The sequence below is a fragment of the Somniosus microcephalus genome, chromosome 2 (genome assembly GCF_052327205.1).
Source record: "Somniosus microcephalus isolate GS21.2 chromosome 2, FLI_Smic_1.0, whole genome shotgun sequence".
In the NCBI taxonomy this organism is placed as follows: Eukaryota; Metazoa; Chordata; class Chondrichthyes; order Squaliformes; family Somniosidae; genus Somniosus; species Somniosus microcephalus.
Window position 1 is genome coordinate 76,961,090 of NC_140988.1, and position 576,716 is coordinate 77,537,805.

Consider the following 576,716-nt stretch of genomic DNA (forward strand, 5'->3'; position numbering starts at 1 on the left):
GTGTTAGAGCGAGTAGAAGTTCCTAACAGGCTTCAGGCAGAAAGCAAGCTCGGAAGGCATAAAAGAAATCAAGCCTCAAGGTGATGAAGGCACGACGGAAGCTTCCAATAGCAGAATGGTAGAAATGGGACAGAGGCAGGCAATGTTGCAGAAGTGGAAGGAAGTGATTTCACTAATGACTCAGGTAGAATCATAGAATCATAGAAACTTACAGCATAGAAAGAGACCATTTGGCCCATCGTGCCTGTGCTGGCTCTTTGAAAGAGCTATCCAATTAGTCCCACTTCCCTGCTCTTTCCCCATAGTCCTGCAAATTTTTCCCCTTCAAGTGTTTATCCAATTGCCTTTTGAAAGTTACTATTGAATCTGCTTTCACCACCCTTTCAGGCAGTGCATTCCAGATCATAACAATTTGCTGCGTAAAACAAATTCTCTGCACCTCGCCTCTGGTTCTTTTACCAATAAATTTAAATCTGTGTCCTCTAGTTACAACAACAACAACTTATATTTATATAGCACCTTTAACATAGTAAAACGTCCCATGGCACTTCACAGGAGCTTTATCAGACAAAAAATTTGCAGTTACTGTTCCTTCTGCCACTGGAAAATGTTTCTCCTTATTTACTCTGTCAAAACCCATCATGATTTTGAACACCATTATTAAATCTTCCCTTAATCTTCTCTGCTGCAAGGAGAACAACCTCAGCTTTTCTAGTCTCTCAACGTAACGGACGGCCTGCATCTCTGGTGCCATTCTAGTAAATCTCTGCACCCGTTCTAAGGCCATAACATTCTTTCTAAAGTATGGTGCCTAGAAGTGGACACAATACTCCAGCTGTGGCCTAACCAGCGATTTATAAAGGTTTAGCATAACTTCCTTGCCTTTGTATGCTATGCCTCTCTTTATAAAGCCAAGGGTTCATTATGCTTTTTTAACAGTCTTCTCAACTTGTCCTGCTACCGTCAAAGATTTGTGTACATACACCCCAAGGTTCTCTGTTCCTGCACCCTTTTTAAAAATTGTACCATTTAGTTTACATTGCTTCTCCTCATTCTTCCTACAAAAATGCATCACTTCACAGTTCTCGGTATTAAATTTAATTTGCCATATGTCTGCCCATGTTACCAGTCTGTCCATGTCCTCCTGAAGTCCATCACTATTCTCCTCACTGTTTACTACATTTCTGAGTTTCGTGTCATCTGCAAACTTTGAAATTATGCCCTGTATACCCAAGTCCAGGTCATTAATATGATGTGAGGGAAAATTCTCCGCTTGGCGTCGAACTGCATGGCAAGGTTTCACACCTCTTGATTCAGCTTGTGATAGAAGCTGGCAGGTTGATGTAATTGAGGTCAGAGGCACAGAAGTGTTGACAGGGGCCAAAGAGGATGGCCTCAGTTTTACTAGAGTAAGCTTTGGCTTGCCTTGATATTAGACAATCAATTGGAGAGCATTGCAACAAGCTTCAGGCCAATGGAGAAGGCATGGGGGTAAATTTGGGTGTTATCAGGATTCATGTGGAATTTAACCTCATACATCTGAATAATGTTGAGGAAGAAATGTGATAACAGCAGTTTTGAAGGGTACAGGGGGGGATGACAGAGAAATTGATGTTGGTAAGCACGGGTGTAAATAAGTGAAGTTGCAAGGTCAGGCGCTGGACAGGAAGCGATCAAGCAGATGATGGGCATCATGGATGAGATGAATGAGCTGATGGCAAAGGGGAGATGGAGAAAAACTGCAGAGAATGGCAAGGATGAGGAAATGGTTCGATGGATCAGCTGGCAGTTTTGGGGATGGGGCAGGCAGAGGAGACAGCAGCTGGTAATGAATGGCCTTGTATTGAGGCACAAAAATGTCCATGATTTCCTTGTACTTTGAATTCAAGGTGAGGATGGGGAAAGTGCTGTGGGGTGGGGCAAGTCTAAGAAGCAAATAAGACAAATTCTGAGATCCCGCACTCCCAGTAGTAAGTCACAGTTACTGGGAATGTGGGTTGGAGAGATGGTTGCCATGCTGTAGCCCTCTCTCTGATCTATACTTCCTTCGATCACAGTAGAAGTGATCCAAGAGAGCCTTGCAATGATGGAGACCATGGGGTTTTCGATACCACATGTGGCGACAAGATCAACAGAGTAGCCATCTGTGTGGGTGGGTGGGGAAGTTAATGTAGAGGGTCAGTTTGAGAGAGGGGGCATGTGTCAGTGGATGCAAATTACCAATGATGAGGAATTGCTGAAAGCAATGACAGAGGTTGACAAGAGGAGGAAATATTGGTGAAAAGGGTGACTGGAGACTCAAGTAGTGGTAAAAAGGATCTTAAAAGAGATGGGAAGATTGGTACAGTGTGAGATGATTGAACTTGGTGAAAATGTTAGAAGGATAGAGGAACAATTGAGATTGGATCTCAACATATTCCACCTGAATGATAAGGTTTCTTTACAGGGTGAAGTTATACAATAGACAACAATAATTCTTGAGAAAAAGTAAAATACTGTGAATGCTGGAAACCTGATCACCAGTTGATACATTTTGGAAACACTGATCACATAACCATTGGATTTAGAGTAGTTATGAAAAGGGACAAGGAACAATCTAACCTGGAAGAGGAATAATTTCAGTGAGTTGACAAGGGATCTGTCCCAGGTGGATTACAAACAAAAATTGGCAAGAAAAATAGTAAATGAGCAATGGGCAGCCTTCAAGAAGGAGATAGTTTGGGTACAGACGAAACACATTCCTTGGAGGGGAAAAGGTAGGGCATCCAAAAGCTAGAGTTCCCTGGATGACTAAAGATATTGGCTGGAATTTTAATCTGGAGGCGGGTAGGCAGCAGGGGGTCTAGAAAGTGGTCAGAAAACCCAGGAGAACAGGTTTCCAGCAGGCCCAGCCAAATTTAACGGCATGGTCTGATTAGCATTTCAAAGCTCTGTTTCCCACCCATAGCCAGCTAGATGGAGAGGCTGACTGGCTGTTGGGCGGGTAGGCCTGCGGCACTAGGCCGCAGAGAGGAGGGGGGGAGTGATTGGAGGGGGGTGAATTGGGGCCGGAGGAGGATCGTGGGGTGGGGGTGGTTGAGGGGCAGAGAAGGGTTGGGGCCGGAGGGGGGAGGCCGGGAAGGCAATTGGGGGTTGGAGAGGGGATTGAAGGCCTTGTTGGGGGGGAATCGGAGGCCTCGTGGGGTGGAGATCGGAGCCTCATGGAGGGAGGTTGGGGTGGGCTAAGAGGCCTTGTTGCGGGGGGGGGTTGGAGGTCGGTGAGATTGGAGGCCTCGTGGAGGGAGCTTGGAGGACTCATGGGGGGAGGTCCGGGGCAGATCGCAGGTCTCGAGGAAGTATCCGATCATGGGGGGGGTGGGTGGGTGAGGCAGGGACACTGGATCCAGCAGTCCTCGCCTCGCTTTAGCTGGCGGGTTCCCTGAGGCCTGGGAAACCCGACCAGCCAGAGTTAACTTTGAAATGGTGGGTCCCCTTTATAATTATATATATAATACAGCCTCATTATAATATTTTAATGGGCGACCCGCCTTCTGGGAGCGGGTTGGCTCCCCTCCCCCCGTCCTGCCTCTGTTACAACCAGAAGTGGGTGGGTTGGTACCAGGTTGGGTCGGGATTCAATTTTTTAACTCTTTAACCTCCCAGTCGACCCCAACCCACCCGTTTTTTTGTGGTTAAAACTCCCCCCATTGAGATTAAAATGAAACAGAAAAGGAGGCTTATGATAAATGTCAGAGTTATAATAAAGTAGAGAATCAAGCAGAATACAGAGAATGCAGATGAGAACTGAAAAAGGAAACAAGAGGGGCATTGAGAGTGTATGAGAATAGATTAGCGGGTAACATAAAAGGAAACCAAAAAGTCTTTTATAAACATATAAATAATAAAAGGGTAGTCAAAGGAAGGGTGGGGCCAATTAGGGATCAAAAAAGAAATCTTCTTGTGGAGACAGGGGGCATGGCTGAGGCATTAACTGAGTACTTTGCTCCTATCTTCACAAACGAGAATGCTGCCAATGTCACAGTAAAGGAGGAGTGGGTAGAGAAATTGGATAGGATAAAAATAAAGAGGAGATACTTAAAAGGTTGACAGTGCTCAAAGTAGAAAAGTCACTCAGTCTAATTGGGATGCACCGTATGTTGCTGTGGGAAGTGAGGGTTAAAATAGCAGAGGCTCTGGCCACAACCTTTCAATCCTCCTTGTATATGGGAGCAGTGCCAGAGGACTGGAAGATTGCAAATGTTACATCCATGTTCAAAAAAGGCGAGAGGGATAAACCCGGTTACTACCGGCTAGTCTAGAGACCATAATCCAGGATAAAATTAATTATCATTTGGAAAAGCATGGGTTAATAAATGACAGCCAGGGCAGATTTGTTAACGGCAAATCATGTCTGACAAACTTGATTCAGTTCTTTGATGATGAGGGTAGTGTGGTTGATGTTGTATATATGGACTTTCAAAATGACGGGTTGGCGCGTGCGCCCAGTCAGTTCTGCCCCTGACTGTTTGTGAGCGGTTCGAATCGCTCCCACGCCCCTGGGATCTAGACACCGGACTTAGGTACAGGCAGCGATACAGAAAACTCGAGTAGACAGGTGGTTTGGTGTAAGAAAACCAAGATTTTATTAAAACAGAAAATAAAACAGTCTTATGAGAAGTCACTAGTATAAAATACAGGCAAATACAAAATAACTATACTTATACAGGGAATGGGGAACACACGGCACATCGATGGAAAAACAACTGCATTAACAATCCCCTTGTCCTTATCTCACCCCTATACCTAACTAGATTAAGCTATGAGGGGCCAGAATTCATGCTCACCAATCCAAAGCAAAGCCAGCTGTTTTAACGGATGTGGGTTTTGAGGTTTGGTCTTCTGTCCTTTTAGGTACCCTGTCACCACATGGTCTCAGGGCGCGGTGCTGGAGCTGCTGCTGCGACACACCTTTCTTCTCCTCAGCTACTGTCATCGCCCCGTTGCGATGGGTTCTCCTCTTCTTCTCCCTCAGGCGGTCGTCGGCGGAAACGTTGTGCCTATAGGGCAGTTGGCAGTCTTAACTGCTTAGATTTTCCTACCCAAGCGTCAAAACGCCAGTATATTCATTGTGGCATGGACACCTGCGTTTTTGCAGTGCTCAACAAGATGTTCGCCTCCCTAAGCGCCAGCTTATACCTAGATGCCTGGTCTTATCAATACGTTTCTCGCTGCCCTGCTCTGCTCTTATCGAGTTGTTACCTTCTTCTTCGTCTCTTTTCATCTCATCTCGTTCAGCTACTATACAAGTCCTGGGCTGCCTGCTCAGTTTCGTCTCGTCCCCTTTTTGCAGCCTGGGTGTCCTGGGTGATTATGGACTCGGGTCTCGTTCCCCTCCCCTGCAGTTGGTATGGATGTCCTTGACTGCGGAAAATTTACTGCGGGGAGCGAGGAGGGAACCCATCACGAGGCCAGGGCATGAGTATGGGCGGCGGCAGCCCAAGGCAGAGCAAGAATCAAGAGCCAGGAGCAAGGGCAAGAGCAAGAGAGAGATTGCTACCCGGGGCCTGCAGATATACTCCTCACGAAAACCCTTATCTGCATGCCAAATCAGGTTAGTTCATTGTTCCAATCTTGGTGGGCTAGTTTAAATAATTGTAGCAATCTAAACTAACTTTTTAGATGGCCGTTGATCGCACCTAATGGCCTGATGTCTGAGCTGTATTGTTATTAATGCATTTTAATTGGCCTGTCCAGCCTCGATGGCTTCCTTAAGCTGTTTCCGATTATTTATGCAAACAACTTGCTGGCCTCAAGTATAGGCCTAACTGGTTTTGGTATGTCTACGAATTGGCTTAATGCATATTCAATGTTCTGTCTGCTTTCCAAAATACAAAAGTCCTTCTTCACAAAAACTGCATTTTAGGTTTTGATTTCCCGAAAAGCTGCTTGTGCCACAGAGTCCAAGCTTTTAAAATCTTACAGGCTTTTGGTCACGAGGTGCGGATGCCACCTTTGGGTACCCTTTTTATTAAAATGTCCATGCAGGGTCACTTTTATTAATAATAACCTTTGGGGAAATGTGGAAATTTTGCGAATCTTACACTCCCCCCTGTGATACTAAAACTTGCTTGAAGCATCATTCTTACAAGGTGAGCAAAATTTTTCTGACCCTCCATAGTCAACCTTTCCCTGTAATTACCCATCTAAAATACTCACGACACATGCACTTCCCATTCAGCGAAAATGTAGTGTACATCAGCATACATGGGATAAATTACAGACTTTTACACACATCCAAGCATGGAGGGTCCAACACCCCTGCACCACTTGGTACACATATAACTTTATTAAACGCGTTGTAAAAAAACCCAGAAAAACCTTTATTAAAAACAACAAACACAAAAAACAACAATCTTTAATAAGAATACAAGGAAAAAGACTTAAACGGGCGTATCTCCCTCCACCTTCGCATAATGTTCCTTCTAGGTCTTCTGGTTTCGGAATTCTAATAACTGACCTTTTCCCTTACATTGAATACAAACTAGATACAACACTATCCCTAACTGGCAAACCACGAGAATGTGGGCAGCCAATCTGATACATGTTATTGAAAATGTCCCACCAGAGTGGAATCACAATATCCAATATCTTAGCCCCTATCTCTATTGTTTCCTGCTCTAGAGTGTAAAAATGTTTCTGCAAAGCTATAACGGCCTTGAGTATTTTGGTAAGGTGTTCAGGGAGAGGGGGAATTTCATAGCCGAAATGTGCTACGTACTTCTGCAAATTCGTAAAATTCTCTTTTACAGTGAGGTGAACAGTGGAGAGTTCAGGAATGGGGACAATTCGCTCCTGGGCCACATGAACTTCTGCCTTGGGTTTAAAACAGAAACTGCTGTCACCAACCAGACACCAGCTATGCTGCCCATGCTGGTAGTGGGACGCGCCGGTGGTGACACAATATGTCCCACATCCTATATATGCTACCTGCGGGGAAACATGGCCTTGTGCCATTGCGTAACCCACTGCGGTTTTGAATAGGCATTCAATTGCTGGGGACACAGGATTATGTGTGCTCCCCGGCTCCGGCACCCTGAGAGGTCAGTACCTGTCATAGCGTGCTCCCACTTTATGACGTAAGGCGGGACCGCTGTGAAACGAATGTGTGCACCCCTTGAATGACTCCAATGTTCTCCACCCTGTATACCGGCGCGGGCCGAGCTGTCCTACCCATGACCAGCATCCTAACTACTACTCCCATGATTGTGTGGTTGGACCACCTACAATCGACGGGGACTGGGTAGGCCTCGGAAGCTAGCCGGAGTTGGCACGAGCTCAATGCATTCTCAAACGGGTGGAGGACTGCGAGGTGCTTGTTGCTAATCCAGGAGGGGACTAAACCCTGTTTTAAATCCTCCATATTGCTGCGGCCTTCGCCCAGCAACCACGCCCCGCATACCTTGTTCTGCGCAGCTTGGTCAGAAGCATTTCTGTCCTCCCTTATGAGAGCATTTACCGTCTTTGCGTGCTTTTCCAACTCCGCTATGATTTCTTTTAAATGGACCGTCATGGCCTGGTCCTCATGCAACTCCGAGCCCACTACCTTGTTCTCATCCAGTAATATATTCTTTAGCTGTGTTTTTAAACCGTTTATCTGGGTCTGCAGCTCTATGTCACCTAAACAGTTGATGACAGAGGACCCAGTATTAAACGCAGTACAAACATCATTCCATACGCTCCTTCTTTGCCTCCCTGCATTACCCTTTAATAGGGCCTGGTATATCTGCTCTGTTTCTTTGGGACACCACTCCGGTAAATGTACCTCGGTGAGTTTTAAAATCACGGAGGCTAGCGCATAGTGTACCCCCTGGTACAGTACCTGATCAGTAGGTACCAATACCAGCCCATTCACTGGTCCCTTGTGTAGTGTGTGTACCTTTAAGAGAGAACTACTTTTACAGCTCCTGTATACTGTAGTACCGGCTGTGACCACACCTGTATATAAGCCTTGAGCATGCCTCTGTACCCCCAGTCTTGAGACGACCCTACTCCAGTAAACACCTGTTGATTGTTAAGTTACAGCATCCGTGTAGTTATTTGAAAACATCATACTCCCAGATTCACGGATCTAACAGTGGCGACGAGTGTCGATTCGAATCTACCTGCAACTCTACATTTCCCTTCAAGGATTCGCTCCGGGAGGGCGGTGGAAGAAAGTCGAGGCCAGAAGCACGGGCGTCGACCACGAGCAACCGCCCAGTCGTCCGGCAGAGAGTGAACATCGCAGGGGAGGCAGTTGAGAGCTGGGTTTGGTCCCCCAGCCACGACGATCCAGCAACAGACTGACAACAGGTACAGCGCAGACCCTTCCCGGACAGTGGCGGCGGGAGCCGACCGACGGCAGAGAAAAAGCCGAGCAGCATCGACGGGGTAAGAGAGAGGGTGAAGTGCACAGGGCGCAGCCAGGGTTTGAAAACCGAGTGGCGTCGAGGAAAAACAAAACAGAGAGAGAGAGGGTAAAGCAGCAGCCGGGTTCAGGACCGAGCGGCGGAAACAGGAAAGGCGCTCAAAAACAAAAAAAAAACAAAAAAAAAATGCGCAGAGCACAGCGAGGGCTCAAGGGCTGACCAGTGTCCGCGGGGAGAAGAAGGGAGAGCGCGGCAGATGACATTGAGCCACGGAGAAGAAGGAAGAGTGCGGGAGACGCCATTTTGTGCCAGCGGAGAAGAAGTGAGAGCGCGGGAGACGCCATTTTTGACAGTTAAATCACACCCAGGGATGCCAAAGAGTGGCAGTATCTCTACGTTCGACAATGAAGTCGAAGATTGGGCAACATATGTGGAACGTACTGAGGTGCACTGCAGGGCGAATGAAGTGCCAGATGCTAGGAAAGCATGGTTTTGTTAAATTCCATGGGTGCAAAAACTTATGGCTTACTGCGAAATCTAATAACCCCAGAGAAGCCTGTGGATAAGAATTTCGAAAGCATAGTAAAAATCCTACAGGACCACTTAAACCCCACACCGCTGCTGATAGCAGAAAGATTTAAGTTCCACAAAAGGAACCAGCATAAAGACGAAAGTAATGCTGAGTACTTAACGGAACTGCGCAAGCTATCGAAACACTGCCAGTTTGGCGTGGGACTAGCAGATACGTTAAGGGACAAGTTTTTGTGTGGGCTTCAAAGTGAAGGAACCCAGAAATGGCTTCTATCAGAAAAGGATCTTACGCTGGGCAAGGATTTCAGCATGGCAGTATCACACGAAGCAGCCGCAAGGGGCGCTGCAGAGATACAACGGAGACTACAAGAATATGGCACCAATGAAATGTCCTATGGAACAGGGAAGTGTTATCGCTGCGGCAGAACAACACACGACCAGAAGGATTGTTGGTTCAAGGACCAAGTGTGCAGACAGTGTGGAAAAGCAGGACACATAGCAAGAGTCTGCAGGTCAGGGAAGAAAACCAACAGCAAGAAATCTCCACAGGAGAAGTACAAAAAGGTACATAAGGTGATGGACAGTAGTTCAGACGAACAGAAAAGTGATACAGACTCCGGAAGCAAGGAGCTGGGTTGTCTGAAACTACATAAGGTAACCAAAATGGAGGATCACCAGACTATCTGGGTCACGCTCAAGATAGACGGAGTCCAAGTGAAAATGGAATTGGACACAGGATCAGCCCTAACAGTCATAAACCAAAGGGACTACAAGTGGCTATTTTCACACATACCCTTGAAAGCTACAGAGATTGTCTTGAAGACGTACATGGGGCAAAAAGTCTACCCCAAAGGAAAAATAAGGGTGAAAGTGATATACAAAGGCCAGAAATACCTAAAATGGACCTATATGTATTGCCAGATGGAGGACCACCACTACTGGGATGTGAATGGATCCGGAAGATACAATTAGATTGGCATTCCATACAGGCACTGAAGGTTGAGGCCAAAAAGGATGACGACGTCACACCTGGACGACTGTCAAAAATGCTAACTGACGCAAAAGAAGTGTTCCAGGAGGGACTCGGAACACTAAAAGTCATAACAGCAACGATTAAAATAGAGGAAAATGCAAGCCCAAAGTTTCTTAAGGCCAGACCAGTGCCTTATGCGATCAGACCAGCCAGCGAAGCAGAGCTGGAAGGGTTGGAACGTTCAGGAGTACTGTCCAAAGTAAACTGGAGCGAGTGGGCTACACCCACCGTTCCTGTAATGAAGAGGCCGTTGAGCAATACGCCTGGGGAACCAAAGAAGGTCCGCATCTGTGGGGATTTTAAGGTGACAGTGAACCCAGTCCTTCACACGGTACAATATCCGCTTCCACGAATTGAGGATATTTTCGCCTCGCTATCTGGAGGTAAACGCTTCACCAAAATTGATCTAGCCCAGGCGTACTTGCAAATGGAGGTAGAAGAAGCCTCGAAACAATACCTCACGATCAACACTCATAAAGGTCTCTACCAATACAACCGGCTGGTGTTCGGGGTAGCATCGGCTCCAGCTATTTGGCAAAGGGCGATGGATCAAGTCCTGCAAGGGATTCCAGGGACCCAGTGTTATTTGGACGACATCCTGGTCACGGGCGAAAATGACAGTGATCACCTCGCCAACCTGGAGAAGGAGCTCACTAGATTAAAGGAATATGGGCCATGAGCTAATCGCCACAAGTGCGAGTTTTTCCAGAAGCAGATCTCGTATTTGTTGTATCCGTGTGTTAATGGAGACATGGAATGCAGGAGTTGGTTTAACAGGTGTTTACTGAACAAAGTCTGGAGGTGAATTAAAAGATACAAGACGCTATACAGGCTTTTATACCCGAGTGGTCACTACCGGTATTACAGTACACAGGGGCTCTTAAAGGTACATACACTACAATTCCTCCCCTTTTAGATAATTAGTACATAACATTTTAAGTAATCATTAATTAACATGTTTACAAGAACAATAATCTACACATTTGCTGCAGTTAATCAATTATAAGTCAGTCTCTCTGGAGGCTTCCTGACTCGTTCCAGATAACGCCTCGGTGGTGTAGTAGTTTTCGGTGGTGTAGTAGGTTCTTTTGGCAAGGTCGATTTGGCTTGAATGCCAGTGTCGGGTTCATCTGGTTCCAGTATCACCGGATCGGAGGTAGATACTATGGGTATCTCTGCTTCATCATTAGGCGTATAGAGTTGTGGTGTAGGTTGTCCCTTTTCGGATGACTCTATGATCTGGTCAGCATGGCGCCTTATTATGCTTTCACCAATGTCCACGGTATACATCAGCGGTCCTAGTCGTGTGCAAATAGTTCCAGGCTGCCATTTCTCGGTACGGTAGTCCCGGGCCAAAACTTGTTGACCTATCTGGAAGGTTCTAGTTGGCCTTTCATTCATGCCTTGAAATTGTCGGTTCCCTACGTCCCTTCTGATGTTTGGCTTCATCAAATCCAGCCGGCATCTTAGTCTTCTATTGAAAAACATCATGGCGGGAGTTTGGTTTGTAACCACATGTGTTGCATTCCTGTACGCAAACAAGAAGTTATCTACCTTATGTTGTAGATTTATGTCTTCATTACCCATGGCCTTTATGACCTTCTTGAGGATCTGGACAAACCTTTCAGCTAATCCATTGGTGGCAGGATGGTATGGGGCGGACGTGTAGTGCTTAACCCCATTGTTTTTTAAGAACTTCCTGAATTCTTCGGACACAAATTGCGGTCCATTATCAGAACAGATCTGTTCAGGCAGCCCATTCCTGGCAAATATGGTCCTTAATACTGTGATGGTTTTTTCCTTGGTGGTGGAGGACATCTTTATTACCTCCGGCAACTTGGAGTGTGCATCAACCGCGATTAAGAAGATTGAGTCCATAAATGGACAAGCAAAGTCGATATGTACCCTTTGCCATGGAGATGAGGGCCACTCCCATGGATGTAAAGGGGCTTGTGGCAGGGCGTTTGGGACCTTCTGGCATCCTAGACAGCTCTTGGTCATTTCTTCGATGTCTCCATCGATACCTGGCCACCACACAAACGCTCTGGCTAGGTTCTTCATTTTCACTCCACCCAGATGCCACTCGTGAAGCTCCTTTAGCACTTTATCCTGGAGTTTGGGTAGAATCACCACTCTGGATCCACACATCAAGGTTCCTCGGCACACTGACAGCTGTTCTCTTCTTTGCGAGAATGCTGGCAACAGTGGTTCGCCATGTGCTGGCCATCCTACCACCGTTAAATCGTAGACTCGTGAGAGAGTCGGGTGATTTCTCGTTTCCTTTTCAATGGTAGAATTTGTTACTGGTAGACATTCCACTATGGTTGAGCGGAACATCTCCACTGGGTCCACTGTAGGTGCCTCTTCTACCGTTGGCAACGGTAGGTGCGATAAACCGTCAGCATTCCCATGCTGTTTTGATCCTTTGTATTCTATGTCATATTGGTGTGCCCCTAGGAAAAGGGACCACCTCTGTAGCCTTTGCACTGTCATAATGGGAACGCCCTTTTTAGGGTTGAATATGGAGACGAGGGGTTGATGGTCAGTCAACAAGGTAAATTTTTGTCCGTGTAGGTAATGGTTGAATTTCGTCACTCCCCACACCAGGCTGAGTGCTTCACTGTCGATCTGGGCATAGTTACGCTCAGCTGAGTTCAATGAGCGTGACGCAAAAGCTATCGGCCGCTCTGAGCCATCAGGGAATCTATGCGATAATACCGCTCCTACGCCGTAAGGGGATGCATCGCACGCCAGTCTGATTGGCAGTGATGGGTTGTAATGAGCAAACACTTCCTTGGACGTGATCAAGCCTTTGCATTTATGGAAGGCACGTTTACAGTCTTCGCTCCATTTCCAAATTGCTCCCGTTTGTAGCAGTGCGTTAAGAGGGTGCAGAACAGTTGACAAGTTCAGTAAAAATTAATGATAGTAATTTATCAATCCCAGGAACGACCTTAATTGTGAGACATTTTCAGGTGCTGGGGCTTTTATGACCTCTTCAATTTTTTCAGGTGACTTATGCAACCCTTCTTCATTAATTATATGGCCACAATATGATATTTGTTTCTGGAAAAATTCGCACTTGGGGCGATTTGCTCGTAGACCCCGTTCTCTCAGCCTAGTGAGCACCTGCTCCAAATTGGCAAGGTGCTCGTTGTCATTTTCTCCTGTTACAAGGATGTCGTCTAGGTAGCATTGAGTTCCCGGAATCCCTTGCAGGACTTGCTCCATAGCTCTTTGCCAGATAGCTGGAGCTGATGCTACTCTGAAAACCAATCAATTGTACTGGTACAGGCCTTTGTGTGTGTTTATCGTGAGATACTTTTTAGAGGCCTCCTCAACCTCCATCTGTAGATATGCCTGTACCAAGTCAATTTTGGTGAAACGTTTCCCTCCGGATAGTGAGGCGAAAATATCTTCTATCCTCGGAAGAGGATACTGTACCGTGTGAAGGACCGGGTTTACAGTCACCTTGAAGTCCCCACAGATGCAAATTTTTCTCTGTTCTTCAGATTTATCATTATTCAACGTTTTCTTCATGACCGGGACAATGGGTGTTGTCCACTCACTCCAATCTACCTTGGATAACACGCCTGCCTTTTCCAAATTCTCCAGCTCTGCCTCGACCGCTGGACAAATTGCGTATGGCACCGGCCTTGCCTTAAAAAACTTGGGACTTGCCGCATCTTCCACTTTTATTGAGGCGGTGACGTCTTTCAAGATTCCTAGTTCCTGTTGAAACACATCTTTGGCGTTGGCCAAGATGTCTTTTAATCGTTCAGGTATGACGTCATCATCATTTTTTTTCTTACTGGTCACCGTCAGTGCCTGAATGGAGTGCCAGTCTAAACGTATCTTCCTGATCCATTCACGTCCCAACAGCGGTTGTCCACCATCTTGCAAAACGTATAAATACAACTTCTGTATTTCCTTGACGTTGTATACAACAGGCACCCTTATTTTCCCTCTGGGCTATACTTTCTGCCCCGTATATGTCTTCAAGATAATGGATGTGTCTTTCAAAGGTATATGCGGAAATAGCCGCTCGTAATCCCGTCGACTTATGACGGTCAGAGCTGATCCTGTATCTAGCTCCATTTTAACTGGGGACCCCGCTATGGTGAGGGTAACCCAAATGGTGTGGTAATCTTTGGCAATTACATTATGTAATTTGAGACAGCTTAGTCTCTTGTTTCCGGAGTCGCTATCGCTCTTCTGGTCTTTGGAGCCACTGTCCGTCATCATTTGTACCTTTCTGTAATTTTCCTTATTGATTTTTTTTCTGTCAGTGGATTTTTTGTTTCCAGATCGGCATACACGTGCAATGTGTCCCATCTTTCCGCATTGCCTGCATGCTTTGTCCTTGAACCAGCAGTCCCTCTGGTCATGGGTGGATCTGCCGCAGCGATAACATCTCTCAAAACCCTGTGTCATTTCACGGGTGCCGAAGTCCTGTGGCTTTTGCTGTATCTCTGCAGCTCCTCTTGCTGCTGCTTCGTATGATACAGCCACACTGAAAGCCTTGTCCAGTGTCAAATCTTTCTCAGAAAGTAGCCTTTTCTGTGTTCCTTCACTTAGGAGACCGCAGATGAATTTGTCTCGTGGAGAATCTGCCAGTCCTGCCCCGAATTGGCAATGCTTTGACAGCTTTCTTAATTCGGTGAGGTAATCAGCGTTACTTTCGTTCTTGTGCTGATTCCTCCTGAAGAATTTGAATCGTTCCGCTATCAGCAGCGGTGTTGGGTTTAAGTGATCCTGTAGGGTATCAACAATCTCCTTAAAATTCTTGTCCATCGGTTTGGCTGGAGTGATTAAGTTTCGTAACAGCCTGTATGTCCTTGCGCTCATCAGATTTAGAAGTACCGATGCCTTTTTATCATCCTCTACTTCATTCGCTGTGCAATATACCTCCATTTTTTCCACATATGTGGTCCAATCCTCTATATTACTGTCGAAAGCAGTAATATTGCCAGTCTTAGGCATCCTGAAAATCAAAAATGGCGCCTCCCGCGCTTTCCTTTCTTCCCTGCCGAGAAAAAATGGTGCCTCCCGTGCTTTCCCGCCGCTGCCGCTGCTGACAACGCTGTTCTCCGCGGTTTTTATTTACACAGATATTTTTAATAGTTGGAGACTCATTCCCGCCGGACTCTCTGGGACTTTTCCCTCCCTCTGCTTGGTCCGAACGCCGACCTGCTTTGCAGCGCCGACGTCTGCCGAGTGCTCCACCCTCCGTCTCTGTTTGCCTCCGCCTTCCGAATCGCTGCTCAGCCCCGCTGCAGAGCCACCCGATCGAGCCCCAGCCCGCCGCCCAGGAAGGATTAGTGTAGTACCTGTCACCAGCCCGGCTAGCTGGTGAAACCACAGTTTTTTTCTTTTTTTTTTTCTTCGACATTCGTCTGAGGAATCGATCTCCTTGAGGTGCTGCCAAATTGCAGGTAAGTCCGTTTCCAATTTGTCGCCACTGTTGTATCCATGTGTTAATGGAGACATGGAATGCAGGAGTTGGTTTAACAGGTGTTTACTGAACAAAGTCTGGAGGTGAACTAAAAGATACAAGACGCTATACAGGCTTATATACCCGAGTGGTCACTACCGGTATTACAGTACACAGGGGCTCATAAAGGTACATACAGTACAGTATTGTGGCCACGTTATTGATGAAGAGGGGTTACATAAGTCCCCTGAAAAGATTGAGGCAGTAGTCAAGGCTCCAGCACCGGAAAATGTGTCACAACTGAGGTCATTCCTCGGGCTGGTAAACTACTACCATAAGTTCTTACCAAATTTGTCTATGGTGTTACACCCACTGAACACCCTACTGCAAACAGGGGTACCATGGAAGTGGAATGACGAACATAAACGAGCTTTCCAGAAGTGCAAAGAATTGATCACATCAAAAGAGGTGTTGGCCCATTTCAACCCAGCACTACCAATTTGTTTGGCATGTGATGCATCACCCTATGGTATTGGAGTGGTGCTGTCGCACAAATTCCCAGACGGGTTGGAGAGGCCAGTAGCCTTTGCGTCTCGGTCACTAACCTCAGCCGAGCGCAACTACGCCCAGATTGACAGGGAGGCCCTCAGCCTAGTATGGGGAGTAAAAAAATTCAACCACTATCTGCATGGGCAGAAGTTCACATTGCTGACTGACCACCAACCACTTGTCTCCATCTTTAATCCAAAGAAGGGTGTTCCGGTGATGACTGCACAACGGTTACAAAGATGGTCCCTTTTTCTAGGGGCGAACCAATATGAAATAGAATATAAAGGCACGAAACAGCATGGAAACGCTGATGGGCTATCACGCCTGCCACTGCCTACTGTGGAGGAAGCACCAGCAGTGGACCCTATCGAGATATTTTATTCGTCAATAATTGAACGATTGCCAGTAACTAACACGGATATAGAGAAGGAGACCCGCAATGATCCGACGCTGTCTCGGGTATATGATTTGACAGTGAGGGGATGGCCAACACATGGTGACTCACTGTTGCCAGCATTCTCATCCAGAAGAGAACAGCTGTCAGTATGCCAGGGGACAGTGATGTGCGCATCCCGAGTGGTGATTCCACCTAAGTTAAGGGAGAGAGTGCTAAATGAGCTTCATGAAGGTCATCTGGGAGGGGTGAAAATGAAAAGCCTTGCTAGGGCTTATGTGTGATGGCTGGGGATCGATCAACAAATCGAGGACCTAACCAAGAGCTGCACAGGATGCCAGAAGGTCCAAAATGCACCACCACATGCCCCTCTACACCCATGGGAGTGGCCCTCCTCTCCATGGCAACGGGTGCATATTGATTTTGCTGGTCCATTCATGGACTCAATGTTCTTAATAGCAGTGGATGCTCACTCGAAATGGCCTGAGGTGATAAAAATGTCCTCAACCACTACAGAGAAAACGATTGCAGTCCTACGGACCATATTTGCCAGGAACGGCTTGCCAGAGCAGATTTGCTCTGATAATGGACCACAGTTTGTGTCCGAAGAGTTTCGGAAATTTATGAGAAGGAATGGGGTAAGGCATTACACATCCACCCCGTATCATCCAACCACAAATGGATTGGCTGAGAGGTTCGTACAAACCTTTAAAAAGGCGATAAAGGCCATGTGCGACGATAAAATTCCACTACAGCATAAGGTGGACAATTTCCTATTAGCCTACAGAAATGCGACACACGCAGTTACCAACCAGACCCCAGCCATGATGTTCTTTAACCGAAGGTTGAGATCTCGTCTGGATTTGCTCAGACCCAATGTGCGAAGAAATGTTGAGGATAAACAATTCCAGCACCTCAATGAGAAGCTGACAAGGAGCTTCAATGTAGGACAACCAGTCTTGGCCCGTGACTACCGAACAGGGAAATGGCAACCCGGAACGATATGCACAAGGCAGGGGCCATTAATGTACACAGTGGATGTCGGGGAGAACATTGTGAGACGTCACGTCGATCAGATCTTAGCATCACAGGAACGAGTCAACCCCATGTCTCGAGTACCTGGGGATGAACCCGACATACCGATTGCATCTACCTCAGAACCAGTAGCAGTGGAAACTGATGAACTAACCGACGAAAAGGGGCCAGAATCGCCTCCGCACCAAAAACAAGAACCTCAGGAACGGCGCTATCCCGAATGGATCAGGAAGCCGCCCCAAAGACTGAATCTATAAATGGACTATTTTTGTTTAATGTGCATGTTAAAGTGTTAATTGTTATTTGATTATGGGTACTGCTAATCTACAAGGGGCGGAATTGTAGTGTATGTACCTTTAAGAGAGAACTACTTTTACTGCTCCTGTATACTGTAGTACCGGCTGTGACCACACCTGTATATAAGCCTTGCGCATGCCTCTGTACCCCCAGTCTTGAGACTACCCTACTCCAGTAAACACCTGTTGATTGTTAAGTTACAGCATCCGTGTAGTTATTTGAAAACATCATACACCCAGAATCACGGATCTAACACCTTGGTCGTGGTGGGGCACCCCTCCTGGCGTGTCCTTGCTGCCTGTGTCATGGGCAGGGGCTTTCGGGCACGCGCTACTAGCTCAGTGGCTTTAACTGGGGTTGGGTACCGCGGGACTATGCATGTGTGTAGGTGGGAATCCCACTCTACCCCCTTCCCCTTATCCTGCCAGGCTGCAGAGAAGAAGATAGATACGCCCGTAGGGCAGGCCCTTTTCGACCCCCACATACAGACATAGATCCCCTGTTCCGATTCCCACCACTTGTCCCAAAATACACTAGTCCCTTCTTGGGTCCCAGCGACCGTTCGGTGGGTGTCGTTTCCCATCCGTTCCCAGTCGGCGGTACGATCTCCCATGTCCGTGCTCAGCTTCCTGAGCCACCACCATCTTCCCAGGAGAATCTGTCCTGTGCAAGTCAGGCACACGCATTTCCCTTCAGTGACCCCGATCCGTGAGGCCACAACCTGTAAGCTGGGGCAGGGGAGGGAGGCCTCCCCGTAGGTGAATCCGGTTTGGCTGGAGTACCGGGTGGAGTTGGATCCCAACCACCCGGGCCATCTTCCCTCGTGGGCGTAGACGGCAGGTCCCTCCGTGCCTTGTTCGCTGCTCCCGGCAGTCACCACTGGAGCCTTTTCTCCCGAGCACCCGTAGATGTGGGAGTCCTCCACATTGCCTCGCCTTCCGACGCTCATCCCTATCAGGGCGAATAGGATTCCGCTCCCCTTCATCCTGAAATCTTCTCTGCAAAGAGATACTAAAACATGCAGCCAGGTCCCCAAGAGATTCTCTGGCTTGGTGAAGCATAGTCGGGTCCCGCGACCTCGACTCAAATAAATACACTCTTAGCAGATTACTACTTAATTAAAACTACCCATCACCTTACTTAACTTAAGCTAAAACACCCAAACTTAAGCTAAATACTTAAACTTAACAATAACCAAAACTTAAATTACCTAAACTATGTACATCCGCCGCCCGTCTCCGGGCGGCCAGGCTAATTCCTGGTTGAACTGCAGCACACCGCTACCTCCGGCGTGGCCGCACCGTCCTGCACTGTTGGTCCCTCGCAGCCCATGGCTGCTGGCTGAGGACCTCTGTCCTTGGACCTCCCCCTGACTTGAGGGGCGGCCCTTGGTAACTGGAGAGCTGGTGACCATGACTTTCTCGGCTGGGGCATCCGTGGGGACCTTCTAGGGGACTTGGCGGGTGGGGCTTTCTTGGCCGAGGGGCCTTTACCCGAACCGCTGCTCCCTCAGGCTTGACCTCTCCCGAACCTGGGCTAGGGGCAGGTAACTCTTCGCAGCCTGCTGCTGCGAGCTGAGATTCTCCGCCCCCAGGTCCCATGGCTGGGCCCGGAGCGGGGTTTTCGACCTCAGGTCCCTCCCCCTCTACACCTGGGTTAGGGGCGGGGGTTTCGCCCTCAGAACCCTCCCCCTCATCTGGATCCCAGAAGAGCGGGGGAGTGTCCCAATCGATGGGCGGGATGGCCCCTCCCTTTAAGCAAGCCACAGCGCCTGCCTGTGCAGTCTGTGAACTCACTCCTGCTGCAGGCTGAGGATCTCTATCCTCAGACTTGACCCCAACTGGCTGTTTTCTCCTTTCAGGTTTAAACAGTTTACAATGATTAATATAACCAGCAGCCTGTTTTAAAACCTCGTCCGCTGCCCCGAACGGGCCTTCTAGGGACTCCCCATTCTCTTCCCTTACCGGGATGGCCTTACAGACGGGGTCTTGGGCTTGGACCTGCTTTAGGTCCGGGGCCAAAGCTACCCCCTGTGTGCCTCCCTTGTCCCGGACTGCGGCTACCAGGCCTGCTCTACAGGGATCCCAGAACTCTCCTTCCCTGGCCCCCTGCTCGGCTACCTCATTGGTCCTTTGGTTACTCTCTCACGTGGTAGGGAGGGATCCCAAATCTATGGCCAAAGGTTTGGCCATTTCGCAGCCTGCTCATTCCCTGTAGATCCCATTAAGCTAAATGGGACCTTGTTAGACCTGGGTGGATTGGCCGGGTCTTCCGAATGGACCACCATGCTGGAAGCTCCAGTGTCCACCGAATGTCTCCCCTGCACCGTCTCCACCCGCATCTTAACACAGGGCCTGCTCCCCTCATCGTTTTCAAGGGGACATAGGTCGACAGGCTGCGCTGGTTCTAGTCATGGCTGTGGGTTGGATGGGGCGGATGGGGTCAGCGTACCTGTAGTGACTGCTACCCTCCCTTGGCCAGTCAATATGGATCTCATGGCGTCCAAAAATGACTCAACCGCGGCAGGAGGGATTCCTACCTCCGCCTTTTGGGCTGGGGCTGTGGAATTCTTTCCCTTGTTATCTTTCCAAGGGTTCTTGCACTCCTTCTGCCAGTGACCACCCTTCCCACATCCGTAACAAATCACCTTTGTGTTGGGGGGGTTATTCCCTTCCTGGTGCCACTCTTTCCTACCCAGTCCGGGTTTTACTTCATGCACCTTCCCCTTGGGTGGGTGTGCATCGGTTCCCCTACCGTTTTTATAGGCTAGAGTTAGCTGCCTAATCACCGTAAGTTCGGTGGTCTGGGGGTTTTTGGGGTCGAACCAGACATCTGCCTTGGCCCGGACCTGTGGCAAGCTGTTCGCCACCAGGCAATGGAGCCAATGGGCCAGGAGATCCCCGTTCAGGAACCCCCAGTTCAGCGTCCCCGGAAAGGCCCTCCGGTATACCGGCCACAACCGGTCCGCGAAAGCCTGCAGGGATTCCCCTGGGAGCTGGGCCGTCTTCTCCACACGGGAGAAAGGACTTCCCTCATTCATCCCCATGGCCTCCAGAACTGCATCCCTGAGCTCTTCGTACCCGCTCTGCCCCCTTTTACACTCGTCAGAGAGGGATTGGAGGAGACTACTCTCCAGGGAGAATAGCAGCATCTTGGCCTGCTCTGCGCCATCGCAGTCGTTGACACTGGCTGCCTGCTCTATGTCCCTGTAGTGGATTGAGGGTTCTCCCTTTTCGGAGAGCTTCGGGATATGGTTGACCATAGCCCTAAGCTGTTGGGTGTTAAAGGGTAATACAAACTGGTTTTGGAGGGGTCCCTCATTGTCGCCATTGACGGGTGGGCTGAACCTCCGATGCCGTGCTGGGCACATCGGTCCTGGCTCCGACCTCTCTGGCGGGGGTTGCTCCACCTCCGCCTCCACCTCTGGCTCTACCCCCCCTTGCTGCCAAACCTCGCTGAAACTTGGCGCTACGGGTGGTGGTCATGAGATCTCCTCTCTCAACCGGGTTGTCCCTGGGCACTACCGGTGACGTTGGAACTGTCCTCCCCTCGTTCCCCATAACATCCGCCTGACCTGCCTTTGGGCTTATGAGGCATACCATGCCTTTTGCCTTCCGGAGGGCCCGGCTCAGATTTTCTATCCGCGCTTTACAGCAGCCGTGGTCTGCCTCCTCAAACCCCTGTTCGCTCGCTAGCTTGTAAGCTGCTTTTACCTCCTGTACTTTCTCTTCCTGTTCCCTAATCTGCCTTGCCAAGCAGGCGTTCTTCTCCCCAACCTTAACTCATTTCCCTTGGCCTCGGTGACTTGGCACCGTAGGTATTCCAACTGGGCCTTGTGTTCTCCCATTAAATGCACTCTATCCTGATTCAGGGCCTGCAAAGCTACCAACAACTTCTCCCCTGCTAGAGCCTTATCCTGGATCTCCAGGGCTGACTCCCTCAGCTCGAATGCCTGTGCTGCAACAAGCCTCTCCAAAAGCTGGACCTGCTTTTTGAAACACATCAGCCAGACTGCCTTCTCTAAGGGCTTCTTGTGTTCCTTTCCCTCTGTCCACTTAGCTGCTGCATCTACCGGACGCCCAGCCATTAGCAGAGTGGTGATCCACTTCTTTGTGATATTCACCTTGCTAAACACATAATCAGAAATCCTTTCCTCCATCATCGTTTGCTCATCCGAACCATTGTCTACTGTATCGCAACCCTGCTGTCGATGTCCTGCCGCGGTCCCCATTTTCTGTAGGGGGTGGTGGGTTGGCGCGTGCACCCAGTCAGTTCTGCCCCTGACTGTTTGTGAGCGGTTCGAATCGCTCCCACGCCCCTGGGTTCGAGACACCGGACTTAGGTACAGGCGGCGATACAGGAAACTCGAGTAGACAGGTGGTTTGGTGTAAGAAAACCAAGATTTTATTAAAACAGAAAATAAAACAGTCTTATGAGAAGTCACTAGTATAAAATGCAGGCAAATACAAAATAACTATACTTATACAGGGAATGGGGAACACATGGCACATCGATGGAAAAACAATTACATTGACAATCCCCTTATCCTTATCCCACCCCTATACTTAACTAGATTAAGCTATGATGTTCGCCTCCACAAGCGCCAGCTTATAACTAGGCGTTTGGCCTTATCAATACGTTTTTCGCTGCCCTGCTCTGCTCTTATCGAGTTGTTACTTTCTTTTCATCTGATCTCGTTCGGCTACTATACCAGTCTTGGGCTGCCTGCTCAGTTTCGTCTCGCCCCCTTTTTGCGGCCTGGGTGTCCTGGGTGATTATGGACTCGGGTCTCGTTCCCCTCCCCTGCAGTTGGTATGGATGTCCTTGACTGTGGAAAATTTACTGTGGGGAGCGAGGAGGGGACCCGCCATGAGGCCAGGGCATGAGTACGGGTGGCGGCAGCCCAAGGCAGAGCAAGAGCCAAGAGCCAGGAGCAAGGGCAAGAGCAAGAGAGAGATTGCTACCTGGGGCCTGCAGTTATACTCCTCACGAAACCCTTATCTGCGCACCAAATCAGGTTAGTTCATTGTTCCAATCTTGGCGGGCTAGTTTAAATAATTGTAGCAATCTAAACTAACTGTTTTTAGATGGCCGCTGATCGCACCTAATGGCCTGATGTCTGAGCTGTATTGTTATTAATGCATTTTAATCGGCCTGTCCAGCCTCGATGGCTTCCTTAAGCTGTTTCTGATTATTTATGCAAACAACTTGATGGCCTCAAGTATAGGCCTAACTGGTTTTGGTCTGTCTATGATTTGGCTTAATGCATATTCAATGTTCTGTCTGCTTTCCAAAATACAAAAGTCCTTCTTCACAAAAACTGCATTTTAGGTTTCTATTTCCCCAAAAGCTTCTTGTGCTACAGAGTCCAAGCTTTTAAAATCTTGCAGGCTTTTGGTCATGAGGTGTGGACGCCATCTTTGGGTACCCTTTTTATTAAAATGTCCATGCAGGGTCCCTTTTATTAATAATAACTTTTGGCGAAATGTGGAAATTTTGCAAATCTTACAATTCCCCAAGCAGAGGAAGTTGTCTTTCCTCATTCACCTTATCAAAACCCTTCATTATTTAAAAAAATAATGAGACAGAATAAATAAATGGTCTCATAGTAAAGGATCCTCTAGGAAAGAGTGATCATAAGATGGTTGAATTTCAAATTCAGTTGGAGGGTGAGAAAGTTGCATCTCAAACCAGTGTCCTGATCTTAAACAAAGGCAATTACAATGGCATGAGGGCAGAACTGGCTAAAGTGAGCTGGAAAAATAAATTAAATGGTAAGACAGTTGAAATACAGTGGCAGACATTTAAGGAGATATTTCATAACTCTCAACAAAACTATATTTCAGTGAGAAAGAAAGATTTTAAGAGAAGGGAGCACCATCCGTGGCTAACTAAGGAAGTAAAGGATGGTATTAAATTGAAAATGAAGGCATACAATGTTGCCAAGATTGGTGGGAGGCCAGAGGACTGGGAAATTTTTTAAACCAGCAAAGGATGACTAAGTAAATAATAAAGAGAGAGAAGATGAATTATGAGAGGAAACTGGCAAGAAATATTAAAACAGAAAGTAAGAGCTTAGACAGCTATATGAAATGGAAGGGAGTAGCTAAAGTAATTGTTGGTCCCTTAGAGGATGAGAATGGGGAATTAATAGTGGGGAACGGGGAAATGGCAGAGACTCTGAACAAATATTTTGTATCTGCCTTCACGGTAGAAGACACTAACAATATCCCACCAATGGATAATCAAGGGGCCACAGGGAAGGAGGGAACTAAAGACAATCACTAAGGAAAAAGTACTTGGTAAAATAATGGGACTAAAAGATGACCAGTCCCCTGGACCAGATGGCCTGCATCCCAGGGTCTTAAAAGAAGTGCCTGCAGAGATACTGGATACATTGGTTGCAATATACCAAAATTCCCTGGACTCTGGAGATGTCTCAGCAGATTGGAAAACCGCAAATGTAACACCCCTATTTAAGAAAGGAGGGAAACAGAAAGCAGGAAACTGTAGACTAAAATACTTTAAAGAAAGGTAAGTTTAATTTTAGCCTAATATCTATCGTTGGGAAAATGCTGGAGTCCTTCATTAAGGAAGCAATAGCAAGGCATTTGGAAAATCATAATGCAGTCAAGCAAAGTCAGCATGGTTTTATGAAAGGGAAATCATATTTAACAAATTTGCTGGAGTTCTTTGAGGATGCAACATGTAGGGTGGACAAGGGTGAGCCAGTGGAGGTGGTGTATTTGGATTTCCAGAAGGCATTCGATAAGGTGCCATATAAAAGGTTATTGCATAAGATAAGCCTTGGCCCAGAAATTCGGGTCTCCACGGGTGAGTACGCGCTGGTTACTCACCCGTAGGCCCAACGAAAGGGCTTGTTTCGTGCATGCACTGCGCATGTGCAGGAAATCAGAACTTCCATTCCCTTAAAGGAAGGGGTTCAGAGGTCGAACGCGTACACCGGAGAGGCAGCGCGTGCATCAGGAACTTACGTTTTCTTTCCAGGTTTCTCCGGGATGGTAAGTCTCCAGCAGTTACACTTTTAAAAAGCAGGCACAAGGCCTGCTTTTGATAAGGTAAGTGGTGAATTAATTAAAATTAAAACATTTTTTCCACAGGTTTATTATTTTAAAATACTTTAAAGAAAGGTAAGTTTATTTTTAGACCCGTTAGAAAATGTAATTAATTTTTTCAAAAATTTAACTTATTGTTTAAAATAGTTATTGTATGTAATTTATAGTTACTGTATTTTAAAAATGTTATGTTTTTAAAAAAATTTATTTGAAGTTTTAGTTATGTTTTGGGGTTTATAATATTTATAGTTTTGACAGCTCTTTCTGTCAATTTTATGGATGGGCATTTCCCTGCTACCATTGGCTCTCCAAGGTTCACGTGATCCCAGGGGATGCTTCGAACTAACTGCACCCCTGGGATACGCAAGCCCTGCACGCCGGTAGTTGGAGGAGGCCCAGGATCTGAATCCCAAGCGGGCCCACAGCACAACGGCTGGCGCGCTAGGTAAGTGCAGGTCGGAGGCTTGCACCCGCGGGAAGCCTCCGACCCGAATTTCTGGGCCATTAGCTCATGGAGTTGGAGGTAGTATATTCGTATGGATAGAGGATTGGCTAACTACCAGAAAGCAGAGAGTCGGGATAAATGGGTCATTTTCCAGTTGGCAAACGGTAACTTGTGGGGTGCCACTGGGATCGGTGCTAGGGCCTCAACTATTTACAATCTACAATAATAACTTGGATGAAGGGACCGAGTGTAATGTAACCAAGTTTGCGGATAATACAAAGGTGGGTGGGAAAGCAAGCTGTGCAGAGGACTCAAAGAATCTGCAAAGGGATATAGACAGGCTGAGTGAGAGGGCAAACATTTGGCAGATGGAGTAAAATGTGGGAAAGTGCAAGGTTATCCACTTTGGCAGGAAAAATAAAAAAGCAAATTATTATTTAAATGGAGAGAGATTACAAAATGCTACAGTTCAGAGGGACCTGGGGGTCCTTGTGCATGAAACACAGAAAGTTAGCATGCAAGTACAGCAAGCAATCAAAAAGGTAAAAGGAATGTTGGCCTTTATTGCAAGGGGGTTGGAATATAAAAGCAGGGAAGTCCTGCTACAACTGTACAGAGTATTGGTGAGACCACACCTTGAGTACTGCATACAGTTTTGGTCTCCTTATTTAAGGAAGAATATACTTGCATTGGAGGCAATTCAGATACGATTCACTTGGTTGATTCCTGAGATGAGGGGGTTGACTTATGAAGAAAGGTTGAGCAGGTTGGGCCTATATGCACTGGAATTTAGAAGAATGACAGGTGATTTTGTTGAAACATATAAGGTACTGAGGGGGCTCGACAAGGTAGATGCAGGGAGGATATTTCCCCTTGTGGAGAAATCTAAAACATGGGGGCATAGTTTCAGAATAAAGGGTCGCCCTTTTAGAACTGAGATGAGGAGGAATTTCTTCTCAGAGGGCCATAAATCTGTGGAATTCTCTGCCTCAGAGAGCCGTGGAGGCTGGGTTATTAAATACATTTACGGTGGAGATAGACAGATTTTTGCAAGATAAGGGAGTGAAGGGTTATGGGGAGCAGGCAGGGAAGTGGATTTGAGCCAAGATCAGCCATGATCTTATTGAATGGCGGAGTAGGCTCGAGGGGCCAAGTGACCTATTCTTGCTCCTATTTTTTATGTTCTTATGTTCTCTCGATGGCTTTAATGTCCTTTCTATAATGGGGTGCCCAAAACTTCGCTCAGTTTTCAAACTGTAGCCTAACCACTGCCTTGTACAAATTTATCATTACATCTTTGCTCTTGTACTTTATCCCTATATTCACAAAACCCAAAATGCCATTGGTCTTTTTACCCAAATCCCTAGGACATTGTTCATCCACATCATTCAGCATCTTTCCATTGAGTTTATACTCCCATTCCTCGTTTTCCTCCCAAAATATATTATCTTAACTTTCTCCACATTAAACTGCATCTTCCACCTATCTGACAATTGTGTTGCCCCATGTCGTCCCAAAGTCTGCTTGCAGTCTTGCATTATCAAAAACTCAGGTTAAAAAAAAATCAAATAAGAACCTAGTGATGTGGACAGCACAGTTCAGTGGCAATTAGATCTCCAGTGCATTGTACTGTGAAGACTCCAAGGTCCTATCTCCATTTCTACAGGATGTTACACTGCATGTGGGATCACTTCAGCCACAGAAGTATTGAATGCTAACCTCAGACCCCATCTTCAGAGGCCTGCAGACATCTCAAGCAAACTCTGAAGAGCAGCATTCTGAGTAACATGGGAGGGAACTGTTGACTTTGCACTAGCATGGTAATCAGAAAGACTAGAGAGCTATTCTGTGCCACAGTAATCTAAGATTTCATACTGACATCATGGAGATTGCTAATGAACTAATGAAGCATGCAGACGCCCAACTCTGACAGATTCTGGGATAATGATGAGCTGTCGAAGGCCCAGCATTTGTCTCTTGTAGCTGATACGTACCCTAATCCCCATGTCCTGTGTGGTATACCCCACTTGTGATCTAGCAACAAAGGAAGAATGGTGAAGATACAGGGAATGAGTAAACAGGAGTTTCTTTATGTGAATTAATAACTTTATCCATTGTTATTTGTAAGGTGATTAAGAAAAATGCTATGAACAGTATATTCAAAATATGTCTAATGTATTTCCATGAGAAGACTGCCGAGCATCTGGGCTTGTATATTCTTCCTGATGGAATATATGGGACTGTTTTGTGATTGTGCATTGAATCCCTGTGAGTGAGTTTTTCAGTTTCTCAAGGCTTCTGCGACAAGTTTTGGACCTCATTTGGCTCATGCTACATGTTCGAAGTTGTTAGTTTTATGGCATCTTAGAAACTTTATTCAATTTCTTCCAATGCAGAATCCTTGCGAGAATTCATCAGCTGGGATTAAATGCGTCAATTTTCTGTCAAAAAAGAACTTTGACTTTCAGAAATTGTTTCATTAAATTAACAGTTCTTCAGTAAAAGTTGAGTTGAGTTTTGGTGTAATTTGCCATCAGCAGGGTATCATCTCACATTCATTAGCATTCATTAGAATAATTAGCAAATGTAAAGTGTTTCATTCTCGCTCATTGAAGTGGTAGGTTTGAATAATTCTAGTTCATTTCTGATTGAGTATTTTAACATATCGCTAATGATAAGCTAAAATAATATATATCAAAGTTTACAGCAACCCTGTCTGGGCTGTAAGTGAATGCACCTACCACCTCATAACTAAAGTGCCTTTATGCCCTCAAGTCAGGATATTATCCTTTTAATTCCCTGGGTTTCTTCATAACAAATTTTATTAAGATGCTACGGCCTAGAAATTCAGTTGCGTTTGCGCCCAATTAGGGGCGAAAGAGTGGGTTGCGCCGGAAGTTGCGTCGCGCCCGAAATTAGGTGGGCCCTAACATCGGCGTTAGCCGGTAGCGCTGCGCCGGCACCGATGACGTCATCGGTGTGCGCAGTGCCCCGGTACCGCCCGAAACCACGCCGATCCCCATCTTCAGTAGCGGCCGCCTCTTCCGTGGCGGGCGCTAACAACATCGGGAGGCCGGGTCCTTACTGCAGCCTTAGCGGCGCAAGTTAAGGTGGAGGTGCGGGGCGGCCGCTTTTTCGGCGGCCGCCTGCCCGCACCTCCTTCCCCGGCCTCCTCCACCACCCCCCCCGCGGCATTGCCGGCTGGTTTCCGTGGAGCCCGGCACTTCTCCGTTGTGCCGGGCTCTTTTGCCGGCACTTGCAATCGGGGCTCCGGCCGTTGCAGGCACCTCCCCCTTAAGAGAAGGGGGAGGCCTGCAGTACAGCAGCCTGCCGCACCGCATCGGGTGGCGCAGCGGGACCGGGAGCGCTGAAATTCACTTTCAGCGCCCCAAGCGGGGCGGACACACCCTGTACCAGCGCCCGGTTCCGCTTTGGGGCGCTGAAAGTGAATATGGGGCGGGCACAACTGGCTCCGCGGCGGGCGCAAAATTTTCGGCGCAAACGTGCTGGCGGGGCTATACCCAATTTCTAGGCCTACAGATTTTCAAGACAATTTGATTAGATGTGGAATCTGATTTTATACTTCACTTGTGAAAACTACTGAGAAGAATGTTGATAACAAATATGCCATTTCATGATTTCTCCATAATATTTTTACCCATTTTATCTTCAAAATGTCTTACCTGATCCTTCATACTCCCTCTGTTACTGATGTTGGTAAAAAATATAATTGTATCCATTTTTTACAATTCACAATCTAACCTTTTTATGGTCCATTTACCCTGTTAGTAATAATTTTACTTATCCTTAACTAACTTCAGATTTGTTTCCAAGCATTTATTTTAAATAATCATGCTTCACCTTTGGGTTATTTTTGACCTTATTTTCTTGGCATTTGCTGTGCTTTTTCTCACAGGGATGGGTTTCCTTTCCACATTGTCAGAAAGAAATATTTTAAGAAAACAAAGTAAATCAAAAGCAGATGCCCTTATTACAGTTATATCCATTGCTCATGATTAAAGGATTGCCAACCTAGTGGAAATCTTCACAGTTGTGGAATGTTAAATGGAACCCTGCTTAGACATTATCATAGGCTCATGTTTCCATTCATTATCAATAAAAACAGCAGCGTATTGTCTTAGTAGCAAGCTTAAAGGACCAAACTTTACAAAAGCTCCAAAGGTTTATTTGCTGTAACAAATAAATGATATTACTGGACAATCAAATATAACATTATGTGAACAATTCATCATTCCTGTATTTAGGACAGTCATTTGTGTGCATACTAAATGATTTGGAAGCATTGTCTTCATCTCTGAAGGAAAGAAATTGCCTGTTTACAGATTTCTTTTTCTTTCTCATTTCAATATAGGGGTCTTTTATCAGATCATTTTAATATTGCGCTAAATTGGATTGACTTTGTGTAGGAGGACTGGAGAAAGGTTAAACAGCCGCCTCATACTAGAGGGACATCTAATGCATGCAATGCAATGCAGCAAACAGAGAACTGTGATTTTAAAATTGGAAGGTTTTAATGCATTTAAAAATATATTTTGGCATTTTATCTTAAGCTTTGTCATAATAGTCTTTTGGTCTGAATTGGATTTTATTTATAGAGATTGTTTAAATGGGTTTTTGTTTAAAGGAATAATTTTAATGAGCAGGCATAACAAGTACCTAGATTTATAACTATCAGTTTGGTATAGCACAAAATGTTTTGGAAATTCAGGAGCTGAAGTCTCAGAAATTTCTGTTATCATCTTTTCCATTGTTAGTTCTCCATGACCTTTGATTGTGACCTTATTCGGAAAACCGCTTTTTGAGAAGGTTCACATCAAAATTAAATTTGGGATTTTTTTTTAAAACTTGGCATGGTTACTATAAATAATTGGCATAGTTATAGGAAGTTATAAGTTTTTCAAAACAGTGGAGTAAATTTTCATCTTCACCACATGCATCGTCTACTCGTTATAGAGTCTGCCCGATTTTCATTGCCATATGTAAAGTGGTGCTTTATTTTGGTGGTGTCTTTATTGATACTGGCCTCAAAGCCTCCTTGAAAAAGTGTAACATCCCCACCGACACCTGGGAATCCCTGGCCCAAGACCGCACAAAGTGGAGGAGAAGCATCCGGGAAGGCATCGAACACCTCGAGACTCTTCGCCAGGAGCAAGCGGAAGCCAAGCGCAGGCAGTGCAAGGAGCGCACGTCAACCCAAGCAACCCACCCACCCACCCCTTCAACCACCGTCTGCCCCACCTGTGACAGAGACTGTAGGTCCCGCATTGGACTCATCAGTCACCTGAGAACTCATTTTTAATGTGGAAGCAAGTCATCCTCGGTTCCGAGGGACTGCCTAAGAAGGCCTAAGATTGGCCCAGATATTCGGGTCGGGGGCTTCCCGTGGGTTTAAGCCCCCGACCTGCACTTACCTTACGCCGCCGGCTGTTGTGCTGTGGGCCCCCGTGGAATTCTGATCCTGGGCCTACTCCAACTGCCGGCACGCAGTGCTTGCGTATCCCAGGGGCGCAGTTAGTTTGATGCGTCCCCTGGGATCACGTGGGCCATGGAGAGCCAATTGGAGCAGGGAATGCTTCATTCATAAGTTTGACAGGAAGGGCTGTCAAAACTTATAAATACTACAGCCCCAAAACATCACTAAATCTTCAAATTAATTTTTAAAAAACATCACATTTTTAAATAAACTATAATTTACATGAAATAACTATTTTAAACAATAATTTAAATTTTGAAAAAAATAATTTTATTTTCTAATGGGGCTAAAAATAAACTTACCTTGCTTTAAAGTATTTAAAAATAATAAACCTGTGGAAAAAATGTTTTAATTTTAATTAATTCACCACTTACCTTGTAAAAAGCAGGCCTTGCGCCTGCTTTTTATATGTCTAACTTCTGGAGACTTACCCTCCCGGGAAAACCTGCAAAAAAAACGTAAGTTCGATGTAAGTAAGATCTGTCCACGGATGTTGCCTGACCTGCTGAGTTTTTCCAGCATTTTCTGTTGTTATTTCGGATTTCCAACATCCGCAGTATTTTGCTATCGTAAGTTCGATGCACACGCGCAGCATCTCCTGCGCACGCATTCAAACTCTGAGCCCCTTCTTTCAGGTGAATGGAATTGCAGTTTTCCCGCGCATGCGCAGTGCATGCAGGAAACCGGCACTTCCATTGGGCCTATGGGTGAGTACCCTATGCGTACTTACCTGTGGAGACCCGAAGTTCTGGGCCATTTATAATGACTTGGACAATCCTTTCAGTTAATGCAGGGTGGCATCATTAATGAAAGATTTGTGACCTAATTACTGTAAAATGATCAGGATTTAAGTTGTCTGGATTACTGAGAAATAGGAACATAGAAAGAGGAGGAGGCCATCAGCCACTCGAGCCTGTTCCGCCATTCAATTAGATAATGGTTGATCTTTATCTTAACTCCATCTATCCACCTTGGTTCCGTAACCCTTAATACCCTTGCCTAACAAAACCATCAATCCATCTGCACCCCCCACCTATCCCCCCCAACCACAGCATCTGCTCCCATTCCCCCAAACAGGCCTTACCTACCTGATGGCTGCATGCTGCAGCTGGCCGATTTTCCGCTACAGAAAACTGACGTGCTGCAGCGGAGTGCCCGTTAAGTGTTCACAGCTCGCCGGAAAAATAGTAATAAGGGCTGAACCTGAACATGGTTTGAGCCTCCCAACTGTGGCATTGGGCATGCCACTGATACGCGCTTGTTCGGCGTCCAAGTAGAAAATTTCTCCCCTCCATGTGTTTGTAAAGCGACCTCGGCATTCTGCTAAAGGTCCAGCCTCATGATACGGGCTGTCAGGCAAAAGTGAGGCCACTCAATAAATAAACTGAATTCTGACTCATTCAGCATCTATCCACACTACAAGGAAGATCCCCAAGACATACTCCATTTTCTTATTTGAGTGCTATGTTGTAAAATGAGATGATGAGTTGCCCTCTTATATGTGAAAAGCTAATTCCAACAAAGCATAGGATGAAGCTCACAGCAAAGTTAAAAGTGTACAGGGCTTTTTTCATTGCCACCCATCTGTACAGATTCACATTCAGAAACTTGACAAGTTCTACCTCCAGCACTTTAGGTCCATCATGCACATGAAGTGGCTGATAAAAGGAATGCTCCATTGGTCAGGACATGTCATCAGTGCAGAACATGCCAACATGTTAAAAAGGATCCTATACGGTGAGCTGGAGTCTAGCAAGGGGAAGCACGGTGGCCAGCAGAAGAGATAGAAGAGCATGTTTAAGCTTAAACTTAAACTATGTAATACCAATCTCAATAGCTGGGAAAATCTCATGGCTGATTGCACTAGTTGGCAAACAGTGATATATAGCTGTGTCAGCTGATATAAGCACACTGCACAGGTCTCCTGATAGAGAAAACAGCAAAAATATGAATGGCAGCAGCCTACTGACCCTAGCTGGACTGTTTGGTTTTGTGAAACGTGCATGAGAGTTTTCCAGTTCTTGTATTGACCAGAATAATCATCAACATTCTGATCAAGACTGATTCTTTTTCCAACAAGGGCTATCATCTTTGAGAATGAACAATTACCACCATCTCTGTTTTGTTTGCAATGCAAATATTGCCCTTGGAAAAAGAGCCTTATTAATAAAAATGGGCAATCAGTATTCTGGTTCCTGTCCACTGCACCAGAGGGTTTTGACTCGCTGAAATTCTAATATCAGAGATCTTATTCTTTTGAGAAGTGCATGTGTAATATCACATGCTGCCTTTTAATTCTTGTGTAATTTGTAAAACACCACTGTGACAAAAATGCACTTTTTAATCTCTATTCAACTTCTAATAGGGATTCTTTATGGCTTGAATCAGCAGGTAAGGGATTAAAATCCCATTGGCCCACAGACTGCTCGACAGCCAGGATATCCATTCAGGGTCCAGCAGGAAGGCTGCAGAGGCTCCACAAGGTGCATGCTTCTAAGGACGTACAATGGGTTGTCCAAGATGTTAATTGTTCAGTTGGCCAAAATTGGCAGACACCCTTGGCATTGTCGAAGTTTTGCTACCCATTAAATGTTGTTCTATATATGGTGGTCGATCTAATGCAATTATGAGAGATGCAGTTGTTTATAACTTTTGTTTCAGTATAACCTACAAGGTGGAAGGATCATATTTTTGTTGGAAAGCAGAGTAAGGGTTACAATCTTTGGGTCTGAGTATTGTTTACCTAGATATTAGACAAAAAAGCTACTCTCTGGATTGTGGGGAGTGGTTGGTAACAGTGAATCCAAGAAAATATTAGTATTAAAACCCCAAAATGTGACAGCCACAAAGAGGAACATTATTCAATATTTGCATACTAACCTCTCCATGGGTAACCCGAGCATGAATGTGTGTAACAATTCCAGGGCAATCTTCTTGGCAATGACCAGGAAACTAGCCAAAGGGTAAACTAAAGGCTGTTGAATACTCAGGTCTTCCTTGGGGTAGAACTGGATTCCTTGGCACAGTCATCCTACCTGGACATAACAAGATGCTAAGTGAACAGGGCAGCAAATGAAAAGCTGCTAAAGGAACTACAAAGCAGCAACAAAAGGGGACAAAAAGGGAACAAAATGTATACAGATATATTGGGGGTGATTTTGCCAATGGGGCCGTGTTGGAGGTGGGACTGCTGCTTGGTGGGTCGATGTCCCGCCTCCATCGATTTGTGGCCAACCCACGCTATTTTTCCTTGATTGACTTTGTTAAGCCAGCTCAGTTGGCTTAGCAGGCCAATTAAGGGAAAGCCGGTTGCAGAGAACGTCAACGTATGACATTTCATCTGTCAAAATTTTTGACAGATGAATTATTATCGTTTGACAGCACTGTGAAGTTGGCAAACAGTGAGATCCTCTGTAGTTTGATGAGGTCTTGAATTCAAGACCTCATCAAACCTCTTTCTTTTACAGAAATGAGATGGTTGTTGCATCTGAGAATGCAACGGCCATCTGTCATCAGCAACACGGAGGTCCGAGACTCTCCGCATACAGACCGACTGAAGCCTGCAGGAAGAAACAAAGGTAAATACACTTTTACTGACACTTTGCACTTACCTCAGATACTCACCTCTCCACCCTTGCACCCATCACTAACCTTCACAGCACACTTTTGCACCCCCCAACCCCCGCAGACCCAGTTCTTGCCTCGCCTCGCTGGCGGGTTTTGGAGCCTTCGGGAAGCCCCCATTTGTGAGGGCAAAAAGGGGATAATCCTATTTTCTGCCTGTTAACTACCTGTTAATAGGCTTTAATCCCTTCCCGCCTCCAAGGAGACGGGACCCGGCGCGGGACGGCTACCCACCTCCTAGGAAGATGGCATGGAGGTGGGTTGGGGGCGGGTTGGGCACCCGCCTCCAAATTCTGCCATTTTCCCGGCAGTCCTGCCTCCATACCCGCTTCCCCAGGACTGGCAAAATCGCCCCCATTGTGTTATAACACCAATGATTATGCAACCCTTCAATAGAAAAAAAAGACTTGCATTTATATAGCTCCTTTCATTACCTCAGTGTGTCCCACAGCACTTTACAGCCGATTAAGTACTTTTGAAGTGTTATCACTGTTGTAATGTAGGAAACGCACAGCCAATTTGCGCTCAGCAAGCTCTCATGAACAGCAATGTGACAATTACCAGATAATCTGTTTTTGTGATGTTGAAATGAGGGATAAATATTGGCCAGGACACCGGGGATAACTCCCTTGTTCTTTTCAATAGTGCTGTGGGATCTTTTACGTCCACCTGAGAGAGCAGGCAGGGCCTTTGTTTAATGTCGCATCCGAAAGACGGCACCTCCAACAGTGCAGCACTCCCTCAGTTATCAAGACACGTACCTATATGGAGCTGAATATGCTTAAGTTATCTCTCTCTATTAATATTTTTCATCAGGTGCTCAATAAATAATCTTTGGAAGCAGTTTGAAAAATGATGAAAAATCAGTGTGCAAAAAATTCATTTAATGTCACAGAAAACGTTCAGTATACCCATGTAAAAGAGGTATCTATGATGACCAATTTATTCTGTTCAGAGCTGATAACCTATTTCATCAGTCATTGCTGCTGACCTCTGAATGGCCAAACAACACAGCATTAAGAATTAATTTTCACATCAAATACTTCATCACCCATCCTCTTGGGTGTTTTTTTTGACTGAATCTAACAACTTTTTTGACACTTACCAGCAGTTTTATTGAAAAGTAGGATTATATTTTGACTTTATTAAACAACGCAGAAAATTCCTGTGACCTATCATATTGCTGAATATAGAGAAGACATTCTATTCATCTGGGTGTAGAATATTGCATTTGGATGACAAATAAGGGAGATTTCTAACTCATTATGCACAGAATAAATAATAATTAATATACTGTCTACACCAAAAAGGGACCAAAAAGAAGATCTTCTTGTGGAGGCAGAAGGCAGGGCTGAGGTACTAAATGAGGACTTTGCAGCTGTCTTCACTAGAGAAGAGGATGGTGCCAAAGTAGCAGTAAAAGAGGACGCAGTAGCGATATTCAATAGGATAAAAATAAAGAGGATTGGCATTCCTCAAAGTAGAGCAGTCACCCAGTCTGGATGGGATGCACCCAACCTTCCCGCTAAGCTACGTGGATGCACAGCTGTCTGAAAGTCCCTCGCAGGTTGCTTAACGGCTTTTGAACGGGAGATTTAAAAATTAAGGGGAACATTGGGTGCATTCTAGGTTACTGAGGGAAGTAAGCGTGGAAACTACAGAGGCTCTGGCCTTCAGTTACATTGAGGGACTAGAGAAGCTGAGGCTTTTCTCCTTAGAGCAGGGAAGATTAAGGGGAGATTTAATAATGGTGTTCAAAATCATTAATGTTTTGATAGAGTAAATAAGGAGAAACTGTTTCCATTAGCAGAAGAGTCACTAACCAGAGGACACAGATTTAAGGTGATAGCCAAAAGAACCAGAGGGCAACATGAAGTAACATTATTTTTCACAGTGAGTTGTTGTCATCTGGAATGCACTGCCTGAAAGGGTGGTGGAAGCAGATTCAATAGTAACATTCAAAAGGGAATTGGATAAATACTTGAATGGAATGCATTTACAGGGCTATGGGGAAAGAGCAGCAGATTAGGGATTAATTAGATAACTACCACAGACCTGGCACAGGCTGAATGGCCACCTTCTGTGCTGTAACATTTTATGATTCTACACCACAAGTATAGTTTCAAATAATTTTACAACATACATGATGTAGTAATAATTTATTAAATTAAAATTCTTGCATTTTACATGAGTACATGCTATCCAGATGCCACACTTTAAAGCAGTGATTTTCCCATTTTTTGCTGCTAGTGGGGACTGTTATGATGCGTGTTGAGCATGATTTTCTGACCTTATAAATCAACGGTTGAAAAATCAAAAGCAGCCTTTGTCTGAATTTCCAACATGCATTTCCTGTGAGTGAGGCTCCCTCCAGCAGCGCACAGTTGGAAAATTACCCCTTAAATGGACATTTAATGCTGTTCCGATTAGCTTGAGTAACTTTTATCTGTTAACCATGCAGATATCTGTCAAATATCTGTCACAAGAGAGGTAAAAAGAGCTATTACTAAAAATCAGTAACCAGCAAACCATGTTAAAAATAACCAACCAATCTGCTCTTTGTTTTCAAAGCTGTAAATTTGAAACCAATAATTAATACAAAATGAACCAATTAAATGGCTCACTTTTTTTTCTGACTGCTTTGAGTGGCCATGTTGCATCCTTAAACAGATAACACTATGGGGTCAATTTTCTGGCCGCCGTTGGGCGGCTTCTCATGCGGCCGGGGGCCGAAAATCGGCGAAAAAGCGGGTCGGGACCCACCCTGCCTGATTCCCCGCCCCGTCCGACTTTTGGACCACCGTTTCCCCGTGACCCGCTTCAGTCCCGGCTGCCGCTGGCGGGACTGGTCGTCAGCACACTAATTACCAATTATCAGCTTGTTGAGGTAGTTATTCTGGGGTCGTTGCAACTTTGGGGCTTTCCCCACATCAAACCCACCTGCGGGGAACCCCGCTGCTGAGACCTGGCGTGAAGCTTGCCGGCTTGCTTGCTGTCAGCTGCAGGTCATTCAGAGAAGCTGCGATTTAAAGGGACAGCACTTGTATGTTGAAGGACCTTGTTGTTGCAGGTTTGGGGCTACTTCTTCAAGGCTTAGGCACAGCTGTGGAAGGTTGGAGCCTCACACACTTCTCCAATGTGATCTCCTGGGAAGCCCCTCTCGCCACCCTCACTCAGCGCTTTCTCAGCGGAGGCATCTACGAGAAGCATGGGATGCCTTTTTTTCCTTCCCTTCTTGCCATTAGAGGATCTCCAGCAGCAGAGGTGGCAGCCGCAGAACCAGGAAGCAGGATGAGCACCAGGAGCACCAGGCTGCTGCTCACGCACCTGAAGCTGCACAGGCCAGAAGGGGCCAGCGCTTGGAAGTGGCTTGAGAGCACCTTGCTGCGCTTTAGGGGGCCATGGGGACCCGTTTCTGCACTGGCAGTCCTACTCAGAAGGACTTCCATGAAGATCTGGTTTCTCTGTTCAAAAGATGGCCAGCGCTCCTCAAGAGATGTCATTCTCTTATGAGCACTCACCATGTTTTCCGTACCCTGGTGAGTTATCTCCTCCATGGAGGTTGCCAACCTTTCCATGGTGATGCGTTCATGTGCCAATGAGTCCACAAAGGCTCTGCTCATGGTCGCTATGGACTCCTCCATTCGCTTCACACTCGCAGCGACCCTGGAGACAAAACCTGCAGAGACTCCTGCATCTGTGCATGGAGATCCATCACCTCTTCTCTTGCGGATGGACCCAGAGGCAGAGGATCGACATGCAGCGCAGCTGAGCTGAGCTGGCAGAGTCCTGCGCCCTCCAATGAGGACTCTCCACTGCTGTCCCTGTCTCCAGAATCTGCTGAGGCTCACTTGTGAGCTGTGAAACACCAGGTGACAACACTACTCTATGTCCCGAAGGTCCCCCCGAGGTGTGAGTGTCTGCGCTGGTGCTGGGTGCGCTTACTTCTGCTGACGCTGCGCCCTCAGAGGTTGGAGCTTCCTCTGAGGAGTCTGGCTGCACAGCCTCTTCCTTCTCCACAGTGAGGACGGGGGCTCTGGATGGTACTGTGGGGGAGTAAAGGAAGGAGTTAGAGATGTAATGCCAAGGTTCTTCTGGTGACTCACAGCGAGTTGGCATCTGCTGACACCTGCATCCACGCAGCATTGGTCTCAGTGGGAGGCCTCTTCCTCCCTGACCTAGGGAAGAGGACCTCCCTGTGGGCCCTAACCCCATTCAATAATGCCTGCAGTGAAGCCTCGTCGAATTTGGAGGCAGCTCAGGGTCTGGCACTGGCCACAGCTGCTGCAGGCTCCTCTGCCATCCTGTATGGTTCGTTTGGAAGCCTTCAGAGGATGTAGTGCTTGCTATGGACCTTGAAAGCACCACGAATGATGACATCATACTGTGGGGATTTCTGACTCGAATTGGACAATTAGCAAGGCTTCCCACATGCTGGAAATTAATTGGCCACTTGAGGGAAAATTGCGTGGAGCTGGCTGACACTTTTTTATGTGTGTCAGAAACCCCACATTCGGGGAAACCCGACCATTTCCCACACAAGCCGAAAATCGGGGCCTATGGGTGCAAATTGGTTATGGCCTTGTTGTCTGCACGTGCCCAAACCGCAAGGCTTGAGGCCATCCCAATTTGGGCCTGGGATCTCATTAACATAATTTGGGTGAACTGTCAGTTTAATGGTCCACCACCATTCATGACTGGATGTGGCAGGACTGCAGAGCTTTGATCTGATCCGTTGATTGTGGGATTGCTTAGCTCTGTCTATAGCATGCTGCCATTGCTGTTTAGCATGCATGTAGTCCTGTGTTGCAACTTCCCCAGGTTGGCACCAAATTTTTAGATATGCCTGGTGCTGCTCCAGGCATGCTCCTCTACACTCCTCATTGAACCAGGGTTGGTTGACTGGCTTGATGGTAATGGTAGTGTGAGGGACATACTGGGCCATGAGGTTACAGGTTGTGGTGGAATACATTTCTGCTGCTGTTGATGGCCCTGCTAGATCTGTTCTGAATCTATCCCATTTAGCGCGGTGGTAGTGCCACACAGTATGATGGAGGGTGTCCTCAGTGTGAAGACGGGACCTTATTTCCACAAGGACTGCACAGTGGTCACTGCTACCAATGCTGTCATGGGCAGGTAGATTGGTGAGGACGAGGTCAAGTAGGTTTTTCCCTCACCACCTGTTGCAGGCCCAGACTTGCAGCTATGTCCTTCAGGACTCAGCTGTGGACATTTAAGTCCCCCACCCAGAGTACATACTGTCAGTGCTTCTTCCAAGTGGTGTCCAACATGGAGGAGAACTGATTCATCAGCAGGAAGTTTCCTTGTCCATGCTTGACCTGAAACTTCATGGGGTCCAGAATCAATGTTGAGGACTCCCAGGGCCACTCCTTCCACCACTGTGCCACCACCCCTGGGGGTCTTTCCTACTGGTGGGACAGGACATTCCCAGGGATGGTGTTGGAGGAGTCTGGGACGTTGGCTTAAATGCATGATTCTGTCAGGCTGTAGCTTGTGGAACAGCTATCCCAATTTTGGCACAAGTCCCCAGATGCTGGTAAGGAGGACTTTGCAAGGTAGCCAGTGCCGAGGTTGATGCCAGTTTTATTCTTATTATTGTTTCAGTTTGGTACAACTGAGTGGCTTGCTAGGCCATTCCAGAGGGCAGTTAAGAGTCAACCACCTTGCTGTGGGTCTGGGGTCACATATAGGCCAGGTAATAACGGCAGATTTCTTTTTCTAAATGACATCCGTGAACCAAATGGGTTTTAATGACAATCCGATAGTTTCATGGTCACCATAACTGATATGAGCTTTTTATCCCAGATTTATTCCATTTAACATCACCAGCTGCCGTGGTGGGATTTGAACTCACATCTCACGGATCATTAATCCAGGCCTCTGGATTGCTAGTTGAGTGACATTACTACTATGCTACTGTTCTCTGTTGCATGTACAACTCATTTAGAGAATGCCACATTGATGTGACATTGAAAGAAGGTAACAATGCAAACTTACATTCTGGGTCATGTTGTTCTCAAGACATTTTCTCCAAATGTGTACATCTATGATCGCAGAGGGGTCAAATGCTAACTGGGTTAATGAAAGTTTCTTAGCATTAACAGTTTCAACAGGTTTTGTCCAAATAATGAAACACAAATGAATTATTTCAACTATGAGCTTACTAGACAGTATCAACATTAATGAATACAGATTCAAAGAATGATGTAATTTAAAAATGTCAAACTTCTGCATGACTTTTTGTTTAAAAAAGGAAGATAAAAATAGTCTTTTTCTTCGATCACCACAGATTAGTCCTGATTTTGTGAACCCAGCTGAATTGGAACTGTTCATGTCCATGATGAAAGCACACCTGCACCAGTAGTGCAGGGGAGGGAGGACTCACATTATTGTAGCTTAAGGCCCACTCCCCTATTTTGAATAGGCTACAGGCAAAGGAAATGTTTGACTATATATACTGGCCTTTATCAGACTTGGCTGGAGAGTGCAAAATCCAGTAGAGACATGTGGACAGCACCTTTGATGCTCAAGAGTTGAGGTTCCTGGTGTAGGAGGTGGTCTTATTTGGAGCTGAAGGCTGTAATGATATCAGCAAATAGTGATGGTATTTGCCTGTTTGATTATGATGCCTTACCAGCATATTTGCCTGATTGATTATTTATGCCTGACCAGCAGAGGGCATGTGAGAGACAAGCAGTTTAGTTTTAGTTTCGTTTTAGATGCATCTCTAAGATGGTGTCTCCTGTAAATGCCGTTAACTGAGTTGAACATACTTTAGATAAAAAGTCATTCTCTTTCATAAATGTCTCGTCATTGAACCGACATACAAATCAATACATGGTGTCAGAAGTGATTGAAAGAGATGAAGAGGAAAAATCTGAAGTTAAATCAGCTCTCCACATATTAGCAAGCCAAAAGAGAACATCGTTACTTACCATTGGAGAATAGCTAACGAAGTGAAAAAATGGTAGGGTTACACCCACCGGTGAAGCTTCAGTTGACAGGTAATGTGGCTGAAAATTGGAGGAGTTTCAAACAACGTTTGGAGTTGTATTTAGCGGCAATCGGAGCTGACGAGAAAAGTGATAAAATGAAAGCGCCAGTGTTCTTACATGTCGTGGGTGATGAAGCACTGGAGGTGTATAATAACTTCACATTCACTGCTGATGGAGACAAAATGAAGTTGGATAAAATAATGGAACAGTTTGAGGCCTACTGCATACCTAAACATAACGTGATGTTTGAGAGGCACAGATTTTTCACATGTGTACAGAAAACGGGAGAGACTATTGATCAGTATGTGACTGAACTGAGAAACTGAAGCAAAACGTGTGAATTTGGGGGACTGACAGACTCGCTGATAAAAGACAGACTGGTGTGTGGTATTCCAGATAATGGTCTAAGGGAAAGACTGCTAAGAGAGCAAAATCTAGACCTGGGAAAAGCCATAGCATTGTGTAGGGCTACAGAGACTGTGAAGTCGCAGGCAAAGGAGCTGTTCAGTGACAGTAGCTGCAACGTGGATGCAGTGAGAAAGAACGGACACAAACCGTTTAACAAAAAGAGCGCCAATGTGAAAAAAGAGGCGTGGCCAGCGAACAAAAATGAAAGGGGCAATCGAAAGTCATGTAGTCGATGCGGTACACAGCATACACCAAAAAAGTGTCCAGCATATGGTAAAACATGCAATAGTTGCAACAAAAACAACCATTATGCCCATTGCTGTAAGAACCAAGCGCAACAAAGCAAGGTCCATACAGTGGATGAAAGCGAGATAGAGGCGTTCTATGTAGATGTTGTGTCTGAAAACAAAAAAGAAAAAAGAGACTGGATGTTGACACTAAAAGTGAATGACATACACATTCCATTTAAATTGGATACTGGAGCACAAGTTAATGTGATATCAGAGACTGATTTTAAGAAAATTAGACCCAGACCAAAGATACATGGAATCAAAGTGAAAGTGACAGGATACTCAGGTACTGATATACCAGTGAAAGGAAGTTGCATTGTCAAAGTGACACACAAGGACAGAGAGCACACGCTAGCATTAATCGTGGTGCCAAAGGATATGCAAGCCATACTAGGTTTAAAAGCCTGTGAGAGACTGAACCTGGTAAAGAGAGCCCTTATTGTGGAAAGCGAAGGAGAGGCAGTCTATGATGAACTCATGAAAGAGTACAACGACCTATTTAAGGGTCTAGGCTGCCTTCCAGGAGAACACACGATCAGAGTAGATAAAATTATGACACCGGTCATGCATCCATGCAGAAAAGTTCCGTTTGCTCTTCAAAAGCAACTGAAGGCAGAGTTGGACAGGATGGAAAGCCTGAACATGATTCAGAAGATAGATGAGCCAACTGAGTGGGTGAGTTCCCTCGTCGTTGTGGACAAAAAGAATGGAAAGCTCAGAATTTGCCGGGATCCAAGAGATCTAAACAGAGCAATAAAGAGAGAGCACTTCAAGCTTCCTACACGTGAGGAAATCATGTCACACTTTGCAAATGCAAAGCATTTCAGCAAGTTAGATGCATCATCAGGATTTTGGCAGATGAAACTGGACGAGGCAAGTTCAAGGCTGTGCACGTTCAACAGTCCATTTGGCAGATACAGATTCCTAAGGTTACCATTTGGCATTGCCTCAGCTCCTGAATTGTATCACAAAACTATCCATATGATCTATGAGCACCTGGAGGGAGTTGATACATCAATGGATGACATCATAGTATGGGGAACCACGAGAACTGAGCTTGATGAGAGACTGAAAAAAGTGCTGGAAGCAACAAGGAAAACAAACCTGAAGCTGAATAGAGAGAAATGGCAGCTCGGGGTGACAGAACTGACATTTGTGGGAGATATCCTTAGCAGTGTGGGCATCAGACCAGATCCCAGAAAGGTGTCCGCCATTGAGAATATGCCAAAGCCACAATGCAAAAAGGACGTGCAGAGGTTTAATGGAATGATCAACTATATGGGTAAATTCATATCCAACCTCTCAGAAAAGATGGCGCCACTGATAAGACTAACTGAAAAGAACATAGAATGGGAATGGAATCATGAGCATGAGAAGTCATGGAGCGATCTAAAGAAACTGCTCACAGAGGAACCAGTTCTGAGGTTTTATGACCCAGCGAGACCCATCAAGATATCATCAGATGCATCACAGAGTGGGCTCGGTGCCGTTCTTCTGCAAAAATATGACTACTGGCAACCTATTGCATATGCATCGCACTCAATGACAGACGCGGAGACGCGATAGGCTCAAATAGAAAAGGAGCTGCTCAGCATCACATACGCCTGTGAAAGATTTCACCAGTTTGTGTCAGGACAAGCAATCAGTGTAGAGACTGACCATAAGCCCTTGATTGGATTGTTCCAAAAGCCGCTTAGAATACAAAGAATGATGATCAGGCTGCAATGCTATACACTGAATGTTGCGTACACACCGGGTAAGCTGATGTATACAGCAGACACGTTGTCCAGAGCTGTAGACCCAAGTGAGCCCGCAAACACCAAAATGGATGAAAAAGTGAACGCCTACGTGGACATGATCATAAGTGCACTACCCATAGCAGATGCAAAAATGGAGCTCATAAAGACTGAGACAAACAAAGATGAAACAATGAGACGACTGAGGAAAAGCATCTTGGATGGATGGCCCAATATGAAGCAAGACTGCTCACCTGACATGGCAGAGTACTGGAACTGCAGGGTGGAACTATCAGTGGTCGAAGACATCATCTACAAAGGAAGTAAAATAGTTATCCCAAAGAGTCTGAGAAAAGAGATGCTAAAAAGGATCCATGGAGGACATCTGGGAATCGAAAAGTGTAAGAAAAGAGCACGAGAGGTGATGTACTGGCCACGAATCAACCAAGATGTGACAAATGAGGTGTCAAACTGCACAATATGCCTGAAATATCGAGCAAGCAATCCGGTAGAACCACTAAAGCCACACCCAGCGCCAGACAGACCTTACCAGAAGGTAGGCGCTGACCTATTCGTATGTCAAGGGAAGGACTATCTTGTAGTCACAGACTATTACTCTCTGTATCCAGAGGTTTGTAGACTGTACACCACCACTGCAGATGCTGTGATAACATGTATGAAAGCCATATTCTCCAGACATGGCGTGGCAAGCGAGGTCTTCACAGACAACGGACCCCAGTTTTACAATGCAAGTTTCCGACACTTTGCCAAAGAGTGGGACTTTGTCCACACAACGTCAAGTCCTCACTTTCCACAATCCAATGGTCTAGTGGAAAAATCGGTCCAGACAGTGAAAAGACTGATGTACAAGGCAAAAGACAGTGGAACTGACTTCTACCAGAGCATGCTTGTATACCGCACAATGCCGCTCGAGTGTGGTATGTCACCAGCCCAACTCCTTATGGGACATCTGCTAAGGTCAAACCTACCCATCCCGGAGAACCTCCTGAAAACAAAAGAGGGGGAGAAAGTGAGGAAGTTCAAAGAACAACAGAAAGAAAAGCAAAAGTACTACTATGACAGAGGAACACAAAACCTACCTGAACTCCACAGTGGTGACCAAGTAAGGTTCAAAGAGAAAACAAACATATGGACTCAGAAGGGAACTGTCCTGAGTGAAGTTCAACCAAGATCATACACCATTCAAACAGATGAGGGTGCTGTTCTGCGAAGAAATCGTCGAGATCTTCTCATGGGACCAACCACAGCAAGTCAAAAGACTGATACTGTTGAACAACCTGATCACACAGCTGAGAAACCATCATCTGAGGCAACAACTCAGATTCAAGGACAATCAATCAGAAAATCCTCAAGACGCGTGAAGCCTCCTGAGAGACTCATTGAGCAAATTTAAGGACTATTGTTATAGAAGGAAGTAATGTTATCTTATTCTCTCTTCAAGTTCTAGTGTATTTACATATTTCATGTGAACACACAAAACAAGGTTAACAAACCTTGATAATGATAATGATAATGTAAGTTCATTAAGTGTTACAGTTAAAATGCAGAGTAATGCAAAGAAAACATGTTGTTAGATAAAAGTAAAATACTTTTCTTTTAAGAAATGTAGATGTAATGATATCAGCAAATAGTGATGGTATTTGCCTGTTTGATTATGATGCCTTACCAGCATATTTGCCTGATTGATTATTTATGCCTGACCAGCAGAGGGCATGTGAGAGACAAGCAGTTTAGTTTTAGTTTCGTTTTAGATGGATCTCTAAGATGGTGTCTCCTGTAAATGCTATTAACTGAGTTGAACATACTTTAGATAAAAAGTCATTCTCTTTCATAAATGTCTCGTCATTGAACCCACATACAAATCAATACAAAGGCCACTGTCCAGTTAAAGCACATGTGCCAGTACATGGAAGATGGTTGCAAATTGAGTCAATGCAATCACCTTGTGTGCTTCATAACTGGCTGAAAAATAGGAAGAAATGTGCTGGTATTAGGAGCAAGGCTGTTTGCTTTGCCATGTTCCCACCCGGGAGTTAAAAATTGAGCCATTGTTTCTTTCCTTCAATATGAGTGAATGAACGTTGACACTAAAAATTCACGCTATCTTTGGTAAGGTGGGATGGTAATGCAGGACCCTCTATATTTTCAGGGGTGGGTTATGGCATCGGACCTGTTTCTGTCGGGTTTCTAACTTGTTTTGCATGCACCTGAATTTCCAGGCTGGGGAGGGCGTGTTTTCCCTGCCATCCCTCTGCAGTGCTCAAATGCAAATGAGGTGATAATGACAGGATGTCATTAACCAATGTCCCAGACTCCACCATCACCATCCCTGGGTATGTCCTGTCCCATCAACAGGACAGACCCACGACAGGTGGTGGCACAGTGGTATACGGTTGGGAGGGAGTGGTCCTGAGTGTCCTCAACATTGACTCTGGACCCCATGAAGCCTCAAAGCTTCAGGTCAAGCAATGAAACATCCTGCTGATTACCACCTACCGCTCTCCTTCAGCTGATAAATCAGTACTCCTCCATGTTGAACACCACCAGGAAGCACTGAGGGTAGCAAAGGCACAAAATATACTCTGAGTGGGGGACTTCAATGTCCATCACCAAGAGTGGCTCGGTAGCACCACTACTGACCGAGCTGGCCGAGTCCTGAAGGACATAGCTGCCAGACTGGGCCTGCGGTATGTGGTGACAAAAGCAGCACGAGGAAAAAACCTACTTGCCCTCGCCCTCACCAATCTACCTGTCGCAGATGCATCTGTCCATGACAGTATGAGTAGCAGTGACCACCACACAGTCCTTGTGGAGATAAAGTCCCGTCTTCACACTGAGGACACCCTCCATTGCGTCGTATGGAACTACCACCGTGCTAAATGGGATAGATTCAGAACAGATCTAGCAGCTCAAAACTGGGCATCCATGAGGTGCTGTTGGCCATCAGCAGCAGCATAATTGTATTCCACCACAATCTGTAACCTCATGGCCTGGCATATGTCTCACTCTACCATTACCATCAAGCCAGGGGACCAACCCTGATTCATGAGAAGTGTAGAAGATCATGCCAGGAGCAGCACCAGACAAACTGAAAAATGAGCTGCCAAGCTGGGGAAGCTGAAATATATGCATGCTAAACGGTGGGAGCAGCATGCTATAGACAGAGCTAAGCAATCCCACAATCAACAGATCAGATCAAAGCTCTGCAGTCCTGCCACATCCAGTCGTGAATGGTGGTGGACCATTAAACAACTAATGGGAGGAGGAGGCTCCATGAATATTCCCATCCTCAATGATGGCGGAGCCCAGCACGCGAGTGCAAAAGTCAAGACTGAAGCGTTTGCAACCATCTTCAGCCAGAAGTGCCGAGTGGATGATCCATCTTGGCCTCCTCCTGAGGTCCCCACCATCATAGAAGCCAGTCTTCAGCCAATTCGATTCACTCCACATGAAACCAAGAAACGGCTCAGCGCACTGGATACAGCAAAGGCTATGCGCCCCAACAACATCCCGGCTGTCGTGCTGAAGACTTGTGCTTCAGAACAAGCCACGCCTCTAGCCAAGTTGTTCCAGTACAGCTGCAACACTGGCATCTACCCGACAATGTGGAAAACAGCCCAGGTATGTCCTGTCCATAAAAAGCAGGACAAATCTAATTCGGCCAATTACTGCCCTATCAGTCTACTCTCAATCATTAGCAAAGTGATGGAAGGTGTCGTTGATAGTGCTATCAAGCAACACTTACTCACCAATAACCTGGTCACCGATGCTCAGTTTGGGTTCCGCCAGGACCACTCAGCTCCCGACCTCATTACAGCCTTGGTCCAAATATGGACAAAAGAGCTGAATTCTAGAGGTGAGGTGAAAGTGACTACCCTTGACATCAAGGCAGCATTTGACCGAGTGTGGCATCAAGGAGCCCTAGTAAAATTGAAGTCAATGGGAAACAGGGGGAAAACTCTCCACTGGCTGGAGTCATGCCTAGCACAAAGGAAGATGGTTGTGGTGGTTGGAGGCCAATCATCTCAGCCCCAGGACATCACTGCAAGAGTTCCCCAGGCCAGTGTCCTAGGCCCAACCATCTTCAGCAGCTTCATCAATGACCTGCCACCTATAAGGTCAGAAGTAGGGATGTTCACTAATGATTGCATATTGTTCAGTTTCATTTGCAGCTCCTCAGATAATGAAGCAGTCCATGCCTGCATGCAGCAAGATCTGGATGACGTTCAGGCTTGGGCTGATCTGTGGCAGGTAACATTCGCGCCACACAAGTGTCAGGCAATGACTATCTCCAACAAGCGAGAGTCTAACCATCCGCCCCTTGACATTCAATGGCATTACCATCACCAAATCCCCCACGATCAACATCCTGGGGTCACCATTGACCAGAAACTTAACTGGACCAGCCACATAAACACTGTGGCTACAAGAGCAGGTCAGAGGCTAGGTATTCTGTGATGAGTGTCTCACCTCCTGACTCCCCAAAGCCTCTCCACCATGTACAAGGCACAAGTAAGGAGTGTGATGGAATACTCTCCACTTACCTGGATGAGTGCAGCTCCAATAACACTCAAGAAGCTCGACACCATCCAGGACAAAGCAGCCCACCTTAAACATTCACTCCCTCCACCACCGGCACACTGTGGCTGCAGTGTGTACCATCTACAAGATGCAGTGCAGCAACTCGCCAAGACTTCTTCAACAGCACCTCCAAAACCCGCGACCTCTACCACCTAGAAGGACAAGGGCAGCAGACACATGGGGACACCACCACCTCCAAGTTCCCCTTCAAGTCGCACACCATCCTGACTTGGAAATGTATTGCCGTTCCTTCATCATCACTGGGTCAAAATCCTGGAACTCCCACCCTAACAGCACTGTGGGAGTACCTTTACCACACAGAGTGCAGTGATTCAAGAAGGCGGCTCACCACTACCTTCTCAAGGGCAATTAGGGATGGACAATAAATGCTGGCCTTGCCAGCGACACCCACATCCTAGGAACGAATAAAAAAAAACCATAGCAGAAGTTATTGGAATACCCATCAGTTCCACCTCCATTCAACTTGGGGTAACTTACGACCAAATAATTGAGGCATAGTGGCCTGCTAGTTCAGCTGAACCTCGCGAACGTGCTCCATTTAAAGTTGCCTGCAGCTTGGACAACCAATCTGCTGTCCCTCCATAAAGTTGCTGCCACTTTAAGTTACTGTGGGCTTTCAGCCATGGCTCAATGGGTAGCACTCTTGCCTCTGTCAAAAGGTTATGAGTTCCAGTCCCACTCCAGAGATTTGAGCACAAAATCTAAGCTGATACTCTAGTGCAGTGCTGCACTGTTGGAGGTACTGTCTTTTGGATGCAATGTTAAACCAAAGCCCTCTCAGGTGGATGTAAATAATCCCACGGCACTATTTTGAACAGCAGAGGAGTTCTCCCTGATATCCGGGCCAATATTTATCTCTCAACCAACCTCACTAGAACAGATGGTCTGATCATTATCACGTTACTGTTTGTGGGACCTTGCTGTGCGCAAAATTGGCCGCCGCATTTGCAACATTACAATAGTGACTACATTTCAAAAAGTACTTCATTGGCTCGGAAGTGCTTTGGGACATCCTGAGGTCGTGAAAGGCGCTATATAAATGCAAGTCTTTCTTCTTTGTAGGCTTTTATATCTTGCAGCAACAGGTTTCCTGCCACACCCCTGGCTCCGAGCTGTACTCCAGTATTACACGGGAATTGTGCTCCTGGCCGACTATTCAATATGTAAATGATATCCTGCAAATTCCGCTGGTGGAGTCAGCAGTGCACATCACTGGCTGCTCAAGTTCCTACACCCCCAGCACAATTGCTGTGTAATTAGCCCTGTGGATTTCTGGGGCCCTCGGACATAACTACAATTTAAGTTGCAATCTCGTGTAACTATTTGTTTTTAGGTTATGAGCTTATAATCAAGGCCGTTGTTGAGTTGTCAGCATTTTTGGGGCTGTTTCAGCTTGTTTGAAAGTGCTGGTCAGCTCTTGCTAGTTTTCTAGATTGTTATATATTATATATATAAAAAAATAGATCTCTTGAAGTGATTTCAAGACAACTGTAATCTCAGCTCAGGAATTAGATGATGGTTACAAATCACTTGAACTTTGGTTTTACGATGTCATCTAAATCCCTAGAGATTACTACCTTGTAAATCACTCACTCATATTTATTATTCCCTATTTTCTAAATGAAAAAGTAACCTATTTACTATTTATTTTCTGCATTGATTTCCTTCAAGGGCAGAGCCTATGATGAGGAAAGTAGGGCAGCTCTCACTTGTACTGACTTGAAATGAGCCCTGATATCTAAAGAGATATAACTCTTGGGACTTTCCAGATTTTTAGCTACTGAGAAAGTTTTATTGTAATTTGCTTCCTGGTGAATGAAAGAAAGAGACAAGGGAAACATTCTGTTCGGTAACTCTTGCTACAAGCAATGTGAATTTGTTAAAGCCCAGTAATCTGTAGCCAGAAGAAGCACAAAAACATAAAAACAAACCTTTGGCTTGTGTCAGACTATCACCCAGAGGGGAGCAGTTGTTGAAATACTTGCTTGTGCTATAAAAATGATGGTCGATTCATTAGCAAGCATGGCCCTTGTAGTGTCTCCAGACATACTGCTAATCTTAAACAATAGCTCAAATATCAAAGAATTATAACAAGACCAAACACTAATCTTATCTATTGAAGGCCATTTGATTTCACTGACTTCTCCTTTCCTTGAGCTTTGGAGTGCAGTTCCCACTGAGGGTAAGCCCTCTGGAGTTAACTCTGCAGCCATGAGCACAGTTTATGATTGATTGTGGCAGCAGCTTTCAAACAGTTAGGAGGAAGAAAATATATGTGAGCTCCAGATCAAGTTACGACAAAAGGCCAAAGGTGCAAACATAAGGGGAAAAATTGGGTGGCGCCTCTTTTGGGGCACTAACGTCGCTGGGGCGCTAATTTTAGCATCCCAAAAAAGTTAGCGCCCCTCCGCCGGAGATTCAGTAATAGTACCCCAAGCAAGAGGTAGGGCGCTACTGGAAGTGCTCCACCTCCTCCTTGGGGTGCTACTACTGAGGTTCGCAGTGCTACATGCAACAGCGCCACGCACGCTGGCACGTAGCACCACGTCATTGCAGGCCTCCTCCCCTGATTAAAGGGGAGGGGGGAGGGGCCTAGCGCTGTGTGCACCGGGGCTCTACTGGACCAGCAAGTTGCGGAGTGCCGTGAAAATAGCCTGACACTCAAGCGGAGTGATGGGCTGAGCGATTACAGCTGGCACGCTGCTTAAAAAAGGGAAAGAGAGCAGGTGCTGGCAGTCAACCAAAATAAAAATGGCCACCCAAAACGTGCTCTTTAAGTAGCAGCGCCGCCGCTGCAAAAATGCCCCCTGATCCTGTTGGGCATATCATCCAGTGATAGGTCAGGGGGTGCAAGGGAACTTTACTGCCAAGGCGCAAGCAGGGTGCTAACCGCCCACTGAATTTCGCTGAAAAGAGGATTTGCGCCTCATTAACACCCCCAGGGGCTGCTAACGAGAGACGCAAATCAACCCAATTTTTCCCCCTTTGGGTCTATATTGTTCTATTTTAGAGTTCTGATGTTTTATTACTGATGTGGCAATGTTCTAAAATTTTGTGGACTGGTTGTCTTGATAAATTCAAATCCCTTGAGAGCCATACAAATGTTAAATAATTGTAATGTTAGTCATTGGGACCAGTGATATATTTTACAATATAGCCTACACAAGGTCAGAAGTAGTCTGATAACTTATTAGAAAATAAATAACCTTACTTTTGCTTTGTAGCATACAATGCAACTTCCTACATTAGTATTCTGGCTCCATGCACTTCATCTTGCCATTCCTATTCCAGTGACACATCAGGGGTGAAACTGATCTTTGGCGGTAGCACAGAAGGGTGATAATGGATCGACAGCTCGTTTTACATCCCGCCTTGTAGGGGGTGGCGTGTGGCACGTGCGCCCAGTCAGCTTCGCCTCTGACTGTCCCTTGAGCGGTTCAAATCGCTCCCACACCCCTGGGTTCTAGACACCGGACTTAGGTACAGGCGGCGATGCAGAAAATCGAGTAGACAAGTGGTTTGGTATAAGAAAACCAAGATTTTATTAAAACAGAATAAAACACAGTCTTATGAGAAGCTACTGGTAGAAAATACAGGCATACACAATAATTATACTTATATGGGAATGGGGAACACACAGCACATCGAGGGAAAAACAACTACATTAACAATCCCCTTATCCTTATCCCACCCCTATACCTAACTAGATTAAGCTATGTGGGGCCAGGAATTCATGCTCACCAATCCAAAACCTGTTGCTTTAACGTTGTGAGTTTTGAGGTTTGGTCTTCTGTCATTTGGGGTTCTCCGTCGCCACGTGGTCTCAGGGCGCGGTGCTGGAATTGTTGCTGTGACACACCTTCCCTCTCCTCAGCTACCGTTGTCGTCTCAGCACGATGGGTTCTCTTCTTCTTCTCCCTCGGGCGGTCGTCAGCGATGACGGGGTGGTTGGCGGTCTTCACTGCTTATTCGGTTTTACTACCCATTCATTGAACGCCGGTATATTCGTCGTGGGCGTGGACATTCGCGTTTAATGCCAGCTTATTGGCAGTGTCAAATGCCAACTCATTCTCACTGTCCATACATATACTTTCTTCCCCAAGCGCCTGCTTATAGCTAGGCGCTCGGTCTTTACCAATGCGTCTTCTGCTGCCCTTCTCTGCTCTTGTCGGGTCTTTACCTTCCTCTCCCTCTCGTCTCGTTTCGTCTGCCCTTTCCGTGGCCCGTGTGTCCTGTATGACTTTGAACTCGGGTCTCGTTCTCCTCCCGCAGTTGATATGGATGTCCTTGGTTGTTAAACAATGCGGGGAGCGAGAAGAGAACCCGCCACGAGGCCAGGGCACGAGTACGAGCGGCAGCAGCCCAAGACCAAACAAGAGGTCAGAGTCAAGAGAGCGATTGCTACTGGTGGGCCTCCAATTATACCCGTTTCTTCCACTCCTTATCTGCACGCCAAATCAGGTCAGTCCATTGTTTCACTTTTGGCGGGCTGTTTTAAATGATTACAACCATTTACTTCAACTACGTTAGGAGTGGGTATCTCCGGGTCTAATGGCCCCGATGTCCTGGTTGCTTTGTCATGGATTAGACTTCATTGTCCTCATCCTACCTTGATGGCTACTGTGAGCTGTTATCAACTAAACATGCATGAAGCTAATGGCCACCATTATAGGCCCATCTAGCTTGATTCAATTCAATTCAAATAAATGCATATTCTGTGTTTACTTTGTATGGCTGGGCTCCGAAGAGTCTCTGTTCACACAGATTCCTGCATTTTAATGTTTCGTCTGCAGGCCTGCTTGCTGGCAGAGCCTTGCTTTTAAAAAACCTTGTAAATGTTGGTCATGAGGTTTGCAGAAGCCATTTTGGGTGCCCTGATTTTAAATAACCTGTCCAAAACAGGGTCCCTTGATCCATTACTTGGGGAGTGCGGGAATTTTGAGAATCCTGCACTTACACTCCCCCCTGTTGATACTAAACTTGCTTTAAGTATCATCCTGATGAGGTGAGCAAAATTTCCGACCCTCCATAGTCAACCTTCCCCTGCAATTACCTATCAAACATACCTGTAATGTATGTACCTTTAAGGGGGAGAACTACTTTTTACAGCTCCTGTATCCTGCAGTACCGGCAGTGACCACACCTGTATATAAACCCTGAGTAGTGATCTGTACAGTTAGTTGCAGTTTGAACCCTCATTCAGTAAACACCTGTTGACCGTTCTCTGCAGTCCTTTTCTTATTATTACACGGACGTAACAGTGGCGATGAGCAGATTCGAACCTACCTGCAATTCTGCATCACCTCCCAGGGATTCGCTCCTGGAGAACAGTGGAAGGAGGTCGAGTCCAGAAGCACGGGCGTCGACCACGGGCAACTGCCCAGACATCCAGCGGAGAATTGAGCATCGCAGGGGAGGCTGTCGAGAGCCAGGCTTGGCTTTCCAGTCACGGTGGTCCAGCGAAACGGGCTGGCAACAGGTAATGCGCAGACCCTTCCCGGACAGCGGCGGCTAGAGATGGCCGAGCGGCACAGAAAAAGGCCGAGCAGCGTCAATGGGGGAGAGAGAGAGGGCAGAGCACACAGGGCGCAGCCGGTGTTCAGGACCGAGCGGCGTCAACGGGGGGAGGCGTTGGCAGCAGCGCGGGAGAATCCATTTTAAGCCATAGCGGGGAAGAATGGAAAGCGCAGGAGACGCCATTTTAAGCCACTCTAACCACACCCAAAAATGCCAAAGAGTGGCAGTATCACAGCGTTCGACAACGAAGTCGAAGATTGGATGACATATGCCAAACGCATAGAAGTATACTGCAAGGCGAATGAAGTGCCAGATGACAAGAAAGCGCTGGTATTGTTGAATTCAATGGGTGCAAAAACGTATGGCTTACTACGAAACCTAGTAACCCCAGAGAAGCCAGTAGAAAAGGGTTTTGAAAACATAGTGTCAATCCTACAGGACCACTTAAACCCCACACCGCTGCTGATAGCAGAAAGATTTAAGTTTCACAAAAGGAACCAGCATAAAGATGAAAGTAATGCTGAGTATTTAACGGAACTGCGCAAGCTATCGAAACACTGCCAGTTTGGAACGGGACTAGCAGATACTTTAAGGGACAAGTTTGTGTGTGGGCTTCAAAGTGAAGGAACCCAGAAACGGTTTCTATCAGAAAAGGATCTTACGCTGGACAAGGCTTTCAGCATTGCAGTATCACACGAAGCAGCAGCACGGGGCGCTGCAGAGATACAATGGAGACCGCAAGAATATGGCACAAATGAAATGTCATACGGAACAGTGAAGTGCTATCGCTGCAGCAGAACAACACACGACCATAATGATTGCTGGTTCAAGGACAAAGTGTGCAGACAGTGTGGAAAAGTAGGACACATAGCAAGAGTCTGCAGGTCGAGGAAGCAAACCAGCAGCAAGAAATCTCCACAGGAGAAGTACAAGAAGGTACATAAGATGATGGAGAGTAGTTCAGATGAACAGAAGAATGATACAGACTCTGGAAGCAAGGAGCTGGGTTGTCTGAAACTACATAATGTGATCAAAACGGAGGATCATCAAACTATCGGGGTCACGCTCAAGATAGCAGGAGTCCAAGTGAAAATGGAATTGGACACAGGATCAGCCCTAACAGTCATAAACCGAAGGGACTACAAGCGGCTATTCTCACATATACCCTTGAGAGATACAAAGATTGTCTTGAAGACGTACACGGGGCAAAAAGTCTACCCCAAAGGAAAAATAAGGGTGAACGTTATATATAACGGCAAGGAAACACCAAAAATGGACCTATATGTATTGCCAGATGGATGACCACCACTACTAGGACGTGAATGGATCCGGAAGATACAGCTAGATTGGCATTCTATATAAGCACCTACTGTAGATGCCAAAAAGAATGACGATGTCACACCTGGACGACTGTACAGTTAGTTGCAGTTTGAACCCTCATTCAGTAAACACCTGTTGACCGTTCTCTGCAGTCCTTTTCTTATTATTACACAGACGTGACAATACCCACGACACATGCACTTCCCATTCCACCAAAATGTGGTGTACATAAGTATACATAGAATAATTACAGTCGTTTACACACATCCAAGCATGGAGGGGGTCCAACACCCCTGCACCACTTGGTACACATACATCTTTATTAACAACGCGTCGCAAAATCTTTATTCAAAACAACAAGCACAAAAAAAAATCCTTAATCAGAAATACAAAAAAACTCAAACAGGCATATCTCCCTCCACCTTCACATAATGTTCCTTCCAGATCCTCTGGTTTTGGAATTCTAGTATCTGGCCCTTTCCCTTGCACTGAGTGCAGACTAGGTACAATACTATCCCCAGCTGGCAAACCACGAGAATGTGGGAAGCCAGCCTAATCTACAAAGGGACCTCTATATTATTGAAAATGTCCCACCAGGGTGGAATCACAATGTCCAATATCTTAGCCCCTATCTCTAATGTTTTCTGCTCCAGAGCGTAAAAATGTTTCTGTGAAACTATAACGGCTTTGAGTATCTTGGTAAGGTGTTCAGGGAGAGGGGAAATTTCGTAGTCGGAATGCGCTACGTACTTCTGGAAATTGGTAAAATTCTCCTTTACAGTGAGGTGAACAGTAGAGGGTTCAGGAATGGGGACAATTCGTTCCTGGGCCGCTTGAACTTCTGCCTCGGGTTTAAAACAGAACCTGCTGTCACTTACTGGACACCAGCTGTGCTGTCCATGCTGGTAGTGGGGCGCACCTGTGGTGACACAATATGTCCCACCTCCTATATATCCTACCTGTGGGGGAACATGGCCTTGAAATATTGCCTCCATAGTACAATTTATAGGTTTTGCGCCGACAGCTTTAAACCCGCACTGTGGTTTTGAATAGGCATTCAAGTGCTGGGGACACAGGATTATGTGTGCTCCCCGCCTCTGGCACCCCAAGAGGTCAGTACCTGTCATAGCGTCCTCCCACTTTATGACGTACGGTGGGACCGCTGTGAAACAAATGTTTGCACCCCCTTGAATGACTCCAATGATCTCAACCCTGTATACCGGTGCGGGTCGGGCTGCCCTACCCATGACCGGCATCCTAACTATTATTCCCATGATGGTGTGGTTGGACCGCCCACATTCCACTGGGACTGGGTAGGCCTCAGAAGCTAGCCGGTGTTGGCACGGGCTTAATGCATTCTCAAATGGGTGGAGGGCTGCGAGGTGTTTGTTGCTGATCTAGGAGGGGACTAAACCCTGTTTTAAATCCTCCAGATTACTGCGGCCTTCGCCCAGCAACCATGCCCCATACAGCACGCACACCTCGTTCTGCGCAGCCTGGTCAGAAGCATTTCTGTCCTCCCTTATGAGGGCATGTATCGTCTTTGTGTGCTTCTCCAACTCCGCTATAATCTCCATAAAATGGACCACCATGGCCTGGTCCTCGAGTAACTCCGAGCCCACTACCTTGTTCTCATCCATTAATATCTTCCTTAACTGTGTTTTAAACCATTTATCTGGGTCTGCAGCCCTATGTCATCTAAACTGTTGATGACAGAGGTCCCAGTGTTAAACGCAGTAAAAACATCATTCCATACTCCCCTTCTTTGTCTCCCTGCATTACCCAAAAACTCGTGGTGTGTGGTGTACAGTTCGGTTTTGTCGACATTGGCGAAATCGAACTCATAAAACTTCTTGAACATGTCCTTTAATAGGGCCTGGTATAGCTGCTCTGTTTCTTTGGGAACCACTCTGGTAAGTGTACCTCGGTGAGGTTTAAGATCAGGGAGGCTACCGCGTAGTGTAACCCCGGTACAGTACCTGATCCGTAGGCACTAGTACCAGCCCATTCCCTGGTCACTTGGTGGTGGTGGGGCACCCCTCCCTGGGTAACCTCGCCGCCTGCGTCGTGGGTGGGGCACAAGCTCAGTGGCATTGACTGGGATCAGGGAGTATGGGACCGCACACACCTTCAGGCTGGTATCCCACTTCATCCCCTCCCCGGTGTCTTGCCACTGTTGGTGGAAAATAATGGATATGCCTGAGGGGCAGACCCTCTCTGATCCCCACATACAGATGTAAATCCCTTGATCCGGCTCCCACCACTTCTCCTAACACACACTTAATCCCCCGTGGGTCCCTGTAATCGTCCAGTGGGTATTGTTCCCCAACCGTTCCCACTCGACTGTGGGGTTTCTCATATCTTTGCTCAGCTTTCTGAACCACCACTGTTGTGTCCGTGTGTTAATAGAGACACTGAAGGCAGGAATTGGTTTCACAGGTGTTTGCTGAACAAAGAGTGGAGGTGAACTAACTGATACAACACAATATACAGGCTTATATAGCCCGAGTGGCCATTACCGGCATTATAGTACACAGGGGGCTCTTAAAGGCACATACACTACAATTCCTCCCCTTTTAGCCAACCAGTACATAATATTTTAAGTAATCATTAATTACATGTTACAAGAACAATAATCTACACATTGCTGCAGTTAATCAATTATAAGTCAGTCTCTCTGGAGGCTTCCTGACTCGGTCCGGATAACGCCTCGGTGGTGTAGTAGTTTCTGGTGGTGTAGTAGGTTCTTTTGGCAAGGCTGATTCGGCTTGAATGCCAGTGTCGGGTTCATCTGGTTCCAGTATCACCGGATCGGAGGTAGATATTATGGGTATCTCTACTTCATCATTAGGCGTATAGAGTTGTGGTGTAGGTTGTCCCTTTTCGGATGACTCTATGATTTGGTCAGCATGGTGCCTTATTATGCATTCTCCAATGTCCACGGTATACATCAGCAGTCCTAGTCGTGTGCAAATAGTTCCAGGCTGCCATTTCTCGGTACGGTAGTCCCGGGCCAAAACTTGTTGACCTATCTGGAAGGTTCTAGTTGGCCTTTCATTCATGCCTTGAAATTGCCGGTTCTCCACGTCCCTTCTGATGTTTGGCTTGATCAAATCCAGCCGGCATCTTAGGCTTCTATTGAAGAACATCATGGCGGGAGTTTGGTTTGTAACCATATGTGTTGCATTCCTGTATGCAAACAAGAAGTTATCCACCTTATGCTGAAGTTTTATGTCTTCATTACCCATGGCCTTTATGGCCTTCTTGAAGGTCTGGACAAACCTTTCAGCCAATCCATTGGTGGCGGGATGGTATGGGGCGGACGTGTAGTGCTTAACCCCATTGTTTTTTAAGAACTTCCTGAATTCTTCGGACACAAATTGCGGTCCATTATCAGAACAGATCTGTTCAGGCAGCCCATTCCTGGCAAATATGGTCCTTAATACTGTGATGGTTTTTTCCGTGGTGGTGGAGGACATCTTTATTACCTCCAGCCACTTGGAGTGTGCATCAACCGCGATTAAGAACATTGAGTCCATAAATGGACCAGCAAAGTCGATGTGTACCCTTTGCCATGGAGATGAGGGCCACTCCCATGGATGTAGAGGGGCTTGTGGTGGAGCGTTTTGGACCTTCTGGCATCCTAGGCAGCTCTTGGTCATTTCTTCAATGTCTCCATCGATACCTGGCCACCATACAAACGCCCTGGCTAGGTTCTTCATTTTCACTCCACCCAGATGCCCCTCGTGAAGCTCCTTTAGAACTTTATCCTGGAGTTTGGGTGGAATCACCACTCTGGATCCACACATCAACGTTCCTCGGCACACTGACAGCTGTTCTCTTCTTTGTGAGAATGCTGGCAACAGTGGTTCGCCATGTGCTGGCCATTCCTTCACTGTTAAATCATAGACTCGTGAGAGAGTCGGGTCATTTCTCGTTTCCCTTTCAATGGCAGAATTTGTTACTGGTAGACATTCGACTATGGTAGAGTGGAACATCTCCACTGGGTCTACTGTAGGTGCCTCTTCTACCGTTGGCAACGGTAGGTGCGATAAACAGTCAGCATTCCCATGCTGTTTTGATTCTTTGTATTCTATGTTATATTGGTGTGCCCCTAGAAAAAGGGACCACCTCTGTAGCCTTTGCGCTGTCATAATGGGAACACCCTTTTTAGGGTTGAATATGGAGATGAGGGGTTGATGGTCAATCAACAAGGTAAATTTTTGTCCGTGTAGGTAATGGTTGAATTTCTTCACTCCCCATACCAGGCTGAGTGCTTCCCTGTCGATTTGGGCATATTTACGCTCAGCTGAGTTCAATGAGCGTGACGCAAAAGCTATCGGCCGTTCCGAGCCATCAGGGAATCTATGCGATAATACCGCTCCTACGCCGTAAGGGGATGAATCGCATGCCAGTCTGATTGGCAGTGATGGGTTGTAATGAGCCAAAACTTCCTTGGACGTGATTAAGTCTTTGCATTTATGGAAGGCATGTTTACAGTCTTTGCTCCATTTCCAAATTACTCCTGTTTGTAGCAGTTCATTAAGAGGGTGCAGAAGAGTTGATAAGTTCAGTAAAAATTTATGATAGTAATTTATTAATCCCAGGAACGACCTTAATTGTGAAACATTTTCAGGTGCTGGGGCTTTTATGATCACTTCAATTTTTTCAGGTGACTTATGCAACCCTTCCTTATTAATTATGTGGCCACAATATGATATTTGATTCTGGAAAAATTCACACTTGGGGTGATTTGCTCGTAGGCCCCGTTCTCTCAGCCTAGTGAGCACCTGCTCCAAATTGGCAAGGTGCTCATTGTCGTTTTCTCCTGTTACAAGGATGTCGTCTAGGTAGCATTGAGTCCCCGGAATCCCTTGCAGGACTTGCTCCATAGCTCTTTGCCAGATAGCTGGAGCTGATGCTACTCCGAAAACCAGTCGATTGTACTGGTACAGGCCTTTGTGTGTATTTATCGTCAGATACTTTTTAGAGGCCTCTTCAACCTCCATCTGTAGATATGCCTGTGCCAAGTCAATTTTGGTGAAACGTTTCCCTCCGGATAGTGAGGCGAAAATATCTTCTATCCTCGGAAGAGGATACTGTACCGTGTGAAGGACCGGGTTTACAGTCACCTTGAAGTCTCCACAGATGCGAATTTTTCTCTGTTCTTCAGATTTATCATAATTCAACGTTTTCTTCATGACCGGGATGATGGGTGTTGCCCACTCGCTCCAATCTATCTTGGATAATAAGCCTGCCTTTTCCAAATTCTCCAGCTCTGCCTCGACTGCTGGACGATTTGCGTATGGCACTGGCCTTGCCTTAAAAAACTTGGGAATTGCCGCATCTTCCACTTTTATTGAGGCGGTGATGCCTTTCAAGGTTCCTAGTTTCTCTTGAAACACTTCCTTGGCTTTGGCCAAGATGTCTTTTAATCGTTCAGGTATGACGTCATCATCATTTTTTTCCTTACTGGTCACCGTCAGTGCCTGAATGGAGTGCCAGTCTAAACGTATCTTCCTGATCCATTCACATCCCAACAGCGGTGGACCACCATCTTGTAGAACGTATAAATACAACTTCTGTATTTCCTTGCCGTTGTATACAACAGGCACCCTTATTGTTCCTTTGGGGTATACTTTCTGCCCCGTATATGTTTTCAAGTTAATGGATGTGTCTTTTAAAGGTATATGCGGAAATAGCCGCTCATAATCCCGTCGATTTATGACGGACAGAGCTGATCTTGTATCTAGCTCCATTTTAACTGGGGACCCTGCTATCGTGAGGGTAACCCAAATGGTCTGGTAATCTTCTTTGGCAATTACATTATGTAATTTGAGACAGCTTAGTCTCTTGTTTCCGGAGTCGCTATCGCTCTTCTGGTCTTCGGAGCTACTGTCCATCATCATTTGTACCTTTCTGTACTTTTCTTTATTGATTTTTATTTTCCTGTCCGTTGATTTTTTTTGTCCAGATCAGCATACCCGTGCAATGTGTCCAATCTTTCCGCATTGCCTGCATGCTTTGTCCTTGAACCAGCAGTCCCTCTGGTCATGGGTGGATCTGCCACAGCGATAACATCTCTTGAAACCCTGTGTCATTTCATGGGTGCCGAAGTCATGTGTCTTTTGCTGTATCTCTGCAGCTCCTCTTGCGGCTGCTTCGTATGATACAGCCATACTGAAAGCCTTGTCCAGTGTCAAATCTTTCTCAGAAAGTAGCCTTTTCTGTGTTCCTTCACTTAGGAGACCGCAGACGAATTTGTCTCGAAGATAATCTGCCAGTCCTGCCCCGAATTGGCAGTGCTTTGATAGCTTTCTTAATTCGGTGAGGTAATCAGCGTTACTTTCATTCTTGTGTTGATTCCTCTTGAAGAATTTGAATTGTTCTGCTATCAGCAGCGGTGTTGGGTTTAAGTGCTCCTGTAGGGTATCAACAATTTCCTTAAAATTCTTGTCCTTTGGTTTGGCTGGAGTGATTAAGTTTCGTAACAGCCCGTATGTCTTTGCGCCCATTAGATTTAGAAGTACTGGCACCTTTTTATCATTTTCTATTCCATTTGCGGTGCAATATACCTCCACTCTTTCCACATATGTGGTCCAATCCTCTATATCGTTGTCAAAAGCATCAATATTGCCAGCCTTAGGCATCCTGGAAAAAAAATGGCGCTTCTTTTCTTTCTTTCCTACAGAAAAGATATGGCGCTTCCCGCTCTTTCCCGCCGCTGCTTTTGCTGACAACGCTGTTTTCCGCGGTTTTTAAAAAAAAATTATTTACAGGTGGAGACTCATTCCCGCCGGACTCTCTCTGCTAGGTCCGAACGCCGACCTGCTTTGCAGCGCCGGCTGTCTCCCAAGTGCTCCCCCCCCGTCTGTTTCTGCTTGCCTCCGCCTTTGCTGCTTGGCCTCGCTGCAGAGCCAGCCGATGGAGCCCCAGCCCGCCGCCCAGGAAGGATTATTGCAGTATCTGCCACCAGCTCGGCTAGCTGGTGAAACCACAGCTTTTTTTTTTCTTGCTTTTCTCCGACTTTGGACGTCTGAGGAATCGATGTCCTTGAGTTGCTGCCAAATTGCAGGTAAGTCCGTTTCCAATTCGTCGCCACTGTTGTGTCCGTGTGTTAATAGAGACACTGAAGGCAGGAGTTGGTTTCACAGGTGTTTGCTGAACAAAGTCTGGAGGTGAACTAACTGATACAACACAATATACAGGCTTATATAGCCCGAGTGGCCATTACCAGCATTACAGTACACAGGGGGCTCTTAAAGGCACATACACTAGAATTACCACCTATTCATAGGAATGTGTCCCTTGCACATTAAACATACACACTTCCCTATGGTGACGCTAACCCTTGTGGTAACGACCTGTACCCTGGGGCACAGGAGGGAGGCCTCCCTGTACGCGAACCCGGTCTGGCTGGAGTACTGAGACGAATTGAACCCCAGCCACCCTGGCCACCTTCCCTCGTGGACGTAGACGGCGGTCTCCTCCACATCCCGTTCGCCGCTTCCATCGGCTGCTATCAGCGCTCTATCTCCGGAGCACCCATAGATGTGAGAGTCCTCCACGCCGCCTTTCTTTCCAAGGCTCAGTCCCATCAGGGCGAGTAGAATTACGCTCCCCTTCATCCTGAAAGTCTTTCTGCAACAGATACAAAAACATGCAGCCAGGTCCCCAAGAGATTCTCTGGCTTGGGTGAAGCATAGTCGGGTCCCGCGACCTCGACTCAAATTCACACACTCTTAGCAGATTACTACTTAATTAAAACTACCCAACACCTTACTTAACTTAAGCTAAATGCCTAAACTTAAAATTATAAACGTACATTACCTAAACTATATACATCTGCCGCCCGTCTCCGTGCGGCCAGGCTAATTCCTGGTTGGACTGCGGCACACTGCTCCCTCCGGCGTGGCCGCACTGTCCTGCACTGTTGGTCCCTCGCCACCCGTGGCTGCTGGCTGGGGACCTCTGTCCTTGGACTTTCCCCTGACTTGGGAGGCTGTCCCTTTAAACTGGGGAGCTGGTGACCATGGCTTCCTTGGCTGAGGCGTCGATGGAGACCTTCTAGGGGCTTTGGCGGGTGGGGTTTTCTTGGCTGGTGGGCCTTTAACCCAAACCGCTGCTCCCTCAGGCTTGACCTCTCCCGAACCTGGGCTAGGGGCAGGTAACTCCTCGCAGCCTGTTGCTGCAGGCTGAGAGTCTCCGCCCCCAGGTCCCAAACCTGGGTTAGGGGTGGGGTTTTCGACCTCAGGTCCCTCCTCCTCTACACCTGGGTTAGGGGCGGGGTTTTTGCCTTCGGGTCCCTCCTCATCTGGAGCCCAGAAGAGTGGGGGAGTGTCCCAATCGGTGGGCGGGATGGCCCCACCCCTTAAACAAGCCACAGCGCCTGCCTGTGCAGTCTGTGAACTCGCTCCTGCTGCAGGCTGAGGATTTCTATCCTCAGACCCTACCCCAACTGGCTGTTTTCTCCTTTCAGGTTTAAACAGTTTGCACTGGTTAATGTGAAACCATTTTGTGCGCCGGGGCATCTTAACGGCGTATACCATGTGGCTGGCTTTGTCTACAATGCTGTAGGGCCCCATGTATAATGGTTCCAAACTCCCTACTCGGGCATAGTTCCTCACCATGACCTGATCTCCTACCTCCCACTCGTGGTGTTTTTGGGGTTTGAGTAGCAATCGGTTACTCCGATGCTGCTTTCCCATGTTCACAGCCGTCTGCTCGTGGACCTGTTTAAGGTGCTCAAGGAGGTTTTGGGCGAACCTGTCCCGGTTTACTTCTCTGAGCTGACCTTCCATGAGCACCGGGGCTAGTACATGGGTGGGGGCCCGCATAACCCTGCCAGTCATCAGCTCGTACGGGGTGTACCCCGTGCTTTTAGACTGGCTGGCCCGGATCCCCATCAGAACCAACAGTAGGACCTCGGCCCATTTACGGGGCGAGTCCACCGTCTCCTTCCTCAACTTTTCTTTTAAGGTCCTATTCATTCTCTCCACAATCCCTGATGACTGGGGGTTGTGGGCCACGTGCCATTCCCCCTCGATGCCTAGCAGCATAAGGGTGTTCTGCATCAACTGTCTGGTAAAATGACTCCCTTGGTCGGACTCCACATACTGTGATAGTCCCCACCGCGAGAACACTTCCCGGACCAGGATCCTGGCAGTGCCCAGAGCTGTGGCTGTTCTACAGGGGAAGGCCTCTACCCATTTGGTGAACACATCCACCAGGGTTAGGCAGTACTTAAAGATTCCCTGGGCGGTGGGCAGGGGCCCGATGTAGTCGACCTGTATGAACTGCCATGGTCCCTCTACCCTCCTGATGTGTCCCATAGGTACCTTCCTTTTATGGGGGTCAGGGTTATTAGCAGCGCACACAAGACAGCCTGCACAGAACTCGCGGATATCTTCCCTGAGTCCCGGCCACCATCCCGCCTGTTCCACCCGCTGCCAGGTGTTCTCAGGCCCGGTGTGTCCCGCTCCTGGATCCTCATGGGCCAGTTGAAGGAATTCCCTCCAGTGTTGCTGTGGCACAACCCAACTTTCCCCCTGAAACAGCATGCCATCTTTCACGGACAGGGTTGCTGTGCCGTACGGACACCCTACCCTTTTTCCCTCAGTTACTGCACTGAGCACTGCTTTGAGGACGGGGTCTTGGGCTTGGACCGTCTTAAGGTCCGGGGCTAAAGCTACCCCTGCACTCCCTTGTGTCCCGTCCCTACCTCTGACTGCTGCCATGGGTCTGGACCCATACGGGTCCAAGAAAGTGCCTGTGCGGGCACCCTCCTTGGCGAGCATGTCAGCCTGCTGGTGGCCTTGGCCGCAAGGTTCTGTGGAGGAATGGGCCTTCAGCTTGTGGATGAAAACCTCCCCTTCCTCCTCCACTGCGGCTTGGATATTTTCCAGCAGGGGTTTTAATGTGAGGGGTCTCCCATCAGCGGAGGTGTATCCGCGGCGGGACCAAATGGCCAGGTACTCTGTACACGAATTGCATGTGAACATGCTGTCCGAGCAAATCGTGTATGGGGTGGGGAAGATTTTGGGGTGTGTAACGACATACACTACCGCAGACAGTTCAGCCTGCTGGGCGCTCATGGTGCTGGGGAGCTTAATCGCCAGGGCAATGTTTGCCGCTGGGTCATAAACTCCACACCCCGTGAGATGCTCGCCAGCAGATACCGTGCTGGAACCGTCTAAATAGACCTCGCGGCCTGTAGTATGTATCGCGGCCTGTAAACCTATGTTCACTTCCCAAACTCCTTCTATGGAAAACTGGTGGGCTGTTCCAGGATATACCAGGTTGGCTGCGAGCTTTGGCTCACAGAGACCCTTCACCTTAAGATCCATCTGTGAGAGGAGCAAGGTCCAGCGGGCAATGCGGGCACTGCTCACTGTTCCACCCTTGATCCTCCCATCCAGACGCATCTGGGTGGGTGTGTGATGGGTGAGGAGGGTGATGGGAGAGGAGCCTCTGAAGATCAGTGATATTTTCACAGCCCAATGTGTGGCCAAGAGGTGCCACTCACAATTGGAGTAGCTCCTTTCCATATCCGTGAGTATCCTGGAGGAGTAGACCACCGGCCTCAGACGGCCGTGCCACTCTTGGAGCAGCACAGCACTCAGGCTGTCCCCGCTGGCTGCTACCTCCAGGAAAAATGCTTTCTCCCCATTTATGGCCCCTAGAGCTGGTGCTGTCTGCAAGTCCCTTTTGAGCCTGACAAATGCTGCCTGGCAACCCTCATCCCAAAGCCACTCCACCCCCTTGTGTAGGAGTCAGAGCAGAGGGGCCGCTGTGGCTGCATAGTCCTCAATAAAGCCTCTACAGTACCCGGTGAGCCCTAGAAATGACCTCACACCCGTCACTGTGTTGGGGACCGGTAACTCTTGTACCGCCTCCCGCCTAGCCTTATCTATGGCCCTTTCTCCAGCGGGTACGCTCAGGCCTAGGAATTTCACCTCCTGCTGGCCGATCTGCGCTTTCTTGGGGTAACTCGAGGGATTGATTTAATTTAAATCCAATTAATTAAAGGGGATACTAGCATCTAAAATCGGGCAGAGGGTGTCCATAACTAACAATAAAAAATTTAATTAATTACATAGAATGGAGCAGGTGATGTGTTACTGTTGCGAGATGTGGGAGCCGGTGAACCCCATTGAGGCTCACAGTGATTATGTCTGTGACAAGTGCCTGCTGCTACAGGAACTCCAGCTCCGTGTTGATGAGCTGGAGTCTGAGCTTCAGACACTGCGACACGTCAGGGAGGGGGAGAAGTACCTGGACTCTATGTATCAGGAGGTGGTCACACCTATGAAGTTAATTAATTTGGATGTAGCCCATGGACAGGGACAGGACGGTGTGACTACGAGTGAGGCAGGTACGGGGATCCAGGAGGTAGAGCTGGAGGAGCCGCAGCCCTTGCTCTTGTCCAACAGATTTGAGGTTCTTACTCCCTGTGGGGACAGGAGCAGGGACTGCAGGGAGGATGAGCAACCTGGCCACAGCACCGTGGAATGGGGGGCCATTCAAGAGGGGGGAGTAAATAGAAATGTTGTAGTGGTAGGGGATTGTATTATTAGGGGGATAGATAGAGTTCTCTGCAGCCGAGAGCGAGAGTCCCGAAGGCTGTGTTGCCTACCCGGTGCCAGGGTTAAGGACATCTCCTCTGGGCTGGAAAGAAACTTGCAGTGGGAGGGGGTGGATCCAGTTGTCATGGTCCATGTTGGTACAAATGATGTAGATAGGACTAGGAAGCCGGTTCTGCTGAGGGAGTTTGAGCAGCTAGGGGCCAAATTAAAAAGCAGAACCTCAAGGGTAATAATCTTTGGATTATTACCTGAGCCACGAGCGAATTTGGCTAGGACAAATAAAATTAGAGAGTTAAATGCGTGGCTCAAAGACTGGTGTGGGAGAAATGGGTTTTGCTTCCTGGGACACTGGCGCCAGTACTGGGGCATGAGGGAGCTGTTCCTTTGGGATGGGCTTCACTTGGCCAGTGCTGGGACTAGAGTCCTGGCGGATCATATAACTAGGGCTGTAGAGAGGGCTTTAAACTAACTAGTGGGGGGGAGGTTCCGAGAGAGCAAATAATAAAAATTACAACAGAGAAGGTCATAGGCTTAGGTAGCAGTGGGGAAATTAAAAACCAGAGCGTGTCAGGAAGGGGCAGAAGGTATGGAGTAAAAGGTAAAGTAATAAAAAGGGCAAAAGCAGGAACTAAGTGTCACAAAACATATTTGAAAGCTCTCTATCTGAATACACATAGCATTCGTAACAATATAGATGAGTTAATGGCACAAATAACGACATATGGGTATGATCTTGTGGCCATTACAGAAACATGGCTGCAGGGTGACAATGCCTGGGAATTAAACATACCAGGTTATTTAACGATCAGGAAGGACAGGCAGGAAGGAAGGGGAGGTGGGGTGGCTATGTTAATAAAGGAAGGAATCACTGTAATACAGAGAAATGATATTGGGTCAAAAGATCAGGATAAGGAAACAGTTTGGGTGGAGGTAAGGAATAATAAGGGGAAAAAAAAAAGTAGTGGGCGTAGTCTATAGGCCTTCGAACAGTGGCAACTCTGTTGGACGGAGTATCAATCAGGAAATAGTTGAGGCTTGTAATAAGGGAACATCTATAATTAAGGGGGATTTTAACTATCATATTAATTGGACAAATCAAATTGGGCAGGGCTGCCTTGAGGATGAGTTCATTGAGTGTATTAGGGATGGGTTTCTTGAGCAGTATGTAACTGAACCGACCACGGGGCAAGCAACCTTAGATTTGGTCCTGTGTAACGAGACAGGATTAATTAAAAATGTCCTAGTAAAGGATCCCCTTGGAATGAGTGACCATAACATGGTTGAATTCCATATTCAATTAGAGGGTGAGAAGGTTGGATCTCAAACAAGCATGCTAAGCTTGAATAAAGGAGACTATGAAGGTATGAGAGCGGAATTGAGTAGAGTGGATTGGGAAAATAGATTAAAGGGTAAGACGATACATGATCAGTGGTGTACATTTAAGGAGTTATTTTACAACTTCCAAAAAATATATATTCCACTGAGAAGAAAAGGGTGTAAAAGGAAAGACAGCCATCCGTTGCTAAGTAAAGAAATTAAGGATAGTATTCGACTAAAAACAAGGGCATATAAGGTAGCCAAATCTAGTGGGAGGATAGAGGACTGGGAAAACTTTAAAAGACAGCAAAAAATAACAAAAAGATTGATTAAGAAAGGGAAGATAGATTATGAAAGTAAATTAGCAAAAAATATAAAAACAGATAGTAAGACTTTTTATAGTTATATAAAAAGAATAAGGGTGGCTAAAGTAAATGTTGGTCCCTTAGAGGATGAGACCGGGAAATTAATGGTGGGAAATATGGAGATGGCAAAAACACTGAATGAATATTTTGTATCAGTCTTTACAGTAGAGGACACTAAGAATATCCCACCACTGGACAAACAGGGGGCTATAGGGGGGGAGGAGCTAAACATGATCAACATCACTAAGGCAGTGGTACTCGGTAAAATAATGGGACTCAAGGCGGATAAATCACCTGGACCTGATAGCTTACATCCTAGGGTCTTGAGTGACGTGGCAGTAGGGATTGTGGATGCATTGGTAATAATTTTCCAAAACTCCCTGGATTCAGCAAAGGTCCCGGCAGACTGGAAAACTGCTAATGTAACACCCTTATTTAAAAAGGGCAGCAGACAGAAGGCTGGAAACTATAGACCGGTTAGCCTAACATCTGTGGTAGGTAAAATTTTGGAGTCCATTATTAAGGAGACAGTAACAGGACATTTGGATAATCATAATTTAATAGGACAAAGTCAGCATGGTTTTATGAAGGGGAAGTCATGTTTGACAAATTTGCTGGAGTTCTTTGAGGGAGTAACATATAGGGTGGATAAAGGGGAACCAGTGAACGTAGTGTATTTAGACTTCCAAAAGGCATTTGACAAGGTGCCACACAAAAGATTATTGCTTAAGATAAAAAATCATGGGATTGGGGGTAATATTCTGGCATGGATAGAGGATTGGCTATCTAACAGAAGGCAGAGAGTTGGGATAAATGGTTCATTCTCAGACTGGCAATCAGTAACTAGTGGTGTTCCGCAGGGGTCAGTGTTGGGTCCCCTTACTCTTTACAATCTATATTAACGATTTGGAGGTGGGGACCGAGTGTAACATATCAAAGTTTGCAGATGATACTAAGATGGGAGGGAAAGTAGTGAGTGAGGAGGACATAAAAAACCTGCAAGGGGACATAGACAGGCTAAGCAAGTGGGCAGAGATTTGGCAGATGGAATACAATACTGGAAAGTGTGAGGTTATGCACTTTGGCAGGAAAAATCGTAGAGCAAGTTATTATCTTAATTGCAAGAAACTGGAAAGTACTGAAGTACAAAGGGATCTGGGGGTCCTGGTGCACGAAACTCAAAAGGTTAATATGCAGGTGCAGCAAGTGATTAAGAAGGCCAATGGAATGTTGACTTTCATTGCTAGGGGGATAGAATATAAAAATAGGGAGGTATTGCTTCAGTTGTACAAGGTATTGGTGAGACCGCACCTGGAATATTGTATACAGTTTTGGTGTCCATACTTAAGAAAAGACATACTTGCTCTCGAGTCAGTACAAAGAAGGTTCACTCGGTTAATCCTGGGGATGAGGGGATGGACATATGAGGAGAGGTTGAGTAGATTGGGACTCTACTCATTGGAGTTCAGAAGAATGAGAGGCGATCTTATTGAAACATATAAGATTGTGAAGGGGTTGGATCGGGTGGATGCGGGGAGGATGTTCCCGATGATGGGTGAAACTAGAACTAGGGGGCATAGTCTTAGAATAAGGGGCTGCTCTTTCAAAACTGAGATGAGGAGGTATTACTTCACTCAGAGGGTGGTAGGTCCATGGAATATGCTGCCCCAAAAAGCTGTAGAAGCTACATCATTACATAAATTTAAAACAGAAATAGACAGTTTCCTAGAAGTAAAGGGAATTAAGGGTTACGGGGAGCGGGCAGGAATTTGGACATGAGTCTAGGTTCGGATCGGTCATGGCCCTGTGGGTAGCGGAGCGGGCCCAGGGGCCGTGTAGCCTGATCCTGCTCCTATTTCGTGTGTCTAATTCTGTTAGATTCAGGAGATGGTTCTGTGATAGTAGATTGGCGGTTAGGATCAGATCAGCCATGATCTTATTGAATGGCGGAGCAGGTGGGCCTGCACAAATGCCTGGAACTCCTGTGGGGTGTTACTGACCATATGCTCGAGGTTATAACCCTCTTTGGGCTTCATGGTGCATAGGGTCCCCTTCCCTTCCTTTCCTGGAATTACTACTACCTCGCCGTCCTCTCCTTTACCTGCCCCCCATAGGGAATGTTTTCTCAAATCCACTAGGATCCCGTGGCCCACAATAAAGTCAGCTCCCAGGACACCTCTTCCACCCTCCACTTCCCATTTCATCAGGACACAGGTCCACTTGGAGCGGAGTGGTACTAAACGAATGCCGAGCGGGATTGAAAACGAGCCGGCCTGTTATTTGTCTGTGAACCCCGACAGACTGTATGGGACCCCGTTAGACAGAGGCGAGGTGGTGGGTTTAGCTGAGTGGACCACGGTGCATGATGCCCCCGTGTCCAACAGATAGGTCCCCGTCACCTTTTCCACTTCCATCTCCAAGACGGGTCTTTTCCATTCATCATACCAGAGAGAACACAGGTAAACAGGCTGCGCTAGCTCTAGTCAGGGCTGCGGGTTGGACGGGGCTGATGGGGTCAGGACTCCGGTAGCGGCTGCTACTCTCCCCTGGCCAGCCAATAAGGACCTCATGGTGTCCAAAAATGACTCGACCGCTGCGGGAGGGATTCCTGCCTCCGCCTTTTGGGCTGGGGCTGCGGAATTCTTTCCCTTGTTATCTTTCCAAGGGTTTTTGCACTCCTTCCGCCAGTGACCGTCCTTCCCACACCCGTAACAATTCGTCTTAGTGTTGGGGGGCTTATTCCCTTCCTGATGCCACTCTTTCCTACCCGGTCTGGATTTTACCTCATGCACCTTCCCCTTGGGTGGGTGTGCATCGGTTTCCCTACCGTTCTTATAGACTAGGGCCAACTATCTGATCACCATGAGCTCGGTGGCCTGGGGATTCTTGGGGTCGAACCAGACCTCCGCCTTGGCCGGGACCTGTGGCAAGCTGCTGGCCACCAGGCAACGGAGCCAATGGGCCAGGGGATCCCCGCTCAGGAACGCCTGGTTAGGTGTCCCCGGACAGGCACTCCGGTACACCGGCCATAACTGGTCCGCGAAAGCCTGCGGGGTTTCCCCTGTGAGCTGGACCGCCTTCTCCACAGGGGAGAAAGGACTTCCATCATTCATCCCCATGGCCTCCAGAACTTCATCCCTGAGCTCCTCATACCCGCTCTGCCCCTTCTTACACTTGTCAGAGAGGGATTGGTGGAACCTACTCTTCAGGGAGAATAGCAGCATTTTGGCCTGCTCAGCGCCATCGCAGTCGTTGACGCTGGCTGCCTGCTCTACTTCCCTGAAGTGGATCGAGGGGTCTCCCTTTTCAGAGAGCTTTGGGATATGGTTCACCATAACCCTAAGCTGTTGGGTGCTATAGGTTAATATGAACTGGTTTTGGAGGGGTCCCTCATCGTCGCCATTGATGGGTGGGCCGAACCTCCGATGCCGTGCTGAGCACATCGGTCCCGGCTCCGACCTCTCTGGCGGGGGCTGCTCCACCTCCGCTCCCACCTCTGGCTCCACCCCCACTTGCTGCCAGAGCTGGCTGAAACCTGGTGCTACGGGTGGTGGTCATGAGAACTCCTGTCCATCAACTGGGTCGTCCCTGGGCACTACCGGTGATGTTTGAACTGTCCTCCCCTCATTTCCCATAAAATCCGCCTGACCTGCCTTCGGGCTTATAAGGCACACCATGCCTTTTGCCTTTCTGAGGGCCAGGCTCATGTTTTCTATCCGTACTTTGCAGGGGCCATGGTCTGCCTCTTCAAACCCCTGTTCGCTTGCCAGCTTATAAGCTGCCTTTACCTCCTGTACTTTCTCTTTCTGTTCCCTAACTTGCCTTGCCAAGCGGGCGTTCTTTACCCGCAACCTCAACTCATTACCCTTGGCTTCGGTGACTTGGTACTGTACGTATTCCAACTGGGCCTTGTGTTCTCCCATTAAATACAACCTCTCCTGATTCAGGGCCTGCAATGTTACCATTAACTTTTCCCCTGCTAGAGCCTTATCCTGGATCTCCAGGGCTGACTCCTTTAACTCGGCTGCCTGTGCTGCAACGAGCCTGTCCAAAAGCTGGACCGGCTTTTAGAAACACATCAGCCAGACTGCATTCTCCATGGACTTCTTGTGTTCCTTTCGCTCTGTCCACTTAGCTGCTGCATCGACCGGACATCCAGCACTTAACAGAGTGGTGATCCACTTCTTTGTGATATTCACCTTGCCAAACACATAATCAGAAATGCTTTCCTCCATGATGGTTTGCTGATCCGAACCATTGTCTACTGCATCGCACCCCTGTTGCCGGAGTCCTGCCGCGGTTGCCATTTTCTGTAAGGGGAGACGTGTGGCGTGTGCGCCCAGTCAGCTTCGCCTCTGACTGTCCCTTGAGCGGTTCGAATCACTCCCACACCCCTGGGTTCTAGATACCGGACTTAGGTACAGGCGGCAATGCAGAATATCGAGTAGACAAGTGGTTTGGTATAAGAAAATCAAGATTTTATTAAAACAGAATAAAACACAGTCTTATGAGAAACTACTGGTAGAAAATACAGGCACACACAATAATTATACTTATATGGGAATGGGGAAGACATGGCACATCGAGGGAAAAACAACTACATTAACAATCCCCTTATCCTTAACCCACCCCTATACCTAACTAGATTAAGCTATGAAGGGCCAGGAATTCATGCTCTCCAATCCAAAACCTGTTGCTTTAACGTTGTGAGTTTTGAGGTTTGGTCTTCTGTCCTTTGGGGTAATCCATCGCCACATGGTCTCAGAGCACGGTGCTGGAGTTGTTGACTTGGATATGAATGTAAAAGGTATGATCAGTAAGTTCGCGGATGATACAAAAATTGGTAGGGTGGTAAATAGCGAGGAGGGTAGTCTCAGTCTGCAGGACGATATAGATGGGTTGGTCAGATGGGCGGAACAGTGGCAAATGGAATTTAACCCGGAAAAGTGCGAGGTGATGCACTTTGGGGGGACTAACAAGGCAAGGGAATACACAATGAATGGAAAGACCCTAGGCAAGACGGAGGGTCAGAGGGATCTGGGTGTGCAAGTACACAGATCCCTGAAGGCGGTGGAACAGGTGGATAAGGTGATAAAAAAGGCATATGGGATACTTGCCTTCATTAGCCGAGGCATAGAATATAAGAGCAAGGAGGTTATGATGGAGCTGTATAAAACACTGGTTAGGCCACAGCTGGAATACTGTGTGCAGTTCTGGTCGCCACACTACAGGAAGGATGTGATCGCTTTGGAGAGGGTGCAGAGGAGATTCACCAGGATATTACCAGGGCTGGAGCGCTTCAGCTATGAAGAGAGACTGGGCAGATTGGGTTTGTTTTCCTTGGAGCAGAGGAGGCTGAGGGGGGACATGATTGAGGTGTACAAAATTATGAGGGGCATAGATAGGATGGATACTAAGGAGCTTTTTCCCTTAGTAGAAGGGTCAATAACAAGGGGGCATAGATTCAAGGTAAAGGGCGGGAGGTTTAGAGGGGATTTGAGAAAGAACTTTTTCACCCAGAGGGTGGTTGGAGTCTGGAACTCACTGCCTGAAAGGGTTGTGGAGGCAGGAACCCTCACAACATTTAAGAAGCATTTGGATGAGCACTTGAAATGCCATAGCATACAAGGCTACGGACTAAATGCTGGAATATGGGATTAGATTAGACAGGGCTTGATGGCCGGCGCGGACACGATGGGCCGAAGGGCCTCTATCCGTGCTGTATAACTCTATGACTCTATGGCCTAGAAATTCATTAAGGCGCTGCCAGCTTTGCGGCCAGTTACCGCCTAAAGAGGGCTTCTGCGCCAAAAATGATTTTGCGCTGATATTCAGCGCAGCGGTATTGGCGGCGGTAGCCGTTAGCGCTGCGCCGGCACCGATGACGTCATCGGCGTGCGCAGTGCCCCGGTTCTGCCCCGAAACCGGCCCAATCCCCATATTTAGTTGCGGCCGCCTCTTCCGCAGCGGCCGCAAACAGCGACCAGAAAACGGGGCCGTACACTAGCCTTAGTGGGGCGCTTTAAGGTGGAGGTGCGGCCGGCTGCTTTTTCGGTGGCCGCCTGCCCGCACCTCCTTCCCCGGCCTCCTCCACCCCCCCCCGCGGCATTGCCGGCTGCTTTCCGCGAACCCGGCACTTCTCCGAGGTGCCGGGCTCAGTTGCCGGCACTCTCCAGCGGCGATCTCCCCGTTGCAGGCAGTTCCCCCTTAAGAGAAGGAGGAGGCCTGCAGTACCGCAGCCAGCCGCTCCGCAGCGGCTGGCGCAGCGGCGCCAAGAGCGCTGAAATTCAGTTTCAGCGCCCCAAGCTGAGGCGGGCACACCCTGGAATAGCGCCCGGTTCCGGATTGGGGCGCAGAAGCCGAATATCTGATGGTCGCAAATGGCTCCGCGCCCAGCGCTAACTTTTGGGCGCTAGCCAGCTGGGCGCCCCTAACTGAATTTCTAGGCCTATGACTCTATGACACACCTTCCCTCTCCTCAGCTACCGTCGTCGTCTCGTCGCGATGTGTTCTCTTTTTCTTCTCCCTCAGGTGGTCATCGACGGTGACGGGGCGGTTGGCGGTCTTCACTGCTTATTCAATTTTACTACCCATTCTTTGAACGTCGGTATATTCATCGTGGGCGTGGACACTGTCATTTAATGCCAGCTTATTCGCAGTGTTCAAATGCCAGCTAATTCTCACTGTCCATACATATACTTTCTTCCCCAAGTGCCAGCTTATAACTAGGCACCAGTCTTTACCAATGCGTCTTCTGCTGCCCTTCTCTGCTCTTGTCGGGTCTTTACCTTCCTCTTCCTCTCGTCTCGTTTCGTCTGCCCTTTTCGTGGCCCGTGTGTCCTGTATGACTTTGAACTCGGGTCTCGTTCTGCACCTGCGGTTGGTATGGATGTCCTTGGTTGTTACACAATGCGGGGAGCGAGAAGAGAACCCACCATGAGGTCAGGGCACGAGTACGAGTGGCAGCAGCCCAAGACCAAACAAGAGGTCAGAGTCAAGAGAGCAATTGCTACTGGTGGGCCTCCAATTATACCCGTTTCTTCCGCTGCTTATCTGTGCACCAAATCAGGTCAGTCCATTGTTTCACTTTTGGCGGGCTGTTTTAAATGATTACAACCATTTACTTTAACTACTTTAGGAGTGGGTATCTCTGGGTCTAATGGCCCTGATGTCCTGGTTGCTTTGTCATGGATGAGACTTCATTGTCCTCATCCTACCTTGATGGCTACTGTGAGCTGTTTCGATTAAACATGCAGGAAGCTAATGGCCACCATTACAGGCACATCTAGCTTGATTCGATTCGATTCAAATAGATGCGTATTCTGTGTTTACTTTGTCTGGCTGGGCTCCGAAGAGTCTCTGTTTACACAGATTCCTGCATTTTAATGTTTCGTCTGCAGGCCTGCTTGCTGGCAGAGCCTTGCTTTTAATAAATCTTGTAAATGTTGGTCACGTGGTTTGCAGGAGCCATTTTGTGTGCCCTGATTTTAAATAACTTGTCCAAAACAGGGTCCCTTGATCCATAACTTGGGGAGTGCGGGAATTTTGAGAACCCTGCACTTACAGCCTGATTTTCTTGGGGGATTTAAAACAGGCTGCCGATTCGCTATCGCCCATTTTGCACAACTGCCGATGACCAATTTCACGCTGATTAAGTCCCATACCACCTGATAACAGATTTTAACAGGGGCATTTTTGCAACTTATAGAACAATCTGTGGGTTCACATAAACTCCCTGAGGATGAAATTCCTCTGTGCACTATTTGTAATAAATTGATTAACATGTTTGGGTAAAATTACTCTGATTTGATATTTTGACAAAGTTATTGATTCATTGAAAATATATAAGCTAATGATTTTGCTAACGTCACACACAGAGGCATATAATTTCCCGTTTACCATCACTTAGAGATGAAAACAGACCTGGATCAAACCTGGGGAGTTCCTGTTCTGCTGAGTATGATTGAAGTCAGTAGGCGTTCAACAAGATGTCTCTCAAGAGGCCTATTAGAAAATGTCAGGTGTACTCTTTTGGTATAGACCATAAACAAATAAACTGTAACTTAACAGAAAACACATTAAATGAAACTTAACAACTTAAATTAAAATTTGGTTTCTGGGGGTGATGATGCACTCTAGTCTCTGTGGCGCCCACCAGTCACGGAAGGCTCGAGTGTGCCGGCGAACACTGCATGCTCCATCTCTAGGTCCACCCGGGCACGAACATGACCGTGGAAGAGAGGCAGGCAGTCGAGCTGAACAACCCCCTCGACCGCCCGCTGCCTAGACCTGTTGATGGCCTTTGGACATTTGGACAGGCGCAGGAGCAGCCCTACGAGGAGGTACCCCGACCTGCCCGCTTCCCCCCAGCACCGGGTGACCAAAGATCAGGAGCGTGGGACTGAAGTGCAGCCAAAAATCGAGGAGCAGCCCCTTTAAATAATGGAAGAGGGGCTGCAACCTCTCACACTCGATATATCCATGGAACACGGACTCCTCCAGGCCGCAGAAAATGCAGGCGGCCTGGGAGTGGGTGAACCAACTTAAAACCTTATTGCACGGGACTGCCCCATGCAACACCCTCCAGGCCAAGACCCCAGTAGATAAGGGGAGGACTCCCGCATAGATAGCCCTCCATTGGGGACCCCCGCCTCCTCTGGACAGCAAGTTTGTGAAATTTGAGGTGAAACGCAATATGGATAGATAATTGATTGATCAACGAGGGTACATGTGTGTTGCCTGGACTGGAGTAGGGGTCAGAGCTGGGTAAACGTTTGTTCTTGGTACAGTCACCAGTTACATCATCTCCGCTTATCCCAGCCAGCCGCCTAGAGGGGAAAATGGTGCTAACCATTTGCCATTGACGTTAATTATAAAGGCGGTGGTTAAACCATATTAAGTGCGCCAACTGGTTAGGGCATTCAAGCAACTGTTCGCATAATCTCTTTCTTTACAAACCCGGTTATTCTCTATTTCTGTCACAAATTCCAGGCCCTGTTTTACAATCAGGTTTAACTCACCTGAATTTAATTGGAACAGCTTGTATTCATGTAGTAGCAGCCCCGATACCTCCAGTCCCCTCCAGGACCTCTAGAACTCCTGCCAGCCCTTCTTGCCAGCTTGCTGAGCTCCTAGTTGTTGCAGGGAATGATGCATAACTTCTTCTTGTCCCACACCATGTTGCCTGCTCGCTCCAGGATCTCAGCTGCCAGGGACAATACCTATAATGTTGGCTTTACAATGGTTGCAGTCACATTGTAGCTGGGGCAAAAGTGATGTGATTTGAGACTCTCTCCTGCTGGAGTTGGGTCCCACACCGCTTGCCTTGATGCTTTCGCATGGGTGAGAACTCTTTTAAAATTGTTTGTTTACAGTGTCTACTGCGTATCGCAGGCAAATCGCATTGACACCAAATATATAACTGGTGTTTATATATGTAAATGATTTAGACTTGGTTATAGGGAACACAATCTTGAAATTTGCTGACAACACAAAAGTAAGAGATCTGGCAAACTGTAAGGAAGACTGTAAAATACAATTAGGTTAGTGGAATGGGCAGACAGATAGCAAATGCAATTTAATGTGAACAAGTGTGAGGTAATATATTTTGTGAGAAAAACATGGAATGGGAATATACACTCAATAGAAAGATACTGAAGGGTGGATTGACAGAGATCTGGGGGTTTAAATACCTGCAAGTGCGATAGCAGGTATATAAAACCATGCAAAATGCCAATAGAATTTTGCGTTTTAATAAATAGGGGCATAGAGTACAAGAGTAAAGAGGAAATGAAGAATTTGCACAAAATATTAGTTTAGCTACAATGATCGTATTTTATTAATTTGGACACACCATTACAGAAAAGAGAGAGCATTCAGTGTAGATTCACCATGATGATACCTGAATGGGAAACTATTGTGATGAGGAGCAAATTGAGATGTTGGGATGATTTTCACCGCAGCAGAAAGGTTAACAGGAGATTTAATTGTGGTGGTTTTTAAAAGTATGAACAGTTTTCATAAAATGACTAGGGAAAGAATATTTCCTCTCGTTGGGAGTCAGTGATGAGGGTTCATAAACTTAAAATAATGACTAAAAGAGTGAGGAAAGTGGTTAAGATGAATATTTTGCACAGAGAGTTGTAGGATGGAACATTTGCCACAGTAAATTGTTAAGCCAACAAAAACATGCATTTATATAGCACCAAGTCCCAGGGCATTTCACAGGAGGGTAATCAGACAAAAAATGACACTGAGCCAAAGAATGAGACATTAGGACAGGTGACCAAATGCTTGATCAAAGAGGTAGGTTTTATGCAACATCTTAAAGGAGGAAAGAGAGGTGGAGAGGCAAAAAGGTTTGAGGACAGAATTCCAGAGCTTAAGGCCTAGTTGGCTGAAGGCATGACCACCAAAGGTGGGGTGAAGAAAATATGGGATGCACAAAAGGCCAGAGTTGGAGGAATGCAGCATTCTTAACAACATAAGAATTCGGAGCAGGAATAGACCATACGGCCCCTCGAGCCTGCTCTACCTTTCAATTGATCATGGCTGATCTTCGACCTCAACTCTACTTTCCCACCCAATTTCCATGTACCTTGAAGGACTGTAGGGCTGGAGGAGGTTACAAAGATAGGGAGGGGTGAGGCAATGAAGGGATTTGAACATGAGGATCAGAACTTTAAAAAACAAGGGGCTTGATTTTACCAACCTCGGTGGGTCACGGCCTCGCTGTCGGCTCCAGCCCGCATCCAAAATGATTTTCCCTGATTGGGCTTGTTAAGCCCGCCCAGTGAGTTTGTTGGCAATTGAAGGAAGCGGGTCTGATGACGTCATTTGATGACACATCATCAGCCAGTTTCCTTAAACGGACCATGCGCAAATTGATTTTGATAGTTGTGCTGTCAGTGTTCCACAGCATTGAGGTGCTGCAAACACTGACAAGCACAGCACAAAGGTGCATGGCTGCACCCAGGCTTTCCCATGACTCACAGCACACAGGGAGGTTGTCCTCCTTTCCAATGGGCGGAAGAGACCTCACCAGGAGACCAATGCAGCCTAGTTGCACACTGCACAGGAGGACACAAGCAGGGATGCCATCAGGAGGACCAGGCTGCAGTGGCACAAACCTTTCAATGATCTCAGTAGATCATGAAATGTTACTGCAAAGCCACACTCAACCTCATTCTGCTGTGCCACCCATCACATCCCCATCACTCTGCCTTCCCTACCCTACTCCTGCACATCCTTACTCACACCAACTTACCTTGCACCTCCACCCATCCCTCTATATCTACATTATCACATCCCCATCTCACGAGCCACCCCTGACACTCACCCTCATTCTAGTCCAATCATTCAAACTAACAACACACAAGGGTAGGCACTTGGGTGTTTTAGCCAATGTTCATGTGAAGTTTCTGTTAATGTGCTGTCAAAACATTGAAACTTTTATTTTGAACACTTTGTGTTCTTGGACAGATTTGTGTGTACCTTTGGAAGTGGCTTACTGAGTTGCAGTGAATGGTGAGACATAACGGTATCTCCCCGCAATGGTGATGTGTGTGAAAGGAATGGCTTGGACATTGTAGGGATGCTTTATGGTGTTGGTGTGATGCCAACCTGGCACATCATGTGACAGCCAGGGTGTACAGCATCAAGTGAAGAGGCCTGGCAGCAGTGTGCACGGGTGCTGATGCCCTGTGTCCTGTGCAGCATCAGTTGATTGCGGAGAAGGTTGGTGTTGTTGTTGGTGATGCTGGTGTGCCTGGTGATGCTGGTGTTGGGGCTGATCGTAGTGGGATTCTGAGGACCAAGTTGAGAGAGTTTAAAGGGCATCGATGTTGCTGGAATAGATGGCAGGTGAAGTTGAGATGACAGAAGCAATCTGTCATTGGTGAGAGAGGTTGTTCCAATGAGGTAACACTGGATAGAGAGGTCGCTCCAAACACTTGGGGGGAAAAATTGAGTCACGCCCCCTTTGGGGCGCTAACCTCGCTACTTTTAGCGCCCCGAACAAATTAGCGCCCCCGTGGCTGAAATTCATCAGCAGCACCCCAAGAGGGATGCGGGGCGCTACTGAAAGCGCCCCGCCTCCCTCTTGGGGCTCTGCGAGGGAATATCGCGGCACTCTATGGCGCTGTGGCAAGTCGTGCCATGGTACTGCAGGCCTTCCTCCCCTTCTTAAAGGGGAGGGGCCTTATGCTGCATGACCCGAGGCCCAGCTGAGCCATTGGGATCAGAGTGCCGGCAAAAGAGCCCGGCACTCAAGAGAAGTGCCGAGCTCATGGAGCGCAGCTGGCACTCTGCAGGGGGGTGGTCCTCGGGATGCCAGGGACGGCAACGGAGGCAGGTGCTGGCAGGTGGCCAGCAACAAAAAGGGCTGCCCGGCACCTCGCCTTTAATTAGTGCTGCCCCGGCTGCAGGTAGGCCCCTCTGGCCCCATCGGACATAGCGTCCGGTGATAAGTGAGGGAGCGCTACCGAAGATCATGGCTGGGGCGCGAGTTGAGCACTGTGCACAATGATGACATCTTTGCCAGTGGCGCAGTGCTGCGGGGCACTAACGGTTACTGCCGCTGCTAACCTCCCGCTGAATTTCATGGGAGGCGTTGGTGGCGCCACGCCTGGGCACTAGTAGCTTTGCGTCCCATTAGCGCCCTCTTAGTTTGCTAATGGGAGGCGAAAAGCAACCGAATTTCTCCCATTTGCAACCTACATAAAGCTCAGTCTGTCTTCCAAATGCTGTAAGCAACAGCTTCTGAGCTTGGAAAGTGAACAGCTGTGAGATGGGAGCTTTTGTAGCACACTTGTAGCTGTCATGTAATGAGCTGAGTTCATGGCCATTCAACTCCCGATCTGCTTACCTGACGTGATCCCTGAGCATTGTAGACCTCGTGGGCGACCTGGTAAACTATGAAGATGAGCTCAAAGTACTTCTTAATAGTCTGTTAATAAGGCCATAATGACCTGAATTGCCTCCCCCACCCGACCCGCCACCGATGGCGCCTGCTGACCCCCCAAAACATTCCCCCCAAGGTGCTGGTGGACCAGGAGTAAGAGGGGTGGGGGGATCTTTATCCTTCGAGCCTGCAACAACAATAAAATAAAGTGAATTCAACAGCACCAAAAGCCTCCAAATTAAATACTACCACATAATTACAAGTGAAGCTGTAAACCAAACAGATGAAAAATGTTGTTGTGCGAGGCCCCTTGGGGAGGAGCGATCATAATATGATAGAATTCTTCATTAAGATGGAGAGTGAAGTAGTTGACTAAGAGACTAGGATCCTGAATTTAAATAAAGGAAACTACGATGGTATGAGGCGCGAGTTGGGTAGGATGAATTGGGGAATGATAGTTAAAGGGTTGACGGTGGATAGGCAAAGGCAAACATTTAAAGATCGCATGGATGAACGACAGAATTTGTTCATCCCTATTTGGCATAAAAATAAAACAAAAAAGGTGACTCAACCGTGGCTAACAAGGGAAATTAAGGATAGCATAAGATCCAAGGAAAGGACAAAAAATTGGCCAGAAAAGCTGCAAAACTGAGGATTGGGAGCAATTTAGGCTTCAGCAAAGGAGGACAATGGGATTAATAAAGAGGGGGAAAATAGAATATGAGAGTAAACTTGCAGGGAACATAAAAACTGACTGTAAAAGCTTCTATAGATATGTGAAGAGAAAAAGATTGGTGAAGTCAAGCATAGGTCCCTTGCAGTCAGGATCAGGGGAATTTATAATGGGGAACAAAGAAATGCCTGACCAATTAAATACATACTTTGGTTCTGTCTTCACAAAGGAGGGCACAAATAACCTTCCAGAGATTTTGGGGAACATAGGGTCTAATGGGAGGGATAAATTGAATGAAATCAGTATTTGTAAGGAAATGGTGTTAGGGAAATTGATGGGATTGAAGGCCGATAAATCCCCAGGGCCTGATAATCTACATCCTAGGGTATTAAGGAAGTGGCCCTAGAAATAGTAGATGCATTGCTGGTCATCTTCCAAAATTCTATAGACTCTGGAATAGTTCCCATATATTGGAGGGTAGCTAATGTAACCCCACTATTTAAAAAAGGTGGTAGAGTGAAAATGGGGAATTATAAACCGGTAAGCCTGACACCGGTAGTGGGGAAAATGCTGGAGTCCATTATAGAAGATGTAATAGCAGAGCACTTGGAAAACAGTTACAGGATTGGGCAAAGTCAACATGGATTTACAAAAGGTAAATCATGCTTGGCTAATCTACTGGAATTTTTTGAGGATGTAACTGATAGAATAGATAAGGGAGAACCAGTGGATGTGGTGTATTTGGACTTTCAGAAGGCTTTCGATAAGGTGCCGCCTAAGAGATTGGCGTGCAAAGTTAAAGCACATGGGATTGGGGGTAAGGTACTGACTTGGATAGAGAACTGGTTGGCAGACAAGAAGCAAAGAGTTGGAATAAACGGGTCTTTTTCCGAATAGCAGGCAGTGACTCATGGGATACTGCAGGGATCGGTGCTAGGACCCCAACTATTCACAATATATATTAATGATCTAAACGAGGGAACTAGATTTAATAGTCTCCAAGTTTGCAGGCGAAACAAAGCTGGGTGGGCGTGTGTGCTGTGAGGAGGATGCAGAGAAACTCCAGTATGATTTGGACAGGTTGGGTGATTGGGCAGATGCAGTATAATGTGGATAAATGTGAGGTTATCCACTTTGGTGGCAAAAACAGGAAGACAGATTATTAACTGAATGGCAATAGATTGGGAAAAGTGGAAGTGCAACAAGGCGGTTGGTCTTCATAGCGAGAGGATTCGAGTACAGGAGCAAGGATGTCTTGCTGCAGTTGTACAGGGCCTTGGTGAGACCACGTCTTGAGTATTGTGTGTAGTTTTGGTCGCCTTATCTGAGGATGGATGTTCTTGCCATGGAGGGAGTGCAGCGAAGATTCATCAGACTGATACCTGGGATGGCAGGAATGACGTATGAAGAGAGATTGAGTCAATTAGGCTTATATTCGTTAGAGTTTAGAAAAATGAGAGGGGGATCTCATTGAAACTTATAAAATTCTAACAGGATAAGACAGACTAGATGCAGGAAGGATGTCCCCGATGGCGGGGGAGTCCAGAACCAGGGGTCACAGTCTAGGGATAAGCGGTAAATCATTTAGGACTGAGATAAGGAGGAATTTCTTCACCCAGAGAGTGGTGAACCTGTGGAATTAGATATATTTCTTAAGGCTAAAGGGATCAAAGGATATGGGGAGAAAGCAGGGACAGGGTGCGGAATTTGGATGATCAGGCATGATCTCATTAAATGGCGGAACAGGCTCGAGGGGCCGAATGGCCTACTCCTGCTCCTATCTTCTATGTTTCTATGTTTCTAAGAATAAGCAATCAGTAGGCCATTAATCTGAGTTGGATTTAAACCTAGAAGTTAAAATGTAATGTCCTATGCCACCCAGTACCCAAGGACCTTCTAAGTTTGTTATTTTTCTGTAAGTAGAAATCCAATGTATTCCACTGGCACATCCACTCTGAGCACAGGGGTGATGGATGAACAGGCTGGTCTGAGTTAAGATACAGGCAGCAGAGTTTTCAATGAGCATAAGTTTATGGGGGATGAAAGATGGGAGATTGGCCAGGAAAGCAGTAGAATAATTGAGTCTGAAGGTAATAAAAGCATGGATGAGGTTTTCAGCAGCAGTTGAGCTGAGACAGCTGCGGAGATGGGTGATATTACAGAGGTGGAAGTAGGCGGTCTTTGTGATGGGGAGGTTACGGGGTCAAAAGCTCAGTTCAGGGTCAAATAGTAGCCGGTGGTTGCAAACAGTCTGGTTCAGCTTGAAACAGTCACCAGAGAAGGTATGGAATTGGTGAATAGGGAATGGAGTTATGGTGGGACTGACGACAATTGCTTTGGTTTTCCCAATGTTTAATTGGAGGAAATTCGGCTTATCTAGGACTGGATGTCGGACAAGCAGCCTGACAACACAAAGGCTTGGGGGGGTTAAGAGAGGTGATGGTAAGATAGAGCTGGGTGTCGTCAGCGAACATGTGGAACCTGACATTGTGTCTTTGGATGATGTCGCTGAGGGCCAGCATGTAGATATGAAATAAGAGGGGGCAAGGTGCGGGGGCGGGAAAAGAAGGCATTGCAGGAGATTCTCTGACTATGACTGGATAGGTAAGAGTGAAAAAAAATGAGGGCAGTCTCACCCAGCTGGACAATAGAGGAGAGGCATTAGTAGAGTATGGTGTGGTGAACCATGTCAAAAGCTGCAGACAGGTCAAGAAGGAAGAAGAGGAATAGTGCACCATGGTCAAAGTCACAGAGGATGTCACATGTGACTTTCACAAATGCCATTTCAGAGCTGTGGCAGGGGATGAAACCAAATTGAAAAGGTTCAAACATGGAGTTGCTGGAAAGATGGGCAAGGATTTGGGAGGTAACAACACATTCAAGGACTTTGAAAGGAAAGGGAGCGTGGAAATTGGTTGCAAAAACAGAGTGGTCAAGGGTGGTGTATTTGAGGAGGCAGAGACCATTGCTTCTTTTAAGAGAAAAGTGGTTAAATATTTGAAGCAGAGAGAGATACAAGGCTATAGGGAGAGAGAGGGCATTGAGATTTGTTTTGAATTTCTCTAGCAAAGAGCCGGCACAGGTATGGTGGGCCAAAGTACTTTCTTCTGTGCTGTTAGCTTCTATGATTCTATGGTTCCTCCAATGCTAGGCTTCTTTGTTTTATTACAACAATGTTGCCTTTTCCTTTTTTGTATTCAGGTCATGGAGTTAAAAATTCCTTTGGCCATAATGTGTAGCAACTAGAGGAATTCTTAATGCACATTTGTCATCATGCCTGAGGTTCTCCATAATAATAACTCCACTGCCAGTAGAAAATATCTCCCAACTTTATCAAATCCTTGCATTACAGTAATTACTGACTATGGTGTGTTATTAATAGTTCTAAAGAAAGCAACACTTCTGCAATAATTCAGCACTGGTGTTAATTAATGCATATTTCAACTGTTCTTAAAAGATCAGAGTCATGAAAGAGCACAAGTTCCTTCCAGCAAACAAGCACATTCTGCTTCACGTGGCTGCTGATACTGGAATAGAAAATGAATGAGGAGGCAAAGGGGATAATTTTGACTTTGGGTGATAGTTTAAAATGGGTGTTATCTATTCAGCCATCGTTACACATCTCTCCCAAAATGAAAATCGGGAGAGATGTATAATGGGCAGCTGAATTGATATTGCTCGTTTTACACTATCACCAAAATTCTAAATTATCCCCAATGTTTTTGCAGTACATAAGGGTTAGCATGGATGATTTAGCTTCTTGTTCTGGTTTCTGTTTGAGGGCTGACTTCAGGGGCAGTTGGTCTGAGGAATCCAAAAGCTAAACTTTGAGATTTCTCAGTTGGCTCATCTTTCTAAAGCTAAAGTGCAGGCCGTCATTCAACCATAGCACCAGATCTGTGCTGCTGGAGTTTTCTAGCCTGATGAAAGTTAAGAGAGATGTGGATTTAAATTAACTAAACAGATATTAGTATTGACTTTCCGGAGAAGTTATAATCGTCGTCTGTAGTTCTACCCTTGCACGTAGCGATATCATTAACTATTTTATGCCTCTAAGTAGAAAGGTTCCTAGTATCAGTTAACTTTCTGTATTTGGAACGACCTGTACCCAGCTCAGGTGGGCTGTTTACTATTTTATCTGCCTGGTAACCTTGGAGCACAAGAGTAAATCTATCTGGACATTGATGCAATTGTTGGTTTCTTCAGTATTATGGGACCATTGATTATATAGTGAAACTATGTTAACACTCTACAGGATGAGGTAACTTTATCTGATTAAAAAAAACAGAATTCTATGAGCTGATACATTGTATGAGACATCAAATATATCCTTGCCCATATCTTGCCTGACTATCCAGGATCCAGTACTGATCCCATCTTTTGACCCAATACTCAGTGTATTAGAGGTTTTGGGATGTTTTACTATGTAAACAGTGCTATATAAATGCAAGTTGTTGTTCTTTTGGGCAGATCTGAGTGTAGAGGACTTTGGAGCTACCCAATCGATGTTGCAGGTACAACAGTTAAAGTGCAATGAAATAGCAACAGATTTTGGAAAGAGGAAAAATTCTCAATGCTATCCTCAAACCGCATCCTGATTCCTTGCCCAGTTTGAGAAGAAGGGAAAGCCAGATCTTCCCAACAGATACTAAAATCCATATTCCCCCACAATGCATTTAAGGCTGTCATTCTGCAGCTGTGTTGGACTGTACTCATTTGCATCTTGCTTGTCTGTGGGATTGCAAATTGAGTCGTGGCAAAAAACAGTGCATCATTCAAATGAAAATGTTTATGGTTTGTGGTAAGAGCAAGATTTGCAGGGCTGTTGTATGGCTGCCATTTTACCTTCACACTACCATTGGAGCAACTTTAAGCTTCAGCATGAGAAAAGATGTATCAACATCATACTGGAGCTATTTAATATATATGAAACAACAGCTGAGGCATAGCGCTCAATTTTGCCAGGCCCGAGGAGGCGCAATTGGAGACATGTGATGTGGTAAAATCAAAAAAATGGCTTGCGGGTCCGATCCCGCCTCCATCCCGCCTTCAAGCAATTTTCCCACAAGCGAGTTTTCTGACCCCGTTTCCATCCCGCCTCTGCCTCCAAGAGGCGGGATAGGCCCTTAAGGCCCTTAACAACCACTTAATTGCCTCTATAATCCCATTTTGAGAGGCCTTTCTGATTTTAACACTTTTCCCACGTGCTGCACGTCTCCTCTGGAACACGCCAGTGAATCCTGGCAGCATCACAAGTGGACTGCTTACTAACAGCTGCAGCTCCACCATTAAAAAGGAGTTTTCACCAATCATCATTTGCAGGTGGCAGAACTTTGTTGTCTCAGGCCTGGGGAACGTTTAACAGGCATACTCATTGTTGTGGAAGTTTGGAGCCTGACAACCATCTCCAGTGTGACTTCCAGGGAAACCCCGCTCCCCATCTTGAATGAGCGCTTCCTTAACTGAGGTACATACCAGAAGAATGGGAACTATTTATTTCCTTTCCTCCTGGACATCAGATTCAGATGAAGACCAGCCGCGGCAGCGGCAGAACCCGGACCAACAGCAGCACCAACTGCAGGAGCAACAGCAGGAGCTCCAAGCTGCTGCTCACCCACCTGAAGCTGCACAGGCCAGAAGGCGCCAGCGCATGGAAGCACGTCGGTGCAGGAGATACCCCCAAAACAGGGTCTACAGACAGAGGATCAGCTACATCAACATGACTGAGCAGCAGTGCCAAAGGAGGCTCCGACTTTTGCGACAGGTAGTGGGTGACATCTGCGCAATGCTGCAGCAAGACATGGAGCCCAGAGGAGCAGGTGGACACCCCTTACCAGTGGCCGTCAAAGTCACCACTGCACTTGGCTGGTTTAAAAGACATGTTCAGGCTTGCAAAAGGCTGGGACAAAGGGGAGGAGAGTAGCCCCCCGAGTTTGAATATTGGACTGTCTAAGGAATGTCCAGGGCCACCCCAGTTTTACATAAGGACAATGAAGCCTGTTTTCCCGCCGAGAAGTCGCAGAGCCAGGTATCGAATAAACAGGACATGTCCCCAGCAATACAAAGGAAGGAACATTAGCCCTACAGGTTACCACAAACAAACCATGGTCCAAAACCAATTAAAGAGATTGACAAACGTTTTGCATTTTTAAACTGGTTTCAAGGCAATCCCAAAACCAGTTAAAGGCCGATTAAGTTTAGATGAGCCATCCCCTAAACTCGTTAAGTTTGGATGGGCCATCCCCGAAGCTCATTAAAGTTTTAAAACACATTAAAAATAACGAGCCCGCCAAATTTAACGAAGAAACCCGAGATTTGGTGGTCAGGTAAGCCAGGCCCCAAATTAGTATAATTGAGGCCTGCCTTTTCAGTTCAAACAGTACAGACGAGTTCCGTCAGCGAAGTTTGACACCGGTTCGAGTCAGCTCAGAAGACAGAAATTCAAGTTCAGCTAACCAGCTCAGAGAGAGATTATCATCGGAGACTTGAAGGAAGAAAGAAGAAACAGAGATCGCGGCAACCAAAGGCCTACAGAAACCAACAACCACCATATTCACAGAATCACAGAAACCCCACAGTGCAGATAGAGGCCATTTCGGCCCATCGAGCCTGCACCGACACATATCCCACCCGATCCCTGTAACCCCTACACCAACACATATCCCACCCTATCCCCACATATTTAATCCCCCTAACACTAAGGGTCAATTTATCATAGCCAATCAACCTAACCTGCACATCTTTGGACTGTGGGAGGAAACGAGAGCACCCGGAGGAAACCCACGCAAACACGGGGAGAATGTGCAAACTCCACACAGACAGTCGCCCATGGCCGGATTCGAACCCGGGTCCCTGGCGCTGTGAGGCAACAGTGCTAACCACTATTACCACCAACCAGGTAATATTGGGCCACCGCGACCAACAAGAAACCAACCACTGAAAAACTCATGAACCAAAGACTTGTTTCCACTCTACAGGCTAGTCTGACTTACCCCGGGTAAGATTTGGACACAAAAGACCCTAAAACTAGCCCTAGCCAAAGGAAATTGTGTACTTACCCGATAGATCCTTCAGTGCGACTAACTGCATCTGCGGACAAACACAAACTGAAGACCCAACGCAGGTGCAGTCTTCTACCACATCCGAAGTACGGCAGGTCCCAACTGCCACAACTAAAGAGAACCCCGAAATCACGAACCTCTACAACTGTCAAGAAAGTCATTTTGGTGAGCATTTCCTGGTCCTCTGGATTCCAGCCTAGCTAGTGTAGTGGGGTTGGGAGGGTAAGGGATTTTGTGTATTGTAGTTCTCCCTTGCTTATTCCATGTGTTCCCCACCCTTTTAAAGTATAAGTTTTCTTTAATTGTATATTTTCCTGTCTCAAAATAAAGACCTGAATTCTTTGACTAACCCAGGTGTCTGTTGCAAGTTTATTGCAACCCGCAAATAAGTCCAAAGTCTACAACAAAAGGGAATGGGAGCGATTCAAACTGCTCAAAGGAGTTAGAGGTGAAGCTGACAAACAACCCACACCACACCCCTTACAGCATGGTGACCGTAGCAGGACTTTGGCAAAAGGGAAGTAATGCAGTAGACCCTGTGTTTGATGAAAGGACAGAGATGGAAGAGAGGATTTCCTCTTACGTTTTTGAGAAGGTGAATATCACCAAGAAGTTGGTAGCCAGTCTGTTACGTGCTGGGCATCCCATTGACGCTGCAGCCAAATGGACTGAGAGCAAGGATCATAAGAAGTCGGTAGAGAAGGCCATCTGGTTGGTCTGTGCCGTACGACAGATCCAGCTTTTAGACCAGCAGGTAACAGCTTTGACAGCAGAGCTGCAGGAGGCAGCCAAACTATCTCAGGCAAGAGCTTTAGCAGGGGAGGAACTATTGCAGGAATTACAAGCACAGAATCAAGAGAAATTGCAGCTAGTAGGGAAACACAGAAACAGGCATGAGTATTTTCGGTGTCAAGTCACTGAAGCAAAGGGAAATGAGCTGGTACTGAAAGAAGAGAACACTCGCCTAACCAGACAGTTAAGGGAACAGGAGGAGCAGTATAGGAATATAAAGGCAGCTTATCAAGTAGCATGCAGTAGGGAGTTTGAAGCGGGAGATCACGGCCCCTGTCAAAAACAGATAGATAGTTTAAAACTTGCTCTGTCCAGGGCAAAAGGCATGGTATGCCTAGTAAGCCCGGGTGCAGCCCAGGTAGACCTGGAAGTAGAAGTTGAAACTGTGCAGACGTCACCTGTGGCACTGGGGAAAAGCTCGGTTGGGCAGCAGGAGGGACAAGCAATCTGTAGAGAAGACAGGGAGGAGTGCACACCACCACCACCTGTGGCGCCGGGTTTTGACTCAGTTTGGCAGCAGGGTGAAGTGGGCAAACAAATGTAGGAAAGGTCGACACCGGGGCCGATGTGCCCGACTCGACAGCAAAGGTTTGGCCCACCCTGGGGTGGTGAGGGCCTGTGGCCCCTTGAAAGCCAGTTTGTCATTCCCCATGAGACCCAACAGCTTAGGGCTATGGTAAGCCACTTGAGTAAGCTCACCCACAAGGGAGATCCCTCAGTCCACTTTTTGGAAGTGGAACAAGCAGCAGGCATTAATGAGTGCAACAACTCAGAAATGGCCAAGATGCTCCTGGTCACCTTGGATGGCAAGTTGTACCAGTCCCTCTCTGCTGAGTGCAAGAAGGGACAGGGAGGGTACGCTGCCCTCCGTGATCAAGTTCTGGAGGCGATGGGGCTGAATGATGGTAATCCATTCTCCCAGGTGGAGAAGACTACCCAGTTAGCAGGGGAGACCCCACAAGCTTTCAGACAGGCTGTGGCCTATGTACAGGAGTGCCTGTAATGGGAATCTCGACTGGGCTAACTTGAACCAGGATGAGCTGGCTCACTGGCTCCGAAGTCTGGTAGCAAACAGTTTGCCACGGATCAGAGCCAAGGCCGAGCTGTGCTTCGACCCAAAGGGCCCTCAGGTCACTGAGGAGACCGTGGTCAGACAACTGACCCTGGCTTACCATAACGGTAGAGGGGTGGAATAACCACAGACAAAAGGGAAAGTGCATGAGTTTCAACCCAGCCAGGGTAAGAAGGAATGGCACCAGGAAGGGGGTAACCCTTCCGATGTGAGGCGTAACTGCTTCGGGTGCGGGAAGAGTGGACATTGGAGAAGGGACTGTAAAAATCCTTGGAAGGATATTGCAGGAAAGGGTGCCCCAGCTCCCGTCCGAAAGGCAGAAACACAGACCTCTTCCCCCACAGTAGATTCGATAGTAGCTGCACTTAGAGTTTTGTTGGCTGGTCCAGAGCAGGTAGCCACAGCCACGGGTGCTTTAACTCCATCTGCCCCCCCAGTTAACACAGACTTATGACTAAAGCCAGCGCAGCCTGTCTATCTGTGTCCCCTTGAGTATGGTGTATGGAAAAGACCGCTTGTTAGGATGGAGGTAGAAAAGGTAAAAGGGACCTATCTGTTGGACACGGGAGCTTCAAGCACCATAGTCTACTCAGGTAACCCCGCTGCCTCACCTCTGCCTAACGGGGTCCCATACTGTAGGGAGGCATCCTTTACCTGGTTTACAGTAATTTACCCGGTCAGGCAGCCTTGCCACTGCACTGTGTCCAATTCCAATCATTGCTTTCAAATCGCTAAACCCTCCTTCCAGTTTTGACTGGAGTAACTTATAATTAATGCGATATTAAAAACGGACAAATGGTCTGGATACAAGAAAGTCAAATTTTATTAAAACTAAAGAAACTACACCACATGATCAAAGTAATCACGGTAAAATTGCTTAACAGGGGAAGGCAGATGGCAAAACGAGGGATAAATGGCTACAATGTTAATTTTACAATCTTAGCAACAGTTCTTGTAAATTACCACCCCTTTACTTCTCACTAGATTGTCTTGCTAGTGGGTCAGAAGCCTTGCTCACCTGCAGTCCAAAGAGTAAAAGAGAAGAGAGAGAGAGGACTTCCTGGGCTTAATCTTTATACCCTGGGAGTCCCTGCTGTTTTTGCGCCAAAAAGGTCAGTGCGCAATTTCGCGCCGAAAATTCCGAATACACAAGAGAAGGGCTTTTAACTTCCTCCATTCATACATGGAGACATCACGTAGTAGAGTCAATTTCAGTGAATGGATGTGTGTAAACAACCCATTGTGCTTGCTGTCCGATGATTGGCTGATTCAAACAGGCTACTCCCCAGTGTAAACAAACAGCTTGTAGGTTACCAGACCCGCCCAGTACCACAGGGTGACTGACAGCTCGGGCTCCATTCAAACCCACTACAGGGCAGCGCTGAGCTTTTTCATATGCTAACAGCCTGTCTGTCCTGTTCTGCTGCCTTTTTAAAATTCTGTTTCCATGAGGTCTGTTCAGCCATTTTTATGCCCTGGGCAATTTAAACAGTCCAAAACTCAAGAGTACATCTTTTAATAAAATGTACAATCTTAAAGTGTGCAACTTTCACAAGTTCTTTGATTCCAGTGTCCAAGTGCTGCCCAGCTTACGAGCTTTTTAACACAGCCTTTTGCGGTTCTGGGTATGTTTTAAAACATTGTCCAACCCAGAGACAATTTAAATCACACAGGTCTTCATCCACGATGTGGATTAATATTTCCCGATCTTCGGGGGCTGAGGGGATTTTGTGACCCCTACATACAGCTTAGTGGGGTTCACAGGTAATGAGCAGGTTGACTCGCTTTCTGTCCCACTGTCTATTCATTTAGGAGCACTCCACACCAAGTGGACTTGTGTTCTAATGAAGTGGGAACAGGAAGGGAAGGGGATCCTGGGGGCTGATTTTATCATAGGCCACCAGATCCTTGTGGATCTTAGGAACCACTGTCTGTGGGGAGCATGCACCGGCAAAGAGAGTGAAGTGGCAGTTATCCCAGGGAAACAGGGAAAGGGGACCCTGTGTACCCTAAAACCCAAGGTGGGTTACAACCTCGAGCAAATGGTCAGTGACACTCCAGTGGAGTACCAAGCATTTGTGCGAGCTCACCTCGGCGCATTCGCCACCCACAAGCATGATTGTGGAAGGGTGAACGGGGTAGAAGTGAGTGTAGATGGGGACCCCATGACCCAACCACAAGAGCAATATAATTTCCCAAAAGAGGCAGAGAAGGACATGGAAATGGCCATGACCTCGCTGGTCAAACAGGGGGTATTGAGACCAATAGCCACCCATGAAAACTCTCCGTTGTGGCCAATTAGGAAACTGGACAACTCCTGGAGAGCCATGGTGGACTATCGGGTGCTCAATAGGAACATCCCCGCCAGTACATCCACGGTTGCAGCCGTTGCCGACCTCATAGGAAGTATTCCAGCCTCCGCGACCACCTTCACGGTGCTGGACATTTCCAACGGGTTTTGGTCCATCCCTCTGCGGAGAGAGGACCAGTACAAGTTTGCCTTTACGTTCAAGGACCAACAGTACACCTGGAACTACCTACCACAGGGGTTCCACAACAGCCCCAGCATCTTCCACCAGTTTATGGCAGATTGCTTCAAAGGCTTCAGCTGACCCCGACAGTTAGTCCAGTATGTGGATGACCTGCTCCTATTCATTGATGAAGGAGAGGAACAAGGTCCACTGCTGGCTGAACTGCTGGAGTTGCTGAAGCAGGAAGGGTTTAAGGTAAACCCCAAGAAGGTACAGATCGGCCAAAAGGAAGTCAAGTTCCTAGGACTGGCTGTACGAGCAGTGGAAAGGGCCATAGATAAAGCCAGAAGGGAAGCAGTACAGGAGTTACCAGCCCCCAGTACAGTGACAGGAGTGAGATCCTTTCTAGGGCTAACAGGGTACTGCAGGGATTTTATTGAAGATTACGCCGCCACAGCAGCCCCTCTGCTCCGACTCCTACACAAGGGAGTGGAGTGGGTTTGGGATGAGGGTTGCGAGGCAGCATTTGTAAGTCTCAAGAAAAATCTGCAGACCGCACCAGCTCTAGGGGCGATAGATGGGGAGGAGTTTTTCTTGGAGGTAACAGCCAGCGGGGACAGTCTGAGTGCAGTGCTGCTCCAGGAGCGGCACAGTCAGCTCAGACCAGTGGTTTACTCCTCCAGGATACTCACAGAGGTAGAAAAGGGCTATTCCAACTGTGAGAGGCACCTCCTTGCCACTCACAGGGCTGTGAAAAGATCATAGATTTTCACAGGCACCTCGCCCATCACCCTCATCACCCATCACATGCCCACCCAGATGCTCCTAGATGGGAGAATTAAGGATGGGACAGTGAGCAGTGCCCGCATTGCTTGCTGGACCCTGCTTCTCTCCCAGATGGATCTAAGGGTGAAAGGTTTCCGCGAGCCCAAGCTCGCAGCCAACATGATCTATCCAGGGATGGCCCACAGGTGTTCTATTGAAGGGGTATGGGAAGTCGACATAGGTTTTCGGGCCGGGATACACCCCACAGGCCGCGAAGTCTTTGTGGATGGTTCCAGCACGGTATCTGCTGGGAAGCGACTCACAGGGTGTGGAGTTTATGACCCAGGGGCAGACATTGCCCTGGCAATTAAACTCCCCAGCACCATGAGCGCCCAGCAGGCTGAACTGTCCGCGGTAGTATACATGTTTACACACCCAGAGAAATTCCCTACCCCATACACGATTTGCTCGGACAGCATGTTTACGTACAATTCGTGTACGGAGTACCTGGCCATCTGGTCCAGTCGGGAATACACCTCTGCCGACGGGAGACCTCTGGCCATTAAGCTCTCTGCTGGAGAAAATCATGACAGCAGTAGGGAAAGAAGGGAAGGTCTTTATCCACAAGGTTAAGGCCCATTCGAAAACAGAGCCCTTGAGAGTGGGGAATCAAAGGGCAGTTGAACTAGCCAAGCAGGGAGCTAGGGAAGGAGAGTTTTGGGACCCCTATGAGACAGGGTCGGTAGCCACAATTCAGGACAAGGGAGGCACACAAGGGGTAGCCTTGGTCCCAGACCTAAAGCAGGCCCAGGTAAGGGATCCCATCCTCAGAGCCGTCCTGGACGCGCTCACAAAAGGGGAAAAAGTAGAGGGCCCGTAGAGTACAGCAGCCATCACCGTCAAGGAAGGCATGCTGTTCAGCGGGGAGCAATGGGTAGTGCTGCAGCAGCACAGAAGGGAATTCTTCCAACTGGCCCATGAGGGTCCAGGAGCGGGGCATCCCGGGTCTGAGGCCACCTGGCAGAGGGTGGAACAGGCAGGATGGTGGCCAGGACTGAGGGAACAGGTCCGCGAGTTCTGTGCCGACTGTCTGGTGTGTGCTGCCAATAACCCTGACGCCCAGAAAAGGAAGGTATCTTTGGGACACACCAGGAGGGTAGAGGGACCATGGCAGTCGATCCAGACCGATTACATCGGGCCCCTACCCACCGCGCAGGGAGGCTACAAGTATTGCCTAGTCCTGGTGGATGTGTTCTCAAAGTGGGTAGAAGCTTTTCCCTGCCGTACAGCTACCGCTTTGGGTACAGCTAAGATCCTGGTCAGGGAAGTGTTCTCACGATGGGGACTCCCACAGTATGTGGAGTCCGACCAAGGGAGTCACTTCACCGGACAGGTCATGCAGGAGACCCTCATGGTACTCGGCATTAAAGGGAAATGGCACGTCATCTACAACCCACAGTCATCAGGTCCTGTAGAGCGTTTAAACCGTACCATAAAGGAAAAGCTGAGAAAGGAAACGGGAGACTCACCCAAGAAGTGGCTGGAGGTCTTACCATTAGTCATGATGGGGATCCGAGCCAGCCAGTGAAAGAGCACGGGTTATTCCCCACATGAGCTGATGACTGGCAGGGTTATGCGGACCCCCACCCATGTGCTAGCACCGGTGCTGACAGACGGTCAGCTCAGAGAGGTGAACCGGGACAGTTTTGTCAGGAATCTGTTTGAACACCTCAAACAGATTCACTGGCAGGCTGCTAGTAACATGGGAAAGCAGCATCGGAGTAACCGATTGCTGCTAGAACCCAACAGGCACCACGAGTGGGAGATAGGGGATCAGGTCATGGTGAGAAACTTTGCCCGGTTGGGAAGTTTTGAACCATTATAATGTGATGAAATATTTCCATTCATCACTGCCTGTGACTGAGATCGGTTTCAGTGTCATTTCCCTTCCCCCAGACCTCATTGTATTGTGTACTGGAATGTGCTGTATTGTATACTGGAATGTGCTGGAATGTGCTGTGTGTAGGGCTCCGCCCATACCTGGCCCCATTTGTAAGCTAGCTTCAGTCTAGCCCCAATCTCCAGAAGTACGACATCTCTCTCGCTTACGTGTTTCGTTCTAAGTTAATAAAAGCCTTGTTTTGTTCTGCTACCTTCGAGTCTCGGAATTATTGAGGCACATCAATTTTATTAACTTATTTTTTCAACACTATGGATCAACTCCTGAAACCCGAACGTTTGGATTTGGATCAACATGCTCCGGACGCATCAGCACGCTTCGGACACTGGTTTGAGTGTATGGAATTCTTCCTGGACAATTCCGCAGCCGTCAAAGACGCTACGGACGCTGCAAGGATGAGACTCGGAATTCTGCGGAATTGGATAAGCCACCGGGTTTACCCCCTCATCCAAGACGCCGAGACGTACCTGGCCGCCTGCGACATCTTAAAGGCGCATTACCAGCAGCCTACGAATGAGGTGTATGATAGGCACCTGCTCGCCACCCGCGCACAGCGACCTGGGGAATCGGTGGAGGAGTTCCTAAGCACCCTGAAAATGCTTGGCAAAGACTGCAAGTGCCGAGATGTAAAAGCCGCGGTGTACACTGACGAGCTTGTTCGCGATGCCTTCATCACAGGCCTCAGCTCCACTTACATCCGGCAAAGACTGCTGGAAAAAACGGGGTTGGACCTGAAACAGGCTGCGGACACCGCGCGATCCCTGGATGTGGCCCAGAGAAACTCGGACGCCTACTCTTCAGCCTGCGCCGTCCACGCCGCCACGTGTGCACCGAGGGCGCCGCCATCTTGGAAGGCATCTTCCCCGCCCGACAGCCCGACACCGGCTGGGCCCCGCTCTCCCCCCAGAAGCCCTACGACAGCCGCGACGCGTCAGGGACCCAACTGCTACTTCTGCGGGCAGCCAAAGCACACCAGAAACCTGTGCCCGGCGAAAGGCACCACCTGCTTTAAGTGCGGTAAGAAGGGGCACTTCGGGAAGGTGTGCAGAGGGAACCCCGCCGGAAAACCCGCCACCGCCGCGTGTGCGCCGTGGGAGCGGCCATCTTGGACGCCATCTTGCCCGACCTCGTGGGGTCCGCCATCTTGTGAGCAGACAGCATGGACGCCATCTTGTATCGATCAGGGCCCTACAGTGGCATCGGTCACAGTGGACCAGACCAGGCCGCACCCGCTATCCAGATCAATGGTGGACATCGAGGTAAACGGGTGCCGGGTTAAATGCTTAATTGACAGTGGAAACACGGAGAGCTTTATCCACCCAGAACTGGCACAATAACTCTCCCTAAAGGTGGTCCCTACTCAGGGTACCATCTCTATGGCTGACAAAACCCAGACATCGACCATTCTGGGTTACTGCACGGTACAATTGTGCGTTAACGGAACTGTATATGATAATTTTAAAGTATTAATCAGGAAGAACCTATGTGCGAGCGTGATCTTGGGCCTGGATTTCCAGTGCAACCACCAAAGCATCACGCTCAAGTACGGTGGGTCCCAGCCGCCCCTCACAGTGTGCGGTCTGGCTACCCTGAAGGTAAAGCCGCCTTCGCTATTCGCGAACCTTACCCCTAACTGCCGGCCAATAGCGACCAAAAGCAGGAGGTACAGCTGGGAGAACAGGCGGTTTATCGCGATCGAGGTAGACAGGCTCCTGAAAGAGCGCATTATTGAACGCAGCAACAGCCCGTGGCGCGCCCAAGTGGTAGTGGTAAGGGGTAGCGAGAAGAAACGGATGGTGATCGACTATAGTCAAACGATCAACAGGTACACCCTACTAGACGCCTACCCGCTACCCCACATATCAGAAATGGTGAACCAAATCGCCCAATACCGGGTGTTCTCCACCATCGACCTCAAGTCAGCGTACCACCAGCTCCCTATCAGACCAGAGGACCGCCCGTACACCGCCTTTGAGGTGAACGGACGCCTCTACCAATTCCTCAGAGTCCCCTTTGGGGTGACGAATTGGGTCTCGGTCTTCCAGAGGGAGATGGACCGCATGGTCGATGACCACCACTTGCAGGCAACCTTCCCCTACCTCAACAACGTCACCATCTGCGGTCACAACCAGCAGGATCACGACTCGAACCTCGAGAGGTTCCTGAAAACCGCACAAAAACTCAACCTCACCGACAACGAGGACAAGTGCGTTTACAACACCACGCGCCTCTGCATACTAGGCAGCGTGGTGGAGAATGGGGAAATCGGACCAGACCCCGACCGATTGCGCCCCTTACAGGAGCTGCCCCTGCCCAACACTCCCAAAGCCCTGAAAAGATGCCTGGGGTTATTTTCTTATTATTCCCAATGGGTCCCCAACTACTCCGAAAAATTGATTGAATTTTTTGAGGGGGTGACTAGGTGTGTGGATGAGGGTAACGCAGTGGATGTGGTATACATGGATTTCAGTAAGGCCTTCGATAAAGTCCCGCACAGGAGACTGGTCAAGAAGGTAAGAGCCCATGGAATCCAGGGTGCCTTGGCACATTGGATACAAAACTGGCTTAGTGGCAGAAGGCAGAGGGTGATGGTCGAAGGTTGTTTTTGTGACTGGAAGCCTGTGGCCAGTGGGGTACCACAGGGATCGGTGCTGGGTCCCTTGCTGTTTGTGGTCTACATTAATGACTTGGATATGAATGTAAAGGGTATGATCAGTAAGTTCGCGGATGATACAAAAATTGGTAGGGTGGTAAATAGCGAGGAGGGTAGCCTCAGTCTGCAGGACGATATAGATGGGTTGGTCAGATGGGCGGAACAGTGGCAAATGGAATTTAACCCGGAAAAGTGCGAGGTGATGCACTTTGGGGGGACTAACAAGGCAAAGGAATACACAATGAATGGAAAGACCCTAGGCAAGACGGAGGGTCAGAGGGATCTGGGTGTGCAAGTACACAGATCCCTGAAGGCGGCGGAACAGGTGGATAAGGTGGTAAAAAAGGCATATGGGATACTTGCCTTCATTAGCCGAGGCATTGAATATAAGAGCAAGGAGGTTATGATGGAGCTGTATAAAACACTGGTTAGGCCACAGCTGGAATATTGTGTGCAGTTCTGGTCGCCACACTACAGGAAGGATGTGATCGCGTTAGAGAGGGTGCAGAGGAGGTTCACCAGGATGTTACCAGGGCTGGAGCGCTTCAGCTATGAAGAGAGACTGGGCAGGTTGGGTTTGTTTTCCTTGGAGCTGAGGAGGCTGAGGGGGGACATGATTGAGGTGTACAAAATTATGAGGGGCATAGATAGGATGGATGCTGAGGAGCTTTTTCCCTTAGTAGAGGGGTCGATAACTAGGGGGCATAGATTCAAGGTAAAGGGCGGGAGGTTTAGAGGGGATTTGAGAAAGAACTTTTTCACCCAGAGGGTGGTTGGAGTCTGGAACTCACTGCCTGAAAGGGTTGTGGAGGCAGAAACCCTCACAACATTTAAGAAGCATTTGGATGTGCACTTGAAATGCCATAGCATACAAGGCTACGGGCCAAATGCTGGAATATGGGATTAGATTAGACAGGGCTTGATGGCCGGCGCGGACACGATGGGCCGAAGGGCCTCTATCCGTGCTGTATTACTCTATGACTCTATGACTCTATGACTCTAAAGCCCGCCCCCTCTTGAAAGCATCCTCTTTCCCGCTCTCTGCTGAGGCCCACGCCGCCTTCAAAAGCATTAAGCAGGATATTGAGCGGGCCACGCTACGGGCAGTGGACGAGAACACTCCATTTCAAGTGGAAAGTGATGCGTCTGACTTCGCCTTGGCGGCCACCCTCAACCAGGCGGGGCGGCCCGTAGCTTTCTTCTCGAGGACCCTCCAAGGGCCCGAGATCAGACACTCCTCCGTGGAAAAGGAGGCCCAAGCCATCGTGGAGGCAGTGCGCCACTGGCGCCACTACCTAGCCGGCAAACGCTTCACCCTACTTACCGACCAGCGGTCGGTAGCGTTTATGTTCAATAATAAACAGAGGGGGAAGATTAAAAATGATAAGATTCTTAGGTGGCGGATCGAGCTCTCCACCTTCGAGTATGACATCATTTACCAGCCAGGGGCCCTTAACGAATCCCCTGATGCCCTCTCATGAGGGATGTGTGCCAGCGCCACCGGGGATCGGCTACAGACCCTCCACAACGACCTCTGCCACCCAGGGGTCACGCGGCTGTTCCACTTCATAAAGTCCCGTAACTTACCCTACTCGATTGAGGAAGTTCGGTCCCTGACCAGGAACTGCCGCACTTGCGCCGAGTGCAAGCCTCGGTTCTACCGCCCAGATAGAGCCCACTTAATCAAAGCTACACGGCCCTTTGAGCGGCTCAGCTTAGATTTCAAGGGCCCCCTCCCATCCGTCGACCGCAATGTTTACTTCCTGAACATTGTGGACGAATACTCCCGGTTCCCATTCGCCTTCCCCTGCCCAGACATGGCCAGCGCCACGGTCATTAAATGCCTCAACAGCCTGTTCTGCCTGTTCGGTATGCCGAGCTACATCCATACGGATAGGGGGGCGTCCTTCATGAGTGAAGAGCTACGCCAGTACATGCTGTCCAGGGGGATCGCCACGAGCCGTACCACCAGCTACAACCCCCGGGGTAACGGCCAAGTGGAGCGAGAGAACGGGACAGTATGGAAAGCAGTCACTCTAGCTCTAAGGACCAAGGGCCTCCCTATCTCCCGCTGGCAGGAAGTCCTCTCGGATGTGCTCCATTCGATACGGTCGCTATTGTGTACGGCCACTAATACCACGCCTCATGAACGAATGTTTGTCTTTCCCCGGAAATCCACCTCAGGCGTATCCATGCCGTCATGGCTCTCCACCCCAGGTCCGGTACTCGTGCGAAGGCATGTGAGGGGCCACAAGACGGTCCCTCTCGTGGAGCCAGTACACCTACTCCATGCCAACCCCCAATACGCATATGTCCGGCACGCCGACGGAAGGGAGGACACCGTGTCCATAAAAGACGTCGCCCCAGCCGGCATCGACAGCAACCACGGCAATAGCGGCAACGACGATCACAGCAACTCTTACCCACCCACTACTCTTTCATCACCCCCGGAAGAACACCGACCAACGGCACCCCCACCAACTACCCCTTCAACAACCCTGGCGGCACCCCCGGCAGAGACCCAGGAGGCTACCGGGGACACCCAGCCAACACCCGTGGCACCGCAACAGCCACGTCGGTCGCAGAGGACTATCAAACCCCTGAACAGACTAAATCTATAGAAGGGGTGAATGTGATGAAATATTTCCATTCATCACTGCCTGTGACTGAGATCGGTTTCAGTGTCATTTCCCTTCCCCCAGACCTCATTGTATTGTGTACTGGAATGTGCTGTATTGTATACTGGAATGTGCTGGAATGTGCTGTGTGTAGGGCTCCGCCCATATCTGGCCCCGTTTGTAAGCTAGCTTCAGTCTAGCCCCAATCTCCAGAAGGACGACATCTCTCTCGCTTACGTGTTTCGTTCTAAGTTAATAAAAGCCTTGTTTTGTTCTGCTACCTTCGAGTCTCGGAATTATTGAGGCACATCATATATATGGGACCACACAGCATTGTGGACAAGGCAAGCCCCATGGTGTATGCAATCAAGATGCCCCACCGCACAAAGTGGTTCCACATTAATCAGTGGAAGCTGTTTAAGGCGGAGAGTGGAGAACGGTCAGCAAGGGTTAACCGCACTAAGGCTAGAGAGCAGCCGCCTGCAGCTGTGGCAGACTCACAGACCGCAAAGGTGGGGGCAGTGAATTGTGTGACTGGAGAGGCCCTCCCACCAATTAAGTGGGACTCAGGTACACTCCCAGTATCTGGAGCCTAAAGGAGGTCTCCTCGCACACCACAGCCCAGAGTACCTTGGTCACCTGAGTGTCATTTTAGAGACCGGTCCAGCCCCAGGAGATCCCTTAGCAGGAAGGGAAAACCAAAGGTCAGGGACAAGTCTAGGGATACGGATCCCCAGCCTACAGCCTCCAAAGATGAGGGACTCACAGGAGAGGTAGTGTTGGGCAAAGAGAGAGAGAAGGGTCCCCAGCCTGCGGCATCAGGCTGCGGGGAACCCACAGGACAGGATAGGGACTCGGCAGCCACAAGAAAGGGGGTAGTGTGTTGCAGCTCAGGAAGGCACACTCCCCTGGTTAACTGGGAGTCAGGAAAACTCCAAGTTGTTTTAAGAAGGACTCTTCGGGTCCGGTAGCACAGGGCACCTTACGCCCAGGCGTACAAGCTGCCCAGATTCCATAAAAGGTACAGACCAATCAGGAATTAGCCTGGCCGTCCGGAGATGGGTGGCAGATGTATATAGCTTTCTGAAGTATTTTAAGTGTTTTTACAGTTTGGAAGTTTTGGGATTTTAGTGGTTTAATTTTTCATTTTAGTATAAGTTTAAGTTTTGAATTTTGATAACTGTGTCAGGCCAGAGAACCTTCGGGACATGGCTATTTTGTTTGTGTGTCCCTACAGAGAGGAAGTCGGGATGAGGAAGGTTCTGCTCCTGCTTGCCATGGTAGGGGTGAGCATTAGTGATCGAGGAGACGTGGAGAACTCCCATATCGATGGGTGTTCAGGAGAGAGAGCATCGATCGTTACAGCAGGGGGTGGCGAACGGGGTGTGGAGGAGCTCGCCATCTACTTCCACGAGGGAAGGTGGCCAGGGTGGCTGGGGTCCAATTCGACTCAGTACTCCAGCCAGACCGGGTTCATGTACGGGGAGGCCTCTCTCCCGTGCCCCAGGGTACAGGTCGTTGCTGTTAAGTCTGTGTGTTATAATGAGAATTACTACACAGACCACAAGAGTAACTTTTAACAGGTCTTTACTAGTCGAAGGTCAGGGCGGAACTGCCCAATAAATCATTACACAGCACTTATATACCGGTGTGGTCACCACCGGTATTACAGTATACAGCAGCCAAGATAAAGTAGTGCAACTCTTAAAATAGTTCTCTTAAAGGTGGAACGGTTCTCTTAAAGGTGGAACGGTTACATACACTACAATCCTCCCTTTTTAGCTTAACAGTATATATTTCCCATTAAACATAACATCATAACATATATACACAACTTCATGTAAAAACGGTTCACAGATTCAGTCTCTGAGGCGGCGCCTCCTGCGCCTCCTGACTCGGTCTGGATAGCGCCTCGGTGGTGTAGTAGTTTTCGGTGGTGTAGTAGGTTTTCGTTGCTGGGGTGACTTATCTAATAGTCCTTCACTGGACTTAACAGCTTGAATTTTCGTAACTTCAGAACCAGCATTGTTGACTTCTAAAGGCTCGAGTACCTTGGGAAGTTTTTCTGCTTCCAGACTGATTTGGCTCAGTTCGGAGGGACCACGTGCGTGACCTGGTAGGGGTGATAATGGTTCAGATGAGTCATCATCTTCATCATCATGGGACAACTCACATGAATATACTAGATTGCTGTCCTCCTCAGTATCTACGTCCTCCAAATGTTTTATTATTTCTATTTTTGGAGCTTCGACTGTGAGTGTGGCTGTGGTCTGTGCATTACTTGATTTGCAGCTATATTCACCAGCGTCTTTGGGTGTGAGATTTGTAATGGTAAGTTCTACCACATTCTTATTTTGTTTAAATTTGTATCGGTCAGAAGATTCGATTAAGCTCTGGTCTTTGTACCATCTGACCATCTTGGAAGTAGGTGTAAACTCACAGCTCAAAGTAGCAGAATGCTTCTCTTCCACTGTAATGTTCTGTAGTTCTTTGACTACCTTTGACGGAGGCTCTTTAATAGTCAGCCTCGCCTCAGATTTTGATTTCCCTGCGATAAACTGCAGCAAGCCGGTCATCTTACAAGTTGTTTTTTTTCAGAGTGAGACGATGAATAGTGCCACGATGCTCAATGTCCACATCTTCAGAAGCATGAAGAATTTCACCATTTAGTATGGTGGCATAGTGGTTAGCACTGTTGCCTCACAGCTCCAGGGACCCGGGTTCGAATCCGGCCTCGGGTGACTGTCTGTGTGGAGTTTGCACATTCTCCCCGTGTTTGCGTGGGTTTCCTCCGGGTGCTCCGGTATCCTCCCACAGTCCAAAGATGTGCAGGTTAGGTTGATTGGCTATGATAAAATTGACCCTTAGTGTTAGGGGGATTAAATACGTGGGGTTACGGGGATAGGGTGGGATATGTGTTGGTGTAGGGGTTACGGGGATCGGGGGTGGGAAATGTGTCGGTGCAGGCTCGATGGGCCGAAATGGCCTCTATCTGCACTGTGAGGTTTCTGTGATTTCTGAGTATCCATTTTGGAGGCTTCACGTCAGCAACTGAAAGCTCACACTCAAGAATGGCGTCACTTGGCTCTGTCACTTCCACATCACATATGGGTTTAATGATGGCAATTGATTGCTCTTCTACATATAACTTTGCTGTGCTTTGGTCATCTATGGCATCGCACATGTAGTTGCCTTCATCTTCAAAAGCGACATTATTAATAACGAGCTTCCTGTACACATCTTCACTCACAATCTCATATTTATTACTGGGATGAATCTCTTTGTCTTTGTAATACCACTTGACAGCAGCATTTGGCCTGGAAACCTTGCATTCGAAAATGACACGATGTTTCTCTATGCCAATCTTCTCTCTTAAGGGTTTCACAATTTAACTGGCAATTCTTTAATTCGAAGCAAAGCTCTGGAAGTAGCGCTTTCAGCAACAAACTTGATCTCTGCAGCATCTTCAGTTTTTGCCTCTGCCACCAATTCCCTGAGTGGCTTATTACTGCTGACATTGTTCACAAAAGGGTGCTCTTTCTTCTTAGCTTTCAACTGATCGATGAATTTGACATATTCCCTTTCTTGCTCAGCTTTGATTCATTTGGCCTCATCGCGCAGACGGTTTGTGTGTTCCTGTTCCATTTTCTCAATCAGCTGCTTCTGCTGTCTTTCCAGATTCTCCCACTCTGTATCAAAGAACTTTTTCTTTGCATTCATCTCTTGCTCAAAACGGCGAATCATTTGTTCTAATTGCTGTTGTAGTTTGAAATTGAGTTGAGTTCGAGCCCGGTGTTCCTCAGAAATGTGCATGTCTGTAGACTGGACAGACTCAGAATTCTCTGTCAAACTATGTTGTTGTTGTTCAGTGGAATTCTGTTCTGATACTTTGTTCTCTTCTGAAGCATTTATGCACTCCTTCGTTTTTCCATCATTAGTCTGCAAGTCCATTTTAGACTTGTCTTTTGCACATGGGCTGGTCTTACCATCATCAGTTCCAGAGTCTGAGCTGATTATCTTCACCGAGTTCTCACTCTCTGCTTTGTCACTGTCACTGCTGCATATGCCCTCATCCAATATTCTGGACAATCGTGCAGGTTTGACATCTTTGTTTTTTCCGGAAATTACCGTTATTGCTTTTAGGGAGTGCCAGTCCATATTTAATTTCCTGATCCACTCCCGTCCCAGAAGTGGTGGACCTCCCTCAGGTAGTACATATATGTCCATTCCTTGGTGTTCTTTACCCTGGTGTACCACCTTGACTTTTATCTTTCCGATGGGGTATACTCTTTGCCCCGTGTATGTCTGCAATACTATCTTCGTATCCCGTAGGGGAATATGTTTGAATAACCTTTTGTAATCTTGCTTATTCATGACCGTCAACGCTGATCCGGTGTCCAATTCCATCTTCACGTGGACTCCTGCTATCTGCAGTGTGGCCCAGATAGTTTGTCGGTCAGGTTCCTTACTCACATTGTGAATTCTCAGACTACCCAGTTCCTTGCTGTTGGAGTCTGAGTCCGAATTCTGTTCATCCGAACTCTTCTCAGCCACCTTATGTACCTTTCTGCACTTTTCCTGCGGTGACTTTTTGTTGCTGGTCTTCTTTCCTGACTGGCATACTTTAGCTATGTGACCAAGCTTGCCACATTTTCTACATTCCTGGTTTTTAAACCAGCATTGGTTCTGATCGTGTGTTGTCTTTCCACAACGATAACATTTCGTTGTACCCAAAGCCATTTGATCTACGCTGAGTACCGCTGCCTTCAGCTGCATTTCTGCAGTGCCTCTCGCTGCGGCTTCATGCGATGCTGCAATAGTGACAGCCTTATCAAGTGTAAGATCATTCTCTTCAAGCAGCCGCTTTTGTGTTCCTTCTTTCGACAATCCACACACGAATTTGTCTCTCAGTGCCTCTGTCAGGCTTTCCCCAAACTGGCAGTATTTCGCTAGCTTACGCAGTTCAATTAAATACTCCGCGTTGCTTTCCTCTTTCAGTTGCGTTCTCGCATAAAATTTAAATCGTTCCGCTAACATCAGCGGTGCGGGGTTCAAATGATTCTTCAGGACAGCAGCAATATTAGCGAAAGTCTGATCCGCCGGTTTAGCTGGTGATAGAAGATGCTTCAATAGCCCGTATGTCTTCACACCCATTGAGTTTAGTAAGGTTAGTGCTTTATCTTCATTTGATATTTTATTTGCCTTACACTATATCTCTATGCGTTCTACATACGTGGCCCAATCTTCAACATCGGGATCGAAATCATTGATGTTACCACGCTTAGGCATCCTCGCAATCTTCTTGAGAGACAAAAAGAAATTTTTCTTTTATTTTTTTTTCAAAATGGCGGTTTCCCGCGCTCGTCTTCTTCCCCCGCCTATGAAAATGGCGGTTTCCCGCATTTGCCTTTCTCCCCCGCTGGCTGTAATGGCGATTGCCGTACTGCTGCATTTGCCCTCCCCAGCGGTTTTCAAATCATGCCTCCCAGCCCCTCTTGCAGTCCGGTCCTTTCCCCCCCCCGGCTGCGGCTGAGTTCTCCGCGTTTTTTTTAAATTTTCTCCCGCGCCTTACGATCCCGGTCGCTGCGCCTCGCGGCCTCGGTAGTTGCCCGGCCTTTTTCACCGGTCGCGGTCGAGCTCTCTCTCGACGCTGTTGCGCCTCCCAGCCCGCTTGTTGCCTGGTCTCTCACATCGGCTGCGTTTGCATTCACCGCGGCTTCCGTGCCCTACGCTGCCCCAGTCTCAGTGCCTCTGGCCCCGACTTCTGTCCGGCTCTTTTCCCCAGCCGTGGTCGAGTTCTCCGCCCTTATATCCTCCGTTCTTCCCTCCCCTATTTCACAGCCAACGTGGCCGACTTGCTGCTCGTCGCTGATCGGCTTACCCACCACCGTGATAGAAGGGATGATCACTGCCTGTTGCTGATGGAAGGCTTCATGTCAGAATTCTTCCTTTGCTCTGCAGACCCGAGTCTTCTCTCAGCAGAATGATGAGGGCGGATGCCTCTTCTCGACGCCCGTTAAACTGCCTTGGATGTATCTCTGCCGCAGGGTAAGATCGTACTCATCGCCACTGTTAAGTCTGTGTGTTATAATGAGAATTACTACACAGACCACAAGAGTAACTTTTAACAGGTCTTTACTAGTCGAAGGTCAGGGCGGAACTGCCCAATAAATCATTACACAGCACTTATATACCGGTGTGGTCACCACCGGTATTACAGTATACAGCAGCCAAGATAAAGTAGTGCAACTCTTAAAATAGTTCTCTTAAAGGTGGAACAGTTCTCTTAAAGGTGGAACGGTTACATACACTACAGTTGCCACAAGGGTCAGTGTCACCGTGGAAAAACGTGTATGTTTGACATGCAAGGGACAGATTCCTTTGGATAGGTGGTGGTGGCTCAGGAAGCTGAGCAAGGATATAGGAAACCCCGCAGTCAATTGGGAACGATTGGGGAACAATACCCATCGGACGATTACAGGAACCCGAGGGGGACTGAGTGTGTGCTGGGACAAGTGGTGGGAACTGGATCAGGGGATTTATATCTGTATGTGGGGATCAGAGAAGGTCTGCCCCACAGGTGTATCCATCATTTTCCACCAGTAATGGCAAGATGCCGTGGAGGGGGTGGAATGGGATTCCAGCCTGCATGCGTGCACGGTCCCACACTCCCAGATCCCAGTGAATGCCACTGAACTTGTAACCCGCCCCCGAAAGCCCCTGCCCACGACCACAACATCATGGACTATAGTCCAGTGGTGTCCTACCACCACCAAGGGACCAGGGAATGATTTAGTCCTAGTACCAACAGATAAGCTGCTGTACCAGGGGGTACACTATGCAGTGGCCTCAGTGACCCTGAACACGACCGAGGTGCACTTACCTGAGCGGTGCCCTAAAGAGACAGAATGGTTGCACCAAGCCCTGTAGAAGGAAATGTTTAGAAAATTTTATGAGTTCGACTTTGCCAATGTGGACAAAGCGAAGCTGTACAGTTTACATCCTGAAAATAATATGGGCGTGGGGAGACAAAGAAGGGGGACCTGGAATGACATTTTTACAGCTTATAGTACAGGGTCCTCAGTGATAAACAACTTATCACATCACAGATCACAGAAACCCCACAGTGCAGATAGAGGCCATTTCGACCCATCGAGCCTGCACCGACACATATTCCACCCGATCCCCGTAACCCCTACACCAACACATATCCCACCCTATCCTTGTAACCCCACGTGTTTAATCCCCCTAACACTAAGGGTCAATTTATCATAGCCAATCAACCTAACCTGCACATCTTTGGACTGTGGGAGGAAACCGGAGCACCCGGAGGAAACCCACGCAAACACGGGGAGAATGTGCAAACTCCACACAGACAGTCACCCGAGGCCGGATTCGAACCCGGGTCTCTGGCGCTGTGAGGCAACAGTGCTAACCACTATGCCACCGTGCTTAGATGATATAGAGTTACAAACCCAGATAAATGGTTTAAAGACCCAGTTAAGAAAACTCCTAACAGAGGAGAACACAGTGGTGGGCTCAGAGCTGCATGAGGACCAGGCTATGATGGTCCATTTAAAGGAGATAATAGCTGAGCTGGAGAGACACGCCAAAACAGTAAATGCACTTATACGGGAAGACAGGAATACTTCGGATCAAGTTGCACAGAATGAGGTGTGCGTGCTATACGGGGCATGGTTGCTGGGTGAGGGCCGCAGCAACCTGGAGGATTTGAAACAAGGTTTAGTCCCCTCCTGGATTAGCAACAAGCACCTCGCAGCCCTCCACCTGTTTAGTAATTCGCTGAGCCCGTGTCAACTCCGGCTAGCTTCTGAAGCCTACCCTGTCCCAGTGGATTGTGGACGTTCCAATCACACTATCATGGGGATAGTAGTGAGGATGCCGGTCATGGGTGGGACAGCCCGACTCGCACCGGTATACAGGGTGGAGAACATTGGGATCATTCAGGGGGGTGCACACATCCGTTTTACAGAGGTCCCACCTTATGACATGAAGTGGGAGCACGCTATGACAGGTACAGGCCTCTCCGGGTGTCCGAGCCGGGGAGCACACATAATCCTGTGTCCCCAGCACTTGAATGCCTATTCGAGACCACAGTGCGGGTTTAAAGCTGCTGGTGCACGACCTGTGAACTGTACCATGGAGGTAATGGCAAAAGACCATGTTTCCCCTCAGGTAGCATTCATAGCGGGTGGGACATATTGTGTCACCACAAGCGCGGCCCACTACCGGCATGGACAGTACATCTGGTGTCCAGTGAGTGACAGCAGTTTTTCTTTTAAACCCGAGGCAGAAGTTCAAGTGGCCCAGGAACAGATTGTACCCATCCCTGAACCCTCGACTGTTCACCTCACTGTCAGGGAAAATATTACCAACCTGCAAAGTTATGTAACACATTTCGGTTATGAGATTCCCCCTCTACCAGAACATCTTACCGCCCTATTAAAAGCAGTGGTCATCTCACAGAAACATTTCTATACATTAGAGCAGAAGACAGTAGAGATAGGGGCCAAGATATTGGATATTGTGGTTCCACCCTGGTGGGACATTTTTGAAAATATAGAAGTCCCCTCTTGGATTAGGCTGGCTCCGCACATTTTAGTGGTTTGCCAGCTGGGAATAGTTTTCTATCTGTTGTGTGCGAAGTGCAAAGGAAGGGAACAAATGCTCCGCTCTCAGCATGAGGGAGCATGGGACAAAAACAAAAATAAAGGCTATGCCCAGGTATAAAAACAACCGTGAACGTGATTAAAAATGAAGTTGGACGAGTGTGTGTGTCAATTTATTTTTCCTGTGTGTATGATTTCTCCAAGTGGTGCAGGGGTGTTGGACCCCCTCCATGCTTGGATGTGAATGTAATAAAAGTTTTTACTTTGTGTATTTTGATAAACACTGCACCAAAAGGGAATGGGAGAGTATTTTGTTTTGGGTATTAGTTTAGGTAATACAGGGGAAGGTTGGCTCCCGAGGATCAGAATTTTTGCTCACACCTGCATGATACTATAGTGTTATAAAGCATCATGGCGGGGGGGGGTGTAAGGTTTGAAAATTTCTGCACAACCCCAGAACAGAAGGAAAGTCTTTTAAAAAAAAATGATTTTGGAACATTACAGAAGAAATCTGTAAAAAGGATAAAAATGTGGTTGGGTCAAACAGAAGAATTTCAAAGAGTTAAATTAAGGAAGAGATTGTGGACTGTTTTAAGGAGTTATTGGGCCAAAGGGATTTAAAATAAAAATCCCAGGAAGTTTTGGCTGGTTTAAAAACCATGTTCAGGTTTGCAAAAGGCTGGGACAAAGGGGAGGAGAGTGGGCCCCCCGAGTTTGGATATTGGACTGTCTAAGGAATGTCCAGGGCCGCCCCAGTTTTACATAAGGACAATGAAGCCTGTTTTCCCACCGAGAAGTTGCAGAGCCAGGTATCGAATAAACAGGACATGTCCTCAGCAGTACAAAGGAAGGAACATTATAGTTACCACAAACAAACCATAGTCCAAAACCAATTAAAGAGATTGACAAACGTTTTACATTTTTTAACTGGTTTCAAGGCAATCCCGAAACCAGTTAAAGGCCGATTAAGTTTAGATGAGCCATCCCCTAAACTTGTTAAGTTTGGATGGGCCATCCCCGAAGCTCATTAAAGTTTTAAAACACGTTAAAAATAACGAGCCTGCCAAATTTAACAAAGAAACCCGAGATTTGGCAGTCAGATAAGCCAGGCCCCAAATTAGTATAATTGAGGCCTGCATTTTCAGTTCAAACAGTACAGACAAGTTCAGTCAGTGAAATTCGTCACCGGTTCGAGTCAGCTCAGAAGACAAGTTCAAGTTCAGCCAACCAGCTCAAGAGAGAGATCATCATCGGAGACTTGAAGGAAGAAAGAAGAAACAGAGATCGCGGCAACCAAAGGCCTACAGAAACCAACAACCGCCAATATTACCACCAACCAGGTAATATTGGGCCACCGTGACCAACAAGAAACCAACCGCTGAAAAACTCACGATCCCAAGACTTGTTTCCACTCTACAGGCTAGTCTGACTTACCCCTGGGTAACATTTGGACAAACAAGACCATAAAACTAGCCCTAACCAAAGGAAATTTGGAACTTACCCGATAGATCCATCAGTGCGACTAACCGCATTTGCGGACAAACCCAAACTGAAGACCCAACGCAGGTGCAGTCTTCTACCACGTCCGAGGTACGGCGGGCCCCAACCACCACAACTAAAGAGAACCCCGAAATCGCGAACCTCTACAACTGTCAAGAATATCGTTTTGGTGAGCATTTCCTGGTCCTCTGGATTCCAGCCTAGCTGGTGTAGTGGGGTTGGGAGGTTAAGGGGTTTTGTGTATTGTAATTCTCCCTCGCTTATACCGTGTGTTCCCCACCCTTTTAAAGTCTAAGTTTTCTTGTATTGTATATTTTCCTGTCTCAAAATAAAGATCTGAATTCTTTTGACTGACCCAGGTGTCTGTTGCAAGTTTATTACAACCCCCAAATAACTCCAAAGTCTAGAACAAAAGGGAGTGGGAGCGATTCAAACTGCTCAAAGGAGTCAGAGGTGAAGCTGACAAACAACCCACACCACCACCCCTTGCACTTCTTATCAGACCATCGACAATGGCCAAGAACCACTCTGACCACCATATTGACAATTGCAAGTCATCCTAAGCCCTCAATGTGGAAGTCCCATTAGCGAAATGACACACGCCACAACTCCAACAATTTGCCATCAGAATTTTTAATGACAATAACCAACTGATGGCTTTTCGAAATTAAACATAACATTACACCCAAGTAACTACCCTTGTGACTACTTGTGCAGTATCTTCCTCTTACGCGTGCTCCTATGTGGTGCTTCCCCTGTGACTTCAGCAGATGTGGAGGCCCCTTGCTCACTTTCTTGCTGCTCCTGTCTCGACACCTTTGGCGGGCATCCTCTGGGGTTCTGAACCTGTGAGGGCTCGGCAACAGTCTGCTGTTCCTGCGGCTGTGCAGGGGTTGAGACGCCGATCTCAGTTGAGTGGGGACTCAGGTAGGGCTCTGACCGAGGGCTTTGCAGTGGCATGGTCATGTGAGTGCTTGGAGAGGAGCCCCCACTTACTTGTTGTCTGCCACCAACATCCCTCTCATGGGTCAGCCCCACTTCAGAGCTAGCAAGTGGCTTGACAGCACCTTGCTGCACTTCAGGGGGGCCATGAGGACCTGTTTCTCTACTGGAAGCCCTACTCCTGAGGACTTGCATGAAGGTCTGGTTTGTTTGCTCAATAGCTGACCATCGCTCCTCAAGAGATGTCAGTCTATTCTGAACAATTACCATGTTTTCCATACCCTGGCGACTAAGCTCCTCCATGGACGTAGCCATCCTCTTCTCTACTGTAGCCATCCTCTCCTCTATGGTAGGCAGCCTTACCATGGAGGTAGCCATCCTTTCCACGGAAGTTGCCATCCTTTCCGTGGTAATGCGTTCATGCGCCAATGCCTCCACAAAGGCTCTGCTCATGTTAGCGATGACCTCCATTCACTCCACATTCGCAGCGACCCTGGAGACAAAACCTGCCAGAGACTCCAGCACCTGTTCCTGGAGTTCCAGCACCGCTCCCCTTCTGGATGGACCCGGAGGCACAGGGTCAACATGCAGCTGAGCCGAGGTGGCAGAGTCCTGCGCCCACCGACGAGGACTCTCCACTGCTGTCCCTGTCTCCACCATCTGCTGATGCTCACTTGTGATCTGTGATACACCAGGTGACAACACTACTCTATCTCGCGAATGTCCCACCGAGGTGTGACTGTCTGCACTGGTGCTGGGTGCAATGAATGCTGCTGACGCTACACCCTCAGAGGTTGCAGCTTCGCTGAGGAGTCTGGTGGCTCAGGCTCTTCCTCCTGGACAGTGGGGACGGGGGCTGTCGATGGTCCTGTGGGGGAGTAAAGGAAAGAGTTGGAGATGTGAGGTAAAGGTTACATGCACATTGAATATTGCAGATGATCATGAGTCAATCTGTTAGAGCATCAGAATAATTATCAGTGACTCATGCAATTTCAATGAGAGAGATGTCAAACTACTCTGTCACCAGCTTGCTGTGATGCGCCCACTTGGGAATCATCCTCGATCCTGGCGATTTCCAGGTCCGCCTCCTCTGAGGTGGTGAGCTGGGCTACTGAGGGTGGCCCTCCTCCTGTCCTTGCTCTTTCCCTCTTATTGTGGGCTCTCTTTTCCTACAATGAGGGACACAAGTGAAGTTTGAGTGAGAATGAGGGAGCGAGTGTAGAGATTCCATAGCATAGATGCTTAGAATGAGACAAAGGGCCCTCCCTGTGTGTTGTAAGTTGTCATTGCATCACAGTGATAGAGAGTGTGAGGGCTGCATGGTAGAATAGTTAAGTGAATGTGACCATAGAGAGAGAGGGAATGGGTAAGGGTGCAGGGATGTAAGTATCAAGTGGGATGTGGAGGAAAAGGTTGGCAAAGCAGAGTGCTGGTGAGGAGAGGCGATGGGGATCAGATTGAGGGTGATGGGAAAGTCATACTCACTTTTCCTGTGCGCAGAAGGGCATGAAACCTCTTCCTGCACTGCAGCCAGGTTCTGCGGCACATAGACATAGAGTTGACCTCCTGGGCCACTTGCATTCACACAGCTTTAGTCTGCTGGGGAGGCTTCTTCCCCCCTGAGTGTTGTGTTTGTACCGCTATACACAACTACATAAAATAATAAAGTAGCAGAGACTGAGAGTAACTTCAAGTGATCTTTACTGGGTAACTGGAACTTTGGCACTGACTATACAAATCGATACGCGTCTGTTATATACGCTCGCAACTAAGAATGTACATCCGCAAAACAAAGTAGTTCCTTCAATGTTGTACACATTACACTTCCTCCCCCTTTAGTTTAATAGTAAATTAACGCAAAATTTCTATAATTAACATACAGAGCCTGTCTGTACAGTAACAAAATTCAAATTCCAACATAACATTTTATTTTGTCAACAGTCCTTTTAAAAGTCAAGTCTCTGGGTAATGTCTCTCCAGACTCTTTTGCTTTGGGGAATGAGACTGTACAGGTACAGGTGCATCAGGTGAGCTCTTAGCTGTGGATGAGGCTGGTGCTAATGCTGATGAATCAGGAGTGTCTGTTTCCATGTCAGGTGAGTCTGGGCGAGGTATAGGGGTATTTTCCACCTGAACATTCAGAATTTGGTCCACATGACGTCTCAAAACGTTCTCTCCCACATCCACTGTATACATCAGTGGTCCCTCTCTTGTGGATATTGTCCCTGGTTGCCATTTTTCTGTCCGGAAATCACGAGCAAGAACTGACTGTCCCACACTGAAGCTTCTTGTTGGCTTAGCATTCAAATGTTTGAACTGTTTGTTCTCTACATCACGACGTACATTCGATTTAAGAAGGTCCATGCGAGATCTTAGGTTCCTGTTCAGAAACATCATCGCTGGAGTCTGATTAGTGGCTGCATGTACTGCATTCCGATAAGCAAAGAGGAAATTGTCTATCTTGTGTTGCAGTGGTAGATTCTCGCTGTACATTGCTTTGATGGCCTTCTTGAAAGTCTGTACGAATCTTTCTGCCAAGCCATTTGTAGCTGGATGGTACGGGGCAGATGTGTAGTGCTTGATTCCATTTTTCCTCATGAAACCTTGGAACTCGTCAGAGACAAATTGTCGTCCATTGTCTGTGCAGATTTGTTCTGGTAGGCCATTTCTAGCAAACATGGTCCTCAGAACTGAAATGGTCTTTTCAGATGTGGTTAGTTTCATTTTAATGACCTCGGGCCATTTGGAATGTGCATCGACTGCAATCAAGAACATGGAGTCCATGAACGGTCCAGCAAAGTCGATGTGCACACGTTGCCATGGTGATGAGGGCCATTGCCATGGATGGAGAGGGGCTTGTGGTGGTGCGTTCTGGACCTTTTGACATCCTGAGCAGCTCTTTGTCAGGTCCTCGATCTGTTTGTCAATTCCTGGCCACCACACATATCCACGGGCAAGGCTTTTCATCTTTACCGTACCTAAGTGGCCTTCATGCAGTTCATCTAGCACTCGGTTACGAAGCTTGGGAGGAATCACAACTCATGAGCCGCACATCAGTGTTCCCCAACACACTGATAACTGCTCCCTCCTAGCTGAGAATGCTGGAAACAATGAGTCACCATGCGCTGGCCATCCCTTCATAGTGATGTCATAAACTTTTGACAATGTAGGTTCATTGCGTGTTTCTCTTTCAATGAGGGAGTTTGTCACTGGTAGCTGCTCAACTATTGTTGTGTGAAATACCTCTGCTGAGTCAACTGTTGTAGTTCTCTCTGAGGTCGGCAGTGGTAAATGTGACAAACCATCAGCGTTGCCATGTTGCTTGGTCCCCTTGTATTCAATGTCATACAGGTGAGCCCCTAGGAAGAGTGACCATCGCTGTAGCCGTTGTGCCGTCATCACTGGAACGCCCTTCCTTGGGTTGAAGATTGAAACAAAAGGCTGGTGGTCAGTTAACAGTGTAAACTATGACCATACAAGTAGTGGTTAAATTTCTTGACTCCCACACAAGGCTGAGGGCCTATCGGTCAATCTGTGCATAATTGCGTTCAGCTGTAGTCAATGATCTTGAGGCAAATGCTATTGGTCTTTCTGAGCCGTCTGGGAACTTATGTGACAACACGGCACCAATGCCATGGGGTGAAGCATCACATGCCAGTCGAATAGGTAAGGATGGGTCAAAGTGAGCTAGCACCTCTTCTGAAGTAATGAGTCTTTTACTCTCTTGAAAAGCTTGTTCACAGCTGTCACTCCACTTCCATTGTGACCCTGCCTGTAGCAGTGCATTTAGTGGATGTAACACTGTGGATAGGTTGGGCAAGAACTTGTGATAGTAGTTCACCAGTCCAAGATATGATCTCAACTGAGACACATTTTCAGGTGTTGGTGCATTAATCACAGCTTCAATCTTGTTTGGAGACTTGTGTAAACCGTCCTTGTCAATCACATGTCCACAGTATGAGATTTCCTTTTTGAAAAACTCACACTTGTCTCGGTTCGCTCGGAGCCCATACTCCCGTAGCCTGATGAGCACCTGTTCAAGGTTGGAAAGGTGTCGTTGTCATTCTTGCCAGTAATGATGATGTCATCAAGATAACACTGAGTACCTGGGATCCCCTGCAGGAGTTGGTTCATTGCCCTTTGCCAGATTGCAGGAGCTGATGCTATTCCGAATACCAGCCGATTGTACTGGTAAAGGCCTTTGTGCGTATTTATTGTCAGGTACTTCTTTGATGAATCATCAATTTCCATTTGGAGATAGGCCTGAGCCAAGTCAATCTTTGTGAAGCGTTCCCCTCTTGACAGGGAAGCAAAGATGTCCTCAATGCGAGGCAATGGGTACTGTACTGTGTGGAGGACTGGGTTAACAGTCACTTTAAAGTCTCCACAGATGCGCACTTTTCTTGGCTTTCCTGGTTTTGTGCTGGAGGTTTTCTTCATCACTGGAACTATAGGTGATAAGGGAATTAGGGGTTACAGGGAGAGGGCAGGGAAGTGGACGTGAGTCTAGATTCGGATCAGCCATGATCCTATTGAATGGCGGAGCAGGCCCAAGGGGCCGTATGGCCTACTCCTGCTCCTACTTCTTATGTTCTTATGTTGTTATGTGTGGCCCATTCACTCCAATCCACCTTGGACAAGACCCCTAACTGCTCCAAGTTCTCCAGCTCTGCTTCTACTGAAGGGCGAATTGCATAAGGCACTGGTCTGGCCTTGTGGAACTTTGGATTTGCGTTCTCCTCAATCTTAATTTTTGCTTTCATGCCCTTAAATGTTCCTATTCCCTTCTTGAACGCTTCCTGAGAGTCAGAGAGTATTTGTGACAGTCTCACAGGAGTGGCGTTGCTGTCCTCCTTTGCTGACACAAACAGTGCTTGGATGGTGTGGCAATCCAACTGTATTTTCCTGAGCCATTTGCGTCCCAGCAATGGTGGTCCTCCATTTTCCACTACATAGAGGTTCAATTGCGGTATTTTTTTTTCTTTGTATGTCACTGTCACTTTTATTTTACCTTTGGGGCACACTCTTTGTCCTGTGTATGTCTTTAACAGTACTCTAGTTGGCCTTAGCGGTATGTGTGAAAACAGTCGTTTTAGTCATGTACAGAGATCACTGTTAAAGCTGAGCCTGTGTCCAACTCCATTTTCAGCCTAACTCCTGCCACTTCTGGAGTAACCCATATTATTCTGTGATCCCCTGTCTCTTTCACACTGTGTAGTTTTAGACAAGCCAGATCCTCTTCCTCTGAGTCTGTGTCACTTTTTTCTTTATCTGAACTGTCTCCAGTCACGTGGTGTACCTTCTTGTAACTATCTTTGAAAGGTTTCTTGTTTTCAGTCACTTGATGTACCTTTTTGTTACTCTGTATTGTATCAGTTTTCGGCTTCTTATTTGCTTTGCAGACTCTTTCAATGTGCCCTCGTCTGCCACATTGTCTGCAGTCTTTATCTTTAAACCAACAGTCATTGTGGTCATGTGACATTTTGCCACAGCGATAGCACTTCTTTTCTTGTTTCAGTGACATTTTATTCATTGAATATTCCAGGGATTTTTGTTGAATTTCTAAAGCGCCACGTGCTGCTGCTTCCATTGATATTGCAATACTTAGAGCCTTCTCCAATGTGAGGTCTTTTTCAGACAGGAGCTTCTTTTGTGTGCTTTCACTTTGCATGCCACACACAAATCTGTCCCTCAATGCGTCTGATAAGCCCACTCCAAATTGGCAATGTTCTGATAATTTGCGCAACTTTGCCAAATATTCAGAAATGCTTTCATTTTTGCTCTGGTTCCGTTTATGGAATTTAAATCTTTTGGCTATGAGCAGTGGTTTGGGGCTTAAATGGCCTTGGCGCGTGTCCGCTATTTGTTTGAATGTTTTGTTTGCTTGCTTTTCAGGGGTTAATAAACTTCGTAGCAGCCCGTATGTCTTTGCACCCATAACACTCAGCAAAACAGTGGCTTTCTTTTCTACCTCCACTCCGTTAGCCTCACAGTACAACTCCACTCTTTCAATGTAATTTGCCCAGTCTTCAATGCTGCTATCAAATGCTGCAATAGTGCCAATCATTGCCATTTTTTTTCCAAACCCGTTTTTCTGTCTTTACTAGTTAGCTAGCGTCATGCAAGTCCTGTGCACTTTTCACTTGACTTACGTATCCCCTGCCTAGCTTAGCAAGCGTGCTCCGTTTTCTCTACCTTCTCACTCCTTTCTTCCAAATTTTGGTGTCCTCTGGATGCGATGCCAGAATAGGAAGACGTAGGTTCATAATTCTCATCGCCAATTTGTTGTGTTTGTACCGCTATACACAACTGCATAAAATAATAAAGTAGCAGAGACTGAGAGTAACTTCAAGTGATCTTTACTGGGTAACTGGAACTTCGGCACTGACTATACAAATCGATACGTGTCTGTTATATATGCTCGCAACTAAGGATGTACATCCGCAAAACAAAGTAGTTCCTTCAATGTTGTATACATTACACTGAGGAAGGGAAGAGCACCTCCTTATTTGCTCTCCACCAGAGCTTGCAGGGCAGCGCCATCAAACCGTGGAGCACACTTTGTCCTACTGCTGGACATAGTTGCTGAATGAAGTAGTCACAACAATGGGCATAACGTTTAAGGTCTCCAGAAGAAGCAAGGCTGCTTGCAGGCCTTAAATCCAGCAGCTTTGATGACATCATCGGAGACAACTTTCAGAATGGAAAGACTAATTGGGCCAGGAGTTCCCATACGCTGGAAATCAATTGCCCAATTAGGGGAAAATCGCACTTTTTTCCCACATCCCACTGGAGTCGGGTTCAGGACTTGAAAAACACCTGACACACCCCCAGCCCGCCCCAATGGCAAAATCGAGCCAATAGAGGCAGTATACAAGGGGCGTTCTACCTTGTACATAGATTTTTTACTATTTCTCTTGCCACGGATTTCATGCCCTCCCCAGCCACTGTCTCAGGCTAAACCAAACCGTTTGCAACATCGGTATTCTATTTCACCCTGAGTTGAGCTTCGAACCCCATACACTCTCTATCACAAAGATTGTCTACTTTCACCTCTGTAACATCACCTTTCTCTGCATCAACTCAGCCCATCTTCTGCTGAAACTTTTTTCCATGCTTTTGTCACCACCAGACTTGACGATTCCAATGCTCTCCTGGCCAAGCTCGCATCCTCCAAACTCCAAAAACTTCAGCTCATTCAAAAATCTGCTGCCCGTATTCCATCCCGCACCAAGTCCCATTCACCCATCACACATGTGCTCATTAAGCTACATTGGCTCCTAGTACCCAAAAATCTCCAATTTAAAATTCTCATCCTCATGTTTAAATCCCTTAATGGCCTTGCCCTTCCCTATCTCTGGAACTGCCTGTGGCCCTCAACCCCTCCCAAACTCTCCCTTCCTCTGGATCTGGCCTCTTGTGTACCTCCCCTACCTTCCTGGATTTGTAAAGGGTAAGTCATGCTTAATGGACCTAGTTGAATTCTTTGAGGAGCTAACTAACATGGTAGATATGGAGTATCTATTGATGTTATTTATATGGACTTCCAGAAGGCATTCAATAAGGTTCCACATAAAAGACTGTTAACAAAAATGAGAGTGCATAGAATTGGAGGCCACGTATTGACATGGGTAGGGGATTGGTGAGGAGGTAAGAGACAGAGAGCAGGGATAATGGGTATTTTTTTTTATTCGTTCATGGGATGTGGGTGCCATTGGCAAGGCCAGCATTTATTGCCCATTCCTAATTGCCCTTGAGAAGGCGGTGGTGAGCCGTCTTCTTGAACCGATGCAGTCCGTGTGGTGAAGGTACTTCCACAGTGCTGTTAGGGAGGGCGATATACTTCCAAGTCAGGATGGTGTGTGACTTGGAGGGGATCTTGGAGGTGTTGGTGTTCCCTGCTGCCCTTGTCCTTCTAGGTGGAAGAGGTTGCGGGTTTGGGAGATGCTGCGGAAGAAGCCTTGGCGAGTTGCTGCAGTGCATCTTGTAGATGGTACACACTGCAGCCACAGTTCGCCGGTGGAGGGAGTGAATGTTTAAGGTGGTGGATGGGGTGCCAATCAAGTGGGCTGATTTGTCCTGGATGATGTCGAGCTTCTTGATTGTTGTTACATAAGAACATAAGAAGTAGGAGCAGGAGTAGGCTGATCGAAACCTAGATTCACATCCACTTCCCTGCCTGCTCCCCGTAACCCCTAATTCCCTTATCAGCTAGGAAGCTGTCTATCTCCGTTTTAAATTTATTTAATGTCGCAGCTTCCACAGCTCTCTGAGGTAGCAAATTCCATAGGTTTACTACCCTCTGAGTGAAGAAGTTTCTCCTCATCTCAGTTTTGAAAGGGCAGCCCCTTATTCTAAGATTATGCCTCCTAGTTCTAGTCTCACCCATCAGTGGAAACATCCTCCCCGCATCCACTCGATCAAGCCCCCTCACAATCTTATATGTTTCGATAAGATCGCCTCTCATTCTTCTGAATTCCAATGAGTAGAGGCCCAACCTACTCAACCTTTCCTCATAAGTCAACCCCCTCATCTCCGGAATCAACCGAGTGAATCTTCTCTGAACTGCCTCGAGAGCAAGTATATCTTTTCTTAAATATGGAAACCAAAACTGTACGCAGTATTCCAGGTGTGGCCTCACCAGTACCCTGTATAACTGAAGCAAGACTTCCCTGCTTTTATGCTCCATCCCCCTTGCAATAAAAGCCAAGATTCCATTGGCCTTCCTGATCACCTGCTGTATCTGCATACTAACCTTCTGTGTTTCATGCACCAGGACCCCCAGATCCCTTTGTACTGTAGCACTTTGCAGTTTCTCTCCATTTAGATAATAACTTACTCTTTGATTTTTTCGGCCAAAGTGCATAACCTCACACTTTCCAACATTATATTCCATCTGCCAAATTTCTGCCCACTCATTTAGCCTGTCTATGTCCTATTGCAGCTTTTTATGTCCTCCTCACTCACTGCTTTCCCTCCCATCTTTGTATCATCGGCAAATTTGGATATGTTGCACTCGGTCCCCTCCTCCAAATCGTTAATATAGATTGTAAAGAGTTGGGGTCCCAGCACTGACCCCTGCAGAACACCACTAGTTACTGATTGCCAACCCGAGAATGAACCATTTATCCCAACTCTCTGTTTTCTGTTAGATAGCCAATCTTCCACCCATGCCAGTATATTACCCCCAATCCCGTGATTTTTTATCTTGTGCAGTAATCTTTTGTGTGGCACCTTGTCAAATGCTTTTTGGAAGTCCAAATACACCACATCCACTGGTTCCCCTTTATCCACCCTGTTTGTTACGACCTCAAAGAATTCGAGCAAATTTGTCAAACATGACTTCCCCTTCATAAAACCATGCTGACTCTGTCCGACTAAATTATGCTTATCCAAATGTCCTGTCACTGCTTCCTTAATAATGGACTCCAACATTTTACCAACCACAGATGTTAGGCTAACTGGTCTATAGTTCCCAGCCTTTTGTCTACCTCCCTTTTTAAATAAGGGCGTTACATTAGCAGTTTTCCAATCTGCTGGGACCTTTCCTGAATCCAGGGAGCTTTGGAAAGTTACCACCAATGCATCTGCAATCCCTACCGCTACTTCTCTCATGACCCTAGGATGTAAGCCATCAGGCCCACGGGATTTATCTGCCTTAAGTCCCATTATCTTACCGAGTACCATCTCCTTAGTGATTTTAATCGTGTTTAGCTCCTCCCCCCCTATAGCCCCCTGTTTGTCCAGTGTTGGGATATTTTTAGTGTAAAGACTGATACAAAATATTTGTTCAGCGTATTTGCCATCTCCATGTTCCCCACCACTAATTTCCCAGTCTCGTCCTCTAAGGGACCAACATTCACTTTAGCCACCCTTTTTCTTTTTATATAACTGTAGAAACTCTTGCTATCTGTTTTTATATTTTTTGCTAGTTTACTTTCATAATCTATCTTCCCTTTCTTAATTAATCTTTTAGTTATTCTTTGCTGGCTTTTAAATGCTTCCCAACCTTCTATCCTCCCACTAGATTTGGCTACTTTATATGCCCTTGTTTTCAGTCAGATACTATCCTTTATTACTTTACTTAGCCACGGATGGCTGTCTTTTCTTTTACTCCCCTTTTTCCTCAGTGGAATATATTTTTCTTGAAAGATGTGAAATATCTCCTTGAATGTACACCACTGCTCATGTACTGTCTTACACCTTAATCTATTTTCCCAGTCCACTTTAGTCAACTCTGCTCTCATACCTTCATAGTCTCCTTTATTTAAGCTTAGTACGCTTGTTTGAGATCCAACTCTCTCACCCTCCAACTGAATTTGGAATTCAACCATGTTATGATCACTCATTCCAAGGGGATCCTTTACTAGGACATTTTTTATTAATCCTGTCTCATTACACAGGACCAGATCTAAGATTGCCTGCCCCCTGGTTGGTTCAGTAACAGACTGCTCAAGGAACCAGTCCCTAATGCACTCACTGAACTCTTCCTCAAGGCTGCCCTGCCCAATTTGATTTGTCCAGTCAATATGAAAGTTAAAATCTCCCATTATTATAGCTGTTCCCTTATTACAAGCCCCAACTATTTTCTGATTTATACTCCGACCAATAGAGTTGCAACTGTTAGGAGGCCTATAGACTACGCCCACTAGTGACTTTTTCCCCTTATTATTCCTTATCTCCACCCAAACTGTTTCACTATCCTGATCCTTTGACCCAATATCATTTCTCACTATTGCAGTGATTCCGTCCTTTATTAACATAGCCACCCCGCGCGGGCCGCCCACAAGCTGTTGCTGCTGGAAGGAACTGCGTATGCATGTCCACAAAGCAAATTTAAAGGGACCACGCACAAATAAAAATTAGAGGGAACTTTTTCTGGCACGTGTCGGCCCATTTCACCAGTCTGTCTACGTCCTCCTGAAGTCTGTTACTATCCACCTCATTATTTGCTACAATTGTTTGGGGTGGGATTTTGTGTCATTGAGGAGACTGATGCATGCACAAAGGGTAGAAGGGAATGTTTCTGAGGTACTTTGATACTGAGCTTCAACATTGCTATTCCACTCAGTCACCACACCTGACCCATGTTGTTTGACCAACTGCTGAAGGTTCTGGGAACTGGAGGTTTAGTAATAGAAAACATTTCCTTGGTGCAGTGGAGTGGAAAATGGAGTGAAAAATTCTATAGCCAGAAAGGCACTGTCAGACAAAAAGGCAGAAGGCTGTGGCAGGAAATGGGTGGTTGAGGATGAGCCACCCGTTATACACTCCACCTGATTTTACTTTCGATTGAAGTCATGCTGTGGGGATAGAGGTACTGCCACCATCTATATTATCATCCCTTTCCAATTCCAGAGACAGGAAGCCTTTCATCTTTGGGCTATCAGTTGCACCCTTCCTTTTCTGGCCGGCATGGGAACACAAACTCATACATCCAGAGCTTGGGGGCTAACTTAATTGAATTACAAGCAGCTGCTGTCTGAAGTTTCACATCTCCAGCTGGTGGAACACACCTTTCTGTCGGGTAAGACCATGCTGTGGCAATTCAATAAGTCAATCAGGTAGACCTACAGCAAAGAACAAGAACAGCAATGACATGGGAACACCATCACCTCTAAGTTCCCCTCCAAGTCACACACCATCCTGACTTGAACATACCACTGGGTCAATATCCTGGATTTTCCTTACCAAACACATTATAGGAGCACTGTCACCACAAGGACTGCAGCAGTTCAAGGCCCACTACCTCAAGGCACCTAAGGTTGAGAAATAAATGTGGTTTTGCCAGTGTTGCCCACAACCTAAGAACCAATTTTTTAAGAAGTACCCCATGACACACATAGAAACATAGAAACATAGAAGATAGGAGCAGGAGTAGGCCATTCAGCCCCTTGAGCCTGCTCCGCCATTCGATGAGATCATGGCTGATCATCCAAACTCAGTACCCCGTACCTGCCTTCTCGCCATATCCCTTGATACCTTTAGCTCTAAGAAATATTTCTAACTCCTTCTTGAATATAATTAAAGACTTGGCCTCAACCGCCTTCTGTGGTAGAGAATTCCACAGGTTCACCACTCTCTGGGTGAAGAAATTCTTCCTCATCGCTGTCCTAAATGGCTTACCCCTTATCCTTAGACTATGACCCCTGGTTCTGGACTCTCTGATCATCGGGAACATTCTACCTGCATCTAGTTTGTCCAGACCTGTCAGAATTTTATAAGTTTCAATGAGATCCCCTCTCATTCTTCTAAACTCCAGTGAGTATAAGCCCAATCGACCCAATCTCTCCTCATACGTCATTCCTGCCAGCCCAGGTATCAGCCTTGTGAATCTTCGCTGAACTCCTTCCATGGCAAGAACATCCTTCCTCAGATAAGGCGACCAAAACTGCACACAGTACTCAAGGTGTGGTCTCACCAAGGCCCTGTACAACTGCAGCAGGACATCCTTGCTCCTGTACTCAAACCCTTTTGCTATGAAGGCCAACAAACCATTTGCCTTCTTCACCGCCTGCTGCACCTGCATGCTTACCTTCAGCGACTGGTGCACAAGGACACCCAGGTCTTGTTGCACTTCCCCTTCTCCCAATCTATTGCCATTCAGATAATAGCCTGCCTTTCTGTTTTGACACCAAATTGGATAACCTCGCATTTATCCACATTATATTGCATCTGCCACGCTTCTGCCCAATCACCCAACCTGTCCAAATCATCCAGGAGTTTCTCAGTATCCTCCTCGCAGCACACACGCCCACCCAGCTTTGTGTCGTCTGCAAACTTGGAGATATTACATATAGTTCCCTTATCTAGATCATTAATGTATATTGTGAATAGCTGGGGTCCAAGGATCGATCCCTGCGGTACCCCACTAGTCACTGCCTGCCACTCGGAAAAGACCCGTTAATTCCTACTCTCTGCTTTCTGTCCACCAACCAGTTCTCTATCCAAGTCAATACCTTGCCTCCAATCCCATGTGCCTTAACTTTACACGCTAATCTCTTATGCGGGACCTTATCGAAAGCCTTTTGAAAGTCCAAATACACCACATCTACTGGTTCTCCCTTATCTATTTTCCCAGTTACATCCTCAAAAAATTCCAGTAGATTAATCAAGCACGATTTACCTTTTGTAAATCCATGTTGACTTTGTCCGATCCTGCCACTGTTTTCCAAGTGCTCAGCTATTACATCTTTTATAATGGACTCTAGCATTTTCCCCACTACCGATGTCAGGCTTACCAGTCTATAATTCCCCGCTTTCTCTCTACCACCCTTTTTCAATAGTGGGGTAACATTAGCTACCCTCCAATCCATGGGTACAGTTCCAGATTCCAGCGAATTTTGGAACATGATCAGCAATGCATCTACTATTTCTAGGGCCACCTCCTTAAGTACCCTAGGATGTAGATTATCAGGCCCTGGGGATTTATCGGCCTCAATCCCATCAATTTCCCTAACACCATTTCCCTACAAATACTGATTTCTTTCAGTTCCTCCCTCTCATCAGACCCTATATTCTCCAACATCTCTGGGAAGTTATTTGTGTCCTCCTTTGTGCAGACAGAACCAAAATATGCATTTAATTGGTCTGCCATTTCTTGTTCCCCATTATATCTTCCCCTGCTTCTGACTGCAAGGGACCTACACTTGATTTCACTAATCTTTTTCTCTTCACATATCTATAAAAGCTCTTACAGTCAGTTTTTATGTTCCCTGAAAGCTTACTTTCATATTCTATTTTCCACTTCTTAATTAATCCCTTTGTCCTCCTTTGTTGAATTCTAAACTGCTCCCAATCCTCAGGGTTACTGCTTTTTCTGGCCAATTTATATGCCCTCTCCTTGGATCTTATGCTATCCCTAATTTTCCTTGTTAGCCACGGTTGAGTCACCCTTTTTGCTTTATTCTTATGCCAAACTGGGATGAACAAATTCTGTAGTTCATCCATGCGGTCTTTGAATGATTGCCATTGCCTATCCACCATCAACACTTTGAGTGACATTCCCCAATCAATCCTACCCAATTCGCGCCTCATAGTTTCCTTTATTTAAATTCAGGACCCTAGTCTCTGAATCAACTACTTCACTCTCCATCCTAATGAAGAATTCTATCATATTATGATTGCTCTGACCCAAGGGGCCTCGTACAACAAGATTGTTAATTAATCCTTTCTCATTACATAAAACCCAGTCTAAGATGGCCTGATCTCTGGTTGGTTCCTCGACATATTGTTCCAGAAAACCATCCCGTAAACATTCTAGGAATTCCTCCTCCACAGTATTTTTACTAATTTGGTTAGCCCAATCTATATGTAAATTAATGTCACCCATGATGACTGCTGTGCCCTTACTGCATGCTTCTCTAATTTCCCTTTTAATGCCATCCCCAACCTCTGTATTACTGTTTGGAGGTCTATATACCACTCCCACTAACGTTTTCTTCCCCTTGATATTTCTCAGTTCTACCCATACAGATTCCGCATCATCAGAGTTAATATCCTTCCTTTCAATTGTGTTAATCCCCTCTTTAACCAGCAATGCTACCCCACCTCCCTTTCTTTTTTGCCTATCCTTCCTAAGTATTGAATACCCCTGGATGTTGAGTTCCCAGCCTTGGACACCCTGGAGCCATGTTGCTGTAATCCCAATCAAATCATATTCGTTTACCTCTATTTGCGCAGCTAATTCATCCACCTTGTTCTGAATGCTCCTTGCATTATGACACAAAGCTTTCAGGCTTGTTTTTTTAATGCTCTCAGACCTATATGAATTATTATTTATTGTGACCATGTTTGATTTAAACCATTGAGTTCTTTGCCTTCTAATTTTGTTTTTCTCCTTCCTGTCTTTTGCTTTTATCCTTGTTTCCCTTTCCTCTGTCTCCCTGCTCAGGTTCCCAACCCCCTGCCACTTTAGTTTAAACCCTCCCCAACAGCACTAGCAAACACTCCCCCTAGGACATCGGTCCCGGCCCTGCCCAGGTGCAAACCATCCCGTTTGTACTGGTCCCACCTCTCCCAGAACTGGTTCCAATGTCCAAGGAATTTGAATCCCTCCCCCCTGCACCATTCCTCTAGCCACATATTCACTTGAAATATCCTCCTATTTCTAATCTGACGTGGCACTGGTAGCAATCCTGAGATTACTACCTTTGAGGTCCTATTTTTTAATTTACCTCCTAACTCCCTATATTCTGCTTTTAGGACCTCATCCCGTTTTTTACCTATATCGTTGGTGCCTATGTGCACCATGACAACTGGCTGTTCGCCCTCCCCCTCCCCCTCCAAAATGTTCTGCAGCCGCTCCGAGACGTCCTTGCCCCTTGCACCAGGGAGCCAACATACCATCCTGGAGTCTTGTTTGCGGCTGCAAAAACGCCTATCTATTCCCCTTACAATTGAGCCCCCTATCACTATAGTTCTTCCAATCTTTTTCCTCCCAGCCTGTGCAGCAGAGCCATCCATGGTGCCAGGAAGTTGGCTGCTGCTGCCTTCCCCTGATAAGTCATCCCCCCCAACAGTATTCAAAGAGAATCGGTGGGAATCGCAGGCTGAGCGGCTGTATAAAGGCTCCCGAGACCCAGGCAAGGGCTCAGTGCGAGAATCAGCGGGAATCGCAGGCTAAGCAGCTGCATAATGGCTCCCGAGACCCAAGTAAGGCCTCAGTGTGAGAATCGGCGGGAATCGCGGGCTGAGCGGCAGAGCGGGGCTATAAAAGTCCCAGAGACAGGTAAGGCCTCAGTGCGTCGGCGGGTGTTTCAGCGGCAGCAGCGGGGCTATAAAAGTCCCAGAGACCAGGTAAGGCCTCAGTGCGTCGGCGGGAACTCAACGGCAGCAGCGGGGCTATAAAAGTCCCAGAGACCAGGTAAGGCCTCAGTGCGTCGGCGGGAACTCAGCAGCAGCAGCGGGGCTATAAAAGTCCCAGAGACCAGGTAAGGCCTCAGTGCGTCGGCGGGTGTTTCAGCGGCAGCAGCGGGGCTATAAAAGTCCCAGAGACCAGGTAAGGTTTTACCAATCTCCAGTCTGGGAACTCGGAGGGAAGGAGAGAGGTAAAAAGTAATCCAAGTGTGACGTCACCAGAAAGCGGGTAAGTGATTGGTTGGTAAGTATTTCTCCCTTTTTAAGCTTAAATCTCTTTGGTTTATAGTTTCTAAGGTGTGATATTCACCATCTAGAATCGGGGCAGAGGGTATTTAAGAATAATATTAATAAATTTAATTAATTACATAGAATGGGAGATCAGGTGATGTGTTGCTGCTGCAATATGTGGGAGCTGGTGAACACCATTGATGCTCACGGTGATCACATTTGCAGTAAGTGTTGGCTGCTCGAGGAACTCCGGCTCCATGTTGAAGAGCTTGAGTCCGAGCTTCAAACACTGAGACATATCAGGGAGGGGGAGAGTTACCTGGACTCTGTGTATCACGAGGTATTCACACAAATTAGATTAATTAATTCAGACGTAGTCCGTGGCCAGGGTCAGGATGGTGTGACTAGAAGTGAGGCAGGTACGGGGGTCCAGGAGGTAGTGTTGGAGGAGCCGCAGCCCTTGCACTTGTCCACCAGGTTCGAGGCTCTTACTCCCTGTGAGGATGGGAACAGGGACTGCGGGGAGGATGAGCAACCTGACCACAGCACCGTGGAGCAGGGGGCCATTCAATTGGGGGGAGTTAAAAGAAATGTTGTAGTGATAGGGGATAGTATCGTTAGGGGGATAGATAGAGTTCTTTGCAGCCGAGAGCGAGAGTCCCGAAGGCTGTGTTGCCTGCCCGGTGCCAGGGTTAAGGACATCTCCTCTGGACTGGAGAGAAACTTGGAGTGGGAGGGGGAGGATCCAGTTGTCGTGGTCCATGTTGGTACCAACGACATAGATAGCACAAGGAAGGAGGTTCTGCTGAGGGAGTTTGAGCAGCTAGGGGCCAAATTAAAAAGCAGAACCTCAAGGGTAATAATCTCTGGATTATTACCTGAGCCACGAGCGAATTTGGCTAGGACAAATAAAATTAGAGAGTTAAATGTGTGGCTCAAGGACTGGTGTGGGAGAAATGGGTTTTGCTTCCTGGGACACTGGCACCAGTACTGGGGCAGGAGGGAGCTGTTCCGTTGGGACGGGCTTCACTTGGCCAGTGCTGGGACTAGAGTCCTGGCGGATCATATAACTAGGGCTGTAGAGAGGGCTTTAAACTAACTAGTGGGGGGAAGGTTCCCAGAGAGCAAATAATAAAAATGACAACAGAGAAGGTCATAGACTTAGGTAGCAGTGGGGAAATTAAAAACCAGAGCGTGTCAGGAAGGGGCAGAAGGTATGGAGTAAAAGGTAAAGTAATAAAAAGGGCAAAAGCAGGAACTAAGTGTCACAAAACATATTTGAAAGTTCTCTATCTGAATGCACGTAGCATTCGTAACAAAATAGACGAGTTAATGGCACAAATAACTACATATGGGTATGATCTTGTGGCCATTACAGAAACATGGCTGCAGGGTGACAATGCCTGGGAATTAAACATACCAGGTTATTTAACGATCAGGAAGGACAGGCAGGAAGGAAGGGAGGTGGGGTGGCTATGTTAATAAAGGAAGGAATCACTGTAATACAGAGAAATGATATTGGGTCAAAAGATCAGGATAATGAAACAGTTTGGGTGGAGGTAAGGAATAATAAGGGGAAAAAAACACTAGTGGGCGTAGTCTATAGGCCTCCGAACAGTGGCAACTCTGTTGGACGGAGTATCAATCAGGAAATAGTTGAGGCTTGTAATAAGGGAACATCTATAATTATGGGGGATTTTAACTATCATATTAATTGGACAAATCAAATTGGGCAGGGCTGCCTTGAGGATGAGTTCATTGAGTGTATTAGGGATGGGTTTCTTGAGCAGTATGTAACTGAACTGACCAGGGGGCAAGCAACCTTAGATCTGGTCCTGTGTAACGAGACAGGATTAATTAAAAATGTCCTAGTAAAGGATCCCCTTGGAATGAGTGACCATAACATGGTTGAATTCCATATTCAATTAGAGGGTGAGAAGGTTGGATCTCAAACAAGCATGCTAAGCTTGAATAAAGGAGACTATAAAGGTATGAGAGCGGAATTGAGTAGAGTGGATTGGGAAAATAGATTAAAGGGTAAGACGATACATGATCAGTGGTGTACATTTAAGGAGTTATTTTACAACTTCCAAAAAATATATATTCCACTGAGAAGAAAAGACAGCCATCCATGGCTAAGTAAAGAAATTAAGGATAGTATTCGACTAAAAACAAGGGCATATAAGGTAGCCAAATGTAGTGGGAGGATAGAGGATAGGGAAAACTTTAAAAGACAGCAAAAAATAACAAGAAGATTGATTAAGAAAGGGAAGATAGATTATGAAAGTAAATTAGCAAAAAATATAAAAACAGTTAGTAAGAGTTTTTATAGTTATATAAAAAGAAAAAGGGTGGTTAAAGTAAATGTTGGTCCCTTAGAGGATGAGACCGGGAAATTAATGGTGGGAAATATGGAGATGGCAAAAGCACTGAATGAATATTTTACATCAGTCTTTACAGTAGAAGACACTAAGAATATCCCAACACTGGACAAACAGGGGGCTAAAGGGGGGGAGGAGCTAAACACGATCAAAATCACGAAGGAAGTGGTACTCGGTAAATTAATGGGACTCAAGGTGGATAAATCACCTGGACCTGATGGCTTACATCCTAGGGTCTTGAGGGAAGTGGCGGTAGGGATTGTGAATGCATTGGTAATAATTTTCCAAAACTCCCTGGACTCGGCAAAGGTCCCGGCAGACTCGAAAAATGCTAATGTAACACCCTTATTTAAAAAGGGCAGTAGACAGAAGGCTGGAAACTATAGACCGGTTAGCCTAACATCTGTGGTAGGTAACATTTTGGAGTCCATTATTAAGGAGACAGTAACAGGACATTTGGATAATCATAATTTAATAGGACAAAGTCAGCATGGTTTTATGAAGGGGAAGTCATGTTTGACTAATTTGCTGGAGTTCTTTGAGGAAGTAACATATAGGGTGGATAAAGGGGAACCAGTGAACGTAGTGTATTTGGACTTCCAAAAGGCATTTGACAAGGTGCCACACAAAAGATTGTTGCTTAAGATAAAAAATCACGGGATTGGGGGTAATATTCTGGCATGGATAGAGGATTGGCTATCTAACAGAAGGCAGAGAGTTGGGATAAATGGTTCATTCTCAGACTGGCAATCAGTAACTAGTGGTGTTCCGCAGGGGTCAGTGTTGGGTCCCCAACTCCTTACAATCTATATTAACAATTTGGAGGAGGGGACCGAGTGTAACATATCAAAGTTTGCAGATGATACTAAGATGGGAGGGAAAGTAGTGAGTGAGGAGGACATAATAAACCTGCAAGGGGACATCGACAGGCTAAGTAAGTGGGCAGAGATTTGGCAGATGGAATACAATACTGGAAAGTGTGAGGTTATGCACTTTGGCAGGAAAAATCGTAGAGCAAGTTATTATCTTAATGGCAAGAAACTGGAAAGTACTGAAGTACAAAGGGATCTGGGGATCCTGGTGCACGGAACTCAAAAGGTTAGTATGCAGGTGCAGCAAGTGATTAAGAAGGCCAATGGAATGTTGGCTTTCATTGCTAGGGGGATAGAATATAAAAATAGGGAGGTATTGCTTCAGTTGTACAAGGTATTGGTGAGACCGCACCTGGAATACTGCGTACAGTTTTGGTTTCCATACTTAAGAAAGGACATACTTGCTCTCGAGTCAGTACAAAGAAGGTTGACTCGGTTAATCCCGGGGATGAGGGGATGGACATATGAGGAGAGGTTGAGTAGATTGGGACTCTAATTATTGGAGTTCAGAAGAATGAGAGGCGATCTTATTGAAACATATAAGATTGTGAAGGGGTTGTATCGGGTGGATGCGGGGAAGATGTTCCCGATGATGGGTGAAACTAGAACTATGGGGCATAGTCTTAGAATAAGGGGCTGCTCTTTCAAAACTGAGATGAGGAGGAACTACTTCACTCAGAGGGTGGTAGGTCCATGGAATATGCTGCCCCTAAAAGCTGTAGAAGCTACATCATTACATAAATTTAAAACAGAAATAGACAATTTCCTAGAAGTAAAGGGAATTAAAGGTTACGGGGAGTGGGCAGGAATTTGGACATGAGTCTAGGTTCGGAGCGGTCATGGCCCTGTGGGTAGCGGAGCGGGCCCAGGGGCCATGTAGCCTGATCATGCTCCTATTTCGTGTGCCTAATTCTGTTAGATTCAGGAGATGGTTCTGTGATAGTGGATTGGCGGTTAGGATCAGATCAGCCATGATCTTATTGAATGGCGGAGCAGGCTCGAGGGGCCGATTGGCCTACTCCTGCTCCTATTTCTTATGTTCTTATGTTCTTATAAAGGCTCCCGAGACCCAGGTAAGGGCTCAGTGCGAGAATCGACGGGAATCGCGGGCTGAGCGGCTGAATAAAGGCTCCCAGGACCCAGGGAAGGCCTCAGTGCGAGAATCGGTGGGAATCGCGGGCTGAGGCTGTATAAAGGCTCCCGAGACCCAGGTAAAGCCTCAGTGCGAGAATCGGCAGGAATCGCAGGCTGAGCGGCTGTATAAAGGCTCCCGAGACCCAGGTAAGGTTTACCAATCTCCAATCTTGGAACTCAGAGGGAAGGAGAGAGGTAAAAAGTAATTCAAGTGTGATGTCACCAGAAAGCGGGTAAGTGATTGGTTGATGCGTATTTCTCTCTTATTAAGCTTAAACTCTGTGGTTTATAGTTTCTAAGGTGCGATATTCATCATCTATTTAAGGTATTTAAGAATAATATTGATAAATTTAATTAATTACATAGAATGGGAGATCAGGTGATGTGTTGCTGCTGCAATTTGTGGGAGCTGGTGGACACCATTGATGCTCACGGTGATCACATTTGCAGTAAGTGTTGGCTGCTCGAGGAATTCCGGCTCCGTGTTGAAGAGCTGGAGTCCGAGCTTCAAACACTGAGACACATCAGGGAGGGGGCAGTTACCTCGACTCTGGGTATCAGGAGGTAGTCAGACCAATTAGATTAATTAATTCAGATGTAGTCCGTGGCCAGGGTCAGGATGGTGTGACTAGAAGTGAGGCAGGTACGGGGATCCAGGAGGTAGTGTTGGAAGAGCCGTAGCCCTTGCTCTTGTCCAACAGGTTTGAGGCTCTTACTCCCTGTGAGGGTGGGAACAGGGACTGCGGAGAAGATGAGTAACCTGGCCACAGCACCATCAAGTGGGGGGCCATTCAAGTGGGGGGAGATAAAAGAAATGTTGTAGTGGTAGGGGATAGTATCGTTAGGGGGTAGATAGAGTTCTTTGCCGCCGAGAGCGAGAGTCCCGAAGGCTGTGTTGCCTGCCCGGTGCCAGGGCTAAGGACATCTCCTCTGGGCTCGAGAGAAACTTGGAGTGGGAGGGGGAGGATCCAGTTGTCGTGGTCCATGTTGGTACCAATGACATAGATAGGACAAGGAAGGAGGTTCTGCTGAGGGAGTTTGAGCAGCTAGGGGCCATATTAAAAAGCAGAACCACAAGGGTAATAATCTCTGGATTACTACCTGAGCCACGTGCAAATTTGTCTAGGGTAAATAATATTAGAGAGTTAAATGAATGGCTCAAAGACTGGTGTGGGAGAAATGGGTTTTGCTTCCTGGGAAACTGGCATCAGTACTGGGACAGGAGAGAGCTGTTCCATTGGGGCGGACTTCACTTGACCAGTGCTGGGACTAGAGTCCTGGTGAATCGAATAACTAAGGCTGTAGAGAGGGCTTTAAACTAGTTAGTGGGGGGGAGGTTTTAAGAGAGCGAAAAATAAAAATGACAGCGGAGAAGGCAATAGAGCAAGGTAGCAGTGGGGGAATTAAAAACCAGAGCGTGTCAGGAAGGGACAGAATGTATAATGATAAAGGTAAAGTAGTAAAAGTGGTAAAAGCAGGAATAAATTGTCAGAAAACATATTTGAAAGTTCTTTATCTGAATGCACGCAGCATTCGTAACAAAATTGATGAGTTGATGGTAGAAATAACTACACATGGGTATGATCTGGTGGCCATTATGGAAACATGGCTGAAAGATAATCATGACTGGGAACTAAACATACAAGGGTATTTGACAATTAGGAAGGACAGACAGGAAGGAATGGGAGGTGTGGTTGCTATGTTAATCAAGGATGGAATCACTGCAATAGTCAGAAATGATATTGGGTCAAAGGATCAGGATAGTGAAACAGTTTGGGTGGAGATAAGGAATAATAAGGGGAAAAAGTCATTAGTGGGCGTAGTCTATAGGCCTCCTAACAGTTGCAACTCTGTTGTCGGAGTATAAATCAGGAAATAATTGGGGCTTGTAATAAGGGAACAGCTATAATCATGGGGGATTTTAACTTTCATATTGACTGGACTAATCAAATTGGGCATTCTTATGTTCATTAATAACTACACATTCTTATTATGAACCCAGCTAGCTTCTAGCTAGTCATTTATTCAGTACACGTTCTCTAGGTACAGTATCTGTAGAGATGCAGCATGTGTGTTCCTGTGTGCAGGCTGCCATCTTGACTGTTGCCTTGTGGGTAGCCTAGTGCCTCATGGGTAATGTAGCCTTAATATATATAGCTCTACACAGCTCTACGGCTCCACCTAGTGTCCATTATAGAATGACATGTTATTGATCGTTACATCCCCCTTTCTTTGAGGTTTAACAAAATCAATATCAATCAACTTTCAAGAAAACAATAAAGATAATATCAGTAACACTTTTGTTAGTGCTCTATAAACATAAACATTTTCAAAACAGTCAACACATTTTCAAAGCTTTACATTGTACTCAAAGATTAAGTCTATCAGGCTTTTTTACTTCACGTGTGGATCTTCTCAACACGGTTAAGTCTGATGTGTCTTCATGAGATTATTCTGGCGGTGAATGACAAGATGCAGTTGCGGCATTGTCATCAATCTGCTCTTGTATAGATCGAGGTCTCCTTGCGATCTTTGCTTGGAGAGGGTTTCAATGTTTCCTTCACTCTTCATGCCATAACTCTCAATGTAGTCAATGCACTCTCGAAAAACTGCTGGCAGCTGGATCCCATCATACAGCATAGTCCTCTCAGCAGCCTCGGCTAATGGAACACCAAAGATTGGCCTGAGGGAAGAAGGAGTATCCATCGGAACTGCTTCCTGCTCTGGTGCAGGCTTCTTCTTTTTCTTTTTCTCTTTCCACTGCTTAACAACATCTGCTGCGGTTATATCTTTGGACTTTTTCTCCTTGTGTTTTTCCTCTTTGTGCTTTTCTTCCTTTGGCTTCTCTTTGACCTTAAAGTCTTTGGCCTAGAAATTGAGTTTTGGCTTAGCCAGGGCTTTAGCGCCGGAAGTTAGTGCCGGCGCTAAGTCCCCCTGCGCGCGCCAAAAATTCAGCAGGGCCGCGCCCAAACGGCTGCCGGCGCTACTGAAGGGTCTTTGCGGCGGTAAATCGGCGCTAACTGCCGTTTCGCGCCGCAATTCCGGCGCTGCGGCACCCGATGCGGTGCGGCAGGCTCGGGAAGTGCAGGCCTCCTCCTTCCCTTAAGGAGGAGCTGCCTGCACCCGATCGCGGCCCGCGAAAATCTTTGAAAAAATGAGCCCGGCACCTCGGACAAGTGCCGGGCTTGCTTCTGTTCCGGGGGGGGGGGGGGAAAGTCCGGGGAGGGAGCTGCGGCCAGGCGGCCGGCGGGAAAGCGGCCGGCCGCCGCGGGGCCTTTAATGCGCCGGCGCAAAGACTCGTAAGACTCTGTTGCCAGAGTCTTAGTTGCGGCTGTCATGGGCGAGGCGGCCGCAACTGAATTTCGGCGCTGGGGCCCGTCGGCATGGCAACCGGGACGCTGCGCACACCGATGACGTCATCGGTGCCGGCGCAGCGCTACCGGTCTACCGCGGCATAAGGGCCCCAGGCAATTTCGGCGCCGGCGCCAAATGCAGCGCTAGGCCCTCTAGCGCCGCAAAATCGGCGCTAAGGGCACTCAATTTCTAGGCCTTTTTCTTTCTTCTTGGAGAAACTAGGCTTTTTGAAGACATGGATACCCTTTGGCCTTTTCATCCTTGATGGGCTCTCTGCTTCATCACCTGAGTCATCTGGTCTGCTTATGGCACAGTTTATACGGTAGACTCTCTTGACCAGTTCTAAGTCTTCACCAGCTTTGTCACCTAGTATCGAATCAAGTCTTTCAGCCACAACAGAAAACATGAGATGATGCACTTTGTCTTTGACTGTCACTTTAAGTCTGCATACACCTAAGCTATCTATTTTCTGTCCATTATAGCTCTTCAGTAGTACTGACTTTTTCTGTATTTTGGGCTTTTCTTTCATATTTTTTATGTCACTCATACTGATTAAGTTTGCTTTTGCCCCAGTGTCCAGTTTCAATGTAACTAATGCTCCATTTATCTGCAGTGGGATCATCCATTTGTCCACTTTTACTGCATTGACTTTATGTTCAGCATTGTCCATTTCTGAGGGCTGCACATTTTCTGTATCTTTTTTGATATCGTCACATGACACCATTCCTACAAAAAATGTCTCACTTAAATCAGTGTCCTCAATCACATTAACTTGTTGCGCTTTCGTTGTTTTTACTTTTGAAAAGCATTGTTTGGCAAAGTGATTCTTTCCATTACACTTTGTGCACATTTTTCCAAATGCTGGGCATTGTCTTAACTGGTGTTTGTAACCACAGCATTTACAATTAAAAATTTCATCCTCCGATTGCTTTTCATTTCTGTTCTGCCCACGTTTCTTCCCCTTGTAGGACACAGCACCGACAGCAGCATTATCACTCATTACAATCGCATCATTATTGATTTCACTGAAAGTCTTCGCGTGCTTTCGAGCTAGCTCGCTGGCTTGGCATATTTTCACCGCATTTTCCAAATTTAGTTTGGTTTCTCTCAACAGACGTTCCCTGACTTTTTTATCATGAATACCAAACACAATCTGGTCACGAATCATGGATGCTGTGAGCTCAGAGAAATTACATGTCTGTGCTTTCAGTTTCAGATCAGTTATAAAGCTATCATAAGTCTCATTTTGTTGCTGTGTCCGAGAATGGAAGATGTACCTTTCATACGTCTCATTCTTTTTGGGAGAGCAATGTGCATCAAATTTTTTTAGCACATCTTCTAATTTTCCTCTGTTCTCCTCTGGATTAAATACAAATGTATTAAATTCCTCTATTGCCTGTGGGCCTGCAACTGTAAGCAGCAACACTATCTTCCTTGCGTCTGGCTTCGTACCGAATCCGATGGCTGCAATGTAGAGTTCGAATTGTTGTTTAAAAATCCGCCAATTGTAGTCGACATTTCCCTCGAGATTCAAACGCTCTGGTGGCTTCAAATTCTCCATGTCGCTTTTCACAATTTTCAGCAGATCTTCACCACCCTGGTACCATCTTATGTTCATTAATAACTAGACATTCTTATTATGAACACAGCTAGCTTCTAGCTAGTCATTTATTCAGTACACGTTCTCTAGGTACAGTATCTGTAGAGATGCAGCATGTGTGCTCCTGTGTGCAGGCTGCCATCTTGACTGTTGCCTTGTGGGTAGCCTAGTGCCTCATGGGTAATGTAGTCTTAATATACATAGCTCTACACAGCTCTACGGCTCCACCTAGTGTCTACTATAGAATGACATGTTATTGATCGTTACAGGCATGGCAGCCTTGAGGAAGAGTTCATAGAGTGCAACCTCATGGCCCGGCATATCCTTCACTCTACCATTACCATCAAGCCGGGAGATAAACCCTGGTTTAACGAAGAGTGCAGGAGAGCATGCCGGGAACAGCACCAGGCATACCGAAAAATGAGGTGTCAACCTGGTGAGGCTACAACACAGGACTACTTGCATGCCAAACAACTAAAGCAACATGCGATAGACAGAGCTAAGCGATCTCACTACCATTGGATTAAATCAAAGTCCTGCCACATCCAGTCGTGAGTGGTGGTGGACAATCAAACAGTTAGCAGCAGGAGGAGGCTCCAAAAATATCCCCATCCTCAATGATGGTGGAGCCCAGCACGTGAGTGCAAAAGACAAGGCTCAAGCATTTGCAACTATCTTCAGACAGAAGTGCCGAGAGGAGGATCCATCTCGGCCTCCTCCTGAGGTCCCCAGCATCACAGATGCCAGTCTTCAGCCCATTCAATTCACTCCACGTGATGTCAAGAAACGGCTGAAGACACTGGAGACTGCAAAGGCTATGGGCCCTGACAACATTCCGGCAATAGTACTGAAGACTTGTGCTCCAGAACTAGCTGCGCCCCTAGCCAAGTTGTTCCAGTACAGCTACAACACTGGCATCTACCCGGCAATGTGGAAAATTGCCCAAGTATGTCCTGTCTACAAAAAGCAGGACAAATCCGACCCGGCCAATTACCGTCCCATCAGTCTACTCTCAATCATCAGCAAAGTGATGGAAGGTGTCGTCGACAGTGCTATCAAGCGGCACTTACTCAGCAATAACCTGCTAACTGATGCCAAGTTTGGGTTCCGCCAGGGCCACTCAGCTCCTGACCTCATTACAGCCTTGGTCCAAACATGGACAGAAGAGCTGAACTCAAGAGGTGAGGTGAGAGTGACTGCCCTTGACATCAAGGCAGCATTTGATCGAGTGTGGCATCAAGGAGCCCTAGCAAAACTGAAGTCAATGGGAATCAAGGGGAAAGCTCTCCATTGGTTGGAATCATACCTAACACAAAGGAAGTTGGCTGTGGTTGTTGGAGGTCATTCATCTCAATCACATGACATCACTGCAGGAGTTCCTCAGGGCAGTGTCCTAGGCCCAACCATCTTCAGCTGTTTCATCAATGACCTTCCCTCCATCATAAAGTCAGAAGTGGGGATGTTCTCTGATGATTGCACACTGTTCAGCACCATTCGAGACTCGTCAGATACGGACGTAGTCTGTGTCCATATGCAGCAAGAACTGGACAACATTCAGAATTGGGCTGACAAGTGGCAAGTAACATTCGCACCACACAAGTGCCAGGCAATGACCATCTCCAACAAGCGAGACTCTAACCATCTCCCCTTGACATTCAATGGCATTACCATCGCTGAATCCCCTACTATCAACATCCTGGGGGTTACCATTGATCAGAAACTGAACTGGACCAGCCATATAAATACTGTGGCTACAAGAGCAGGCCAGAGGCTGGGAATTCTGCGGCGAGTGTCTCACCTCCTGACTCCCCAAAGCCTTTCCACCATCTACAAGGCACAAGTCAGGAGTGTGATGGAATACTCTCCACTCGCCTGGATGAGTGCAGCTTCAACAACATTCAAGAAGCTCGACACCATTCAGGATAAAGCAGCCCGCTTGATTGGCACTCCATCCACCACCTTCAACATTCACTCCCTCCACCACCGGCGCACTGTGGCTGCAGTGTGTACCATCTACAAGATGCACTGCAGCAACTCGCTAAAGCTCCTTCAACAGCACCTTCCAAACCCGCGACCTCTACCACTTAGAAGGACAAGGTCAGCAGACGCATGGGAAGATCACCACCTACAAGTTCCCCTCCAAGCCACACACCATCCTGACTTGGACCTGTATCGCCGTTCCTTCACTGTCGCTGGGCCAAATTCCTGGAACTCCCTTCCTAACAGCATTGTGGGTGTACCTACACCATATGGACTGCAGCGGTTCAAGAAGGCGGCTCACCACCATCTCCTCAAGCGCAATTAGGGATGGGCACTAAATGCAGGCCTAGCCAGCGACGCCCACATCCCATCAATGAATAAAAAAAAAAAATTAGGGACGGGTTCCTTGAGCAGTATGTAACTGAACCAACCAGGGGGTAGGCAATCTCATATCTGGTCCTGTGTAATGAGACAGGATTAATAAAAAATGTCCTAGTAAAGGATCCCCTTGGAATGAGTGACCATAATATGGTTGAAATCCAAATTCAGTTTGAGGATGAGAGAGTTGGATCTCAAACCAGCGTACTGAGCTTAAATAAAGGAGACTATGAAGGTATGAGAGTAGAATTGACTAAAGTGGACTGGGAAAACAGATTAAAGTGTAAGACGGTACAAGAGCAGTGGTCTACATTCAAGGAGATATTTCACATCTTTCAAGATAAATATATTCCACTGAGGAAAAAGGGGAATAAAAGAAAAGACAGCCATCCGTGGCTTAGTAAAGTAATAAAGGATAGTATCTGACTGAAAACAAGGGCATATAAAGTAGCCAAATCTAGTGGGAGGATAGAAGATTGGGAAGCATTTAAAAGCCAGCAAACAATAACTAAAAGATTAATTAAGAAAGGAAAGATAGATTATGAAAGTAAACTGGCAAAATATATAAAAACAGATAGCAAGAGTTTCGACAGCTATATAAAAAGAAAAAGGGTGGATAAAGTGAACGTTGGTCCCTTAGAGGATGGGACTGGGAAACTAATGGTGAGGAACATGGAGATGGCAAAGATGCTGAACAAATATTTTGTATCAGTCTTTACAGTAGGGGACACTAAATATATCCCAACATTGGACAAACAGGGGGCAATGGGGGGGGGAGGAGCTAAACATGATTAAAATCACTAAGGAGATGTACTCAGTAAAATAATGGGATTTAAGGTGGATAAATCCCCCGGACCTGATGGCCTACATCCTAGTGTCTTGAGAGAAGTGATGGTAGGGATTGTGGATGCATTGGTGATTATTTTCCAGAACTCCCTGGACTCAGGAAAGGTCCCGGCAGATTGGAAAACTGCTAATGTAACACTCTTATTTAAGAAGGGAAGTAGACAAAAAGCTGGAAACTATAGGCCAGTTAGCCTAACATCTGTGGTTAGCAAAATATTGGAGTCCATTATTAAGGAAACAGTAACAGAGCATTTGGATACACATAATTTAATAGGACAGAGTCAGCATGGTTTTATGAAGGGGAAGTCATTTTTGACAAATTTGCTCGAATTCTTTGAGGATGTAACATACAGGGTGGATAAAGGGGAACCAGTGGATGTAGTGTATTTGGACTTCCAAAAGGCATTTGACAAGGTTCCACACAAAAGATTACTGATCAAGATAAAAAATCACGGGATTGGGGGTAATATACTGGCATGGGTGGAAGATTGGCTATCTAACAGAAAACAAAGAGTTGGGATAAATGGTTCATTCTCGGGCTGGCAATCAGTAACTAGTGGTGTTCCGCAGGGGTCAGTGCTGGGACCCCAACTCTTTACAATCTATATTAACGATTTGGAGGAAGGGACCGTGTGCAACATATCTAAGTTTGCCGACGATACAAAGATGGGAGGGAAAGCAGTGAGTGAGGAGGACATAAAAAACCTGCAAAAGGACATAGACAGGCTAAGTGAGTGGGCAGAGATTTGGCAGATGCAATATAATGTTGGAAAGTGTGAGGTTATGCACTTTGGCAGAAAAAATCAAAGAGCAAGTTATTATCTAAATGGAGAGAAACTGCAAAGTACTACAGTACAAAGGGATCTGGGGGTCCTGGTGCATGAAACACAAAAAGTTAGTATGCAGGTGCAGCAGGTGATCAGGAAGGCCAATGGAATCTTGGCTTTTATTGCAAGGGGGATGGAGTATAAAAACAGGGAAGTATTGTTGCAGTTATACAGGGTATTGGTGAGGCCACACCTGGAATACTGCATGCAGTTTTGGTTTCTGTATTTAAGAAAAGATATACTTGCTCTCGAGGCGGTTCAGAGAAGGTTCACTCGGTTGATTCTGGAGATGAGGGGGTTGACGTATGAGGAAAGGTTGAGTAGGTTGGGACTCTACTCATTGGAGTTCAGAAGAATGAGAGGCGATCTTATCGAAACATTTAAGATTGTGAGGGGGCTTGATCGGGTGGATGCGTGGAGGATGTTTCCACTGATGGGTGAGACTAGAACTAGGGGGCATAATCTAAGAATAAGGGGCTGCCCTTTCAAAACTGAGATGAGGAGAAACTTCTTCATTCAAAGGGTAGTAAATCTATGGAATTTGCTGCCCCAGAGAGCTGCGAAAGCTGCAACATTAAGAACATAAGAACATAAGAAATAGGAGCAGGAGTAGGCCATACGGCCCCGCGGGCCTGCTCCGCCATTCAATAGGATCATGGCTGATCTGAATCTAGACTCATGTCCACTTCCCTGCCCTCTCCCCGTAACCCCTAATTCCCTTATCTGCTAGGACAATGTCTATCTCCATTTTAAATTTATTTAATGTTGCAGCTTCCACAGCTCTCTGGGGTAGCAAATTCCATAGATTTACTACCCTCTGAGTGAAGAAGTTTCTCCTCATCTCAGTTTTGAAAGGGCAGCCCCTTATTCTAAGATTATGCCCCCTAGTTCTAATCTCACCCATCAGTGGAAACATCCTCACCGCATCCACCCAATCAAGCCCCCTCACAATCTTATATGTTTCGATAAGATCGCCTCTCATTCTTCTGAACTCCAATGAGTAGAGTCCCAACCTATTCAACCTTTCCTCATACGTCAACCCCCTCATCTCTGGAATCAACCGAGTGAACCTTCTCTGAACCGCCTTGAGAGCAAGTATATCTTTTCTTAAATATGGAAACCAAAACTGCACGCAGTATTCCAGGTGTGGCCTCACCAATACCCTGTATAACTGCAGCAAGACTTCCCTGTTTTTATACTCCATCCCCCTTGCAATAAAAGCCAAGATTCCATTGGCCTTCCTGATCACCTGCTGCACCTGCATACTAACTTTTTGTGTTTCATGTACCAGGACCCCCAGATCCCTTTGAACTGTAGCACTTTGCAGTTTCTCTCCATTTAGATAATAACTTGCTCTTTGATTTTTTCTGCCAAAGTGCATAACCTCACACTTTCCAACATTATATTGCATCTGCCAAATCTCTGCCCACTCAGTTAGCCTGTCTATGTCCTTTTGCAGGTTTTTTATGTCCTCCTCACTCACTGCTTTCCCTCCCATCTTTGTATCATCGGCAAACTTGGATATGTTGCACTCAGTCCCTTCCTCCAAATCGTTAATATAGATTGTAAAGAGTTGGGGTCCCAGCACTGATCCCTGTGGGACACCACTAGTTACTGATTGCCAGCCCGAGAATGAACCATTTATCCCAACTCTTTGTTTTCTGTTAGATAGCCAATCTTCCACCCATGCCAGTATATTACCCCCAATCCCGTGATTTTTTATCTTGATCAGTAATCTTTTGTGTGGAACCTTGTCAAATGCCTTTTGGAAGTCCAAATACACTACATCCACTGGTTCCCCTTTATCCTCAAAGAATTCGAGCAAATTTGTCAAACATGACTTCCCCTTCGTAAAACCATGCTGACTCTGTCCTATTAAATTATGTTTATCCAAATGATCTGATACTGTTTCCATAATAATGGACTCCAACATTTTGCCAACCACAGATGTTAGGCTAACTGGTCTATAGTTTCCAGCTTTTTGTCTACTTCCCTTCTTAAATAAGGGTGTTACATTAGCAGCTTTCCAATCTGCCGGGACCTTTCCTGAGACAAGGGAGTTCTGGAAAATGATCACCAATGCATCCACAATCCCTACCACCACTTCTCTCAAGACCCTAGGATGTAGGCCATCAGGTCCAGGGGATTTATTCGCCTTAAGTCCCATTATTTTACCGATGACCATCTCCTTAGTGATTTTAATCATATTTAGCTCCTCCCGCCCCTATTGCCCCCTGTTTGTCCAGTGTTGGGATATTTTTAGTGTCCTCTACTGTAAAGACTGAAAGAAAATATTTGTTCAGCGTCTTTGCCATCTCCATGTTCCCCACCACTAGTTTCCCAGTCCCATCCTCTAAAGGACCAACGTTCACTTTAGCCACCCTTTTTCTTTTAATATAGCTGTAGAAACTCTTGCTATCTGTTTTTATATTTTTTGCTAGTTTACTTTCATAATCTATCTTCCCTTTCTTAATTAATCTTTTAGTTATTGTTTGCTGGCTTTTAAATGCTTCCCAATCTTCTATCCTCCCACTAGATTTGGCTAATTTATATGTCCTTGTTTTCAGTTGAATACTATCCTTTATTACTTTACTAAGCCACGGATGGCTGTCTTTTCTTTTACTCCCCTTTTTCCTCAGTGGAATATATTTATCTTGAAAGATGTGAAATATCTCCTTGAATGTAGACCACTGCTCTTTTACCGTCTTACACTTTAATCTGTTTTCCCAGTCCACTTTAGTCAATTCTACTCTCATACCTTCATAGTCTCCTTTATTTAAGCTTAGTACGCTGGTTTGAGATCCAACCTTCTCACCCTCAAACTGAATTTGGAATTCAACCATATTATGCTCACTCATTCCAAGGGGATCCTTTACTAGGATATTTATTATTAATCCTGTCTCATTACACAGGACCAGATCTAAGATTGCCTGCCCCCTGGTTGGTTCAGTTACATACTGCTCAAGGAACCCATCCCTAATACACTCTATGAACTCTTCCTCAATGCTGCCATGCCCAATTTGATTAGTCCAGTCAATATGAAAGTTAAAATCCCCCATGATTATAGCTGTTCACTTATTACAAGCCCCAACTATACCCTGATTTATACTCCGACCAACAAAGTTGCAACTGTTAGGAGGCCTATAGACTACGCCCATGAGTGACTTTTTCCCCTTATTATTCCTTATCTCCACCCAAACTGTTTCACTATCCTGATCCTTTGACCCAATATCACTTCTGACTATTGCAGTGATTCCATCCTTGATTAACATAGCAACCCCACCTCTCTTTCCTTCCTGCCTGTCCTTCCTAATTGACAAATACCCTTGTATGTTTAGTTCCTAGTCATGATCATCTTACAGCCATGTTTCCGTAATGGCCACCAGATCAGACCCATGTGTAGTTATTTGCACCGTCAACTCGTCAGTTTTGTTACGAATGCTGCATGCATTCAGATAAAGAACTTTCAAATATGTTTTCTGACAATTTATTCCTGCTTTTACCACTTTTACGACTTTACCTTTATCATTATACATTCTGTCCCTTCCTGACACGCTCTGGTTTTTAATTCCCCCACTGCTACCTTGCTCTATTGCCTTCTCCGCTGTCATTTTTATTTTTCACTCTCTTAAAACCTCCCCCCCACTAATTAGTTTAAAGCCCTCTCTACAGCCTTAGTTATTCGATTCGCCAGAATTCTAGTCCCAGCACTAGCCAAGTGAAGTCTGTCCCAACGGAACAGGTCTCTCCTGTCCCAGTACTGATGCCAGTGTCCCAGGGAGCAAAACCCATTTCTCCCACACCAGTCTTTGAGCCATGCATTTAACTCTCTAATTTTATTTACCCTAGACAAATTTGCACGTGGCTCAGGTAGTAATCCAGAGATTATTACCCTTGCGGTTCTGCTTTTTAATTTGGCCCCTAGCTGCTCAAACTCCCTCAGCAGAACCTCCTTCCTTGTCCTATCTATATCGTTGGTACCAACATGGACCAAGACAACTGGATCCTCCCCCTCCCACTCCAAGTTTCCCTCCAGCCCAGAGGAGACGTCCTTAACCCTGGCACTGGGTAGGCAACACAGCCTTCGGGACTCTCGCTCTCGGCTGCAAAGAAGTCTATCTATCCCCTTAATGATACTATCCCCTACCACTACAACATTTCTTTTAACTCCCCCCACTTGAATGGCCCCCCGCTCCATGGTGCTGTGGCCAGGTTGCTCATCCTCCCCGCAGTCCCTGTTCCCATCCTCACAGGGAGTAAGAGCCTCAAACCTGTTGGACAAGAGCAAGGGCTGCGGCTCCTCCAACACTACCTCCTGGATCCCCGTACCTGCCTCACTTCTAGTCACACCATCCTGACCCTGGCCACGGACTCCATCTGAATTAATTAATCTATAAATAAATTTAAAATGGAGATAGACAGTTTCCTAGCAGATAAGGGAATTAGGGGTTACGGGGAGAGGGCAGGGAAGTGGACGTGAGTCTAGATTCGGATCAACCATGATCCTATTGACTGGCGGTGCAGGCCCGAGGGGCCGTATGGCCTACTCCTGCTCCTACTTCTTATGTTCTTATGGTATATCTGTTTGAGAGGGGGGTGGCCACAGGGGACCCCTGCACTACCTGCCTGCACCTCTTACTCTGCCTGCTGTTCACCCATTCCCTTCCTGCCTGTACACCATTTTCCTGCGGTGTGACCAACTCGCTAAATGTGCTATCCACGACATTCTCAGCATCACGTATGCTCCAAAATGAATCCATCCGCAGCGCCAGTGCCGCAATGTGGTCTGTCAGTAGCTGCAGCTGGATATACTTCCCGCACACATGATTTTCAGCGACACAGGAAGTATCCCTGATTTCCCACATAGAGCAGGTGGAGCATACCACAGGGCTGGGCTGTCCTGCCATGACTTACCCTTTAATTAATTAATTAAAATTAAATGAATCCCACCAATTTCACTTCAATTAAATTATATACTCAAAGGCCCTTGCTTAACAGTAGTGCCTGCTACACAACAGAGACCTTAGGAACCACAACATTTAGGTTTAGAAAAATTTAGAAAGAAAATACTCACCAACCAATCACTTACCTGCTTCTTGGTGACATCACACTTCAATTACTTTTTGCTTCCCTCTCCCGGAACCGGGATTGGTAAGCCGCCTCTGGTGCTCCCTCGCAGGTCCGCCGCCTCTCCGCTCTCTCGGGGCTCTGGGTCATTAAACTTTGGCTCTGTCCACCTGCACCTAAGCGCTCTAGACTTGAGTTAGTGCGTGCATCCAAACAGGGTGAGAGAGAGTGCACTCCATAATGGGCAAATGCTACAGGTAGGTATAGATTAAAGGCACTAGAATTAGAGACTCTTAAACATGGTGATGGGTTTCCACATGTTCAGACACCTGATTGGCCAAAATAAAATCACCTGCTCCTGCTTGAACCTCTGCTCTGACTTCTCCTCTGACGTATTAAAGCTGAAAAGGAACTTCTGGAACCTAAAGCTTCACCCTTATAGGTTGTTAAGCTTAAAAACATTACAACAGGCAATCTAGCCTGTTGAAACTTGACTAAATTTACTATAAATTAGCACTTACGGCTATTGCACCTCCATTTACTAATCTGGTGGATCTTCCAGGGTAAAACAAATTCTAATATTATGGTGTGCTTCAGTACTGCCTGTCCCTATGGGTTGGCCACCAGGGGTGGGGTCTAGAGGGAAATCTCTACAGCTCTCCAATTGATTGCACTTGGCATGGCGGCCCTTTAGTTTTTATATGCCCCTCTGTTTTTATAACAATTTTAGCACCAGGAATGCATTTGCATTCCTGACGTACAATGTTGTGAAGGTGTTAGTGACGGGAGACAAAGTGAATGACCTATTCCCATGTTACATTCAGCATCCACCATCCATTCCTGTGGAAAACCCCAGAAGTGATGGTGGAAACTGAAAGCTGGCAGAACTGCTCACCTCCACATTTCCCACTCTCACCTACTCCAAAAGTGGTGTTAGGACGTTAAAAACTCTGGCCTAGAAATTCAGTTTGGGGCGCCCAGCTGGCTAGCGCCCAAAAGTTAGCGCTGGGCGTGGAGCCATTTGCGACCGTCAGATATTCATCTTCTGCGCCCCAATCCGGAACCGGGCGCTATTCCAGGGTGTGCCCGCCTCCGCTTGGGGCGCTGAAAGTGAATTTCAGCGCTCTTGGTGCCGCTGCGCCAGCCGCTGCGGAGCAGCAGGCTGCGGTACTGCAGGCCTCCTCCTTCTCTTAAGGAGGAGCTGCCTGCAACGGGGAGATCGCCGCTGGAGAGTGCCGGCAAATGAGCCCGGCACCTCGGAGAAGTGCCGGGTTCGCGGAAAGCAGCCGGCAATGCCGCGGGGGGGGAGTGGGGAGGAGGCCGGGGAAGGAGGTGCGGGCAGGCGGCCGGCAAAAAAGCGGCCGGCCGCACCTCCACCTTAAAGCGCCCCACTAAGGCTAGTGTACGGCCCCGATTTCTGGTCGCTGTTTGCGGCCGCTGCGGAAGAGGTGGCCGCAACTAAATATGGGGATCGGGCTGGTTTCGGGGCGGAACCGGGGCACTGCGCACACCGATGACGTCATCGGTGCCGGCGCAGCGCTAACGGCTACCGCTGCCAATACCGCTGCGCTGAATATCAGCGCAAACTCATTTTTGCCGCAGAAGCCCTCTTTAGGCGGTAACTGGCCGCAAAGCTGGCAGCGCCTTAATGAATTTCTAGGCCTCTGAGCCTTATTGTCAAGAACTTGGTTCCAAAACTCACTGGGCTATAAATTGGTAACCTTCCCAAAAACAGTCGCAGGGATCGCGATGTGTGATTAACCCCCGCCCGTTGAGTGCAATGCAGGCAGCACACCAACTTCAAGCTGCCTGCTCATTATAAAGATTGCTGCGGCAGCCAGCGCTACCCGTGCTGTTTATATGCTGCATGCATCAGCAGGCGGTCTGGTATCAGTAGTAACTTGCACTACTTAATGCTAGCCTCTACTACTGAAAGGTACCTGCACCTCTTAAAGGGGAGATGCATTGTGGTTGCAGCAGGTGCTGGGTGTTGTCCTGCAACTGAATCTGACCTGGAAAAGAGAGAATAATGGCTGACCATGGGAGACAGCGGACCCCAGGTTTTCGAATGCTGCACTTGAGGTCGGGGTGGAGGAGGTGGAAAGAAGGAGAAATGGGGGCATGAGGCCCTCCAGACACACAATGAAAAGGCAGTGGGAACAGAGAGCCGTAGAGGTTAATGCCAGGAGTGTAGCCCCAAGGACATGGATGCAGTACCGGAAGATGTTTAATAACCTCACATAGTGGTCAACTTTAATGAATGCATCTTCAAATGCCATATCCTACCAACCGCACCACTAGCCTCAGCCACTGCTCAATGCACCTCACCCCCATTACTCACCTACCAACAATCTCTATCAATCAGGACGCATGCCTACATTATATGTTTCACCTCACCCTCACACATTTAGCCATGTTGCAAGCCACACACCCACATCTCCCAGCTTGCACACACTTCCAGCTATTCAACCATGACAGCCACATCACCCAAACAAATTGCACGACACTTACTGACAAACTTCCCTCTCTTGCAGGACAGGGTGGCACACAACCGGAGGCAGCAGGAACTAACCGGCGGGGAAGAGGCGCATCTGCATGTCCTAAACTCCATGGAGGAGACAGTGCTGGCCATTATGGGAAGGTGCATCGCTGAGGCTGTGGCCACCAGTGGAGCTGGTTCCATTGAAGATGAAGGTATCCTCATACCTAATCCTCCTTCTCGCATCCCACTTCTTCCTCATCCATAACTCTTCTGACTTACAAGCAGCAGATGGTGTAAGCATGCACTTCTTCCTTTCTCCCCTCCCCTTACCACAACTCAACCCTTGTTGCTTTTTCATTTCAAATACCCAGGCAGAGTTGAAAGAGCAGGCAGACAGTGAAGGTGAAGATACACCATCATTCGATTTCAATCACAGCTTAAATACTGAAACTGCACGTAATTTAGAGGCTAGCTTAGAGTCAGGATCTGCAGGTGGTGTGACACTCAGCACACTAGTTATGCTGCAGAGAACCCAGATGAGTAAGCTTGCATGCAATTTCAAGGAGCATGGAGGGATCCGGCACCAACTTGGCACAGGGCTTTACGCAGAGCTTGGAGCCCATTCTTTCCAACATGGAACTGGTGGCCAACTCCAGCAACAAACTTGTGGAACCCACCACGATGCAGTGTCTGATGGCCAATGTCTCAGCTTCCTTTGTAGCACAAGCAATGGTTGAGTGCTGCAGTGGAAGCTCAGGCTGCTGCCATCATGGCTCTGGAAACCAGTTTTCAAAGGGGCCTCCAGGGCATTGTAGCAGTCCAGCAATCTGTCCTCCAAAAGATTACCAGGATGGCTGAGGTGTCGCCCTGGAGCAGTGGCAGTAACTCCATGGAGCACGAGCCTGCTGTCCTCTCTCTGGCTGACAGTATTTGTGCTCCCACCACTGCCACTCCATCAGTGCCCTTGCTGTTGCCTGTCAGCCAGCCAGCCCAGACTGCTGCCGCCTATGCCGACATGGTGCAGTCTGAAGCCGGAACTTTTAGGGCCAGAGCTGCTTGCGTCCTCCTCCAAGGCCATCTGCAGTTTCCTCCACTGAAAGTCAACAGCCTTTGGCTGCAGCCACTGGGGTAGTGCCTCGTAGGAGCACTAGGACTGGCAAAGGCACATAGAAGACAGGCACTAAGGGAATACACAAGGGTGATTAGTTAATTTTTGTATGCAATATAACATGATTTAAATTATAAATTTGGATTGGAATGTGTATTTTGTGGGTTTTTTTTGCTTTGTGGGAAAGGTGGCCAGTGACAGAGGGAAGATAAGGAGTGTGGGACTGTTGGGGAATTGGGAATTTGGGTTGAGGTTACTGGTATCGCTGTTGAATTAATTGTTTACCTAGGGCACGGCCAGAAAGGGGCTGGCTAGGTTGCAGCCTCTCTTCCGCCTCCTCCTCTTTCGACTCATTCTCTTCCTCCGCTGCCTGCTCCTCTGCCTCCATCTCCTTGTGCTCCTGCTCCTCAGCTTCTCATCTGATAGGTGGCTGCAAGGGCGCTTCCCTCATGGTAGGAAGGTTGTGCAGTATGCAGCATACCACGACAATTCTTGAGATCCGCTCAGCCGAGTACCGCAGGGCTCCTACAGAATGTTCCAGCCAGCGGAATCATTGCTTCAGAATGCCTTTGGCCTGCTCTATCAGATTTCTTGTGGCAGCATGGCTCTCGTTGTATGCATGCTGTGCATGTGGGTGTGGGTTGCGAACAGGATTCATGATGCATGTCATCAGTGGATAGCCGTTGTCGCCCATTAGCCACCCTTTGGTTTGCCGTGGTGGTTGAAATACATCAGGCAAAGAGAACTGTTGCAGCATGATTGCATTGTGACTACTGTCAGGATACCGGGTATGAACCTGCTTGATTCTCTTCTTGTGGTCACACACCAGCTGCTCGTTGAGGGAATGGAATCCATTTCGGTTCAGGTACGTGGCAGAGTTGACATGAGGTGCACGCAAAGCAACGCTAACCCTAACCCTAAATGCAGTCAATGGCACCCTGCACCATGGGGAAGCCTGCTATCCTTGCAGATTCTCATGCTCACTCCACGTGCTTCTCTCTGGGAAGAGGGAATGGGTGTACGGGGTGGTGTGTGTGTCAGCTTCACCTCTGACTCCTTTGAGCGGTTCAAATCGCTCCCACTCCCTTGGTTCTAGACCTGGACTTATTTGGGGGTTGTAATGAAATTGCAACAGACAACTGAGCTGGTGAAAAGAACTTGGATTTTATTTGAGACAAGAATATATACACAACACAATAAATCTTATCACTCTAAAAGGGGGAACACTTCAGAATATGCGAGGGAGAATGACAATAGGCAAAAAACACCTTACCCTCCCAATCCCACTATCCTAACTAGGTTGAATTCCAGAGAACCAGGAAATGCTCACCAAATGCAGGAATAGTTTGTAGAGTGGGAAAAACTTGCAGATCTTTGGTTTCTTCCAGGTTGGTTTCTTGTTGGTCGTGGTGGCCCAATATTACCTAGTTGTTGGTAATATTGCTGGCTGTTTGTTTTGTGCGGCCCTTGGAAGCTGTGATTCCTTCCATTCTCCTTCTGTTGTCCCGAGGCTGATGTCTTTCGAATGAGCTGTGCCTTTATCTGTGTCTGTCCGAACTGTACTGATCGAACTGATCAAACCCATCGAATGAACTGCTTTCTTGTGGAGACAGGTCTTTAGTTTATACTAAAAAAAAACTGCTAATCTTGTTAGATTTTTGGCTGGCTCGTTAAGGGCCACTTGATTGGTCCCATTTAGTTAACTGGTTTTGGGATAGCTTCCTGAGTAGTTGAAGAAGGTGTGAAGTGGTTTTGAATGTCTCAAACAGTCTTTTAATCTTAGATTTCCTGTAAGGCCTTCAAATTCTGTGCAGGTTCTTTTATGCATAGGTTTTAATGGGCTTTGGGCTTTAGTTGAGGCTGAGGATTTCATTGATTTATTGATTGAATGCAAATTCCCAGATAGGGGCTGAGTTTCATTTATTGTTCCTCCCAGACAGTCTGGCTACTTTCGAATACACAAACTGTTCCTCTGCAGAGGTCAATCCCACATCCCTGTCACAGCCTTTTCCTACAAGTCTGAACATGTCTTTTTAAACCAGCCAAATCTTCCTGGGATTTTGATTTAAATCCTTTTTGCCCAATAACTCTGAAACCAGTCCAAAAATCTCTTCCTTAAATTAAACTCTTTGAAATCCTTCTGTTTGGCCCAACCACACTGTTGTCCTTTTTACAGATTTCCTCTGTGATGTTCCAAAATCATTTAAAAATAATGCTTTTCTTCTGTTCTGGGGTTGTGCAGAAATTTTTGAACCTTACCCACCCCCCGTGCTACTTTATAACACTATAGTTTCTTGCAGGTCCTCGGGAGCCAGCCTTCCCATGCATTACCTAAACTAATAATACCCAAACAAAACACTCTTCCATTCTTTTAAAATGCTGTGTACATAAGTATACATAGGCAAAAATACAATTATTTACATACATACAAGCATGGAGGGTGTCCAACACCCCTGCACCACTTGGTACTCATACATCTTTATTAAAAATAACAAATCAAAGTCTTTATAAAAAAATAACAAAAACACAAAAAAACAGCAATCTTTATTCAGAAATACAAAATAAAAAGATTCAAACAGGTGTATCTCCCTCCACATTAACATAATGCTCTTTCCAAGTCCTTTGGTTTTGGAATTCTAGTATTTGGCCTTTTCCCTTGCACTGAGTGCACACTAGGTACAATACTATTCCCAGTTGGCAAACCACGAGGATGTGGGAAGCCAGTCTAACCCATGAAGGGACCTCTATATTTTCAAAAATGTCCCACCAGCGTGGAACTACAATGTCCAATATCTTGGCCCTATCTCTACTGTCTTCTGTTCTAACATGCAGAAATGTTTCTTTGAGATGATTACTGCTTTTAGTATCATGGTCAGATGTTCTGGTAGAGGGGGGATTTCATAGCCGAAATGCACCACATATTTTTGCAGGTCGGTGAAATTCTCTTTAACAGTGAGGTGAACAGTGGAGGGTTCAGGAATGGGGACAATTCATTCCTGGGCCACTTCAACTTCTGCCTCGGGTTTAAAGCAGAAGCTGCTGTCACTTACTGGACACCAGCTATGCTGTCCATGCTGGTAGTGGGGCGCACCTGTGGTGACACAATATGTCCCACCTCCTATATATGCTACCTGCGGGGGAACATGGTCTTGTGCCATTACCTCAATGGTACAACTTATAGGTTTTGTGCCAGCAGCTTTAAACCTGCACTGTGGTTTTGAATAGGCGTTCAAGTGCTGGAGACACAGTATTATGTGTGCTCCCCAGCTCCGGCACCCCGAGAGGTCAGTACCTGTCATAGTGTGCTCCCACTTTATGACATAAGGTGGGACCGCTGTGAAACGGATGTGTGCACCCCCTTGAATGACTCCAATGTTCTCTACCCTGTATACCGTCACGGGTCGGGTTGTCCCACCCATGACCGGCATCCTCACTACTATTCCCATGATAGCGTGGTTAGAGCGCCCACAATCTACTGGGACAGGCTAGGCCTCAGAAGCTAGCCGGAGTTGACACGGGCTCAATGCATTCTCAAATGGATGGAGTGCTGCGAGGTGCTTGTTGCTGATCCAGGAGGGGACTAAACCCTGTTTTAAATCCTCCAGGTTACTGCGGCCCTCGCCCAGCAACCATGCCCCATACAGCATGCACACCTCGTTCTGTGCAGCCTGATCAGAAGCATTCCTGTCCTCTGTAAGTCAGGCACACGCGTTTCCCCTCAGTGACCCCAACCCGTGTGGCCACCACCTGTATGCTGGGGCAGGGAAGGGTGGCCTCCCCGTAGGTGAACCCGGTCTGGCTGGAGTACTGGTTGGAGTTAGATCCCAGCCACCCTGGCCATCATCCCTCATGGGAATAGATGGCGAGCTCCTCCACGTCTCGTTCGCCGCCCCCAGCAGTCTTGACCGGTGCTCTCTCTCTTGAGCACCTATAGGTGTGGGAGTCCTCCATGTCACCTCACTTCCCAGTGCTCATTCCTATCAGGGCGAGTAGGAGTATGCCCCCCTTCATCTCAAAATCCCTTCTGTAAAGAGACACAAGAGCATATAGCCAGGTCCCGAGAAGATTCTTTGGCTTGGGTAAAGCATAGTCGAGTCTTGCGACCTCGACTCAATACAAACATTCTTAAACAATAACACTTAAACTACCAATCACCTTGTATAAACTTAAACTAACACCCAAACTTAACAGTAACTAAAAACACACAGAAACTATGTACATCCGCCGCCCATCTCCGGGCAGCCAGCCTAATCCCTGTTCAGGCTGCAGCACACTATTCCCTTCGGTGTGGCTGCTCTGTCCTGTTCCTTTGGTCCCTCGCAGCCCGTGGCTGCTAGCTGGGAACCTCTGTCCTCAGACCGATCCCTGACTTGAGAGGCTGCCCGTTTAAACTGGGGAGCCGGTGACCATCATCATCATCGGCGACCACTCGAATTCGAGTATGGTATGTCCTTCATCAGTCATCTACTTGTGGGTCTTCAGGTGGCTGTGGAGGCCAATCCGAGATCCACAGACTCTACTACAGTGTGAACATGTAAGACTATTGGTAGTGACTGGAGCATGGGTCTTCTTAAGTTGTTGTCTCTCCTTACGGTGCTGGTGTTTATCCTCAGCGGCACGCTGGAGATTCTTTTCATGTAGTGCGGCACCGTTGTGGATGCATTTTCTCCAATTGTCTCTGTCCAGTGCGATTTCCTCCCAGTTATTAATAACGATATGGAACTTTTTAAGGATTACTTTGATGTTATCTTTGTAACGTTTCTTTTGACCACCAGGAGTCCTCTGCCCTTCCTTCAACTGGGAGTACAGAACCTGTTTTAGGAGACGTGAGTCTGACATGCGAATGATATGTCCAATCCATCGGAGTTGATGCTGCATGATGAGTGTAGTGATGCTGTAGATATTGGCCTCTTCAAGTATACTCCAGTTGGTACGCTTGTCCTCCCAGCTGACCCTCAAAATTTTGCGTAGAGAGCGTTGGTGGTATTGCTCTAAGGCTTTGAGATGTCTACTGTACGTAGTCCAGGTTTCAGCTCCATATAAAAGGGTGGAAAGGATGATGGCTTTGTATACAAGAATTTTAGTTTGGACTTGGAGGTCATGATTTACAAAGACTCTCCTCCTCAGTTTAGAAAAGGCTGCACTTGCGCAACTCAGGCGGTGATGGATTTCAGAATTTCTTTGGCCATGGCGTTCGTGGGGACCTTCGAGGGATTTTGGCTGGTGGGGGTTTTCTGGCTGGTGGTTTTTTAACACGAGCCACTGCCCCCTCCTGTGCGGTCTGTGAACTTTCCACTGCCGCTGGCTGGGGATTTTCATCCTCAGGCTTTACCTCTCCTAAACCTGTGTTAGTGGCAGGTAACTCGTCGCAACCTGGTGCTGCAGGCTGAGGGTCTTTGCCCTCACACTTCACCTCATCTAAACCTGGGTCAGGGGCAGGTGGCTCTCCGCAGCCTGGTGCTGCAGGCTGAGGGTCCTCGCCCTCAGGTCCCACCTTGTCTAAACCTGAGTCAGGGGCGGGTGACTCTCCGCAGCCTGGTGGCTGAGGGTCCTCGCCCTCAGGTCCCACCTCGTCTAAGCCTGGGTTAGGGGCAGGGTCTTCACCCTCACATCCCACCTCATCTAAATCTCAGAGGAGTGGGGGAGTGTCCCAAATGGTGGGTAGGATGGCCCCTCCCCTAAAACAAGCCACTGCTCCTGTCTGTGCAGTCTGTGAGTTTCCTCCTGCTGCAGGCTGAGGATTTCTATCCTTAGACCTTGCCCTAACTGGCTGTTCCCTTCTCTTGGGCTTAAACAATTTGCATTGATTAATGCAATTAGCAACCTGCCAGTAACCCTGTTTTAAAGTTTTGCCCGCTGTCCCAACGGGCTTTCTATGGACTCCCCATTCTTTCTCTCTACCGGAGCGGCCTTAAAGACGGGATCTTGGGCTTGGACCTGCCTTAAGTCTGGGGCCAAAGCTACCGCCGTGTGCCTTCCTTGTCCCGGATTGCGGCAACCGAACCTGTCCGATAGGGGTCCCAATACTTTCCTTCCCTAGCCCTCTGTTTGGCCACCTCGTTGGTCCTTTGTTTACCCTCCCACGTGGTAGGGAGGGATCCCAAATCTATGGCCAAAGGTTTGGCCATTTCCCCAGCCTGCTTCTTCCCTGTAAATCCCATTAGGCTAAATGAGACCTTGTTAGAACGGGGTGGATTGGTCGGGTCTTCCGAATGGACCACCGTGCTGGAAGCTCCAGTGTCCACTGAATATCTCCCCTGCACCGTCTCCACCCGCATCTTAACACAGGGCCTGCTCCCCTCATCGTTTTCAAGGGGACACAAGCTGACAGGCTGCGCTGGTTCTAGTCAGGGCCATGGGGCGGATGGGGTCAGAGCACTGGTAGCAGCTGCTACTCTCCCCTGGCCAGTCAATAGGGACCTCATGGTGTCCAAAAATGACTCGACCATGGCAGGAGGGATTCCTGTCTCTGCCTTTTGGACTGGGGCTGTGGAATTATTTCCTTTGTTATCTTTCCAAGGGTTTGTAGGGGGGGTGGTGTGGTTGGCACATGCGCCCAGTCAGTTATGCCCCTGACTGTTTGCGAGCAGTTCGAATCGCTCCCATGCACCTGGGTTCTAGACACCGGACTTAGGTACAGGCGGCGATACAGAAAAGACTCGAGTAGACAGGTGGTCTGGATGTAAGAAAACCAAGATTTTATTAAACAGAAAATAACACAGTCTTACAAGAAGTTACTAGTATAAAATTACAGGCAAATACAAAATAACTATACTTATACAGGGAATGGGGAACACACGGCACATCAAGGGAAAACAAACTATATCAACAATCCCCTTATCCTTATCCCACCCCCTATACCTAACTAGATTAAGCTATGAGGGGACAGAATTCATGCTGACCGAGTCAAATTCTGCTGAGCTCAAGCAACGTTGGGGCTTGGGTTTCGCTCTTTTTGCTCTCTGGAGCCTGCCGTCGTCACGTGGTCTCAGGGTGCTGCAAGGGCGTCATCCAGGCAAAAGTACCCCAAGGTTAAAGTCTTTGCTTGGGTACTTTACCTCGCAGGGATGATGGTTCCTCTTCCTTGGGTGGCAGTTAGAGTTTGCATGAAGATAATCGTAGGTCGGCTGAATTGAAGGCCCGATTATTCGAAGCGTTCTTCAATCTTCTCCCAATTTGTCTCATCTCATCTCATCTCACCTCACCTCGCCTCGTCTCGTCCCGCCTCGCCTAGCCTGGTTTGCCCGTGTTCGCCTGGTGCAATGCTGGGCGTCCCAGATGGGGTGGGGAAAGACACGGGCAGTAGCCAGGCGGCAAGCGCGGGAGGGGAAAAAGAGCAGCAGCCACAAGAGCGAGGAGTAAGAGAGCGTCGTTCGCCGGTGGGCCTACAATTATACTCCTTCAGATGGCCCTTATCTGCGCGCCAAATCAAGTTAGTTCATTGTCCCAATCTTGGCGGGCTAGTTTAAATAATTGTAGCAATCTAAACTAACAGTTTTTAGATGGCCGTTGATCGCACCTAATGGCCTGATGTCTGAGCTGTATTGTTATTAATGCATCTTAATCGGCCTGTCCAGCCTCGATGGCTTCCTTAAGCTGTTTCCGATTATAGATGTAAACAACTTGATGGCCTCAAGTATAGGCCTAACTGGTTTTGGTCTGTCTATGATTTGGTTTAATGCATATTCAAAGTCCTGCTGTCTGCTTTTCAAAATACAAAAGTCCTTCTTCACAGAAACTGCATTTTAGGTTTCGATTTCCCCAAAAGTTGCTTGTGCCACAGAGTCCAAGTTTTTAAAATCTTGCAGGATTTTGGTCACGAGGTGCGGACGCCATTTTTGGGTACCCTTTTTAAAATGTCCACGCAGGGTCACTTTTATTAATAGTAACCTTTGGGGAAATGTGGAAATTTTGTGAATCCTACACTCCCCCCTGTGATACTAAAACTTGCTTGAAGTATCATTCTTACTGTAAGATTCGCAATTTTCAGCAAAAATCACGCAAGAAAAACTGGATAAAATAAGACTGTTTATTGACCAAAGTAAGCTTGCACAGAAAAACCTTTGATAAAAGGGCATACAAAATGGCCGCCAGACCCCGTGATCAGTTTCTGAACCATTTTATTTCTGTTACTACAAGCCAGACAGGCTTGTGGATTGAAGACAGTGAGCCCGCGAAAGCCAGTATCTGGGAACCGAAACTCAGAGGAACAGCATACATACACAATGGATTACAAGTACAGGATGGGGCCCATCAAGATATGGGCGGACAATGCAAAATCACTCATACCCATTTATTGTACAAAGGAAAAACCGTTTAGCAGCCATCAAGGAAAATCTCCGGACCGATCAATATGCGAACCGAGCCGCGGTGACAATGCAAAAGACATTAAAAGACATTATCGGCCAGGAAGGCCAGTTTAAGTCATCACCGGCTCCGTTACAAGACAAAGCGCCCCTGCAGAGATTTCTGCCCGCCAAAAATTAATACAAAGACAGGACTATGATTTGGCGGGAGATAAGACTGTCCCAAAAGAGTATAACTATGGATTGAAAGTCCATCTAAGTTACTTCGGACTTCGGGTTACTTGAACAACTTCACTTGACTGGACGGCGGCTGCTTCTTCTTCTTGGACTTCTTCAATTTCTTCAGACGGGGCCAGGATCGGCGCCCCTTCCACTTCGGCAGATGCAGAATCGATGAAAACGTTTTCGTCTTTTTAAAGACGGACGGTTTCGGTAAAAGGACAACGTGGTCGGTGTTCAGCCAAACAAGGCTCGGCCACGACGAGAAGACGACGAGGGTGGCCCGGGTACTGGGGTCGGGAGATCATCGACGACCCAGGCCGACGGAGAAGAAACCCTCTGGAGGACTGGCGATCTAGGCCACAAGATTCTCCCATGTGCATAGCCTGCATCTGGGTCTGCTCCATGAACCCAAACAGGCTTAGTGGATCTCAACCTTGATGAGCACTCATCGAGGCTGTGTCTACCCCATCGCCTCGAGAGAGAGAGAGAGAGAGAGAGAGAATATCGACTGCGCCAGAAGTTTCCAAATCCACGTGACGACGGAAAGCGGTGCCAAAAAGGCTGCGAACCCCCCTTTCTCGCGATTTCGAGAGTGGTGAGCATGATCCCAGGTTCCCCAGGTCAAAACTTAGTTTAGGTATAGGGGAGGGAGTTAAGGGAAATCGTAATGTGTTTCCCCTTTTACTACGTGCCGTGTGTTCCCCATTTCCATAGAGTCAAGTTCATAAATTTGTGCATGATTGTAGTTGCTTTAATCTGTGCCTATGACATGTATTTTGTAATGCTCCAAACTGTTTAAAAATAAAAGCATCCATTTCGTGCTATTCAGCCTGGTCTATTGAGTCCTTTTCTCTGCACTACTCTTCTCTGCATCTAAGTCCAAGGTCTAGAACCGTAGGGGGAGTGGGTTGAACCACTCAAGGGTAATTCTTGCACGAAGCCTGGCAGGAGGCCAGAACGGGCAAGAGAGCAGGAAAAAAAACCCTACAGAAATGGCAACCGCGGCAGGACCTTGGCAGCAGGAAAGTAGTGTGTTAGATCAAGATCTGAATAAACAAAATGTGATGGATGAAAGAATAGCAGATTATGTTTTCAGAAAAGTCAACCTCACAAAACAATGGATATCTGATCTATTAAGGGATAGGCGCCCGCTAGACGCAGCCATCAGGTGGACAGCGGGTAGAGAGCATAAGAAATCTGTAGAAAAGGTGGTCTGGCTGATGTGCTACAAGAAGCAAGTCCAGCTTTTGGACCAGGTAGTTGCAGCACAGACAGTCCAGATCAACGGCTTGCTTAAAGACGTAGAGGAAAAGGTTGCGGGAGGTCAAAAATTGATTGAATCGCTTGAAGCGCTGAATCAGGAACGCCGCTCCGTAATTCGCTGCCACGAAACCCGGGTAGAATATTTAAAATGTCAGGTCGTTGAGGCCAAGGCCAGTGAAGGTAGAATGAGAGAGAGGTGTTTCCGTCTAGCCAAACAAGTAGATGCCCAAGAGGAAAAGCTCCTGGGAGCCAGGGCAGCATATAAGATGGCCATGGAGGATAGATCTGAGAACACCGACCACAGCGCTTGCCGCCGGGAGCTAGAGGACCTGAGAAAGGCCCTAGCGAAGGCAAACGGGTTGGTGTGTCTCATAAATCCACCAGCAAGTCAGCTGTTGCTAGCCAAGGAATCCAAAAGACCGATTCCACAAGAGGCAGTTGGGGTACCAACCCCCGAACCCTCTGCGCCTCCTGCCTATGAGGAGTCTTGGACTCCGGGACAGGAGACGGAGGCGGTAGAGAAAGAGAGCCCTGAGGTAGAGCAACCCCAGACAGTAGAGTCGGGGCCAGCGCCGTTGTGTCCAACGAGGCACCGGAAGCTCGGTCCAAATGAAGAAAATGGCGATGACGGACCCCTTGAGAGTCAGATCATAATGCCTCATAGCGCACGACAGCTAAGAGAGATGATAAGTCACATCCCAAAACTCTCCGAGTCAGGAGATCCCTCCGTGCATTTCAGGGACGTGGAGCAGACCGCAGCAGTCAATGACTGTGACGGGGTTGAACAGTCTAAAATGCTGCTGTTCTCCCTGGACAGTTCGCTCCTCCAGTGTCTCCCTGACGAGAGCAAGAGAGGGCACAGGGACTATGAGTTGCTACGGGATGAGATTCTGGAGATCATGGGAGAGGGGGACGGAACTCCGTTCCTCCGTTTAGAAAAGACAGTGCAGCTAGAGGGAGAACCCCCACGGGTTTTCGCCGACAGGTTGTGGCCAGTGTATCGGCGCAGCTGCCCGGGCGGGCCGGCCCGGGCCGGGCTGGATGGCGAACAAAGGGCTCACTGGCTTCGGTGCCTGGTAGCAGGTTGCCTGCCAGTAGTGAAGGAACAGGCCAAAGCATGGTTTGAACCCACCAATGCCCGCTCCACGGAGGATCTAGTGCTAGATCAGCTCACGATCAGTTATAGGAATAACAAGGGCAAGAAAACGCCTGTTGTAAAAGGAAAGGTGCATGAGGTGAGGCCCGCAGCCTCTGCTAAAAGGGAATGGTGTCAGGAGGGAAATCGCCCTCCTCAAGCCAATAGCAGTTGTTACGGGTGTGGGAAGGAGGGTCATTGGCGCAAGGACTGTCGGAATCCTTGGAAGGATAAGAGGGAGAGAGCGTTCGCCGCAGCCCAAGATCAAGCCCAAGCCTGAGTCGTCAACGGCCCGAGAGTTTACCCAACACCAGCACAACCACAAGTGCAGGCCGCTGCCCCAACACCAGTCCAGAACCCAACCGTAGCCTCTGCCCCGACTAAAGGGGGTGGTGTGGTTGTGGACCCCGCTGCGATCGAGCCAGTCTTGGAGACTATGCGGTCTCTGATGACCTGGCAGGGGAGGGTAGCGGTTGCTAACAGCCCTATCGCCCCCGAGACCCCAGCCGAAACACCTAAATGACTGACGCCCGCGCAGCCCGTCTACTTGTGTCTGCTCCGCTATGACGCTTGGAGAAGACCTGTGGTGGAGATGGAGGTGGAGAAACAAAGGGGTAGTTACCTGTTGGATACGGGAGCTTCGTGTACCGTGATCCACACGGACAAACCTTTTGCCTCACCTCTGTCCGCCCAGGCTCCATATTTAGTAGCGGGTTTCACAGGTAAAGAACAGGCTGGCGCGTACTCCCTCCCACTCTCCATTCAGTTGGGAGCACTCCACACCACATGGACGTGCATCCTATTGAAGTGGAATGAGGGGGGGGGGGAAAGGCATCCTCGGGGCTGATTTCTTGGTGGAACACGGGATCCTCGTGGACCTGAGAAATCACTGTCTCTGGGGAGCCGAGGGCGGTTTAGGTAAGGTAGTCGTAATCCCGGGGAAGGAAGAAAAGGGGACCCTGTGCACTATGAAGCCGTCAGGAGGTTACGATCTCGAGCTCATGATAACAAACGTCCCAACGGACTTGCAGGCGTGGGTGTCAGAAAATCTGACCGCGTTCGCCACCCACAAGCACGACTGCGGGAGAGTCACTGGGTTCGAAGTCAGCGTAGACGGGGACCCCATGATCCGACCCCAAAAGCAGTATAATTTCCCCAAGGAGGCAGAACCCGACATGGAGACAGCAATATCTTCATTGGTACAGCAGGGCGTGTTGAGGACGATAGCCACCCACGTAAACTCCCCATTATGGCCGGAAAAGAAACTGGACAATTCGTGGAGAGCCACGGTGGACTACAGAGTCCTCAATAGTAATATCCCGGCCTGCGCGCCCACGGTAGCAGCAGTTGCAGACTTAATAGGAAGTATTCCAGCATCGGCAACCACATTCACAGTGCTGGACATCTCAAACGGGTTTTGGTCCATTCCGCTGCGGCGGGAGGACCAGTACAAGTTTGCCTTCACATTCAAAGGGCAACAGTACACTTGGAACTGCTTACCACAGGGTTTTCACAACAGCTCCAGCATTTTCCATCAATGCATGGCGGGGAGTTTGAAAGAGTTCAGCCAGCCCAACCAGATAGTGCAGTATGTGGACGACTTACTCCTGTTCACAGATACAAGGGAGCAGCACGGCCCACTGTTAGCCGAATTGTTGGAACTGTTAGAAAGGAAGGGTTTCAAAGTAAACCCAAAGAAAGCCCAGATCGGCCAGCAGGAAGTCAAATACCTGGGTCTGGCCATCCGCGAGGGAGAAAGAGCCATAGATAAGGCCAGGCGGGAATCTATACAAGATCTGCCGATTCCCAACACAGTAACGGGTGTAAGGTCCTTTTTGGGATTGACCGGGTACTGCAGAGATTTCATCGAGGACTATGCTGCCACAGCGGCCCCGCTACTTCGACTCTTACACAAGGGAGTCGAGTGGTCTTGGGACAAGGGGTGCCAGGCGGCGTTCGAGAAGTTGAAAAGAGATCTGCAGACCGCGCCAGCCCTAGGGGCCATAGATGGGGGAGAGGAGTTCTTTCTGGAGGTAGCCGCTAGTGGGGACAGCCTGAGCGCAGTGCTGCTCCAAGAGCGGCACGGCAAGCTAAGACCAGTAGTTTATTCCTCCAGGGTGCTCACGGATGTGGAGAGGAGTTTCTCCAATTGCGAACGGCATCTCCTGGCCACGCATTGGGCTGTGAACAGATCAGTGATCTTCACAGGGACCTCTCCCATTACGCTCCTCACCCATCACACCCCCACGAAGATGCTTCTGGATGGGAGGATTAAGGATGGGACCGTAAGCAGCGCTCGGATTGCGCGCTGGACCCTCCTCCTTTCCCAGATGGATCTAAAAGTTAAAGGCCTCTGCGCGCCAAGGCTCGCAGCCAATATGGCATATCCCGGGACAGTCCATCAATGTTCCATAGAAGGGGTATGGGAAGTTAACATAGGTTTACGGGCCGGGATACATCCCACAGGCCGCGAGATCTACGTAGACGGTTCTAGCACTGTAGCTGACGGCAAGCGACTCACAGGGTGTGGAGTTTATGACCCTGCGGCAAACATTGCCCTGGCAATTAAGCTCCCCAGCACTATGAGCGCGCAGCAGGCTGAACTGTCCGCAGTGGCGTACGTGGTTACCCACCCCGAGATTTTCCCAACCCCATACATGATTTGCTCAGACAGCATGTTCACGTGCAATTCGTGTACAGAGTACCTCGCCATCTGGTCCCGACGCGGGTACACCTCCGCGGACGGGCGGCCTTTAACAGTTAAGCCCTTGCTGGAGAAGATCCTAGCAGCTGTGGGGGAGAAAGGAGAGGTGTTCATCCATAAGGTGAAGGCTCACTCCACCACAGAACCCCGCAGTCAGGGCAACCAGCAGGCGGATTCGCTAGCCAGGGAGGGTGCCCGCAACGGCATTCTCTGGGACCCATACGAACCCGGACCCGTGGCGGCGATCCAAGGCAGGGAGGGAATTCCCGGGAACACAGGGGTGACACCGCCCCCAGACCTAAAGACCGTCCAAACCCTGGATCCCGCCCTAAAAGCAGTCCTAAAAGCCATCACAGAGGGCAAACAGGAAAAGGTCCGTACAGTACGGCAGCCCTCACAGTCAAAGAAGGTATGCTGTTCCGAGAGGAGCAGTGGGTTGTGCCGCAGCAGCACCGGAGGGAATTCCTGCAATTGGCCCACGAGGGTCCAGGAGCGGGACACCCCGGACCTGAGGTCACCTGGCAACGGGTGGAGCAGGCGGGATGGTGGCCGGGACTTCGGGACGATGTCCGCGAGTTCTGCGCAAGCTGTCTTGTGTGTGCTGCTAACAACCCAGACCCCCACAAAAGGAAGGTGCCCATGGGGCACATCAGGAGGGTAGAGGGACCATGGCAGTCGATTCAGGTCGACTACATAGGGCCCCTGCCAGCCGCCCAGGGAGGCTATAAGTACTGCCTTGTCCTGGTAGACGTGTTCACCAAATGGGTAGAAGCCTTCCCGTGCAGAACAGCTACGGCACTGGGCACTGCTAAGATCTTGATTCGAGAAGTGTTCTCACGGTGGGGACTCCCCTGTTTTGTAGAGTCCGACCAGGGGAGTCAGTTCACCGGTCAAGTAATGCAGAACGCCCTCATGCTCTTGGGCATTGAGGGAAAGTGGCACGTAGCATACAATCCCCAGTCATCCGGGATTGTTGAGCGTATGAATCGGGCCCTCAAGGAAAAGCTGAGGAAAGAGACAATGGGCTCGCCCCAGAAATGGGCGGAGGTCCTACCTTTAGTCCTCATGGGGATCCGAGCCAGCCAGTCCAAAAGCACGGGGTATTCCCCGCACGAGTTAATGACTGGAAGGATCATGCGAACACCCACCCATGTGCTAGCCCCGGTGCTCACTGAGGGCCAGCTCCGAGAGGTGAAACGGGACAAATTCGCCCAAACCCTCTTGGAGCGCCTGAGACAGATTTATGGGCAGGCGGCTGGGAACATGGGAAGACAGCACCAGGGAAATAAACTGTTGTTGGAACCTCGGAAACAACAAGAGTGGGTAGTCGGAGACCAGGTCATGGTCCGAAACTACGCCAGGGTAGGGAGTTTTGAACCACTGTACATGGGGCCCTACAGCATTGTGGACAAGGCCAGCCCCATGGTTTATGCAGTGAAAACGCCCCGACGTACCAAATGGTTTCACATCAACCAGTGTAAACTATTTAAATCGGGTGCACAAGGGCCATCAAAGGGAACCAGGTCGGAGAACAAAGATCCTCAGCCTGTAACAGAGTCACAGACCACACAGGCTGGTACCGTAGCCTGCGTAAAGGGAGAGGCCATCCCATTGGAGTGGGAGGTCTCATCTTTTGAATGGGATTTAGGCAGGAGAGAGCACGAACAGCTCGACCCCGCCTTAGACCCAGTCATGGAGGAGGAAGAGTCAGAGGGCAACGATCCCGCCCTCGACTCAAGCTTGGGGGAGGTAGGGAATGGGGGCGGAGACCCACTACCTGTAGGGACAGGTGAGGTGGAGTCAGAAGCCACAGATCCCGACCCCGGGGGGGTGGAGCCTGAGGAAGGGGAGCTGGAGCCAGCAGCTGTGAAGGAACCACAGGCTGTGACGGTAACAGTCCCAACCCCCGGTCCATCGGCCCCGGGAGCCCGACCCAAAGCAGCCCCTCGTAGGTCGGCTCGAGCGCCACAGCCCAGAAAATTTTGGCCAGATTCTCCCCATCCTTCCCAACCACGGTTTAGAGCAGCCCCAGGAAGGCATGATCCCCGTTCAGCAGCGACAGGCTGCGGGGGATCAAAGCCAAAGATCAATGCAGCCCCACCGCAGGGTGTGGCACACGACAGGCCTCATAGGGATTCGGAAAGCCGCCCCACAGAGGGCGGCGCTGTACATAAGTTAAGTTAGGTAATTATGGTCATAGTTTTAAGGAATGTAAAGTATATGGTGTTAAGAGTACAATTTTGAGGTCTGCCCGGTATGTGTGTTTGTTAGGGAGCGGGGTCCAGGAACCCGCGCGTCCAATTAATTTAGGCCAGCACCTATCGGGAGCTCGGCTACATCATTTTGTTGGTTACAGAAACCTGGGATATGATGGAAAGGATTTTCATCGCGTTCATGGCGATCGGGTGCGGGTGGGCCTACCGAGGCCGCACCAAGGACGTCATCATTTTCGGATGCTCCGGGGACACGGCCCCCATCGCAACGGATGGGACGGGGAAGCGAGAGGTTGAGGAAACCGCCACCTACTTCCACCAAGGGAGATGGCCAGGTTGGTTGGGAACAAATTCCACGGAATATTCCAGCAACTTCGGTTTTGCCTACCAAGAGACTTCGTTAACGTGCCCTCGAGTGAGGATCCTTGCGCCCAGAGTCAGTGTCACCGTGGGAAAGAGGATTTGTCTGGTGTGCAATGGGAACGTACCACTAAGGCGATGGTGGTGGCTACGAAAGCTGGGAAAGGACATGAGAAACTCTACGGTCGAGTGGGAGCGACTGGGTAATAATACCCATCAGACTATTACGGGAACTCACGGACAATTACGTGTGTGTTGGGACAAATGGTGGGAACCAGATGAGGGAATATATGTCTGTATGTGGGGTTCGAGACACGTCTGCCCCAAGGGCGTGTCCATCTTCTTCCAGAGGCAGTGGCAGGATGAAGGGAAGGGGATGAGATGGGATGTCAGCACTTGAGCGTGCGGAGCCCCATACTCCCCTATTCCGGTGAACGCCACTGAACTCATCACCCGCCCACGCAAGCCCCTGCCCACGCTTCCGGTAGCACTAGCCCAGAAAGGAGGGTGCCCAACCACCACCAAGGGACCCGGGAACGGTTTAGTATTGGTACCCACCGGTCAGGTGCTGTACCAAGGGGTACGCTACGCGGTGGCCTCAGTGATTTTAAATCTTACTGAGGTAAGATTGCCGGAGTGGTGTCCCAAAGAAACGGAACAATTATACCAGGTCCTGTTAACCCGTATGTTTAGACAATTTTACGAATTTGACTTTACCGACATCGACAGAGACAAATTATACACCACACCGCCAGAAGTTTTGGATCGAGTCGGGAGGCAAAGAAGGGGTACTGTAAATGACATATTCACTGCTTTTAATACCGGGACATCTGTTGTCAATGCTCTAGATAACGTGGAGCTGCAGACACAGATCAACGGTTTAAAAGCCCAGTTAAGGAACATATTGACAGACGAAAATAAGATAGTGGGTTCCGAGCTACATGAGGACCAGGCCATGACACTACACTTTAAGGACATAATTGCTGAGCTGGAGAAACATGCGAGAACGGTAATTGCACTCATTAAGGAGGATCGGAATGCGTCCGATCAAGCTGCGCAAAACGAGGCCTGTGTGCTGTACGGGGCGTGGTTACTGGGCGAGGGCCGCAGTAATCTTGAGGATTTAAAACAGGGTTTGGTCCCGTCCTGGATCAGCAACAAGCACTTGCAAGCGCTCCACCCTTTTGAGAATGCATTAAGCCCGTGCCAGCTCAGACTAGCCGCAGAAGCATACCCAGTCCCAGTGGACTGCGGACATTCAAATCACACTATTATGGGAATAGTAGTAAGAATGCCGGTGTTGGGTCCCGCAGCAAAGCCCGCCCCGGTGTACAGAGTAGAGAACATTGGAGTCATTCGGGGGGGCGCACACATTCGTTACACAGCGGTCCCGCCTTACGTCATCAGATGGGAGCGTACGATGACAGGCACCGACCTCTCGGGATGTCGGAGCCGGGGAGCACACATCATCCTGTGTCCCCAGCACTTGAACGCCTTTCTGAAACCGCAGTGCGGGTTCAGGACTGCTAGCGCAAAGCCGGTGAATTGCACCATGGAGGCAATGGCAGAGGACCATGTGCCCCCACAGGTAGCATATATCGGGGGTGGGACATACTGCGTCACCACTGCAGCGCCTCAGTACCGATATGGACAACACGAGTGGTGTTCGGTCGGTGATAGCAGTTTCTGTTTCAAACCCAGGGCCGAGGTTCAAGTGGCACAACAACGAATTGTCCCCATTCCTGCGTCCTCCACCGTTCACATCACTATCAAAGAGAATTTCACAGACTTACAACGATTTGTCGCGCATTTTGGTTATGTCATTCCCCCTCTTCCCGAACACCTCACCAAGATTTTAAAAGCCGTTATAATTTCACAGAAACATTTCTACACACTGGAGCAGAAGACTTTAGAGATAGGAAAAGACATATTGGACATAACCATCCCACCATGGTGGGACTTGTTCACCAACATAGAGGTCCCCGCCTGGATTAGAATAGCATCCCATATCCTAGTAGTATGTCAGGTTTTGATTGTGATATTTTTGCTCTTCGTGCATTGCAAAAGAGGCAAACGCCTCCAGAGGCACGAGAACACAGGAGAATGGAGAGAACGCTATGTGCGAATGGGGGAAGCAGATACCCCACTCTAAGCTGCTAGTCTAAGATTAAGCGTCCCTCCATTTTAAATTTTTTTGTGATTGTTTTGGGTTATAAGGAAATAAGTATTGTTATGTTATTAGTCGTTCTTAAGTTTTTTGGATTAATAAAAGATGCATGCAGGTGGTGCCAGGGGGTATCAACCCCCGCACATCTGACAAGTGAATGTGTTATAGTTTAAAATACGCTGTCTATGATTGTCCAAATGTACAAAAGGTAATTTTCATTTTCTGCGGAAATGGGAACTGCATGTGTCGTGAGGGTCATAGATAGCTAAGTGCCAGGAATGTTTGGATGTGGGGAATCAGGGAAAATTTGCTCATCAAGGATTATTGATACTTTAAGCAAGCTATCAGTATCACAGGGGGGCCTGTAAGATTCGCAATTTTCAGCAAAAATCACGCAAGAAAAACTGGATAAAATAAGACTGTTTATTGACCAAAGTAAGCTTGCACAGAAAAACCTTTGATAAAAGGGCATACAAAATGGCCACCAGACCCCGTGATCAGTTTCTGAACCATTTTATTTCTGTTACTGCAAGCCAGACAGGCTTGTGGATTGAAGACAGTGAGCCCGCGAAAGCCAGTATCTGGGAACCGAAACTCAGAGGAACAGCATACATATTCAATGGATTACAAGTACAGGATGGGGCCCATCAAGATATGGGCAGACAATGCAAAATCACTCATACCCATTTATTGTACAAAGGAAAAACCGTTTAGCAGCCATCAAGGAAAATCTCCGGACCGATCAATATGCGAACCGAGCCGCGGTGACAATGCAAAAGACATTAAAAGGCATTATCGGCCAGGGAGGCCAGTTTAAGTCATCACCGGCTCCGTTACAAGACAAAGCGCCCCTGCAGAGATTTCTGCCCGCCAAAAATTAATACAAAGACAGGACTATGATTTGGCGGGAGATAAGACTGTCCCAAAAGCGTATAACTATGGATTGAAAGTCCATCTAAGTTACTTCGGACTTCGGGTTACTTGAACAACTTCACTTGACTGGACGGCGGCTGCTTCTTCTTCTTGGACTTCTTCAATTTCTTCGGACGGGGCCAGGATCGGCGCCCCTTCCACTTCGGCAGATGCAGAATCGATGAAAACGTTTTCGTCTTTTTAAAGACGGACGGTTTCGGTAAAAGGACAACGTGGTCGGTGTTCAGCCAAACAAGGCTCGGCCACGACGAGAAGACGACGAGGGTGGCCCGGGTACTGGGGTCGGGAGATCATCGACGACCCAGGCCGACGGAGAAGAAACCCTCTGGAGGACTGGCGATCTAGGCCACAAGATTCTCCCATGTGCATAGCCTGCATCTGGGTCTGCTCCATGAACCCAAACAGGCTTAGTGGATCTCAACCTTGACGAGCGCTCATCGAGGCTGTGTCTACCCCATCGCCTCGAGAGAGAGAGAGAGAGAGAGAGAGAGAGAGAGAGAGAGAGAGAGAATATCGACTGCGCCAGAAGTTTCCAAATCCACGTGACGACGGAAAGCGGTGCCAAAAAGGCTGCGAACCCCCCTTTCTCGCGATTTCGAGAGTGGTGAGCATGATCCCAGGTTCCCCAGGTCGAAACTTAGTTTAGGTATAGGGGAGGGAGTTAAGGGAAATCATAATGTGTTTCCCCTTTTACGACGTGCCGTGTGTTCCCCATTTCCATAGAGTCAAGTTCATAAATTTGTGCATGATTGTAGTTGCTTTAATCTGTGCCTATGACATGTATTTTGTAATGCTCCAAACTGTTTAAAAATAAAAGCATCCATTTCGTGCTATTCAGCCTGGTCTATTGAGTCCTTTTCTCTGCACTACTGTTCTCTGCATCTAAGTCCAAGGTCTAGAACCGTAGGGGGAGTGGGTCGAACCACTCAAGGGTAATTCTTGCACGAAGCCTGGCAAGAGGCCAGAACGGGCAAGAGAGCAGGAAAAAAAACCCTACACTTACAAGGTGAGCAAAATTTATCTGACCCTCCATAGTCAACCTTCCCCTGTAATTACCTATCTAATACACCCACGACACATGCACTTCCCATTCCATGAAAATGTAGTGTACATAAGCATACAAAGGATAAATTACAGACTTTACACACATCCAAGCACGGAGGGGGTCCAATGCCCCTGCACCACTTGGTACACATACAACTTTATTAAATGCGTCGCAAAAAACAAAAGAAAAACCTTTATTAAAAACAACAAACACAAAAAAATAACAATCTTTAATCAGAATACAAGGAAAAAAGACTTAAACAGGCGTATCTCCCTCCACCTTCACGTAATGTTCCTTCCAGATCCTCTGGTTTCGGAGTTCTAACAACTGACCCTTTCCCTTACACTGAATGTAAACTAGATACAACACTATCCCTAACTGACAAACCACGAGAATGTGGGAAGCCAGTCTGATCCACGAAGGGACCTCTATGTTATTGAAAATGTCCCGACAGCGTGGAATCACAATATCCAATATCTTAGTCCCTATCTCTACAGTTTTCTGCTCCAGAGTGTAAAAATGTTTCTGCGAAACTATAACGGCTTTGAGTATTTTGGTAAGGTGTTCAGGGAGAGGGGAAACTTCGTGTCCAAAGTGCGCTATGCACTTCTGCAAATTCGTAAAATTTTCCTTCACAGTGAGGTGAGCAGTGGAGGGTTCAGGAATGGGGACAATTCGCTCCTGGGCCACTTAAACGTCTGCCTCGGGTTTAAAACAGAAACTGCTGTCACTAACCGGACACCAGCTATGCTGTCCATGCTGGTAGTGGGATGCGCCGGTGGTGACACAATATGTCCCACCTCCTATATATGCTACCTGCGGGGGAACATGGCCTTGTACCATTGCCTCCATGGCGCAATTTATAGGTTTCGCACCAGCAGCTCTTGTTGTATCCATGTGTTAATGGAGACACGGAAGGCAGGAGTTGGTTGCACAGGTGTTTACTGAACAAAGTCTGGAGGTGAACTAACAGATACAAGACACTATACAGGCTTATATAGCCCGAGTGGCCATTACCGGCATTACAGTACACAGGGGCTCTTAAAGGCACATACACCACAATTCCTCCCCTTTTAGACAACCAGTACATAACATTTTAAGTAATCATTAGTTAACGTATTAAAAGAACAATAATCTACACATTTGCTGCAGCTAATCAATTATAAGTCAGTCTCTCTGGAGGCTTCCTGACTCGGTCCGGATAACGCCTCGGTGGTGTAGTAGTTTTTGGTGGTGTAGTAGGTTCTTTTGGCAAGGTCGATTCAGTTTGAATGCCAGTGTCGGGTTCATCTGGTTCCAGTATCACCGGATCGGAGGTAGATACTATGGGTATCTCTGCTTCATCATTAGGCGTATAGAGTTGTTGTGCAGGTTTTCCCTTTTCGGATGACTCTATGATCTGGTCAGCATGGCGCCTTATTATGCTTTCTCCAATGTCCACGGTATACATCAGCGGTCCTAGTCGTGTGCAAATAGTTCCAGGCTGCCATTTCTCGGTACGGTAGTCCCGGGCCAAAACTTGTTGATCTATCTGGAAGGTTCTAGTTGGCCTTTCATTCATGCCTTGAAACTGTCGGTTCTCCACGTCCCTTCTGATGTTTGGCTTGATCAAATCCAGCCGGCATCTTAGGCTTCTATTGAAGAACATCATGGCAGGAGTTTGGTTTGAAACCACATGTGTTGCATTCCTGTATGCAAACAAGAAGTTATCTACCTTATGCTGAAGTTTTATGTCTTCATTACACATGGCCTTTATGGCCTTCTTGAAGGTCTGGACAAACCTTTCAGCCAATCCATTGGTGGCGGGATGGTATAGGGTGGACGTGTAGTGCTTAACCCCATTGTTTTTTAAGAACTTCCTGAATTCTTCGGACACAAATTGCGGTCCATTATCAGAACAGATCTGTTCAGGCAGCCCATTCCTGGCAAATATGGTCCTTAATACTGTGATGGTTTTTTCCGTGGTGGTGGAGGACATCTTTATTACCTCCGGCCACTTGGAGTGTGCATCAACCGCGATTAAGAACATTGAGTCCATAAATGGACCAGCAAAGTCGATGTGAACCCTCTGCCATGGAGATGAGGGCCACTCCCATGGATGTAGAGGGGCTTGTGGTGGGGCGTTTTGGACCTTCTGTCATCCTAGGCAGCTCTTGGTCATTTCTTCGATGTCTCCATCGATACCTGGCCACCACACAAACGCTCTGGCTAGGTTCTTCATTTTCACACCACCCAGATGCCCCTCGTGAAGCTCCTTTAGCACATTATCCTGGAGTTTGGGTGGAATCACCACTCTGGATCCACACATCAAGGTTCCTCGGCACACTGACAGCTGTTCTCTTCTTTGCGAGAATGCTGGCAACAGTGGTTCGCCATGTGCTGGCCATCCCTTCACCGTTAAATCGTAGACTCGTGAGAGAGTCGGGTCATTTCTCGTTTCCCTTTCAATGGCAGAATTTGTTACTGGTAGACATTCCACTATGGTTGAGTGGAACATCTCCACTGGGTCCACTGTAGGTGCCTCTTCTACCGTTAGCAACGGTAGGCGCGATAAACCATCAGCATTCCCATGTTGTTTTGATCCTTTGTATTCTATGTCATATTGGTGTGCCCCTAGGAAAAGGGACCACCTCTGTAGCCTTGCGCTGTCATAATGGGAACACCCTTTCTGGGTTGAATATGGAGACGAGGGGTTGATGGTCAGTCAACAAGGTAAATCTTTGTCCGTGTAGGTAATGGTTGAATTTCTTCACTCCCCATACCAGGCTGAGTGCTTCCCTGTCGATCTGGGCATAGTTACGCTCAGCTGAGTTCAATGAGCGTGACGCAAAAGCTATCGGCCGCTCCGAGCCATCAGGGAATCTATGCGATAATACCGCTCCTCCGCCGTAAGGGGATGCATCGCACGCCAGTCTGATTGGCAGTGATGGGTTGTAATGAGCCAAAACTTCCTTGGATGTGATCAAGCCTTTACATTTATGGAAGGCACGTTTACAGTCTTCGCTCCATTTCCAAATTACTCCCGTTTGTAGCAGTTCATTAAGAGGGTGCAGAAGAGTTGACAAGTTCGGTAAAAATTTATGATAGTAATTTATCAATCCCAGGAACGACCTTAATTGTGAGACATTTTCAGGTGCTGGTGCTTTTATGACAGCTTCAATTTTTTCAGGTGACTTATGCAACCCTTCCTCGTTAATTATGTGGCCACAATATGATATTTGTTTCTGGAAAAATTCGCACTTGGGGCGATTTGCTCTTAGGCCCCGTTCTTTCAGCCTAGTGAGCGCCTGCTACAAATTGGCAAGATGCTCGTTGTCGTTTTCTCCTGTTACAAGGATGTCGTCTAGGTAGCATTGAGTCCCCGGAATCCCTTGGAGGACTTGCTCCATAACTCTTTGCCAGATAGCTGGAGCTGATGCTACTCCGAAAACCAGTCGATTGTACTGGTACAGGCCTTTGTGTGCATTTATCATGAGATACTTTTTAGAGGCCTCTTCAACCTCCATCTGTAGATATGCCTGAGCCAAGTCAATTTTGGTGAAACGTTTTCCTCCGGATAGTGAGGCGAAAATATCTTCTATCCTCGGAAGAGGATACTGTACCGTGTGAAGGATTGGGTTTACAGTCACCTTGAAGTCTCCACAGATGCGAATTTTTCTCTGTTCTTCAGATTTATCATTATTCAATGTCTTCTTCATGGCCGGGATGATGGGTGGTGCCCACTCGTTCCAATCTATCTTGGATAATACGCCTGCCTTTTCCAATTTCTCCAGCTCTGCCTCGACTGCTGGACGAATTGCGTATGGCCTTGCCTTAAAAAACTTGGGAATTGCCGCATCTTCCACTTTTATTGAGGCGGTGTGGTGATTATTCTTTATGTTTAGTAAGAAGTATTGTGATTGGTTGTTTGTTTCCTGCCTTGGGATATATGCTGCAATCTCATTGGTAGTTGATGTCATGTGATTTGTGGTGGCCATCTTAACTTCAGTTCTTTCCAGCCTTTAGTTGGGACTGGGTGTTGAAGATGTGCTACCGGATTTTTAAGTTAATAAAGCCTAGATTAGAAAGGCAAATCTATTCTTTATTTCAATTTATTAACTTTATGTCAGAATGGAGCGATATCTTCAACCAGAACGATTCAATGCTGACCCTAATTCTGCAGGAGTGGATGATAAATGGAAACATTGGTATTGTACATTTAAAAACTTTTTGGGCGTGTTGGATCAAGAGTCTCTAAATAAGCTGAATATGCTGATCAACTACATTGCTCCGGATGTGTATAAGTATATTTTGGACTGTAAAACTTACGAAGTGGCTATTTCTACATTGGAAAAGATTTTTGTTAAACCAAAGAATGAGGTATTTGCACGTCACCTTATATCTGCCCGTAGGCAGCAGGTGGGAGAATCTTTGGATACTTATTTACTAGCACTTCGGTGCCTTAGTGTTAACTGTAATTATAAGGCCGTGACAGCTGAAGAATATAAGGAAGAATCGGTACGGGATGCTTTTATTAATGGATTACTGTCTAGATCAATTCGTCAGCGGTTGTTAGAAAATAAGACTTTGGATCTTAAGAGTGCTTTTGAGCAAGCTTCTACATTGGATGTGGCTCAGAGAAGTTCGGATTCTTATGCTCTTTTTAATCAGCCTGTGACTGTGGTTTCGGCAGTTCCGGATGAAAAGGAATTATGTGGACTTAATAGGAGTGGTTTACTAGATTCTGAAACAGTTTCTACTTCAGCGGTTGTTGCCTCTAGGATTCAGAAGTGTTATTTTTGTGGGAACGTCCGGCGCCCTCGTCTGAAGTGTCCTGCTCGGGAGGCTGTGTGTAGTAAATGCGGCAAGAGAGGTCATTACGCACGTGTGTGTAAATCATCAGGTTCAATTACCTCCTCTGTGACTATTCAGCCTTTAGATAGGGCGTTTATTGCATCAATTTCTGCTGCATTTGCTCATGGCCTAAACAAAGCTATAGTTACGGCCCAAGTTAATGGGCTGGAAGTGAAGGCCCTTATAGATACGGGCAGTACCGAGAGTTTTATAAGTCTTCAGTTTGCAAAGGAGAAGCATTTGAAAATTTCGCCTGTTTCCTATCAGGTGTGTATGGCTCAGACGACTCTCACTTCACAAGTAGCTGGTTGTTGCCTTGTGAAATTGATTCTTCTAGGTAATACGTATACTGATATACGCCTATCTGTTTTGCCTAATCTCTGTGCGGATATTTTGATTGGTCATGATGTGCTTCAGTTACACGAGAGTCTCAGTCTTTCATTTGGAGGGACTAAGCCACCTTTATCTATTTGTGGATTAACCTCTTTATCCATTTCTCCATTATCACTTTTTTCCAATTTGATGCCGGATTGTAAGCCAATTGCCACCAAGTCAAGAAGGTATAGCAGTCAGGATAGAGAATTTATTAATTCTGAAGTTCAACGTCTCTTATTGGAAGGAATCATTGAACCTAGTTGTTCGCCTTGGCGGGCACAGGTAGTTGTCACGACTAACGAGAGACATAAGAAACGAATGGTGATAGACTATTCCCAAACTATTAATAGGTATACTCAATTAGATGCGTATCCTTTGCCTAAGATTGATGAGCTTATCAATAAAGTATCTCAGTATAAGATTTTTAGCACTATTGACCTAAAGAGTGCTTATCATCAGATTCCTATTGTTAAGAAGGATCAACCATATACGGCCTTTGAGGCTGGTGGAAAGCTGTATCAGTTTTGCCGAATACCATTTGGTGTTACTAATGGTGTTGCTTGTTTTCAACGGGCAATGGATGCTTTTATAAGTGATAACTCTCTCTCTGACACCTTTTCATATTTAGATGACATCACGGTGTGTGGCAAATCAAGGGTGGAGCATGATTCTAATTTAGAAAGATTCCTTCAGGCTGCGGAAAAAGTTGGTTTAACTTTCAATAAAGAGAAGTGTACCTTTTCGACCACTGAGGTAAATCTACTGGGGTACATTATCTCGGGAAACAAGATTAAACCAGACCCAGAACGTCTGCGACCATTGATTGATTTACCTTGTCCTACTAATTGTAAGGCTTTGCAACGAGTTGTTGGACTGTTTTCTTACTATTCTAATTGGATTGCAAATTTTTCACAGAAGATCCAGCCTCTTATTCGGGTTACGACATATCCTCTATCATGGGAGGCCAGGACGTGTTTTGATAATTTTAAAAAGGATATCCTTGGAGCAGTTGTGCATTCCATTGATGAGCATGTTCCTTTTGTGATTGAGACGGACGCTTCTGATTTTGCAATTGGTGCTACTCTGAACCAAAATGGAAGACCTGTGGCCTTTTTCTCACGTACCTTGAACAATAGTGAAAAAAGGCATTCTTCAATAGAGAAAGAGGCGTATGCAATAGTAGAAGCACTGCGTAAATGGAGACATTATTTATCGGGGCGACATTTTACGTTGGTAACTGATCAAAAGTCTGTGTCCTTTATGTTTGATGTCAAACATTTTGGAAAGATTAAGAATGATAAAATAATGAGGTGGAGGATTGAGTTGGCATGTTACCATTTTGATATAGTTTATCGTCCGGGGAAGGATAATGTTGCTGCTGATGCGCTGTCGAGGGCTTATTGTTCTGTGATTCACGGAGATACGCTTATTAATCTTCACAATGCCTTATGCCATCCTGGGGTTACGAGGATGATACACTTCGTACGCAGTAAGAATTTGCCCTTTTCAGTTGAAGACGTCAAGCGGATGACTTCATCATGTTCTATCTGTGCTCGGTGTAAACCGAATTTCTTTAAGCCTCAACGAGCTCATCTTATAAAGGCTACTTCTCCTTTTGAACATTTGAGCGTCGATTTCAAGGGGCCTCTTCCTTCAACTACTCAAAACCGATATATATTTACTGTTGTGGATGAGTTTTCAAGGTTCCCTTTTGCTTTTCCTTGCGCAGATGTATCAGCTGCTACAGTTATCAAATGTCTGACTCAACTTTTTGTCATCTTTGGGATGCCTGCGTATATCCATTCAGATCAGGGAAGTTCTTTTATGTCTTCCCAGTTGAAGGAATACCTTCAGAGTCGGGGAATTTCTACTAGCAGAACTACCCCGTATAATCCCCAGGGAAATGACAGTGCGAATGATACAATGGGGTGATCTGGAAGGCAGTTATGTTGGCTTTGACATCCCGGAACCTTAAGAATACACAGTGGGAAATGGTACTGCCTGATGCCCTGCATTCCATTAGATCATTGCTTTCAACGGCTACTAATGTGACCCCCCATGAAAGGCTCTTTAACTATCCGCGGAGATCTACTACAGGATATTCGGTACCTTCATGGCTTACTATGCAGGGACCTGTGCTGCTTCGATGCCATGTTAGATTGTCAAAATATGATCCTTTAGTGGAGGAGGTGGAGCTGTTGGAGGCAAATTCCCAATATGCTCATATTCGATTCCAAGATGGGAAAGAAAGTACCGTTTCAATTAAAGACTTGGCTCCTTGTGGTGGCCAGCCCTCTTCTGAGGATATTAACAATAGTCATGAGTTAGATAATGTGGATGCTGTTACAGATACTACGAATATTTCCAATCCGACTGCAGATAATTATACTTCTATTAGTCAGCCCTCGATGGATGTTCATGACCGTCCCAGTTTACCTCCTGATGGGATTTCTAATCCGGAAACCGTTGAAAATCGGGATATGGATAGCCTTCCTGCAGAAGATACTTCTGTGTCTCCTGGTGTGGGAGGGCAAGGAATTTCACCAAGGTTAAGAAGGTCGACACGAACAAGACATCTGGTCAACTGATTGAAAATGGACTTTTAAATTGATAGTAATGTTTTAAAATTGTTGAAATATTATATTATATTGTTTTAGTTGAGAGATACTTAATACTTATGTGCAATGTTACTATTTGTTGTTGCTCACTTAGTATTGTGTCATGTTGAATAGTTTTATTTTGTCTGTGCATAGTTTTAGTTGTAAATAATTAATTATAAATTGTAAAGGTTATTTAGGTTGGAGTATATTTTAAAAGGAGGGGTGAATGTGATGATTATTCTTTATGTTTAGTAAGAAGTATTGTGATTGGTTGTTTGTTTCCTGCCTTGGGATATATGCTGTAATCTCATTGGTAGTTGATGTCATGTGATTTGTGGTGGCCATCTTAACTTCAGTTCTTTCCAGCCTTTAGTTGGGACTGGGTGTTGAAGATGTGCTACCGGATTTTTAAGTTAATAAAGCCTAGATTAGAAAGGCAAATCTATTCTTTATTTCAGGCGGTGACGCCTTTCAACGTTCCTAGTTCTTGTTGAAACACTTCCTTGGCGTTGGCCAAGATGCCTTTTAATCGTTCAGGTATGACATCATCATCATTTTTTTTCTTACTGGTCACTGTCAGTGCCTGAATGGAGTGCCAGTCTAAACATATCTTCCTGATCCATTCACATCCCAACAGCGGTGGACCACCATCTTGCAGAACGCATAAATACAACTTCTGTATTTCCTTGCCGTTGTATACAACAGGCACCTTTATTTTCCCTTTGGGGTATATTTTCTGCCCCGTATATGTTTTCAAGATAATGGATGTGTCTTTCAAAGGGATATGCGGAAATAGCCGCTCGTAATCCCGTCGACTTATGATGGTCAGAGCTGATCCTGTATCTAGCTCCATTTTAACTGGGGACCCCGCTATTGTGAGGGTAACCCAAATGGTCTGGTAATCTTCTTTGGCAATTACATTATGCAATTTGAGACAGCTTAGTCTCTTGTTTCCGGAGTCGCTATCGCTCTTCTGGCCTTCGGAGCTACTGTCCGTCATCATTTGTACTTTTCTGTACTTTTCCTTATTGATTTTTTTCCTGTCCGTGGATTTTTTGTGTCCAGATCGGCATACACGTGCAATGTGTCCAATCTTTCCGCATTGCCTGCATGCTTTGTCCTTGAACCAGCAGTCCCTCTGATCATGGGTGGATCTGCCGCAGCGATAACATCTCTCGAAACCCTGTGTCATTTCATGGGTGCTGAAGTCCTGTGGCTTTTGCTGTATCTCTGCAGCTCCTTTTGCGGCTGCTTCGTATGATACAGCCACGCTGAAAGCCTTGTCCAGTGTCAAATCTTTCTCAGAAAGTAGCCTTTTCTGTGTTCCTTCACTTAGGAGACTGCAGGCGAATTTGTCTCAAAGAGAATCTGCCAGTCCTGCCCCGAATTGGCAGTGCTTTGACAGCTTCCTTAATTCGGTGAGGTAATCAGCGTTACTTTCATTCTTGTGCTGATTCCTCTTGAAAAATTTGAATCGTTCCGCTATCAGCAGCGGTGTTGGGTTTGAGTGCTCCTGTAGGGTATCAACAATCTCCTTAAAATTCTTGTCCTTTGGTTTGGCTGGAGTGATTAAGTTTCGTAACAGCCCGTATGTCCTTGCGCCCATTAGATTTAGAAGTACTGATGCTTTTTTTCATCTTCTATTTCATTTGCTGTGCAATATACCTCCACTCTTTCCACATATGTGGTCCAATCCTCTATATTGCTATCGAAAGCATTAATATTGCCAGCCTTAGGCATCCTGAAAAAAAATGGCGCCTCCCGCGCTTTCCCGCCGCTGCTGCTGCTGACAACGCTGTTCGCCGTGGTTTTTATTTACATAGGTTTTTTTTTTCAATAGGTGGAGGCTCGTTCCCGCTGGACTCTTTGGGACTTTTCCCTCCCTCTGCTTGGTCCAAACGCCGACCTGCTTTGCAGCGCCGGCCGTCTCCCGAGTGCTCCCCCCCTCTGTCTCTGTTTGCCTCCGCCTTCGCTGCTCGGCCCCGCTGCAGAGCCAGCCGATGGAGCCCCAGCCCACCCAGGAAGGACCACTGCAGTACCTGCCACCAGCTCGGCCAGCCGGTGAAACAACAGTCTTTCCCTTTTCTCTTTTCTTTCTTGTTTTTCTTCGACTTTCATCTGAGGAATCGATCTCCTTGAGGTGCTGTCGAATTGCAGGTAAGCTCGTTTCCAATTCATCGCCACTGTTGTATCCATGCGTTAATGGAGACACGGAAGGCAGGAGTTGGTTTCACAGGTGTTTACTGAACAAAGTCTGGAGGTGAACTAACAGATACAAGACACTATACAGGCTTATATAGGCCGAGTGGCCATTACTGGCATTACAGTACACAGGGGCTCTTAAAGGCACATACACCACAGCTCTGAACACACACTGCGGTTTTGAATAGGCATTCAAGTGCTGGGGACACAGGATTATGTGTGCTCCCCGGCTCCAGCACCCTGAGAGGTCAGTACCTGTCATAGCGTGCTCCCACTTTATGACGTAAGGCGGGACCGCTGTGAAATGAATGTGTGCTCCCCCTTGAATGACTCCAATGTTCTCAACCCTGTATACCGGCGCGGGTCGGGCTGTCCTACCCATGACCGGCATCCTAACTACTACTCCCATGATTGTGTGGTTGGACCGCCCACAATCCACGGGGACTGGGTAGGCTTCGGAAGCTAGCTGGAGTTGGCACGGGTTTAATGCATTCTCAAATGAGTGGAGGGCTGCGGGGTGCTTGTTGCTAATCCAGGAGCGGACTAAACCCTGTTTTAAATCCTCCAGATTACTGCGGCCCTCGCCCAGTAACCATGCCCCGTATAGCATGCACACCTCATTCTGTGCAGCCTGGTCAGAAGGATTTCTGTCCTCCCTTATGAGGGCATTTACCGTCTTTGCATGCTTCTCCAACTCGGCTATGATTTCTTTCAAATGGAACATCATGGCCTGGTCCTCATGCAGCTCCGAGCCCACTACCTTGTTCTCATCCAGTAATATTTTCTTTAACTGTGTTTCTAAGCCGTTTATCTGGGTCTGCAGCTCTATGTCATCCAAACTGTTGATGACAGAGGACCCAGTATTAAACACAGTAAAAACATCATTCCATACTCCCCTTCTTTGTCTCCCTGCATTACCCAAAAACTCTCGGTTTGTGGTGAACAGTTCGGTTTTGTCGACATGGGCGAAATCGAACTCATAAAACTTCTTGAACATGTCCTTTAATAGGGCCTGGTATAGCTGCTCTGTTTCTTTGGGACATCACTCCAGTAAATGTACCTCGGTGAGATTTAAAATCACGGAGGCTACCGCGTAGTGTACCCCCTGGTATAGCATTTGATCGGTAGGGACTAGTACCAACCCATTCCCTGGTCCCTTGGTGGTGGTGGGGCACCCTTCCCTGGGTAACCTTGCTGCCGGCGCCGTGGGTGGGGGCTTATGGGGGTGGTTTGCAAGCTCAGTGGCATTGACTGGGATCGGGGAGAATGGGACTGCGCACACCTTCCGTCTGGCATCCCACCTCATCCCCTTCCCAGTGTCATGCCACTGCCGGTGGAAAACGATGGATATGCCTGCGGGGCATACCTCCTCTGACCCCCATATACAGATATAAATCCCTTGGTCCGGTTCCCACCACTTGTCCCAACACACACTTAATCCTCCATGAGTCCCTGTAATCGTCCGGTGGGTGTTGTTTCCCAACCGTTCCCACTCAACTTCGGGGTTCCTCATATCTTTGCTCAGCTTTTTCAGCCACCACCACCTACCCAGAGGAATGTGTCCTTTACACGTTAAACATATTCGCTTTCCAACGGTGACGCTGACCCTCGTGGTAACAACCCGTACCCTGGGGCACAGGAGGGAGGTCTCCCCATACGTGAATCTGGTTTGGCTGGAGTACTGAGACGAATTGGACCCCAGCCATCCTGGCCACCTTCCCTCGTGGACGTAGACGGCGGTCTCCTCCGCATCCCGTTCACCGCTTCCGTCGGTCGCTATAGGCGCCTTGTCTCCCGAGCACCCGTAGATGTGGGAATCTTGCACGGCGCCTCGCCCTCCGATGCTCATCCCAATCAGGGCGAATAGGATCACGATCCCCTCCATCCTGAAAGTCTTTCTGCAAAAATATACAAAAACATGCAGCCAGGTCCCCAAGAGATTCTCTGGCTTGGTGAAGCATGGTCGGGCCCCGCGAGCTCGACCCAAATATACACACTCTTAGCAGATTACTTATCTAAAACTACCCATCACCTTATTTAACTTAAACTAAAACACCCAAACTTAAGCTAAGTACTTAAACTTCTAAATACCTAACTTAACAATAACCAAAACTTAAACTAAAATTATAGACATCCGCCGCCCGTCTCCGGGCGGCCAGTCTAATTCCTGGTTGGACTGCGGGTCACCACTACCTCCGGCGTGGCCGCACCGTCCTGCACTGTTGGTCCCTCGCAGCCCGTGGCTGCTGGCTGAGGACCTCTGTCCTTGGACCTCTCCCTGACTCAAGGGGCGGCCCTTGGTAACTGGAGGGCTGGTGACCATGGCTTTCTCGGCTGGGGCGTCCGTGGGGATCTTCTGGGGACTTTGGCGGGTGGGGCTTTCTTGGCTGGTGGGCCTTTAACCACTTCTCCCTCAGGCTTGACCTCTCCCGAACCTGGGCTAGGGACAGGTAACTCTTCGCAGCCTGCTGCTGCAAGCTGAGAGTCTCCGCCTCCAGGTCCCATGGCCGGGTCTGGGGCGGGGTCTTCGACCTCAGGTCCCTCCCTCTCTACACCTGGGTTAGGGGCGGGATTTTCGCCCTCAGGTCCCACCCCTCGTCTGGATCCCAGAAGAGTGGGGCAGTGTCCCAATCGATGGGCGGGATGGCCCCTCCCTTCAAGCAAGCTACAGCGCCTGCCTGTGCAGTCTTTGAACTCGCTCCTGCTGCAGGCTGAGGATCTTTATCCTCAGACCTTACCCCAACTGGCTGCTTTCCCCTTTCAGGTGTAAACAGCTTACACTGGTTGATATGGAACCATTTTGTATGCCGGGGCATCTTCATGGCGAATACCATGGGGCTGGCTTTATCTACAATGCTGTAGGGCCCCATGTACAATGGCTCCAAACTTCCGACTCGGGCATAGTTTCTCACCATGACCTGATCTCCTACCTCCCACTCGTGGTGCTTTCTCGGTTCGAGCAGCAATCGGTTACTCCGATGCTGCCTTCCCATGTTCCCAGCCGCCTGCTCGTGGACCTGCTTCAGGTGCTCAAAGAGGTTTCGGGCGAACCTGTCCCGGTTTACCTCCCTGAGCTGACCCTCCGTGAGCACCGGGGCTAGTACATGGGTGGGGGTCCGCATAACCCTGCTGGTCATCAACTCGTACGGGGAGTACCCCATGCTTTTAGACTGGCTGGCCCGGATCCCCATCAAAACCAACGGTTGGACTTCGGCCCATTTACGGGACGAATCTACCGTCTGTTGTGTATGTACCTTTAAGGGAATAACTGGTCTCAGACTGCAGTACCGGCAGTGACCACCCCTGTATAAAAGGCCCTAGCAGGCTTCTGTAGTTTCAGTTTCCAGGTTGTCTCCATTCAGTAAAGACTTGTTATAATCAACTCCTGCAGTCCGTGTCTCAATTATACACGGACATAATACTGGCGACGAGCAGATACGAACTTACCTACAGTCTGCACCACCTCATGGGGATCCATCCCTGAAGCAAAGTTGTCAGAGGTCGAGGCCAGAAGGAAGAAAGAAACAGTAGAAACGGGCATCGACCGTGGGCATCCGCCTCTGAGTCAGCGGAGTTGAAGATTTGCAGGAGAGGCTGTCGAGAGCGGGGCTTGGTTATCCTGTCGATGGTGCTTCAGCTAATCGGGCTGGTGGCAAGTAGTACACTGATCCTTCCTGGGCTGCGATGGTCTAGAGTTCGAGCGGGTGGCTTGCAACGGGGCCGAGCAGCGTTGTCGGGAAGAGGCGAGAGAGAGAGGGTGGAGCACACAGGGTGCGGCCGGTGCTACGAAGCCGGGCAGCGTACAGGCCCGAGAAGAGGGAGGCAAGAGTCCCGCAGGGTTGTTCCGACGACGGGGAAATAAAAAATTTTAAAAAATTAAACGCGCAGAAAGCCGCGAGGAGCTGCAGCTTGCCACGGAAACTGCGGAGAGCAGCGTTAGCAGCAGCGCGGGGGGAAGTGCTCGAAGACCATAGGGCGTCGCCATCAAGGCATAAAACGCCAGCAACAGCGCTAGCAACAGCGGAGAAGACAGAAGCGCGGGAGGCGCCATCTTAATCCAGCGGGGAAGAAGGCAAAGCGCGGGAGGCACCATTTTGTTAAATCGGGGAAGAAGGCAAAGTGCGGGAGGCGCCATCTTAGATTTTAAAGATGCCAAAGATTGGCTATATCACTGCCTTCGATAATGCAATAGAAGACTGGACCACGTATGTGGAAAGAGTCGAGGTATATTGCGAGGCAAACGAAATAGCCGATGAGAAAAAGGCATCGGTATTGCTAAATTTAATGGGCGCAAGAACGTACGGCCTATTTTGGGACCTGATTACTCCAGCCAAACCGAAGGCGAAGAGTTTTAATGAAATTGTTGCTATCCTACAGGAACACCTAAACCCTGCACCGCTGCTGATAGCAGAAAGATTTAAAATCCACAAGAGAAATCAGCATAAAGATGAGAGCAATGCTGATTACCTTACGGAACTACGCAAGCTATCAAAACACTGCCAGTTCGGAGCAGGGCTGGCAGATACCCTACGGGACAAATTTGTTTGTGGACTCCTGAGTGAAGGAACCCAGAAGAGGTTACTCTCAGAGAAAGAGCTGACGCTAGATAAGGCATTCAGCGTGGCAGTATCGTACGAAGCAGCAGCCAGGGGAGCTGCGGAAATACAACAAAAGCCACAGGAATACGGCACCCACGAAATGACACGGGGATTTGCAAAATGTTATCGCTGCGGCAGAACAACCCATGACCAAAAGGACTGCTGGTCGAAGGACAAAATATGCAGGCAATGCGGAAAGATGGGACACATCGCACGAGTTTGCAGGTCTGGGAAGAAGACCAACGACAACAAAAAGGCTACTAAGGAACCATACAGGAAAGTACAAAAGATGACGGACAGTAGTTCCGAAGACCAGATGAGCGATAGTGAATCCGGGAACAAGAGACTAAGCTGTCTCAAACTTCACAACGTAATCGCAAAAGAGGATCACCGAACCATTTGGGTCACCCTCACGATAGCAGGGTCCCAAGTCAAAACGGAATTGGATACAGGATCAGCTCTAACCGTCCTGAATCGACGAGAATACGAGCAGCTATTCTCACACATACACTTGAGAGAGACATCCATTGTCTTGAGGATGTATACGGGGCAAAAAGTATACCCCAGAGGAAAAATAAGGGTGCCTGTCGAATACAACGGCAAGATCATACGGAAATTGTATCTCCACATACTGCAAGATGGTGGACCAGAGTTATTGGGACGTGAATGGATCAGAAACATAAGTTTAGACTGGCACTCCATTCAGGCACTGACGGTGGCTGGTAAAAAGGATGACGACGTCACTCCTGGTCGATTGTCAACAATCTTAGCTGACGCCAAAGAGGTATTTCAACAAGAACTGGGCACTCTTAAAGGCGTAACCGCCTCGATAAAAATAGAGGAGAATGCAATTCCCAAGTTTTTCAAAGCAGGACCGGTACCATATGCAATTTGCCCAGCCGTCGAGGCAGAGCTGGAGAATCTGGAGAATGCAGGCGTGTTATCTAAGGTAGACTGGAGCGAGTGGGCGACACCCATCATTCCTGTCATGAAGAAAATGTTAAACAATAAGTCTGAGGAGCCAAGGAAGGTTCGCATCTGTGGGGACTTCAAGGTGACGGTGAACCCAGTCCTTCACACAGTACAATATCCTCTTCCAAGGATAGAAGATATCTTCGCCTCACTATCTGGAGGGAAGCGTTTTACAAAAATTGACCTAGCACAAGCATATTTGCAGATGGAGGTTGAAGAATCCTCTAGGAAGCATCTCACGATAAACACTCACAAAGGTCTTTACCAGTATAACCGACTGGTATTCGGAGTAGCATCAGCTCCGGCGATATGGCAAAGAGCGATGGAACAAGTCCTGCAAGGGATTCCGGGGACTCAGTGTTACTTGGACGACATCCTAGTGACAGGTGAAGCTGACAGTGAACACCTTGCCAACCTAGAGCAGTTGCTCACTAGACTACGTGAACATGGGCTATGAGCCAATCGCCCCAAGTGCGAGTTTTTTAAGAAACAGATATCGTATTGTGGCCACGTGATTGATGAAGAGGGGTTGCATAAGTCCCCTGACAAAATTGAAGAGGTAGTTAAGGCTCCAGCGCCTGAAAATGTGTCGCAACTGAGGTCATTCCTCGGATTGGTGAATTACTACCATAAGTTTTTACCGAATTTGTCCACGATTCTGCACCCACTGAACGCCTTACTACGAACGGGAGTAGCATGGAAATGGAGCGATGAATGTAAGCGGGCCTTTCAGAAGAGTAAAGACCTAATCACTTCAAGAGAAGTATTGGCTCACTACAACCCATCACTACTGATAAGATTGGCGTGTGATGCGTCTCCCTACGGCATTGGGGCGGTACTGTCACATAAATTCCTTGATGGTTCAGAGAGGCCGATAGCTTTTGCGTCACGCTCGTTAACTTCAGCCGAGCGTAACTATGCCCAGATTGACAGAGAGGCCCTCAGCCTGGTGTGGGGGGTGAAGAAGTTCAATCACTACCTGCACGGTCAGAAATTTACTCTACTAACTGATCATCAACCTCTTGTCTCCATTTTCAACCCTCAGAAGGGCGTACCGATAATGACAGCACAACGGCTACAGAGGTGGTCCCTTTTCCTAGGGGCACACCAATATGACATCGAGTACAAAGGAACTAAACAGCATGGGAATGCTGATGGATTGTCGCGCCTACCGTTGCCGACGGTGGAAGAAGAACTTGCAGTGGATCCAGTGGAGATATTCTACTCGACCACAGTCGAATGTCTCCCTGTGACGAATGCAAACATAGAAAAGGAAACACGAAATGACCCGACACTCTCCTGGGTCTATGATTTAATGGTGAAGGGATGGCCAGCACATGGCGAACCACTGCTGCCAGCATTCTCGCAGAGAAGAGAACAGGTGTCAGTGTGCAGAGGAACCTTGATGTGTGGATCCAGAGTAGTAATTCCACCCAAATTGAAGGATAGAGTGCTCAATGAGCTTCATGAGGGTCATCTGGGAGGGGTAAAAATGAAGAACATAGCCAAAGCGTTTGTGTGGTGGCCGGGAATCGATAGAGAAATCGAAGAGATGACCAAGAGCTGTACAGGATGCAGAAGGTCCAAAACGCCCCACCACAAGCCCCTCTACATCCATGGGAGTGGCCCTCATCTCCATGGCAAAGGGTGCACATTGATTTTGCTGGTCCCTTTATGGACTCGATGTTTTTAATCGCGGTTGATGCACATTCAAAGTGGCCAGAGGTAATAAAAATGTCCTCAACCACCACAGAAAAAACTATCACAGTCTTACGAACCATATTCGCCAGGAATGGGCTGCCTGAACAGATTTGCTCTGACAATGGACCACAGTTTGTGTCTGAAGAGTTCCGGAGGTTCTTAAAGAACAATGGTGTTAAGCATTACACATCCACCCCATATCATCCAGCCACTAATGGATTGGCCGAGAGGTTTGTTCAAACATTCAAGAAGGCTATCAAGGCAATGTGTAATGAAGTTATACCCCTACAACACAAGGTGGATAACTTCTTGTTTGCCTACCGGAATGCGACACATGCGGTTACCAACCAAACTCCAGCCATGATGTTCTTCAATCGAAGACTACGATGCCACTTGGATTTGGTTAAGCCAAACATCAGAAGAGATGTGGAGAACAGGCAGTTTCAGAATATGAATGAAAGGCCGACCAGGAGTTTTAAGATAGGTCAACCAGTTTTGGCCCGGGACTACCGCACAGAGAAATGGCAGCCAGGAACGATCTGTACACGGCAAGGACCTCTAATGTATACCGTGGACGTTGGAGAGAGCATTGTAAGACGCCATGCTGACCAGATTCCAGAGTCACTGGGAAACGTCAACTCCACACCATGATCTGATACACCTGGCGATGAAACCGAAGTACCAATTGCATCTACCGCAGAATCGGTGATATTGGAAGCAGACGAACCAAACAACGACATTGATCCCGACTCAACTTTGCCAGAAGAACCTGATACCCCAAAGAGGAGTTATCCAGACAGAATCAGGAAGCCTCCTCAAAGACTGAACTTATAATTGCTTAACTTCAACCAATGTATCTAGCAACCGTAATTGTAATTGTAATTAGTTATTATTTAGTTGTTAAATGAATGTTATGTACTGTTTATCTAAAAGGGGAGGAATTGTTGTGTATGTACCTTTAAGGGATTAACTGATCTCAGACTTCAGTACTGGCAGTGACCACCCCTGTATAAAAGGCCCTAGCAGGCTTCTGTAGTTTCAGTTTCCAAGTTGTCTCCATTCAGTAAAGACTTGTTATAATCAACTCCTGCAGTCCATGTCTCAATTATACACGGACATAATACCATCTCCTTCCTTAACCTTTCCTTTAGGGTCCGATTCATACGTTCCACAATCCCTGATGACTGCGGGTTGTGGGCCATGTGCCATTTCCCTTCAATGCCTAACAGCATGAGGGTGTTCTGCATCACCTGTCTGGTGAAGTGACTCACTCGGTCGGACTCCACATACTGTGGTAGTCCCCACCTCGAGAACACTTCCCGGACCAGGATCCTGGCAGTACCCAGAGCTGTGGCTGTTCTGCAGGGAAAGCCTTCTAACCATTTGGTAAACACGTCCACCAGGACTAGACAGTAATTATAGCCTCCCTGGGCGGTGGGCAGGGGCCCGATGTAGTCGACTTGTATTGACTGCCATGGTCCTTCTACCCTCCTGACGTGTCCCATAGGTACCTTCCTTTTGTGGGGGTCGGGGTTATTCGCAGCGCACATAAGACAGCCTGCACAGAACTCGCGGACATCGTCCCTCAGTCCTGGCCACCATCCCGCATGTTCCACCCGTTGCCAGGTGGTCTCAGGCCCGGGGTGTCCCGCTCCTGGACCCTCGTGGGCCAGTTGAAGGAATTCCTTCGGGGCTGCTGCGGCACAACCCACTGTTCCCCCCGGAACAGCATACCCTCTTTAACGTAGAGGGTCGCTGTGCCGTATGGATCCTCTACTACCTTTCCCTCAGCTACAGCGCTGAGGACTGCTTTGAGGGCGGGGTCTTGGGCTTGGAACATCTTAAGGCCCGGGGCTAACGCTACCCCTACACTCCCTTGGGTCCCGTCCCTACCTCTGACCGCCGCCATGGGTCTGGACCCAAATGGGTCCCAGAAAGTGCCTGTGCGGACACCCTCCTTGGCGAGCAAGTCAGCCCGCTGGTTGCCTTAGCCACGGGGTTCTGTGGAGGAATGGGCTTTCACCTTGTGAATGAAAACCTCCCCTTCCTCCCCCACTGCTGCCAGGATCTTTTCCAGCAGGGGTTTTACCGTGAGGGGTCTCCCATCAGCGGAGGTGTATCCGCGGCGGGACCAGATGGCCAGGTACTCCGTACACGAATTGCATGTGAACATGCTGTCCGAGCAAATCGTGTAGGGGGTGGGGAAGATTTCGGGGTGTGTAACAACGTACACCACCGCGGACAGTTCAGCCTGCTGGGCGCTCATGGAGCTGGGGAGCTTAATCGCCAGGGCAATGTTTGCCGCTGGGTCGTAAGCTCCACACCCCGTGAGGCGCTCACCAGCAGATACCGTGCTGGAACCGTCTACATAGATTTCGCGGCCTGTGGGATGTATCCCAGCCCATAAACCTATGTTTACTCCCCAAACCCCTTCAATGGAGTGGGCTGTTCCAGGATATACCAGGTTGGCTGCGAGCTTTGGCTCACAGGGACCCTTCTCCTTCAGACCCATCTGTGAGAGGAGCAAAGTCCAACGGGCAATGCGGGCACTGCTCACTGTCCCATCCTTGATCCTCCCATCCAGAAGCATCTGGGTGGGTGTGTGATGGGTGAGGAGGGTGATGGGAGAGGTGCCTGTGAAGATCAGTGATCTTTTCACAGCCCAATGTGTGGCCAAAAGGTGCCACTCACAGTTGGAGTAGCTCCTCTCCACATCCGTGAGTATCCTGGAGGAGTAGACCACCGGCCGCAGCCGGCTGTGCCGCTCTTGGAGCAACACAGCACTCAGGCTGCCCCCGCTGGCTGCTACCTCCAGGAAAAACTCTTTCTCCCCATCTATAGCCCCTAGAGCTAGCGCGGTCTGCAAGTCTTTCTTGAGGCTGACAAATGCTGCCTGGCGACCCTCATCCCAAAGCCACTCCACTCCCTTGTGTAGGAGTCAGAGCAGAGGGGCTGCGGTGGCTGCATAGTCCTCAATAAAGTCACTACAGTACCCAGATAGCACTAGAAACGACCTCACACCTGTTACCGTGTTGGGGACCAATTGTTCTTGTACTGCTTCTCTCCTAGCCTTGTCTATGGCCCTTTCTCCAGCGCGCACGGTCAGGCCGAGGAATTTCACCTCCTGCTGGCCGATCTGCGCTTTCTTGGGGTTCACTTTGAAACCCTTCTGCCCTAGCAGCTCCAGCAGTTCGGCCAATAGTGGGCCGTGCTCCTCTTTCGAATCAGTGAACAGGAGCAGGTCATCCACATATTGGACCAACTGTCTGGGCTGGCTAAAATCCTTCAAACTGTTTGCCATGCACTGATGGAAAATGCTGGGACAGTTGTGGAAGCCCTGCGGCAAGCAGTTCTATGTGTACTGTTGCCCTTTAAACGTAAAGGCAAACTTGTACTGATCCTCCCGCCTTAAAGGGATGGACCAAAACCCATTGGAAATATCCAACACCGTGAAAGTGGTCGCAGATGCTGGAATACTCCCTATGAGGTCGGCAACTGCTGCTACTGTGGGTGCTCAGGCTGGGATGTTAATATTGAGCACCCGATAGTCAACCGTGGCCCTCCAGGAATTGTCCAGCTTTCTGACTGGCCATAATGGAGAATTCACGTGGGTAGCTATCGGTCTCAGTACTCCCTGCTGCACTAACGAGGACATGGCTGCTTCCATGTCTGGTTCTGCTTCCCTGGGGAAGTTATACTGTTTCTGTGGTCGGGCCATTGGGGTCCCCGTCTACGCTGACCTCAAACCCTGTGACCTTCCCGCAGTCGTGTTTGCGAGTGGTAAATGTGGCCAGGTGGGCCTGCACAAATGCCTGGAACTCCTGTGGGGTGTTGCTGACCATAAGCCTGAGGTTATAATCCTCTTTGGGCTTCATGGTGCAGAGGTTCCCCTTCCCTTCCATTCCCGGGATTACTACGATCTCACCATTCTTTACTTTACCTGCCCCACAAAGGCAATGATTCCTCAAATCCACTAGGATCCCATGGCCTACAATAAAGTCAGCCCCCAGGTCCCCTTTTCCACCCTCCATTTCCCATTTCATCAGGACACAGGTCCACCTGGAGCGGAGCGGTCTTAACTGAATGGCGAGTGGGAGGAAAACAAGCCAGCCTGTTCTTTACTCGTGAACTCCGATAGACTGTATGGGACCCCATTAGAGAGAGGCAAGGTGGTGGGGTTAGCTGAGTAGACCACGGTGCATGATGCCCCCGTGTCCAACAGGTCCCCGTCACCTTTTCTACCTCCAACTCCAAGAGGGGTCTTTTCCACTCATCATACCGGAGAGAACACAGGTAAACAGGCTGCGCTGGCTCTAGTCAGGGCTGCGGGTTGGATGGGGCTGTTGGGGTCAGAGCACCGGTGGCGGCTGCTACTCTCCCCTGGCCAGTCAATAAGGACCTCATGGTGTCCAAAAGTGACTCGAACTCTGCGGAAGGGATCCCTGCCCCCGCCTTTTGGGCTGGGGCTGTGGAATGCTTTCCCTTGTTATCTTTCCAAGGGTTTTTGCACTCCTTCCGCCAGTGACCATCCTTCCCACACCCGTAACAATTGGTCTTTGTGTTGGGGGGTTACTCCCTTCCTGGTGCCACTCTTTCCTACCCGGTCCGGGCTTTAACTCATGCACCTTTCCCTTGGGTGGGTGTGCATCGGCTCCCCTACCGTTTTTATAGGCCAGAGTGAGCTGCCTAATCACCATAAGTTCGGTGGTCTGGGGATTTTTGGGGTCAAAACAGGCTTCTGCCTTGGCCCGGACCTGTGGCAAGCTGTTCGCCACCAGGCAACAGAGCCAATGGGCCAGGAGATCCCCGTTCAGGAACACTCAGTCTGGCGTCCCCGGACAGGCCCTCCGGTGCACCGGCCACAGCCGGTCCGTAAAAGCCTGCGGTATTTCCCCTGGGAGCTGGATCGTCTTCTCCACACGGGAGAAAGGACTTCCCTCATTCATCCCCATGGCCTCCAGAACTGCATCTCTAAGCATCTCGTAGCCGCTCTGCCCCCTTTTACACTTGTCAGAGAGGGATTGGAGGAGACTACTCTCCAGGGAGAATAGTAGCATCTTGGCCTTCTCAGCGTCATCGCAGTCGTTGATGCTGGCTGCCTGCTCTAATTCCCTGAAGTGGATCGAGGGGTTTCCCTTTTCGGAGAGCCTCAGGATATGGTTGACCATAGCCCTGAGCTGTTGGGTGTTAAAGGGTAATACGAACTGGTTTTGGAGGGGTCCCTCATTGTCGCCATTGGCGGGTGGCCGAACCTCCGATGCCATGCTGGGCACATCGGTTCCGGTTCCGACCTCTCGGGTGGGGGTTGCTCTACCTCCGCTTCCACCTCTGGCTCCACCCCCCCTTGTTGCCAAACCTCGCTGAAACTTGGTGCTACGGGTGGTGGTCGTGAGATCTCCTCACTCTCAACTGGGTCGTCCCTAGGCACTACCGGTGATGTTGGAACTGTCCTCCTCTCGTTCCCCATAAAATCTGTCTGGCCTGCCTTTTTGGCTTATGAGGCATACCGTGCCTTTTGCCTTCTGGAGGGCCCGGCTCAGATTTTCTATCCTCTCTTTACAGGGGCCGTGGTCTGCCTCCTCAAACCCCTCCTCACTCGCTAGCTTGTAAGCGGCCTTTCCCTCCTGTACTTTCTCTTCCTGTTCCCTAATCTGCCTTGCCAAGCGAGCGTTCTTCCCATAGAGTCATAGAGTCATAGAGTCATAGAGTTATACAGCACTGAAAGAGGTCCTTCGGCCCATCGCCTCTGCGCCGGCCATCAAGCCCTGTCTAATCTAATCCCATTTTCCAGCATTTGGTCCGTAGCCTTGTATGCTATGGCATTTCAAGTGCTCATCCAAATGCTTCTGTTGTGAGGGTTCCTGCCTCTACCACCCTTTCAGGCAGTGAGTTCCAGATTCCAACCACCCTCTGGGTGAAAAAGTTCTTCCTTAAATCCCTCAACCTTAACGCATTCCCCTTGGCCTCGGTGACTTGGCAACCTAAGTATTCCAACTGGGCCTTGTGTTCTCCCATTAAATGCACTCTCTCCTGATTCAAAGCCTGCAAAGCTACTAATAACTTCTCCCCTGCAAGAGCCTTATCCTGGATCTCCAGGGCTGACTCCCTTAACTCGATTGCCTGTGCTGCAATGAGCCTGTCCAAAAGCTGGACCTGCTTTTTAAAACACATCAGCCAAACTGCCTTCTCTAAGGACTTCTTGTGTTCCTTTCCCTCTGTCCACTTAGCTGCTGCATCTACCGGACACCCAGCCTTTAACAGAGTGGTGATCGACTTCTTAGTGATATTCACCTTGCTAAACACATAATCAGAAATCCTTTCCTCCATCATGGTTTGGTCATCCGAACTATTGCCTACTGTATCGCAACCCTGCCGCGGTCGCCATTTCTGTAGGGGGGTGGTGTGGTTGGCATGTGCGCCCAGTCAGTTATGCCCCTGACTGCTTGCGAGTGGTTCAAATCGCTCCCACGCCCCTGGGTTCTAGACACCGGACTTAGGTACAGGCGGCGATACAGAACAGGCTCGAGTAGACAGGTGGTTTGGATGTAAGGAGACCAAGATTTTATTAAACAGAAAATAACACAGTCTTACGAGAAGCTATCAGTATAAAATTACAGGCAAATACAAAATAACTATACTTACACAGGGAATGGGGAACACACGGCACATCGAGGGAAAACAAACTATATTAACAATCCCCTTATCCTTTTCCCACCCCCTATACCTAACTAGATTAAGCTATGAGGGGCCAGAAATCATGCTCACCGAGTCAAAATCTGCTGAGCTCAAACAACGTTGGGGCTTGGGGTTCACTCTTTGTGCTCTCTGGGGCCTGCTGTCATCATGTGGTCTCAGGGAGCTGCAAGGGCATCATCCAGGCAAAAGTACCACAAGGTTAAAGTCTTTGCTTGGGTACTTTACCTCGCAGGGATGATGGTTCCTCTTCCTCAGGTGGCAGTTGGAGTTTGCATGAAGATAATCGTAGGTCGGCTGAATTGAAGCCCAATTATTCGAAGCGTTCTTCAATCTTCTCCCAATTCATCTCGTCTCATCTCATCTCACCTCACCTCGCCTCGTCTCGTCCCACCTCGCCTGGCCTGGTTTGCCCGTGTTCGCCTGGTGCAATGCCGGGCGTCCCTGATGGGGTGGGGAAAGACACGGGCAGTAGCCAGGCGACAAGCGCGGGAGGGGAAAAAGAGCAGCAGCCACAAGGGCGAGGAGCAAGAGAGCGTCGGTCGCCGGTGGGCTGACAATTATACTCCTTCAGATGGCCCTTATCTGCGCACCAAATCAGGTTAGTTCATTGTCCACATCTTGGTGGGCAAGTTTAAATAATTGCAGCAATCTAAACTAACTGTTTTTAGATGGCCGTTGATCGCACCTAATGGCCTGATGTCTGAGCTGTATTGTTATTAATGCATCTTAATCGGCCTGTCCAGCCTCGATAGTTTCCTTAAGCTGTTTCCGATTACAGATGGAAACAACTTGATGGCCTCAAGTATAGGCCTAACTGGTTTTAGTCTGTCTATGATTTGGCTTAATGCATATTCAAAGTCCTGCTGTCTGCTTTTCAAAATACAAAAGTCCTTCTTCACAGAAACTGCATTTTAGGTTTCGATTTCCCCAAAAGCTGCTTGTGTCACAGAGTCCAAGCTTTTAAAATCTGGCAGGCTTTTGGTCATGAGGTGCGAACGCCATCTTTGGGTACCCTTTTTAAAATGTCCACGCAGGGTCCCTTTTATTAATAGTAACCTTTGGGGAAATGTGGAAATTTTGTGAATCCTACAGGTTTTTGCAATCCTTCCTCCAGTGACCATCCTTCCCATACCCGTAACAATTGAGCTTTGTGCTAGAAGGGTTATTCCCTTCCTGATGCCACTCCTTCCTACCCTGTCCGGGTTTTACCTCATGCACCTTCCCCTTAGGTGGGTGTGCATCGTTTCCCCTACCGTTCTTATAGGCTAGGGTCAACTGTCTGATCACCGTAAGTTCGGTGGTATGGGGATTTTTGGGGTCGAACCAGACTTCCGCCTTAGCCCGGACCTGTGGCAAGCTGTTTGCCACCAGGGAACGGAGCCAGTGGGCCAGCTGATCCCGGTTCAGGAATGCCCAGTTAGGTGCCCCAGGACAGGCGCTCCTATATACCGGCCATAACCTGTCCGCGAAAGCCTGCGGGGTTTCCCCTGTGAGCTGCACTGTCTTCTCCACATGGGAGAAAGGACTTCCCTCATTCATCCACATGGCCTCCAGAACGTCATCCCTGAGCTCCTCATACCCGCTCTGCCCCCTCTTATACTCGTCAGAGAGGGACTGGAGGAGCCTACTCTCCAAAGAGAACAGCAGCATTTTGGCCTGCTCAGCATCATCGCATTCATTGACGCTGGCTGCCTGTTCCACTTCCCTGAAGTGGACCGAGGGGTCCCCTTTTTTGGTGAGCTTTGGGGTATGGCTCAGCATAGCCCTAAGCTGTTGGGTGCTATATGGTAATACGAACTGCTTTTGGAGGGGTCCAACGTCCTTGCCATTAACGGGTGTGCTGAACCTCCGATGCCGGGCTGGGCGCATCAGCCCTGGTTCCAGCCTCTCTTGCGGGGGTTATTCCACCTCCGCTTCCACCCCTGACTCCACCCCCCCTTGCCACCAGACCTCGCTAAAACCTGGCGCTATGGGTGGTGGCCGTGGGACCTCATGTTCCTCAACCAGGTCATCCCTTGGCACTACCTGTGGTGTCTGAACCGTTCTCCCCTCGTTCCCTGTAAAATCCGCCTGGCCTGCCTTCGGGCTTATGAGGCACATCATGCCCTTTGCCTTCCTTAGGGCCAGGCTCAGATTCTCTATCTGTTCCTTGCAGGGGCCATGATCTGCGTCTTCAAACCCTTGTTCGCTTGCCAACTTATAGGCTGCCTTTACTTCTTTTACTTTCTCCTCCTGCTCTCTTACTTGTCCCGCTAGGCGGGCGTTCTTTTCCCGCAACCTCAGCTCATTGTTCTTGGTCTCGGTGACTTGACACTGAAAGTATTCCTGTTTGTTCCTATGTTTCTCTACTATCTGTAGTCTTTCCTGATTTTGGGTGTTTAGTTCCTCCAATAATCGTTCCCCTGCTAGAGCCCTTGCTTGAGACAGTTTGGCTGCCTCCTGCAGCTCTTCTGTTAACATTTTAATGTGCTGATCTAAAAGCTGGATCTGTCGTAGGGCGCAGACCAACCAGATGGCCTTCTCCACCGACTTCTTATGATCCTTGCTCTCAGTCCATTTGGCTGCAGCATCCATGGGACGCTCAGCGCGCAACAGACTGGTCACCCATTTCTTGGTGACTTTCACCTTCTCAAAAACGTGAGAGGAAATCCTCTCTTCCATCTTCGTTCTGTCCTCAAAAACAGTGTTTACGGCATTACATCCCTTTTGCCAAGCTCGTGCCACAGTCGCCATTCTGTAGGGTGTGGTGTGTGTGTCAGCTTCACCTCTGACTCCTTTGAGCAGTTCGAATCGCTCCCACTCCCTTGGTTCTAGACCTGGACTTATTTGGGGGTTGTAATGAAATTGCAACAGACAACTGAGTTGATGAAAAGAACTTCGATTTTATTTGAGACAAGAAAATATACACAACACGATAAATCTTATCACTCTAAAAGGGGAACACTTTGGAAATGCGAGGGAGAATGACAATCGGAAAAAAATACCTCACCCACCCAATCCCACTATCCTAACTAGGTTGAATTTCAGAGGACAAGGAAATGCTCACCAAATGCAGGAATAGTTTGTAGAGTGGGAAAAACTTGCAGATCTTCAGTTTCTTCCAGGTTGGTTTCTTGTTGGTCGCGGTGGCCCAATATTACCTAGTTGTTGGTAATATTGTTGGCTGTTTGTTTTGTGGGGCCCTTGGTTGCTGCGAGTCCTTCCGTTCTCCTTCTGTTGCCCCGAGGCTGATGTCTTTTGAATGATCTGTGCATTTTTCTGTGTCTGTCCAAACTGTACTGATCGAACCCATCGAACGAACTGCTTTCTTGTGGAGACAGGCCTTTAGTTTATACTAAAAAAAACCTGCTAATCTTGTTAGATTTTTGGCTGGCTCGTTAAGGGCCACTTGATTGGTCCCATTTAGTTAACTGGTTTCAGGATAGCTTCCTGAGTAGTTGAAGAAGGTATGAAGTGGTTTTGAATGTCTCAAACAGTCTTTTAATCTTAGATTTCCTGTAAGGCCTTCAAATTCTGTGCATGTTCTTTTATGCATGGGTTTTAATGGGCTTTGGGCTTTAGGTGAGGCTGGGGATTTCATTGATTTATTGATTGAATGCAAATTCCCAGATAGGGGCTGAGTTTCATTTATTGTTCCTCCCAGACAGTCTGGCTACATTCGAATACACAAACTGTTCCTCTGCAGTGGTCAATCCCACATTCCTGTCGCAGCCTTTTCCTACAAGTCTGAACATGTCTTTTTAAACCAGCCAAATCTTCCTGGGATTTTGATTTAAATCCTTTTTGCCCAATAACTCTGAAACCAGTCCAAAAATCTCTTCCTTAAATTAAACTCTTTGAAATCCTTCTGTTTGGCCCAACCACACTGTTGTCCTTTTTACAGATTTCTTCTGTGATGTTTCAAAATCATTTAAAAATAATGCTTTTCTTCTATTCTGAGGTTGTGCAGAAATTTTCAAACCTTACATGGGATTAAGTTATCTCTCTTTGCATAGAGACCCTCAATGACCTCCCTTATGCAGCGGTGCACTGCAAATGGTGAGATGTTACTAATATCTCCAGCAGCAGCCTGGAAGGAGCCAGATGCATAAAAGTTCAGAGCCACAGTCACCTTCTCAGCCACTGGCAATGCGGTCCTTGCCCTGCTCTGAGGTTGGAGTTTTGACTGCAGCAGTTGGCAGATTTCAGTCATGACCTCTTAGTGAAGCACAGGCATCTCAAACATTGGTCATTGCAGCAGTTCAGGTAGGAGAATAGCACCCTGGGCAGATATAGTCTCATGCTGAAAGCTCTTCTTCCCCTCCTCCTCCCTCTTCTAGCAGCTTGTCCTGCTCTGCTCATTCTCCCAGTTATTTTCAATTCCAAGAAGAAGTTTCTATTAGGCCACCCATGTCTGGAAGAAACTGGTTTGTGCAGAAGCCTTTACGTTAGAAAAAAAGTACTTCAGCACCAGCCAGACAACTCCCTGTAAACTATTGAAACTTTTAGGAAGTATGGAAAAGCACGTAAAAAACATAGGGCCGGATATTCCGACCCCCACGGGTGTGTATGCGGTGTGTACGCTCCCGTAGCGGCCTCGCAAGTGCCGGTTTCAGGCATGCAAAGTGCATGTGCTAAAACCCGGCACTTGCGATCTGTCAAGAATCCTTTTGACGGATCCTCCGCCTGCCCTGGAGATGGGCCCCTGCTAATAGAGTCATAGAGTCATAGAGTTATACAGCACGGATTGAGGCCCTTCGGCCCATCGTGTCCGCGCTGGCCATCAAGCCCTGTCTAATCTAATCCCATATTCCAGCATTTGGTCCGTAGCCTTGTATGCTATGGCATTTCAAGTGCTCATCCAAATGCTTCTTAAATGTTGTGAGGGTTCCTGCCTCCACAACCCTTTCAGGCAGTGAGTTCCAGACTCCAACCATCCTCTGGGTGAAAAAGTTCTTTCTCAAATCCCCTCTAAACCTTCCGCCCTTTACCTTGAATCTATGCCCCCTAGTTATTGACCCTTCTACTAAGGGAAAAAGCTTCTCAGTATCCATCCTATCTATGCCCCTCATAATTTTGTACACCTCAATCATGTCCCCCCTCAGCCTCCTCTGCTCCAAGGAAAACAAACCCAATCTGCCCAGTCTCTCTTCATAGCTGAAGCGCTCCAGCCCTGGTAACATCCTGGTGAATCTCCTCTGCACCCTCTCCAAAGCGTTCACATCCTTCCTGTAGTGTGGCGACCAGAACTGCACACAGTATTCCAGCTGTGGCCTAACCAGTGTTTTATACAGCTCCATCATAACCTCCTTGCTCTTATATTCTATGCCACGGCTAATGAAGGCAAGTATCCCATATGCCTTTTTTACCACCTTATCCACCTGTTCCGCCGCCTTCAGGGATCTGTGTACTTGCACACCCAGATCCCTCTGACCCTCCGTCTTGCCTAGGGTCTTACCATTCATTGTGTATTCCCTTGCCTTGTTAGTCCCCCCAAAGTGCATCACCTCGCACTTTTCCGGGTTAAATTCCATTTGCCACTGTTTCGCCCATCTGACCAACCCATCTATATCGTCCTGCAGACTGAGGCTACCCTCCTCGCTATTTACCACCCTACCAATTTTTGTATCATCCGCGAACTTACTGATCATACCTTTTACATTCATATCCAAGTCATTACTGTAGACCACAAACAGCAAGGGACCCAGCACCAATCCCTGTGGTACCCCACTGGCCACAGGCTTCCAGTCACAAAAACAACCTTCGACCATCACCCTCTGCCTTCTGCCACTAAGCCAGTTTTGTATCCAATGTGCCAAGGCACCCTGGATTCCATGGGCTCTTACCTTCCTGACCAGTCTCCTGTGCGGGACTTTATCAAAGGCCTTACTGAAATCCATGTATACCACATCCACTGCGTTACCCTCATCCACACACCTAGTCACCCCCTCAAAAAATTCAATCAAATTAGTCAGACATGATCTTCCCTTGACAAAGCCATGTTGACTATCCCTGATTAATCCTTGCCTCTCCAAGTGGAGACTAATTTTGTCCCTCAGAATTTTTTCCAATAATTTTCCTACCACTGATGTTAGGCTCACTGGCCTGTAGTTCCCCGATTTTTCCCTACTTCCCTTCTTGAATAATGGTACTACATTAGCGGTTCTCCAGTCCTCTGGCACATCCCCTGTGGCCAGAGAGGTCCTGGTGGAGAGTTGCACTTTCTGCACAACCTCCGCTGAAAACCTTTAAATATCTTACACCTGGTAAAAGTAGCATAAGGCCTGCTTTTACCAGCATAAGAGTTTTAAAAAATATATAAATTTTTTTCACTCATTTATAATTTTACAGCTTTTAAAAAAGGTAAGTTTATTTTTAGCCCTGTAAAAAAATGCAATTATTTTTTTCAAAAAATTAAATTTTTGTTTAAAATGTTTAATTTAATGTAATTTTAACTAATTTTAAATACGTGATTTTTAAAAAATATATTTACTGTTTAACTGTGTTTTTTAAGTGATCCCCATTCATACTTTTGACAGATCTATGCGTAGAGATCTGTCCAATGTGCGCAGGGGGATTCTCTTCTTTGATTGGTTCCCCATGGCACACTTGATCCCAGGGAGGCTTGTGAATCGCCTGTGCCCCTGGGATACCTGGGCCTCTGTGTGCACAGACCAGGAGAGGCCCAGGATTGGTAGTCTCGGGACCCAAGGAGCCAGCAGGTAAGTGCGTAGAATTTTCCTGATCAGAGGTGTCGTGTCCGCGCCTTAATAATACACGGACTGCAGGAGAACAATAAAACAGGTATTTACTGAACAGAGGGTACTCTTTTATTTGGACCCAAAAAAAAACCAATTCGACTGTAAATAAACAAAAGTTCAACTAAAGCTTAACAAATCAAATTAAAATTTGGTTTTCCGTGTTGATGATGCACTCCAGTCCCCGCGGCGCCCACCGGTCGCGGAAATACTCAAGCGCACCGGCGGACACCACGTGCTCCATCTCCAGGGCCACCCGGGCGCGAACATGGCCGCGGAAGAGATGCAGGCAATCCGGCTGGACGACCCCCTCGACCGCCCGCTGCCTGGACCAATTGATGGCTCTTTTAGCCAGGCCCAGGAGCAGGCCCACAAGGAGGTCCTCCAACCTGTCCGCTCCCCTCCGCACCGGGTGACCGTAGATCAAGAGCGTGGGACTAAAGTGCAACCAAAAATCGAGAAGCAGCCCCTTCAAGTAGTGAAAGAGGGGCTGCAACCTCTCACAATCCATATAAACGTGAAACACGGACTCCTCCAGGCCGCAAAAAATGCAGGCGGCCTGGGAGTCCGTGAACCTACTTAAAACCTTATTGCACGGGACCGCTCCATGCAACACCCTCCAGGCCAAGTCCCCGATGGAACAAGGGAGGACTCCCGCATAGAGAGCCCTCCATTGGGGACCTCCGCTACCGCCGGTCGGCAAAACGCCACGCCAAGGCGTGTCCGGACGGTAGACGAAGATGGCAAAGTGGAGAGTGTGCAGGAGCAGCCCGTACAGGAAACCCCTCCACGCGGAATGAAAAGGCACGGAGGGTATTTCCTCGAGACGGCTCAAGTTGTGAGGCGCCGGTTCCCGAGGGGAGTTTCGGGGCCGGGCGCCGATGAGGAATTCCGTCCGAACGGGGGTAAGCTCGGACGGGATCGCCCCACGTGCTTGAGCCGCCTCGATACACCTAGTGGAGTCGGGGCCCAGTGCCGCTTTTACCGATTCGATGGTTTCGACCGCGAGCTGGACGTTGGCCCAGGACAGGCGCCGCGCCAGCTCCTCCGGCGCCATCCAGCCCGCTCCTCCGCCATCGAGCAGGTCCCCGACTCTGGTCACCTTGCCAGCCACAGCCCTACCCTCCGCCAGCCGCCCGAACCCGTGTTCGTGGAGGTGCGGATTCCTGAGCAGCAGCTCCCGAAGGAGAGCCGCCGCTCCTGACGGGGGAGAGCTCCGCCTGGAAGCGACGTAGTTCCAAACCCATAGTAGTTCCTGGTAGAAGACAGGCAGCTCCCGCAGGCCGGCACGCCTGCTGCCCACTTTCGCAAACAGGAGCTGCGTGTCGTAATTGAGGCCATGCAGCTGGCGGAAGAAAAACGTCGCCAGCGCACACCATCTCGGAGGATTCTCGACGTACAGGTATCTCTGCAGCGTCTGAAGACGGAAAGTCGCAGCCTGGGTGCGAAGGCACACCAGCGCCTGACCGCCCTCCCTAAGCGGGAGACACAGAACCACGGCAGAGACCCAGTGCTTCCTTTTGTCCCAGAAGAAGTCGATGAGCTTCTTCTGAATCTTGGCGACAAACGCAGGGGAAGGGATCAAAGTGACCAACCGGTACCACAACATGGGGGCCACCAGCTGGTTTATGACCAGCGCTCGACCCCTGTAGGACAACACTCGGAGCAGTCCTGTCCAGCGTCCTAGGCGAGCGGTGACTTTGGCCTCCAGCTCTTGCCAGTTCGCCGGCCAAGCGTCCTCGGCAGGGCTAAGGTAGACTCCCAAATAGAGGAGGTGCGTGGTGCTCCAGGCGAAAGGCCTGAACTCCTCCGGCAGGGAGTCCACCCGCCACTGACCCACCAGGAGTCCGGAACATTTCTCCCAGTTGATCTTGGCGGAGGATGCGTCCGAGTAAATCTGCTGGCATTCCCGCATCCTCCGCAAGTCAGCGGGATCCGTGACCGTGAGGAGCACGTCATCGGCGTAAGCCGAGAGGACCACCTCCACGCCCGGCCCTTGCAGAGCCAGTCCCGTCAACCTCTTCCGCAAGAGGCGCAGGAAAGGCTCCACGCAAATGGCATATAACTGACCGGACATGGGGCATCCCTGACGCACCCCCCTCCCGAAGCGAAGGGGCGCCGTCAAGGACCCGTTAACTTTAATCAGACACTCCGCGGCGGCGTACAGAAGTCGGATCCGGGCGACGAAATGCGTCCCGAACCCGAATGCGCGCAGAGTCCCGAAGAGATACTCGTGATCCACCCTGTCGAACGCCTTCTCCTGATCCAGGGAAAGGAAGGCGACCGACAGACCAGCCCTCTGGGAGTGGTGGACCAGGTCCCGGACCAGATGGATGTTATCGTGGATGGTCCGGCCCGGGACCGTGTAGGACTGGTCGGGGTGGATCATGTGGGCCAGCACGGTGCCAAGGCGAGCAGACATGGCCCTGGCAAAGATTTTATAGTCCGTGCTGAGGAGGGAGACCGGGCGCCAGTTCTTAAGGAGGCGGAGATCGCCCTTCTTAGGCAGCAGGACAATGACCGCCCTGCGCCAAGAGAGGGGCATCTCCCCGGTCGCCAAACTTTCCCCCAGGACCCGCGCGTAGTCGCCCCCCAAGACGTCCCAGAACGTCCTGTGGAACTCCACGGTCAGCCCGTCCAGCCCCGGGGACTTTCCCCTAGAGAGCTGGCGGAGGGCGCCGGTCAGCTCCGCCAGGCTTAGCGGAGCGTCCAATTTTTCGGCGCCCTCCGGGCCAACCTTCGTCAGGTCCTCCCACAAAACTCTGCGCGCATCCTCGCTGGACGGATCCGGAGAGAACAGAGCCCCGTAATAGGCGCGGGTCTCCGCGCTGATTCCCTCCGGATCCGAGACCAGAGATCCGTCGTCGGCCAGCAGCCCCAAGAGCTGCTTACAGACCCCCCGTCTTTTTTCCAGCGAGTAGAAGAAGGGGGAGCCGCGGTCCAGGTCCTGCAGGAGCTGGATCCGAGACCTCACGTACGCGCCTCGGGACCCGACGAGCTGCAGGTCCTTCAGCGCGCCCTTCTTCTCTTCGTACACCTTCCGCAGGGCCGGGTCCTCGACGACCTGACCGAGACGGGACTCCAGGTCGAACACCTCCTTCTCCAACCGCCCGACCCGGGCCTCCCGCCTCTTGGTCGACCCCTTCGCGTACTCCTGACAGAAGAGACGGATGTGAGCCTTGCCCACATCCCACCATAGCCTCAAGGAGGGGAAGCCCCCCTGCTTCCTTCTCCAGTCGGCCCAGAATCGACAAAACGAATCCCGGAACCGTGCGTCCTCCAGCAGCAGGTTGTTAAAATGCCAGTACACGGACCCCCCCCACGCGCGCAGCGGAGCGAGCTCTGCCCACACCAGGTGGTGGTCCGTGCATGGCACCGGCCGCATGGAAGCTGCCGGAACGCAGGAGACGAACGCCCGGGAAATGTAGAGGCGGTCGATTCTGGACCTTCCTCCCCCAGACCTCACGCTAGTGAAGGCGCTGGAGTCGGGGTGGAGATTTCGCCAGACGTCCACCAAGTCGAAGGACCCAACCAGGTCCCTCAACTTCTCCATCGCCGCCGGGCTTCGCGGGGGACCCGAACGGTCCCTCGCCTCGAGGGTGCAGTTAAAATCCCCCCCGAGGATGACGCACTCGCCCACATCGATGGAGCCCAAGAGAGCGGACACTTCTTCGAAGAAGCGCACTTGCTGCGCACTGGTCTGAGGGGCGTACACGTTCACTAGATGGAGCGGCACGCCCCCCAGGCGAACAGTGACATGGAGCAAGCGGCCCGGCACGTGCTCCTTGACCCCCAAGATCTCCGGCTGAAAATGCGGGGCCAGCAAGATAGCCACCCCGCTGGAATTGTTGGAGAGGTGACTCATGCTGACCCCTCCTTGCCACTCCAGGAGCCACGTGGCTTCGTCTCCCGGAACGGTGTGGGTTTCTTGCAGGAAGCACACCGCATACTTCCCGTCCCGAAGGACCGAGAAGTTATTGAATCTGCGGCGCGCCTCCCTGCTGCCGTTGATGTTGAGGCTGGCTATGGTTATCTTCATGTCAGAAGCATAGTGCAACCTCTACCTACACCTAACGGGGCGAGGAAGCGCAGCCGCTGGTCCGCCGCCACTTCCTCAGCAGCCCAGTGAGAAACGTTGTGAGCCGACGCAGCTCGAGCGGGTTCACACCCTCGTCCGCGCCCAAGATCTTAACGGCGGCGCGGACGGAATCGATGAGCAGCGCCAGCTCCGACCACCTGTCGAGGGCCAGCCGGACCTTATTGCGCTGACCCAGGCACGTGGCCATAAAATCCCGGAGTTCCCTTACGGAAATGAGGGGAGACTCGGCAAGGGGCACGAGGTCATCCATCGCCACGTCGGCGCTGGAGTCCGAATCGTCCTCCGTGCCCATCACCGAGTCCCCATCCTCCTCCAGGGGGTCGTCACCAGTGGCCGACCCGTCCGCCGCGCAGTGCGAAGCGAACGACTCGGCCGCGCCAGCCAGCCCCGCCTCCGCCCGGATCCCACCCCCAGGATCGGCGGCAGAGGATTTCTCCCTGGGCTCCTCTAGGGGTGCCGGGCCAGAAGACGGCGGCGGTTCAGAGCTCCCCTCCGCCTCAGACGCCGGAACGACTGGAGAAACCGGGGAGAGAACAATTTCTAGCTCCTCCAGTACGTCCGGCACCAGAGACGCAGCCACGGGGCCATCCTCCTCCCCGCCACCAACCTCCGACCCAGCGGACGGGGGGTTTTGAATTAAAAGCTCTACCAGGACGAGCATCCCCTGGGAGACGTCCGGGTCGCATTGGGCGAGCTCATTATCCTCGAGCTCGCCCGACCCAGCCCCCAGGCTGCCCGACCCGGCGAGGGGTAACGACACCGATAAAAGGTCAACTTCAATTACTGCCGCGGGTTGTTCCGCAACCCCCCCCACGGGCAGGGTCTCATCCCCATCCCCGGGAGGCACGTGCTGGACAGACACATCTGCCTCAGCCTCCCGAGGGACAGGCGACCCCTGCCGATCGCTGGTGATGACGGCAGCGCTGGGGGGGCGGGGGGGCGCAGTACCCGCGGCGGGCGACGACTCCCCCTGCTCGGAGGGACCTTCCTCCTCCCGGTCCTCCTCCTCATCCAGGGGGTCGCGCCTTCTTTTTAGCACGGAGGGAGCGAGGGAGACCTCCATGTCTGCAAAGGCCTCCTCCTCGACTCCCTCCGGCGGAGCAGGTTTGTCGGGTTCCTCGGGCCCGAGCCCGGCCACAGGTATTGGCATTACCGCTGCGGCGGTTGCGGCCACAGGCTCGGGGCCCCTCCCGCTCACATCTGCCCTGATCAACTCCGCGAGGAGCGCGGGTGTAAGGGGCTCAAGGGGCAAGGGCTCACCATCCACGGGGGGACCTGCCCTAAGGTGCTTCTTTTTTCCCCGCGCCTTCTTTCCGGCCGGACACGCTCCCTCCCCCCCGCCGGAGGCCTTGGTGGCATCGGCCCCCGACGTCAACCGCGCATCAGACGTACTTGACGCGCGGGCAGATCCGGGGGGAAGGGCGGCGGCGGCGGCGCCAGCCTCGGCCGCACGAGATGATCCGGCGGCCTTGGAGGCAGGGCAGTTCCTCCTGATGTGCCCCACCTCCCTGCAGGCATGGCACCTCACACCGTCCGACGTCCAAAAGGCGCGGTAGGCGGTCCCCTCGTGGAGGATGACGAACGCCCCTTCAGTGTCCTCCTCCCGCGCCAGCTGGATAAACAGCTGGCGCCGGAAGGAGAAGACGTGGCGAAGGCTGGCCTCCCGGAAGCCGAGCGGGATGGGCGTGATCCCCGACCTCACCTCCCCAAGTTGTCGCAAATGGGGAAGGAGGAGCTCACCAGGAACATAGGGCGGGACGTTGGAAATAATGATCCTCTGCGCGGTGGCCTCGAGAGGATCCACCGGCAGGAAGGTCCCGCCCACGGTGAGCCCCTTGGCGACAGCCAGGGACACCGCCCGCTCCGACCCCAGGAAGAACACAGCCTTCCCATACATTTTCGAGGCCGCGACGATGGCTGAGGGGCCGACAACCCCAGCCATGGCCTTGACGCAGGCCTCGATGGTCATAGTGGGGTGAGTGTAGCTCTTCACCCCAAGCTTTTTTGTTATTAATCGAAAAGGTGACGGGGCAGCAGGAACAGCGGGAGCAGCTGTGGCTGTGGCTACCACTCTCGCATAGGTCCCGGCTGGCCCCGCCACCGGCGAAGATGCAGTCGCCATTCTGGGGTGCTTTTTTTAAGGGCTACACTCACCCCAAGTCACAGGCCTGAAGGTGTTAATGGCCTCGGTGTATATATATATATTTTTGTTTTTTTGTCCTCTATTGAGCAGAGGGAGCTGATTAAAATGAGGACACACCTCTCTCCTTATTGATTTAAATTGGGAGAGGAGCCCTCGCCCCTCTGCTCAATTGGCAATTAATAAAATAGATGAAACTAAGGTGCCTTAGAAAGACAGGCAGAGAGAGACAAAGAGAGAGAGAGAGGTGGGGGGGTGGGAAGGAGGGAGGCCGCAAAGGGCAGTGTTGCCACTCAGGATGGTGGGTGGGTGTAGGCAGGGTTGCACTCTCCGATGGAAAAAGTCTTTGGTGATGGTGGTCTTCTGGCAGGGGGAGAAGACGTCTTCACCTGGATAAGCTGGAGAAGCCCAGGCTTAGTCCTGCAACAGGTCTTAACGATGTAATTAAATTAAATTAAGGACTTCACCTTGGGCAGCTCCAAGCTCTCCCAGGGCAGGCAATAGAAGGGATGCTAATTAGTGGTGTGTGTGGCCTAGCTTTTAACAAGAGCACACACACACACTACACCCCTTGATGATCCGGCCTTGCTTCTTCTTTTCTCCCCCCACCTAAAATACAAAGTCTTGGGAGAGTGCCCCAAATAACACCCACCTGTAGATGTTCCGGATGAAGTTTTCTTCCCTCCTTTCAAGCAGTTGGTTTCTCTCCCCTCTCTCCCTCTCCTGAAGTGGAGGCCAAATTGGGGAGGCAGTGATAGAAAGGCCTCTCCCCTGGTTGATGTTGATGTAGGCCTCCTTTCTCCTTCTCCTCCTCTGTCCTCTCTCTCCAGGCACCTCAGTTGATGTAATGATGGTGGAGTTGGTGGTGGTGGTCCAACGTTCTCCTCCTCTTCCTGGTCAGGGGACCACCACTTTAATCCACTCTGCAAGTCTGGCTGCTCCCTCTGCTCGTGCTTGCAGCTGAACAGAGGGTACTCTTTTATTTGGACCCAAAAAAAACCAATTCGACTGTAAATAAACAAAAGTTCAACTAAAGCTTAACAAATCAAATTAAAATTTGGTTTTCCGTGTTGATGATGCACTCCAGTCCCCGCGGCGCCCACCGGTCGTGGAAATACTCAAGCGCACCGGCGGACACCGCGTGCTCCATCTCCAGGGCCACCCGGGCGCGAACATGGCCGCGGAAGAGATGCAGGCAATCCGGCTGGACGACCCCCTCGACCGCCCGCTGCCTGGACCAATTGATGGCTCTTTTAGCCAGGCCCAGGAGCAGGCCCACAAGGAGGTCCTCCAACCTGTCCGCTCCCCTCCGCACCGGGTGACCGTAGATCAAGAGCGTGGGACTGAAGTGCAACCAAAAATCGAGGAGCAGCCCCTTCAAGTAGTGAAAGAGGGGCTGCAACCTCTCACAATCCATATAAACATGAAACACGGACTCCTCCAGGCCGCAAAAAATGCAGGCGGCCTGGGAGTCCGTGAACCTACTTAAAACCTTATTGCACGGGACCGCTCCATGCAACACCCTCCAGGCCAAGTCCCCGATGGAACAAGGGAGGACTCCCGCATAGAGAGCCCTCCATTGGGGACCTCCGCTACCGCCGGTCGGCAAAACGCCACGCCAAGGCGTGTCCGGACGGTAGACGAAGATGGCAAAGTGGAGAGTGTGCAGGAGCAGCCCGTACAGGAAACCCCTCCGCGCGGAATGAAAAGGCACGGAGGGTATTTCCTCGAGACGGCTCAAGTTGTGAGGCGCCGGTTCCCGAGGGGAGTTTCGGGGCCGGGCGCCGATGAGGAATTCCGTCCGAACGGGGGTAAGCTCGGACGGGATCGCCCCACGTGCTTGAGCCGCCTCGATACACCTAGTGGAGTCGGGGCCCAGTGCCGCTTTTACCGATTCGATGGTTTCGACCGCGAGCTGGACGTTGGCCCAGGACAGGCGCCGCGCCAGCTCCTCCGGCGCCATCCAGCCCGCTCCTCCGCCATCGAGCAGGTCCCCGACTCTGGTCACCTTGCCAGCCACAGCCCTACCCTCCGCCAGCCGCCCGAACCCGTGTTCGTGGAGGTGTGGATTCCTGAGCAGCGGCTCCCGAAGGAGAGCCGCCGCTCCTGACGGGGGAGAGCTCCGCCTGGAAGCGACGTAGTTCCAAACCCATAGTAGTTCCTGGTAGAAGACAGGCAGCTCCCGCAGGCCGGCACGCCTGCTGCCCACTTTCGCAAACAGGAGCTGCGTGTCGTAATTGAGGCCATGCAGCTGGCGGAAGAAAAACGTCGCCAGCGCACACCATCTCGGAGGATTCTCGACGTACAGGTATCTCTGCAGCGTCTGAAGACGGAAAGTCGCAGCCTGGGTGCGAAGGCACACCAGCGCCTGACCGCCCTCCCTAAGCGGGAGACACAGAACCGCGGCAGAGACCCAGTGCTTCCTTTTGTCCCAGAAGAAGTCGATGAGCTTCTTCTGAATCTTGGCGACAAACGCAGGGGGAGGGATCAAAGTGACCAACCGGTACCACAACATGGCGGCCACCAGCTGGTTTATGACCAGCGCTCGACCCCTGTAGGACAACACTCGGAGCAGTCCTGTCCAGCGTCCTAGGCGAGCGGTGACTTTGGCCTCCAGCTCTTGCCAGTTCGCCGGCCAAGCATCCTCGGCAGGGCTAAGGTAGACTCCCAAATAGAGGAGGTGCGCGGTGCTCCAGGCGAAAGGCCTGAACTCCTCCGGCAGGGAGTCCACCTGCCACTGACCCACCAGGAGTCCGGAACATTTCTCCCAGTTGATCTTGGCGGAGGATGCGTCCGAGTAAATCTGCTGGCATTCCCGCATCCTCCGCAAGTCAGCGGGATCCGTGACCGTGAGGAGCACGTCATCGGCGTAAGCCGAGAGGACCACCTCCACGCCCGGCCCTTGCAGAGCCAGTCCCGTCAACCTCTTCCGCAAGAGGCGCAGGAAAGGCTCCACGCAAATGGCATATAACAGACCGGACATGGGGCATCCCTGACGCACCCCCCTCCCGAAGCGAAGGGGCGCCGTCAAGGACCCGTTAACTTTAATCAGACACTCCGCGGCGGCGTACAGAAGTCGGATCCGGGCGACGAAATGCGTCCCGAACCCGAATGCGCGCAGAGTCCCGAAGAGATACTCGTGATCCACCCTGTCGAACGCCTTCTCCTGATCCAGGGAAAGGAAGGCGACCGACAGACCAGCCCTCTGGGAGTGGTGGACCAGGTCCCGGACCAGATGGATGTTATCGTGGATGGTCCGGCCCGGGACCGTGTAGGACTGGTCGGGGTGGATCATGTGGGCCAGCACGGTGCCAAGGCGAGCAGACATGGCCCTGGCAAAGATTTTATAGTCCGTGCTGAGGAGGGAGACCGGGCGCCAGTTTTTAAGGAGGCGGAGATCGCCCTTCTTAGGCAGCAGGACAATGACCGCCCTGCGCCAAGAGAGGGGCATCTCCCCGGTCGCCAAACTTTCCCCCAGGACCCGCGCGTAGTCGCCCCCCAAGACGTCCCAGAACGCCCTGTGGAACTCCACGGTCAGCCCGTCCAGCCCCGGGGACTTTCCCCTAGAGAGCTGGCGGAGGGCGCCGGTCAGCTCCGCCAGACTTAGCGGAGCGTCCAATTTTTCGGCGCCCTCCGGGCCAACCTTCGTCAGGTCCTCCCACAAAACTTTGCGCGCATCCTCGCTGGACGGATCCGGAGAGAACAGAGCCCCGTAATAGGCGCGGGTCTCCGCGCTGATTCCCTCCGGATCCGAGACCAGAGATCCGTCGTCGGCCAGCAGCCCCAAGAGCTGCTTACGGACCCCCCGTCTTTTTTCCAGCGAATAGAAGAAGGGGGAGCCACGGTCCAGGTCCCGCAGGAGCTGGATCCGTGACCTCACGTACGCGCCTCGGGACCCGACGAGCTGCAGGTCCTTCAGCGCGCCCTTCTTCTCTTCGTACACCTTCCGCAGGGCCGGGTCCTCGACGACCTGACCGAGACGGGACTCCAGGTCGAGCACCTCCTTCTCCAACCGCCCGACCCGGGCCTCCCGCCTCTTGGTCGACCCCTTCGCGTACTCCTGACAGAAGAGACGGATGTGAGCCTTGCCCACATCCCACCATAGCCTCAAGGAGGGGAAGCCCCCCTGCTTCCTTCTCCAGTCGGCCCAGAATCGACGAAACGAATCCCGGAACCGTGCGTCCTGCAGCAGCAGGTTGTTAAAATGCCAGTACACGGACCCCCCCCGCGCGCGCAGCGGAGCGAGCTCCGCCCACACCAGGTGGTGGTCCGTGCACGGCACCGGCCGCATGGAAGCTGCCGGAACGCAGGAGACGAACGCCCGGGAAATGTAGAGGCGTTCGATTCTGGACCTTCCTCCCCCAGACCTCACGCTAGTGAAGGCGCTGGAGTCGGGGTGGAGATTTCGCCAGACGTCCACCAAGTCGAAGGACCCAACCAGGTCCCTCAACTTCTCCATCGCCGCCGGGCTTCGCGGGGGACCCGAACGGTCCCTCGCCTCGAGGGTGCAGTTAAAATCCCCCCCGAGGATGACGCACTCGCCCACGTCGATGGAGCCCAAGAGAGCGGACACTTCTTCGAAGAAGCGCACTTGCTGCGCACTGGTCTGAGGGGCGTACACGTTCACTAGATGGAGCGGCACGCCCCCCAGGCGAACAGTGACATGGAGCAAGCGGCCCGGCACGTGCTCCTTGACCCCCAAGATCTCCGGCTGAAAATGCGGGGCCAGCAAGATAGCCACCCCGCTGGAATTGTTGGAGAGGTGACTCATGCTGACCCCTCCTTGCCACTCCAGGAGCCACGTGGCTTCGTCTCCCGGAACGGTGTGGGTTTCTTGCAGGAAGCACACCGCATACTTCCCGTCCCGAAGGACCGAGAAGTTATTGAATCTGCGGCGCGCCTCCCTGCTGCCGTTGATGTTGAGGCTGGCTATGGTTATCTTCATGTCAGAAGCATAGTGCAACCTCTACCTACACCTAACGGGGCGAGGAAGCGCAGCCGCTGGTCCGCCGCCACTTCCTCAGCAGCCCAGTGAGAAACGTTGTGAGCCGACGCAGCTCGAGCGGGTTCACACCCTCGTCCGCGCCCAAGATCTTAACGGCGGCGCGGACGGAATCGATGAGCAGCGCCAGCTCCGACCACCTGTCGAGGGCCAGCCGGACCTTATTGCGCTGACCCAGGCACGTGGCCATAAAATCCCGGAGTTCCCTTACGGAAATGAGGGGAGACTCGGCAAGGGGCACGAGGTCATCCATCGCCACGTCGGCGCTGGAGTCCGAATCGTCCTCCGTGCCCATCACCGAGTCCCCATCCTCCTCCAGGGGGTCATCACCAGCGGCCGACCCGTCCGCCGCGCAGTGCGAAGCGAACGACTCGGCCGCGCCAGCCAGCCCCGCCTCCGCCCGGATCCCACCCCCAGGATCGGCGGCAGAGGATTTCTCCCTGGGCTCCTCTAGGGATGCCGGGCCAGAAGACGGCGGCGGTTCAGAGCTCCCCTCCGCCTCAGACGCCGGAACGACCGGAGAAACCGGGGAGAGAACAATTTCCAGCTCCTCCAGTACGTCCGGCACCAGAGACGCAGCCAGGGGGCCATCCTCCTCCCCGCCACCAACCTCCGACCCAGCGGACGGGGGGTTTTGAATTAAAAGCTCTACCAGGACGAGCATCCCCTGGGAGACGTCCGGGTCGCATTGGGCGAGCTCATTATCCTCGAGCTCGCCCGACCCAGCCCCCAGGCTGCCCGACCCGGCGAGGGGTAACGACACCGATAAAAGGTCAACTTCAATTACTGCCGCGGGTTGTTCCGCAACCCCCCCCACGGGCAGGGTCTCATCCCCATCCCCGGGAGGCACGTGCTGGACAGACACATCTGCCTCAGCCTCCCGAGGGACAGGCGACCCCTGCCGATCGCTGGTGATGACGACAGCGCTGGGGGGGCGGGGGGGCGCAGTACCCGCGGCGGGCGATGACTCCCCCTGCTCGGAGGGACCTTCCTCCTCCCGGTCCTCCTCCTCATCCAGGGGGTCGCGCCTTCTTTTTAGCACGGAGGGAGCGAGGGAGACCTCCATGTCTGCAAAGGCCTCCTCCTCGACTCCCTCCGGCGGAGCAGGTTTGTCGGGTTCCTCGGGCCCGAGCCCGGCCGCAGGTATTGGCATTACCGCTGTGGCGGTTGCGGCCACAGGCTCGGGCACGGGGCCCCTCCCGCTCACATCTGCCCTGATCAACTCCGCGAGGAGCGCGGGTGTAAGGGGCTCAAGGGGCAAGGGCTCACCATCCATGGGGGGGCCTGCCCCAAGGTGCTTCTTTTTTCCCCGCGCCTTCTTTCCGGCCGGACATGCTCCCTCCCCCCCGCCGGAGGCCTTGGTGGCATCGGCCCCCGACGTCAACCGCGCATCAGACGTACTTGACGCGCGGGCAGATCCGGGGGGAAGGGCGGCGGCGGCGGCGCCAGCCTCGGCCGCACGAGATGATCCGGCGGCCTTGGAGGCAGGGCAGTTCCTCCTGATGTGCCCCACCTCCCTGCAGGCATGGCACCTCACACCGTCCGACGTCCAAAAGGCGCGGTAGGCGGTCCCCTCGTGGAGGACGACGAACGCCCCTTCAGTGTCCTCCTCCCGCGCCAGCTGGATAAACAGCTGGCGCCGGAAGGAGAAGACGTGGCGAAGGCTGGCCTCCCGGAAGCCGAGCGGGATGGGCGTGATCCCCGACCTCACCTCCCCAAGTTGTCGCAAATGGGGAAGGAGGAGCTCACCAGGAACATAGGGCGGGACGTTGGAAATAATGATCCTCTGCGCGGTGGCCTCGAGAGGATCCACCGGCAGGAAGGTCCCGCCCACGGTGAGCCCCTTGGCGACAGCCAGGGACACGGCCCGCTCCGGCCCCAGGAAGAACACAGCCTTCCCATACATTTTCGAGGCCGCGACGATGGCTGAGGGGCCGACAACCCCAGCCATGGCCTTGACGCAGGCCTCGATGGTCATAGTGGGGTGAGTGTAGCTCTTCACCCCAAGCTTTTTTGTTATTAATCGAAAAGGTGACGGGGCAGCAGGAACAGCGGGAGCAGCTGTGGCTGTGGCTACCACTCTCGCATAGGTCCCGGCTGGCCCCGCCACCGGCGAAGATGCAGTCGCCATTCTGGGGTGCTTTTTTTAAGGGCTACACTCACCCCAAGTCACAGGCCTGAAGGTGTTAATGGCCTCGGTGTATATATATATATTTTTGTTTTTTTGTCCTCTATTGAGCAGAGGGAGCTGATTAAAATGAGGACACACCTCTCTCCTTATTGATTTAAATTGGGAGAGGAGCCCTCGCCCCTCTGCTCAATTGGCAATTAATAAAATAGATGAAACTAAGGTGCCTTAGAAAGACAGGCAGAGAGAGACAAAGAGAGAGAGAGAGGTGGGGGGGTGGGAAGGAGGGAGGCCGCAAAGGGCAGTGTTGCCACTCAGGATGGTGGGTGGGTGTAGGCAGGGTTGCACTCTCCGATGGAAAAAGTCTTTGGTGATGGTGGTCTTCTGGCAGGGGGAGAAGACGTCTTCACCTGGAAAAGCTGGAGAAGCCCAGGCTTAGTCCTTGAACAGGTCTTAACGATGTAATTAAATTAAATTAAGGACTTCACCTTGGGCAGCTCCAAGCTCTCCCAGGGCAGGCAATAGAAGGGATGCTAATTAGTGGTGTGTGTGGCCTAGCTTTTAACAAGAGCACACACACACTACACCCCTTGATGATCCGGCCTTGCTTCTTCTTTTCTCCCCCCACCTAAAATACAAAGTCTTGGGAGAGTGCCCCAAATAACACCCACCTGTAGATGTTCCGGATGAAGTTTTCTTCCCTCCTTTCAAGCAGTTGGTTTCTCTCCCCTCTCTCCCTCTCCTGAAGTGGAGGCCAAATTGGGGAGGCAGTGATAGAAAGGCCTCTCCCCTGGTTGATGTTGATGTAGGCCTCCTTTCTCCTTCTCCTCCTCTGTCCTCTCTCTCCAGGCACCTCAGTTGATGTAATGATGGTGGAGTTGGTGGTGGTGGTCCAACGTTCTCCTCCTCTTCCTGGTCAGGGGACCACCACTTTAATCCACTCTGCAAGTCTGGCTGCTCCCTCTGCTCGTGCTTGCAGCTGAACAGAGGGTACTCTTTTATTTGGACCCAAAAAAACCCAATTCGACTGTAAATAAACAAAAGTTCAACTAAAGCTTAACAAATCAAATTAAAATTTGGTTTTCCGTGTTGATGATGCACTCCAGTCCCCGCGGCGCCCACCGGTCGCGGAAATACTCAAGCGCACCGGCGGACACCGCGTGCTCCATCTCCAGGGCCACCCGGGCGCGAACATGGCCGCGGAAGAGATGCAGGCAATCCGGCTGGACGACCCCCTCGACCGCCCGCTGCCTGGACCAATTGATGGCTCTTTTAGCCAGGCCCAGGAGCAGGCCCACAAGGAGGTCCTCCAACCTGTCCGCTCCCCTCCGCACCGGGTGACCGTAGATCAAGAGCGTGGGACTGAAGTGCAACCAAAAATCGAGGAGCAGCCCCTTCAAGTAGTGAAAGAGGGGCTGCAACCTCTCACAATCCATATAAACATGAAACACGGACTCCTCCAGGCCGCAAAAAATGCAGGCGGCCTGGGAGTCCGTGAACCTACTTAAAACCTTATTGCACGGGACCGCTCCATGCAACACCCTCCAGGCCAAGTCCCCGATGGAACAAGGGAGGACTCCCGCATAGAGAGCCCTCCATTGGGGACCTCCGCTACCGCCGGTCGGCAAAACGCCACGCCAAGGCGTGTCCGGACGGTAGACGAAGATGGCAAAGTGGAGAGTGTGCAGGAGCAGCCCGTACAGGAAACCCCTCCGCGCGGAATGAAAAGGCACGGAGGGTATTTCCTCGAGACGGCTCAAGTTGTGAGGCGCCGGTTCCCGAGGGGAGTTTCGGGGCCGGGCGCCGATGAGGAATTCCGTCCGAACGGGGGTAAGCTCGGACGGGATCGCCCCACGTGCTTGAGCCGCCTCGATACACCTAGTGGAGTCGGGGCCCAGTGCCGCTTTTACCGATTCGATGGTTTCGACCGCGAGCTGGACGTTGGCCCAGGACAGGCGCCGCGCCAGCTCCTCCGGCGCCATCCAGCCCGCTCCTCCGCCATCGAGCAGGTCCCCGACTCTGGTCACCTTGCCAGCCACAGCCCTACCCTCCGCCAGCCGCCCGAACCCGTGTTCGTGGAGGTGTGGATTCCTGAGCAGCGGCTCCCGAAGGAGAGCCGCCGCTCCTGACGGGGGAGAGCTCCGCCTGGAAGCGACGTAGTTCCAAACCCATAGTAGTTCCTGGTAGAAGACAGGCAGCTCCCGCAGGCTGGCACGCCTGCTGCCCACTTTCGCAAACAGGAGCTGCGTGTCGTAATTGAGGCCATGCAGCTGGCGGAAGAAAAACGTCGCCAGCGCACACCATCTCGGAGGATTCTCGACGTACAGGTATCTCTGCAGCGTCTGAAGACGGAAAGTCGCAGCCTGGGTGCGAAGGCACACCAGCGCCTGACCGCCCTCCCTAAGCGGGAGACACAGAACCGCGGCAGAGACCCAGTGCTTCCTTTTGTCCCAGAAGAAGTCGATGAGCTTCTTCTGAATCTTGGCGACAAACGCAGGGGGAGGGATCAAAGTGACCAACCGGTACCACAACATGGCGGCCACCAGCTGGTTTATGACCAGCGCTCGACCCCTGTAGGACAACACTCGGAGCAGTCCTGTCCAGCGTCCTAGGCGAGCGGTGACTTTGGCCTCCAGCTCTTGCCAGTTCGCCGGCCAAGCATCCTCGGCAGGGCTAAGGTAGACTCCCAAATAGAGGAGGTGCGCGGTGCTCCAGGCGAAAGGCCTGAACTCCTCCGGCAGGGAGTCCACCCGCCACTGACCCACCAGGAGTCCGGAACATTTCTCCCAGTTGATCTTGGCGGAGGATGCGTCCGAGTAAATCTGCTGGCATTCCCGCATCCTCCGCAAGTCAGCGGGATCCGTGACCGTGAGGAGCACGTCATCGGCGTAAGCCGAGAGGACCACCTCCACGCCCGGCCCTTGCAGAGCCAGTCCCGTCAACCTCTTCCGCAAGAGGCGCAGGAAAGGCTCCACGCAAATGGCATATAACTGACCGGACATGGGGCATCCCTGACGCACCCCCCTCCCGAAGCGAAGGGGCGCCGTCAAGGACCCGTTAACTTTAATCAGACACTCCGCGGCGGCGTACAGAAGTCGGATCCGGGCGACGAAATGCGTCCCGAACCCGAATGCGCGCAGAGTCCCGAAGAGATACTCGTGATCCACCCTGTCGAACGCCTTCTCCTGATCCAGGGAAAGGAAGGCGACCGACAGACCAGCCCTCTGGGAGTGGTGGACCAGGTCCCGGACCAGATGGATGTTATCGTGGATGGTCCGGCCCGGGACCGTGTAGGACTGGTCGGGGTGGATCATGTGGGCCAGCACGGTGCCAAGGCGAGCAGACATGGCCCTGGCAAAGATTTTATAGTCCGTGCTGAGGAGGGAGACCGGGCGCCAGTTTTTAAGGAGGCGGAGATCGCCCTTCTTAGGCAGCAGGACAATGACCGCCCTGCGCCAAGAGAGGGGCATCTCCCCGGTCGCCAAACTTTCCCCCAGGACCCGCGCGTAGTCGCCCCCCAAGACGTCCCAGAACGCCCTGTGGAACTCCACGGTCAGCCCGTCCAGCCCCGGGGACTTTCCCCTAGAGAGCTGGCGGAGGGCGCCGGTCAGCTCCGCCAGACTTAGCGGAGCGTCCAATTTTTCGGCGCCCTCCGGGCCAACCTTCGTCAGGTCCTCCCACAAAACTTTGCGCGCATCCTCGCTGGACGGATCCGGAGAGAACAGAGCCCCGTAATAGGCGCGGGTCTCCGCGCTGATTCCCTCCGGATCCGAGACCAGAGATCCGTCGTCGGCCAGCAGCCCCAAGAGCTGCTTACGGACCCCCCGTCTTTTTTCCAGCGAATAGAAGAAGGGGGAGCCACGGTCCAGGTCCCGCAGGAGCTGGATCCGTGACCTCACGTACGCGCCTCGGGACCCGACGAGCTGCAGGTCCTTCAGCGCGCCCTTCTTCTCTTCGTACACCTTCCGCAGGGCCGGGTCCTCGACGACCTGACCGAGACGGGACTCCAGGTCGAGCACCTCCTTCTCCAACCGCCCGACCCGGGCCTCCCGCCTCTTGGTCGACCCCTTCGCGTACTCCTGACAGAAGAGACGGATGTGAGCCTTGCCCACATCCCACCATAGCCTCAAGGAGGGGAAGCCCCCCTGCTTCCTTCTCCAGTCGGCCCAGAATCGACGAAACGAATCCCGGAACCGTGCGTCCTGCAGCAGCAGGTTGTTAAAATGCCAGTACACGGACCCCCCCCGCGCGCGCAGCGGAGCGAGCTCCGCCCACACCAGGTGGTGGTCCGTGCACGGCACCGGCCGCATGGAAGCTGCCGGAACGCAGGAGACGAACGCCCGGGAAATGTAGAGGCGTTCGATTCTGGACCTTCCTCCCCCAGACCTCACGCTAGTGAAGGCGCTGGAGTCGGGGTGGAGATTTCGCCAGACGTCCACCAAGTCGAAGGACCCAACCAGGTCCCTCAACTTCTCCATCGCCGCCGGGCTTCGCGGGGGACCCGAACGGTCCCTCGCCTCGAGGGTGCAGTTAAAATCCCCCCCGAGGATGACGCACTCGCCCACGTCGATGGAGCCCAAGAGAGCGGACACTTCTTCGAAGAAGCGCACTTGCTGCGCACTGGTCTGAGGGGCGTACACGTTCACTAGATGGAGCGGCACGCCCCCCAGGCGAACAGTGACATGGAGCAAGCGGCCCGGCACGTGCTCCTTGACCCCCAAGATCTCCGGCTGAAAATGCGGGGCCAGCAAGATAGCCACCCCGCTGGAATTGTTGGAGAGGTGACTCATGCTGACCCCTCCTTGCCACTCCAGGAGCCACGTGGCTTCGTCTCCCGGAACGGTGTGGGTTTCTTGCAGGAAGCACACCGCATACTTCCCGTCCCGAAGGACCGAGAAGTTATTGAATCTGCGGCGCGCCTCCCTGCTGCCGTTGATGTTGAGGCTGGCTATGGTTATCTTCATGTCAGAAGCATAGTGCAACCTCTACCTACACCTAACGGGGCGAGGAAGCGCAGCCGCTGGTCCGCCGCCACTTCCTCAGCAGCCCAGTGAGAAACGTTGTGAGCCGACGCAGCTCGAGCGGGTTCACACCCTCGTCCGCGCCCAAGATCTTAACGGCGGCGCGGACGGAATCGATGAGCAGCGCCAGCTCCGACCACCTGTCGAGGGCCAGCCGGACCTTATTGCGCTGACCCAGGCACGTGGCCATAAAATCCCGGAGTTCCCTTACGGAAATGAGGGGAGACTCGGCAAGGGGCACGAGGTCATCCATCGCCACGTCGGCGCTGGAGTCCGAATCGTCCTCCGTGCCCATCACCGAGTCCCCATCCTCCTCCAGGGGGTCATCACCAGCGGCCGACCCGTCCGCCGCGCAGTGCGAAGCGAACGACTCGGCCCGCCAGCCAGCCCCGCCTCCGCCCGGATCCCACCCCCAGGATCGGCGGCAGAGGATTTCTCCCTGGGCTCCTCTAGGGATGCCGGGCCAGAAGACGGCGGCGGTTCAGAGCTCCCCTCCGCCTCAGACGCCGGAACGACCGGAGAAACCGGGGAGAGAACAATTTCCAGCTCCTCCAGTACGTCCGGCACCAGAGACGCAGCCAGGGGGCCATCCTCCTCCCCGCCACCAACCTCCGACCCAGCGGACGGGGGGTTTTGAATTAAAAGCTCTACCAGGACGAGCATCCCCTGGGAGACGTCCGGGTCGCATTGGGCGAGCTCATTATCCTCGAGCTCGCCCGACCCAGCCCCCAGGCTGCCCGACCCGGCGAGGGGTAACGACACCGATAAAAGGTCAACTTCAATTACTGCCGCGGGTTGTTCCGCAACCCCCCCCACGGGCAGGGTCTCATCCCCATCCCCGGGAGGCACGTGCTGGACAGACACATCTGCCTCAGCCTCCCGAGGGACAGGCGACCCCTGCCGATCGCTGGTGATGACGACAGCGCTGGGGGGGCGGGGGGGCGCAGTACCCGCGGCGGGCGATGACTCCCCCTGCTCGGAGGGACCTTCCTCCTCCCGGTCCTCCTCCTCATCCAGGGGGTCGCGCCTTCTTTTTAGCACGGAGGGAGCGAGGGAGACCTCCATGTCTGCAAAGGCCTCCTCCTCGACTCCCTCCGGCGGAGCAGGTTTGTCGGGTTCCTCGGGCCCGAGCCCGGCCGCAGGTATTGGCATTACCGCTGTGGCGGTTGCGGCCACAGGCTCGGGCACGGGGCCCCTCCCGCTCACATCTGCCCTGATCAACTCCGCGAGGAGCGCGGGTGTAAGGGGCTCAAGGGGCAAGGGCTCACCATCCATGGGGGGGCCTGCCCCAAGGTGCTTCTTTTTTCCCCGCGCCTTCTTTCCGGCCGGACATGCTCCCTCCCCCCCGCCGGAGGCCTTGGTGGCATCGGCCCCCGACGTCAACCGCGCATCAGACGTACTTGACGCGCGGGCAGATCCGGGGGGAAGGGCGGCGGCGGCGGCGCCAGCCTCGGCCGCACGAGATGATCCGGCGGCCTTGGAGGCAGGGCAGTTCCTCCTGATGTGCCCCACCTCCCTGCAGGCATGGCACCTCACACCGTCCGACGTCCAAAAGGCGCGGTAGGCGGTCCCCTCGTGGAGGACGACGAACGCCCCTTCAGTGTCCTCCTCCCGCGCCAGCTGGATAAACAGCTGGCGCCGGAAGGAGAAGACGTGGCGAAGGCTGGCCTCCCGGAAGCCGAGCGGGATGGGCGTGATCCCCGACCTCACCTCCCCAAGTTGTCGCAAATGGGGAAGGAGGAGCTCACCAGGAACATAGGGCGGGACGTTGGAAATAATGATCCTCTGCGCGGTGGCCTCGAGAGGATCCACCGGCAGGAAGGTCCCGCCCACGGTGAGCCCCTTGGCGACAGCCAGGGACACGGCCCGCTCCGGCCCCAGGAAGAACACAGCCTTCCCATACATTTTCGAGGCCGCGACGATGGCTGAGGGGCCGACAACCCCAGCCATGGCCTTGACGCAGGCCTCGATGGTCATAGTGGGGTGAGTGTAGCTCTTCACCCCAAGCTTTTTTGTTATTAATCGAAAAGGTGACGGGGCAGCAGGAACAGCGGGAGCAGCTGTGGCTGTGGCTACCACTCTCGCATAGGTCCCGGCTGGCCCCGCCACCGGCGAAGATGCAGTCGCCATTCTGGGGTGCTTTTTTTAAGGGCTACACTCACCCCAAGTCACAGGCCTGAAGGTGTTAATGGCCTCGGTGTATATATATATATTTTTGTTTTTTTGTCCTCTATTGAGCAGAGGGAGCTGATTAAAATGAGGACACACCTCTCTCCTTATTGATTTAAATTGGGAGAGGAGCCCTCGCCCCTCTGCTCAATTGGCAATTAATAAAATAGATGAAACTAAGGTGCCTTAGAAAGACAGGCAGAGAGAGACAAAGAGAGAGAGAGAGGTGGGGGGGTGGGAAGGAGGGAGGCCGCAAAGGGCAGTGTTGCCACTCAGGATGGTGGGTGGGTGTAGGCAGGGTTGCACTCTCCGATGGAAAAAGTCTTTGGTGATGGTGGTCTTCTGGCAGGGGGAGAAGACGTCTTCACCTGGAAAAGCTGGAGAAGCCCAGGCTTAGTCCTTGAACAGGTCTTAACGATGTAATTAAATTAAATTAAGGACTTCACCTTGGGCAGCTCCAAGCTCTCCCAGGGCAGGCAATAGAAGGGATGCTAATTAGTGGTGTGTGTGGCCTAGCTTTTAACAAGAGCACACACACACTACACCCCTTGATGATCCGGCCTTGCTTCTTCTTTTCTCCCCCCACCTAAAATACAAAGTCTTGGGAGAGTGCCCCAAATAACACCCACCTGTAGATGTTCCGGATGAAGTTTTCTTCCCTCCTTTCAAGCAGTTGGTTTCTCTCCCCTCTCTCCCTCTCCTGAAGTGGAGGCCAAATTGGGGAGGCAGTGATAGAAAGGCCTCTCCCCTGGTTGATGTTGATGTAGGCCTCCTTTCTCCTTCTCCTCCTCTGTCCTCTCTCTCCAGGCACCTCAGTTGATGTAATGATGGTGGAGTTGGTGGTGGTGGTCCAACGTTCTCCTCCTCTTCCTGGTCAGGGGACCACCACTTTAATCCACTCTGCAAGTCTGGCTGCTCCCTCTGCTCGTGCTTGCAGCTGAACAGAGGGTAACTTAAGACTGATGTACAGAAGCCTGCTATGGCTTTATATACAGGGGTGGTTACTGCTGGTACTGCAGTATAGAATCAGTTCTTCTCTTAAAGGTACATACACAACAATTCCTCCCCTTTTAGATAAACAGTGCATAACATTCATTTAACAACTAAATAATAACTAATTACAATTATAATTTTCTCTGTACTATATACATCAACTGAAACAATCATTTATAAGTTCAGTCTTTGAGGAGGCTTCCTGATCCTGACTGGATAGCGCCTTTCTCGAGTATCCTGTTCTTGCGGCGGAGTTGATTCTGGTTCATTGTCATTGGTTGGTTCGTCAGCTTCCAATACCACTGCTTCTGAGGTAGACGCAATCTGTACTTCGGGTTGATTACCAGGTGCACCTGCTCGTGGTATGGGTTTGGGTTGTTCCTGTGACTCTAGAATCTGGTCAGCATGGCGTCTCACGATGCTCTCTCCAACGTCCACTGTGTACATTAGTGGACCCTGCTGTGTGCATATCGTTCCTGGCTGCCATTTTTCTGTTCGGTAGTCGCGGGCCAAGACTGGTTGCCCTATCTTGAAGCTCCTGGTTGGCTTCTCATTTATGTGCTGGAGTTGCTTATCCTCAACATCTCGTCTTATGTTTGGTATGAGCAAATCCAGGCGACATCTTAGCCTTCGGTTGAAGAACATTATGGCTGGAGCTTGGTTGGTGACTGCATGTGTCGCATTCCGGTAAGCAAACAAGAAATTATCCACCTTGTGTTGTAGTGGTATGTCGTCATTATGCATTGCCTTTATTGCCTTTTTAAAGGTCTGAACAAACCTCTCAGCCAATCCATTTGTGGCTGGATGATATGGGGCAGATGTGTAATGCTTCACCCCATTATTCCTCAGAAACCTCCGGAAATCCTCTGACACAAACTGTGGCCCATTGTCGGAGCAAATCTGTTCTGGCAAGCCATTCCTGGCGAAGATGGTCCGTAGGACTGCAATAGTTTTCTCTGTGGTGGTGGAGGACATTTTGATGACCTCTGGCCATTTCGAATGGGCGTCCACGGCAATTAGAAACATTGAGTCCAGAAATGGACCAGCAAAATCAATGTGTACCCATTGCCATGGAGATGAGGGCCACTCCCATGGATGTAACGGGGCCTGTGGTGGAGCGTTTTGGACCTTCTGGCATCCTGTGCATCTCTTGGTCATATCCTTGATTTCTTTATCGATTTCCGGCCACCACACAAACGCCCTGGCTAGGCTCTTCATTTTTACCCCTCCCAGATGACCCTCATGAAGCTCATTGAGCACTCTATCTCTCAACTTGGGTGGAATTACCACTCGAGATCCACACATCAAGGTCCCCCAGCACACTGACAGCTGTTCTCTCCTTGGCGAGAATGCTGGCAACAGTGAGTCGCCATGTGCTGGCCATCCCTTCACCATCAAATCATAGACCCGAGAGAGTGTCGGGTCATTTCGGGTTTCCTTCTCTATACTTGAGTTTGTAACAGGTAGACATTCAACTATGGTCGCATGGAATATCTCAACAGGGTCCACTGCAGGTGCTTCCTCTACCATAGGCAACGGTAGGCGTGACAGCCCATCAGCATTTCCATGCTGTTTCATACCCTTGTACTCTATGTCGTACTGATGTGCCCCTAGAAAAAGTGACCATCTTTGCAGCTGTTGCGCCGTCATCACCGGAACGCCCTTCTTTGGGTTATAAATGGAGACCAGGGGCTGATGATCAGTCAGTAGGGTGAATTTCTGCCCATGCAAATAGTGATTGAACTTCTTCACCCCACACACCAGGCTGAGGGCCTCCCTGTCAATCTGGGCGTACTTACGCTCGGCTGAGGTTAACGAGCGCGACGCAAAGGCTATTGGCCTCTCTGAACCGTCAAGGAATTTGTGTGACAGCACCGCTCCGATGCCATAGGGAGACGCATCACATGCTAACCGAATCAGTAGTGTTGGAGTGTAGTGGGCCAATACATCTTTTGAAGAGATTAGGCATTTACATTTCTGAAAGGCACGCTTACACTCATCACTCCATTTCCATGTTACTCCAGTTTGCAGCAGGGCGTTCAGTGGGTGCAGAATTGTAGATAAATTCGGCAAGAACTTATGGTAGTAGTTCACCAACCCGAGGAACGACATCAGTTGCGACACATTTTCCGGTGCTGGAGCCTTGACTACAGCCTCAATCTTGTCCGGCGACTTATGCAACCCTTCCTCATCAATCATGTGGCCACAATACGAGATTTGTCTCCTGAAGAACTCGCATTTGGGGCGGTTGGCTCATAGCCCATATTCCTGTAATCTCGTAAGCACCTGCTCCAGGTTGGCAAGGTGTTCACTGTCATTTTCGCCTGTAACCAGGATGTCGTCCAAATAACACTGGGTCCCTGGGATCCCTTGCAGGACTTGTTCCATCGCCCTCTGCCAAATAGCCAGGGCTGATGCTACCCCAAATATCAGTCGATTGTACTGGTAAAGGCCTTTGTGAGTGTTTATCATGAGGTATTTCCTAGATGCATCTTCCACCTCCATTTGTAGATACGCTTGGGCCAGATCAATCTTTGTAACGCGTTTCCCTCCAGATAGTGAGGCGAAAATATCTTCTATCCGTGGAAGTGGATATTGTACTGTGTGCAGGACTGGGTTCACAGTTACCTTGAAGTCCCCACAGATGCGAACCTTCTTCGGTTCCCCAGGCGTGCTGCTCAATGATTTCTTCATTACAGGAATGATGGGTGTGGCCCACTCGCTCCAGTCCACCTTGGACAGCACACCCGAACGCTCCAGACTCTCCAGCTCTGCTTCAACGGCTGGGCGGATCGCGTAAGGTACCGGTCTGGCCTTAAAAAATTTTGGGTTTGCGTTATCTTTGATTTTTATCGTTGCCGTTACTCCTTTTAGAGTCCCAAGTCCTTGCTGGAACACCTCTTTCGCGTCAGTTAGAATCTTTGACAGTCATCCAGGTGTGACGTCATCATCCTTTTTATCAGTCACAGTTAGCGCCTGAATGGAATGCCAATCCAATTGTATTTTTTGGATCCATTCACGTCCCAATAATGGTGGTCCTCCATCTGGTAGTATATATAGATACAGTTTCTGTGTTTCCTTGCCGTTGTATTCAACTGGCACCCTTATTTTTCCTCTGGGGTAGACTTTTTGCCCCGTGTATGTCTTCAATACAATGGACGTGTCCTTCAAGGGTATGTGTGGGAATAGCCACTCACAGTCTCGTCGATTCATGACAGTTAGGGCTGATCCTGTGCCCAATTCCATCTTTACTGGCGACCCTGCTATCATGAGGGTGACCCAAATGGTTCGGTGATCCTCCTTTGCGATCACGTTGTGTAACTTTAGACAACTTAGTCTCCTGCTCCCGGGGTCCTTATCACTCTCCTGATCTTCCGAACTACTGTCTGTCAATTTCTTTACGTTCTTGTACTTTTCCTTAGTAGTTCTTGTAGTGTTGGTTTTCTTTCCTGACCTGCAGACTCTTGCTATGTGTCCCATTTTTCCACATTGCCTGCATACTTTGTCCTTAAACCAGCAGTCCTTCTGATCATGGGTTGTTCTGCCGCAGCGATAGCACTTTTCTGCTCCATACGCCATTTCGTTAGCGCTGTATTCTTGTGGTTTCTGTTGTATTTCCGCAGCTCCCCGTGCTGCTGCTTTGTAGGATACTGCCACTCTGAAAGCCTGTTCTAGCATCAGGTCCTTTTCTGAAAGTAGTCGTTTCTGGGTTCCTTCACTTTGGAGCCCGCAGACAAACTTATCCCGTAAGGTGTCTGCCAGTCCTGCTCTGAACTGGCAGTGCTTCGATAACTTGCATAGTTCCGTAAGATAGTCAGCATTGCTCTCATCTTTGTGCTGGTTTCTTTAAAGGAACTTGAATCTTTCTGCTATCAGCAGCGGTGTAGGGTTTAGGTGTTCCTGTAAGGTATTAACAATCTCTTCAAAACTTTTCTCCATTGGTTTAGCTGGGGTAATTAAATTCCACAATAGGCCGTACGTTCTCGCGCCCATCAAATTTAATAATACCGACGCCTTCTTTCCATCGGCCACCTCATTTGCCTTGCAGTACACTTCAATTCTTTCCACATACGTGGTCCAGTCTTCTACCTCGTTGTCGAAAGCAGTGATTCTGCCACTTTTTGGCATCTTGGGTGATTTAAAATGGCGCCTCCCGCGCTTTTCCTTCTTCCCCAATGGAATAAAATGGCGCCTCCCACGCTTTTCCTTCTTCCCCTTGCTGCCACGCTGCTCCTAGCGTTCTGCAGGGTAATGGCGGCGACCCGCGGCTTCGGCGCGTCTCACTTTTCCTTCCCCTTGTTTTATTTTCGCTACGCTGCCCGGTTCTTGAGCACCGACCGCGTCCTGTGCGCTCCACCCTCTCTCTCTCTTTTCCTCCCGACGACACTGCGCGGCCCCTTTGCAGAGCCGCTCGATCGAGCTCGAGCCCGCTGCAGTCCGGAAGGGTCAGCGCACTACCTGCTACCAGCACGATTTGCTGGAACACCTTGACTGGGGAGCCAAGCCCAGCTCTCCACAGCCTCTCCTGCAACTCTCCGAACTCCGATGGATCCTTGGGTGGTTGCCCGCGGTCGACGCCTGTTGTTCTGACTTCGACCTCCAAAAGCTTCTTCTCAGGGAAAGATCCCCGTGAGGTGATGCAGTACTGCAGGTGAGTTCGAACCTGCTCTTCGCCACTGTAGTGTCCGTGCCTTAATAATACACCGACTGCAGGAGAACAATAAAACAGGTATTTACTGAACAGAGGGTACTCTTTTATTTGGACCCAAAAAAAACCAATTCGACTGTAAATAAACAAAAGTTCAACGAAAGCTTAACAAATCAAATTAAAATTTGGTTATCCGTGTTGATGATGCACTCCAGTCCCCGCGGCGCCCACCGGTCGCGGAAATACTCAAGCGCACCGGCGGACACCGCATGCTCCATCTCCAGGGCCACCCGGGCGCGAACATGGCCGCGGAAGAGATGCAGGCAATCCGGCTGGACGACCCCCTCGACCGCCCGCTGCCTGGACCAATTGATGGCTCTTTTAGCCAGGCCCAGGAGCAGGCCCACAAGGAGGTCCTCCAACCTGTCCGCTCCCCTCCGCACCGGGTGACCGTAGATCAAGAGCGTGGGACTGAAGTGCAACCAAAAATCGAGGAGCAGCCCCTTCAAGTAGTGAAAGAGGGGCTGCAACCTCTCACAATCCATATAAACGTGAAACACGGACTCCTCCAGGCCGCAAAAAATGCAGGCGGCCTGGGAGTCCGTGAACCTACTTAAAACCTTATTGCATGGGACCGCTCCGTGCAACACCCTCCAGGCCAAGTCCCCGATGGAACAAGGGAGGACTCCCGCATAGAGAGCCCTCCATTGGGGACCTCCGCTACCGCCGGTCGGCAAAACGCCACGCCAAGGCGTGTCCGGACGGTAGACGAAGATGGCAAAGTGGAGAGTGTGCAGGAGCAGCCCGTACAGGAAACCCCTCCGCGCGGAATGAAAAGGCACGGAGGGTATTTCCTCGAGACGGCTCAAGTTGTGAGGCGCTGGTTCCCGAGGGGAGTTTCGGGGCCGGGCGCCGATGAGGAATTCCGTCCGAACGGGGGTAAGCTCGGACGGGATCGCCCCACGTGCTTGAGCCGCCTCGATACACCTAGTGGAGTCGGGGCCCAGTGCCGCTTTTACCGATTCGATGGTTTCGACCGCGAGCCGGACGTTGGCCCAGGACAGGCGCCGCGCCAGCTCCTCCGGCGCCATCCAGCCCGCTCCTCCGCCATCGAGCAGGTCCCCGACTCTGGTCACCTTGCCAGCCACAGCCCTACCCTCCGCCAGCCGCCCGAACCCGTGTTCGTGGAGGTGCGGATTCCTGAGCAGCGGCTCCCGAAGGAGAGCCGCCGCTCCTGACGGGGGAGAGCTCCGCCTGGAAGCGACGTAGTTCCAAACCCATAGTAGTTCCTGGTAGAAGACAGGCAGCTCCCGCAGGCCGGCACGCCTGCTGCCCACTTTCGCAAACAGGAGCTGCGTGTCGTAATTGAGGCCATGCAGCTGGCGGAAGAAAAACGTCGCCAGCGCACACCATCTCGGAGGATTCTCGACGTACAGGTATCTCTGCAGCGTCTGAAGACGGAAAGTCGCAGCCTGGGTGCGAAGGCACACCAGCGCCTGACCGCCCTCCCTAAGCGGGAGACACAGAACCGCGGCAGAGACCCAGTGCTTCCTTTTGTCCCAGAAGAAGTCGATGAGCTTCTTCTGAATCTTGGCGACAAACGCAGGGGGAGGGATCAAAGTGACCAACCGGTACCACAACATGGCGGCCACCAGCTGGTTTATGACCAGCGCTCGACCCCTGTAGGACAACACTCGGAGCAGTCCTGTCCAGCGTCCTAGGCGAGCGGTGACTTTGGCCTCCAGCTCTTGCCAGTTCGCCGGCCAAGCGTCCTCGGCAGGGCTAAGGTAGACTCCCAAATAGAGGAGGTGCGTGGTGCTCCAGGCGAAAGGCCTGAACTCCTCCGGCAGGGAGTCCACCCGCCACTGACCCACCAGGAGTCCGGAACATTTCTCCCAGTTGATCTTGGCGGAGGATGCGTCCGAGTAAATCTGCTGGCATTCCCGCATCCTCCGCAAGTCAGCGGGATCCGTGACCGTGAGGAGCACGTCATCGGCGTAAGCCGAGAGGACCACCTCCACGCCCGGCCCTTGCAGAGCCAGTCCCGTCAACCTCTTCCGCAAGAGGCGCAGGAAAGGCTCCACGCAAATGGCATATAACTGGCCGGACATGGGGCATCCCTGACGCACCCCCCTCCCGAAGCGAAGGGGCGCCGTCAAGGACCCGTTAACTTTAATCAGACACTCCGCGGCGGCGTACAGAAGTCGGATCCGGGCGACGAAATGCGTCCCGAACCCGAATGCGCGCAGAGTCCCGAAGAGATACTCGTGATCCACCCTGTCGAACGCCTTCTCCTGATCCAGGGAAAGGAAGGCGACTGACAGACCAGCCCTCTGGGAGTGGTGGACCAGGTCCCGGACCAGATGGATGTTATCGTGGATGGTCCGGCCCGGGACCGTGTAGGACTGGTCGGGGTGGATCATGTGGGCCAGCACGGTGCCAAGGCGAGCAGACATGGCCCTGGCAAAGATTTTATAGTCCGTGCTGAGGAGGGAGACCGGGCGCCAGTTCTTAAGGAGGCGGAGATCGCCCTTCTTAGGCAGCAGGACAATGACCGCCCTGCGCCAAGAGAGGGGCATCTCCCCGGTCGCCAAACTTTCCCCCAGGACCCGCGCGTAGTCGCCCCCCAAGACGTCCCAGAACGCCCTGTGGAACTCCACGGTCAGCCCGTCCAGCCCCGGGGACTTTCCCCTAGAGAGCTGGCGGAGGGCGCCGGTCAGCTCCGCCAGACTTAGCGGAGCGTCCAATTTTTCGGCGCCCTCCGGGCCAACCTTCGGCAGGTCCTCCCACAAAACTCTGCGCGCATCCTCGCTGGACGGATCCGGAGAGAACAGAGCCCCGTAATAGGCGCGGGTCTCCGCGCTGATTCCCTCCGGATCCGAGACCAGAGATCCGTCGTCGGCCAGCAGCCCCAAGAGCTGCTTACGGACCCCCCGTCTTTTTTCCAGCGAGTAGAAGAAGGGGGAGCCGCGGTCCAGGTACCGCAGGAGCTGGATCCGCGACCTCACGTACGCGCCTCGGGACCCGACGAGCTGCAGGTCCTTCAGCGCGCCCTTCTTCTCTTCGTACACCTTCCGCAGGGCCGGGTCCTCGACGACCTGACCGAGACGGGACTCCAGGTCGAGCACCTCCTTCTCCAACCGCCCGACCCGGGCCTCCCGCCTCTTGGTCGACCCCTTCGCGTACTCCTGACAGAAGAGACGGATGTGAGCCTTGCCCACATCCCACCATAGCCTCAAGGAGGGGAAGCCCCCCTGCTTCCTTCTCCAGTCGGCCCAGAATCGACGAAACGAATCCCGGAACCGTGCGTCCTCCAGCAGCAGGTTGTTAAAATGCCAGTACACGGACCCCCCCCGCGCGCGCAGCGGAGCGAGCTCCGCCCACACCAGGTGGTGGTCCGTGCATGGCACCGGCCGCATGGAAGCTGCCGGAACGCAGGAGACGAACGCCCGGGAAATGTAGAGGCGGTCGATTCTGGACCTTCCTCCCCCAGACCTCACGCTAGTGAAGGCGCTGGAGTCGGGGTGGAGATTTCGCCAGACGTCCACCAAGTCGAAGGACCCAACCAGGTCCCTCAACTTCTCCATCGCCGCCGGGCTTCGCGGGGGACCCGAACGGTCCCTCGCCTCGAGGGTGCAGTTAAAATCCCCCCCGAGGATGACGCACTCGCCCACGTCGATGGAGCCCAAGAGAGCGGACACTTCTTCGAAGAAGCGCACTTGCTGCGCACTGGTCTGAGGGGCGTACACGTTCACTAGATGGAGCGGCACGCCCCCCAGGCGAACAGTGACATGGAGCAAGCGGCCCGGCACGTGCTCCTTGACCCCCAAGATCTCCGGCTGAAAATGCGGGGCCAGCAAGATAGCCACCCCGCTGGAATTGTTGGAGAGGTGACTCATGCTGACCCCTCCTTGCCACTCCAGGAGCCACGTGGCTTCGTCTCCCGGAACGGTGTGGGTTTCTTGCAGGAAGCACACCGCATACTTCCCGTCCCGAAGGACCGAGAAGTTATTGAATCTGCGGCGCGCCTCCCTGCTGCCGTTGATGTTGAGGCTGGCTATGGTTATCTTCATGTCAGAAGCATAGTGCAACCTCTACCTACACCTAACGGGGCGAGGAAGCGCAGCCGCTGGTCCGCCGCCACTTCCTCAGCAGCCCAGTGAGAAACGTTGTGAGCCGACGCAGCTCGAGCGGGTTCACACCCTCGTCCGCGCCCAAGATCTTAACGGCGGCGCGGACGGAATCGATGAGCAGCGCCAGCTCCGACCACCTGTCGAGGGCCAGCCGGACCTTATTGCGCTGACCCAGGCACGTGGCCATAAAATCCCGGAGTTCCCTTACGGAAATGAGGGGAGACTTGGCAAGGGGCACGAGGTCATCCATCGCCACGTCGGCGCTGGAGTCCGAATCGTCCTCCGTGCCCATCACCGAGTCCCCATCCTCCTCCAGGGGGTCGTCACCAGCGGCCGACCCGTCCGCCGCGCAGTGCGAAGCGAACGACTCGGCCGCGCCAGCCAGCCCCGCCTCCGCCCGGATCCCACCCCCAGGATCGGCGGCAGAGGATTTCTCCCTGGGCTCCTCTAGGGGTGCCGGGCCAGAAGACGGCGGCGGTTCAGAGCTCCCCTCCGCCTCAGACGCCGGAACGACCGGAGAAACCGGGGAGAGAACAATTTCCAGCTCCTCCAGTACGTCCGGCACCAGAGACGCAGCCAGGGGGCCATCCTCCTCCCCGCCACCAACCTCCGACCCAGCGGACGGGGGGTTTTGAATTAAAAGCTCTACCAGGACGAGCATCCCCTGGGAGACGTCCGGGTCGCATTGGGCGAGCTCATTATCCTCGAGCTCGCCCGACCCAACCCCCAGGCTGCCCGACCCGGCGAGGGGTAACGACACCGATAAAAGGTCAACTTCAATTACTGCCGCGGGTTGTTCCGCAACCCCCCCCACGGGCAGGGTCTCATCCCCATCCCCGGGAGGCACGTGCTGGACAGACACATCTGCCTCAGCCTCCCGAGGGACAGGCGACCCCTGCCGATCGCTGGTGATGACGACAGCGCTGGGGGGGCGGGGGGGTGCAGTACCCGCGGCGGGCGACGACTCCCCCTGCTCGGAGGGACCTTCCTCCTCCCGGTCCTCCTCCTCATCCAGGGGGTCGCGCCTTCTTTTTAGCACGGAGGGAGCGAGGGAGACCTCCATGTCTGCAAAGGCCTCCTCCTCGACTCCCTCCGGCGGAGCAGGTTTGTCGGGTTCCTCGGGCCCGAGCCCGGCCGCAGGTATTGGCATTACCGCTGCGGCGGTTGCGGCCACAGGCTCGGGCACGGGGCCCCTCCCGCTCACATCTGCCCTGATCAACTCCGCGAGGAGCGCGGGTGTAAGGGGCTCAAGGGGCAAGGGCTCACCATCCACGGGGGGACCTGCCCTAAGGTGCTTCTTTTTTCCCCGCGCCTTCTTTCCGGCCGGACACGCTCCCTCCCCCCCGCCGGAGGCCTTGGTGGCATCGGCCCCCGACGTCAACCGCGCATCAGACGTACTTGACGCGTGGGCAGATCCGGGGGGAAGGGCGGCGGCGGCGGCGCCAGCCTCGGCCGCACGAGATGATCCGGCGGCCTTGGAGGCAGGGCAGTTCCTCCTGATGTGCCCCACCTCCCTGCAGGCATGGCACCTCACACCGTCCGACGTCCAAAAGGCGCGGTAGGCGGTCCCCTCGTGGAGGACGACGAACGCCCCTTCAGTGTCCTCCTCCCGCGCCAGCTGGATAAACAGCTGGCGCCGGAAGGAGAAGACGTGGCGAAGGCTGGCCTCCCGGAAGCCGAGCGGGATGGGCGTGATCCCCGACCTCACCTCCCCAAGTTGTCGCAAATGGGGAAGGAGGAGCTCACCAGGAACATAGGGCGGGACGTTGGAAATAATGATCCTCTGCGCGGTGGCCTCGAGAGGATCCACCGGCAGGAAGGTCCCGCCCACGGTGAGCCCCTTGGCGACAGCCAGGGACACCGCCCGCTCCGACCCCAGGAAGAACACAGCCTTCCCATACATTTTCGAGGCCGCGACGATGGCTGAGGGGCCGACAACCCCAGCCATGGCCTTGACGCAGGCCTCGATGGTCATAGTGGGGTGAGTGTAGCTCTTCACCCCAAGCTTTTTTGTTATTAATCGAAAAGGTGACGGGGCAGCAGGAACAGCGGGAGCAGCTGTGGCCGTGGCTACCACTCTCGCATAGGTCCCGGCTGGCCCCGCCACCGGCGAAGACGCAGTCGCCATTCTGGGGTGCTTTTTTTAAGGGCTACACTCACCCCAAGTCACAGGCCTGAAGGTGTTAATGGCCTCGGTGTATATATATTTTTTTTGTCCTCTATTGAGCAGAGGGAGCTGATTAAAATGAGGACACACCTCTCTCCTTATTGATTTAAATTGGGAGAGTGGCCTCTCCCCTCTGCTCAATTGGCAATTAATAAAATAGATGAAACTAAGGTGCCTTAGAAAGACAGGCAGAGAGAGACAAAGAGAGAGAGAGAGAGAGAGGTGGGGGGGTGGGAAGGAGGGAGGCCGCAAAGGGCAGTGTTGCCACTCAGGATGGTGGGTGGGTGTTGGCAGGGTTGCACTCTCCGATGGAAAAAGTCTTTGGTGATGGTGGTCTTCTGGCAGGGGGAGAAGACGTCTTCACCTGGAAAAGCTGGAGAAGCCCAGGCTTAGTCCTGCAACAGGTCTTAACGATGTAATTAAATTAAATTAAGGACTTCACCTTGGGCAGCTCCAAGCTCTCCCAGGGCAGGCAATAGAAGGGATGCTAATTAGTGGTGTGTGTGGCCTAGCTTTTAACAAGAGCACACACACACACACTACACCCCTTGATGATCCGGCCTTGCTTCTTCTTTTCTCCCCCCACCTAAAATACAAAGTCTTGGGAGAGTGCCCCAAATAACACCCACCTGTAGATGTTCCGGATGAAGTTTTCTTCCCTCCTTTCAAGCAGTTGGTTTCTCTCCCCTCTCTCCCTCTCCTGAAGTGGAGGCCAATTTGGGGAGGCAGTGATAGAAAGGCCTCTCCCCTGGTTGATGTTGATGTAGGCCTCCTTTCTCCTTCTCCTCCTCTGTCCTCTCTCTCCAGGCACCTCAGTTGATGTAATGATGGTGGAGTTGGTGGTGGTGGTCCAACGTTCTCCTCCTCTTCCTGGTCAGGGGACCACCACTTTAATCCACTCTCCAAAGTCTGGCTGCTCCCTCTGCTCGTGCTTGCAGCTGAACAGAGGGTAACTTAAGACTGACGTACAGAAGCCTGCTATGGCTTTATATACAGGGGTGGTTACTGCCGGTACTGCCGTATAGAATCAGTTCTTCTCTTAAAGGTACATACACAACAAGAGGCCTCCGATCGGAAAATCCGGCCCATAGAATTGCAGCAACAGCCAGAAGAAATAATATTGCAAGTAACCTGTAAGTAGTTGATGATCCCTTTAAATAGCACTGGTGAGGGGTTCGTCATGCTGTTGAACACGTGTTCAACTGTGCAAGGTTAAGGATTAGAGCGTGTAGCTCCAAAATGGCAGCGCTGGCGTTAAATCAGCATTGCACCATGATTGATATCATGATCTGCCTGTTCTGCATACATCCGGCAGATGTTAGGTACACGTCCTAACCAAAGTTCCATCTAAGCTGCGCAGGTGCGCAGCTGCGCAGTAATCTGCAAGGTTCCACGCAGGCCGCTCACAAGCTTTTCCATTTGAAATAACATAGAAATTTAAAGGGACCGTGCATTGAAATAAACAGGCTGTGCACAACAAAAACAATTTAGAGGGAACATTGCCGCTAATCCCTTTACCAATATGGCTTTGCATCTGAAGTGGGCGCGCCTGCCACAGACACCATTTTGGAACCTTACGTGGCCTCGTAGCACCCAAGAAACAGGCGCTATGTAGCCCAATTTCTCCCCCTCTGTTACTTATCTGATTCCCTTTGCTTAACGGTTTCATCAATGCTTAGGCCTCTTTAAACTCTAACAATCAGCAAAATTAAAAAAATATTTTTAGTCTCCTTACCTTTGAACGCTTATGAGCAAAATATATGCAAACAAATGAATTCTATAATCTTGGATTGGCAATAATGGGGGGGGGTAATTTTAACTTTTATTGCCGGGCAAAAAACGGATGTTAGTGAATCGGCAGTCCGTTTTACACCTCCCTCAATTTTCTTTTCCATTGTGGAATAGAAAAAAGGTGAGGTATAAAATGGGCTGCTGATTCAATATCGATCATTTATTGCACTGTAATAAGAGTTAAAATAAACCCACTTGAATTTTCAGGCAACAGGATTGTCAAATATCGTACTATCACACCATTGTTCTAGCATCTCGACGTGTTTGTATATAGTTTGCTTTCAGGAGTCCAAGCTTGTTGATCTACTGCAGAGCGAAGTGAGGAATAGTACAGACCCAACTAAATCAAATCGAGTTCAGCAATTCTCACATTAATGGAGCTTCTATGTGGTCTAGACTGCAAATATGAAAATGTCAATTGTAATATTAACCTAACAAGATCAAATATTTACTTAGAAGGGATCAACATTACAAGTTGAGATAAAGTAAGATTCCTATTTACTTAATAGTAGTATTTGCTTGTAAGATAAAGATATCCCAGCATGATGTGTAACAAGTTTGGATGTAGAACGCAAGAGGAATTTGAATTGTTAGGCGTGTTAACTGTATTTGCATCAGCTGACTAATAATTTACTACCTCATGATGCACTGGCAGTGTATTGTACATGATGTCTATTTTTGACACTATTTGACAAACCATATTGTCCAAAGTATTTCACTAATGAAGTGCCTGTTTAATATTGAATGTTGATGGTTTGTTTCTTCTCCTGAGTATACCGAGAATCTCCAATTAATTGGCTGGATGCTGGGCGAAAGTAACTTTTTGAAGCCTTGCCAAAGCTAGGTAGATGCAGCAGAACTAAATATGTAGTTAGAAAATAACAGATTGGGCTTGAACAAGCAGCAAAATAGACAACAAATCCCAACCGCTTCCTTTTCACCATGGATGTACAATCACTCTACACATCCATCCCCCACCCCCGGATAGCCTGAGGGCGCTCCGCTTCTTCCTTGAACAGAGGCCCGACCAGTCCCCATCCACCACCACCCTCCTCCGCCTGGCTGAACTTGTTCTCACATTGAACAACTTCTCCTTTAACTCCACTCATTTCCTCCAAATCAAAAGTGTTGCCATGGGTACCTGCATGGGTCCTAGCTATGCCTGCCTTTTCGTGGGCTATGTGGAACAATCTTTGTTCCAGTCCTACTCGGGTCCCCTCCCTCACCTCTTTTTCCGATACATTGATGACTGTATCGGTGCCGTTTCCTGCTCTCGCCCCGAACTAGACAATTTCATTCACTTTGCCTCCAATTTCCACCCTTCCCTCACCTTCACATGGTCCATCTCTGACTCTTCCCTTCCCTTCCTCGACTTCTCCGTATCCATCTCTGGTGATAGGTTATCGACCAATATTCACTACAAGCCCACTGACTCCCACAGCTACCTGGACTACACTTCCTCCCACCCCGCTTCCTGTAAGGACTCTATTCCATTCTCCCAGTTTCTCCGTCTCTGCCGTATCTGCTCCGACGATGCCACCTTCCACACCAGTGCTTCAGACATGTCTTCCTTTTTCTGCAACCGAGGATTCCCCTCTACCGTGGTTGACACTGCCCTCGACCGTGTCAGTTCTATCTCCCGCACTTCTGCCCTCACCCCTGCCCCTCCCTCCCGGAACCACGATAGGGTTCCCCTTGTCCTCACCTTTCACCCCACCAGCCTCCACATTCAACGGATCATCCTCCGGCATTTCCGCTACCTCCAAAGTGATCCCACCACCAAACGTATCTTCCCCTCCCCTTTCAGCATTCCGTAGGGACCGCTCCCTCCGAGACACCCTGGTCCACTCCTCTATCACCCCAAACAGCCCTTCCCCTTCGCCTGGCACCTTCCCGGGCAAGCGGAGGAGATGTAACACCTGCCCCTATACCTCCCCCCTTCCCACTGTCCGGGGCCCCAAACACCCCTTCCAGGTGAAACAGCGATTTACTTGTACTTCTCGCAATCTAGTATGCTATATTCGCTGCTCATGATGCGGTCTCCTCTACATTGGGGAGACCAAACGCAGATTGGGTGACCGCTTTGCGGAACACCTCCATTCAGTCCGTAAGGGTGACCCCGAGCTTCCGGTCGCCTGTCATTTTAATTCACCGCTCCATTCCCACTCAGACCTCACCATCCTTGGCCTCTTGTATTGTTCCATGGAAGCTCAATGTAAACTCGAGGAACAGCACCTCATCTTCCGAATAGGCATGATGCAGCCTTCCGGACTCAATATCGAGTTCAACAATTTCAGATCATAACCTCGGCCCCTATTACACATTTTTTCTTGTAATTTTTCCACTCCTTTCCCCCCTCCCTTTCCTTTTGTTTCTCTCTCACACCTGGCAGCTATCTCTTGCCCTGCCAGAACACTTTACAGCTAATCTCAGCCTATTACCATCTCGTCTAGCTCTTTTACTTCTTTTGTTTCTTTCACTTCTTTTGTCCGATCGCAGCCCTGCCTTCGATCTATTTTCTTTTGTTTCCAATTTTTGAAGAAGGGTTCGACGACCCGAAACGTCAACTGAAATTTCTCTCCACGGATGTTGCCTGACTTGCTGAGCTTTTCCAGCATTTTCTGTTGTTATTTCGGATTTCCAACATCTGCAGTATTTTGCTATCTTAACAAATCAATAACCTTGTGGATTCAGGACTGACAATATTCAATGTCTAACAGAGAGGTTACCTTAATTTTAATGTTACTCTAATATATCTTAAACTCTTCTCCCCGTTTCCTTTCTTTGTGCTCCTTTCCATATATTTTTATGTCATCGCTAATGGGTAGAACAAGGTTCTGGTTTCATCGATTCAGTTTGAGGCGGTGTTGTTTACTGCCCTGATGTAGCTGTCTTTCTGTATACAAGGAGTGTACTGGCCTCGCTAGACCTGCTCCTATCTAGTTATCCAGCAAGTTAAACACTTATTCAAAATAATTCCTCATGAAGCCGTTTGCTGTTTGAAGCCTTTACTTGAACAATTTTTGTGAAACTGTAAACAAAGACAAAGTATGTTTTGTACATAAACTGAGTACTATACATTCGATATTACATAAGACATATTACATTACAACAGTAGAATAGATTAATTGTATAACTAACTAACATTTGGACTAACTTCTGTAACTATCAAATATTAACCTTTTATAAACATATTATTGTCAAAATACTACTCTAACAATGTTGCTATTATGCTAACAAACAAAGATACTCACAGATATTGCGCTTGGCCTAACATATGAAATCAGATTACATTGGATTGTGAAACCCTCATGGAATCCTCCATTACTGCCAGGTTCTTCCTGGAATTCTACTTCCTGGGATTCTACGTCCTGGGTTACACAGGAAGAAAGGTACGAAGGCCAAATGACCACTCACAGGAAGAAAGGAACAAAGGTCAAAGACCTCACACAGGAAGAAAGGAACAAAGGTCAAATGACCTCTGCTTCATACAAACACACTGCTAACACATAACCACCACCAGAGGGTGCTATCTGCACATGAAATAGTCCATCAGCCCAGAACATCACTGCTATACAATAGCTACCACCAGAGGGTGCTATCTGCATGTAAAATGTCCAGAACAAAGAGAAATAAATAATCAAAGGAAAGAAGTGGCAATTCACTTTTCATTCACTATCCCTGGTTAGCGTGTCCAATATGTGAGCCAATAGCCACATGTGGCTAATTAGAAATCCAGATGTGGAAAATTGCATTTCTGATTAGTAAAACAAAATGAGTAATAGACATTGGGCATGTGATTTCAATACTCATAATCACATAGCATACACATGTGTACTTTAACCTTTCTTTGCATTTATTGGTAAAATGGTGAGACAAAAAGCAGACTGCAAGTGTTTTTTGACCATTGTGAGTGCTTTACTTCCTTAGTTACTGATTGATGGTAGATGTTTGTTAAGTAAATATACACATGTAATCAGTATTGTATGTAAGGCATTTTCTATTAAAATTAGTGCACATGGCTAAAATGTTTTTGGCGTAGCCACACTGTGGCTAGTCAGCAATTTCTATTGGACAACACTATTTTAATTACAACAGACATGTGGTGTAATGGACATGTGAACTTTAATGACACAAGGATGAGAACATTCCAATCTTCATGAAGTACCATGCCTAAGTCGCTGCTGTCTGGAAGAAACAGCTCCCTACTCTCTGGGTCCTGAGTTACATAAAAACATGCATAACCAAGCTGCATAAACAGCTCACCCTACACTACTGCTACAACTTGCATTTATATAGTGTCTTTAACATTTGTAAAAAATATCACACGATGCTTCACAGAAGCATAACAAAGAAACGGAGACTGAGCCAAAGAAGAAGCAATTAGGCGGGATGAACAAAGGCCTGGTCAAAGAAGTAGGTTTTAAGTAAAGTCTTAAGGCAGGGCAGGGAGGTGGAGAGATGAATTACAGAGTACAGAGCTTAGGATGCTGAGGGCACAGCTTCAAGTTGGGGGTGGAACATAGGAACATAGGAACAGGAGTAGGTCATTGAGACTCTCAAGCCTGTTCCGCCATTCAATGAGATCATGGCTGATCTGCGACCTAACTCCATATACCTGCCTTTGGCCCATATCTCTTAATCCCTTTATTTAACAAAAAGCTATCAATTTCAGATTTAAATTTAACAATTGATCTAGCATCAATTGCCGTTTGTGGAAGAGAGTTCCAAACTTCTACCACCCTTTGTGTGTAGAAGTGTTTCCTAATTTCAGTCCTGAAAGGTCTGGCTCTAACTTTTAGACTATAGACATAGAAGATAGGAGCAGGAGTAGGCCATTCGGCCCTTCGAGCCTGCTCCGCCATTCAACGAGATCATGGCTGATCATCCAAACCCTAGCACCCGGTCCCTACACCGACAACCATCCCACCCAAGCCCTATCCCCGTAACCCCACGTATTTAATCCCCCCTAACACTAAGGGCCAATTTTTATCATGGCCAATCAACCTAACCCGCACATCTTTGGACTGTGGGAGGAAACCGGAGCACCCGGGGCAAACCCACGCAAACACGGGGAGAATGTGCAAACTCCACACAGACAGTCACCCGAGGCCGGATTTGAACCCGGGTCCCTGGCGCTGTGAGGCAACAGTGCTAACCACTATGCCACCGTGCTGCCCACTATGTCCCCTAGTCCTAGAATCCCCAACCAGCAGAAATAGTTTCTCTCTATCTACCCTATCTGTCCCCCTTAATATCTTGAAAACTTTGATCAGGTCACTCCTTAACCTTCTAAATTCCAGGAAATGTAGCCCTAATTTGTGGGGGTGGGGTGACATAGGCATGGGGGTTGCAACAGAGGCTGGAGTCAAAGGAACAGAGAAAGTGGGGGTGCTGGGAGGGGTTGTAGGAGGTTACAGAGATACGAAGGGGTGAACCATATTGGGATTTAAAAACAAGAATGAAGATTTTTAATTTGAGGCACCGGGGAATCAGAATCAATGTAGGTCACCGAGGACAGGGACTTGGTGTGGGATAGAACATGGGCATTAGAGTTTTGGATGAGCAGAAGTTTCTAGCGAGTGGAGGATGAGAGGCTGGCAGTAGAACATTGGAGTAATGGAGTCTGCAGGAAATAAAGGTCTGGATGAGGGTTTCATTAGCAGATGGACTGAGGTTAGGGCAGAGGTAGGCAATGTTAGAGAGTTGGAAGTAGGCAATCTTTGGAATGGAGAGGATATGGGGTCAGAAACTAAGCTTGCGGCCGAATGATCTAGGTTACCCTGAGACAGTGGGCAGGGAAGGGGCTGGATTTGATGGCAAGGGTGCAGCTGGAGGAAATATTTCAAGAGGGGTTCCCAGAGTCTGAGAGATCTTTGAGGGTAGTCTGGGGTTTAGGAGCAATAGAGGAATGTTGGGATCAATGGGGCAGGTCTAAGGATCTGGAGCATTGGAAGAAGGCTCCTGTGCTCTGAGTGTATTAGAAGAGTCCTATTGTCCAGTGGGTTGCAGGATCTGTGAGAATCGGACATAGTCCTAGGTTCTAGGAACAATGCAGGGCAGTTTATTGACACAAGGGGGACCGGGATCAGGGAGTGGGATGGGGGAAGTGAATCCTGCAGGTCCCAGGATCCAGAACTGATAAACATAAATCAATTCTTTGATTTACTTTCTACAATATCAATAAAAGAAACGACAGGTACTTTTAAACATAGGTGTTGTTCAACTGTCTGTTAGGTAAACTTTAAATCATTCATAATAGAAATTGAATATTTGGAGCATTTAAATATGAAACTTGCCTGAAATACAGCTTTGAGTTTTCTAGCTCCAGTTTTGGAGAATTTTGAAAAAGGAAAGAAATGCATAAGTCCTCACAGGATGAGGGTAGAGACCCTTCTACTTGAATTCAGACAAAGAGCATATTGAGAAACTCTGCAAGCTACACATGCTCAGAATCCACAGATTTGGTTGATATCTTCCTTCAACATTTCTGTGAACAATTATCTCATTGAACCATAAGCATTTGAGATAGGTTGAGGCCTTGAAATAAAAAAAACTTCAATGAAGGTTTTAAAAAGATACGAAAGACAATTAAATTTACTATGTTATTGTGCTAAATGTGATAGCCCGCATAAAAGGTCGCAGGGATTGCGAAGCGCAGTTAACCCACACCCATTCAATGTGATGCAGGCAGCATGCCAACTTTGTGCTGTCTGCTTATTTCCATGATTGTAGCATGCAGCCAACGCTAACCATCCTGTTGATTAGTTGCACATATCAGCAGGGGGCCCAAAATCATTAGAGGTTAGCACCACCTAAAGCTAGCCTGCATTACTTAAAGCCAGCTTGCATACATTAAAGGGGAGGTGCATTGTGGCTGCAGAAGGTGGTGGAATTCATTGTACAACAGATTCTGACCAGGGAAACACTCAATAATGGCACAACATGGGAGGGCTTCAAGATTTCCGACACTGCCCTGGAGGCCTTCGTTGAGAGGAGGAGAGATGTGTTGTATGCACAGGGGGCCAGGAGGCCCTCCAGGCAAATGTTCAGAAGAGAGTAGGGGCAGATAGCCATGGTGGTCAATGCCAGGAGTCAAAGCCCGGGGACTCCTCTACCAACAATAAGAATTGATACCTAACATTCATAGCTTCACCTCACCCTCACACACTTATCTCTGCTGCAAGCCTCGCACCCATATCTCAAAGCTTGCACACACTGCCAGCTAATCATCCATGACAGCTACATCACCCAAACTGATTGCACGACACTGTAGGATTTTGCAATAATTTAGACATTTCCTACAGTTCTGAAGATTAATTTTGATTAAAGAATACCTGGGTAATACCTTTAAAAATCCAGGGGGATCAAAATGGCTGTCAGACCGCATGGCAGAAGACAAAGGACTTGAAAGAGCAGCCTGGGTCTGTGGAAAAAGGTTCCAATCTGCCAATCAAAGGGGAGTTCACACCTCCCTGCAGAGACAATCGATGTGTTTACAGAAACTGCTACAGAAAGGAGTAACCACTTGAGACTGCAGTTTCAGTTGACCACAGGACAATGGCTTTGTTTACAGTTCCATTCAAACCCATCATTGATGAATGGAAACACATTCAAAGCCAATCACAGACAATTTGAAGAGATATTTAAACTAAGAAAAGGAACAGTTTCAAATGAATGGGTGATTCATCCAAACCCATTACTGGACAATGGGGCAGTTGGACCCCTTTTGTTTTAGCCCAGAAACATCTGGATCTGGGCGGGCCCCAAATGGGGGTATAAAAGATAGGTTCCTAGAAGCTCTCTCTCTATCTGGCCTCGCCTCCGTGTCCCTCTACAGCGTGGGAGCCTGCCTGAAGAGGTGAAACACCAGCAGTTTACTTTTAAAACACTGGGGTGTTTTTTTACTTCGGGGCAGTGAAGATCTAAGTTCACAGGGCACGGAGCAGGCATTTCCAGTGGTGAGCATATATTTTTCTGGCCTTCCAAAAGGCAACTTAGGATAGGTATAGGGGTGGGAGTAAAGTGGGAATTTTGTTAAGAACTGTGATTTTAGTCGATCTTCCCTCGTTGTGTCTGTTTCTCCTCCCCTATTTAAGTAAGACAGTGTTGCACCTAGCAGAGAAGTGCTATAGTGAACACTGAATTCGGTATTTAAAACTGTATTAAAAAGGAGTAGCTGTTTCAAAGTACTGTATTTAAAACTGTATTAAAAGGAGTGTTTCACCAAGCAAAGAAATGCTGTGGTGAACGCTGTTAGCTGTTTTTTTTAAGTAACTGTATTTAAAGTGCTGTTTTTAAGTAAAAGCCACTAAGCTAAGGTGCTGTAGTGAGCAAAGTGTTTCTATATTAAAAGTGCTGTTAAAAGGAGTGTTGCACTAAGCAGAGAAGTGCTTCAGTGAACACTTTACAGCTGTATTAAAGTGCTGTTTTTAAGTAAAAGCCACTAAGCTAAGGTGCTGCAGTGAGCAAAAGGGTTTTTAAGCAAAAGGTGCTGGATTTAAAATAAAGTCATGTTGCACTGAGCAGAGAGCGCTCTAGTGGACACTGAGGTTATTGTGTTAAGCAAAAGTGTTGTACCAGGCGTAAGAGCGATATCGATTTTTCTAAGTTGTTTCTTTCTTTTGTTTTCAATAAATACTGGTCTGTTTTGCACCCAAACCATGAGTCACGTTGTTTTCTGTCTACATCGCTACCGAATAAGTCCAGCGGTCAGAACTCAGGAATAGGGGAGCGCTTTGAAACCACAAGGGGGTCCCTGGAGCAGCTCAGAGGCTCCTGACTGGCCAGAGACAAATAACCCAACCCCGCTAGCATGTGCTAATTCCTTACAACACTCACTGACACACTTCCCTCTCTATTGCAGGACAAGGTGGCACACAACCAAAGGCAGCAGGAACTAACCAGCAGGAGACAGGTGTGCCTGCATGTTCTTACCCTCATGGAGGAGACGGTGCTCTCCATCTTTGGAACAGCCATTGCTGAGTCTGTGGCCAGTGGCAGGGCTGAAACCATTGAAGATGATGGTATCCTCATACCTAATCCTCCTTCTCACATCCCACTTCCCCCTCATCCCACAATCTCTTCTGATTTACAAGCTGCAGAGGGTGTAAGCATGCACCTCTTAATTTACCCCACTCTCCTCTCACCACAACCTTACCCTTTTGCTTTTCTCCTTTCAGATACCCAAGAACTGCAAGCTGTCCAAGCAGTGTCAAAAAGCAAGAGGTGGAAGAACAAGAAGACAGTGATGATAAAGAAACGTTTTCACTCGATTTCACACTCGCAGCCACCAGCTCAGATACTGGCATTGCGCGTAATTTAGAGGATAGCATAGAGGCAGGATCTATACCTGGTGAGACATCGGCCATGAGTGTCTGCAGCCAGGCAGGGGGCAAGGAAAGTGTAGGAGTCACTTCGCTGGATGGCGATGTCGCACACAACTTCTGCTGCAGAAGACTCGGATGAGGACTTTGATGGAGCAGGATACAAAAGAATGCTGAGAGGTGTGCACAATGAAATGCTTGGTGCATTGTGGAGCTTGCCAAAAATCCTGCGTGCAATGTCAAAGAGCATGCAGAAGACCAGCACCAACTTGGCACAGGGCTTTGTGCAGAGCTTGGAGCCCATCCTTTCCAGAATGGAAGGGGTGGGCAGATCCATTAGCATGCGGACACAACCATGTTGAAGCATCCAATGCCCAATGTCGCAAATTCCATTGCACCACAAGCAGCAGCCACCCAACGTCTGAGTGATGCAGTGGAAGCTCAGACTGCTACCATCATGGTTCTGGGTTCCTGTGTTCAAAGGGGCTTGCAGAGTAGTTCAGCAATCTGTCCTCCCAACAGACTATGAGGATTGCTGAGGCGCCACCCCGGGGGAGTGGCAGTGGCTCCATGGAGCACGAACCTGCTGTCCTCTCTCAGGACGACAGCATTCGTCCTCCCACCCCTGCCACTCCGCCAGTGCCCTTGCTGTTGCCTGTCAGTCAACCAGTTCAGACTGCTGCTGCATATGCAGAGATGGTGTAGTCCTAAGCTGGGCCTTCTAGGCCCAGAGTTGCTCGAGGTCACTCTGCAAGGCCAACTGCAGTCTCCCCCATTGAAAATCAGTAGCCTTACACGAGCCATGCTGCAGCCACTGGGGTAGCACTGCGTAGGGGCACTAGGACAGGCAAAGGCACACTGAAGACAGGCACTAAGGGAATGCACAAGGGTGATTAGTTTATGTTTGTATGCAACATGGTATGATTTTATTTATAAATTTGCTTTGCAATGTATATTTTATGCTGGCTTTTATTTTTGCATTGTGGCCAAACAAACGCTGTGATGGTCAGTGACAGAGGAAAGGGAAGGTGTGGGACAGATGATGAATGGGGAGTTAATAAGAACATAAGAAATAGAAGCAGGAGTAGGCCAATCGGCCCCTCGAGCCTGCTCCGCCATTCAATAAGATCATGGCTGATCTGATCCTAACTGCCAATCCACTATCACAGAAACATCTCCTGCATCTAACAGAATTAGACACACGAAATAGGAGCAGGATCAGGCTACACGGCCCCTGAGCCCGCTCCGCTACCCACAGGGCCATGACCGATCCGAACCTAGACTCATGTCCAAATTCCTGCCCGCTCCCCGTAACCCTTAATTCCCTTTACTTCTAGGAAACTGTCTATTTCTGTTTTAAATTTATGTAATGATGTAGCTTCTACAGTTTTTTGGGGCAGCATATTCCATGGACCTACCACCCTCTGATTGAAGTAGTTCCTCCTCATCTCAGTTTTGAAAGAGCAGCCCCTTATTCTAAGACTATGCCCCCTAGTTCTAGTTTCACCCATCATCGGGAACATCTTCCCTGCATCCACCCGATCCAACCCCTTCACAATCTTATATGTTTTAATAAGCTCGCCTCTCATTCTTCTGAACTCCAATGAGTAGAGTCCCAATCTACTCAACCTCTCCTCATATGTCCATCCCCTCATCCCCGGGATTAACCGAGTGAACCTTCTTTGTACTGACTCGAGAGCAAGTATGTCCTTTCTTAAGTATGGACACCAAAACTGTACACAGTATTCCAGGTGCGGTCTCACCAATACCTTGTACAACTGAAGCAATACCTCCCTATTTTTATATTCTATCCCCCTAGCAATGAAAGCCAACATTCCATTGGCCTTCTTAATCACTTGCTGCACCTGCATACTAACCTTTTGAGTTTCGTGCACCAGGACCCCCAGATCCCTTTGTACTTCAGTACTTTCCAGTTTCTTGCCATTAAGATAATAACTTGCTCTACGATTTTTCCTGCCAAAGTGCATAACCTCACACTTTCCAGTATTGTATTCCATCTGCCAAATCTCTGCCCACTTACTTAGCCTGTCTATGTCCCCTTGAAGGTTTTTTATGTCCTCCTCACTCACTACTTTCCCCCCCATCTTAGTATCATCTGCAAACGTTGATATGTTACACTCGGTCCCCTCCTCCAAATCGTTAATATAGATTGTAAAGAGTTGGGGACTCAGCACTGACCCCTGCGGAACACCACTAGTTACTGATTGCCAGTCTGAGAATGAACCATTTATCCCAACTCTCTGCCTTCTGTTAGATAGCCAATCCTCTATCCATGCCAGAATATTACCCCCAATCCTGTGATTTTTTATCTTAAGCAATAATCTTTTGTGTGGCACCTTGTCAAATGGCTTTTGGAAGTCTAAATACACTACGTCCACTGGTTCCCCTTTATCCACCCTATATGTTACTTCCTCAAAGAACTCCAGCAAATTTGTCAAACATGACTTCCCCTTCATAAAACCATGCTGGCTTTGTCCTATTAAATTATGATTATCCAAATGTCCTGTTACTGCCTCCTTAATAATGGACTCTAAAATTTTACCTACCACAGATGTTAGGCTAACCGGTCTATAGTTTCCAGCCTTCTGTCTACTGCCCTTTTTAAATAAGGGTGTTACATTATTAGTTTTCCAGTCTGCCGGGACCATTGCCGAGTCCAGGGAGTTTTGGAAAATTATTACCAATGCATCCACAATCCCTACCGCCACTTCCCTCAAGACCCTAGGATGTAAGCCATCAGGTCGAGGTGATTTATCCGCCTTGAGTCCCATTATTTTACTGAGTACCACTTCCTTAGTGATTTTGATCGTGTTTAGCTCCTCCCCCCCTTTAGCCCCCTGTTTGTCCAGTGTTGGGATATTCTTAGTGTCTTCCACTGTAAAGACTGATGTAAAATATTCATTCAGTGTTTTTGCCATCTCCATATTTCCCACCATTAATATCCCGGTCTCATCCTCTAAGGGACCAACATTGACTTTAGCCACCCTTTTTCTTTTTATATAACTATAAAAACTCTTACTATCTGTTTTAATATTTTTTGCTAATTTACTTTCATAATCTATCTTCCCTTTCTTAATCAATCTTTTTGTTATTTTTTGCTGTCTTTTAAAGTTTTCCCAATCCTCTATCCTCCCACTAGATTTGGCTACCTTATATGCCCTTGTTTTTAGTCGAATACTATCCTTAATTTCTTTACTTAGCCACGGATGGCTGTCTCTTCTTTTACACCCTTTTCTTCTCAGTGGAATATATATTTTTTGGAAGTTGTAAAATAACTCCTTAAATGTACACCACTGATCATGTATCGTCTTACCCTTTAATCTATTTTCCCAATCCACTCTACTCAATTCCGCTCTCATACCTTCATAGTCTCCTTTATTCAAGCTTAGCATGCTTGTTTGAGATCCAACCTTCTCACCCTCTAATTGAATATGGAATTCAACCATGTTATGGTCACTCATTCCAAGGGGATCCTTTACTAGGACATTTTTAATTAATCCTGTCTCGTTACACAGGACCAGATCTAAGGTTGCCTGCCCCCTGGTCGGTTCAGTTACATACTGCTCAAGAAACCCATCCCTACTACACTCAATGAACTCATCCTCAAGGCAGCCCTGCCCAATTTGATTTGTCCAATTAATATGATAGTTAAAATCCCCCATAATTATAGATGTTCCCTTATTACAAGCCTCAACTATTTCCTGATTGATACTCCGTCCAACAGAGTTGCCACAGGACTACGCCCACTAGTGTTTTTTTCCCCTTATTATTCCTTACCTCCACCCAAACTGTTTCATTGTCCTGATCTTTTGACCCAATATAATTTCTCTGTATTACAGTGATTCCTTCCTTTATTAACATAGCCACCCCACCTCCCCTTCCTTCCTGCCTGTCCTTCCTGATCGTTAAATAACCTGGTATGTTTAATTCCCAGGCATTGTCACCCTGCAGCCATGTTTCTGTAATGGCCACAAGATCATACCCATATGTAGTTATTTGTGCCATTAACTCATCTATTTTGTTACGAATGCTACGTGCATTCAGATAGAGAACTTTCAAAGATGTTTTGTGACACTTAGTTCCTGCTTTTACCCTTTTTATTACATTACCTTTTACTCCATACCTTCTGCCCCTTTCTGACATGCTCTGGTTTTTAATTTCCCCACTGCTACCTAAGTCTATGAACTTCTCTGTTGTCATTTGTATTATTTGCTCTCTAGGAACCTCCCCCCCACTAGTTAGTTTAAAGCCCTCTCTACAGCCCTAGTTATATGATCCGCCAGGACTCTAGTCCCAGCACTGGCCAAGTGAAGCCCGTCCCAACCGAACAGCTCCCTCCTGCCCCAGTACTGGTGCCAGTGTCCCAGGAAGCAAAACCCATTTCTCCCACACCAGTCTTTGAGCCACGCATTTAACTCTCTAATTTAATTTGTCCTAGCCAAATTCACTCGTGGCTCAGGTAATAATCCAGAGATTATTACCCTTGTGGTTCTGCTTTTTAATTTGGCCCCTAGCTGCTCAAACTCCCTCAGCAGAACCTCCTTCCTTGTCCTATCTATGTCATTGGTACCAACATGGACCACGACAACTGGATCCTCCCCCTCCCACTCCAAGTTTCTCTCCAGTCCAGAGGAGATGTCCTTAACCCTGGCACCAGGCAGGCAACACAGCCTTCGGGACTCTCGCTCTCGGCTGCAGAGAACTCTATCTATCCCCCTAACGATACTATCCCCTACCACTACAACATTTCTTTTAACTCCCCCCACTTGAATGGCCCCCCACTCCACGGTGCTGTGGCCAGGTTGCTCATCCTCCCCGCAGTCCCTGTTCCCATCCTCACAGGGGGTAAGAGCCTCGAACCTGTTGGACAAGTGCAAGGGCTGCGGCTCCTCCAACACTACCTCCTGGATCCCCGTACCTGCCTCACTTCTAGCCACACCATCCTGACCCTGGCCATGGACTACATCTGAATTAATTAATCTAATTGGTGTGACTACCTCCTGATACACAGAGTCCAGGTAACTCTCCCCCTCCCTGATGTCTCTCGTCTCTCAGTGTTTGAAGCTCGGACTCCAGCTCTTCAACATGGAGCCGGAATTCCTCGAGCAGCCAACACTTACTGCAAATGTGATCACCGTGAGCATCAATGGTGTCCACCAGCTCCCACATATTGCAGCAGCAACACATCGCCTGATCTCCCATTCTATGTAATTAATTAAATTTATTAATATTATTCTTAAATACCCTCTGCCTCGATTCTAGATGGTGAATATCACACCTTAAAAATGATAAACCAAGGAGATTTAAGCTTAAAAAGGGAGAAATACTTACCAACCAATCACTTACCCGCTTTGTGGTGACGTCACACCTTGAATACTTTTTACCTCTCTCCTTCCCTGAGATTGGAGATTGGTACGCCTACCTGAGCCTCTGGGGCCTCTTGTAGTCGCTCTGCCGCTCAGCTCCGCCTCCACCCGCTGCCGATGCCGCACTGGGGCCTACCTGAGCCTCTGGGGCCTCTTGTAGTCGCTCTGCTGCTCAGCCCCGCCTCCACCCACTGCCGATGCCGCACTGGGGCCTACCTGAGCCTCTGGGGCCTCTTGTAGTCGCTCTGCCGCTCAGCTCCGCCTCCACCCGCTGCCGATGCCACACTGGGGCCTACCTGAGCCTCTGGGGCCTCTTGTAGTCGCTCTGCCGCTCAGCTCCGCCTCCACCCGCTGCTGATGCCGCACTGGGGCCTACCTGAGCCTCTGGGGCCTCTTGTAGTCGCTCTGCCGCTCAGCTCCGCCTCCACCCGCTGCTGATGCCGCACTGGGGCCTACCTGAGCCTCTGGGGCCTCTTGTAGTCGCTCTGCCGCTCAGCTCCGCCTCCACCCGCTGCCGATGCCGCACTGGGGCCTACCTGAGCCTCTGGGGCCTCTTGTAGTCACTCTGCTGCTCAGCTCCACCTCCACCCGCTGCCGATGCAGCACTGGGGCCTACCTGAGCCTCTGGGGCCACTTGTAGTCGCTCTGCCGCTCAGCTCCGCCTCCACCCACTGCCGATGCCGCACTGGGGCCTACCTGAGCCTCTGGGGCCTCTTGTAGTCGCTCTGCCGCTCTGCTCCGCCTGCACCCGCTGCCGATGCCGCACTGAGGCCTACCTGAGCCTCTGGGGTCTCTTGTAGTCGCTCTGCCACTCAGCTCCGCCTCCACCCACTGCCGATGCTGCACTGGGGCCTACCTGAGACTCTGGGGCCTCTTGTAGTCGCTCTGCTGCTCAGCTCCGCCTCCACCCGCTGCCGATGCCGCACTGGGGCCTACCTGAGCCTCTGGGGCCTCTTGTAGTCGCTCTGCCGCTCAGCTCCGCCTCCACCTGCTGCCGATGCTGCACTGGGGCCTACCTGAGCCTCTGGGGCCTCTTGTAGTCACTCTGCCGCTCAGCTCTGCCTCCACCCGCTGCCGATGCACTTAGATGAGTTCTTCACGAACAGTCTCACCAGAAAGTGGCCATCTCGGTTGCCTCCTCCCTTCCTCCTCCTCCTCCTCCTGCTGCTCCTCAGCTTCTCGCCATATAGCTGGTGGCAGGGTCTGTATCCTCATGATTGTGGTGTATGTAACCTGTACCACCTTAAGAGAACTACCTTAAGAAGATGGACTACTTTCTCTTGCTACTGTATATTGTAGTACCGGTGTAGTAATTGGTAAAGCAGTTCAGCCCTGACCTTCAAGTAGTAAAGACCTGTTTAAGTTTTTCCTGTTGTCTGTGTCCAGTTATTTAAAATAAGTATATCTGGAACACACAGACTCAACAATGATAGCGAGATTGTGCAACATGAGAATCTTGACACCCGCTCTGCCGAGTACTGCAGGGCTCCTCCAGAGCGATTCAGGAAGCGGAAGCATTGATTCAGCACACCCATGGTCTGCTCTATCACATTTTGTGTGGCAGCATGGCTCTCATTGTATGCATGCTGCCCACTGCACCGGAGTCATGAGCCATGAGCAAATCGCACAGTTGACTTCCGCAGAATGAAGGCTTCCGGGCATTGACCTGCATGTTTCAATGCTTATGGTCACACACCAGCTGGACGTTGAGGGAGTGGAATCCCTTTCGATTGTGGTACATGTCAGAGTTGACATGCGGTGCCCACAAAATGACATACATGCAGTCAATGGCACCCTGCAGCATGGGGATGCCTGCAATTCTTGCAAGCCCTCATACTCACTTTGCCTGCATCTCTCTGGCAAGAGAAAATGAAATGTCGTCACCTCTCTTGGAATAGAGAGCCTCAGTGACCTCCCTTATGCAACAGTGGACAGCAAACTGTGAGATATTGCAAATATCTCTAGCTCAGCCTGGAAGAAGCCCAATGCATAAAAGTTCATCCCCATGGTCACCTTCAGTGGCAATACGGTCCTTGCCCTGCTCAGCAGTTGCAGTTGTGGCTGCTGCAGGTAGCAAATTTCAGTGAGGACGTCCTTACTGAAATGTAGATGTCTCACACATTGTTCTTCACTGAGTTTCAGGTAGGAGAACTGCTCCCTGAAAATTCTGTGTGGATATGGCCTCCTGTTGAGCGCCCTTCCCCCCATCCTCCTCCTCCCTCTTCCAGCAGCTTGTTCTGCTCTGCGTGCCCTCTGTTCATTATCCAAGATATGCTATATTTCAAGGGGGATTCCTACTAGTGCACCTATGTCTGTCAGCAAGTCGTTTGTGCAGAAACCTTGCAGTCAGGATAAAGTCCTTCAGCACCTACCACACCATTCCCTGTAGACTTTAGCAACTTAAACAATTATAGAAAGCACCAAACACTTTGTAGAATCATAGCAACAACCAGTAGAAATCAACCAGCAACTAACCTGTAAGTAGGTGATGATCCCTTTCAATAATGCTGTTGGGGGGTCCTTTTGCGGCTGTATATGTGTTTAGCTGTGTGAGCTTAAGAGAGGGTTTTAGCTGTAGCTTGAGCTCCAAAATTGCAGTGCTGGCATCAAATCAGCGTTACATGCTGATTGACGTCATGATCTGTCTATTCAGCATGCTTCCGGAGGATGCTCACTGAGTGCGCGCTAACGCCCTCACCAATATAGCATCTGGTACGACTCACACCAAAAGCATGTGTGCACATCGTAGATGCCATTGTTGACCTCTAAGGGTACTCATAGTACCCAAAAAATTGTGATACGGATCTGAATTTTGCACCCATAATGTTTTGATGTTTTTATTTTTGATATTTGAAATTTCAGTTACTGAGAAAATAAATGGGACTGGATTTATTTTTCAAAAAGTCTCTTGAGTGTTTCGATTGCTTCATCTTCTTTTGGATGAGACGTTAAGCTGAGGCCCCTCAGTTGGGCGTAAAAGATCCCATGGCACTATTTTGAAGAAGAGCAGGGGAGTTATCCCTAGAGTCCTGGCCAATATTTATCCCTCATTCAACATCACTAAAAAACAGATTATCTGGTCATTATCACAGTGCTGTTTGTGGGAGCTTGCTGTGTGCAAATTGGCTGTCATGTTTCCTACATTACAACAGTGACTACACTTTTTTTTTAAAGTACTTCATTGGCCATAATGCCCTTTGGGATGTCCAGTGGTCGTGAAAGGCGTTATATAAATGCAAGTCTTTCTTTCTTTAATTGACTGATTATTTGGAGTTGGTTTTTTTCATAAGATCTTAGTTGTTTTTTTATTGGCAGTTGTTTCTAGTTGTGTTCTTCACTTTTCATTCAGTTCTAATTAGATTCTGATTTACATTGAGCCAATGAACAAAGTGTAATGGTGAAAGTGTGATGTCATAAGATGTAAGTGCGACAACAAGAAGTATATGTTAGGTGCAAATCTGTAATGTATTTCCAGTGGATGCTAGATGCGGATTCTAGTACGATTGCATGATGCTGCTTATGGTAATGTGGATGATTCGTTCTTCTTCCCATCCTAACCCTGTTCCCCTGTCTATCACTCTCTATCCCCCATCTGCTACTCTCTCTCCCCTCTCCTGCTGCACCCCCTGCTCTACCCTCTTCATTCACTTACACCACACTTTCCCATTTACTTCCTGTTCCTTCCTGTTGAGTCCATGTCTGCTCATTTGTAGTCTTTTCCTTCACCCATTCCTGTTTTGTTTTTCCTATCCTCTTTTCCTTGCTGTGTTTCTCTGCATCTGTAGAACTCTAAACTTTAAAAACAAAGGCATTGAATTTCCATGGGTGTTCTCCTGATCATGCACCATAACTTTAGTGGAATATCCACGGAAACCCTGGAGAAAGGGTGTAAACTCATGGGTTTCCATGGATTTTGCACTGAAGCTACAGTGGATGATTGGGAGAACTCCCATGGAAATTCAACCTCTGAAAGCCTGTATTCCCAACATTAAGTTGGGAAACAGACTTTTAGGTTTTTTTTGTGTACTTAAAGTTCTTAAACAGTAATGTCAACAGTATAAGCACTTTTGAACACATATGGCTGGCTCCAGTTAGGAAACTGGCAAAAAAGGACTTAGAAGGAGAGGCAATTGCTGACATGATGGCAGCACAAGTGCTTCTTACTTTCCCACTGACGCAAAGATGAGAAGCAGTTGGGGAGGTGGCCTGAGGGGAGAAGCCCAAGGCCTGACATGGGGACAGTGAAGTGCTGGTTATTATTACAACTGGCACAAGAATCAGAAACAGCAAGAGAGGCAATACATGACATCGAACATAGGAACAGGAATAGGCCATTGAGCCCCTTGAGCCTGTTCCGCCATTCAATGGTCTGAGGTCAGAAGCCCAAAGCTCATCATGGCAGTAGCAGACGTACTGACTGTAATACATTAGGGTAGAACAATGAAGGACAGAGACACAATGAGTTGCCAGTCCATGTGCTTGCTTTATTAGGCCAGGGCGAACTGAGCATCTGTAAGGGGTGGTATTTGGGGTCAGCTTTGCCTCTGACTTATGAGCGGTTCGAATCGCTCCCACTCCCTTAGTTCTAGACCTGGGACTTATTTGGGGGTTGTGATGAAAAGTGCAGCAGACAACTGAATTTTGGTGAAAGAAATAAGATCTTTATTTGCGAAAGGAAATACACAGCACAATAACCTTAACACTCTAAATTGGAGGAACACTTCAGAATATATGAGGGAAAATAACAGTAGACAGAATACTTCACCCCTCCCAATCCCACTTCACTGGCTAAGTTGGGCTCCAGAGGACCAGGGATAATGTTCTCCAAAATGACTTATTTTGACAGTTGTAGAGCTTCGCGATTTTGGGGTACTCTAGATGTGGCAGTTGGGGCCTGCCGTACCCCAGACGCAGCAGAGGACTTCACCTGTGTTGCTGGTCAGTCTTCTTGAGTCCGCTGATGCGGTAGGGTGCGTATTGGATCTATCAGGTGAGTACCCAATTTCTTTTGGTTAGAAGTAGGGTTTAGAGTCTCTTCAGTAAAATCTTACCCAGGGGTAAGTCAGGATAGTTTGTAGAGTGGAAAAAACTTGCGGATCTTCGGTTTTCTTCCAAGTTGGGTTTTGTTGGTCGCGGTGGCCCAATATTACCCGGTTGCTGGTAATATTTGGTTGTTTGTTTCATGGGGCCCTGGTCTGCAGTGAGGTCTCCGATGGTGTGTTACTTTTTTGAGAGGGAGAACTGCTTCGAGATGCTTCTTCTTGGACTGAACTTGATGACTTGATTTGAGATGAACGATGAACCAAACTTCCTCCAGCACTGCTTTCTTGAACTCTTTTCTTCAACTCGACTCAAATACTTGAACTGACTACTGTAAAAACAGGCCCTCAATTATACTGTTTGAGGCCTGCTAATCTGTCCACCAAATCAGCTCTGTCTCATTGTTAGTTTTGGCAGGCTTGTTAACATTGATGCGTTAAAATTGTTTAATAGGTTTCGGGATGGTCCCATCGATCTTAATTGGTTTAAGATTGTGTGAACTGGTTTTGGGATGGTCCCATCGATTCTTAAGTGGTTTTAAGCGATTGTTTAACCTCTTGTTTAATTGCAGTAACATTTGTCTTTTCCTGTGGGGGCCAAGGTTCTTTTGTTGGTTGGTGGCATGTTCTGCATTGTGTGCTTGGGATGGTTCCTTAATTGTGGGCGGGAACTGCTCTTCCATAGGCCTATTGTCATTATGTAAAATGACTGAGACAGTCCAGATAGTCCCCAGACAGCTTGGCTAATGCCAATACCCAAAACTGTCCATTTACAGAGGTCAATCCCAATTCCTTTATTGCAGCCCCTTTTTCTTCCACAGGCTCGAACATGTTTTTTTTTAAATAAAAACCAAAATCCTGGGGTCCTTGATTTTTAAATCTCCCTTTGGCCCAATATTCTTCTACCATTCTGACATGGTTTATTAACAGTCCAAAATCCCTTCTTTAGGGTAATCTTCTCGTTTTTGGGGAATCTGCTGAATTTTGTGAATCTTACAGCATGTTCATAACAAACCATGTGACAAATCATGTGATAATACATTATACTGCTTTCCCCCTTTAAAAATAGTATGTATTCCCCTCTAAAATACAATTATTGCAAGGGGGATGGAGTATAAAAGTAGGCAAGCCTTGCGAAAACTGTACAGCGCGCTGGTGAGACCACATCCGGAGAACTGCGTGCAGTTTTGGTCTCCTTATTTAAGGAGGGATATACTTGCATTGGACGCAGTTCAGAGAAGGTTCACTAGGTTGATTCCTGAGATGAAGGGTTGTCTTATGAGGAAAGTTTGAGCAGGTTGAGCCTATACTCATTGGAGTTCAGAAGAATGAGAGGTGATCTTATTGAAACTTACAAGATTCTGAGGGGGCTTGACAGGGTAAATGCTGAGTGGATGTTTCCCCTCATGGGGGAATCTAGAACTAGAGGGCCTAGTTTCAGAATAAGGGATTGCCCATTAAAATGGAGGTGAGGAAGAATTTAATCTCTCAGAGGGTCGTGAATCTTTGGAATTCTCTACCCCAGAAAGTTGTGGAGGCGGAGGCATTGAATATATTCAAGGCGGAGATAGACAGATTTTTGAGCTACAGGAGCGTCAAGGGCTAGGGGAAGCAGGCGGGAAAGTGGAGCTGAGGCCAAGGTCAGACCAGCCATGATCTTATTGAATGGCGGGGCAGGCTCGGGGGCCCGAATGGTCAACTCCTACTGCTATTTCTTATATTCTTATGTTCTTACAGCAAAACTATGGTCCCACCTTTCCGAGCATTACATGTACCACATAACAAAAACTCCTGGCTTTTATTCTTTTAAATGAACTACAAATCCAGTTTAATAACAGGTTTGCAAACCCCAAAAGTCTGGCAGGGTCAGCGGCGGAGGTTCGGTGGATCGCTGACCCGCAGATTTTTGGCCTCAATGTTTTTATAAATAAATAGAGGATTAGCTTCCTATATTACAAAAATAGTGCAGTTTAGTTCTACATACTATCTGCCAATTGAAGAATGAGAGCTCTATGCAATGAGAAAAAAAGAGTTTGGCAACACAAATCACACGTAACTATCTGTATTTATTTCCTACAAGGAATTCTTCTCCAGCACTGACCTTTTTCTCCCTGAGGCATTCCTTCAAAGAGTTTTGTCCATCTAACTCTTCATTTGTTATGCACCACTATTTGGCGCTTAAATACAAACAAGGGAATAATGCCTGAAACACGTCTTCATTAGCTGAAATATCCATTGCAAGCAGCTGGTCAATATTCAATTTATTCTGTTTGGACTTTATCAAACTGAACTATCACAGGGGAAATTCATTTAATGATTTTTATGGTTATAGCAAGCCACGGAAGCCTGCCCAGAAGAATGACAGATACTGTAGCCAGCTGTGTTTTTGTACTGAGGGAAATTATTTTTCCCGAGTAACCTAGTGAATGGTTCCATTGCGCTGTAGTTTTTGCGCTCCCCTTTTGCATGAGAATCCTGTTTCGGGAACCCAGTTCGTCCTGAATGCATTAATGGATAGGAAGAAGAAGGACACTGTGTGCCTGAATTCCCGATATGCACTACCAGTGGATGAAACTCCAGGAGTGTGAATTAAGAAAATTATCCCCTTACAGTGTAGGTGCAGGAACTATGTTTAGTAACTGCTTTATTCTGAAAGACAATTGGTTAACTATACAGAAAGAAAATCCAATATTTAAATCGTATCAACACAATTTGAATGACAAAGAATGGAAGACCATTCTGTCTATATAAAACAGTTACAATTAGGCAAAGTCATTTGTAATTAAATAATGGACTTATTGACAGTTTTTTCTTCTGTATGTTGCTGACTGAAAAATCACTAATTCATATAATCTGGTGTACCGAGGCAAACATCAGCAAATATTATAGTAATGCAGATTGTTTTGTAGGGGGGCATCTTTTAACTGGTTTATGGTCATTTACCTGGCCAGCAGCCTTTGCCTATGCTGTGACCAATTCCAACCTTTTACCTGGTTTACGGTAATTCACCTGGTCAGGCAGCCTTTTGCTGCTACACTGTAAACCAATTTAAACAGTGGTTTTGAATCACTACCCCACCTTCCAGTTCTGACTGAAGGACTTATAATTAATGATATATTAAAACGGACAACTGGTCTGGGTGTGAGAAAGTCAAACTTTATTAAACTAAAGAAACTATAATCAAATTTTAAACTATACCACACGAACACAGTAATTACAGTAAAACTACTTAACAGGGGAAGGCAGACGGTAAAAACGAGGGATAAGTGACTACAATGTTGATTAAACAATCTTAGCAATATCCCCTAAATTACCACCCTCTAACTAGATTGCCTTGCTGAGGAGTCAGAAAACCTGCTCACCTGTGGTCCAGCAAATAAGAGAGAGATAGCTTCTCAGGAGCTATCTTTTATATCTTGCCAACTCCTGTTTGGCGCTGAAAAAGTCTGTGTGCAAAACTCGCGCCCAAAAATTACAATATACAAGAGAAGGACTGTGATTGGCTGATTCAAAGTGGTTGGAGTGGTTTAATGTGTCTGCACTCTGGGGCCAAAGTGTACCCGCCCACATCCAGAGTTCACCTGGGCTAAAACAAAAGGGAATCCAACTGCCCTATTGTTCAGAATTGGGTGATTCAAAACCCAGTCATTCCTAAACTGTTGCATATCAAAAGTCCTTTCCACAGCTTCAATGTGCCTCATTGTGTGTGTAGGGGGTTTGAATGGGTTGAACTACTGTGTAAACAGAAGCCGATTGTTCTGCGGCTTAGTCTCAAGTGGTTGTAATCCCTTATGTCAATAAACAACATCGATTGCTTCTGAGAGGGAAACTCCCTTTGATTGGCAGGTCTTTGACTGCCACTGTATGATCCTCCCACTTACACAGAGATCACGGGCTGCTTATCCAAGCCCTATTGTTCTTGGCCAATGCCTTCTCTGACAGCCATTTTAAAATCGTTGTGATTGACCAAACTGCAGGGAACAATTTTATTAATAAAAAATGTACTGTCATTAAGGTGTGCGAATTTTTCCACAGAGCTCCTCGATTCCGGTGTTGTTCATGTGCTGTCCATCTCAATGCAGCCTTTTGTGGTTCTGAGCATGTTTTAAAACATTGTAGACAATTCACATCACCCAATTCTTCATCCACGATGTGGACCAATATTTCCGATCTTCAGGGAAAATAGGGGAATTTTGTGAACCCCTACAGTTTCCAAAACTCTACATTACCGACTATAATGGGGGAGAAATGTAACTCATGGCTGTCCATTTTGTACCTCAAAAACGAGAGGCCAGGCGTTAAAAGTCAGATGGACGCTTTGATCACCACTTCACCCCCAAGACCCATCTGATGCCATATTCAGGCAGACTATAATTGGGTGAGCAGCACATCCATGTGCTTTTCTATGCAACTTGGGGTTTTACGCCAATTGTAGGACACCAATGGAAAATGCAGGTACAAATGGACAGAGCTTGTGGTGCACAAGTTGTCACATGTCTTGAACAACCTAACCAGCTGTCCTCAAAGGGACTACTGGCAGCCACTCAAAAATGGACACTAAACTTTTTCAAAGTTGTATTTTTCTGGTGCCAAAAGGAACAGGAGTAAAAAATACCACAGAGAGACCAAGTGCTTCTGAGGCATTCAAGATGCAATCAAGTGAGCAGATAATTATAGCTGAGAAAGACCATTCATCCCATCTTAATACATCCATCCAGGGAGACCCTAAAGTTTACCCTATTGTAGCATCCTGCTGTTTCTTAAATGATTCCAGGGTGTTTGCATCTAAAACTCCATTTGGAAGTCCATCTCACACCTTGTTCGCTCTTTGTGTAAAGAAGAATTTCCTAATATCTATCCTAAAATTACCAATTACCAGTTTGAATCCATAACCCTAGCTCTAATCCAGCAGTTTGATTCACATTGCAAATTAAATCTTACTTAGCCTTGGTCCATGTGCAGACGACATAGGAACCGATTAGGCACTTTACAGCCTTCAGGACTCAACATCGAGTTCAACTATTTCAGGCCATAACCTCTGTCCCTATTATTTTTACTTTTTTTTCACATGGCAGCTGTTGATGATTCTGCCATTCCCATTTACACCTCATCTAAACTCATCTTTTGTTTCTTAACTTGTCGCATTACCATCTCCTTTTGCCTTGCACCATCATCCCTTTTGTCTTTTAATCTCTCCTGCCTTCCACCCTAACACAGACCTACGCTTTTGTTCTTTCCTCTCCTTTCACTTTCCCTGCCCATACACTTGCTTAAAAACCTGTTACATCTCTAACTTTTACCAATTGTGACAAAAAGGGTCATCGACCTGAAACAGTAATTCTGTTTCCCTCTTCACAGATGCTGCCTGACCTGCTGAGTATTTCCAGCATTTTCTGTTTTTATTACATAGGAACCATGCTCAGCACAGAACTGAATAGGCCGAATTATATGGTGCCTGAGCAAGTGCACAATCAGTGTGTATAGACATATTTATGTAATGTATCATACAAATCATAGAATATCTGATTAAAATAGTACTTAGCACAATTTCATTGTAGTATTCCAATCTCCACAGACTCAATGGCCTAGAGATTCGATTGCCTAGCGCCTGTTGTTTGGGAGTTAAGGGTACTGTTTTGGATTGAAAATGGCATCCGAGCTGCATGTGCACAATTCTAGTGCGGCCCGCGATGGTGAGGGTGGTAGCGTCGGCGATGGGAGCATGCGCCAGAAGTATGTTGAGTAGGCAGATCGTGATGACAATCAGCGTGCAATGCTGATTTGAAACCATTTTTGTCCTCGACCTGGAAGTAACTCCCGGTGTTAACCTTGCACAGCTGAACATGCATTCAGCAGCAACAAGGACCTCCACGCAATGATATTTAAAGGGATCAACAACCACTCTCAGGTCAGTTGCTGATTAATTTCTACTGGCGTGGTGTAAGTTTGTGGAAGTGTTTGGAGCTTTCTAGAGTTGTTTAAAGTTGGTGAGATGACGGGGAACAGTGCTGCAAGTGGAGAAGGCCTTGGTTCTCACTTCAGGGGTTCTGGTCAGACCACTTGCTCCCAATCATGGGTGCTCTAGTTGTCATCCCCCTTGGCCTAAAGCATGGCAGGGAGATGGAGCAAAGAAGAAGACAACCTCCTCGCAGAGGAAGAAGGAGGTGGGGGGGAAAGGCTCTCAGCAGGAGGCCTTACCCACCTAGGGTCTTCCGAGAGCACTTCTCTTACCTCAGCCTGAGCCAGGAGTTGTGTCTGAGGCATCTGTGCTTTACGAAGGAAGTGCTCACAGAACTCTTCGCTTGCAACCAGATCTGCAGCCTCACACCAGGGCAAGGACAGTGCTGCCAGTGACTGTGAAGGTGACTGTGGCCCCGAATTTCTTCACGTGAGATCCTTTCAGGCTGAACCAGGTGACATCTGTAACATCTCACAGTTCGCCATCAACTGCTGCATAAGAGAGTTGACAGATGCTCTTTCTGCCAGGAGAGGGGACTTCATTGTCTTCTCTCTGACCAGATAGAAGCAGGCAGAGCATGCATGTGGCTTTATCAGGATAGCAGGCTTCCCCATGGTGCAGAGCGCCATCGACTGCATGCTCCAAAACCTTGCCATCATGAGGGCTCAGCCCTTGCTATCAAGCATAAGGCAACCAGCTTAGGAGGAGGAGGAGGAGGAGGAGGAGGAATTGGAAGAGAAGGAGGAGGAAGCAGAAGAGGAGAAAGCAGAAGAGGAGGAAGCAGAAGAGGAGAAAGTGGAATGTAGGAGGCAACCCAGACATCCCCTTTCTGTCCAGGCTGTCCGTGATAGATTCATCCTACTGTGGTACCAGTGAACGCAACTCCAATTACCCAATCAACAACAATCCCAGCCCTTACCTTCCTCTGTTACTGACAATCACAGCGTCCTCTTGGCCACTATGTTGAAATAAAAGCCATCACAAAAGAAACATTCCAATCCAACTTTATCCATCAATCCATCCAGTATAACACAATAAAGTCAACTAATCACCCTCGTGCATTCATTTAGTGCCTGTCTTCAGTGTGCCTTTGCCTGTTTTAGTGCTCCTACACAGTGCTACCCCAGCGGCTGCAGCATAGCCGGTGCAAGGCTGCTGATTTTCAGTTGGGGAGACTGCAGATAGCATTGGAGGACAACCTCAACAAGCTCTGTGCCTAGAAAGCCCAGTTGTGGACTGCACCACCTCAGCATGGGTGGCAACAGTCTGGGCTGGCTGGCTGACAGGCAATAGCAAGGGCACTGGCAGAGCGGCAGTGGTGGGAGGATGAATACTGTCATCCTGAGAGAGGACAGCAGGTTCTTTCTCCATGGAGCCACTGCCACTCACCTGAAGCATCGCCTCAGCATTCCTAGGCATCTGTTGGAGGACAGATTGCTGGCCGGTTGTGACACCCTGCAAGCCCCTTTCCACACTGGTAAACCCAGCCATGATGGCAGCAGTCTGAGCTTGCGTGGCAGCAAGCTGAGCTTGCATGACTTCAGTCTCAGCTGCCACTGCAGCACTCAGACGTAGGGTGGCTTGTGCTGTGTTGCAATGGAAGCTGAGACATCAGCCATCAGACACTGCATAATGGTTGTGTCCACAAGTGCGCTAATGGATCTGCCCAACCCTACTATGCTGGAAAGGATGGGCTCCAAGTTCTGTGCAAAGCCCTGTGCAAGGTTGGTGCCGGACTCCTTGACATTGAACTCAGTCTTTCTGGCAGGCTTGTCAATGCACCAAGCCTTTTGTTATGCAACCCCATCAGTGTTCATCTGTAGGCCGCCCCATCAAAATGCTCATCTGAATACACTGCAGCAGAACTCATGTGTGACCTCACCCTCCGAGGAGGTGGCAACTACGCTACCTTTTCCCCCTGCCCTAGTTGCAGCCCACTCATGCCTGATGACTCATCACATGCAGATCCTGTCTCTAAGCTACTCTCTAAAGTCTGTGCAGTGCCAGTATCTGAGCTGGGGGCTGCGAGTGTCTTCTTCATCACGCTCCTCTCCCTCTTCTTCTGCAACCACTGGCTCGGCAGTTTGGATTTTTTAGGTATCTGAACTGAGAAAGGCACAAGGGTAGGGTTGTGGTGAGGGGAGGGGAGAAAGCAGATTGTAAATCAGAAGAGATTTTGGGATGAGGGGGAAGTGGTATCTGAGAAGGAGGATAAGGTATCAGCATCTTGTACTCTTCCACTCCCGCCGCTGGCCACGGGCTCAGCCATGCCCCTCCCAATAATGGCCAGCACCGACTTTTCCAAGGGGGTGAGGTGATTCAGGCGAGCCTGTCCCCCACCAGATAGGTTTTGCTGATGCCATTTATGTGTCACCTTGTCGAGGGAAGTGTATCAGTGAGTGTGGTGCAATGTGTTTAGGTGATGTGCCTGTCGTGGTTGTATAGTTGGCAGTGTGTGCAAGCTGTGAGATGTAGGTGTGAGGCTTGCAGCAGTGGTAAGTGTGTGAAGATGGGGTGAAGCTATGAAGGTGATGTGTGAGTCATGTTTGGTATAGATTGTTGGTAGGTGAGTGATGGGGGTGTGGTGCAATGAGCAGTGTGTGAGGCTTGTGGTGCAGATGGAGGGATATGGCATTTGAAGATGAATTCACTGACCTTAACCACTCAGGTGAGGTCATTAAACTTCTTCCTGCTCTGCGTCCATGTCCTTGGGGCAAAACTGCTGTCATTCACCACACTGGCTATCTGCTCCCTTTGCACTATTGTCTGTTGCCTGGAGGGCCTCCTGGCCCACTGTGGAAAGAGGACCTCTCTCCTCCTATTGACCTCCTGCACCAAAGCCTCCAGTGCTGTATCGGAGAAGCTTGGTGCATGCTCTCTCCCCTGTTGTGCCATCATGAATTGATTTTTTGCACTGTCTTCCTCAGCCAGTTGAATAATTATCTACAGGCAGAATGTACTTCCCCTTTAAGAGGTGCAGAGTGCCTTTACGTTGTGCAGGTTAGCTTTAATGGGTGCTAGCATCGCACAAACTTGGGCCCCCTGCTGAGCGTTCAGCCACTCAGCAGTGCATTCAGTGCCGGGCTGAATGCCACAATCATGCAAATAAGCAGGCAGCATGAAGTTTGCGTGCTGTCTACATTTCTCCTAATGGGCACAGGTTGCTAACACATCGCAATCACCGTGCCCTTTCTCAGAGGCAAACCAATTTCTAGGCCAGTGCCTTCCAGATTCTGTTTGCCAGACAGATCCACCATTCTTTCTTCATATGGTGTCAGCACATTCAGGCCGGGGGGACCAATTGCATATTGTACTCTTTGGGGGTAACTTTGACTTTGTGCATTAATGAAAAATGAGGCTATTGAATCGACACGTCATTTTATATCTCTCCCAATTTTTATTTTCATTCCCTGCAATGCACCCATTCGCTCTCTGTCTTCATATAATGTGAAAAAGTTGCCCTTTTAAAGTTGATTAATTGTATTTTCAACAGCATACATTCTCATATGTATTTTGTGAAACTATTGCACATTTTGATTACATAGTGCTACTAATGGAAGGAGTACATCACAAAGATAAGTACAGACAAAGAAAGCAGTTCAGCTCATTTAATTTATCCTTCCATAGAAACCGATGGGGGATATTTTTCATTTTTGCCTCCTGGGCGGTAACCTGGTGAAGCAGATCGTTCATCTGTTGTAGAACCCGCTCAACTATGTTCCATTTAAATCAATGGGATTCTTAGGACTTGGATTTATATATTTATTTTTTACTCATTCCAGGGATGTGGGTGTCACTTACAAGGACAGCATTTATTGCCCATCCCGAGTTGCCCTTGAGAAGGTGGTGGTGAGCTGCCTTCTTGAACCTCTGCAATCCGTGTGGTGAAGATACTCCCATAGTGCTGTTAGGGAGGGAGTTGCAGGAATTTGACACAGCGACAATGAAGGAATAGCGATACACTTTCAAGTCAGGATGGTGTGTGACTTGGAGGGGAACTTGGAGGTGATGGTGTTCCCATGTGCCTGCTGCCCTTGTCCTTCTAGGTGGAAGGGGTCGCAGGTTTGGGAGGTGCTTTCAAAGAAGTATGGTGAGAGATTGGGAAATGTTGGTGTTCAGAGGGACCTGGGTATCCTTGTACATGAATCACTGGAAGTTAATGCAGGTACAGCAAGCAATTAGGAAAGCAACTGGTATGTTGGCCTTTATTACAAGCGGATTTAAGGATGAGTAAAGACGTCTTACTGCAATTATATAGGGCCATAGTGAGACCACACCTGGTGTATTGTGTATTGTTTTGGTCTCCTTACCTAAGGAAGGATCTATTGCCATAGAGGAAGTGCAATGAAGATTCACCAGACTGGTTCCTGGGAAGGGGGGATTGTCCTGTGAGGATAGATTGAGTAGACTAGGCCTATATTCTCTAGAGTTTAGAAGAATGAGAGGTGATCTCATTGAAACATACAAAATTCTTACAGGGCTTGACAGGGTCAATGCAGGGAGGATGTTTCCCCTGGCTGGGGAGTCTAGAACCAGGGGTCACAGTCTCAGAATAAGGGGTCGGTCATTTAGGACTGAGATGAGGAGAAATTTCTTCACTCAGAGGGTGGTGAATCTTTGGAATTCTCTACCCCAGAGGGCTGTGTAGGCTCAGTAGTTGTGCATATTCAAGACAGAGATCAATAGATTTTTGAATATTAAGGGAATCAAGGGATATGGGGATATTGCAGGAAAGTGGAGATGAGGCAGAAGATCAGCCATGATCTTTTTGAATGGTGGAGCAGGCTCGAAGGGCCAAATGGCCTACTCCTGCTCCTATTTCTTATGTTCTTATGCTCTAATCCTTGGCAAGTTGCTGCAATGCATCTTGTAGATGGTACACACTGCAGCCACGGTGCGCCGGTGGTGGAGGGAGTGAATGTTTAAGGTGTTGGATGGGGTGCGAAACAAACTGGCTGCTTTATATTGGATGATGTGGAGCTTCTTGAGTGTTGTTGGAGCTGCACTCATTCAGGCAAGTGGAGAGTGTTCCATCACACTCCTGACTTGTGCCTTGTAGATGGTAGAAAGGCTTTGGGGAGTCAGGAGTTGAGTCACTCTCCACAGAATACCCAGCCTCTGACCTGCTCTTGTAGCCACAGTATTTATGTGGCTGGTCCAGTTAAGTTTCTGGTCAATGGTGACTCCCAGGATGTTGATAGTGGGGGAGTCGATGATGGTAATCCCGTTGAATGTCAAGGGACGGTGGTTAGACTAGCTCTTGTTGGAGAAAGTCATTACCTAGCACTTTTGATGGGTGAATGTTACTCACCACTTATTAGCCCAAGCCTGAATGTTGTCCAGGTCTTGCTGCCTGCAGGCATGGACTGCTTCATTATCTGAGGTGTTACGAATGGAACTGAACTGAACTATGCAATCATCAGTGAACGTCCCCACTTCTGACCTTATGTACGAGGAAAGGTCATTGATGAAGCAGCTAATGGTGGTTTGGCCTAGGACACTATCCTGAGGAACAATGTCCTAGGGCTGAGATGATTGGCCGCCAACAAGCACAACCATCTTCCTTCATGCTAGGTATGAATCTAGCCAGTGATGGTGTTATGCTGGGGACCTCAGGAGGAGGCCGAGATGGATCATCCACTCGGCACTTCTGGCTGAAGATGGTTGCAAACATGTCAGCCTTATCTTTTGTACTCAAGTGCTGGGCTCCCCCGCATTGAGGATGGGGATATTCCTGGAGCCTCCTCCTCCCATTAGTTGTTCAATTTTCTGCCACCATTCACGACTAGATGTGGCAGGACTGCAGAGCTTTGATCGGATCCGGTGATTATAGGATCACTTAGCTCTGTCTGTACCAGGCTGCTTCCACTGTTTAGCATGCATGTAGTCCTGTGTTGTAGCTTGACCAGGTGGGAACCTCATTTTTAAGTATGTCTGGTGCCGCCCCTGGCATGCTCTTCTACACTCATTGAACCAGGGTTGGTTGCCTGGCTTGATGTTAATAGTAGAGTGAGGGATATGATGGGCCATGAGGTTACAAATTGTGGCAGAATACAATTCTGCTGCAGCTGAGGGCCCACTGCGCCTCATAAATACCCAGTTTTGAGCTACATTGGTGAGACCTAATGCAGATTGTGTGACCGCTTTGCGGAACACCTCCGTTCAGTCCGTAAGGGTGACCCCCAGCTTTTGGTCGCCTGCCACTTTAATTCTCTGCTCCACTCCCACTCTGACCTCTCCATCTTTGGCCTCTTACACTGTTCCAATGAAGCTGAACGTAAGCTCAAGGAACAGCACCTCATCTTTCGATTAGGCACTTTACAGCCTTCTGGACTCAACATCGAGTTGAACAATTTTAGACCATAACCTCTGCCCCAATCTTTTCTTTCCATTTTTTTCTCTCTCTCACATGGCAGCTGTCGATCATTCTGCCATTGCCATTTACACTTCATCTAGAGTCATATTTTGTTTCTTAACTTGTCCCATTATCATCTCGTTTTGCCTTGTACCATCATCCCTTTTGTCTCTTAATCTCTCCTGCCTTCCATCCTATCACAGACCTTCCCTTTTGTTCTTTCCTCCCCTCCCCTCTCTCCCTGCCCCTACACTTGCTTAAAAACCTGTTCCATCTCCAGCTTTTTCCAGTTCTGACAAAGGGTCATCGACCTGAAACGTTAACTCTGTTTCTCTCTCCACAGATGCTGCCTGACCTGCTGAGTATTTACAGCATTTTCTGTTTTTATTTGAGCTACTAAATCTGTTCTGAATCTATCCCATTTAGCATGGTGGTAGTGCTACACAACACGATGGAGGGTGTCCTCAGTGTGAAGACAGGACTTCGTCTCCACAAGGCCTGTGCGGTGGTCACTGCTACCAATACTGTCATGGACAGATGCATCTGCGACAGGTAGATTTGTGAGGATGTGGGCAAGTAGGTTTTTCCCTTGTGCTGGTTCTCTCATCACCTGCCATAGACCCAGTCTGGCAGTTATATCCTTCAGGACTCGGCCAGCTCAGTCGGTAGTAGTGCTACCGATCCACTCTTGGTGATGGACATTGAAGTCCCCCACCCAGAGTACATTTTGTGTCCTTGCTACCTCAATCCTTCTTCCTAGTGGTGTTCAACATGGAGGAGTGCCGATTCATCAGCTGAGGGAGGGTGGTAGTTGGTAATCAGCAGGAGGATTCCTTGCCCATGTTTGACTTAATGCCATAAGACATCATGGGTTCCAAATTCAATTTTGAGCACTCCCAGGGCCACTCCTTTCTGACTGTATATCACTGTGCTGCCACCCCTGGTGGGTCTGTACTTCCGGTGGGATAGGACATACTCAGGGATGGTGATGGAGGAGTCTGGGATGTTGGCTGAAATATAAGATTCTGTGCGTGTGACTGTCAGGCTATTGCTATATAACACATTACATGACCTCAGGGTGTCCCAAAGCACTTTGCAGCCAATTAAGTACTTTTGAAGTATAGTCACTGTTGAAATGTAGGAAATGTGGTTGCCAATTTACGGTCAGCAAGCACCCATAAACAGCAATGTGAAGATGACCAGATCATCTGTTTGAGGTGTTGATTGAAGGATAAATGCTGGGCCACACCCCTACACTTCTTCGAATAGTACGGAGGAATATTTTAATTCCCCGAGAGGGCAGACTGGACCTTGGTTCCACGTCGCATCGCAAAGACAGCACCTCCGACAATGCAGCACTTTCAGTGGTGTACGTAAGCGCCAGCCTAGATTGTGTTCTCAAGTCTCTGGGGTGAGGCTTGAATTCACAACCTTCTAAATCAAACCCAAAAGTGCTACCCACTGAGCCAAGGCTGATACCTAACAACAGGTGCACAGTCTGCCCAGGTGAAAGTTGAAAATTGTCCCCATGATCACCCCACCACAGCATTTAATTTCTTATTGATTGAGTCAAGAGTTTTTGCCTTCTGTACTATACACAGAAAACCATATAAATTATCCTTTGTGTCAAATGTTTCATATTTTTCCTAAATTTACCTGTACCTATGTCCCATTGTACTGCATTTGAATTAACTTGAAATAGCGCAGAGGTGTACCTTCTGTATGCCACTTATTATCTTATTTGCCTCTATTGAGCCTCCTCTCACATGTCTAATATCAAGGCCGAAGATTCCAACTTTTTCTAACCATAACTCACTCCTCTGATGCAAATGATCATGACCCTTTTCTGCACTGCTTCCAGAGCTTTGATGTTTCTCTTTTGCCTCAGTAACCAGAATTGATTGCAATATTCAAGATATAGTCTGAAATGCAATGCAAATTCAGTATGATAGTCTCAGATTTTAATTTTGGTGACTTGGTGATAATGCTCAGCAATTTGCTTGGTTTGTTAATTGATGTTGTGAAATCACTACTCATGGTTTGGGTTGAGTCTGCTATTGTAATAAAGCCACCTGGTGGACTACTGATGTACATAATAATAAAGCCATGTGAGGTACAGTTCTTACTGGAAGTCATGTTGTGCTGTTGTATATATATGCCGTGTCTCAAGATTTCACAGAATTGGCAATAAGGATGCAATTGTGGATTCCCTAGCTGAAATTTTTGTTGGAGGGTAATCCTGCCAACCGATGGAGGGACTGTTAGAGGTTCTTTGTTTTGCAGAAAAACTTAAAAATCCAAGGTAAATTTCGAGCACGCGTGGCTGAACTGTTGACATTGCCAGAGTCCAGCTGGCCGCCCCTATGGGAATAATAGGGTGCTTGGGTGAGTTCCATCGTGACCGAGAGACATTTGGAGCATATGTGGAGTGGCTATAAATGTTTTTCACTGTGAATAGTATTGTTGAAGTCCCCGATGATGTAAACCGTAACCGAGCGGTTTTAGAAAGCAAACGAGCTATTTTTTTGACTGAAGCAGGCCCTGAGGTGTATGAAACCCTGAAAAATTTGGTTGGTCCCGCCAACCCGAAGGACACGCCACTGAAGGAGATCCTAACCAAGTTAGAACAGCACTACAGTCCTGTGCTCCTGGAAATGGCTGAAAGTTATCATTTTGGAACACGTGATCAATTAAATGATGAGGGTACCAGTGATACATTGGAGCTTTAAAAAAGCTATCCATTCACTGCCATTTCGGAAGCTGTTAGGACCGGGCTTTGCATGACCGCTTTGTTTGTGGGTTGAAAAATGAACATAAATTGTTGACAACCCCTAATTTGATTTTTCACTTAGCTTGTCAGACAGCTATATCGATGGATATGGCCAACCATACTCCCGAGAGTTCCGCACCATTTCCAGTCATCAGACAACCAAGGTAAATCAGCTGCAGGCTAAAAGTAAAAGGCAGTTGGGCCCCAAGGCCTCAGCAACTGGCAAAGTTAACAGTGCATTGAAGTCATGCTATTGGTGCCTGGGACAACACACCGCTCAAAGCTGTCCATATGTGAAGGCAGAGTGTTTCTACTGCAAGAAAACTGGGCATCTTGCGAAGGCGTGCCGACAGAAGAGTAAACCAACTGGCAATACTAGAAGTAGAAATCGCCAGACACTACATACCGTTGAAGAGAAGCAGCTGGACGAGGAGTTTCTGGAGATTCACGTCATCAGAAGCACGAAGGTATCTAACAGCGATTCGCGAGGTATTGACATCCAAGTAGATGTCGCAGGAACCAGGATACCCATGGAAATCAACACTGGTGCATCCATGAGCGTAGTACCAGAATCGCTATATCACGACAAGTTGCGTGATTATCGACTAGAGAAATCGAAGGTAGAGCTGTGAGGCTACTCAGGAGAGCAAATCCCTGTAGTAGGAAGTGTCATCATACCAGTGAAGTACAAGGATCGGTGTCAGAGTTTGCCTCTCATAATAGTGGCAGGAGACAAGCCTGCCTTGATAGGTAGAAATTGGTTGGGATCATTGAAGCTGGATTGGAATGAGATTTTTGATGTGGAAGCGAAATTTGCATCGAAAGATGATGTAATCAAGCAGTATCCGAAGGTGTTCAGCGAAACGAGCAGTCTGATCCAAGACTTCAAGGTGAGTGTCAGAATGCAGAAGGACGCAAGACCAGTATACTGCAAGCCACGTCCCGTACCAGATACACTCAAGGAGAAAGTTGAGCAAGTACTCAAAACACTAGAAACTAAGAACATTGGCCTAGAAATTCCCTTGGGTTTGCGCCCATTTAGGGGCGCAAGAGTGGGTTGCGCCGGAAGTTGCGTCGCCGCTGAAATTAGGTGGGCCTTTAAATCGGCGTAAGCCGGTAGCGCTGCGCCGGCACCGATGATGTCATCGGTGTGCGCAGCGCCCCAGTATCGCCCGAAACCACGCCGATCCCCATCTTCAGTAGCGGCCGCCTCTTCCCTGGCAGCCGCTAACAACGTTTTGAAAACCTGGCCGTGCTGCAGCCTTAGAGGCGCTATTTAAAGCGGAGGTGCGGCCGGCCGCTTTTTCGGCGGCCGCCTGCCCGCACCTCCTTCCCCGGCCTCCTCCACCCCCCCCCGCGGCATTGCCGGCTGGTTTCCGTGGAGCCCGGCACTTCGCCGTTGTGCCGGGCTCTTTTGCCGGCACTTTCAACGGGGCTCCGGCCGTTGCAGGCACCTCCCCCTTAAGAGAAGGGGGAGGTGCCTGCAGTACAGCAGCCTGCCGCTCCGCATCGGGTGGCGCAGCGGGACCGGCAGCGCTGAAATTCACTTTCAGCGCCCCAAGCGGGGCGGGCACACCCTGTACCAGCGCCCGCTTCCGCTTTGGGGCGCTGAAAGTGAATTTGGGGCGGGCACAACTGGCTCGGCGGCGGGCGCTAAATTTCTGGCGCAAACGTGCTGGCGGGGCGTCACCGAATTTATAGGCCATTATCTCTAAGGTAGATCTGAGTAATTGGGCTACACCCATTGTTGTTGTACCTAAGTCAGATGGTAAGGTAAGGTTGTGTGGTGATTATAAGGTAACCGTAAACCAGGTTCTAGAGTGTAATCTATTCAATACATTGCCAAATGTGGAAGATTTGTTCATAATGCTGACAGGTGGCCAGATCTTTTTGAAGTTAGATTTAACAAAACGCCTACCTACAACTTGAGTTAGATGAAGAGTCCAAGTCATGCTTGACTATAAATACTCACCGAGGCCTATATCAGTTCAATAGGTTACCATTTGGAGTGTCTTCCACCCCCAACATATTTCAGGGGGTGATGAGCCAAATTTTGCAAGGGATTGAAGGGATAGTGTGTTATTTGGATGACATACTCATTTCAGCACCAAACAGGCAAATCCATGATGAGGTGTTGAATGAAGTGCTCAAACAGCTAGAGAAGCATGGAGTATGAAAGACAGCTCACAAGTGTGAGTTGTTTCAAAACTCAGTGGAGTACTTAGGGCACAGAGTAGACAAAGATGGTTTACATCCAACCAAGGGAAAGCTGGATGCAATCAGAAATGCAGCCAGTCCCAAGAATGTCTCTGAACTTCGATCATTTTTGGGTCTTTTGAATTATTACGGAAAGTTCCTCGCAAACTTGGCTACATTGTTACGTCCACTGAATAAGCTGTTGAGAAAACATATCCCTTGGAAGTGGTCAAAAGAATGTGACACAGCATTCAAAGAGTGTAAATGCCAGTTAGTAAAGCGTACCATGTTAGTTCACTATGATGTATCTAAGGAGATCAAGCTAGCGTGTGACACCTCTGTGCGGAGTTGGGACAGTGATCTCTCATGTACTAGATAGTGGGGAGGAGAGACCAATTGCTTTGGCTTCACGCACTCTCAGTGCCAGTGAGCAGAATTATGCGCAGATCGAAAGGGAAGCTTTGTCATTGATTTTTGGGGTCAAGAAGTTTCACAAATACTTGTTTGGTCATAAGTTTACCATAATTACTGATTATAAGTCCCTGACAGCAATCCTCCATCCAAAGTCCCCAGTTCCAACCTTAGCTGCAGTCCGAATGCGGAGATGTGCTTTGATTTTCTCAGTGTATACATATGACCTTGAGTACAGATGATCAGCTGATCATAATAATGCTGATGCTATGTCCAGGTTGCCATTCCCATCACAAGTTACACCCAATAAGGAAGAAGTGTTCTATTTCACATACATTGATGAACTGCCAGTCAAAGCTGAAAAGATTGGTAGGGCAACCAAAACATGACCCAATTATGTCAAAGGTGTATGATTACATAGCAAATGCATGGCCAAACCAGGTATCAGAGGAAGATATCCATCCATACTTTGTTAGTAGGAATTAATTGTCAGTGGATAAAGATTGTATCATGTCAGGAGCAAGAGTGGTTATCCCAAATAGGTTCAGGTCTAAATTGTTAGGAGATCTTCATGACCAGAACCTGGGAATGTGCTTGACCAAGAGCTTTGCACGTAGTTACTTATGGTGGCCAGGTTTAGATAAAGAGATAGAGTACATAGTCAGTCAGTGTACAACATGTCAATCGGTGAGTACAAAAACACCATCAGTACCATTACAGCCTTGGAAATGGTCTCCCAGAGTGTGATCAAAGGTTACATGTAGATTTTGCTGAGCTAGAAGGACAGAAATTGTTCATAGTGATAGATAGTCACTCGAAGTGGGTAAAGGTGTTACCGATGTGGATAATAACAACAAGCAAAACAATAGACAATTTGCAAAGATTGCTTTCTTCATAGGACCTCCCAGAAGAAATTGTGTCTAATAATGGGCTGCAATTTTGTTCAGAAGAATTCACACAGTTCATAAGCAGAAATGGTGTGAAACATACCAATGTTCCACTGTACCATCTGGCTTCAAATGGTGCAGCAGATCGCACAGTACAAATTGTCAAATGTGCTCTCATCAAGGAAATGTTGGATCCAAATCCATAGAAATGTTGGTTGTCATTAGACCACAAACTGCCACATTTTCTGATTACCTATTGGAATACTCCTCATACCACTACTGGTAGAAAACCAGCAGAGTTGTTTCTCAAACAACAGCCACGAACCAGGTTCTCGTTGTTAAAGCCAGACTTGGCACAGTCCATAGAAGAGAAACAGTCAAGACAGAAAGAGGATCACGATAAAGGTAAAGTTAGAGAGAGAAGTGTGAAGTTGAACCAGAAGGTTAGAGTGAAGAACCGTCACCATTAATGGGTAAAGTGGTTACTAGGAAGAGTAGTGAAGATCTGTGGCCCTCGCACATATTTGTTCAAGATGTTTGATCATGGAAAGGTTAGGTTTGTTCACATTGATCATATCTTAACTACAGATGTAGAAGGAGTTGAAAACTGGGATGATTCAATTTATTCTGATGCGTCAGATAGTCTTGTTACAACTAGAGTACCAGTAGCAAATCCTACATCAGATGTACCAGAAACAATTCCAAGACAAAGTTAGAATTTAAGTCTGAGCCCAAATCAGGCAGACAAGCAGTCTGAAAGTGTAGAGAGTCCAAATGTAGATCAAGGTCAGCCCTTGGAGAAAAATTCTCCTCAGGCTCAGCCTAAAATGAGTCAAAGTCTTACAACAAGATCTAAAAGTTCTGTTCAAGAAAGAAGGTATCCTCTTTGAAACAGAAAATCAGTGGTTAAGTTTAATCTGTAAATATGGAAAATAAGTTCATATCTTTTGTTTGTGTTACAGAATTCTATAGTAGAATTTGGAAACATAAAATGGGTTCCATTTGAGAAATGTATACCAAGAGTTGTATATACCATACAAGTCATTTACAATGATTACTTGCTATGATTAACTTCTTCAATGTGGAGGGAGTAATAGAGCTACCTGATGGACTACTGATGAATATAATAATAAAGCCATGTGCAGTACAGTTCTTACTGGAAGCCATGTTGTGCTGTTGTATAAATATGCTGTGTCTCAAGATATCACAGCTGTCTTCCTCCAATCTCTTTCAATCTCTGCCCTAGCTAGTTTGGCACTACTCATTAAGTATGTCCTCCATTTTTCTTCGAATGTATAAGAACTTGCACTTATCTGTATTTAATTTCATCTACCATAGTTCTGCCCAGTTGTAAATGTTGCCTAGGTCATTTACTGCTCTATCAGGCTCTAGGTACTGCCCCTACTGTCCCTAGTTTAGTATCAGCTGTGAATTTAATAATTTACTTTGTGTTTATGTATCCAGGTCAGAAACAGTAGGGGTCCCAGTACCGATCCTAAGGGCACACTGCTTGGAACATTTTTCTCATCAGACATCAATCCCCTAAATAGTAGCCAATGTTTCCTCTCTTTTAGCCAGTTTTTTATTAACCACCAATCTTTGCCTAAAATGTCCACTGCCCTAAGCTTATGTAGCAGCCTTTTATGTTGAACTTTTTTTAAAGGCTTTCTGCAAAATCTGTAACGTAAAGATTTCCAATGTCCACTTGGGATGTTGCTTCTTCAAAAAGTTCAAGGAACAAGCAGGATACACCCCTTCCGAAATCATGTTGGCTGATACTTGTTCGGCTAATTTGTTATAGATACATTAATATATTAAAAATTTTGGAGTGGGGGATGCACACGAGGCCAGAGTTGGAGGAACGCTGAGTTCTTAGAGGGTTGTAGGGCTGGAGAAAGCTAAAGAGATTGGGAGGAGGTAGAACAGCCAAGAGAGCATTGTAACAGTTGAGTCTGGAGGTGACAAAGGCATGGGGTAGGGTTTCAGCAGCAGATGGTCTAAATCAGGGATCACAGAAATCACAGAAACCCCACAGTGCAGATAGAGGCCATTTCGGCCCATCGAGCCTGCACCGACACAAATCCCACCCGATCCCCGTAACCCCTACACCAACACATATCCCACCCTAACCCCACGTATTTAATCCCCCTAACACTAAGGGTCAATTTATCGTAGCCAATCATCCTAACCTGCACATCTTTGGACTGTGGGAGGAAACCGGAGCACCCGGAGGAAACCCACGCAAACACGGGGAGAATGTGCAAACTCCACACAGACAGTCACCTGAGGCCGGATTCGAACCCGGGTCCCTGGCGCTGTGAGGCAACAGTGCTAACCACTATGCCACCGTGCTGGAGGCAGAGCAATTGTAAGATTCGCAAAATTGAAAATTGTCCTATAAGGGTCTATTGGCAGAAGAGGCCTTAATTTTAAAGACTGTTTTAAAAGAAGCCCAGAGAAAGAGGCACACAAAATGGCCACCAGACCCCGTGACCAGCTTTTTGGGACACTTTAAAATGGTTCCTGCAGTCCCCAGACAGCCTTTGTGGATTCAGCCCACAGTAAGCTCTGGAAGGCTGTTTCGGAGAAAACGAAACCAGACAGAACCACATACATATGGATTGGATGCAGATCCAGTCAGATCGGCCTATAGATAAAGGCCATCGACATGTTTACCCAGACAAAGGGAAACATTTTTATAATCATAGGGGGAGCATCAAAGACCCATTAAAGACATCAAGAAGGTATTCAAAACAATACAAGGTAATTCCAGACCAGAGATGGCCATCACTGGCCATCCCGAAAGCAGTTTAAATATAACTACCCCGCTGTGCTACAAGCCCGCCAAAAGTTAAACAAAGACTAACCTTGATTTGGCGGGAGATAAAGGCGTCTTTTGAGAAGTATATCTGAGGACCCGGGGTAGCTATTGGGGGAATCATCCTTCGCAGATCGCCAGCTAGGAAGGGCTGGAGAAGGAAGAACATCATCAGCCATCGACAACGCAGCCCTGTTCAGTGCAGAGTTCGGGTGGGGATGACGAGGTTCGAGATGGGAGATCAAGTCAGCATCTAGCCCCGGGGTAACTATCGGGAGATCATCGACCAACCCCGGGACGCTGACGAGACAGGAGGAGACCTATATGAAAATGGTCAAACAGTAGGTCTCTCCCCGCATCGACTTCCAGGCCTGGTGACATCCAGCCTGTCCGTGATCTTCACCTTGAGGGAGGAGAAGGTGTGTCGCAGCCCGCAGCGTTCCGCTGACCACGTGGAGACAGGACGCCTGAAAGGATCAAAACGCAGACCTGTTTCAAAACTCTATACTTTCCTACTGGATTGGTGAGCATGTTTCTGGCCCCTCACAATCTGATCTAGCTAGGCTTAGGAGGTGGGCATTTAAGGGGTAATTTTAACAATGAGTTGTTATCCCTCGATGTTCTGTGTGTTTCCCCATTTTGTGATGACTTTTGTAAAGTATAATATGCCTGTGTATATCTTAGCCAGTACTGTATTATGATTTGTTTTTCCCTCCCATGTACCTTATTGGTTTGCAGTTTGATTTGTTCCTTTATGCAATAAAGTTTCATTTCATTTTTCATTAAACCTGGTCTATAGAGTTTTCTCTACATTGTAGTTCCTGCCTCAAATCCAGTGTCTAGAACTTAAGGGGCGAGTGGGTCGAACCACTCAGGTTTTACTGTGCAAGAGAGAGAGGCCTCTAGAGAGAGAAACCTCTGCGATCTAAAACCCCTTACAGAAAATGGCGACCACGGCAGGACACTGACAGCGGGATTGCAATGTATTAGACCCAGGTTTGAATGGTTGAAATGTTATGGATGAGAGGGTAGCGGATTATGTTTTTGGCAAGGTAAATCTCACTAAGCAGTGGATTTCCGATCTCTTACTGGATGGGCGTCCGGTAGACGCAGCCATCAGGTGGACAGAGAGCAAAGAACATAAAAAGTCAGTGGAAAAGGCAGTGTGGCTGATGTGCTACAAGAAACAAGTCCAGATTTTGGACAGAGTCGGGTACCGACCTCTCGGGGTGCCGGAGCCGGGGAGCACACATCATCCTGTGTCCCCAGCACTTGAATGCCTATTCGAAACCACAGTGTGGGTTCAGAATTGCTGGCGCGAAGCCTATAAATTGCACCATGGAGGCAATGGCACAAGGCCATGTGCCCCCGCAGGTGGCATATATAGGAAGTGGGACATACTGTGTCACCACTGCAGCACCCCACTACCAACATGGACAGCACGGCTGGTGTCCGGTGAATGACAGCAGTTTCTGCTTCAAGCCCAAGGCAGAAGTTCAAGTGGCCCAAGAGCGAATTGTCACCATTCCCACTGTGAAAGAAAATTTCACCGATCTGCAAAGGCCAGTGTCTAGAACCTAAGGGGCGAGTGGGTCGAACTACTCAGGTTTTACTGTGCAAGAGAGAGAGGCCTCTAGAGAGAGAAACCTCTGCGATCTAAAACCCCTTACACAATGTTATGGAGGTGGAAGTAGGCGGTGTTTATGGTAGAGAGGAAATTGAGTCGGAAACTGAGATCAGGTGTGATAGGATGCCAAAGTTGCAAACAGTCTGTTTCAACCTGAGGTAGTGGCTGGGGAGTAGGATAGAATTGCTGGTGGAGTTATGGAGTTTGTGGCAGGGGCTGAAGATGATGACTGGAGGAAATTGTGGTTCATCTAGACCTGGATGTCAGACAAAGTGTCGAGGGAGGTAGTGGAAAGGAAGAGCTGGGTGTTGTCAATGTACATGTGGAAGCTGACCGCTTGTCTTTGGATGATGTCACCAAGAGGAGGCATGCAGATGAGGAAGAGGAGGGGGCCGAGGAGAGATTTTTGGGGGATTCCAAGGGTAACGGTGCGGGGGCAGGAAGAGAAGCCATTGCTGGAGGTGCTCTAACTATAATTCCTTCGGTAAAGTGGAACTAAGCGAGGGCAGTCCCATTTAACTGGACAACAGAAGAGAGGTGTTTGAGGAGAATGGTGTGATTGACCATGTCAAAGACTGTAGAGAGATCAAGATGAACAAGGAGGGATAGTGTACCGTGGTCACAGTCACAGAAATTGTCATTTGTGACTTTGATTCGGTCTGTTTCAGTGCTGCAAAGGGGCAGAAACCTAATTGGAGAAATTCAAACATGGAGTTGTGGCAAACGTGGCTAGGGGAAGTGACAACATATTCAAGGACTTTAAGGAGGAAAGGTAGCTTGGAGGTGGGATGATAGATTGCAAAGAGAGGATTTGAGGAGGTTTGTTTTCTGATTCATCTGTATCATAAGAATCCAGCACTGTATACCTTTCAGACAACTTTAGATCCCATAAATATTGGGCGGGGCGTATAACTGGTGGGAGATGTGATAACGCCCCATTAGTGTCCCCGCCCAAGTTAAATTTCACCCCAAAAATGCTGCTGAGTGTTTTCATCTGCTTAATATCCCATATTCCAGGACAAAACACAGTAGCGGGTGCGATTTTCAGCAGCTCCTTTCAAGTGCTAAAGAACCTCCGAAGTGGCCAAGATGGAACCTTGAGCTGAAACGTCGGTTTAGCCCCTGTTCAGCACAAGACGCCATCTTGGTAAAGGAGTTGAAGCTTGCACTAAGAACAGCCGCCTGGAGGATCATTAAGGGGCTGATTGCCACTTAAATTGCCTGCTAGTGCTCATTAAAGAGATTACATGGCATATTGATGGATAGCGCTTCAATTAACACACTCTCCTAACAACGACCAGATGATTGGATTTTGCTGAGGATTTTGAGTGCTACTAAAGTTCTATTACCTTTTACTGTTCATTTGCTGCTGGAGGTTTCAAGAGGGCTTTTGAAACACATCAAAAGTTTTTCTGTGACACTTTGAGAAGACTTCACCAACACTCTATCAACATTTATTTTGGAAATTCTCTCAGGACTTCACCTAAAGAGAGTGAGTGCTGTGCTACTCTACTTTATTGGACACCTTATAGGGGACACCAGGAGAAAGGGAGTGCTTGGCCATGGGCAGCTTGTTAGGGGTCTCCCTTTGTCTGCAGGAGGGATAGGAGGAGGAGATGAGGCCAGGCAGAGCAGCACCAGCTGCTGCAGGAGAGAGGGACAGGAGAGCAAGGAGGACTCCTTCTCCCCTGCGGATACAGGAAATCCCTCCTCCTCTAGACCTCCTCCATCAGGACCTCCAGTGTCACGTCCTGTTCACCCTCTCCCTCGGTCCCTGAGCCATACCACAACATGTGTCCGCCAGTACACGCCACACCTTCAGTGGAAGTGGGTACGAGGAGCCCACATATACTGCTCCACGAAAATTGTGTCTAATCAGCGCTTGAGTGCTAATCCTGTAGGTGTCTGTTTTAGCACCTCCAGGCAAGTTCAAATTATGATAATCAGCAATTAGGACCAAAATTGCGTGCTAAAACCAGACTTTCAAACAGGTGTACCTTATTAGTACAGCACCCATTTAGAGCCTGTTTTCATCCTTTCCCTAAAATAAACCCCCTAGTATTTCACAGCAAAATTCTTCTGGGTTTGCTGATGAACTTGGTCAGTCATATATAGTACAGGCTTCAGCTAACCTCGGCAGGGTTCTCAGCTGCTTCCCATCATGGAGAAGAACTGCTGATTCTTCTATTCCCACAGAAATTATTTCTGCTGACCTGTGCATTCAACACAACATGTGGTAAAAGTTGTTGACATGCCTGTTTGCCCAACCAGCTGGATGACGTGGAGGTAAATGTCTACAAGATGTGGGTGACTTAAATAAGGGTAGTAGTTGTTTAAGCACTCCCTACTCTCTCCTCATTACAGTAGAATCCTGTAGGCTGCCAATGCAAATCAGCCTGTAGGAGTTGCTGCTGCGGTGTTGCAATGGCACTCTAGAAGCTAATGACAGTATTATAAAACTACTGCTGGTGACTCATATTCAGTAGCTCTCACCATCCACAGAACAAATGTTTTTTTCTTACATAGCAGTATTAATATTTTTAGCATGATTTATTTTCCCAGTCTCGCTATCTTGTCTAAGTAATAATTGCGTCAGTACACAGCAGTTTTGTCATCTTTTGTCTTGTGGATGAGGCACCCCAGAATAAATGTACAATTAAGTCTTAAAAAAGCATAGGGATGCAGTCTGACTTTTCACACAGCCCGGCTATGCAGTGTGTCCAAGTTATATAACTCCAACATGTAATGTTTTTCTTCACTCTATAAATCTCACTTGGGTAATAAACGATACCAAGCTCTGAGCACTGCACATCATATGAGAGTGATTGATTGTACTCAAATGATGAAACAGCATAAGAGCAGCTCTAGTAAAATGCTGGCAAGTATTTGAAAACCTCTGTAAATGCTTTCACGTATTAACCCTTTTTAAGGATTCCACCAGCATTTCTGCAGCAAAAGTAAAATATATCAGCAGTCCAGCTTTCTGATGACAGGATGCTTTACGTTGTTTGTGGGACATCCAGGATGCTCAAGATGAGAATGTCTTTCCCAGAAGCTATGGAGCAATCTGATCATGTTGTTTCCCAGTGTCGTTTTCTATTTCTATCACTCATATGACTGAACATTGAAACTGCGTTATATTTTTGGCTGGGTTTGTTCAGTGTCATGGAATGCACCCATGCCTGCATACGAATTACTTGTTTCCATTCAGTATCTCATTTTCCCCCTTTATAGAAACATAGAAACATAGAAGATAGTAGGCCATTCAGCCCCTTGAGCCTGCTTCACCATTTAATGAGATCATGGCTGCTCATCCAAATTCAGTACCCTGTCCCTGCTTTCTCCCCATATCCCTTGATCCCTTTAGTCTTAAGAATTATATCTAACTCCTTCTTGAATATATTTAATGAATTGGCCTCAACAACCTTTTGTGGTAGAGAATTCCACAGGTTCACCACTCTCTGGGTGAAGAAATTCCTCCTCATCTCAGTCCTAAATGGCTTACCCCTTATCTTTAGACTGTGAACCCTGGTTCTAGACTCCCCCGCCATCGGGAACATCCTTCCTGCATCTAGTCTGTTTAGTCCTGTTAGAATTTTATAAGTTTCAATGAGATCCCCTCTCATTCTTCTAAACTCCAGCAAATATAAGTCCAATCGACCCAATCTCTCCTCATACGTCATTCTTGCCATCCTAGGTATCAGTCTGGTGAATCTTCGTTGCACTCTCTCCATGGTAAGAACATCCTTCCTCAGATAAGGCGACCAAAACTGCACACAATATCCAAGGTGTGGTCTCACTTAGCCTGTCTATATCCCCTTGAAGCCTCCTTGCATCCTCCTCACAACATACATTCCCACCCAGCTTTGTATCATTAGCAAACTTGCATGTATTACATTTGGTCCCCTCATCCAAATCATTGACATAGATTGTGAATAACTGATACTTTCCCAACCTGTCTTCACAGTTCACAATTCACTGTCTCTCCATTTTCAGTGCTGTAGCTACCTCTGTTTTTCAGGAATAAAAACAGAAAATGCTGGAAATACTCAGCAGGTCAGGCAGCATCTGTGAACAGAGAAACAGAGTTAACGTTTCAGGTCGATGACCTTTTGTCAGAACTGGAAAAAAGCAGGAAATGGAACAGATTTTTAACAAGGTAAAAGAGACAAAGAGAAATCCCGTCAAAGAGAAGAGCAGAACGTCTTCAAGTTCGGCATTCCTGGAAGAGAGGTGGCAGTGAATTAAACACGAATACAAAAAGAAAACACTGCAGATGCTGGTAATCTGAAATAAAAACAGAAAATGCTGGAAGTACTCAGCAGGTCAGGCAGCGTCTGTGAAGAGAGAAACAGAGTTAATGTTTTTCAGTGAACCACAAAGAGAGTAGGAATAAACGGGTCATTTTCGGGTTGGCATGCTGTAACTAGTAGGGTACCGCAAGGATCAGCTATTCACAATCTATGTCAATGATTTGGATGAGGGGACCAAATGTAATACATCCAAGTTTGCTAATGATACAAAGCTGGGTGGGAATGTAAGTTGTGAGGAGGATGCAAGGAGGCTTCAAGTGGATATAGGCAGGCTAAGTGAGTGGGCAAGAGCATGGTAAATGGAATATAATGTGGAGAAAGGTGAAGTTATCCACTTTGGTTGGAAAAATAGAAAAGCAGCGTATTTTTTAAACGGTGGGAGATTGGGAAATGTTTGTGTTCAGAGGGACTTGGGTGTCCTTGTACAAGAATCGCTGAAAGTTAGCATGCAGGTACAGCAAGCAATTAGGAAAGCAAATGGTATGTTGGCCTTTATTACAAGAGGATTTGAATATAAGAGTAAAGACATCTTACTGCAAATATATAGGGCCCTGGTGAGACCACACCTCGAGTATTGTGTACAGTTTTGGTCTCCTTACCTAAGGAAGGATATACTTGCCATAGAGGGATTGTAATGAAGGTTCACCAGACTGGTTCCTGGGATGGGGGAATTGTCCTATGAGGAGAGATTGAGTACACTAGGCCTATATTCTCTGGAGTTTAGAAGAATGAGAGGTGACCTCATTGAAACATACAAAATTCTTCCAGGGCTTGACAGGGTAGATGCAGGGAGGATGTTTCCCCTGGCTGAGGAGTCTAGAACCAGGAGTCACAGTCTCAGAATAAGAGGTTGGCCATTTAGAACTGAGATGAGGAGAAATTTCTTCACTCAGAGGGTGGTGAATCTTTGGAATTCTCTACCCAAGAGGGCCGTGGTGGCTCAGTCATTGAGTATATTCAAGGCAGAGATCGGCAGATTTTTGAATATTAAGGGAATCAAAGGATATGGGGATAGTGCAGGAAAGTGGAGATAAGGTAGAAGATCAGCCATGATCTTATTGAATGACGGAGCAGGCTCGAAGGGCCAAATGGCCTACTCCTGCTCCTATTTCTTATGTTCTTATGTTCTAAATCTTAACAATATACAGAATAAATTCTTCTAGGAACATAGGAACAGGAGTAGGCCAATCAGCCTCTAGAGCCTGTTACGCCATTCAATTAGATCACGACTAATCTGTATTTTAACTCCATCTACCCGCCTTGTTTCCACAACACTTAATACCAATTTCTAACAAAAATGTTAATTGACCTAGTTTCAACAGCTTTTTGGGGGAGAGCATTCTAGATTTCCATGATCCGTTATGTGAAGAAGTGTTCTCTGACATCACCCCTGAAAGGCCTAACTCTAATTTTAAGGTTACATCCCTTAATCTGGACTCTCTGGGCTTAATTTTAACTCAGCCATCAGGCGGGCTTTGAGGCGTGTGGGGGGTTAAAATCGCAAAACCTGGGGGTTGGGACCTCCCCCCCCCCGCCCCGGCCTGGTTCCCGACACCTAGCCATTTTAATCCAGGCGTGTCTGATGGTCCCGAATCAGTCCCGTCTGCAACAGGCGGGACTGGTCTTTAGGGCCCTTAAACAGCACTAATTGGCCTTTATAATCCTATTTTAACAGGCCTTTGCCTGGTTAACCCTTTTCCCACGTAAAACACGCCTGGTGGGGATCACGCCTGTGAAACCTGGCGTGAGCACTATTGGCTTGCTGACTATCAGCTGCAGGTCAACCATTAAAGAGGAGATTTGATCAGCCATCATTTGCAGATGGCAGGACTTTGTTGTCTCAGGCCTGGGGCAACTTTTACCAGGCTTAACCACACCTGTGGAATGTTGGAGCCTCACACACTTCTCCAGTGTGACCTCCTGCGAAATCCCTCTCGCTACCCTCACTCAGCGCTTCCTCAACTGAGGCATCTACCAGAAGCATGGGTGGCCTTTTTTTCCTTCCCTTCTTGGCATTAGAGGACCTCCAGCACCAGGCATGGCAGCAGCAGAACCAGGAACAACAGCAACACCAGCAACAGCAGCAGCAGCAGGAGCGACAGGCTGCTGCTCACTCACCTGAGGCAGCACAGGCCAGAAGGGGCCAGCACATGGAAGCCCGTCGGCGCAGGAGATACCCCCCAAACAGGGTCCACAGACACAGGGTCAGCTACCTCAACATGACTGAGCAGCAGTGCCAAAGGCGGCTCCGACTTTTGCGACAGGTAATGACTGACATCTGCGCAACGCTGCAGCAAGACCTGCTGCCCAGAGGACCAGGTGGACACTCCTTACCAGTGGCCATCAAAGTCACCACCGCACTCAACTTTTTGGCCTCAGGCTCATTCCAGGGATCATCAGCAGACATCAGCGACATCTCCCAGTCGGCCGCACACACTTGCATCACGCAGGTAACCGATGCCCTCTTTGCCCTCGCGCACAATCACATCCATTTCACCAGGGATCGTGCAAATGTGGCGGCGCAAGCGGTTGGATTAGCTCATCTGACAGACTTTCCAAGGGTGCAGGGCGTCATTGACTGCACACATGTGGCCCTTAGGGCACCCCCATCGCAATCCAGGTATTTTTGTCAACCGCAAGTGCTTCCACTCCCTTAACATTCAGCTGGTGTGTGACCACAAGAAGGAGATTTTGCATGTTTGTGCCAAATACCCTGGCAGTTGCCATGACTCCTTCATACTGCGCCAGTCTAGTGTGCCTCTGCTATTCAGGCCACCAGACCAACTTCACGGATGGCTACTTGGAGACGAGGGCTATCCCCTGAGGACTTGGCTAATGACGCCGTTGAGGAGGCCAGCCAACGAAGCTGAGGAGCGCTACAACTCCAGCCATATTTCCACCAGATCCATAATCGAGCAAACCATCGGCTTGCTGAAGATGCGCTTCAGATGCCTGGATAGATCAGGTGGAGCCCTACAGTACTCAGCAGCCAGGGTCTCCAGAATCGTCGTGGTTTCCAGTGCACTCCACAACATGGCACAGCGTCGTGGCTAATAGATTCCTGAGGACCAAATGGCTCCTCAAATACCTTCCTCAGATGATGATGATGATGATGATGATGTTGATGATGAGGAGGAGGAGAAGGGCGAAAACGAGCATCCTGCAGAGGCCCATCAACCAGCGACAGCATTACGCGAGAACATTGCTGCCCATGATGCAAGGAACGCACTCATCCTGGCCAGATTTGCTTAGCCTAGTAAATCAAACTCTTTTGCCTCACAGCTTCTTATCTGAGCATCAACAACAGACAAACCCTGCGGATTCCGAGCTATTTGACCAGCATCCTGACAACTGTAAGTAATCCTAAGCCTTCAATGTGAAAGCCCCATTCGTGAAATGACACACGCCACCAACCTCCCTCTCATGGGTCAGGTCCCCCTCAGTGCCTGCAAGTGGCTTGAGAGTACCTTACTGCATATCAGGGGGGCCATGGGGACCCGTATCTGCAATGGCAGTCCTAATCAGAAGGACTTCCATGAAGGTCTGGTTTCTCTGTTCAATAGATGCCCATCGCTCCTCAAGAGATGTCATTCTATTCTGAACACTCACCATGATTTCCATACCCTGGCGACTAACCTTCTCCATGGCCGTAGCCCTCCTCTCCTCTACCATAGCCCTCCTCTCCTCTACCGTAGCCATCCTCTCCTCTACAGTAGCCAACCTTACCACGGAGGCAGCAATCATTTCCACGTAGGTAGCCATCCTTTCCATGTTGATGCGTTCATGCGCCACTGACTCCACAAAGGCTCTGCTCATGTTCGTTATGGACTCGTCCATTCGCTCCACACTCGCAGCGACACTAGAGACAAAACCTGCCAGAGACTCCTCCATCTGTGCATGGAGTTCCATCACCTCTGATCTTACGGATGGATCCAGAGGCAGAGGGTCGACATGCAGCTAAGCCGAGCTGGCAGAGTCCTGCGCCCTCCGACGAGGACTCTCCACTGCTGTCCCTGTCTCCACAATCTGCTGATGCTCACTTGTGAGCTGTGATACACCAGGTCATAACTCTACTCTATGTCCCGAAGGTCCCACTGAGGTGTGAGTGCCTGCGTTGGTGCTGGGTGTGCTTATTTCTGCTGAATCTGTGCCCTCAGAGGTTGCAGATTCCTCTGAGGAGTTTGGCATCTCAGGCTCTTTCTCCTGCACACTGGGGATGGGGGCTCTCGATGGTCCTGTGGGGGAGTCAAGGAAAAAGTTAGAGATGTGATACCAAGGTTACATGCACATTGCATTTTGCAGATGATCATAAGTACATATGATATAGCTTCAGAATCATTATCAGCGACTCATGCAATGCCAATGAGAGAGATGGAAAACTATTCTGTCACCAGCTTGCGGGGATGCACCTGTCTGTCCTTCCCCAACTTTCGCATCTCTGTCAGCCCCGACAACCTCCAGGATGGCTTCCTCCCAGGGGGTGAGCTGGGCTAATGAGGGTGGCCCTCCTTCTGTCCTGGCTCGCTCTCTCCTGTTGTGAGCTCTCTTTTCCTGCAATGAGGGAGACAAGTGGAGGTTGAGTGAGAATGAAGGAGTGAGTGCGGAGAGTGCATAGCATAGATACTTAGAAGGAGACAAAGATGGAGTGAGGTTGCAAGACCAAGGTCCCTCCCTGTGTGTTGTCAGTTGTGTTCAAAGCATCAGAGTCAGAGGGTGTGTGAGGGCTGTATGGTCGAATAGTTAGGTGAATGTGAGCATAGAGAGAGAGGGAATGGCTAAGGGTGCATGGATGTGAGTGTCAAGTGGGATGTGGAGGAAGCGATTGCTAAAGCTGAGTGCTGGTGAGGGAAGGCAATGGGGATCATATTGAGGGTGATGGAAACTTCATACTTACTTTTCCAGTGCGATGAAGGTCATGGAATCTTTTCCTGCACTGCATCCAGGTGTGCTGTGTGAGCCCCAAGGAGTTGACTTCCCCAGCCACCTGTAGCCACACAGCCTTGGTCTGACTGGGAGGCCTCTTCCTCCCTGAAGAAGGGAACAGGACCTCCCTGTGGGCCCTAGCACCATCCAGCAATGCCTGGAGGGAAGCCTCATCAAATTTTGGGGCAGCTCTTGCCCTCCCGCTGGCCATTGCTCCTGCAGGCTCCCATGCCATCTTAATGGTAATGTTTGGAAGCCTGCAGAAGATGCAAGGCTTGCTGTGGAACTTAAAAGCAGCAGCAATGATGATGTCATATTCTGCGACTTTCTGACTGGAAATACTCAATTGCTAAGGGTTCCCACACGTTGGAAATCAATTGGCCAATTGAATTAAAATTGCATCAATCTCACAGACCCATTTAGATTCGTGTGGGAAACACTAAATTCGGGGAACCCGACAATTCCCCGCACCTGAGTTAAAATTGACACCAGATCTCCCCTCTGAACTCCTTTAATCATCTTAAACACCTTAATTAAATAACCCTTTAATCTTCTATACTCAAGGGAATACAAGCCTAGTCTATGCAATCTGCCCTCATAATTTAACCCATTTAGCCCCGGTATTCTGGTGAATCTGCGCTGCACCCACTCCAAGACCAATATGTCCTTCCTGAGGTGTGGTGCCCAGCACTGAATGCTGTACTCTAAATGGGGTCTAACCAGAGCTTTATATAATTGTATCATAACTTCCACCGCTTTATATTCCATCCCCCCTGAGATAAAGGCCAAAATTCCATTAGCCTTTTTAATTATTATTTGTATCTTTTCACTAGCCTTTAGTGATTTCTGTACATGGACCCCTAAATCTCTCTGCTCCTCCAGTTTCCTGCTTCTCACCATTTAGAAAGTTCTCTGATTTCTCTTTCTTGGATCCAAAGTGGATGACCTCACACTTCCCCACATTGAACTCCATCGGCCACAATTTTGCCCACTCAATCAATCAATCTCATAACACTTTTCTTTTCCGAAAATAAGATAGAATTTCTATTGAAGTAAAAATATTTTACCTCAGAAAAAAATGGTATCAGATTTTTTTTTATTATTGTGGTCAGGAGGAGGTAAAGCCAGTGTAAAACATGTGTCCTCCCGAACTGAAAAACACAATTTAGTGTGAATTAATTTTCAGACAGACACTCATCTGATCTCTGCATGTATAAAACATAATTGATGCCTTTTTTGAGGTTTAGCATCTCTTGCTGCAGTCTGTTTCATATGAGAATTGTTAAATCTGACAGTGAAGTCTATAAGGCTCTGTCCACCCTACTTCTTGCTATTTTATTATGAACCTCTGGTTTATATTTCTGAATAAATTTTGATATTTTTATTATGAAGAAAGAACACAAAATGAACAGAGAAACCTCCTTTTCAACTATTCAAATTACTTTGGGAAAAACATGTCTGACTTGTGGAAGGTAGAATTATCACAGAACAGCTGTAAAGAGCAGCATTCTATAGACTTTCATGATCACTGTTCCCTCTAGAGCAAATTCTAGACCCAAGTGTAGGCATTCCAGCAACAGCTTTCTACATAAAAGTCTGAATAATAAGAAATGTACAGCTGAACTGGCATTAGATATTTCAAATGCAGTCATTCTAACCATCATCTAAGCCTCTACAAAGCAAATTGATTCACAAGCACAAAACCTGGAGTCTTTTCAGACTCAAACTGCAATTCTTTGCGGTATGATGCTGCACCAAAGCTTGTTACCATGGCAGCAGTAGGTCTAATCAGTCCCAATCTGAACCATGTGGAATAGGGGAATATCAAACAGAGCTGTGGCATGGAAGGAAAATCAAACAGGGTAGGCCAGCCTGGTCCGTAAATCATGCCACCTAGCAACCATCTAAAGGGGGCATTGGTGCCAAATCTGGGTGCAGATTATCTGCTCACCCTCTCGGCAGCAGAGGCATGAGTCCAGATGGGCTGAAGAACAGGGATAACTTACATTAGTTTGAAAAAATTTCCAATTTAAAAAAAAGCCCTTTCTGATGATCCTCACACAAAGTTGTTGGCATTTCATGCCTCTGAATTAAATTGGAATTGGGCTGAATTTCAATTGCTTTGTGCCCCATGTGCATTTATTTCCAGGGTGAAAGACAGAGAGAAAAGGTGCAGTCACCCATTATGCCACGTCAGCCTCATTTCTGAGGTAATCCCGATTGTGATCAGAGAGCTTCTATCTGAAGCAGGCAGAAGCATTCGTATGCAGTGGAGATGACGTGGGAAAGATACCAAAATGCTTCACAGTTCAATTTCTCAGTTTCTAACTGTCAGAATCCTAAAAACCAGCTTACCCATTGAAAGTGGGTTTTAAAGATTGGAACCAGCCCTTCCAATTGGAGGATCTGAAAAGGAGTTAGCAGCAGTCTCCATCAACATCTGGACGGATATGTTTTATTTTATTCTGGGCTATCAATAAGCAGTATTGTGGCTGGAGGAAATCTGGCTACTAGCCCAGAAGCTGGTGGGCATTAGTGGTGCTACAGGCCTTGAGGGCCTTCAGCAGTGGCCAAATCCCTTCCCTTGATCTGGGACTCCTGCCCATTTGCTGGGCTTTTTCTGTACCCAGTTCAAGTCAAGGGCATGCTAGGTAGCTGTACGCAGAAATTCAGTCTGCTTCAGCTACGCTCCAGTCTGCTGCATTTTGGCAGCACTGTGCCGAAATTGTGCTCGGGCAGAGGGAGCAGAATCAGCTCCACCAACTTTAAAGTAATTGCTTGGCAAACCGTTTTGCAACCACATGACATGAGCATCTGAACTTATCAGTTATCATTGTGTCACTTGTGCATAACATCATTATGACGAAAGGATGTCATGAGGATCTGCAATATGAATGAGAGGCCTGACCGGGGGCCGGGCGGGGCGGCAGTGTGGACTACCCCCTCAGAAAAAACATGCTGTAAGCCAAGTCCTGGGCCAGAAGAGGCCCAGCAAGTAAGTTTAAAATAGATTTTTCAGATTTTCTTGTGGACCAGGAAAGGAGCAGGAGTACTTCTCCAGGCTTCACAAAGAAGCCTTGAGTCTCTCTTGAACTGTGCTACCCTCCCCACCAGTCACAGCAAGACCCCACCACCGGCCCCAATCATGGCAAACGCCCCCAGACCCGGGACCCAGGACCCGATCTTCAGCCTCCTCCCGATCGTGAGCCTTCCTCCCCCTGTCCCCACTGTGAACCTGTAGCTGATGGTCCCTTCTGAGTGCTGGGGACCTTCCCCATGGGTCTCCGGCTGCAGCCTCCTGTCACTAGCTTTCCCTCCACCTCGCCGACCAGGCTGTCCATTTGGCTGGCTGCCAGGTAGAAAGTGGCCCAATAATATTGTAACGAGGCCTTGCTGGATTCTTCGACCAACTATGGCCTCCCCAACACCCTCCTATGCTCCCCGTTAATATCAGGGACTTGTGATTTAATCTGACCCCTGCCACACGCCACCTACCCCCCACTTCATTACGATCTTCGAACTAAACTTTACAGCCAAGTAATTTGTATCACTTATTTTATACTTCCTGCTTGCAAATGAGGAGGTTTCTGTGCCCAAAGTAATTCCAGAAGTCCCAATCAGCATTATTTCCACACTGGAAACCTTGCCTGCTAAAAGTGCAAATCCAGAATTTGGGAATACACACCCCATGATTTTCCATCCAGAAATTCATGGGGAACACGTGCCTGTATTCCCAATATGTGCTCCTGTAGGGGTTTATTGGCGTGTGTGCCCAGTCAGCTCTGCCCCTGACTGTCTCTGAGCAGTTCGAATAGCTCCACACCCCCCTGGGTTCTAGAGACCGGACTTAGGTACAGGCAGCGATACAGAAAATCGAGTAGACAAGTGGTTTGGTGCAAGAAAACCAAATTTTATTAAAAGGCTGAATAAAACACAATACTACTGAGAATTACTGGTATAGTTACAGGCATAAAACAGTTAATACACTTACATGGGAATGGGGAACACATGGCACATTGAGGGAAACAAATACATTAAAAATCCACTTATCCTTATCCCACCCCCTATACCTAACTAGATTAAGCTATGAGGGGCCAGGAATTCATGCTCACCAATTCAAAACCTGTCGCTTTAGATGGTGGGGTTTGAGGTCCGCTCTTCCTGTCCTTTGGGGTATCCCGTCGCCACGTGGTCACAGGGTGTGGCGCTGAAGTTGTTTGTGCAAAGGCACCCTCCCTTTATCTCCGTTAACGTCTTCGTCGAGCACTTCGTCGAAATGGGCCTTCTTCTCCTTCGGGCGGTCGCCGACGGTATTGCTGTGGTCGGGGGTTGGTTGGCGGTCTTTACCGTCTAATGATTTTGCTATCCATGCTTCGAACACCAGCTTATTCTTCAACTGGGCTATTACTGTCCATGTGACAAACGCCAGCTTATAACTAGGCCGTTTGTCTAGATTTTGCTACCCATTCTTCGAACACCAGCATATTCTTAAATTGGGGTTTTACTGTTCATGCATGTAATGCCAACTTATTCACAAAACGCCAGCTTATAACTAGGCATTTGTTCCCCAAAGCGTCTTTCGCTGCCCTTCTCTGGTTTACCATATTCTTCGTCTCGTCTCATCTCGTCTGCCCGTTTGTGGCCTGTGTGCCCTGTGTGGTTTCGAACTCGGGCCTCGTTCTCCTCCCGCGTTGGGCCCTTGGTGTATTAATGAGCATCCTTGGTGTTGAGCAGCGCGGGGAGCGAGAAGAGAGCCCGCCACGAGGCCAGGGCATGAGAACGAGCGGCAGCAGGCCAAAAGCCAAATGATAAGAGGCCAGAGCAAGACAGGGATAAGAGACCGATCACCACTGATGGGCCTACAATTATACCCGATTCTTCATTCCTTAGCTGCACGCCAAATCAGGTCAGTCCTTTGTCTAACTTTTGGCGGGCTTGTTTGAACTAATTACAGCCATTTACTTTAACGATCCCTGGAATGGTTGTCTCTGTGTTTTAATGGTTTCGATGTCCTGGCTGTTGGTTATGTATGAAACTTAATCGGGTTTCCTGACTCGATGGCTTCTGTGAGCTGTTACCGATTAAATATGCAGAAACCTGATGGCCTTGATTGAGGCCCATTCTAACCTGATCTGTTTCAAGGCGAATGGAATGCATATTCTGTGTTTGCTTTAACTGTCTGGCCCCACAGAGTCTATTCACAGGTCTATGCATTTTAAGTTTCATTCCAGGCTTGAAAAAAAGTGCCTGCCTGTTTGCAGAGCCTTGCTTTTAAAATCCTGTACTTTTGGTCATGAGGTTGCAGAAGCCATTTTGGGTAACCTGTCTTTTCATAACTTGTCCATGCAGGGTCCCTTTATCCATAACTTTGGGGAATGTGGGAATTTTGAGAACCCTACACTCCCAGCAGGTGAGGCTGTTTGCCAGCCACGTGATTTCATAAAATCTGCCCTCGACTATCAAAAATAAGCTGCACACAGAAGGCTTTTTTATTCATTTTTTCTTTGTTGAGCTTTGACTATTTTTAATGTATTTTTACTTGTTTTTTGGAAGCATTTTTTTAAGTTTGGTCTTTATTTTGACTTTTTGGACGAGAACATTGAAGCAATGTTGATGTTACTAGATAAACAGCCAAATCATTGTCATAGAGTCATAGAGTTATACAGCACAGAAAGAGGCCCTCGGCCCATCGCGTGCGCGCCGGCCATCAAGCCCTATCTAATCTAATCCCATTTTCCAGCATTTGGTCCGTAGCCTTGTATGCTATGGCATTTCAAGTGCTCATCCAAATGCTTCTTGAATGTTGTGAGGGTTCCTGCCTCTACCATCCTTTCAGGCAGTGAGTTCTAGATTCCAACCACCCTCTGGGTGAAAAAGATTTTCCTCAATCCCCTCTAAACCTCCTGCCCCTTAACTTGAATCTATGCCCCCTTGTTATTGACCCCTCTAATATGGGGAAAAGTTCCTTTCTATCCACCCTATCTATGCCCCTCATAATTTTGTATATATATATATATATACCTCAATCAGGTCCCCCCTCAGCCTTCTCTGCTCCAAGGAAAACAATCCCAGCCTGTCCAGTCTTTCTTCATAGCTGAAGTGCTCCAGCCCAGGTAACATCCTGGTAAATCTCCTCTGCACCCTCTCCAAAGCAATCACATCCTTCCTATAGTGTGGCAACCAGAACTGCAAACAGTACTCCAGCTGTGGCCTTACCAGCGTTTTGTACAGTTCCATCATAACCTCCCTGCTCTTATATTCTATGCCTCGGCTAATAAAGGCAAGTATCCCATATGCCTTTTTAACCACCTTATCCACCTGTTGTGCTGCCTTCAGGGATCTATGTACATGCACACCAAGGTCCCTCTGATCCTCTGTCTTTCCTAGGGTCTTACCATTCATTGGGCTAGATTTTCAGTATAGGCAGTTTTGGGGCGCTAACCTTAGCGCCCGCCCGAAGTTAGCGCCCGCCCCAAAGTAGCGCCCCGTTGCCGGGAATTCAGTGGCTTCGCCCTAAGAGGTTGGTGGAGCGCTAAAAGAGGCGTTCCACTACTCTCTTTAGGCGCTAAGCCGGCGGTCCAGAGGGATAGTGCCCAGGCGGGGCGCAGCACGGGTGCGGTCATTTTTGCACTGACAGCAGACCCCGTGGTGCCGACCAGCTCTTAAAGGGGGAAGGGACGAATTGGTCTGCTGCCACGCCCTGCACACTGCAGCCTTGCAAAGAGGCCTCAACACTACTGCTCAGCCCCAGGGAGTCATGGCAACGCCAGAGAAGGCCCGTCAGCGTGCCCTGCGCTTCTCAGAGGGTGATCTGGACATAATGGTCACAGCTCTGGAGGTGAGGCGCAAGATCTTGTTTCCAGAGAGTGGGAGGAATCCAACCCACCACGACTACACCAAAGCCTGGAAGCAGATCGCCCAGAGGGTGACGTTCACCGGCGAGGCCCCCAGGACCCACACACAATGCCGTAAGAAATACAACGATCTGACCAGGATTGTGAGGGTGAGTAGCCTTTCCAGTCTCCTCCTCATTCTTGCATGTACACCTGACATGATGGGCAAAGGGACCTGAAAGTCCTTTTGGCCAGCCCTCAGCCAGCAGCATTGGGACAGTCATGAGCATCAAATGGCCATTCGGCACTCTACACTTTGGCCCAGCTATTCCACCATGGGAGGCAGTGGACAGTACATCAGGGCTTCACTCTGTCCAAGCTATTCCACCATGGGAGGCAGTGCACACTACATCAGGGCTTCACTGCGCACTTACAGCCCGTCCTTTCTCTTGCAGGCTAAAGTAGCGTTTAATCGCCAGGCCCGTGCCAGGGGTGGCCGCGCCAAGCTGCAGAAGCTCACTCGGCTGGAGGAGCGCGTGTGTGTGCTCATGGGAGCCCGTGTGATTGTCCCCACAGCGTGCGGTGTATCCGACCCTCCACTGCCCGGCAATGGTAAGGACCTCGCCTTTTGGCCCTCTCGCGTCGCACTGGCCCATCCGAGCTACCTCCTTTGCCACTGTCCCACCAATGCGCTGAATCCCACCAGTCCTAACTCCCTCGCTGACGCCGTCTCCTCACTCTGAAGCTACTCTTGTGCATTCCTGCTTTCAGCTGGTGACAACCAGGACCCTGAGGCTGCCAGTGACAGCACCTCCAACCAGGAGGAGGAGGAGGAGCAAGCCGGACCTTCGGGGGAACAGTCACGTCCCGCAGGAGAGGAGGAAATGCTTGACACCTCCTCACTGGACGAGTGCCTGGAGGAACTGTCGCAGGGCAATGCAGCTTCTGGGACCAGTGGCGTCCAGCCACCCAGCAGCCGTGCGCGTGGCCCGCGGCCTTCCCCCCAAAGGGGGGAAGGATCAGAGGGGAGTGCTGCTGCTCGGCACACTCGCCGTCACCAACGCGGCAAGGGTCCCCTAGTTCGGCCCCCTCCTCCCCAGCGGGAGAGTCGCGACTCCAGTCCGGACACCTTCACTTCGGAGGAGGTGCGGAAGCTCGATCAGATGGCCGACGACTCGGACCGGCGCCACACGGAGCTCATGAGCGTGGTGGGGCGCATGCCTGAGGCCATCGAGTCGCTGGCGACCAGTGTGCGCGAGTTCGGGGCAGCAACTGCCGCGACTGGCCGCATGCTAACTGATGCCGTCAAGACCCTGGCGGATGTGATGCGCGCGCACACCAGGACCACAGGGCCACTCACTGCTGCCACACGCGCTGTCTCAGGCAGGCATCGCCAGGGCAGGCGCCGCGCTGGACCATCCCAGCAAGCCGGCCGTCGGCTGATTGCTGCGGATCCTGCAGTGCGGGCCCGGCCGAGTGCCACCGCGCCACAGCACCAGCCAGCGCATCCCAGACGCCAGCTGGCCCACATTGCGCCATCCGTCGCCGCCATTCCCCCTCTGGGGCGTCAAGGGCAAGCGGCTGCAGCTGATGGTGGCCAGGCTCAGGTGCGCCACTCAGGAGACGGCCCCTCGAGGCCCAAACGCCGTGTAGGCCGCCCCCCAGCGGCATCTGGCGGAAGGGCATCTGAGCCTCAGGCGCCTTCCCCCAGCCTCGCAGCAGCCACTGGGCAGAGCTTGCGAAGGAGCAGCAGGCAGGGCAGGGGAGGCAAAATGCTGGCCAAGGTCTCGCCCTCGCGGGCCACTCAGTAGAGGGTGTGGCCAGCTTTCCTTTAATATGGCGGTGGCCATCTTTATTTTGCCCATGGTTGTGCTTTTGGAGGGCTTTTTTTTTGCGTTAGGCCGACGTTGAGGCCCGGTTTCAATAAAGGTGGAGTGGCTCCTCCCAGTTTGTGGGAGTGAGTCGTTTGTTGGGCTTTTTGTGGGGCCCGTTTATTGTTTTTGGGGATTCATGTGGGAAGGGCTTTTCATTTTTGTGTAATAAAAAATTATCTTTATTCATGCAGTCTCCATGGTTGTTCTTCTTAGTGTTTGTTGGCTTCGCCGGCTGAGGGCTTGCAGAGCGGCTGCATTCATCTTCCCTCATGGCCCCTGGCCATTCCCTGACAGGGGGCTTAGAAGTACCGTGTAATAAGGTGGCGTCGTGCGGCCCTTGGCCCTGGTCGCTCCCTCCTGGGAACGTACTCCTGCTCCTCCTCCTCCTCCTCCTCCTCCTCCTCATGCTCCTCCTGCTCCTCCTCCTGAGGTGCTGGTCCAACGTCAGGTGGCAGTGCCTGAGTCCTGCGGATAGCCAGGTTGTGTAGCATGCAGCAAACCACCACAAATTGGGAGACCCGGTCCGGCGAATACTGGAGAGCTCCTCCGGAGCGATCAAGGCAGCGGAACCGCTGCTTGAGGACCCCAATAGTTAGCTCGATGATGTTGCGGGTGGTTTGATGGCTCTCGTTGTAGGCCTCTTCAGCAGCGGTCCTGGGCGCGCGGAGCGGGGTCATGAGCCAGGTGCACAAAGGATAGCCTTTGTCCCCGAGTAGCCATCCTCTTGGGGGAGGCTGTGCCTGGAACATGTCATGCACAGTACTCTGCCGCAGGATAAAGGCATCGTGGCTGCTGCCTGGGAAGCTGGCATTGACTGCCATGATGCGCTGCTTGTGGTCACAGACCAGCTGCACATTCAGAGAATGGTAGCCCTTCCTGTTGCGATACTGCTTGCCATGCTCCAGAGGGGCCCGCAAAGCCACATGCGTACAGTCAATGGCGCCCTGCACCAAGGGGAATTCCCCGAGTCTGGAAAATCCCAATGCGCGCTGATGCTGGCTCTCCAGGGCCATGGGGAAGGAGATGAATTGGCTTCTCCTTCTGAACAGTGCTTCGGTCACCTGGCGGATGCAGCGATGTGCGCCGTACTGGGAGATGTTTGCTATGTCCCCAGCAGCGTATTGGAAGGAGCCGGTGGCATAGAAGTTCAATGCCACCGTCACCTTCACTTCCACCGACAGAGACGTCCTGCACCTGAGCTTTGGCCGCAGATCTCGGCGAAGCAGGTGGCAGATCTCTGCAATCACCCCCTTTCGGAATCGGAGCCTTTTAACACATCGCGCGGCACTCATGTTTAGGTAGGAGCGCTGCTGGCGGTATAGCCTGACTGGGTAAGGCCTACGTGGCCGACGCCTGTAGCCCCCTCTGCCTCTAGCCAGGGCTGCCCCTCTCACAATGCGTCTGCGAGCCCTACGGACATGGAGCTGCAGCTCCGCGTTGGCACCCCATGCAACCCCCATCAAATCCTGGCAAACACTCTAATTTCCAAATGGCCACTTGCAGCGCTGTTGCCTGAGTCCAAAAATACCTGGCTCTTGCTGCTTGAAACCAGTTAGCTATCCTCCTTGTTGTGTCTCCAGAAATGCGTTGCACAAGACTGTTTTCTGAAAAAAGGATGGCCTTTATACTGGAGAGGACGTTCCCTTTAATTAGCGCCCCCCGGGGCCCGCGCTGGTTGTGTTGCGTTCCTTTTTCCAAACGCTCCGGCCGCCCGCCGCACAATGGGGCGGTCCGACTGAAGTTTGCAATCGGGGCGGCCAAAGGGCGTTGCACGAGGATGTGACATCATTTTCTGCGCGCGCATCCGGGCGGGCGCTAAACTTTGCGCCGGCGCTAACGGGCAGCTTAATTTGGGGCGGGGCGCAAACTGCGCTGCGCCCGGGCGCTACACGCATAGCGCCCGGAAATCACTTCTCTTAAGGCGCTAACTGCTGGCGCAAGCAACTGAAAATCTAGCCCATTGTGTATTCCCTTGCCTTGTTAGTCTGTCCAAAATGCATCACCTCACACTTTTCAGGGTTAAATTCCATTTGCCACTGTTCCGCCCACCTGACCAACCCATCTATATCGTCCTGTAGCCTGAGGCTTCCCGCCTCGCTATTTACCACCCCACCAATTTTTGTGTCATCTGCGAACTTACTGATCATACCTTTTACATTCACATCCAAATCATTAATGTAGACCACAAACAGCAAGGGACCCAGCACCAATCCCTGCGGTACCCCACTGGACACAGGCTTCCAGTCACAAAAACAACCTTCCACCATCACCCTTTGCCTTCTGCCACTAAGCCAGTTTAGGATCCAATGTGCCAAGGCATCCTGGATCCCATGGGCTCTTACCTTCCTGACCAGTCTCCTATGTGGGACTTTATCAAAACCCTTACTGAAATCCATGTAAACCACATCCACTGCACTACCCTCATCCACACACCTAGTCACCCCCTCGAAAAATTCAATCAAATTGGTCAGACATGATCTTCCCTTGACAAAGCCATGCTGGCTATCCCTAATTAATCCCTGCCTCTCCAAGTGGAGACCAATTCTGTCCCTCAGAATTTTTTCCAATAATTTCCCTACCACTGGTGTTAGGCTCACTGGCCTGTAATTCCCTGGTTTATCCCTACTAGCCTTCTTGAATAATGGTATTACGTTAGCTGTTCTCCAGTCCTCTGGCACATCCCCTGTGGCCAGAGATGTTCTGAAAATTTGTGTCAGAGCCCCTGCAATCTCCTCCTTTGCCTCACATAGCAGCCTGGGATACATCTCGTCCGGGCCTGGGGATTTATCCACTTTTAAACCTGCTAAAACCGCTAGTACCTCCTCCCTCTCGATGCTAATATGTTCAAGTATATCACAGTCCCCCTGCCCGATTTCTATGTCCACATCGTCCTTCTCCATAGTGAACACAGACGCAAAAAATTCATTTAAAACCCCACCTACATCCTCTGGCTCTACACACAGTTTGCCACTTTGGTCCCTAATGGGCCCTACTCTTTCCCTAGTTATCCTCTTGCCCTTAATATACTTATAAAACATCTTAGGATTTTCCTTTATTTTGCTCGCCAGTGTTATTTCATGGCCCCTCCTCGCTCTCCTAATTTCTTTTTTAAGTAACCCCCTGCACTTTTTATACTCCTCTAGGGCTTCCTCTGTCTTTAGTCCTTTGTATCTGCCAAAAGCCCCCCTTTTTTTCCTAATCCATTCTCGTATATCTCTTGACATCCAAGGTTCGCTGGGCTTGTTGGTCCCACCTTTGACCTTTATGGAAACATGTTGCCATTGTACTCTCTCAATTTCCTTTCTGAAAGACTCCCATTGCTCCGATGTGGATTTTCCTTCAAGTAGCTGATCCCAGTCCACATTGGCCAGATCCTGCCTTATCATATTAAAATCGGCCTTCCCCCAATTTAGAACCTTTATTTTATGAACCTAATATCATGGAGAAGCTGACTATAAAGAAAGTATTTCTGAGAGTTCAGCAGAATGGGAAAAGCATTAAATAAAATGGAATCTATAGAGTCGGAATTTGCGGTGTGTAATAACAGCGAATTGTTAGCGTTCGCCGTCATAACCCCTTTGAAACTGACCACAACTTCAGGATTTAGTGCATCCGCATCTAAACGTGGAAATCCTGAAGTTACGGTCTGTCATTCACTGCTCCGACACTGGCTGCGCTGTGGCCCCTCCCCATAGCTGGCAATCAGTGTAATCAGTGAAATCAGTGAAACTGACAAACCTTGGGCTTTTCCACAGTAATATCACTGGTAAAGACCCCATTAAATGTTAAGCCTTGTTGTAATAGATGTAACTGGGGTTTTAACAGCGTATTGACTGGTAAACAAATGTTTTGGCCATGAAAAACTAAGTTTGTGGGGTGTCAAATGTTTCCATTATGATAAAAATAGTAAGTTTTTAAAAACTTTTAATTTTTTTAAAAGTTTGTTCATGATATTTCATCATCTACCTTATCCCCACGTGAGAGCACAAATCTTTATTTCACTCTCTGTAATGTTTTAAAACAATCCAGATAAAAGCAACTTCTGATTATCTGGTTCCCTGTCTGTGAGAATTCTGACATGTGATTAGCTGCTTAGACAGCTTGTTGACGTCACAGCAGCTCGCACTAGGGATTCTCATTACAGAGCGCTGAAATCAACTGAATGTCGAAAAAAGCAAACTTCTCGCCACAGAGATTGCGCGATCTCTGTGGGCAGCTTTCTTCAGGGCCAGCGACGAGCTCCTTTGCTTCGCTGCTGATCGCAAATTCCGGGCCATAAAGTAGTTCCTTTAATACCAATTTTCACTCCACATCAGGTAGTGCCAAGACATTTAACTGCAAGCTAAAGAGTCCATAAGAACATAAGAAATAGGAGCAGGAGTAGGCCATTTGGCCCTTTGAGCCTGCTCCGCCATTCAACAAGATCATGGCTGATCTTCCACCTCAATGCCACCATCCCGCCCTATTCCCATATCCCTTAATTCCCTTAGTTCTCAAAAATTTATCGACTTCTGTCTTGAATATACTCAACGACTGAGCATCCACAGCTCTCTGGGGTAGAGAATTCCAAAGATTCACAACCTTTTGAGTAAAGAAATTTCTCCTCATCTCAGTCCTAAATGGCCGACCCCTTATTCGGAGACTGTGACCCCATGTTCTAGATTTCCCAGCCAGAGGAAACATTTTCCCTGCATTAACCCTGTCAAGCCCCTTAAAACTGTTATATGTTTCAATTAGATCACTTTTCATTCTTCTAAACCCCCGGGAATATCGGGCTGAAATTGGGTGTCTTTGCGCCTCCCGTACGGGGTGCAAATGGCTTTGCAACCAGGTGTGGTGCTGACATCGACTCCCGCCTTATTCGGCGAGGGTTTTGCGGTGGCGCTATAGTGTTGCATCCTGATCGCCTTCGCCCGGAGATCATGATGTCATCGCCCTGTGCATCACTGTGTGCATCGCCACGGTAGCGCCCCGGACCCAAGTTTGACTTCTGCCTCCTGCAGCAGCGCCGGTGGAAAACACCAACAGCTGCAGGAGGCGTGTATCGGGCGGCCTACTGCTTCAGGGGTGATAATTAAAGGCGAACTGGCCAAGGTAAGTAAAAAAAAACTTACCTTTACTGCTCTAATTTTTTCCGCGATCAATCAGCCCGGCACTCTGCTTGAATGCCGGGCTGATCGCGCAGGATCATGGCTGCCTTGGTGGTCCAGGTTGGTACTTTTTAAATTGCAAAGCCTGCAGCGAAGGCCCTTCCCTTTAAGGGAGGGAAGGAGCCTTTGAATGCGGCAGTGCTGCACGGCCCAGTGTGTAGCGCTGCTGAAGTCTCCACCCCGCTCTCCGACGTTTGCACCCTAAGAAGGAAGTGAAGCACTTGAGATTTAGTGCTCCACTTTCCTCTTGGGACACTGAAACTCAATTTCACGGTTGTCGGTGCTAACTAGCACCGGGCAATGTTAGCACCTCAAAATGGTAGATACCGAATTTTTCCCCTTATAGGCCTAGTCTACTGAATCTCTCCTCATAGTGCAATCCCCTCATCCCAAGAACTAGTCTAGTGAACCTTCGTTGCACTCCCTCTAAGGCAAGTATGTCTTTCCTTCGGTAAGGAGGCCAGAACTGTACACAGATATATATCAATGATTTGGATGAGGGAACCAAATGTAATATTTCCAAGTTTGCTGACGACATGAAACTAGGTGGGATTGTGAGTTGTGAGGAGGATGCAAATAGGCTTCAAGGCGATTTAGACAAGTTGAGTGAGTGGGCAAATACATGACAGATGCAGTATAACCTGGATAAATGTGAAGTTCTCCACTTTGGTAGGAAAAGCAGAAAGGCAGAGTATTATTTAAATGGTGATAGATTGGGAAATGTTGATGTACAAAGGGACCTGGGTGTCCTTGTACACCAGTCACTGAAAGCAAACATGCAGGTGCAGCAAGCAGTTAGGAAGACAAATGGTATGTTGGCTTTCATTGCAAGATGATTTGAGTACAGGAGCAGGGATGTCTTACTACAGTTATATAGGGCCTTGGTGAGACCACACCTGGAGTACTATGGGCAGTTTTGGTCTCCTTACCTAAGAAAGGATATACTTGCCATAGAGGGAGTGAAGCGAAGGTTCACCAGACTGATTCCTGGGATGGCAGGACTGTCGTATGAGGAGAGATTGGGTCAACTAGGCCTGTATTCACTAGAGTTTAGAAGAATGAGAGGGGATCTCATTGAAATGTATAAAATTCTGACAGGGCTAGACAGACTGGATGCAGGAAGGATGTTTCCCCTGGCTGGGGGGTCTAGACCGAGGGGTCACAGTCTCAGGATACGGGGTAGGACATTTAGGACTGAGATGAGGAGAAATTTCTTCACTCAGACGGTGGTGAACCTGTGGAATTCTCTACCACAGAAGGCTGTGGAGGCCAAGTCACTGAATATATTTAAGAAGGAGATTGATAGATTTCTAGATGCAAAAGGGGTTTGGGGAGAGAGCAGGAATATAGTATTGAGATAGAGGATCAGCCATGATCATATTGAATGGCGGAGCAGGCTCGAAGGGCTGAATGGCCTACTCCTGTTCCTATCTGCTATGTTTCCATGTTTCTATGTTTCAGCTCTTTTGTCCATTTTTGGACTAAGGCTGTACTGAGGTCTGGAGCCGAGTGGTCCCGGCGGAACCCAAACTGAGCATCAGTGAGCAGGTTATTGTTGAGTAAGTGTAGGATTCGCGAAATTTTCATTAAATAATCATGTGGGAAATTAGGGTTAATAAAACAGCTTTATTGACCAAAAGAAGCTTTTACAGAGAAACCTTTGATAAAAGGGCACACAAAATGGCCGCCAGACCTCGTGACCAGCTTCTGGGACCATTTGAATTTCTGTTACTGCAAGCCAGACAGGCTTGTGGATTGAGGACATATAAAGCCCGCGGAAACCAGTTTCGGGAAGCCGAAACTCATGGAACTGAGTATACATATTGATTAGATTATAAGTACAGGACAGATTTGGGTGGCAGGATGAGACCCATCAAGAAATAGGCGGACAATTGAACGAACGCTTAAGCCCATTACACTGTACAAAGAGAAGCCATTTAACAGCCATCCAGGGCAATCTCCAGACCAATCAATATACAAACCGAGTTACGGTAACAAAGCAAAGACATTATCGGCCCAGGAAGGCCAGTTCAGCTATCAACGACTCCCGTTATGAAGACAAAACACCCCTGCAGAGAGTTCTGCCCGCCAAAATTATTACAAAGACAGGACTATGATTTGGCGGGAGATAAGAATGTCCCAAAAGGTATAACTGTGGATTAAGTAAAGTCCATCAGTGAGTCCTCCATCGGTACGCTTCGGGACAGACTGCATCGGAACTAAACAACTTCGGTTCGGAACGTGTTCAGTGTTTGGCCAGGCAAGGCCCGGCCACGACGAGAGGACGACGAGAAGAGTTTGGCTTGGAAGCCAGCTCGGCCAGGCAAGGCCCGGCCACGATGGGAAGATGACGAGGGAGGTCCGGGTACTTTTGTCGGGAGATCATCAACAACCCAGGCCGGAGAAGAAGACACTCAGGGCCCGGTACCCCAGTTCTTCAACATCACATCGGCGAGTGCTCATCGCAGGAGAACCAAGAGGAAAACAAGCTGCGCCAGAAGCTTCCAAACCCACGTGACGACGGAAAGCTGTGTCGAAAGGCTGCAAAGCCTTTTTCGCAATTCTTAAAGTAGTGAGCATGATCCCGAGTCCCTCAAATTGAAACTTAATTAGGCATAGGGGAGGGGGTTAAGGGTAATTGTAATGTGTTATCCCTTTTTCGATGTGCCGTGTGTTCCCCATTTCTATAGAGTTAAGTTTATAGATGTGTGCATGCTTGTAGTTGTTTTAATCTGTGCATATGACATGTACTTTATAATGCTGCAAACTGTTCAATAAAGGCATCCATTTCGTGCTATTCGACCTGGTCTATTGAGTTTTTCTGCACTACAGCTCCCTGCACCTAAGTCCAAGGTCTAGAACCATAGGGGCGAGTGGGTCAAACCACTCACAGGTAATTATTGCAAGAAGCCTGGCAGGAGACCAGAGCAAGCAAGAGAAACCCCCTACAGAGATGGCGACCGCGGCAGGACCTTGGCAGCAGGAATGTAGTGTGTTAGATCAAGGTCTGAATAAACGAAATGTGATGGATGAGAGAATAGCGGATTATGTTTTTGGGAAGGTAAACCTTACAAAACAGTGGATATCTGACCATTTAAGAGATAGGTGCCCACTAGACACAGCCATCAAGTGGACAGAAAGCAAAGAGCACAAAAGATCTGTAGAAAAAGCGGTCTGGCTGATGTGCTACAAGAAGCAAGTCCAGCTTTTGGACCAAGTCGTTGTAGCACAGACGGCCCAGATCAAAGGGTTACTAGCAGAAGTAGAGGAAAAGGTTGCGGGAGGAAAGAGACTGATTGCATCGCTCAACGCGCTAAATCAGGAACGCCACTCCGTAACCAATCGCCATGAGACCAAGATAGATTACTTGGAGTGTCAGGTCACTGAGGCCAAGACCAGTGAAGGAAGAATGAGAGACAGGTGTGTCCGCCTAGCTCAGCAGGTAAAGGCACATGAGGAGAGTATTCTGGGAGCTAGAGCAGCGTACAAGATGGCCATCGAGGATAGGTCTGAGAACGCCGACCATAGCGCTTGCCAAAGGGAGCTGGAGGACCTGAGAACAGCCCTAGCGAAGGGAAACGGCTTGGTGTGTCTCATAAACCCACCAGCGAGCCATCTACAGTTAGCCTGGGAATCCAAAAGACCGATTCCACGAGAGGCAGTTAGGGTACCAACCACCGAGCCCTCGGCACCTCCCAGCTATAATGAGTCTTGGGTTGCGGGGGAGGAAACGGTGGAGTTAGTCGAAGAGATTCCTGAGGTAGAGCAACCCCAGGTAGTAGGGTCGAAGCCGGCACCGATGTGTCCCGCTCGACACCGGAGGCTCGGTCCGGACAAAGACAATGGCGATGACGGACCCCTCATGAATCAGATCGTAATGCCCCACAGCGCACAACAGCTAAGGGCAATGATAAGCCACATCCCAAAACTCTCCGAGTCAGGAGATCCCTCCGTCCATTTTAGGGACGTGGAGCAGACCGCAGCAGTTAATGACTGCGACGGGAGAGAGCAGTCCAGAATGCTGCTGTTCTCCCTGGACAGCTCGATCCTCCAGTGTCTCTCTGACGAGAGCAAGAGAGGGCACCGGGAGTATGAGGTTTTACGGGACGAGATCATGGAGGTTATGGGGGAAAATGACGGAAGTCCGTTCCTCCGATTGGATAGGACGGTGCAGCTAGAGGGAGAGCCCCATGGGTTTTCGCCGGAAGGTTGTGGCCAGTGTATCGGCACAGCTGCCCGGGTGGGCCGGCCCGGGACGGGCTGGACGCTGGTCAAAGGGCTCATTGGCTCCGGTGCCTGGTCACCAATTGCTTGCCATAGGTGAGGGAGCAGGCCAAAACATGGTTTGACCCCAATAACCCCCGCACCACGGAGGAGATAGTACTTGATCAGCTCACGATAGGTTACAGGAACAGCAGGAGTAAGGAAGTGCCTCCCCCGAAGGGAAAGGTGCATGAGGTGAGGCCTGCAGCTCCTGTTAAAAAGGAATGGCATCAGGAGGGGAATCGCCCTCCCCAAGCCAAGAATAGTTGTTACGGGTGTGGGAAGGAAGGTCACTGGCGCCGGGACTGTAAAAATCCCTGGAAGGATTTAAAGGGAAAAGCTCCCTCAGCCCCAGCCCAAACGCCCATCCGGGAGAAAGGAGCCGATGTGTCGATCCATCCCGATGCGATCGAGTCAGTTTTAGAGGCAATGCGGTCTCTAATGACCTTGCAGGGGAAGGCGGCAGTCGCCAATGGCCCTATTGTTCCCCCAGCCCCAACCGCAGCGCCCCAATGACTAAAGCCCGCGCAGCCCGTCTACCTGTGTCCGCTCCGTTATGAAGCATGGAGAAGACCCCTTGTGGAGATGGAGGTAGAGAAGGAAAAGGGTAGTTACCTGTTGGATACGGGGGCATCATGTACCATGATCCACACAGCTAAACCTTTTTCCTCACCTCTGTCTACCCAGGCTCCATTCTCATTAACGGGTTTCACAGGCAAAGAACAGGCTGGCGCGTTCTCCATCCCGCTCTCCATTCATTTGGGAGCACTCCACACCACTTGGACGTGTATCCTGATGAAGTGGAACGAGGGGGGTGGTAAAGGTATCCTCGGGTCTGATTTCTTGGTGGAACACGGGATCCTCGTGGACCTTAGAAATCACTGTTTCTGGGGAGCCGAGAATGGGTTAGGCAAGGTAGTCGTGATCCCAGGGAAGGGAGAAAAGGGGGCCCTGTGCACCATGAAGCCGTCAGGAGGTTACGACCTCGAGCTTATGGTCGCGGACGTCCCAACGGACTTGCAAGCATTTGTGCCGGACAATCTGACCGCATTTGCGACCCACAAGCACGACTGTGGGAGTGTCACCGGGTTTGAGGTCAGCGTAGACGGGGACCCCATGGTCCGACCCCAAAAGCAGTATAACTTCCCCAAGGAAGCAGAACCCGACATGGAGACAGCAATATCTTCATTGGTGCAGCAGGGCGTGTTGAGGCCGATAGCCACTCACGTGAACTCCCCATTATGGCCGGTAAGGAAGCCGGACAATTCATGGAGGGCCACGGTGGACTACAGAGTCCTCAATAGTAACATCCCAGCCTGCGCGCCCACGGTAGCAGCAGCTGCCGACCTAATAAGGAGTATTCCAGCATCCGCGACCACGTTCACGGTGCTGGATATCTCGAACGGTTTTTGGTCCATTCCGTTGCGGCGGGAGGATCAGTACAAGTTTGCCTTTACTTTTAAAGGGCAACAGTACACTTGGAACTGCTTGCCACAGGGTTTCCACAACAGCCCCAGCATTTTCCATCAGTGCATGGCAGGAAGTTTAAAGGAATTTAGCCAGCCCAATCAGATAGTGCAGTATGTGGACGACTTGCTCCTGTTCACGGATTCAAGGGAGGAGCACGGCCCACTATTAGCCGAATTATTGGAGCTACTGGAAAGGAAGGGTTTTAAAGTAAACCCAAAGAAAGCACGGATCGGCCAGCAGGAGGTGAAATTCCTGGGTCTGACCATCCGCGCTGGGCAAAGAGCCATAGATAAGGCTAGGCGGGAATCGGTGCAAGATTTGCCGATTCCTAACACAGTAACGGGTGTAAGGTCCTTTTTGGGATTGACCGGGTACTGCAGAGACTTCATCGAGGACTATGCAGCCACAGCAGCCCCGCTACTCTGACTCTTACACAAGGGAGTCGAGTGGTCTTGGGACGAGGGTTGTCAGGCAGCATTCGAGAAGTTGAAAAGGGACCTGCAGACCGCGCCAGCCCTAGGGGCCATAGATGGGGGGGGAGGAGTTTTTCCTGGAAGTAGCCGCCAGTGGAGACAGCCTGAGTGCCGTGCTGCTCCAGGAGCGACACGGCAAGCTGAGGCCGGTGGTCTACTCCTCCAGGGTGCTTACGGATGTGGAGAGGAGTTTTTCCAATTGCGAACGGCATCTCCTGGCCACGCATTGGGCTGTGAACAGATCAGCGATCTTCACAGGAACCTCTCCCATCACTCTCCTCACCCACCACACACCCACAAAGATGCTTCTGGATGGAAGGATTAAGGATGGGACCGTAAGCAGCGCTCGGATTGCGCGCTGGACCCTCCTCCTTTCCCAGATGGATCTCAAGGTTAAAGGTCTTTGCGAGCCGAAGCTCGCGGCCAACATGGTATATCCCGGAACAGCCCATCGGAGTTCCGTCGAAGGGGTATGGGAGGTCAACATAGGTTTACGAGCTGGGATACACCCCACAGGCCGCGAGATCTACGTAGACGGTCCCAGCACGGTATCTGCTGGCGAACGACTCACAGGGTGTGGAGTTTATGACACCGCGGCAAACATTGCCCTGGCGATTAGGCTCCCCAGCACTATGAGCGCACAGCAGGCTGAACTGTCCGCGGTGGCGTACGTGGTTACCCACCCCGAGATCTTCCCAACCCCATACACGATTTGCTTGGACAGCATGTTCACATGCAATTCGTGTATGGAATACCTGGCCATTTGGTCTCGTCGCGGATATACCTCCGCGGACGGACGACCTTTAACAGTCAAGCCCTTGCTGGAAAAGATCCTGGCAGCAGTGGGGGAGGAAGGGGAAGTGTTCATCCACAAGGTGAAGGCTCATTCCACCACAGAACCCCGCAGTCAGGGTAACCAGCAGGCGGATGCGCTAGCCAGGGAGGGTGCCCGCAGCGGCATTTTCTGGGACCCCTATGGACCCGGACCCGTGGCAGCGATCCGAGGCAGGGAGGGGACTCCAGGGAACACAGGGGTGACACCACCCCTAGACCTAAAGACCGTCCAAACCCTGGATCCCGCCCTGAAAACAGTCCTCAATGCTATTGCTGAGGGCAAGCAGGTAGAGGGTCCGTACAGTACGGCAGCCCTCTCCGTCAAGGAAGGCCTGTTGTTCCGGGAGGAACAGTGGGTTGTGCCGCAGCAGCACCGGAGGGAATTCCTTCAACTGGCCCATGAGGGTCCAGGAGCAGGACACCCCGGGCCTGAGGTTACCTGGCAACGAGTAGAGCAGGCGAGATGGTGGCCGGGACTTCGAGACGATGTCCGCGAGTTCTGTGCAAGCTGTCTTGTGTGCACTGCAAACAACCCAGACCCCCAGAAAAGGAAAGTGCCCATGGGGCACATCAGGAGGGTAGATGGACCATGGCAGTCGATACAGGTCGACTACATAGGGCCCCTGCCCACCGCCCAGGGAGGCTATAAGTACTGCCTTGTCCTGGTGGATGTGTTTACCAAGTGGGTAGAAGCCTTCCCGTGTAGAACAGCTACGGCGCTGGTTACTGCCAAGATCTTGGTCCGGGAAGTGTTCTCACGGTGGGGGCTCCCCCGGTTTGTTGAGTCTGACCGAGGGAGTCATTTCACCGGCCAAGTGATGCAGAACACCCTCATGCTCTTGGGCATTGAAGGGAAGTGGCACGTAGCGCACAATCCCCAGTCATCCAGGATTGTTGAACGCATGAACCGGACCCTCAAGGAAAAGCTGAGGAAAGAGGCTATGGGCTCGCCCCAGAAGTGGGCGGAGATCCTGCCTCTAGTCCTCATGGGGATCTGGGCCAGCCAGTCCAAAAGTACGGGGTACTCCCCGCACGAGTTAATGACTGGGAGGATCATGCGAACACCCACCCATGTACTAGCCCCGGTGCTCACTGAGGGCCAGCTCCAAGAGGTGAATCGGGACAAGTTCGTCCAAACCCTTTTGGAGCGCCTGAAACAGGTTTATGAGCAAACGGCTGGGAACATGGGGAGACAGCATCGGGGCAATCGACTGTTGCTGGAACCCCGTAACAAGCAAGAGTGGGAAGTCGGAGACCAGGTCATGGTTAGGAACTATGCCCGAGTAGGGAGTCTAGAACCACTGTACATGGGGCCCTACAGCATTGTAGACAAGGCCAGCCCCATGGTGTACGCAGTGAAGGTGCCCCGACGTACTAAATGGTTTCACATTAACCAGTGTAAACTGTTTAAGCCGGGTGCACAAGGGCCAACAACAGGGGCCAGGTCTGAGGACAGAAATCCTCAGCCTGAGACGGAGTCACAGACCACACAGGCTGGAACTGTAGCCTGCGAGAGGGGAGGAGTAATCCCATTGGAGTGGGAGGTCTCCCCGTTAGTTTGGGATTCGGACGAGGAAGAGCCCGAACAGCTCGACCCCGTCCCTGAACCGATCATGGAGGAGGAGGAGTCGGAGGACGAAGGTCTCGCCCCCGACTCGAGCTTAGGGGAGGTAGGGATTGGGGGCGGAGACTCACCACCTGTGGGGACAGGTGGGGTGGAGTCGGATGCCACGGATCCCAGCCCCAGGGGGGCGGAGCCTGAGGGAAGGGAGCCGGAGCCGGCAGCTGTGGTGGGACCACAGGCTGCGACGGTGAAGGTCCCGATCCCCGGTCCGTTAGCCCTGGGAGCCTCGCCCAAGGCGCCCCCTCGTAGGTCGGCTCGGACGCCTCAGCCCAGAAAGTTTTGGTCAGATTCTCCTTACTTCCCCCAACCTCGATCCAGGGTAGCCCAGGAAAGACACGATTCCCGTTCAGCAGCGACAGGCTGCGGGGGATCAAAGCCGAAGGCCAGTGCAGCCCTGCCACGGGGAGCGGCACGCTGCAGCCCTCACAGGAATTAGGTAGGCCGCCCGAAGGAGGGCGGCACTGTACATAAGTTTAGTTAATGATAAGTTAAGTTAAGTAATTTTAATGTTAGTTTAAGGCATGTGAAGTTTGAGATGATGGGGATGTTTTATAAGGCAGTTTTCGAAGTCTGCCCAGTATGTGTGTTTGTTTGGAAGCGGGGTCAGGGGATCCGAGCATCCGTTTAATTAGGCCAGCACCTATTGGGAGCCTGGCTACATCATCTTATCGGTTACAGAAACCAGGAATACAATGGAGAGGATTCGCGTGGTGCTCGCGGCGATCGGGTGCGGGCTGGCCTATCAAGGCCGCACCAAGGACGTCGTCGTGTTCAGATGCTCCGGGGACACAGCCCCCATCGCGACGGATGGGACGGGGAAGCGAGAGGTTGAGGAAACCGCCACCTGCTTCCACCAAGGGAGATGGCCAGGATGGCTGGGGTCGAATTCTACAGAATACTCCAGCAAATCCGGGTTTGCCTACCAAGAGACTTCGTTACTGTGCCCTCGGGTGAGGATCATTGCACCCAGAGTCAGCGTTACCGTGGGAAAGAGGATCTGTTTGGTGTGTAATGGGAACGCACCGCTAAGTAGATGGTGGTGGCTTCGAAAGCTGGGAAAGAATATGAAGAACTCTACAATCGAGTAACAATACCCATCGGACAATTACGGGAACTCACGGACAATTACGTGTGTGTTGGGACAAGTGGTGGGAACCAGATGAAGGGATATATGTCTGCATGTGGGGTTCGAAGTACGTTTGCCCCAAAGGCATATCCATCTTTTTCCAGAGGCAGTGGCAGGATGAAGGGAAAGGGATGAGGTGAGACGTCAGCACCCGGGCGTGCGGAGTCCCATTCTCCCTGATTCCGGTAAACGCCACTGAACTCATCACCCGCCCACGCAAGCCCCTGCCCACGATTCCGGTAGCACTAGCCCAGAAGGAAGGGTGCCCCACCACCACAAAGGGACCCGGGAACGGTTTAGTATTGGTACCCACCGGTCAGATGCTGTACCAAGGGGTACACTACGCGGTGGCCTCAGTGATTTTAAACCTCACTGAGGTACGATTACCGGAGTGGTGTCCCAAGGAAACGGAACAATTGTGCCAGGTCCTGTTAACCAGGATGTTCAGACAATTTTATGAATTTGACTTTGCCGACATCGACAAAGCCGAATTGTACACCACACCACAGGAAGTTTTGGATCAGGTAGGGAGGCAAAGAAGGGGTACTGTAAATGACATCTTCACTGCTTTTAGTACCGGGACATCTGTTGTCAACGCTCTAGACAACATGGAGCTGCAGACACAGGTTAATGGTCTAAAGGCCCAGTTAAGGAACATACTGACAAACGAAAATAAGGTAGTGGGTTCTGAGCTACATGAGGACCAGGCCATGACACTACACTTAAAAGAAATAATCGCTGAGCTGGAGAAACATGCTAGAACGGTAAATGCACTCATTAGGGAGGATCGGAATGCGTCCGATCAGGCTGCACAGAATGAGACTTGTGTGATATACGGGGCGTGGTTACTGGGCGAGGGCCGCAGTAATCTGGAGGATTTAAAACAAGGTTTGGTCCCGTCCTGGATCAGCAATAAGCACTTGCAAGCGCTCCACTCTTTTGAGAACGCATTAAGTCCATGCCAGCTCAGACTAGCTGCAGAGGCGTACCCAGTCCCAGTGGACTGCGGACGCTCGAATCACACTATCATGGGAATAGTGGTGAGGATGCCGGTGTTGGGTCCCACAGCAAAACCCGCCCCGGTATACAGGGTGGAGAACATTGGAGTCATTCAGGGGGGTGCGCACATTCGTTACGCAGTGGTCCCGCCTTATGTCATCAGATGGGAGCGTACGATGACAGGCACTGACCTCTCGGGGTGTCGAAGCCGGGGAGCACACATCATCCTGTGTCCCCAGCACTTGAATGCCTTTTTAAAACCACAGTGTGTGTTCAGAGCTGCTAGCGCGAAGCCGGTAAATTGCACCATGGAGGCAATGGCAAAAGACCATGTGCCCCCGCAGGTGGCATATATCGGAGGTGGAACATACTGTGTTACCACTGCAGCGCCTCACTACCATCACGGACAGCACGGGTGGTGTCCGGTCAGTGACAGCAGCTTCTGTTTCAAACCCAGGGCTGAAGTTCAAGTGGCACAACAGCGAATTGTCCCCATTCCTGTACCTTCCACTGTTCACCTCACTGTAAAAGAGAATTTCACGGATTTTCAGCGATTCGTTGCGCATTTTGGTTATGTCATTCCCCCTCTCCCTGAACACCTCACCAAGATTTTAAAAGCCGTAATAGTCTCACAGAAGCATTTTTACACACTAGAGCAGAAGACATTGGAGATAGGGAAAGACATATTAGACATAGTCACCCCACCATGGTGGGACCTGTTCACTAATATAGAGATCCCGCCCTGTATTAGAATAGCATCCCACATCCTAGTAGTGTGTCAGGTTTTGATTGTAATATTTTTACTGTTCGTGCATTGCAAGAGAGGCAAACGCCTCCAGAGGCACGAGAACACAGGAGAATGGAGAGAACGCTATGTACGAGTGGGTAAAGAGACCCCCGCTTAGGCTGCTATGTATTAAAGGATAAAGCATCCCTCCACTCTTGGTTTTGGTTACTATATGATTTAAGTGTATGAATACTGTTGTGTTATAACCGTTGATTGGTTTTTCTATTTTTGATTAACAAAATGTGTATGCAGGTGGTGTAAAGGGTATCGGCCCCTTTCACATCTGAAAGATTAATGTGTTATAGTTTGAGGTAATCCTGCCTATGGTTGTCCAACTGTACACAATGTAATTTTTCTGAAATGGGAACTGCATGTGTCGTGAGGGTTATAGGTAGTTAATTACCAGGATGTTTGGATGTGAGGAATCAGGGAAAATTTGCTCACCAAGGGTTATTGATACTTTAAGCAAGCTATCAGTATCACAGGAGGGACTGTAGGATTCGCGAAATTGTCATTAAATAATCACGTAGGAAATTAGGGTTAATAAAACAGCTTTATTGACCAAAAGAAGCTTTTACAGAGAAACCTTTGATAAAAGGGCACACAAAATGGCCGCCAGACCTCATGACCAGCTTCTGGGACCATTTGAATTTCTGTTACTGCAAGCCAGACAGGCTTGTGGATTGAGGACATATAAAGCCCGCGGAAACCAGTTTCGGGAAGCCGAAACTCATGGAACTGAGTATACATATTGATTAGATTATAAGTACAGGACAGATTTGGGTGGCAGGATGAGACCCATCAAGAAATAGGCGGACAATTGAACGAACGCTTAAGCCCATTACACTGTACAAAGAGAAGCCGTTTAACAGCCATCCAGGGCAATCTCCAGACCAATCAATATACAAACCAAGTTACGGTAACAAAGCAAAGACATTATCGGCCCAGGAAGGCCAGTTCAGCTATCACCAACTCCCGTTATGAAGACAAAACACCCCTGCAGAGAGTTCTGCCCGCCAAAATTATTACAAAGACAGGACTATGATTTGGCGGGAGATAAGAATGTCCCAAAAGGTATAAATGTGGATTAAGTAAAGTCCATCAGTGAGTCCTCCATCGGTACGCTTCGGGACAGACTCCATCGGAACTAAACAACTTCGGTTCGGAACGTGTTCAGTGTTCGGCCAGGCAAGGCCCGGCCACGACGAGAGGACGACGAGAAGAGTTTGGCTTGGAAGCCAGCTCGGCCAGGCAAGGCCCGGCCACGATGGGAAGATGACGAGGGAGGCCCGGATACTTTTGTCGGGAGATCATCAACAACCCAGGCCGGAGAAGAAGACACTCAGGGCCCGGTACCCCAGTTCTTCAACATCACATTGGCGAGTGCTCATCGCAGGAGAACCAAGAGGAAAACAAGCTGCGCCAGAAGCTTCCAAACCCACGTGACGACGGAAAGCTGTGTCGAAAGGCTGCAAAGCCTTTTTCGCAATTCTTAAAGTAGTGAGCATGATCCCGAGTCCCTCAAATTGAAACTTAGTTAGGTATAGGGGAGGGGGTTAAGGGTAATTGTAATGTGTTATCCCTTTTTCGATGTGCCGTGTGTTCCCCATTTCTATAGAGTTAAGTTTATAGATGTGTGCATGCTTGTAGTTGTTTTAATCTGTGCATATGACATGTACTTTATAATGCTGCAAACTGTTCAATAAAGGCATCCATTTCGTGCTATTCGACCTGGTCTATTGAGTTTTTCTGCACTACAGCTCCCTGCACCTAAGTCCAAGGTCTAGAACCATAGGGGCGAGTGGGTCGAACCACTCATGGGTAATTATTGCAAGAAGCCTGGCAGGAGACCAGAGCAAGCAAGAGAACGCTTGATAGCATTGTCGACGACATCTTCCATCACTTTGCTGATGATTGAATGTAGAGTGATAGGGCAGTAATTGGCCCAATTGGATTTGTCCTGCTTTTTGTGGACAGGACATACCTAGGCAGTTTTCCACATTGCCGGATAGATGCCAGTATTGCAGCTGTATTGGAACAGCTTGGCTAGAGGTGTGGCATGTTCTGGAGCACAATTCTTCAGCACGGCAGCAGGGATGTTGTCAGGGCCCATTGCCTTTGCTGTATTCAGTGCGCTCAGCCATTTCTTAATATCACGTGGAGTGAATCAAATTGGCTGAAGACTGGCTTCTGTGGTGGTGGGAACCTCAGGATGAAGCCCATATGGATCATCCACTCGGCACTTCTGGCTGAAGATGGTTGCAAACGCTTCAGCCATGTCCTTTGCACTCACGTGCTGGGCTCCACCATCATTGAGGATGGGGATATTCATGAAGCCTCCTCCTCCCGTTAGTTGTTTAATGGTCCACCACCATTCACGACTGGATGTGGCAGGATTGCAGAGTTTTGATCTGATCTGTTGATTGTGGGATCGCTTAGCCCTGTCTATAGCATGCTGCTTCAGCTTTTTAGCATGCATGTAGTCCTGTGTTGCAGCTTCTCCAGGTTGGCACTGCATTTTTAGGTACACCTGGTGCTGCTCCTGGCATGCTCTTCTACACTCCTTATTGAACCAGGGTTGGTCCCCTGGCTTGATGGTAATGCTAGAGTGAGGGATATGCCGAGCCATGAGGTTACAGATTGTGGTGGAATACAATTTGCTGCTGCTGATGGCCCACAGTGCCTCATGGATGCCCTGCTTTGAGCTGCTAGGTATGTTCTGAATCTATCCCATTTAACATGATGGTAGTGCCACACAACACGATGGAGGATGTCCTCAGTGTGAAGATGGGACTTCATCTCCACAATGACTGTGTGGTGCTCACTGCTACCAATATTGTCATGTACAGATGCATCTGCAATGGGTAGACTGGTGAGGATGAGGTCAAGCAGGTTTTTCCCTCGTGTTGGTTCTCTCACCACCTGTCACAGGCCCAGACTGCCAGCTATGTCCTTCAGGACTTGGCCAGGAGTGTTGCTACCAAGCCACTCTTGGTGATGGACACAGAAGTCCCCCTACCCAGAGTACATTCTGTGCCCTTGCTACTCTCAGTGTTTCTTCCAAGTGGTGTTCAACATGGAGGTGTACTGATTCTTCAGCTGAGGGAGGGTGGTAGGTCATAATCAGCAGGAGGGTTCCTTGCCCATGCTTGTCCTGAAGCCATGAGACTTCATGGAGTCCGAAGGCAATGTTGAGGACTCCCAGGGCCACTCCTTCCCGACTGTATCCCACTGTGCCGCCACCCCTGGAATGGTGATAGAGGAGTTTGGACATTGGCTGAAAGGTATGATTCTGTGAGTATAACTATGTCAGGCTGTTGCTTGACTAGTCCGTGGGACAGCTCTCCCAATTTTGGCACATGTCCGCAGATGTTGGTGAGGACTTTTCAGGGTCGACTGGGCTGGGTGTGCTGTTGTTGTGCCTGTTGCCGGTGCCGAGGTTGATGCCAGGTGGTCCGTCCGGTTTTATTCTTATTATTGTTTTTCATAGTGGTTTTTTACAACTGAGTGGCTTGCTAAGCCATTTCAGAGGGCAGTTAGGAGTCAACCACATTATGGGTCTGGAGTCACATATAGGCCAGACCAGGTAAGGACGGCAGATTTCCTTCCCTAAAGGACTTTAGTGAACCAGATGTGTTTTTACGACAATCCGATAATTTCATGGTTACCATTACTGACAGTAGCTTTTTATTCCAGATTTATTTAATTAACTGAATTTAAGTTCCCCAACTGCCGTGGTGGGATTTGAACTCATGTCTCAGGATCATTAGTCCAGGCCTCTGGATTACTCGTCCAGTAACATCACCACTATGTTACCATTCCCGATTAAGTGGATGAAGAGGAGGAGGAGGAGCAGCAGCAGTGGAGGAGGGAGCCACTCAATCCTGCTTCTGCAAGGGCCATTCGTGAGCGCCTCATTAGACACCACTTCCAATAAATGATATATCACATGGCGTTTGCACAGCACAACCACATCATTACATCCAGCTCACAGCCCCTATCACCGGGCAAAGGTCAAATGAGAAACATCACAAAATGTGCAACATCAAATTAACAATTTACTTTCAAACATAACTCTCTCTTATGAAACACAACTATTCATAAAGAAACACAACAATATTTTTACAAACACATCAATTTATTAACACACACTATCCCCATTTGCTAATAAAGTATTCTTTACTCCCCCTTTTTCAATTATTTCCCTCCCCTTTGGAGTTCCCCCGTTCCAACCCTACTGCTCCTCCGTAATGTGGCCCCAGTGGCTGCAGCAAGACTGGTGGAATGCTGCTGAGTCTGGGAGCCAGAGACTGCAGATGGCCTTGCAGGACACCCTTGACCAGCTCTGGGCCTGGAAGGCCTGGCTACAGGCTGCACCACCTCAGCATGGGCGGCTACGACAAGCGCAATGGCGGAGTGGCTGTGGTGGGAGCAGGAATGCTGTCATCCTGAGAGAGATGGAGTGGAGATGCCGGTGTTGGACTGGGGTGGACAAATGTAAGAAGTCACACAACACCAGGTTATAGTCCAACAGTTTTATTTGAAATCACAAGCTTTCGGAGCGCTGCTCCTTCGTCAGGTGAAGTGGAGAGATGCCTATAGACACAGTTAGAAAGATTACCTGTAATCATCTGGCATTATTCTCTGACTATATAATCTGTGTCTATAGGCATCTCTCCACTTCACCTGACGAAGGAGCAGTGCTCCGAAAGCTTGTGATTTCAAATAAAACTGTTGGACTATAACCTGGTGTTGTGTGACTTCTTACATTTATCCTGAAAGAGGACAGCACCTTCCTGCTCGACCAACACACTGCCACTCCCTCAGGGCAGAACCTCAGCATCCGGAACAATCTGCTCGATCACAGATTGCTGGCCTGCTGCGGCACCATGAGATCCCTGGTGGACTGTGGGCAACGTAGCGAAGATGGCAGCAGTCAGAGCTTGCATAGCATCAATCTGAGATTGCATGAGTGTACTCTGAGATTGCATGGCAGCATCCACTCACTCCATTGCAGAACTAAGCCATTGCGTTGCTTCGACCTGTGCTGCAATAACTGCTGCCACACGGCATGAGGTCTGGGTCCCCACAGTCTCTCTGCAAGTCAACAATCTATTGCAAACTGCCAAGGATGGGCTTGATGGTTTGCGCAGAAATGGGTGCAATACTGGAGGTGGACTCCTCCATGCTCGTAGCCAGTGCATCCATGCTCTCGTATACCCTTGCCATTGCACCCATGAGCTCAGTATGCATGCTCATCACCTGTGCGGTCATCACCTCCGCATCGAGGTCCTCATCTGAGTCCTGTGCAGCAGAGCTCGTGCACGAACTCACCCTCCAGGGATATGGCCCCCGAGCTTCCCTTTCCCCTAGACATTACTGCAACCTGCTGGGTCCTGGAACTTCACCCACATCAGACCCATGTACTAGGACCCCTCCAGTGACTGGGTCGCCTCATTATCGGACCTAGCGCCTTCGGGAGACACAAACACTGAGGCTTTGGCTTGTTCTTCTTCCTCCTTTCCCACGTCGCTGCCACAGGGAGGCTGAGGGACAGGCTGGTCATGTGGTGGCTGATTACCTGAAAGCATAAAGGCACAAGAGTGGGGTTATGGTCAGGGGAGGGGGGCAGGAAGGGAGCGAGGAATGGAGACAGTATACTTAGATAGAAAGTGGGAAAGGCTTGTGATGTGAGGGGGAAGTGGTATGAGAGAAGAGGGAGATGTGATGAACATGCATTTGTTGTCCCCAAGGGGGTTGACATCTCCAACGGCCACAGTGCCCACGACTTAGGCAGCAATGATGTGGCCCACTCGTTCCTCCAAGTCTATAAGGGGGTCCAATAGGTGAGCAGCCTAAAGAAGTGCAATTGGTGCTGGAAGATTGCTGATTTATTGTAACAAGGCCCAACCATGAAAATGGATCAGGCTTCCTGCTGATGTTATCATGGGGGGTTGTAGATGCCCCACCCACATCCCACCCAATTTACATGACAGATGAAAATTGACTCCTTGGTTTTCTTTGAATAGTGCCATAGCATTTTTCATGTCTGTCTTAATTATCATAACAGAGCAGATGGGGCCTTGAATTAACATCTTATCTGAAGGATGGCAACTCCAACAATGCAACACCTCCTCGGTACTACTTTGAAGTGTTAGACTAAAGCAAGCTCTCTAATCAAAGAACAAAAGTGAATTTACTTCTTCTCCTATGGCAACTCGCTGCTGTTCATTAATGATTAACAAAATAAATTGAGAAAATGGTTCCAAAATTGGAAGGTTCTGCGACCTTGTGCTAAGTGATACAGTGGGCTGGTAACTAGTTTTTGTGCTAGACACATAACATAAATCTAATTAGATTATTAGCAAGTCTCTTTGAAGAAATGGCTCATTGAGAATATTACTTGGCTCTGCAGATTCTTTTAATTCTACTTTATATTAGTCATTGGTAGAAGTGAGTGGGCACAAATTCAGTTTTGTATTAGAATGTGTGTGTTGTGAAATCCAAGAAGGACTTTCAGTCTGCAAAAGTACCAACCATGAAATTACATATTCAGTACCTTTCAACACCAGACAATTGGACCATCTGGCATACCTTGGCTGATACAGGTACAGGTTGTTTAGACTTTCTTGATCTACTACTACCTGAGAAAGGGTCCTTTTTGGAAACAGGTGGAGAGCAATTGCTGAGGCATGATTTCATTTACATTCATGCAAAACTGTTGGCTGTTAGTAATTAGATTTTTTAAAATAAATATGAGAGCAAATGATAAGGGAGTCCAATTTCCAAAATTGTTCAAAAAATGCATGTTTGTCTATTATGTTCTGCCCTTGGGCAGATCCTAACTCAAGTCTTACTCAAGCCTCAACAGTTACTAGTGAAGTAAACCCCCAAAGTACAGACCAAGTGATATACAAGGTCGACGTCACCGGCTTGTTGTAAGAAAGACAGACCAACTAATTGAAGTCACAACGGTTTATTCAGGCCTGGGGAGAACCTTTCAGATTACTGTCTGACTCCAACTCCACCGATATCCTAGCAACATTCACAATTATACAAAAATCAAACGCCTGTCCTAGGGGCGGGTGCAAAGCTTGTCAGCATATACAGAGTTATAGCTAAATGGAAATTATAAACCATGACATTTAATCCTTCCTGCCGCCTACAAACTCGCAGTTCTGTTATCAGTTGGTCCTGTCACCTTCTGTGACTGGGGCCTCATCTTAATCTACTACTTTACAACCATCCATTTGTCTCTGACCAGGTGGTTTGCTTGTTACATGTTTTCTTTAAGATAACTGTCCTCGTTAAGTCTGCTCAAAGCACAGACTTTTGGCCTTGTTCTCGGGTTACTTCTGCAAAGCAAGCACATTCTCATTAGTCCCACCATACTTTGATTTAATGGAACCCTTTGTGAGTTTACAACAAACGAATTCTTAGGTAACAAATTCTTAGGTATGTTATCTTGTATATGTGTTGCCTAACCTGGCGGAACAGACATCCTCCCCAATCTTCCCACGAGTTGCTCTGCAGTTTAATTTCTCAGCATTTGAAGTTATTTAATCATGTTCTTAAAGCTTAGCTGGGTAAATGCAATATACAGACCTATATATCGTTTAACTCAGGGTATGAATTAACTCATTATCTCCAGCTTGTACATTGGTGCTACATTATACATATCCTAACCTACAAAACTAAAGTATAATAGTCATTTGGTTACTTCACTAGCACAATGGATTTTAACATAGCCATACCTCCAGATATATTTTTTTCTTTCTCTCACTTTCCAGAGTAGAAGAACCATGACAGTGGTACTCACATCTACAGACAGATTGTCCTGTGAAGATAGAAACAGAGAGAAAAAAGATACAATGCAGATAAAAAATAATTTATTTACATAATGTCCTATCACATATCAAGGATGTCACAAGATACTTCACCTCTAATGATATATATTTGAAGTGTAGAATATATTAATGCCATATTTATACTGAACTGCAGCTTGCTGTACTCTAACGATGCAAGTCAGTGCCACATTTCACTGCCTGCATGCACTGTTGAGAAGTTAGGGAACGGACAACTCGGCTTATGATGCTCAAAGTACAAATGAGGAAGGCTATGCAGGCCACCCAGCTCTTCCCCATCACAGCACCTAAGAGCCTTTGGAATGGTTTGAATTCAAAATGTGAATGGTCCCACCAGAATTTGCTTCAGCTTTAAACCAAGGCCCGGTCTGCCCTCTTAGGTGGACATAAAAGATTCCATGGTACTATTCGAAGAAGATCAGGCAAGTCTCTCCGGTGTCCTGGCCAATATTTATCCCTCAACCAGCATCACTAAAAGAGATTATCTGGAAACTATCACATTGCCATTTGTGGTAGCTTGCAGTGCATAAATTGGCTGCCTGTTTCCTACATTACAGCAGTGACAACACTTCAAATGTACTTAATTTAGCCATGAAATGCTTTGGGATGCCCTGAGGTCATGGAAGGTACTATATAAATTTAAATCTTTCATTAAAAGTGTACCTTTTTTAGAGAAGGTACACACTTTCTGTTTTTGAACTAAAGCCAATGTCCCTCATTCCCCAGTGTCAGATGGGGTACGGTAGCATAGTGGATATGTTACTGTACTAGTAATCCTGGACTCAATCATTACATAATGCATACAAAAATAAACCAATCACCCTTGTGCATTCCCTGAGTGCCTGTCTTCCATGTGCCTTTGTCTATCCTTGGGTGGGAAAGCAAGTTGTGCAGAGGACTCAAAGAACCTGCAAAGGGATATAGACAGGCTAAGTGAGTGGGCAAACATTTGGCAGATGGAGTATAATGTGGGAAAGTGCGAGGTTATACACTTTGGCAGGAAAAATAAAAAAGCAAATTATTATTTAAATGGAGATTACAAAATGCTACAGTTCAGAGGGACCTGGGGGTCCTTGTGCATGAAACACAAAAAGTTAGCATGCAGGTACAGCAAGTAATCAAAAAGGCAAATGGAATGTTAGCCTTTATTTCAAAGGGTTTGGAGTATAAAAGCACGGGGGCACAATTTTAGAATAAAGGGTCGCCCTTTTAGAACTGAGATGAGGAGGAATTTCTTCTCTCAGTGGGTCGTAAATCTGTGGAATTCTCTGCCCCAGAGAGCTGTGGAGGCTGGGTCATTAAATACATTTAAGGTGGAGATAGACAGATTTTTGCAAGATAAGGGAGTGAAGGCTTATGGGGAGCGGGTGGGGAAGTGGCTTTGAGCCCAAGATCAGCCATGATCTTATTGAATGGCGGAGCAGGCTCGAGGAGCCAAGTGGCCTATTCCTGCTCCTATTTCTTATGTTCTTATGTGCTCCTACGAGTTGCTGCTCCAGTGGCTGCAGCATGGTGGAAGGTTGATGAACTTTAATTGGGGAGACTGCAAATGGCCTTGGAGGGCGACCTCAAGTAGCTCTGGGCCTAGAAAGCCTGGCTTCAGACTGCACCTTCTTGGGTGCAGCAGTCTGGGCTGGCTGGCTGACAGGCAACAGCAAGGGCACTGGAGAGAGGCAGGGTGGGAGCAGGATTGTTGTCACCCTGAGAGAGGACAGCAGGTTCATGCTCCATGAAGCCACTGCCACTCTCCTGGTGCGGCATCTCAGCAATCCTATTGATCTGTTGGAGCACAGATTGATAAATGCTGTGACACCCTGGAAGCTCCTTTGAACAGTGGTTTCTGGAGCCATGGTGGCAGCAGTCTGAGCTTGCAAACAGCAGTCTGAAACTCCAAAGCAGCGCTCAGAATTTTGATGGAAACTGTTTGTGCTGCAATGGAAGGTGTGACATCGGCCATCAGACGCTGCATCATGGTGGGTTCCACAGCATGTTGGAAAGGATGGGCTCCAATCTCTGCACAAAGCCCTGTGCCAAGATGGTGCTGGACTCTTCCATGCTCCTTGACATTGAGCGTAAGATTTCTGGAAGGCTATCCAATGCACTAAGCATTTGTTATGTACACCCATCAGCCTTCTTATTTTACAAAAGCAAAATACTGCGGATTCTGGAAGTCTTCTTCTTTTGTCTGTCCCATTGAAGTCCTCATCTAAGTCCTGCGAGTTGTGGCTGCGAGTTTAAGATCGAGTGACTGTGTCTCTTCATCTTCACCGTCTTCTTTCTCTTCCCCCGCTGGCTGGGGAGTATTCAGTTCTTGGGTATCTGAAATAAAAAAGGGACAGGGGTTGGGTTGTGATGAGGCGAGAGGAGAAAGTAAGAGGTGCATGCTTACACCATCTGCAGCTTCTCAGTCAGAAGAGATTGTGGGATGAGGGAGAAGTGGGAAGAGAGAAGGAGGATTATGTATGCAGATACCCTCATCATTGATCCTTTCAGCCCTGCCAGTGGCCACAGCCTCAGTCATGCCCCTTCCCATGATGGCCAGCACTGTTTCCTCCATGGGGGTTAAAACATGCAGGTGTACTTAGTCATAAAGTCATAGGGCTAGAAATTGAGTTTGGGGCGGCCAGCTAGCTTGCGCCCAGAAATTACCGCTGCGCGCGGAGCCACTTGCGCCCGCCGGAAATTCACTTTCAGCGCCCCAAGTCGAAGCCGGCCGCAAATCAAGGGTTTCGGCGCCCCCGCTTGGGGCGCTGAAACTGAATATCGGCACGCTAAGTGCCGCAGCGCCACCCGCTGCGGAGCGGCAGGCTGCGGTACTGCAGGCCTTCCTCCCTCTCTTAAGGGGGAGGTGCCTGCAACAGCACGATCGCCGCTCGCTAGTGCCGGCAAATGAGCCCGGCACCACGGAGAAGTGGCGGGCTCCCGGAAAACAGCCGGCAATGCCGCGGGGGGGGGGGTGGAAGAGGCCGGGGAAGGAGGTGCGGGCAGGCGGCCGCCGAAAAAGCGGCCGCCCGCACATCCGCCTTAACTCGCCCCACTACCGCATCAGGTAGGCCCCGTTTTCTGGTCGCTGTTTGCGGCGGCCGTGGAAGAGGCGGCCGCAACTCAATATGGCGGTCGGGCCGGTAGCGGGGCGGTAGCGGGGCACTGCGCACACTGATGACGTCATCGGTGGCGGCGCAGCGCTACTGGCTAATGCCGCCATTACCGCACCGCTGAATATCGGGGAAAGTTTAGCAAGTGGCGCAAAAGCCCTCTTTGGGCGAAAACTGGGCGCAAAGCCAACCGAATTTCTAGGCCATAGAGTCATAACGGCACAGAAGGAGGCCATTCGGCCCATCGAGTCTGTGCCGGCTCTCTGTAGAGCAATCCAGTCAGTCCCATTCCTCCGCTTTACCCCCGTAGCCCTGCAAGTTTATTTCCTTCACGTGCCAATCCAGTCTCCCCTTGAAAACATTGAGTGTCTCCGTTTCCACCACTTCCGTCGGCAGCGAGTTCCAAGTCATCACCACTCGCTGCGTAAAAAAGTTTTTCCTCACATCCCCCCTATATCTCTTGCCCCAAACCTTAAATCAGTGTCCCCTAGTCCTTGTACCATCAACTAGTGGGAACAGCCTTTCCCCGTCTAGCCTATCCAAACCCGTCATAATCTTGTACACCTCGATCAAATCACTCCGCTACCTCCTTTGCTCTAATGAAAACAAATCCAGCTTCTCCAACCTGTCCTTTTAGCTAAGATCCCCCATCCCCGGAACCATTCTGGTAAATCCCCTCTGCACCCTCTCAAGGGCCTTCACTTCCTTTCTAAAGTGTGGTGACCAGAACTGGGTGCAATACTCCAGTTGCGGCCTAACCAGTGCTTTATAAAGATTCAGCATAACTTTTCTACTTTTGTACTCAATACCTCTATTTATGAAGCCCACGATCCCATATGCTTTGCTAACTACTCTCTCAATATGTCCTGCCACTTTCAGGGACCTATGTACATTAACTCCCAGGTCCCTCTGTCCCGGCACACTCTTTAAAACTGTGCCATTAAGTGTATATTGCCTCTCCCTGTTCCTTCTGCCAAAATGCATCATCTCACACTTCTCTGTATTAAATTCCATCTGCCACTTGTCTGCCCATTCTGCTAGCCTTTCTATGTCCTTTTGCATTCGATTGGTATCATACTCACTGTTTGCCATACCCCCAAGTTGGTGTCATCAGCAAATTTAGAAATTCTACTTTGTATTCCATTATCCAGGTCATTTACATATATAAAAAAAAAACAGTGGCCCCAGCACTGACCCTTGGGGAACACCACTGTCTACCATGCTCCAGTCTGAAAAACAGCCATTTACCACAACTCGCTGTTTTCTGTCCTTAAACCAATTCCTTATCCAAGCTGCCACTGACCCACCTATTCCATGAGCCTCAATTTTGTTAACCAGCCTTCTATGTGATACTTTGTCAAACACCTTCCTAAAATCCATGCAGACAACATCCACTGCATTCCCTTCATCAATCCTCCCTGTTACTTCATCAAAAAATTCAATTAGATTAGTCAAACATGATCTGCCTTTTACAAATACTTGTTCTCCTTCAGTTCTTTCCTGCTGTCTCCTGTTACGCACCAACTTCTCTTGCAAGAAAAAGGGAAGTGTGTCAGTGAGTGTCATGCATATTTGGGTGATGTAGCTGTCATGGTTGAATAGCTGCCAGTGTGTGCGAGCTGTGAGTTGTGGGTGTGAGGCTTGCAACAGTGCTAAGTGTGTGAGGGTGAGGTAAAGCATATGAAATGAAGGGTTGAGTCCTGATTAACAAAGATTGTTGGTAGGTGTGTGATGGGGGTGCAGTGAATTGAGCAGTGGATGAGGCTAGTGGTGCAGTGGGTAGGATATGCCATTTGAAGATGAACTCACTGACCTTGACAACTCATGTGAGATTGTTAAACTCCTTCCTGCACTGCACCCATGTTCTTGGAGCAACACTCCTCGCAGTGACCTCCACCGCTACTTGTTCCCACTGCCTCCTGAGCATGTGTCTGGAGGGACCTCCTGCCCCCCTGCAGATACAGGACATCTCTCCTTCTTTCCGTCTCTTCCACCAAGACCTCCAGTGCAGTGTCTGAAAACCTTGGTACTCGCTCTCTCCCATGTTCAGCCATTGCTGAAAACCTTGGTGCTCGTGCTCTCGCATGTTCAGCCATTCCTCAAAGTATCAGAGCACTAGCTTAGTTTTCAAATGACTCGCACCAATTCTTGCAGCCACAATGCACCTCCCCTTTGAGAGGTGCAGTCTGCCTTTAGTGTTAGCTACTCACAATATCAGGCCCCTGCTGATGCGTGCAGCCAATGAGCAGCACAGGTAGCTCTGGCTGCACACAGAAATCATGTAAAGCAGCTGGCAGCATAAATTTTACATGCTCCCTGCAACGCAATGAACTCATGCAGATTAATCACGTACGCGACCCCCACGCCCATTTTTGGGGATTAGCCAATTTCTCCCCCCATTACTTCACAATGCACCAGAGGCCTCAACGTCCTTGTAGTTACTGGTCAGCAGGCTGTTGTAGTTACCACTAATCAATGGAATGTAAATCGAGTAGATTCTATAAAGGTCAAGGAATCCACTCTGCCAGATTAATGCCCAGGCACTGAAGTTGAATATTACAGGTGGGCAGTCTCTGCCACACTTTTTAATCTGATTCCCGTGATAGGTGACAAAATAAAAGGGCCAGAGGAGGAATAAACCATTACCATTCTCAGCAAAGGTCAGTATCAATGACTGAAAATTGGGAGGCAGCCTGAAAATAGGCCCAGTGGAGCCTGAGCAACTGTTCCTTTCAAACTGGCTTTCCATTAACAGCTTATACTGTTTGCAAAAAATCCACTGGAAGCCTCCAAACCATTACGTAAATGTTGTTTAAATGAACATGCCAGATTAGAGCCATTTGCTTTTCCTTAGTTTTATTGACCGTCTGTTAATGCCTCATCCCTCAAAGGTTTTCTGCATTTTACTGATTTCAGAAACAGCCTTTTAATAAAAGAAAAATTGTGAAACTTCAGTCTCACAGCCTCACCTGGTGGTATTTGTTCGAACTGCTAGCCCTCCAACCAGGAGATTTATTAATGGACTTCAAAACTTAGAAATTACTGTCTGACATTTTAAATGGGTTAATTCCTCTACTAAAATAGCAATGAGAGGAATGTCACACAAGCACATTAAATGTCCATCCACTGAGATCATCGACAATAATTTCTAGGCTTATATAACTTGTTGCTTGATTCAGACGTGATTCAAACTTCTAGCTTGCATTTCTTGTAATAAGCACAACAAGAGATGAATCACTGCTGGATCTAATAATGCTAAATGAACCAGAGCAGATGAGAGAAGTAGCACAGGGGAGCATCTAGGCAATAGCAATCATAACATAATAAGGTTTAAAATAATGATTGAGAGACACATAAGTAAGACAAAGGCCAAAGTATTAGATTGGGAAAACTAACTATGAGGGGAAGAGGATAGAACTAGAGAGGGTTAATTGGAAAAAATATTAACAAACAAAGAGATGGAAGTGCAGTGGGAAATATGTAAAAAGGTGATCAGTAGATTTCAGGAGAAATATATTCCACTAAAAAGCAAGAACAAACTAGCCAATAATGTAACACCATGGATGAATAAAGAGATGGGGTTAAATATATAGACAATAAAGGAGAGGATGACAAAAGGAATACAACGAGGTCAGGAATTAAGTCAAAAACAATTAGGAAGATAAAGGGGAACTACAAAATTAAATTATCAAACAATATAAAAGGAAACAGTATTCTACAGGCACATAAATAACCAAAGAAAAATTAAGGTAAGATTAGGGCCACTAAGGGGTGCACAAGATAAACTCAAAGGTAGTGACAGTGAAATGGCAGAAATATTGAATGATCACTTTGCCTCAGCATATATCTGGCAGACGAACAAGGTGGACATGACATCAGAGAAGAGATTCTGTGGTCGGGAAACCCAGCAATGAAAGGGAGACAGGTTCAACAAGATAAATGTCTCTTTTTAGCACTCCTTGTGGGACAGGAGGAGCAGGAGTGTTCCCCCCACACCCTCAGGAACCCTTCAGGCTCCCCCAGCCCCGATCGCCAGTCACCGTGGCCCCCTATCCTTTCCAATTGCCGACATCTGAACCCCTTCCAATCGCAGCCTATCCCTCTCTTCCCGATCGCAGCCTCTCTCATCCTTTTTGATTGCCACGGACTGTCTCCAAGGGTCCTCAGCTGTTGCCTTCTGTCGTTGGTGTTCCCTACCACTGGCTGGGCAGGAAACAGAACTAAATAATTTTAATGAGGCCGTTTTCAGTCCCCACCAGGTCCTCCATGCCTCCCCATAAGTATCGTGGCCAATGTTTCCACTTGTGGGGAGTCCAAAACTAGGGGCTATAAATATAAGATAGTCACTAATATCACCGATCCTTCATCATCGCTGGGTCAAAATCCTGGAACTCCCTTCCTAACAGCACTGTGGGAGTACCTTCACCACACGGACTGCAGCATGTCGAATCTTACAAGCAGTTCAAGAAGGCGGCTCACCACCACCTTCTCAAGGGCAATTAGGGATCGGCAATAAATGCTGGCCTTGCCAGTGATGCCCACATCCCATCAACAAATTAAAAAAAAATTGAAATAAGGAATTCAGGAGAAACTTCTTTATTAGGAGAGTGGTGAGAATGTGGAACTCACTATTACATGGAGTGGTTGAGGTGAATAGCACAGATATATTTAAGGGAAAGCTAGATAAACACATGAGGGAGAACGGATAGAAGGATATGTTGATAGGGTGAGATGAAGTAAAGTAGGAGGAGGCTCGTGTGGAACATAAACACTGGCATCAACCTGTTGGGCTGAATGGCCTATTTCTGTGCTGTAAATTCTATGTAATATGCTAAGCACCAACATCTATAGTCTGTTCCAATATTCTGCTTCCCCCAGTCTTTCTGCTGCTCCACCATAGATCTCAGGTTTGTTGAACCCTATGACATCATTGGCAGAGTGCATAATGGGCATTATTTCCCTTCTTGTTTGAGCTACCTCTCTGTGAGCTGTCCTTTGAGGAGGTCACAGTGCACCCTGTAACTACAGAACTTTGCCTGCACTGCAGCAGTCTGAGCTTTCAAGAGAGAAACTAAGACTGCACCAAGGCCTCAGCTGTGAAGACCTGCATGGCTGTGGAGCTGCTACTTCTCCATAGATGTTTGCATGCTTTCAAAGCTGTCTATCAGCACCTTCCACATGCAGGATATGGCCTCCTCCACATTTCACCATGATGCAAAAGTTGCTGGGCTCATCACCCAATGAGTGCAACAGCATATCATACTCTGGAAACTCATTAACATATTTAAGGGGCCTAACACTTGTTGAAGAACCCCTCTACAATATTTGTTCCCGACACCTGCCTAACTCAGGAATATTCAGTGGTCGCCAACTCCAGGTAAGTTTTTTAAACGCCCGGGCACCTAAAAAATGGTCCACACGCATTTAGCATTGGGACCAACACCTGCATAGCTTGGCTGCAGGCTGTCCCACTGCTGAATTGGTATGATTTGCCTGTTTTATGTCCGAAAAATGGGCGCAATGCATATCAATTTCTATCCCATAATCTATATGTAACTGGTGGCAAATAGGTGTAATGCCACAATATGCTACCTGTAACTAGTAGTAATCCTATAACCTACTGATCTTCACCCTGTAACTACAGCCAGAATCCCCCTGCACAGCACAAGTTATGGTCAGGCTCCCAGTAGATGGCACTATCAACAGGCCCCATCTCTCTCCCTATCTCCTTGTTGGCTATGATAAATTGACCCTTAGTGTTAGGGGGATTAAATACGTGGGGTTACGGGTGTGGTGTATGTAACCGTTCCACCTTTAAGAGAACTATTTTAAGAGATGCACTACTTTATCTTGGCTGCTGTATACTGTAATACCGGTGGTGACCACACCGGTATATAAGTGCTGTGTAATGATTTATTGGGCAGTTCAGCCTGACCTCTGACTAGTAAAGACCTGTTGAATTTACTCTTGTGGTCTGTGTGCAGTGATTCTTATTAACAATAACTAGAACACACAGACTTAACAGTGGCGACGATGACGATCTTACCCTGCGGCAGAGATATATCCAAGGCAGTTTAGCGGGCGTCGAGAAGAGGCATCCGCTCTCATCATCCTGCTGAGAAAAGACTCGGGTCTGAAGAGCAAGGAAGAATCCTGACACGAAGCCTTCCATCAGCGACAGGCAGTGATCATCCCTTCTATCACGGTGGTGGGTAAGCCGATCAGCGACGAGCAGCAAGTCGGCCACGTTGGCTGTGAAGTAGGGGAGGGAAAAACGGAGGAGAAAAGGGCGGAGAACTCGACCATGGCCGGGGAAAAGAGCCGGACAGAAGTCGGGGCCAGAGGCACTGAGACTGGCGCAGCGTAAGGCACGGGAGCCGCGGTGAATGCAAACGCAGCTGGTGTAAAAGACTGGGCTGCAAGCGGGCTGGGAGACGCAACAGCGTCGAGAGAGAGCTCGACCGCGACCAGGGAAAAAGGCCGGGCAGCTACCGAGGCCGCGAGGCGCGGGATAAATTTTTTTTAAAAACCGCGGAGAACTCAGCTGCAGCCGGGGGAAAGGACCGGACTGCAAGAGGGGCTGGGAGGCACGATTTGAGAACCGCTGGGGAGGGCGAACGCAGCAATACAGCAATCGCCATTACAGCCAGCGGGGGAGAAAGGCAAACGCGGGAAGCCGCCATTTTCGTAGGCGGGGGAAGAAGCCATTTTGAAAAAAAAATTAAAGAAAAATTTCTTTTTGTTTCTCAAGAAGATTGCGAGGATGCCTAAGCGTGGTAACATCAACGATTTCGATCCCAATGTTGAAGATTGGGCCACGTATGTAGAACGCATAGAGATTTATTGTAAGGCAAATAAAATATCAGATGAAGATAAAGCATTTGAAGCATTTTCTATCACCAGCTAAACCGGCGGATCAGGCTTTCGCTAATATTGTTGCTGTCCTGAGAAATCATTTGAACTCCACACCGCTGATGTTAGCGGAACGATTTAAATTTTATGCGAGAACACAACTGAAAGAGGAAAGCAACGCGGAGTATTTAATTGAACTGCGTAAGCTAGCGAAATACTGTCAGTTTGGGGAAAGACTGACAGAGGCACTGAGAGACAAATTCGTGTGTGGATTGTCGAAAGAAGGAACACAAAAGTGGCTGCTTGAAGAGAATGATCTTACACTTGATAAGGCTGTCACTATTGCAGCATCGCACGAAGCCGCAGCGAGAGGCACTGCGGAAATGCAGCTGAAGGCAGCGGTACTCAGCGTAGATCAAATGGCTTTGGGTACAGCAAAATGTTATCGTTGTGGAAAGACAACACACGATCAGAACCAATGCTGGTTTAAAAATCAGGAATGTAGAAAATGTGGCAAGCTTGGTCACATAGCTAAAGTATGCCGGTCAGGAAAGAAGACCAGCAACAAAAAGTCACCGCAGGAAAAGTGCAGAAAGGTACATAAGGTGGCTGAGAAGAGTTCGGATGAACAGAATTCGGATTCAGACTCCAACAGCAAGGAACTGGGTAGTCTGAGAATTCACAATGTGAGTAAGGAAGCTGACCTACAAACTATCTGGGTCACACTTCAGATAGCAGGAGTCCAAGTGAAGATGGAATTGGACACCGGATCGGCGTTGACGGTCATGAATAAGCAAGATTACAAAAGGTTATTCACACATATTCCCCTACGGGATACGGAGATAGTATTGCAGACATACACGGGGCAAAGAGTATACCCCATCGGAAAGATAAAAGTCAAGGTGGTACACGAGGGCAAAGAACACCAAGGAATGGACTTATATGTACTACCTGAGGGAGGTCCACCACTTCTGGGACGGGAGTGGATCAGGAAAATAAATATGGACTGGCACTCCCTAAAAGCAATAACGGTAGATTCCGGAAAAAAAGATGTCAAACCTGAACGATTGTCCAGAATATTGGATGAGGCTAAAGAGGCGTTCCAACAGGGACTGGGAACACTGAGAGGAATTACGGCAAAAATCAAGATTGCAGAACATGCAAACTCAAAATTTTTCAAAGCCAGACCGGTACCTTATGCGATACGACCTGCTGTGGAAGCTGAGCTGGAAGGGCTAGAATGTTCAGGAGTACTGTCTAAGGTAGACTGGAGTGAGTGGGCCACGCCCATTGTCCCCGTCATGAAGCGTTCATCGAGCAACAAGCCGGGGGAACCGGGGAAGGTCCGCATCTGTGGAGACTTCAAGATCACGGTTAATCCAGTGCTTCACACGGTGCAATATCCGCTTCCGCGGATTGAGGATATCTTTGCTTCATTGTCTGGCGGGAAACACTTCACCAAGATAGACCTGGCGCAAGTGTACTTACAGATGGAAGTTGAGGAAGAGTCGCGCCAGTATCTCACAATCAACACGCACAGAGGCTTGTATCGATATAATAGACTGGTTTTTGGAGTGGCTTCGGCTCCAGCAATTTGGCAGAGGGCCATGGAGCAGGTATTACAGGGAATTCCAAGCACTCAATGTTACTTGGACGATATCCTGATTACAGGAGATGACGATGAGGAACACCTTGCAAATTTGAAACTGGTGCTCACCAGATTGAAGGAATATGGACTTCGAGTTAATCGCCAGAAATGTGAGTTCTTTCAGAAACGGATCTCATACTGTGGTCATGTCATTGACCAGGAGGGGCTGCACAAGTCACCTGACAAGATCGAAGCTGTTGTGAAGGCTCCCGCTCCGGAAAATGTATCCCAGTTGAGGTCGTTCCTAGGGTTGATTAACTATTACCATAAGTTTCTGCCAAATCTATCCACGGTGCTGCACCCGCTGAACGCTCTTTTGCAGAAAGAAGTACCATGGAAGTGGAGCGAGGACTGTAAGAAGGCCTTTCGCAAAAGCAAGGCATTGATCACCTCAGAGGAAGTGTTGGCTCACTTCAACCCAACGCTACCTATTCGTTTAGCTTGTGATGCTTCTCCTTATGGTATTGGAGCAGTACTCTCACACAAGTTGCCAAATGGCTTGGAAAGGCCAGTCGCATTTGCATCCAGATCATTGACCTCCGCTGAGCGCAACTATGCTCAGATAGATAGGGAGGCTCTCAGCCTTGTGTGGGGAGTAAAGAAGTTTAATCATTACCTGCAGGGCCAGAAGTTTACACTGCTGACAGACCACCAGCCGTTGGTATCCATTTTTAACCCTAAGAAGGGTGTTTCGGTGATGACAGCACAGAGGCTCCAGAGATGGTCCCTTTTCCTAGGGGCACATCAATATCAGATAGAATTCAAAGGTACAAAGCAGCATGGTAATGCTGATGGGCTGTCGCGCCTGCCACTACCTACTGAGAAGGAGGCACCGATGGTTGACCCGGTGGAGTTATTTCACTCGACCATCATCGAATGTTTACCTGTCACCAATGCAAATATTGAAAGGGAGACTAGGAATGACCCGACACTGTCCCGGGTCTACGAATTGACAGTAAAGGGATGGCCAGCCCATGGTGATCCACTGTTACCGGCATTCTCAGCAAGACGAGAACAGCTGTCCATCTGTCAGGGAACATTGATGTATGGAACAAGGGTGATTATCCCTCCTAAGTTAAGAGAGAGAGTTCTAAAAGAACTACATGAAGGCCATCTGGGGGGAGTCAAGATGAAAAGCCTTGCTAGGGCTTATGTGTGGTGGCCGGGTATCGACCAACAGATAGAGGATCTGACGAAAAGCTGCTCAGGGTGCCAAAAAGTCCAAAATGCACCGCTGCATCCATGGGAATGGCCTTCAACCCCATGGCAACGTGTACATATTGACTTTGCTGGTCCATTCATGGATTCCATGTTTTTAATTGCGGTGGACGCACATTCTAAATGGCCAGAAGTGATTAAAATGACTACCACTACCTCGGAGAAGACGATCGCGGTGCTAAGAACGATATTTGCAAGAAATGGATTGCCGGGGCAAATATGTTCAGACAACGGACCACAGTTCGTGTCAGAGGAATTCCAGAAATTCCTGAAAAAGAATGGGGTGAAACATTATACCTCTGCCCCATATCATCCAGCTACGAATGGGCTGGCCGAGAGGTTTGTACAGACGTTCAAAAAGGCAATAAAGGCCATGAGCGAAGATCAGATTCCACTGCAACACAAGGTGGACAATTTCCTACTGGCATATCGAAACGCCACCCATGCAACAACAAACCAAAGTCCTGCCATGATGTTCTATAACAGGAGGTTGCGGTCCAGGTTGGACTTGTTAAAACCAAATGTGCAGAGGGAAGTCGAAAACAAACAGTTCCAGCATATCAATAACAAGCCCACTCGGAGTTTTGAAATAGGACAACCGGTGTTAGCCAGGGACTATAAAAACGAGAAATGGCAATCTGGAACAATTCGGGCCAGACAAGGACCCCTGATGTACATGGTAGATGTTGGTGGAAATGTAATGCGACGTCATGCTGACCAACTGGTGGGATCGAGAACAAGGGTCGAGCCCATGGTTACGACAGAGACAACCGTGGAGGAAGTTAGTGAACCTGAAGCATCTACCTCAGAAGTGAATATACCTGATGACGATGTCCTATCCATAGGGGATCAACTAGATGAGTCACCCCAGCAACGAGAACCAGAGACCCCTGAAAGGCGTTATCCGTCTCGGATCAGGAGGCCTCCTCAGAGACTGAATCTGTGAACTGTTTTTACATGAAGTTGTGTATATATGTTATTATGTTATGTTTAATGGGGAATATATACTGTTAAGCTAAAAAGGGAGGATTGTGGTGTATGTAACCGTTCCACCTTTAAGAGAACTATTTTAAGAGATGCACTACTTTATCTTGGCTGCTGTATACTGTAATACCGGTGGTGACCACACCGGTATATAAGTGCTGTGTAATGATTTATTGGGCAGTTCAGCCTGACCTCCAACTAGTAAAGACCTGTTGAATTTACTCTTGTGGTCTGTGTGCAGTGATTCTTATTAACAATAACTAGAACACACAGACTTAACAACGGGGATAGGGTGGGATATGTGTTGGTGTAGGGGTTACCGGGATCGGGTGGGATATGTGTCGGTGCAGGCTCGATGGGCCGAAATGGCCTCTATCTGCACTGTGGGGTTTCTGTGATTCTGTGACTCTGGTTTGGACTCAGGTTCTGTGTAAATTTGACATCTCTGAATTGGGAGCCTCAGTCTGAGCTGATCTGTACTTGGACTTCACACATCAAAACTGGCCGCCATAGACTGGCCTGAACCAAACCAAACCAAGAGAACACACAAAGACCCAGGTTTCAATCACCCTTTACTGTCTGCTCCTCTCTCGACACCACTCCCACTTACCATGTGGCTGCTGCTGCTGCTTCTGGCCTTGCAGGAAATGCTGGGCCCCACACGTACCCTATACTCTTTCATCCTATCTCTCCCTGAGTCCCCATCTCCTAAACCATGACTCCCGCTGTTACGACCCCTAGCCTGGTTGTCACTCCCCCGCGCCCAATCTCCCAAGCCCCCCAGTCCTCAGTCACCCATTTTTCCCTCCCCGAGCCCCAATTCCATGCTCCCTGCCCCCTGTTCAGCTTTTTCCAACCCAGCCCAGCAGCTCTCCTCATTCCATCTCTTTCTCTCCCCCCTCAAAACTCCCAGCTGTTTCCCCACCAGCCGGTTCAAGTTTCCGGTGGCTCTCTGTGGCTGCGGTGCGGGTGAGGGTAATCTCACCGAGCTGGTGATGTCACTGTAACAGCAGACAGTGACATCGCGGAACGGAGGCGCTGCTGTGGCGAGACATTCAAAGGGCGAAGTTCTCGCAGGCTGCTCGCAGTAGTGCTCCTGGACACTCCAGGAGTGTTGGCAACCCTTTGTAACAGGTCCTCCTCCAGTAGCTGTGGCCTGCCTTGTTAAATCCTGTCTTCTTCAGATTCTGCCCCAATTTAGAAACTCCGCTCTCAGGAGTTACAGCTCAATTGTGCCCCCTGAAAAATGCAATTTCTGGCCTAAAATAACAAGACGCAATTTGTATAAAACGTGCCGAAATTTTACAAGCTGTGTCTAAAAATAAATATTGGCTGACAGGTTCGTATAGTAAACTTAACTAAAATGCTTCATTAAAAAAATGATGTGCATTTTGACTTTCATTCTGTGCACCATTGCCCCTTCTCAGAAATAAAATGTAACTGAACATTGGTGACATAATCACCAAACTAGTATCAGCAATCATCGAACAAATGTAATCAAAGGAGCGTCTAATCTTGAATTCTTCTCTTGTTCCAACTCTGACCCAGCTGTAAATGCATGTTGTACCATGAATCAAGATCGGCAATATAAAATAATTGCAAGGCTCTGTAATAGCCATGAAGGTCACCTGCAAAATGTAAATTTATATGAGTCTGGTGCAAATATATGAGCACCCCATTACCTCCTCTCCCCACATATATTAATTGCAGGGAATATAAAGTGCTTTATTATGCCTTGAGAGGACTACTCAATGTTGTTTTTCATTTTCTGTCTAAAATAGCTCCCAAAGTTCAGGGTTCTTTTGACTTTATTTACCATCCTGTCATTTGGTGGTTTCCCGATGTCTTGGCTTCCAGTTTCTTCCCACAAATAAGTCAACATTAATCTTAGTCAGTTCATGCACCCCTCATATTGACTGAGATGCCTTATGACTAAGGGAGGTTGAGATTAAAAGAGAATAAAACTAGGTGGGGATCTCCCCGCAGGAGGCATCATTTATTAGCAACAATTTCCCTTTGATTAGATTTTGTTTACAGCATTCAGGTGCTATAGCTACCAGGTCTGAACATATTTACCTTGTAGCAGAGGTATAATTCTGTACAGGAGATCACCAGTATCCCATTTGTCCCCATGATAATTGTATTTCAATGACTTAATTGCCTTATATGAGCTGAGTATAGCTCCAAGCACTTATCTGTGACCCGTCATCAGATCATTATGTGACTTCTAATATATCAAAGTTATTTTTTATCACCAACATATTAGCAAATTCTGGAAACACTCAGCAGGCCAGGCAGCATCCATGGAGAGAGAAACAGAGTTAACATTTCAGGTCTGGGACCCTCCGTCAGAACTGATACAAGTTGGAGATGTAACAGGTTTTAAGCAGGTGCAGAGGCAGGGAAAGAGGGGGGGAGGGGAGGAAGGAACTAAAGTCCCTCCCCTCCCCAAGGCACCTTCCCGTGCAAGCACAGGAGATGCAACACCTGTCCTTTCCCTCCTCCCTTCCCACTGCCCAGGGCCCCAAACACCCCTTCCACATGAAACAGCGATTTACTTGTACTTCTTGTAATTTAGTATACTGTATTCGCTGCTCACGATGCGGTCTCCTCTACACTGGTAGCTTTGCGGAACACTTCCATTCAGTCCATAAGGGTAACCCTGAGCTTCCGGTCGCTTGTCATGTTAATGCTCCCCTCCACTCCCACTCTGACCTCTCCGTCCTCGGTCTCTTACACTCTTCCGATGAAGCTCAACGTAAGCTCAAGGAACAGCACCTCATCTTTCGGTTAGGCGCTTTGCAGCCTTCTGGACTCAACATTGAGTGCCACAATTTCAGACTATAACCCCCCCATTTTTTCAGGCGGCACCTGTTGATGATTCTGCCATCCCCATTTGCAACATTTTATCTCTCCTGAGTTCAATCCTAGCACAGACTGTGCCACTTAGTTCCTTCCCCCCCTCCCCTGCTCCCCACGCCCCCCCCCCCCACCCCTTTCCCTGCCTCTGCACCTGCTTAAAACCTGTAACATCTCCAACTTTTACCAGTTCTGACGAAGGGTAACAGACCTGAAACGTTAACTCTGTTTCTCTCTCCACGGATGCTGCCTGGCCTGCTGAGTGTTTCCAGCATTTTCTGTTGTTATTTCAGATTTCCAGCATCCGCAGTATTTTGCTATTGTATTAGCAAAGTCTGTTGAACAAACATTAACATTTTAAAATCCTGATCCAGGATCGAAGACATCAACAAATAGTTCAAAGTCAGGTTCAGTAGTTTGTGGAACAGATTTGCGATTGAGGGATGTTTGCCATTAAGGCCACTAACGTTTGGCTCAGTGATTGGACCTAAAGAAAAGAATATGGTGAGTGTAGGAAAATCATTGCTGATTCGACGTACTCTGTCAATATTTTTATATAACAAACAAAATATTGACAGAGTATGTCTATATGTGTCAACAAAAAGGAAATGACAGTTTAAATGTACATCAGGGGTAATATTTCAAGTTCATCTACTGCCAGAGAGTCTTAGCTGTCAGCTGTGCACATTAAGATATAGTGGGGCACTGCCTATGATTAACTGATTATGCACAGCCGGGGGCAAGGCACAACACCAATAGCACAGACTTGGAAAAACAGCCCTGTTGATGTATGCTGAAGTGTCTTAAAGGAGCCATTAAAAGCTAGGGGCAAGGGTCCAGGCAAATTTGGATTGGGATTGGTTTTGACTTTGGTGGGTTCAAGATGGACTTCAGCTCAATCAAAATGGGAAAGATGGGGAACAAAGAAATGGCAGACCAATTAAATACATACTTTGGTTCTGTCTTCACAAAGGAGGACACAAATAACCTCCCAGAGATGTCGGGGAACATAGGGTCTAATGAGAGGGAGGAACTGAAATAAATCAGTATTTGTAGGGAAATGGTGTTGGGGAAATTGACGGGATTGAAGGCCGATAAATCCCCAGGGCCTGATAATCTACATCCTAGGGTACTCAAGGAAGTGGCCCTAGAAATAGTAGATGCATTGCTGGTCATCTTTCAAAATTCGATAGACTCTGGAACAGTACCCACGGATTGGAGGGTAGCCTGACATCGGTAGTGGGGAAAATGCTAGAGTCCATTATAAAAGATGTAATAGCAGAGCACTTGGAAAACAGTGACAGGATCGGACAAAGTCAACATGGATTTACAAAAGGTAAATCGTGCTTGACTAATCTACTGGAATTTTTTGAAGAGGCAACTGGTAAAATAGATAAGGGAGAACCAGTGGATGTGGTGTATTTGGACTTTCAAAAGGCTTTCGATAAGGTCACGCATAAGAGATTAGCATGTAAAGTTAAGGCACATGGGATTGGGGGTAAGGTATTGACTTGGATACAGAACTGGTTGGCAGACAGAAAGCAAAGAGTTGGAATAAACTGCTCTTTTTCTGAGTGGCAGGCAGTGACTAGTGGGGTACCGCAGGGATCGGTCCTAGGACACCAGCTATTCACAATATATATTAATGATCTAGACGAAGGAACTAGATGTAATATCTCCAAGTTTGCAGGCGACACAAAGCTGGGTGGGCGTGTGTGCTGTGAGGATGATGCTGAGAAACTTCAGTATGATTTGAACAGGTTGGGTGATTGGGCAGAAGCATGGCAGATGCAATATAATGTGGATAAATGTGAGGTTATCCACTTTGGTGTCAAAAACAGGAAGGCAGATTATTATCTGAATGGCAATAGATTGGGAGAAGGGGAAGTGCAACGAGACCTGGGTGTCCTTGTGCACCAGTCGCTGAAGGTAAGCATGCAGGTGCAGCAGACAGTTAATAAGGCAAATGGTATGTTGGCCTTCGTAGCGAGAGGGTTCGAGTACAGGAACAAGGATGTCTTGCATGCAGTTGTACAGGGCCTTGGTGAGACCACATCTTGAGTATTGTGTGCAGTTTTGGTCACCTTATCTGAGGAAGGATGTTCTTGCCATGGAGGGAGTGCAGCGAAGATTCACCAGGCTGATACCTGGGATGGCAGGAATGACATATGAGGAGAGATTGGGTCGATTGGGCTTATACTCGCTGGAGTTTAGAAGAATGAGAGGGGATCTCATTGAAACTTATAAAATTCTAACAGGACTAGGCAGACTAGATGCAGGAAGGATGTTCCCGATGGCCGGGGAGTCCAGAACCAGGGGTCACAGTCTAAGGATAAGGGGTAAGCCATTTAGGACAGAGATGAGGGGGAATTTCTTAACCCAGAGAGTGGTGAACCTGTGGAATTCTCTACCACAGAAGGCAGTAGAGGCCAATTCATTAAATATATTCAAGAAGGAGTTAGATATATTTCTTAAGGCTAAAGGGATCAAGGGATATGGAGAGAAGGCAGGGACAGGGTACTGAATTTGAATGATCAGCCATGATCTCATTGAATGGCGGAGCAGGCTCGAGGGGTCGATTGGCCTACTCCTGCTCCTATCTCTATGTTTCTACGTTTCTATATTATTGTACATGAAAATAATTCTGCTTATGCTAAGGAGCATGCATTAATAAAAATGCTGAGGGATATATCACCAAAAGAATACTTATCCTCTGAACTTGATGTGTTGGGGGATTGGGCTTGTAACTGGCAAATGATGTTTAATTTGGAAAATTGCAGTGTTATGCATGTGCGCAGGGCAAATGCTTAACATACATACACCCTTCAGGGAAAAGCATTAAAGAAGGTGGAGAAAGAAAGAGATTGGGGGCATTCTTGTGCACAGACCTCTAAAGATTCATGAGCAATGTTGTGAAGCGATAGCTAGACCGAATAGGGTGTTGGGGTGCATTGATAGGACAATTGACTATAAGACGAAGCATAATGGCCCAAAAATTGTGGTCGGCGGCGTAGCTACGGAGTACGCTGCCGGCCTCCGAAAAGAATACCAATTTACCTTCTGCGAGGCCCAGAACATAGATTTGCTCATCAGCACTGCCGAGTTGTGTGCAGTGTATTACATCAGGGAGGCCAGCAGCACAGCCCATGCGAAAGGGAAGACACACCCACAAAATCTGTCAAAACTAAGCCACGCCCACAGAAGCTTCTTTCAGTCTCTTCCATTGAAATTATATTTTAAAAACTTTTAAAAACTTCCAAAAACTTTTTTAAACTTTTAACTAAACTGGTACTTGGACTTATTTCATATATCAGCATTTTGTTAAAATTATGTATCAAAATATCAACAATAATTTGGCAATAGCAAAATACTGCGGATGCTGTAAATCTGAAATAACAACAGAAAATGCTGGAAACACTCAGCAGGTCCAGCAGCATCGAGGAGAGAGAAACAGAGTCAACGTTTCGGGTCGAACCCTTCATCAGAATAATTTGGCATCTCTGTTCCACTTGATGGTCAAAAAGATCATTTGAGGTCAATGGAAAGATTCTCGTCCTTTGACCATTTACTAAAGTGAAGTAAATCGTTTAGCTGTTCAATCTTCTATTGAGGTTAAACCAGTTTCGATCACTTGGGAAGTATTTTAAACTTTACTTTATTTATATTTCATACTAAGAAACATGTCCCTGTTCTTATTTGCACTAAGGAGCATTGTAGAGCGCTGTAGAGTGTTTTTGCTAGCCCAAAACATTACCTGTGATGCACTTCAAACATCCCGGCTTTTTAAATTAAGGATGTGTTCGGATTTATTTTATGTAAATCAGTTAAGTTTTTTATTCTTTTAAGGCTAGCATTTAATATCCCGTCAAAGGTCCATTATGACTGATACGCTTATCAATTACTTCATAAAAGGTGATGAGTCGAAGAAGAGATGATGAGTCGAAAGAAGAGATGAATAAGGCTTTTATTAGCTAAGAAGAGACCATGCTTCTTCGTGAGTGACTGAACAAGTCTGAACGAAACCCACACAGTGGTGGGTGGAGTCAGCTGAGGCATGCCTCCATACACAGCGCCACCCAGAGGTGGCAATATACAATACAGTGGTTTACCACATTCACCCCTTGTTTAATGTGAAGTCCGGCGGGGTGAAGGGTACTACAAGTTAAGTCTATCAGGAGGCCTTGTCTGACGTCCTGATCGTCGTGGTGGCGGCGGTGGTGTTGCAGCATCCGACGTCGGGTCTGGTGTCTGGGTGGTTGGCGAAGATTCCTGGGGCTTTGGCATGCCGTCTGCAGGGGTTGGGTTGGGAGGGGTGGTGGGGGATAACAGTGGTAAGGGGGATAACGGTGGTAAGGGGGATAACGGTGGTAATTCAGGGGTACCCGAGGGTGCGAGATCTCGTATGGAGACCGTGTCCTCCCGCCCGTCTGGGTATGTCACCCAGGCATACTGGGGGTTGGCGTGTAGGAGGTGCACCCGCTCGACCAGGGGGTCCGTTTTATGCGTCCTCACGTGCCTCCGCAGTAGGACGGGCCCAGGAGAAGTCAACCATGCCGGTAGCGAGGTTCCCGATGTAGACTTCCGGGGGAAAACGAACATTTTCTCATGAGGGGTCGCATTAGTGGCAGTACAAAGCAGTGACCGAATGGAGTGAAGCGCTGCAGGGAGGACCTCCTGCCAGCGGGAGGTCGGAAGGCCCTTAGATTTTAGTGCTAAGAGGACTGCCTTCCAAACCGTCGCGTTCTCCCTTTCCACCTGGCCGTTCCCCCGGGGGTTGTAACTGGTGGTCCTGCTCGTGGCGATACCTCTTGTTAGCAGGTACTGCCGAAGTTCGTCGCTCATGAACGATGAGCCCCTGTCGCTATGTATATAGCTGGGGAACCCGAACAGAGCGAAGATGTCATTCAGACACTTGATGACCGTGGTACTGGTCATGTCTGGGCAAGGGATGGCAAAGGGGAAACGGGAGTACTCATCAACTATGTTGAGGAAGTACACATTGCGGTCAGCGGAGGGGAGGGGCCCTTTAAAATCGACGCTCAGGCGTTCGAAGGGGCGGGTGGCCTTGATCAGGCTTGCTCTGTCCGGCCTATAGAAGTGCGGTTTGCACTCGGCGCAGATTTGGCAGCTCTTGGTCATGGTCCTGACCTCCTCGATGGAGTAGGGCAGGTTACGGGATTTGATAAAATGGAAAAACCTGGTGACCCCCGGGTGGCAGAGGTCATTGTGGAGGGACTGCAGCCTATCACTCTGCGCGTTGGCGCATGTACCACGTGATAGGGCATCTGGGGGCTCATTGAGTTTCCCTGGCCGATACAAGATATCATAATTGTAGGTGGAGAGTTCGATTCTCCACCTCAAGATCTTGTCGTTCTTGATTTTACCCCTCTGCTTATTATTAAACATAAAAGCTACTGAACGCTGGTCAGTGAGCAGGGTAAATCGTTTCCCGGCCAGGTAATGCCTCCAGTGACGCACCGCTTCTACAATAGCCTGGGCCTCCTTTTCGACGGAGGAGTGTCTCGTCTCGGGGCCCTGGAGGGTCCTTGAGAAAAAGGCCACGGGTCTGCCCACCTGGTTAAGGGTCGCGGCTAGGGCGAAGTCGGAGGCATCGCTCTCCACTTGGAAGGGGATGGACTCATCCACCGCGTGCATTGCGGCCTTCGCGATATCGTTCTTGATAAGAGTGAAGGCTGCACACGCCTCTGGTGTCAGGGGGAAGGAGGTGGCTTTGATGAGGGGCCTGGCTTTGTCTGCATAGAGGGGCACCCACTGGGCGTAGTAGGAGAAAAACCCCAGGCATCTCTTCAGTGCTTTTTGGCAGTGGGGAAGGGGTAGCTCCATTAGGGGGCGCATTCTGTCGGGGTCGGGCCCGATGACTCCGTTCTCCACCACGCAGCCGAGGATGGCCAGGCGCTTGGTGTGAAACATACATTTTTCCTTATTGTACGTTAGGTTCAGCCGTTGGGCCGTACGGAGGAAATTTGCTAGATTAACGTCGTGGTCCTGCTGGTCGTGGCCGCAGATGGTGACGTTATCCAAATAGGGGAAGGTTGCCCGCAGCGCGTTCTGGTCAACCATTCGGTCCATCTCCCTTTGGAAGACCGAAACCCCGTTGGTGACGCCGAAGGGGACCCTAAGGAAGTGGTAGAGGCGGCCGTTTGCCTCGAAGGCAGTATACTGGCGGTCCTCATGGCGGATGGGCAGCTGGTGGTACGCTGACTTAAGGTCGATGGTGGAGAATACTTTGTATTGCGCAATCTGATTGACCATATCAGATATGCGAGGGAGGGGGTACGCGTCCAGCTGGGTGTACCGGTTTATGGTTTGGCTGTAGTCGATTACCATGCGGCGTTTTGCAGTGGTTTTAACGACTACAACCTGGGCTCGCCAGGGGCTAGTGCTACCTTCGATAATGCCCTCCTTCAAGAGCCGCTCCACCTCAGAGCTGATAAAAGCTCTGTCCCCGGCACTGTACCGCCTGCTTTTGGTAGCGATGGGTTTACAGTCGCGGGTGAGGTTAGCGAACAGGGGAGGGGGGGGGACTTTTAATGTGGAAAGGCTGCAGGTGGTTTGCAGCGGGCGATTTAAAAGTTGTTGGTTGCAGACTGTGAGTGGGGGGAGGGGTCCACCGTATGCTAGTGTGACACTCTTAAGGTGGCACTGAAAATCCAACCCTAGCAGGACGGCAGCGCAAAGACGGGGCAGGACTAGCAGTTTAAATTTTTGATATTCAGTGCCCCCTACTGACAGGGTCACCACACAGTAGCCGCTGATGTCCATTGACTGGGACTTGGGCGCCATAGAAATGCGATGGTGCGTTGGCAGAATCGTGAGGGAGTGGCTACGTACCGTGTCGGGGTGGACGAAACTCTCTGTGCTCCCGCTGTCGATCAGGCAACTGGTGGCGCGGCCGTTTACCGCGATATCCATCATGGAGCTGGATAGATGGTGAGGGTGGCCTTGATCCAGCGTCACGGAGGCCAGTATGTGGCTTAGTGAGTCACTATAGTCATCCGCCGAGACGGTGGTCGGTTCCGGTGACGAAATGGCGGTTGAGTGCGTTGGATACGATGGCGGCGGATGCCATGCGGCCGGGGGTACACAAAATGGCGGATAAGATGGCTGCTCCCACGGCCCGCACGCTGCGCTGCTGGCTGGCTTCCCCTTGCAGGCGTTAGCGTAATGGCCTTTCTTCCCGCAGCCCGAGCAGGTAGCTGTCTTAGCTGGGCAGTGCGCTCTGGGATGTTTTAACTGGCCACAGAAATAGCATTTTTGGGCCTGGTTACTGGGCATCGAAGCAGTTCTTACCGGAGGCTGCTGTCTCGGTTGGGTCGCTGCAGCGGTTGGTGCCGGGGGCGGCGGTCCCGTGTCCCACGGTTTCGATTGCCATGTCTCGGCGCCGTTACGGGGGTATGCCTCGAGGTTTCGGTGGGCCTCCTCTAACGAGAGCGCAAGGGCAATGGCCGTCTTCAGGTCGGGTTCCTTGCTTTCTAGCAGTCTCTGCCGGGTGTGGTCTGACTGGAGGCCCCTGACGAAGGCATCACAGGCGAGTCCCTGCGCGTGCTCCACAGCCGTTACCGCTTTACAATCGCAGTCTCTGCAGAGTGCCAGTAGCGCCCGTGCAAATGCCCCTACCGATTCTCCCGGTTGCTGCCTGCGGGATCCCAAGAGGTGTCGGGCGTAAATTGTGTTCACTGGGCGCGTATATTGCCCTTTTAGTAGCTCGAGGGCCGCCACGTACGTATTAGAGTCCCGGATTAGCATATATACTTGATGGCTCACCTGGGCGGTCAAAATTTTCAGTTTGTGATCCTCCTCTGTAACCTGTGAGATTGCGAGGAAGGATTCAAAGCAGCTCAGCCAGTGTTCAAACTTGGCTGATGCACCCACATCTTGAGGGTCGAGGTCCAGGCGTGGTGGTCTGAGGGCTCTCAGCAATGTCTGCTGTATCCGTTGCTGTTGTTGCTCCTCAGGTGTCGCCATTTAACTTTTAGCTAATAAAATTGATACGCTTATCAATTACTTCATAAAAGGTGATGAGTCGAAGAAGAGATGATGAGTCGAAAGAAGAGATGAATAAGGCTTTTATTAGCTAAGAAGAGACCATGCTTCTTCGTGAGTGACTGAACAAGTCTGAACGAAACCCACACAGTGGTGGGTGGAGTCAGCTGAGGCATGCCTCCATACACAGCGCCACCCAGAGGTGGCAATATACAATACAGTGGTTTACCACAATGACGGATTGCGATTCAACAGCACTGAAAGCCGTTGGCAATGATCCTTTTGATTTACTGTACACCAGGAACGTAGCACACCAGCTGCGGGGCAGCTTCAAATGTATTATATAAAATAATTAAATAGCAAAATGGTTTCATTTCATACATTTGGAGGAAGTATAAATGATCTGTGCCGAATGCCCAGTTCTTGATCATACAATTGGAGTGCAGAAAACATTGATAATTTCAAATATTAATTATTATATTTTATATTTTTCATGTTTCTAAATGTTGCCACTAGGCACATGTATTTTATTGTGCCGTGATATCAGAATGGTTAACAATCCTTTCAGTCACACTCAAATGGATTTCTTTCACAGTGAAACAGGCTCCTGCTTTCATGAACCATAACATTTTCATAAGTAATTGCTGGGCAGTTGGTGGGCAATTAGCCCAACTCTGCACCAGCAATGAGTATTTCCCCATCGGTGCAGATCATCTGTCAAGGCATACTTTGACAGATCGCAAGTTCAGGATTTAGCACATGAGCAAGCGTTTGCGGAAATCCTGAACTTGCGGTTAATTTCAGGGCGGTATTGCAAAAGTTGTCCCATTGTTTTGTACTTGTGCTTCAGTTGGTATACTATGTCCAGTTTTGGTCTCCTCGCATCATATACGATATTGAGGCTTTGGAAAGGTTGCAGAGCAGGGTCACAAGATTAATACCCAGTTTAAAGCATGTTAGTTATCAAGATAGGCTAAAAGGGCTGGGACTCTACACTTAAAATAAACATAGACTATGGGATGATCTGATCGATGTTTATAAGGTGATGAAAGGAATAGATTGTGTTCGTGTTGATAGTTTGTTCCAATTAAATAGGTTAGGGAGTACCAGGAGCTCACAATTTTAAGTTGTATCGGGCCAGATCCAGGTTTGATGTCAGGAGGTGATTCTTTTCCCAGAGAATAGTGGACCTCTGGCACAGGCTGCAATCTCGTGCGGTGGATGCCGATTCGCTGAATTCCTCCAACCGAGAACTGGACCTGTTTCTTACCAAAGATAAATGTGAGAAGTCACACAACACCAGGTCATAGTCCAACAGCTTTATTTGAAGTCACAAGCTTTCGGAGCGCTGCTCCTTCATCAGGTGAAGTGGAGAGATGCATAAAGACACAGTTTATATAGTCAGAGATTAATGTCGGATGTTTACAGGTAATCTTTCTAACTGCCATTTATCACACCTCGGCAGAGAGATAATCACAGCAATCAAAGGTGTGAATGGTGTCCAAACAGGTCAGTCAGGAAAACATTACATCAAAGAACAATGAGGTGGGGTCACAAGGGGTCAAATGTTGCAGATGCTGGGGTCTGTGTGAAAAACAAAAAAACAGACAAAAAACATTTTTTTTGCTGGAAATCACAGCAGGTCCGGCCGCAACTGTGTAGAGAGAACAAGCCAACGACGACTCGAGTCTGGATGACCCTACGTCAGGTGGGGTTACATGTAGCGTGACATGAACCCAAGATCCTGGTTCAGGCCGTCCTCATGGGTGCGGAACTTGGCTATCAGTTTCTGCTCGACGATTTTGCGTTGTGTATCTCGAAGGCCGCCTTGGAGAATGCTTACCCGAAGATCGGAGGCTGAATGTCCTTGACTGCTGAAGTGTTCCCCGACTGGAAGGGAACACTCCTGCCTGGTGATTGTTGCGCGGTGTCCGTTCATCCGTTGTCGCAGTGTCTGCATGGTCTCGCCGATGTACCATGCTCCGGGGCATCCTTTCCTGCAACGTATGAGGTAGACAACGTTGGCCGAGTCACATGAGTATGTACCATGTACCTGGTGGGTGGTGTCCTCACGTGTGATGATGGTATCTGTGTTGATGATCTGGCATGTCTTGCAGAGGTTGCTGTGGCAGGGTTGTGTGGTGTCGTGGTCGCTGTTCTCCTGAAAGCTGGGTAATTTGCTGCGCACGATAGTCTGTTTGAGGTTAGGCGGCTGTTTGAAGGTGAGTAGTGGAGGCGTGGGGATGGCCTTAGCGAGGTGTTCGTCGTCAAAGATAGGTGCTGCAGGGAATTCAGGCCCAGTGTGATCTCCTGGGCTAGTTTTGATCGCCTAGCTGGGCCGAAGAGGAATTTCCCAGATTTTTTTCCCCAAATTGGCCTGGGTTTTTACTGTATCTGGTTTTTCACCTCTCCCAGGAGATCCCATGGTATTGGGTGGGGTGGAGAGTGTATATTGTGTGTGAAAGAGTTAAAAGGGCTAAAATAAGGGAATTTAGGAACCGAGCATATATCCAATGTACATGTCCCATAGGGAAGTATGGTGGAATGTGGTCAAATGGTCAAACTGTCAGCTGCTACTTGAATAATGTGCACAAACTATTAGCTACCAATTGAGGAATATGGTAAAGTTAACATATGGGGTCACAGGACTATGTAATGGTCAAAATGTGTACACAGGTCGCAAGAATTTGGACCCAAAATCAACTGTATGATGTAAGCCACGACTTAGAACAAAAAACTGTATATAAGGTAGGGGATCTTAGCGATTGGAGAGCATTCATCCCAGCATGAGTGTCTCCCCTGTTGGCTTGTAAATAAAGTTGTTTTACTGAACGAACCTCCGGACTCCGAGTGATTGATTGGGAATAAGGCGGATGTCGACCCTTTATATCAGAGGGTCCGCCTCGGGGAGAAGAAGCTCTCCCGGTTTATCCTTACAGTGTGGGACAGGCTGGACGGATCAAAGGGCCTTTTCCTGTCTGTCATCGTTCGTATGTTCATAACACAAGGGTCAGATAGGTACATGACCATTATATCACCTCTCCATTAAGAACTATGAAACGGAGATTCCCAGCACCATTAGACAACTAAGAGCTAATTCCCTGATCAGGCACATCCGCTGAGGAACAGGGAGCTTTGGATGGGAAATCGCAGGACAACAGTCTCTGATTTTCAACCTAATAAGCTGGCCTGAGCTTCCTCTTGTGAGTGGTACTCCTTGCCAGCAGTGATTGATCGGGAAATCAACCACAAACTGTTTCATTTTATAATCTTAATTATCATTTACATGCCATGTAGTCAAGAGACTTGCCCACCGCTATTGCAAAAACATGCCTGTGATTTTCCACCATGGACTGACGATGGGTGGGATTCCTGGCTGCTGCTGTGTACTCTAAAAATTATCCTTTATTTGTAGATATTTTTACATTTGGTAGTATAAAAACAGAAATATTTTTCCAGGGCACCCTTGTTCTGTCCATATTGTATTCTCCAGTTAGCAGCAATCCAGTTCAATATATCACTAAATGTTTTGCTCTAGTCAGGGTTACAATAAATATTAACAACAACAACAGCTTACATTTATATAGAACCTTTATCATAATGAAACATCCCAAGGTGCTTCACAGGAGCATTATCAAAAATCTAATAACAATAAGTTGCAATCACTTTTCAATTCAAGCCAGAAATGCAAGCCAAGCTTGCAGGTCAATATTTAAATATCCTCTTGAAACTATAGGCCTTGATTTTAACTGGAGGGCCAGTTTTCGGTGGGTGAGTTTTAAGTTATGCTGCTGCATGAAAGTAGCCTGGGGTATTTTAACTCCCAAGCCTCATTTAAATCCCACCTACCGACTTCACACCCCCCTACCCCCCCACATTCCAGGCAGGAAACGGTAGAAATTTACGTGGGCAGAGGACGCCCGTTGAGACTAGGTCAATGGCGGGTTTGGCTGCCGGGCCGTCTTGTGGGGATCCTCATTAAAAGGGATCGCCCAGGGGAAGCCAAAGCTTTCCTTGTGGGGTCTGGAGGAGCACAAGGAAAGTAACAAAAAATAAATACGTTTTTGGGACTCTTCTGGCCCCAATCCACTTCCTCGCTGGGTTGGCCTGGGTAGAAATTTACCGCTAGGACGGCATAATCGGACATGTGTTAAAAAGCACGGTGTCAGCTTTGGGCAGATGTTATTGTCGCCTGCTCGGGAGAGGAGGTGAAGATAGCAGCAGCTACAAGGCAGGTAAGTGACATCGACGATTTTAACTGCCCATCGGCCCCGTTTCCTCTGGATGCATAGGGTTAAAATCATCTCAATGTTTATGGGAATATTAATGTGAATAATCTTTTCATTACTCCCACAGCCATTAAGCATGTTTTCACTGCCCAGTTAAAATGACCACAGAAATTCAATGTCTGACAGGAGTGAGTGTGCTCAGTTTCCGAGCTGTCATTGGCTTCAAGCAGCACAGTATTCTGAGCAAAACAGCTGCCTTGTCCTTCAAGGGAGCCTTGAAAGCTTGGCTGCAGAAGAAAGGGAACAAATGCAGATGGATCAAAAGTGTTCTGATCTTGTCATAATTGACAGCAAAAAGTGGCTGCAGGAAAAATATGCAGGAATTGAGTTTCCATAGCAGTGAGATGAGTCATAGCTGAGTAAAACAAGGCCTTTGGCTGCGCTCAAGGATACTGGCAGTTCTTCTGGGGAAGAGAGAGATAATGGTTTGAAATCTGGGGTAGGGATTGTGGGAACTGCAGAAAGGGATAAGAAGAGAAAAAAAACTTTTAAAATAGAGCCTTCCCATTAGCATCTGTTCCAAATGGCCGCTGTGTGCCTGGAATGTGGCCAACGCACTCCAGTCACATCATAGAGATGCCTGCTAATTTAAATGAAATGTGGGGCCTTCATGAACCTTTATTGCCACAGAGAGACCAGTGCAGACAGCTGATCGTGGCTGCAGGACTTCATGCAGCATGTCACAAAGGTGCCCTATTTCATGTTTTGGGAAAACACCCTCATCTTACGCAGAGCTCCTCAGGGTGGTCCTGAGGACCACCTGTGCTGCCTGTATATTCTTCGGAGAGAGGGGGGATAATTCCTGGTGGGCTGCATCCTTCTTGAATAGTGCCCTACTCTGCTTAGCTCTATCCTGTGCTGCTTTTCCTCCTCCTCCATGATAATAACATAGTGGTATAAACATATATGGTCCTGAGTTGCCCTGGCGGAGGTTCACCCCGTGAGAGGCTATCAGAATCAAGTAAGGGTCTTTGTAGAAAAAGCATTGTTTTTAAAGAGTTCAAAAAGTGTTTCAAGTGGCAGGAATCACCTGTATAAAGTTTCCAGACTCTTCAAGTTCACAAATTCCTCACTTCTGTCTTGATCAGGTGATCTTGACAGCTGCTGTGCTTCATTTATCTTTGTCAAACTTACCCAGCATGCATTAGCAGTGCAAACCCAGAACAGGCAGAGCTGCCCTGCCATTGGCTCTTGCTCTGACCTATGCAGACAGCCCAGCGACCTTGCTGCCCAATGTTACGATCAAGTTGTAACATTTGAGAACCAAGCTGAATACAGAAAGTACAGGGGGAACTGAAAAAGGAAATAAGAGGAGCAAAAAAAGTAGAATAGATCAGCGAGTAACACAAAAGGGAACCCAAAAATCTTTTATACGCATATAAATAGTAAAAAAGTAGTCAAATAACGGTGAGACTGATTAAGGACCAAAATGGATATTGTCTTGTGGAGGCAGAGTGCGTGGCTCAGGTAACAAATGATTACTTTGCATCTGTCCTCAGTAAAGAAGAGGATGCTGCCATGGTCACAGTAAAGGAGAAGGTAGCAGAAAAATTGGATAGGATGAAAATAGATAGGTATGTAAAAGGTTAGCAGCGCTCAAAGTACAAAAGTCACCTGGTCCAGATGGGATGCATCCTAGGTTACTGAGGGAAGTAAGGATGGAGATAGCCGATGCTCTGGCTACAATCTTCCAATCTTCCATGGATATGGGAGCTGTGCAAAAGGACTGGAGGATTGCAAATGTTACACACTTGTTCAAACAAGGGAGAGGGATAAATCCAGAAACTACAGGCCAGTCAGCCTAACGTCAGTGGTAGAGAAACTGTTTTAGAGACAATAATCCAAGAAAAAATAAAATGTCACTTGAGAAAATATGGGTTAATAAATGGCAGCTAGCAGAGATTTGTTAAAGGCAAATCGTGTTTGATTAACTTATTTGAGTTATTTGATGAAGCAACGGAGAGGATTGATGAAGGTAGTGCGGTTGATGTTGTGTATATGGACTTACAACTCGGAAAGGTAGTAAAGTGGAGGATAGTGACGGACTGGTGAAATGGTCTGAGAAATGGTATTCGCAGTTTGATGCGGAGAAGTGTGAAGTGATGCATTTTGGTTGGAAGAATGAGGAGAAACAATATAAACTATTTCCAGCATTTTCTGTTGCTATTTCAGATTTCAAGCATCCGCAGTATTTTGCTATTGTATAAACTAAATGGTACAATTTACAGGGCATCTAGGAACAGAGAGACCTGGGGGTGTATGTACACAAATCTTTCAAGGTGGCAGGACAAGTTGAGAAGGCTGTTAAAACAGCATATGGAATCCTTGGATTTATAAACAGAGGCACGGGCCACAAAATTCAGCTCCATAGAGTTGTTTGGGTGCTACGGGTGTCAATTTGGGTCTAAAATGGTGTCCGCAGCACGTTTCTGGTGCAGGCCGCACGGATGCCATCTTGGGTAGGACGTTAGCGTGGGTGCAAGGAGCATGCACCGAAAGTATACAGAGTAGGCAGATCGTGACATCAATCATGGTGCAATGCTAATTTGACGCCAGCACTGCCATTTTGGTGCTCAATGCTCCACCATGCTCTTAAGCTCGCAGCACGGTGGCATAGTGGTTAGCACTGTTGCCTCACAGCGCCAGGGACCCGGGTTCAAATCCGGCCTCAGGTGACTGTCTGTGTGGAGTTTGCACATTCTCCCCGTGTTTGCGTGGGTTTCCTCCGGGTGCTCCGGTTTCCTCCCACAGCCCAAAGATGTGTGGGTTAGGTGGATTGGCTATGATAAATTGACCCTTAGTGTTAGGGGGATTAAATACATGGGGTTATGGGGATAGGGTGGGATATGTGTTGGTGTAGGGGTTACGGGGATCGGGTGGGATATGTGTCGGTGCAGGCTTGATGGGTCGAAATGGCCTCTATCTGCACTGTGGGGTTTCTGTGATTCTGTGATTCAGCTGAACACGCATTCAGCAGCAGGAAGGACCCCTATCAGCGCTACTTAAAGGGTTCATCAACTTCTTACAGATTAGTTGCTGATTTAATTCTACTGGCTGTTGCTGAGTTTGTAGAAGTGTTTGCTGGTTTGTACAGTTCTTTAAAGTTGCTATATTCTACAGGGAGTGGTGTGACAGGTGCTGAAGGACTTTGTCCTGACTTCAAGGATCCTGCACAGAATACTTGCTCCCAGACATGGGTGTACTAGTAGGCATTCCACTTGGCCTACAGCATGACTGGGAGAATGAGCAGAGGCTATACAGAGAAGGACAAGCTGCTGGCAGAGGGAGGAGGAGGAGGGGGAGGAGGAGGGGGAGAAGGGCCCTCAGCAGGAGGCCATATGCGCCCAGGGTGTTCAGGGAGCAATACTCCTACCTGAACCTCAGCGAATAACACTATGTCAGGAGTCTTCGCTTCACCAAGGACACCTTCACTGAATTCTGCCACCTGCTGCAGCCCCAACTGCCCCAGAGCAGGGCAAGGACTGCTTTGCCAGTGGCTGTGAAGGTCACAGTGGCCATGAACTTTTATGCGTCAGACTCTTTCCAGGCTGGAGCAGGAGATATCTGCAACATCTCCCAGTTTGCCTAGCACTGTTGCATAAAAGAGGTCACTGAGACTGTATTGCAAGAGAGCTGAATACATTTCCTTCTTCTGGTCAGAGAGCAGCAGGCGGAGCGAGCACGTGGCTTTGCGAGGATTGCAGGCTTCCCCATGGCGCAGGGTGCCATTGAGTGCATGCAAGTTGCTTTGTGGGCACCGCATGTCAACTCTAAGATATACCACAACCGAAAGGGATTCCACTCCCTCAGTATCCAGCTGGTGAGCGACCATACTCAGTGAATCATGCAGGTCACTGCTCGGTATCCTGGCAACAATAATGATGCCTTCATTCTGGAGCAGTCCACTGCCCCATCTGCATTTGAACCATGATGACAAAGCAGAGGGAGGCTATTGGGAGACAAAGGCTATCCATTAACAACATGGCTGATGACTCCGGTATGCAAATCACACACACATGGCCAGCATTCATACAACGAAAGCCATGTTGCCACATGAAACATCATCAAGCAGACATTTGGCATACTGAAGCAATGCTTCTGCTGCCTGGACTGCTCTGGAGGAGCCCTGCAGTACAAAGCAGAGCAGGTTCGAGATTTATGGTGGTCTGCTGCATACTGCACAACCTGGGCATCATGAGGGCACAGCCATTGCCACCGGGCATACGAAAACCAGCTGTGGAGCAGGAGGATGAAGGCCAGGAAGAGGAAGAGGAGGAAGACTAAGGGAGGAGGCAACCCAGACAGCCCCTTTCTGGCTGGGCTTTCTGTGACTGACTCATCCGGCCGAAATACAAGTAAACACAACCAATGGTTCCACACCTTACCTTCACTGACCATCACAGCTGTAAGCATACACAGACCCTTAATTTTAAATTTCGGTATATATTGAAATGCTTTGCCAGGCCAAAAGGTTTTTCAAAGTGAAATAAAGTTGTAACAGACGGTCTTTCACTGATAAGTGGACATGGAATATGCTTTGATGTGCTTTACTAAAAGGCAGCAAACATGGTTGTGACTGCAGGGGGTAGTCATAGACAACAGGGGTAAACAAACCCCCTTAGATTTGCAGACCTCGTGTTTACAACAAATAGGCTACAAGATTGTAGAACAATTTTTTTTGTGGCTAAAGGGGAGGAGTCAAACCTTTGAAGTTTTGAAATGCAGGATACGATGTAACACATGAACTGTAACCAAGTGGTTTTCTGCCACTTTTTAAACGTTATGAGTGAATGAACAATTTTGACTGGAGAGGCTGAGGTTGTTTTCCTTGGAGCAGAGAAAGCTGAGGGGGGACCTGATTGAGGTGTACAAAATTATGAGGGGCATAGATAGGGTAGATAGAAAGGAACTTTTCCCCTTAGTAGAGGGGTCAATAACCAGGGGGCATCGTTTCAAGGTAAGGGGAAGGAGGTTTAGAGGGGATTTGAGGAAAAACTTTTTCACCCAGAGGGTGGTTGGTATCTGAAAGGGTGGTAGAGGCAGGAAGCCTCACAACATTCAAGAAGCATTTAGATGAGCACTTGAAACGTCACAGCATACAAGGCTACGGACCAAGTGCTGGAAAATGGGATTAGAATAGACAGGGCTTGATGGCCGGTGCAGACACGATGGGCCGAAGGGCCTCTTTCTGTGCTGTATAGCTCTATGGGCTGGATTTTGTCAATGGAGACGGGACTGCTGCTTGTCATGTCAATGTCCTGCCTCCATCCTCGCCTGACCATTCAGAGGGATTTTCCCCTGATTGAGCTTGTTAAGCCCACCCGGCAGGCTCAGCAAGCCAATTAGGTAAGAAGTCACTGACAGATCACGTCAACGTTAGATGTGCTATCTGTCAAGACTTCTTGAAAGAAAAAATGACAGCATTTGACAGCTCTGTGAAGCTGTCAAACACTGACATTATCTTTAGTTTGAATAGCTTTTTTGGTGAGGACTGAAAAAAATTGTAAAAAAGTAAATTTCAGATGTCTGATGGAGCGGAGGGTCCATCAGCCATTACCTGAAATTGACAAGGTGGATGTCCGCTCTCCCAATCCAGCAGGGCTAAAGGCTACAGAATTTTAAAAAAGGTAAGTGAACACCTTTTTAAACTTATCACTCACCTTGCATACTTATCACTCCACACTTGCACCCATCACTCACCTCTACACCTTACTTCCAGGTGCCTCCAACCGCCGTAGACCTCCTCCACGTCTCCTCTAACCCAGCGGGGTTCTCCGAGGTCGGGAAGCCTTCACCTCTGAAGGTAAAATGGCACTAATTCCTTTTTAAAAGGATTAAAAGCCTTTCCCGCCTCCAGGAGATGGGACCCGAAGCTGCACATCCTCCCGCCTCCTGGCAAAAGGGCACGGAGGAGGAATGGGGGCGGATTTGCCTCCCGCCCCCAATTTCTCTGATTTTACGTGCTGTCCCACCTCCATGTCCGCCTCCTCGGGGCTTGGGAAAACGAGCCCAAGACTCTATGGGGGAGAAATTCAGTATCGCCCCATTTGGGGCGCAATTATCGGCAGGGTGCAAAGATTAGCGCCTGGTGCTAATTATTGCCTCCAACTGCAAACTTGGCTTTTATCGCCCCTGGAGGTGTTTGGAGCACTAAATCAAGTGCTACACACCTGTCTTAAGGCGCAAAGGCCGAGGAGCGAGCGCTACCTTAGAGCGCTGGCGAAGCTCATGTGATGTCAGTCAGCAATGGAACACAGACACACTGGCGCGGCCAGTTCTTAAAGGTGAGGGTTGATCTTGCTCTCCATCCACATCCTGCTCATTGCAGCCTTGAATCTCGGCCTGGAGAGACCTGTACACCAAATCTGCTGGAAAGAATAATGAAGAGGTCCAAGGAAAGAGCTCAGAGAGCAGCCCTCACAGTCTCTTCTAAATTGATACAAGGAAGGGCAATTAAAATGAACCTGCAAAGTGCTGCTCAGTACCCAAAACTCCTTCACACAGCGTTGAATCTCTCCAGAAGTCTCTCTCTCTCTCAGAATGCGTGGTGCAAAAATGTCAGCAACAAAAAAAGGCAGGAAGCCGTCGCCTTTAAATAGTGCTCCCCCAGTCCCTTCCTGACTGCAAAATGCTCCCCTCAACCTGTCGTTGCTAGCGGCAGGCAGTAAGGCAGGGGGCGCCACTCAATATCCAGTCTGGGGCGCTACCGGGGCATTGCACACTCGACTGACGTCACAATCTGCCGGCGCAGGAGAACGTGGTGTTAGTGTTTAGCACTGCCACAAAATGTCTAGTTAATTTTGTGAGCAGCGCAAACATCGCCGCGCACGGGCGCTAGTTGCGTTGCGCCCCATTAGCGCCCTCTTAAGGCGCTAACGGGAGGCGCAAACCAACTGAATTTTTCCCCCTATGACTCTTATTTTGGGCTTTGATAAAGGCAACTAATGGATAGCGACACAGGATGTGTGCGTGTGAAAGTTTGACAGCTCAAACAACTCAGGTCGAACATTAAAGGAACATTTCACCATTTCTGATTGATTGATTTACTGGAAAAACAAGGAAAACTGTATCAAAACCAGTGGCAAAAAATATTGGCACCGCAGTCAGAAGGAGGGGCCTGGCTGATCGTCTCAACTCGAAGAGCTGCAGTCGGACGGAGAAGAGCTGCAGTCAGAAGGTGAAGAGCTGCAGTCGGAAGGTGAAGAGCTGCAGTCGGAAGGTGAAGAGCTGCAGTCGGAAGGTGAAGTGCTGCAGTCGCAAGGTGAAGTGCTGCAGTCGGAAGGTGAAGAGCTGCAATCGGAAGGTGAAGAGCCGCAGTCGGAAGGTGAAGTGCTGCAGTCGGAAGGTGAAGAGCTGCAGTCGGAAGGTGAAGTGCTGCAGTCGGAAGGTGAAGAGCTGCAGTCAGAAGGCGAAGAGCTGCAGTCGGAAGGTGAAGAGCAGTAGTCGGAAGAATGTGGCATACAATCAACGCTGGATCGATCATCGGCAGGTGGTTGTATGTATGATTTCCTGTAACATTATTGGTAAACAGCTCGAATAGTGGTTGGGGTTTTGAATCTGTCTTAGGAACAATAAAAGGTTAAAGACAGAACCCGTGTGTCTGATGTAATTTCTCATCAGTCTCAAGTCTGCACTCTATAACCTATTGGATGGGGCAAGGGGTAATTCTGCACATCCTTACAGATTTGGCGACCAGAAGGGACAATGAGCGAGAAATTTACAGACCATTAATATGGGTGGAAAAACCGCCAAGACAATGGATGAGTTATTTACAAAGTATGTAGCGGGGAAGTTACCTCTCCAGGAGAGGTGGGTACGGGTCATTGTTGACGGGTCATTATGAGGCCGAACAATGGACACAAGGGTCCACATGTCGGCAACAGATAATGAAAGCCATCTGGTTGGTAGCCTATCAAAGGCAGGTTAAGAACGATGAGTGTGAAAAGATTAAGTAATGAAGGGAAATAGAGGATATGGCAGGAAAAGCCAGTGATAGAGAGGCGGTAGTAAACCAGCTTCTCAAGGAATTAGAGGACGAACGAGAAGGTCGTAAGAAAGATAGAGAGGTGTTTGAGAAGGAGAAAGCAAGATGGTGTAATAAAGAGCAATATTTGGAAAGTCAATGTGTGAATCAATGGAACGAAAGCAAAGCTTGGAATGAGGAAGCTAGTAGCCAACAACAACGGGCAGAGAAGGATAATGAGGATTTGAAAGCTGCCATTAGAGTGGTGCAGAACCAGGTTGTGAAACAAGGTAGGCAGCAGGACCATGTGGAATGCAAAAGGAAGGTTAAAGTGCTAGAAGAAAAACTACGAGTGCAAAGGGTAATGGTGTTGAGGCTGCCGCGGAACACGAATGGAGGCCGAACCGATCTGAGGAACACATGGCTTTTTATTACATTCTCTTGAGAGATGGCTGCCCCAGCTCTTCTCTCTACTAAACCCGAAAACAGAATGAGGGCGACGCCCGCGCGTTTGTGTACACACTGAGGGCGACGCCCACTCCTTTGTCATGCCTTAAAGGCAGCATGCTTCTTAAAGGCAAGGTGCCCGATTTATTGTCCACGGACGGAAAAGTGGATTGCGCCCGTTTAGGTGGCGATCCGCCACAATGGTGTGTATTATAACCCCAGGAGAACAGCCTGTATTTGCGTGGTTATCATCATACAGTGAGTGGGAGGAGGTTGAAGAAGAAGGGGAGTTAGGATCTATACTGGGGGAAAAAATTAAACCACCTCCTACCGTGCCTTCCCCAATGAACCCCATACGTCAACGGAGGTAGCTCGCCCCAGGAGCAGACGCCCGACCGGGAGAGAGGGGTGACTTGGACAGGGAATTCTTTGTTAATTATGATTATAGGAGTTTGAAAGACATGGCGTCTGATATTAAAACGTTAGAAATGGGAGATGAACCCCAAGGACAATTCATTGCAGTTGAACAAAGAGCAGCTGTAAGTGAAATGGACAAGGATGAAAAGAAGAAGTTATTATAATTTGCTCTTTACCCAGAAGTATTTAGCAGCCTCCCACCTGTCACAAAGATTGGTAATGGGACGTATGAGAATTTAAAATTAAGGGTTGCTCAGGTGATGGGGATAGGAACAGGGGATCCCTTCAAGGCTATGGCAAACATAGAACAGGGGCCCAATGAACCACCCACAGCATTTGCCGACAGACTATAGCCCACATATATGGAAGCAACGGGTGGGGGAGTAGGAGTGCGAGCTGACTTACAGGGACAACCCAGAAGTCACTGGCTCCGGGTTGTGATATCTCATGGTCTGCCATATTTACAGTCTGTCATGTCAGACTTTGATCCCACAGACGCAAATAACACTGAGGAAATGGTTTTGAGGAAACTAACTTTGGTGTTTGAAAGAAGACAGCTCGATAAAAGAAACATAGGGACAATTAACAAACCAAAGGGCAAGGTGTGTGAGATGAAGGAAACAACCCCTTGGAAGTGGTAACAAGAAGGAACCCCACCAGAAAAGGGAGGGATCCAAAATAAGTTGTTGAGACAATTTAAAAGAAGGAAATAAAAGGGAATCTTAAAGGGAAACTTAAAGTTTTACCGACATGGAAGCTATCAGTTTCTGTGCCGAAACAAATAAAACAAAGGATTTGTTGAGTGAAAGGAACCTTAAAGAATGCTGGAATCTCAGTTTGTGTGAAAGTGTGTGTTAAAAGTGTGGAAGTTTTCTGTCTTTGAAGTGTCTGTTACGTTTATTTTAGCTCCACCCACTTTTCTGTGCAGAGAGGTAAAAGCCGTTTAACCCTTTGTAGTTTTGTCTTGAATGTTGGGCAAGGTTGTACTGTTTTTAAGTTTGTTAATTGTTTTACAAAAGATAAGCTTCAGCCTTGAAGTTATAGTTACCATGGTGCCTGGAAGAAAATTAATTTGAACATTTACAAAGCATGTGTGAATGTTTCTTTGTTAGTGTGGCTGTGGCTTCTTCCTTTTTCTTTTCACATGATGCTGGTTAGTTTAAGAGATTGATCTGGATTAGATTGGAGTTATTGAGGTTAATTAACCTATTAAAACCAGACTTTTATTACAGCCATGGTGAAATTCTGGTTGGTGTAAATTGTGTGACAGCCTCTAGTTCCGGACATGAGGCGATCACATCAATAATTGATATTTTTAAAATTTCTAACCAATTTCAAGTATGTGTGACCAAGGGGAAAGAAAGGGAATGTTATTGTTGTGTGTGGAATTATTCACAGAATGTTTGTAGTGGTGGGATAATGATGTGTGATGTTTAACCTGCTTTGTGTTTTGTAAAGATACTGGACATTATTAAATTTAAGTTTCTTAATTTTAAGTGAATATTTCCCCACATTGACAGAAGGGAATCCGGAATTGACAAATTAACCCATTGGGTTTTAGGAAAGCCACAATGGATTTTCTGTTTTTTTCTTTTAAGCAGGAAGCCATATGAATGTGGATGGTGGAAAAGTCATGAGGGAATTTCCAGATGCGTAAGTCCAAGTATGATAACCGATAGGTTTGAGTTGAATAACTCGGACAGGTTGTCCGCGGCTCAAGAGATTGAAAGGGATGTGACCAGCTGTATGACAATTACACACAATGGGGCTAGGGAACCCTATCAATGGTATAGCAATGATGACAGTATTACCACCTATCACATAAAGGGATGCGGTGATGGAAATGCAGTCATACGGGCAGTTGAATTAAAGGCCCATCCCAAACACCCCCTTCCTATGAATGTGACTCAGAACCTCCAGGTTGTTTGCCCTAAACACACCCCAGGACCAACAAATGGACTGGTAATAATCCCAAACCGAAAGGTCCTATACCATGATGTCCATTACGAAGTTGTAAGAATTCGCAATAATTTACAGTTCTGAAGATCAATTATTTTTGATTAAAGAATCCCTGGGTGTTGTGCTTTTAAATTTCCAGGGATAAAAAAATGGCTGTCACCACATGGCCGAAGACAAAGGACAATGCTTTGTTTACAAAGCAATTGAATGCTATTAGCATTTGTTTGTATATCGAGTGGATACATCTAAACTGCAGAAGAGACTTTTGTACCTTGAATGGGAAACGTTTAAGAATTGAATGGGTTTTAAATCACCCAGCACTGGACAATAGGGTTGTTGCATTCTTTTGTTTCAGCCCAGGGAGCTCCGGAAGACACATTAACCCAGTCTAACCACTTTGAGTTAGCCAATCACAGCTTTCTCTTGTGTATTGGACCCTTTGGGCAGGGAATTTTGCACACAGCCCTTGCAGGACAGAACAGCAGGGGGGAGGGGGGGCTCACCATATATAAGATAGCTGCTGAGAGGCTATCTCTCTCTTTACTTCCTGGGACCATAGGTGAGTCTCTCTCTCTCTCTCACTCACTTCGCTGGACCACATGTGAGCAGAGTTTCTGACTCCTCAGCAAAGCAACCTAGTTAAGGAGTTTGGGGGATGGTGATTTAAGGGAATTGCTAAGATTGTTTAAGTAACATTGTAGCCATTGTATCCCTCGTTTTCGCCGTCTGCAACCCCCTGTTACATAGTTTTACTGTAATTACTGTGTTCGTGTGGTATAGTTTATTCTTTTGATTGTAATTTATTTCAGGTAATAAAACTTGATTTTTTTCTCTCATCCAAACCACTTGTTCCGTTTTAATATCATTAATTATAAGTTCCTCCACTCAGAACTAAAGGAGGGGTAGCGATTCGGAACCGCTGTTTTAAAATTGGTTTTATTGGAATTGGTTTGAGTGCAGGCAAAGGCTGCAAGACCAGGAAAATTACTTTAAACCAGTTTAAAGAAGCCCCCAACCCTTACAATGGTGAGCCAGGTAGGAATGGAGGCAGTTTTTGATTTAATAAGTGGTCTGGATCTGGAGAAAGCATCAGCTCTTGTTTCTCTCATTGTTTTCAGCATGTGGGTAGCTCTGCGGATGTTAGCAGCAGCGTGTAGGCTGACCTATTGGGGTATAGGTGGCTGGGTTAGGAAGGGTGTGAAGAGAGAGCAGGAGGAAAGGTTTAGGGAAGCAAAGGCAGCTTATAAGCTGGCCTGCGCCCTAAGGTTTGAGGAAGCAGATCATGGCCCCTGTAGGACAGAGATAGAAAGCCTTAACATGGCTTTAAATGCATCAAAGGGGATGATTTGTCTGATTAGCCCGAAGGCAGGTCAGCTGGACTTTACTGGCAGCCCAAGTAGAACCATCCCACAGGCAGCACCCAGAACAGTGCTGGATTGGGAATTAGAAACCCCAAGACCGCAGCCCACAGCTCCGAGTCTTGAGGAGCTCTGGCAGCGAGGAGGGGTGGACAATGGGGTGGTAGAAGAACACCAGCAGGTCCCACTAGGCAGGCGGGGACTAGGACCAGTGTACCCCCTCCAACAATGGAGGTACGGTCCACCCGTGAGGAGTGAGCCTGAGAATAGGAATCCTCAGCCCACAGCAAGTTCGAGTTCACAGGCAAGCACTGTGGCTTGTGTGGGGGGAGGAGCCATTCATGTTCAGAGTAAGCTGTTTAAGCAGGGGAACAGGGAAGGAGAGTTCTGGGACCCCTGTAGAGCAGGTCCAGTAGCAGAAATCCAGGACAAGGGAGGCACACAGGGGATAGTTTTGGCCCCAGAAAAAAGGCAGGTCCAAAATTCCCCAGTTAAAGCCACCTGGGTGAGGGAACTGTCCATGCAAGTTCAAGTTCACCGCCTGTAAAGACAGGCACTGTGGCCTGTTTAAAGGGACCAGCTTCCCAGCCAGCCTCTAGAATGGTTCCCCCCATGATGTGGGGCCCTGGGGGGGGGGGGCAGGGATAGCAATTCCTCTTGCAGGGGAGCTGGTGACAGGTTTTGGACATGTGGGAGAAGGTTCCCAGCCAGCAGCAATCTGCAACAGTGCCAGAGATTAGCCTGGCCATCCGGAGACGGGCAGCATCTGTATTATAGCTATGTGTGTGAATATAGCGTGCTTTTAAGGTGTATTTTAAGTTTGTTGACATAACTAGTCTTAAGTATAAGTTTAAAGAGTTTAAGTTCACATGTGTGCCGAATGTTTGTATTTTGGTCCGAGGTCAAGGGACCCGACCATGTCTCCACCTAAGGCAGCAGGTCAGTGAGACCTGGCTGCATGTCCTTTTAAGTTTTGCAGGAGTTTGGAAAATGAAGCAGCCATGTTCGCCCAGCCCGAGCTGGGCATCGAATGAAGATATGGAGACAGGATGTTGGGGATCACCTCGCCACTGGACGAATCCAGGAGAACCCGCAGCGATCTTCGGGAAAAACCGGACAGTGTCCGGAGGAATTTGCCTACTCCTCCTACGGAGAGGAGATGGCCCCAGCTGGGTGGGGCACGGCCCCCAACCCAGTACTATCCTGACCAAAGTTCACTTGCGGGAGACCTCACTGTTGAGGAGTCATGATGGGGAAGCGCGGGCGCCTTGTCACATAGGGACGCGTTCCCCGGGGGTGGGTGGTGATGGCCCGGGAATGATTGTATAGAGGAGGGGGAGACCCAAGAGTCGCGTGGGTGCGGTCGGGGGAGGGAGGAACTCACCCGGGGGCCCACGGGCAAAGAGGTTAAGTGTGGCTGGGAAGGATGAATGGGTGGCCGGATCAGTGTGGGGGTCAGGGAGAGCCGCCACACAGGCACCCATCATTTTCTGCAGCCAGTCGAGGGAAGACGGGAGGGGGAGGGACTGGGAGTCATGAGATCCCATACTCCCCGGTCTCGGTCTGTGCCAAGGTATAATTTTAAACGTGAGGGGTACCCCGCCTCCACAAAAAGGACAAGGGAACAGCTCGGGGCTGGCGGAGCAGGCTGGTCTGCAAATCCATTCTGCCTGTTTTAAAGTTTAAGATGATCAAAGGGGGGTGGAAGGTACTTTTACTGCCCGAGTGGGAGGAGCAATACCCATTCGAATTTCGCGACCCATCATCGGCACGTGATGATCGGGGTTTATTTAAGCATGTTGTTTCAAATGTTGTTTAATGATTTTTTGTATTTTGTGTTGCAGCCCCAAGTTGAGCAGAGGCGTAGGATCCTCTCCGTGCTTGGGACCAGTTTGTGACAACTCCAAGTTGAGCAGAGGCGTAGGACCCTCTCCGTGCTTGGGATCATTTTGAGTACATTGTGTAACTAAGATTGCAACATTTTGTAATAACTTATGATGTAAAAAAAGTGATTGTAAATTTGGTTTACATTGTATAATTTTACAAGCGTGTAGGGGTATGAGACCCCTTATTGAAAACTGAAGTATCTGTAACATGCCTACCGTACCATGGTTTTTTTTCTTGAATTTAAGAGGAATAGATGGGACGGGGATCAGTGGCAGATAGCTATTAGGTAAATACAGGGGATGGTTGTTTGTGGGGGGTCAGAAATTATTGCTCATTTCTTCAAGAGGATACTACAAGCAAGCTGGAAGTATCCAAGGCTGGACTGTAAGAATTCGCAACAATTTACAGTTCTGAAGATCAATTATTTTTGATTAAAGAATCCATGGGCATTGTGCTTTTAAATTTCCAGGGATAAAAAAAATGGCTGTCACCACATGGCCGAAGACAAAGGACAATGCTTTGTTTACAAAGCAATTGAATGCTATTAGCATTTGTTTGTATATCGAGTGGATACATCTAAACTGCAGAAGAGACTTTTGTACCTTGAATGGGAAACGTTTAAGAATTGAATGGGTTTTAAATCACCCAGCACTGGACAATAGGGCTGTTGCATTCTTTTGTTTCAGCCCAGGGAGCTCCGGAAGACACATTAACCCAGTCTAACCACTTTGAGTTAGCCAATCACAGCTTTCTCTTGTGTATTGGACCCTTTGGGCAGGGAATTTTGCACACAGCCCTTGCAGGACAGAACAGCAGGGGGGAGGGGGGCTCACCATATATAAGATAGCTGCTGAGAGGCTATCTCTCTCTTTACTTCCTGGGACCATAGGTGAGTCTCTCTCTCTCTCTCACTCACTTCGCTGGACCACATGTGAGCAGAGTTTCTGACTCCTCAGCAGAGCAACCTAGTTAAGGAGTTTGGGGGATGGTGATTTAAGGGAATTGCTAAGATTGTTTAAATAACATTGTAGCCATTGTATCCCTCGTTTTCGCCATCTGCAACCCCCTGTTATATAGTTTTACTGTAATTACTGTGTTCGTGTGGTATAGTTTATTCTTTTGATTGTAGTTTATTTTAGGTAATAAAACTTGATTTTTTTCTCTCATCCAAACCACTTGTTCCGTTTTAGTATCATTAATTATAAGTTCCTCCACTCAGAACTAAAGGAGGGGTAGCGATTCGGAACCGCTGTTTTAAAATTGGTTTTATTGGAATTGGTTTGAGTGCAGGCAAAGGCTGCAAGACCAGGAAAATTACTTTAAACCAGTTTAAAGAAGCCCCCAAACCCTTACAAAGTCAAGCCGGTAATATTGAATTTATGGGGTTAGGGATGCCGGGGTGGTGCAAATCTAAAACCTGTAGGGGGTGGCATGTGCCCCGTCAGCTTTGCCCCTGACTGTCTCTGAGCAGTTGGAATCGCTCACACACCCCTGGGTTCTAGACACCGGACTTAGGTACAGACGGCGATACAGAAAATAGAGTAGACAACTGGCTTGGCACAAGAAAACCATAATTTTAATTAAGGCACAATAAAGTCACAACACTGAGAATTACTAGAATAATTACAGGCATATAAAAGTACACTTATATGGGAATGGGAAACACATGGCACATCGACTGAACAAAGAAATTAAAAATCCCCTTATCCTTATCCCACCCTCAATACCTAACTAGATTAAGCTATGAGGGGTGAGGGATTCATGCTCACCAATTCGAAACCTGTCGATTAAACCAGTTGTGGTTTTGGGGTTCGCTCTTGTTGTCTTTTGGGGCCTGCCGTCGTCACATGGTCCCAGGGCATGGCAGTGGAGTCGTCTGTGTAAAGTACCCTCCTTTTTCCTCCGTTAGGGAAATGGTGTAAAGTCTTTGTTGGGTACTTTACTTTGCAGAGATGGTTGTTCTTCTGGTGGTGGTTTCGTCGCCGACAGTTTTGTTGTGGTTGGGGCTCGGTTGGCGGTTTATATTGTTATTTTGATCTTCCTACCCATGCTTCAAATACTTATAACTAGGCCGGGGTGTGTACCTGCTCATCCCCAATGCTTCCTTTTCGCTGCCCTTCTCTGCTTTATCGGTTTTGCCGTTCGTCTCGTCTCGTCTGCCCTTCTCTGCTTTATCGGTTTTGCGTTTGTCTCGTCTCGTCTGCCCGTTTGTGGCCCCATGTGTCCTGTGTGCATTCGAGTCGGGTCCCGTTCTCCTCCCGCGTTTGGCCCCCGGTGTTGTGATGGGCGTCCTCGGTGTCGAACAGTGCGGGGAGGGATAAGAGAGCCCGCGACGAGGCACGAGGCAAGAGCGAGAGAGAGCTTGGCTACCGGTGGGCCTACAATTATACCCGGTTCTTCACCCCTTATCTGCGCGCCAAATCAGGTCAGTTCTTTGTCTAAATTTTGGCGGGCTCGTCTAAAGTGATTACAGCTGTCCACTTTAACGGCTTTTGGGGCGGTTGTCTCCTGGTTTAATGGCTTCAATATCCTGGCTGTTTGTTACTTATCAAATTTTATCGTCTTTTCCTGGCTTGGTAGCTATCTTGAGCTGTTACCGATTATTTATGCAGAAAGTTAATGGCCTCAAGATTAGGTCCATCCTGACTTGATCTGTTCCAAGATGAAGAATGCATATTATATGTTTACCTAGCTGTCTGGCTTTACAAAGTCTTTCACAGATCCATGCATGTTAGGTTTCGTTTCAGGTTTTGAAAAGGCCTGCCTTTTGCAGGGCCTTGCTTTTAAAATCCTGTAGGTTTTGGTCACGAGGTTTCAGAAGCCATTTTGTGTACCCCTTTTAATAACTTGTCCATACAGGGTCCCTTTATCCATAACTTTCGGGGAATGTGGGAATTTTGAGAACCCTACACCCCCCTCTGTTGATACTAAACTCGCTTTAAGTATCATCCTGACAAGGTAAGCAAAATTCCCGACCCTCCATAGTCAATCTTCCCCTGTAATTACCTATCTACGATCCCACGACAGATGCATTTCTCATTCTGTAAAAATGTAGTGTACATAAGCATACATAGACAGAATACAGGCGTTTACACACATGGAGGGGGTCCAACACTCCTGCACTCCTTGGCACACACACATCTTTATTAAAAATAACAAATTGAAAGTCTTTATTCAAAATAACAAAGAACACAAAAAAACAACGATCTTTATTCAGAAACACAAAAAAAATTCAAACAGGTGTATCTCCCTCCACCTTAACATAGTGTTCCTTCCTGGTCCTTTGGTTTCAGATTTCTAGTATCTGACCTTTTCCCTTGCACTGAGTTCACACTAGGTACAATACTATTCCCAGCTGGCAAACCACGAGGATGTGGGAAGCCAGTCTAACCCATGAAGAGACCTCTATATTTTCAAAAATGTCCCACCAGGGTGGAACTACAATGTCCACTATCTTGGCCCCTATCTCTACTGTCTTCTGCTCCAGAGTGTAGAAATGTTTCTGTGAGACTATTGCTGCTTTGAGTATTTTGGTAAGATGTTCTGGTAGAGGGGGGATATCGTAGCCGAAATGCGCTACATACTTTTGCAGGTTGGTGAAATTCTCTTTTACAGTGAGGTGAACAGTGGAGTGTTTAGGAATGGGAACAATTCGTTCCTGGGCCACTTGAACTTCTGCCTCGGGTTTAAAGCAGAAACTGCTGTCACTTACCGGACACCAGCTATGCTGTCCATGCTGGTAGTGGGGCGCACCTGTGGTGACACAATATGTCCCACCTCCTATATATGCTACCTGTGGGGGAACATGGCCTTGTGCCATTACCTCCATGGTACAGTTTATCGGTTTTGCGCCAGCAGCTTTAAACCTGCGCTGTGGTTTTGAATAGGCGTTCAAGTGCTGGGGACACAGTATTATATGTGCTCCCCGGCTCCGGCACCCCGAGAGGTTAGTACCTGTCATAGCATGCTCCCACTTTATGACATTAGGTGGGACCGCTGTAAAACGCCTGTGTGCACCCCCTTGAATGACTCCAATGTTCTCTACCCTGTATACCGGCGTGGGTCAGGCTGTCCCACCCATGACCGGCATCCTTTCTACTATACCCATGATAGTATAGTTTGAACATCCACAATCTACTGGGATTGGCTAGGCCTCAGAAACTAGCCGGAGTTGACACGGGCTTAATGCATTCTCGAACGGATGGAGGGCTGCGAGGTGCTTGTTGCTGATCCAGGAGGGGACTAAACCCTGTTTTAAATCCTCCAGATTACTGCGGCCCTTGCCCAGCAACCATGCCCCGTACAGTATGTACACCTCGTTCTGTGCAGCCTGGTCTGAAGCATTTCTGTCCTCATAAGGGCATTGACAGTCTTGGCGTGTCTCTCCAGCTCAGCTATAATCTCTTTTAAATGGACCATCATGGCCTGGTCCTCATGTAACTCTGAGCCTACTACCTTATTTTCATCCATCAAGATTTTCTTCAATTGTGTTTTTAGACCATTTATCTGTGTCTGCAGTTCTATGTCATCCAAGCTGTTGATGACAGAGGACCCTGTGTTAAACGCAGTAAAAACATCAATCCAGGCTCCCCTTCTTTGTCTCCCCGCATTACCAAAAAACTCATTGTGTGTAGTGTACAGTTCGGTTTTGTCTACATTGGCAAAATTGAACTCGTAGAATTTCCTAATCATCTCTTTTAATAGGGCCTGGCATAGCTGTTCTGTCTCTTTGGGGCACCACTCAGGTAAGTGTACCTTGGTAAGGTTTAGGATCACGGAAGCTATCGCTTAGTGTACCCCTTGGTATAGCATCTGATCCATCGGCACTAGTACCAGCCCATTCCCTGGTCCCTTGGTGGTGGCAGGGCACCCCTCCCTGTGTGTCCTTGCTGCCTGGGTCGTGGGCAGGGGCTTTCGGGGGCGGGACACAGGTTCAGTGGCATTCACTGGGATCGGGGAGTATGGGACCGCGCATACCTTCAGGCTGGAATCCCACTCCACCCCCTCCCCGGCATCTTGCCATTGCCGGTGGAAAATGATAGATATGCCTGTGGGGCAGACCTTCTCTGACCCCCACATACAGACATAAATCCCCTGATCCGGTTCCCACCACTTGCCCCAGCGCACACTCAATCCCCCGTGAGTCCCTGTAATCATCCAATGGGTATTGTTCCCCAATCATTGAGAACCAGTGGATGTGGTGTATTTGGACTTTCAGAAGGCTTTCGATAAGATCCCACATAAGAGATTAGCGTACAAAATTAAGGCACATGGGATTGGGGGCTAGGTATTGACTTGGATAGAGAACTGGTTGGCGGACAGAAAGCAAAGAGTTGGAATAAATGGGTTGTTTTCCGAGTGGCAGGCAGTGACTAGTGGGGTACCGCAAGGATCGGTCCTGGGACCCCAGCTGTTCACAATACAGGTAGACTACCCTTTATCTGGACTTCCGAAAACCGAAACCCTCTTCGGTCAGCGTAAGTCGTGCGCACGACATGACCAGAGTGGCGCACGACTTACAGGCCTAGCCGGATAAGGGATAGTGTAGCATTTTTCCGCACTTCTGAAAACCGAAATCGCTCAGCGTAAGTGTACCAGCCTTTATCCGCACATCCGAAACCAGAAAACCTCTGAAAGCCGAAAGTGGAGCAAAGCATGACTTCTGAAAACCGAAATGCGCACGACCACGACCCCCGCCGACCCCCACCCCCGACCCCCCGGCCGAACCCGACCCCCACCGACCCCCGACCCCCACCGACCCCCGACCCCCAACCCCCCTGCCGTACCCCACCCCCGCCGACCCCCACCCCATTTCGGATAAGAGGTAGTGTACCAGCCTTTATCCGCACATCCGAAACCAGAAAACCTCTGAAAGCCGAAAGTGGCGCAAAGCATGACCCGACGCTGCCGATGCTTGACCCACGCAGGTGTTATGCTGCTCTGTGTGATATTTGCTGCTCTCTTAGATATTTGCTGCTATTTGCTGCTCTCTTAGATATTTGCTGCTCTCTTAGATATTTGCTGCTCTCTTAGATATTTGCAGCTCTCTTAGATATTTGCAGCTCTCTTAGATATTTGCTGCTCTCTTAGATATTTGCTGGCTTTTAACAATTTGTGAAAATGCTAAAAAGAGCTACAGATACCCCAATGGGTAACAGTGAGAAGCAGAGAAGGAAGCATCACTCATTATCGATATCGCAGAAAGTGGAGTTATTGCAGAAGCTTGATCGTGGTGTGTCTGTGCGACATCTTACTGAAGAATATGGCGTGGGAAGTACCACCGTATATGACTTAAAGAAACAGAAAGACAAGTTGCTGAAATTTTACACTGACAGTGATGACCATAAACTAATGAAAATTAGGAAAACATTGCATAGGGCAAAAAATGAAGATCTTGACCGTGTGCTGATTGAGTGGATTCGACAACGCAGAGGTGAACGTGTGCCACTGACTGGTTTGATGGTCATGAAGCAAGCTAGAATATACCATGAAGAACTGAACATTGAAGTTGAGTGTGAATATTCAGAAGGTTGGCTGCATAAATTTAAGAAGCGTCATGGTATAAAATATCTGAAAATCTGTGGTGAAAAAGCTTCTGCTGATCATGAAGCAGCTGAAAATTACATAGATGAGTTTGCAAAAATAATATCGGATGAAAACCTCGGTCCTGAACAAATTTACAATGCTGATGAAACAGCTCTGTTCTGGCGCTACGTTCCTAGAAAAACATTAGCAACGGCTGATGAGAGTGCACCAGCAGGTTTTAAGGATGCTAAGGACAGGTTGACTGTTCTTGGGTGTGCCAATGCTGCAGGCACACACAAGTTAAAGTTGGTAGTGATTGGAAAAAGCCAACATCCGAGATGTTTGAAAGGTGTATGCAATTTACCTGTGCATTATTATGCGAGCAGGAAAGCATGGGTAACCAGAGGAATATTTTCTCACTGGTTCAATAACCACTTCGTACCAGTGACACGAGCTCATTGCAGGCAAGTTGGACTGGAAGAAAACTGCAAAATTTTATTGTTCCTGGACAACTGCTCCGCACATCCCCCTCCTGAACTTCTTGTGAAAAGTTATGTTTTCGGCATTAACTTTCCTCCTAATGTGACATCTTTAATACAGCCTTGTGACCAAGGAATTTTACGCTCCATGAAGAGCAAGTATAAAGACGTTTTTTTGAACTCTATGCTTGATGCAATCAACAGAGGCGAAGGAATCCAAAGCTTCCTGAAAGAATTCAATGTTAAGGATGCCATTTATGCAGTTGCTAATGCTTGGAACGATGTTGACAAACCAACATTAACAAATGCTTGGCACAGACTTTGGCCTTCAACGATGTTTCATGAAGATGGGCCTGCAGATGACGAGTTTGAAGGATTTCCTGTCAGTCAGGAGAAGATGATGATATCAAACCTCCTCACTTACGCCAAAGGTTTATCATCCGAAAGTGTAAATACGTTAGAGGAAGCTGACATCGAAGAAGTGCTGAACATTGACAATGATGCACCTGTTGTGAATTCATTGAGTGATGGGGAAATTGCTGAAATGGTGTTAAATAAAGACAAGCATGAGGACAGTAGTGATGATGATGATGACATTGTGAACGCAGGTGAAAAAATCCCCATAGACGATATGGTGACAATGTGTGATCAGTTAATTGCTGGCCTTGAAAAACGTGCATTTATCAGTGAGCAAGAGATTATGCAAGTTTACTCAATTAAAGAGAGACTGCTTAGACAGAAACCAGTGTTAATGAGACAGATGACACTGGAAGAAGTCTTTAAAAAGGCCGTCTGTCGTAGTCATGCTTCATCACTTGAGAATCCTGTTCCTGGCCCATCTTCAGATGTCCAACTCCAACCTGATGACAATGATGCCAACACTGATGTACCCTCTTCTCCAAGATCCTCAAGCCAGATGTAATGCTGCTTCATCACTTGAGAATCCTGTTCCTGGCCCATCTTCAGATGTCCAACTCCAACCTGATGACAATGATGACAACACTGATGTACCATCTTCTCCAAGATCCTCAAGCCAGATGTAATGTACCTTTATTGCATGTTTATGTACAGGTATTTAGCTTAGTTTGTACCTGTACATGTTTGAAGTTTTACTGAATGTTTTCCTTACAAATAAACTGTACTACAGTATTTATCCCTGTAACTACAGTATTTATAGTCGTTATTTTCGGATAAGGGATAGTGTATCCTTTATCCGCACTCCCGAAAACCGAATTACCTCTGAAAACCGAAGTGTTTTCGCGCACCTTCCGAAATCCGAAATTGTCCTAAAACCGAAACACGGCTGGTCCCGAGGTTTTCGGATAAAGGATAGTCTAGCTGTATATATTAATGATCTGGACGAGGGAATTGGATGTAATATCTCCAAATTTGCAGATGACACAAAGCTGGGTGGGAGGGTAAGCTGCGAGGAGGATGTCGGGAAACTCCAGTACGATTTGGACAGGTTGGGTGATTGGGCAGAAACATGGCAAATGCACTATAATGTGGATAAATGTGAGGTTATCCACTTTGGTGGCAAAAACAGGAAGGCAGATTATTATTTGAATGGCAATAGATTGGGAGAAGGGGAAGTGCAAAGAGACCTGGGTGTCCTTGTGCACCAGTCGCTGAAGGTAAGCATGCAGGTGCAGCAGGCGGTTAAGAAGGCAAATGGTATGTTGGCCTTCGTAGAAAGAGGGTTCGAGTACAGGAAGAAGGATGTCTTGCTACAGTTGTACAGGGCCTTGGTGAGACCGCACCTTGAGTATTGTGTGCAGTTTTGGTCACCTTACCTGAGGAAAGACGTTCTTGCCATGGAGGGAGTGCAGCAAAGATTCACCAGGCTGATACCTGGGGTGGCAGGAATGACGTATGAGGAGAGATTGTGTCGATTGGGCTTATACTCACTGGAGTTTAGAAGATTGAGAGGGGATCTCATCGAAACCTATAAAATTCTGTCAGGTCTGGACAGACTAGATGCAGGAAGGATGCTTCTGATGGCCGGGGAGTCCAGAACCAGGGGTCATAGTCTAAGGATAAGGGGTAAGCCATTTAGGGCTGAAATGAGGAGGAATTTCTTCACCCAGAGAGTGGTGAACCTGTGGAATTCTCTGCCACAGAGGGCGGTGGAGGCCAATTCATTAAATATATTCAAGAAAGAGTTGGATATATTTCTTGAGGCTAAAGGGATCAAGGGATATGGGGAAAAGGCAGGGACAGGGTACTGAATTTGGATGATCAGCCATGATCACGTTGAATGGCGGAGCAGGCTCGAAGGGCCGAATGGCCTACTCCTGCTCCTATCTACTATGTTTCTATGTTTCTAAGTTCCCACTCGACTGCGGGGTTTCCCATATCCGTGCTCAGTTTCCTGAGCCACCACCACCTACCCAAAGGAATCTGTGCCTTGCATGTTAAACATACACGTTTTCCTACGGTGACGCTGACCCTTGTGGTAATGACGTGTACCCTGGGGCACAGGAGGGAGGCCTTCCCATACGTGAACCCGGTCTGGCTGGAGTACTGAGTCAAATTGGACCCCAGCCACCCTGGCCACCTTCCCTCGTGGAAGTAAACGGCGAGCTCCTCCACATCCCTTTCGCCACTTCCATCGGTTACTATAGGTGCTCTCTCTCCTGAGCACCCATAGATGTGGGAGTCCTCCACGTCACCTCATTTTCCAATTCTCATTCCTATCAGGGCGAGTAGGAGTACGCCCCCCTTCATCTTGAAATCCTCTCTGCAAAGAGATACAAGAACATATAGTCATGTCCCGAGGAGATTCTCTGGCCTAGGTGAAGCATAGTCGAGTCTTGCGACCTCGACTCAATATAAACACTTTTACAACAATACTATTACTGTTAAACTACCCATCTACTCGTTTAAACTTAAACTAAACATCCAAACTTAACAATATCAAACTTAAATTACGTAAACTATGTACATCCGCCGCCCGTCTCCGGGCGGCCAGCCTAATTCCTATTCGGGCTGCGGCACACCGCTCCCTTCGGTGTGGCCGCACGGTCCTGTACTTTCGTTCCCTCACAGCCTGTGGCTGCTGGCTGGGGACCTCTGCCCTCAGACCGATCCCTGACTCGAGAGGCTGCCCTTTTTAAATGGGGAGCCGGTGACCACAGTTTCCTTGGCTGGGGCGTCCGTGGGGACCTTCTGGGGACTTTGGCGGGTGGGGTTTTCCTGGCTGGTGGTTCTTTAACCCGAGCCACTGCCCCCTCCGGTGCGGTCTGTGCACTTCCCACTACCGCTGGCTGGGGATCTTCCTCCTCAGGCTTTACCTCTCCTGAACCTGGGCTAGGGGCAGGTAACTCTTCACAGCCTGGTGCTGCAGGCTGAGGGTCCTCGCCCTCAGGTCGCAAATCTGGGTCTGGGGCGGGGTCTTCGCCCTTGGGTCCCTCCTCCTCTAAACCTGGGTCAGGGGCGGGGTCTTCGCCCTCGGGACCCTCCTCATCTGAATCCCAGAAGAGTGGGGGAGTGTCCCAAGCGGTGGGCGGGATGGCCCCTCCCCTTAAACAAGCCACAGCGCCTGCCTGTACAGTCTGTGAACTTGTTCCCGCTGCAGGCTGAGGATTTCTATCCTCAGACCTTGCCCCAACTGGCTGTTCTCTCTTCTCAGGCTTAAACAGTTTACACTGATTAATAAAACTAGCAGCCTGCCTTAAAGTCACGTCCGCTGCCCTGAACGGGCCTTCTATGGACTCCCCATTCTTTCCCCTTACCGGGACGGCCTTAAGGACGGGATCTTAAGGGGCTTGGACCTGCCTTAGGTCCGGGGCCAAAGCTACCCGCTGTGTGCCTCCCTTGTCCCGGATTGCGGTCACCAAACATGCCCGATAGGGGTCCCAAGACTTTCCTTCCCTAGCCCTCTGCTTGATCATCTCGTTGGTCCTTTGGTTACTCTCCCACATGGTAGGGAGGGATCCTAAATCTATGGCCAAAGGTTTGGCCATTTCCCCAGCCTGCTCGTTCCCTGTGACTCCCATTAGGGTAAATGAGACCTTGTTAGACCTGGGTGGATTGGTCGGGTCTTCCGAATGGACCACCGTGCTGGAAGCTCCAGTGTCCACTGAATATCTCCCCTGCACCGTCTCCACCCGCATCTTAACACAGGGCCTGCTCCCCTCATCGTTTTCAAGGGGACATAGGTCGACAGGCTGCGCTGGTTCTAGTCAGGGCCATGGGGCGGATGGGGTCAGAGAACCGGTAGCGGCTGCTACTCTCCCCTGGCCAGTCAATAGGGACATCATGGTGTCCAAAAATGACTCAAACGCGGCTGGAGGGATTCCTGTCTCTGACTTTTGGGCTGGGGCTGTGGAATTCTTTCCCTTGTTATCTTTCCAAGGGTTTTTGCACTCCTTCCTCCAGTGTCCATCCTTCCCACACCCGTAACAATTGAGCTTAGTGCTCGAAGGGTTATTCCCTTCCTGATGCCACTCCTTCTTACCCTGTCCGGGTTTTACCTCATGCACCTTCCCCTTAGGTGGGTGTGCATCGGCTCACCTACCGTTCTTATAGGCTAGGGTCAACTGTCTGATCACCGTAAGTTCGGTGGTCAGGGGATTCCTAGGGTCGAACCAAACTTCTGCCTTGGCCCGGACCTGTGGCAAGCTGTTTGCCACCAGGCAACGGAGCCAGTGGGCCAGCTGATCCCGGTTCAGGAATGCCCGGTTAGGTGCCCCAGGACAGGCGCTCCTATATACTGGCCATAACCTGTCCACGAATGCCTGCGGGGTTTCCCCTGTGAGCTGCACTGTCTTCTCCACACGGGAGAAAGGACTTCCCTCATTCATCCCCATGGCCTCCAGAACTTCATCCCTGAGCTCCTCGTACCCGCTCTGCCCCCTCTTACACTCATCAGAGAGGGACTGGAGGAGCCTACTCTCCAAAGAGAACAGCAGCATTTTGGCCTACTCAGCATCATCGCACTCGTTGACGCTGGCTGCCTGTTCCACTTCCCTGAAGTGGGCCGAGGGGTCCCCTTTTTCAGTGAGCTTTGGGATATGGCTCACCATAGCCCTAAGCTGTTGGGTGCTATAGGGTAATACGCACTGGTTTTGGAGGGGTCCCACGCCCTCGCCATTAACGGGTGGGCTGAACCTCCGATGCCGGGCTGGGCACATAGGTCCTGGTTCTAGCCTCTCTTGCGGGGGTTGTTCCACCTCCGCTTCTACCCCTGACTTCACCCCCCCTTGCTGCCAGACCTCGCTGAAACCTGGCACTACGGGTGGTGGTCATGGGACCTCCTGCTTCTCAACCGGGTCACCACTTGGCACTACCAGTGGTGTCTGAACCGTTCTCCCCTCATTCCCGGTAAAATCCGCCTGGCCTGCCTTTGGGCTTATGAGGCACACCATGCCCTTTGCCTTCCTTAGGGCCAGGCTCAGATTTGCTATCTGTTCCATGCAGGGGCCTTGATCTGCATCTTCCTGTTCGCTCGATAACTTATAAGCTGCCTTTTCTTCTTTCACTTTCTCCTCCTGCTCTCTTACTTGTCTCGTTAGGTGGTAGTTCTTTTCCCGCAACCTCAACTCACTGCTCTTGGCTTCGGTGACCTGGCACTGTAGGTATTCCAACCTGGTCTTATGTTCTCCCATTAATTGTACCCTTTCCTCATTCAGGGCCTGTAATGCTACCAGTAACTTCTCCCCTGCTAGAGCCTTGTCCTGGACCTCCAGGGCTGACTCCCTTATCTTGGCTGCCTGTGCTGGCAACGAGCCTGTCCAAAAGCTGGACCTGCTTCTTGAAGCACATCAGCCAGACTGCCTTCTCTAGGGATTTCTTGTGCTCCTTCCCTTCTGTCCACTTAGCTGCGGCATCTACCGGACGCCCAGCCTGTAACAGATTGGTGATCCACTTCTTCGTGATATTCACCTTGCTGAACACATAATCAGAAATCCTTTCCTCCATCATGGTTTGCTCTTCCAAACCATTGTCTACTGTATCGCACCCCTGTTGCCGGTGTCCTACCGCGGTCGCCATTTCTGTAGGGGGTGGCGTGTGCCCAGTCAGCTCTGCCCCTGACTGTCTCTGAGTGGTTCGAATCGCTCCCACACCCCTGGGTTCTAGACACCGGACTTAGGAACAGGCGGCGATACAGAAAATAGAGTAGACAACTGGCTTGGTACAAGAAAACTGTAATTTTTATTAAAGGCACAATAAAGTCACAACACTGAGAATTACTAGAATAATTACAGGCATATAAAAGTACACTTATATGGGAATGGGGAACACACGGCACATCAAGGGAACAAACACATTAAAAATCCCCTTATCCTTATCCCACCCCCAATACCTAACTAGATTAAGCTATGAGGGCCAGGGATTCATGTTCACCAATTTGAAACCTGTTGATTAAACCGGTTGTAGTTTTGGGGTTCGCTCTTGTCCTTTGGTGCCTGCCGTCGTCACATAGTCCCAGGGCGCGGCAGTGGAGTCGTCTGTGTAAAGTACCCTCCTTTTTCCTCCGTTAGGGAAATGGTATAAAGTCTTTGTTGGGTACTTTACTTTGCAGAGATGGTTGTTCTTCTGGTGGTGGTTTGGTCGCCGACGGTTTTGTTGCAGTTGGGGCTCGGTTGGCGGTTTATATCATTATTTTGATCTTCCTACCCATGCTTCAAAAGCCTGCTTCAAACGCCAGCTTATAACTAGGCAGGGGTATGTACACGCTCATCCCCAACACTTCCTTTTCACTGCCCTTCTCTGCTTTATCGGTTTTGCCATTCGTCTCATCTCGTCTGCCCGTTTGTGGCCCCGTGTGTCCAGTGTGCGTTCGAGTCGGGTCCCGTTCTCCTCCCGCGTTTGGCCCCCGGTGTTGTGATGGGCATCCTTGGTGTCGAGCAGCGCGGGGAGGGAGAAGAGAGCCCGCGATGAGGCACGAGGCAAGAGCGAGAGGCAAGAGAGAAAGCTTGGCTACCGGTGGGCCGACAGTTATACCCGGTTCTTCACCCCTTATCTGCGCGCCAAATCAGGTCAGTTCTTTGTTTAATTTGGCGGGCTCATCTAAAATGATTACAGTCATTCACTTCAATGACTTTTGGGGCGGTTGTCTCCTTGGTTTAATGGCTTTGATATCCTGGCTGTTTGTTATTTATGAAATGTAATCGTCTTTCCTGGCTTGGTAGCTATCTTGAGCTGTTACCGATTATTTATGCAGAAAGTTAATGGCCTCAAGATTAGGTCCATCCTGACTTGATCTGTTCCAAGATGAAGAATGCATATTCTGTGTTTACCTAGCTGTCTGGCTTTACAAAGTCTTTCACAGATCCATGCATGTCAGGTTTCGTTTCAGGTTTTGAAGGGCCTTGCTTTTAAAATCCTGTAGGTATTGGACACAAGGTTTCAGAAGCCATTTTGGGTACCCCTTTTAATAGCTTGTCCATACAGGGTCCTTTTATCCATAACTTCCGGGGAATGTGGGAATTTTGAGAACCCTGCAAACCATACAATTTTATGAACGATTAATGTGTAAATTAATAGAGGAATTTTGGGAAAGGACCAATGACACACTGGCAGAGGAGGATTTGGAGGCTTTGTACAACAGCGAGTTTCCAAATTATTCTGGGTTGAATGTTACCTCAGAAGGGACTAAGACTGAGATTATGAAGGGAACCAGCAAAGGCAATAATGATACATGGCAGCTCAGGAGGCGAGGGAGCTTAAAGAAAGACCTTGCAACCGCCGTTAACACCAGTACCTTCTTTGTCAATACCTTTGATCTAGCCACTGTAGAGGGCTCGGTAAACATGGTTAGAAATCGCTTGAGGAACATTCTGAAGGAAATGAACAGTTTGGAACAGGGAGAATTGAAGGAGGATGGAATCATAACTATACACCTGCAAGATATAGTCAAATATCTTGAGTCCTATGCTAAACCAATTACTAGAAACATAGAAACATAGAAGATAGGAGCAGGAGTAGGCCATTCGGCCCCTCGAGCCTGCTCCGCCATTCAATGCAAGCATGGCTGATCATCCAAATTCAGTACCCTGTCCCTGCTTTCTCCCCATATCCCTTGATCCCTTTAGCCTTAAGGAATATATCTAAATCCTTCTTGAATATATTTAATGAATTGGCCTCTACTGCCTTTTGTGGTAGAGAATTCCACAGGTTCACCACTCTCTGGGTGAAGAACTTCCTCCTCATCTCTGTCCTAAATGGCTTACCCCTTATCCTTCAACTGTGACCCCTGGTTCTGGACTCCCCGACCATCAGGAACATCCTTCCTGCATCTAGTCTGTCTAGTCCTGTTAGAATTCTATAAGTTTCAATGAGATCCCCTCTCATTCTTCTAAACTCCAGCCAGTACAAGCACAATTGACCCAATCTCTCCTCATACGTCATTCCTGCCACCCCAGGTATCAGCCTGGTGAATCTTCGCTGCACTCCTTCCATGGCAAGAACATCCTTCCTCAGTTAAGGCGACCAAAATTGCACACAATACTCAAGATGTGGTCTCACCAAGGCCCTGTATAACTGCAGCAAGACATCCTTGTTCCTGTACTCAAACCCTCTCGCTACGAAGGCCAACAAACCATTTGCCTTCTTGACCGCCTGCTGCACCTGCATGCTTACCTTCAGTGACTGGTGCAGAAGGACGCCCAGGTCTCATTGCACTTCCCCTTCTCCCAATCTATTGCCTTTCAGATAATAATCTGCCTTCTTGTTTTTGACACCAAAGTGGATAACCTCGCATTTATCCACTTTATATTGCATCTGCCAAGCTTCTGCCCAATCACCCAACCTGTCCAAATCATCCTGGAGTTTCTCGGCATCCTCCTTACAGCACACACACCCACCCAGCTTTGTGTCATCTGCAAACTTGGAGATATTACATCTAATTCCCTCGTCCAGATCATTAATATATATTGTGAATAGCTGGGGTCCAAGGACCGATCCTGGCAGTACCCCACTAGTCACTGCCTGCCATTCGGAAAAAGAGCTGTTTATTCCAACTCTTTGCTTTCTGTCTGCCAACCAGTTCTCTATCCAAGTCAATAACTTGCCCCCAATCCCAAGTGCCTTAACTTTACATGCTAATCTCTTCTGCGGGACCTTATCGAAAGCCTTTTGAAAGTCCAAATACACCACATCCACTGGTTCTCCCTTATCTATTTTACCAGTTACATCCTCAAAAAATTCCAGTAGATTAGTCAAGCATGATTTACCTTTTGTAAATCCATGTTGACTTTGTCCGATCCTGTCACTGTTTTCCAAGTGCTCTGCTATTACATCTTTTATGATGGACTCTAGCATTTTCCCCACTACCGATGTCAGGCTTACCGGTCTGTACTTCCCCATTTTCTCTCTACCACCTTTTTTGAACAGTGGGGTAACATTAGCTACCCGCCAATCCATGGGTACTGTTCCAGAGTCTATTGAATTTTGGAAGGTGACCAGCAATGCATCTACTATTTCTAGGGCCACTTCCTTAAGCACCCTAAGATGTAGATTATCAGGCCCTGGGGATTTATCGGCCTTCAATCCCGTCAATTTCTCTAACACCATTTCCCTACAAATATTGATTTCTATCAGTTCCTCCCTTTCATTAGACCCTATGTTCCCCGACATCTCTGATGTAATAAAATTATAATATATGGATCTTGGTTGGTGGAGGAAGTCAGGGAAAACCTACAGTGAATTTCTGAGGGGAAGCTTCCCTCGTGGGTAACTGATCAACATTGAAGGGCTATGTCCACCTTCCAACTGAATTTCACTATGTTTCAGGTCAGAAAATTGGTGCAAGTATACCCGGTGAAACATTACTGCAACTGGCTGAAGCAGAGGGATTTCACTCTGTTGGGTTTGGTGTTGTACTATCCTGTCCTGAAGGGGGGTGTGACTCCAAGTCCTCTGTTTCATATAGAAAATATAGGGGTATGCCAGGGAGATCATGTCATAGAGTTTAGTGAACCCCCAAAGTATGTGGCCCGGGTGGATGGGATCACATGGGTGGTCCCAGACCTTACTGGATGCACCTGAGACCGGGATGCATTCATTTGCCCTTATGACATAGCGGAGCATGGTGCCTCCACTTGTGGGTTTAATTGGGATCACATGGCATGGAATTGCACTATGAAGGTAACTCCGGGAGAGCACTTCCCTGTGAGATAATCATATCAGGAAAGAGGGGAATATTGTGTCACCACCATACACCGGGAATACCAGCACGGTAATCTAATCTGTCCTATTGCGACGGGAACATTTTGTTTTACTCCTGTCCGACCTGTACGGATTGGAGTGCGGGTGTTATTAAATGTATATTCACATGACCAACTAAGAATTAATAGAAAATATGAGTTAAAAGAGCAGTTGCACCATTATGTTGCTAGATTTGGATACAACATACCACCGCTGCCTCAGTACATGATAAGGGTTCATGAAGCGTATTAATCAATCTCAAAAACATTATTACGTTTTGACCCAGAAGAATCATGAGATAAGGACGGAAATACTTTAAGTCGGGGACGATTCGTCCTGGTGGGATATCGGCATGAATATCAAGGTTCATCCTTGGATAGGATTATTTCACACGTTCTGGTCATCATTCAGTTGATCATTGTTGTGATATCCGAGTGGTAAGGTCAGAAACTGAGAGAAGCAAGATATTAGGAACAAAGTGTGGAGGTGTCGGAGTTGGACTGGGGTGGACAAATGTAAGAAGTCACACAACACCAGGTTATAGTCCAACAGCTTTATTTGAAATCACAAGCTTTCGGAGCGCTGCTCCTTCTTCAGATGAAGTGGAGAAATGCATAAAGACACAGCTTATATAGTCAGAGAATCATGTCAGATGTTTACAGGTAACCTTTCCAACTGCCATTTATCACACCTCGGCAGAGAGATAATCACAGCAGTCAAAGGTGTGAATGGTGTCCAAACAGGTCAGTCAGGGAAACATTACATCAAAGAACAATGAGGTGGGGTCACAAGGGGTCAAATATTGCAGATGCTGGAGTCTGAATGAAAAACAAAAAAACAGACAAAAAACATTTATTTTGGCTGGAAATCACAGCAGGTCCGGCCGCATCTGTGTAGAGAGAACAAGCCAATGTCGACTCGAGTCTGGATGACCCTGCATCAGGTGGGGTTACATGTAGCGTGACATGAACCCAAGATCTCGGTTGAGGCCGTCCTCATGGGTGCGGAACTTGGCTATCAGTTTCTGCTCGACGATTTTGCGTTGTCGTGTGTCTCGAAGGCCACCTTGGAGAATGCTTACCCGAAGATCGGAGGCTGAATGTCCTTGACTGCTGAAGTGTTCCCCGACTGGGAGGGAACACTCCTGCCTGGTGATTGTTGCACGGTGTCCGTTCATCCGTTGTCACAGTGTCTGCATGGTCTCGCCGATGTACCATGCTCCGGGGCATCCTTTCCTGCAACGTATGAGGTAGACAACGTTGGCCGAGTCACATGAGTAGGTACCATGTACCTGGTGGGTGGTGTCCTCATGTGTGATGATGGTATCTGTGTTGATGATCTGGCATGTCTTGCAGAGGTTGCTGTGGCAGGGTTGTGTGGTGTCGTGGTCGCTGTTCTCCTGAAAGCTGGGTAATTTGCTGCGAACGATGGTCTGTTTGAAGTTAGGCGGCTGTTTGAAAGCGAGTAGTGGCCACACAGAACAGCCATGGGGACCAAATTCGCACCCCAATACGCAAACATCTTCATGCACAAGTTCGAGCAAGACTTCTTCGCTGCACAGGATCTCCAACCAACGCTATACACCAGATACATCGACGACATTTTCTTCCTATGGACCCACGGCAAAGAATCACTGAAAAGACTACACGATAACATCAACAAGTTCCATCCCACCATCAAACTCACCATGGACTACTCCTTAGAATCAGTCTCATTCCTGGACACACGAATCTCCATCAAAGACGGACACCTCAGCACTTCACTCTACTGCAAGCCCACGGACAACCTCACGATGCTTCACTTCTCCAGCTTCCACCCTAACCACGTTAAAGAAGCCATCCCCTATGGACAAGCCCTGCGAATACACAGGATCTGCTCAGACGAGGAGGAACGCAATGGACACCTACAGACACTGAAAGACGCCCTTGTAAGAACGGGATATGATGCTCGACTCGTCGATCGACAGTTCCGACGGGCCACAGCGAAAAATCGCATAGACCTCCTCAGAAGACAAACACGGGACACAACCAACAGAGTACCCTTCGTCGTCCAGTACTTCCCCGGAGTGGAGAAACTACGCCATGTTCTTCGCAGCCTTCAACATGTCATCGATGACGACGAACACCTCGCTAAGGCCATCCCCACGCCTCCACTACTCGCTTTCAAACAGCCACCTAACCTCAAACAGACCATCGTTCGCAGCAAATTACCCAGCTTCCAGGAGAACAGCGACCACGACACCACACAACCCTGCCACAGCAACCTCTGCAAGACATGCCAGATCATCAACACAGATACCATCATCACACATGAGGACACCACCCACCAGGTACATGGTACATACTCATGTGACTCGGCCAACGTTGTCTACCTCATACGTTGCAGGAAAGGATGCCCCGGAGCATGGTACATCGGCGAGACCATGCAGACACTGCGACAACGGATGAACGGACACCGCACAACAATCACCAGGCAGGAGTGTTCCCTCCCAGTCGGGGAACACTTCAGCAGTCAAGGACATTCAGCCTCCGATCTTCGGGTAAGCATTCTCCAAGGTGGCCTTCGAGACACACGACAACGCAAAATCGTCGAGCAGAAACTGATAGCCAAGTTCCGCACCCATGAGGACGGCCTCAACCGAGATCTTGGGTTCATGTCACGCTACATGTAACCCCACCTGATGCAGGGTCATCCAGACTCGAGTCGACATTGGCTTGTTCTCTCTACACAGATGCGGCCGGACCTGCTGTGATTTCCAGCCAAAATAAATGTTTTTTGTCTGTTTTTTTGTTTTTCATACAGACTCCAGCATCTGCAATATTTGACCCCTTGTGACCCCACCTCATTGTTCTTTGATGTAATGTTTCCCTGACTGACCTGTTTGGACACCATTCACACCTTTGACTGCTGTGATTATCTCTCTGCCGAGGTGTGATAAATGGCAGTTGGAAAGGTTACCTGTAAACATCTGACATGATTCTCTGGCTATATAAGCTGTGTCTTTATGCATTTCTCCACTTCACCTGAAGAAGGAGCAGCGCTCCGAAAGCTTGTGATTTCAAATAAAGCTGTTGGACTATAACCTGGTGTTGTGTGACTTCTTACATTAGGAACAAAACCCAACTGTTTATTTACCCGGTGTAGCAGAGAAACATCTCTTACAGGCTGCAAGCAAAACACACAATTCTAACTGCACGATGGCAAGATGGAGGATTCACCTCTGAGTCATACCCATAATGCAATGCCACATTACCGTATAAACTGGTGTACCAGGACATTGAATACATGACACATTACCTTAAATACCGGTGAATGTGAATCCTTAATATTTGGCTCCATCTGGTGGATAACTTAAACATTACATCCCAGATTATGATATCCCTCCCCTCTTAAGTTGAACATTAATTTCTTAACAACATTCTTAAAAAGTCCCATAAGGAAACTCCTTTAACGATAGTCCATACTGAACAAATCTAGCAGGTCGTTATCAATTTCTCTGGCGGCTTGTGAGACCTTGGCGAACGTCTTACAGTCAAGTCCCTGCTTGGTTGTGGTAGAGCCACCTGCTGCTCCTGAGCAGTACTCAGAGTATCTGACTCTGCTACGATGGTTTCCTCTTGACAAAGGGGTCCAGGTGGAACTGGCTCTGTTCGTGGTGGTGGTACCACCGATGCCTTTGGATAACTGGGGGCCAACTTGTCCTCCGACATCTCCTCTGGAACTTGCAGTTCAAGTTCCCCTTGTCTGGTCAGTATCTGATCTACATGTCTGCGGACTACCTGACCAGTTCCCACCATGACCGTATATGATACTGGACCGGTCATTGAGTCTATGACGCCAGGAATCCATCTTGGATCATAACTGAAATTCCTGGTAAGGACCGCATCTCCTTCTCCAAAACTGTGGCTCTTTGTCCTTCTGTCATGGTTCTCCTTTTGTTTGATTTGTCGGTTTTCCACCTTCCTTTTTAGGTCTGGGTGAACCAGGTCAAGAGTGGAGCATAGTCGACGTCCTAACAACAGCTCAGCAGGAGAGAGTCCAGTGGTAGATTGAGGTGTTATTCTGTAGCTGAACAGAACTCATGACACCTTGGCTGCCAAACTCCCTTCTGCACTTTTTTTCATCATCTCCTTAAATGTTTGTACGGCTCTCTCCGCAAGTCCATTTGAAGACAGATGATATGGAGCTGAGGTCACGTGCACTATGCCATTGTTCCTCATGAACTCTTTTGTTTCTGTACTCACAAAACACGTGGCATTGTCACTTACTGCAATCTCCGGTAGCCCTTGATTACTAAAACTCCTACGCAGGCAGTCTATAGTAACAGTAGATGAAGCAGAATTTACAGGATAAACATCCATCCATTTGGAATTGGCATCAATGATTATAAGGAACATCTTTCCCATGAATGGACCCGCATAATCTACATGTAATCTTCTCCATGGTTTATCCGGCCACTCCCAGGGGTGGAGAGGAGCCGCTGCTGGTGCCTTCCTGTGTACTTGACAAGTGCTGCATGTCTTGACTAGATTTTCTATCTCCTCATCTTGCTTTGGCCACCACAAGTAACTCCTTGCCAAGGCTTTCATATGCGAAACTCCAGAATGACACTGATGTAGTTGCCCTAGGATAGACTGTCATGCTGGCTGTGGAATAAATACTCGTGCTCCCCACAACACGCAACCATCCTGCACACTCAGCTCTGTCTTCCTGACACTGTAAGGTATGAAATCAGTCCCTTCCGGGTGCTGTGGCCAATCCCTCATCACACATTCTCGGACTCTAGACAGTACTGGATCTATACCGGTCCATGTCCTTCCTTGTTCTGCGGTCACAATTGCTGTGTCCTCCAACATGAAAACTCTGTCCTCTGGAGCTGCACGGATAGGTGTACCTGGCAGTGGAAGATGGCTCAAGGCATTTGCGTTCCCATGGTACTTGCCCGCCTTGTAAGCAATGACATACTCATATGCCCTCAACGTCACTGCCCACCTCTGGATCCGGGGTGACACCATCTGTGGTACTGCTTTCATTTCATTAAAAAGAGATAGAAGAGGTTTATGATCGGTGCATATGGTGAATTTCCTGCCATAAATGTACTTGTGAAACCTCTATAACCCAAACATTACTGCTAACCCCTCTTTATCTAACTGGGAATAGTTTTTTCCGCCGGTGTCAGAGTTCGAGACATAAACCCTATTGGTCTTTCTGTTCCATCTTCCAAGCTGTGTGAAAGAACCGCCCCCACCCCGTAAGGTGAAGCATCACAAGAGAGAATGATGTCTTTCTCTGCATTGTAGTGAACCAGCACATCCGAGGACAGCATCAGTTTCTTGGACTGTTCAAATGAAACCCTCTGTTCCTCTCCCCACTGCCACTGTGTCTCCTTGCACAGAAGTTTGTGAAGAGGTGCTAACACTGTTGCCAAGTTTGGTAAATATCTGTTATAATAGTTTAGCAGTCCCAGGTAAGCTTTTAACTCAGTCACATTAGTAGGAGCTGGGGCCTCCTGCAGTGCTTGTACCTTCTCCTTGATTGGATGGAGCCTGGTGGCATCCACATTGTGTCCCAGGAACACGGCCTCATTCCCCAGGAAAGTGCACTTACTCCTCTTGAGCCGTAACCCAGCCTTATCCAATCTTTGTAGTACCTCTCTCAGAGTGCTCAGATGCTCCTGGTCGGTTCTTCCCGTCACCAGAATATCATCCAGATAGATTGAAACATGTGGGATCCCTTGCAGTACACCCTCGATAGCCCTCTGGAAAATAGCTGGACTAGATTAGACACCGAATGGTAAGCGGTTATAGGTAAACAAACCCTTGTGTGCATTTATGGTTACATACTTCTTGGATTCCTCATCTAGTGTAATCTGCAAGTATGCATGACTCATATCCAGCTTTGTGAATTTCTTCCCTCCAGCCACGTTCGCAAAGAGATCCTTTGTTTTGGGAATAGGATACTGTTCTAGTTTAGACACCCTATTTACTGTCAATTTATAATCTCCACAGAGTCTTACCGAATTGTTTAGTTTTAAAACAGGTACAATGGGAGCTGCCCATTCTGAACATTTTACAGGTTCCAGTATGTTCTCTCTCAAAAGACGGTCAAGCTCAGCCTCTACCTTCGGTTTCATGGCATAAGGCACAGTTCATTGTTTAAAAAACCTTGGCAGTGCCTCCTTGTCTATATAAATCTTAACTGGGAGGCCATTAAATGTGCCAAGTTCTTCCTTGAACACGTTCTCATGTCCAACCAACACTTCTTGCAAAGACAACTGTTTGCCTCCCTCTATCTGATTTATTGCTCCCCAATCTAATTTAAATTCTTGTATCCAGCCCCGACCTAACAAGTTTGGTCCAGAACCCGATACTACAACTACAAGTAGCTGTTCCACGGTATCCCTGTGTTGCACAGTTACAGTAGCTGTACCCAATGTCACCACTCGTTCACTGGTATATGTTTTAAGCTGCATAGAGCAAGACTTTAACTCTGGAACTTTTGCACGGTTCCACAATTTTGAGTACTCCTCCCTGTTCATTATGGTCACACCGCATCCTGTATCCACTTCAAAGTTGATCTTAGAGTCATTTACTGTCAGTTGCAAAGTGATAGGATCCACTTCTGGAATGTTCTCTACCATACTATGCATTATGAACATGTCGCCTTCTTTCTCAGCTTCTCTGCTGATGTGATGTGCTCCCTGTTTTTTCACTTCTCTTCCTAGGTTTTGCTTTCCTCCCCCTTTTGGTTTGTATTCCTCCATGGTTGCTTTTGCCCTGCATGCACATTTTATATGTCCTTTTTTCCCACACTTGTGGCACTTTTCCTCTAGAAACCTGCATTCCCTCACCAGGTGATCGCCATTGCATCTATAACATGCCTTTACATGCTCACGTTGTGGTTTCTGATGCATATTTAACGTGTGCACAACAACCTGACCTGCAACTTGTTTTGTAGTAGCCCAGTCGGAACCTTGTATTTCTTTTACATCTCGGTTCGCTGTCTCTATGGCTTGAGCAAGTTCCAACACTTTTTCATACGTAAGCCCAGTCTCGGACTATAATCTCCTCTGCATTCGATCATCCATTATCCCGCAAACGAGCCTATCTCTCAGCATGTCTTTCAGGTTGTTCCCGTAATTGCAATCATGTGCCAATTTTCGCAACACCGCTACATAATCCAATACAGTCTGTGAATTAAATTTGAAACGCTGTACAATCTCACTTGGTCTGGGATTGAAATGGTCCTTCAGCAAGGCCACTAAGTTAGCAAATGATCTGTCTCCCGGCTTTTCAGGACTGCATAAGTTTCTCATTAAACTATATGTCTGACTTCCCACGGAAGTGAGCAAAATAGCTCTCCTTTTTCCGACATCATTTATATTATTTGCTTCAAAGAAGTGCATCAGCAACTCGCAGTACTCATCCCAGGTCTGTGTCTGAACAGTAAAAGCAGAGATCTTTCCTACCGTAGCAGCCATGATCCTCTATTCAGTGTTCCTTTTCTTTTTTTTGTCTTCAAGATGTGATCTGTTTATCCTCATCGCCAATATGTGATATCCGAGTGGTAAGGTCAGAAACTGAGAGAAGCGAGATATTAGGAACAAAACCCAACTGTTTATTTACCCGGTGTAGCAGAGAACATCTCTTACAGGCTGCAAGCAAAACACACAATTCTAACTGCACGATGGCAAGATGGAGGATTCACCCCTGAGTCATACCCATAATGCAATGCCACATTACCGTATAAACTGGTGTACCAGGACATTGAATACATGACCCATTACCTTAAATACTGGTGCATGTGAATCCTTAATATTTGGCTCCATCTGGTGGATAACTTAAACATTACATCCCAGATTACTATAATTGTGTTATACCTGTTAACGCTTACGTGTCATGTCAAAAGGCAGCACAAGCAACAGGTTACTGTAAAAAATGTAGGTGCTTTCGAGTAAGTAACTGTAACCCAAAAAAATTCTGGTGACAGTTACTTGAGGGGGTCTGTTGGCATACACAGACCCTTAATTTTAAATTTTGATCTATATTGAAATACATTGCCAGGCCAAAAGGTTTTTATCAATGTGAAATAAAGTTGTAACAGATGGTCTTTCACTGATAAGTGGGCATGGAATGTGCTTTAATATGCTTTACTAAAAGGCAGCAAACATGGTTGTGACTGCAAGGGGTAGCCATAGACAACAGAGATAAACAAACCCCCTTTGATTTGCAGACATCGTGTTTACAACAAATAGACTACAAGATTGTAGAACGATTTCTTTTGTGGCTAAAGGGGAGGAGCCAAACCTTTGAAGTTTTGAAATGCAGGATACGATGTAACACATGAACTGTAACCAAGTGGTTTTCTGCCACTTTTGTAAACTTTATGAGTGAATGAACAATTTTGGGCTTTGATAAAGGCAACTAATGGATAGCGACACAAGATGTGTGAGTGTGAAAGTTTGACAGCCCAAACAACTCAGGTCGAACATTAAAGGAAAATTTCACCATTTCTGAATGATTGGTTTACTGGAAAAAACAGGAAAACTGTATAGAAACGAGTGATGAAAAATATCGGCACCGTAGTCAGAAGGAGGGGCCTGGCTGATCATCTCAACTCGAAGAGCTGCAGTCGGAAGGTGAAGAGCTGCAGTCGGAAGGTGAAGAGCTGCAGTCGGAAGGTGAAGAGCTGCAGTCGGAAGGTGAAGAGCTGCAGTCGGAAGGTGAAGAGCTGCAGTCGGAAGGTGAAGAGCTGCAGTCGGAAGGTGAAGAGCTGCAACCGGAAGATGAAGAGCTGCAGTCGGCAGGACGTGGCCTACAATCAACGCTGGACTGATCACCTGTGGGTAGTTATATGTATGATTTCCTGTAACATTATTGGTGAACTGCTCGAATAGTGGTTGGGGTTTTGAATCTGTCTTAGGAACAATAAAAGGTTAATGACAGAACCGATGTGTCTGGTGTCATTTCTCATAAGTCTCAAGTGTGAACTCTATACCTTGTTGGACGGGTCAAGGGGTAATTTTGCACATCCTACACAGCATCTGCTTGGCCACAATGCAAAAGTAAAATCCACCACAAAATAAACATTCCAAACCAAATTTATAAATGAAATCATGCCATGTTGCATACAGAAGTTGACCAATCACCTTTGTGCATTCACTTAGTGCCTGTTTTGCGTGTGCCTTTGCCTCTCCTAGTGCTCCTACACAGTGCTACCTCAGTAGCTGCAGCATGGCTGGTGGAAGGCTGCTGACTTTTAGTGGAGGAGACTGCAGATGGCCTTGGAGGATGAGCTCAAGCAGCTGTGTGTGTAGGAGGCCCGGCTTCGGACTGCACTATCTCGACTAGGGTAGCAGTATTTTGGGTTGGCTGGCTGACAGGCTAGAGCATGGGCACTGGTGAAGTGGCAGGGGTGGGAGGACAAATGTTGTCATCCTGAGAGAGAACAGCAGGTTCGTGCTCCATGGAGCCACTGCCATTCCCCCGGGGCTGCGCCTCAGCAATTCTAGCAATCTGTTGGAGGACAGATTGCTGGACTGCTGTAACACCCTGTAAGTACTGGTAAGTGCAGCCATGATGGCAGCAGTCCAGGGTATGGTAGCATAGTGGCTATGTTACTGGACTAGTAATTCAGAGGCCAGGACCAATGATCCAGAGACACAAGTTCAAATCCTACCACGGGAGATGGGGAATTTAGCTGGAATAAAAAGCTAGTATCAGTAATGGTGACCATGAAACTACTGGATTATTGTAAAAACCCATCTGGTTCACTAATGTGGTCCTTTAGGGAAGGAAATCTGCTGTCTTTACCTGGTCTGGCCTATATGTGACTCCAGACCCACAGAAATGTGGTTGACTCTTAACTTCCCTCTGCCACTCAGTTGTATTCAAGAAGGTGGCTCAACACCAACTTCTCAAGGGCAATTAGGGATGGGCAATAAATGCTGGCCCCATGTCCAATGAATGAATAAAAAATGTCTGAGCTTGCGTGGCAACATCCAAACATTGGGTGGCTTCTGCTTGTGCTGCAATGGAAGCTGAGGCATCGGCCATCAGATGCTGCATTAGGGTTGGGTCTGCAGTTGGTCATCATAAGAACATAACAAATAGGAGCAGGAATAGGCCACTTGGCCCCTCGAGCCTGCTCCGCCATTCAATAAGATCATGGCTGATCTTGGGCTCAAAGCCACTTCCCTGCCTGCTCCCCATAACCCTTCACTCCCTTATCTTGCAAAAATCTGTCTATCTCCACCTTAAATGTATTTAATGACCCGGCTCTCTGGGGCAGAGAATCCTACATATTTACAACCCTCTGAGAGAAGAAATTCCTCCTCATCTCAGTTCTAAAAGGGCGACTCTTTATTCTGAAACTATGCCCCCGAGTTCTAGATTTCCCCACGAGGGGAAACATCCTCTCTGCATCTACCCTGTTGAGCCCCCTCAGTATCTTGTATGTTTCAATAAGATCACCTCTCATTCTTCTAAATTCCAATGAGTATAGGCCCAACCTGCTCGACCTTTCTTCATAATTCCAATCTCTGGAATTCTAGTGAACCTTTTCCGAACTGCCTCCAATCACTTCCATGCTGGAAAGGATGGTCTTCAAGCTCTGCACGAAGCCCTGTGCCATGTTGGTGTCGGACTCCTCCATGCTCCTTGACATTGCATGCAGGCTTTCTGGCTGGCCTGCTAATGCATCAGTGTGCATATCCATCAGCCATCTTCTATAGCCTGCTCCTTTGAAGTACTCATCTGAGGAGTACACCATTTGCAGCTTGTAAATCAGAAGAGATTGTGGGATGAGATAGAAGTGGGATGTGCGAAGGAGGATTAGGTATGAGAATACTGTCATTTTTGATTGCCTCAGCCACGACGCTGGCCACAGTCTCAGTGATGGCCGCTCCATGTCTAGCACTATCTCCTCCATGGGGGTTAGGTCATGCAGGTGCACCTCTCCCCCTATGGGTAACCCCTGCTGTGTCTGGTTATGCGTCACCTTGTCCTGTAAGAGAGAGAGAAGTGTGCCAGTGAATGTGGTGCAATGTGTTTGGGTGATGTGCCTGTCATGGTTGAATAGCTGATAGTCTGTGCAAGCTGTGAGATGTGGGTGTGAGGCTTGCAGCAGTGCTGAGTGTGTGAGGGTGAGGTGAAGCTATGAATGTTAGATATGAGTCCTGTTTGATAGAGAATGTTGGTAGCTGAGTGATGAGGGTATGGTGAATTGAGCAGTGTTTGAGGCTAGTGGTGCAGTTGGTGGGATATGGCATTTGAAGATGAATTCACTGACCTTGACCAGTCTTGTGAGATCATTGAACACTTTGCAGCACGGCATCCAGGTCCTCGGGGCTTGACTCCTGGCATTGACCGCCTCGGATATCTGTTTCCCACCACCTTCACAGAGTTGTCTGGAGGGCCTCCTGGCCCTCTGTGGAGAAAGGACCTCTCTCCTCCTCTCCACCTTCTCCACCAAGACCTCCAGTGCAGCATCTGAGAATCTTGAAGCATGCTTTCTCCCCTGTTGCACCATAATTCACTGTTCTTGCATGTCAGACTCTCTTCCCCAGCCACTTCCAGCACCTGCTCCAGCCAGAATGCACCTCCTCTTTAAGATATGCAGGCTGGCTTTAAGTAGTACAGGCTAGCTTTAAGTGGTGCTAGCCTTGCACTAACTTGGGCCTCCTGCTGAGGTGCTCAGCCACTGAACAACACATTTAGTGCTACCGCAATGCTGCAATCATGTAAATTACCAGGCAGCATGAAGTTTGCATGCTGCCTGCATCGGTCTCAACAGGAACGATACCCGTGCCCATTTTCGGGACTATTGAATTTAGCCCCCACAGAGTACAAAAGCAAAGTTGTTATGCTAAACTTTTATGGGCCAGTAATTCCGGTCCCAACGCGTGAGTACGGACGGTGTACTCACGCGTGGGCCCGTTGGAAGTGCCGGATTCCAGCATGCACAGCACATGCGTGGGAAACCGGCATTTCCTCTCCATCGAACTAAGGGGTTAAGAGGTCCAACGCGTGCGCGCAGGACTCTGCGCGCACGCGTTGAACTTCCTTTGTTTAGACAGGTTTGCGCGTGTGCAAGGGCCTGAACTTTTTGGAAATGAAAAAAGGAGGCGTAAGCAGTGGATTCTTGAAGGTAAGTGGTCTATTATTTAAAATTATTACATTTTTTCCCACAGCTTCATTGTTTTTAAGGACTTTACAGTAAGGTAAGTTTATTTTTAGACCCGAATTCGTAAAAAAAAAAATTTTTCAAAAATTTTATTAATTGTTTTAAATAGTTTTTTAAAGTTATTTATAGTTTATTGAATTATTGGGATGTTTTTTTAAATTTTAATTAAAGTTAAACTAGTCTTTTGGGCGCCCGTACTTTTCATGAGTTTGACAGTCTTTACTATCAAACTCATGAATGAGTTTCCCCTCCCCTGATTGGCTGCAGAGTGCTCACCTGATCCCAGCCGGCACATCGCACTAACTACGCCGCTGGATCAGGTAAGGACATCGCGCCGACATCTGAACCGGGCCAGTGACAGGAAATGCAAGCAGGCCCGGGCTTCAGATGTCAGCACGCAGGGTGAGTGCAGATCGGTGGCTTGCACGCGCGGCAAGCACCCGATCCTAATTTCTGGGCCAATAAATCACTGGCTAGGCCCCAGCTGGAGTAATTTGTCCAATTTTGGGAACCACACTTTAGGAAGGATGTCAGGGCCTTTGAGATTAGATTTTCTAGAATGGTACCAGGGACGCGGGACTTCAGTTACGTGGGGAGTCCAGAGAAGCTGGGGTTGTTCTCCTTAGAACAGAGAAAGTTAAGGGAGATTTACTAGACATGTTAAAAATTATGAAGGGCTTTGATGGAGTAAATAAGAAGAAACTGTTTCCAGTGGCAGAATGGTCAGTAACCAAAGGACACAGATTCAAGGTAATTAGCAAAAGAACCAGAGGCAAGATGGAGATAGTTTTAATTTACGCAGCGAGTTGTTATGATCTGGAATGCACTGCCTGAAAGGGTGGTGATTGCAGGTTCAATTATAATTTTCAAAATGGATTGGATAAATACTTGAAGGGGAAAAGTTTGTAGGGATATGGGGAAAGGGCAGGAGAATGTGACTAATTGGATAGCTCTTTCAAAGAGCTGCCACAGGCACACTGGGCTGAATAGCCTCCTTCTGTGCTGTATCATTTTTGATTCTATGACTCTATGATTCTTGCAGCTGATGGCACAGATTACCAACAGACACTGTGCTGATCTAGAGCCTGAAAAGCCAACTCCCCATGGTCATTGCCAGGAAGATGTTCCAGGACCTGCAGATATGATAGGCATAATGGTATGTGCGACCTATGATCGCTGGCATGTCTTCTTCCAGCTTGTACCACTTCACATATGAAATATTTGCCTGGGATTTCCAACAGGTTTTTCTGAACTTTGAATGTAACTTTGGCGGAACATTAACTGAAACCCCAGAGAAACAATAAACAGCAATTTATTCCGTTTCTCCAGGTTTTCCACAGATCTTCCACCATTCCAGCAGGAGATCGGGAATCACCTAATGAAATTCTATACCATAATATTGAGGACACTACAAAAGCAAACTCCATCAGGTCAGAAGGAGGTTGTTGAGGGTTCTTTTGCTGGAGATGACACTTATGAGGAATAGACATTACCAGCCACTTGTCAGCTCAGAGCTGGATAATGGCCCAGAAATTCGGGTCGGGGGCTTCCCGCGGGTGTAAGCCCCCGATCTGCACTTACCTTGCGCACCGGCCGTTGAGCTGTGGGCCCCTGTGGAATTCCAATCCTGGGCCTACTCCAACTGCTGGCGCGCAGTGCTTGCGTATCCCAGGGGCGCAGTTAGTTCAATGCGTCCCCTGGGGTCACGTGGGCCATGGGGAGCCAATCGGAGCAGGGAATGCTTCATTTATAAGTTTGACAGGAAGAGCTGCCAAAACTTAGAAATACTACGGGCCCCAAAACATCACTAAATCTTCAAATAAATTAAAACAAAACATCACATTTTTTAAATGAACTATAAATTACATGAAATAACTATTTTAAACAATAATTTAAATTTTTGGAATAAATAATTTTATTTTCTAACGGGGCTAAAAATAAACTTACCTTTCTTTAAAGTATTTAGAAATAATAAACCTGTGGAAAAAATGTTTTAATTTTAATTAATTCACCACTTACCTTGTAAAAAGCAGGCCTTACGCCTGCTTTTTAAATGTGTAACTTCTGGAGACTTACCCTCCTGGGAAAACCTGTAAAAAAAAACGTAAGTTCGATGCGCACGCGCAGCCTCTCCTGCGCACGCGTTCGACCTCTTAACCCCTGCTTTCAGGGGAACGGAAGTGCCGGTTTCCCGCGCATGCGCAGTGCATGCAGGAAACTGGCACTTCCATTGGACCTACAGGTGAGTACCCCGTGCGTACTCACCCGTGGAGACCCGAAGTTCTGGGCCATTAAAATTTAAATTTTCTAGATCCTGCGGTAGACCAGTATGGGCTGCTTCATTATCAAAGGAATTGTGAATGGAGCTGAACATTGTAGAATCATCACGCCTGGCCTTATGACATAGGGAAACAGATAATTTGGCTGTTTTAAGTTCCATATTAACATAAGGGCCACCAGGAGCATATATCGAGAATTCAGGCATACGCTCTCTATAATTTTCCATCTAATAGAGGTAGGGTTAATTGATTTAGTGAAGCTGTCCCCGTAGTGTACTGTTAGGAGGGAAGATGGGGCTTCGGTTTAGCATCTCATCTGAAAGACATATCTGACAGTGCAACACTCCCTCAGTACTGAAGTGTCAGCCTTGATTATGTGCTGAAGTCCCTGGAGTGGAGCTTGAACCCACAACCTTCTGATTCAGAGGAACACAAGTTAGAAGGTGTGGGTTCAAAATGAAGACGGCAAAGACCTTTTATATGCATTTACTATGTTGGGCAGATAGGAATTCAGTTATTTAGCATTATTTTATGGAATTGCAATATTTCACTTATACCTGTTTAGATTAAAGAGCATTCCAAATCTAGAGATTCTACAGACGGAGGAAGTGAGAGAAAATAGGCACAGCGCTGTGATATTGTGCGTACATGGAAATAAGCTGGACTGGAGGAAGTGAAGTACTTCTGTAAATTCTGTAGGCTATAAAATGCCTCGGCTTCATCTTGTTGGCTGCGAGGTTAGACACCTGAAAAGATGAGCTACTATGAAAACAGATTTCTTATGCTTATTTTGAATAAGCCGATATGGATGATATTGGATTGCCCCAGTGTCACTAACAGAAAAACAGCTCCACAAGTGCCACCTCACCACTAAAATAAAAATGTAAACATAAAGCCCAATTAAACTAATAGGGCTAGAAATTCGTGGCCTGAGCACCACTCTATAGCATCATTAAATGGCGATAAAATGCCGGCTGCCGCTCTTTCACCAGCTTCAGGCAGGTCCCGCGGTGGCCACCATTTTGGTCCTTACCTATGCGCTGCCAGTAACTGGCAGCACCATGCTGGACAAAATAGCAGCGTTGTGACGGCAATCGGTGTGCCTTTGAGAAGACAGAAAATGCTGGAAATACTCAGCAGGCCAGGCATCATCCATGGAGAGAGAAATCGAGTTCACGCCTCAGGTCGAGATGGTGCCTGACAAGCTGAGCATCTCCAGCATTTTATGCTGACATTTCAGATTTTCAGCATCCACTCACAGAGGGAAGAGGAAGATGCAGAAGAGGAGGAAGCAAATAGAAGGATGCATCCCAGACAGCTCCTTTCTGGTTGGGATATCCAGGATGTAATCATCCATCTGCGATCCCAGTGACCATAACCTCAATTTCCCTTTCAACATTTGTCCCACACCTTACCTTCCAATAGTTACTGAACATCACAGCATCCTCTTGGCCACAATGCTGAAATAAAAGCCATCACAAAGCAAAATTTCCAATCCAACAACATACATCTATCCATCCAATGTGACTTCAAGAAATCAACTCATCACCCTTCTTCATTCCCTTAGTGACTGTCTTGTGTGTGCCTTTGCCTATCCTAGTGATGTCACGCTGTGCTATCCCAGTGGCTGCAGCATTGCTGGTGGAAGGCTGCAGACTTTCAGTGGGAACACTGCAAATGTCCCTGCTGGTTGACCTTGAGGAGCTCGTGGCTGGGGGTTTCAAATCAATCATCTTCTTTGTTATAAATCTTGTCATTTATCAAGAAACTACTAATGAAATAACGCTGGACGGCCAGTTGGTGGCGCTGTCCAAGGAGTATAAATACTCGGGCGTGGGCCCAGCTTTCAGGGACATTTTGTAAGACAAGGAACTAGTGAAGTACAACTAGACCTCCATGTTCTGAAACAAGTTGATTAAAGCCTTGCTTTATGCTCAAACCAAGTGCGTAGTGAGTTTTATTACGTTATTTTTCTTGTTCTTCTTCACTCTCCTGTCCCTCTTCTTGGTCATTCACTGGCTGGGCAGGCTGCACTTCTTGGGTGTGTGAAATGAGCAAGGCACAAGGGTGGAGTTGTGGTGATGGGAGGGTGGGAAAGCATGAGGTCCATGCCAGAAGGAGGATAATGTATGAGGATACCAGTATCTTTTATCCTTTCAGCCCCGCCTCTGGCCAAGGGCTCAACCATGCCCCTGCCAAGAATGGCCCGCACCGTCTCCTCCAAGGGGGTGAGGTGAAGCTAGGATGGGAGATGTGCCTTGTCATTGGTACAGATTGTTGGTAGGTGAGTGATTGGGGGGTCATGCATTGAGCAGTGTGTGACGCTAGTGGTGCAGTAGGTGGGAGACGGATTTTGAAAATGTATTCACTGATCTTGACCAGTGGTCTGAGGTCATGAAGCTTCTTTGTCACTAGGCCCTGTGGGTAGAGGACCTGTCTTGCAGTGTTGACCCCCTGCAGAAAGCTGGAGTAATGCGTGCGAGACCCTGGGGGCCCGTTCCTTGGCTTGCTGAGCATTAGTGTTAGTGCTGAAGCACTTTTCCACTTTTTCATGAGGTTAAGAAGGGAATTCAGCTTTAAGAGCTGAATATTCACATTTGGGAATTCTTTTTAATGTTAATTATTTTTTGGAAGGGCAGAAAGGGCTGAAAACTGCATTGTTTCCCTAGATTTTAATTTGTATTGCTTCAGTGTGCGTGGCCCCTATAATTCACAGCCCTCTTCATTGCCCACAATTCCTTGCGAACACCAAAGCCTCACTTCCAGAGGCTGTGCGAAGCTCGAACGCCGCACCTGGACATGAACTTTGGGTCGGATGCCTCCACTAATGCCACCAGGAGGACATTGCATGGAATGTATGCGCTACGCCACCAATCTCCAGCCCCCCAGACGAATTTTGTCCCATTAGCGATGCGGCCATTTTCAGCGGCCATTAACTCCAGTTGCTGGTGACACCGTCAACTTTCCCGGTGAACGACAATTCTCCCCCAAAGAAACTTATAATTCTAAATCATAATATAATTATTTATGTCTAATGGATATTCTATACCCTGCGGTGCCCACCGGTTGCGGAAGGCTCCAGGCGTACCAACGGATAACAACAAGCTGTACTTCATCTTGCATTGTTCTCTTTGTACGTATCTTTCAGTTTTCTTGAATTGTTCTCCTTTCTATCAAATCTTTCTTTTCATTCTTCATCTGTTCTTGGGATTTTGGCTACCCGATCTGAAAACTGCAGGAATAGGTTTAAAATGTGCAGCTTTAATCTAACAGGCATTCATTACTGTCATCTTTCAGTGGCTCTGTAATGATTCCATTTGTATATGACTGCTTTTAAGAATGAGCAAGAGCAAATTAAAGCAACAGAGCATCATCATTATCCATTGACAGTACGTTTAACTAAAATGACAAATGAACAGCTGACCTACTGTAGAGATCATTTATTATTACAGAATAAGGTGGAATGATTTGGACATTTAAAACATTTTTTGGGAAAACAGTTACAATACCAGCAGAAACATTTTGTTAAAATTCTAATGTAACACCTTTAATTGTATGTACTATTGATTTTCATAGTGTTGTTATATTTGTCTGTAGTTTGGATATCTGACAGATTCTTTATTGTACCTTGAACTCCTTCCGATATTCCTTCTTGTATTAACTGCTGTTGCTTTCTGATCTCTCTGTGTGGAAAGATTGCACCTTCAGACTTTCTGTGAAGGCAGTGTGTGATCTGTACAGGGAGGCTACATTCGTTTGATTCTGTAGCACTCTCTCTACTCACAGCTGGTTGACAGGTTGTATCATTAAAAATAACCTACATTGAATATAATGATTTATTGAGCTGCCATCCTTTTTCAAGACCCGTTTGAAGTGCAATGCAGTCGCAAGTCAAATGGATAACAGCCAAAAGAAAAAGTTAATTAATTCAAATGTGTTAGCATAAAATGTGCATTTAAGGTGACATTGATGACAGGGGACAGGATCACATCAATGATTCCTCACATTGTTAGTTCCCTGTCTGTGACCATTGGGCTTGGTGCTGAGTATAGATCGTACACATTCCCACAGTGAAGAAGGAAAAATTGGAGAGTAAGTCATCCCAAGCAGCTACTGTGCACTTCTGCATAGCCAACTCAACAATTACTAGATATCTTGAAGCAAGCCTTCTCCCGGGCCTCAATATCAGTAAGAAAGAAAGACTACAATTTATGTAGCACTTTCTCACATCTTTCAGAACTGTCTCAACAATTTTCACCCAAAAAAAGTTCCAGAAATTCGGGTCTCCGTGGGTGAGTACGCACGGGGTACTCACCCGTAAGCCCAATGGAAGTGCCGCTTTCCTGCATGCACTGCGCATGCGCGGGAAACCGGCACTTCCGTTCCCCTGAAAGAAGGGGTTCAGAGTTCGAACGCGTGCGCAGGAGAGGCTGCGCATGTGCATCGAACTTATGTTTTTTTTACAGGTTTTCCTGGGAGGTTAAGTCTCCAGAAGTTACACACATAAAAAGTAGTCACAAGGCCTGCTTTTTACAAGGTAAGTGGTGAATTAATTAAAATTAAAACATTTTTTCCACAGGCTTATTATTTTTAAATACTTTAAAGAAAGTTAAGCTTATTTTTAGCCCCGTTAGAAAATAAAATTATTTTTTTCAAAAATTTAAATTATTGTTTAAAATAGTTATTTCATGTAATTTATAGTTTATTTAAAAAATGTGATTTAAAAAAATTTTTTATTTGAAGATTTAGTGATGTTTTGGGGCTTGTAGCATTTATAAGTTTGACAGCCCTTCCTGTCAAACTTATGAATGAAGCATTCTCTGCTCCGATTGGCTCCCCATGGCCCACGTGATCCCAGGGGATGCATCGAACTAACTGCAAACCCTGGGATACGCAAGCACTGCGCGCCAGCAGTTGGAGCAGGCCCAGAATCGGAATTCCACGGGGGCCCACAGCTCAACGGCTGGCGCGCAAGGCAAGTGCAGGTCGGGGCTTACACCCGCGGGAAGCCCTCGACCCGAATTTCTGGGCCATTATTTTAAGTTCAGTGTCTGTTGTTACATACTGAAGAGATTTTGTGCATGAGCACAGGCTACGAAAATAAATAAAGTAAAAACAGAAAATGCTGGTAATACTCAACAGGTCAGGCAGCATCTGTGGAGAGAGAAACAGAGTTAACGTTTCAGGTCGATGACCTTTCGTCAGAACTAGAAAAAGTTAAAGATGTAACAGATTTTAAGCAAGTGCAGGGGCAGGGAAAGTGGGAAGGAGAGGAAAGAACAAAAGGAAAGATCTGTGATAGGGTGGAAGGCAGGAAAGATTAAAAGAAAAAAGGTATGATTGCACAAAGCAAAAGGAAATGGTAAAGGGACAAGTAAAGAAATAAAAGATGAGTCTAGAAGAGGTGTAAGTGGGAATGGCAGAATCATCAACAGTTTTTTTTTTAATTCATTGATGGGATGTGGGCGTCGCTGGCTGGACCTGCATTTAGTGCCCATCCCTAATTGCCCTTGAGAAGATGGTGGTGAGCCACCTTCTTGAACCGCTGCAGTCCATATGGTGTAGGTACACCCACAATGCTGTTAGGAAGGGAGTTCCAGGATTTTGGCCCAGTGACAGTGAAGGAACGGCGATACAGGTCCAAGTCAGGATGGTGTGTGGCTTGGAGGGGAACTTGTAGGTGGTGATGTTCCCATGCGTCTGCTGCCCTTGCCCTTCTAAGTGGTAGAGGTCGCGGGTTCGGAAGGTGCTGTTGAAGGAGCTTTGGCAAGTTGCTGCAGTGCATCTTGTAGATGGTACACACTGCAGCCACAGTGCGCCGGTGGTGGAGGGAGTGAATGTTGAAGGTGGTGGATGGAGTGCCAATCAAGCGGGCTGCTTTATCCTGAATGGTGTCGAGCTTCTTGAGTGTTGTTCGAGCTGCACTCATCCAGGCAAGTGGAGAGTATTCCATCACACTCCTGACTTGTGCCTTGTAGATGGTGGAAAGGCTTTGGGGAGTCAGGAGGTGAGACACTCGTCGCAGAATTCCCAGCCTCTGGCGTGCTCTTGTAGCCACAGTATTTATATGGCGGGTCCAGTTCAGTTTCTGATCAATGGTAACCCCCAGGATGTTGATAGTGGGGGATTCAGTGATGGTAATGCCATTGAATGTCAAGGGGAGATGGTTAGAGTCTCGCTTGTTGGAGATGGTCATTGCCTGGCACTTGTGTGGTGCGAATGTTACTTGCCACTTGTCAGCCCAAGTCTCAATGTTGTCCAGGTCTTGCTGCATATGGACACGGACTGCGTCAGTACCTGACGAGTCTCGAATGGTGCTGAACAGTGTGCAATCATCAGCGAACATCCCCACTTCTGACCTTATGATGGAGGGAAGGTCATTGATGAAACAGCTGAAGATGGTTGGGCCTAGGACACTGCCCTGAGGAACTCCTGCAGTGATGTCATGTGATTGAGATGAATGACCTCCAACAACCACAGCCAACTTCCTTTGTGCTAGGTATGATTCCAACCAATGGAGTCCTGCCAAAATAAATTAAAAAAACAGGGTCATAAATATGAGATAGTCACTAATAAATCCAATAAGGAATTCAGGAGAAACTTCTTTACCCAGAGAGTGGTTAGAATGTGGAACTTGCTACCACATGGAGTAGCTGAGGTGAACAGCATATTCAACAGGAAGCTGAATAAATACACGAGGGAGAAACAAATAGAAGGATATGTTGATAGGGTTAAATGAAGTAAGGTGGTAGGAGTCTCGTATGGAGTATAAACACCATTGGGCCGAATGGTCTGTTTCTGTGCTGTAAGTTCAATGTAATGAGGAGTTTCTTTAAATCAACCACCTCAATGATGTAATCTTGAATTGATCATTCAAGATAATATGACCGCATGCACTGTAAAGACTTTACATAAGGGCATAAGAAATGATGAAATGAGAAAAGGACATTCAACCCATCAAGCCCAATGCTTCTGCCTATTCTGTACTCTGTCCAGCCTACTTCACCTGTTATAAAAGGAAAACTGCATAATACATATCCGACCTTATATCCTACATTATCCTTCCTTGACCAGTTGCCTTCCTTGACATTATTGCCAGGGTGTTCTTTCTCTGCACTCACCAGCCTGTGATTTTCTGCTCATTCACTTTAATATGGAGAAACTTCACAGGCTAGAAAGTGTAAAAGTAGCAGCCAACATTTCCAGGAACCATCATGTTCCAAACAGCAATTGATCATCTCCATCTGTACTTACAAGTCTCAATCCTGTTCTGAATCAGATATTCATACCATTCTTTGTTAGCCAGCATAGTATTAATTGCTTTTACTACACATCTCAACGAGACAAAAATGTCCTTCTCATTTTGAGTCTTCCTTCAAGCGACGTTATTTATACTCGTATATATTCCAGTTCACAGTCCAAGTTCAATAAGTTGCTTTCATTTACATTATCCATTCCTCTGGGGTATTGAAGCCTCAACATTTTTTTTTGCATTTTCTTCTCCAATAAAACAAGTTCATACCACTCAGGGGAACGATACCTCCTCTGATTGGGATGACTTTCTCAGGTTTTTCTGTTTATTCTCAGCTGACTTTCACTAACTTTAATGAACTGAGGAAAATATACTCCCGTATTTGGCAGTGGTAAAGAAGCAATCTAAAGGCTACAAGGACATAAATATCACACTGCAAAGGATAGGTAGCCGCAGTTCATCAATTTGTAAATAAATTATTTGTTGCTTCATTACTCATTTCCCTTCAGTCATTTCTAAGGTTGCTAAATAATTAAATAAAAATTGCATAATGTCTACAGACTAATTCTAAAGTTCATATTTATATGATTAAAATATTACATAGCTACGCCGTATAACTCAATAAATACGGTGGGCCTGAAGTTGCACACAGGTTCCTTCAATCTGCTGACATAACTCAGAACCTCCAGGGAAATATTGAAGACCTGGTTACACCAGGTTTCCAACACTTCTGGCTGTCACCTCAGTGCCTTGTAAAGGGTGTATGTAAGGGGTTAAACTTACTAACCTTCCAAGGCAATAGCCAGACTGTTGTGGGGTCAATTGCAGGACATCCTCAGCCGTTAGTTCCTGCTCCTGCTCCCCTGTATGGTCCCCAGTGTTGCAGAGGTACCCGATACACCCAATGAAGTAATGTGTACTGCCCTCTATAAGGGCACATGTGGGTCCCACAAATGGGTTCCAGTCCAAGCAAGCTGCTTGGGACCCTGAAGAATCAAAAAAACTCTCCTTTTAAAATCCAGCCTATTGGCCTCTCCATGCACAGGGCCAATGGAGGATTGACAGGCTTGGAGAGGGGATGCCGGGCAACCTCCCCCCATCCCCCCACCGCAAGGATGGAATAAGGCCGATGTTTCTGCCAAAAGTGGTACTTGTACCTGTCTGTCCCATACAAACTCTGGCGGGGGTCTGTGCTGGAGTGCGCTGCTGGGATCACAACAATTATAAATCACATCTATTAAGCATCATCATGAACAATGGTCAAAAGCTATGATACATAATTTTGGTGAGTGTAATATAATTTGAATCTGCATCTGTGTCAGCTGTGGCTCAATTGCTAGCATCCTCGCCTGAGTCAGAAGGTTGTGGTTTCAAGTCCCACTCCAGAGACTTTAGCACAAAAATCTAGGCTGGCAATCCAGTGCAGTGCTGAGGGAGTGCTGCATTGTCAGAGGTGCCGTCTTTCGGATGATACTTTAAACCGAGGCCTTGTCTGCTCTCTCAGGTGAATGTAAAAGATCCTATGGCACTATTTCAAAGAAGAGTAGGCAAGTTATCCCCGGTGGCCTAGCCAATATTTATCCCTAAAAAAAACAGATTATCTGGTAATTATCACATTGCTGTTTGTGGGAGCTTGCTGTGTGCAGATTGGCTGCTGCCACTTTACTACATTACAACAGTGACTACACTTCAAAAAGTACTTCATTGGCTGTAAATTGCTTTGGGATGTCTAGTGGTCGTGAAAATGCAAGGCTTTCCTTTTTTGCGTCTAATAAGTGGTTAAATTGGTCATTTTTAACATGGTGCATTAAAATGCATTTAAATAAATATAGAGCAAAAATGTCAATTGAAAAGTTGAAAATTCAGTATTGTTAAAATGCTGCTGCTGATTAAAGGAGCACATGGTTTTTTCCAGGTAGAAGCAGAGCAATGCAGCAATGAGTCCGGAAGGAGCAGCGTTGGGAGGGGACGGCAGCAGCAGGAAAGGCTCTCAGATTTACAGATGTTTCCAAAAGGACATCTAGGGAGAGGGCACAAGAGGATGGCCCAGACTTTATGTAAGGAGTAAGTGCAACATGCACCATCCCACGAACTGTCACACAGTGCAGGAAAATGTACAATGACCATACAAGATTCGCCACTATTCCCGAAGCACATCCTGTAGGAAAGACACAGGCATGACTCACCTCCTTATCTCTCGTGGCCTCTCGGTCTTATTACAGGAAAACTAAACTATTCACAGGGCACCTCTGGAAACAATAATGCACCATGTTAACACCAAACCACTGTGAGAACTCACATTGCCCATCACACTGAGTTTTGCTTGTCTTAAAGCAGAGGTATTTAAATGGAGCCTGCACCTGTAAGTCTGATTACAATGGTGCACATGCACACATATGAATGATCGGGAGTATCCTTATCAGTCACATTCCTTCTAACTCTGTATTCTCTTGTTGCAAAGGAAAAGCACATAACTAGCACCAAAGGATTGTAACTGGAAGAGGAAAGGCAAACTTAAACATTTTAAGTCGCCACAAGAAGAAAAATGTGCAGCTTGTGGGAAGACAAACAAGAGAGGCTGTCGGAGATAAGGAAGTAGAGGACAAGGTGCCAGCATCAAATTAGTAATGGTGGGGGAAGAGGGAGTACAGGTAATTGTACAGCTTGATGTAGATGGCCATGAGTTCAGCCATTATTTCTTCAAGGAGTCTTGTACATATTTACACAGCTAAACAAGCTTTTGTGTTTTTGAAATGCATGGGGAGTACTTGGAAGAAGAGGCCAGGTCCTCAGACGAAGAGCTACATCTCCTGCCCATCCTCACCAACTCCTTTATAGAATCTGATGATCTGCTCCAGCAACAGCTCAGGTACACCCACTTGGGGGCAATGTGAGGCAGAAGGGTTTCTACTGGGTGAAGTACTAGTGAGCATCAGGACCTTATGTGGAAGATGGGGAGATTGCTATTGCTTCACAAAGTGTGGGGAAACAATTTCCCTTGGCTGAGGAGCCTAGGGCTCCAGTCTTCAAAAGAAAAATGATTCAGGAGCATAACTCACTTGTGCCGGCATTGAAGGCAGTTACCACACATATGGTTGAGATGAATGAGAAATGGGAGGTATCCATGACATGCAGAATATCCTGGGGAGTGACAGTTCAAGAAATGTCTGTGACAACAAGACACTAGGAAGAAGTTCTAAGTACCTTGGTAGTTCCCAGAGTAGCAGTTACTATTGCTTTAATAGAGGCTTTGAACGTCAACGTGAAAATTACCATTTCATAGGGTTTTCAAGGTTTGATGCATCTATTTAGTCTGTAGTGACACAGACCAGTAGTACCTCTAAGGCTGTGCCCTGCACCAGTGGACTGCAAGGAGGGGTAACATATCCTGATATCTCTCATGGCAGTAAGAATGGGGGTAATTTTCAACTTCACTGCCTGGGTGGTAATCTGGCCCATTATAGAACCCGCCCAATATGAATCCTATTGAAATCTGCCAGATTGCCGCTTAGGTGGTGAAAGTCAAAATTAACCCCAGTGTGCCTATTTCTTTAAAGACCACTCTAATGACAACACCTGGGCCCAGCTGCCCTTGACAGTCCAAAAGAATGGCAATCTCTATTATGCTGATGTTGCTGGGCAGTAGCAAAATCAATGAAGTTCTTGGCCTTGCATCTGTCACATCCATGATACATCTAGGGAAAGCAAACTGGTTGAAACACCATAAATTACCCTTAGTGGCCTGCAAAGAATCCAATACATAAAAATCCCACCTGCCACCCTCACCCTGCCGTGACCCTGACCCATTTTCCTGAGTTGGGTCTCATTGGTTTTGCAGGGCAGGCTTCCAATAAGATTCTTACTACACAGAGGGAGTTTACTATTGGTGCTCAGGAAAATGTGGTGGCAATGCAGCAGGACACCCACTCAGCACCGTGAGGAGGAAGAGGAACAGTCAAAGGGGGCAAAAGTGCCCCAAAGTCTTTGGAATTTTTTTTAATGAAGGCCTCAGACTGAAGCAATTTCTTCAAACAATATGTTTGAGGCCTTTATGGAATAAGACATGGCCACAGCTAGACCCTCAAACTCCAAGCATTGAAATAGTGGGCTTTCCACAGTTATCCCAGGGTCTACCACCACCCTTCTGCTCACAGTCTGCGGTTGGTGCCAGAAGTGGTGGAAGGCAAGGAAATTAGGCAGCTTCCAGGGCCTTATCATTTACATGCTGCAAAGCTGTCAATGGGTAGTCGGCTGCCTTCTCTGCTATAGAGCGGGAAGGAAAGTCTATGACATTGCTGGTATGGCCCAATTTTCCTTGATTTTTATGCCTGGTTTTAGACAGTATAGCAGAAGAAATCCAGCTCATTGGTCAGAATCTTTACATTGAAGAGAGTGCAGGTTCGCGAGCAGTTAAAAGTGCTGAAATTCACAGCACATCGGGAACCCGCCTTCATTCCACCAATTTCTGCCTTTAACTTGGGCGCATTTCCCAGCGTGCCATGGACCCCCTCGGGAGAGGAGGGTGACTTCATTAAAGTATTTAATAGCTTGTTGACAGACCGTTATGAGGCTTTTTAACCTGAGGTTTCAGCTTTTACTGCTTGTGCACAGAATTCATGGAATTCCTGAACATTGTCTGTGAAGGCAAGGTGAGAGCTCAGTGGCCATTGTCCAAGTTCATCAATTGGCAGCTGAAAAAAGCACATATATACTCACACCTTACACCCACCTTCTTGCCTAAGGGAGAGGCTCTTGCTGACACCATTTTGTGCAGAGAATTTGTTTTCAGGAGTTTACAGGTGATTTCTGCAACCTCGGAAGCCACTCTCACTACATTGCAAGTCACTCTCACTACATTGGAGGATTTTGCCTCTGATCTCCATTTTACCTGGCATCTATCAGATTAGCATGGTGCCACTTATGCTGTCTCACCTTGGACCTCAGACTTGGACGAAGATGAGCCCCAACTCCAACAACACCAGCAACCCCAGCAGCAGCAGCAGCCTTCTCCTCACCGACGCTCCACAGGAGAGAGGGGGTCAGCACAGGGATGGAACTTGCCAGAGGCAATACCCCTAACACAGGGTATACAGACAGAGGATGAGCTTCCTGGACATGACTGAACTGCAGTGCTTCAGGAGGCTCAGGCTATCGTGCCAGGTCATGGCAGACATTTGTAGCTTGCTGGAAGAACTGCTGCCAAGTGGACCTGGTGGACACGCCTTACCAGTGGCTGTCAAAGTCACCAGTGCCCTCAAATTCTTCACCTCAGGCTCCTTCCAAGGATCTGCATCAGGCAGGATCTTGCAGTTGGCCACCCACAAATGCATCACCCAGGTAACCAATGCCATGCTTCACAAGTCAGGCACTTATGTACACTTTGCTACTGATGAAGCCAGACAGACTGAGTGGGCACTCGGCTTTGCGGCTCTGGCTGGCTTCCCACAGGTACACGCATCATCGACTACACACATGTGGCCATCAAGGCACCCCAGATCCCCCAGCAGTGTTTGTGAACCCATTGCTTGAGGGTAAGTAATGTCTCACCATTCACTCCAACTGACAAGGTCACTTCCCAGGTAGCAAGCAAAAATGGACAAGACAGGAAAGTGGTGCAAAGAGATAAGTTTATGTGGGTCATAAATAGAACTGAAACTTAACACTAACATTTTGGCAAACGCCCATGTGCATATCCTTGTGCATCTACGATTGTGTCATTTTTCTTGTCTGAGTGCTTCTACGAGTTACACTCCCTGTGGTTTCAGCAGAGATAGAGGCAGACGGCTCACTTCCCTGCTGTGACTGCTTAGACACTTGTGGCAGACGTCCTCTTGGTTTTGGAGCCTGTGAGGGCCCTGCCAAATACTGCGCCTCCTGCAACTGTGCAGGGGCAGACTCGGCCATCGGAATCCGAGGCAGCATGTGGGGCTCTGACTGAGGGGGAGGCAACGGGGGAGAAGTGGGAGTGCTTTGAGCAGAGCCCACACTTCCATATCCTCTCTCACCATCATCCCTCTCATGGGCATGCCTTGCCAGTGGCTACTCAGCACCCCACACCCGAACCCACTCACAGGTAAAAATTCAGCCCATCGTGTTCATTACAGCTCCATCACAGCTTCAATGTTTTTTGTCAGCTTGTCAGAGTACTGCTCTCCGCTCGCTCCCAGGTGGCTTTGCTGAGATAATGGACTCAATACATCAAATGCTGGCAGTACATCACATACACCCTGTATGCCATCACCACTAGCCCTTTATTACACTTGCTCATACTCCTCAGCTGAATGCAGTGCAAGTGGAGCACTGAATCCAGTACCCATTATAATCAAGTACCCTTCGTTGTAACTCCATCCTGTAGCAGATCACCCACTTGCACATTCAGGCAGTCTGCAACCTTTGTTGTAAGACCTGTTTGAAATGCGGTTTAGGGACCTACTCTATATGTGTGAGTGGGAGCCTTGGAAAATGGTTTGGTTCAGATTTAAACATCAATTATGCCAATATTAAACTTAATGAGCCTATTGCTTCTCTTCAGCACTAAAGTATAGCACCAACATTTTCCCTAACAGTAATTTTACAGCATGCGATTATGCAGAATTAAATGTGCCCTGAGCAACACTACAAAATGATTGGTGCCTGGCACATGACTAGTGCAGGTGTTCATTATAACACCAACATTTGTAGGCAGAGTGTGAGTTCATCCAAGTGTTACATTTACTGTAATTTTATTTACTTATTTCTCATTCTACTCAGAATTCGAGCTGCATTCATGGCAATTCCCATTGCTGCTGCTTTAATAATGTGTTTTGCACAATAACTATTTATCAGTATTTAAATGTAATTGTTCTGTTAAAGTTTATTGATAAGACAAATAGTCACTTGATATAAATCATGTCTTAAAAGGTTGACATGGTCCATTGCTGAAAAAGCCTTAGGATAAATAAGCTGAATGAAGCCATGCACAAATGGTGTTCTGATGTCAAAATAAATGGGTTAACACTTCTACTAAAAACATCAGATGAAGGAATTTCAGATGAAAATGTTAAACATTCAATTGCTGTTATCCCACAATATAATTTCAAGCCTTTAGTTACTTTAGGTGGAAAATGACTCGGGATCATTTACTGAATGATTCATCCTCCTTTGTCATCCTCCTTTGTCAAGGACTTGTGATAACCCAGAGAAATTACTGCTGCAAAAATTCTAGGTTCTGATGTTGAAAAGGGTAGTAAATCTCCAATATTATTGATCAATTTGTAGATCTGTCAACGTGCAGTTGCAAATGTTGAATGTTATGGAGGCAATGTCATCCTTTTCGGGGAGTTCTCAAGAAGCTCAGACTCAACTGCTAAAACAGCCAGGGACAGCCTGAAAAGAAAAAGAAAGACGTACATTTATATAGTGACTTTCACAACCTCAGGATGTCCCAAAGCACTTTACAGCCAACGAAGTACTTTGTGAAGTGTAGTCACTGTTGTAGAGTAGGAAACATGACAGACAATTTGTGGACACCAATCTTCCACAAACAGCAATGTAAAATGATTGGATAATCTGTTTTAGTGATGTAGATTGGGGGATAAATATTGTCCAGGACACCAGGGAGAAATCCCCTGCTCTTCTTTGGAATAGTGTCATGGGATTTTTTACATCCACCTGAGAGAGCAGACAGGGCCTCGGTTTAACGTCTCATCCAAAAGACAGCACCTCCGACAGTGCAGCACTGGAATAGCAACCTAGATTTTTGTGCTCAAGTTCTGGAGTCGGATTTGCACCCATAGCCTTCTGACTCAGAGGCAAGTGTGCTGCCAACTGAGCCACAGCTAACATGAGAACAGCATTCACAGCCATCATTTCAGCTGTTAGTAGAGATTGTGCTGCAGCAAATTTCTGCTATTTGTGATGTGTCACTAGCTGCAGTCCAAACTAATGGGTTGAAGTTTACACAATAATAGTTAAAGGCCTTTAAAAAAATGATATTTATATACACAGTCAATGAAACACTGATACATTTATTTGTATTGGTATTTGGGCGTCGCTGGCAAGGCCAACATTTATTGCCCATCTCTAATTGCCCTTGAGAAGGTGGTGGTGAGCTGCCTTCTTGAACCGCTACAGTCCGTGAGGTGAAGATACTCCCACAATGCTGTTAGGGAGCGAGTTCCAGGATTTTGACCCAGTGACGATGAAAGAAGGGTGATATATTTCCAAGTCAGGATGGTGTGTAACTTGGAGGGGAACTTGGAGGTGGTGGTTTCCCTTGCGCCTGCTGCCCTTGTCCTTCTAGATGGTAGAGGTCGCGGGTTTGGGAGGCGCTGTTGAAGAAGCCTTGGCGAGTGCATCTTGTAGATGGTACGCACTCCAGAAATGGTGCTCTGGTGGTGGAGGGTGTGAACGTTTAAGGTGGTGGATGGGGTGCCCATCAAGTGGGCTGCATTGACCTGGATGGTGTTGAGCTTCTTGAGTGTTGTTGGAGCTGCTCTAATCCAGGCAAGTGAAAAGTATTCCATCACTCTCCTAACTTGTGCCTTGTAGGTGGTGGAAAGGCTTTGGGGAGCTAGGAGGTGAGTCACTCACCACAGAATACCCAACATCTGACCTGCTCTTGTTGCTGCAGTATTTATGTGGCTGGTCCAGTTAAGTTTCTGGTCAATGGTGATCCCCAGGATGCTGATGGTGGGGGATTCGGTGATGGTAATCCCATTGAATGTCAAGAGCAGGTGGTTAGACTCACTCTTGTTAGAGATAGTCATTGTGTGACGCGAATGTTACTTGCCACTCATCAGCCCAAGCATGAATGTTCTCCAGATCTTGCTGCTTGTAGGCATGGACTGTTTCATTTTCTGAGGAGTCACGAATGGAATTGAGCACTGTGCAATCAGCAGCGAACATCGCCTCTTCTGACCTTATGATGTGTGGTGTATGTGCCTTTAAGAGCCCCTGTGTACTGTAATGCCGGTAGTGGCCACTCGGGCTATATAAGCCTGTATAGTGTCTTGTATCTTTTAGTTCACCTCCAGACTTTGTTCAGTAAACACCTGTTAAACCAGCTCCTGCATTCCGTGTCTCCATTAACACATGGATACAACAGTGGCGACGAATTGGAAATGGACTTACCTGCAATTCGGCAGCACCTCAAGGAGATCGATTCCTCAGACGAAGGTCGAAGAAAAAAAAAAAGAAAAAACTCTGGTTTCACCAGCTAGCTGGGCTGGTGGCAGGCACTGCAATAATCCTTCCTGGGCGGCGGGCTGGGGCTCGATCGGCTGGCTCTGCAGCGGGGCCGAGCAGTGAAGGCGGAGGCAAACAGAGACGGAGGGTGGAGCACTTGGGAGATGGCCAGCGCTGCAAAGCAGGTCGGCGTTCGGACCAAGCAGAGGGAGGGAAAAGTCCCAGAGAGTCCGGCGGGAACAAGTCTCCAACTATTAAAAATATCTGTATAAATAAAAACCGCGGAGAACAGCGTTGTCAGCAGCAGCAGCGGCGGGAAAGCGCGGGAGGCGCCATTTTTTCTCAGCAGGGAAGAAAGGAAAGCGCGGGGGGCGCCATTTTTTTTTCAGCATGCCTAAGACTGGCAATATTACTGCTTTCGATAGTGATGTAGAGGATTGGACCACATATGTGGAAAGAGTGGAGGTATATTGCACAGCGAATGAAATAGAGGATGATAAAAAGGCATCGGTACTTCTAAATCTAATGGGCGCAAGGACATACGGGCTGTTACGAAACTTAATCACTCCAGCCAAACCGATGGACAAGAATTTTAAAGAGATTGTTGATACCCTACAGGAGCACTTAAACCCAACACCGCAGCTGATAGCGGAACGATTCAAATTCTTCAGGAGGAATCAGCACAAGAATGAAAGTGACGCTGATTACCTCACTGAATTAAGAAAGCTGTCAAAGCACTGCCAATTCGGGGCAGGACTGGCAGATTCTCTTCGAGACAAATTCGTCTGCGGTCTCCTAAGTGAAGGAACACAGAAAAGGCTACTTTCTGAGAAAGATTTAACACGGACAAGGCTTTCAGTGTGGCTGTATCATATGAAGCAGCAGCAAGAGGAGCTGCAGAGATACAGCAAAAGCCACAGGACTTCGGCACCCATGAAATGACACAGGGTTTCGAGAGATGTTATCGCTGCGGCAGATCCACCCATGACCAGAGGGACTGCTGGTTCAAGGACAAAGCATGCAGGCAGTGCGGAAAGATGGGACACATTGCACGTGTATGCCGATCTGGAAACAAAAAATCCACTGACAGAAAAAAATCAATAAGGAAAAGTACAGAAAGGTACAAATGATGATGGACAGTAGCTCCGAAGACCAGAAGAGCGATAGCGACTCTGGAAACAAGAGACTAAGCTGTCTCAAATTACATAATGTAATTGCCAAAGAAGATTACCAGACCATTTGGGTTACCCTCATGATAGCGGGGTCCCCAGTTAAAATGGCGCTAGATACAGGATCAGCTCTGACCGTCATAAGTCGACGGGATTACGAGCGGCTATTTCCGCATATACCTTTGAAAGACACATCCATTATCTTAAAAACATATATGGGGCAGAACGTATACCCCAGAGGGAAAATAAGGGTGCCTGTTGTATACAACGGCAAGGAAATACAGAAGTTATATTTATACGTTCTGCAAGATGGTGGTCCACCGCTGTTGGGACGTGAATGGATCAGGAAGATACGTTTAGACTGGCACTCCATTCAGGCACTGACGGTGACCAGTAAGAAAAAAAATGATGATGACGTCATACCTGAACGATTAAAAGACATCTTGGCCAATGCCAAAGAAGTGTTTCAACAGGAACTAGGAACCTTGAAAGGCGTCACCGCCTCAATAAAAGTGGAAGATGCGGCAATTCCCAAGTTTTTTAAGGCAAGGCCGGTGCCATATGCAATTCGTCCAGCAGTCGAGGCAGAGCTGGAGAATTTGGAAAAGGCACGCGTGTTATCCAAGATAGATTGGAGCGAGTGGGCAACACCCATCGTCCCGGTCATGAAGAAAACGTTGAATAATGATAAAGCTGAAGAACAGAGAAAAATTTGCATCTGCGGGGACTTCAAGGTGACTGTAAACCCGGTCCTTCACACGGTACAGTATCCTCTTCCGAGGATAGAAGATATTTTCGCCTCACTATCCGGAGGGAAACGTTTCACCAAAATTGACTTGGCACAGGCATATCTACAGATGGAGGTTGAGGAGGCCTCTAAAAAGTATCTCACGATAAACACACACAAAGGCCTGTACCAGTACAATCGACTGGTTTTTGGATTAGCATCAGCTCCTGCTATCTGGCAAAGAGCTATGGAGCAAGTCCTGCAAGGGATTCTGGGATTCAATGCTACCTAGACGACATCCTTGTAACAGGAGAAAACGACAACGAGCACCTTGCCAATTTGGAGCAGGTGCTCACTAGGCTGAGAGAATGGGGCCTACGAGCAAATCGCCCCAAGTGCGAATTTTTCCAGAAACCAATATCATATTGTGGCCACATAATTAACGAAGAAGGGTTGCATAAGTCAGCTGAAAAAATTGAAGCGGTCATAAAAGCCCCAGCACCTGAAAATGTCTCACAATTAAGATCGTTCCTGGGATTGATAAATTACTATCATAAATTTTTACCGAACTTGTCAACTGTTCTGCACCATCTTAACGAACTGCTACAAACGGGAGTAAATTGGAAATGGAGCGAAGACTGTAAACGTGCCTTCCATAAATGCAAAGGCTTGATCACGTCCAAGGAAGTTTTGGCTCATTACAACCCATCACTGCCAATCAGACTGGCATGCGATGCATCCCCTTATGGCGTAGGAGCGGTATTATCGCATAGATTCCCTGATGGCTCGGAGCGGCCGATAGCTTTTGCGTCACGCTCATTGCACTCAGCTGAGCATAACTATGCCCAGATCGACAGGGAAGCACTCAGCCTGCTATGGGGAGTGAAGAAATTCAACCATTACCTACACGGACAAAAATTTACCTGGTTGACTGACCATCAACCCCTCGTCTCCATATTCAACCCTAAAAAGGGCGTTCCCATTATGACAGCGCAAAGGCTACAGAGGTGGTCCCTTTTCCTAGGGGCACACCAATATGACATAGAATACAAAGGATCAAAACAGCATGGAAATGCTGACGGTTTATCGCGTCTACCGTTGCCAACAGTAGAAGAAGCACCTACAGTGGACCCAGTGGAGATGTTCCACTCAACCATAGTGGAATGTCTACCAGTAACAAATTCTACCATTGAAAAGGAAACGAGAAATGACCCGACTCTCTCACGAGTCTACGATTTAACGGTGAAGGGCTGGCCAGCACATGGCGAACCACTGTTGCCAGCATTCTCGCAAAGAAGAGAACAGCTGTCAGTGTGCCGAGGAACCTTGATATGTGGATCCAGAGTGGTGATTCCACCCAAACTCCAGGATAAAGTGCTAAAGGAGCTTCACGAGGGGCATCTGGGTGGAGTGAAAATGAAGAACCTAGCCAGAGCGATTGTGTGGTGGCCAGGTATCGATGGAGACATCGAAGAAATGACCAAGGGCTGTCTAGGATGCCAGAAGGTCCAAAACGCCCCACCACAAGCCCCTCTACATCCATGGGAGTGGCCCTCATCTCCATGGCAAAGGGTACACATCGACTTTGCTGGTCCATTTATGGACTCAATGTTCTTAATCGCGGTTGATGCACACTCCAAGTGGCCAGAGGTAATAAAGATGTCCTCCACCACCACAGAAAAAACCATCACAGTATTAAGGACCATATTTGCCAGGAATGGGCTGCCTGAACAGATCTGTTCTGATAATGGACCGCAATTTGTGTCCGAAGAATTCAGGAAGTTCTTAAAAAAACAATGGGGTTCAGCACTACACGTCCGCCCCATACCATCCCGCCACCAATGGATTGGCTGAAAGGTTTGTCCAGACCTTCAAGAAGGCCATAAAGGCCATGGGTAATGAAGACATAAATCTACAGCATAAGGTAGATAACTTCTTGTTTGCATACAGGAATGCAACACATGTGGTTACAAACCAAACTCCCGCCATGATGTTTTTCAATAGAAGACTAAGATGCCGGCTGGATTTGATCAAGCCAAACATCAGAAGGGACGTAGAGAACCGGCAATTTCAAGGCATGAATGAAAGGCCATCTAGATCCTTCCAGATAGGTCAACAAGTTTTGGCCCGGGACTACCGTACCGAGAAATGGCAGCCTGGAAATATTTGCACACGACTAGGACCGCTGATGTATACCGTGGACATTGGAGAAAGCATAATAAGGCGCCATGCTGACCAGATCATAGAGTCATCCGAAAAGGGACAACCTACACCACAACGCTATACGCCTAATGATGAAGCAGAGATACCCATAGTATCTACCTCCGATCCGGTGATACTGGAACCAGATGAACCCGACACTGGCATTCAAGCCGAATCGACCTTGCCAAAAGAACCTACTACACCACCGAAAACTACTACACCACCGAGGCGTTATCCGGACCGAGTCAGGAAGCCTACAGAGAGACTGACTTATAATTGATTAACTGCAGCAAATGTGTAGATTATTGTTCTTGTAAACGTGTTAATTAATGATTACTTAAAATGTTATGTACTGGTTGTCTAAAAGGGGAGGAATTGTGGTGTATGTGCCTTTAAGATCCCCTGTGTACTGTAATGCCGGTAGTGGCCACTCGGGCTATATAAGCCTGTATAGTGTCTTGTATCTTTTAGTTCACCTCCAGACTTTGTTCAGTAAACATCTGTTAAACCAACTCCTGCATTCCGTGTCTCCATTAACACACGGATACAACATGATGGAAGGAAGGTCATTGATGAAGCAGCTGAAGATGGTTCGGCCTAGGAGACTGCCCTGAGGAACTCGTGCAGCGATGCCTTGGGCCTGAGGTGATTGGCCTCCAACAACCACAACCATTTTCCTTTATGCTAGGTATGACTCCAGTCAGTGGAGAGTTTTTTCCCCTGATCCCCAGTGACTTCAGTTTTACTAGGGCTCCTTGATACCACACTTGGTCAAACACTCCCTGATGTCACTCTCACCTCACCTCTGGAATTCAGCTCTTTTGTCCATGTTTGGACCAAGGCTGTAATGAGGTCTGGGGCTGAGTGGTTGTGGGGAACCCAAATTGAGCATTGGTGAGCAGGTTATTGGTAAGTACATCTTTTGGCATTTCATTTTACAAATATTTCCATCATTTTACCAGCATAAGTGAGCCTCCTTAAAGAAGCTGTGGGGTATAATTTTGGTCCAACCAAAGTCTTTTGTTGACCAAAAGAGGTATATTTTAAAGAAGATATTTAAAGGAGGAAAAGGAGGTGGAGATTCAGAAGGGACCTAGGTGGCTGAAGGCACAGCTGCAATAATGAAGCGAAGGGAGGGTGATGCACAAGAAGCAAGAGAAATGGTGACTTCAGAATGAGGGGAGGTGGGGTTACATACGGGGAGAAATTTGTGTGTCTAGCGCTACACGTTAGCGCCACGAGATGGCACTAAAACGCCATTTAGCGCTCTACCGCCAGCTGATGATGCTTCCAGCAGCACACGCCATATCCATCTTGCCGGTAGCGCTGCCGCTAAACTCGATCGCTGGAGACATCGCAATCAATGAGATCATGATGTCAGTGAGTGTGCAACGTTCATTTGACACCCGATCTCCCAACTTCGTTTTGGCCATTGAAATTACCAGTTATAGAAAGCAACGACAGGTTGAGGTGGCGTGCAGCAACAGAAAGCCTGCTCCAGCAAAGCTATTTAAAGGGATGCTCACCAATCTCTCGCACCTGACAGTGTTTTGCAGTTTGAGTGGCTGTGTGCTAATTCCTGCTACTGCAAGAGTTTTCTTTAATCATTTCAAGAATCTTTGGTATCAGAGAGTGTTTTAGCAAGTACAAAACTCCCTCATTATTTTTGAGACGCTTCAAACTACAACACTTGCTAAAAGTCATGGGGGCTGTACTGGCAGTTGACCTTGCCCTCCAGCATCTACAGCAGAGGGAGCGGAGGCAGCGAGAAAGACGGGAACATATACGCAGAGGGAGGAGAAGGGCCATCAGGACTCTCAACAGGAGGACTTACCCTCCTAGGGTCTTCCAACATCACTTCTCCTACCTTCAATTAAGCGAGGATCATTTTATTAGGAGGTTTGGCTTCACCAAGGAAGTGGTCACAGAACTCTGTCACCTCCTGCAACCAGCCCTCCAGCCTCCGACCAGGGCGACCACAGCTCTCCCAGTGGCAGTCAAGGTCACCGTTGCCCTCAATTTCTTCGCCAGCGGATCCTTCCAGTCTGCAGCAGGAGATACAGCTAACATCTCACCGTTCGCCATCCATCGCTGCTTCCAGGAGGTCACTGAGGCGCTCTACATCAGGAGAATGGATTACATTGGCTTCCTGATCACCAGAGAGAAGTAGAACGAATGTGCATGTGGCTTTGCAAGAATAGCGGGCTTCCCCATGGTGCAGGGTACCATCGACTGCACCCACATGGCTTTGCAGGCACCGCATAACAATCCTGAGATCTTCCATAACCGCAAAGGCTACCATTCATTTAATATGCAGCTGGTGTGCGACCACACACAACAAATCCTCAATGTCAATGCCCGCTATCTTGGCAGCAGCCACGATGCCTTCATCCTGCACCAGACAGGTGTGCCAGCCCTCTTGCAGCCACCATGCCAAGCTAGAGGGTAGCTGCTCGGAGACAAGGCCTATCTGCTCTTCACCTGGCTCATAACTCCCCTCGGTATCCCCAACACTCGTGATCAGCACTCATATAATGAGAGCCATGGCGCCACCAGAAACATCATCGAGCAGACCATCGGCCTACTGAAGCAACGATTCTGCTAGCTTCACCATTCGGGAGGAGCCCTCCAGTACTCAGATGAGTGGGTGTCCCATTTTGTGGTGATCTGCTGCATGCTCCACAACTTGGCCATCATGAGGGCCCAGCCCTTGCCACCAGGGATTGTGGGACCACCTCAGGAAGAGGACAAGGGAGAGGAGGATGAGGAGGAGGAGGGAGAGGAGGAAGAGAATGAGGAGGAAGAGGCTGAGGAAGAAGATGCTGAGGAACAAGAGGGAGGGAGGAGGCAACCAGACAATCAGCCTTCCGGAAGGGTTGTCCGTGACCGGCTCATCAGACTCCGATTCGCATGAATGAAACCCAGATCCCCATAGCTCACCACATCCCCATCATACAATCCCTGTCTCATGGCGTATCACAGCGTCCTCCTGGGCATGAAGGTGAAATGAGAGAGACCACAAAAGATTCCAAACAAAATTAATAAATTTATCTATAAACATAGCACATGATGTAAGAAAAAGGAGGCTTACCATCAAGTAACTTTAAAGTAAGCTTTAAGTAACTTATAAACACACTATATACAAGAGAGGTCTTTACCATGCCTCTGGTAGAAGCCTCTTACAATACTGAACAGACCAGTATTTATACCAGTCCAACAGGAAGTGACACATGACAGGAAGTGAGGTATGTACACAGTTCATAGTTCATAGTTCATAGTTCACAGTTCACAGTAAGTGATGACATAACTTCCCGGAAGTTATTATTTTTATCACATTCTTCCCTCCTGCAGGTTTAGGAGGCTGTGGTCTACCTTTTGGTCCGCAGCCGCCGAACAAGGAAGAGTCGCACCCGTTTGGATTCCCGTCGTAGAGGGTCGCTGGTCCGCTTACATGCGGTTGGCCATTGGCCAGAGTCCGTGTGGCCTGGATTGCCCTGTGAAGGGTCGGGGAGATCATGGCTTCGAGTACGAGCCCCAATAGGTTCAAAGTCAGACTGCCTCTGTTCAGAGGGAGGTGCAGAGCTGGTCTGTGGCAGACCAGTACTTTCATGCGTGGTACTGGGAGGGTCGCAACCTTGAGCACGGGGTTCTACCGGCACCAAGCTAGTTGGTGTCCGATCAGGATCCTGGAGAGGGGTACCCGATAGGTCCCAAGAGTTTCCTGGTGAAATGCCATCACCCGATGTCCCACTAGGTCCTGGTGGGCAGGGAGCCAGATCCCGTAATGATACGGTAGATTCTCGGCCGTCGGAATATCGTATGTTTGCATAGGTGGGGTTGGCATCGGTTAGTTCGACCTCGTCTACAAGAGGGTCATTTTTAGACGTCCGAATGTATCTTCGGAGTAATACAGGTCCAGGAGTAGTTAGCCATGATGGGAGTGATGTCCCATGAGATGAGCGACGCTGGAATCCAAAGAACCGCTCATGAGGTGTAGTATTTGTGGCTGTAGAAAGCAGGGACCGTATAGAGTGCAATGCATCCGGAAGCACTGTTTCCCATTGCTGGTCTGGTAGGCCCCGAGATCTTAAAGCGAGACGTACGGAATTCCAGATGATACCGTTATACCTCTCTACCTGCCCATTTCCGATGGGATGGTATGGTGTTGTTTTGCTTGTAGCAATTCCCCGTTCTGAGAGGTAGTCCTTGAGTTCCCTCGACATAAAGGATGGACCCCGATCTGAGTGAATATAAGCCGGCATGCCACAGAGAGAAAATACCTGCTCAAGGCAGCAGATTACTGTGGACGCCAGCATATTGGAGCAGGGGAAGGCAAATGGAAAACGTGAATATTCGTCGATCATGGCGAGCAAATATGTGTTCCGAGTTGAAGAGGGCACTGGGCCCTTAAAATCGATGCTAAGTCGTTGCATCGGTTGGGTTGCATGTATGAGTATACCATCTGAGGGGCGGAAGAACTGAGGTTTTAATTCCGCACAAAGCCGGCATTCTGAGCATATTTTCTTTACATCTCCAGTGGAAAAAGGGAGATTCCGTGATCGTACAAAATGTAGCATGCGCGTAACGCCAGGATGGCACAAACCATTGTGGACATCCATGAGGGTGGAGGATGACATAGTGGAGCAGAATGCCCGTGTGAGGGTGTCCGGGGCCACATTCTCCTTGCCAGGCCGATAGAAAATGGTATAACCAAAAGAGGCCAGTTCCATCCTCCAAAGTTGTATTTTATTATTCTTAATTTTGGTTTGTTTTCGATTATCGAGCATGAAGGCGACTGATCGTTGGTCCGTGATCAATGTAAAGTGCTGGCGAGCTAGAAAATGGTTCCACTTCCGTACTGCCTCTATGATGGCTGTGGCTTCTTTCTCAACCGGAGGATAATGTAGCTCGGCACCTTGTAAGGTCCTGGACATAAATGCTACAGGACGACCTTCCTGATTCAGAGTAGCCGAGATCGCCACCTCCGAGGCATCACATTCAACCACGAAAGGGAGATTCTCATCAATGGAGTGAAGAGCCGCTTTCTCCAACTGTTTTTTGAGAAGGTTAAAGGCTGCAACAGCCGCTGTTCCCAGTGGAAATGATCTAGCATGCAGCAAGGGTTGGATTTTGTCCGAAAAATGAGGAATCCATTTAGCGTAGTATGCAAACAGACCGAGAGCCCGACGTAAAGAAGCCGGATTCTTAGGTGACGGGAGCTCTTGGAGCGGGCGAAGTCTTTCTGGGTCTGGCTTAATGATACCATTGCCTACGCAGTAGCCAAGGATGTTGATGGTCGGTTGCGACTCAACAGATTTGGATTCATTCAGGGTCAAATTACGGCGATGGAGGGCATCCCGAAATTTTTGGAGGTTGGAGTCGTGTTCCTGTTGATCGTGACCTGCAATGGTAATGTTATCAAGATAGGGAAAAGTGTCCCTTAGGTTTTCCTGCTTAACCAGGCCATCCATTGCCCGTTGAAAGACAGCCACTCCATTAGTAACCCCGAATGGGAGGCGACGAAATTGGTACAGCCGTCCATTAGCCTCAAAGGCTGTGTACTGCTTATCTGAGACCTTCAAGGGTAACTGATGATAGGCACTTTTTAAATCGTAAGTTGAGAACACTTTGTATTCGGCCAGTTTATTAACCATATCATCAATGCGTGGCAATGGGTAGGCATCCAAGTCGGTATATTGATTGATGGTTTGCGAATAATCGATGCATAGTCGCTGTTTGTGAGGTTTTAGAGGGTTCTTGACAATGACGACTTGAGCCCGCCAGGGCGACGAACATGGTTCAATGATATCCTCTGCTAGAAGTCGAGAGATTTCAGCCACAATAAAAGATTGGTCTTCCTGATTAAAGCGCCGCGATTTCGTTATTATTGGTTGGCATTGAGGCGGAATACTGGCAAATAATGAGGGTTCATCAAGTGAAGCTGCTGATAATGCACAAAATGGTAATTTAGACGGTATATTAGAAATAGTAAGTCCGGGTTTGGATCCACCAAACTCAATGGTGAGTTTCTTATGCTGTTTTTGGAAGTCCAGTCCTAAGAGGAGATCACTACATAAGTCCTTGAGCACCGAAAGTCGGGTGGAGGGATACATACGACCATGAAGTGTCATATCAACAACACAAAAGCCGGAGATTCTGGTATTAAGTGATGACTGGGCCATCGCAATTGCCTGGTCCGATGGGAAGACATGTAGTTTCAATTTCGCAACAATCTGTTCCTTAATGAAACTATCAGTACTTCCTGAGTCAATTAAGGCATCTAAGGTATGCCCTTTAATTGAAATTTTTGTGGCAGCATGAGACAGGTTCTGTGGGCAAGCAGCTGTAATTGGTGTCGTTGCACAGAGAGTGGCTAAAACTCTTGGTGTGCTTCTTCGGGAGAGAACTCGAGAGGAAGCTTGATAGGTCCTAGCTGGAGCATCTTGATAGGCCCTAATTGGGGCAGTTCAGTAGGCCTTAGCTGGATTGGCCCTCGTAGAGGCCCTTGATAGGCAAACTTTAGCAAAGTGTCCTTTTTTTCCGCAATAACTGCAGATTGCATTGCGAGCAGGGCAGGTTTTCCTAGGGTGAAAAGCATCTCCACAAAAGAAGCATTCCTTCCTAGATTGCCAAGAGGCTGCTAAAGTGGGGTCGTCCTCCTCTTCTTCATCAGAATTATCAGAATTAGATTCCCCCATGATAGGGTTCACCTGAGACCGCTTGAATTGTCTGGTTGCAGCTACAGCAGCAGATCGAGGTCTGGGCAGCTGATAGAGGTCTGCATTTCTCTTTGCCAAATCCAGTGAACAAGCTAGGTCAAAAGCTTTTTGTAGCTCAAGTGTTTTACTTTCTAGTAGACGCTGGCATATAAATGGAGAGGCAATCCCACAGATGAAAGCATCACGAATCATTTCTTGGCGGTACAGCTCAGCTGAGGCTGCCTGAAAGTTACAATCTACGCTGAGCCTGCGAAGTTCTTGCAGGAATTCGTCAATTGATTCCCCTGGCCCTTGTCGGGCTGTGGCCAGTAGATGTCTAGCATAGACCTCATTTGGGGTCTTGGCATACAGTTTCTTAAGTGCCCGAATCACCTCATCGTAATTATCCCATTCATCAACATATTCGAACACTTTTGGGGTCACATAATTGATAAGTATCTTCAATCTAGCAGGAGCATCCGCTTCACATTCATCCAGAAAATTCTCAAAAGTACGGTACCAATGCTTCCATACCCTGCCAGCTGCTGGTGCATTCGGGTCCAAGTCCAGACGAATAGGTCTAAGGATTTTCTCCATGATGGGTGGTTCCCTGGATCCTTAATTCCGAGTTTGTCCGAAGGTCTAGTATTCGTGAGTGTAAAAACTAAGTTACTTAAATTGATGTAAGAAAAAGGAGGCTTACCATCAAGTAACTTTAAAGTAAGCTTTAAGTAACTTATAAACACACTATATACAAGAGAGGTCTTTACCATGCCTCTGGTAGAAGCCTCTTACAATACTGAACAGACCAGTATTTATACCAGTCCAACAGGAAGTGACACATGACAGGAAGTGAGGTATGTACACAGTTCATAGTTCATAGTTCATAGTTCACAGTTCACAGTAAGTGATGACATAACTTCCCGGAAGTTATTATTTTTATCACAGCACACATATTACATGAATATTATTAACTCATCACCCTTGTGCAATCCTTTAGTGCCTGTCATTCATGTCCCTTTTCCTACTCTAGTGCGCCTACGCAGTGTGCCCCCAGTGGCTGCAGCACAGCTGGTGGAAGGCTGTTGAGTTTCCATGGGGGAGACTTCAGATGGCCTTGCAGTATGACCTCGACCAGCTGTGGACCTGAAAGGCCAGACTGTAGACTGCGCCACCTCAGCATGTGTGGCAGCAGTCTGGGCTGGCTGGCTGACAGGCAGCTGCAAGGGCAATGGCGGAGTGGCAGTGGTGGGAGCAGGAATGCTGTCATCCTGAGAGAGGACAGTAGCGACCTGCTCCACTGACCCACTGCCATTCCCCTGGGGCAGCACCTTAGCATCCCTAGCAATCTGTTGGAGCACAGATTGCTAGCCTGCTGTTACACCATGAAAGCCCCGGTCGATGGTGGTATACCCAGCCATGATGGCAGCAGTCAGAGCTTGGGTGGCATTACACTGAGACTGCATGAGAATAGTCAGAGCTTGGATGCCACCAAGCAGAGACTGCACGAGAGCAGTCTGAGCTTCCGCTGCAGCACTAAGATGTTGGGTCACTTCTGCCTGTGCTGCAATGGAAACTGCGACATCGCTCATCATGCATACCATTACATGCATGTGGTGGCCTCCTTATTCCTCCTACCAAAATGCACTGCCTCACACTTATCTATATTGAAATTCATTTGCCATTCCACAAATTTCTTAATGTCGTCTTGTATTTTGGTGCAGTCTTCTTTAGTATTAACTATACCCCCAATTTGGTGGCCTCCGCAAATTTTGATATTGTACTTCCGATTCCCAAGTCCAAATCATTTATGTAAATGTTGAACAACAGTGGTCGCAGCACAGATCCTTGTGTAACACTTCTTTCCACATTTTGCCAGTCTGAGTAAATAGCTTCAATCCATACTCTCTGTTTTCTGTTTTGTCGCCAGCTTGCTATCCATTCTGCTACTTGTCCCCTGATTCCACATGCTCTGACCATAGTCATGAGCCTACTATGTGGTACCTTATTGAAGGCCTTTTTAAAGTCCATACATATCATATCCATTGCATTGCCCTTGGCTGCTCTCTCTGTTACTTCTTCAAAAATTCAATAAGGTTGGTCATGCATTACCTTCCGTTTTGAGATCCGTACTGACTACTCTTTTTTATATTTCTAATTTATAGATGTTTTTCCATTACATCTTTGAGTAAAGATTCCAATATCTTTTCTATGTTAAGCTAACTAGCCTATATTTCCCTGGGTTTGTTCTATCTCCCTTTTTCAATATAGGAATAACATTAGCTGTCTGCCAGTCCTCTGGCACTATTCCCTTTTCTAATAGTTTTTTATATAGATATTTGTGCCTCTGCTATCTCTTCCTTAGCTTCTTTGAGTATGCATGGATGCAATCCATCTGGAGCCGAGGTTTTATTCTTTCTAAGTTTGTCTAGTTTATCAATCAGCTCCTTCCTATCTATCTTAAATGTCTTGATATCCTTTTTGATCTCTTCTTCTAATGTCATATCCACCTTGTTGGTCTCCTTCAATAAAAATGGTTGTATGGGTTGTAGAACAGATGGAAGTTATAGAGATTGGGAGGGGTGATGCCAATATTTGTACCTGCAGTTTGGATTCTTGCCTTTGCGTTTATTACTTTTTGTGTATTATTTGTAATAATTTCTGCTGTTGTTTATGTTTTTGTCTCGGTTTTTACATTTATTTTTAGCCTTGCTGTTTCCATCTGTGGCTTTATAGGAGCTGCATTTTTTGTTGCAGCAGCCAAATTCAGATTAAAATTCCTCTCTCCTTTCTGCTTGTTTTTGAGGAGGAGCCAGAAGCAGACCAATTTAGACGTAAGTCAAATTGCCAGGCATTATCAGTCCCATCATCATCCCTATATAAAACGTTTGTAAAACCACAGATGGAGCACTGTGTGCAATTTTGGTCTCCATACTATAGGAGGGATGTTCAGCCAATAGAGAGGGTGCAGCACAGATTCAATAGGATTTTGCCTGGTATTAGGAAATACATTATGAAGTAAGACTTGAAAAATTGGAACTGTTTTCATTAGCACAAAGGCGATTACTCGTGATTTGATAAAGGTGTTTATAATTATGAAGAGATCGCACAGAGTCGATAAAAACAGACTGTATTCAGTGGTTGAGGGGTCTAGAACTAGGACATAGATATAAGATGAAATCTAAGAGATTTCGGACAGAGGGCAGGAGGAACTTTTCAACAAAGAGGGTTATGAATGCAGTATAACAACAGAAAATGCTGGAAAAACTCAGCAGGTCAGGCAACATCCGTGGAGAGAAATTTGAGCCAGCCTATTACCATCTCGTCTAGCTTCTAATCTCTTTTACTTCTTTTGTTTCTTTTATTCTTTTATTCTTTTATTCTTTTGTCCGATCGCAGCCCTGCCTTCGATCTAGTTTCTTTTCTTTCCAGAAACGTCAACTCAAATTTCTCTCCACGGATGTTGCCTGACCTGCTGAGTTTTTCCAGCATTTTCTGTTGTTATTTCGGATTTCCAACATCTGCAGTATTTTGCTATCGTTATGAATGCAGTACCAGTTAATGATTGAAGCCGAGACCATGGGAGTGATTTTCATGTTTAGCACAGATAGTACGGACAGTGGACTCTGCCCCTCTGGTGACATCAGCACAAGGCCTGATCTTTGTGGTTGGGCCTCATTAGCATTGACTAGACGAGCTGCCAGTGTTAATCATATTGTTTATATGCACCTCAGCGTTTGGAAGGATGAGAAATCTGGTGTGGCATTCTCTGATCATGGGCTTCCGGGATTACCTTAAAGGGAAGGGCTGGAAAGTTCGGGAGGCCAATAGAGCAGCTTATTTCAGCATTGGAGAAATTTAAAGACCACATCCAACAGGAAGGAGTTGAAGTTAAGGAGGCCTTAAGGCTCAAAACTCACAAGGGAATTAAGGAAAAATATGAGTTTCAAAGCTGCTTTCAGCTTTTCAATAACTGTAATGTTGCAAATGGTCACCTCCTGATCTGTACCACCCATGATTTATGGGTGGGTTGAAGAACCAGCGGTCGCAGAGCTGATTAACATGAAAATCACGGGGTCCTAACTGCGTCAGTTGACCCCTATCTACACACGTCCACCCCCACCTATCTCCAACAGGTACCTCTTATACCAAGGCCTGCCCAAAATTTGGAACAGACAGTTCTCCAGCAATTTTTCTTTGCAATTTTCATTCTGTAAACTGGCGGTAGCAGGACAAAAATCGACCCCATGTTTGCATTTAACAATAAGCTAAATAGTTGATTGAAGGAAAGGGAAATAAAGGGATATGGGAAGTGGGTGGGCACATGGGATTTGCACTACTGCTCCCATGGAGGATAAACACCAACATGGACTATTTGGTTTGAACGGCCTGTTCCCACATTGTAATTTCTATACTTTTGTTTGGATCTAAAAGAATAGGTTGTTCCCATAGCCAATGTCGCACAACACCCTACATCACTCACACTACTGTTGGCAAGTGGTAGCACAGCCACCCCACACTCACACACCCCAACCAAAAGATACATAGTGAACTTGAATGGGTTGCATTGATTGTGTCAAAATGCACAGGTGAGGAGGAGTGATGGTGTCAGCTGAAGAGCAGGCATCTATTTCCCTAAGGGCTGCAGTACCTAGGGAATCTTACCTAACAGAGACAATTTATAAAAGGAGATTGCTGCCTGAAGTGAATTGACTACTTGTGTCAGTGCAAAATACACTACAAGGTCTGACATAATAAAGACTCACTACAAACTTGATTGAACATAAAGCAAGGCTTTAATCGACTTGTAACAAAACATGGAGGTCTAGTTAGTAGTCACTAGCTTCCTGTTTCCAGATTGTCTCTGGCCAAGTTGGGCCCACGCCCGAGTATTTATACTCCTCGGATGGCGCCCTCAGCTGGCCATCCAGTAGTACTTCCTGAGTTACTTCTTGTAGAAGTTGCAATTTATGACATTCTTCCTCCCTAAAAGGTTTGGAAGTCCAGTCTTCCTTTAACGGACTAGGCGGACCAAAAATGGCCGCAGTCATTTAGCTTTCTGCTTGTGACCAGTAGGCACGTCTCCCCGGATCGTGTCCTGGTCCCTGGGTCGCTTGGCCCGTACCAGTAAGTCGGTAGAGTCCACGTCGTCTTGATCATCCTGTGGAGGACTGAGAATATCATGACTCCAGGTGCGGGTCCCCACAGGCGTAGAGCTGGCCTCATCCTGGGTCATAGCTGGAGATTGACCGGCATCCTGGTTTCGGGTGGCCAACCTACAGGGAGTGTTCGGCTCCCTAAGTTGATCCGGTAGCACTGCCGGCAGATCCCTTGATGTCCCAGGTAGGGCGTCATCTTCATAGGGGTGCGGAGTGTTGACATCATCATCGTGGGATCCTTCATCATTCAGGCCCGTGTGACCAGTTGGGCAGGGAGCCAGATCTCTGAACGAGACGGTGGACTCCCGGCCATCAGGGTACCGCACATGCGCATACGTGGGGTTTACCTCTGTTAATTCCACCTCGTCAATGAGAGGGTCATTCTTGGCAGACCGGATGAACCCCCGGAGTAGCACAGGGCCTGGAGCCACCAACCATAATGGTAGAGATGTCCCATGTGTAGAGCGATGCCGGAACTTGAACAATCGCTCATAAGGCGTGACATTAGTGGATGTGGAGAGAAAAGACCTGATAGAGTGTAACACGTTGAGGAGCACAGTTTCCCACTGCTGGTCTGGTAGGTTGCATGACCTCAGTGCCAGACGGACAGCGTTCCAGATGATGGCATTGTATCGTTCAACCTGTCCATTGCCGATTGGGTGATATGGTGTTGTCTTACTCGAGGCGATTCCCCGTTGGGAGAGATAACTTTTAAGTTCACTCGACATAAAGGAGGGACCCCGATCCGTGTGGATAAAATTGGCCGTCCCGCAAAGGGAAAAGACCTGATCGAGGCATTTAATTACTGTAGAGGTAAGCATATTAGGACAGGAGAAGGCAAAGGGAAAGCGTGAATACTCGTCTACCATCGTAAGTAGGTAGGTGTTCCGCGTCGACGAAGGCAATGGCCCTTTATGGTCTATGCTGAGCCTCTGCATAGGCTGCATTGCATGTATGAGTAAGCCATCTGATGGGCGGAAGAATTGTGGTTTCAGTTCTGCACAAATCCGACAGGAGGAGCAGGTTTTCTTTACGTCCTCCGTTGAGAATGGTAGATTTTTGGAGCGCACAAAGTGCAACATACGGGTAACGCCAAGATGGCATAAGTCCATATGCAGATCCGCCAGAGGCGGCGTTGACACTGAAGAGCAAAATGCCCGTGTGAAGGTATCTGGGGCCACATTCTGTTTGCCGGGTCGGTAACGGATAGTATATCCAAAGGTGCCCAGCTCCATCCTCCAGAGTTGAATTTTATTATTTTTGACTTTCGTGCACTTCCGGTTATCCAACATGGGGCAGCACGGTGACATAGTGGTTAGCACTGTTGCCTCACAGCGCCAGGGACCCGGGTTCAAATCCGGCCTCGGATGACTGTCTGTGTGGAGTTTGCACATTCTCCCCGTGTTTGCGTGGGTTTCCTCCGGGTGCTCCGGTTTCCTCCCACAGTCCAAAGATGTGCGGGTTAGGTTGATTGGCCATGATAAAAAAATTGGCCCTTAGTGTTGGGGGGGATTAAATACGCGGGGTTACGGGGATAGGGCTTGGGTGGGATGGCTGTCGGTGTAGGGACCGGGTGCTAGGGTTTGGATGATCAGCCATGATCTTGTTGAATGGCGGAGCAGGCTCGAAGGGCCGAATGGCCTACTCCTGCTCCTATCTTCTATGTTTCTATGTTTCTATGAAGGCCGCAGAACGCTGGTCAGTTATGAGCGTGAATGATGGGGGGGGTAATGGAGCTCGCTACCCTGCAAGGTTCTGGATAGGAATGCCACGGGTCGACCACCTTGATTCAAGGTAGCCGAGATCGCCACCTCCGATGCATCGCAATCGACCACAAAAGGAAGGTTTTCGTCAATGGAGCGAAGTGTGGCTTTCTCCAGCTGTTGTTTGAGGAGGTTGAAGGCAGAAATAGCTGTTGCTTCCAATGGAAAAGACTTTGCATGAAGCAGGGGCTGTATTTTATCGGAGAAGTGAGGTATCCACTTTGCGTAATAAGCAAACATGCCAGGTGCCCGACGAAGAGAGACGAGATTTGTAGGGGGAGGGAGCTCCTGAAGTGGACAAAGTCGCTCTGGGTCCGGTTTAATAACACCATTGCCCACCCAGTAGCCAAGAATGTTCACTGATGGCAACGATTTCACCGATTTGGATTCATTTAACGTTAAGTGGCGACGACGGAGAATGTCAAAAAATCTCTGAAGATTGGCGTCATGCTCCTTTTGATCATGGCCAGCAATAGTGATATTGTCTAAATATGGAAAGGTATCTGTCAAGTTCTCTTGCCGGACTAGGCCATCCATTGCCCGTTGGAAGAAAGCCACCCCATTGGTGACCCCAAATGGAAGGCAACGAAACTGATAAAACCGACCATTGGCGTCAAAGGCTGTATACTTTTTGTCAGAGTCTTTCAGTGGTACCTGATGTTACATGCTCTTTAAATCGAAGGTTGAAAATACCTTGTATTTGGTAAGGTTGTTGACCATGTCATCTATGCGTGGTAGTGGGTAGGCATCCAGATCGGTATATTGATTAATAGTCTGCGAATAATCAGTACACAAACGTTTCTTATGTTGTTTTAAAGGATTTTTCACAACAACGACTTGAGCCCACCAGGGAGATGAACACGGCTCGATAATACCGTCAGCTAAAAGGCGAGAGATTTCTGCCTCGATAAATGCTCGGTCGTCTTGGCTAAAGCGCCGCGATTTGCTGGCTATAGGTTTACAGCGGGGGGAGAGATTGGCAAACAGGGAGGGCTCACCGAGTAAGGCCGCCGAGAGCGCACAAAACAGCACCTTAGAAATGGTAAGCTCCGGCTTCGACCCTCCAAACTCAAAAGTGAGTCTTTTGTGCTGCTTCTGGAAGTCCTGTCCCAGAAGCACATCGCTACATAAGTTTTCGAGTACTCCGAGCCAGGTGGAAAGGTACGTGTGGCCATTGAGGATGAGGTTGACAAGACAGAAGCCAGAAGAATTGATGGTCAGAGTCGTCAGAGCCATTGCAATCTCCCTGTCCAAGGGATAAATGCGCAGTTTTAACCTGCTGACAGCCCGCTTACTAATGAAGCTGTCAGAGCTGCAGGAGTCGATTAGCGCGCTTAGAGTGTGCCCATTTACTGAAACCTTCGTGACTGCATGGGACAAACTTTGGGGAAAAACAGCTGTGATGGGAGGAGGGGTAATTTTTCCTTCGGCAGCTGTAGCCTTAGCAGTGGTTCGTGGGGGAGGAGCAGATCCATAGATAGCAGCTGTGAAGCTAACAGGAGCTCTCGACTGGTATACTTTAGAGGAGTGGCCTTTCTTGTTAGCAGAGGCCTGTGACTGTCATACCTTAGAAAAGTGTCCTTGCTGCAATGATTGCAGGTCGCATTACGAGCCAGGCAAAATTTTCTGTAATGGAACGTACCTCCACAAAAGAAACACTTTCTTCCTGATTGCCAGGATGCTGCTAGGGCGGGGTCGTCATCAGCGAAGGCCTTTAGGGTAGGGTCATCGCCCGTTAGAGTAGAGTCATCATAAGCGGGGGCATCCGCCCGAGACCTATCGAAAGACTTATTAAAGGTGATAGCCACCGCACGTGCACGTGGTGGGAGATAAGTGTCTGCATTCTTCTTGGCCAAGTCCAGGGAACACGCCTGGTCATAAGCAGCCCATAAATTGAGGGTTTTATTTTCCAGCAGGCGCTGACATATAAAAGGGGACGCAATCCCATTGATAAAGGAATCGCGGATTAGTTCCTCTTGATACTGTTCAGCTATAACCGCTTTAAGGTTACAAGCTTTGCCGAGCCTGCGAAGTTTCTGGAGGAATTCATTGAGTGATTCCCCAGGCTGCTGCCGAGTTGTGGCCAGTAGGTGTCGAGCAAAGATTTCATTCGGGGACTTGACATATAGCGGCTGTAAAATTTGGATAGCAGCGTCGTAGTCTATACAGTCCTCAATATAATCATACACATGAGGGGATACGTAGTTAATAAGCATTCGTAACTTATTAGGGGCATCCGCCCCACATTCTTCAAGAAAGTTGCTAAAGGTATGAAACCAATGCTTCCATACCTTCGCTGCCGCAGGTACATTCGGGTCCAGGTCAAGACGAGCGGGTCTAAGGAGTTTTTCCATGATGGATCAGTTTCTTGCCCAAGTCCCTTTCTGCGGTTCGATTTGCAGCTGGTTGTTCCAAATCACCCAAGGCATGGAGACGATAACAAATCAATTAAATTGACATAATAAAGACCCACTACGCACTTGGTTCAACATAAAGCAAGGCTTTAATCGACTTGTAACAAAACATGGATGTCTAGTTAGTAGTCACTAGCTTCCTGTTTCCAGATTGTCTCAGTCCAAGTTGGGCCCACGCACGAGTATTTATACTCCTTGGATGGTGCCCTCAGCTGGCCATCCAGTAGTACTTCCTGAGTTACTTCTTGTAGAAGTTGCGATTTATGACAAGGTCTAGTGAAGAATATGAAGAAGTTTACTAGTCAGACTTGGACAGTCATGGGTGAACCATTGTCTGCACTGCAGTCCACCATGGAGCACATGTAACTCCTGTGGCATCTGCAGCAGAGCTCTTAGTGATAAGGCCTTAAGCATAGTGGGAGTATTTCTCATGAATGCTATGTTTGTTGCTATAGAGGTTTTAGGCTCAAACTTAAAAGGGGATCTTATGTCTGGCTTCAAATGCTGCATGGTCAGATCGAAATAACCTGGAGGTAGGGATTTGCAGGGCTACTCTGGCTATGATTCTAGATTGGCCTCTTCCTTTTCCATGGTTTAGTCTCTTTGTGTAATAAAGTAATGGACCATGCAGCAGATGCCCATCATCCTGAAGATCTTGTATGGGGCTGTACTGTAATGTGGCCCCTGATCTGTCCAAACATTCAAGACACCAATGGCTTGCTCAGCAATGATCCAGCTGGTTGCATGGGACCTCATTGTATCAGCACTCAGGCTCTTTCTGAAGCTGCTGCAAGAGTGCAATTAGCCAGGGCTGAAGAGGGTGGCCTTGGTCTTCAAGAGACAACTTTCCTTTTGCCTTCAAATGAGACTGGCACAAAATAAAAGCATTGTGGGTACTTTCTGGACAGCAGGCATTGACCTGCATTATACAGGGATGGTGGTTACAGGCTAGTTGCACATTAATGGAGCAGAACCTCTTTCTGTTGCATTATAGAGTCCCAGATGGTCACATGGGTGCAATCACTCACCTTCTGTACTACAGAAAATCCAGCAGTTCAGTGGAATTGAACAGCCCTGAGATGTTGTTACTGCTGATCAGTGGGGAAGGAAATGAAGGTGTTGGGCCTCCTAATTATAGCATCACTCACTTAGGTGCTTCTGTTACAGTTCAAACTCTCTCCCAAAAATCTTTAGTAGCGCTCATGGCAAAAGGCAGCTTCCATCTACAAACCTGCACATATGATCTAAAACTTAGAACCTTATGCATGGTGTGAATGGGTTAAAGTGCTGAAAATCAGTAATTACTCTTTTCCGAAGTAGCTTTGCACCAGATTTCCATGTGGGTGACCATCACGTGCTCCTTCTGTCCTTGTAAATAGATGACTGTTAAACCATTCAGTTCAGGCATGAGTATTGAAGAAAATAAATTAATAGAAGTGTTAAATTTACACACAATTTATTTCTTGACATGAAAATAAAAATTACTCTCATGTATCCTAGAGTCCCTTTTCATAGGCCTACAAATTGGAATAGGCCGGAAACCTGCTGGTGCCACTGCAGGCCAAAGTTAAAGGTCACCCGCAATAATAGCGAAGGCAATAATGATGCTGCCTGCTGATTAACATTAACACAGCGCAAATCTTGGAGTGCAGCACTCTGTTTCCAGCGGTAGTCTTAACAGGAGGCCCAATGTAGCGTCCCTGGAGCAAGGCAGCGTTCTCTTAAAGCTAGCCTGTCATTTTAGAAAGCAGCGTCGGTCCCTTAAGGGGAATTACCTTCTAAGATGAAAAAAATAAAAATCATTTAAAAATAGGCAGCCTTTAGAGCTCAACTGCCTTCTGAAAGAAGAAGCAAACAGTAAAAATAATTCCTAAATCGCAGTCTTCAGCTCTTAAAGCTGAGCTGCCTTCCACATATTAAAAAATGGTGAAAGTGATTCAGCACTAACACAAATAGCTCAACTATACAGGAAAAGGGCACTTAGGGTCTCGCATGCAGCACTCCAGCTTTGTGCAGTGGGTCAACACTGCAAGACAGGTCCTTTACCCACAGGGGCCAGGAGGCCCTCCAGAAAGAATGATATGGGACCAGATCACTGAGGCCATCACTGCCAGCAGTATCACCCTCATGAACTGGCTCCAGTGCCCAAAGAGGCTCATGACCTCAGACCTGTGGTCAAGGTCAGTGAATGCATCTTCAAAAGCCATCTCCTACCAACTGCACCATTGCACAACTCCCCCATCCCCATCACTCATCTACCAAACATGAGGCACACCTCCCATTCCTAGCTTCATCTCACCCCCTTGGAGGAGATGGTGCTGGCCATTCTTGGCCTGCAGCAGGGCTGAAGGAATACAGATGCTGTTGCCCTCAGACATTATCCTCCTTCTCACATCCCACTTCCCTCTCATCCCACAATATCTTTTGATTTACAAGGTGCACATGGTGTAACCATATATCTCTTGCATTCCCACCCTCCTCTCACCACGACTCTTCTCTTGTGCCTTCCTCATTGAAGAAGAAGAAGAAGAAGAAGAAGAAGAAGAGGAAGAGGAAGAAGAAAAGAAGAAGAAGAAGAAGAAGAAGAAGAAGAAGAAGAAGAAGAAGAAGAAGAAACAACAACATCACTCAATTTCACACGCCCATCCACCAGCTCCTCGAGATCGTCCTGCAAGGCCATCTGCAGTGTCCCCCACTGAAAGTCAGCAGCCTTCCACCAGCCACTGGGGTAGCACTGCATGACATCACTAGGATAGGTAAAGGCACACACAAGACAGCCACTAAGGGAATGCAAAAGGGTGATTAGTTGATTTCTTGATGTCATATTGGATGGACAATGGATAAAGTTGGATTGGAAAGTGCTTTGTGGTGGCTTTTATTTCAGCATTGTGGCCAAGGGGACACTGTAATACTCAGTAACAGAGAGAAGGTAAGGTGTAGGACAAATGTTGAAAGGGTAATTGGGGTTGTGGCCACTGTTACTACAAGCAGATGATTCCATCCCAGATATCCCAGCCAGAAAGGGGCTGTCTGGGTTGCATCCTTCTTTCTGCATCTTCCTCTTCTGTGTCTTCCTCTTCTGCATCTTCCTCTTCCCTCTGCGCACGGATGTGAGAAATCTGAACTAAAAGTAGAAAATACTAGAAATACTCAGCATCTCAACCTGAGACCTTAACTCTGTTTCTCTCTCCACGGATGCTGCCTGACGTGTTGAGTATTTTCAGCATTTTATATCTTCTCAAATGCCTTCCTTTACCTTCCGAAGCCTTGCAAGCATCCAGCAGCATTCCCTGCACTCCCTGCAAACTTTAAAAACTTTAAACATGTGTTGCACAAGACACTACTGTACTTCAATAAAATATTTTTATAAAGTCCAAAAGCTTAAATTAAAACATACTTGAAAAATGTGTGTTTTTTTTAATATTCATTCCTGAGATGTGGGCATCTCTGGCAAGGCCATCATTTATTGCCCATCCCTAATTGCCATTGAGAAGGTGGTGGTGAGCCATATTCTTGAACCGCTGCAGTCCGTGAAGTAAAGAGACTCCCACAATGCTGTTAGGGAGGGAGTTCCAGGATTTTGACCCAGCGACGATGAAGGAACAGCGATATATTTCCAAGTCTGGATGGTGGCTGACTTGGAGGGGAACTTCAAGTGATAGTGTTCCCATTCACCTGCTACCCTTGTCTTTCTAGGTGGTAGAGCTCACGGGTTTGCTGGGTCCCTTTAAGAAGCACTGTCAGCGCCTCTGCTGGGCTGCTTCAAATGCACTTTTCTGACCGTGCTTAGGACCCGGCGTTAAACAGAGCGAGAATGTCCAAGCTTGCAGACGTGGCGTCAAGTCAGGCATTGCATGCCAATTGACGTCACGATCTGCTCATTTACATTTCATGGGCCAGCGTTGTCAATGGCAACGCTATGGCCCTTATCAAAATGGCGGCTGCTGTGTCCCATGCTGAAGGCAGCCAGAAGCGAGGCAGAAAACCATTCTTTTTCAGCAAACCTGCATTAATGGCCGGCACTCAGGTATGGAATTTCTAGGCCATAATACTTTAAACTGAGTTCTTTGAATATATCTTACATGCACCCACAGAGTTCTGGCTCACTGTTGTAATCTGGAAATATGTTTGAGTTTACTGAACTAAATGTCTTGAAGAAACCAATTAATTTGTAGAAGTCTGCAGCTCTTTCTCTAGGCCAATAATTATAACATTAATTATTCCTATCACCCATAGATGGGGATGTGGAAAGCAGCACGATCACTGGTTGAGGAGTCAGCTCACTTCTATTTATGTTATGGCTTATAAACTAAATCTAATCAGGTGAAGGTTGTTTAGCTGCTTTCATAGGTTTGCCATTGTAAGGAGAAATGGAGTTCATTGTCAGGGTATCATAGCAGACAAAAATTCCAAGACTTTCAATCAACCCTGATCTTGGAATTTGTGTCTGCCATGACACCCCATAATATAAATAGAAGTGAGCTGACTCCTCGTGAGTTAGCAACTATTCTCCAGACAGAATTGTCTGTTAAAACTCAACACAAGGCAAAGACAAAAGAAATTCCATTCCATTTAAACTCAGAGTGCAATGGCCAAGCTCCACTTCATGTAAACAAGATATATACAGAAATATCTATGATATAATACAGAATGGGGGCTCATGGCCATCACAACTTCTATGAACAGCAACTTGGCTGATGTCCCTATGCTAGCCTGAAAGATGCTGACGACAAACACACTGAATGCTGTGGTCACATTGACAGCCACTAGCGGTGTTATCCTTAAGTGCAAGGTTGCCTCTGGAAGCTCTTCTGTGCTCCAGGCCACCCTATTTGCACCAGAACATTTCCAAAGGAAATTATTGTATGGCTTGAGGGTCACATGGCTGATTCTCTGATTTATGGCAAGACTCAGACTGAATGCAATTTTTGTCTCACTACCGCCTACATGGGGCAGTAGTGGGACCAAAGTCCCATAAGAAACAGACCAACTGACTTACCACTGGAGGTCCACCCATTCCAATTTTCGGGAGGATTTTGATTTAGGCGGCCAGAACTCCTGCTAGAAACAGGCAGGGGCCTCATGATTATATGCAAATCATTATTATATGCAAATCTCTACCCACGCAGCTACCATCAGTTCCTCAATCTGCACACAAACCATGGGTGGTGCAGGTCAGGAGCAGCCATTTCCAGCGGTATTTAAAGAGAGCCTCGTCTGCTCTCAGCTAAAATGCTGCTTGTAGTAGCAGCTTAGCATCGTATGTACAATGAGTGGAAAAAACAGCAGGTGTGGGGGAACCAAGAGGGGGAGGCAGCTGTGGGCAGTAGCAGGTGTGGGTGAACCAAGAGGGGGAGGTAGCTGTGGGCAGTAGCAGGTGTGGGGGAACCAAGAGGGGGAGGTAGCTGTGGGCAGTAGCAGGTGTGGGGGAACCAAGAGGGGGAGGTAGCTGTGGGCAGTAGCAGGTGTGGGGGAACCAAGAGGGGGCGGTAGCTGTGGGCAGTAGCAGGTGTGGGGGAACCAAGAGGGGGAGGTAGCTGTGGGCAGTAGCAGATGTGGGGGAACCAAGAGGGGGAGGTAGCTGTGGGCAGTAGCAGGTGTGGGGGAACCAAGAGGGGGAGGTAGCTGTGGGCAGTAGCAGGTGTGGGGGAACCAAGAGGGGGAGGTAGCTGTGGGCAGTAGCAGGTGTGGGGGAACCAAGAGGGGGAGGTAGCTGTGGGCAGTAGCAGGTGTGTGTGTGAGTGCAAAGTGAAGGAAGTATTGTGAAGTGTCCCATTGTGATTGGAGGAAGGGCAGAGGAAGTGGGGGGAGGAAGGATTGATATTGCTGGAGCAAAGGTGGACTGGAACGTACAAGGGTGTATCGAAAGTCGAAGAGATTACAATGGGAGACTTATCTTAGCAGGTCATTAAATTCCATCCTGCACTGCAGCCATGTCCTTGGAACAATAATGGCAGCATTGACGTCAGCCATCTGTCTCTGTTGCTTCCGGACAATTTGACAGGACAGCTGTTGCCGATCAAAGAGGAAGAAGACATCCTCCGTATTCTTCATTTGCTCCTCGAGCACCTTCCTGGCTGCATCAGAGAATGTGGAGGCTCGGAATAACATTGTGATGCCTGCAGCTTCAATAACGCACGCTCCACTGACTATCTTTGAAAAAAACACCCCCCTTAAGGGTTGCAGGTTGCCTTTAAATAATAGCTGCCTGCCAGTTTTCACTGTCTTCCAATCAGTGAACACGATTCATCTGTTGCATTCAAATGAGGTCTGACCGTGAAAATTGATTGGGTCTTCCACCCACCTCATTGTGCAGGCAAGTGCAGCATGCTCCACCCACCTTCTGCCATATACACCCTCCACATGAAAATTGGCTCGAGTCATAGAACTGACCACACCAGAGGAAGTCGGGATTAAGTTAAACAACAAATGTGAATTCTCACAAAACAAATTCCTGCAACACAGCATCAATCAGGAGAGTATAGAGATAAACCCAGACTATCAAAGAAATAGATTCAGCTTCAAACATTCATAAAGTTCAATCTTTTCTTGGTATGACTAATGAACTTGGAGAATTCCCTCCAAATCGTACAGTGATGACAAAACACAATCAGAGTTGCTGCCCAAGTACAATGGGTGGACATGGCATCAACCCCACAAGGTGGCACTTAAATACATTGAGACAACTGCAGTTACCTGCTGCTGTTAACATTGCAAACCAAAGCATGATATAATTGTATTGGCAGACAAGCTGTCAAATTGAATGGACTTAATTATTTCCGTAGAAGCAAACTGGTGGACACAGGAATCCACTTAAATATACTTCACATTCATTAGTGAAGACAGATAAGAGCTATACACAAATAGAGAAAGAAGAGGCACAATCTAAAATTAAAATAGAAAATACGAGAAATACACAGCAGATCCAGCAGTATGTGTAAAGAGTAAAGACAGGTTAACAGTTTAGAAAAGGGTTTCAGCTTGAAGTGCTAACCCGACTTTTCTTATTCTCAATGCTGATGAACCTGCTGTTTATTTCCAACATTTTCTGTTTTTATTTTAATAGATAAGGAAGCTTTAGCAATAACTTTGGCATGTGAGTGATACACAATCTATCTCATAGGGAGAGTTTCACACATTGAAACCAACCCCAAACCTTTGACGTTATTGCTCGGTTCAAAGAATTTAGACAAACTGCCATCTGAAATTCATCAATTCCGAGCGAAACTAATGAGAAATAAGTCAAACTTTTCACATGGCAGTGGTATGTGTGAGGCATTATGCACGCACCTTAAGCTTGGAGTGAAATATTATATGTATATAAATCTATGCTACTTCTTTACTTAATAAATAACAGTCAATATCAAATGTGTACCCAGTGTGATTTTGCTCTGTTACGGTTATCTGTAGCTAACACCTCTGTCAAATGATGTAATTATGATCTTGGACTGCTAGGTGGTGCTGTTGGGCTGCATGAGTTACACCCGCAGGATGAGGAAAAAATTGGATTTTCGCTCCTTTTTTTCATGCGTGCCATGGAAGTAAAAAGCTACAGTCACTTGAACATCAGACAGAAAATAGCCAAAAAGATGTACAATATTTCCTATATTGTCCCTTTAAACACTAGTAAACATTATCCTGTCAAGGTTGAGCAACCTCTGGCACTGAAAATCAATGTTCCCTTTAATTATTTTTTGGTAGCTTCATGGCCACCATTACTGATACCAGTTTTTATATTCCAGATTTATTTAATTAACTGAATTTAAGTTCCCCAGCTGCCATGGTGAGATTTGAACTTATTACTCCAGATTATTAGTCCAGGCCTCTGGATTACTAGTCCAGTAACATACCAGTAACATATGCTACCGTTCCCCATTACCCTCCTCTTCCCTTTCTTCCAGAAAACACAAGGACTAAAGAAAGTGAGACTTCAGCAGGACTATCTAAGAATTTACGGAGATTGGTATGCATCCTGTAGATCGTCAGTGCAATACAAATAATTTCATTTCAGCACCTTGGCATTTAAGGAATGCAGATATTTTCTGGCACTGTGTTATAAAGTACTGACGTTTTACTTCCTTTCACATGTCACAGTCTATATCTTACTAACTCATTCCTAACAGCATACTTACACTAATTCGTCACACAATGCTGGAACTTGCATTGAGCAACAGAACAGCAAAATCAGCCAAATTATATCCCTGTGGCAATATCTACACAATTAAAACTCCTAAACCTAAATGGCAGTATAACCAACTAAATCAAAATGTACAACTATGCTATTCATCTTTGAATCCCCACATAAACATAAGGCATGTATTATATATTTTATGAATTTTAACAACCTAATAGGAAGCTGGCTAAGTCATTGTTTATTTAATAAATTTGATTGATATCCTGAACTAGAAACAAGGTCTGATGTGATGCTCAACCATTTTCAAAGATTGAAATGAGATCTAATGAAGGCATAAGATAGTCCAGTATCTAATCGAAATTACCAAACAGAGTTGGCTGTCTGTTTTCACGGAAATGCCTAAAGCTTCCCTGGATTTAATGGATAGGAAAAGGCAAAGGTTTTGGGAGCGGAACTGACCCACCAGTGTGGTGAAAATTATAAGACCTAAAACAATGTAAGCTAAGAAAGTTTAAAAGGACCCAAAATGTAACAGTAATATATTTTCTGATTGACGAAGTTCATGTATGAATCCTTAGCACACTTGTACGACATCCTTCTGTGGATTATCCTTACGCAGGATTTCATCCATTTATTTGAAACAAGTTAGTGCCTGACTAAAGATAACACACAGAGGAATGTAGTGTGAGCATGTTAAATGCTGGAGCCTGAACTTTTGTTGATCACAAAATTTAACTTTACATGCTGCAGAACACAGATTTCAGGCACTCCAAAGCCAACTTTGAATACATACTCTTCGGCCTGAATTTCCTCAGAGTTGCTCCCACTCCAGCGCCATACCTGTACCGGAAGTGCGGCAGAAACTTTTTGGTGAAAACGCAATTTCCAGACTGAGGGGAAGTTTCATAAACAGAAAGGGGAAAAATTGACAGAACTGCTAACGGAGGAGAAACATTAGAACCTTGAAAGTTAGAAGAGCACACAAGAAGGAAGTTTTGTAGCTGGTAGGAAGACAAGCAAGAGAGGTTGTAGGACATGGGGAAGTAGGAGACCAGCTGCCACACTCAGGTTAGTAAAGATCGGGCAAGGGGGCACACATGTCATTTCAGCTATATATGGACTGACAAAGAATAGCAATGGCCATGCTATTTCTTCAAAGTGCCATGTGCATGTTGTAGAAATATGAACTGGTGAATTGTGTAAAATGGTTGCCTTTAGAAAAATGGTTGAGGACTGTGAAAACTGCAGCCACAGTGAGATCTCAAATAAACAAAACCTTGAAGCTGGAGGCCTCGGGCTGCTCAAATAACATAGTTAACAGGCCTGCAAGAGATGACAAGTTTACAGGATGATCGAGTCTACGACAATAATCAACTCAAGATAAGGGTGATAATCTAGTCTAACGGTTGAGCAGTTGCAAATCACATAATAAGGGACCTCTGGAATTCCCTAAACGACCAAGGATACCGATTGGCTAAGGATGGTCACATCGCAGACAAAATGGCCAAATCTGCACACGGCACATAGGTAGTAAAAATATAGATATAAAAGAAGGGAGCCAAGAGCTAGTTTAGCAGCGAGAACCTAGGAATCACACTCGAGAAGGGAGGAGCTACAAGTCCGGGACTTGTTGTAGGACACCAGCGCGAAGGCTGATCAACTTTCAATCAGGTAATATTGTTTTAAGCTAGCACACATGGGAAGTGAGCCCTGTGTCATTTTCCTTGTAAGTTATTCAAACAACTTGTTAACCAATAAAGTACTGAATGTATGCAACTTATTGAGTCCGACCGACATTTGACACTCTGAACTAAGAGCCATAATTGTTGAACTGTTGTTGAGCTGACTACTTAGTACTAGCTCAATAGATACAGTGAATTCAGGACAACAGACTGGCGTAGTCGGCAGGATTTTTGACTTGAGAAGTGGGACTTTTCAAGAAGGACAAATTAAGAGTGTCAAACGGAACGAGTTGGAATCTTAAAAATAAGATGCTACATTACGGCGAGTAATAAAGGGGAGACCTGCCAGAGTTGGGAAGAACAGTATAATAAATTAATGGTAGGAAATTATAAAAACTGGGCACTCACCGCAGCTAGATTATGGCCCACCCAGAATATGGGACAAAGGTTTATGGAAACCTCCGTAACCAGAACAGGAAAGAAAATAAAGAAAAGGGAATATAAATACTTCCTAATGGCGGCCTGTTATCTTGAATTAGTAAACGAACAAAATTTGGCCCAAGAAGCAAAAGATGAGCTGCAAAGGGTAAAAAGCCAGCTGACCGATGATTCTGAAACCTATAGGAAAAATATTGAGGAATTAAAAAGAGAGGTGAGTGAGTTCCGAGATGAGAAGCGATTACATACCCTCCACATGGCTGCCAGCATGACGACTGTAGGTTTGAGCAACTCCTGAGTTCAAAAATATAAAACCCAGGTAGAGCAATTACAGACAGAGCAACATGCCTTAGAAGGTAAATGTCAGGATTTTAAATCAGCCCTTAGGGTAATACAATAGTCCCACCAACAGGAGAAATATGTGCATGCCGAGCATGCCCATTGTAATAAAGACATTGCGGGATTAAAGTCACAGTTGTCCTCACCAAAAGGGGTAATTTGCGCCTTTTCAGATGAAGGGGATGCCGATATAGACTACTCAAGTCTAGCTGAGGCTGCTCACGCATATGATCAACGGGAAAGGGAGGACTGGCCTGAGCCAAAGGAGAAAGGGAGACCACCACCCTATGCCCCCGAACCGCCTGATAAAACTCCAACTCCGGAGCTACCCATGAACCCCATAGTAACAACTTGAACCCCAGGGTGAAATGCCAACGACCCCATCAGCTATTCTACCCCGTTTAGTCTTTCCCAACTAAACAACATTGCTAAGAATGTCCCGAAATACGATGGGAAAACTAGTTTTGAGTTATGGAAAGCCGCTGTCAAGCAAGCCTCTGAAACCCAGGGTTTAGATGATGGGGTTGGGGAAACACTGTGTGTATGTAGATAAACCTGTATAATCCCCTTTTAACTGCTGTATTCCCCTCCCCCCGCAAGGCAGTTGCAAGCTGAGAGGAATAAGGCACGTTCAGACTTGCCTGCTGCTGATAGAAGGAAAACCAATCAGGTTCCAGCAGGTGACCAATCCGTGAGTCATCACAGGTTCGCGGGCTTCACGAATTCAGTACTGTATTGTGAGAGTTGGAGTAAAGACCTATTTCTTGTAGCTCGCTGTGTTGCCTATTTCTTTACGCGGGAGTCCGTAGTCCCCCACATTGGTGACCCCGAATGTCGGCGGCCGAAGCCCCCGACTCACGCAGCCCTACAGAGGCCAGCAACGACCTGATGGCAACCAGCAGCAGCCTGATGTCGGCCGGCGCCGCGTCCTTGAAGCTCCCCACCTTCTGGGAACACCAAGCACCAGTTTGGTTCGCGCACTCGGAGGCCCAATTGACCCTTCGCAGGGTTCAAGACGATGAAGAAAGGTACCTCCACGTAGTCTCAGCACTAGCAAGCTCTCCCGCCGCCGAAGTTCTCGACCTGCTGGGGAACCCACCACAGACCGGCAAGTACTTAACCATTAAGGGCCGCTTGCTGCAGGCTTATGGCCTGTCCAAGGAGGAGAGGGCCCGCAGGCTTCTCTCACTACCAGGCCTCGGCGATTCTACCCCGACCCAGTTGATGAGCCGAATGCTTGCGCTCCTGGGCTCTGAACCGCAGTGCTTTTTGTTTCAGGCCCTTTTCCTCAGCCTGCTTCCTCAGCAGGTACAGACTGCCCTCGCGGGGTCCCCGATCACGGACTGCGTACAACTGGCAGCCGCCGCGGACAAAGTTTTCATCGTCGCCCAACTCGGCTGTGCAGCCGCGAGGCTCCCCGACACCACCAAGCGCGCGCCGCCATGCCAGGCTGCAGAACTATGCTACTACCATGTGCGTTTCGGCCACAAGGCCCAATGCTGCAGAGCACCCTGCTCTTTTGATCAAACCAAGATGGCCGCCCGGCCCAACGCACCAGCCCCGCGCCGCCGCCTAGGCCCGCTCGACCGCACCCCCGCCACCACGATGGCCATCGGCACCACAGGTAAACTGCTGTACATAACCGACTCTCTTTCAGGGCGCAGATTCCTTTGCGACACCGGAGCCCAATGCAGCATAATTCCTGCCTCCCAGCTCGACATCCAGGCAGGCCGCAGCGGCCCACCCCTCGTGGTGGCAAATGGCGCAGCCATCGCTACTTTCGGAAAGCGACGGGCCGAGGTTTGTTTCAACGGCCAGCGATTTACGTGGGATTTCGTGACGGCCTCGGTGGCACATCCTTTGCTGGGCGCCGATTTTCTTTGCGCCCACGGACTCCTGGTCGACGTCCGCGACAGGCGCCTGATCGATGCAGCAACTTTCGCTTCACTGGCCTGCCAGCAGAGCAACAGCCCGGCCCTCGTCGGGTCCTGCTCCACCCCGGCGCATGACGACTACGCCCGCCTACTCGCAGATTTCCCGAGGCTCACACAACCGACCTTCTCAGCCACGGCAGCCAAGCATGGGGTCGAGCACCACATCGCCACTACAGGACCACCAGTGTTCGCTCGAGCCAGACGCCTGGACCCAGCCAAGATGGCGGTGGCCAAGGAAGAATTCGCCACGATGGAAAAACTGGGCATCATCCGCCGCTCGAACAGCCCTTGGTCGTCCCCCCTCCACATTGTGTCCAAGCTGGGCGGTGGCTGGCGCCCCTGCAGCGACTACAGACGGTTCAACGACGCCACCACGCCCGATAGATACCCCATTCCGCACATCCAAGACTTCTCGGCACACCTAGCAGGAAAGTCTGTCTTTTCTAAGGTCGACCTGATTCGCGGCTACCATCAGGTCCCCGTCCACCACGCAGACGTCCAGAAGACGGCGGTCATCACCCCCTTCGGACTGTTCGAGTTCCTGCGCATGCCCTTCGGGCTTAAGAACGCCGCACAGGCCTTCCTACGGCTCATGGACTCCGTCCTATGGGACCTGAGCTTCCTGTTCGTCTATCTGGACGATATCCTCGTGGCCAGTACCAGCAAGGCCGAGCACATCGCGCATTTGCGCTCCCTTTTCCAGCGCCTCAGCCAACACGGGCTAATCGTCAACCCGGACAAATGCCAGTTCAGAGTAGCCCAAAGTGACTTTCTCGGCCACAGAATCTCGCCAAGGGGAGCCATTTCCCTACCTTCCAAGGTGCAGGCGGTGGCGGACTTTCCCCAGCCCACCTCAGTTAAGGCGCTGCAGGAATTTTTGGGGATGGTCAATTTCTATCACCGGTTCGTGCCCAAGGCCGCCGCACTCATGCGCCCCCTCTACGAAGCCACCAGGGGCAAAACGGGCAAAGAGCAACTCACCTTGTCTAGTGAGATGGCGACAGCCTTCCACCAGACCAAAAGCGCCCTGGCCAACGCCACACTACTGGCCCACCCCATCCCGGGCGCCAAGACCGCCTTCACCACGGACGCCTCGAATTACGCCGTCGGCGCCATCCAGCAACAGTGGGTCGGAGGCGCGTGGCAGCCACTGGCATTTTTCAGCCGACAGCTGCGCAAGAACGAGCAGGCTTACAGCACGTTCGACAGAGAGCTCCTGGCCCTGTTCCTGGCAATCCGGCACTTCCGTTTCCTTCTGGAAGGCCGGCCGTTCACCGCATTCGTGGACCACAAGCCGCTCACTTTCGCCATGGCCAAAGTAACCAAACCCTGGTCCGCGTGCCAACAGCGCCAACTCAACTTCATCTCGGAGTTCACCACGGACATCCGCCACGTCGCCGGCAAGGACAATTTGGTGGCCGACTGCCTCTCAAGACCCTCGCTCCACGCAGTGCACCTGGGCGTCGACTACGCCAGCATGGCGAGAGACCAGGCTGCCGACGCGGAGATCCAGGCCCTCAGGACGTCAACTACCAGCCTCACCCTGGCCGACATCCACTTCCACGCAGCCGGCACAACCCTCCTGTGCGACGTCTCAGTCCCCTCGCCTAGGCCGGTCGTTCCACCCGCCTGGCGCAAGCGAGTTTTCGACATCATCCACGGCCTCTCACATCCAGGGATGCGTGCGTCTCAGAAACTTATGTCTGCCAAGTTCGTCTGGCCTGGACTCCACAAGGATGTGAGAGACTGGACCAACACATGCGTGCCGTGTCAGCGCGCTAAGGTCCAGCAGCACACCAAGGCGCCATTGGAGTGTTTCCCGGCACCCGAGAGGCGTTTCGACCATGTCCACATCGATCTGGTAGGCCCCTTGCCGCCGTCGTACGGTTTTACACACCTGCTCACAATCGTCGACCGCACCACCAGATGGCCCGAGGTGGTTCCCCTCGCCTCCACCACCACGACCGACGTCACGCGAGCATTCGTCTCGACATGGGTGGCCCGGTTCGGCGTGCCAACCGACATATTACCTCGGACAGAGGCCCCCAGTTCACCTCCCACTTGTGGAATGCCATCATCGCCGGCCTCAGCACCAAGTTGCACAGGACAACAGCCTACCACCCGCAGGCCAACGGGCTCTGCGAGCGCTTTCATCGTTCTTTGAAAGCCTCCCTTCGCACCAGCCTGGTCGACACCAGCTGGATCGACAAACTACCCTGCGTTCTCCTGGGATTGCGTACCGCGCCCAAAGAGGACCTCCGTGCCTCTGCGGCCGAGATGGTCTGCGGCCAACCGCTCAGAGTACCAGGCGACTTCCTCCCCCTGACAACGGAGCCGTGGTCGGCCGCCAGACAGCTTTCCCTGCACCAGGACGCGGCCCAGCAATTCTGTCCAGTGCCCACTTCGCAACACGGCCCGCAGCCGTTCTACGTGCCTCGAGACTTACGACATGCGGAGTTCGTCTTCGTGCGCCGGGACGCGCACAGAGGCCCGCTGCAGGCACCATACACCGGCCCCTTCCCAGTATTGGAGACAGGGGACAAAGCTTTTCTTATCGATGTCGGCGGGAAGCCGGACCTTATTTCAGTAGACCGCCTCAAACTGGCGCACCTGGACCTCAGCTTCCCGTTTCGGCCGGCTCTTCCCCCACGGCGGGGCAGACCTCCCGCGTTGGCAGCGGCCCCACAAGAGGACCAAGACACGCCAGAACCTTACTTTCCGGCCGCCGCCCCACCTTCGCCGGCAGCCCGTCCAGCCAGCCCACCGGCAGACCAGCCGCCAGACCAGCCGACGAACCAACCGGCCGACCTCCCAGACAGCCCTCCTCACACGCCAGATGGCTACTATAGCCGCTACGGCCGCTTGGTCAAACCTCCGCAGAGACTGACTTTTACAGTTAACGAGGATTCTGGGGGGGCGTATGTGGCGTTGCCACATTGGGGAAACACTGTGTGTATGTAGATAAACCTGTATAATCCCCTTTCAACTGCTGTATTCCCCTCCCCCCGCAAGACAGTTGCAAGCTGAGAGGAATAAGGCACGTTCAGACTTGCCTGCTGCTGATAGAAGGAAAACCAATCAGGTTCCAGCAGGTGACCAATCCGTGAGTCATCACAGGTTCGCGGGCTTCACGAATTCAGTACTGTATTGTGAAAGTTGGAGTAAAGACCTATTTCTTGTAGCTCGCTGTGTTGCCTATTTCTTTACGCGGGAGACCGTAGTCCCCCACAGGGGAACTAAGGAAATTGGTAACCCTGTGTCTAGGACCGATTATTTATGGGGGCTTGACACAAGAACAGAAAAAAGGAGGTACCACAGCAGAACTCTGGGCTGCAGTACGCAAGGTAGCAGGCATAAATAGTAAGGACCCTGTGATGGAATTAGCAAGTTTTAAATAGGCCACTGGGGAACATCCCCATGCCTATGCAGAATGCCTTTGGATAGTTTTCTGCAATGTCTTTGGAACACTGGAGCGTGACGACTTGGATGATACCCAAAAACCATTGTGACTAAAGTCCATCATCTCTCACGCTTCTGACCATGGCCAAGAGGCCTGTAGAATGTTTGACCCTAATGAGGCCACTCACAATGAAGCTTGGGTCTTATGATGAATGATTATGGTCTGGCAAAATGACCAAAATAAACCCCCGTCCCAGCAAAAAGGGAAGGTGCATGCGTTTCAGCAAAATCAAGGGAGGAATGGTCCTCCAACATGGGACTGAGGGACCACCAGGATACACAGGAGGGAACCAAGAGTACAGGGGAATTGGAGTACCGAAGGGAGCGTGCTTTAACTGTGGTCCCGAGAATGTAGAACCCCGAAAAGAGGTACTAGGACAGGAGCGGTAGGAGGCTTAGGACGAATGGCACCCTACCAGGAACAGCCAGGGCCAGAGCAGGGAGACCAATGACTGGGTCCGACCTCGGACACCATATGTGGGATTGGATATGACAAACATGGACGACCTATAGTGTCAGGTACCGTAGGAGGTACGATACCACATATTTTGGGACACAGGTGGATCCAGGATGTGCCTGGGAAACCAGCACCCTCTCTCACATAGCGATTTGACAGACATGACAGTTTTACTAAGTGGTTTTACTGGACACGGGCAAATGGGCACATTTACTAAACCGCTAGACATCCAATTGGGTAATTTAAAATTTAAGCATGCCTGTTTATCAGTACCACAAATGCAGGGAGAAGAAGCTATACTCAGGATAGATTTCATGAGGAAATTTAATCTAGCCTATGATCCCGCAAACAGACGTATTTGGAGATTGCATGAAATATGTAATGATGGTTTGATACCGACCGGTCAATATGATCACAGAATCACAGAAACCCCACAGTGCAGATAGAGGCCATTTCGGCCCATCGAGCCTGCACCGACACATATCCCACCCAATCCCCATAACCCCTACACCAACACATATCCCACCCTATCCCCGTAACCCCACGTATTTAATTCCACTAACACTAAGGGTCAATTTATCATAGCCAATCAACCTAACTTGCACATCTTTGGATGAATGGGTGATTGTATGAAAATTTTTTCCTTTAACCCCATATTAATGACAAGTGAACCAGGGTTGCAGAAGGTGCTAAGTCAGAATTTAAATGCCTTTGCCACTCACAAACATGAGTGCGGTAGGACCACCGGAGAGGTGCTAATTACAGGACCCGGTCCCCCACTCCAGAAACAGTATAAAATCCCAGTAGAAGCTGAAAAGGATGTGGATAACATTATCCATAGCCTCCTGGAACAAGGCATACTTAGACCTATCGCATCTACCAATAACACACCCATTTGGCCAGTCCAAGAGCCTGATAAATCATGGCGCATGACTATAGACTACCGAGTATTAAATAAAGTCACGCGTTCAGCAGTGCCCACGGTCGTCACCGCACCAGAAGCTGCCCTCAATTTTTCCCCAACTGCAAAATTCTTCACAGTATTGGATATTGGTCATGGATTTTGGTCCTTACCGTTGGCAAAGGAATGTCAGTATAAATTTGCATTCACTCATAAAGGACAACAATACACTTGGACTTGTTTGCCCCAAGGTTTCCATAATAGCCCCTCGATATTCTCGAATATGATGGCAAATGGGTTAAAGGGATTTTCTCAACCCTCAGCCCTTGTTCAGTACGTAGATGACATCCTACTCCAAACAGACATCCTTGAGGAACACAAGATCCTGTTACAAGAACTATTAGTAACTCTGTACAGATTAGGGGTTAAAATAGATCCGAAAAAGGCACAGATTGGAAAACCAAAAGTGCAATATTTAGGGATGCAAGTAACCCAGGGGGCAGGGGAGGTGACTGAAGATAGAAAGAAGTCTGCCGCCACCTTACCCACCCCCACAGACGTAAAATCCCTCAGGTCCTTTTTAGGGATTACAGGGTACTGCTGGGGTCACATTGAGGACTACTGTGGTTGCCAAATCCTTGTATAATCTACTAAGAAAGGGGGTGCTATGGGAATGGACCCAAGAACATGCAAACTCATTTGGTAAATTAAAATCAGCATTGATCCAAGCCCCTGCACTACGAAACCCAGACTTGTCTTCGAGCTTTTATCTGGAAACGGCTTCTAGCGAAGATGGTCTGTCAGTGGTATTACTGCAGGAACACTCTGGAAAGCTCCAACCTGTTGGTTACGCGTCCAGAGTTCTGACCCCCGTAGAAACAGTGTTCTTGCCCTGTGAGAAAAACTTACTCAGTGTATTTTGGGCCGTATATAAATTCTCCCCTACAGTCTGTAAGGCTCGCAAAATTATACAAATTCCCCCAGAGTAAGAAAAGATGAGTTATTGGACTGTTTGAAATAATATTGGGCCAAAGGGGCTTAAAATCAAAACCCCAGGAAGATTTGTCTAGTTTAAAAGGCATGTTCAGGCCTGTGGGAAAACTGTGACAAAAGGAGGTGGGATGGGCCCCCAAAACACAGAGGGGGAGAAATTCGGTATCGCCCCATTTGGGGCGCCATTATTGGTGGTGCGCAAAGTTTAGCGCCTGGCGCTAATGATCGCCACCTACTGCGAAATTGGTCTGTTTTGCCCCTGGAGCTGATTGCAGCGCTAAATCAGGCACTGCACGACTCTCTTAAGGCGCTAAGCCGGAGGAGCGAGGCGCTAACTCAGAGGGCGGGCGCAGCGCAGGTGCTGTCAGTTAGCGATTGCACACAGACACGTTGGCGCCGGTCAGCTCTTAAAGGGGAGGGTCGATCTTGATTTGCAGCCACACCCTGCGCATCGGAGCCCTGAATCTCGGCCTGGACAGGCCTGTTGCCAAATCCTGCAGCCAAGAACCATGGAGAGGGCCAGGGAGCAAGCGCAGTGTTTCAGCGAGTGGGCCTTGGAGGCTCTGGTTGGCGCGGTGGAGCACAGGCGATCTCTCCTGTACCCGGAGAGTGGCAGGAGGCCTCTGCCCAGCGAGTACCGAAAAGCTTGGAGGGAGGTGGCTCATAGAGTGACCTCCAGCAGCATGGTGCCTAGGACCCCTGTGCAATGCAGGAAGAAGTTTAATGACCTCACTCGGGTCATCAGGGTGAGTGCCTTTTTCAGAAACCTCTTCATCCCTCCATCTCGACCTCACTTTATGGCCAAAGGGTCTTGAAAGCCCCAATGCCCAGGACTTCTCCAACACCTATGGCCCTTTCAGGAAGCTCACATGCACATTCAGCACTTTGCATACAGTAAGGGCTATTCGACCATGGGAGGTATTTCAGCCAAGATCATGGCTGCACACAGTAAGGGCTATTCGTCCATGGGAGGCATTTCAGCCAAGATCATGGCTGCACACAGTAAGGGCTATTCGACCATGGGAGGCATTTCAGCCAAGATCATGGCTGCACACAGTAAGGGCTATTCGACCATGGCTGCATCTTTACTCAGACCCCGTCCTTTTTCTTGCAGGGCAAGCTGGCGCATAATAGGAGACAGCAGCAACGGACCGGGGGAGGCCGGCCTCACCTTCAAGCCCTGACAGATCTGGAGCAACAAGTCCACCGGATTGTGGCAAGCCGGATGCTTGGCCCCGTCGCCACTGGAGACGCCGACCCCGTTCTGGCCAGCAATGGTAAGGTCATTACCTTTTTGACTTCTCTCCTTCCACTTGTTCCTCACAAAAGCATCCTTTGACACTCTCGATCCCAGTCAGTACATCGCTGCACTCATGCCTCCCTTGCTGCCACCCTGTCCTCACGCTAAAGCCACTCTTGTACCTCCCTGCTTTCAGATGCTGATTCACCAGGTGAGGAGGCGGGCCCTCAAGCTGCCACTGGGAGTGAATCTGAAGGCGAGGAGGAAAAGGAAGCCAGACCATCAGCGCAACCCTCTGCCGAGGCAGCCCATGGCCATACTGGGGACACGCCTTCCCTGGAGGGGAGCGGGGGGGGAATGGTCTGATGAGGGTGAAGCTCCAGGACTCAACGGGCTGCAGCAACGCGAGGGGGATAGGGAAGCTTGGGGGCCTTCTCCCCAGAGGGAGAGTATGGCCTCGAGTCCTGCTACAGTGAGCGCAGAAGAGGTGCGGCTCCTCGCTGAAATGAGCGCCCAGGCGGAGCAAAGGCACACTGAGCTCATGGCTGCAGCGGCAAGGATGCCCGAATCCATTGAGTCACTGGCAAGGAGTGTCCAGGACTTCGGTGCAGCACAGGCGTCTGCCACGCAAATGCTAAGTGCTGCAATGCAGTCAGTGGCTGGTCTCATGCAGACGCTGATTGAGGCCACGCCAGCACTAACTGATGTCACCCTTGCTGGATTGGGCAGGTTTCCCCAGGGCCCTCCCCATGCCACAGCAGGCCAGCAATCTGTGCTCCCACAGATCGCTCCGCAAGCTGAAGTGCTACCCCGTGAGAGTGCCAGTGTGTCGGTTGAGCGGGGAGTTGCTGTCCTCTCTCAGGATGACAGCATTCCTGCTGCCAGCACTGTCACTTCTCCACTGCAGTTGCCACCACCTGTAGGACAGGCTGCTGCCGCCCATGCAGAGTTGGAGCAGTCAGCAGCTGGGCCCTCCAGGCCCAGAGCTGGTCCAGGCCATCCCTCAAGGGCATCTGCAGTCTCAGTTTCTGACACTCAGCAGCCTTCCCCCAGCCTTGCTGCAGCCACTGGGGTCCCAGTGCGGCAGAGCTGCAGGGTGGGAAGGGGGCAATTTTGCAAGAGAAGCAGATCACCCTCGAAGGGCAAAAAGTAGAAGATGTGGCAAAATGTGGTTCATTGTTTTTTTGAAGGCCGAGGATCGTGGTCATATTTTTGTTACTGTTTTGGACATTGTCTTCAGATTGTGAGAGCCAGTTATGTGATTGATTGTTTCTTTGTGTGTTTCTTTCTATTACTTTGTCATGCGGGAAGGATACACAGTTTTGTAAATAAAGAATTGTCTTTATTCAAAATGTGCATGCTTGTTCTTTGCACTCATTGTTGCCTTGACCGGCTTAGGGGTTGCGGCATGGTTCCATTCAGGTTCTTTGAATGGCAGAAGCCATTCCCTCAGAGGGGGCCTAGAAGCGACTTGCTATAAGCCTTTGAGGGACAGCCCTTGCAATTAGTGCCTCCCTCCCGTCTTGGTGCTGCTGCTCCTCCTCCTCCTCCTCCTCCTCCTCTGCTGGTGCTCCAAGGCCCGGTGGCATTGGCTGGGTCCTGAGGATTGCCAGGTTATGCAGCATACAGCACACAACAACAAAGTGGGAGACTCGCTCAGGCGAGTACTGCAGGGCTCCTCCAGAGTGGTCCAGACAGCGGAACCGTTGCTTGAGCACGCCGATTGTGTGCTCAACAATGTTCCTGGTAGCTTGATGGCTCTCGTTGTATTATTCTTCTGCAGGGGTACTGGGCGAACGGAGTGGGGTCATCAGCCAGGTGCACAGAGGATAGCCCTTGTCCCCGAGAAGCCAGCCTCCTGGGTGAAGCGGGGCCTCGAAAAGGTCTGCCACAGAAGTCTGGCACAGGATGAAGGCATCATGGCTGCTGCCTGGAAAGTGGGCATTGACAGCGAGTATCAGCTGTCTGTGGTCACAGACCAACTGGAAGTTCAAGGAATGGAAGCCCTTTCGGTTGCGGAAATCCTCGGCATTCTCTTGCGGCGCCCGCCAAGCCACATGGGTGCAGTCAATGGCGCCCTGCACCATGGGGAAGCCCGCTAATCTTGCAAAGCCCGCTGCTCACTTTTGCTGCTTGTCCGGGGTCATGGGGAAAGAGATGTACTCTTGTCTCCTTTTAAAGAGGGCATTTGTGACTTGACGGATGCAGCAATGCACCGCAAACTGGGAGATATTGGCAATGACCCCAGTAGCAGATTGAAAGGAGCCGGTGGCATAAAAGTTGTGAGCCACTGTTACCTTCAATGCCACCGACAGAGACATCCTGCTCCTCAATTGAGGTTGCAGATCTGGTTGGAGGAGGTGGCAGAGTTCAGTGACCACCTCCTTGCTGAATCACAGCCTTTGCAAACACTGCTCCTCAGACATATTGATGTAGGAGAACTGTTGGCGAAAAACCCTGGGACGGTCAGGTCTCCTCTACTGACGCCTATTGGCCCTCCTCCATCTGGCCATGATTGCCACTCTCTCTCTGCGTCTCTGTGCCCTTTCAATGTGATGGACAAGCACAACGTTCCCATCCATTGCAGCCCCCATAATATGTGGGCAATCAAAGTTATGCCGGTGAAAAAGCAAAGCAACTACAAAGTTATGGGCAGAAGCCAAAATTACCTCAGACAGCGTTGACTCAATGCTGAAGTCTCTCTTTCTCCCTTTGTCGCTCTGCAAATTTCTCTCTCTCTCTCAGAACGAGTGGTCCAAAAATGGCTACCACACAGAAGACAGGAAGAGCCCCCTTTAAATAGCACCCCCCCAGCCCCACAGCGACTGGGAAGCGTTCCAGTCAACCTGTCATTGGTAGCGACAGGCAGAAAGGAGGGGGGCGCCACTGAATTTCCGGTCCGGGGCGCCCCAAGGGTGTTGCACTCTAGAATGACGTCAAAATCTGCATGCGCAGGAGAGCGGGCGGTATGGTTTAGCGCCGCCGCTAAATGGCCGCTCAATTTCGCGAGAGGCGCAGGTCTCGCCGCGCCTGGGCGCTAGTTGGTTTGCGCCCCACTTATCGTCCTCTTAAGGCGCTAAGGGTGGCGCTCACAACTGAATTTCTCCCCCAGACAGTTTGAGTATTGGATCATCTGGGAATGTTCTGGGCCACCCCAACCTTTCTGCATAAAGACAATAAACCCACTGAAAAACTGTTCCCGCCAAAACTCACAGAGCCACCAAGTACATGAATAATACAATATATGCCAACAGTCAACAAAAGAGAACCTGGCCTCAGCAGGAAAAGGACAATCAAATGACAGTTTAAAACCAATCAGAAAGATTTCCAAAACGCTTTACCCATTTTAAACTGATTTCAAGGCAATCCCGAAACCAGTTAAAAGCCAATTAAAAATAGATGGACCATCCCCGAAAACTCGATGAGGATTGAAACATATTAAAAATAACGAGCCCACCGAAATTAACAAAAGAACCAGAGATTTGGCAGTCAGATAAGCCAGGCCTCAAAACAGTATAATTGAGGCCTGCTTGTTCAGTGAAACAGTCAGTTCGTTGCGTTGGAGATCAGGAGAGGAGATCAGATCGGAGAGAAGGTTTAATTTCAGTACAGGAGAGAAAGTACGGTTCAGAAAAAAAGATATCATCATCACCGTACTTAGTCGGAGAATCGGAGACTTGAGGAAAGAAGAACGAAACGGAAGGAAAAGGAAATGGCAGCAACCAAAGGCCTCAAGAAACCAACAACTAACAATATTACCACCAACCAATAATATTGGGCCACCACGACCAGCAAGAAACCAACCACCGGGAAATTGAAAATCACGCACTTGTTTCCACTCTACAGGTTAGTCTGACTTACCCCTGGGTAAGATTTGACACAAAAGACTCTTAAAAACTATACCTAACCAAAGAAAATTGGGTACTTACCCAATAAATCCAACTACACAGCTAACCGCATCAGCGGACAGGCAAAGACTGAAGACCCAACGCAGGTGCAGTCTTCCACCACGTCCGGGGTACGGCAGGCCCCAACCGCCACAACTAAAGAGAACCCCAAAATCGCGAACCTCTACAATCTGTCAAGAAAGTCGTTTGGTGAGCATTTCCTGGTCCTCTGGAATTCAACCTAGTTAGGATAGTGGGGTTGGGAGGGTAAGGTATTTTTGTCTAATGTAATTCTCCCTTGCATATTCCGAAGTGTTCCCCTTTTTGAGTATAAGATTTATTGTATTGTGTATTTTTCCTGTCTCAAAATAAAAATCTCAATTCTTTTGACCAACTCAGGTGCCTGTTGCAATTTCATTACAACCCCCCAAATAAGTCCAAAGTCTAGAACCAAGGGAGTGGGAGTGATTCGAACCGCTCAGGGAGTCAGAGGTAAAGCTGACCACACACACCACCCCTTACAAGTCGGACTTAACCCGTTGATCATTCTCACCCCACATACTCCTATTAAAATGCTCCTGGATGGAAGCTTTAAAGAAGGGGCAGTTACTTCACAACGAATAGCTAGATGGATGCTACTCCTACAAGGAAGGGATATCCATATTTGATATGAGCCAAAGCAAACTAGCCTAGCACAAAACATGTTATGCCCTGGGGACCAACATGAGTGTAAAATTTTGTCATCAAGTGCCCTGACTGGTCCCTTTCAGACAAAATTAAGGGAGGGTGATAATGATATAAGAATTCAAACTCATGTTTACGTAGATGGTTCATCATCAATACGGGAAAGACAACAGTGTATAGGATTCGGAGTGGTAACTATGACCGAGGATGGGAAAAGGGTTCTTGAAGCAACCCCAATTAAACTAGAAGGATCAAAAGGAGCACAAATAGCTGAACTAAGTGCCATAGCATATGTAGTATTGCACCCAGAATCATTTCCCCCACCGGTGGAAATTCATTCAGACAGCAGTTACACCTGCAACAGCCTAACAGACTTTTTACCCATTTGGCAAACGAGAGGTTTTACCTCGGCAGATGGGGAGCCATTAACAACGGGCCCACTTCTTAAAGTTATCTTTGACGTGGCCATGGCCAATCAGGGACAATATATAATGAAAAAGGTTAAAGCCCATGTAAAAACCACACCATTAGGAAATCAATTAGCAGATGAAGCAGCAAAAATAGGAGCCATTGATGGTTACCTATGGCCATCTGCAGGGAAAGGAAGGGACACTAACAGAAACCCTCTCGGCTGTCAAGGTACCCTCCAAGACAGTAATAGATCTAAGGGAGAGCCAAAGCTCTGACCCGGATCTGAACAATATCCAATTAAGAAAGCCTTATCCCGAACCATACAGTCAATATAGAACCGGCTTAACTTTAAATCAAGGAGTGGTGCTAAAGAATGGAAAATATGTCGTACCGGAGGTGGATAGACCCGAAATAATTTACCAGTTCCAAGATGTGGGAGGACACCAGGGGATAGATAGAACTACTGCCAAGATTAGGGGTGTATATTGGTGGCCAGAAATACAATCAGATGTAGAGAAATACGTCAAGAACTGTTTGATTTGTGCTCAAAACAACCCTGGGAAATACAAGAATCAGGCTTTAATGGGACACACTCAACAGGGCAAGGGCCCCTGGGCCCAACTTCAGATAGATTATATGGGCTACTGCCCACCTGACCAGGAGGAAAGAAGTACATATTGGTAATAGTGGATGTATTTTCTAAATGGATTGAGGCCTTCTCAACCAATAACAATTCAGCCGCCACTACCGCCAAAATCCTAATGGAAGAAGTGTTCTCCTGATGGGGATTACCAGAAAGCATCGACTCAGATCAAGGGACCCATTTTACTGGGCAGGTCATGAGATCAGTCATGCAGCTGGCTGGGGTAAAACAGGATTTTCACATTTCATACCATCCAGAGTCCAGTGGGATAGTAGAAAGAATGAACAGAATCCTTAAAGCTATGATAAGGAAATTGGTCCAACAAAATCATACCTCCTGGCATAGGGTGCTCCCTTATGCATTAATGGCCATCCGGAACACGGTGGTGGCATCCACCAGCTACTCACCACATGAGTTAATGACAGGAAGGATTATGAAAGGTTTCGAGGCATTTATGGGTATGGACCTAAGTGAAATCCAGAAGACATCCTTGTCATCTGAAAAATACAATACAGATTTGGTGAAGTATTTGGATGCGGCAAAAATGACCGCAGCTGTAAAAATGGGAAAAAGGCATCAGAAAAGTAAAGCCTATTTTGACGGGAAAACCCACCCATGGGAAGTCAAGATAGTGACCAGGTCATGGTTAAGGTCCAAAGGGAGGGAACATTCCTGAGCCCAAAATATGCAGGACCCTTTAGAGTAATGGAAAAAACTAGTCCATCCGTATATAAGATAATGGACGGACAAGGAAAATACAAATGGCACCACATAAATCAGTTAAAAACTTTCGGGAAAGTGGAGTTTTCACCAGTACCATGTACAACTGGATGCTTTAGATCCCCAGGGATTGGATGAAGGAAATGATGGTTCAGATGACGGTAACCAATCAGATAGGTCCGATCAGGACTCAACAGGTCTGGTGGATGGAGTAGGGAACCTGTTCCTAAATGACAAACGGGACCCAAATGAATCTCCTCCTAACTCACCAATAAGGGAGACAGCGAGTACCGGGTCACCAAATTTCATGGCCGCCACTCACCAACTCCAGGGTTGGGCATGCCTACCTGGAATGGATCGCTCCGCAAAGACCCCTCATTTACAAAGGGTGACTGATATATAAGAAATAATTAATAAACTGTACATAAGAGCAGCTAGTACCTTGATCATGTTTGTATGTGTTTAGAAATGAATGCCGGAAATAATTCCAGTCGAAACCTCAGGCGACTATCACAACCGCTATCAAGAATGGAGTGAGGAGCTGTTCTGGACCCTTTTTCCATCTGGGACTTTTGATGTTCAGAACATTCTTTATCCTATGGATCATCCATCAAATATGAAAGAATGGGGACACCAACAGAACAACGAAAAAGGACAAGAGGAAATAGAGGCGGTTCGACAATATCGTGTTATATAATAATAACTTGTGTACTTATGATTATATGTAGAATTAAACAGGGTACTAGGTGAACAGAAGGTGATTCTCACCTCTGGGGAAAAAGACTATAATAGCGCGAATTGTATCACTGAGTTTAGTCACTGGAAGGCCCCTACCCATGGAAACCATGAATGTAGCTGCAGTGGGATGGCTAGGACATGCCACGAGACTAGCTATGCGGGGAAGCTGACTAGGGTGTGTGTGACTTGCAGCCATACTAACCAAGGTAAACGATATATAGTCTGGCAGGCAAAGGCCGAGAAGGATGGAATATACACAGCATCGTCAGGAGCCAATCCAACCATCGAGGGGAGAAAGGTATGTTGTCAGATGGATCCACAAGACACTTATTCGTGGGATGTAGTAGTAATAGGGCGGTGACTTCTAATGCAAGGGTCTCCCAGAGACCTAATTGCTCCTGCGAAAGTCAAAGGAAGATCATAGTTCATCAGCTCCCTTCCACCCCCACCACAGGACCAACTACCACCCCTATGACCACTTCCCCATTACCACCCAGTCTGGCTCCTCCAAGAGAATGTAAATGTTAGAGCCAAAGGGAGGAGATGTATTCAGGACCACTGGCAAGATTGTGTATGATAATGTACAGTATGCATTGGTACCTGTCGTTTTGAATATTTCAGATATCCAGCTGCCCGCCTGGTGTCCTACTAACCTACAAGAAATTCACCGAGACGTGATTAAGAGGTTGCTCCAATAGGAAATAGGCAATTATACTGGGGAGAACCATACCCAGGAAGGAACAAGTGAGAGCAAGAAGGAATGAAGTTAGCGGAGGTTAAGAATATAGGGATAATACAGGAAGGAATATGGATGAGGTTTGATAATCTGTTACCATATGCTGTTGAACTAGATGGTACCCTAGTCGGTACCACCCTAAATCAATGTCAACAAACTGACCAAATGGTAATATGCCCCATAAGATTTATCCAACTAACGTGGCAAGATGTGGGTTCAATGGGATCAAAACCCTAAATTGTACGCTGGTAGTGGAATCTACCACTGGAAGAATCGTGAGAACCGGATATCAGGGAAATGGAACTTACTGTTTTACCACAACCGAGGTCAGCTATCACTATGGGAACAGGGAATGTCCTATAGAAACCCCGACTCTCTGTCTGCACCTTTTAATACCTATGAGATTGGGTAATGAAGAAATTATCGATATTGAGTGAAGAGAAACTGTTCAGATTAATGTGGCTGACAGCCTGAAAGGAAACTTGGACAATTACTTTGGAAAATATGACATCAGTATCCAATTAGAAAAGGAACATTTGATTAGGATCAAGCATCAGCTTGAACTGGTACATCAGACTTACATACGAGTGGAACAGAACACAAAGGAAATTGACAAGGACATAAAGAGCATCAAGCTAGACACATGGTGGGATGAAATATGGAATTGGGGTACAAATGTCAATATACACCGATGGATTAGAATATTCTCACACATTACAGTTATTCTAATTACTGTAATATTCCTGTGTCTGTGTGTCACCTGGAGAAGTATGATGCGATTGGAAAAAAAGATTGAAGGGGCGACTTGAAAGGATGGAAATGGGGCAACTAATGAAGATGGAAGGCTACTAACTACGAAAGGTGATCAATATAATCTATGATTAAAATGATCAAAGGGAGGAGTGTAGAAATATGAACTGGTGAATTGTGTAAAATGGTTGCCTTTAGAAAAATGGTCGAGGACTGTGAAAACTGCAGCCACAGTGAGATCTCAAATAAACAAAACCTTGAAGCTGGGGGCCTCGTGCTGCTCAAACAACATAGTTAACAGGCCTGCAAGAGATGACAAGTTTACAGGATGATCGAGTCTACGACAATAATTAACTCAAGATAAGGGTGACAATCTAGTCTAATGGTTGCGCCATCGCAAATCACATAATAAGGGACCTCTCGAATGCCCTAAATGACCAAGGATACCGATTGGCTAAGGATGGACACATCTCAGACAAAATGGCCAAATCCGCACACAGCACATAGGTAGTAAAAATATAGATATAAAAGAAGGGAGCCAAGAGCTAGTTTAGCAGCGAGAACCTAGGAATCACACTCAAGAAGGGAGGATCTACAAGTCCGGGACTTGTTGTAGGACACCAGCGCGAAGGCTGATCAACTTTCAAACGGGTAATATTGTTTTAAGCTAGCACACATGGGAAGTGAGCCCTGTGTCATTTTCCTTGTAAGTTATTCAAACAACTTGTTAACCAATAAAGTACTGAAACAATAGCAAAATACTGAATGTATGCAACTTATTGAGTCCGACCGACATTTGACACTCTGAACTAAGAACCATAATTGTTGAACTTTTGTTGCGCTGACTACTTATTACTAGCTCAATAGATACAGTGAATTCTGGACAACAATGTTTATAAAGCTAAACAAGCTTTTGTGTTTTTGGGTGACTTGGAGGAAGAAGCCGGTGGCTCAGATGAACAGCTGGGCTCATCGACATCCACTACTCTTGTTCCACCCTCATCAACTCCATTATGGAGCCTGATCTGCTCCAGCACCAGGCACTCAGGGGAAGTAATTAGCATGGGTTTGGGTGTGGGTGGGGGGGTAAAAACCGGAAAAAATGTGAGAGCGTCAGGAAGCTGGCTCCAACTCGCCGACATGAGTGCATAACTCGGGCGCATTAGACTGGTTGCGCGCAACCCCCTTGGGGAAGCTGGATTGCCTATTAACATATGCTAATCGCTCAATTAGAACGATATTTCAACTGACTTTCAAATTTAACGCCGCATTCACGGGTATCCCGAGCTTCCTGAAACTCGGCAGTGAAAGCAAGGCGAGAACACAGAGGCAATTGAGGGGGCTGATTCAAACTCATGCAAATACTGCAATAAATACTCAGTGCTCACAGCTGCTTTCTTACCTACTAATGGGAAAGTATTTGTTTGCAGTACTTTTGCTGAGAGTTTACTTTCTACACTTTGGAGTTTTTCTGAATCACATCAGGATAGATGGCGCCTTGGTGGCCTCAGATTGGACCGCGGTCAAGGAGCAGTATGAACGGCACCAGCACCAGCAGCAGCACCAGCAGCAACACCAGCAGCAGCCTGCTATTGCTAAACCTGTAGCTGGACATCAGATAGGGGACCAGCAGCAGCAGCAGCCTACTGTTCAGAGACTTGCAGGTGAACAGCAGAGAGGGGAGCAGCAGAGGGGTGCAGCTCACAGGAGGCACTACCCACTACACAGGGTGTACAAGCAAAGGCTGAGTTTCCTTGACATGTCGGAACGGCAGTGCTTCAGGAGGCTCAGGTTGTCATGTCAGGTGGTGGCTGTTAAGTCCGTGAATGATTGAGACACGGACCAGCAGGAGTGAAAACAAACAGACCTGTACTGGTGGAAGTCCATAACGAAACTAAACAACAGAGGCTCTCTAGCGCCTTTTATACAGGGGTGGTCACTGCCGGTACTGCAGTCTGAGACCAGTTATTCTCTTAAAGGTACATACACAACAATTCCTCCCCTTTTAGATAAACAGTACATAACATTCATTTAACAACTAAATGATAACTAATTACAATCACAATTACTGTTGCTAGATACATTGGTTAAGTTTAAGCAATTATAAGTTCAGTCTTTGAGAAGGCTTCCTGATTCTATCTGGATAACGCCTCTTTGGGGTATCAGGTTCTTCTGGCAATGTTGAGTCGGAATCAATGTCGTTGTTTGGTTCATCTGCTTCCAATATTACCGGTTCTGCGGTAGCTGCAATTGGAACGTCGATTTCATTACCAGGTGTATCAGATCGTGGTGTGGAGTTGATGTTTTCCAGTGACTCTAGAATCTTGTCAGCATGGCGTCTTACAATGCTCTCCCCAACATCCACGGTATACATGAGAGGTCCTTGTCGTGTACAAATCGTTCCTGGTTGCCATTTCTCAGTGCGGTAGTCCCGGGCCAAAACTGGTTGACCTATCTTAAAACTCCTGGTCGGCCTTTCATTCATATTCTGAAACTGCCTGTTCTCCACATCTCTTCGGACGTTTGGCTTAACCAAATCCAAGCAGCATCATAGTCTTCGATTGAAGAACATCATGGCTGGAGTTTGGTTGGTAACCGCATGTGTCGCATTCCGGTAGGCAAACAAGAAGTTGTCCACCTTGTGTTGTAGGGGTATATCTTCATTACACATTGTCTTGATAGCCTTCTTGAATGTTTGGACAAACCTCTCGGCCAATCCATTAGTGGCTGGATGATATGGGGCAGATGTGTAATGCTTAACACCATTGTTCTTTAAGAACCTCCGGAACTCTTCAGACACAAACTGTGGTCCATTGTCAGAGCAAATCTGTTCAGGCAGCCCATTCCTGGCGAATATGGTTCGTATAAAACTGTGATAGCTTTTTCTGTGGTGGTTGAGGACATTTTTATTACCTCTGGCCACTTTGAAGGTGCATCCACCACAATTAAAAACATCGAGTCCATGAAGGGACCAGCAAAATCAATGTGGACCCTTTGCCATGGAGATGAGGGCCACTCCCATGGATGCAGAGGAGCTTGTGGTGGGGCGTTTTGGACCTTCTGGCATCCTGCACAGCTCTTGGTCATCTCTTCGATTTCTCTATCGATTCCCGGCCACCACACAAACGCTCTGGCTAAGCTCTTCATTTTTACCCCACCCAGATGACCCTCATGAAGCTCATTGAGCACTCTATCCGTCAACTTAGGTGGAATTACTACTCTGGATCCACACATCAAGGTTCCTCTGCACACTGACAGCTGTTCTCTTCTCGGCGAGAATGCTGGCAGCAGTGGTTCGCCATGTGCTGGCCATCCCTTCACCGTTAAATAATAGACCCGTGATAGTGTCGGGTCATTCCGTGATTCCTTTTCTATGTTTGCATTCATCACAGGGAGACATTCGACTATGGTCGAGTGGAATAACTCCATTGGATCCACTGCAAGGTCTTCTTCTTCCACCGTCGGCAACGGTAGACATGACAATCCATCAGCATTTCCATGCTGTTTAGTTCCTTTGTACTCGATGTCATATTTGTGTGCCCCTAGGAAAAGGGACCATCTCTGCAGCCGTTGTGCTGTCATTATCGGTACGCCCTTCTGAGGGTTGAAAATGGAGACAAGAGGTTGATGATCGGTTAGAAGAGTAAATTTTTGACCGTGCAGATAGTGATTGAACTTCTTCACCCCCCACACTAGGCTGAGGGCCTCTCTGTCAATCTGGGCGTAGTTACGCTCGGCAGAAGTTAACGAGCGTGACGCAAAAGCTATCGGCCTCTCCAAACCATCAAGGAATTTATGTGACAGTACCGCCCCAATGCCGTAGGGAGACGCATCACACGCCAGCCTGATTGGCAGTGCTGGGTTGTAGTGAGCCAATACTTCCTTTGAAGTGATTAAGTCCTTACTCTTCTGAAAAGCACGCTTACAATCATCGCTCCATTTCCATGCTACCCCCGTTCGTAGCAGGGCGTTCAGTGGGTGCAGAATTGTCGACAAATTCGGCAAAAACTTATGATAGTAATTCACCAACCTGAGGAATGACCTCAGTTGCGACACATTTTCAGGCGCTGGGGCCTTAACAACCGCTTCAATTTTGTCAGGGGACTTATGTAACCCCTCTTCATCAATCACGTGGCCACAATACGATATCTGTTTCTTAAAAAATTCGCAATTGGGGCGGTTGGCTCGCAGCCCATGTTCCCGTAGTCTAGTGAGCACCTGTTCTAGGTTGTTAAGGTGTTCACTGTCATCTTCACCTGTTACAAGGATGTCGTCCAAGTAACACTGAGTCCCCGGAATCCCTTGCAGGACTTGTTCCATCGCTCTTTGCCATATCGCCGGAGCCGATGCTACTCCGAATACCAATCAATGATACTGGTAAAGACCTTTGTGAGTGTTTATCGTGAGATACTTCCTAGAGGACTCTTCAACCTCCATCTGCAAATATGCTTGTGCTAGGTCAATTTTTGTAAAACGCTTCCCTCCAGACAGCGAGGCGAAGATGTCTTCTATCCTTGGAAGAGGATATTGTACTGTGCGAAGGACAGGGTTCACCGTCACCTTGAAATCCCCACAGATGCGAATCTTCCTTGGCTCTCCGGACTTATTGCTTAACGTTTTCTTCATGACAGGAACAATGGGTGTCGCCCACTCGCTCCAGTCGACCTTAGACAACACGCCCGCCTTTTCCAGATTCTCCAGCTCTGCCTCGACGGCTGGGCGAATTGCATATGGTACCGGTCTCGCTTTGAAAAACTTGGGAACTGCATTCTCTTCTATTTTTATCGAGGCGGTTATGCCTTTAAGCGTGCCCAGTTCTTGTTGAAATACCTCTTTGGCGTAAGCTAAGATTGTTGACAATCGTCCACGAGTGACGTCTTCATCTTTTTTACCATCCACCATCATTGCATGAATGGAATGCCAATCTAAGTTTATCTTCCTGATCCATTCCCGTCCCAATAACGGTGGTCCACCATTTGGCAGTATGTAGAGATAAAATTTCCGTATTTTCTTGCCATTGTCTTCGACAGGCACCCTTATTTTTCCTCTGGGTTATACATTTTGCCCCGTATACGTTGTCAAGATGATGGATGTCTCTCTCAAGGGTATGTGTGAAAATAGCCGCTCGTAGTCTCGTCGATTCATGACGGTGAGCGCTGATCCTGTATCCAATTCCATTTTAACTTGGGACCCTGCTATTGTGAGAGTGACCCAAATGGTTCGGTGATCCTCTTTTGCGATTACATTGTGAAGTTTGAGACAGCATAGTCTCCTGTTTCCGGATTCACTATCGCTCATCTGGTCTTTGGAACTACTGTCCGTCATCTTTTGTACTTTCTTGTACGGTTTCTTAGTAGCCTTTTTGTTGTCGCTGGTCTTCTTCCCAGACCTACAAACTCGTGCAATGTGTCCAATCTTCCCGCATTGTCTGCATATTTTGTCTTTGGACCAGCAGTCCTTCTGGTCATGGTTAGTTCTGCCACAGCGATAACATTTTGCAAATCCCCGTGTCATTTCGTGGGTGCCGTATTCCTGTGGTTTTTGTTGAATTTCTGCAGCTCCCCTGGCTGCTGCTTCATACGATACTGCCACGCTGAAAGCCTTATCTAGCATCAGCTCTTTTTCTGAGAGTAACTTCTTCTGTGTTCCTTCACTCAGGAGTCCACAGACAAATTTGTCCCGTAGGGTATCTGCCAGTCCTGCTCCGAACTGGCAGTGCTTTGATAGCTTGCGTAGTTCCGTAAGATACTCAGCATTGCTCTCATCTTTGTGCTGAGTTCTCCTGTGGAATTTAAATCTTTCTGCTATCAACAGCGGTGCAGGGTTTAAGTGTTCCTGTAGGACAGCAACAATTTCGTTAAAACTCTTTGCCTTCAGTTTGGCTGGAGTAATCAGATCCCGCAATATGCCGTACATTCTAGCGCCCATTAAGTTTAGCAATATCGATGCCTTTTTCCCCTCCGCTATTTCGTTTGCCTCGAAATATACCTCGACTCTTTCCACATACGTGGTCCAGTCCTCTAATGTATTATCAAAAGCAGTGATACAGCCAGTCTTCGGCATCTTGCAAATCTAAAATGGCGCCTCCCACGCTTTGTCTTCTTCCCCGCTGTTGTTAGCGCTGCTTTCCATGATTTCCTGCGCGTTAAATATTAATTCTTTTTCTTTTATTATCTTCCCGTCGTGGAGCGGACCCTCTGGGACATTTCCTTCCCTCTTCTGAGGTCCGAACGTTGCCCGGCTTCGAAACACCGGCCGCGCCCTGTGTGCTCCACCCTCTCTCTCTCTCTTTGCTTCCCGACTCGCTGCCCGGCCCCGTTGAAAAGCCACCCGATCGAGCTTCAGCCCGCCGCAGCCCAGGAAGGATCAGAGCACTACCTGCCACCAGCCCGATTAGCTGGGAAACCACGGACCGAGGAACCCAGCCTGGCTCTGGACAGTCTCTCCTGCAAGTTTTTAAATCGATGATTGATGGTCGACGCCCATTTCTCGAGTTTCAATGGCCTCTTTTTTTTTCTTTCTTCTGGCTCCGACCTTCAACAACATCGTCGGAGCTGCTGCTGAGTTGCAGGTAAGTTCGTTTCTCACTCGTCACCAGTGTTAAGTCCGTGAATGATTGAGACACGGACCAGCAGGAGTGAAAACAAACAGATCTTTACTGGTGGAAGTCCATAACGAAACTAAACAACAGAGGCTCTCTAGCGTCTTTTATGCAGGGGTGGTCACTGCTGGTACTGCAGTCTGAGACCAGTTATTCTCTTAAAGGTACATACACAACAGTGGCAGGCAGCTGCAGCCTCCTAGAGGATAATGTGCTGCCTACTGGGCCTGGTGGTCACGCATTACCAGTGGCTGTCAAAGTCACCACCGCCCTCAACCATTTAGCCTCTGGATCATTCCAGGGCTCTTCTGGAGACAGATCCAGGATCTCCCAGTTGACAGCCTATAAATGCATAAAATAATGTTACTGGTGGATTGTTTGCAAGGGCCGGCAATTATGTGTATATCGCCTGCCATGATGCCAGTCAGAATGGGCGGACACTTGGGTTTGCATCTCAGGCTGGCTTCCCACAGGTGCAGGGCATCATCGACTTCACACATGTGGCAATCCGGGCAACCCGAGATCACCCAGGAGTATTTGTCAACCACAAGGGCTTCATCAATGTGCACCAGGTGTGCAACCACAAAAAGATATTTCTGCAGGTGTGCACAAGATTCCCAGGGAGCTGTCATGATGCTTTCATCCTGTGGAAGTCTAGGCTCCCTGATGTCTTTGGACCTGCAAGCACACTAAGCACTGATTACTAGTAGACAAGGGATACCCACTTCAAACTTGGCTGATGAAATCCATCAGAAATCCAAACCAATAAAGCTCAACAGTGCTACAATGAATGCCATATGACCGCCAGATATGTGATTGAACAAGCCATCTGCTTGCTGAAGATGCGCTTCAGATGCCTGGACATATCTGTACACACCAGCCGGGGTGTCCAGAATGGTTGTGGTGTGCTGCACTCTGCACAACATTGCACAGCAGCGAGGTTTGGAACTGCAGGCGGAACAAGGCGCAGAGCTCAGATCCTCTTCAGGCGATTCCAAGGAGGAGGAAGGTAATGAGGGCAATGCAGCACCAGTTGCTCACATTGCTGCCCAGGTTGCTAGGGATGCCCTTAATTAATGCAAGATTCACTTAGATTGCACCAGTGGACTGATGTCAGAAACACATGCAACAGCCACTCTTCTTGCCCCCTCCACCCCGAATGCCACTGACACAAAGCAGTCCTGTAAACAACCAACCACCCTTGCACATCCCCCCATTGGTCTCCATCAGTTCATGTCTTCCCATTCATCATCAAACAGGCTAAAAGGCGACTTGCCACCCAGCAACCAAGAATCGGCAAGACGGGAAACTTCACAACACAACATGTTCTCATACATCCATGGGCAAACTCTTGTGCAACTACAAAGCTTTATTCTTCCTTTTCCTACCGCTCCTACGTGGTGCAACCCCTGTAGCTTGAGCAGAGGTAGAGGCAGGCTGCTCAGATCGCTGCTCTGACTGCTGAGATGCTCTTGACCGACGTCCTCTGGGTTTTGTAGCCCATGAGGGCCCCACCAAAGACTGCTCCACCTGCACCTGTGCAGGGGCAGACTCGGCCATCAGGAGAGGAGGCAGCATGTTGGGTAATGACTGAAGGGGTGGCAATGGGTAAGAAGTGGAAATGCTTTGAGTGGAGTTCTGTAAGATTTGCAAAATTTCTGCGTCTCCCCCGAAGGTTATTATTAATAAAGGGGACACTGCATGGAAATTTTTTAATTGAAAAGGGTACCGTGCCTCGTGGCAGAAAGCCTGCGGGATTCCAAAATGGATTCTGCAGCGCAGACAGCTTGGGAGAAATCGAAACTAAGGTTGCAGGTTTTCTGTGAAGAGAAACTTTGTGTTTTGGAACGAGACAGAACTCTGAATTATGCATTAGACTGAATTGGAGACGGATCTAATTGCAGTTTAGGCCTATAGTTAAGGCCATCAAACAGTCTGCATACATTATCGGAAACAGATTAACACAGCCATCGAGGTTGGACAAGCCCATCAAGGAACTTTCAGGACAATACAAGTCAATTATTGGGCCGGTAGATGCGATTACCGGCCATCTAAAACCCGTTAGTATGAATTGCTACCATTATTTTAAACTAGCCCGCCAAGTTTAAGACAAAGAACTAACCTGATTTGGCGCAAAGAAAAGGGTTTTCGACGAAGGTATAATTGAAGGCCCCGGGTAGCATTGAGTGAGGGCAGCTAGTTCGTTCGTTCGTTCGGAGGTCCGTAGAGTTCGTTGGTTGGTGTGCTGGTGCTGCTCCTCGGGCCCCTCGCCATTGTGGCTGCCGCTCTTTCCCCGTCCCGCACTTACCTCCTGGCCTCTGCCCGTGCCCTTTTCCCACTCCATCTGGAACTGCCCCGGCACTGGGTTGGGCAGACAAGGACAGATTCAGGCCAGGCGAGGCGGGGCGCGACGAGGGGAGAAGGGAAAACCACTGAGGGGCAGACCGGCTGGAGAAGACCAAACGAGGGGAGGCTTCGAATCATCGGGCCTTCAGCCTCGGCCGACCTTCGAATATCTGCACACTAACTCAAACTGGCAGCTGTCGACGAAGAATCATCCCTGCAAGGTAAAGTACCCAAACAGAGACTTTGACTTTGGGGTACTCGAACCTGGACAACGCCCTTGCAGCACCCGGAGACCACGTGACGACGGCAGGCTCCAGAGTGCACCAAGAGCGAACCCTGAACCCCACCGCTGTTTTGAATTGAGCAAACCCCGTTTTTGATTGGTGAGTATAGATTCTGACCCCTCATAGCTTAATCTAGTTAGGTATAGGGGGTGGGATAAGGATAAGGGGATTGTTAAGATCGTTGTTTTCCCTCGATGTGCCGTGTGTTCCCCATTCCCTGTATAAGTGCATTTACCTGTCATGTTATAGTGGTAACTTCTTTTAAGACTGTATTAATTTTTCCTGTTCAATAAAATCTTGGTTTTTGCTTGCATCCAAACCACCTGTCTACTCGAGTTTTCTGTATCGCTGTCTAGAACCCAGGGGCGTGGGAGCAATTCAAACCACTCACAAACAGTCAGGGGCATAACTGACTGGGCGCACGTGCCACACCTGCCACCCCCTACAGTTCCCACTTCCATATCCCCTTTCGCCATCATCCTTCTCATGGCCCAGCCACACTTCAATCCTACTACTCTGCTGGAGAATGCTTTGGTGCAGATCAGTGTGGTGTTGTAAGGCCAAGGCTAAGTTATCTGTCATCCTGTTTAAGGCGGCAGACATGTTGACATCCAGAGTGTGCACGGCTGTGGTCAAGGCGGGCGTGGACTCATGTGATTACTATGTTTTATGTTCCACGGAGTTGGCCACTCTATCCATGCAAGAAGACATCATCGCAATGCCCTGCAACATCATCCCACTCATGCTTGAAGCAGACTCCTCATTCTTTCTGCAATCATGGTCAGTGTGCTTGGGAGGCCTGTCAGTGCATTGCACATTATCTGCTGTTGCTCAATGATTTTCCTTTTCATCAACGGCCCCCTGGGTATAGCATCTGTGTCCAGCTGAGCAGAGCTTGGAGAGGGCTGAGACCTCTGACGTGGACTCTCCACTGCCGCCACCATCTGCTCTTGCTCACTTGTGAAGTGTGAGTCACCAGGTGAAACCCTAACTATCTGTCTAACTGGACCCACCGAAGTGCGAGTATCTGACCTGGTACATAGTAAGCATGAGTCCTGTTACAGTGCACCCTCAGAAGGAATCAACTCCTCTGAGGAGTGGTCGTCTGCTATGTCCACCGATTGTCGCTGCTCGTGTAAAGGCCCTGCTGGAGATAAAATACTTGGGGAGAAAAATGTGGTTGCTTTGCGCCTCCCGTTAGTGGGGCGCAAAGCAACTAGCGCCCAGGCGCGTCAATGTTTGCGCCACTCGTGAAATTGACTAGAGTTTTTGCGGCGGCGCAAAAGTTTACCGCCCCGATCTCCTGCATCCGCAGGTCGTGACGTCAGTCGAGCATGCAACACCCTGGTGCCGCCCCGGATCAGATATTGAGTGGTGCCCCCCTCCCTTCCGCCTGTCGCAAGCAACGACAGGGAGACTGGATCATTTCTCAGTTGGTGAGGGGCTGGGGGGGCGCTATTTAAAGGTGCCCTCTTCCTGCCTTTTTCTGTCAGGCAGAGAGAGAGAGATTCTGAGAGAGAGAAAGAAAGACTTCTGCATAGAGTCAACACTGTGTGAAGTGGTTTTGGCTACTGAGCATCACTTTGCAGATACTTTTGGATTTGACCTTCATTACTTCGATTGTCAAGAGACAATGGAGGCTGCACTGATTCGGGGCATCGTCCTCCGCCTGAAGAATCGGAGGCAACAGAGACACAGAGAGAGAATGGCAATCATGGCCAGAGGGAGGAGAGCCAACAGGCCTCTGCACAGGAGACCTTACCCTCCCAGGGTATTCTGGGAGCAATTCTCCTACATTCATTTGTCTGAGGAGCAGTGTTTGCGCAGGCTGTGCTTCAGCAAGGAGGTGGTCACTGAGCTCTGCCATCTGCTGCAGCCAGATCTGCAGCCTCAACTGAGGACCAGGACGTCTCTATCGGTGGCAGTGAAGGTCACAGTGGCTCTGAATTTTTATGCCACCGGCTCCTTTCAAGCAGCTACTGGGGACATCGCCAATATCTTCCAGTTCGCGGTCCATTGCTGTATCCGTCAGGTCACAAATGCCCTCTATAAAAGGAGACGCCAGTACATCTCTTTCCTGATGACCCGGGCCAAACAGCATGAACACGCATTGGGCTTTGTGAGGATAGCGGGCTTCCCCATGGTGCAGGGTGCCATTGACTGCATGCATGTGGCATTGTGGGCACCGCATGAGAATGCAGAGGTTTTCCGAAACTGTAAGGGGTTCCACTCTTTAAGCGTCCAGTTGGTCTGTGACCACAGACAGCTGATACTCGCTGTCAATGCCCGCTATTCTGGCAGCAGCCACGATACTTTCATCCTGCGCCAGACTGGTGTGCCAGAGCTTTTCCAGGCACTGCATCAGCCAAGTGGTTGGCTCCTCGGGGACAAGGGTTATCCACTCTGCACCTGGCTGATGACACCACTCCGTAACCCCAACACCCCTGCTAAGCTGTGGTACAATGAGAGCCATCTCGCCACCAGGAACATCGTTGAGCAAACGATCGGCGTGCTCAAGCAACGGTTCCGCTGTCTGGACCACTCAGGGGGAGGCCTGCAGTACTCGCCTGAGCGAGTCTCCCTCTTCATAGTTGTGTGCTGCATTCTTCATAACCTGGCAATCCTGTGGTTCCAGCCAATGCCACCAGGCCTTGGAGAACCACTGGAGGAGGAGGAGGAGGAGGAAGAGGAGGAGGATGATCAGCAGCAGCACCAAAGCGGGAGGGAGGCCCACAATGTTGAAACTGCAAGGGCCGTACATCAACGACTGATAACAAGCCACTTCTAGGCCCCTACTCAGGAAATGGCTTCTGGCATGGAGAACAACATGATGGAAAGCAACCCGCAACCCCAAAGTCCATTTTGATTACAAACTTTTTCATGACAAACTAATAGAAACAAACACAAAAAATAATTAATTAACTTAACTGGTTCTCACAACATGGAGATAATGGCCAAAACACTAAACAAAAGTTTGAACACGAACCTCGGCCTTCAATAAAAAAATTGCCAACATTTCGTCACACTGCCTACTTTTTGCACTTTGAGGGTGATCTCCTTTCCTTGCGCACTTCCCCCCTTCCCACCCTACTGCTCCTCCGTAATGGGGCCCCAGTGGCTCCAGCAAGGCTGGTGGAAGGCTGCTGATTGTCAGAACCTGAGACTACAGATGCCCTTGAAGGACGGCCTCAACCAGCTCTGGGCCTGGAGGGCCCGGCTGCAGACTGCACCAACTCTGCATGGGCGACAGCAGTCTGGGCTACAGGCAGTGGCAAGTGCAATGGACAAGTGACAGTGGTGGCAGCAAGGAATGCTGTCATCTTGAGAGAGGACAGCACCTCCCTGCTCGACCGACACATTGGCAGTCCCATGGGGCAGCACATCAGCATCCGGAGCAATCTGCTGGGGTACAGATTGCTGGCCTGTTGCGGCGCTGTGAGAGCCCCGGGGCAATGTGTCCGAACCAGCGACAATGGCAGCAGTCAGTACTTGCGTGGCCTCAATCTGAGCCTGCATGAGACCAGTCTGAGATTGGATCACAGCAGCCAGTGACTGAATTGCAGCACTAAGCTTTAGCGTGGCATCCACCTGTGCTACAGCGTCGTGTTCCACACTCCTTGCCAGTGCATCAGTGCTTTTGGGCACCCTTCCCACTGCACCCGCGAGCTGAGTGCGCATGTCCACTGCCTGGGTGTTCATTTCAGTGATGAGCCGCTCCTCCTCTGCGTCCAGTGCAGCAGGACTCGCTGGCCTACTCTCCCTCCGGGGAGAAGGCCCCCGAGCTTCCCTAGCCACATCGCATTACTGCAGCCCGCTGGGTCCTGGAGCTTCACCCTCATTAGACCCTTCACCCCTGCTCCTCTCCAGGGAAGATGTGGTCACAGTGTGGGCATGGGCTTCCTCGGGAGAGGGTGGTGCTGATGCTCTGGCTTCCTCTTCCTCCTTGCCTGTGGTTTCACTCCCACTGGCAGCTTGAGGGCCTGTCTCCTCAGCTGGTGAATCACCATCTGAAAGCAGGGAGGTACAAGAGTGGCTTTAGCGTGAGGACAGGGGGGCAGTGAGGGAGGAAGGAGTGGTGCGATTTAGTAAGTTGGATTGAAAGTGTCAAAAGCTGGTGTTGTGAGGGGCAAGTGGAATGAGAGAGGAGAGAAAACTAATGACCTTACCATTGCTGTCCTGAATGGGGTCGACCTCTCCAGGGGTGATGGGATCTATCAACTGGCTTGCCACAATCCTGTGGACGCACGCCTCAGGATCGCTGAGGGCTTGCTGCTGAGGCCGCCCCCCACCCGTCCGTTGCTGCTGTCTCCTGTTATGAGATAGCATCGCCTGCAAGAAAAAGGATGGCGTCTGAGTAAATATACAGCCATGGTCTTGCTTGATGTGCCTCCCAAATTTGAATAGCCCTTAATGTATGCAAGATGTGGAATGAGCATGTGTGTTTCATGAGAGGGATATAGGTGTTGGATGAGTGTTGGGCATTGGGGTTTTAAGACCCTCTGGCCATAGAATGAGGTTGAAATGGAGGGATGGAGAGGTATTGCAAAAAAGTCACTCACCCTGACGACCTGAGTGAGGTCGTTGAGCTTTTTGCGACATTCAGTATGGGTCCTGGGCACCATGCCCCTGGAGGAGACATGCTGAGCCACCTCCCTCCACACTCTTCTATAGTCACACGGCAATGGCCTCCTGCCACTTTCAGGGTAGAGTATAGATCTTCTGCGCTCCACTGTACCAACAAGAGTCTCCAAGGTCCACTCACTGAAGTGCAGAGCTTGTTCTCTCACCCTCTCCATAGTCCTTGGCTGGAAATTGTAGTCCTAGGTCTCTCCAGGCCGAGATTCAAGGCTCCAATGAGCATGGTGCGGCTGGAGAGCAAGATCGACCCTCCCCTTTAAGAACTGACCAGCGCCAGTGTGTCTGTGTTCCATTGCTAACTGACATCAGCTGCACTGCGCCCGCGCTCTGAGTTGCAACTTAACATTATGAAGATAATCATATTTCACTTGCTGTTGAAATCAAGTCAACATGACTGAGTGTTGTATGACATGTGGCTCACTGTTATTTTATTGTGTCACCAGGCTGCGATGGCCAGAGACGTCGAAACGCCACCTCCTCTGCAGTAGTAAGCTGCGAGATCTGTGGAGATCCACCTCCAGTTCTCTCACTCTCCCTACAACGGGGGAAAGAACAGACCTATGAGTGAGTGTAATGGCATGTGTTCGCCCGATGGATGCAGTGCATTTGGTGAGCGTGACTATCAGGAAGAGGCATGAAATTGCATAAAGATCAAGGTGAGTGGAAGTGGCAGCTGGATAGATGGGGATTTGCAGAACTGCATAGAAAGAAAAGGATGGGTGAACTTGCAAGGCAAGTGGGTGTGAGGTGTGATATGATGGAGTAGGCTTGACATGGCAGAGTGAAGGGGTGGGGTGATGCACACAGCAAAATGTAGGTCCATCTGCAACCTTTCCTAGCCTGGTTAGGTCAGAAAGTGCTTTCTGCACTGATTCCATGGGCATGGCACTATGCTCCTGCTACTTGATATGTATTTTGTGTTCTCCTCCCACCTGTGGTGGTGCTGTCACAGCAGATAAATGGTTGGGTGTTCTCTTGGTTAAGTTTAGCTCTCTTTGTTCAGAACTTGCCAGAACTTCCTGTCCTTCCTGAATAAAGCACTTTATGTTTGAATCTCTGAGTTCTGAGTCCTAAATTGTGTCTAGGTAGAAAGGTACCGACACAACAAGTGGCGACAAGAAATGGATGAATCTGCGCTGTGAGAACTTTCTTGTTTTCGACTACAAAACACTCAGAACAGAGATTGCAGCATCACATTAATGTTACGGCAGTGAGTAAACAGATATTTTCATTTGAAACGTGAGATGGCTACTATATTAGGAAACATCGGTGATTTTAATGAAAATGTGGAGCAATGGAGTGCATATACGGAACGTTTTGACTATTTTGTATTGGCAAATGCGGTGGCAAACGAAAAGGTCGTGCCTACCTTTTTGAGTGTAATGGGACGGAAGACATTCAATTTACTTCGCAGCCTTGTGCAGCCAGATAAGCCAGGAACTAAAACATATAAGCAACTAGTGGAAACTCTTGGAGCACATTTTTCACCAAAACCTTTGGTTATTGCTGAGAGATTTAGATTTCACAAACGGAATCAAGAGGAGGGGGAGTCAGTGACGATGTTTATTGCTGCTTTAAAAAGGTTGTCAGAACACTGCGAGTTCAAGGAGGTGCTGAAGGACACCATTAGAGACAGACTCGTGTGTGGTCTGCAAAATGCAGCCACACAGAAGCACCTTCTTACTGAGGACAACCTTACTCTTGAAAAGGCCATTCAAATTAGTGTCTCCATGGAGATGGCGGAAAAGGAGGCCCACCAGTTGAGTTCAACAGGGAGAGTTCACAAGGTGTCGTCTGAGCCTAAAGGTGCGCGGAACGGCACATGTTACCGTTGTGGGAAAACGGGCCATCACGCTAATGACTGCTGGTGTATGGAGCTGGAATGCCGAAATTGTGGCAAAAAGGGTCACATTGAACGCGCCTGTAGAGGTAAAAAAAGAACAGACAGAGCTGGGAAGCATGAAAGCAAAATGTCTGTATTTGGACAAGAGAGGAAAAGGAGTGTTCATTCAGTGCAGTATGATGGAACAAGCAAAACAGAGGGGAGCGACACCTCTGAGGAGGAAGAGGTGCACATACTGATGGTTGCAGGTGGTTCAAATGGCTACTGGGTATCACCACTGGTGGAGGGACAATCAGTGCGGATGGAGGTGGACACAGGCGCGGCTGTGTCCCTTGTTTCAGACACTGTCTACAACAAAATGCTAAAGCATCTTACCCTTCAGCCAACAAACATTGTGCTAAAGACGTATACCGGCGAACCTGTGGCCATGAGAGGCGCCATTGAGGTGACAGTTAAATTGAACGGACAGACTGCGAAACTGCCACTATATGTGGTAAAGGGAAATTACCCATCTCTACTGGGACGTGCGTGGCTAGAGAAAATCACACTGGACTGGCCTGCAGTCCGCATGATGTCAAAAGGGGAGTCAGGTCTGACTGCAGTGTTAAACAAACATGCAGAACTCTTCAATGGGGAACTTGGGAGCATGAAAAAGATCAGCGTGAGACTGAACATTAAACCTGACAGCAAGCTGAAGTTTCACAAAGCCCGACCTGTATCTATGCAATTAGGCCAATAGTTGAGGCTACCTTGGAGGCCTTAGTCGAGAATGGAGCCCTGGAGCCTGTGAGCGTGAGCAAATGGGCCACACCCATTGTTCCTGTCCTGAAAAAGGATGGATCTGTTCGAATCTGTGGGGAGTTTAAAGTGACTATTAACCCGGTGCTGTCTGCGGAACAGTACCCTCTTCCCCTCATTGATGATCTTTTTACGGGCCTGGCCGGAGGGCAAAAGTTCAGCAAAATAGACTTATGCCAGGCTTATCTACAAATGCATGTCGATGACAAATCAAAGGAGCTGCTGACAATTGTGACACACAAGGGGCTATACAGGTACTGCCGCCTTCCGTTTGGAATTACGTCGGCCCCTGCTCTATTCCAAAGGGCAAGGGATCAGATTTTGAGTGGACTGCCAGGAGTTCAGTGCTACCTGGACGACATCCTTGTCACTGGGACAAATGAGGAGGATCATCTTCTGAACTTGGATGCGAAACTACAACGACTGAAAGGGTACGGACTCAGAGTTCGTAAGGACAAATGTGAATTCTTTCAGTCTTCAGTTGAGTACCTGGGGCATGTGATTGACGCTACTGGCCTACATAAGGCGCCGTCAAAGGTCAAGGCGATCGTGGAGGCCCCAGCACCCCAGAATGTGAGCCAGTTACGTTCATTTCTGGGGCTACTTAACTACTATGGGAAGTTTATTCCAGACTTAGCAACATTGTTGAAGTCGTTACATCAGTTGCTATGTCAAGGCAAAACATGGAAATGGACTGAACTGTGCAACGAAGCTTTCGCCCAAGCAAAGAAAGCATTGCTGAAATCGGAGGTCCTGACACACTTCGACTCAAAGCTACCCGTGCAGCTAGGATGTGATGCGTCACCATATGGTGTGGGAGCAGTCATATCCCACATCATGCCCTTTGGTGAAGAGAAACCTATCGCCTTTGCATCACGCACCTTGAACAAGGCCGAGAGTGACTATGCACAGATTGAGCGCGAGGCCTTGGGAATCGTTTTTGGAATTCGAAAATTTCATCAGTACCTGTTTGGGAGAAGGTTCACACTCCTGACGGACCACCGTCCATTGACTTCAATCTTCGGGTCCCACACCGGAATTCCGTCTCTTGCTGCAAGCAGGATGCAAAGGTGGGCTTTACTGTTGTCAGGACACACATACGACATCAAATATCGCAAATCAGACTTGCACGGCAACGCAGACGGTCTCTCGAGGCTACCCTTGCCTGTTACTCCCCCAGAGCCTCGTCAGATAGACATCTTCTACTTTAGACTAGTGGAGGGAGCACCTGTCACGGCAGTTCAGGTGTGAAGGTACACCCGCAAAGACCCAGTCCTGTCTGAGGTAATGGACATTGTCATTCGAGGGAGAGCTGTAGGAGATTCTCCTAGTTTGAAACCTTACGTTTCAAAAAGAAATGAGCTCTCCGTCCAGGCAGGTTGTCTTCTTTGGGGACGCCGTGTCATCATTCCGCCACCTCTGAGGGAACCTATACTGCAACAACTTCATACAGGCCACAGTGGGATGGTTCGGATGAAGGAAATGGCAAGAAGCTACTTCTGGTGGCCAGGTCTTGATGGAAATATTGAGGAGAAGGCCAAAACATGTTCCCCATGTCAAAGGGTCCGGAATGTTCCACAGCTGGCAACCCTACACCCCTGGGATTGGCCTGCAGAAGTGTGGCAGCGAGTACATGTGGACTTCGCCGGTCCTTTCGAAGAGAAGATGTTTATAGTGGTTGTGGACGCTCGTAGCAAGTGGCTGGAGGTCGCTGTGATGAGGTCTACCACGGCAGAGAAAACAATTGAGAAACTTGGTGAGATGTTCAGCCGTTATGGCTCACCGGAACAACTCGTAAGTGACAACGGTCCACAATTTGTATCACAGGAGTTTGCAACCTTCCTGCATGTGAATGGTGTCCGACACATCAGGTCTGCGCCCTATCATCCCTCTACTAACGGCCTGGCAGAAAGGTTCGTGCAAACTTTGACGCACGCCTTGAAGGCATCGCAAGGTCAGGGCTCAATCCACCAACGTCTGAACAGCTTCCTGTTGTCCTACAGGAACGAGCCGCATGCCACAACAAAAACTTCCCCCGCTTCGCTCATGATGAAGAGGCAGTTGCGGACAAGTTTTGACTTACTCAAACCTCCAAGGGCAGAACAGGTTGTCCATTGTCAACAACAAGCTCAAGTTGAAAAGAGAGAGAAAAGAGCCAAGGAGAGACGGTTTCATCCTGGAGAGCACGTCCTAGCTCAAAACTACAACACTGGACCGAAATGGGTTCCTGCTACGGTGATCGCACAGATGGGCCCGGTGTCTTACATGGTTGAGACTGCTGAGGACGTCGTCTGGAGAAGACACACAGATCAACTGTTGCTAGGAGCTGAGACAGCCACAGAGGCTCCAACGGCTGGTTGGCCTGAACTGTTTCCGGATGATACCGCAAACCAGCACCCTTTGCCACAGTGCTCTTCTCCAACACAGGAAGTCATAGAGACTGTTCCACCTGTGCAAACTCCTAACTTTCGACTGACACAGGCACCTTCTCCATCTAGGCCTGTATCAATGCCTACTGCTGTGCAAGCCAGCGATGACCGCCGGTATCCTGTCAGGGAGCGGCGGCCTCCAAGACGCTTGGATCTGTAGGCTTAGTGACTTACCCACAAGACTGGGGCAGAATAAACCCCAGGGTAAAGTCAAGGTTTGAGGCAGTCTACCTCTACCCTTGGTTAGTGAGTGCATTGAAAGTAACTTACCTGTTGTGCAATAATGTGGACCTTTCATTTAAGAGGGGAGGAATATGTTATGTATTGTGTGTTCTCCTCCCACATGTGGTGGCGCTGTCACAGCAGATAAATGGTTGGGTGTTCTCTTGGTTAAGTTTAGCTCTCTTTGTTCGGAACTTGCCAGAACTTCCTGTCCTTCCTGAATAAAGCACTTTATGTTTGAATCTCTGAGTTCTGAGTCTTAAATTGTGTCTAGGTAGAAAGGTACCGACACAACACTACTGACCTCCTTGGCCACCTCCAGCCTTTATGTCAGCAGCAGGTTTCTTCCTCCCATTGCTCCTCACTACCCCCAGCAGCACATCCAGGGAGGCGTCGTTAAAGCAGGCTGCAGCCTTTGATCATCCTGAATGCATTCTGAGCTTCCTTCTTCTGTTACTTCCAACTCCAAGCTCCTGCAAATCCATCTTTGGATTGGCCCTTTAAATACTGGAGTCATGTGGGTCTTCATCGAGCCCACTGCTACTTAATCGACACCAAGCCCAGAAGTAAAATAATAATGAGTTGGCTGCGTTAAAAAGCCACAGACAGATGCCCTGAACTTACTTCCGGGTTTCCCACATGATATTGGACCCCCCGTTCCCAGCGCATCTCTGAGTAAATATCGGGGACAATGTTTCAGTCGATGACCTTTCATCAGAACTGGAAGATGGTAGAGATTAACAGATTTTAATCAAGTACAGAGTCAGGGAAAAGCGGGGAGGAAAGAACAAACAAGGTCTGTGATAGGGTGAAGTGCAGGAGTGACTAATTTTTTGTTTTTTACTGTCCCATTACCATCCCCTTTTGCCTTGCACCCTCATTCCTTTTGTCATTTAATCTCTCCTGTCCTCCACCCTGTCACAACAGACCTTCCCCTTGTGCCTTGCTCCCTTCCCCCCACCCCCTGAATCCGCCCTTTTCCCTGGCTCTGTACTTGCTTAAAATCTGTTAAGTCTCTAACATCCTCCAGTTCTGATGAAAAGTCATTGACCTGAAACGTTAACTCTGTTTCCCTCCCCACAGATGCTGCCTGACTTGCTGAGTATTTTCGAGAATTTTGTTTTTATTTCAGATTTCCAGCATCTGCAGTATTTTGCTTTTACCATAGAATGAAAGCCTTTCTCTTAATGAAATTGAGAGGATTGCCAAGTGAGTCTTTCAAAGCTGCAGGTGTTCTATCAAAAGCTCCTTGCATTCATGGGAATCCTGCCAATCTATAGAATTATATGCCTTGCTCTCTTTGTTTCACAGATTCCACGGAGAAGATAATAAACCATGAGGTCCACCTGAATAGACCTTCTTTATACAGCGATGAGCTGCTGCTTGACTAATTCGACAAAGGTCACTTGAGGCTGCCTGAAAAGATCCAGTGGCACTAAATTAACACAACCAGTCCATAGCATAGAATTGTTAATCAATCTGCACAACTTAGCTTTCAATTTCCAACCAAGTTCAGAGTGAGCACAAGGGTGACCTATGTGAGAAGTGAAAAATTTACCTGGAGTAACAATAGACAGTGCTCCACTAAGACTGGGGTTATGGTGAGTTGTTTGGGTAAAGAGAGCTTTGCTCTGCAGCTGGCTCTATCATACCAGACTTAGCAGTATTTGGTGCTGATTCTGAGTGATCAATAATGTTTCACTATCCAGTGTAGACATTCTCTCCTTGATGACCACAAAATAAATCATCAAAAATATTTCTTTAAAAGTTGGCCTGGATTTTCCATACAGCTGTAACTCTGGCAGAAGTGCTGTTGGATTTTCCGGGGTTAGCTAAGTTGAGCATTCTTGGGTAGGCTCCACCATGGATTGACCTGTTGCACTGGAACGGGTGGGGAAACACATGCTGCTACAGGAATTCAAGTCTTGCAACAGCTTAAAGGGCCAAGCAGCACAAACAAAGAAGCAGAGAAGGAAAGAAAGGCTTGTAGTTCTATAGCGCCTTTCACGACCTCAGGATGTCCCAAAGCGCTTTACAGCCAATGAAGTATTTTTGAAGAGTAGTCAGTATTGTAATGTAGGAAATGCAGCAAGCAATTTGCGCACAGTAAGCTCCCACAAACAGCAATGTGATAATGACCAGATAATCTGTTTTAGTTGTGTTGATTGAAGGATAAATATTGGCCAAGACATCAGAATAACTCCCCTGTTCTTCTTCGAAATAGTGCCATGGGATATTTTACATCCACCTACGAGAGCAGACAGTGCCTCAGTTTAATGTCTCATCTGAAAGATGGCACCTCCAACAGTGCAGCACTCCCTCAGGACTGCACTGGAGTGTCAGCCTAGATTTTTGTGCTTAGGTCTCCGGAATAGGATTTGAACACACAACCTTCTGACTCAGGCGAGAGTGCTGCCCACTGAGCCGCAACTGACACTAAGAGGGCAGAATAACAGAAAGGACACCTTCAGGATGGTACGCATCTAATTTCCAAGATCAGGAGCTGGAGGTCCTCCTGCTGTAGATGAGATTGGGGGAAGGGAATGGCTGGCTGTAGTAGTGCTGGGCAGGAGGGCAACAGCAGCATTAGCTGGAGCACAGTAAAGAAAAATAATACTGGCAGTAAGTGACACTTCCATGACCCCATGGACATCAGTGTAATGCCAAAAGAAGTTAGATGACCTCATAAGGGCAGACAAGATAAGAGAAGTCAACCATAGTTTATAAAAATGAACTGACTTTGTTTGATTACAGAATTTGTCGTTGCCCTTTCATACTAAAGTGCAAAAGACAAGGCTGAAGCGTTTGCAACCATTTTCAGCCAGAAGTGCCGAGTGGATGATCCATATCGGCCTATTCCTGAGGTCCCCACCATCACAGAAGCCAGTCTTCAGCCAATTCGATTCACTCCACGTGATATCAAGAACTGGCTGAGCGCACTGGATACAGCAAAGGCTATGGGCCCTGACAACATCCCGGCTATTGTGCTGAAGATTAGCTTTCCAGAACTAGCCATGCCTCTAGCCAAGCTGTTCCAGTACAGCTAAAACACTGGCATCTATCCGACAATGTGGAAAACTGCCCAGGTATGTCCTGTCCACAAAAAACAGGACAAATCCAACCCGGCCAATTATCGCCCCATTAGTCTACGCTCAATCATCAGCAAAGTGATGGACGCCGGCGCTATCGAGCAGCACTTACTCACCAATAACTTGCTCACTGATGCCCAGTTTAGGTTCTGCCAAGACCACTCGGCTCCTGACCTCATTACAGCCTTGGTCCAAATATGGACAAATGAACTGAATTCGAGAGGTGAGGTGAGAGTGACTGCCCTTGACATCAAGGCATCATTTGACCAAGTGTGGCATCAAGGAGCCCTAATAAAACTGAAGTCAATGGGAGTCATACCTAGCACAAAGGAAGGTGGTTGTAGGTCAATCATCACAGCCCCAGGACATCGCTGCAGGAGTTCCTCAGGACAGTGTCCTAGGCCCAAGCATCTTCACCTGCTTCATCAATGACCTTCACTCCAACAAAAGGTCAGAAATGGGAATGTTCGCTGATGACTGCACAGTGTTCAGCGCCATTCACAACTCCTCAGATAATGAAGCAGTCCATGCCCGCATGCAACAAGACCTGGACGACGTTCAGGCTTGCACAGAAGTGCCGGCAATGACTATCTCCAACAAGAGAGAGTCTAACCACCTCCCTTTGACATTCAACAACATTACCATCACCGAATCCCTTACCAACAACACCCTGGGGGTCACCATTGACCAGAAACTTAACTGGACCAGTCACATAAATACAGTGACAACAAGAGCAGGTCAGAGGCTAGGTATTCTGCTGTGAGTGTCTCACCTCTTGACTCGCCAAAGCCTTTCCACCATCTGCAAGGCACAAATAAGGAGTGTGATGGAATACTCTCCACTTGCCTGGATGAATGCAGCTCCAACAACACTCAAGAAGCTCGACACCATCCAGGACAAAGCAGCCTATCCACCACATCAAACATTCACTCCCTCCACCACCGGCGTACCGTGGCTGCAGTGTGTACCATCTACAAGATGCACTGCAGCAACTCGCCAAGGCTTCTTCGGCAGCACCTCCCAAACCCGCGACCTCTTCCACCTAGAAGGACAAGGGCAGCAGGCGCATGGGAACACCACCACCTCCAAGTTCCCCTCCAAGTCACACACCATCCTGACTTAGAAGTATATCGCCAGTCCTTCATCGTCGCTGGGTCAAAATCCTGGAACTCTCTACCTAACAGCACTGTGGAGTACCTTCACCACACAGACTGCAGCGGTTCACGAAGGCAGCTCACCACCTCCTTCTCAAGGGCAATTAGGGATGGGCAATAAATGCTGGCCCCCAGTGATGCCCACAACCCATAAATGAATTCAGAAAAGCTGCTCAGCCACCTCACACCTGATTCGCACTGCATATCCTGACAAAGGCTAACCTTTTACACTATCTCAATTCTTCCTACAGAAGAGGCAGCCTATAATAGCAGAGAGAGACTGGCCATGAGGGCAGACATCAAACATCAGGCCTCAGTCTCCCTATGAACAGGTAGCTCTCCTATTGATAGAGAGGTTCACAGATGATCCTGCCATCTCTCAGGATAACAAGTCAAGTGTGACCTCTGGCCAACCCCTACAGATACCTGCACATAGAGCAGTAAGATAGCAGGCCCATAATGTCCAAGTAGCAACACTGGAGTTGCAGCCTGCAGCTGGTCCTTCACAAGATATAGGCACCAGGACATAGCGGCCATTGCTTACACAGACAGCCAGCAGCCAGCCACCTCACATGCTCTAGCATCTCATGTAACTTTTAGAACGAGTACCAGATAGCTAGCTGTGCAAGATCACTGGCATCAAGTTGAGAATATGCCATAAAATTGGTACTACCAGTCAGGGAACAAGTTAATTGTTCAGAAATTGGTACAATTTGTGTTTTAACTTGCAATGCTTTTAGAACAGTTTGCAAGTGCCTGGGTTGATATCTGATGAATGGGAGCAGTGTGGTTTGATAGGAATGCTGCCGATTTATGGAATTCAATCCAGAGAAGTGTGAGGTAATGCATTTGGGGAGGGCTGATAAGGCAAGGGAATGCACAATAAATGGTAGGATACTGAGAAGTGTAGAGGAACAGAGGGACCTTGGAGTGCATGTCCACAGATCCCTGAAGATAGCAGGACAGGTAGATAAGGTGGTTAAGAAGGCATATGGGATACTTTTCTTTATTAGCTGAGGCATAGAATATAAGAGCAGGGGGGTTATGCTTGAACTGTATAAAATACTAGTTAGGCCACAGCTAGAATACTGTTTACAGTTCTGGTCACCAAATTACAAGAAAGATGTGATTGCACTAGAGAGGGTGCAGAGGAGATTTACGAGGATGTTGCCTGGGCTGGGGAATTTTAGCTATGAGGAAAGATTGGATAGGCTGGGGTTGTTTTCTTTGGAACAGAGGAGGTTGAGGGGACACCAAATTGAGGTGTATAAAATTATGAGGGGCCGAGATAGAGGGGATAGGAAGGACCTATTTCCCTTAGCAGAAGGGTCAATAACCAGGGGGCATTGATTTAAAGTAATCGGTAGAAGGATTAGAGGGGAGTTTAGGAGAACTTTTTTCACCCAGAGGGTGGTGGGAGTCTGGAACTCACTGACTGAAAGGGTGGTAGAGGCAGAAACGCTCATCACATTTAAAAAGTACTTGGATATGCGCTTGAAGTGCCGTAACCTGCAAAGCTATGGACCAAGAGCTGGAAAGTGGGATTAGGCTGGATAGCTCTTTTTCGCCCGGCACAGACACGATGGGTTGAATGGCCTCCTTCTGTGCTGTAAATTTCTATGATTCTGTGGCGGAACCACCAGAGGATTACGGGCAATTGTATATAATTCCTTTTACAGCAATGTAGTACAGCTGGGGGCTGCACCTTTAATGTATCTGTTAACTGTACTAGGGCTTCTTTCCTGTACTCCGCGTGATGACGTCATGCCGTCCATCACGTGATCTCTCAACAGCGGGAAGAACATGATGACGTCATGACGTCAGAGCTCGGAACCTTCTAGCAGTAGAGCTCGGAACCTGCTAGCAGTTGAGCTCGGAACCTACTAGCAGTTGAGCACGGAACCTTCTGGCAGTTTCCAGAGGGGCTTTCAAGCAGACCAGACCTATTTGCATTGTATCCTACAGTTTCCTGTACAGCTTCATTTGTTCATTAAATGTTATTGTTTTTGATTTTCTGAGTCAATCTCAAATCTTCGGCTAAGAACCCCAGTTCCTATATTGGTGACCCCGATTTCTTCGAACAATTTTCGTTGAAGTTACATCATGGACACGAACGCCGTCACCCTCAAACTGCCGCAATTTTGGGAGCAACGACTGGCCGCGTGGTTTTACCAGGCGGAAGCCCAATTTGCAATCCTGGGAGTAGCAGCGGATTCAACCCGTTATTATTACGTGGTCTCCGCCCTTGACAGCGCCACGGCCTCACGGGTCATCAGCCTCCTCGAGAGTCCACCGAACGATGGCAAGTACGAAGCTTTAAAAGCACGTTTACTGCAGATTTTCGGTCTGTCCAAGTCGGAGCGCACTCGCAGACTTATCTCCATGCCCGGCCTCGGGGATTCAAAACCCTCAGAGCTCATGAGCCAAATGCTCATGCTTTTGGGCTCGGAATCGCAATGTTTTCTGTTCCGCGAGCTGTTTCTCTGTCAACTACCAGAGCCAGTACAGACGGCCTTGGCCAATTCTGCGATCACGGATTGTGCTGAACTCGCCGCGGAAGCAAATAAAATATTCACCGTCTCACAACAATCTTGTGCAGCCATGAGGTGCCCATCCCCCACAAGAGCGAATCCGACTCCTCCTCCTGCAGGCTGGTGTGCATACCATGCTAGTTTCGGCGCGAAGGCCAGAAATTGCCGTCCGCCCTGCAGTTTCTCACCAAAAAAAAACCTACCTCAAACCAGCGGTTTCTCAGAAGATCAATACGGCCTAAGGGACGCACTAGAGTTGCAATGGCCGTCGGGTCTGCAGGGAAACTCCTATACATTACAGACTCCCTGTCAGGGCGACGTTTTCTCTGTGATACTGGCTCCCAGTGCAGTATCCTACCAGCATCGAAGCTAGATCTTCAATCCGGCAGTCAAGGTCCCCCCCTCGAGGCAGCCAATGGTGCGGCCATTCGCACGTTCGGAAAGCGTAGGGTCCAGTTGAGTTTTGGCGGCCAACGTTTTGTTTGGGAGTTCATCATGGCGAAAGTCTCACAGGCCATCCTGGGGGCAGATTTCTTCTGCGCAAACGGGTTTATCGTCGACGCCCGACACTGCCGGCTAATCAGTGCCTCCACTTTTCACTCGGTCCCCTGCCAACGAAGCACCACGATGTCTTGGTCAGTTGCCTGTGCAGTCCCATCTCCAAATGAGTTCTCTCGTCTTCTCAGTGAGTTCACTGAGCTCACCAGGCCCACATTTTCTTCTTCAGTCACGGGGCACGGTGTGGCGCATCACATTACCATGACAGGATCCCCCATTTATGCGAGAGCTCGAAGGCTGGAACCCGGTAAATTCGCGGCCGCCAAGGCGGAGTTCCATACAATGGAACGCCTGGGTATTATTCGACGTTTGAATAGTCCTTGGTCCTCGCCATTACACATTGTTCCTAAGCCGGACGGCGGATGGCGACCATGCGGCGACTACAGACGCCTGAATGAGGCTACCACACCGGATCGGTACCCAATTCCTCACATTCAGGATTTTTCGGCCCATCTGGCAGGGAATTCCATCTTTTCCAAAGTAGACCTCGTCCGAGGCTATCATCAAGTGCCCGTGCATCCTCAGGACGTCCCTAAAACTGCTGTCATCACACCTTTTGGGCTCTTTGAGTTCCTTCGTATGCCGTTTGGGCTGAAGAATGCAGCACAAGCCTTCCAACGTCTCATGGATTCCGTGTTGCGCGATCTGTCGTTCATCTTCGTCTACCTAGACGACATCCTTATTGCCAGTAACAGCACGAAAGAACACATTACGCACTTGCGTACCCTTTTTTCTCGTCTCAGCCAACATGGCCTTATTATCAACCCGGCCAAGTGCCAGTTTGGGTTGCACAGCATTGATTTCCTGGGACACAGAATCACCTCAGAAGGCGCTGTCCCGCTGGCCACGAAGGTGGAAGCAGTCACCTCGTTCCCTCTTCCTCAGACCGTCAGGGCCCTCCAGGAATTTCTGGGAATGGTCAATTTTTATCATCGGTTCGTCCCCAAGGCGGCATTGTTGATGAAACCTTTGTACGAGGCCCTCAGAGGTAAATCGGGCAAAGACCCGATCGATTGGACACCCCAGATGGACCAGGCTTTCCTCGACACTAAGAACGCTTTGGCTGCTGCGACCATGTTGGCACATCCCCTTCCGGGCGCAACTATTGCCCTTACCACTAACGCATCTGATTATGCCATCGGGGCAGTACAGGAGCAGTGGGTCAACGGCACATGGCAACCACTGGCTTTCTTCAGCCACCAATTGCGGAAGAACGAATACAAGTATAGTACTTTTGATAGGGAGTTGTTGGCATTGTTTCTGGCCATCCGCCATTTTCACTTCCTACTGGAAGGACGCCCATTCACGGCTTTTGTAGACCACAAGCCACTTACTTTTGTGATGGCCAAGAGAGCGGAAACATGGTCGGCACGGCAACAACATCATCTTACGTACATATCTGAATTTACAACCGACATACAACATGTCTCGGGCAAAGACAACCTGGTGGCAGATTGTCTCTCCCGCGCCCAGCTCCATGCAGTACACCTGGGAGTCGACTATGTTGGTTTGGCAAAAGAACAGAAGGCAGACCCTGAAGTGCAGGCATACCGGACCGTACCTTCCAGCTTACAAGTGGCTGATGTCAGTTTCCAGGCCGCAGGGACCACACTCCTGTGTGACATCTCGATGGGTGTCCCATGTCCAATTGTTCCAGTCGAATGGTGCAGGAGAATTTTCGACACTATCCACGGGTTGTCACACCCTGGCATGAGAGCGTCACGACTCATGGCAAAGAAATTCGCCTGGAAGGGCATGCATCTCGACGTCCGTGACTGGACCAATACCTGCGTGAGTTGCCAGAAGTCCAAGATACAATGCCATGTTAAGGCCCCAGTCGCCACTTTTCCGGTTCCGGAGCGTCGATTCGACCATGTGCACGTGGACCTGGTTGGTCCTCTCCCTTCCTCTCGCGGGTACACTCACCTCCTCACCGTGGTAGACCGCACCACCAGGTGGCCAGAGGCAATTCCTTTGGTTGTCACCACAGCGGCAGACGTCTCCAGAGCCTTCATCTCGTCATGGGTAGCTCGGTTCGGGGTACCGGCTGACATCTCCTCCGGCCGGGGGCCTCAATTTACCTCTGAGCTTTGGAACTCCGCAGCTCAAGGTTTGGGCACCAAGCTTCATCGTACCACCGCCTACCATCCACAGGCAAACGGTCTGTGTGAAAGATTCCACAGGTCCCTTAAAGCCGCACTGCGTGCTAGTCTCCGTGGGCCTAGTTGGGTGGGCAGGCTCCCTTGGGTGCTGCTAGGTCTTCGCACGGTGCCTAAGGACGACCTGCATTCTTCTTCAGCAGAGCTGGTTTATGGCCAACCACTCAGAGTGCCTGCCGATTTTCTTCCTCCTCACACAGAACCCTGGTCCCCAGCTCAGCAGCTCGTCAGCCACACAGGAAGCGGCTAGGAATTTCATCCCAGTGCCTACGTCGCATCATGACCTGCAGCGCTCCCATGTCCCGGTGGATCTTAAGAGCGCAGAATACGTGTTCATTCAGCAGGATGCTCGCAACAACCCGCTCAAACCGCCTTACACAGGTCCGTTCTGCGTCATCTTGTCAGGTGACAAGTCCTTCACAGTCGACGTCGGCGGTAAGCCTGACCACATCTCCATCGACCGGTTGAAACCGGCGCATCTGGATCTGAGCGAACCAGTCATCACTGCTCAGCCGCCTCGTCGTGGTCATCCACCGTCGACTGCCGGTCCAGTACAGCCACAGTCATCCGCCAAGTTGCCAGTGCCCACCTCACCGGGTCGACCACAGCCGGCCTCTTCTTCTCCTCCGCCTGCGGCATCATCACAACCACAGCCAACGGCCAGTTCATCTTCTAGCGCTTCGTTCCAGCTGCCGGGGTATCGCAGTCGGTCGGACAGACTCGTCAGACCCCCTTCTTGCCTTACCTTCTCTGTTAAAAGCAATTCTGGGGGGGCGCATGTGGCGGAACCACCAGAGGATTACGGACAATTGTATATAATTCCTTTTACAGCAATGTAGTACAGCTGGGGGCTGCACCTTTAATGTATCTGTTAACTGTACTCGGGCTTCTTTCCTGTACTCCGCGTGATGACGTCATGCCGTCCGTCACGCGATCTCTCAACAGCGGGAAGAATGTGATGACGTCATGACGTCAGAGCTCGGAACCTTCTAGCAGTTGAGCTCGGAACCTGCTAGCAGTTGAGCTCGGAACCTTCTGGCAGTTTCCAGAGAGGCTTTCAAGCAGACCAGACCTATTTGCATTGTATCCTACAGTTTCCTGTACAGCTTCGTTTGTTCATTAAATTTTATTGTTTTTGATTTTCTGAGTCGATCTCAATTCTTCGGCTAGGAACCCCAGTTCCTACAATTCTATGATTCAGAGCATGGTGGATTCTCAGGGGGAAACAGGGGGACAGTGTTGACAGGACTGTTAATATATTGGGAAGGTGCAGTTCTACGAACATACCAACATTGACGGACAGGTAAAGAACCTCTGGTCCATCCAGCCTGTCCCACACCTTGTGTATCACAATATACACTCTCCACCCCACCTAAAACCATGTGATATCCTGGGAGAGGCGAAAAAACAGATAAAAACCCAGGCCAATTTAGGGGAAAATATCTGGGAAATCTCTTTCTGACCTATCTAGGTGATCAAAACGAATCCAGGAAATCACTCTGGCCCTGAATACCCTGCAGTACCTACCTCTTATAAGAGGTGATGTCCACCCCAGTAATAACCAGGTCCAGCTCTCACTTGAAGGAATTCAGCGAATCGGCATCCACCACACAAGCCGGCAGCCTGTCCCAGAGGTCCACTATTCTCTGGGAAAAGAACCACCTCCTGACATTTAACCTAGATCTAGCCTTATACAACTTAAAATAGTGACCCCCTGGTTCCCCCCTTAATCTATTTAATTATAACAAACTGTCAACTGGAACACAATCTATTCCCTTCATTATCTTATAAACCTCAATCAGATCCCCTATGTCTAGGCTTCTCTGAAGTGTAGAGTCCCAACTCTTTCAGCCTATTTTGATAACTAAGATCTTTTAGACTGGGAATTAGCCTAGTAGCCCCCCTCTGCACCCTCTCCAAAGCCTCAGTATCACCCACCATGTGAGGAAACTGGACACAGTATTCCAAGTGAGGCCTGATCAAGGTCCTGTACAAGGACAAAATAGTATGCCTTGTTTTATAATCAATTGCCCTATGAATGCAGCCCAACACCCTGTTCGCTCTAGCTATCGCTTCACAGCATGGCTCATGTACCTTTAGAGATGTTTGTACTAGAATGACCAGGTCGCTTTCTTTCTCCACCCTCTTTAATGCTTTTCCCTGAAGGGTGTATGTATATTGAGCATTTGACATGCCCACGTGCTTAGCACTACACTTTTCCAAATTCAACATATGAGCCCAATCTCCCAACACATCAAGATCTGCCTAAAGCTATAGTCCAAATACTCTGACAGGTCCCAGTATCATTTGCAAATTTGCAGATCCTGCTCCCAACACCTAAATCTAGATCATTAATAAAAATATTAAAGAGCAACAATCCCAACACTGATCCCTGCGGGACCCCACTGGTGACAGGTCTCCAAACAGATCCAAATCCATCTATAACTACTTTTTGCCTACCAGCCGGTTCTCTATCCCGCTCAATATATTACCACTAATAGCAAAGGCTTCAATCCTGTAGAGCAGCCTCTTGTGCCGTACCTTATCAAAAGGTTTTTTGGAAGTTTAAGTAGACAATGTCTACTGGACTTCCCTCACCCACCACCTTGGTGACTTCTTCAAAAATACATTCAGATTTGGAAGACTTGACCTCCTTTTTATGAAGCCATGTTGGGTGTCCCTAACATGTCCCTCTCTATCCAAGCAATTATATATTGCATCCCTAATGATTCCCTCAAGCATCTTTCCTATTTCTGATGTCAAACTAATGAGCCTATAGTTACCCGGTCCATCGTGTCATATTTTAAAGATGGGGAGTACATTAGCCTCCTTCCAGTCCTCACATGGTGGGTGATATTACGGGGACCATCCCAGAATGCAGTGAGCTATTAAAATACAGACTAGGGGCTCACATAGCATGTGTACCATCTCCCTGAGAACTCTCGGGTGGATATCATCTAGCCCAGCTGCTCTATCTATTTTCAAGTTCTTAATTCTATCTAAAATAAAATGTTAATATTACTAGTTTTTTTATTAAAATCATTCGATTCTAATTGTCGAGCATCATCTTCAGGGGTGAAAAACTAATGCAAAGTAATCATTTAATATTTCTGCCAGACCCAGTGAGTCCTTTGTAAGCTATCCTTGAACATCCTTCAATGGCCCAATACAGTCGTTGATAGTTCATCGATTCTTCATATAACTGAAAAAGCTTTTCCCATTACTTTTCCCACAACTGTCCACTATCCTCTTTTGCATTAGCATTTTAGCTGATCTAATAGCAGCCTTCAGTTTTTTAGCTGTTTCCTTATATTCAACTCTGTTTAGTTGAGTATTAGATAGCTTTAATTTATAGAAACTTTTTTTTAACATCTTATTTGTCTTTGTACATAACCAGTCAGCCACCTTTGCTTTTTCTTACCACACTCCCTTCCTTTGACTTCTCTAGAGAAGGTGCCCTGAATCAGCTGATCGCCAGCAATGATTTCTCTTGGACAGCCTCTCTTTGCTGCTATATAGAAATAGAAGATAGGAGCAGGAGTAGGCCATTCGGCCCCTCGAGCCTGCTCCGCCATTCAATGAGATCATAGCTGATCATCCAAATTCAGTACCCTGTCCCTGCCTTCTCCCCATATCCCTTGATCCCTTTAGCCTTAAGAAATATATCTAACTCCTTCTTGAATATATTTTTAATGAATTGGCCTCCACTGCCTTCTGTGGTAGAGAATTCCACAGGTTCACCACTCTCTGGGTGAACAAATTCCTCCTTATCTCTGTCCTAAATGGCTTACCCCTTATCCTTAGACTGTGACCCTTGGTTCTGGATTCCCCGGCCATCGGGAACATCCTTCCTGCATCAAGTCTGTCTAGTCCTGTTAGAATTTTATAAGTTTCAATGAGATCCCCTCTCATTCTTCTAAACTCCTGCTGCTGACTACTTTCATTCCCTGATGCTTTCGGCCAGACTCCTGCTCTGTGGTTTCCACGACAAGCCTTGTTTCTAATGTCAAGTTATGTAGAAGGCAGCACATCAACGCTATCCCAGGCCTCATGGTGGATTGCACTGCGGAGTCCCAACAAACCTATCAAAGCACCTGAAATAAGCCTTCAACGTTTCAGTCCTGTGCTTTATTATAATCCTGGTGCAAAAATGGATCTGATGCTGTCCTGAGGAACTGCCCGGGTGCTATCAATGGGTATACTTTATCACCAGGGTCTTGGCAGGAACATGTCATTTTGAAATAGTAGTGGTACTGTAGCAAAGCCTCAATATAAAAATGCATGGCAGCTCCCAGGAAAACAAACATTCATGTACATGATGTCACACTGGTGGTCACAGATAGGCTGCTCATTCTGACCGTGGTAACATCCATTTTAATGACAGAATGAAAGTTAAAATGTCAGTTGCGGCTCAGTGGTAGTACTTCTTGCCTCTGAGTCAGAAGGTTATGAGTTCCCACTTCAGAGACTTGAGCACAAAATCTAGGCTGCACTGTCAGAGGTGCCATCTTTCAGATGAGGCATTAAACCTCTCGGGTGGATGTAAAAGATCCCATGGCACTATTGCGAAGAAGAGCAGGTGAGTTATCTCCAGTGTCCTAGCCAATATTTATCCCTCAACCAACATCACTAAAAAAACAGATTATCTGGTCATTATCAAATTGCTGTTTATGGGATCTTTCTGTGTGCAGATTGGTTGCCGTGTTTCCTACAGTGACTACACTTCAAAAATACTTAATTGGCTGTAAAGAACTTTGGGACGTCCTGAGGTTGTGAAAAGCGCTGTATAAATGCTAGTCCTTTCTTTCTTTAATCGTTCATTTAAATGCCTTCAATTATCTTCAGTTAAACCACAACAAAGTTTTCCTGCTGTCACAAGTTATAGTGTTGTGGGCCAGGATCATTATCTCCCTGCAGAATTGGATAATGTAAGCCATCTAGAGAATGTTGTGTAACATGTGGGGTTAAAAATCTAACCTTTTATGTGGGTAAATGGCTCTCAACTATAATTATTTGTTCAGGTCTAATTTGTAAGGTGATTTTCAAATTGTATCCTTTTTCCTTTTTAACCTTTGTGTTTGAAAAGTGGGTCTGGATATAATTGATGGCATTATTTCATGTTTCAATGTTGCTAATAAAATGGCAATGTTTGGGATACCACATCAAACATGACCTCTGTATGTACCCTTGTGTATGCTTTTAGATCAAAGAAACATTTAAATTGTTGAGTTAAAGTATGCTGTGTGTAAGTGGCAGCATACCCATGATATAGTACGAAGCTGGCCAACTGCAAAATGGCATCTGCCAATTTCTAGCATTCTGGTTGTCTTGTTTTGCACACTTTGTACAAAAATAATAAATTGCAGGACAACGGAGTATTACAGTTTAAACTCTTTTAATGAAGCATCGGGTCTGATCTCTCATACAGCACCGTGTGGACAAGATGGAGTCAGGACCCCCCCTGGGTCTTCTAAACAATAGCAGTCCTTACAGATGCCTGCAGGCCAATGACAACTCAGCATGTGATCACATGTGAATATAATAGGTATTCCTTACAGATGTCTGCGAGCCAATGATAATTCAGTATGCAAATGTTACACTGGTTATGAGTGATAATATTGTCCATAATTTCAAAATTGGCAGCAACATCCTTGTTAGCTATTGTGTTGACAATATCGGGAAGGAGCATTGGGGAATGGGAACACAGAAGCAAGTGTAGGCCATTCAGCCCCTCAAACCTGTTCTTCCACTCAATTAGATCATGGCTGATCTGTATCGTAACTCCATTGACCTAACTTTGCTCCATATCCCTTGATACCCTTACCCAACAGAAGTCTATCAATCTCAATCCTAAAAATTTCAATTGATTCAGCATCCACAGCCTTTTGAAAGAGTGAGTTCCAGATTTCTACTATACTTTGTATGAAAAAGTGCTTTCTGATTTCATTTCTAAATGGTCCAGCTCTAATTTTAAGATTGTGCCCTTGTGTTCAGGATTTCCCTCAGCAGAGGAAATAGTTCTTTCTGTATCTACCATATCAAATCCCTTTAACATTTTAAACACCTCGATTGATCACTTCTCAACCTTCTAAACTCGAGGGAATACAAGCCAAATTTATGCAACCTGTCCTCATAATTGAAACCTTTAAGCCCTGTCATCATTCTGGTGAATCTGCCAAGGCCACTATATATCTTTCTGAGATTCAATGCCCAAAAATGAATGCAGCACTCCAGGTGGGGTCAGACCAAGGCTTTTTAGCGCTGAAGCATCACTTCCACACTTTTGAATTTTGAGATAAAGGCCAACATTCCATTAGCCTTTATAATTACATTTTATACCTCTACAATAGCTTTAAGTGATTTGTGTACATGGACACCTAAATCCCTTTATTTCTTCACAGCTCCTAGTCTCTCACCATTAAGAACATACTCCGATTTATTTTTCTCAGATCCAAAGTTCTATAGAACCTTGGTTAGACCACACTTGGAGTACTGTGAACAGTTCGGGTCTCCATATTCTAACATATATTATGACATAGAAGCACTGGAATAGATGCTAAAAAGATTTACTAGAATGATACCAGAACTGAGAGGTTATGCCTATTAGGAAAAATGGAACAGGCTCGAGCTCTTTTCTCTAGAAAAGAGAATACTGAGGGTTGACCTGATAGAGGTCTTTAAGATTAGGAAAGGGTTTGATGGGGTAGGCTTGGCGAAGATGTTTCCATGTGCAGGTGAGACCAGAACTAGGGGCCATAAATATAAGATAGTCACTACTAAATCCAATAGGGAATTCAGGAGATACTTCTTCACCCAGAGAGTGGTTGGAATGTGGAATTCATGACCACAATGAGCAATTGAGGCGAATAGCAGTGATGCACTTAAGGGGAAGCTAGATAAGCACATGAGGGTGAAAGGAATGAAAAGATATGTTGATTGGGTGAGATGAAGAAGGGTGAGTGGAGGCTCGTGTGGAGCATAAACACCGGCATGGCCTATTGGGCTGAATGGCCTGTTTCTGTGCTGTAAATACTTTGTAATACTTTGTAAAGTGGATGACCTCACACTTCCCCACATTGAACTTGATCTGCCATAGTTTTGCCCACTCGCTTAGTCTGTCTATGTCTCTTTGTAACTTCCTGCTCCCATCTACACAACTTACTATGCCTCCTAATTTAATGTCATCTGCAAACTTGGATATACAACTCTCTATTCCTTCATGCACATCATTAATAAATATGGTGAAAACCTGATACCCCAGTACAGATCCCTGGGGAAAGCACTTGTCACATCCTGTCAATTAGAAAATGTTCACTTTATTGCTACTCTCTGGGCTAGATTTTCAGTATAGGCAGTTTTGGGGCGCTAACCTTAGCGCCCGCCCGAAGTTAGCGCCCGCCCCAAAGTAGCGCCCCGTTGCCGGGAATTCAGTGGCTTCGCCCTAAGAGGTTGGTGGAGCGCTAAAAGAGGCATTCCACTACTCTCTTTAGGCGCTAAGCCGGCGGTCCAGAGGGATAGCGCCCAGGCGGGGCGCAGCGCGGGTGCGGTCATTTTTGGACTGACAGCAGACCCCGTGGCGCCGACCAGCTCTTAAAGGGGGAAGGGACGAATTGGTCTGCTGCCACGCCCTGCACACTGCAGCCTTGCAAAGAGGCCTCAACACTGCTGCTCAGCCCCAGGGAGTCATGGCAACGCCAGAGAAGGCCCGTCAGCATGCCCTGCGCTTCTCAGAGGGTGATCTGGACATAATGGTCACAGCTCTGGAGGTGAGGCGCAAGATCTTGTTCCCAGAGAGTGGGAGGAATCCAACCCACCACGACTACACCAAAGCCTGGAAGCAGATCGCCCAGAGGGTGACGTTCACCGGCGATGCCCCCAGGACCCACAAACAATGTCGTAAAAAATACAACGACCTGACCAGGATTGTCAAGGTGAGTAGCCTTTCCAGTCTCCTCCTCATTCTTGCATGTACACCTGACATGATGGGCAAAGGGAGCTGAAAGTCCTATTGGTCAGCCCTCAGCCAGCAGCATTGGGACAGTCATGAGCATCAAATGGCCATTCGGCACTCTACACTTTGGCCAAGCTATTCCACCATGGGAGGCTGTGCACACTACATCAGGGCTTCACTCTGTCCAAGCTATTCCACCATGGGAGGCAGTGCACACTACATCAGGGCTACACTGCGCACTTACAGCCTGTCCTTTCTCTTGCAGGCTAAAGTAGCCTTTAATCACCAGGCCCGTGCCAGGGGTGGCCGCGCCAAGCTGCAGAAGCTCACTCGGCTGGAGGAGCGCGTGTGTGTGCTCATGGGAGCCCGTGTGATCGTCCCCACAGCGTGCGGAGTATCCGACCCTCCACTGCCCGGCAATGGTAAGGACCCCGCCTTTTGGCCCTCTCGCATCGCACTGGCCCATCCGAGCTACCTCCTTTGCCACTGTCCCACCAATGCGCTGAATGCCACCAGTCCTAACTCCCTCGCTGATGCCGTCTCCTCACTCTGAAGCTACTCTTGTGCATTCCTGCCTTCAGCTGGTGACGACCAGGACCCTGAAGCTGCCAGTGACAGCACCTCCGAGCAGGAGGAGGAGGAGGAGCAAGCCGGACCATCGGGGGAACAGTCACGTCCCGCAGGAGAGGAGGAAATGCTTGACACCTCCTCACTGGACGAGTGCCTGGAGGAACTGTCGCAGGGCAATGCAGCTTCTGGGACCAGTGGCGTCCAGCCACGCAGGAGCCGTGCGCGTGGCCCACGGCCTTCCCCCCAAAGGGGGGAAAGATCAGAGGGGAGTGCTGCTGATCGGCACACTCGCCGCCACCAACGTGGCAAGGGTCCCTTAGTTCGGCCCCCTCCTCCCCAGCGGGAGAGTCGCGACTCCAGTCCGGACACTTTCACCTCGGAGGAGGTGCGGAAGCTGGATAAGATGGCCGAGGATTCGGACCGGCGCCACACGGAGCTCATGAGCGTGGTGGGCCGCATGCCTGAGGCCATCGAGTCGCTGGCGACCAGTGTGCGCGAGTTCGGGGCAGCAACTGCCGCGAGTGGCCGCATGCTGACTGATGCCATCAAGACCCTGGCGGATGTGATGCGCGCGCACACCAGGACAACAGGGGCACTCACTGCTGCCACACGCGCTGTCTCAGGCAGGCATTGCCAGGGCAGCCGCCGCGCTGGACCATCCCAGCAAGCCGCCCCTCGGCTGATTGTTGCAGATCCTGCAGTGCGGGCCCGGCCGAGTGCCACCGCACCACAGCACCAGCCAGCTCATCCCAGACGCCAGCTGGCCCACATTGCGCCATCCGTCGCCGCCATTCCCCCACTGGGGCGTCAAGGGCAAGCGGCTGCAGCTGATGGTGGCCAGGCTCAGGTGCGCCACTCAGCAGACGGCCCCTCGAGGCCCAAACGCCGTGTAGGCCGCCCCCCAGCGGCATCTGGCGGAAGGGCATCTGAGCCTCAGGCACCTTCCCCCAGCCTCGCAGCAGCCACTGGGCAGAGCTTGCGAAGGAGCAGCAGGCCGGGCAGGGGAGGCAAAAGGCTGGGCAAGGTCTCGCCCTCGCGGGCCACTCAGTAGAGGGTGTGGCCAGCTTTCCTTTTATATGGCGGTGGCCATCTTTATTTTGCCCATGGTTGTGTTGTTGGAGGGCTTATTTTTTGCGTTAGGCCGACGTTGAGGCCCGGTTTGAAGAAAGGTGGAGTGACTCCTCCCCAGTTTGTGGGAGTGAGTCGTTTGTTGGGCTTTTTGTGGGGCCCGTTTATTGTTTTTGGGGATTCATGTGGGAAGGGCTTTTCATTTTTGTGTAATAAAAATTTATCTTTATTCATGCAGTCTCCATGGTTGTTCTTCTTAGTGTTTGTTGGCTTCGCCGGCTGAGGGGTTGCGGAGCGGCTGCATTCATCTTCCCTCATGGCCCCTGGCCATTCCCTGACAGGGGGCTTAGAAGTACCGTGTAATAAGGTGGCGTCGTGCGGCCCTTGGCCCTGGTCGCTCCCTCCTGGGAACGTACTCCTGCTCCTCCTCCTCCTCCTCCTCATGCTCCTCCTGCTCCTCCTCCTGAGGTGCTGTTCCAACGTCAGGTGGCAGTGCCTGAGTCCTGCGGATAGCCAGGTTGTGTAGCATGCAGCAAACCACCACAAATTGGGAGACCCGGTCCGGCGAATACTGGAGAGCTCCTCCGGAGCGATCAAGGCAGCGGAACCGCTGCTTGAGGACCCCAATAGTTAGCTCGATGATGTTGCGGGTGGTTTGATGGCTCTCGTTGTAGGCCTCTTCAGCAGCGGTCCTGGGCGCGCGGAGCGGGGTCATGAGCCAGGTGAACAAAGGATAGCCTTTGTCCCCGAGTAGCCATCCTCTTGGGGGAGGCTGTGCCTGGAACATGTCATGCACAGTACTCTGCCGCAGGATAAAGGCATCGTGGCTGCTGCCTGGGAAGCTGGCATTGACTGCCATGATGCGCTGCTTGTGGTCACAGACCAGCTGCACATTCAGAGAATGGTAGCCCTTCCTGTTGCGATACTGCTCGCCATGCTCCAGAGGGGCCCGCAAAGCCACATGCGTACAGTCAATGGCGCCCTGCACCAAGGGGAATTCCCCGAGTCTGGAAAATCCCAATGCGCGCTGATGCTGGCTCTCCAGGGCCATGGGGAAGGAGATGAATTGGCTTCTCCTTCTGAACAGTGCTTCGGTCACCTGGCGGATGCAGCGATGCATGCCGTACTGGGAGATGTTTGCTATGTCCCCAGCAGCGTATTGGAAGGAGCCGGTGGCATAGAAGTTCAATGCCACCGTCACCTTCACTTCCACCGACAGAGACGTCCTGCACCTGAGCTTTGGCCGCAGATCTCGGCGAAGCAGGTGGCAGATCTCTGCAATCACCTCCTTTCGGAATTGGAGCCTTTTAACACATCGCGCGGCACTCATGTTTAGGTAGGAGCGCTGCTGGCGGTATAGCCTTACTGGGTAAGGCCTACGTGGCCGACGCCTGTAGCCCCCTCTGCCTCTAGCCAGGGCTGCCCCTCTCACAATGCGTCTGCGAGCCCTACGGACATGGAGCTGCAGCTCCGCGTTGGCACCCCATGCAACCCCCATCAAATCCTGGCAAACACTCAAATTTCCAAAAGGCCACTTGCAGCGCTCTGGCCTGAGTCCAAAAATACCTGAGCTCTTGCTGCTTGAAACCAGTTAGCTATCCTCCTTGTTGTGTCTCCAGAAATGCGTTGCACAAGAGTGTTTTCTGAAAAAAGGCTGGCCTTTATACTGGAGAGCACGTCCCCTTTAATTTGCGCCCCCCGGGGCCCGCGCTGGTTGTGTTGCGTTCCTTTTTCCAAACGCTCTGGCCGCCAGCCGCACAATGGGGCGGTCCGACTGAAGTTTGGAATCGGGGCGCACAAAGGGCGTTGCACGAGGATGTGACGTCATTTTCTGCGCGCGCATCCGGGCGGGCGCTAAACTTTGCGCCGGCGCTAACGGGCAACTTAATTTGGGGCGGGGCGCAAACTGCGCTGCGCACGGGTGCTACACGCATAGCGCCCGAAAATCACTTCTCTTAAGGCACTAACTGCTGGCGCTATCAACTGAAAATCTAGCCCTCTGTCTCTTACCTCCCAACCCATTACCAATCTATGTCACAAGGTTACCTCCAATTCATTTCATTTTTGCTGTTAATCTCTTTTCGGAGAAAAGAATAGAATGATAGGTTGATAGGGTTAGATGAAGAAGGGTGGGAGGAAGCTAATCAAATGCCTCCTGGCAGTCTATATAGACAGCATCCATAAACACTCCCCTATCCACCATAATTGCAACCTCCTCAAAATATTCTACTAGATTAGTCAGACATGACCTGCTCTTCACAAATCCTCGCTTTGATCGGCTGATATTTGTCGAAGTGCTCATTCACTCTGACAGAAAACAGCAGAAACTGGGGGCATTTTAAGGAGCTTGCATTTTTATACAGTCTCTGCTTCATAAATGCTGAAGAAACATGGGGGAAAAATTTAGTTGCTTTGCGTCTCCCGCTAATGGGGTGCAAAGCAACTAGCACCTGGGCGCGGCGATGTTTGCGCCGCTCGTGAAATTGACCAGACATTTTGTGGTGTCACTAAACACTACCACCACGATCTCCTGCGCCCGCAGATCGTGACGCAAGTCGAGCGTGGATCGCCCCGGTAGCGCCCCAGACCAGATAGTGAGTGGCGCCCCCGCCTTTCCATCTGCCGCTTGCAACGACAGGTTGAAGGGAACGTTTTGCAGTCGGGAAGGGACTGGGGGAGCGCTATTTAAAGGCGACCGCTTCCTGCCTTTTTTGTCGGCAACATTTTTGCACCACGCATTCTGAGGGAGAGAAGGACTTCTGGAGAGATTCAATGCTGTGTTAAGGAGTTTTGGGTACTGAGCAGCACTTTGCAGGTTCTTTTTGATTTGACCTTCCTAGCATCGATTTAGAAGAGACTATGGGGGCTGCACTCTGACCTCTTTCCCTGGGCCTCTCCATTGTTCTTTCTAGCAGATTTGATGTACAGGACTGTCCAGGCCGAGATTCAAGGCTGCAATGAGCAGGGTGTGGATGGAGAGCAAGATCGACCCTCACCTTTAAGAACTGGCCTGCGCCAGTGTGTCTGTGTTCCATTGCTGACTGACATCACATGAGCTTTGCAAGCGCTCTGAGGTAGCGCCTTGCTCCTCGGCGTTAGCTCCTTAAGAGAGATGTGTAGCGCCTGATTTAGCACTCCAATCACCTCCAGGGGCGATAGAAACCAAGTTTGCAGTCGGAGGCGATAATTAGCACTAGGTGCTAAACTTTGCGCCCGGCCGATAATTGTGCTCCAAATGTGGTGATATTGAATTTCTCCCCCTAAATATTCAAACTCCCTAAAATGTTCCTTAAAAAACCTTAGCCTTGAAATTCCACAGGGGTGCCCATTGGAGTTATATGCTATCTACATAGGTGTGCTGCCTCTTTCACAGAGCATACTTCAAATCAACAATTGTAGTGTTGCTTTAATCTAAAAGAGAACCTCCATGGAATTTTGGGGCAATTTTTGTTTCCGAGATAGAGTGGGGTGTGGTGGAGCCACCAAGGGTCTCAGAACAATTGGTAATAATCCCTTTAACTACAGTGTAGTGCAACTGCGGACTGCACCTTTAAACTACCTGTTAACTGTACTGTATTGTGTTTTCCTGCACTCCACGTGATGACGTCATGACGCCGATCACGTGACCACCAGTGGCGCGAAGAACGCGATGACGTCATGACGTCAGCTTCCAGAATCTTCCAGTAGTCGTCGAGTGCCCAGCAAGCTGAATAGACCTGTGTATCGTTTCTCCTGTAGTTTCCCTGTTAACTTCGTTGTTCATTAAAACCTGTTGATTTGATTCATCGAGTCGAATAACTTATTCAGATAGGAACCTCCGTTCCTACAGTAGATTTTCAACTTGGCACCCAAGCGTAAAACTGGCATTGCGGATCGGCTGTCAGCTATAGAAACCAGCCGATCTTTATTCCCATTCTTTTTCAAATCGGGCAGTTTCTATAACTAGCGGCTGATCCGCAACTTCACTTTTAAGCCCATGTGGCAAGTTGAAAATCTACCTCAGTGGCTTCACAGCAACCCATTACAAGATCTCAAGATAAGTTCCAATAAAGAAGGTCTTTCGGCCCATTTGATCTCATGTTTCAAAAGTAGCAACCCTACTGTATTCCCATTCAATGAATCCACTATCCTGGCCTCAAGTATCCTTTTGGACAACCTATTACGGCTGTTGATAGCCTGCTTTATAAAGAAATACTGTTCCTGTTAGGACATTCCATGTCGTAACAACCCACACAGAATCACAGAATCTACAGTGCAGATAGAGGCCATTTCGGCCCATCGAGCCTGCACCGACACATATCCCACCCTATCCCTGTAACCCCATGTATTTAATCCCCTAACACTAAGGGTCAATTTATCATAGCCAAATCAACCTAACCTGCACATCTTTGGATACTTGAGCACATAATCTAGGTTGAAATTTCAGTGCAGTGCTAACAGATTGCTGCGTAGTTGGAAGTGCTATCCTTTGAATGAAAAGTTAAACCGAGGCTTCATCTCTCTATGTAGGTCAATGTACATAATAACATAAGAACATGTATGCTTCAATGAGATCCCTTCTCATTCTTCTGAATGCAAGAGAGTACAGGCCTAGTTTACTCAATCATTTCTCATACGACAGTCCCGCCATCCCAGGAATCAATCTCGTGAACCTTTGTTGTACTCCCTCTATGGCAAGTATATCCTTCCTTAGGTAAGGAGACCAAAACTGTACACAGTACTCCAGGTGTGGTCTCACCAAGGCCCTATATAATTGGAGTAAGACTTCTTTACTCCTGTACTCAAATCCACTTGTAATGAAGGCCAGCATACCATTTGCCTTCCTAATGACTTTCTGCATCTGCACATTCACTTTCAGTGACTCATGTACAAGGACACCCAGGTCCCTTTGAGCATCTGCATTCCCCAATCTTTCACCATTTAGGAAATACTCTGCCTTTCTGTTTTTTCTACCAAAGTGGATAACTTCACATTTATCCACATTATATTCCATCTGCCATGTTCTCACCCACTCACTGAGCCTGTCGGGACCCCCTTGAAGCCTCTTCATATCCTCTTCACAACTGACACTGCCACCTAGCTTTGTATCATCAGCAAATTTGGAAATGTTACATTTAGTCCCCTCATCCAAATCATTGATATAGATTGTGAATAGCTGGGGCCCAAGCATCGATCCTTTCGGTACCTCACTAGTCACAGCCTGCCATCCTGAAAAAGACCCGTTTATCCCTACTCTTTGTTTTCTGTCTGTTAACCAATTCTCAATCCATGCTAGTATATTACCCCCAATTCCATGTGCCCTAATTTTGTTCACCAACTCTTGTGTGGGACCTTATCAAAGGCCTTCTGAAAATCCAGATACACCACATCTACCGGTTCCCCTTTGTCTACTCCACTAGTTACATCCTCAAAGAACTCCAATAGGTTTGTCAAACAGGATTTTCCTTTCATAAATCCATGCTGACTCTGCCCAATCTTACTATTAGTTTCTAAGTGTCCAGTTATTGCATCCTTTATAATAGATTCCAGCATTTTCCCAACTACTGATGTGAGGCTAACAGGTCTGTAGTTCCCTGTTTTCTCTCTCCCTCCTTTCTTAACTAGCGAGATTACATTTGCTATCCTCTAATCTGCAGGAACCGTTCCAGAATCTATAGAATTTTGGAAGATGCCAACCAATGCATCCACTATCCCAATGGCCACCTCTTTCAAAACCCTAGGATGTAGGTCATCCGGTCCTTGGGATTTATCGACTTTTAGTCTCATTAATTTTGTTAGTACTGTTTTTACTAATAAGAATTTCTTTAAGTTCCTCATTCTCGCCACACCCTTGGTTTTCTCGTATTTCTGGGAGGGTTTTTGTGTCTTCCTCTGTGAAGACAAAAACAATGTATTTATTTAATTTCTCTTCCATTTCCTCATTCCCCATTATAAATTCTCCCATCTCTGACTGTAAAGGACCTACATTTACCTTCGCCAGTGTTTTCCTTTTCACATATCTATAGAAGCTTTTACAATCCATTTTTATATTTTTTGCTAGTTTGTGCTCATATTCCATTTTCCAATGTAAAAGATTCAATGGCACTCGGTCTCCTGGGCAATACTTACCCTCAACAGATTAACTGGTAATTTACCTCATTGCTGTTTGTGCGACCTCGCTGTGTGTAAATTGGCTGTTTTATTTGACCACAAGTATTTCATTGGCGGTAAACTGCTTTGAGACATCCTAAGAACAAAAAAGGACATATATAAATGTAAATACTTTCTTTTTCCTATCAAAACTTTTCAGAACTTTGAACACGTCCATCAGATCTCTTCTTGGCCTTCTCTGCACTAATGAAAGCAGCCCCAGTTTTTCTTGCCTTTCCTCATAACTATAACACCAAGTTGAGACATCGGTTCCAAGGAATGGATCTTTTTCTCCTTTTTCATCTCGTTTGGCTGCCCAGTGTCAATGTCAAGCACTTCCAGGTCAGATTGAGCATCAGCCAGATGCACAATAAAGCTCACTGCTCTGTCCCAACAATGTTACTTAACTCGAAGTTCAGCAGTGTAGCTCCAACCAAGTATAACATTTTACTTCCCACTTCAGCCATTTTATTTCTACCTTATTTTTCTTCAGTTTCTTCAGCTCAGTGAACCAATTAGTAGGGAAAACTACTATTGAAGAGTCAAGCTGACCATGGGAGGGTGAAAGCAGTTGAGCAAACTTTGAGTTTTGGTGCATGCTAATTCAAGGATTGAGACAACTTATCCATTTTCTTCTCACAGTTGTGCAAACAGTCCTATAAACTTATGCTTTCATAAACATAGAATGGCTAAATTTCTGCCAAATTAATACAAATTGGTATTAGTCTGAATTATATTAGTTGAATAATACAGTACTAATAGACTCCAAAAACCCAGCAATCACAACAATTATGTTAGCATACACCGGCTGGGAACTCTACTGTTGACCCCGGTGGAATTCCGATGTTGGGGGGAGGTTACGTCATTAGTCTGTCATTGGCAGATGTCTGTGCCAGGAGGGTATATCTGGGTCAGCTGCCATATAAAAGTATCTCAGCAAGTCTGGCAGAAGGACCCAGGCTGGGGAGAGGGGGCACTGGGCCTTCACCACCTGCTTACAAAGAAGACCATATTTTAAAACGTATATTTTTTCTTGGCAGGTCCAGGCCATGATCTATGCTAGATAACACTGAAGGTCTAGGGTGCAGAAACGCCTGATGTAGGGATTCCCCAACCCTGCATAAATGTGTGTTAAAAAAAGAGGAATGTTACAGAAGAGACGTGTTCATTAAATAGAAAAGACCCTTCAATTATACATGAGTTATACCAAAGGTGGAGTGTTATAGTTAGTGGATACTGTACTTTAAAGTGACATTAGTTATAAATATAAACTGTACATAGTTAATATTGAAAATTAAAAGTATGATTACCACAGAAAAAACTTCAACTAAATACATTAAATTTATTATATGTTAAGAGCAGTGAGTGATCTCAACATTCTATTTTACCTGTAGGTTGCGCTGTGAGCTTAATGTTATGCCTCCTAATGTTACGTGACTGTCAATTAACTGAACTCAAGCCCTCTAACCTGCTGACAAGGGTGGTGCTGTTGTTGTTTGGCGAACCAACCTCTACCTAGCGGAAGCTGAATGCCAACTCTCCAACACCTCCTCCTACCTCCACGTGGACCATGACCCCACTACCGAACATCAAACCACCGTTTCCAAAACTGTCACTGACCTCATCTCCTCTGGAGATCTTCCCCCCACGGCCACCAACCTCATACTTTCCCAACCCCGCACAGCCCGCTTCAACCTCCTTCCCAAGATCCACAAACAGGACTGCCCTGGTAGACCCATCGTTTCAGCCTGTTCTTGCCCCACGGAACTTATCTCTTCCTATCTCTACTCTTTTTTCTCCCCTTGTCCAGTTTCTTCCCACCTACATCCGCGACTGTTCTGATCCCCTCCGCCACTTTAACAGTTTCCAGTTTCCTGGCCCCAACCGCCTCCTTTTCACTGGACGTACAATCTCTCGACACCTCCATCCCCCACCAGGATGGCCTGAGGGCGCTCTGCTTCTTCTTTGAACAGAGGCCCAACCAGTCCCCATCCGCCTGGCTGAACTTGTTCTCACATTGAACAACTTCTCCTTTGACTCCACTCATTTCCTCCAAATTAAATCATAATCATAATAATCAACTTTATTGTCATTGTTAGTGCACAAGTGCAGTACAACGAAATGTAGGCTTGCGGCTCCCGAGAGTGTACATTTAGATTAAGACATTGCTATGTTGCTATGGGTACCTGCATGGGTCCTAGCTATGCCTGCTTTTTCGTGGGACATGTGGAACACTCTTTGTTCCAGTCCTTCTCGGGTCCCCTCCCTCACCTCTTTTTCGATACATTGATGAATGTATCGGTGCCGTTTCCTGCTCTCGCCCTGAACTAGACAATTTCATTCACTTTGCTTCCAATTTCCACCCTTCCCTCACCTTCACATGGTCCATCTCCGACTCTTCCCTTCCCTTCCTCGACTTCTCTGTCTCCATCTCTGGGGATAGGTTATTGACCAACATTCACTACAAGCCCACTGACTCCCACAGCTACCTGGGCTACACTTCCTCCCACCCCGCCTCCTGTAAGGACTCTATTCCATGCTCCCAGTTTCTCCATCTCCGCCGTGTCTGCTCTGACAATGCCACCTTCTACACCAGTGCTTCCGACATGTCTTCCTTTTTCCTCAACCGAGGATTCCCCTCTACCAAGGTTGACACGGCCCTTGACTGTGTCCGTTCTATCTCCCGCACTTCTGCCCTCACCCCTGCCCCTCCCTCCCGGAACCACGATAGGGTTCCCCTTGTCCTCACCTTTCACCCCAGCAGCCTCCACATTCAACGGATCATCCTCCGCCATTTCCGCCACCTCCAACGTGATCCCACCACCAAATGCATCTTCCCCTCCCCTCCCCTTTCAGCATTCCATAGGGACCGCTCCCTCCGAGATACCCTAGTCCACTCCTCTAACACCCCCAGCACCCCTTCCCCTTCGCCCGGCACCTTCCCGTGCAAGCGCAGGAAATGCAACACCTGCCCTTATACCTCCCCTCTTCCCACTGTCCAGGGCCCCAAACACCCCTTCCAGGTGAAACAGTGATTTACTTGCAATCTAGTATACTGTATTCGCTGCTCACAATGTGGTCTCCTCTACATTGGGGAGACCAAACGCAGATTGGGTGACTGCTTTGCGGAACACCTCTGTTCAGTCCGTAAGGGTGACCCCGAGCTTCTGGTCACCTGTCATTTCAATTCACTGCTCCATTCCCACTCAGTCCGCGGCCTCTTGCATTGTTCCACGGAAGCTCAGCGTAAGCTGGAGGAACAGCACCTCATCTTCCGATTAGGCACTTTACAGCCTTCCGGACTCAATATCGAGTTCAACAATTTCAGATCATAACCTCAGGCCCTATTATATTTTTATATATTTTTTATCCACACCTTTGGTTTGTGCCTTTCCCTTTTTTCTCTCCCACATGGCAGCTGTCTCACATTCTGTCAGCGCATTTCACACTTCATCTAGAGCCATCTTTTCTCTCTTTACCTGTCCTATTACCATCTCGTCTCGTCTTGAATATCTCTTAATGTCTCTTCACCTCTCAGACCCTTTTGTTCTTTCATCCCCTCCCCCATTTCCCAGCCCTCAAACTTGCTTCTTAATCTGTTTCATTTCCTGCTTTGTTCTCAGTCCTGATGAAGGGTCTTCGACCTGAAACGTTAACTCTGTTTCTCTCTCCATGGATGTTTCCTGGCCTGCTGAATTTTTCCAGCGTTTTCTGTTGTTATTTCAAGCCCTCTATGTCCATTCTAACTGCAGTATTTAATATTCATCACTGGGTGGCATTGTAGCAATTCATTTCCTGGAGAATGACTGACATTTTGCTAAAGGTAAATCAACAGTACTCAGCTGAGGGCCCACAGAATTCCATATTGCCCCTCACTCTTTTTTTTGCTGAATACCATGGGTTCTGCTCTTGGACCCCACTTAGCTTGCCAGCCCCTTCTATTTGACAGCAACATTGCTGTTGCTGTGCCCCTCTTGCCCCCGCATTTGTTAAATGGCTGGCCTGCTGCTGTTGGCTGCTTAGCTGTCCTCAGTCACAAATGGGGATGTTCGCTGATGACTGCAGTGTTCAGTGCCATTCACAACTCCTCAGATAATGAAGCAGTCCATGCCCGCATGCAACAAGACCTGGATGACATTCAGGCTTGGGCTGATAAGTGGCAGGTAACATTCGCGCCACAGAAATGCCAGGCAATGACTATCTCCAACAAACGAGAGTCTAACTACTGCCCCTTGACATTCAACGGCATTAACATCGCCGAATCCCCCACTATCAACATCCTGGGGGTCACCATTGACCAAAAACCTAACTGGACCAGCTACTTAAATACTGTGGCAACAAGAGCAGGTCAGAGGCTGGGTATTCTGCAGCGGGTGTCTCACCTCCTGACTTCCCAAAGCCTCTCCACCATCTACAAGGCACAAGTTAGGAGTGTGATGGAATACTCTCTACTTGCCTGGATGAGTGCAGCTCCAACAACACTCAAGAAGCTTGACACCATCCAGGACAAAGCAGCCCGCTTGATTGGCACCCCATCCATCACCATAAACATTCACTCCCTCCACCACCGGTGTACCGTGGCTGCAGTGTGTACCATCTACAAGATACACTGCAGCAACTCGCGAAGGCTTCTTCGGCAGCACCTCCCAAACCCGCGACCTCTTCCACCTAGAAGGACAAGGGCAGCAGGTGCATGGGAACACCACCACCTCCAAGTTCCCCTCCAAGTCACACACCATCCTGACTTAGAAGTATATCGCCGATCCTTCATCGTCGCTGGGTCAAAATCCTGGAGCTCCCTCCCTAACAGCGCTGTGGGAGTACCTTCACCACACGGACTGCTCACCACCACTTTCTGAAGGGCAATTAGGGATGAGCAATAAATGCTGGCCTTGTCGGCAATGCCCACATCCCATAATCAAATAAAAATAAATAAAAAACATTTTAAAAAGACACTGCCTGACCTGCTGAGTAGTTCCAGCACTTTTTGTTTTTAGTTCAGATTTCCAGCATCTGCAATATTTTGCTTCTGTAAAGGTTTCTGGGGCCCGTCATTGGCTGTGTCACTTCTGAGGTCCCTGTTTCAGCGCTGTGTTTGCTGCGGCATATTCAAACTTCTTTTCAAGGAAATTTTGGTGTAAATTCACAATGGAAAGCTCAGGGAATGACCTGTGTAAATTATGGCTTAAGTCATCGATTGCGTCATTTCAGGAAATTTCTGGCCATTCCCAGTTGCCGTATTTCCTGCTTTCAGCAGTTTCCAGGCTCAATACCTCGTGACTTCCACCAATCTCAGATGATCCTTGTATTTCTTTTGTTCTAACTTACCACGAATATAATCCAGGAAATTTGGGTCTCAAGTATCACTGAACCTCATTCTATATGTTATATGTTAATTAGGTGGCTAGAGACTGGGTGGACAGATTGCTGGGAAGGGTCAGATTGTGCTAGGAACTGCGGGTCGGTGGGGGCTGATTGATCTTTGGTGTAAAGCGATGGAAACGGCCAACCAGAATAATATTTGCCCTGATTTAATAAAGCAAATACACTAAAAACAGCATGGAATACCATAAGAGGACTGTCTTTCATGTAATAACATCCCATTCGGCTCTAATCCCAATAATAATCTGTTCATGCTTCATTCTAGTTTACAATGTCACCTGAATCCCTTGATATATTACTGTCTTATTATACTTTCCAACTTTGTGTTATCCAGTATATAATAAATTATTATGAAGATTATTGAAAAAAAATACTGTTGCTCTAAGCGAAATGTTTTTATAACAGATATTTTTCTAAGTAAGTTTTGCTATGCTTGCAGAGCACAAGTACATGATAATGTTTTACTGATTTGATTGCTACTGTACTACAAAGCACCATCAATTTTTCACTCAGTGTATTAACAATGACTAGCCACCTGCCAAGAACAAAGGCATGGGAAATGGCATGTTAATGGAGACATCCTGCACACCAAAGAACATGCCAAAATCATTACAAGAAATATTTTCCAAAGCTGTTTGTGGTTGTGAATGTCGGTGGTCAATTATATTTGGAGGGGAGCAGCCAGGAACTAAAGCTTTTGCTGTTTACATTCTCTTTGCGGACAGTCCTTTGTGTGTGCAGCGGAATATGCTGCAGTCAGGAAGTTGTCATATGAAATGCTGCCCATTTATTCTGTGACATACGCTTTTCCAGGCTGAATCAGCTGTGTAAACTCTGACCTCAAATTTTTCCTCAGTTTAAAAAATCCCAAATAACATTAATGCTATTTGAATGTTTTTCTTCTTCATAATTTTGATAACTGTAATTTGTTTTTTGTTTCACCAATAAACATTCAGTTCAGTCCCGCACATAGAAATGTTTTTTGTTTCATTCATTTATTTTATTTCACTGGCCTGGCATATTTTGGCTCTCATTGCTAAGAAGCTTTTTTATTGTTAGCAGTGGAAATACTTAGAGAAAGGAAGTTCTACGTCTTGAGAGTTGACATCCGTTGGGAATAAGCAGCAACATCCAACAGACTCCTGTTCCAGTCTGTTGCTCCATTATATTGTTGTTTTCTTTCCTATCTCAGAAATTAATATCTGTACAACAGGCAAGATTTTTTAAAATCAGCAAACAGCGAGTTGTGGTAAATGGCTGTTTTTCAAACTGGAGGATGGTAGACTGTAGGGTTCTCAAAATTCCCACATTCCCCAAAAGTTATGGATAAAGGGGCCCTGTATGGACAAGTTGTTAAAAAGGGTACCCAAAATGGTTTCTGCAACCTCGTGACCAAAAGTACAGGATTTTAAAAGCAAGGCCCTGCTAAAAGGCAGGCACTTTTCAAAATCTGAAACGAAACGTAAAATGCATGAATCTGTGAAAAGACTTTGTGGAGCCAGACAGCTAGGTAAACACAGAATATGCATTCATTCACCTTGGAACAGATCAAGTCAGAATGGGCCTAATTGAGGCCATTAGGTTTCTGCATATATAATCGGTAACAGTTCACAGTAGCCATCAAGCCAGGATGAGGACAATTAAATTTCATAAATAACAAACAGCAAGGACATCGGAGCCATTAAGTACGGAGACAGCCACCCCAGAAGTCGTTAAAGTAAATGGCTGTAATCATTTTAAACGAGCCCGCCAAAAGTTAGACAAAGGACTGACCTGATTTGGCGCGTAGATAAGGGATGAAGAACCGGGTATAATTGTAGGCTCACCGGTAGCTCTCTCTCTCTCTTGGCCCTCCGGCTTGCTTCTCGACTCTCATACCCTGGCCTCGTGGTGGGCTCTCTTCTCGCTCCCCCCGCCGCTCAACGCCAAGGACGCCCATTAATAAACCGAGGGCTGAACGCGGGAGGAGAACGAGATCCGATTCAAAAAGACACAGGACACACGGGCCACAAAAGGGCAGATGAGACGAGATGAGATGAAGAAAACGGTAAACCGGTAAAGGCAGAGAAGGGCAGTGGAAAGACGCGTTGGGGGACAAACGCCTAGTTATAAGCTGGCGTTTGATGAATAAGTTGGCGTTCTAAGCATGGATACCAGCATCCACGATGAATAAGTTGGCATTCGAAGAATGGGTAAAAAAATCAGTTTGACAGTATAAACCGCCAACCGAGCCCCAACCGTTATAAAACCCGTCAGTGACTAAACTGCCCGAGGAAGAAGAAGAAGACCCATCGCGACTCGACGGAGACGCGACTCGATGATGACGTTAACTGAGGAAAAGGAGGGTGATTCGCATAATCAACTCCATCGCTGCACCCTGTGACCATGTGGCGATGAAGTACCCCAAAGGACAGCAAGAGTGGACCCCAAAACTCACAACCGTTAAAGTCAACAGGTTTCAAATTGGTGAGCATAAATCCCTGGCCCCTCATAGCTTAATCTAGTGAGGTATAGGGGGTGGGATAAGGATAAGGGGATTTTAATGTGTTTGTTCCCTCGATGTGCCGTGTGTTCCCCATTCCCATTTGAGTATATTCTTTTGATAAGCCTGTAACTGCATAGCGCCGAACCACTTGTCTACTCATTTTTCTGTATCGCCGCCTGTACCTAAGTCCGGTGTCTAGAACCCAGGGGGTGTGGGAGCAATTCAAACCGCTCAGAGACAGTCAGGGGCAGAGCTGACTGGGCTCACGCCAAAAACCCCTGCAGAAATGGAGACCACGGCAGGACTCTGGCAACAGGTGTGCGATTCAGTAGACAATGGTTCGGAAGAGCAAACCATGATGGAGGAAAGGATTTCTGATTATTTGTTAAGTAAGGTGAATATCAAAAAGAAGTGGATCACCCCTCTGTTAAAGGCTGGGCATCCGGTAGATGCCGCAGCCAAGTGGACAGAAGGAAAGGAGCACAAGAAATCCCTAGAGAAGGCAGTCTGGCTGATGTGCTTCAAAAAGCAGGTCCAGCTTTTGGACAGGCTCGTTGCAGCACAGGCAGCCGAGATAATGGAGTCAGCCCTGGAGACCCAGGACAAGGCTCTAGCAGGGGAGAAGTTACTGGTAGCATTGCAGGCCCTGAATCAGGAAAGGGTGCAGTTAATGGGAGAACATAAGGCCAGGTTGGAATACCTACAGTGCCAAGTCACCGAAGCCAAGGGTAACGAGTTGAGGTTACAGGAAAAGAACGCCCGCCTAGCGAGACAAGTAAGGGAGCAGGAGGGAGGGTTTAAACTAAAATGGCAGGGGGTTGGGAACCTGAGCAGAGGGACAGAGGAAAGGGAAACAAGGATAAAAGAAAAAGATAGGAAGAAGAAAAACAAAAGTGGCAGTCAGAGAAATCAACAGTTTAAATCAAACATGGCCACAGTAAATAATAATTCTAATAGGTCTAAGAGCATTAAAAAAAACTAGCCTAAAGGCTTTGGGCTGAAAATTCAGTAGGGTTAGCGCCCCATTTGAGGCGCTAGAGGGCCTAGCGCCGGAGTTATGGCCGGTTTGTAAATTCAGTGGGGCCCTGCCATCGGCGTTAGACCGGTTGCGCTGCGCCAGCACCGATGACGTCATCGGTGTGCGCAGCGTCCCGGTTGCCGTGGTGACAGGCCCCAACGCTGAAATTGAGTTGCGGCCGCCTCGCCCGTGGCAGCTGCAACTAACGATGTTTCAGCAGAGTCCTTCGCGAGTTAGCGCCGGCGCATTAAGGTCGCGCGGCGGCCGGCCGCTTTCCCGCCGGCCGCCTGCCCGCACCTCCCTCCCCGGACTCCTCCACCCCCCCCCGCGGAACAGATGCGTCTGGCCTGCGAGCCCGGCACTTCTCCGAGGTGCCGGGCTCAATTTTTTCAAGATTTCAACGGCCAGCAGGCGGGTGCAGGCAGCTCCTCCTTAACTGAAGGAGGAGGCCTGCACTTCCCCAGCCTGCCGCACCGCATCGGGTGCCGCAGCGCCGGAATTGCGCCGCAATGCGGCAGTCAGCGCCCATTTCGAGGCGCTGACACCCTCCTGTAGCACCGGCAGCCGTTTGGGCGCGGCGCTACTGAATTTTTGGCGCGCGCAGGGGGACTTAGCGCCGGCGCTAAATTTCCGGCGCTAAAGCCCTGGCGTGGCGCCAACTGAATTTCTAGGCTTTTGTGTCTTAATGCGAGGAGCATTCATAATAAGGTGGATGAATTAGCTGCGCAAATAGAGGTAAACGATTATGATTTGATTGGGATTACGGAAACATGGCTCCAGGGTGGCCAAGGCTGGGAACTCAACATCCAGGGGTGTTCAATATTCAGGAAAGATAGGCAAAAAGGAAAGGGAGGTGGGGTAGCATTGCTGGTTAAAGAAGGGATTAACACAATTGTAAGGAAGGATATTAGCTCTGATGATGTGGAATCTGTATGGGTAGAACTGAGAAATACCAAGGGGCAGAAAACGTTACTGGGAGTGGTATATAGACCTCCAAACAGTAATGTGGAGGTTGGGGATGGCATTAAAAGGGAAATTAGAGAAGCGTGCAATAAGGGCACGGCAGTCATCATGGGTGACTTTAATCTACATATAAATTGGGCTAACCAAATTAGTAACAATATTGTGGAGGAGGAATTCCTGGAGTGTTTACGGGATGGTTTCCTGGACCAATATGTCGAGGAACCAACCAGAGGTCAGGCCATCTTAGACTGGGTATTATGTAACGGGAAAGGATTAATTAACAATCTTGTTGTACAAGGCCCCTTGGGTCGGAGCGATCATAATATGATAGAATTCTTCATCAAGATGGAGAATGAAGTTGTTGACTCAGGGACTAGGGTCCTGAATTTAAATAAAGGAAATTACGATGGTTTGAGGCGTGCGTTGCGTAGGATTGATTGGGGAATGTCACTCAAAGGGTTGACGGTGGATAGGCAATGGCAAACATTCAAAGACCGCATGGATGAACTACAGAATTTGTTCATCCCAGTTTGGCATAAAAATAAAACAAAAAAGGTGACTCAACCGTGGCTAACCAGGGAAATTAGGGATAACATAAGATCCAAGGAGAGGACATATAAATTGGCCAGAAAAAGCAGTAATCCTAAGGATTGGGAGCAGTTTAGGATTCAACAAAGGAGGACAAAGGGATTAATTAAGAAGGGGAAAATAGAATATGAGAGTAAGCTTGCAGGGAACATAAAAACTGACTGTAAAAGCTTTTATAGATATGTGAAGAGAAAAAGATTGGTGAAGTCAAGCGTAGGTCCCTTGCATTCAGAATCAGGGGAATTTATAATGGGGAACAAAGAAATGGCAGACCAATTAAATATATATATTGGTTCTGTCTTCACAAAGGAGGACACAAATAACCTCCCAGAGATGTCGGGGAACATAGGGTCTGATGAAAGGGAGGAACTGAAAGAAATCAGTATTTGTAGGGAAATGGTGTTAAGGAAATTGATGGGATTGAAGGCCGATAAATCCCCAGGGCCTGATAATCTATATCCTAGGGTAATTAAGGAAGTGGCCCTAGAAATAGTAGATGCTTTGCTGGTCATCTTCCAACATTCGATGGAATCTGGAACGGTACCCATGGATTGGAGGGTAGCTAATGTTACCCCACTATTCAAAAAAGGCGGTAGAGAGAAAACGGGGAATTACAGACTGGTAAGCCTGACATCGGTAGTGGGGAAAATGCTCGAGTCCATTATAAAAGATGTAATAGCAGAGCACTTGGAAAACAGTGACAGGATCGGACAAAGTCAACATGGATTTACAAAGGGTAAATCGTGCTTGACTAATCTACTGGAATTTTTTGAGGATGTAACTGGTAAAATAGATAAGGAAGAACCAGTGGATGTGGTGTATTTGGAATTTCAGAAGGCTTTCGATAAGGTCCCGCATAAGAGATTAGCGTGTAAAGTTAAGGCATATGGGATTGGGGGCAAGGTACTGACTTGGATAGAGAAGTGGTTGTCTGACAGAAAGCAAAGAGTTGGAATAAACGGGTCTTTATCTGAGTGGCAGGCAGTGACTAGCGTGGTACCGCAGGGATCGGTCCTTGGACCCCAGCTATTCACAGTATATATTAATGATCTAGACAAGGAAACTAGATGTAATATCTCCAAATTTGCAGATGACACAAAGCTGGGTGCACGTGTGTGCCGTGAGGAAGATGCCGAGAAACTCCAGGATGATTTGGACAGGTTGGGTGATTGGGCAGAAGCATGGCAGATGCAATATAACGTGAATAAATGTGAGGTTATCCACTTTGATAGCAAAAACAGGAAGGCAGATTATTATCTGAATGGCAATAGATTTGGAGAAGGGGAAGTGCAACGAGACCTGGGTGTCCTTCTGCACCAGTCACTGAAGGTAAGCATGCAGGTGCAGCAGGCGGGTAAGAAGGCAAATGGTATGTTGGCCTTCGTAGCGAGAGGCTTTGAGTGCAGGAACAAGGATGTCTTGTTGCAATTGTACAGGGCCTTGGTGAGACCACATCTTGAGTATTGTGTGCAGTTTTGGTCGCCTTATCTGAGGAAGGATGTTCTTGCCATGGAAGGAGTTCAGCGAAGATTCACCCGGCTGATACCTGGGATGGCAGGAATGACATATGAGGAGAGATTGGATCGATTGGGCTTGTACTCGCTGGAGTTTAGAAGAATGAGAGGGGATCTCATCGAAACTTATAAAATTCTAACAGGACTAGACAGACTAGATGCTGGAAGGATGTTCCCGATGGTCAGGGTGTCCAGAACCAGGGGTCACAGTCTAAGGATAAGGGATAAGCCATTCAGGACAGAAATGAGGAGGAATTTCTTCACCCAGAGAGTGGTGAACCTGTGGAATTCTCTACCACAGAAGGCAGTGGATGCCAATTCATTAAATATATTCAAGAAGCAGTTGGATATATTTCTCAAGGCTAAAGGGATCAAGGGGTATGTTGAAAAAGCAGGGACCGGGTGCTGAATTTGGATGATCAACCATGATCGCATTGAATGGCGGAGCAGGCTCGAATGGCCGAATGGCGCACTCCTGCTCCTATCTTCTCTGTTTCTATGTTTCTATGAGAAAGTAAAGGCAGCCTATAAGTTAGCGAGCGAACAGGGGTTTGAAGATGCAGATCATGGCCCCTGCAAGGAACAGATAGAAAGTCTGAGCCTGGCGCTAAGGAAGGCAAAGGGCATGGTGTGCCTCATAAGCCCGAAGGCAAGCCAGGCGGATTTCACAGGGAATGAGGACAGAACGGTTCAAATACCACAGGTAGTGCAAAGGGGCGACCCGGTTGAGGAACAGGAGGTCCCGCGACCACCACACCACCCATAGCGCCAGGTTTTAGCGAGGTTTGGCAGCGAGGGGGGGCACAGTCAGGGGTCGAAGCGGAGGTGGAACAACCCCTGTGGGAGAGGCTAGAACCAGGACCGATGTGCCAGCCCGGCATCGGAGGTTCGGCCCACCCGTAGATGGCGAGGAAGAGGGACCCCTCCAAAACCAGTTCGTATTACCCTATAGCACCCAACAGCTTAGGGCTATGGTGAGCCATATCCCAAGGCTCACCGAGAAAGGAGACCCCTCGGTCCACTTCAGGGAAGTGGAGCAGGAGCCAGCATCAACGAATGCGATGGTGCTGAGCAGACTAAAATGCTGCTGTTCTCTTTGCAGAGTAAGCTCCTCCAATCCCTCTCTGACGAGTGTAAGAGGGGGCAGGGCGGGTATGAGGCACTCAGGGATGAAGTTCTGGAGGCCATGGGGATGAATGAGGGAAGTCCTTTCTCCCGTGTGGAGAAGATGGTGCAGCTCGCAGGGGAAACCCCGCAAGCTTTCGCGGACAGGTTATGGCCGGTGTACCGGAGTGCCTGTCCGGGGACACCTAACCGGGCATTCCTGAACGGGGATCAACTGGCCCACTGGCTCTGTTGCCTGGTGGCAAACAGCTTGCCACAGGTCTGGCCCAAGGCGGAAGTCTGGTTCGACCCCAGAATCCCCAGACCACCGAACTTACGGTGATCAGACAGTTGACCCTAGCCTATAAGAACGGTAGGGGATCCGATGCACACCCACCTAAGGGGAAGGTGCATGAGGTAAAACCCGGACGGGGTAGGAAGGAGTGGCATCAGGAAGGGAATAACCCTTCGAGCAATAAGCTCAATTGTTACGGGTGCGGGTGCGGGAAGGATGGCCACTGGAGGAAGGAATGCAAAAACCCTTGTAAAGATAGCAGGGGAAAGAACTCCATAGCCCCAGCCCAAAAGATAGAGGCAGGGATCCCTCCCGCCGCGGTCGAGTCATTTTTGGACACCATGAGGTCCTTATTGACTGGCCAGGGGAGAGTAGCCGCCGCTACCGGTGCTCTGACTCCGTCAGCCCCATCCAACCCACAGCCGTGACTAGAGCCAGCGCAGCCTGTTTACCTGTGTTCCTTGCGGTATGATGTATGGAAAAGACCCCTCGTGGAGATGGAGGTAGAAAAGGTGAAGGGGACCTATCTGTTTGATACGGGGGCATCATGCACCGTGGTCCATTCAGCTAACCCCACCACCTTGCCTCTCTCTAGCAGGGTCCCATACAGCCTGTCGGGATTCACAGGCAGAGAACAGGCCGGCTCGTTTTCCATCCCGCTCTCCATTCCCACTCTAAGTGGACCTGTATCCTAATGAAATGGGAACAGGAGGGTGGAATGGGGATCCTGGGAGCCGACTTTATTGTGGGCCATGGGATCCTGGTGGATTTAAGAAACCATTGGCTATGGGGGGCAAGTACAGGAAAGGACGGCGAGGTAGTAATTGTTGTGTATGTAACCTGTTCCACCTTAAGAGAGCTTAAGCCTGTTCCACCTTAAGAGATATACTACTTTCTCAGGCTGCTGTAGACGTAATACCGGGGGTGAACACACCGGTATATAAGCACTGTGCAGTAATCTTGTATTCAGTATAGTCCCTACCTCCAACCAGTAAAGACCTGTTTTTATTGTTACTCATTAGTCTGTTTTAATTAACTAAATAATTCACAGACTTAACACTGGCGACGAGTCAGGTTCTTACCCTGCGGCAGTTATTCCACGGCGGTTGAAGAGAGGTTTCAAACCTCACCACTCACCACCCCACTGGAAGTGACAGGCATTAGGACCCTGAAGCCTCCATCAGCTTGTGAACTGGAGTAGAAGACAGGACTGGGGAAGAGAGAGGTATAGGGCGATAGCGATCGGCAGATAAGGGCCGGGCCGCTTTCAAGTGCGAGGCGCAGCCGGGCCATCGATCGCATCCGCTGATAAGGGCCGCACTCGGGGGCTGAAGGGAGACGGCGTCGGGGGACGGGTGAAGACCGCCAAGCGCGGGAAAACCGCCATTTTGTGGGCGGAGGACGACGGCAAGAGCGGGAAGCCGCCATCTTTGATAACAAGTAAAGAAAATAAAATCTGAGAAATTGCAAATCTACAATGCCTAAACATGGGAATATTAGCACCTTTGATAGTGACCTCGAAGATTGGGCCATATATGTTGAAAGAGTAAAAAATTATTGTAAGGCCAATAAAATTCGTGACCAAGATAAAGCTCTAACATTATTAAATTTAATGGGTGCGAAGACATACGGGCAATTGAAACACCTGTTATCACCAGATGAACCGGCGGATAAGACGTTCGATGAGATTGTTACTGTCCTGAAAGATCATCTAAACCCCACGCCGCTGATGCTAGCGGAACGATTTAAATTTTACGACAGAAGGCAGCTACAGCATGAAAGCAATGCTGAATATTTGCTGGAATTGCGTAAATTAGCGAAATATTGCCAGTTTGGAACGGGACTGACAGAGGCACTTCGAGACAAATTTGTGTGTGGTTTATTTAAACAGGATACACAAAAGCGACTGCTCGAGGAGAATGAGCTGACGCTTGAGAAGGCGGTCACTATGGCAGCAGCACACGAAGCCGCAGCGAGAGGCACGGCAGTAATGCAGCTACGGTCACCGGAGCTCAGTGCACACAAATTGGGTGTGAGTTCTGGCAAATGTTATCATTGTGGAAAGACAACGCATGATCAGAACCAGTGTTGGTTTAAAAACCAAGAATGTAGAACTTGTGGTAGGCTTGGACATATAGCTAGAGTATGCAGGTCAGCGAAGAAGACCAGCAACAAGAAGTCACCGCAAGGGAAATACGCAAAGGTACACAAGGTGGCCGAACAGGAGTCCGATTCAGACGCAAGCAGTATTGAACTGGCTAGCTTAAGGGTACTCAACGTTGGTAAGGGTGCAGACCTCCAGACAATTTGGGTTACTCTTCAGATAGAAGGAGTCCAAGTAAAAATGGAATTGGACACTGGATCGGCATTGTCGGTCATGAATAAGAAAGATTACAGAAGGTTATTCCAACATATTCCCCTACAGGATACGGAGATTATATTGACAACCTACACGGGGCAGAGAGTGTACCCCATCGGGACAATAAAGGTTGCAGTGGCCAACAAGGGCGAAGGAAGTCAAATAATGGACTTATATGTGCTACCGGAGGGAGGTCCACCACTACTAGGCCGGGAGTGGTTTAGAAACATAAATATGGACTGGCATTCGCTAAAAGCCATAAAGAGTGAGAACTCGGTGCAGATAATCAGCCCAGACTCTAGAACTGATGATGGTAAGACCAACCCATGTGCAAAAGACAAAGTTTCAGCACAGAATTCCACTGAGCAACAACAACATAGTTTAACAGAGAATTCTGAGTCTGTCAAGTCTACTGATATGCACATTTTTGAGGGACACTGGGCTCGAACTCAACTCCATTTCAAACTACAACAGCAATTAGAACAAATGATTCGCCGTTTTGAGCAAGAGATGAATGAAATAAAAAAAGTTCTTTGTTACAGAGTGGGAGAATCTGGAAAGTCAACAGAAGCAACTGATGGAGAAAATGGAGCAGGAGCACACCAACCATCTGCGCGAGGAGGCCGAACGAATCAAAGCTGATTCAGGTTCTGAAGGTGCATGCCATAATCTGGTGTCAGAAGAGTTAACGGTCAGCCAACTCCTTCATATGCTGAGGGACAAGACTCTGAAATGGGAAAAACTTGAACACGAGCTGCGATCTTCAAAGGAAAAGGGTTCGGAGCTCTCAAAAGTCATTGAGATGGCTGATGTGACGACACAGACTGAAACGACTGCAACAGAGCAGCCATTGGATGCCAAAAGTACGCTGACTCACGTCAATGTAGAACAACAGACCGCTGAAACAGCTGCTCCGGTAGAGGGATTGCATAGTCCGAGCAGTCAATCTCCAAAGGAAGTTGAAGTATTAAAATCACAAATGAGGTCACTAGTAAACGACTTGCTGAAAGCCCAGAAAAAGCTGGATGCAGAGGTACACATGAAGAAGTCTCTTCAGGAAAGATGTCTGGATTTGGAACAAGAGCTGGCTAACGTCCAGCTGGGTATGGAGGAAATAGACGACCCTCTCACTGGTCTAGCTCAGGACGACACCGAATATTACTATGACCTGGTGGACGACACCGAATATTACGATGTCCTGTCCTGCCCAGCTTGTAACTTCGACTCCCAAAGTGCAGAAATCATGGAGGAGCACCAAAAGTCTACGGAACATCGGGAGAAGCTGGCTCTACGACGGAAACAGGAGGAAGAGAAGGAGGAACTGCGCATGCAGCTGGCAGCTGTGGCAGCTGACAATGGAGCCCAGAGAGTCTCCAAGAAGCAGAAAAGGAAAAGTAAAAACAGAAGATGACCCATCTGAACCATTATCACCTCTACCAGATCACACACGTGGTCCCTCCGAACGGAGCCAAATCAGTTCGGAAGTTCAAGCTGTTAAATCCATGAAAGGACTATTGAATGAGTAACGTGAACCGACTACACCACAGAGATTGAATCTGTGAACTGTTTTCCGCAGAGACTGAATCTGTGATATGTTACGTTAAACATGAAGTTATATATGTATATATGTTATTACGTTATGTTAAATGGGGGGATGACTATAAAGCTAAGAAGGGAGGAGTGTTGTGTATGTAACCTGTTCCACCTTAAGAGAGCTTAAGCCTGTTCCACCTTAAGAGATGTACTACTTTCTCAGGCTGCTGTAGACGTAATACCGGGGGTGAACACACTGTGCAGTAATCTTGTATTCAGTATAGTCCCTACCTCCAACCAGTAAAGACCTGTTTTTATTGTTACTCATTAGTCTGTTTTAATTAACTAAATAATTCACAGACTTAACAGTAATCATCCCAGGGAAAGAAGGGAAGGGGACCCTGTGCACCATGACGCCCAAAGAGGGTTATAACCTCGAGCTCATGGTCAGCAATACCCCAAAAGAGTTCCAGGCATTTGTGCGCGCCCACCTAGCCACATTTGCCACACACAAACATGACTGCGGGAGGGTCAACGGGTTTGAGGTGAGCGTAGATGGGGACCCCATGGCCTGACCACAGAAACAGTATAACTTCCCCAGGGAAGCGGAGCCAGACATGGAAGCAGCCATGTCCTCCTTAGTGCAGCAGGGGGTTCTGAGACCAATAGCCACCCACGTAAACTCTCCACTGTGGCCAGTTAGAAAGCAGGACAATTCCTGGAGGGCCACGGTGGACTATCGAGTGCTCAACAGCAACATTCCAGCCTATGCACCCACGGTAGCAGCAGTTGTTGACCTGATAGGAAGTATCCCAGCATCTGCGACCACGTTCACGGTGCTGGATATTTCCAACGGGTTTTGGTCCATCCCTTTAAGGAGGGAGGACCAGTACAAGTTTGCCTTTACATTTAAAGGGCAACAGTACACCTGGAACTGTTTGCCTCAGGGCTTCCACAACAGCCCCAGCATTTTCCACCAGCGCATGGCAAACAGTTTAAAGGATTTCAGTCAGCCCAGACAGTTGGTGCAGTACGTGGATGACCTGCTACTCTTCACCGATTCGAGAGAGGAGCATGGCCCACTACTGGCCGAACTGCTGGCATTGCTCAGCCAGGAGGGTTTTAAAGTAAACCCAAAGAAAGCACAGCTCGGCCAGCAGGAGGTGAAATTCCTAGGCCTGACCGTACACGCTGGGGAAAGGGCCATAGATAAGGCTAGGAGGGAGGCGGTACAGGAGTTACCTGTCCCCAACACAGTTACGGGTGTGAGGTCATTTTTAGGGCTGACCGGGTACTGCAGAGACTTCATTGAAGACTATGCAGCCAAAGCAGCCCCTCTACTCCGACTCCTACACAAGGGAGTGGAGTGGGTTTGGGATGAGGGTTGCCAGGCAGCATTTGTCAGGCTCAAGGAGGATCTGCAGACCGTGCCAGCTCTAGGGGCCATAGATGGGGGGAAAGAGTTCTTCCTGGAGGTAGCAGCCAGCGGGGACAGCCTGAGTGCTGTGCTGCTCCAAGAGCGGTATGGCCAGCTGAGGCTGGTGGTCTACTCCTCCAGGATACTCACGGATGTGGAGAGGAGCTACTCCAACTGTGAGCGGCACCTCTTGGCCACACATTGGGCTGTGAAAAGATTGCTGATCTTCACAGGCACCTCTCCCATCATCCTCACCCATCACACACCCACCAAGATGCTCCTGGATGGGAGGATCAAGGATGGAATGGTGAGCAGTGCCCACATTGTGTTTTGATTTCTTTTTGGGTTCAATAAAGACTCATTTCTGAAAGAGAATGTTGTTTAATCTAAAGTCTTGTTCAAGACTTTCTACAGCTTTTTACAGAACACACTATGCTGTGATGCATCTAGAATGAAACTGAAAGTAAAACTCCTCTGGACTGCTTGTCTCTCACATGACCTCTGCTGGTCAGGCACAAGTAATCAAAAACACAGACAAATATGCTGTAAGGCATAAGTAATCAAACACAGACAAATATCATCACTATTTGCTGATATCATTACATCTCCCTTTCTTAAAACAAAAGTATTTTACTTTTAACGAACAACATTTAATGAACTTACATTATCATTATCATGATCAAGGTTTTTTACCCTTGCTTTGTGTGTTCACATGAAATATGTCAATACACTAGAACTTGAAGAAAGAATAAGATAACATTACTTCCTTCTTTAACAATAGTCCTTAAATTTGCTCAATGAGTCTCTCAGGAGGCTTCACGTGTCTTGAGGATTTTCTGATTGATTGTCCTTGAATCTGAATTGTTGCCTCAGATGATTGGTTCTCAGCTGTGTGATCAGGTTGTTCACCAGTATCAGTCTCTTGACCTGCTGTGGCTGGTCCCATGAGAAGATCTCGACGATTTCTTCTCAGAACAGCACCCTCATCTGTCTGAATGGTGTATGATCTTGGTTGAACTTCACTCAGGACAGTTCCCTTCTGAGTCCATGTGTTTGTTTTGTCTTTCAACCTTACTTGGTCACCAGTGTGGAGTTCAGGTAGGTTTTGTGTTCCTCTGTCATAGTAGTACTTTTGCTTTTCTTTCTGTTGTTCTTTGAACTTCCTCACTTTCTCCCCCTCTTTTGTTTTCAGGAGGTTCTCCGGGATGGGTAGGTTTGACCTTAGCCGACGTCCCATCAGGAGTTGGGCTGGTGACATACCACACTCGAGCGGCGTTGTGCGGTATACAAGCGTGCTTTGGTAGAAGTCAGTTCCACTGTCTTTTGCCTTGTACATCAGTCTTTTCACTGTCTGGACCGATTTTTCCACTAGTCCATTGGACTGTGGATAGTGAGGACTTGACGTTGTGTGGACAAAGTCCCACTCTTGGCAGTGTCGGAAATTTGCATTGTTAAACTGGGGTCCGTTGTCTGTGAAGACCTCGCTTGCCACGCCATGTCTGGAGAATATGGCTTTCGTGGTGGTGTACAGTCTACAAACCTCTGGATACAGGGAGTAATAGTCTGTGACAACAAGATAGTCCTTCCCTTGACATACGAATAGGTCAGCGCCTACCTTCTGGTAAGGTCTGTCTGGTGCTGGGTGTGGCTTTAGTGGTTCTACCGGATTGCTTGCTCGATATTTCAGGGATATTGTGCAGTTTGACACCTCATTTGTCACATCTTGGTTGATTCGTGGCCAGTACATCACCTCTCATGCTCTTTTCTTACACTTTTCGATTCCCAGATGTCCTCCATGGATCTTTTTTAGCATCTCTCTTCTCAGACTCTTTGGGATAACTATTTTACTTCCTTTGTAGATGATGTCTTCGACCACTGATAGTTCCGCCCTGCAGTTCCAGTACTCTGCTATATCAGGTGAGCAGTCTTGCTTCATGTTGGGCCATCCATCCAAGATGCTTTTCCTCAGTCGTCTCATTGTTTCATCTTTGTTTGTCTCAGTCTTTATGAGCTCCATTTTTGCATCTGCTATGGGCAGTGCACTTGTGATCATGTCCACGTAGGCGTTCACTTTTTCATCCATTGTGGTGTTTGCGGGCTCACTTGGGTCAACAGCTCTGGACAACGTGTCTGCTGTATACATCAGCTTACCCGGTGTATACGCAACATTCAGTGTATAGCGTTGCAGCCTGATCATCATTCTTTGTATTCTAAGCGGACAGCTATTCAGTGGCTTTTGGAACAATGCAATCAAGGGCTTATGGTCAGTCTCTACACTGATTACTTGTCCTGCCACAAACTGGTGAAATCTTTCACAGGCGTATGTGATGCTGAGCAGCTCCTTTTCTATTTGAGCATATCACGTCTCCGCGTCTGTCATTGAGCGCGATGCATATGCAATAGGTTGCCAGTAGTGATATTGTTGCAGAAGAACGGCACCGAGCCCACTCTGTGATGCATCTGATGATATCTTGATGGGTCTCGCTGGGTCATAAAACCTCAGAACTGGTTCCTCTGTGAGCAGTTTCTTTAGATCGCTCCATGACTTCTCATGCTCATGATTCCATTCCCATTCTATGTTCTTTTCAGTTAGTCTTCTCAGTGGCGCTATTTTTTCTGAGAGGTTGGATATGAATTTACCCATGTAGTTGATCATTCCATTAAACCTCTGCACGTCCTTTTTGCATTGTGGCCTTGGCATATTCTCAATGGCGGACACCTTTCTGGGATCTGGTCTGATGCCCTCACTGCTAAGGATATCTCCCACGAATGTCAGTTCTGTCACCCCGAGCTGGCATTTCTCTCTATTCAGCTTCAGGTTTGTTTTCCTTGTTGCTTCCAGCACTTTTTTCAGTCTCTCGTCATGCTCAGTTCTCGTGGTTCCCCATACTATGATGTCATCCATTGATGTATCAACTCCCTCCAGGTGCTCATAGATCATATGGATAGTCTTGTGATACACTTCAGGAGCTGAGGCAATGCCAAATGGTAACCTTAGGAATCTATATCTGCCAAATGGAGTGTTGAACGTGCACAGTCTTGAACTTGCTTCGTCCAGCTTCATCTGCCAAAATCCTGAGGACGCATCTAACTTGCTGAAATATTTTGCATTTGCAAACTGTGCCATGATTTCCTCACGTGTAGGAAGCTTGAAGTGCTCTCTCTTTATTGCTCTGTTTAGATCTCTTGGATCCAGGCAAATTCTGAGCTTTCCATTCTTTTTGTCCACTACGACGAGGGAACTCACCCACTCAGTTGGCTCATCTATCTTCTGAATCACGTTCAGGTTTTCCATCCTGTCCAACTCTGCCTTCAGTTGCTTTTGAAGAGCAAACGGAACTTTTCTGCATGGATGTATGACCGGTGTCATACTTTTATCTACTCTGATCGTGTGTTCTCCTGGAATGCAGCCTAGACCCTTAAATAGGTCTTTGTACTCTTTCATGAGTTCATCATAGACTGTCTCTCCTTCGCTTTCCACAACGAGGACTCTCTTTACCAGGTTCAGTCTCTCACAGGCTTTTAACCCTAGTATGGCTTGCACATCCTTTGGCACCACGATTAATGCTAGCGTGTGCTCTCTGTCCTTGTGTGTTACTTTGACAATGCATTTTCCTTTCACTGGTATATCAGTACCTGAGTATCCGGTCACTTTCACTTGTATTCCATGTAACTTTGGTCTGGGTCTAATTCTCTTAAAATCGGTCTCTGATATCACATTAACTTGTGCTCCAGTATCCAATTTAAATGGAATGTGTATGTCATTCACTTTTAGTGTCAACATCCAGTCTCTTTCTTTTTTGTTTTCAGACACAACATCTACATTGAATTCCTCTATCTCGCTTTCATCTACTGTATGGACCTTGCTTTGTTGCGCTTGGTTCTTACAGCAACGGGCATAATGGTTGTTTTTGTTGCATCTATTGCATGTTTTACCATATGCTGGACACTTTCTTGGTGGATGCTGTGTACCGCATCGACTACATGACTTCCGATTGTCTCTTTCATTTTCGTTTGCTGGCCACGTCTCTTTTTTCACATTGGCGCTCTCTTTGTTAAACGGTTTGTATCCGTTCTTTCTCACTGCATCCACGTTGCAGCTACTGTCACTGAGCAGCTCCTTTGCCTGCAACTTCACAGTCTCTGTAGCCCTACACAATGCTATGGCTTTTCCCAGGCCTAGATCTTGCTCTCTTAGCAGCCTTTCCCTTAGACCATTATCTGGAATACCACACACCAGTCTGTCTTTTATCAGCGAGTCTGTGAGTCCCCCAAATTCACACGATTTGCTCCAGTTTCTCAGTTCAGTCACATACTGATCAATAGTCTCACCGATTTTCTGTACACATGTGAAAAATTTGTGCCTCTCAAAGGTTACATTGCGTTTAGGTATGCAGTAGGCCTCAAACTGTTCCATTATTTTATCTAGCTTCATTTTGTCTCCATCAACAGCAAATATGAAATTATTATAAACCTCCAGCGCTGCATCACCCACGACATGTAAGAACACGGACGATTTTTGTTTATCACTTTTCTCGTCAGCTCCGATTGCCGCTAAATACAACTCTAAACGTTGTTTGAACCTTCTCCAATTTTCAGCCACATTACCTATCAATTGAAGCGTCGCCGGTGGGAGTAAACTTTCCATTTTTTCACTTCGTTAGCTATTCTCTAATGGTAAGCAACGATGTTCTCTTCTGGCTTGCTAATATGTGGAGAGCTGATTTCGCTTACTTGCCACAACTGCTTTCACTGTCCCATCAAGTTGCTAACTTCAGATTTTTTCTCTTTCAGCCACTTCTGACATCATGTTTTGATTTCTTTTTGGGTTCAATAAAGACTCATTTCTGAAAGAGAATGTTGTTTAATCTAAAGTCTTGTTCAAGACTTTCTACAGCTTTTTACAGAACACACTATGCTGTGATGCATCTAGAATGAAACTGAAAGTAAAACTCCTCTGGACTGCTTGTCTCTCACATGACCTCTGCTGGTCAGGCACAAGTAAACAAAAACACAGACAAATATGCTGTAAGGCTTAAGTAATCAAACACAGACAAATATCATCACTATTTGCTGATATCATTACACATTGCTCGCTGGACCCTGCTCCTCTCGCAAATGGACCTGAAGGTGAAGGGTCTCTGCGAGCCAAAGCTCGCAGCCAACCTGGTATATCCTGGAACAGCCTACCGGTGTCCCATAGAAGGAGTTTGGGAAGTGAACATAGATTTACGGGCCGGGATACATCCCACGGGCTGCGAGATCTATGTGGACGGCTCCAGCAAGGTATCTGTTGGTGAGCGACTCACGGGGTGCGGGGTTTATGACCCAGCGGCAAACATCGCCCTGGCAATTAAGCTCCCCAGCACCATGAGCACCCAGCAGGCTGAACTGTCCGCGGTATTGTACATTGTTACACACCCCGAAATCTTCCCGATTTGCTCGGACAGCATGTTTACGTGCAATTCATGTACGGAGTACCTAGCCATCTGGTCCTGTCGTGGATACACCTCCGCCGACGGGAGGCCCCTCACAGTAAAACCCCTGCTGGAGAAAATCCTAGCAGCAGTGGGGTAGGAAGGGGAGGTTTTCATTCACAAGGTGAAGGCCCATTCCTCCACAGAACCCCGTAGTCAGGGTAACCAGCAGGCTGACATGCTGGCTAAGGAGGGTGCCCGCACAGGCTCTTTCTGGGACCCATATGGGTCCAGACCCATAGCAGCTGTCAGGGGTAGGGATGGGACACAAGTGAGTGCAGGGGTAGCTTTAGCCCGGACCTCAAGATGGTCCAAACCCAAGACCCCGTCCTTAAGGCCGTCCTCAGCGCAGTGACTGAGGGAAAAGGGGTAGAGGGCCTGTCCGGCACAGCAGCCCTCTCTGTAAAAGAAGGCATGCTGTTCAGGGGGGAACAGTGGGTTGTGCCACAGCAGCACTGGAGGGAATTCCTTCAACTGGCCATGAGGGTCCAGGAGCAGGGCATCCCGGGCCTGAGACCACCTGGCAGTGGGTGGAACAGGCGGGATGGTGGCCAGGACTCAGGGAAGTTGTCCGCGAGTTCTGCGCCGGCTGTCTGGTGTACACTGCTAATAACCCTGACCCCCATAAAAGGAAGGTACCTATGGGACACATCAGGAGGGCAGAGGGACCATGGCAGTTGATACAGGTCGACTACATCGGGCCCCTACCCACTGCCCAGGGAGGCTATAAGTACTGCCTAGTCCTGGTAGAGGGGTTCACGAAATGGGTAGAAGCCTTCCCCTGCAGAACAGCCACAGCTCTGGGTACGGCCAGAATCCTGGCCCAGGAAGTGTTCTCGCGATGGGGGCTACCACAGTATGTGGAGTCTGACCAAGGGAGCCACTTTACCGGGCAGGTAATGCAGAATACCCTTATGCTGCTCGGCATCGAGGGGAAGTGGTACGTTGCCCACAACCCACAGTCATCAGGGACTGTGGAAAGGATGAATAGGACCTTAAAGGAGAGGTTAAGGAAGGAGACGGTGGACTCGCCTCGAAAATGGGCAGGGGTCCTACCGTTGGTCCTGATGGGGATCCGGACCAGCCATTCGAAAAGCACGGGTTACTCCCCGCACGAGCTGATGACTGGCAGGATTATGCGGACCCCCACCCATGTGCTAGCCCCGGTGCTCACTGAAGGTCAGCTCAGGGAGGTAAGCTGGGACAGGTTTGCCCGAAACCACTTCAAGCACCTTAAGCAGGTCCACGGGCAGGCGGCTGGGAACATGGGAAAGCAGCATCTGAGCACCCGATTGCTGTTAGAACCCCGAAAACACCACGAGTGGGAGGTAGGAGATCAGGTTATGGTGAGGAACTATGCTCAGGTAGGAAGCCTGGAACCATTATACATGGGGCCCGAAAGCATTGTAGACAAGGCCAGCCCCATGGTATACGCCATTAAGATGCCTCGACGCACCAATTGGTTCCATATTAATCAGTGTAAACTGTTTAAACCTGAGAAGAGAGAGCAGTCAGTCGGGGTAAGATCTGAGGATAGAAATCCACAGCCTGCAACGGGAATAAGTTCACAGACCTCACAGGCAGGCGCTGTGGCTTGTTTAAGGGGAGGGGCCATCCCGCCCACCGATTGGGACACTCCCCCACTCTTCTGGTGTTCAGATGAGGAGGGACCCGAGGGCGAAGACCCCGCCCCGACCCAGGTTTAGAGGAGGAGGGATCCGAGGGTGAAGACCCTGCCCCTGACCCAGGTTCAGAGGAAGAGGGACCCGAGGGCGAAGACCCCGCCCCGGACCCAGGTTTGGGACCTGGGGGCGGAGACTCTCAGCCTGCAGCAACAGGCTGCGAAGAGTTACCTGCCCCTAGCCCAGGTCGTTACCACAAGGGTTAGCATACCGTAGGGAAACGTGTATGTTTAACGTGCAAAGGACAGATTCCTTTGGATAGGTGGTGGTGGCTCAGAAAGCTGAGCAAGGATATGAGAAACCCCGCAGTCGAGTGGGAACGGTTGGGGAGCAATACCCACCGGACGATTACAGGGAATCACGGGGGATTGAGTGTGTGCTGGGACAAGTGGTGGGAACCAGATCAGGGGATTTATGTCTGTATGTGGGGGTCAGAGAAGGTCTGCCCCACAGGCATATCCATTATTTTCCACTGGCAGTGGCAAGACGCCGGGGAGGGGATGAAGTGGGATACCAGCCTGAAGATGTGCGTGGTCCCATACTCCCCGATCCCAGTCAATGCCACTGAGCTTGTGACCCACCCCTGAAAGCCCCTGCCCATGATGCAGGCAGCAAGGACACACAGGGAGGGGTGCCCCACCACCCCCAAGGGACCAGGGAATGGGCTAGTACTAGTGCCTGCGGATCAGGTGCTGTACCAGGGGATACACTACGCGGTAGCCTCCGTGATTTTAAACCTCACCGAGATACACTTACCGGAGTGGTGCCCCAAAGAGACAGAGCAGCTATACCAGGCCCTATTAAAGGAGATGTTTAGAAAATTTTATGAGTTCGATTTCGCCAATGTCGACAAAACCGAACTGTACACCACACACCGTGAGGTTTTGGGTAATATGGGGAGGCAAAGAAGGGGAGCATGGAATGATGTTTTTACTGTGTTTAACACAGGGTCCTCTGTCATCAACAGTTTGGATGACATAGAATTGCAGACCCAGATAAACGGTTTAAAAACACAGTTAAAGAAAATCTTGATGGATGAGAACAAGGTAGTGGGCTCAGAGTTACATGACAGCCAGGCCATGATGGTCCATTTAAAAGAAATTATAGCCGAGCTGGAGAAGCACGCAAAGACCATAAATGCCCTCATAAGAGAGGACAGAAATGCTTCGGATCAGGCTGTGCAGAACGAGGTGTACGTGCTGTACGGGGGGTGGTTGCTGGGCGAGGGCCGCAGTAATCTGGAGGATTTAAAACAGGGTTTAGTCCCCTCCTGGATCAGCAACAAGCACCTCGCAGCCCTCCATCCATTTGAGAATGCATTAAGCCCTCACCAGCACTCAGCTTCAGCAATCTCTTCCTCCACATCCCACTTGACACTCACATCCATGCACCCTTACCCATTCCCTCTCTCTCTATGCTCACAATCACATAACTATTCCACCATGCAGCCCTGACACTCCCTATCACTCTGATGCTTTGAACACAACTGACAACACACAGGGAGGGCCCTTGGTCTTGCAACCTCACTCCATCTTTGTCTCCTTCTAAGTATCTATGCTATGCAGTCTCTACACTCATTTTTTCATTCTCACTCAACCTCCACTTGTCTCCCTCATTGCAGGAAAAGAGAGCTCACAATAAAAGGGAAAGAGCCAGGACAGGAGGAGGCCCACTATCATTAGCCTAGCTCACTCCCTGGGAGGAAGCGGTCCTGGAAATTGTCAGGGTTGAAAAAGATGCGCACGTTGGGGACGGACAGATGGGCGCATCACAGCAAGCTGGTGACAGAATAGTTTTCCATCTCTCTCATTGACATTGCATGTGTCGCTGATAATGATTCTGAAGCTGTAACAGATGGACTTATGATCATCTGCAATATGCAATGTGCATGTAACCTTGATCTCACATCTCTAACTCGTTCCTTTACTCCCCCACAGGACCATCAAGAGCCCCCGTCACCACTGTCCAAGAGGAAGAGCCTGAGTTTCCAGACTCCTCAGAGGAATCTGCAACCTCTGAGGGCGCAGCTTCAGCAGAAATAAGCGCACCCAACACCAGCGCAGGCACTCACACCTCGGTGGAACCTTCGGGACATAGAGTAGTGTTGTCACCTGGTGTATCATAGCTCACAAGTGAGCATCAGCAGATTGTGGAGACAGGGACAGCAGTGGAGAGCCCTCGTCGGAGGGCGCAGGATTCTGCCAGCTCGACTCAGCTGCATGTCGACCCTTTGCCTCTGGTTCCATCCATAAGATCAGAGGTGCACAGATGCAGGAGTCTCTGGCAGGTTTTGTCTCTAGGGTCGATGCGTGTGTGGAGCGAATGGAGGAGTCCATAGCGAACATGAGCAGAGCCTTTGTGGAGTCATTGGTGCATGAACGCATCAACAGGGAAAGGATGGCTACCTACGTGGAAATGATTGCTGCCTCCATGGTAAGGCTGGCTACGGTAGAGGAGAGGAGGGCTACGGCCATGGAGGAGGTTAGTCATCAGGGTATGGAAAACATGGTGAGTGTTCAGAATAGAATGACATTTCTTGAGGAGCGATGGGCATCTATTGAACATAGAAACCAGACCTTCATGGAAGTCCTTCTGAGTAGGACTGCCATTGCAGATATGGCTCCCCATGGCCCCTCTGATATGTAGCAAGGTGCTCTCCAGCCACTTGCAGGCGCAGAGGGGGACCTGGCCCATGAGAGGGAGGTTGGTGGCAGACCTCAAGGAAGTGGGGGTTCCTCTCCAGGCGCTCACACTTCCATGCCACTGCAGAGCCCTCGGTCAGAGCCCCACCGGAGTCCACACCCAAGTGAGATAGATGTCTCAACCCCTGCACAGCCGCAGGAGCAGCAGACTGTTGACGAGCCCTCACAGGCTCGCCACCACAGAGGACGCCCGCCAATGGTGTCGAGACAGGAGCAGCAGGAAAGTGAGCAAGGGGCCTCCACATCTGCTGAAGCCACAGGGGAACCACGATGTAGGAGCACGCGTAAGAGGAAAATAAAGCACAAGTAGTCACAAGGGTAGTCACTTGGGTGAAATTTTATGTATTGTTAAAAAAAGCCATCAGATGAATTCTGTCAATAAAAAGTCTGATGGCTACTGCTGTATTTGTGGCGTGTGTCATTTCGTGAATGGGACTTTCACATTGAGGGCTTAGGATTACTTGCAATTGTCAGTATGTTGGACAAATAGCTAGGAATCCGCAGGGTCTTGGCCATTGTCGATGTTCAGGTAAGAAGCTGCGAGGCAAAAGTGCTTGATTGGCTAGGCTAAGCAAATCTGGACAGGATGAGTGCGTTCCTTGCATCCCGGGCAGCAATGTTCTGGCGTAATGCTGCCACTGGTTGTTGGTCCTCTGCAGGATGGTCGTTTTCGCCCTCCTCCTCCTCCTCCTCCTCAGCATCATCTGAGGAGGGCATGTGAGGAGCCACTTGGTCCTCAGGAATCTGCAAGTCACGACGCTATGCCATGTTGTGAAGTGCACAGCAAACCACGATGATTCTGGAGACCCTGGTTGCTGAGTACTGTAGGGCTCCACCTGATCTATCCAGGCATCTGAAGCGTATCTTCAGCAAGCCGATGGTTTGTTCGATTATGGATCTGGTGGAAATGTGGCTGGAGTTGTAGCGCTCCTCAGCTTCGTTGGCTGGCCTCCTCAACGGTGTCATTAGCCAAGTCCTCAGGGGATAGCCCTTGTCTCCAAGTAGCCATCCGTGAAGTTGGTCTGGCAGCCTGAATAGCGGAGGCACACTAGGCTGGCGCAGTATGAAGGAGTCATGGCAACTGCCAGGGTACTTGGCACAAACATGCAAAAATCTCCTTCTTGTGGTCACACACCAGCTGAACGTTAAGGGAGTGGAAGCCCTTGCGGTTGACAAAAATACCTGGATTGCAATGGGGTGCCCTAAGGGCCACATGTGTGCAGTCAACAATGCCCTGCACCCTTGGAAAATCTGCCAGATGAGCTAATCCAACCACTCGCGCTGTCACACTTGCGCGATCCTTGGTGAAATGGATGTGATTGTGTGCGAGGGCAAAGAGGGCATCGGTTACCTGCGTGATGCAAGTGTGTGTGGCCGCCTGGGAAAGGCCTCTGATGTCTGCTGATGATCCCTGGAATGAGCCTGAGGCAAATAAGTTGAGTGCAGTGGTGACTTTGATGGCCACTGGTAAGGAGTGTCCACCTGGTCCTCTGGGCAGCAGTTTTTGCTGTAGCATTGCGCAGATGTCAGTCACTACCTCTCGCGAAAGTCAGAGCCGCCTTTGGCACTGCTGCTCAGTCATGTTGAGGTAGCTGATCCTCTGTCTGTAGACCCTGTTTGGGGGGTATCTCCTGCGCCGACGGGCTTCCAGGCGCTTGCTCCTTCTGGCCTGTGCTGCCTCAGGTGGGTGAGCAGCAGCTTGTCGCTCCTGCTGCTGCTGCTGTTGCTGGTGCTGCTGTTGTTCCTGGTTCTGCTGCTGCCGTGCCTGGTGCTCGAGCTCCTCTAATGCCCAGAAGGGAAGGAAAAAAGTAGCTCCCATGCTCCTGGCATATGCCTCCATTGAGGAAGCGCTGAGTGAAGGTGGCAAGAGGGGTTTCCCAGGAGTTCAGACTGGAGATGTGTGTGAGGCTCCAACCTTCCACAGGTGTAGTTAAGCCTGGTAAAAGTTGCCCCAGACCTGAGACAATAAATCCTGCCACCTGCAAATGATGGGTGATCAAATCTCCTCTTTAATGGTTGACCTGCAGCTGATAGTCAGCAAGCCAATAGTGCTCCCGCCAGGTTTCACAGTCGTGATTCCCACCAGGCGTGTTTTACGTGGGAAAAGGGTTAAAAGTGCAAGGGACTGTTAAAATGGCATTATAGAGGCCATTTATTGGTGATTAAGGGCCTTAAAGACCAGTCCCGCTTGTTGGATGCGGGACGGATTCGGGACCATCAGACACGCCTCAGTAAAAATGGCTCGGAGTCAGGAACCAGGCGGGGGGGGGGGCCAGGAACCAGGCAGCGGGGGAGTCCCGCCCGCCAATTTTTGTGATTTTAACCCCCCGCATGCCTCCAAGCCTGCCTCCACGGCTCAGTTAAAATCAAGGCCTGGGGTTTGCTACTGACATAAGAAGGAGGAAAATGTGCTCCAAGAAGAGATAAGAAGGGTTTATGAGAACAGGAAAGTTAATTAACAAACTCAAAAATTTGCATCAGTACAGCTCTTTAATGTTGAAAAGGTGCTTCACAGATGCTTAATCAGAGAAAAATGAAGATATTAGGAGAATGGCCAAAGGCTTGGACAAAGAGGAGGGTTTAAGGAGGAGCGAGGGGTTAAAGGCCACAAGAGACCGTAACAACCTGTAGGTTAGTCTCTAAATATTTTAATTCAATTTTTTAAAACATTTGTTTAAATTTTGAATATTTTTCCTAGTCCTTGTCATTTTTTTTAGAGTTTCTTTAAAGTATTTTAAGGTATATTTAAGTATTTTAAAAGTTTAAACAAGAATTAATGGGGTCTCTACTAGACCTTCCCCTAAAACCTGCTTTAAGGAGAAACGTAAAGGAGAATCAGGAGAACCACTGCAGAGATAGCAGGTGCATAGGCATTGTAGGTGGTTGCTGCCTCTGCCGCTAACCATGCTTCGCTGGCTGCAGATTCAGGCAAACTATTTTACTGTGACCCCTTGGCAATGCTCAAAAGGCAGTGCATCCCTCACAGAGTAGCACCTCAGTTGTGCCAGCTGTTAGTCAGCCTCAGACACAACATGAGTCCTGCCATCATGGCTCTCTTATGGCAATAAAGCTAATTAAGTTCAGTTAGCAGCTTGCAGACATTGAGGACGTCTCTGCAATCGCAGATGCTCTCAATTGGTGATCATTCTGCTACTCCTTCATGCATGCATTCACCATCTGGCTGCAAATCATGCCACATGACGTAATAAAACTCACTACACACTTGGTTTGAGCATAAAGCAAGGCTTTAATCAACTTGTTTCAGAACATGGAGGTCTAGTTGTACTTCACTAGTTCCTTGTCTTACAAAATGTCCCTGGCAAGCTGGGGCTGATGCCCGAGTATTTATACTCCTTGGACGGCGCCATCAGCTGGCCGTCCAGCGTTATTTCACGAGTAGTTTCTTGAATGATGAGATTTCTAACATTCTTCCTGCCTAAAAGATTTGGAAGTCCGACGACTTCCTCTTAGCAGATCAGGCGGTCCACGAATAGCCGCAGTTTTTTAGATTTTTGTTTATGGTTAGAATGCACATCTCCCCGGATCGTGTCTTGGTCCCTGGGCTGCCTGATCCGTACCGGTGGATCGACAGGACCTGTGTTGCTCTGATTGACCCGAGGGAGGCTGGGGAGATCATGATTCCGGGTGCGGGTCCCCACAGGTGCAGAACTGGCTTCATCCTGTTGGATAGCCGGGGATTAACCGGCATCCTGACCTCGGGTGGCCATCCCACGGGGAGCGCTCGGCTCCCTGAGCGGATCCGGTGGGGTAGCTGGCAGATCTCTCGAAGCCCCAGGTAGGGCGTCATCTTCGGGAGAGCGTAGAGTGTCGGCATCATCCCCGTGGGTCCCTCTATCGGTTGAGCCCATGGAACCAGCCGGACAGGGAGCCAGGTCCCAGAGCAAAACGGTGGACTCCCGGCCATCAGGGTACCGCACGTGCGCATACGTGGGGTTGACGTCCATGAGTTCCACCTCGTCGACGAGAGGATCGGTTTTAGATGATCGGACGCTGTTCCCGAATCACCCAAAACGTGGAGTCGATATCAAGTTGATTAAATTGACGTAATAAAACTCACTACACGCTTGGTTTGAGCATAAAGCAAGGCTTTAATCAACTTGTTTCAGAACATGGAGGTCTAGTTGTACTTCACTAGTTCCTTGTCTTCCAAAATGTCCTTGGCAAGCTGGGGCCGATGCCCGAGTATTTATACTCCTTGGACGGTGCCACCAGCTGGCCGTCCAGCGTTATTTCATGAGTAGTTTTTTGAATGATGAGATTTATAATACCACACATATCCTATCAGTGACAAAAATATTTCATTGACAACATACCTGACATTCTTCTTACTGTTTAAGGCCACCACACAATCGCATGGTTCCTATTCTGGTGTGCCTTTCAGTATTAGCCTCCTATTTCTCCTACAGTGGCAGGAGGTCCTGAGGTGGCTGGCTGATCCAGCAGAAACCTTGGGGGATTGAGGTGATCCTTCCTTGTCTTTGGCTGTGGGCTGTTTCTTCCTTAAGAATAAAGTAGAGAGAGTGGAGATACTCTGCATAGATCATATGGAGTGTAATCCAGGTTTCATGGGGATGAGGTGGCACTCACTGCTAAAGCCATCTTCTTCCATAAGCCCTCCTTCCCTCAAGCCTAAAAAGCTACCGAGATGGATTGGGCCTCTCGCAAGCACCAACAGGTGGGCAGAGCATCTGCTCTGCCTATTTCACACCCATTTTGGGCTACTTGAAAATCACCCCTTGTGAATCTATTACTGTGATATGTAGGTCAATTTGCTGCAAACTAGGGAACAAGTTACTTTATAAATTAGAAGAGAACAATTCTTGGAATTCAAATACCTTCCTGTGGTAATGGGGACAGTCAGAGGCCTTTAGGATCCCTCCTTGCAATCAGGCCTGACTATAGCTGTTCCTTTATTCTTTCATTCAAATAGCTATATATAATATAGCATTACTATCATCATGATATATAAACTGAAAACTAGAGAAAATAATTTGGGGGAAAAATTCAGTTGGTTTGCACCTCCCGTTAGTGCCTTAAGAGGGCGCTAATGGTCGCAAAGCAACTAGCGCCCATGCGCAGCGATGTTTGCACCGTTCACAAAATTAACTTGACATTTTGCGGCGGTGCTAAACACTACCGCCATGATCTCCTGCGCCAGCAGATCGTGACGTCAGTCGAGTGTGCAATGCCCCAGTAGCGCCCCGGACCAGATATTGAGTGGTGCCCCCTGCCTTACCGCCTGCCGCTAGCAAGGACAGGTTGAGGGGAGCGTTTTGCAGTCAGGAAGGGACTGGGGGAGCGCTATTTAAAGGTGACTGCTTCCTGCCTTTTTTTGTTGGTGACATTTTTGCACCACGCATTCTGAGAGAGAGAGAGACTGGCTTCTGGAGAGATTCAACGCTGTGTGAAGGAGTTTTGGGTACTGAGCAGCACTTTGCAGGTTCATTTTGATTTGCCCTTCTTTGTATCGATTTAGAAGAGACTATGTGGGCTGCATTCTGAGCTCTCTCCTTAGGCCTCTCCATTGTCCTTTCCAGCAGATTTGATGTACAGATCTCTCCAGGCCGAGATTTAAGGCTGCAATGAGCAGGGTGTGGATGGAGAGCAAGATCAACCCTCCACTTTAAGAACTGCCCGGTGCCATTGTGTCATGTGTTCCATTGCTGACTGACATCACATGAGCTCCGCCAGCGCTCTGAGGTAGCGCCTTGCTCCTCGGCCTTTGCGCCTTAAGACAGCTGTGAAGCGCCTGATTTAGCACTCCAATCACCTCCGGGGCGATAAAAGCCAAGTTTGCAGTTCAAGGCGATAATTAGCGCCAGGCGCTAATCTTTGTGCCCGGCCGATAATCGCGCCCCAAACTGGGCGATACTGAAATTTTCCCCCAAACAATCTTTAAACTCCCTGGATCAGGGTGGCACTCTAAGGATTACATTTTTTTTAACCAATCGCTTCTTCTCTTCAAGATGTTGACTTGTTGCTGTTCGCCCTCCAGTACCACAGCCATATTACTCAAATGCAATCCTTGAGTTTAAGGCCTAGATTTCCCTCTGTATTGAATTTTGCAGCAAAATAGCACCGAAACTGCACTTACATTAGTCAGTGTAACACTTCCCAAACCTGCTCAAGTTTTCTCAGTGGACTTTCATTACATATTCATGTTGACTTCACGGTTTATTAGCACCCTCCATAAGCAAGCTGCATCGGAGGTGAGGAAGAGAAAAATCCTTTTGGTGGGGAGGGGTGCCACCAGGGGCCAAGGCAGCCATTTTATGTCTGTAAAAACTTGGCTCACTGCAATGTCTGAAGCTGGTGCTATTTCACACGACTCTGATTCCACAATTTTAAAGACTCTTCATTCGAGGTGAAAACGGGTGACAACACATCAGCAGCTCATTTTACTCCGTCCAATTTTCTTTACATTTGAAGTCAATGAAAAAGTCAATCAGGCAAAGTGTAAAACAGGCTGCTGATTTGGTATGGTCTGTTTTGCACTAGCACCCCAAACCAATTCCTATTCCATTATTTCAGATCTCTTGCCCCCTCTGTACTGCCCTCAGATTTCTGGAAGCTTTCTAGATGGGCACAGGCCCAGAATTACTATTCAAATGAGGCAAAAGGAAGTGTTTTCAGGCCTCACTTCCTTCTAATGTTCATTTGTTTTGCTTCTGCAGTACGCACTCCAATTGTCTAAGTGGTGCAAAGCACCCAGACGTGTCCAGTGTAACTGGTGCACAGGTCCTGTTATATATATGTGTGATTCATGCATTCCTATCAACATTTGCACAGTGCAAAGTGTAGGTTAGAACATCTGATCAGCGAAGTTCACATAAGAATGCGTAACACCTCATACTACATTGTCGTGTGTGCTATTTCTATTCAATGGGTTAGTGCTTGCATAAAACAGAACACATGGGAATGTCAAATGAGCATGTTAAGCTTTGCTGATCAGAAATATCTCTGAGAAGCCGTAAAGCTCCACAATCTCAACCAGTTCCAAATCTAGTCCAACAAACTATAGTTTATCAATGGATACTTCCCAAACTTCCTTAGGAAGCTGAAGGTTGTGTTTTCTTAACCTTCATATCTACAGTGTTGCTCTATTTTAAGTCCAAATTCATATACAGTGGCTATTTCAGGAAATAAACCATTGTGACTTTGTCCCAATCTGTTTTAACAGGAACTGTGTTGCATGAGGAAAGTGATGTAAGCTCAGCAGTGAAGAGCACAGATTCGTCAAGTGGACATTGACAAATGTGTACAGCAGTGGAAAGTCAGCAACTTTTTTTAGAAATGATTACCAAACCCAAAATCTACATCTCAATTGAGCTGAATTGCACTTAAATTTAATGATGCAACAGTGCCGACCTTCCCCTTCCACCTGAAAGGGGTGCAAAGTCGGCAGAGCGGCCGTGCCACCTCCCAAAGCCTCATTTGATGGCTAGCGGTGAGCTGTGGGTGCCAAACAGTTCACTGATTGTGGGAGGATGGTAAAACAGGTGATCTGGAAGGAGCTGGCCGCATAGTTGGTGTTAATGGGGCAGTAAGGCTACCGGCTCCATTGTGAGGTTGTTAACAGCAGGCGAAGGCAGTGAAAATTGACCCTAAAAAGTTTGTGTAGATAAGTGAGTCTTCTATGTATCTGATTGTTCTGGTCTACAATGCCATGGCTGCAACACACAGATATCAGATTCAACTTCATACTCAGATGGAATGCTTTCTGATCTTTCCCTACCTGTTGTCAGGAAGCCTCTTGCCAATGGCAAGTGCAACAATTAAAAAATCCCCTCTATGCCCTTTCCAGCCCTTGAATATGCATCCATTAAAATTACTGAATGGAAAAGCATAGGCTGTGGGCCTGGAATTTCCTAACTTGGACTCAATGTGAGCATCCTTCCCTGCACATAATCATGGAATTAGCACAAAAGTCTCTATTTCTAATTTCCATGTGTTTTTTTCTACAGCTTTGCCAACTGGGTTCTCAGTTCTAAAGCTAAGGGAGGAATTGTTCAGGGGGTCAGCAGGCGTGTTCGTTGGTGGGTCGGGTGGGAAAAAAAAAATTTTACACAGCGGGTTGGTACCCCGCTGTCAACCCACCGCCACGTGACTTTCCCAGATGTTGGATCTGTCAGTGCTGAACAGATCCGACACGCAGCAGTGGGGGAGGCGATTCAGGTCATAATGACCTTGTTAACAGCCCATTAAAAAGTATTTTGAGCACACCTTACCATTTTACGAGGTCACCTACGGGGTCCACGCTGCTTGGGGATCACGTCAGGTAAGCAGATCAGAAGTTGTATGACCTTGGAATCATCTCATTATTTGACAGCTGAAAATATGCTATAAAATCTCCCATCTCACAGCTGTTCATTTTCCAAGCTCAGAAGCTGTTGCTTACTGCATTTGGAGGACAGATTGAGCTTTGTGCAGGTTGCAAGTGTTTGCAGCAAACTCTCTATCCAATGTCACCTCATTGGAACAAGCTCTCTCACCATTGACAGATCGCTTCTGTCATCTCAAGTTCACCTGCCATCTATTACATCACCATCGGTGCCCTTGAAACTATCTCACCTTGGTCCTCAGAATCCCATCATGATCAGCCCCAACACCAGCAGCACCAGGCACACCAGCAGAACCAACAACCACACCAACCTTCTCCGCAATCACCTAATGCTGCACAGGACAGAGGGCATCATCACCCGACCACATTGCTGCCCGGGACACCAGGGGTGGCCTCACCATGGCCAGATTTACTTCACTTGATGCTGTACACCCTGGCTGCCACATGATGTACCAGGTTGGCACCACCCCACATCAACATTATAAAGCATCCCTACAATGCCCAAGCCATTCCTTTCACACTCACCACCATTGCAGGGAGTACCGTTATGTCTCACCATTCACTGCAACTCACTAAGCCACTTCCAAAGGTGCACATAGGTCTGTCCAAGAACTCAATGTGTTGAAAACAAAGATTTCAATGTTTGACAGCACAGTAACAGAAACTTTGCATGAACATTGCATAAAACACCCATGTGCCTATCCTTGTGTGTTGTTAGTTGGTATGATTGGACCAGGATGAGGGTGAGTGTGAGGGGTGGCTAGTGAGATGGGGAAGATAATGTAGATAGAAAGAGAGGGATGGGTGGAGGTGCAAGGTAAGTTGGTGTGAGTAAGGATGTGCAGGAGTAGGGTAGGGAAGGCAGAGTGATGGGGATGTGATGAGTGGCACAGCAGGATGAGGTTGAGTGTGGCTTTGAAGTAACGTTTCGAGATCTACTCAGATCATTGAAAGGTTTGTGCCACTGCAGCCAGGTTCTCCTGACGACATCCTCACTCCTGTCCTCCTGTGCAATGTGCAACCAGGCTGCGTTGGTTTCTGGTGTGGTCTCTTCCGCCCATTGGAAGGGAAGAGAGGTTCCCTGTGTGCTGTGAGTCATGGGAGAGCCTGGGTGCAGCCGTGCACCTCTGTGCTGTGTTTGTCAGTGTTTGCAGCACCTCAATACTGTAGAATACTGACAGCACAACTATCAAAATAAATTTGTGAATGGTTTCTTTAAGGAAATCGGCTTATGACACGTCATCAAATGACGTCATCAGAACCGTTTCCTTCAATTAGCCGGGAAACACGCAGGGCGGGCTTAACAAGCCCAATCAACGTTAAGTCGTTCTAAGGAGCGGGTTGGATCCAGTAGCGGGGTCGGGACCCACCACCGACGTCGCTCGCCCCGGACCCGCCGAAGTAGGGGAAATCGCGGCCTAAGTGTTTGTGAACCTCTAACACTCCCAGCTACTCTGCTTCTTTTAAAGTCTTACCATTTAGGATGTATTTCCTCTGCATTTGCTGGGAACATGAATAAAGAGACTTAAGAGAGAGCCTGACTAGTAATAATAACAGTTAAAAACTGCTTGATGTGGACGTAAATGCATTTTATAAGTCAGAGTTGTGTTTTCCTGAAAATGAAGTGGAATATAAATAACTCTTGCACTCAGGGAACAATCAGTTTTATTATTTAAACAGCTGAATGTGACTAACATATTATTACACCGGATATTCATAAGTTCACCCATATTAATGATGAGATTTTATACCGTGAGGATCCAAGTTTACAGCACAAAAAGGATTAGTATTTGTTTCAGATGTTTTCTGCTATTGATGTATTTACAATTCAACTCCCTCGGCAATCTCGGAAAGTAAGCATGTGTGTGCCAAGAACAGTATGTTTTCTGGCACATATTTACTGTGTATCCCTTCCTTACAAACACCTTTTGGGCATTATGTTCTAATGATTAATCACTGAGGCAAATAGAGTCTGAGTTGGTTACTAGAGCTTGTCTGTAACTCATACAACAGTACTCAAACAATAGTTACATGCACAACTAGTTTGCTTTTCCTTTGAGAAGGGACTTCCTTCCCATTAACAAAATAACTATGGTGGCAAGATTTTCTACTTAAACATTTCTCTTCAGCAATAAATGTGTGCACTTAAAATAAAGAAATGAGACTTTTATAGGGGCAAGCCAAGTTTTATCTAATTTTTCTTCTTCTCATCTCTTATCTATTTACAAAATAATTTCATACCAAATAAATATGCTAGTTGTTGATGCAGACCTCTTTCTGGGAGTTGTGCTAATGTCAATTGAGGATAACTAAAATGAGTATTAGAAGAGGCGAGAGGCTAATGGAAAAGCAATTTCTGACAGAAGCCAGAGGGATCCAAAGAAATAGATATAGCTATAAATGCAGTAAGTGGAAGGCAAGCTAAGCCTATCATCTAAAGAGCACAAAAACTATAAGGAATAATCAGAATAGATTTACAAACAACAGGTTATGCCTCATAATACTACTAAACTTGGACTCAATGTGAGCGTCCTTACCTGCACGTATTCATGGAATTAGCACATATGTCTCTATTTCTAATTTCAATGGCCCATATATTCCGATGCCTATGGGTGTGTACGCGCTGTGTACCCACCCGTAGGGACATCGGAAATGCCGGTTTCAGGCATGCCAAGCGCATGCGCTGAAAACCGGCATTTCTGATCTGTCAAGAATGCTCTTGACAGATCGGACGCCTGCCCTGGAGAAGGGCCTCTGTGGGAGGATAGTTCCGCTTTCTGGAGAACCTCCGCCCGCAGAAAACCCTTAGAAATATTATGCCTGGTAAAAGCAGGCATAAGGCCTGCTTTTACCAGGATATGAGTTGAAACAAGTATCAAAATAATGTTTTCACTGATTTATAATTTTAAAATACTTTTAAAAAAGGTACGTTTATTTTTAGCCCCGTAGAAAACTTTAATTATTATTTTTTTAAATTAAATTTTTGTTTAAAATATTTAATTTATTGTAATTTCAATTCATTTTAAAAATATGATGCTTTTTAAAAATGTATTTAATGTTTTACAGTGTTTTTGGGGTGATCTCCATTCATATATTTGACAGGTCTGTCTGTCACATGTATGAAGGGGGATTCCCTTCTCCTATTGGCTCCCCATGGCCCATGTGATCCCAGGGACGCTTGCGAACCACATGCGCCCCTGGGATACGTGGGCCCTGCACATTTCGAGTTGGAGAGGCCCATGAGCGGAAGTATATGCACCTCGGGAGCCCTCAGGTAAGTCTGTAGATTTTTTCCAGATTTGAGGCCTCCGCACGTAGGAAGCCTCCGATCGGAAAATGCGGGCCAATGTTCTTTTCTACAGCTTTGCCAACTTGTGTTCTCAGTTCTAAGGATAAGTGTCTCTGAACCCCCAACTCTCCAAGCTCCTCAATTAAAGTCTTGTGAAGGCATTGACTACTTATTAGTGCACAGTTCCATGGTTGCAGTCACCCTCTGGTACCTCGTCCCTCTGGCCATTCTTCAGGAATGAGCCTAGAATAATGAATGTCAATGGGGTATTTGGCCATGAGAACATCATAGCTGAGCCCAATGCCCTCTTCACTGGGCATCCACACACATGCACTTTCCCACAACAACAGCAACTTGTATTTATATAGCGCCTTTAACATAGTAAAACATCCCAAGACGCTTCACAGGAGTATTATAAGACAAAAAACGGGCAGCCGAGTTTTTGATGACCTCAGGTTTATGTAGGGTAGAACATGGTAAGCCAGCCAGGAGTGCATTGGAACAGTCAAGTCTAGAGGTAACAAAAGGAATGAGGGTTTCAGCAGTGGATAAGCTAAGGCAAGGGCGGAGACGGGCGATGTTACGGAGGTGGAAGTAGGCGGTCTTAGTTATACTGCGGATATGTGGTCGGAAGCTCATTTCAGGGTCAAATATGACACCAAGGTTGCGAACAGTGTGGTTCAGCCTCAGACAGATGTTAGGGAGAGGGATAGAGTCAGTGGCTAGGGAACGGAGTTTGTGGTGGGGACCGAAAACAATGGCTTCGGTCTTCCCAATATTTAAAGGGTCGAGAGACGAGGTAGTGAGGTAGAGCTGGGTGTCATCAATGTACATGTGGAAATGACGCTGTGTTTTCGCATTATATCACCAAGGGGCAGCATGTAAATGAGAAATAGGAGGGAACCAAGGATAGATCCTTGGGGGACACCAGAGGTAATGATGCGGGAGCGGGAAGAGAAGCCGTTGCAGGTGATTCTCTGGTTACAATTAGATAGATAAGAATGGAACCAGACGAGTGCAGTTCCCACTCAGCTGGACGACGGTGGAGAGGCATTGGAGAAGGATGGAGTGGTCAACCATGTCAAAGGCTGCAGACAAGTCAAGAAGGATGAGGAGGGATAGTTTATCTTTGTCACAGTCACAAAGGATGTCATTTGTGACTTTGATAAGAGCCATTTTGGTATTGTGGCAGGGGCGGAAACCTGATTGGAGGGATTCAAACATGGAGCTGCAGGAAAGATGGGCACGGATTTGGGAGGCGACAACATGTTCAAGGACTTTGGAGAGGAAAGGGAGGCTGGAGATGGGGTGGTAGTTTTCAAGGACGGAGGAGTTAAGTGTTGGTTTTTTGAGGCGAGGGGTGATGACGACAGATTTGAGGGAGAGGGGAATAGTACCTGAGGAGAGAGAACCGTTAACAATGTCAGCTAACATGGGAGCCAGAAAAGGAAGTTGGGTGGTCAGCAGTTTGGTGGGAATAGGGTCGAGGGAGCAGGAAGTGGGTCTCATGGACAAGATGATTGTGGAGAGGTCATGATGGGAGATTGGAGAGAAACTGGAGAAAGATGTGAGTTCAGGGCTAGGGCAGGGATGAACCTTAGAGGAAGTTTAGCCCGGTGGGCTAGGGAAGGAAGGGAAGTGGCTGAACGGATGGTCTCAATCTTAGAGACAAAGAAGTCTATGAGCTCCTCACACTTGTTGTCGGCGGGGTGGGTGGAGGAGACAGGGGAGAGGGGTTTAAGAAGACAGTTAGCAGTAGAGAATAGAAGCCGGGGTTTATCTTTGTCAGGAGCACTGCGACCAAATATAGTGCCCCTAATACCTGCCTGGATTATTTGAAGAGGTAGCTAAATAGGTTGATAAAGACAAGTTTTGTTTCATACAGAATATTGGACATGAGGAAAAGACTCGCAGCTAAAGCAGTGTCAACTAACAGCTTTGAAAAACAGCCAGATGAACACCTGGTTGGGATTGGGACTGAAGATTAAAAACAGAAGTACAGATAGAGGTCATCGTATGCTGTGTGGGACATGATGATTCCCAAGCTCCCACACTCAGGGAAATTCATGCCAAAGAAAGCAAATGATCCGGGATATAAAATGTAGAATATAACACTGGAAAGATATTTTGGAGTTTTTGTTCACTGACATCTCCATGAGCAGAAGGAGCATTCCAGAATTTTTTCTTTTAAGGTTAAATGGACTGGGTAGAGAGTATGACAAAATTCATTGTAAATGGCTTGTGGAAGGAACAAGCTTGATGGAGCAAACAGTCACTTCTTGTATCGTGCTATATAATATCAACTTCTTCAATCCGCATATTCCTTAATAACTACTCCTATGGGAAAAAACATCTTAGAAAACGGATGAATGTTATGATTTAGCACTTCTGTTGTGTGAAGCTCTATACTGCGAGTATTAAATTGTAAAGTGCAAGTCATCAGGGTGTATTATGTATAAGGAATGAAACATGGAACAATAGAGCAACCTTCTGACACTGAGATTACCATACTGAAGGTTATGAACTCCCGGAGTGATACCATGCTGCCTGTGATGAATTATTAATTAGAATACAAATATGGGTTGCATGCAAATGCAAAAAAAAGTAAGTCACCGAATTTTTTAAATTTAATTTTAAAGTACTGCAGCTTCTAGCAAGTGTTTGGTTCTTAATAATTTTGTGTACTGGTTTCCTGATTTATCGCTACAAATAGCAGAGATGAGATGACAACAAAAACAACAACAATGACAACTTGGAACAGTACCCATGGATTGGAGGGTAGCTAATGTTACCCCACTATTGTGTAGTAAAATGTCCCAAGGCACTTCCCAGGAGAGATTATCAAACAAAATTTGACACTGAGCCACATAAGGAAAAATTAGGGCAACATAGAAACATAGAAACATAGAAGATAGGAGCAGGAGTAGGCCATTCGGCCCTTCGAGCCTGCGCCACCATTCAATGAGATCATGGCTGATCATCCAAATTCAGTACACTGTCCCTGCCTTCTCCCCATATCCCTTGATCCCTTTAGCCTCAAGAAATATATCCAACTCTTTCTTGAATATATTTAATGAACTGGCCTCCACCGCCCTCTGTGGCAGAGAATTCCACAGGTTCACCACTCTCTGGGTGAAGAAATTCCTCCTCATTTCAGTCCTAAATGGCTTACCCCTTATCCTTAGACTATGACCCTTGGTTCTGGAATTCCCGGCCATCAGAAACATCCATTCTGCATCTAGTCTGTCCAGACCTGACAGAATTTTATAGGTGTTGATGAGATCCCCACTCAATCTTCTAAACTCCAGTGAGTATAAGCCCAATCGACACAATCTCTCCTCGTACGTCATTCCTGCCATCCCAGGTACCAGCCTGGTGAATCTTCGCTGCACTCCCTCCATGGCAAGAACGTCTTTCCTCAGGTAAGGTGACCAAAACTGCACACAATACTCAAGGTGCGGTCTCACCAAGGCCCTGTACAACTGCAGCAAGACATCCTTGTTCTTGTACTCGAACCCTCTTGCTACGAAGGCCAACATACCATTTGCCTTCTTAACCACCTGCTGCACCTGCATGCTTACCTTCAGCGACTGGTGCACAATAACACCCAGGTCTCTTTGCACTTCCCCTTCTCCCAATCTATTGCCATTCAAATAATAATCTGCCTTCCTGTTTTTGCCACCAAAGTGGATAACCTCACATTTATCCACATTATAGTGCATTTGCCATGTTTCTGCCCAATCACCCAACCTGTCCAAATCGTACTGGAGTTTCACGACATCCTCCTCACAGCTTATCCTCCCACCCAGCTTTGTGTCATCTGCAAATTTGGAGATATTACATCCAATTCCCTCATCCTGATCATCAATATATATTGTGAACAGCTGGGGTCCTAGGACCGATCCTTGTGGTACCCCATTAGTCACAGCCTGCCACTCGGAAAACGACCCGTTTATTCCAACTCTTTGCTTTCTGTCCGCCACCCAGTTCTTTATCCAAGTCAATACCTTGCCCCCAATACCATGTGCCTTAATTTTGCACGCTAATCACTTATGTGGGACCATATCGAAAGCCTACTGAAAGTCAAAATACACCACATCCACTGGTTCTCCCTTATCTATTTTATCAGTTACATCCTCAAAAAATTCCAGTCGATTAGTCAAGCATGATTTACCTCTTGTAAATCCATGTTGACTTTGTCCGATCCTGTCACTGCTTTCCAAGTGCTCTGCTATTACATCTTTTATAATAGACTCTAGCATTTTCCCCACTACCGATGTCAGGCTTACCGGTCTATAATTCCCCGCTTTTTCTCTACCACCTTTTTTGAATAGTGGGGTAACATTAGCTACCCTCCAATCCATGGGTACTGTTCCAGAGTCTATTGAGTTCTGGAAGATGACCAGCAATGCATCTATTATCTCTAGGGCCACTTCCTTAAGCACCCTAGGATGTAGATTATCAGGCCCTGCGGATTTATCGGCCTTCAGTCCCATCAATTTTCCTAACACCATTTCCCTACAAATACTGATTTCTTTCAGTTCCTCCCTCTCATTAGACCCTATGTTCCCTGGCATCTCTGGGAGGTTATTTGTGTCCTCCTTTGTGAAGACAGAACCAAAGTATGTATTTAGTTGGTCTGCCATTTCCTTGTTTCCCATTATAAATTCCCCTGATTCTGACTGTAAGGGAATACGCTTGACTTCACCAATCTTTTTCTCTTCACATATCTATAAAAGCTTTTATAGTCAGTTTTTATGTTCCCTACTAGCTTACTCTCATATTCTATTTTCCCTTTCTTAATTAATCCCTTTGTCCTCCTTTGTTGACTCCTAAACTGCTCCCAATCCTCAGGATTATTGCTTTTTCTAGCCAATTTATATGTCCTCTCCTTGGATCTTATGCTATCCCTAATTTCCCTTGTTAGCCACGGTTGAGTCACCTTTTTTGTTTTATTGTTATGCCAAACTGGGATGAACAAATTACGCAGCTCATCCATTCGGTCTTTGAATGTTTGCCATTGCCTATCCACCGTCAACCCTTTGAGTGCCATTCCCCAATCAATCCTACCCAACTCGCTCCTCAGACCATCGTAGTTTCCTTTATTTAAATTGAGGACCCTTGTCTCACAGTCAACTACATCATTCTCCATCTTAATGAAGAATTCAATCACATTATGATCGCTCCGACCCAAGGGGCCTCGTACAACTAGATTGCTAATTAATCCTTTCTCGTTACATAATACCCAGTCTAAGATGGCCTGATCTCTGGTTGGTTCCTCGACATATTGGTCCAGGAAACCATCCCGTAAACACTCCAGGAATTCCTCCTCCACAGTATTGTTACTAATTTGGTTGGCCCAATCTATATGTAGATTAAAGTCACCCATGATGACTACTGTGCCCTTATTGCACGCTTCTTTAATTTCCCTTTTAATGCCATCCCCAAACTCCGCCTTACTGTTTGGAGGTCTATATACCACTCCCACTAATGTTTTTTTCCCCTTAGTATTTCTCAATTCTACCCATACAGATTCCATATCATCAGAGCTAATATCCTTCATTACAATTGTATTAATCCCTTCTTTAACCAATAATGCTACCCCACCTCCCTTTCCTTTTTGCCTATCTTTCCTGAATATCGAATACCCCTGGATGTTGAGTTCCCAGTCTTGGCCATCCTTGAGCCATGTTTCCGTAATCCCAACCAAATCATATTCATTTACCTCTATTTGCGCAGCCAATTCATCCACCTTATTACAAATGCTCCTCGCATTAAGACACAAAGCCTTCAGGCTTGTTTTTTTAACGCTCTTAGACCTATTAGAATTATTATTTACTGTGGCCACGTTTGATTTAAACCATTGGCTGCAACTTTTGTTTTTCTCCTTCCTATCTTTTGCTTTTATCCCTGTTTTCCTTTCCTCAGTCTCCCTGCTCAGGTTCCCAACCCCCTGCCATTTTAGTTTAAACACCCCCGAACAGTGCTAGCAAACCTCCCCGCAAGGATTTTTGTCCCGCTCTGGTTCAGGTGCAACCCGTCCGACTTGTACAAGTCCCACCTTCCCCAGAAGCAGACCCAGTGATCCGGGAAACTAAAGCCCTCCCTCCTGCATCAACTCATTAGCCATGCATTCATCTGCTCTATCCTCCTATTCCTATACTCACTAGCACGTGGCACCAGGAGTAATCCATTGATCACAACCTTTGAGGTCCTACTCTTTAATCTGCTACCTAGCTCCCTAAATTCTTGCTGCAGGACCTCATCCCTCTTCCTACCTGTGTCATTGGTCCCAATGTGAACCATGACCTCTGCCTGTTCACCCTCCCCCTTCAGGGTGCCCTGCAGCCGTTCAGTGACATCCTTGACCCTGGCACCAGGGAGGCAACAAACCATCCTGGATTCACGTCTACAGCCTCAGAAATGCCCATCTGTTCCCCTTACGATAGAATCCCCTACCACTATTGCCCTCCCACTCTTTTTCCTCCCTTCCTGAGCAGCAGAAGCACCCCTGGTGCCAGGAAGTTGGCTGCTGCTGCCTTCCCCTGGTGAGTCATCCCCCTCAACAGTATCCAAACTGGTATACCTGTTTGAAAGGGGGATGGCCACAGGGGTCCCCTGCACTACCTGCCTGCTTCTATTGCTCCGCCTGGTGGTCACCCATTTCAATTCTGCTTATGCAGCCCTACCCTGCGGCATGACCGAAAGCTTGGCCAAAGAGGTAGGTTTTAAGGGGTGTCTTAAAGGAGGAAACAGAGATAGATAGACGGAAAGATTTAGGGAGGGAATTCCAGAGTTTAGGGCCTAGGCAACAGGAGACACAGCCTTCAGTGGTGGAGCGATTAAAACCGGGAATACGCAAGAGACCAGAATTGGAGGAGTACAGAGACCTCAGAAGGTTGTTGGGCTGGAGAAGGTAATAGAGATAGGGAGGGGCGAGGCCACGGATAGTTATTGCCATGGTGAGTACAATTGTGAAAGTGTCGGCGGTAAACTTGAGCGGCAGAGTGGGGCTATAAAAGGCCCCAGAGACCAGGTAAGGCCTCACAGCGTCGGCGGGAAACTCAAGCGGCAGAGCGGGGCTATAAAAGGCCCCAGAGACCAGGTAAGGCCTCACAGCGTCGGCGGGAAACTCGAGCGGCAGAGTGGGGCTATAAAAGGCCCCAGAGACCAGGTAAGGCCTCACAGCATCGGCGGGAAACTCGAGTGTCAGAGCGGGGCTATAAAGCACCCCAGAGACCAGGTAAGGCCTCACAGCGTTGGCAGGAATCTCGAGCGGCAGAGCGGGGCTATAAAAGTCCCAGAGACCAGGTAAGGCCTCACAGCGTCGGCGGGAATCTCGAGTGGCAGAGCGGGGCTATAAAAGGCCCCAGAGACCAGGTAAGGCCTCACAGCATCAGCGGGAATCTCAAGCGGCAGAGCGGGGCTATAAAATGCCCCAGAGACCAGGTAAGGCCTCACAGCGTCGGCGGGAATCTCGAGCGACAGAGCGGGGCTATAAAAGTCCCAGAGACCAGATAAGGCCTACCAGTCTCCAGTCTGGGAACTCGGAGGGAAGGAGAGAGGTAAAAAGTAATCCAAGTGTGACGTCACCAGAAAGCGGGTAAGTGATTGGTTGGTAAGTATTTCTCTCTTATTAAGCTTAAATCTCTTTGGTTTATAGTTTCTAAGGTGTGATATTCACCATCTAGAATCGGGGCAGAGGGTATTTAAGAATAATATTAATAAATTTAATTAATTACATAGAATGGGAGATCAGGTGATGTGTTGCTGTTGCAATATGTGGGAGCTGGTGGACACCATTGATGCTCACAGTGATCACATTTGCAGTAAGTTTTGGCTGCTCGAGGAATTCCGGCTCCGTGTTGAAGAGCTGGAGTCCGAGCTTCAAACACTGAGACACATCAGGGAGGGGGAGAGTTACCTGGACTCTGTGTATCATGAGGTATTCACACCAATTAGATTAATTAATTCAGATGTAGTCCGTGGCCAGGGTCAGGATGGTGTGACTAGAAGTGAGGCAGGTACGGGGATCCAGGAGGTAGTGTTGGAGGAGCCGCAGCCCTTGCTCTTGTCCAACAGGTTCGAGGCTCTTACTCCCTGTGAGGATGGGAACAGGGAATGCGGTGAGAATGAGCAACCTGGCCACAGCACCGTGGAGCAGGGGGCCATTCAAGCGGGGGGAGTTAAAAGAAATGTTGTAGTGGTAGGGGATAGTATCGTTAGGGGGATAGATAGAGTTCTTTGCAGCCGAGAGCGAGAGTCCCGAAGGCTGTGTTGCCTGCCCGGTGCCAGGGTTAAGGACATCTCCACTGGACTGGAGAGAAACTTGGAGTGGGAGGGGGAGGATCCAGTTGCCGTGGTCCATGTTGGTACCAATGACATAGATAGGACAAGGAAGGAGGTTCTGCTGAGGGAGTTTGAGCAGCTAGGGGCCAAATTAAAAAGCAGAACCACAAGGGTAATAATCCCTGGATTATTACCTGAGCCACGAGCGAATTTGGCTAGGACAAATAAAATTAGAGAGTTAAATGCGTGGTTCAAAGACTGGTGTGGGAGAAATGGGTTTTGCTTCCCGGGACACTGGCACCAGTACTGGGGCAGGAGGGAGCTGTTCCGTTGGGACGGGCTTCACTTGGCCAGTGCTGGGACTAGAGCCCTGGCGGATCATATAACTAGGGCTGTAGAGAGGGCTTTAAACTAACTAGTGGGGGGGAGGTTCCTAGAGAGCAAATAATAAAAATGACAACAGAGAAGGTCATAGACTTAGGTAGCAGTGGGGAAATTAAAAACTAGAGCGTGTCAGGAAGGGGCAGAAGGTATGGAGTAAAAGGTAAAGTAATAAAAAGGGCAAAAGCAGGAACTAAGTGTCACAAAGCATCTTTGAAAGTTCTCCATCTGAATGCACGTAGCATTCGTAACAAAATAGACGAGATAATGGCACAAATAACTACATATGGGTATGATCTTGTGGCCATTACAGAAACATGGCTGCAGGGTGACAATGCCTGGGAATTAAACATACCAGGTTATTTAACGATCAGGAAGGACAGGCAGGAAGGAAGGGGAGGTGGGGTGGCTATGTTAATAAAGGAAGGAATCACTGTAATACAGAGAAATGATATTGGGTCAAAAGATCAGGATAATGAAACAGTTTGGGTGGAGGTAAGGAATAATAAGGGGAAAAAAACACTAGTGGGCGTAGTCTATAGGCCTCCGAACAGTGGCAACTCTGTTGGATGGAGAATCAATCAGGAAATAGTTGAGGCTTGTAATAAGGGAACATCTATAATTATGGGGGATTTTAACTATCATATTAATTGGACATATCAAATTGGGCAGGGCTGCCTTGAGGATGAGTTCATTGAGTGTATTAGGGATGGGTTTCTTGAGCAGCATGTAACTGAACCGACCAGGGGGCAAGCAACCTTAGATCTGGTCCTGTGTAACGAGACAGGATTAATTAAAAATGTCCTAGTAAAGGATCCCCTTGGAATGAGTGACCATAACATGGTTGAATTCTATATTCAATTAGAGGGTGAGAAGGTTGGATCTCAAACAAGCGTGCTCAGCTTGAATAAAGGAGACTATGAAGGTATGAGAGCGGAATTGAGTAGAGTGGATTGGGAAAATAGATTAAAGGGTAAGACGATACATGATCAGTGGTGTACATTTAAGGAGTTATTTTACAACTTCCGAAAAAAATATATTCCACTGAGAAGAAAAGTGTGTAAAAGAAAACACAGCCATCCATGGCTAAGTAAAGAAATTAAGGATAGTATTCAACTAAAAACAAGGGCATATAAGGTAGCCAAATCTAGTGGGAGGATAGGGGAAACTTAAAAAAGACAGCAAAAAATAACAAAAAGATTGATTAAGAAAGGGAAGATAGATTATGAAAGTAAATTAGAAAAAAATATAAAAACAGATAGTAAGAGTTTTTATAGTTATATAAAAAGAAAAAGGGTGGCTAAAGTAAATGTTGGTCCCATAGAGGATGAGACCGGGAAATTAATGGTGGGAAATATGGAGATGGCAAAAACACTGAATGAATATTTTATATCAGTCTTTACAGTAGAAGACACTAAGAATATCCCAACACTGGACAAACAGGGGGCTAAAGGGGGGGGAGGAGCTAAACATGATCAAAATCACTAAAGAAGTGGTACTCGGCAAAATAATGGGACTCAAGGCGGATAAATCACCTGGACCTGATGGCTTACATCCTAGGGTCTTGAGGGAACTGGCAGTAGGGATTGTGGATGCATTGGTAATAATTTTCCAAAACTCCCTGGACTCGGCAATGATCCCGGCAGACTGGAAAACTGCTAATGTAACACCCTTATTTAAAAAGGGCAGTAGACAGAAGGCTGGAAACTATAGACCGGTTAGCCTAACATCTGTGGTAGGTAAAATTTTGGAGTCCATTATTAAGGAGACAGTAACAGGACATTTGGATAATCATAATTTAATAGGACAAAGTCAGCATGGTTTTATGAAGGGGAAGTCATGTTTGACAAATTTGCTGGAGTTCTTTGAGAAAGTAACATACAGGGTGGATAAAGGGGAACCAGTGGACGTAGTGTATTTGGACTTCCAAAAGGCATTTGACAAGGTGCCACACAAAAGATTATTGCTTAAGATAAAAAATCACGGGATTGGGGGTAATATTCTGGCATGGATAGAGGATTGGCTATCTAACAGAATGCAGAGAGTTGGGATAAATGGTTCATTCTCAGACTGGCAATCAGTAACTAGTGGTGTTCCGCAGAGGTCAGTGCTGGGTGCCCAACTCTTTACAATCTATATCAACGATTTGGAGGAGGGGACCGAGTGTAACATATCAAAGTTTGCAGATGATACTAAGATGGGAGGGAAAGTAATGAGTGAGGAGGACATAAAAATCCTGCAAGGGGACATAGACAGGCTAAGTAAGTGGGCAGAGATTTGGCAGATGGAATACAATACTGGAAAGTGTGAGGTTATGCACTTTGGCAGGAAAAATTGTAGAGCAAGTTATTATCTTAGTGGCAAGAAACTGGAAAGTACTGAAGTACAAAGGGATCTGGGGGTCCTGGTGCACGAAACTCAAAAGGTTAGTATGCAGGTGCAGCAAGTGATTAAGAAGGCCAATGGAATGTTGGCTTTCATTGCTAGGGGGATAGAATATAAAAATAGGGAGGTATTGCTTCAGTTGTACAAGGTATTGGTGAGACCGCACCTGGAATACTGTGTACAGTTTTGGTGTCCATACTTAAGAAAGGACATACTTGCTCTCGAGTCAGTACAAAGAAGGTTCACTCGGTTAATCCCGGGGATGAGGGGATGGACATATGAGGAGAGGTTGAGTAGATTGGGACTCTACTCATTGGAGTTCAGAAGAATGAGAGGCGATCTTATTGAAACATATAAGATTGTGAAGGGGTTGGATCAGGTGGATGTGGGGAGGATGTTCCCGATGATGGGTGAAACTAGAACTAGGGGGCATAGTCTTAGAATAAGGGGCTGCTCTTTCAAAACTGAGATGAGGAGGAACTACTTCACTCAGAGGGTGGTAGGTCCATGGAATATGCTGCCCCAAAAAGCTGTAGAAGCTACATCATTACATAAATTTATAACAGAAATAGACAGTTTCCTAGAAGTAAAGGGAATTAAGGGTTGCGGGGAGCGGGCAGGAATTTGGACATGAGTCTAGGTCTGGATTGGTCATGGCCCTGTGGGTAGCGGAGCGGGCCCAGGGGCCATGTAGCCTGATCCTGCTCCTATTTCGTGTGTCTATTTGTAGGGGGTTTCTCTTGCTCTTTCTGGTCTCCTGCCAGGCTTCGTGCAATAATTACCCTTGAGTGGTTCGACCCACTCCCCCTACGGTTCTAGACCTTGGACTTAGGTGCAGAGAACAGTAGTGCAGAGAAAGAACTCAATAGACCAGGTTGAATAGCACGAAATGGATGCTTTTATTTTTAAACTGTTTGAAGCATTACAAAATACATGTCATAGGCACAGATTAAAGTTACTACAATCATGCACAAATTTATGAACTTGACTCTATGGAAATGGGGAACACACGGCACATCGTAAAAGGGGAAACACATTACGATTTCCCTTAACTCCCTCCCCTATACCTAAACTAAGTTTCGACCTGGGGAACTTGGGATCATGCTCACCACTCTCGAAATCGCGAGAAAGGGGGGTTCGCAGCCTTTTTGGCACCGCTTTCCGTCGTCACGTGGATTTGGAAACTTCTGGCGCAGTCGATATTCTCTCCTCCCTCGAGGCGGTGGGGTAGACCCAGCCTCGATGAGCGCTCGTTAAGGTTGAGATCTACTAAGTCGATTTGGGTTCATGGAGCAGACCCAGATGCAGGCTATGCACTTGGGAGAATCTTGTGGCCTAGATCGCCAGTCCTCCAGAGGGTTTCTTCTCCGTCGGCCTGGGTCGTCGATGATCTCCCGACCCCAGTACCCGGGCCACCCTTGTCGTCTTCTCGTCGTGGCCGAGCCTTGTTTGGCTGAACACCGGCCACGTTGTCCTTTTTTCCGAAACCGTCCGTCTTTAAAAAGACGAAAACGTTTTCATCGATCTGCCGAAGTGGAAGAGGCGCCAATCCGGGCACCGTCCGCCCTTCGTTCGTTCCTCGTAGAAGAAAGTTCTTGAAGAAATGGAAGCCTGAAGTCGCCCAACAAGAAGCCGTGGCAGTGAAGAAGAAGTTGTTCAAGTAACCCGAAGTCCGAAGTAACTTAGATGGACTTTCAATCCATAGTTATACTCTTTTGGGACAGTCTTATCTCCCGCCAAATCATAGTCCTGTCTTTGTATTAATTTTGGCGGGCAGAAATCTCTGCAGGGGCGCTTTGTCTTGTAACGGAGCCGGTGATAACTTAAACTGGCCTTCCTGGCCGATAATGTCTTTCAATGTCTTTTGCATTGTCACCGTGGCTCGGTTCGCATATTGATCGGTCCGGACATTTTCCCTGATGGCTGCTAAACGGTTTTTCCTTTGTACGATAAATGGGTATAAGTGTTTTTACATTGTCCGCCCATATCTTGATGGGCCCCATCCTGTACTTATAATCCATTGAATATGTATGCTGTTGCTCTGAGTTACGGTTCCCAGAGACTGGCTTTCGTGGGCTCACTGTTTTCAATCCACAAGCCTGTCTGGCTTGCAGTAACAGAAATAAAATGGTTCATAAACTGATCACGGGGCCTGGCGGCCATTTTGTATGCCCTTTTATCAAAGGTTTTTCTGTGCAAGCTTACTTTGGTCAATAAACAGTCTTATTTTATCCAGTTTTCTTGCGTGATTTTTGCTGAAAATTGCGAATCTTACAGGCCCCCCTGTGATACTGATAGCTTGCTTAAAGTATCAATAATCCTTGATGAGCAAATTTTCCCTGATTCCCCACATCCAAACATTCCTGGCACTTAACTATCTATGCCCCTCACGACACATGCAGTTCCCATTTCCGGAGAAAATGAAAATTACCTCATGCACATTTGGAATCATAGACAGCAAATCTTAAACTATAACACCTTCACCTGTCAGATGGGCAGGGGTTGATACCCTTTTGCGCCATCTGCATGCATCTTTTATTAATCCAAAAAAACTTAAGAACAACTAATAACATAACAATACTTATTTCCTTATAACTTAAAACAATCAAAAAATTTTTAAATGGAGGGACGCTTAATCTTATACTAGCAGCTTAGAGTGGGGTATCTGCTTCCCCCATTCGCACATAGCGTTCTCTCCATTCTCCTGTGTTCTCGTGCCTCTGGAGGCGTTTGCCTCTTTTGCAATGCACGAAGAGCAAAAATATCACAATCAAAACCTGACATACTACTAGGATATGGGATGCTATTCTAATCCAGGCGGGGACCTCTATGTTGGTGAACAAGTCCCACCATGGTGGGATGGTTATGTCCAATATGTCTTTTCCTATCTCTAAAGTCTTCTGCTCCAGTGTGTAGAAATGTTTCTGCGAAATTATAACGGCTTTTAAAATCTTGGTGAGGTGTTCGGGAAGAGGGGGAATGACATAACCAAAATGCGCGACAAATCGTTGTAAGTCTGTGAAATTCTCTTTGATAGTGCTGTGTACAGTGGAGGGCGCAGGAATGGGAACAATTCGTTGTTGTGCCGCTTGAACCTCGGCCCTGGGTTTGAAACAGAAACTGCTATCACCGACCGAACACCACTCGTGTTGTCCATATCGGTACTGAGGCGCTGCAGTGGTGACGCAGTATGTCCCACCCCCGATATATGCTACCTGTGGGGGCACATGGTCCTCTGCCATTGCCTCCATGGTGCAATTCACCGGCTTCGCGCTAGCGGTTCTGAACCCGCACTGTGGTTTCAAAAAGGCATTCAAGTGCTGGGGACACAGGATGATGTGTGCTCCCTGGCTCCGACATCCCGAGAGGTCGGTGCCTGTCATCGTACGCTCCCATCTGATGACGTAAGGCGGGACCACTGCGTAACGAATGTGTGCGCCCCCCTGAATGACTCCAATGTTCTCTACTCTGTATACCGGGGCGGGCTTTGCTGCGGGACCCAACACCGGCATTCTTACTACTATTCCCATAATAGTGTGATTCGAATGTCCGCAGTCCACTGGAACTGGGTATGCTTCTGCGGCTAGTCTGAGCTGGCACGGGCTTAATGCATTCTCAAAAGGGTGGAGCGCTTGCAAGTGCTTGTTGCTGATCCAGGACGGGACCAAACCCTGTTTTAAATCCTCAAGATTACTGCGGCCCTCGCCCAATAACCACGCCCCGTACAGCACACAGGCCTCGTTTTGCGCAGCTTGATCGGACGCATTCCGATCCTCCTTAATGAGTGCATTTACCGTTCTCGCGTGTTTCTCCAGCTCAGCAATTATGTCCTTAAAGTGTAGTGTCATGGCCTGGTCCTCATGCAACTCAGAACCCACGACCTTGTTTTCGTCTGTCAATATGTTCCTTAACTGGGCTTTTAAACCGTTGATCTGTGTCTGCAGCTCCACGTTATCTAGAGCGTTGACAACAGATGTCCCGGTATTAAAAGCAGTGAATATGTCATTTACAGTACCCCTTCTTTGCCTCCCGACTCGATCCAAAACTTCTGGCGGTGTGGTGTATAATTTGTCTCTGTCGATGTCGGCAAAGTCAAATTCGTAAAATTGTCTAAACATACTGGTTAACAGGACCTGGTATAATTGTTCCGTTTCTTTGGGACACCACTCCGGCAATCTTACCTCAGTGAGATTTAAAATCACTGAGGCCACCGCGTAGTGTACCCCTTGGTACAGCACCTGACCGGTGGGTACCAATACTAAACCGTTCCCGGGTCCCTTGGTGGTGGTTGGGCACCCTCCTTTCTGGGCTAGTGCTACCGGAAGCGTGGGCAGGGGCTTGCGTGGGCGGGTGATGAGTTCAGTGGCGTTCACCGGAATAGGGGAGTATGGGGCTCCGCACGCTCGAGTGCTAACATCCCATCTCATCCCCTTCCCTTCATCCTGCCACTGCCTCTGGAAGAAGATGGACACGCCCTTGGGGCAGACGTGTCTCGAACCCCACATACAGACATATATTCCCTCATCCGGTTCCCACCATTTGTCCCAACACACACGTAATTGTCCGTGAGTTCCCGTAATAGTCCGATGGGTATTATTACCCAGTCGCTCCCACTCGACCGTAGAGTTTCTCATGTCCTTTCCCAGCTTTCGTAGCCACCACCATCGTTCCCATTGCACACCAGACAAATCCTCTTTCCCACGGTGACGCTGACTCTGGGCGCTAGGATCCTCACTCGAGGGCACGTTAATGAAGTCTCTTGGTAGGCAAAACCGAAATTGCTGGAATATTCCGTAGAATTCGTTCCCAGCCAACCTGGCCATCTCCCTTGGTGGAAGTAGGTGGCGGTTTCCTCTACCTCTCGCTCCCCCGTCCCATCCGTTGCGATGGGGGCCGTGTCCCCGGAGCACCCGAAAATGATGACGTCCTTGGTGCGGCCTCGGTAGGCCCACCCGCACCCGATCGCCATGAACGCGACGACAATCCTTTCCATCGTATCCCAGGTTTCTGTAACCAACAAAATGATGTAGCCGGGCTCCCGATAGGTGCTGGCCTAAATTAATTGGACGCGCGGGTTCCTGGACCCCGCTCCCTAACAAACACACATACCGGGCAGACCTCAAAATTGTACTCTTAACACCATATACTTTACATTCCTTAAACTATGACCATAATTACCTATCTTAACTTATGTACAGCGCCGCCCTCCATGGGGCGGCTTTCCGAATCCCTGTGAGGTCTGTCGTGTGCCACACCCTGCGGTGGAGCTGCATTGATCTTTGGCCTTGATCCCCCGCAGCCTGTCGCTGCTGAACGGGGATCATGTCTTCCTGGGGCTGCTTTAAACCGTGGTTGGGGAGGATGGGGAGAACCTGGCCAAAATTTTCTGGGCTGGGGCGCTCGAGCCGACCTACGAGGGGCTGCTTTGGGTTGGGCTCCCGGGGCCGATGGACCTGGGGTCGTGACTGTTACCGTTACAGCCTGTGGTTCCTCCACAGCTGCCGGCTCCAGCTCCCCTCCCTCAGGCTCCGCCCCCCCGGGGTCGGGATCTGTGGCTTCCGACTCCACCTCACCTGTCCCTACAGGTAACGAGTCTCCACCCCCACTCCCTACCTCCCCCAAGCTTGAGTCGAGGGCGGGACTGCCGTCGTCTGACTCTTCCTCCTCCGTGATTGGGTCTAAAGCGAGGTTGAGCTGTTCGGGCTCTCCCCTGCCTAAATCCCATTCAAAAGATGAGACCTCCCACTCCAATGGGATGGCCTCTCCCTTCACGCAGGCTACTGCTCCAGCCTGTGTGGTCTGTGACTCTGTTACAGGCTGAGGATCTTTGTTCTCAGACCTGGTCCCCTTTGGTGGCCCTTGTGTACCCGGTTTAAACAGTTTACACTGGTTGATGTGAAACCATTTGGTACGTCGGGGCGTCTTCACTGCATAAACCATGGGGCTGGCTTTGTCTACAATGTTGTATGGCCCCATGTACAGTGGTTCAAAACTCCCTACCCTGGCGTAGTTTCGGACCATGACCTGGTCCCCGACTACCCACTCTTGTTGTTTCCGAGGTTCCAACAACAGTTTATTTCCCTGGTGCTGTCTTCCCATGTTCCCAGCCGCCTGCCCATAAATCTGTCTCAGGCGCTCCAAGAGGGTTTGGGCGAATTTGTCCCGTTTCACCTCTCGGAGCTGGCCCTCAGTGAGCACCGGGGCTAGCACATGGGTGGGTGTTCGCATGATCCTTCCAGTCATTAACTCGTGCGGGGAATACCCCGTGCTTTTGGACTGGCTGGCTCGGATCCCCATGAGGACTAAAGGCAGGACCTCCGCCCATTTCTGGGGCGAGCCCATTGTCTCTTTCCTCAGCTTTTCCTTGAGGGTCCGATTCATACGCTCAACAATCCCGGATGACTGGGGATTGTATGCTACGTGCCACTTTCCCTCAATGCCCAAGAGCCTGAGGGCGTTCTGCATTACTTGACCGGTGAACTGACTCCCTTGGTCGGACTCTACAAAACGGGGGAGTCCCCACCGTGAGAACACTTCCCGAATCAAGATCTTAGCAGTACCCAGTGCCGTAGCTGTTCTGCACGGGAAGGCTTCTACCCATTTGGTGAACACATCTACCAGGACAAGGCAGTACTTATAGCCTCCCTGGGCGGCGGGCAGGGGCCCTATGTAGTCGACCTGAATCGACTGCCATGGTCCCTCTACCCTCCTGATGTGCCCCATGGGCACCTTCCTTTTGTGGGGGTCTGGGTTGTTAGCAGCACACACAAGACAGCTTGCGCAGAACTCGCGGACATCGTCCCGAAGTCCCGGCCACCATCCCGCCTGCTCCACCCGTTGCCAGGTGACCTCAGGTCCGGGGTGTCCCGCTCCTGGACCCTCGTGGGCCAATTGCAGGAATTCCCTTCGGTGCTGCTGCGGCACAACCCACTGCTCCTTTCGGAACAGCATACCTTCTTTGACTGTGAGGGCTGCCGTACTGTACGGACCTTCTACCTGTTTGCCCTCTGTGATGGCTTTTAGGACTGCTTTTAGGGCGGGATCCAGGGTTTGGACGGCCTTTAGGTCTGGGGGCGGTGTCACCCCTGTGTTCCCAGGAATTCCCTCCCTGCCTTGGATCGCCGCCACGGGTCCGGGTTCGTATGGGTCCCAGAGAATGCCGTTGCGGGCACCCTCCCTGGCTAGCGCATCCGCCTGCTGGTTGCCCTGACTGCGGGGTTCTGTAATGGAGTGAGCCTTCACCTTATGGATGAACACCTCTCCTTTCTCCCCCACAGCTGCTAGGATCTTCTCCAGCAAGGGCTTAACTGTTAAAGGCCGCCCGTCCGCGGAGGTGTACCCGCGTCGGGACCAGATGGCGAGGTACTCTGTACACGAATTGCACGTGAACATGCTGTCTGAGCAAATCGTGTATGGGGTTGGGAAAATCTCGGGGTGGGTAACCACGTACGCCACCGCGGACAGTTCAGCCTGCTGCGCGCTCATAGTGCTGGGGAGCTTAATTGCCAGGGCAATGTTTGCCGCAGGGTCATAAACTCCACACCCTGTGAGTCGCTTGCCGTCAGCTACAGTGCTAGAACCGTCTACGTAGATCTCGCGGCCCGTGGGATGTATCCCGGCCCGTAAACCTATGTTAACTTCCCATACCCCTTCTACGGAACATTGATGGGCTGTCCCGGGATATGCCATATTGGCTGCGAGCCTTGGCGCGCAGAGGCCTTTAACTTTGAGATCCATCTGGGAAAGGAGGAGTGTCCAGCGCGCAATCCGAGCGCTGCTTATGGTCTCATCCTTAATCCTCCCGTCCAGAAGCATCTTCGTGGGGGTGTGATGGGTGAGGAGCGTAATGGGAGAGGTCCCTGTGAAGATCACTGATCTGTTCACAGCCCAATGCGTGGCCAGGAGATGCCGTTCGCAATTGGAGAAACTCCTCTCCACATCCGTGAGCACCCTGGAGGAATAAACTACTGGTCTTAGCTTGCCGTGCCGCTCTTGGAGCAGCACTGCGCTCAGGCTGTCCCCACTAGCGGCTACCTCCAGAAAGAACTCCTCTCCCCCATCTATGGCCCCTAGGGCTGGCGCGGTCTGCAGATCTCTTTTCAACTTCTCGAATGCTGCCTGGCACCCCTCGCCCCAAGACCACTCGACTCCCTTGTGTAAGAGTCGAAGTAGCGGGGCCGCTGTGGCAGCATAGTCCTCGATGAAATCTCTGCAGTACCCGGTCAATCCCAAAAAGGACCTTACACCCGTTACTGTGTTGGGAATTGGCAGATCTTGTATAGATTCCCGTCTGGCCTTATCTATGGCTCTTTCCCCAGCGCGGATGGCCAGACCCAGGAATTTAACTTCCTGCTGGCCGATCTGGGCTTTCTTTGGGTTTACTTTGAAACCCTTCCTTTCTAACAGTTCCAACAATTCGGCTAACAGTGGGCCGTGCTGCTCCCTTGTATCTGTGAACAGGAGTAAGTCGTCCACATACTGCACTATCTGGTTGGGCTGGCTGAACTCTTTCAAACTCCCCGCCATGCACTGATGGAAAATGCTGGGGCTGTTGTGAAAACCCTGTGGTAAGCAGTTCCAGGTGTACTGTTGCCCTTTGAAAGTAAAGGCAAACTTGTACTGGTCCTCCCGCCGCAGCGGAATGGACCAAAAACCGTTCGAGATGTCCAGCACCGTGAATGTGGTCGCCGATGCTGGAATACTCCCTATTAAGTCTGCAACTGCTGCTACCGTGGGCGCGCAGGCTGGGATATTACTATTGAGGACTCTATAGTCCACCGTGGCTCTCCACGAATTGTCCGGTTTCTTTACCGGCCATAATGGGGAGTTCACGTGGGTGGCTATCGTCCTCAACACGCCCTGCTGTACCAATGAAGATATTGCTGCCTCCATGTCGGGTTCTGCCTCCTTGGGGAAATTATACTGCTTTTGGGGTCGGATCATGGGGTCCCCGTCTACGCTGACTTCGAACCCAGTGACTCTCCCGCAGTCGTGCTTGTGGGTGGCGAACGCGGTCAGATTTTCTGACACACGCGCCTGCAAGTCCGTTGGGACGTTTGTTATCATGAGCTCGAGATCGTAACCTCCTGATGGCTTCATAGTGCACAGGGCCCCCTTTTCTTCCTTCCCCGGGATTACGACTACCTTACCTAAACCGCCCTCGGCTCCCCAGAGACAGTGATTTCTCAGGTCCACGAGGATCCCGTGTTCCACCAAGAAATCAGCCCCGAGGATGCCTTTCCCCCCCCCCTCTTTCCACTTCAATAGGATGCACGTCCATGTGGTGTGGAGCGCTCCCAACTGAATGGAGAGCGGGAGGGAGTGCGCGCCAGCCTGTGCTCTACCTGTGAAACCCGCTACTAAATATGGAGCCTGGGCGGACAGAGGTGAGGCAAAAGGTTTGTCCGTGTGGATCACGGTACACGAAGCTCCCGTATCCAACAGGTAACTACCCCTTTGTTTCTCCACCTCCATCTGCACCACAGGTCTTCTCCAAGCGTCATAGCGGAGCGGACACAAGTAGATGGGCTGCGCGGGCGTCAGTCATTTAGGTGTTTCGGCTGGGGTCTCGGGGGCGATAGGGCTGTTAGCAACCGCTACCTTCCCCTGCCAGGTCATCAGAGACCGCATAGTCTCCAAGACTGACTCGATCGCAGCGGGGTCCACAACCGCACCACCCCCTTTATTCGGGGCAGAGGCTACGGTTGGGTTCTGGACTGGTGTTGGGGCAGCGGCCTGCACTTGTGGCTGTGCTGGTGTTGGGTAAACTCTCGGGCCGTTGGCGACTCGGGCTTGGGCTTGATCTTGGGCTGCGGCGAACGCTCTCTCCCTCTTATCCTTCCAAGGATTCCTACAGTCCTTGCGCCAATGACCCTCCTTCCCACACCCGTAACAACTGCTATTTGCTTGGGGATGGCGATTTCCCTCCTGACGCCATTCCTTTTTAGCAGAGGCTGCGGGTCTCACCTCATGCACCTTTCCTTTCACAACAGGCGTTTTCTTGCCCTTGTTGTTTCTATAACTGATCGTGAGCTGATCTAGTACTACTTCCTCCGTGGAGCGGGCGTTAGTGGGGTCAAACCATGCTTTGGCCTGTTCCTTCACTACTGGCAGGCAACCTGCTACCAGGCACCGAAGCCAGTGAGCCCTTTGTTCGCCATCCAGCCCGGCCCGGGCCGGCCCGCCCGGGCAGCTGCGCCGATACACTGGCCACAACCTGTCGGCGAAAACCCGTGGGGCTTCTCCCTCTAGCTGCACTGTCTTTTCTAAACGGAGGAACGGAGTTCCGTCCCCCTCTCCCATGATCTCCAGAATCTCATCCCGTAGCAACTCATAGTCCCTGTGCCCTCTCTTGCTCTCGTCAGGGAGACACTGGAGGAGCGAACTGTCCAGGGAGAACAGCAGCATTTTAGACTGTTCAACCCCGTCGCAGTCATTGACTGCTGCGGTCTGCTCCACGTCCCTGAAATGCACGGAGGGATCTCCTGACTCGGAGAGTTTTGGGATGTGACTTATCATCTCTCTTAGCTGTCGTGCGCTATGAGGCATTATGATCTGACTCTCAAGGGGTCCGTCATCGCCATTTTCTTCATTTGGACCGATCCTCCGGTGTCTCGTTGGACACATTGGCGCCGACCCCGACTCTACTGTCTGGGGTTGCTCTACCTCAGGGCTCTCTTCCTCTACCGTCTCCGTCTCCTGTCCCGGAGTCCAAGACTCCTCATAGGCAGGAGGCGCAGAAGGTTCGGGGGTTGGTACCCCAACTGCCTCTTGTGGAATCGGTCTTTTGGATTCCTTGGCTAGCAACAGCTGACTCGCTGGTGGATTTATGAGACACACCAACCCGTTTGTCTTCGCTAGGGCCTTTCTCAGGTCCTCTAGCTCCCGGCGGCAAGTGCTGTGGTCGGTGTTCTCAGATCTATCCTCCATGGCCATCTTATATGCTGCCCTGGCTCCCAGGAGCTTTTCCTCTTGGGCATCTACTTGTTTGGCTAGACGGGAACACCTCTCTCATTCTACCTTCACAGGCCTTGGCCTCAACGACCTGACATTTTAAATATTCTACCCGGGTTTCGTGGCAGCGAATTACAGAGCGGCGTTCCTGGTTCAGCGCGTCAAGCGATTCAATCAGTTTTTGACCTCCCGCAACCTTTTCCTCTACGCCTTTAAGCAAGCCGTTGATCTGGACTGTCTGTGCTGCAACTACCTGGTCCAAAAGCTGGACTTGCTTCTTGTAGCACATCAGCCAGACCGCCTTTTCTACAGATTTCTTATGCTCTCTACCCGCTGTCCACTTGATGGCTGCGTCTAGCGGGCGCCTATCCCTTAGTAGATCAGATATCCATTGTTTTGTGAGGTTGACTTTTCCGAAAACATAATCTGCTATTCTTTCATCCATCACATTTCATTTATTCAGATCTTGATCTAACACACTACTTTCCTGCTGCCAAGGTCCTGCCGCGGTCGCCATTTCTGTAGGGGGTTTCTCTTGCTCTTTCTGGTCTCCTGCCAGGCTTCGTGCAATAATTACCCTTGAGTGGTTCGACCCACTCCCCCTATGGTTCTAGACCTTGGACTTAGGTGCAGAGAACAGTAGTGCAGAGAAAGAACTCAATAGACCAGGTTGAATAGCACGAAATGGATGCTTTTATTTTTAAACAGTTTGAAGCATTACAAAATACATGTCATAGGCACAGATTAAAGTTACTACAATCATGCACAAATTTATGAACTTGACTCTATGGAAATGGGGAACACACGGCACATCGTAAAAGGGGAAACACATTACGATTTCCCTTAACTCCCTCCCCATACCTAAACTAAGTTTTGACCTGGGGAACTTGGGATCATGCTCACCACTCTCGAAATCGTGAGAAAGGGGGGTTCGCAGCCTTTTTGGCACCGCTTTCCGTCGTCACGTGGATTTGGAAACTTCTGGCGCAGTCGATATTCTCTCCTCCCTCGAGGCGGTGGGGTAGACCCAGCCTCGATGAGCGCTCGTTAAGGTTGAGATCTACTAAGTCGATTTGGGTTCATGGAGCAGACCCAGATGCAGGCTATGCACTTGGGAGAATCTTGTGGCCTAGATCGCCAGTCCTCCAGAGGGTTTCTTCTCCGTCGGCCTGGGTCGTCGATGATCTCCCGACCCCAGTACCCGGGCCACCCTTGTCGTCTTCTCGTCGTGGCCGAGCCTTGTTTGGCTGAACACCGGCCACGTTGTCCTTTTTTCCGAAACCGTCCGTCTTTAAAAAGACGAAAACGTTTTCATCGATCTGCCGAAGTGGAAGAGGCGCCAATCCGGGCACCGTCCGCCCTTCGTTCGTTCCTCGTAGAAGAAAGTTCTTGAAGAAATGGAAGCCTGAAGTCGCCCAACAAGAAGCCGTGGCAGTGAAGAAGAAGTTGTTCAAGTAACCCGAAGTCCGAAGTAACTTAGATGGACTTTCAATCCATAGTTATACTCTTTTGGGACAGTCTTATCTCCCGCCAAATCATAGTCCTGTCTTTGTATTAATTTTGGCGGGCAGAAATCTCTGCAGGGGCGCTTTGTCTTGTAACGGAGCCGGTGATAACTTAAACTGGCCTTCCTGGCCGATAATGTCTTTCAATGCCTTTTGCATTGTCACCGTGGCTCGGTTCGCATATTGATCGGTCCGGACATTTTCCCTGATGGCTGCTAAACGGTTTTTCCTTTGTACGATAAATGGGTATAAGTGTTTTTACATTGTCCGCCCATATCTTGATGGGCCCCATCCTGTACTTATAATCCATTGAATATGTATGCTGTTGCTCTGAGTTACGGTTCCCAGAGACTGGCTTTCGTGGGCTCACTGTCTTCAATCCACAAGCCTGTCTGGCTTGCAGTAACAGAAATAAAATGGTTCATAAACTGATCACGGGGCCTGGCGGCCATTTTGTATGCCCTTTTATCAAAGGTTTTTCTGTGCAAGCTTACTTTGGTCAATAAACAGTCTTATTTTATCCAGTTTTCTTGCGTGATTTTTGCTGAAAATTGCGAATCTTACATATTTCTGTTAGATTCAGAAGATGGTTCTGTGATAGTGGATTGGCGGTTAGGATCAGATCAGCCATGATCTTATTGAATGGCGGAGCAGGCTCGAGGGGCCGATTGGCCTACTCCTGCTCCTATTTCTTATGTTCTTATGTTCTTATGAAACCCCAGAGGACACTGTGGCCTAGAAATTGGATTGGTAGCACCGGTGCTGAGCGCCTAAAGAGACCTAGAATTGGGGCGAAGCCCTATGTTGGGGCGAACGCTATGAAGATAGCGCCAACTCAGATATTGACGATACATTTAGCGCCTGCGCTAAGTGTTTGCGCGCGCCCACGAGCGCAAGTAGCTCATGATGTCATTTCAGTGTGCAACGCCTTTTAGGAGCACCTGAGCGCATATTGGGTGGCGCCCGGAGCCTTAGCGCCCAGCGCTATTAGTGGCAGTTTGAGGGAGGGCTAACAGGCCCTTCTCGGAGTAGGGCTGCGCTATTTAAAGGGGACAGCTCTAGTGCAGAATCTTCTGCCACTTGGCCTGCTCATTGCAATCGCTGCTGGAGAGAGTTGGCGAGCTAATGTGGAGCGGAGTTCTGGGAATTTAGCTTTACAGTACTTGGGACCTTCAACCCTGTCCGAAGCACTTGCAGCACTACACCTAAAAGCCTTTTGACCAACTGGCATCGGAATGGGAGCTTGTTTGGAGGGCGACGGCCTCATCGCCCAACAGTGTGAAGGGGCAGAGAGACGGCGGGAGAGAGGGCCGGGATTGGCCAAAATGAGGAGGGGCAATGGAGGTCGGCCAATCCGACGGGATGCTGCAAGGGTCTTTAGGCAGCAGGTGACAAGCCTTGACATGTCGGAGGAGCAGTGTTTGCGAAGGCTCCGAATCTGGAGGGACATTGTTACTGATCTGTGCCAGCTGCTTGGTCAGGATCTGCAGCCGCGTGAACGCTGCAGAACCTCTCTGTCCGTGATGGCTAAACTGACTGATGGCCTCCATTTTTATGCCAACGGATCCTTTCAGTCAGCCATTGGGGACAATGCGACTGTCGCTCAGGCTGCAGTCCGCTGTTGCATCCGGCAAGTGACTGATGCCCTTTATAGGCAACCGCGTCAATTCATTACCTTCCCTCGGACCCTGCACAAGCAGGCGGAGGAGGAGGAGTATGAGGAGGAGCAGGAGGAGGAGGAGGAAGAGCAGGCGGAGGAGGAGGAGGAGGAGGAGGAAGATGGAAGGGCTGCTGAAAGTGGAAGATCCATACGTTAGCGGCTCCTCTGGACTCCTGTCGACACCCCTGTGGCGGAATGATGAGAGTCTTAACTCATGCGCACTTTGGATGTTTGAGGGCCTCTGAATGCCAGCATCACTGAAAGTAGTCACATGCACCATGCAACAATGAAACTTCTGTTTATTGACACAAAAGTCTTTCATTACAGCTAAACAACGTAATGTGAGTAGAAACCATAACTTTCAAAAAAACTGTGAACTGCTCGGCAAAGCCGCAAAACTCAACAAACCTTCTGCAAATATAACAGCAGGTGAGGGTGTCCTTGAATTTGGACAAACAAACATCTCAGCACCTCCCTCTACAACTGGCCCCTTGAGGGAGAACGACTTCTCTTTCGTGCCCGGCCCCTTCCCTCCCTGCTGCTCCTACGTAATTGGACCCCAGTGGCGGGCTCAAGGCTGGGGGACGCTTGCTGACTGTCTGGAAGTGCAGAAGCCCCTGAGGGACGGGCTGGCCGACCTCTGGGCTTGGAGGGTGCGGACGCAGGATGCTTGCTGTGACCATGGCTGGAAGCAGTGTGGCCTGCAGGTGGTGGCAGCTGCAATGCAGGCGTCCCAGCGCTGGCATGTGCAATGGTCTCCTGCCGAGAGAGGACACCTGCACCATGGCCGGATGACACACTGGCTATCTGAGGGGAGCAGCTCGGCTCATCCGCCACAATCACATGCTCCACTGATTCCTGGCCTTGTACGGGAGTGGAAGGGCCCGGGGTGATCCTATCTGATGCAGAGAGGGCGGCTGCAGTGAGAGATCGCGTTGCGTCAATCTGGGTGTGGAGGAGCCCAGCAAGTGACTGCATGGCAACAGTGAGGACCTGTGTGCCAGGTGCCAGTGCTTCGGAGAGGGCCAGGACAGTTCTTCCCATGGCTTCGGACAAGGCAGGTGCCGACCGCGCCACTGCCTCGGACAAGCCCTGCACAGACCTTTCCAGGGATTGTCCAAAGCCCTGAACAGTCCTTTCCATTGCCGATTCAAAGCCGTGGACAGTCCTCTCCATTGTTGGGCCGAAGCCCTGGATAGTCCTGTCCATTGTGGCCCCGAAGCCCTGGATAGACCTGTCCATTGTTTCCCCGAACACCTGGAGAGTCCTCTCCATTGTTGCCCCAAAGCCTTGCAGAGTCCTCTCCGTTGTTGCCCCGAAGTCCAACATACTCCTAGCCAATGAATCTATTGACTCAGGCCTCTTCTCCACTGCAGCCATCAGCTCCGTGTGTCTGACCCGGGCCTGTTTGCTCATCTCAGCCAGGCGACAGACCTCATCTGCACTCTGTGCAGCAGTCATGACGACCTGCCTTGCCCTGCGGGGAGACGGTGGCGGAACTTGCCTATCCCCCCTGCGTTGCTGCATGCCGCTTGGTCCGGCAACTGGTTCATCCTCAGAGCCACCCCCCCTCCCCTCCAGGGGACTACTATCCCCAGTCTGCAGATGTGTCAGCTCCCCGGATTCTGCAACGGCTGGTCTGGATTCCTCCTGGTCCTCGCCTCCGGTGGCACTGGCACTGGCAGCTTCAGCGCGTTGAGCCCGAGTTGGTGCTGCTTCATCTGAAAGTGGGAGTTGGAAGAGTGGCTTTAGCAAAAGGACAGGTTTGCTGAAAGGCATGCCAGATTGCAGCAAGGCTCTGACATGGCTGCACATTGAGGATGCATGCTGGCGGGGGGACCAAGTGGAAGGCAACAGGTGAAAAAGGTGAGAGTCTTACCCTCGCTGTCGGTAATGGGGTCGGCAGATGCAGTGGTCACTGGACCAGACAGACGTCCTCCAAGCATCTGGTGCACTCTCTCCTCCAGATCCGTGAGAGTGACCACTTGTGCAGGTCCACCACCGGTTCAACGCTGCTCCTTTCGAATCATCGCCAGCTTGGCCTGCAGGGGAAAGAAGGGGAGGTTCTGTCACACGATGCCTTGAGACCTCATCGCATGCCCCCCATGGTGCAAGAGCCCTTATATGAGGCCTTGAGACCGCATCGCATGCCCCCCATGGTGCAAGAGCCCTTACAAGAGGCCTTGAGACCGCATCGCATGCCCCCCATGGTGCAAGAGCCCTTACATGAGGCCTTGAGACATCTGTCCATGTGTGTGCCCAGAAAGGGCCATGGGTGCATACTGACAGATGGCCATTGGCGCATCATTGCAGCAGGGTGCCCGAAGTCATCTGCAGATGGAGGGAAGCACAAGTTTGGTAAACCATCACTCACCCTAACGATTCGTGTGAGGTCGTTGAATTTCTTCCTGCACTGAACAGGGGTCCTGGTCACCATGCTGCTGGAGTTGACCCTCACAGCAACCTCCCTCCAAGATTGTCGATAAGCCTTCTGATTCGGCCTCTTGCCATTATCCGGATACAGGACCTCTCGACGGTGTTCAACTGCAGCCACCAAGTGGTCCAGAGCCTCAGTGCTGAAGCGCTCTGCTCTCTGCCTAACCTTCTCCATGATGAACAAGTTTGTACCGCCAGACAAGGGCGAGCGCCGAATCTGGGGCCTACAGGGCGTTGGGTGTTGAAGCTCAGGCTGACTGACCCACCCCTTTAAGAGCCGGCCGACGCCTGCAGGTCTCGTGCTTTCCCGTAATTGAGTTCACCTGCGCTGCGCCCGTCCGCGTCGATATTGAGTAGCGCCTGACCTTTTGCGCCTTAAGAGCACCGTGCAACGGCTGATTTAGCGCCTCAATCCCCTTTGGGGGGCGATGCAACCCAATATCACGCCAGGCGGTGATAAGTTTCGTCTGGCTATAAACTTTGCGCATCGCCAGCTCTAACGCCTCAAGCGGGGCTATACCCAATTTCTAGGCCTGTTACTGTTAAAAATTCACTGAGGTAGATTTTAACTTTTGTGCGGGAGACGGGCAGAATGCGTTGGTCGGTTGCCCATTCCAGCGGGGAAATGGCCCCATAACTTTGAAGCTCCGGCCATATTTGAATTCATCAAGTGAGCTGCAGGGCACCAAACAGGCATCTCGGTGCAGCTCACCACATTGAATTTTGGAAATCGGGCTGGAGCAGCCGCCAGGAAAGATAAGTCGTGGTGGGGGGACAGGGGTGGAGGGGATGGAGGCGGGGTGGGTAGGCGTGAGGGGTTGGGGGGATGGGGCGGGAGGGGTGGGCGGGAGGGGTAGGGTGGGAGGGGTAAGCGGGAGGGGTGAGCGGGAGGTGGGGCGGGAGGGGCGGGCAGGAGGGGTACGCCGGGAGGGGTGGGCAGGAGCGGTAGGCCGGGATGGGTGGGCGGGAACGGAAGTTCGGGAGGGGTAGACGGGAGGGGTGAATGGGAGGAGTAGGCCGGGAGGGGTGGGTGGGAGGGGTGAGCGGGAGGGGTAGGCTGGGAGGGGTGGGCAGGAGCGGTAGACCGGGAGGGCTGGGCGGGAGGGGTGAGTGGGAGGAGTAGGCCAGGAGGGGTGGGCAGGAGGGGTGAGTGGGAGGAGTAGGCCGGGAGGGGTGGGCGGGAGGGGTGAGCGGGAGGGGTAGGCTGGGAGGGGTGGGCAGGAGCGATAGGCCGGGAGGGGTGGGTGGGAGTGTTGAGTGGGAGGAGTAGGCTGGGAGGGGTGGGCAGGAGGGGTGAGTGGGAGGAGTAGGCCGGGAGGGGTGGGCGGGAGGGGTAGACCGGGAGGGCTGGGCGGGAGGGGTGAGTGGGAGGAGTAGGCCAGGAGGGGTGGGCAGGAGGGGTGGGCGGGAGGGGTAGGGTGGGAGGGGTAAGCGGGAGGGGTGAGCGGGAGGTGGGGCAGGAGGGGTGGGCAGGAGGGGTACGCCGGGAGGGGTGGGCAGGAGCGGTAGGCCGGGAGGGGTGGGCGGGGAACGGTAGGCCGGGAGGGGTAGATGGGAGGGGTGAATGGGAGGAGTAGGCCGGGAGGGGTGGGTGGGAGGGGTGAGCGGGAGGGGTAGGCTGGGAGGGGTGGGCAGGAGCGGTAGACCGGGAGGGCTGGGCGGGAGGGGTGAGTGGGAGGAGTAGGCCAGGAGGGGTGGGCAGGAGGGGTGAGTGGGAGGAGTAGGCCGGGAGGGGTGGGCGGGAGGGGTGAGCGGGAGGGGTAGGCTGGGAGGGGTGGGCAGGAGCGATAGGCCGGGAGGGGTGGGCGGGAGTGTTGAGTGGGAGGAGTAGGCCGGGAGGGGTGGGCGGGAGGGTTAAGTGGGAGGAGTAGGCTGGGAGGGGTGGGCAGGAGGGGTGAGCAGGAGGGGTGGGCAGGCGGGGTGGGCGGGAGGGGTGAGCAGGAGGGGTAGGCCGGGAGGGGTGGGTGGGATGGTTGAGTGGGCGGGGTAGGCCGTGAAAGGTGGGCGGGAGGGATAGCCTGGTAAGGGTGTGCGGGAGGGGTGGACATGAGGGGTGAGCGGGAGGGGTGGGCAGGAGGGGTAGGGCGGGAGGGGTGGGTGGGAGGGGTGCGCGGGGTAGGGCAGGAGGGGTAGGTGGGAGGGGTGTGCAGGAGGGGTAGGGTGGGAGGGGTGAGCGGGAGGGGTGGGCGAGAGGGGTGGGCAGGAGGGGGAGGGTGGGATGGGTGAGTGGGAGGAGTGGGCGGGATGGGTGAGCGGAAGGGGTGGGCAGGAGTGGTAGGGTGAGAGGGGTGAGCAGGAGTGTAGGGGATTTTTGGTTTGGGGTTTGTGTCTGGTCAGTCAGTCATGTGTCTGAGCTGCTCCAGCCCCGTGCGGTTCGAATCGCTTCCCCTTTTTGGTTCTGAGCACCGGACTTATTTACGAGTAGCGATATAGACAAACGAAACCAGTGGTTCAGTGCAAAGAAAATCAATGTTTATTAAAATAGAGAACAATTACTATACAGAGAAAATCACTATGGATGCAACACAATTACACTTAACGGGGGAGGAGAAACGGACACATCGAGGGAAAATGACTAAATTGACACTATAGCAATTCCCTTTAACTCCCACCCTTTACACCTATCTAGGTTATCTTGTGATGGGCCAGAAAATTGATGTTCACCAGTCTAGGATGTTGAAACGCCTGCTCCGTGCCCTGTTGCCTGCTGATGTCTTAGGTTTTCACTGCCCCAAAGCAGAGATACCCCAGTAATTTAAACGTAACTGTGTATATTCTACTTCCCTGGACGGGCTCTTCGTCGACGGTCCTTTTTGCTGGGTTGATGGTAAGGCAGGGCACCGGAGGCGAAGCAGGAGAGAGAGAGAGAGAGAGAGATACGGCTGCCCGAGGGACTAGTTATACCCTTCCCGGTAGCCCTTATCTCCCGCCAGATCAGCTCATTTCTTTTGTCTAATCTGGACGTATTGAAACTTATACAAAAGGTACCGATCTGGGCCCATTGACCTGGATGGCCGGTAATCGGTTTTACTGATCTCATCAGTGTTCCCCTTTGTCCAACTGGTTTTGTGATGGGGCCATTCCAGTCTGAATGCCCCGTTGATCATTTGTAAACAGTGTTGATGTTCTCTAAACGAAGGCCTGAATGCTGCTGAGCTTGTCCTATTACATATTCAATAGGCCCTGACTGCTGTTGATTGTTTGTGCAAACAACCTTGATGGCTTTTAATCAGAGGCCCGAATGCCACTGGGTTTGCTTCTAATGCAATTAATGCAGAAGGTCTGTCTGCATTCGAGTTCTGGAAAGTTTCTTCTCACAGTCATCAGAATACAAGCTGTCAGTCCAAACTGAAACTTACAGGCTTTTGCCATGAGGCCGACCGCAGCCATCTTGTTGTGCACTGGATTTTAAACTCAGTCCAACCAGGGTTTCTTTAATAAACCAAAAGTAAATCTTCGGGGGAGACATGAAATTTGCGAATCCTTTCAGTCCTCCCTAGGATATTGAAACTTGCTTGAAGTGTCCAATCAAGGTGACATTTCTGACCCCCCACAAACAACCTTCTCCTATATTTATCTATCCATGATCCCCCGACACATACATTCCCCTTACTTAGAGAAAACCGCAATGCGCGGCAGGCATCTATTGATAGAAAATATAATCTGTTACAATAATCCAAGCACGGAGGGGTCCAATACCCCTGCACTACTTGGGACATCATAAAACTTTATTACAACACACAATCATTAATAAAATTAACATCAGGCCAAAACCATATTTATTAAAAATAATGAACAGAAGGAACGAGCTTTATTAAAAATAACAAACGGATCTGCCATCACCCGGCAGTGATATGACACAAAGCTCACATGGGTGTTTCTTCTTACACTCGGGCATACCAGTCCTTCCACAACCTTTTCGCTTTAAATTCTACCTCGGGACCCTTTCTCCTACACTGGACACAAACCAAGTAGAGGAC